The sequence below is a fragment of the Rhinolophus sinicus genome, chromosome 12 (assembly GCF_057876585.1).
Source record: "Rhinolophus sinicus isolate RSI-liver-muscle chromosome 12, RSI-T2T, whole genome shotgun sequence".
In the NCBI taxonomy this organism is placed as follows: domain Eukaryota; kingdom Metazoa; phylum Chordata; class Mammalia; order Chiroptera; family Rhinolophidae; genus Rhinolophus; species Rhinolophus sinicus.
This window is the reverse complement of record NC_142512.1, coordinates 17794333-18288775: the sequence shown is the minus strand read 5'-3', so window position 1 is coordinate 18288775 and position 494443 is coordinate 17794333. Positions and strand designations below refer to the sequence as shown.

General features: G+C 45.0%; 6 protein-coding genes, 1 long non-coding RNA gene and 3 pseudogenes across 29 annotated transcripts; 3 read left to right on the top strand and 7 right to left on the bottom strand.

Annotated features, from left to right (window-relative positions):
* Window positions 1-2097: 2097 nt before the first annotated feature.
* LOC109460244 (heterogeneous nuclear ribonucleoprotein A1 pseudogene) lies at window positions 2098-3480 on the bottom strand (annotated as a pseudogene).
* Window positions 3481-5656: 2176 nt separating this feature from the next.
* MNT (MAX network transcriptional repressor) lies at window positions 5657-22147 on the bottom strand. The gene is made up of 6 exons (XM_019755491.3): window positions 21713-22147; window positions 15706-16285; window positions 15072-15113; window positions 14805-14916; window positions 9395-9587; window positions 5657-9225 (listed from the first exon to the last, which is right to left on the bottom strand). Exons 1-6 carry the CDS (start codon window positions 21783-21785, stop codon window positions 8468-8470), a joined length of 1758 nt encoding a protein of 585 aa, XP_019611050.1. The 5' UTR covers window positions 21786-22147; the 3' UTR covers window positions 5657-8467.
* A 6034-nt stretch (window positions 22148-28181) lies between these two features.
* On the bottom strand, window positions 28182-98683 carry METTL16 (methyltransferase 16, RNA N6-adenosine). The gene is made up of 10 exons (XM_019755521.3): window positions 98549-98683; window positions 92366-92493; window positions 70580-70779; window positions 66366-66506; window positions 64577-64692; window positions 60086-60228; window positions 51346-51415; window positions 49780-49869; window positions 36015-36188; window positions 28182-35882 (listed from the first exon to the last, which is right to left on the bottom strand). Exons 2-10 carry the CDS (start codon window positions 92491-92493, stop codon window positions 35265-35267), a joined length of 1680 nt encoding a protein of 559 aa, XP_019611080.3. The 5' UTR covers window positions 98549-98683; the 3' UTR covers window positions 28182-35264.
* On the top strand, window positions 98668-161334 carry LOC141569016 (uncharacterized). 2 transcript variants are annotated; one of them, XR_012492412.2, is made up of 4 exons: window positions 98668-98848; window positions 120824-120948; window positions 159337-159471; window positions 160742-161334. It is a non-coding gene; the product is annotated as an uncharacterized LOC141569016 (long non-coding RNA). The 2 variants fall into 2 exon arrangements; XR_012492411.2 differs by having other exon boundaries at window positions 159337-161334.
* Window positions 101485-101884, bottom strand: LOC109460243 (acyl-coenzyme A thioesterase 13 pseudogene; annotated as a pseudogene).
* On the bottom strand, window positions 142457-148380 carry LOC148756482 (large ribosomal subunit protein eL15 pseudogene; annotated as a pseudogene).
* A 2348-nt stretch (window positions 161335-163682) lies between the features above and the next one.
* Window positions 163683-226594, top strand: PAFAH1B1 (platelet activating factor acetylhydrolase 1b regulatory subunit 1). 2 transcript variants are annotated; one of them, XM_074319925.2, is made up of 11 exons: window positions 163683-164065; window positions 191677-191898; window positions 208630-208714; window positions 208979-209053; window positions 210011-210217; window positions 215342-215510; window positions 217329-217431; window positions 218156-218384; window positions 219627-219728; window positions 221655-221811; window positions 222700-226594. In XM_074319925.2, exons 2-11 carry the CDS (start codon window positions 191867-191869, stop codon window positions 222771-222773), a joined length of 1233 nt encoding a protein of 410 aa, XP_074176026.1. In that variant the 5' UTR covers window positions 163683-164065; window positions 191677-191866; the 3' UTR covers window positions 222774-226594. The 2 variants fall into 2 exon arrangements, with proteins under 2 accessions (XP_074176026.1, XP_074176027.1); XM_074319926.2 differs by lacking the exon at window positions 163683-164065 and adding an exon at window positions 164618-164748.
* A 7382-nt stretch (window positions 226595-233976) lies between these two features.
* Window positions 233977-254341, bottom strand: CLUH (CLUH binding protein of NUMT mRNA). Of its 5 annotated transcripts, none has more exons than XM_074319924.2 (26): window positions 254118-254341; window positions 247223-247425; window positions 246252-246423; window positions 245138-245281; window positions 244857-244981; window positions 244605-244759; window positions 244401-244526; window positions 243946-244093; window positions 243645-243737; window positions 242139-242833; window positions 241212-241435; window positions 240905-241009; window positions 240671-240771; window positions 239665-239817; window positions 239512-239574; window positions 239164-239408; window positions 238869-238953; window positions 238561-238714; window positions 238341-238480; window positions 237408-237488; window positions 237203-237328; window positions 236999-237120; window positions 236623-236716; window positions 236398-236532; window positions 236243-236316; window positions 233977-235465 (listed from the first exon to the last, which is right to left on the bottom strand). In XM_074319924.2, exons 1-26 carry the CDS (start codon window positions 254215-254217, stop codon window positions 235279-235281), a joined length of 4050 nt encoding a protein of 1349 aa, XP_074176025.1. In that variant the 5' UTR covers window positions 254218-254341; the 3' UTR covers window positions 233977-235278. The 5 variants fall into 5 exon arrangements, with proteins under 5 accessions (XP_074176025.1, XP_019611066.2, XP_019611064.2 ...); XM_019755507.3 differs by having other exon boundaries at window positions 240905-241006; XM_019755505.3 differs by lacking the exon at window positions 254118-254341 and adding an exon at window positions 249996-250595.
* Window positions 254342-260603: 6262 nt separating this feature from the next.
* On the bottom strand, window positions 260604-279676 carry CCDC92B (coiled-coil domain containing 92B). The gene is made up of 5 exons (XM_088802010.1): window positions 279395-279676; window positions 271004-271156; window positions 266840-266887; window positions 263066-264466; window positions 260604-261150 (listed from the first exon to the last, which is right to left on the bottom strand). Exons 2-4 carry the CDS (start codon window positions 271131-271133, stop codon window positions 263874-263876), a joined length of 771 nt encoding a protein of 256 aa, XP_088658136.1. The 5' UTR covers window positions 271134-271156; window positions 279395-279676; the 3' UTR covers window positions 260604-261150; window positions 263066-263873.
* A 7224-nt stretch (window positions 279677-286900) lies between these two features.
* RAP1GAP2 (RAP1 GTPase activating protein 2) lies at window positions 286901-493837 on the top strand. 17 transcript variants are annotated; one of them, XR_002139499.3, is made up of 26 exons: window positions 286901-287042; window positions 298779-298895; window positions 323490-323525; window positions 393225-393309; window positions 436003-436038; window positions 440560-440604; window positions 441326-441358; window positions 441724-441936; window positions 443085-443188; window positions 452707-452785; window positions 453538-453591; window positions 455908-455991; window positions 458804-458904; window positions 461138-461267; window positions 463511-463666; window positions 469260-469331; window positions 469774-469860; window positions 471143-471277; window positions 479459-479596; window positions 481441-481559; window positions 483986-484099; window positions 484318-484435; window positions 484893-485014; window positions 488154-488230; window positions 488608-488646; window positions 489510-493837. XR_002139499.3 is itself a non-coding variant. In XM_019755478.3 (26 exons), the coding sequence occupies exons 1-25, from the start codon at window positions 286993-286995 to the stop codon at window positions 488614-488616; spliced, it is 2319 nt and encodes a 772-aa protein (XP_019611037.2). In that variant the 5' UTR covers window positions 286902-286992; the 3' UTR covers window positions 488617-488646; window positions 489510-493837. The 17 variants fall into 17 exon arrangements, 16 of the variants coding, with proteins under 16 accessions (XP_019611037.2, XP_088658132.1, XP_019611040.2 ...); XM_019755478.3 differs by having other exon boundaries at window positions 286902-287042; window positions 484888-485014; XM_088802006.1 differs by lacking the exon at window positions 323490-323525 and having other exon boundaries at window positions 286902-287042; window positions 484888-485014.
* The last annotated feature ends 606 nt before the right edge of the window (window positions 493838-494443 follow it).

Here is a 494443-nt window from a genome sequence, read left to right as displayed (position 1 = left end):
CTCTGCAGCCTCTGGATTAGTGTATGTCCCTGTCCCACTGCTGCCCCAGCCTGCCTGCCCTCCTGAACAGCTACCGTATTTCCCGGAAAATAAGACCGCGTCTTGTATTAATTTTTGCTCCAAAAGACGCATTAGGGTTTATTTTCAGGGGATGTCTTATTTTTTCATGTACAACAATCTACATTTATTCAAATACAGTCATGTCATCTTTTGGAATATCGTCATAGCTCTCAAAACCCTGAATTCCAGCTTGAATTTCTTGCGACTCCATTTCCTGTAGAACCATTGGCCCCAATATCTTATGTCCAGCAATAGAGCTCTCCTTAAATGAGCACGTCTTGTCCATGTAGTGCATTGGCAACACAGCTGTCAGTGATTTTATCCCATGAATTCTTCACCCAAGTCACGACCTCTTGCAGGTGAGGCTTCACAAAGTTTCCACACTGATTTCTCTCCATCTATTTTCAATGTAGTCATTGATTTCCATGCGCAAATGGTCCCTGAATGGCTTGTTTATTGCAATATCAAGAGTCTGCAGATAGGCAGTCATTCCTGCAGGAATCATTATTTGATCTACTCTTCTCTCTGCAAGGAAGTTCTTCATGTCTTTAGCGCGGTGAGTTCTGGCTGAATCCCAGACTAGCAGACCTCTTTGGCCACCTCACAAAACAAGTGGGAGCATTAAATCGACCCACTTCCTTATAACTGTTTGTGTGCACCAGGCTTTTTCGGTTTCAAGAACATAAATGCCTGAAACATATTCAACCTTATCTTTCTAGCCCTTAGTGATGATTAGAGGTGGGGCTTTCTTTCTATCCAGAGGAATTGCCAAAATACAGGTAACACATGCACGCCAGTAACCAGTGGAGGGAATGTAGATTGACGAGGCACCCCTCTGATCAACTGTCGTTTGAGATCCTTGGTCCATAAACACTGCAGTTTCATCCACAGCAATCATGTGAGAGAGTTGGTATTTAGAAAAGTCAGGACTTGAATGCAAGTGCACGTTTAATAACTTCAATATCTTCCAGCTTGAACAGTGTTGTCCATTTTCTTAGAGACAGTTCATATCACTGAAGGAAGCCATCCAGCCAGTATCGTGATGCTTTGAATTCTTCTGGGGATATTTCTGTGGTGCCATTGTGAGGGCAAATGCTTGAATATCAACCCTGCGCACAACCAAAGTCTTTGCTCTCCTGTCAGCAATCCATTCACAGGTGATGTCTTCCAGCTCAGGAAATAATGGTTGCCGACCTGATCCACACTTGCGCTTCTTAGCATTTCCTTCGTCCACCTGTTGACTGAGCTTATTGTGCTCTGCTCGCCATTTTCGGACCATTCAGAGATCCAACTTCTTCTCTTTGCAGAAAGCCATAGAGTCTTGCCCCGAGAGTCCTCCACGATTCCTTACTTGTATTCGACAGAATAGCTCTTTCTTTTTGCACTCATCTTGTCTGGGGGTCAAAATATTATTCCCTTTAAATCTACCATTAAATCAAGTGTTAATTGAAGACTTATGAGACGAGTGGCAACAAAAGTGATGACAGTTAAGAATGACGGTCCACACAAAAGCGATGAAAAACTGCAGGCACCAAAATTCAGAACATGGTTCTTTATTTCACACGAGTGCATTAAGTACGTCCGTTACAACACACGGCGTATTGAATTATGAAGATTCACATTAGACGCAACCACGTCCATTCGTTATCAAGTGTGCACGTTATTCGTGCGTTGTGTCTGTACTCTGATTGGTCATTTGGCAATAAGTCTCGAGTTCATCTGTTTACATAGGCGTTTACCTCTCGTCCAAAGGTGCCCACTTGGGTATTTATAAATAATTATAATTTATATTATCATTTAAGTATTAATGTCAATAATATTATTTATATTTAATTATGTATTATTATTTTTTTAAACACATATTTATTCAGCGTCATGATCAGACTATTACATTTAGCAATCAACAGAATGGGTGCAAAAAAAAAATCTACATTAAAACCCTTTGTTGGAATGCTTTACATTTTCCACAGAACAGAAACTAAAATCACCTGTTATACAATTAGTCACAAATACAGTCCTCGAGTTTTTTGCCCATACACAGGAGTATTGTCTAAAACGTGTCTTCTTTGTAGCAGCGAGGCCCTGCCACCACTGTGCTTGACTGAGTTCACAAATCTGTTGTAACCTGTAGCTTCCCTGTCACTTCTCTGGCTCTCCTCTCCTGCTGAGCTTTGTGTCCTGGCAGGAATTAAAACCTTCTGCCACTGCCATAGCTACTGCTGCTGCTGCTGGAACCACCATAGCCACCTTGGTTTCGTGGTTTGGCCAAGTATTGACCTCCACCACCATAGGGGCCAGAGCTTCTGCCTCCAAAGTTCCCTCCTTTCATGGGTCCAAAATTTGAAGATTGATTGTTGTAATTGCCAAAATCGTTGTAGCTTCCACCACCTCCAAAGTTGCTTCCACTACCACCGCCAAAGCCGCCTCCGTCTCCTCCGTCGTTTTAACTGTCATAGCTGCCACTCCCGCCAGAGCCACTGCCCTGGTTTCCATAACCCTTCCACCACTTCCATAGCCTCTGCTTCCTCCAGAGGAACCAGGGCCGCCTCCTCCATAACCACCATCATTACCAAATCCATTATTGCCGTCCCCACTGCCACCTATCCTCCTCCACCACGACGGCCTCCAAAGCCACCTCGACCACTGAAGTTTCCTCCACGACCACAGTTGTCATTCCCACCAAAGCCACCTCCTCAACCACCACCGAAGTTTCCAGAACCACTTCGACCTCTTTGACTGGATGAAGCACTAGCCATCTCTTGCTTAGATAGGGCTTTCCTTACGTCACAGTTGTGGCCATTCACAGCATGGTATTTCTGAATGACAATCTTGTCTACAGAGTCACGGTCATCAAAGGTTACAAAAGCAAAGCCTCTCTGTTTGCCACTGCCTCGGTCAGTCATGATTTCCATCACTTCAATTTTCCCACACTGTTCAAAATAATCTCTTAGGTGATGTCCTTCAGTGTCTCCTTTAATACCACCGACAAAAATCTTTTCCACAGTTAAGTGGGCACCAGGTCTTTGAGAATCTTCTCTTGAGCAGCCCTCTTTGGTTCCACACCTCTTCCCTCCATGTTGTGTGGCCTTGCCTTCATGGCTGCACCCACCTCCTCCACAGTGGCATAGGTGACAAGCCCAAAGCCTCTGGGCGCTTAGTGTTTGGGTCTCTCACACAGTCTGAGCGTTCCCCACTGCTCAAAATGGCTCCTCAGACTCTCATCGGTTGTTTCAAAGCTCAAACCTCCGCGGAAGAGCTTCCGCAGCTGTTCAGGCTCTTTGGGAGACGCTGACTTACACATGACGACCGCGAAAGGGGAGACTTTAACGATGCTTCCTCGGCGGCGTCCACCCACAGAAAAGTAGTAGTATTATTTTATAATTCAATACGTCCGTCATGTGTTGCAATGGACGTACCAAATGCGTCTGTCTGGCTGACAATCTTAACTGGGGCTTATTTTTGGGGTAGGGCTTATATTCCGAGCATCCTAAAAAATCATGCTAGGGCTTATTTTCCGGTTAGGTCTTATTTTCAGGGAAATACGGTAGTGATGAGCTAGAGCTTGACTGAGAATCTATCTGCAGGAGCCTCCTGGCCCCTCCAGCTAGTGGGAAAAGACCTTGCCCCTCTAGTCTTGGCTTTTGTCCACTGAGTGCTGTCTTTGAGATGCTTCAGACTGGGGCACGGGGGGGAATGTCAGGAGAGGTCAAAGCCGCTCGGGCATGGAAAGGGCCCGACTATAATAGCAGGTTCTCATCTGTCTTCCCCCACCTCACAGGGCCTCTGCCCTCATTTTTCATGGTCTCCGGTAGAGGGCTCCTGTCATCAGCATATAGTCTCGTCTAGAGGACACTGGCTTTCTGAGTATTAGGGCCTATTGTCAACTCACTCTGAGCTGCCCAGTCAAGGAAACCAGTTAACACAGGGAACGCTGGGGCCAGAGAACCTCATAAACCTCTCTCAAGGGAACATTATACACCCCCAAGCTGATCCTGTGGCTTGGCGTCCTCAGAATGCCCTCTGCTGTGATTCCACCTGAAAGGTCACAAAAGGCCCCTGATAAACTAGCCTGGAAGTCGCCTGGTTCCTTTACACACTCCCACCCAGAAGTGCTGGCACTCTCCAGGCCCCTGGCTGGACTTGTGGGACCAAGGGAATCCCAAAGCCAAAATGATGGGTCTGCTGAAGGTAACTGGCTAGGAGGAGCAGGAAGGAAGAAGAGGGTACTATAAAGGTCATCTCAGGGAACCCTCTAACTCTGGAAATAAGTCTCTCCCACAGAGCAGAGCCGGTACCTGGAAGCTCCTGGGTTCTTACTTGAGATGTTTGTTTTCCATCACCCTGATCACAGGCCTCGCTCTTGCAGGCCCCGGCTGAGCTGGGGGGACTGTCCTTAGTGCAGGGAGGGGAGTTTCTGTCTCTAAGATACAGTGATAGCTCTCAGATGATACCGGGTCTTCCCTGCCAGGGGCAGGTCTTCATCTTTGTCCCCAGTGCTGGGCAGTGTCCGACAATGGGCACTCAGGAAATATTACCACTACTGCTGGGCCCTTCCTGAAGAAGAGACTGATCTCTATCTGGAGCTACCAGCAGGGGGAGCCAGCATGTCACAAGTGAAGGGCTGGTGGACTTGTGGGGCAATGGATCTGGCCTTTTGAGGCTTTCCTTCAGCAAATGGAACCCCAAGACATTGGTGGCCACCACTCCCTTCCCTAAGGATGACCCCCTTCCCCCATATCCCCAGACCCACCCCAGGAAGAGAAGCTGAGTCAGTTCCCCTGGCTGGGGCGGGTGTCAGGAAGTTAGAAAAGGCAGGAAGGGACAGCATGCCTGGTCCATAGCTTGGCCCAGGTAATTGTTCCCTCACCTCCCTACTTACTCCTGGGACAGCCTGCCAAAAGGGTGGTTTCCCCTAAACTGGGAAAAGATGTAGTCAAAGGGACAAAGGTCTTCCAGGCCCCGCTTATAAAGTGGCTTTGACCTCTTCCTCTTCTTCTTTTCCCTGAAAGGACAGCTTATGGACTCCCCATATGACCTGTCCTAACCACTACCCCATAAACACATCCCCTCCCAGGAGGCCTTCACCTTCTGGGCACAGATCATCCACCCTTCCCACTGGAAATTGGTTGAACTCAAGATTCCCAATTCTACTACAGGCCGCAGGGCAGGATGGCCGTGCTAGGGAACTCTGTACCAGCTGACTGCAGCACAGGACCAGGCTAGCTGTGTGATTAACGAATCACTCACCCACCTCAAACTTGTTTCCTTTTCTGCCAGAATGGGGCTAGTTCTTGGCTTATGTACCTCACCGTGCTATTAGGAGATGCAATACAGTTAAGACAGTGTTTGTAAAAATGGTTTGAGGAAGTATAAAGTATTGCAAAAACATAAGGCCAGAGATGTGGTTCTCAAAGCTTATTGAGGCTTTAGCACTGGGATCAGAACTGGAAGGTCCCTAATCCTTTTCTAAAAGTGACCCCCCCAAACTTCAACAGGGAAAGGCCCCTGCTGCTTCCTGCTGGAGGCCTTTACCTGAAGGTCTCTACCTCCTTCTGTAACAAAAGGACCCAGATGCTGCAAGCCGGCAGCTCCAATCTCAGGTTTCAGTGCAGGTTTATTTCAATTTTATATTTTATTCCAGGCAAGTGCTTATTACAAGGATAGTATTCATGTCTCAATACCTAGTCTTGGAGCATGAACAGCCACTAGAATACAGTTCAATAGTAAAAATACAATATGTACAAAATTAGGGTTTTTGTAGTTTTTTTTTCCCCCCACACAGCAGATGTATCCAAACACATAAAAATCTCTAGTCTGGGGTCACTACGGTTTATATTTCAGGAAACGGAGACACAGTGACCGAGTCCTCACTGTAAACAAGGGCCACCTCTTGGGGGGTGGGACCGGGACCCTGGGATAGGGGAGAAGAAGCTGTTCCTGGAGAGAGCAGGGCTTGTGGTGACCCCTAGCTCCCCTCCAGGCATTCCCTGCCCTTCTTTGCCCCCCACCAAGGAACCAGCCTCCCCCTCTCCCCGAGGTAAAGACTCCCAGCCAGTGAGCCACTCCGAACATCAAAAAGTAAAACACGCATGAGAGGTAAGATGTGTGTGTGCACGCGCGCACGTGCGCGTCCCCCAGGCTGGAAGGGCTAGGGAGGGGAGGGGCAGGCGGTCCCCCAGGGCGAGGACAGATGTGGTCCTGACAGCTCGGAGGGGAGATGCCCAAAGAAGGGCTGGGCGGCGGCTGCCCTCTAGGGCACACAGCGTCACAGCATTCACAAACAACGACAAAAACAACAGCTACAACACCCATCGTCACCAATCTGGACATAGTCATTCGGCACTAGATTCAGAGGCCCCCGTTGCTGGGGCCGGGGAGGGTCAGGGGCAGCGGGCGGATGAGGTATCTGTGCAGGCCCGAGGGGCAACTGGCTGACAAGTTTCAACTCCGGACCGGCCTCAGGGTGCAGGGAGGTGAACAGAGCTGAGGGAGGCTCACCAATGCTTCTGACTGTTCCCTGGGTGCCAGGCCTGCCTATCTCCCTCTGCTTTTCCATTGTAATCACACTGGGAAGAGCGAAACTGGCTCCCTGGAGAACCAGGGTGGTGGTGGTGGCTGCAGGCGCAGGAAGGCAGCAAGCTTGTAAGGTGGGAGCGCTGTGGGGCGGTACGGGGTTCCCTCCTGGAGGCCGCTAAGGCATGGATAGGCCTTCACATTCCCCACCCCCAGGAGAGAAATGAGAAGAAAACAGTCCCCTGGGAGGTCTCCAGGGGCAGGAAGGAAACCAAAGAGAGTTCTTAGGCATCGAACTCCATTCAAGACCCCTGCTGAGGTCACTCTAGAGGATCCTGGGCCCCTACACTCACCCCACCCCCAAGCCTGTCAGTGCAAACTTCACACCTAGGGACACTAGCTTCCTCCCCCCACACTGAAAGGCCATCAGTGAGTGTGTCCAGGTGGGGAGCCAAGTGTGCACGTGTGTGTAACTGAGTGTCTGCCACAAGGCCACTTGTAATAAATACCCACATAAAAAGAAGCCAAAGCAGTCCGCCAAGGCAGAGGCAGGGAAAGCAGCATTTCCTGCACACCAGGCCCCCACGCTCCTCCCCACCCCAAGCTTGGCCCCGCCCTTGGCCCAACAAAGGACCTTTCCTCAGAGGAAAGCGGTAGCACACCACAGCTCCCACCAGGAAGGGTACACTCAAAACAGCCCACTGGAGAAAGGTGGACGTCTAGGGGAAAGAGGTGGTGCGAGAGACAGAGAAATGGGGCAGAAGCAGCAGCCTTCCAACAGTCTGGCCCTGCTCTCTCTCTACAGGACCCCAGGGCCGGTTTGGAGAAAGGTTGGGAGCTCTAGTGGAACCCCTATATTTTAATTTCCTGACTGCCTCCACAGTGTGGCTTCAGGCTCCTGGAACCAGACGCTGGCCTGTGTCTCCCAGGAGGCATGAGGCACCAGGTCCACCCACCCCTCAGGGGAACACAGAGCACTGAGCAGAGGCCAGGGAGTCGGGAGTAAATGCCAGACACCACCCTTTCTCTCTGCCTTCTGGAAGCCAACAGCCATGCCCAGGCATGGGGACAGGGGTCCAGAACATCTCTCAGTTCAGACCCAGACTCCGGGGCGGAGGGGGGGGGGGGCGGGGGGTTGGCGACAGGAAAGATGGGGACAGCCAAGCCCCCTTACCCACCCCATCCTCAGCCTATCCTCCTGAGGTCAAGAGCCCAGTGACAAGGGGGGGGGGGGCGTGTTCAGAAGCTTGGCAACAGCTGGGGTTTGGTTTCTTAACCAGTTTCTGCTGTAAGGAATCACAGTGACTGCACCTGGGTCACAGAGCCCCAAGAGAGGGCGCCCACCTCTCGGTAAGACTCCAGACCAGCCACGTCCTAGGACCTGTCACCTGGACTCAGAGCAGGGCTCACAGTGGTCCCCAACTTTCTGCACCAAGTTGCTTCAGTTCAGTTTCCCCCCTTTCCCTCCAAAGGCCTGGGAAGAGAAGGCGGAGGCTCAGGAGGAGCGAGCCCGGGTGCTCAGCCACCTCACCCGACAGAGCAATAGCAGCAACAGCACAGGAAGGCCGCAGGGGAGGGACAAGTTCCACATCACACTGGTTTCAGGGCACCACATGGGGAGGCAGGAAGGGCACCAGGCCGGACAGGCAGCAAGCCCACCATAGCGGCTCTCATCCCTTTGCCACGTCCTAGTGCAGTGGGTACCTCCTGCCCTGTGCCCATCCCTGGGGTGGCCCCTCCCTTCCCTGGCTCAGTCTCTGCACCCCCTTCCCCTAGGAGGCCTGGGGGTGGGGATGGGTGGGGTGGGCCTGGCTGGAATGTGTGGAGCTGGTGGGAGAGTGGGGGACAGGTCCCCCTCTGTGCCCCCACTGGGGGCCTCTGAGCGGCCTCATCCTCAAGCCAGCTTGAGTGTGCTGACTGGGAAGGAGGGCATGGTGACCATGGTCACAGGGTTGAGCACTGTCTGGCCCACCAGTTGGGGGTGGTGTACCACCTGAGCCCCCACGGCGGGCTTTGCCATGACGGTGGCAGGAGGCCCCAGCCCGCCTGTGCCATTCACTTGCTGGTGTGAGAGGGTGTGGGCGATGTGGCTCACCGCCACGGGCTGGCTCACTGCCACAGGCTGTGGGTACAGGGGCAGCTGGGAGCCAAGGTGGGCCACGTGGTTGAGGGTGGCAGGGTGCACTGTGATGTGGCCAATGGGGGGTGTGGCAGGTGCCAGCTGCACAGCAGGGCTGGGGGCCGAGGGGGCAATGTGAGCAATGTGTTTGCCGCCCGGCCCCTGGAGAACATGGTTCACAGTCTGGATGACTGAGGCGTGGGTAGTGGCCGTGTGGGCGATGACCGTGGAGCCTCCCCCAGCTGTAGCCACCAGATGGGCCGGAGCGGGCACCAGCGTCTGGGCAGGGGCAGCTGGTGGGGGAGGAGGGGCTGGCAGAGGTGTCTTCTGCTGTGGAGGCGGCTGCTGCCCGGGGAGGTGGGCAGGAGACAGGGCCACAGGCTGGGAGTGGGGGTGTGGATGGGGAGGCAGAGGCGCAGGGGCAGTGCTGGGCGGTGGCTTCGGCAGCTCCGGGTGGGGGCGATGGCTCAGCTTAGGTGGGCCCAGGCCAGCCTGGTCCTCCTCCATATCCTCGTCTATGTTGTCCTCACCCTCTGTGGGGGGACATGGGGATAAGGACAGGTCAGAAGAGCTTGGGAACAAGAGACTGGAGAAGTAGATGCCCTTGGGGTTCTCGGGCTATTACAGGGCTGGGGCGGGGGGCATCTTTTCTAGCAAGCAAAGGCCTGGACAGGAAGCTGGCATGTGAGGGGTGGGGCTCACCAGAGGCAGTAGAGGTGGAGGCCTGGTCGTCCTCGGGCTGGCCCGTCTGCCGGAGCACGCGGTCAATCTCCAGCACATCCATCCATTGGCTCAGCTCGTGCTTGAGCTCCGCCAACCGCTGCTGCGTGGCAATCTTCTCCCGTGCCAGCCGCTCCATCTCATGCTCATATTCCTTCTCCTTTCTCTTCAGGGACTGGAGAACAGGGCAAGGGACAGCAAACTACCCTGAGCAGGAGCCTCGGGGCCACAGTTCCTCAAATATCTCCCCTCAGCCACCCTTGCTTCCAGATCCCCTGGCCCACAGGGGCAGGTCTGCAGTGACCAGGGGGCCCAGGCTGATGGGGGCTGATGGAGACCACAGCTGCCTCGTGGGCCGTGGCTCTGCTCAGTGAGGCCCAGTGTCCCGGGGAATGTGGGCTCTCAGGCAGGTACCACTGACAGAAAGCACAGATCCAAGTCAGCTGCTGCCCCATCTCTACAACTCTGTCCTAAGGGGCTTTGCTGCCTCTTGCTCCGTCCACCCTCCTGGCAGCATCTCCCTTCATTGTGCAGAGGACAAAAAGGATGAGCGACTTCTCTGGTATTGCCCAAGGCCTCCACCGCCATGCACTCCATTCTGTCACTCACTGACACGAAACCACAAGCTACACTCCTTGAATTCCATTCCCCCAAGAATCACAAATGATCCAGCCCTCCTCTCTACTTCATCAATCACCAGTCTCCTTAACTTCAGTATCCTTAGAGGATAACCCACTAGATTTTGTGACCCCCCCCCCCCAATTTCATATCCTTGACCTGCGTCCAGCTTGCCCTCAGCAGCTGCTGGCTCTGCACCTCCTCCCTGAGCTCCGGGACGACTGCCCGCGGTGTCCACCATGACACCTCTACCCAGCCTCACACTGTGCCTGCAGCCTCTAGTCTCCCCAGGCTGCTGAACAACCCCCAAGCCCTGGAATGTGCCCTCCTTTCACATCTGAACCTGAGTTGCAATGAACAATGAGAAATGGCTCTTGGGGTACTGGACAGCACCACTGACTCGACTGAGCACCCCTGGAGAGGCTTCTGTCCGCCACCACAGGTTCCAGGTCACTGCTGCCCCCAAGACACTGATCCCACCCACTTCACTAAGAACCATGGGGGAGCTCCCTTACCTAGGGTGCCCTTCAATTCATTCAGGGCCACAGGCAACCTGTGTCCCTTATATCGACCCCTCACGTAGGTGCTGGATGCCTTGCCTCCCTCACTGACACTGCTTCCCTATCAGAAGGGTGTCCAGTTTCCCTTTGCATGAGGTTTTATTAGCTCCAAAGTGCCAGCTCATGACCCATTTCTCGGCTTCCTTCCACACCAAACCTTCCCTGTCCTCCATGACCTCCTGACTCTGACACTATGAAACCAACCTAAGTCTCACAGGCCTCCCTGCTGCCAGCTGCTCCTTGGCCCAGGCATGCCACGACTGCTGGGTCTACCACATGACACAGACAATCCTGCCCTGCTGCCTCCTGGGTCTTACCTGCCCTGCTCCTGAGCTTCTAGCTTCCAAGCTTGCCCGGTCATGGCCAGGTACAGAGCACATTGGCTCTTCACACACCAAACTCACCAGCTTGTCTTAGTTTGCCTCTCCCGACCCTGTGTGCCCTCTCCTCCCTTCTCACCCTTCTAGGGCTTATCTGCTCATGCTCCAAGGCCTCTGGAGCCGTCCTCTGCCCCATGTCCTCACCAGTACATCCTCCTGACCTCCACCAAACACCTGAGCATTTAATGAAACTGTCAGGTAGCGCTTTATCAGACACTAGTTCATATGACCTCCTAAATATTGCATGTTTTGTCTTTCCATCTCAACACACACTGTCCCTGTCAGACCCTGGGAGAGAAGACAAGAATTCTTCTACAGTTAGTTTATACAGTGGTACCTCAGTTTTCAAACGTAATCCGTTCGATAAGACCGTTCGAGTTCTGAAACGTTCGAAAACCGAGGCATGGTTTCCCCATAGAAAGTAACGCAAAATGGGTTAATCTGTTCCAGACCTAAAATCAACCCCTAAAACTGCAAATTTAGCATGAATTTTACTATCTATTGATACTATAGATCCATAAAATTTTTGGCGTTCGTAAACCGAAATGTTCGTCAACGGAGATGTTCGAAAACCGAGGTACCACTGTATTCCGACTCTACCAGTGGCAGGGCAGAGCTACGTACAATGTCTCACTCGGCCCCTGGGGAAGAATCTGTGAGGGCGTGAACGCGTCAATACCCACCTCTATCCTGTGTCTCCCCTTCATCACAGTGAGTCAGTCACCCATTGGACTTGAGTATCCCGACACCATTTCCTACCGGCCGTTTTGCAGGGCCTCTCCTGATAGTTAACCTGCTCCTCCTGGGCATGGTGACATTTTCAACCCCACACACCAACTTGGCCCAACTTCCCCATGCTCCTTCCTGCAGCCCCTAACTCCTTGCATTTCTGACCTCACCAGTAAGAGATACCTCAAACCATTAATCAGTGCCTGCGACATAAAACCCAGGTCCAGCCATGCCCTGTATTGGCCTGAAACGTGGTAGCTTTATACTTCCGTCGCCAGCCCCTAGCCAAACATAGCCCCCTCTATCCTGGCTTTGAGATTTACCTGCTTCTCCCCCATATTTCTGCCAGAAAGATTCTTCCCCTGACCCACACACACCTGTCTGGCTTCTCACCCCAAGAGGCCAGTGCTAGACATGACATCAGATGAGGCCACATCAATAACGGGGGCTGTGGTGAATCAACCCTCACTCCAACCTGGCTGCTGAGGGCTGGAAATGGCCATCCTAAATTCTACCTGCTAGCAGAGAGTGTAGACTTCTGGCTCAGGGATTTGATAGAAACTTAGGGGCCCAAACCTCTTCTCTCCTAATCCATTTCCCCACAAGCCTAGAGGCCTCTGGAAAATTTTCCGAGGGTCTAACTTCAGTCCCCATTGCTACATTTAAAACCCATTCCCTTCCTACGACACCTGGATTTATGGTTTGGTACTTGCTTACTCCTCTTCCTGTTTCTGTCCACTTCACTGTGGCTTTCTTCAAATCCTTTACCATCTCCAAGCCATTCTGGGTCTGGCTGGGGCCTATAGTCTTTCCACAGCTTCCTGCCTCAGCATGCGACCAAAGCCCTCAGTCTACAAGCCCTACATGGTCTCCAGTAGTCTTTCAACTCCCATCTAATACCCTGCAGCCCCTCATTTTTGTACGGCAACCCCCCTGACCATCTTTAACTACCAGAAAGGGATCCTGCTCCCTCCCACTGGAGAAACTTCGGCCTTCACTGCGCGTTTTGCCCTCCACTTTGCTTAAGTCACCCTGAGACCTTTGGGTCTCAGCTCAAATGCCCAGTCCTCAGCAACAACTTCCCTAACTCCCCCAGAACAGATCCTGCAACCCCTGTCCCTATTACGCCCTCATGGCATAGTCCTGTTTGATTTTATAGTCTGCCACAAGACCAAACCTACAAAAGACCCACTTTCTTCTTTGCTCCGGCTTCAACCCCAGAATCCTACACATGGCTGTCCAAAAGTATCTGAATTAATAAACAAATGAGGTGGAGAATTTATAGCCTTATAAGTTTCCTGTTTTTGCTTCCACTGTCAGCCCAGGACAAGTATATCTGTGGACCTGGGTCCACCTTGCTTCCTTCCTACTCAGCCCATACCCATGTCCTGAGTCTGCTGGTTCTGAGTCTCTATTTCTGACTTTTCAAGCCCACACGTCATGCAAACCAAGGCTCCCCTCCCTAAGTATGTATCTATAAAGAACCTTCTCACTTCTCAATAATTGCTATTGTTAATATTAGGTTGGTGCAAAAGTAATTGCGGGACCGCAATTGCTTTTGCATCAACCTATTATTTATAGACAGCCAATCTTCCTAACTACCCCATGATGAAGTTAAGTACTTTTTTTTCCTGTTTAGCACCACTGCAGTACAGGAGAGGAAACATATTCACAGAAATGGCACAGCATTTAGACAGGTATTTTTGGTGCCAGGACATCTGACTGTACCATTGAAGGAACAGTAACTTCTAAGCCCAAGTTCTGTAAAAACATCCCAAAAATAAGCCTCCAGGGTAACCGTCCATACGCACGCGAAGCCCCGCCCCTCCCGGGGCACACGCGCACCCACGCGGACCCGGCTTTGCTGCGTCACTCCCCGCCAGCCGCACCCTCCCTCCTGGCGTGCAGGAGCCCCGCCCCGCCCCTCCCAGGTGCCGAGAAGAGGTGCACCAGCCCCGCCCTCTCGCCCCTCCAGCGGGCGGAAGGGCGTGCGTTCCCGCCGGCTGGGAGCAATCGCGAAGCAGTGCCTCCGCCCCTTAACGAGTCAGACTGCGGTTACCACAAGGCTGTGACCCCGCAGTCGATGCCGGGGGAGGGGTGGCGACCAGCCACTGGCTCCCAGCCCAGCCCCCAAGCTTCCCGAGCACACTGATGGGGAGACCCTGAGGCTCCTCCGCCCCCGCGCCGCTAGGCGCGGGCAGGGAGCCCTAAGCCCCTCCCACTCCCCAAAGGCTCTGTTCCGACTCTATCTCCGCGGCAGCAGAGCGTGGCCGCCTGCCCCACCCCCACAGCCGCCTTCCCGGCACGCGGAACCGTCCGCTGGTTTCCAGGGAAACCGAAACTTGGGCAGTCATGGCAACAGTTTGATCTGGCGGGCGCCTCTCCCCTGTACTGCAGAGGCGAGCCAATACCCAAAGGGAGGGGACACAAGGCCCGGAGGGCCCCTTGAAAAGGGCTTTTTAAAAACCCAGACGAAAGGAGGGCTCGGTGACCCCGGGGATGTCTGTCACCCAGTCAGACCGCCACATTTCCCCAACTCCCAAGTTTAACCCCCAAACTCGGGTCGTGGCACCTCAGTGCTCTCACTGGAAGGATCTTAATCCTTCTAGGGTGAAAAGGGGGGGTGGGGGGCTCATCAGCGAGCCGCCATGAGTAAGGGGCCACGCCCAGGGTACTACCCCTCTACACACACCAGGAGCGATAGACTGGGTTCCTGCCAGGGCACTGCTGGCGGGGTGGAGGTGCTGCGGCTCCACGCCCCTCTCACCCGTGGTGCACTAATACCATCAGGGGATAAGGCAGAGCCTGGCACCAGGTTTGACACCGAACTGTGGGGCGGTGCAGATGGCAAGGCTCGGCGGGGGAGGAGTTGAAAAGGGGAGCAGCGAGGAGCACCCCCGCCGCCCTCGGTGCGCAAGCGCACGCGTCTTCCCGTCCCCTCCCGGGCGGGGAGCCCCGCTGACGTCAGCCGACCATGTGCTCAGCGCCCGCGTGGAGGGAGGCGGGGCTGCGGCGAGGGGCGGAGGGCGGCGGGAATGGGGAGGAAGTTGGCGCTGCGTTGCCGCCACCGCCCGCCTCCTCTCGACCCGCTTCCCTCCCCCATACCTGAATGTACCGCAGCGCCGTCCGCAGCACGCTCAGATTCGAAGTCTTCTTGTCGTCTACGTTGGGGATGTTGCGCTTCAGGGTCTCAAAGCATTCCTTCAGATGGGCCCTCCTGGGGAGAGGAGGGCAAGCGGCTCGGGTCAGCCAGCGCCCAGTGGGTGGGGGCACGCTGGGGAAGGGGAGGGAAGGTCCAAGGAGAGCTTGGGAGAACCAAGGGTGGGACGGAACCAAGGGTGGGACCAGAGCCACACACGCACGCACACACACCTGTTCTTCTCCAATTTGTTGTGGACTTCTCTGGTTCCGATCCTGCAACCCAGACAGACAGGGGGCTCAGGGAGGAGGGCCTGGTTTAGGCAGCCTTCCTGCCCCGGCCCCGCCCCCCCGCCCCCAATGCCACAGGCTTTTTGTCCCCGACTTTCTATAAAAGCAGCAATGGGAGCTGTTCCCCTTGTGCCCTGGTGCATTCACCCCCTGGAGAACACATGTATGCTCAAGTCACAACCCCTTTAACCCTTGATGCCACCGCTCTACTTGAGACAGAAGGGATCCTGGGACTCGAGAAATAGCCAGTTTACCCCAGCCCTCACCCAAGGAGGCCTATGATCCGACACTGTCCAAAGGCCTGGAAATGCTATCAGCCCTAACCTCGGAGGGGGTCAGAGAACACACAAGCCTGAGAACAGCGGGCTAAATAGCCACTGGTCACTGCCGCGATGGGCACGGGCACGGGCACAGTGAGAATGCCCGAGTATCGGAGAGCACTTCCAGTTTGGAGCGGTAGGAGGGTATGGCTCTGAAGGGTTAGCTGGGGAGGGTACTTTCTCTTGCACACACAGCCTAGGGGTGGGTAGTTCTCCTCTCCATCCCACCAGCTCAGTCTCTGCCAAACCTCACTCACCCCCCAGGCCTCTTCTTCTGTTCGCTGGATTTGACTTCTTCAGCTGGTGCCAACTTCAGGGTTCCAAGAGTGGGTGGGGGTGGCTGCTGGGGGGCCAGCTGGGGCTGGACTCCCGGGTGTGGTGCTATGGTCAGGATGGGTGTGGGTAGGGGCTGCAAAGGCTTGGGGCTGCCGGTCGGGGGAAGGGTGGTCTTAGAATCTGGCAGTAGGGGAGCAGGGGTGGGCACTTGTGGCCTGGTGGGTAAGGGAGCAGACTCCTTAATGCTGAGTCCAGGGGTGCTAACTAGGGCTGGCTGGCGAGGTGCCAGGGGCAGAGGCTGAGCTGCAGGGGGCAGTGGTGGGGGTGGGGGCAGAGTCTGAGGGGAGTTGGTCACTACTGGAATAGGAATGACAGTCAGTGGTGTGGGGGTGGCAAGTGGTGGTGGGGGTGCCGGTGGGGGTGCTGGGGGTGACAGAGGCAGGGGTGGTGCCTCAATTCGGGGTTCTTCCACAGGAAGGGCATGGGCCAGCCTGGCCAGGCTGCTGGCCTTCTTCTGCTCCTGCTCCCGCTCCCGCTCCAAACGAAGCCGCTCCTGCTCCTCTAAGCAGAGAGAACACAAGGGGTGTCTCAGTGGGGCCAACAGTCCTGGGCCCCAGCTTCATATGTCCTCCCACCCATCCTCTAACCTTGTCCAGGTCGGCATTCAATGACACCTCTGCTCAGCCTGAGATGCCACAAATGCCCATCCACACCCAGCCAGGTACTGGGCTAAGTGCCAGGGACACAGCAGTGAACAAATGAAACAGACCCAGTCCCAGCGATTGGGGAACTCACAGCCTGAGGGGTCGAGGGAGGGACAAGTAACCGAGGTAACAATCCAGGCTAGGGGAGCAGAGGGGCCTTAGAAAGGTGGAGCAGGAACTGTCAGAGGATGCAGGAGGCCTGGGAGTCTGAAGGGTGAAGGGTTAGTTGACAAGCAGAGAGGGTCAGGAGCAACAGTGATAGGTGAGGTGGGCAGAGGCCAGTCCACAAAAGACCTCACAGGCCACCAGAGAAGGGGGGCAGGGAGCGGATAGATCATAGCTTGTAGGCAAGACCTCAACAATATTTACCAAGTACCTTCTAGAAGGCAGGCAGTACCTTCATTTCACAGATGAGATAAATTAGCTGAGAGGGAAAGTGATTTGTTGAGGGTCACCCAGCAAGCCACAGGTAAAAACAGGCTAGACCCAGCCAGGTCTCTTGACACCTGGCGGATGCCCAATATTTGCTGTGCCAACATATGCTCACTACATGTCTACACACACACACACACACACACACACACACACACATCCTAACAAGAGCCCCCCACGGGCAGGACAACGACATCACCTTCAACTCACATGAGGAAACTAGACCCAGGACTTGGGACTACCAGGCTAGGTCCCAAAGCTTCTGGTTTCCTCAGGGACCATATAAAACACACGTGGTCTTTCTCTGCCCTTTTTCATGCTAGAACTCATTTCTCCCCAATCCCCCCATCCTCCCACTACCCCCAGCAGCACAAACTAGTAAGAGGCAGGCAGAAAAGAAAGCTGAGTTTTTTAATACGCATTATACAGGGTAATGAGCTTGGGCAACTTGCACGGTTGGTCCAGCATCTCTGCTGAAAGCCCTACAAGAAGGGGAGAGGGCCCCTATTCCAGAGGCCCAGCTCCATCTCCACCCTGCCCCATTTAGGGGCCCCACCATTCTGGTTCCCTGGCTACAGAGCTGGGCCATGGCCCTGGGGAGCAGCTGCAGCCCCTAGGCCAGGGATCAAGCTGGTCAACCAGCCCTCCCTCCCTCCTGCCCCAATTCGCCACTGCTGACTAACCCAGGCGACAGCATTGGCCTACAGACACGCCCCAAACACGCCACCCCACAAGGGGCGGGGCTATGGGATGAGGTTGGCTAAGTTCTCAGCAGGAGGGTATCAAACCCCACTTGTCTGTGGACGCAGGACACCCCCCCACCCCCCAAAAAAAATCCTGAGGCCTCAAGGACCTTTAGCCAATCAACAACTTGAGTGAGCCAGGCCTGCTTGGAGCCCCTCCCTCCACAGAGGAGGAGAGGCAAGGAGGAAGTAGAGGGGGACGGGCTCTGAGAGGGGAAGCACTCAGTGGTTTCCCAGCAGCCAAAGATCAGGGGTTGGACAGGTCAGCACCGGCCTCTTCTGTATCTCCCCTGCCCTTCAGGAAGTGGAGCTGCCAGATCAGGCCTACTCCAATGAGGGAAGGCCTTGCTCTCCCAGGCCTTTCCAGCCAACACTGACTTATGTTACAGCCCCAGAGAAAACCAGCTCTCTGCGCTCCAGCTTCCCACAGACCACACTGTTCATTACAGATGAGCCCTTCTCAGGCCCAGCTTGGGACATTCCTAGTCCTCACTCCTCCTCACCTCCCCCACCCCATCCCCAAGACAAGGCCCTGGAGCTCAAGGCCCAATACAGCCTCCACCTCCTCCTTTGAAACAGGACCCAAACTTTCATTGGCCTTAGGGCAAATGTTCCACTCTCCCATACGCAGGGGGACAGACAGGGCCCCAGGTGCCCTAGGAACTCAGATTAAAGGCAAACCTCTTATCCCCCATATTTTAAAGTAATTCCAAAGCTCACCCAGGAGATGGCAACCTCCTTTTCACCTACCCTCTCTTCCAAAGCTAGGTAGCCTCACAGGTGCCAGGAAGGACCCAGGTGAATGGCCAAGCGCTATCACACCTGGATCAGCACGATAAAGCTTAACTGGTGGTAAAGAAGAAGGGGTGGCCTAAGCAAGATCTAGCCCATCAAAGCTTCCTGCCTCCTCCCTGCCAGCTCTGACTCAGTATCTACCCAACAGCACTGCAGAGGGGGAGACAAAGTGGGGGAAGTAAGCTGGCAGTCCCTCGGGACCTCCCTCAGAAGTATATGGGTTTAGGCTCTTTAAAATAATGCTCCGCTGCACCCATGGCTGCACTCCCTGTCACATATGCACATACATAGTATGGTACCTTCCATGGGCTCTGCCCAGAGACCACCCCTTGAGAATTTAGCATAACCCCTCTGGGGTGATCCCGGGGCCACAATGGAGAGTATGGACGTTGCGCTCCCTTTAGCCATCCCTAGCCACTGTGGCCCAGGGGCTCAGCAGGCACAGGGCTGGGGCCGGAGGAATTTATACCTGGTGGCCCCAAATATTCAAGGTCATTCTCCCTTTCTGCATGCTCACAGGGAACTTGGCACATAAGGCAGGCCTCAGGTGCACCTGTGGACACTCCCGCCAGCTCCATCCAATCAAGGAAGAAGAGGGTCCCATTCGAGCCACCTCCATGAATGCTGGAAATGACCAGGCCCTCCTACTAACCACCAGAATGGCCTTTCCCTTCCCTCTCTGTGCGCTCACGAGCCCACCGCCCGCCCCCCATCCTCAGGTTATCATGTGAGTAAACTGGCTGCTCCAGACCAGAAAACTGACCCTAGAGGTTAAAGGGGGGCATGCACAAGAGGCTCCCTGTTCCGAGCTGCTTATCAGGTACATGACCTGAGACAGCAGTTCTGATCAGCTGGTTCATACCACCCCCTTCTCTCCCATTCTTCCCATCCCCCGCCAGAGGAAAACCCTCAAAAAGAGAAAAAAACAAATTCTGGAGATTATACTGCTGCGGCTGGGTTTACACAAGTTTTTGATGCAGATTTGGCTTTCCAGCATCCATCCATCTTCTAAGACCCCCACCCCACCACCAAGAAACTGTGACTGGGCTGCTAAACTAGGCCTCAACTCAGCTCCGTCCCCAGTTCTCACCACCTGAAGGAGAGGGCAGAGATCTGCAACTTTTTAGGAGAGAACCATTCCCAGCTTCCTTCAAAGTGTTGTACACATAATCCCTGTCCTCCTTACTGGTCAACTGTGGACTTATTTTAGAAAAGGCAGCAGAGATAACAGTGGGAGTCTTTTCCCCTTCCCCATATGGTCAACAAGTCTGCAGGAAAAGTGAAGGTGAAGTGTTTCCTTGGGACAAGGTCAGGGTCAATCCTGTTCAAATCTAGCACAGTGCCTGGTACACAGTGGACACACAATAGGTATTCTTGAATTGCATTGTGTTGATGGTAGCAGCAGATGACTCAGTCTCTCCAAATATTGTGCATGCTCCTACCCCTCGCCCCACGCAGGGCATTCTCGGTTACCACCAGCACTGTCCACCGCGCGACCCTACTCTGGACCCCAAAGACAAGTGGGAGGGGCGTGTGAGCTGATGTCCCAACTCATCAGTTCCGCAAAACCCAAGCATCTCGGTCTCACATATCTCCAGTGACTCTTGACCTTGAGAGGCCGGCCGGTCGACCCGACTAGGCCGGCTGACCCACCACTCCCCCCGCCCCTGGTCCATTGCCACTCCCCCCACTGACCGCGGCAGCACACGCTGCAGGCGCGCGCGCGCGCGCACACAACACACACTACTACCTTCTGCATGACTCATCATTGAAGCAACAATAGGCAGAGAGAAAGGAAAGGAGGGCGAGCGCAATCTCCACCACAGCCAACCCGACTGAAGGGTTGGGAGGAGGAGGGTTGGAGAGGGCAGGAGCCCCCGATACTGCACACACACCAACCGATCCAAGGCTTAGGCCCTGGCAAAGGTCCGGAAATCGAAGGCCTATCCCCCCATCCTCTATTTCTGCAATACCCTGAAGCTGGGGACCATCAACAAGGGCGCGTGGGGATAGGGGGCATCAGAATCTTCGTCTCCCCTCTGTCGAGGGACCGCCAAAGTTTGCCTCTTCTCAGCCTGGTTCATTCCACAATGTGGCCAGGGATGTTGCCAGGAGGTCCCGGTGAGAATGTTTTGAGGTCAGTGGGAATGTGAGCTCTAAATGACCTGTCGCTCTGCGATTCTGAGGGTTTCCCAGGAACAGAAACAGGAGGTTGGGGCAAGAACCGACAGGTGAGCTCGGCTCCTCCTTCCAGGGCAAAGGCTCTCCCCGGGAGATGCCCAGAGCCAGGGCCCAACCCGGCGCGAGACCGGCCCCGCCCAGGCCCCGCCTCCGCCTGAGCGCGAGGCAGAGAGGAGGGGCCGGACCGCGCCGTCCCCAGCGGGAGTGTCCCCGGTGCACGTGGTCGGGGGCGGGACCCGTCCACGTCACCACCCGGTGTAACCAACGGGCTTAGAACGCAGGCACACGCAACATTCCAGTCGAGAGCGGGTTTGGAACGCGCAGACACGCCACATTCCACACCGGCTAAAGTGGGGCGCAGCAAGGGGGGCCCGGGGACTGCCCCCAGCGACCTACGGGCCATTATCTCAAAACACCCTGAATCAGCCCGGCTCTCACCCAAACCCCCGACGCGCGACCCAGCCCAAGCTCTGGGAGGCGGGGTCAGGTGGCTGGCCTGGATCATAAGACACGCGATGTCATTTCATTCTGCAAAGGCCGCCTCCGCCCCAAGCGGCGCGTAGATCTGCCGGGAGCGCTCTCCGCACCCTCCCCACAAGGCCAGGGAAGCCGGGGAGCTGCTCGGCGTAGAGTAATTCCTACCCCCCACTCCGTTACACACACGCCCACTCGTGTGCACTCTACACTCTCCCGAGTACACGTCCGTTCATCCGCTCTCAAGGCTCCCATTACACATCACCCGTGCACACACGCACGCACAGGCGGGTCTGCCAACCCCACGCAACACCATTGCTCACCCCACCCCGCCGGCTCACACATCCTCAGCGCTACCGAGAGCGCCGCTGGCCCACGCGAAAGTAGCCCCCCACGAAAGGTGCACCAGGGGTGGCAGCAGCTGGGGTGGCGCCCACAGGGGCCAGGTCCCTCGCTGCATGTTAATGAATTCATTAGTTAATTTCACTACCCACAACACTCCTCCCCCGGCGGCTGCTCTTGCGCGGAGCCTAGCGCTGCCAGGCTTCGCCGGCCTCCTGGGCGGGGGTCCTGCCCGCGCGGCTTCAGCGTGGGTTCGGGGACCGGGGTCGCTCGCCTCCCCTTCCCGGGTGCCCCTGGGGCCCAGCCCGGCCGCTCACCACGTGCTCTCTGTTGTTGCTGCGCTTGCCATTCCAGGAAGCGGGCCGCCTCCAGTAGCGTCTCTATGCTCATCGCGCCGAGAGCTGCCGGGGGCGCGCCTGGGCCGAGACTGCGGCCCGCAAGCCGGGCACAGGTCAGGCTGGCGGGCAGGCAGGAGGGAGGGATCACCTCCGGGGGGCGACAGGGCTGGGCGGCGCAGCGCACTCCGCAAGGAAGAACGGGGGAGCACGGGAAGAAAAAAATCAATGTCTCCCAAAATATTTGCAAAATACAATTTGCAAATTTAAAAAAAAATTGATGCAAAAAAAAAGGCGGCACTGCCTCCCTCCTTCCCCTCCCTCTCTTCCTCTCTTCTAATGCCTCCCGCCCTGCGGCCCCCGGGAGTCCCGCCGACAAGAAAAGGCTTTGCAACAAGATGGCGAGGAGGCACCGACACACACAACAAGGGAAGGAGCCGCGCTGCCCCCGGCCACCGCCCCCGCTACTACACCGGGGCCACAGCCAAAGCCCGGACCGGAGCCCCCACCCGCTGGGCCGCGGCGTCTCACGGAAGGAGGGGCGGGGTCTTGAGAGAGCTGCTCCCGCCCACTATAGACGGCGCGCGCACACGTGTCCTGGATCGGGGTGGGAGAAGCCCCAGCCGGGTTCGCGTACTGCATTTCCGTTTTCCCGCCTAGCCCCGCCTGGATTGCAAACCACAAGTTGAGCAAGGACTGCGGGTTTGGGTCATTCACAACGAAATTTAACCTGCTGGAGGAAAGGAAGGATGGAAGACTCACTCAAGACTTGTTAACTCAAATGAGGATATTCCGAGTCAGGGAAACCTTAGGATGGTAGAGACTGGCCTGAACCTTACCCACACGTGACCTAGTTCCTGCAACCACCCGGCTGTTGCAATTCCCCCGGGATCCGCCCCTGGGCGGAGCTGACAGCAGGAGGCTGCCAGAGAACTGGCGCAGGGAGCGGAGTGGCGATCCAATTCCGCGTTTTGTCTCCCTTCCTCCCCCCGCAGTGCGTTCGCATCCTATTAGGCGACGTCACCGGGCCGCGGGCCAATGGGCGGGCAGGACAACACGGCATGGAGCAGCTCCACATGGACACCCCGCACCGCCAGCCTTCTGTTTAAAGGGCCAGTGTCTAGCAGGGTCACATTAACTGGTGCGGATGGGGCCACTGTATGAACCGAGGGTGGAACGCCGAGAGGGAAATTCCGCAGTTGTGCCCTAGTCTATCCTCGACTCTTCACCACGCCTTTCTTTAAATCCAAGTCTCTCTCTCTCTTCTTCCCCTAAACTCTTTGTCCACCCATGTCTAATGTGGGTGGAGACTCCAACTGTGCCACCCCAGAGGCCACCCCATCTCTGAGGCCGGGGCGGGGGCGGTTAAGGCGAGGCACCCACAACCCAGACCAAGGGGGCGTGGTCCAAATCGGGAACAACAACGTGGAGGGCGGAAGCCCGGCCCTCCCCTTGGCCCGGCGACAGAGGCCGCAAGCGGGACGCGGGGGCGGGGCCACTTCGCTTGGCCTTAACCGCGCACGCCGTGAGGGCGGCGACCCCGGCCGGCGCTCGTCATCGCCGTCGCTTCTTTTGCTAGTATTTGGGGGCGTCTGGGGGTACAATCAGAAAGTTAGACCTTGAGGTCAGTTTGCCCAAATCCTCTCATTTTGCAGATAGGGAAACTGAGGTCCAGAGACGAGATAGAACTTGTCTAAGGTCACTCAGTATTCCAGTTGCTCCTTGCCCTGTAGGGAGGAGCATTTATTCCCTGACCCCACGGGCGACTCTTTTTGAAGGCCGTTCTAGGGCAGGGCACCCAATTGGAAAAAAAGTCCTGGAGGAATACCAAATTGTTCGCACGGGAAGGGGTCTGGCCACTTAAGAAGTTGTGATTGGGGCCACCAAAATCTACCTGAAACCCTGCTGTTCCACTTTGGTGGAGGCCTCAGAAACCCCACCGGTATAGTTAGTAGTGACAGGCACAGGCCGGTTGAAGGTGTATTAGGGGTACCCTGCAGCACGTCAGCTCTGCTGTCCCAATGGCAGCAGCCTGGAACCCCTCGGGTCTGACCCGATTCTTTCTTTGCTACTATAGCACATTGGGACAATGCCATTTGGGTTCAGGATCCCACAGCCTGGGCTTCACCACCACACAAAGTCAGAATGTCCACCCTGACATCCCATCCCATCCCATCCCATCCCCACAGCACCCTAAAGGGGTACGTTCCTATTTAGGGGACTACAGGAGAGCTAGATGCATTGAAGATGTATGCTTGTTGGCTTTGCTCCTTACCTTTGAAAGCACAGTGCATCCTCGGCAAAGAAAATCTGCACAGATCCGAAATCAAGAACATAGTGAACAGGAAGAAGGGGGTGTTTGCCAGCACCATCTACAGAGGCCACCTTTGCACATTTAATGCCCCTGCATCTGTAGATGAGCATGGAGTGCCCCCCCCACACACACACACGCACGCACGCACGCCTGGGCACTACTGTTTATGATGAAGCTGGAAAGCAACAGGGTATTAGAACACAAGAGCCCAGCTGAATGAATACCCCTTCCCTGTGAGGGCTAGATCTGGGCTGGACCTGACAGTGCTTCCTTTAAGGTGTCTGCCACCTGCTACCAGTGTGGTTGGGCCTGGCCCACTGCACAACCAAAGAAAATGGGAAGTTTAAAGGCAGTATATAGGTGTGTGTGGCGGGGATGGGGGGTGGCTAAACAGTATATAAAATAGTGACCTGAAATAATGTTATTGACCAAGGTCTCATGTTGTTTGGGGTCAGCATGGTACCGTTCTGCCCAGTGGCCCAGGATGCTCAGAGCTACATCTAGCCGTACACTTCTGCCTTTCTCAAGCAGTCACGGCACTCATATAGCTCTTGAAGTCTCTTCTAGGGGCTGAGGTACAATTTTTTGACTCTTCTTGTGAGGGACCAGCTCTATCACACTAAGAAGTCACTACTCTGAAAAGCAGTATTCTGAAGACAGCTTTTTGTTCAGGAGTGGGGAAGCAAGAGATAAAAGTGGGGTGAACCAAATGCCAGTCTCTACCTTGCCCCCAATACCCCATCTGCTCCAGAGCTTAGTGGAGATGCTTGCTATTTAAAACAAACAGCCTTACTGGCTTCACATGATCATCTGTTTATTTGGGTCATGTGGGGACAGCAGCCAGGGGATGTTAGGCAAAAGCAAGGGTTTAGAAAGGAGGCTTTTTCTAGGCCTGTTGTTGCCTACAGAAGCCTGAAAATGGTCAAATAGAATTTCTCATCAACCAAGGTTTCCCTAGTTGGGGAGTGGACAGTGGGGAATGGACACACATTTCTGTAAAGGGGTTGAGTGGGGAATAAAAGGAGAGGGGAATGAATAGGAGGGCTGTTTAACATTTTAGCCCCAGCTTCCTATCCCAAGTTGTTCTCAAGTTTATGGCTTCTAGGTGCTCAGTACTTTTGGGGCAGCAGGACCGTCCGTGTGCTTTCTCATGAGATTCCTATTTTCAGTCTTCCTCCTCAAGTTTTGTGCACCCCAATGCCCAATTCAAATCCCTCAATTTTTTAATATGCTGAGCTGGAGACATTCCCTAAGGAGACTGTCTTTCACCCTCCGACCATTCACTCCAACAAAGCTTAACATATATACACAACTCCAAGAGCAATGAAAATTAGTTCCTTGACCGCTACAAAGCATATGTAATGAGATGTGAGAAATGTGTGAACCTAAAAGTACATGTATTCACACTAGATCCCAGAAGATGTCCTAACCCTTCAGGCCTGACTTCTCAAATTTTGCAAGTGGTTTTCGGGAGCTTTTCACCTATCATAATTAAAACCAGAGGGAGAAAATTAGCTGTAAGATGAAGATGGAACGGAAGACTAGCACACTCAGGGACATACCAGACGACATTCATTTAACAAATATTTATTGTGTGCCTAACATGTGCCAGGCACTGAGCTAGGTAACCTAGTAGCCAAGGCCAGGGGACCTTTGGTAAGTCAGAGTGGGGTAAAAGGTCACAGTGCACAACTCCACATAATACCTGGAACAGGTTAGCTTTGCTTTCTACCACCATGCTAGACGTAGCACAAGAAATCATGGCTATACAAAATCCCATGAGCACGGAGATACTCATTTTAGAAGGTTAGGTTCTCGACAATCATTTTTCTAAAAAGGTATAAGAAAAAATTAAGTGGATTTAAGATTGGGTTAGCCAACTGAACCTGAATCCTGACAAACCCACTCTGAATGATGAGCAGGATTTTGAATGACTTTAATAGAGGTGTATCCTATAGGGTACTCATTCAATCATCAGTGAATGGGCTCTCCAGAGCCAGAAGTTTCCACTGAAGTCTTCCTCCACTCCTTGTGAGCTGTCCAAGGACCTCGCCTGAACCTATAAAACAGGTACAATCACGTTCTATCTTCCTATTCATGTACTTTCCCCTCTTCATTGCCTCATGTGATGTCACAGCTGGAAGAGTGGAGATCACTTGGTCCAGCCTCCCAAGAGAAGGTGTCTTATCCAAAGTCACACAGCCACTGAGTGTTAGCAGGGATGAGAAGTGGCCTGGTTCTCCTCTGACTGTGTCAAACAGCCCAGCTGGGCAAATGAGTCCAGAGTCCTTGAAGACCTCACAGAAATGGGTGATGATAGGGAGATAACTTCTCCCTTCCTGTCTAAGACAGGAATACTCCTTAACTTTGCTTAGTGGTGCTCAGTAAACAAACTTGGCAGATGAGTGAGAAGGAAAGAGAATCAAGACTTAGAATCCAGGGAGTAGAGGACCTCAGAGGACACTGCACTGCCTCAGGCCACTCCGAGGAATTAAGAGCTTCTAACTGGGCCTGGGTAGATAGCCATTTCTCACCGGAGCTTATGTCTGGCCTAAAAAGGTGACTGTGGGAAGGGGCAGATTTTTATCCAGGCAACCGCCCTGGGTGTGGACACTGAGTAATAAGGAAAGAAATGCAGTTCAAAAGCAAAAAGGGAGGAGCCATGCACTTGGAGCTTTTCTGAGAAACCAAAGAGGCTAGCTAGCTAGGCTCGCTATGCAGCTAGAAGAGATGGGGGCTGTGGATGACTTGGGGAGGAGGAAACCAATCAAAGTGGAAGGCACAAGGGAAAGGATGAAGACTTCAGTTATTCCTCTGGGGAGGGGGGAAGAGGTGGCTTTAGAATAAATTAATTCAGGTCATGGGAATGAGACTGGGCGAAGTTAGTAGACAGAGGTGAAGTCTTGCAATGTGAGTCAAGAGCCAGCTGGATCAGTGGGGGTGGGGAGAGGTTGATGATTGGGAAGGCCCCTCCCAGGGCACAGAAGCTGGAATGAAGTCAGCACCCTACAGAAAGGACTATGGTCTACTGTAACAGAAGACGATGTAAGGCCCGGAGCAGTGGCCTGTCGCTGGCTGGACTGCCTAGATCCAGGGCTCAGCTCCATGCCCGTAATCAGATTTCTTACCAAGGCCCCAGAGACAACTGGGAGAGTCTCTACTGGGCAATGTTGGGGATGCTCCAGGAGCCACACACCAGCCTGTGCCTCTCCTTCCACTTCCAGGCTGGGGTCTGGGATAGAACATACCCCTACCCTCCAGCCCCCAGGCTGCTCAAGTCCCTGCCCATGACGGACACCTCAGATGGCAGTGTAAGAGCTTACCAGTCATCTCTCTGATGAGTTACTCTGATGACGCTGAACCATTCATTAAACAGTTAGGTCCTTAACCTCACACTATATACCAACACAAATTCAAGTGTTAAATGTAAAAATAATGCCAAAAAGAGCCATAATAAAATATAGGCAAACATTTTTCTGTTCCAAGGTGGTGAAGGAGGTTTCTTCCCATAAAGGAAAATATATAAAAGCTCCTTAACTGTAAAAACAAAACAAAATCACTATAAATAAAAGGAAAAGGTAAATGACAAAACAGAAGGAAGTATTGGCAAGAAGTGCCCTTGCAATTCAATAACAAAAAGAACACCTGGAGAGAAAAGTGAACATAGACCATAATCTAAAATTTATAAAACAATAAATATACAAAATAATTCATACAACATGAATATGTATAAATTATCAGAAAATGTTTGATCTTGACACTACCATAATAAAATTAAAACAATGAAAATATTCTTGCCTATCAATTGATAAAGGGTTTCTAAAGATTAGTCTTCTAATGCTCTCACAGGTGTGGTGAAAACAGGTATTTGTGGAAATGTAAGCTAGGCACAACTGCATAAAAGGTTCTTTATAGAACCTTTAAAAGAGTCATATCCTCTGCTTCAGTGATTCTAATATAAATTTATGCTAAAACAGTAAGAAAACACATAAATATTTTTAGAAAGATATTCACTAAAGCATTATTTACAATAATGAAAACCAGGAAACCTAAATTTCCAACAAGTTTAGTGAAGTGACACTCACAATATGGCATGTGAAGAAAACACGGTTGTTAATAAATGAAAATACTAACTGGTTGACTTTGGGCAGTGTGATTACCAGTAACGTTTATTTTCACAAGTTTTCTAACACAAAAATTAATGTCATAATCAGAAAAAGGTTATTATAATATATGGCTAAATGGAAAAGATTATAAAACATAATATATAGTATGATCCCCATTTGCTGTTTAAAAATATATAAGCATACAAAAATAATAAGATAGGTAAAATGTAAAATAACTCCATTTGAGTAGTGGAATTGTAAGTTTTTATTATTTTCTAAATTTCTTATAATGAAAACGCATTACTTTTGTAAAATCAAATTATATTAAAGGGAAAAACAGTTCTCCTGTGCTTTATCAGGAAGGGCCTTATATTTCTCCATCTCAACTAACGTGACCTGTTGCTGTGGGTCTACTTCCCATTCTAGTTTTTCTTCTGAAAGCTCTCCCATTTCACCCCCGAAATCAGGTTTCATCCCCCCGCCCCAAAACCTACCCAAATCTGCTCGGACGCTTAGCTCCGAAGTCCCCCAGGAATGGTTCTGGCTCCCCTTATAGGCCAGGTGAGAGGAGGGACAGCACGAGGCTGCGGCAGTAACATGGAGAGGCGGGGCTGGGTATGGGAGCTATTTCTAAGGTGGAAGATTTTAGCCCCTGGTAGTGAAGGAGATGGAAGAGTAGAGATTTCTAATCTGGACAGCTGGGTGATGCTCAAAAATATAGGAGAGAAACAGGTAGACAGTAAGTCAAGTCTGACACAGCCATGGTCCTGGGGGAGATGTCCAGTAGGTGGTTAGGTACGTGCATGTGGGAAGTTCAGGAAGGTCTAGATTTGGGCCTGATGAGTGTATAGGTGAGCAGTTGGAAGTCACGGAGATGATCGGCGCAGCCATAAGTGGGAGAAAAGAGCAAACAAGGCCCATAGACAGAATCTTTGGGATTCTCCCTTTAAGAGATGAGAAGAACTCTAAAAAAGGAGTGTGGGCAGCAACTAGACTTCAGTAGCTGAAGTGAACAAGAGTTAGGAAAGTGGAGGAAGCAAATATTAAGTTCTACTGCCTGGCAGTAGAAAAGGTCACAAACTTATGGTGTACCAGGTTTTTATAAACTACGGGATTAGTTGTCAGGATTTATAGTTATATAAATTTCTCATAAATCTGGATTTCTGGTTTCCCTAAAAAAAAAAAAAAAATCCAAAACCCTCAAAAGACCCAACAACACTGGTCACCTATTTTTGCAGGGCAATAACCAGTAGGAATTGAACAAAAGCTACTTCCTTTTAGTCAGAGCATGAGCCCCATCTCTTCTTGCCTGGCCCCTGGTGTAGGAAAGGAGGAAGTCTTGTACTTCCCCTTGTGAATGAAAAAGTCCTTATTAGTGCTCGTATAGAGGTCACTGAAAGACAGGTCAGAGTTTGACCCACAAAGCCCACCTTTGGCCCTGAAGGCAGGAATCCTGGGACAAACAAATCTGAATGGAGGACCCTGTTGGACCAGACTGGGAATGTCCATTCTCCAGCCAATCTAAGGGAGCAGGCCCTGCCAGACCCACTGTCCCAGGCCCAGCAGCGATCTCTGGCTCGCCTCCTCTTTTGGACAGCAGCAGCACATTTCCCTAGGGACGAGCTGCTGGAGCCAGCCAAGTTCCCCAGCTGGGAATTTCCTAGCTCTGGTTTCTAGACTCTCGGGCCACACTCCCTGAATGGGTCCACCAGATGGCAGGCAGCCTTTTCTTTTCTCCAGATTTTGAGTTCATTCACCCAACCAAACACAAAATTCTATGACGATTTGGTAGCATAAATGAAGAACTAATTATAAGCAATCTCACCTACTAAATCTTGCTCATTGATCATAGACTGGAAAATAATATTACCTTATAGTGCTAAATTGTACAGCTGGGTAAGAGGTGTCCTTTCTCTCTTTCTTGTGTCATATAATTTCAGTCTCCTTTCCCAGAGGTAGGTCAAATGAGCCTGGAAGTCTATTTCCATCCTAAGTGTAGCACTTGTTCCAAACCTTGAAATTTGTTACAAGATCCCTGTCTTGGATCTCTGGGCCTGAGTTCAAATCCTGTTTCTGTGACTTAGCTTTGTGAATAACCTTAGGGCAAGTCCCTTAAGTTCTCTGAGCTTCCATTTCTTTAATCTGTCACACAGGGACACCATACCACTTTGCAGGGTTAATAAATGAGACAATTTATATAGAAGATGGCCAATCAATATTGGTTTCCTGTTCGTCCCTCCAGGAAGCTTGAGTTTAGCTCTTGGTCAAAAAGTGGTAGTCGCGCCTGCTATTATATACTCGAGGTCTCGGCCTTTTCACTGGAGTTTATTGGTAGAAACGATTTTCTGACAAGAAGTCGATAACTCAAAGAAGAAGAAGAGATGAACAAGCTGAGAAGCGTACTCTTTGCGTATGTACTCGTCCAGCTGTTTTAGTACTTCTCTCACTTAACTGCTGCTGCAACTCTGTGAAGCAAGAATCCCTCATCTTTCCTGAGGAAAAGGCTTAGGAAAATTGGCTTCCCCGGTCAGGGGAACTGGAAGGTACCCATGACTGATGAACGGTGAAGTCTGCGCTCTTTTACTGTTTTTCATTCCCCTGGGGTGGTTGGAAAAGCATTTAGGATTTAAATATCCTTTGCCCTCTTAAAAACATCATAACAAGCCAAGTCTGCCAAGTTCACCTGCACTTTCTGGTCCACTCCTTCTTATCTTAGTTCCTTGGCTCAGAGTAAGCACCAGTGACCGTTGGCTTTCCTGCAGCGAAGCCAGCGTCGCTGATGGCTCTGCCTGAGCTGACACAGGGGACAGACTACACCTTACAGGGCATTCAGCAGTACACGGCCTTCACTCAGTCACAACAGTTCCTCGGAGTAAAGGCACTGCCTCCACAAGGCAGCAATTAAAATAATAAACTGCTCTTTTGGTCATTTGGGTGAGTCACAGCAGAGGGCATGAGTGTCTTTACAGAGCAGAGTGTGTGTGAGGCCCTGCTGCTAGTAGGGGAGCCCTAGGCAGGGCTTTCTAATACTGTGCTGGCACGGGCACCAAGAGATTTGTACTTGGGAGCATTAGAAACGTTCAAGAACATCAGTACCCTGCTCTAGGAGGCAGCGGCCAATTCATTCTGCTAGTCAGCCTCTTCTGGGTTTTACTGGGGTTACTGCCCATTTAGCAAACCAAATCTCCCAAGCACCAACTTCCCTAAAAAAATGTGGTCAGGTCCTTTTCCCAGGGGCACCTCTTGATGGCTGTAGAACTGCTGTACTTTTGAGACTTTCCTACTCCCAGAGGGTTCCTTAGTTTTCCAAAGTGGACCTTCCTCCTAATGTGCAAATCTATTGGGCGACCGGGCACCTGTAACATCTGATTCTGTGCTGTAAAAATAAGGGTAGATGGAACTTTTCCTTGAGTCACATGGACCCCAGGGTTAGTAATATACATGTTCTACACAGAAACACCCCTTGCGGGGCAGAAGGCCCGGCTAACTGTGTATATAACACATACCACACAGAACCAACGGTGCCAATTTTTGATGTAAACAACATATTACATGAGTGCTAGTCAGCCAGCCAGATAAACCAAAACAAGAATAAAAAGACAAAAGAACATTGAAAACAGTTTCTTTCTCAGAGCTCTCTATATGACTCTTCCTGGAACATAGAGTAATATAATGAAGACATCCAAGGCTTTTGAAAAGTTACTGTTTAAGATTACTAAAATTCTCCCTCTAGTGCCCCAATTAACTAGACACCAAGAAAAAGTTGATCCAAAGTACTGACCCAACTTGGATATATTGTAGAGTAGCAGGACAGATGGAAAGAAAAGAAAAAAATAGTCAACTGGGACTATAAAGAAACAAAAAGGTTGGAAGATTATGCCCAGATAAAAAGACCAGGGGATAGTGGAGTTTTAATTCTTTCTCCTTTTATTTTCCAAGTTTTATTTATGTGAAAATGTACTTATTTACATAAAAATATTTATCTGGGTAGCAATCGGATATTTCAAGAAAATACCAAGGACACAGTTTTATTTATTCCCACAGAGCAGTTAAGGCGCTTGATAAAAGGGCCACAGGTGCCCCCGTGTGGCTACGGAGGAAAATGCTGTGGCTTAAGTAAGATGGAGGGGCTACTCCCTTCTTTCAAGAGGCCTCGGGTTTTCCACACCTTGCAGTTTTATTACTTGTCAGAGCTTGGAAGTTGGTGTGCTCACATGATAAGCTTTGATTTCTATCAAGAGGAGAGGTTTCATGTTTTAAATAATATTATATATATTAAAGTTTTAAGTAATCAACAGGAACCCTGAAGAAAGCTGAAACTGTTCTGCAGGGACGCCAAGCCTGCTAGGACATGTGGCAGTGCTCTGGTAAGTGAGTAGTCAGATGAGGATGTGGGGTGAGGGAACCAAACGGTTGGAAGCAAAGCAGATTCCAAAGAACAAAAGCAGCTTTAGTCCTCCATGGAAAACAAGTTCAGTTTCTGTTCCCACTTTAGTTATCAGGAGATCAGAAGCCAATGTCAGGGACCAGAACAGGATTTAAGATAATACCACAAATATTTAATTCCATACCAATCCATCAACATGAACTTGACCTCCAGACATTTAAGGCAAGTATCATTCAACATTATGATACATGGGTCAATAACCTGGTTCTTTAAAGAAAAAAAAAAATCCTCTTTCCCCTATGCCAGAGGCATATCTATGCTATCACATATCACATAATGATAAAGTATATGCATAACTAAGAGAATTTTTGGATGTCTTTTAAAAATGTTTTCAATGTTCTCTCATGAGATAGAAATAAACTTCTTCTCAGAAAAGGAAATGAAGACATCCAAACGCAAAGAAGGCACTCACAGCTCTAGTAGTGAAAGCTACCCCGTCACATACTTTTCAAATTCTAAGAACATTAACTTAAAACCTATTAAAACCTCCTCCACGACACCAAGGCTTAAACATGGGGCACTGAAACACACATACAGACACAGTTATACAGCCTTTTCTCTGGGAATCTAAGTACTAGACTTAAACAAAGGCTAATTAATATTGTGCCTGAAATGCATTTTGAACAGGCAAGGAGTGTAAATAAACACACTACTGTTACCATGTGTAAAAATACTTCTAAGATGTTAAATTAAAAAAGCATAATATAAAACTGAAATAATAAAAAATAAAAATAAAAAAGCATATCTCACAACATGAGTAAACCAAAGTCAAACCCACACAATCACACACCCCATCTATAGAAGGAAATACTAAAATACCAGTAGTGGCTGTGTTTGAGAAGGTTGATACTTTGTTGCCATTTTCTACTTTCACTTTTCCAAATCTTTAGAGCACTGTGCTAATTCTTTTTTAATGAAGCAAACAAGACTGACTACTTATCAAATGAACAGTTGCCACTTAACTCAATTACCCTAAAATTCTATCAAGATAGAAACTTAGGTTTGGGTCTGGCATACGATTCAGATGTGTCATCAGAGGTAAGGAGAGCAGGACAGCGTGGGTGGGTGCAGGAGGAGGACCTGGACAGGAGGAAACCAAAGCCATGGATTGAATCTTGGCTCAGTGTGACCCTATGCGTGTTTCCTCCTCTTGTCAGATGAGAGGATGGACTAGAATCGTGGTTCCTAATGCTCAGGGGGTTATTGACCCCTCTTCTCTCTAAATCAGGAACTCCTCTCCAGGAACACACACACACACACACACACACACACACACGCATGCACGCATGCACACGCTCACAGAGCTTTTGGAAACAATCCAGGAAGTTCATGGATTTTCTAGAGGGTCATGAACTGGGTAAGAACACTGATTGGTTAACATGTTATCTTCTGTAGCTCTGTCTCCACTGCCACAGGAAGGTATAATATAGTCCTATTTTCGTTTCCTGTATCTTTGCTGAGGGCCTGGTCTTGCTGCTGCCAAAATATGCCAAGGTCATCAGTATTCTGCCCTAACCAATAGCCACGTTTCGAAAGTGTGGCTTAATTACTCAGCCCCAGTCTTCTTTGCAGATAACAAGGAGTTCTGGCACCATCCTCAAAAATGTCAGTCTAAAAAGAACCGTAGGCTGCTGGTATAAAAGCAGGCTGTGAAAGTCAAGCACAGCAGAGGGTAACTGAAATACCAAGGGAACAAAACAAAGCGAGACGCCTTTTCCAGAGGCATTCTGCTGTGCCCTGACATTCCAATTAGAAACCTGTGTTAAGAACACGCTTACCCAGGCCTCAGTTCTCCTATGCTAACAGGTAAGCAAAGAGGGGACAACAAAGGAATCCACAAGAAGCAGTATTTGATCAGGTACAACTTATGTGCCAATAGATGAGAATTTCTTAAGCAACCTACCACACATAAGTATCTTGCTCCATTTCTTATTTCTATCATTTACCCATTCAAAGCCAAGAAAATATTTTCCCCAACCCCAGTGTTCAAACACAATCAACAGTTCTCAATTCTGAATACTCTTATATTGACAACAAAAGTTCCACTTCAAATGTCATATACTAGTGAAACTGCTACGAAACAGTACTTTCAATAGGTTGGAGGTAGGAGTATGGCTTCCTTCTGTTGTGTCTTTCAGTCACATCTGGGAGTTTTGCTTACCTAATTCTGTTTCTGAAATAAGCAACATCAAAACAGCCGTGAGTCAGGAATGTGATGGCTCCAGGCGCTCCCCAGACCAGCCCTTCTTCTGGCATTACTAGCTTTCTCTCTCTGACATTCCCACCGCCTACCATCAGGCCAGTTTTTTTCTCAGTTCTGACCCAAACCAGATTCCAAAAAGAATCCTTTTGGCCTCAGAGAAGCAGTCTAAAGCGAAGGTGGGATCACCTTAAATCAGCTTTAAATCCCTTATGAGTTTTCTGATGGCTTTTTATTGATGCCGATACAATTCTTCCTCTTGAACTACCACCATACCACAATGCCCTGTAACTTTAAAAAAAAAGGGGGGGGATGGTAGTTACAAATGCATTAATCTGTTTCTGTTTTTAAAGATAATTCCTAATAACGCTACCAATAAACCCATGGCGGAATTCTTCTTGCCACTCCACAGGCCACTCCAAAGCAAGCTGCTTTAGAGACTTCTCGACTGTGCAAGAAGTTTGGAGTTAACTCGCCACAAGCCTGAAAATTTGGTTACGTATGTAGGTACAAAGCTGGTTCATCAAATCCCTGTTCTGGCCCTCAACCCAGTGCATTTCAACCAAGGCATCATCTACCTCCTTCTTAACGTTTATCAGACACTTGAATAGGTAACGTCCGGCCACTCCTTGGAGATGGTTCCCTCTGTCAGACACTGGATGGTGGAACTGCTCAGAAGCCTCTCCGACTTGTGCTCCATTGCTACAGCCTTTACAACTTTCTAAAACCTCCATCTCTCCCTTCTCCTCACTCCTTTCATCCTCCATGGGTTCTGGGTTTTCTTCCTGGGAAAGCGAGTCCTGGTTTGGGCCTGGGTCCCCAACAGTGGCAGACTCGCCTTCCCGTAGAGCAGGCCCCCACAGGGCACTTTCCTGGGGGGCCGGGTCCGGGCTACTGCCAGACTCTTTGGGAGTGAACCTTTTCTCTTCCAAGGCTTGGATGACGTCCTCAGGAGCACGGGGCACTTCTCTCAATTGTCTCACTCGTTCTCTTTTCTTTCTCCTTAAATGAATCCAGGAGTTTTCTACAGCTGTCAGGAAAAGGCTAACTTCCTCTTTTCCACAGGGAACGCGTTTATGTTCGACCTGTTTGGAGGAAAAACAGGATTTTATAGGAAATCATTTTCCTGCTCTCAAAACTCCTTTAAAAAAGAACAAGAAAAGAAAGAAAGAGATTATTATGGTATAAGTACTTCTTCAATGTGCATAACCAGGTACCTTCAGATCGGTGAGAATTTTTTCAATCCACGTCGTCACAACTACTATGCCTTCAGCTGTCTCGGAGCCCAGAGGAGATGCTTTGAGGGCCAGTTCTTTCATCACAGACTCTAGCACTACAAATGTAATGGGTTTCCTTGGCTTCTCTAATTTTCTTCGCTTACTTGGTGGTGACTGAAAGAAAAGAAGGCAGGGGAGAAGAGGGGAAATTTACCCAAATAATTAAATCCCATGTATTATAATGAACTCAGCTAGTGAAATTTCCGTGACTTCTGCTACCAATTACATAGCACTAAAACCACAAAGACCTTTCTTTGCATGTTTATTTTTTTTTAAACAACCCTGAAAAATAGCGATCATCACCTCCGCATTTTACAGAAGGGAAAACTAAGATACAGAGAGGCTATGTCACCAGCTCAAGGTCACAGAGCTAGTAAGTGCAAACTTAGGATTTGAACCCAAAACCCAAGTTCTTTCTGCCATACCACACTTCCGGTGTTCTGGCTATCCTCAGATGTAACTCCTCCTATTACCAAATATCGTGGATCACCCTGTTGCGCCCCCAACAGGTTAGTGTAATTACTTCCTTCATGGCAACTCAAAGACCCTGGGGGCACCGTGTTCTTTTCTGTAAAGAACTGCACAGCTTAAAATCATCGACTTGTAGTCTGAGTTTATATTTGCTGAGGCTTGAAAGAAGGCAGCTGTGAGCCCCAGCTTTTGAGCGCACATACTTGGAATGACCAGGGCACTGAGATCACACAGGCAAGAGAGGAGCACCGCTGCATCTCGGCTAATGAGTCAGGCCAGTGACTAGCTAAGCTCTGTCCCTCAGCTGGGGAGAGAGGACAGCAGTGCCGATGAGAACAGTGGATTAGAGAGCTGGTTCCACGTAATTCAAAATTGTCATCTTTCTTTCTGTTTTAAGCTTGGAAAGTGAACTATACTCTATCCACTAGAGGGACTCAAGTTCCATTTTGAAAACCAAATGACACTGCTGTATTTAAAATGTATTTCTTTACTCCTTTAGTAAAAACTTACTAAATATTTTAATGACTCTTAGCTAAGACCAGCTATATTGTGGACACTTTAAGAGACAGACTTGTACTTATTGACAAAATTTATCAAACCTTTTAAAAAATTAAGGTAATTCTAAGGTCAGTGTCAAAATGAGAAGGTAAGGATTATAAGGAGAAAGTCTAGTTAAGAGAAACACCTAGTTAGTTAGCTTGAAGATCCTTTCCTATGAAAAGGAGTCCCTGATAATTATGCTGCTGTTAAAACTCCAGTTCTACCTGGAAACAGTGACAGAGCACGTGCGCGCGCACACACACACACAGACACACACACATACACACACAGAGTAAGATCCAATTAGTGGGTGGAACTAACCAGCAACCCCATACCCCATACACATACAACAAAATAGCCAGTTTATTCTATGTTAGAAAACTTTTAGACGGTATTTCTAAGAAACAATTGACATTTTCTCTTTACACCATTAACTAATAAAAAATAAAAATGAAAGAACACTAGAAAACAAGCTTAGAAGAAAAGGACTAAAACCAAAGGGTATCTGTTTGAGTAAGAACCTGCTCTTGAGAAAGGAATAGTGGACTCTAAGCCCTGAGTCTGAACTTGCTCAATTAAGGTTTCAGACAAGAAGAGACAAATTCATATTGACATCACGACAGTAGTATTGTTATTACTCAAACACCCAGCGTTAGAAACATAGCTTCTACAGTCCACGAAGAGCCTAACACTTTGCACTAAGGAGCTTAGGGTATGATTATGACGCTCGGGAGGAAGAAAGATGGTGGTGTGTAGGATGGGGCACAAGAATCAGACTCTCCATTCCACTCCCCAACATCCAAGACTGTTATCATGGAGACATGAGTCACTGTAACAGGGCCATCCCTGACAGCGCTCCTAGCCACCAAAGGTCCTCGGCAAATACAGTAAAAGGATAGTGCCTCGTATCTCTTCTCACAGAGGGAGTGATCGTTTGTGCTTACAAACTCCAACCCGCAAAGTGAAGGTACGGCTGTGTTTCTCATGTGTTTTGCTAGAGCCAGCCTGCTGTGCTCTTTCTCCACAAGTAAGAACGGACTAATCATGATTTCTAGAATTTAAGGAGAGAAATACATCCTCACCAAACCTAACAAGTGTTCTATCAAGGATCCACTTTCCAAGTTTTGAGGGTGCCAGGAACAACAGAACAGAGAGTTTATTGCCCTGATACCCCAGGGCCCAGGGCAATGAATGGTCCTGATATCCCAGGACTAAAATGAAAACTTCTCTGTGTCACATATGGCTCTTTTACGGTGCTTGCATCCTGGCACCAGTTTTCCATATACAATGATAACTGACAAATCTGGATACACATATACACACACATGTTCTCAGGATTGTTTTAGTTTTACACTATTATAGAAACTAGGCACTCAAGAGACAGATAATTTATACTCTAGAAATTCTAAAGCAAAGTTTTTAAATGATTGAAGATTAACTTAAGCCTGGCTTATAGCAATCATTCTTTCCCCCCTCATGTTTGTACTGAGAATTCTTAGTAGGCAGGGCCAGAGTAAAATACAGGAACAGGTCTTAAGAAATTAATAGTTAAGATCAACCCCACAGGTCTCTGGTAGTAGATAATTTTATCCCCAGCCACAACACAATTAAATAGAAGCTGTCTATTCTTCCCCCAATTGAGATGGTCTTATTTTGCTAATATGCTTGTAATCTCAAACCACAAATGTTTTAAATGAAGAGTGCTACACTCAAAGTATCATAATCTCGTTTATCAGGTAAGATAATACAAATAATTCATCATTTTTAAATGTAATTAAAAAAAAATCAATCCTTTAAAATGGCTAATTCAGTTTAATGCAAAGACCAGAAGGTGAATTTACAACTGATTTCATATTAGAAGATGCACTACTATGTTACCCAGCTGAAATTACAATGCGAAAGAAGTTTACCCCACAGGAGACACAGGGTTTGTATCTTTGGAACTGCAAGTATTCAATGAATAGTAATCAACAGGGGAAGAAGCTTCAAGTGTTACTTTGTTGCAGTGCTAAAAACACATTCGATTGAAACCATAAACTGGACAAAAACAGTTCTTAAATTTTAAAATATGCTTTACCTAGCAGTGCTGTTTATACATTTCTTAAATCCACACTCTTACTTTAATTTCTAGATCTCAGTGGTGTGATCAGTCAAGAGACTTTCAAATTAAGTGTAACTTGACACAAATCCAGTAGTATTACCTGCCATGCTGCCAAAGCTCTGCTATTAACTACAGCTAAAGCAAATACTCCCAATGAGGCCACACACTGCAGGAAATCATTAAGTTCACCCTAGTATACGCAGGAAGAGAGTCATTCACTAGAGATCTGCTGAGCATGAAGCCACAGCCTCCTTGTTTTGACAAAGCAGCTTCTAGAATGGTCTTGAAGGGGAAGGAACACTTTAGACCATTGCCCTGCGATCTCGGCTGCCACATGGTGAATGGCTACTGCCCCAGGTCCTCCAGGAACAGGCAGAATGCCTGTGAGCTGTCGACTAAGCACAGGCTATCACTATTGGAAGAAACAGAGCCAAGGGGCCCACACTGACACCTGGCATGAATACAAACAGGAGGTGAGCTGGGAAGGCCAGCCAGACTACCTCACCAACTGTGCCTTATCCAAACGTCTGTCACCTCTGCCCGTGGAGTGGACTGGATATTTTGTTGTCTAAGGGTGTAGCTTCCCTATTAACAGTCCAGTGGACATTTCTATTGTTACCGTAATCTGACAGATTATTGTTTAAAATATCCCGATCATCTCCAGGATATCAGTAAAAATTGCAAAAAGTTAAAAAGCAAGGGGAAGAAAAGTTTATGTAGAATGCTACTTATCTAAAAAGGGTGGTTATAACTCTGCAGGTGTATTTCCTTATTAAAAAAAACAATGGAAGGATAAATTATGAAACCGTTTAAATAGAAACCTACAGAGCAGCGAGGGATTAGGGTGAAAGACAAGAGAAAGAAGCTCGACTTCTGACTACATCTTTTTATTCTGAGATTTGATATTGACACCATGTAAATATATTTCATAATTACAAAACAAAATTAAATAATACAAAAAAAGGCAATCCCTAAAATATAAAGTCAAATGAAACAAATGACCCTAGCTGTGTATACAGACTTGGTGACTATAAAACTCACAAAGAGGAAACATTCCAAATGACCTTAAAATCCATCATGAGATTGTCCCCAAGAACAAAAAGAAAAAGAAAAAGAAAAAAAATAGCATTTTCACAAATCTTTTTGTTGATAGTAATGTTAATTCTGAGACTTGTGGTGCATCGTGGGTCAAAACAAATGAGTAATTATGTTAGTATGGTTGATGACTGATATTTTTGACAAGGAATTTTTGGTGGGAGATATAGATGGACAATTGATAATGTTAAATAGAAACCGAATAGAAAGTATCAGCATGAACTTAGAATGTACTTCATTTTTAAAAAGAAAATAATTATTCCTAGCTCTACCCACAGAAAAAGTCTATAAACAATGACCAACCTACTGCTCAGATAAATACCTCTAAATACCATTTACCACTAAAATAAACAAGAGGTCCTCGGAGAAATGATTGATTCCAGGTTTGGGATGGAAAAATAGATGAGCCAGGAACAACTTGTCCTACTAGAAAGCAAGGAAGCTACCAAAACTCTAACTGCCACGTTAAGAAGACTCAGGAGTCAACTTGAACAAACTCTCCTTGGCTGATGATGGACAAGCTGGGCATCAATACAGACAAGCGTAACGGGCTGAAAAATAATGAAAGTGTAAATCCATGAGTTCATAATACTCTACAAACAAAAACTAAACCACCCTGTTTGGTCAGTTTTGGGAGACAGGGAACCACTAACTCATCATCCTTTTTTCTTTTTTTTTTCCTTCTCTTTTTGTAACTCATCACTCTTAAAACTGAAAAATAAAGCAAAAGAAGCAAGCACTTATCCTGACTTTCCTAGATGAACTGTCCAGTAACCAAGTAATTGATAAGGGGAACTTTCTCTTTACAAAAGTACTCAGCTAATAAATAAAGAAGGAACAAGAGAATTCAAATACCATCATTTTACAACTCTAAATGAGTTAATGGATCTAGGCAATGGTCATCAATGGCTGCTCACATTACAAAATGACACAAGCAAATATGTGCCTCCTGCTGGAAGTGTACCACACACACCACCTAGAAAGTAGTCCTACTCCTCCCCTCCCCCCGTCCCCAAATCAAGCCTGTATCTGATCAAGCCTCTAGATCTAACTACCAATTTACAGGAAAGGCAGGGTCTGAGGAACATGTTAACACCATGGAGATGCACTCAGAAAAATCCGGATGTAAAAAACTGTACAGTACAAATATCCCAGTTTCTTCAGCAAATTACAAAGGAGTGAGTGAGAGAAGTGGGGAAGAAGGGGGGGGGGGGAATAAAGAGGGGGTCATTATAGAGCAAAAGCAATTTAAAGGCTATATCAACCCACTGCAATGTGTAAAACTTACTAAGATTCTAGTTTGATATACTTTAAAATATTTGAGACCATAAGAAAAATCTGATCAACTATAGAGCTGACATGAAGGAATTACTGTTAATTATTTTACGTGTGACTATAGTATTATAGGTACGGTTCTTTTTAGAGAGAATCTGATCTTTTAGAGATAAATATGAAAATAGTTATGGATGAAATAATACACTGTCTGAGTGAGATTTGCTTCAGAATAATCCGGGCAGGAGGAAAGGAATACCTGGGAATACAGATGAAAGAAGAATGGCCGTGAACTGTCAATAGTCGAAGTGGGTGATAGGGAAATGGGAGTTCATTAAACTGCTCTCTTTCTATCTTTTTGTAAATTTGAAATTTTCTGCAATTAAAAAGTTTTCTTAAAAATTCCTTTGCGAAATAAGACAGAAAAAGCAGAGAACCATGTGATTTCACTGATATGTGGTATATAAACCAAAAACAACAAAAGAACAAGACAAATGAGAAACAGAAACTCATAGACACAGACAATAGTTTAGTGGTTACCAGAGGGTAAGGGGGGTGGGGGGTGGGAGATGAGGGTAAGGGGGATCAAATATATGGTGATGGAAGGAGAACTGACTCTGGGTGGTGAACACACAATGGGATTTATAGATGATGTAATACAGAATTGTACACCTGAAATCTATGTAATTTTACTAACAATTGTCACCCCAATAAATTTAAAAAATAAATTATAAAAAAAAAATTCCTTGAATGTGAAAAATCAAATGATAAAGCTTCTAGAATAAAAATAATATGAGAATACATTCTTGTCCTTGAGGTAAAGAAAGGTTTCTTAAATAAGACAAAAAAAGCCTACCCACCACAAAGGAAGACTGGTACATTGGGCTAAATTAAATCTATGATTTTTTGGTTTATCAAAAGATGTTGGCAAGCTATAGTCTGGGAGAAGATAGAAGCAACATATACAACTAAAAGGAGTTTCACATCCAGAAAATATTGAAAATGCCTACAAATCAATTAAAAAAAACACCAAAAAAAAAAAACCTAGTAGTAAAATAGGCAAGAAATCAGACACTCAACATGAAGAGACTATCCAAATAGTTGATAGGTATCTAAAAAGATATTAAACTTCATTAGTTACCAGGAAAGAAAAATTAAAAACACAATGATTTAACTGTTAGGACCTCAAGTGCCAGTGAGAACAGGGAGCACCTGCCAATAGCATCACACACTCAGGGCGTAAACAACCCCTTTCCGAATATTTACTAAAGCTGAACCCACACGCCCTGGCCCAGCAGTTCCACTCCTAGGTTTATACTCAACTGAAATGTAAAATCATGTACAAGAATGTTCACAGAAACATTATTCATAACACCTGCACACTGGAAACAACTCAAATGTCTCTAAACAGTAGAATGGATAAACTGTAGTATATTCATACAATATAGTTACACTGTTCCAAAGGATGAACTCTCCTTCCCACGACAATATGGAGGAATCCCACACACACTATTTGCATGAAAGAAATCAAATACTAAAGACTGCAAACAGGCAAAAAAAATCCATGGTGACAAGCGGTGGGATATTGAGAAAGGAAGGGGTTACTAATTGGGAGTATGAGAGGGAATTTGGGTTACTGGTAAATAAGTCACTAAGATTTAAATTTATAATAGACATATTTTTATAAAAGCATATATCTTTCAATTAAAAAAAAAGTTTACAAAATTACATCTGAATATAAACAGAATCCAGGCAATTGAAACTGTGTAAAGTTGATAAATGAAGAAGCAAAGGTAAAAAGCATATTAACTTTCTGTAATGATAGAAATGTTCCATATCTGTGCTAGCCAATACGTAGCTTCTAGCCACGTGTGGCCATGGAACACTTGAAATGTAGCTAATGAGACTGAGAAACTGAATTTTTAATTTTAGTTAATTTTAATTTAAAGAAGCACATGTGCTAGTGGCCAGCATATTGGACCGCACAGATCAAGAGATACGGAGCACCACCATAGGAACCAGAATCCACGAAAATATTTTCTCTGTGGAGAGTGGAATAGTATAAACAAGTCGAGATTGGTGAGGCCAAGTTGCTTTTATCATCTTCCTCCCCCCTTTCTCCTGCCTCCCTCCCTCCCCCACTCCAGTTCAAGCTGTTGTTTCTCAGTCTAGTTGTGTAGGACACAGCTCCCTGGCCCATGCTGGTATTATGAGCCTTGCGCTCCCCGCCCACTGCTGAGGCAATTGGTCACCAGTCACTGGCCCATGTGGGATTCGAACCGGTGACCTCGGCGTTAGGAGCATGGCGCTCCAACTGGGCTGGCCCACAAATTCTTTTGTACTATATGATGTGTAACTGTCTGTATGGATCACTTAGGCAGAAATTAAAATTTAATTTTAAAAAAGAAACTACTCTTTCTTTTGAGTTTGTGAGGCACTCAAAATTGTTAACAGTGCTTATCTCTGGGGTGGTGGGATTTATGGTCGTTTTTCTTTTCTTTCTTAAAAACATTGTCCATATTTTCTAAAATGTTTACCGTAAGGAAACATTAAAAACGAACAAAAAAACCCAAAACTTAAAAAAAAAAATAGTGCCTCAAACTTAATCCCCTCTTCTCTAAGGAAGGAAGAAAGGTAGAAAAAGGGTGTACTGGTTCAATAAATATTAAGTGCCAAATACTGCAGACTGCTCAAAAAATGTGTAGAATAAATGAATGAATGTATGATTTCTACCCTCAGGGAACTTCCAAATTAATGGATAAATCAAGATGTCTATGGTATAAACATAAATCAGCAAGGCTGGTTTTTAAATAAAGATTTAAATAAACCAACGTTCAAATTCAAGGGAAGGCCATCTGCTTAACGTATTTACCTTGGGAGAATCATCTAGTACAATACTTTAAGAAGCCATGTAATAGTTGTAAGAAATACCTTCCAGCTATTGAAAGAAAAAAACCAAACCCACTTTTAAAGCACAAAGGTATTCCATCTTGGATAACATTCCAAAAAAGCTAGCATGTGGGCTTTGAAAACAATTTTACCAAAATTCCAAACTCCAAAAGAGAATTCCTTTAGGAATGAAAAATAATTATAAGCTGAAACCAAAATAAAATGTTTTGATAAATAGTAATAGAATACATGCAAGACCTACTCCTACTAATCTAACATTGTATTTAATTCTGTGTGCTGCATTTTGGGACTAGAAAGGTAAAAGTAAATGAAAAATTGAAATACTGAACTTAATCTTTTTTATGATTTATAAAATAAACATTATTTGTCATACTTTGTAGAAACAGCAATGGAACTAAATGATAAATATAGGATATCTTCTTAGATTATTGTCAATTTGACTCAATGGTAAAATTCTTCAATTAAAAAAATGAAAACAAACATATATATATTATGGAAGAGAACACAAAATTCAAATGGATTTTAAAGAGAAAAGAGGGGAGTACATGAGCATAGATTACTTTTTTGGGAATTTTATTGTCACCTTGATGCTGAGGGATTTGTAACTTTTCTGCGATAGCTGGTACTTCAGTGGAAAAGTCTAAGAATCACTGTACCATGTGATTTATTGCTTCATTTTCATTCACTTAACAATTATTATTTGAGGACCAGACACTATGTCAGGTTGGTGCCACATAAAAGATACAATAATGGGAATATGAACAAAGTACTATAGTGAACGCAGAACGATCTTAATATCAGTTTAGGAAGAGTCAGGGCAAGCTTCCCAAGAGGTGGTAGCTAAACTAACTTGACAGACGAGGAGTCTGATGGTAAGAAAGGAATCTCCTGGTAAGAAAGTCAATCTCCTATTGACTACCGTGTTTCCCCTAAAATAAGACATAGCCGGACAAACAGCTCTAATGTGTCTTTTGGAGCAAAAATTAATATAAGACTCAATATTATATAATCTTTCTTATATTATGTTATATTATATTATATTATCCAGTCTTATATTATATTAAAGTAATATCAGGTCTTATATTAATTTTTGCTCCAAAAGACGCATTACAGCTGATTGTCTGGCTTATTTTCGGGGCAACACAGTATTTGGCTATTGTCTTTATTTACAAAAAAGGATTTTCAGAGAGCAGTTGCTCAACATTACTGGAGCATCAAATACATGAGTGGGTGAGAAGAAATGGAGGGAAATGATAATACAATATATTTTATTGAGCATTTACATACAGACACTGTGTTAAGTACATTTAATCGTGAAAGGCCTATGAGCAAAGGCTGAACAAGGTCAGCTATAATTCTGGCATCATGAGAAGTCTGTGGGGGCTCATATGGTAGAAGACAGTATAGTAGGGAAAACAGGGAACAGGATGGAAGGGCAAGTCAAGGACAGATTTAGAAGGCCCAAGGAGGAGCCAAATGCCAAGCCCATTGGCAGTAGGTAGCCACTCGGGAGTTTCTGAGCAGAATGGTGAGCTTAGGATGAACCCACGTGACTCGTACTAGGGAAGAGAGGCTGCTGGGGATGGCCTAGAAGCCAGATGATGAGGGCTTACAGTGTAGGTCCTTACATGGTCAGACGGGAGCACAAGGCAGCACTTTGAAAAGCAGAGTATCGCTGACGAGGAGCGCAGGCCATGACTCAGAGCGACCTGGGTTCCAACCTGACTGTTCAGCCTCTCCAGTTCCCCAGTTTACTCATCTAGACGAGGGGGCTAATACCATCTCATTCACCTGACTGTTGTCAGGTTTAGATAAGGTGACATAATGTGCATGAAGCATTCAAATAACAACAAAGATTATATCCAGTGCTTCAAATCTACTAACTCTATGAATGTCCTGCTCGCAATGTTGCGCCTTAGTACAAGTCCTGTGTCATTCCTTTTCACATTCAGCAAACAGTTACTGAGCACCAGCCACAAGGCAGACACGGACAATTCCTCCTCCATGAGGTCGTCTCTGATGAGCTCAGTCGGAACCGCCGCCTTTTCTGAAGTCCTTAACTCCCAACTGTTCTTGTCCCTACCATTCGTTTCAGTACTTACTCATACATAATTTTGCATCAGTGCTTCATGTGTTTTTTTCTCTCCCCTAAAACGAATCATTGTAAAGGACAGAAAAATCGTGTCTTATTTCTTTGGTATTATCTCAATGAAGATCATACTTCATAACAAAAGTAACTAAGAGGGTCCTTAGCTTTGGGTTTGCTCAAGAGCTCAGCTGCCTCATCATCACATCTGTGTTACAGCATAATGTAGAATTGCCTAGTATAGTACTGGTCTTCAAACCATTTTTTAACAGCGACGCCTCTCAACAAATAAAACCAATACATAATACTGTTAAAAGCAGATCATCTCTGACTGAAATGAGAGTGAGGCCTGAAGTATCAACCTGATGTCCTCGCCCAACTGTCCTCCCCTGGGGTACCCCTGAGGGATCCCTAATCTACCTGGAACTAGTTTGGAAACCTATGCAGTAAGCAGAGCACTGTCAGGAGACCCCAACTCTGAAACTGACAAGGCTATCTAATTAATTTGACCCCTTCCCTCCACCTGCTCTCCAAAAGTCCTGCTAGTTATTACTCCCTAGGCAAGAAAGTCCCAGGAAATAAATGTCTTGAATGCACGGGAAGAGTTTTCTTTTCTTTTTTTTTTTGAACGCAGGGGAAAACATTTTAAAACCAGAGTTCCTGGGCAATGCGCATACCAAGAGTGCACAACTTACTAGATCCACATTATTTTTCCTTTTTGTTTTAACGAGCGTCAAACCTCTGAAAGCAAAGCAAAGCTAAAATAACGCCCAGAGCAATTACTCGAGAAGCTGGGACAAAGAGGCATTCTAAGGGGCTTGTTAAAAATTCTATAAAGAACAGTCCTTACAAGATGCTTCCTTACATCCATCAATAGTCAGAAATGATTGTACAAAAATTCTATCCACATTAGGACTCGTCTTTTTGCTGCTAAAATAAATCAGACAAGAGCAACGGGCGTAGTGGAGGCACTTGAATCAGCAGGGAATTGGAATTTTTCAGATTCAGCACCAACAGAAAGGAGTCGTAGGCCTGAGATAAGTGAAAACAGAAGTTGCCATAGTAACTTGCACATTTACCCTAAAAAGGCGGGAGTGGGGGGGGTGGGAAAGTAGGTCAATATTTCTGCTTAACTAGCTCTAGTTCTTGGCTTCCACTCCTCACTAAAGCAGCATCCTCTTCCCTCCCCACCCCCTGAGGAGCAAGAGGGGGAAAGTCAGGTGATAGTCACCCCTGCAAAAAGCAAGGTAGAGGGAAGGAGCACCAAAAGGACAGCCCACTAAAAGCCTCGCGAGTGCCCTAGGACTACCCCTGGGAAAGCAGTTGCTGGGGAAGGGCGCCAGTGCTAAGAAACTGTTGCTGGGTTACCACAAATCAGAAATTGCCCTTTTCCCTGTAGCAGTTTAAGTGCACCTAATGGAACACTTGGGAATGCATTATAACAGCTTTGGGTTGGGGTAGTGGAGGGGAGGAATGAGTACGCTGGCATGGGAGAAACCTGAGGCCCTTAGCAAGACGCATTCTTTGATGGTGGAAACTATGAACAGGGCTCGAGAAGGGCCTGAAAGACAGATAGGGAGGGAGGAAGCTCAGAGGGCTCCTTTTCAAAATAAGCTGCTTTTGCGAACATAGAAACATAGTGCCCTTCGAAACTTTGAATTGAAATAGCTACGAACCCAAGACAGCAAGAACAACTCTGGCCTCTGAGATGGCCTGGAGGGTGCCCGCGCTCAGTGCCAGCTCTTCCACCTGCAGTGCCAACAGATGTGGGAAGCGAGTGAAACAGAAACCACTTGGAGACCATTTTCCTGCAGTTGTTAAGTGTCTGCAAAGAATAACCTAGGGCATTACTGATGATTTTAACCATGTGGTGTGAAAGCCCTGGTATTCTAGAAGATGACAGAAATAGGAGGGAGGTTCGAAAAGCAGAAACATCTTTTTTAACCAGTGAACATTTCACACTCTAACCGCTAGGTAGCCCACAGCACTCATTGTACAGACGTGGGTCTAGGTTTCCATGAGACAGGCCATTCAAACTTGACTGGGAAACCTACTTCAACCCAGCAGCACAGCTAGCTGCAGCGCACAGCACGGGCAGGCTCAGTTTCAAATTTGGGCTCATGCACTCCAAATGATCTGCAAATTGTCCCGTTGTACTTCTGCGCATCTCTCTACTCCTCTGCCCTATGAGAGGAGGGAAAGAGGCTCATACATACACAGCACCATGTAAGGCCTGTGCAGACCGCGAGTGGCCCCGACCTTGGGAGAGGAGCACCGAGAGGAAGCCGACCAGACGGACAGGGGATCAGAAATCTGAAGGACCAGGTACTAGGCCTCCATCAATCCCATGGGGACATCTGACACTAATAAAAAAATTTTGTAAAAGAAAAGAAAAGAAAAAAAAAACCCCACGGGCAGAAGGAGCACAGGCCAAGCAATGCGGCAAAAACTTAAGGGGGGAATCCCACTCCAGGCAACAATAAGTGAATCACTCCTGCGAGAACAAATGGATGCTATCCTATTGCGACCTCTAGGTACAGCCCAGAAAATTTATTCAGTCTCACCAGTTCATAAGCATTTTTCCTTTACATACAGCAGCAGAGGGGGGAAAGCAGAAGTTTGTGGAATGAATCATTTTTTAAAACGTTCCATTACAGAAAATGTTCAAGCTCAAGCACAAAGTAGAGAGAATAGGACAATGACCTATCACCCACTTCAAAAATGATCAATACAGCTAATCCGAAAGCCAAGATAGGGATCATTCTAGTGAAGGGTTCTAAGTGTTACACATCAAAAGCCTGCAACCCAAAATGGCCATTTCTATAGTCACCCAGGAACCCTAGGAGACAGCTACTCTAGGAAAGCAACAGTAGGAAAGGGAAATAAACAGACTTCCAGTTCAATTCTTGAGGAATGTCCAACAGGATAATTATACCCACAAGGTGTTTCTGTAAGATACATTACCTGAATTTGCAATTCCTAAGAGATGCACTTCCAATTCATTAATGTTTGCTAAGCAAGAATCACCACATTGCAGCAACCCACGGGAAAGACACCATGGTCACCAAAATCAGCCTTCCAGAACTGCGTCTTTACAACCACTTTCATTCTGACATAAGCTGGTGGGACCAACTTCAGGGAAACAGAACAGTACGAATTTAGTGTACTTATGACCTACTAAACCCACCACGTGCTGGCATTTGGAAACGCAGAGCAAGGTCTCTACTTACTGGTACTGTTACATCATCATAAAAACTCCAAGCTAAGGCCCATCGCATTGTCCGACCTTGACAGAATTCAGTGTAGGTGACTTTAGGAACCTGAAACCAACGAACACAGTATCTCATCAAATTGAGGTCATTCTACCAATATGTTTCTGGCTGCTGCCTCATGTTAAATTATTGGTGTTGCTCTTTCTTTTTATCAGTTAACAAACGCTACTATCCAACAACAGTTATGCACAGCTGCCTAATAATGAATAAATTATCTCGCAACAAAGTTGTGCTTTTTTCCCCTCCCATAAAACATTTCAGAGAATTTATAGTTCTGGCTTGGAAGTGCAAATATATTAAACACCTAAAACACAGCTCTTCAGAGAATCATTGGCAAAATTATTCAAATGGTTTTCTGTTTTCTCTTTTTTTAAGAAAGAGAGCCACCAAAGGCTAGCTAGACACAGCTATGTAGTCTCCCTTTCGTCCATCAGATTTTGGGAAAGAAAATGCAACTACTTTGTAATTGTCACAATTTTAACAAAGAAAAGGGATGGTAGGGAAAATAGAATGAGTAGAGGTGTCAGAGAATAACCAGAAATCAGAAACTTGGTTTCTACCGCTGACCCCACATCTGATCTCTTCTCTGAAAAGTCATCCTGCTCATTCTTACTCAAGCCAAAACACCATAAACTGGGAGGGGAGTCAGAGGGGAGTAGTTATTCATCACTTGCTTTTCAAAACAGAAGGGGCTGATTGCACCATAGTGGGAAGCACACTGGATGGAGGATCATTCTGGTTCTAGCTGCTCTTAGATAACTAGACTCGTGACCCAGAACAAGCCCCTTAACTTATGTAGCCTTGAGTTTCTGCAATTATAAAGGAGTCAGGTGCGATGTCAGTGGTAGGTAAACACCAGGTTTTTTGATTTCTGGGTTCTCTCTGATATTCTCTCTCTCTCTTTTTTTATATATCAAGGTAATACTGGTCTCACAGAATGAGTTGAAAGTGTTTTTCCTCGGTTTTCTGAAAGAGTTGTGATGAATTAGTGTTTTCTTCTTTTAAATATATATATATTTTTTCCAAGTCAAGTTGTTGTCCTTTCAATCTTAGTTGTGTAGGGTGTTGGTTCAGCTTCAAGTTGTTGTCCTTTCTGTCTTAGTTGTGGAGGGCACAGCTCAGCTCCAGGTCCAGTTGCCGTTGCTAGTTGCAGGGGGCACAGCCCATCATCCCTTGCGGGACTCAGGAATTGAACTGGCAACCTTGTGGTTGAGAGCCCACTGGCCCATGTGGGAATCGAACCGGCAGCCTTCGGAGTTAGGAGCATGGAGCTCTAACCGCCTGAGCCATCGGGCCGGCCCTGATATTCTACTTATCCTGTTTTCTCACCCTTTCTTTAAGTAATTGTCAAAGAAGGCCTTGTTTTAATAATTTGTAAAAAGGCCCTTTTAGCCTTAAAATTAAAAACTAAACAAGCAAAAATAAAACAAAAACCCACTTAGAGTTTTAAGGTATAAAGGAAAATTCTATACTCCAACTACCATTAAAAGTAGATACACAAGAATAATAATGACAAAGGCTTACCCCTTGTATGCGAAGTTCTTCCTTCAGAGGAGCAAGGCTGCATTTCTTTCCCAGCATACAGCTATACCACCTAGGGGGAAAAAAAATCAGACAAAATACCATTTACGTGGATACATTTTTAAATTAAGCATTACTTAAGTAAACAAGATGAGAACAGCAGCAAACAGATACTGAGTTAAGTTACAAGTGACAATAATTAAAACTGTATATAATGTACTTAAACAAAAAATAAATCTAGCTAATAAAAACAAGCCCAAAGCAACTTAAAACAACAAAAACCGCTAAGTCTCTCCAGTGATTCTGGGTTGTTATGAACTTGGAAAGAGGGTGACAGAGAGAGATGTCGCATGTGTGATGCTCAGAATATAGGCCACTTATTCTTAGAGCAGGAATCAGTTAATAAGTAACAATAAAAATAAGTGTACCTAAAACTAATATAATGCTGTGTGTCACTCATACCTCAATTGAAAAAAAACACACCATGTACTGTATAAATACTGTTCTCACCATATTAAGGGAAGTTATAAAATCTAGCGTGAACCTGTATTTTGAGATGCCCTCACCTGCAAATAATTTAAGGATATATATTACATTAGAGTTTCAACAGGACATGAAATCAATTTCTTCTATAGTAAATACAAAGGGTGCCAAAAAAACGTATACACATTTTAAGGAAGGAAAAAATTATTAAAATTATGCTGATGGTAACCACTTTGAGCAACGCTTGTAACTGCAGAAGTCAAACTTTTATTCAGCTTTTGTTATCAGTATGTATTGAGTATTACAATTTTAATACAGTTTTTTCCTTTCTTAAAATGTGTATACATTTTTTTTTGGCATCCTCTGTACAAATCCAAAAAAGGGAGTATACAGAAGATGGAGTGAACTAGTTAAATGATAAAGGGACAGAATTTATTTCTTCTGATTAATCTAAAAAGTTTGCGAAATGAAATTTATACAGCATTTCTCTTTAGCCTATGAAGGATTTAACTACTATGGGAATTACACTTCCATCATAAAAAAAAATAGGAAACTGGACAAAATATATGAAACAATTGTTTTCCAGACATTGAACAACTGCAGTGAAGACCTATAATGTCAGAGCGAGAGAGAAAAAAAAAATGAGTCCTACAACTGCCAGAGCTTATTGCTAAAGGAAATTTCCAAGCTGCAATGCAGGGAAAGAAAACTCAAACAGAGCCCAATAATCTTGGGCTGAATTGATGAGATAGATGTTGGAATTCAGAGAGGTCAAGGCAGCAAGGCTTTGAATAGCAAAATACAAGGAGCTGCATAGAGAGAGAATTCTGGGCATCCGCAGAGGGGGTCCCTGGAATATTTTGCAGAATGATCTGCACACGTGGGGTGGAACTCCGTGGGGGCTAGGGAGAGAACTCACTCCCAGAAAGCAGTAAGCTCTACAATTCCTGGAGTTCAGACAGAGACAGGACTAGTCTGTGGTTCTACTAGTGAGAGCAGAAGGCCCTTGTTAATAAAAGGGGTATCTATGTAGTAAGAGTTCAGGAAAGGATACGGCTTTGTAACAGGGCTAGAGGCTATTCTATATGTACCCTAATGAAGCTTAAAAGCAAGACTCAAAAACTGATCACAAGTAACTTAACAAAGCATCAGAACAAAGGCCAACACTCTTTAAAAGGGATACAGTAAAACACAGCACCTAAAAACATAGTACCTACGATGTCTATCAGCCAATAAAAAATTACCAGATATTAAAAGAAGCAGGAAAATGACTCACAACCAGGATAAAAAAAAAATCAATCATTAGAAACAGACCAATACTTATTTCACTCAGCATAATACCCTTTAGGTCCACCCATGTTATAGCAAATGGCAAGATTTGGCTCTTTTTTGTGGCTGAGTAATATTCCATTGTATATATGTACCACTTCTTTAGTTCCATTTCTTTAGTTAGAATATGAAAGATATGCTCAGGCTGGGTAGTTTGCAATCTCTAAGAATTGGCTAGCACAAGGAGGGGCAGTATCGCTCCATCCAGAAAGATTTTCAAAGTCTCACAACATCATAATACACAGAAAATTTAAAATATTTACAACACAAAGCCAAACACAAAAATCTATTAGATGGGTGCAAAAGTAATTGCAGTTTAAAAGGTTAAAAATTGCACACCGGCCCAGTGGCTCAGGCAGTTGGAGCTCTGTGCTCCTAACTCCGAAGGCTGCTGGTTTAATTCCCAGTGGGCTCTCAACCACAAGGTTGCCAGTTCGATTCCTCAACTCCCACAAGGGATGGTGGGCAGCGCCCCCTGCAACTAAGATTGAACATGGCACCTTGAGCTGAGCTGCAGCTGAGCTCCCAGATGGCTCAGTTGGTTGGAGCACATCCTCTCAACCAAAAGGTTGCCGGTTCGACTTCCGCAAGGGATGGTGGGCTCTGTGCCCCCTGCAACTAGCAATGGCAACTGGACCTGGAGCTGAGCTGCGCCCTCCACAACTAAGACTGAAAGGATGACAACTTGAAGCTGAACGGCACCCTCCACAACTAAGATTGAAAGGACAGAAACTTGACTTGGAAAAAAGTCCTGGAAGTACACACTGTTCCCCAATAAAGTCCTGTTCCCTTTCCCCAATAAAATCTTTAACAAAATAAAAAGGTTAAAAATTGCAAAAACCACAATTACTTTCGCATCAACCTAATACATTCTGCATGATTCCATTTATATGAAAGTCTAGAACAGGCAAAACTATTTGACAGAATCATCAGTGGTCACTGGAGGATGGGCTAGGTTATGGACAGACTGCAAAGGAGCACTAGGGAACTTTTTAGAGTGGTGGAAATGTCCTACATCTTGATTGTGGTGGTAGCCATGTACACATTTGTCAAAACTCATCAAACTGCATACTTCCAATTGGAGAATTTTACTGTATGCAAGTTATACCTCAATAAAACTGATATAACATAAATTTCTAAACGTGATGTATCATATACTTTCAAATAAAAAGAATAGTTAATAAATGTTTTGCACATTTCTTTTTTGTTTGTAACATGGCTTAGTTACACCAGCAATACAGACTCTGTATCCTGTGTTTTTCAACAAGCATCATACAGTCACTCCTAAGTCATTTGATATCCACCTAATTGCACATTATTTTTAAAGAGAAATTTCAAATTGAGGAGATATGTATTCAATATTTATTTGTTTACATACAAAATAGCTACTATGAAGGTGAATTTTAAAGTGACAAATTCTAAGTGACTTTAGGAGCATCTAAAGACATGTATTAAGTTAAAACTATATAAAATTGCCATTTTTCTCAGTTGAAAATTGTTGACGACTGGCAATTTCATATGATTCAACCTAACACATTAAATAAAGTATTAATTGTATAAGTATGACTAATACTATTACATTGTTTTAGAAATAGTGTGCATTAACCAATATTTTGTTTTCTTTGTTTGTAGGTTCAACATGTGACTGCCCCTATTTTTGTTTAGTCAATCCCGTTTTTCTTTCAAAATACAAAGAAATAATTGTTCTACCTAATCTACTTTAAACAAACCTGGGTAAATTTACTTAGAGCATAATCAATTTCATTTGGTGGTTTTAAAATGTTTGGAAGAAAAAGAATATGCTCCCTTTAAAAAGACAGTATATAAATGGAGAAACCAGGAATTAAAAGCCTTTGGTATGTTAGGAACAAGATGAAGAAAAAGAAATTAAGACCAATTAGTCCTCACGTAGTAACAGTATAAAATCGGTTAATTAACACCTCTCCTTTAAAATTAGCGTTCCTGATTAGATCAGATCACCAGAAGCCAAGAAATGGCCCAGAACAGAGACAAAAGATACTGTAAATTTCCTCAGGAGATGAAGGAAAGCAAATATTTAGATAAACAAGGCTTCTCATAGTTAAATGTCATTGGTACTTGATGTTCATATTTCTTTAAACCCTTGCTATAAGGCGAATCTTTTAAGATTTAACCTCATCAATATATTTACTATTTTCTGCAAGTTATATTTCTTAGACAAAAAGCAGAAGTAACTGGGTGTATTAAAAATTCTGTGTTAACTTCACTTAAAAAAAAAAAGCCTACCCAATAGATTTTAGTTACTCTCAACAGGATCTTGTGACAACTAATCAAAATCCAAGTAGAAAAAAAATTAACAAAAGGAAGATCTAGTTACCCAGGAGACTTTGAACCCATTATACTATTTTAGTGATGAAAGCAGCACTCTAGTCATTACAGCATTTAGCAATTTCTCTAAAACAGCAGGTTTCAAGAAAACGTATTCTGAAATAATTTCAAACATACAAGAGTTGCAAGATTAGTACAAATGATTGTGGTATATACCTCACTCCCATTCATCGATTGCTCCATTTGCTTGCTCTATGTCTGTGGCTTTTTTCTAAACCATTTAAGAGTTAGTTACAGACATCACCATGCCCCTTTAACCCTAAATATTTTGCCATGTATGTTTTAAAAACAAGGGCATTTCTCTTTCATAACCACAGAAGAGTTATCAAATTGGAAAATGTAACACCCATACAATACTATTATCTGGAATACAGTCCATATTCAAATTTCACCAATTATCCCAATAATGTCTTTCAAGACAATTGTTTCCCCTGATGCAAGAGCCAATCTAGGATCATGCATTTCATTTACGTGTCAAGTCTCTTTAGTCTCTCAATCTGGAGCAATTCTTAGGTCTTTTTTTTCTTTCATGACCTTAATATTTTTGAAGGATTGTCTTACAAAATCCCTCAAGTAGGTTTGTCTGAAGTTTCCTCCTAGCTTGATTCAGGTTGTCATTTTGGGCATGAAGAGCTGAGCGCTGCTGTCGAGAACTTCCAGGTGCCTCGGATCAGGTGGTGATCACCTGGTCAAAGTGCTCCCCCCAGGTTTCTCCACTGTAAAGTTACCACATTTCTCTTTGTAATTATAAGTCATTTGTGGGGAGATATAATACTTTGAAATGATGCAAATGTCCTGCTTCTCTTTGTTGATCCTTCCACAAATCAATTATTACTATAATGAACGCAAAATGGTGATTTTTTTTCTAACTTCATTATTCCTGCTACATTTATTAGTTGGCATTCTACTGTAACAAAGAGCATCTTCTCTATCCCCCTTATGTATTTCACTTGCTTATTTTATTCAGTGGGTCATAATCCATTACTGTCATTATCCATTATGAACTAATACTACCCTATACACGGCTTGAGCTGGCGCCTACATTCTTCTGACATTTAATACTGTAAAAGGTATTAATCCATCCTTATAGACCAGGAAAATGGAAGTGGTTTACCCTTTTATAAAGGCAAGTCAAATTCACAGCAGAACTGGACAGTCTTTCAGCTGGAGAATTAACTAAAAGTTCAGTTATGAAATCTACAATTGTTCCCTGCAACTATTACTTCTAGCACCCCATAACTACACAAGTATCTAGTTAAAAAAAAAAAAAAAAATACGGAAAGGGAGGGGAAGCTCTACATTAACGTGAAATAACAAAGTACCTGTAACATTTCCTTTTAACACCATGGACCTTAGCATTTAAATCTACTGGATTCCCTAAAACGGTCAAGAGTTAAGATGATCATATTTAATATTCATTATTATTATTAATTATATCAAATACACATTCATTTAATTCTATGACTACCCTACGAGGTAGCTATTGTTATTCCATTTTACCAATGAGATTTACCAAATTTTAAACAAAATTTAAGTCAAAGAATCACATTTTAAAAAAGCCCAGATTATTACATTTATCTGTCCATCACCAAATACATGGATTACACCTAAATCTAAGAAGTATCCACCATCTGGCAGGGGGTAGGGAATGGAAAGGAAAACGCATAAAAAGGGAGAATGGGTGAAACCAGTATTAAGTTGGAACTCTGTCAGATACAGATCTCTGGTACCCGGAAAAATCGTAAAATCACTGCCATAAAGGGCATCAGTTATAGACATACCGACCACTGACAAGAGTGGAATCCAGGCCATGAGGAGTTTGATAAAGTCTGCTAATTTATTTAGAAGGTTAGGGGAATGAGTCTCTAAAAATGAAAATTAAGTAAGCTCAAGTCACAGGCACAAAAAGTGAAAGGTAAGGATGAGAAGCACTTGCAAAGTTTCATCAGTGATAGAATGGCTGTCTAATGTTATACGTCAATTACAGCTCAAGTGAAAAAAAAAAAAGGTTGTCCAATGAGAAGGCCAATTGCAGGCTGGGCTGCAGAGGCTGCACGGGGTGGTGGAAAGAGCACTGGGCCAGAACCAGGAGATCGGGGTCCCAAGTCTCTAATCTGCACGACTAAGAGGCTGTATAACCATCCCGCCAAGACCTCCCAGCTGCAAAATTCCTTAAGATACAAAACTGCAGTTGCTACTGGTGAGGCATCTGAGTGCCATCACTGAAATCAGTCTAACAAACTGCACTTATTTTTTTCCCTATAATGTTACAAATCTTGCTTAGCTGCTGCACTTCTTCAGGAACAAGAAAAAAGTCTAGAGGGATAAGAAGCAGATGGATTAAAATACTTGTTTTTAATGCATTATTTTTTGGAGCTTCAAAATATGCAGTTTCCAAAGCATGCTAAAATTTGAGAATTACACAGTGGAGTAAATATTATGTCAACTATACAAATATGCAGGAAGACTTGAACAGGTAATATGTACAAATGAAAGCTGTCATGGCACAATGAGAAATTGTAAACAATGTCTACAAGTAATACTCTTTCAAAACACAAGCTCTATTTTAGTTTCAATAAAAATCACTTCATTTCTTCCCTTCCTTTTATGGTCCCTCTCAACTTGCTTGAGTCCTAACACAGCAGACAAGACTACTGAAGCCTGTTTTTAATACATCACAACTGGGTAGGTAAGGTGACACCAACCTCAAAATAGTCAACTCTCAAGAAATAAGACAGGCTCTAGCAATTTATCCTTCCTAGCAAACGTATGCCTTTCATTCAGTTTGGGGGCTGCCACAGAGCCAGGTGCAGGCAGACTTGGAACATATTGATCAATTTCTCTCCCTCAGAATGATGTTCCTTTACAACATATTTTTGTAGTTCAAATGGGACTTTGGAAATAATAGAAATGTACTGATTAAATGCCTCCTGAAAACAACCTTCCCCATTTTCCTGGTTTAGTTTCAGTCCCCTCAAAAGCTGACAGATACTGAAATGGTCACACGGCCCGGGTTACCTCTTGTCACGAGTTCCAGGCTCTGCTACCTTTTTTAAGTTCATTTTACTTACGCAGACTCTTCTCAGTTCTCACTGTAATTTAAGTCTCACTCTTCTTCATACCTTAATGTATCTTTGAAGGAATCAATTTAAAGCAAAAATTTAGTAATCTTTTGGCTTCAACGATGTGTAAATTTTCTAAGACACACCATCCAACAATCCAGTTGCTTTCCACAAATATTTAAATAAATTCACACTTAACAAATCAGAATATTTATTGATTTCAGAATTGGCCTTTTTCTAAAAGCAGCAGCTTTAAACACCTATAAATCCAAAAGAAAAAAAGAGTCTTCCCTATTCAGCAATGCCACTTCTGGAAATATGTCCAAAAGAATTGAAAGCAGGGTCTTAGGAGATATTTGCACACCTGTGTTTGTAGCAACATTATCCACAGTAGCCAAAAGGTGGAAGCCACCCAAGTGTCCATCAACAGATGAATGGGATAAACAAAATGTGGTGTACACATACCATATCAGCCTTAAAAAGGAAATTCGGACACACACTATAACTAGATGAACACTGAGGAGAGGATGCTAAGTGAAAGAAGCTAGTCACAAAAGTACAAAAACTATTATGATTCCACTTACATACGGTACCTACAATAGTCCAATTCTTTGAGACAAAAAGTAGAATGGTGGTTGCCAGGAGTTGGGAGGAAAGGGGAATGGGATGTTGTTTAATGGATACAGAATTTTACTTTTCCAAGGAGAAACAATTCTGGAGATTAGCTGCACAACAATGTGAATGTACTTAACATTACTGAACAGTACACTTTAAAAATGGTTAAGATGGTACATTTTGTTATGTGTATTTTAGCACACTTTTTAAAAATCTTCTTTATGTCCCAAAGCTAAATCATACAGTGGAAAGCCCTTTTAGTTTGAACTACTGCATTATCCATCATTTCAACAACACTTGGCAGGGTGAGAAGTCAAGCAAGACAAATAGCTCTTTTTGAGTACCTTATGCTGCTTAATGACAGGTGTGTTGTCCAAAATAATTAGCTTTTAAAAAAGAACAGACTTAACTCTCCTCTGGCACTGGTTAGTGATCTCAGTTTCCCTTCATTAAGTTCTTGACAGCTCAATGTCCTCACATCTGTCACTGTTTGGGATACCGATTCCAAGAACATAAATTGCTTCAAGGACTAGGCAACAAATTTATTCTGGTTCATGGGACAGATCTGAACCCATCTGTTTTCTAATCAAAAGCCATATTTGAATCAGTATTGTTCCATCACAGTACCGAAAGGAAAGCAATACGATCATATGGTATTTTCCTCCTTTCTTTCCATGTAGTATAGATGATTACAGGAAACACAAATAAATTAAAGGCATGAGAGCATCCTCAGAAACAGGGTCTTTGCAGACTGTAGGATCTGCTACCTTTTCAGTTTTTATAGGTTTATTCTTTAGACCACCATGGTTACATTTACTGTAAGTGACATGGTTTCTTTGAGAATCACATAGAGGGAAAATACTCCCATACTGTAATAATCAACTTACCTCAATCTTTTTTTAAGTTGTAAACTGTCATGGATGATCCTTTTAACAAACTCTAATTCACCTCCTTCTGCCATGATCTCTGTGATACCACCTGTATTGACAGAACTAGGTGGAGGTCTTCGAGGATTTCGAGAATTTACTCCCTGAACAACAACAAAAAACCCTGGTGAAAAATTTTTAGACCTGAAGACCAAGTCTTCCACTATAGTTTAGTTCTAAATAAGAATGCTTAGACGTAATGCTAGATTTAGGATTTAAAAATCACATAATCATTGCAATATTACATTTTAAACAACTGCCTTCCCAGAGTCTTTTACCTTCCAAGTGTGTTTGTGGTAAAACATACAAAAATTTTACCTTTTTATAGTAGCCAATTCTGAAACTTTTTCTTTATGTTTTGTCTTGGTATCATGCACAGAAAATATTCCACCCAAAGATTTATATAATTATTTACTTATGTTTTCTTCTAGTACTTTCATGGTTTTACTTTTTAATTTAAATATTTAATCCAGTCTTAACTCACACCATATGAAAAAAATAACTCAAATGGATCAAGATCTAAATATAAAAGCTAAAACTATAAAACTCTTAGAAGAAAACATAGGAGTAAATTCTCATGACCTTAGATTAGACAATAGTTTCCTAAATATGACACCAAAAGCATAAGCAACAAAAGAACAAATAAATCAGACTGCCTCAAAATTAAAAACTTTTGAGTTACTCTCAACAACAAAAAACAAACAACCCAATTGAAAAATGGGCAGAGGACTTGAAGAGACATTTCTCCAAAGAGGACATACAAATGGCAAATAGACATATGAAAAAATGCTCAACATCACTAATCATCAGAGAAATACAAATCAAAACCACAATGAGATATCACCTCACTCCAGAATGGCGATCATCAACAAGACAAATAGTAACAAATGTTGGAGAGGCTGTGGAGAAAAAGGAACCCTCATACACTGTTGGTGGGAATGCAGACTGGTGCAGCCGTTATGAAAGGCAGTGTGGAGGTTCCTCAAAAAATTACGAATAGAATTGTCATATGACCCAGCAATCCCTCTCCTGGGTATCTACCCCAAAAATCTGAAAACATTTAGAGATAAAGACACGTGTGCTTCAATGTTCATTGCAGCTTTGTTTACGGTGGCCAAGACATGGAAACAACCAAAATATCCTTCGATAGATGAATGGATGAAGAAGTTGTAGTATATATACACAATGGAATACTATTCGGTGGTAAGAAAAGATGATATAGGAACATTTGTGACAACATGGATGGATCTTGAGAGTGTAATGCTGAGCGAAATAAGTCAGACAGAAAAAGCAGAGAACCATCTGATTTCACTGATATGTGGTATATAAACCAAAAGCAACAAAAGAACAAGACAAATGAGAAACAGAAACTCATAGACACAGACAATGGTTTGGTGGTTGCCAGAGGGTAAGGGGGGTGGGGGGTGGGGGGTGGGAGATGAGGGTAAGGGGGATCGAATATATGGTGATGGAAGGAGAACTGACTCTGGGTGATGAACACACAATGGGATTTATAGATGATGTAATACAGAATTGTACACCTGAAATCTATGTAATTTTACTAACAATTGTCACCCCAATAAATTTAATTAAAAAAAAAACAAAACAAAAAAACTTTTGAGTTACAAAGGATACCATCAAGAACATGAAAAGACAACCCAGAGAATGAGAGAAAATGTTTGCAAATAATATATCTAATAAGGGACTTGTTTCTAGAATACACAAAAGATTCTTACAACAATGATAAAAAGAAAAATAACCCAATTTTTAAATGGGCAAAGGATCTGAATAGGCATTTCTCCAAAGAAGATATGCAAATGGCCAATAAGCACATGAAAAGATTTTCACATCATTAGCCATCAGAGAAATGCATATCAAACCTACAGAGAGATACCACTTCCTACCCACTAGGATGGCTATAACCAGGACGACAGGTAATAACAGGTGTTGACAAGGATGTGGAGAAACTGGAAACTTCATATGAATACACTGCTGGTGGAGGAAGGACAAATGGTACAGCCACTTTGGAAAACAGTCTGGCAGTCCCTTAACTGAACACTGAGTTATCATATGACCCAGTAACTCCACTCGAAAGTATACATTAAAAGAAGTGAGGGGGCCGGCCTGGTGGCTCAGTCGGTTAGAGCTCCATGCTCCTAATTCCGAAGGCTGCCGGTTCGATTCCCACATGGGCCAGTGGGCTCTCAACCACAAGGTTGCCAGTTCAACTCCACTGAGTCCTGCAAAGGATGGTGGGCAGTGCCCCCTGCAACTAAGATTGAACACGACACCTTGAGCTGAGCTGCCGCTGAGCTCCGGGATGGCTCAGTTGGTTGGAGCGCATGCTCTCAACCACAAGGTTGCCGGTTCAATTCCTCAAGTCCCGCGAGGGATGGTGGTCTGCGCCCCCTGCAACTAGCAACTAGCAACGGCAACTGGACCTGGAGCAGAGCTGCGCTCTCCACAACTAAGACTGAAAGGACAACAACTTGACTTGGAAAAAAGTCCTGTTCCCCTTCCCCAATAAAATCTTAAAAAAAAAAAAGTTTTAAAAAAATAAATAAATAAAAGAAGTGAGAACAGGTCCAAACACTTGAATGCTCACAGCAACATCTTCATAATAGCTAAAAAGTGAAAACAACCCAAATGTCCATCAACTAATGAATGGATAAGTAAAATGTAACTATTTCCATATAATAGAAAATTATTTGGAAATAAAAAGAAACGAAGTACTGATAAGATGGTACAATATGGATGAACCTTGAAAATACACTATACTTAGTGAAAGAAGTCAGTCACAATAGAACATGTATTATAGGATTCCATTTATATGAAATGTCCAAAACAGGCAAACCCATAGAAGCAGAAAGTAGATTCGTGGTTCCCTAGGACTAACGGGACTATAGAGAAATTAAGAGTAACTGCTCATAGGTATGTGGGTATGGGCTGTTTTTTCTTGGGGAGGCGGGCAGGTGAGGAAAATGTCTAAAATTGTGGTGGTGGCTGCACAACTCTGTGAATATACTAAAAATAATTCCACCTTTTAAGTGGATGAATTGTATGGTATGTGAATTATATCTCAATAAAGCTGTTATAAAAAGATATTTAGTTCTAATGCTAGTAATATTGTATTTCTTCATCTGGATGCTGGCTCCACAGGAGTGTTCACTTTGGAAAATCCAGTTTATACTTATGGCATGTGTACTTTTGTATGTTGTATCTCAACATTGCACAAAAGAAAAGGAAAAAAAACACTCCAAGATGTGACTGTTTTAGTTCTTACAATTTATCTGCATTGAAGGCTAAAATTTAGATTTCTTAAATCTTGCTTCACTTTATGTTCCAATCTAGAATGTTGGTATTACTAATAAATTTCTGTCCCACTCTCTCCTCCCCCCTCAAAAAAATTTAATCCATCTGGAATTAATTTTGTTATGAGATATACAAATGGTACATTTAGGGTATCTGAGGGATTCTAAAAACAATTTATTCTTTCAAAGCTTTAAGCATACCATGTTTCCCCGAAAATAAGACCTAGCCGGACCATCAGCTCTAATGCGTCTTTTGGAGCAAAAATTAATATAAGACCCGGTATTGTTATGTTATGTTATATAATATAAGACCCGGTCTTATATTAAAATAAGACCGGGTCTTATAATAATTTTTGCTCCAAAAGACGCGTTAGGCTGATGGTCCGGCTAGGTCTTATTTTCGGGGAAACATGGTACACACCCCACTTCCCTCTGATTAATATTACTCACTTTCTATTAATAGGGAATTACCTACACAAAGGAAAACCTGGGTTAAATCAATATTTTATTTTAATGAGTTTTTTAATAGGTTCATTGTTTTTATCCAATGTATATTTCTTTCCATATTTATAAGCAAATATATTTTTCATTTGAAGTTGGAAAGACTAAATCGGACATTTGTTTACTATCAAATGATAGATGGCAGTAAAAACAGTGACCTTCCTCCCTAAGCCAATAAGCCCAATGCAGAAGTAGACTGTGACCTAAGTTGGTCCAATCAGAGGAAACCCAAATATTTAATGGTTTGAGGAAGAAAAGAGCGCTCTCCTCACCCTCTCCCCCTCCCCAAATATTACTCTGGCACATGTAAACCAGCCTGAGAACAAAAACAACCAAGGGCCAGGTCAGAGCCAAGAGAAACCTGGAAAAAAAAAAAAAAAGCAGCCTCAGCTTTGAACTACTATGAACTCCTTGATCAAATTGTTCCTGAAGTCTACACTATTGCTGGATTTCTCAGATACGTAAGCCAATAAACTTTCTGGTTAAGTTAATCTGAATTGGGTTTTCAGGTGCTTGATACCAAAAGCATCCTAACTCATACAGCTTCCAATATAAAAGCTGCTCTTTGCTCTTATTTTTGCAAACAATGTGAAATTAAGTAAATATTCTTTAATTTACTTTAAAGCAGAAGATATTTTACCTTGGCTTCCAACTGATTGGCAAAAAAGGGAGGGTTGCACATGCAAAAGTCATAGATTATCTCAGATTCTTCTTTAAGAGCATCCATCAGTAGCGTCTTCTGTGGTACTTTTACCACTAGGAGAAAAAATAGAATTGTTAACTAGTATTAATGCTGTGGTAGTTTTCAAATATGTCTAAATTCTTTGACACTAGTCCCCTCAAAAAGTGGAGTTTAATGTCCCTCTCTTTAAGTACAGGCTGCACTCACTGACTGCTTTATAGGATAGAATGTGACGAATGTGACAGGGTATAACTTCGGAGGCTAGGTCATAAGAAGCAATATGGCTTCCTCCTTGTCGTATCTCTTGAATTACTTGCTCTAGGAGAAGCCAGCTGCCATGCTGTAAAGGACGGTCAAGTAACCCTGAGAACAGATTCACATGGCAATAAATTAAGGCTTCCCGCCAATAGGCACTTAGGGGAGCTATCTGGGAAGCACATCTTTACCCCCAGTCAATTCTTCAGATGATGGCAACCTTATGAAAGACTGACCCAGCACCACCCAGCTAGGCCATGCTCAAATTCCTGACCCACTGAAACTATTAGATAATAAATGTTTATTGTTTAAAGCTGCTAGATTTTTGAGTAATTTGTAATACAGGAATGATAACTAAAAAAAAACAAAACACCGCATTAACAATTTTAGTATCTCTCCTTATAATGATATGCTTGACACTAGTAAGAAAAGCCTATTTCTTCCATAAAGAAATATGAAGTCTCTTTAATAATTTAAAAAACCCCAGCCATTTATATATAAAATAAGCATAAAAATACATAGTAACTGATCATTAAGGGGATTTGATTATTTGTAGCACAATTCCAAGTACTGAAATAAAAAAGGTGGTAAAGTTTAATCAACAACAGTAAGTAGGGTTTTCTTCCTTTTAAAAGTGACTAGGTTACTTCATATAGAGTTGATTCTCATTATTTGCAGTACTTGAACATATATTTACTTATGTTCTATAAAGTCATCTCAATCACGGAATTACTGAATACTGAACCACTGGCTCCAAGGAGAAATACAGGGCTAGGTAACTGTGAGCCTCTGGTCCAACATTTTCATCAACCAATCAATACATAAACTTATTTTATATGTGTTTCTGTTTAAAGACACCTTATTTAATATACATTGCTGATTCATTAACATCGAACTCACGGTCAACAATACTCTAACTCAGGTCTGAATGAAGTTTATCTAACACACGCATTTTCTCTGTAAGGCACATCACAGCCTTCCCGTACTTAGGAACAGAAGATAGCACTTAAGCACTATGTTTAGGGACCATTTGAAACAGCAAAATCACCAAGAAAAGGCACAAAAGTGCAAAAAAAAACCACAAAAGGCACTAAATAGACCATGAAAAGGACACTTGTTTACAGCATAAAAGCTGAAACAAGAAGGCAGGGTGCTGGCTTGTTCATCTTCAGCTGGGAACATGCATGGTGGCTGACTGCATGTGTCTGTGGATGACCACAAAAGTGCCACGAGGACTGATCTGGGGGTTAAAAATCAATAACCCCAAGTAGGCAATTTCACAAATACAGAATCCATGGATCAACTCTTATTTACTCTATTTCTTTCTGAATTAATTCTGATAACAAAACAGCAAACTCAATTACAATGTACCAGATTTTTTAAAAAATTACCCAAGTTTGTATATTAAAGCAAAAGATAATGAGATGTGTTAAATTAGAAAGACAGGTTAATAAGCAAAGCTTGAAAGGGATATTAATTCTGTAGAGCTAACCTTTTATAAGATCAGATAAGTTATTCTGTTCCACATTTTTCTTTGCATAGTTGAAGCACATATCGTCTACTTCTGTTGCAAGGAAATACCAGCCATTTAAGGTACTTCCAAGTAAAGGATAGATGCAGGAGGCCCCAGTACCTAGTAAAATGAAAATTCAAAACATATTGCACACACCTAAGGGAGAGGTGAGAATAATAAGCAAAAACACCATTCTTCTCTTAGAATTCTTATCGCTTTAACAATTTAAATCACAAGCTGGTACCCGATTATATACATACTGTGGCTTCTGTGTTCTCTAGTCTTTTCATATGTTTTAGTCTTACCTCCTAATTAGATTCAAACTTCCTAGAGGATATAAATCTTGCTGTCCTCTTTTTTTGTATGTTGTATATAAAATGAAGTATGCATAATTGACTGGTGATCAAGGGATAATACATGACTGATTAACTGAAAATTGTCAAAACAATTTTGCTTTATGATATTTGTTAAAACACAACAGTGATATTGTAAAGTAGATCAATATGCATCCAGTCTCCAAAAGCAAAAAAAAATACACAAGGTACAAAATTTTTATATTATAAAAATATAATAAAAACCACCCAATTCCCAATATATCCGTAAGCTGTTACTTGAAGGAAACCAGAAATAAGATTTTTTTAAACTAAAGAGAGAATTCATTTCTTAGATGTAGAGACATGGAAAGACATTTGATCCAGATGTAAAACATCAACCGTTGGCTTGACCCACCATAGTTTCAAGGATTAAGAAGCAAATGTTCCAGGCAAAAACTACTCTTTGACAACTAGGGTTTGGTCCTAAACTTGTATGTAGAACCCCTCACCATGGACTGAACTACATATTAACCATAAATATTGCTTTTACGATCATTGACTAATCTTGGTCAATAAGATCTTAAAAAGCATATTCAAGAGAAGAAAAGCCAGTTTCTCCCAAAGGCCTACAGAAGTCAGCCCATACCAGCCACTCCAGGTCTGCTTTCTTCTAACCCAGAGGAAACCCAGACTCATCTAACTGCTTCCTCATGCAGTATTCTGAACAGGCTAGTAAAAGACGTGACAACTGATGGCCAGAACATTTAAACTCTTTGACAGTCACAGAGATTGCTACACTTTCTATCATGCTTACCTAATAGCACCCGGGCCCTGATGCTACTGGACAAACACCTCCCCGGGGATGTGTGAGGGTGGTGGAGGAACGGGGTGGCTCCTGCCAGAGGCCACAGTTACTTAGCCCCTGCCAGCCATTCTGGTAAACCACCGTCATTCAGAAAAAGGAAATTTAAGTAGCAATTTCAGCTCCGTAGGGAAAAAATTCCAGACCAGATCTCAGGCCCTTGATTTTCACATAACTGCCTCTCTCTTCATATTTCAATGTAATTTAAAAGAAAAAAGAAAAAAAATACGCTTTCCTCTAGTTGCCCAACGATCAGGTAACTCCAAGGTAATAAACGCAGATAAGATTCTGTTTTCCGCCAAAAAAATCAAGTTTCTCAATTCTTAAGACCAAAAGACTTGCATTCTAACATCCCAATCCCCTCAGAAAGCCGAATGATATTTTTAAATGGATAATAATCCTTTTAATGATAAATAAAATTGGAACGTGTATAATCATAGAATTAGAGCAAACTGATGGAGTCTGGGGGAAGAATTTCTATAAAACACTAATTAGAATGAATGTGATTTTAGCACCAGTGCCCTTACAAAGAACTAAAATCCATTAACCTCCTATATCCCCAAGTGTTATTTTAGAAGGTTTGGGGCATAATTAAAATAAATTAGTACCAAATAGGCTCTCAAGCTTTTTAAGTTTTCTGTATATCCCATCAGCCAATCTTCTGCCATGAACATGAAAGGGCTGAAGTTTCTGTTGAACCCCTTTATTTTTACATAATGCTTAGGTCATACGGAGTGTTTGCAATTTTGAATGTTGAAAGAATGATGTATTTACCTGGCAACATTCAAGAAAGTATTTATTAGATACCTACTATGTACCAGAAATTTTGCTAGGCCTTTGGATATTATGGTAAGTAAAAAAGTAACAGGCTTGGGGTGACCGGTTAGATCAGTTGGTTAGATCATGGTGCTGATAACACCAAGGTTGCCGGTTCGATCCCCACATGGGCCACTGTGAGTTGCTCCCTCCTTAAAAGAGTTAACTATGCCATTGTAGCATGAAAGCAATATGTAACCAATGACCATGGCTGTTTCCCAGTAAAAAATTGGAAAAAAAAAGTAACAGGCTCTGTACTTTGCAATCTAGTGGTAGACAAAGACATTAATCAATCAGACAAGTGAATATATAGTTAGAAACTAAAAAAAAAAAAAAAAAAGAAAAGAAAAAAGAAAAGAAAGCCACAAAGGAAGAAACATGGTTTTCTAAAGCTCATAATCAAGGAACTTGTCTTATGTTAAAAGGTCAGAGAAGGCTTTCCTGAGAAAATAAAGCTTGAGTAAACAACTACAATATTAATGCGAATAAGGTGAAGGTGGGGAAGTTCTACACAGAGGAAACAATATGTACAAAGGCCCAGGGGTCATGGTGCCTTAACAGCAGAACTAAAGAAAAGTGCAGAAAACAAGGAAGACAAGCACATAAGATGAGGCTTAGCAAGGCCTAGGGAAGAGGGCAGGGATCAGACGATAGAAATCCTCACAGGCCAAGTCAAGGTTTTGGGTGCTTATAATGGGAAGCTATGAAAGTGTTAAAGATATGATCAGATATGGGTTGAGACAACTTTCTGGAGAATGGAATGGAGAGGCAACAGAGTGGGTGAGAAGAGAGTAGTTGAGAAGCTGTTTTCCAGTCCAGGAGAGAGAATGGTGACTGGGAAGGTGGCAGTGGAGATGAAGAGAAGTAGAGAATTTAAGAAATATTTAAGAGAGAAAATCAACAGGAAAAGGTGATAGACATTCTCAGTGAGAACGAGAAGTAAATATCAAGGATGACAGGGTGGATTGTGGTGGAGTCACTGAAATAAGGAACAAAGGAAGAGGACCAAGGTTAGGAAGAAAGAACATGAGTCTGGTTTTGGACATGGCAAAGTCTGAGATGTTTTTGAGATGTTCAAGTTTCACATATATATGGGACTAGAGCTCAAGAAAAGTAAGCTGAGTTGGAGAAATATATAAATTTGTAGGTTATTTGTATGGAAGTGGAAAATAAAGTCATACATGTGGATCAAATTGCCTAGCAGTAGGGTGCTGAATAAGAAAAGGGCTAAAGACTGACCTCTAAGGATCTGCAATAGCTAATGGCCAGATACAGGAAAGTGAGCCCGGAGGAGGAAGAATGACTAGAAATGAAAGAGCAAAACCAGAAGAGTCTGGTGTCATGGAAGCCAATGGAAAAGGGTGCATAAAGGAGAAAGGAGCGGTCGATAAATGCTGCTGAAAAGGTCCTGTATGCAGAGGACTGAAAATACATGTACATGTTAAAGTTAAACTTTTACTACTAATAGGAAATTGTGTTTCCTATTAACTATACTTTATTTAGAAATAGGGTCACAGAGTTTTTAATTCAATTTTTCTCACAAAAGACTGGTAAAGGCCACAGGATTAAAATTAAAAATTAAACCGTATCAAATGAAAACATTGGCTATAACAAACATTTATAATTTGCAAAACATACGCTGGCTTCATTTCCTTCTGTATATCCACTTACTCTCTTAAATGAATCAAATGGGACCATCTTCTCTATTGTAGTTTACAATTAAGAGGACATCTTATTTTTAACTCAATGACTTTTTTCCCCTCCCTTTAATTTTGGATTAAATACCCTCTATGAATAATCATCTAAGAGGTCACTGAAAGTATTCAGGCCCACATGATCTTTTATTAAATAGCCATCCCTACAAAATCCCAATATGGGCACTACATGACTACCACCAAATAATTCAGAGTAAAAATGATACCCAGTAGATACGGACAGCAACATGGTGATCTGAAAAGCTAAGAAAACAAGAGCCTCACTTTTGTTCTGCCTCTCTCACCCCTTTGCTCCCTGTTTGGTGCTGACAATCCCTTCTCAAGAGAAATCAATAACAGAAAAGCCCAGGTGTAGCAAATAATACCTGTAGCCAGCTTCTTTCACACAGCAAATACCCAGAAGAGAATTTTACAAAAGAATTTGACATTGCAAAGTGTGTGAAACTTATGTTTAGCCCCCTAAAAAAAGAATTTAAAAACATATACCTATGTCAATTCCTCTTCGGAGAGTACTTTTGTCAGAGTCCTGATGACCAATCAGATCTTCTACCCAATGAATATAGTTGAGTCTCAAGGGAACTGTGGGAATTAGTCTCTCCAATGGAATATCAATAGAAAGTCCAAAATCTTCCTTTAGGAGAGTACAAGTCAGAGCTCTGACTGCTTCAGGGTCTTTAAAATTAAGACTGAGGGGTGGAAAAAAGTAAAGCCAATTAGTAAGGTTCGCTATGCTGTACAAGTTCTATGGCAGCCAGTCAATACCAAACACCCATTTGAATTTCCTAGGAGACCACACGTAAATAGCTGTGTAGAATATGCAACACAGTGGCATATGCACAGAGGTATCCAACACACGTACAGTATATGACACGCAGTGTATATTCCCACCCAAGACACTGCCTTTTCATACATGAGAAGCATAGAGGACAAGCGTGCCTCCATTCCAATCCCTGCCTGATTGTCTCCTTACTTAGTTATGTGACAGCACAAGCTGAGCACTGTTTCTTCAGCTGTAAAATGGGAAGACTGGTGCCTACATCATAGCGCTGCTACGAGATAATCTGTGAAAAGCACTTAGCAGAGTAATGACCAGTACACAGTAACTATTTTAGAATGATGGCCATTTTTACTATTATCAATTAACATGATTTGACATTAGCATTCTTTGAAAATCAAACTTATAAGTGGAAAGAAAGCAGAAAAAAATGTTTAATAATGAAAACAGGATATGATACTTAAATATAACAAATATTACAGACATCAAATTTAAAATGTGACTACTTTTAGCAGCTACATTGAGGTATATTTACATACTATAAAACTCAACTAAAGTATACAATTCAACAGTTTTTAGTATATCCACAGAGTTGTGCAACCATCACCACATCCAATTTCAGAACATGTCCATCACCCCAAAAAAGAAAGCCATGCCCATTTGGAAGTCATTCCTTGCTTCTACCCTCAGCTCCAGGCAATTACTAGTGTACTGTCTCTATAGATTTGCCTTTTGTGAACACTTCATATAAATGGAATCATAAAATGTGTATTCTTTTTGTCTGGATTCTTTCACTTAGCCCAGTGTTTATGAGGTTCATCCATGATGCAGCATGTATCCGTATTTCATTCCTTTTTATGGCCAAGTAATATTCCATTGTATGGATATTACTGGATATTTGTGGTTTGTTTATCCATTCACAACCTGATGGTCTTCTGAATTGTTTCTACTTTTTGGCTACCATGAACAACACTGCTATAAATATTCATATATAAGTCTTCATATGAATGTGTTTTCATTTCTCTTGGGTAGATACCTAGGAATGGACCACATAGGATATTTAAGTTTAACTTTTTAAGAAACGTGTGCCAATGTAACTATTCTGATGTTCAAATGCTACTAAAGTGAAAATCTTAAAAAGAAAACCAACAGATCATATTTATAAATAGGGCAATGAAAAGAGAGCAGAAAACTAGTAGATGGGACTGAACTATGAAAGGTAAAAAGAGCTTTAAAACTAGTATCTGCTCAGAATTCTGGCCTAAAATTGTATGGTCAGACAACTGGCTATCCTCAAACAACTTCTTTTCTGTTCCATTCTTGGTCATCAAATGCCCAATCATTTTGAAAAGCTCAATACACAATGCTTGAGTGCCAAGATAGAAGGAGGAATGCTCTAGCCACCTGGTTACCATGGAAACTTCAGGTAGTACCATGGACCCAAGCGCCTCCATCACCCACAGCTAAAATGTTCTAGTATGGGAGTTCAGAAACTTGGACTCTAATTTTGGTTCTGCAATCAACTAGCCATGAACTTAGTCACTTCAGTTCTTAAGTATCACTTTCTTCAACTGTAAAATTAAGGGATTGGACACAATAATCTAAGGGTCATTCCAGGTAAAATTTTATGACTCTATGAAGAATATTATGAACCTGTGCTATGGTAGTCATTTAAATACTTATAGAGCGAATTATGGAGACATGGAACAATGGAAACAGTTACTGAAGACAGATATAATAACCAAACAACAGTAAACATTTCAATAACCCTTCTCTCTGACCTCATAAAAAATTGTTCTTCTGCTACATAAACATACAGTAACACTATTAAATACATATGAAAGAATATACAATCAGTGGTTGTTACATGTTACTCTTTAAAAAAATATTTAGAAAAACACAACTTTAATTGGTAGCCAAGTAAAAGAACTTGTGAAAAGAGGGATAATGTGCAGGATTTGAGTTCAGGAATATAGATTTGTTTGTTATCTATATAAAAATCGCATTCCATACTTGAATATAACTGTTTCTTGTGACCTTTAAGAATGCTTCAGGGAACGAACAAACAAAACAGAAACGAACTCACAGATACAGAGAACAGACTGATGGTTGCAAGATTGGAGGGGGATTGGGGAGCTGGGTGAAAAAGGAATTAAGAAGTACAAATTGGTAGTTACAACATAGTCATGGAGATATAGGGTACAGCCCTTACATATATTTGAATGAAGAATGCTAGGGTAAAGCGTGGGCAATGTACGCAGGCAATAATATTATAATAACTATGTATGGTGCCAGGTGGGTACTAGACTTATTGGGGGGATTGCTCGCTTTGTAAATTATATAAATGTCTAACAACTATGCCATACACTTGTAACTAATATAACATAATATTGAATGTCAACTGTATTGAAAAATAAAAATTAATTTTTAAAAAAAGTGCTTCAAGGCACGAATTTATGCAGGAAAAAATGGAAGAGATTAAGAACAAAACTTGAATATAATCTACAGAAAACAGAAAGAAAATAGCTACAATGGAATCTTAAGAGATACAGTAAGAGCCTAGAAGCAGTGACACTGCCATAGCAATGAGCATACCTAGTGTTCCAGAACTTGGTTTCCAAATACCACTCCCCACTGAATGGAACTGGAGCTCCAGGTCTGAAAGGGCTCCCACTAGCCAAACCTGGGACAAGCTGAATGAAGAATGCTAGCAAGGGATTATAGACCATAGAATAAGTCCTTGAGTCCATACTTACATAAATAGATAAACACAGGGAGAAAGGACAGCTCTTACTTACAGTGGAATGACAACAAATTAGAAGTAATGAAGGAGTTAGACATGGCAATTACCATGCTAGTAATTGTCTCAATTAAGAATCACCAATGGATGCTAAAACGAGTAGGTAAAAGTTTCATGAGAAATAGAATACTACATAGTCTCAAAGCATTGCCCCACAAAGTATCAATTACAAATATTAACTCTACAATGAAGAAATCTGATGGATACCACCTAACCAAGTGATTGAAGTTAACACCACTGATCATGGGACAAACTGAAATCATATGCTTCAATGAGACATTGAGAAGGACAAGAGGACAAAGACAACAAGACTTTAAAAAGCATGCAAAATGAAATAGAATTCAAGAATGAGATGGTGGTGATGATTATACAATCTTGTCAATATACCTAAAAAGCACTGAATTATATAATTCAAAAGGGTGAATTTTATAGTATGTGAGCTATATAAACAAATGAAATGAAAATGAACAAGAAGTTTTTAAAAATTAGAGAAAAAGTAATAAATAGGGGAGAGGTAGATAATGGAGACCTCCTCATACACATAATTGGTGTTGCTGAATAAGAGAACCAGAGGAGGAAGTAGCACAAAGAAACATTCAAAGATATGATTCAAGATAATTTTCCAAAAACAAAAGATTCACTATGTCCCTAGAAAAACTGATAAAAAATTAGCAACACCAACACATACCCTAGAAAAGTTACTAGACTTCAAGGATTAAGAGAAAAAATCTTTTAGATATCTAGGCAAAAAAGTAAAATCAGCTATTGGGGGCCGGGGAGGGGGGGTAGCAGAGCAAAGGAGGCTGGCTTCAGACTTCCACATAACATTATTTAATAGAAGAAGACAAAAGAACACTGATTGCAAAGCTCTTTGGGGGGAAAAGAACATTACTCTGTTATTCAACAATTTTATACTCAACCAAATTATACTTCAAGTATAATAACAGATAAATATTTTTGAGCATACAAGAACTCAAGAAACATGGTGCCCACGACCCTTTTGTGAAAAAGTTCCTAACAGAAAAAGTTCAACCAATCAAGACAAATGAAGAAACTATGGCACAAGGACTATCCGTGAACACTGAAACTGTTTTAACCCGAGAGCTAATATTAAAACACCTGCGAACTGTGGCTACATGATAGAATGCAAATGTTTGTAAACCATTTAATGTACACATAGCTAAAATCCAGGAGGGGAAATGGGAAAGGAAAACGTAATTTAGTATGTTATTTCCTCATCTTTCACACATGGGGCCAAAGATTTTTTTCTAAAGTTGATAAATTAAGTAGCAGAGATATAAGCATATATTGAAAAATACAAACACTAGGGCCGGCCCGGTGGCTCAGGCGGTTAGAGCTCCATGCTCCTAACTCCGAAGCCTGCCAGTTAGATTCCCACATGGGTGGGCTCTCAACCACAAGGTTGCCAGTTCAATTCCTGGAGTCCCACAAGGGATGGTGGGCTCTGCCCCCTATAACTAAGATTGAACATGGCACCTTGAGCTGAGCTGTCGCTGAGCTCCCGGATGGCTCAGTTGGTTGGAGTGTGTCCTCTCAACCACAAGGTTGCCGGTTTGACTCCCGCAAGGGATGGTGGGCTGCACCCCCTGCAACTAGCAACGGCAACTGGACCTGGAGCTGAGCTGCGCCCTCCACAACTAAGATTGAAAGGACAACAACTTGACTTGGGGGAGAAAAAAAAACCACACCAAAAAAAAAAAAAAAAAAAAAAAAAAAAAAATATATATATATACACTAGAAAAATTAGGAAAAATAATATAATCAAATAAAATCATGCGGTAAAGAAAAGGAAGATACAAACCAGATCACGCAGTGTAAAGAAAAAAAAGCAATCAAAACACAGTATAAAACAAATGTGAAATAAATACATGTAAATAGTAAACTGTTATTGTAAGCCACAGAGTAAATCATAACCAAAACCAACCATAATAAAGTATGCTATAAACAAAAACTATGTCTAAAACAAAGTGATCCAGATCCAAGATGGTGGAGTACATAAACGCTGTGCTTGCCTCTCTCGTGAACACATCAAAATTACAACTAAATTGTAGAACAGTCAACATAGAGAACCATCTGAAGTCCAGATGAACAGAAGTCCTACAACTAAGGATATAAAGAAGAAGCCATGTTGAGGCAGATGACAGAAATGATGCTCAGGAGAGTAGCTTAAGAGACCTAATAAAAGAGCCGCCAGACACCCACTATGGTCTCCTCAAGTACCTGTGCCAGATCTTGACAAAAGTAGCCAAGTACCATGTGCAGAATCGCATGAATGTCCACAATCTTGCCACTGTATTTGGACTCAATTGCTTTGAAATAAACCTGTCTGGTGACTTACATGGAAGAAGTAAAGTGTGCCATCCGGGCTTGAAGGCATGAAAGAACAAGACCTCTGCAACATGATAATGGCTCAAATACTAGAAAATTATAATACCCTGTTTGAAGTAGAGTATACAGAAAATGATAACCAGGTGTGAAAACTGTGAGGCTCATCATAGTAAAAGAAGCCAGTTGTAAGAACTCCTTGCCCATCCTTCTAACAAAGACTTAGATAGAGACATGCAAAAACCATCTCCAAAAACCAAGATACCACAGTCCAGGAGTGAGGGGTTGATTCGGGCCCACAGGGTACCACAACCAGAGCTACCTGATGGTGTTCCTCAGGTCAGCCTGTGACTAAGAAAACCCTGCCGGGATGCCATGCAATCAGCAGGGAACGCTAGGGGGGCCAAACTGGTATCCAGGTTGGCATATTTCCTTCGTTTACACATTACATATTGCATTGTCTGCTCACATATGTAGGTATGTTTGTATGTATCTATCACTGGGGTCAATAGAATTCAGAACAGTAAAACTATTTAAAATTTAAAAAAAAAGTGATCCACACATTGAAAATTAAAGCTTATGCAAAAGTATACCAGTCAACTTTAAATAAAAAAGAAATAGCAGTCATGATCCTGTATGGAAAAATAATAATAACAATAATAATAATAATAATAATAATAATAAAGCATTACATGAGATAAAAAAGAAACTGCAGGAATGGTTAAAAATGCAAAATGCTGGAACAAAGTTAGGAGAATAACAATGCCAAAGGTAACTGACTTTATACTTAGCTGGGAATTGGTGACCTTTTAAAGACCAGTTTCTATAAAACAGTAGAAGTGTATGTTTATTGTACAAATATATGCTAGCAATGAAAAGTCTCACTAAAATACACTGTCTATTTAAAGGGGTGTTGATAAAAGAGTTAATCCATGGGCAAGCAACCAGAACACATTTCTGCTTCACTCAGTGGCAGAGCAATTGCCTCAATTAATTTTCACACTAAAAAAAACAACAGTCGCACTACCTTTGTATTTCTTCCTCAATTAAAAGCAGTACAAACTCAGGTTCAACAAGATAAATAATGTACAGCAATGAAAAGGTACGAAATCTATTAAAAACTTTATTTTTAATTCTAACAAGAATATTATATTTTTATTCCCGTGAAATCAGTCAAGCATGTGAAAAAGATGGGCCACTTCCATTTCTTCAGTGAAACAGCAATGAGAGTTCATTTTTACACATGGAAAGAAGTTCACATCTGAGTATGATACTAAGGCATTCAAAGAAATTCACAGTCTTTATTCTATAATAGTCCAATCTATTTCTAAATTTCATTGCTAAGCACACAAAAGAACTACATCCCAATATGTCTATGTTCAAAGCCTTAAAATCTGAAACGTAAAATTTCAGGATTTTTCTATCAAAGGAACTAGATACCTTATAAAATAAACTTGAACATTATTACCTAAGACCAGTACATATTGACATAATTACTGTCCTACAACTTCTGAATGTCATTTTGCACTGGCATTTTAAATAAAATTTGTGAAAATCAGGGATTGTGAACTCAAATATTTACAAAGTGCTACTCAAAATGCCAGGCCCTGACAAGACATGGAGCTTGGGCTGGAATGTGAATCAACACATTGAAGAAAGTCATGCAACCAGAATGTCTGCTGAAGTAAACGTGTGGTGTAAGGTCTTTCTCTGGAGAGTAACAAAGAGTTTGTGGCCGAGCAGACAATTCAGCGACCACTTTCAGCAGCACTATGCCAGGTGACACCAGATGACACGAATGACCATCTCAAAGGGTATGGCCACCACTCCGTTCTAGGTAATTAATGCCAAGTGGGTTTACCCGCCCAGTTTTGCCAAATTTCTAAAATTCTCAAGTGAACCAGCCACCCATAATTTTATATGAAATTTCCCCGATTCCTAAAAATCTACGTGGGTAATAAACAACTGCAAGCCTTATACAACTCAGAGGCTGACAAGTTGTACCCTCTATTGTAAATAGTAGAATTTTTTTAAAGTTGGGGCATTTGGCCACTTCACACTTTTACAGATGAAGTATAAAAATGTTTCATTCTCTTTGTGTACTACTTTGTCCAACGGAGTTCTATGGAATAGGTTAGAATTTTTAAGAAGTGAGAGCTAGCATTCATTCCTTTATTCATTCAACATACTTGTTATATGTCAGCTATGTGCCAGGCATTGTGTAAAATGCTGGCGATATTGCAGAAAGCAAACAGACACAACCTCACCTTTCATGAAGCTGACCGTCTGGTAGAGCAGGTATTAACTCAAGAATCACTCAGACACATGTAAAATGATCACTGTGATAAATACTGCAAAAGGTAGGTAAATACAAGGTGCTATGAAACCTATGTAATAAGTGAACTGCCTTAGGAAAGTCCGAAAAGGCTTCCCTGAGGAGGCAACTGAGCTAAGAACTGAGAGTAGAATAACAATTAACATAGAAAAACTAGGGGAAAGGAACATGGCATTCCAGGGTCTCAGGTAAAAAGAACTGCAGGTACAAAGACCCTGAGGCAGGAGAGAACTTACGGGAAAGTCCAGGTACTGACAGCCAGCCAAAGAGTCTGCAATGCAGAGGGCAAGGTTCAAGATGCATAGTTCAAGACGAGGCTGGAGAGGAAGATAGGGGCCAGATTACGTAAGGCCTTATAATTAGGGTAACTATATAAATTTATCATCTAATCCAGGACTCTTTCAAAAGTGAAAGTAAAAGCTATTATAACCACACCAGATAATTATAATCTATGTAAGGTTTTAGGTCTGGTATGGAATAAGGAAGGACTAGCCTGGAAGCAGAGATGCTAATTAGAAAACAATTGTTGTATTTGAGTTAAGAGGCTGGATAAAGGTGGCAGTAACAAAGGTAGGGATACGTGAAAGGGATTAAGAGCTATTTAGGAGGGAAAATTTACAAGATGTGGTGATGGACTGATATGTGAGGGAGGGAGGACGCGTTCACCGTCACAGACGTCTCCTATGCGTCTGTATTGTTCAACAGGATAGGCAGTGCCAGCCACTGAAAGTGGGAACTCTGGCAGAGAACCATTTTTGAGGGGCAATATCATAACTCTGAGCTGTATCTGAGACACCTAAGCAGAGATATGAAGTAAGCAGTGATCTCTAGATACAGATCTCAGAAAACTGGGCTGGAGAAATAGACATGTAAGTGACGTGCAAACCAACAAGTGAGGCCCTGGCATAGAAGAGAGTGCTTCAGGAGAAAATACACAGTGAAAAGAAAAGAGGTGAACATTAAGCCCTGAAGCAGCCTTTAGTGGTTGTAAACATGATCATTACAGAGGAAGTTACAAGGAGACAGAAAGGGTGGAAGAAGGAAAACTAGAAGAGTGTGGTGCAGTGCCAAGGAAGCCCAGGGAAGAGGCTGCCCCTGAGGGAGAAGCGTGAGCAGAGTGACCTGTTTCTCAGGAGCCAACTGAAGAACCGAAACTGGACTTAGTGACATGAGATCACTGGAGACCTTTTCAAAAGCTGCTTTGGTCGTGGTAGAATTAGAAACTACCCTGGAATGAGCTAAAGATTAAGGATGTTGTGACAAAAAGGAAGATAGTAAATACAAACAATTCTTTAAGATGTTGAATTGTATAAGAAGAGAAGTGAGGCCATGAAAGTGACAGGGTTGATGGAGTGGTTTTACTAATTTTTTAATGGAAGACTTAAACATGTTTCGAAATCAATGGGAAATCACAAAGGCCACATATTATGATTCCATTTATACGAAATGTCCAAAACATGTAGACATGTAGACAGAAAGCAGATTGGTGGTTTCCAGAGTCTAAAGAGAGAGGAGTGGGGAGTGACTGCTAAATGGGTACCCAGTTTATTTTGGGGTGATGAAAATGTTCTGGAATTAGATAGTGGTTGTGAACATACAACTGTATACTTCAAAATAGTGATTTTATGGTATGTGAGTTATATATCTCAATTTTTTAAAAAGTCAAAGGGAAGAACCTAGTTGACAAAGAGGGATTAAATATTTAAGAGAAGGAATAGTGGACTGTGTCAAGTTCCTGACATGAGGGGAGGGTATGAGATCCAAAGCACAGATCGACTATTTAATTCAATTCAAATACAATAACAATCGTAATAATAATTAATAATAATTGGTTGTTGAACAGAACCAAAAGCCAAACCCATGGACTTCTGTTGTATTTTCCACCAACTTATTCCTCCCCATGACAGAGTTTAAGAATTTGTAAAAAAACAGTAACACCTCCATGGGTCAAATAAGCAACTCGATAGTAATGCACAAAAGCAAAGATCCTGGAACAGTGGAAATGATCATTACCAATAACCCTAAATTAACTAAATAACCCCAAATCCTACCTGCAAAATAGTAAGAAACTACCCATGCAGATCCCTGTCCTAAAGAAAAAATAACGAGAGAAAACCTGGTCATCCAAACACCTCTTTACCCTTTCCAAGTACAGTTAAGAGTATAGCAATTTTCTAGCACAGCCCAGGGACTTACCCTAACTTCAGTGAAACTTAAAAAAAAAAAAAAGAATCCAACAGTCAGGGAAACAGCTAAATAAAGTTTTATATTACAAAAAAATTAGGAATGACCTAAAAGAAACAAGAGAGTTGGCTGAATACATCCACACGAGAACACTCTGCAGTCATTAAAAGTTGTAAGACTAAAAAAAAAAGAAGGTTGTAAGACTGGGTTGACCCACATATTCTTACATGAAGAGCGTTCCTTGATCCTTGATATATTAAAAAAAAACACCACAAAACTGTAAGTTTGAGTAAAAGCATATACATATATTATGATCACATTCTGGTAAAAATAAAACAAAAACAAAGCAAAAGATTGTGCGTGTATACATGCATAGAAAAGGTCTGGAAAGGTAAAAACCACCTGTAGATGTGGAAATGCACGGGTGGAGAGTAAGAATGGAGATTTTCACTCTCCTTATATTTTTGTATTATCTGAATACATTTTATATAATATCACCTTCATAACAGTGTTTTGTAACTACATGGAAAATGCTTATACTATAATGTCAAGGGGATAAAAATAAGTCCTATGTTGTATCTGTATCAAAATTACAACTACAAAAGTTACTATATAAGTACAAAGGCTTTACAAAGTAATTTGATCTTTTGGGGTGGGAGAACTGTGACTTTTTCCTTTTACATACACAACTTTACCGTTATAAATGTACTTAGAAAAGCTATATTTCTGTTATTCTCCCATTAACGGCTCTATATTGTCTGCATAATAAAAAACAATTCCTTTTTCAAAAAAGGAAAACATGTTCTTGGTTCTAGAGTACTTGTTTCTGTTGGAGATCAAACTGGGACAGTTCCCACGGTAACAGTAATCACCAAAAAATAATACTGCAGTTTGGGCATTAATTACATAGCGTCATGAAACATTTGGTGCAAGAGAAACAGCAACATAATTCATGTTTTTTCTTAGTGCCTTCAGAGTTCTTTATAGAAATAGTTCTGCTTTTCAAAAAAGAAAATATATATATACACATATATATATTCACTTTGATGGACCACTGCATACAATTTATTAATAAGGAACTACATCTTAATCACCAAAAAGTACAAGACATCAAGTAGAGGCTGGTCTAATTGAAGAAAATAAGCTGAAAATTCAACAAAGAGTTGATAGATTCTGTTAGCAAAATGAGTGTTCATTTTCTTATGTCTAAGAAAATACAGACACTACTACTCTGAGGGTTGGAAATCTTTTTGTAGGACAAAGTCTAGTCATCCGACTTTACTAGTTAAATATCTAGGTCACTTCAGCACCCTGGGACATTAAAAAATCCTGAACACAGGCACGATCTCCTTTTACTCTCCTTTCTGAGATCACAGGGACTAAAATTAGCTCTCACGTGGAAATTAGCAATTTATTCCATCAGTCTTTGTTGTTTGTTTAACACATCCGGCTTCACAAAATAGACTATTGTCAACAGGCTCATATCAGATTTCCCCAGAATGACCCTGCTCTGCTGCTGCTGAATACAGCATTACCATCATAGATGGCATTCGGAAGGACACATCTGTGGCCCATGGTTAAAATAGCCAGCATTCTAACACTGCAGAGGCTGACCCTGATGGAACAACAAAGGCTGAAGCCTCCCAGCTTTACTCCAACATGGGTTTCTAGTCAGATCTTCACTGAATTGCTAAAAATGGTACAGTCACAGGTGTGACAAAGCCCTTCAATGCTGGGTCTTTGGTGTAAAAACAAATCAGTTGAGTGTCACACTCTATTCAAACTCAACTGACAGGGTTCAGGTAAATGGCAGAATGTCCCCATGGGGCTGGTAACTGTAAAAAGCACAAACGAAAATCTAATTGCAGTGGTCAGATATAATTATAACAAGTAGTGACAGGCACAGGGAAGAAAAACAGAGAGAAATGACACCAGCAACCCTCTTCAATTACACCAGGCATCATAACAATGAGAAAACCTATCATTTACTGTCCACACGTTGCCAGCGACTGCATGCATTAGTGCTAGACTGTATGACAACCATCCACAGTATGGCATTTATCCCTCTTTTTTAAAAAAGGAGGAAATTCAGTTTTAGTACAGCTAAGAAAATTATCGAAAGCCTCACAGCTGGTCAATGGCACCCTCAAGACTGGTCTTAAGGATGACTCACTCAGAAGTGCCCCCTCTTTCCATGCCACACCCCACTACCCTTAAGAGTTGAGCAAACAAACGACACGGTCAGTCCCTCTCAGAGCTGATGTGTTGTCTGATAGTCCTTTCCCGTCCTTTAGCTGGGTTTATATCTGGGCCATTCTTTTTCATACATCTCATGGAGTGAAATAAAAAGCCATTATAATAATAAAGCACATTCTATCAATGCAGACGATCATCAACGTCTCCTACCTGAGTAAGTAGAAATGGGATAACGTCTACGAGCAGCTAGGTCATTTACACTAAAAAAAAGTCCATCTCCCCTCTCCTACATCTATCACAGATCCCTCCTAAATATGCTATAGGGCCAACTAATAAATAAGTTCACGCTGCTCCCTTCTTTAAAGAAGAGGAGGGTCTCCTCAAGCTTGCCTTAACTCTCTTCCCATCCCTTCACAGACAAGCTTTTTTCCTTTGAAAAACATTTAAAAATTACTTTTTAATTTATTCCAAAAACAACCACTTTGAACATCAAAGCTCATAACCTTTTAGTCCCTTTCCATGCACAGCATACCAGTGCTGAAATTTTGGTTTCAGTCTGAAACAAAATTATCATGTTTTATAATCTGCAACATCAATCAATAGGCTACGTGGTATTCCACTGTACAGGACTTCATTCTAAGAACCCACAGTACTGGATTCTGTAAGTATGCTTTTTAGAACTTTCAAGGTTGCAATTCTACCAGCATTTTACCAGTCTGACTACATCATTGCCATGGATATTGTAATATTTCACCTTTGCTAATTTGGTCCACTTTCCCCCCTCTCTTGTGAATTACCTGTTTTTATCCTTTACGCTATCTATTAAGGCTTCTTTCCTTTTTCTTATTGTCTTATAAGAGTTCTTTACATAAAGGAAGCTAATACTTTATCATATACTGTAAATATTTATATTGTTTCATCACCTTTTAATTTTAGTTATTTCCTGATATGTATAAGTTTTTACATCCTATGTACTAATTAAATCCACCTTTTCTTTTATGAATTCTACTCTTGGAGTATGCTTAGAAAGACCATTACTACACCTAAAGTTATATAGTCATTCACTCACATTTTTTTTCACGTACTTAAAAAAAATAAATATATTGAAATAATTAAACCATCAGGAATTTCTCTGTATGACTTAAAGAGAATCTAATGCACGCTCCCGATGGCTGTCCCAACTGCATTTATTTAAAATAAACTACTGAAAAAAATTCAATTACTGTCTGTCTCACCCCTAATGACCTGAAATGCTACCCTTATTCTACACTATAGTCTTTACATGGTGGGGTGGTTTCTTACATTGGAGTCAAGTTCCAACGTAAGCAGATAAAGTGAAAATCCAGTATGGTGAAAATGACACTGCAAAATCTCTTTTGTCATACATAGCACTGTGAGATATTCACATTTTGAGAAACACACAGGAGTCGAGACTGATTAAGGAAGGAAGAAATACCCTGCCCACTCTGCACTCCCTCTGGGAGGTACCCTGTGGAATAGAATGACAGGCAGCAATCATCCCACAATTTAATGTGCACATGCGATGGTTTCTGCTGTTTAGACTTAAGTGTGTTTCCGAATGCCACTCTGCATGGGAAAACTGATAGCCCATTCTTACTCCAACACTACTATACTAATATTTTAATTACTCTGTCTTCACAATATATGTAAATATCCTCTGGGAAAGCTTACACACTTACACCTCTCCATCATCCATTACTCTTTTATAACATTTGCTCTGAACATCTTTTCTTTGTACTTTCGAAACATTATGTCACTTTTTCTCCCAAAAAACACTTACAGGGATTTTTACTGGGAGAAGAATCAACATTTTAACCATATTGAATCTCCCCATTCAGAAACACAGCATCTCCCTAGATTTGTTCATGTCTTCCCCGGGCCCCAGGGTAACTTTGTTGTTTCACCCCCACAGATCTTTACATATTTTTTGCCAAGTTTCTGCCTATTTCTCTTTGCTATTGTGGATGGAATCTTTTATTGCAACTACATTTTTCAACTAGTTTTTGGAAAACTATCAATTTTTGTTGTATTTATTTTTATGTCTTATATTTTTAAAATATTTAAATGCACATTTTATTCAGTAACCTTGTTTATTTAATTTTTTTAGACGATTCTCAAATGATTTTCAGGTAGACAATAATTAAGTCATCTGTAAAATATCATAATTTTCTTTTTCTTTCTAATATTTATAATTTAATAAATAAGGAAAGCAGTAGACTGAGCCAGAGAGCGTTCTGGCTAAGTCACTTCATTGGGTTATAAGCCTGTGCAAGTTATTTGGAAAAAAAAAAAAAAGTGTATTTTGTAGGTTAAAAAGTTCTAAATACATCATTAAATCAAATGTATTGACTACATTACTTAGATCCTCTATCAGCAGTACTTAAGCTTTTGGGGGGTCAATGACCCTTTTAAAAGTGGAGTTCTAAATTATAGGTTAAAGTTTTGAACACTATCTCCTTAAGAAAAAGAATACATAAAAGGTATTTTTATCTAATTTGTCTTTGAAGTATTCAGGATCCTCTGAAAGTCCCTAAAGGCCATTGCTCTCTGTTTATTTTTGGTTGCCAGTATTAACCAAATACTCTTTGGTATTAACCAAAATAACTGTTTTTAGTATTAACCAAGAGACTGGTGAACAGTTAACAGTATTTCTAACCAAGTATTGCTACCTGGTTAGAAATACAAAGGAAAATGTCTCCGAATTATATCAAAGACTTTTTAAAAGGTATTTGTTATATTTTTCAAAATGTGAAAAGTCTTCATTTTTATTTACTTTGTGTGTGTGTGTGTGTGTGTGTGTGTGTGTGTGTTTCCAGGACCCATCAGCTCCAAGTCAAGTAGTTGTTTCAGTCTAGTTGTGGAGGGCGCAGCCCACAGTGGCCCATGTGGGGATCGAACCGGCAACCTTGTTGTTAAAGAGCACCGCGCTCTAACCAGCTGAGCTAACCGCCTGCCCAAAAAGTCATTTTTAAATTTTCACTGAAAGGTACTTATCAATATAAACAAGCAGCTTTTCCAACTTGATGCTTTTTTGCCTTCTATTTAACTTTTTCTGATTTGAAGGGAACTCTCACTTGCCTAGTATTTTTGCCCATCCCTTTTTCATTTATCTGTGATTTTGTTGTAGGTATGCCACATGTAAATGGCAAATAGATTTTATGGAGGAATTATTCTCATGTATTCAACAACTATTTATTGAATGTCTATTACTTGCCAGACATCTTTAACTCATTCAGAAATATTGCAATAACAGATATGTTTGGTCAGCTCTGAGTGATTTTTAAAAAAAAATATAAATCTTAAAAATCTCAACCATCTTAAAAATTCTCCTCTCGTTCTTCAATGTCTGAGCAATCAAGTCCATTCCATGTCCATGCTATGAAAGGCTCTTTGTGACCTGTTCTGCTTTCTTTTCAGTCTTATCTTCTTTTAGTCCCCGACCTGCTATCCTAAATCCACTTCAGCCCCATCTACATGCAGTTCTCCAAACTTCCCATGCCGTTCACAAAATTCTATTTTCTATACTTGGAATACTTCCCCTGCTTCTATTCACCCTTCAATATTCAGTTCAAAGACCCAGGGCCTTCATTAACACCACCCCCATATCACTGCGGTGTCCCTCTTCAGACTTTTACTTTCAATGGCCTACAAAATACTCCACTTCAATATCCCACAGACTTCTCAGATTCCATATGCCCCAAGTTGAAAATCATCTCCCCCAAACCAGCTCATTCCCCCTTGGTCCCTCCTTCAGTAAATCCCACAACCCTCTATTCTTGCTCTTGCTAAGTTGGAATCCCAAACACCACACTTGGCTCAGACTTCTTAATTTCTACGCTGTCCTGATAAACCCATGAATTTCTCTTACATTCACCCGGTGACCTCTCTCCCTACTGCCTCTACCTAGTCCTGCCACCAGTACAGAGCTAATCTGCATGATTGAAATCATTCCCTGCTTACTTCCCTAACCTCGTCTTAATTCCCCCTGCAATCCATCCTCCACAATGCCCCTAGAATACATCTGTCTAAACACAATTCTGACCACGTTATTCCCCTGCTTGAACAATTTAGTGGGTAAGGGAGATGGGTAACTCTGAGTACACAAGAACTCTCTGCACCAAGTCCTTAAGATAAATTCTAACTCCTTACTGGGCCTTACAAAGTGCGGCGACCATCATCCTCTCCAGCCCCATCTCCTGGTGTCTGTCTATGGCATCCTTGCGCTCAACTCTTCCAGTTCCCCTACTACTCTGCTCTTTGTACATGCTACTGTGTTTCCCCCAAAACAAGACCTACCCCCAAAATAAGCCCCAGTTACGATTGTCAGCCAGACGGACACATTTAGTACGTTATTATGATGTTCCAGAAGATGACACGACTATATTTGAATAAATGTAGATTTTGTACATGAAAAAAATAAGAAACCCCTGAAAATAAGCCCTAATGTGTCTTGTGGAGCAAAAATTAATATAAGACCCGGTCTCATTTTTGGGGAAATATGGTGTAAGACCCAGTCTCATTTTTGGGGAAACACAGTGTAAGACCTGGCCTCATTTTCAGGGAAACACGGTGCTCCCTCTGCCCCTCTGCCTGCAACACTCGTCTTTCTACCTGGCTAACTCCTACTCGTTCTTCAGAACACAACCAAGACACGCTTCTGTTTCAAATGATTCTCTAAATCCCAAAGTCGGGGTCAGATCTCCCTTCTACGCGAGGCCACTGCACACCCCACCAATTTGGCCACATTGAGAAATATCGGTTTCAGAAATACCAAATAAGGTTAACTGCTTGTTTATTTGTCCACTTCCCCTACTAGGGTGGTAAGCTCCAAATATGGCAGTGACTATGCTTTTCTTCTATTTCTTTTCCTATTGTTTAATCTGTAGGCAAAACATTTAGGAAAAACTGGGCTAGTTTGGGGAGGAGTGAGAAGTGGTGGGAGAAATGAAGCAGGGCCTTGTTGGCAGCCCCAGAAGAGGCCTCTCCAGGTCCCCGGCCCAGCCTCACCTTTACTTGACCTACCTATAGCTTAACAATGATCAACCCCTTGTGGCTTGAGATCAGAATGTCCCCTGTCCCGTCCAGTTCCGTTTTAGAAAATTACCCTGAAACTTATGATTAATACCCTTAGGTTTATTGATCACAATCTCTATGGTCTAGCATTCTTTCCAGGCTCCTCCCATCTTTGTTTCTGGGTTGTAGACTCCACCACAGAATCACGTGACCAGAGAGAAGGCTCCATGCAGAGCCCCAAAACTATCATGTGGCCTCTAGAGGAACACCGAGATTTTCCTTTAAATACCCCCAGCCAGTCTGAGAATGTTAAGGCAGTTTTCTGAGGTGTTAACCTGCTGCCTTTTCAGACCACCGGTCCGCTGATAATATATACTTATTATTATTATTATTTTTTAATTGGAGAATAGTGTGTTTTTCCAGGACCCATCAGTTCCAAGTCAAGTTTTTGTTTTCAATCTAGTTGTGGAGGGCGCAGCTCACTGGCCCATGTGGGAATCGAACCAGCAACCTTGGTGTTATGAGCACTGCGCTCTAACCAACTGAGCCTTCCGGCCGCCCGTAAAAGCTTATTCTATGACCCAGCTCTTATCTCCGTCTTTTGGTTGAGCGGCGCAGGCAGCATGAGCCTGGACTTGCTTGGCCTCTGGTTTCAGAAATATCAATAACTTAAGATATGCAGATGATCTGGCAGAATGTAGTACTGATTTGAAACAACTTTCTGATGAAAGTGAAAGAAGGAAGTGCCAAAGCAGGACTGAATTTGAACATCACAAAGACAAAAATCAACACTGCAGAATATACAACTTTAACGTTGACAATGAAGACACTGAAATTGGTAAAGATTATGCTGACCGTGGCTCAGTCATCAATTCAAATGGAGAGACTGCAGCCAGGAAATCAAGTCTGAGACTCGTAAGGGCAGCAATGGGAGAATTAGAAAGATGACCAACAGAACTGATGCGTCATTAGAGACCAAGGCTAAGATCACCCACACTCTCGTATTCCCGATTACTATGTACATGTGGGAAAGGTGAACAGTGAAGAAGGCTGATAGGAAAAAACAAAATTATTCATTTGAAGTATGGTGTTGGAGGAGAGCTCTAAGGACTCTGGGTCACCAGAAAGATCACGGGGGACCTAGAGCATATCAAGCCTGCAGCATCCCTGGAGTCAAAAATGACAAAACTGCAGTATTATTGGAGACTATTTCCTTCAGTCCCAGAGCCTCAGAATATCAGGATGTCTGGTTTCAGTTGTATTGTTGCTCATTTTTAATTGTAACAGTCTTAGCAGTAGAAACATTTTTGTTTGGGCTAATTGCTTTTTTATCAGGAAGCTGTTTTATAAAGTAACAAAGTCATCCCTCAGGGGTCAAGTTGTAAAAACTATTTCCAAGAAAACAGGTTTTGTAACAATTTTTTTCTTGTCTTTGTATTTTAATGTAACCTTTCTTACCACATAGAAGGAAACAAATTAAGTATGTTAAAAATAAAGCCTTGACTCTCCTTAGCTATAGTACAATGTCAGGCCCAGACATTGCCACTATTAGAAGTGAAAGGAGACTTTGACTTGAATAATTGAATACTAGTAATTCTTAAAAACACAGTGGTTTTCTCCTAATAATTACTTGTGCTTGCTCACTTTATAATCTGTTTCTAATCGATAAATAGAAAAAGATGAGAAATATACCTACATAGTTACAAATTTCAGATGTATGCCTGTGGCTAATAGAAATTAGTACGCACAATCATGACAAAAAAGTATTATTAGAAATTATTATAATCTCTTTTTCTGGGCATCACTAGTGGTCGACTCAAAAGGGATGAACTATAATTTACTTCAGTTAAGGAGGTTGAAAATTGGAGCAACTTTTCAGCCAAAGCAGTTCATTTTCTAACACAGTAACCTATATAAATTGAGAGAGTAAGATTATTAATATATAAGTAGAGAGCGTGGGACTGACTGCAATTAACTGCACTCTCTGCTATGCATGTACAATGTATTAAAGTGTCACTGCCAAAGAGAATAGAAAAGACTGAATGTTTTTAAACTTCATTTAAAAAAAGAAATTTGATTGCTCTGTGATATGTTTTAAACAATAAAAAGATTTTGCTCTTGGGGAAAAAACAAAAAACTGAAGCTGTCCTACTTTGGGCACATCATGAGAAGGCAGAGTTCTTTGTCACAGATCCCTTTGAGAATCTGATAAAAACTAAGGATTATCTTCCAGAAAAATGAACGTAAATATATTTTTAAAATACTTTGATATTTCTAGACTATTTTGGTCCTCAGGTTAAGCCCTGCCCTACGGCCTCTATTTCTAAAGCCCTAAGGCGACTGCTAGGAGGAAGGAAGAGGTCACCCCTATGATCCTATTATTCCTTACCTTCCTTCTTCTCCACAAATCCTGCCTTCTCCTCCCCAAGGTTAAATCACCACCTTTCCCCAGGCAGGCTTGGAATGAAACATTTCCCTCTCAAGGGTACATCACACACATCAGTTATTCCCATACCATTATCATAATCTTGCCACTTCCTGAAGCACTCATACCATTCTTTCATTTATTTATCAATGACAGTTGACATTCAATATTATATTAGTTTCGGGTGTACAGCGTAGTGATTACACATTTATATAATTTATGAAGTGATCCCCTCGTAAGTCTAGTATCCCCCTGGCACTATACAGTTATTACAATTTATTGACTATATTCCCTATGCTGTACTTTACATCCCCATGATTATTTTGTAACTACCAATTTGTACTTCTTAATTCCTTCGCATTTTTCACCCAGCCCTCCAACTCTCCTCCTATCTGACAACCATCAGTCTGCTCTCTGTATCAATGAGTCTCTTTCTGTTTTGTTTGTTCTTTTATTTTGCTCTTTAGATTCCATATATGAGATCAAATAGTATTTATCTTTCTCTGTCTGACTTACTTCACTTAGTATAATACCCTCTGGGTCTATCCATGTTGCCATAAATGGTAAGATTTCATTCTTTTTATGGCTGAGTAATGTTCCATCGTGTGTACATACGCATATATGGGGTGCCAAAAAAATGTATACAAGTGGACACTTTGGTCAACGTTGCTCAAGCAGTAGTTTGCAGTAATCAGAAGTGTCTGGAAGCTGATAGTCACCACTTTGAGCACCTCTTCAGAAATCAAACGTGAATGACTTGTATTCATCTTTTGCTATCAGTATATATTGAATATTACCATTTTAAGTTTTTTCCTTTCTTAAAATGTATATACATTTTTTTGACACTGTGTGTGTGTACACATACACACACATATATGTGCATAGAGTCGAATAATTAAGTTCACGAATTTTCTACCATGTGCTCACACAGTGGAAAGTTCATGAACTTAATTGTCCGTATATCTTTCTTTTTTTTTTTTTTTTAAGATTTTATTGGGGAAGGGGAACAGGACTTTATTGGGGAACAGTGTGTACTTTCAGGACTTTTTTCCAAGTCAAGTTGTTGTCCTTTCAATCTTAGTTGTGGAGGGTGCCGTTCAGTTTCAAGTTGCTGTCCTTTCAGTCTTAGTTGTGAACGGCGCAGCTCAGCTCCAGGTCCAGTTGCCATTGCTAGTTGCAGGGGGTGCAGCCCATCATCTCTTGCGGGAGTCGAACCGGCAACCTTGTGGTTGAGAGGACGCACTCCAACCGAGCCATTCGGGAGGCAGCTCAGCTCAAGGTGCCGTGTTCAATCTTAGTTGCAGGGGGCGGAGCCCACCATCCCTTGCGGGACTCGAGGAGTTGAACTGGCAACCTTGTGGTTGAGAGCCCACTGGCCCATTTGGGAATCGAACCGGCAGCCTTCAGAGTTAGGAGCATGGAGCTCTAACCGCCTGAGCCACCAGGCCGGCCCATCCGTATATCTTTTCGAATTAGTGTTTTGGATTTTTTTGGTTAAATACCCAGAAGTGGAATTGCTGGGTTATAAGGTAGTTCTATTTTTAATTTTTGTGGAACCTGCATACTGTTTTATTTTCTTGATTTGGGGCGAGTGGGGGAATCAAATCATTTTATTGAGGGCCTTTGGGAAGACAATGAGATCCAATGTCTTTCGCCCAGCCAGGATATCTCCAGCTTAACAGCCGCCAAAAGCTTATTTTCTTAATTTTTAAAATCAACTTTTTAACTTAAATGTAGTAAAATCCTAAGTAATAATATCCGTGAAATCATGGTTTTGATGTTGTGGTTATTATTTTCCTACCTCACATCAAAATAAACAACATACTTGAAAAAAGGACTTCAAACCCTTACCAGCAACCAAATTTTAGAGGACAATCTTAAGGTTTCTACAGTTACTCTGGGCTCTCTGGGTAAGCAATAATTTGGACATCGAGAGTTCTTTTTTTTAAGCCAGAGCAAACTTAAAAACATTTGGTCTAATCCTCTTATTTTGTAGATTAAAAAGATGAAACCCAGACAGGTTAAAAATTTTGTCCAAGGTCAGAGGAGACATTTAATAACATGTCTAAGATCAGGACTCAGGTCCACTGTCAGTCCAATACGCTTTCCACTACACTGTATCCATTCAGATTACACTAGAATAACACAGTATCAAGAATTCTTCATCTGTTACCTACCTCACTCTTCCATTCAGATTTATCTGAATATGCTGCTTAAAATCTGGATATTTGGATGCCAGATATGCAAAGTCAGGAGGTTTGTCCTTGTATCTATTTCTTGCATGCATTGATTTACTCAGAGCCATCTTTAAAAAGAAAAAAAAAGGGGAAAAAATCAGCATATTTAGTTTAAAAAAAAAAACATTAATGGGGAAAAGCTGTGGTTGCCAAGTCAACAGTTACAGCCAACACATCCTTGCCAATGAAATGAGAAAATAGAAGTTATATTTTTAAAATGTACACAACAAATAAGCACATGAAAAGATGCTCACCAACATCTGCCATTAGAGAAATCAAAACTTCTACCCATTAGGACGGCTATGATTTAAAATTTTAATTTTTTTTTTAAATAACAAGTGTTAGAGAGGATGTGAAGAAATTGGAGCCCTCGTGCATTACAGGTGGAAATGTGAAATGGTACAACCACTGTGGAAAACAGTTTGGTGGTCCTTTAAAAAGTTAAAACACAGAATTACCATATGACCCAGCATTTCCACTCCTAAGAGAGCTGAAAGCAGGGATTCAAACAGATACTTGCATACCAATGCTCATAGGATCACTATTCACAAGAGCCAAAAGGTGGACACAACCCTAAGTGTCCATAAACAGATGCGTAAACAGAATGTGGTATATACATACCATGGAATACTATTCAGCCATAAAACATAATGAATTGATACATGCTACAACATGCTACAAACCTTAAAAACATTATGCTAAGGGAAATAAGCCTCACACAAAAGGAGTATTAGGAATATTGTATTATGCCACTTATATGAGGTACCAAGACTAGTCAAATTCATACAGATAGAGAGCAGAATAGAGGTTACTTGGGGGTGGGGGGAGGGAGCAATGATGAGTTATCTTTAATGGGTACATAGTTTCTGTTTAGGATAAAAAACTTCTAGAAATGGATAGTGGTGATGGTTGTACAATACTATGAATATACTTAATGTCATTGAATGGTACACTTAAAAATGGTTAAATTGGTAAATTTTATGTTATATGTATTTTACCACAATAAAAAGAAATGTACATAATACATGATGATTTTTTTTTAACCAAGGGAAGAAAATTGGAAATTATTCCTTTAAAAGCACCAAAATAGCAGAAGGTGCAGTCCAGAATCTTATTATCTACAGCCAAGAATATTATAATCAGAGATTAGTTTTTACAGTGGCCTATAGACTGAATACTTGGTGGTGCCCCATAGGGTCACTAAAGTTTCAAAAAATATCTTCTATTCCAATCTCCTTTCTAAATTTCAGTCTTGTCAATCCTAAGTAGCTCAAACCAAATGAAAACAAACTTAATTTTGTCTTCTTCCAGATTACAAAGAAGAAAAAAGTTAATGCATTTAAAGAAAGAAATAAAAACTAGAAGAAAAACCATTGTTGTGGTTTAGCAAACCTCTAAGTAGTTGATAATTTTAAAATATGTTAGTGTACTATATATCTCTGAGTGGTAGGTGATTTTTATTTTCTTCTTTACACCATTCTGCATTTTCCATTTTTATAATGAGCATTCATCTAAACAGTGTTCCATAGTCAGAAACCTGGGAGTTACCAGATTGTTCTCCACCCTCTCATATCCCAAGAAGTCATCATGTGGACATAACTTGCTAAATACCTCTCAAATCCATCTATTTTTCCCTATCTCCACTAATGTAAGCCAGTACAAGTTACCTAGACTACAACAGCCTCTTAATTGGTCTCCCTGAATCCCTTTTATTCTCTCCACTTCTTTTCCCATCTTGCAGTGATCATTTCTAAACACAAATCTCATTATGTCCTTCTCCTATGCCCACTGGCTCAAAACTTTACTCTTAGGATAAAACTAAAAACCTGACTTCAGCATACGTATAAGGCCCAGCATGGCGTGGGCTCACCTATTTCTTCACCATCAGCTTAAGTCACACCCCTCTAGCTTATTTTTCTGTCCTTCCACCCTGGCAATAGAATCTTTACACAGCTTACTCCTTTTGTCTATGTTCTTTCCTCCTCTTCACCTGAGGAATTCCTCACTCATCCTTACTATCACAGTTCAAGCATCTCTTCTTCAGGAAGGTCTTTCCTTCCCTAATTTCCCGGGTTGAGTCATATCCCCTATCATAAAGTTTCCTAGCAACAAAGGACCTTTCCTTTGCAGGCTTTGTTAGAGGTGTAATTTTACATAGTAATAAATCTGCTAACACTCTATTTCAGAAGGTTTTTGACAGTTTTTGACATTGGAAATTTAACAACCATTTTCAAAAAAGAATTGTTGTCTTCACTCCAGACCTTTCCAAATCATATATCGAACTGCAAATGAGACTTTTCACCTGAATGGTTCAAAAGTACTTCATACACAATATGTTTAAAATTAATAATTTCTACCCACCCCAAAATCGTCTTTTTTGAATCTTCCCTATTTCACTGAATGACACCACTATCTTTGTATGACACACAACCCGAAATCTTTAGCATCTTCTCCACTCCATGTCCCCTATTCCAAACACACCATGTCCTGAATATTCTCTATGTCCTAATTATTTCTTGACCCTATCTATTTTTCACCCTTCACAACGCCCCCCCCCAATCATTATCATTTCTTACTTGGATTACTACAATAGCCTCTAACTGATCTCTCTAGAACCACTCCTGCTCCTGCAATCTCCTTTTCACCCAGCAGACAATCTTCCCTCCTCCATCCCATGCAAATTGGAACATTCCTTGTTAAATCACGTCAGTGTGATTAAGTCCAAAATCATTATCAAGGCATATAAAATCTAGGCCTTGCCTATCCCTCTAACTTCATTTGTTGCCACCTTTCTCTTCTTGCAGATGTACTGGTCTTCTTTCATTCTCTGCTGCATCATGGTCTGCCCTCCCATCCCTTCATCCTGTGAAGGTTCAGGAGTCCTTCATATCATATCCTCGCATCATTTTCTCTGGTAGGCTTTCTCTGACACCACACATTCAATCAAATGCCCACTCTATATGAGGCCTGAAAATTAAGTTTGCGAACTTCTTGCAACGATGTTGCTAACCTTTTTTGATATCCCAGGGATTATTCATTATGAATTTGTACCAACTGGACAAACAGTTAACCAAGTTTACTATTTGGAAGTGCTGAAAAGGCTGCATGAAAAACTTAGACGACCTGAACTTTCCGCCAACAATTCATGGCTCTTGCATCACAACAATGCACCTGCTCACACGGCACAGTCTGTGAGGGAGTGTTTGGCCAGTAAACAAATAACTGTACGGCAACGCCCTCCCTACTCACCTGATCTGGCCCCCAATGACTTCTTTCTTTACCCAAAGATAAAGCAAATATTGAAAGGAAGACATTTTGATAACATTCAGGACATCAAGGGTAATACGACGACAGCTCTGATGGCCATTCCAGAGAAAGAGTTCCAAAATTGCTTTGAAGGGTGGACGAGGCGCTGGCGTTGGTGCACAGCTTCCCAAGGGGAGTACTTTGAAGGTGACCGTAGTGATATTCAGCAATGAGGTATGTAGCACTTTTTCCAGGATGAGTTCGCGAACTTAATTGTCTGACCTCATATGCTTTCAAAGCTTTCTATACTTTTCCCTCAGAGACCTTTGGTTTACATTTGTCACACACACACCAGGCCATAACCATGTCCATCTTATTCTTCACTATACCCCCCCCCCAACAACTGTCATATACTAAATATTTGTTTAGTAAATGAATAATTCAGAATTGGGGGGAATTAATAGTCTCTTGGAAGTTTTTCCGCACATTACTATTACCTTTTGGCCCTCACATTGTTACAGAAACTCACTATATACAAGTTTTAACTTCCTAACATTAACATATCCTTTACAGACCATCAGGAAAGAAGTGAGCATAAAACCAGGACAGGTCCCAGTCCCCAAGAAAAAGTTGAAAAGGAAAATATTTTCCTTTCTTGTGATTCTGGCAAGCAACAAAAAAAGCAAGGTACTCTGAACAGTAATTTCAAGAGACACTGGTATGTTAGGGCTCTGCAACACATTAAGACTTTAAAGACATACATTTAAAGATTTTAATGTATGTACATTGATGTCAGCTGTAACATTTTACAGCTGACATCAATGTACATACACTAACACTCTGAACATATGTGGAACAAATTAAATTACAGATGTGTCCACAGAATATCCAAACCTACAGAAAAGTTTTATAAGAGTTTCTCGGAGCCAAGTTTTTTTGAGGACATGCCCAGAAGCAAGATATCAATGGTCTGGAGAATGGCAGTCTTGCAGTTCCTTGTATGCATTTAGAATAAAGGAGAAAACATAAGGAAGGCACAGGAAATCCACTGGTGGTAGATTAAGGAGGCAGGAGAAAGAAAGCAAAGCAGGAAAATCTCTAGGGTTGGATAAAGCAAAATGGAGAAACACAGACTTCTTTGACATTGGTGGGTACAGGATAGTTAATTAACATTTACAACACACAGCGATGGTATCCGCGTAACAAGATAACAATGAGAGGTTCTGTGGTCTCGTGTTATGGTGCCGATGGTGTGACTTCGTGGGGTCTAGAAGAGAATATTACTCTGACATTTCAAAGTATGTTATCCTAGGTGCATCAGAACAAAAGACAGGCTTCACTTAAGGTAAAGACTGGCCTTTGCTAAGGAAGCTATAAGCCTGGTACGTGACTACCAGCTATGACCTGCCCAGTTAGGAATTTGTGATCAGACTATCCTGTGGGGTTACTTTCGGTCACTGAGCTTTTTCAGCCTGCTGTGTGGCCCCTTCTGAGCTTATCAGGTTTACTACATAGACCCTTTTTCATTCACATATGGCAGATTCCGTTCATTTCCTACATTATTCAACTTTTCTGGTCAGAACAGATAGAACGAGTCAATAAAGCCACTTCTTTGCCAACCAAGCTCCTAATATAGACAATGGGTTCTTAAGTCAATCTATCCCATTCCTCAGCATTTAACGGAGTGTCAACTCTTACCTGTCCTCAGCATTGTCACTTCCTTCTTGCTCACTCAATTTATATTTCTCTTTCTGGCTCATTCTGCTCTAGCTACACTGACCTCCTTGTTGTTTCTCTATCAACTCTGGTATATTCCTGCCTCAGGACTTTTGTAATTGATGTCTGGTCTGCATGGACTGATCTTCCCCTGGAAATACACACATACAAGGTACCCTGGCCTTGTTCAGGTCTCTAAATCAAATGTCATCTCTTCATTGATGCCTTTCCTAAGTACTTCTACTTTAAAATGCAGTAAGTGAACACACTTCGTGTTTCCCTTACTAGCTTCAATCTTCTACATAGAACTTATGCATTTGACTGACATTCCATATATTTCACTTTTTTAAAACATTTTCCCTGCCAGTAAGCTTCATGAGGGAAAATGTTTTGTCTATTTGTTCACTGTGATTTCTCAGCACCTAAATTAGGTCCCGCAGGCACTCAACCAGTATTTGTTGACTGAAAGCATGACGGAATTCTTTTCACTGTCCAGGCCACTGAAACACAGCACCCTCATTCTTGGTGAACAGTCCCGTCTTGATTCCCAAAGAGACTCATCCCTAGGGTTGGGGCTTTTTTTTCGGGTTACCCGAGTCAGTCCAAAAAGCCAAAACAGAACCTTGAAGCTACCGTTACCTTGGTTTCTCTTGACGTTTAAATCCTCCTCCTCAACTACCACTTACCTTAACACACATATTCTAAATTCCGCTGTCAGAATTTCGAATTCCTTCTGCCCAGATCCCTCCCACTTCAATCCCAATTTTTTTTTTTTTTTTTTTTTTTTTTATCATTGCCTTCCCTCATAAATCCTACTTTTTCTTCTAGTCCCGCCAATGCCAGTTTTCCATCTCTTCCACTACTTTCACACCATCTTACCTACTCAGATTGTTTTCCCGCCTCAGTTTCGGATCCCTCTAAATCTCCTCAGCCCTGGGGGTCTTTCCTACCTCAATCCTAGTCTCCATTCTATTCGCCAACTCCTCCCACCCACCCCACCACCACTCCAGCTCGCGCGCGCACACACACACACCCATCGGGTCTCTCTCCCTAGACCCCGAAGCCGACACCTCACGGGCCCAGAACCCGAAAATGAGAAACCTGGGTGATACATGGGTTAAGCGAACTCGCAACCCACATGAAAGATATTAAGGGACTCACCTCTAAGGTCAAAGTTCCTGCCAGACGACCAGTCTGAAGTGGGCCTCTAAACCCAGCGTCTTAAGGCAACCTCGGCACTAAGCTCCTAGAAACGCAGATGTTACGCTCCCAGCGCGCCGCCATCTTGGGCAGCCATCCAGCCTCGTGATTGGACGAGTAACTCTCGCGAGACCTGTACAGATTCTGAAGAAAGAAGAACCTGTCGCGAGACTGGAGTTTGCGGCTCCTTTTGAAAGAGGGAGGGGGCTTGGTAACAAGTGGAGTCCTTTTCGTGAAGGCACCTGCGTTAGCATCTACTAGGTAACTTGTTTCTTTAAATGTAGATTTAAAAAAAGTAGCTTTCTGGGTCCCACTCCAGACTTTGGGGTTAGGCGGGAAATATGAGGTTGGTGGGGGACCGGGGAGAGAGGGCTTTTGGATTTGATAGCGGGCAGTTAAAGTTTATTGTGCAACAGGTCTCTCCTCATGCTATGTGTTATTGAAACATCACAGATAAACTGTGAGGTGAGAAGGAGTAGTCTCTTTTACAGAGGAAGAACGGGATCAGAAATATGAAGTCGTTTGTTCAAGATCTTACACCCAGATCACATCAAGTCTTTGTTCTTTGTATTTCCTCACTTGCCTCTTGAGCTGGAAGCGTTTTATTTTTCTTTTCAACTCGGTTATACTAATTTTACCCTCTGGGAAGTAGAGTGAGCATTAATCTCCCCATTTTACAACTGAAACAAACAGGTGAATTACTTTCAAAAGGTATACAGTTAGTAACGAAACTTGGGCTAAAATCTGAGCCTCTGGACCCCCACCTAGTACCTCTTTCTATTTAAAAAAAAAATAGCCTACGTCCTAGTAATTAATGTGAGAGCTTCTGGCAAACTATTGCCAATTGAGAGATAGGTGCTAAGGAATGGAGACTCCAGCTTTAGGAAGAACTAAGTTTCCCAGCAGGGGCCCAAGGAAATGGAGGTTTTTTCATTATCTATTGTATAACAAACCACCCCAAAATGTACAGTTTGAAACACGCCAGTCTGGGCTGGGATTAGCCGGCTCCCCACCCCACCTCACCCCACCGTCTCCCCACCCACCCCCTCCTCACACCTCTGGCCATTCTGCTGTCCTTGCTCTTGGTGGTAACATCAACTGGGGGCTGGTTCAGCTGGAATGACTGGGCCACTCTCTCCCTGTAGACTCAGATTCTCTCCTCCATGTGATCTTTCCACGTTATCTCTCCAGCAGAGTAGCCATGCTTCTTACATGGTGGCTAAGGGCTCCCAAAAGGGCAAAAGTGAAAGCTGCTAGGCTTTCTTAAGGCTTAGGACCAGAAATGGTGCTTTGACCACATTCTGTTTGTTAAAGCAAGTCAAAGGGCCAGCCCAGATTCAAAAAGAGGGGAATGGGGTAGCTGGTTAGCACAGTTGGTTGGCGCATGGTGCTAATAACACCAAGGTTGCCCGGTTCCATCCCCGCATGGGCCACTATGAGCTGCACCCTGAAAAAAAAAGGGGGTGGGGGACTATGCAAGGGTACCCTCCAGTACTTGAACGTATGGTTCACTGGGTCTACCACTGTAGCAGAATACCACAGAAAGCGTTCTGTCTTTAGTTGGTAGTGACTTTGGTACTGGTTATTTTTACAGTATTTGGTGCTTTCTTCTGCACCAAAGGCATGACTAATAGACTTGAATGTGGATTGTATTTAAAATGTTGGTGAATTTCTCTGTCAGCTCCAAACAGATCCAACTCTCCTGTAGGTCAAACCAGAGAAACCCTAACTCTGCAGCCAGGGAATCTGGGCTTTAATCCTGACCCCACCACTTACTAACCCTGTGATTATGGACAGTTTATTTAAACTATTCAAGCCTTGGTTTGCTTAATATTGCAAAACTGGAGAGTAATTTCATAAAGTTGTTGTGAGAATTAAATCAGATAATGCATGTACAACACTTAGTATAGTTTCTGATTCATAATAAGCTGTTATTATTATTACTATTACTATTATTCCTTGTAACTTCTCTGGTCACTTTCCATTTTTGAAAAATTATTTCATAAAGATAAAACATCCCCCGTCCTAACAAAAATTTAAAAAAATAAATAAAAACATGTTCATTATAAATTTGTAAAAGTAAATTTGTAAAAAAAAATTAAGTAATTCAGGAAAGTATGACAAGAAGCCAAAAATTCTCTAAAGTCTCACCACCTAGAGCCAATGACCATCAAATTTTGGTAACCTTACTTCTAGACTTCTATATATTCATAAGGATATAGGACTAAATAATTTTTATAGAAATATTTTATATTTTTTTACTTAAATATAAGTCTTGGAGGTTCTACTGCAGTTAATATAGTTCTATATGATCCTTTGTGATGGGTGCATAGTTAGAAAAGGGGCTAACAATATGCTCCCCCCCAATATAAAATATGCCAGACAAATTATCAGAGAAAAACACCACACCCATTGGACTATTGCCTATATCACATTGATGTGCTTTGCCTCCAAATTTCTTGACTATTTTTAAGCCACATCCCTTAATCTGTTTTCCAATATGGACTATGGTCCTTCTATTTTGAAGTTCCACAGTCTTTAAAAAAATACATGTAGATGGCATTTTAGAACTGGGAAGTACCTAAAATTCATTAAGGATTAACCAGTAATTTATATTTTTCCTTTAGCTTAATATTTAGAATTCAGTTTTAAAGTAATCTTATCTCAAAATGGTCCAACTAGCTTCTTTGCTTTACCTAAGTTATCAAAACACTTTGCGCTAAGAATTTTTTATCCAAGTATCATACATAGGATTAAAAACTAAAACCAAAGAGGTTTAAAATGAAAATATAAATACACCCCACTTGGACTCCATGTCCTTTTCCCCAAAGTATTTCTTAGCTACTTCTCCTGGTTGTGCTAATTTATTTTGAAAATTACATTTGTTCAAGTCAAATTTACACTTGATATTCCTTGTTGGGTTTCTTTAAGTCATACTGGTGTCCTCTCAAGTTTCCCAGGTGTTTTGTGCGTCAGCCTTGTGCTACTGATTTTCCTGTGGCTTTGTTGGTCAGATCCACAAAGGCAAACGCAAGTGTTTTTCCTTGCTTCCGAATGTGTGCCGTAATTACTGTATCTCTTCCTAATTTAGCAGATGAAAGGTACCTTGTGTTCCTATTGACACTGATGCCAGGTGTTCCCCTTTCTGTGCAGATCAGGCGATTGTTGATATGTTACCATTGAGGTGGCTATCAACCTCCTGGGGAGAGGGCCCAGCTTGTTGGTTTGCTCCTCTTCTACTTTCAGTTTACAAAGCACTTTCCCAGGAGCTGCAGAGACAAGAGTCACCCGCTCCATAGCTGCACTTATCGCCCTCACTGGGCAGTTGATATAGGAGTACCGGGGCAGCCTTTAAATTTTTGTTTTCTACATAAAATGAAAATTGTCTAGAGACTCCACAACATAGATTAACAAGATATTCAACATCTGGTTCTTAAGGTTTATCTCTCTGACTTACCCTCAAATTCCCAAGAATATAATCTGGAAGAAGTCGATACAATTTCCATACCCCAGCAAGGACAAAATAGGCATTCAACTGAATTGCGTCCTTTGCTCCATGCTGTCTCTCTGTTTAGGAAACTGATGCTGCATGTTCAGTGAGTAATGCTGTTAATTCTGAAATATTGCAGAGCTGGTACCGGAACTGCTTTCAGCCACTTGCAGGGCTGACATCAACCCTTGAGGGCATCAGCCTGGACTCCCACTTTACAGAAGTGAATTATTTCAAAGACCTTGTTACTCTTCTCTGCTTGTCCTTTAGCCAGGGCCAAGTCAATATCCACAGGTCTCTAACTTCATGTCTCAGGAAGCAATGATTGAATATCAGTTCCTTCTAGCCCAGAACACGCTGGCCTTCTTACGTAAATTTATCCAGCTCCTCCTTAGGGACCAAGTTAATATATGAGAGATCTAATGGCCACCTTAATTAAGTCACAAAAGCTATGCCCCAATCCCAGAATAATGACTGTTTCTCAGCCTACATGTACATAACTGAGAGAGCTACGCAAGTGACGCTTTACCCTTAGGACACCGTATTTTTTATTATAAATAATGCTGAATTCTTTTAAGAACTTGGAAGGTAAATTTAAAAAATGAATAGCTGATGGAAGAACTGGATCTAAATGTACATTTGACTACCCTCCCTCTTGTTCTACGTCCCCAAAACAGAAGGTATTAATTAAAAACAAATAAATTCCAAATAGGCCGAAAACCCAGAAATAGTGCCATTAACACACCAAAAAATTGAGGATACTCTGAAAAAAATAGGACACAAATAGGAATAACAAATAAAAGGCCAAGAGGTGTTTTTTTTTATATAGGGAACTGTAGATGGTTTTGAAATTTGTCTCAAAAACAATATGCAAGAATACCTAATAATAATGTTTTCTACCTTAAAAATATTAAAATTACACCATAGCTAAAATACATTTCATAGAGATAATAAAACAATTATAAAAACAAAAAACTCTATAAACTATGAGAAGAATGTAGGAAAATGTTTGTGTAAACTTAGAATAGGGAGAGCCTTCTAAAAATACAAAACAAAAACTGTAAAGGAAATGATTGCTAAAGTTGATTATATAAAAATTTTTAAATTCAATATAAAAAATACTACAAATAATTGACAACAAACAGAAAATATTTGCAATATATATAATAAAGAGTTAATATCCAAGATATATTCTCAAACAATGACAAATTAATAAGCAAATAATCCAGTGTTAAAATGAGCAATGCATATAAAGAAGACACTCACAAAAGAGCATATATAATTGACCAGTGAATATATTTTTAAAATGCAAAAACCCATAATCATAGAAAGACATAGTAAAATATAACGTACCATTTTTAACACAGCAGATTAATAAAAAATATTGATAATGTTCAGCGATGGCAAAGTTTGGTATGTTGGTTGGCTTTTGCTGTGTAACAAACTAAAACTTGGTGGCTCAAAACAACAAACATTAATTATTACTCACAATTTTGTGCATTAGATGTGCAGTTATTCTGGTCTGGGCTAGTTCAGCTGATCTCTGTAGTTTGCTGGAGGCTACACTGGGGCTTGGATGGTCTAGGATGACCTTACATGCCTGGCAATTGGCAGGCTGGTTGGTTTAGGGTAAGGGTCAGTGAACCAGTGGGCCAAATCTGGCCACAACTGTTTATTTATATGTTGTTTATGGCCGCTTTCACAATACAACAGCAGAGGTGAGTAGTTGCAAAAGAGACCAGATAGCCCGTAAAGCTGAAAATATTTACAATTAGCCCTTTACAGAAAAAGTTTGCCAACCCCCAGTTAGGGAACCTAGGATGGGAGTACGTCGCTACTTCACGTTGTTTCTCACCCTCAAGTAGGATAGATTGGGTTTATTCACATGGCAGCAACATTCCAAGAAAGCTAGAAAGTAAACTACAATATCTCTCAAAGCCTAGGCCAACCCAAGTACAAGGAGTGGGGAAATAGACTTCACCTCTGGGTGGAAGGAACAGCAAAGAATCTGGTCAATTGCAACCCACCATAGTTAGTATAAATTGCCTTTTTGAAGGCTCATTAAGCAATATACATATAAATCCAGAATGGCCAATCCTAGAATATTTGTGAAAGGAAAAAAACTGATGACAGTGATTCCGTCTGGAGTGAAGAACTGATGATTGGGAAGCAGGAGTAGGAAGACTTGCTTTTCAATATGATTGATGTCGTAACTTGAATTTTGTACGAAGGATATATTGAAAAGTAAATAAATGTGTATATATTCTCCTAAACAGCAATTCCATTTTTAAGTTATGTTCCAGAGAAATGCATATTTATTTATAGTGAGATTGAAGTAGGTACACTGATGTTCGTTGTCACATTGTTTATAAAAGTGAAAAAAAAGGGAACAATATAAATATCCTTCAGTAGAGGAGTAAGTATACAAATTACAATACATCTGTATGGAATGCTATATAGCTGTTAAAAAGAAATAAATCTATATCTACTGACATGCAAAATCTCCAAGGTACAGAATAAGCTAAAAGGAAATTGTGAAACAGTAGGTTCAATTTGATACTATTTATATAAAGAAAAACAAAACACCTATTTCAATATAAAAAATATAAAAGAAGCCATAGGAAAAGATCTGAAAGGGAAAACCCTAAACTGGGAAGTGGTTACTTTGGGGAAACTGAGTTGGAATGTTAAACATAGAGCATGAGAGTTTTAATTTTTTTCTGTATCATTGAAGTGTTTTACAAGGACAATGAATTAATATACAGTTGTACAATTCAAAAATAGATTTAAAATAATAAAAGATAAACAAGAAGATAAAATCAAGTTTGTCAAGAAACCACAGCCTGAAAACTCATGAGGCAAGGACAGTTTGGAAGGGTGGCAAAATTGGATAATATGAGATAAAAGAGATTTGGAAGATATACCCAGACGCTCCAACTCTTTTTAGTAGGAGTTCCAGAATATGAGAACCCAGAAAATAAAAAAATAATGGGAAAAAATTTCCTAAAACAGAAAAAGATACGAATCTTCACATTAAAAGAGTTCACTGTGTACCAAACTGAATAAATTTTATAAGGCCCACACCAAGTCAAATTGTTAAAGTGGACCCTAATCCAATGTGACTGGTATCCTTATAAGGAGAGGAGATTAGGTCCCAGACAACACAGACAGGAGCAACCATGAAAGGACACAGCGAGAAGGTGGCCATCTGCAAGCCAAGGAGAGTCCTCAGAAGAATTGTGAGAAAATCTCTGTTGTTTCAGCCACCTAGTCTGTGGTATTTTGTTATGAAAGCCCTAGTAAACTAATATAGCTTCCTTGATTATGTTTGTTTTACAAGTATTTTATACTTTTTGATGCTATTGTGAGTGGAATTTGTGTCTGGTTTCTTTCATTTAGGGTCCTGTTTTCAGGGTTCATCCATATTGTACCATGTATCAATACTTCATTCCTTTTTATGGCTGAATAATATTCCACTATACGGATATACCACATTTCACTTATCCATTCATCAGGTGATGGATATTTGGGTTGTTTCCATTTGTTGGCTATTGTGAATAGCACTGAAGTATTCCTGCACAAGCTTTTGTTTGAACACTTGTTTTCAATTCTCTTGAATATACTCCTAGGCGTGAAATTGCCAAGTCATACGGTAACTCTGTTTAACTTTTTTAAAGTTAATGGCTGCATCATTTTACATTTGATCAGCGTTTATGAGTGTTCCAACTATTATTATTAAAAATAATAAGTGTGCTTAGTTTTAAAAAATAGTGCTACAAGGCTTATGGCAAAATACAATAGTCCTTTACCCATCTCTCTGTTCCATTTCCCCAGAGGCAACTACTTTCAATTCTTTTAATTTTTTCCTTTGTTTTTCTCCATTTTCTAAATAATATACATAATACAATTTCATAGTTTTATCAATTCTAGGCATTATGCTGACTTCCAGTACTCTAATTATGTTTTCTTTCTTGTACAACTTTTTGGTTTTCCTGAAATTACCGTCATATTTTCACTTGCTTGGTTTTCTGTGTACCTATCTCTATTTCACTACTTTTTCTCAACTGCTCCAAAACATCTGTCACATGACTGTCAGTAGTTTTTCCATGCACTCAAACACAAGTTGAAGCCTTTGTTGGTTCCATTTGCATTTTTTAAATCTGGAGACCTCTATCCCTTAGCCCCCTCTTCCTTCCCCAATTTGAACTAGCTGTGCCTGCCCGGGGCCTGTTCCCACCTTAGTCCTGCAGGATCTGCCCTCACCAGTGCCCTGGGTTGGAGCTCCAATTTCCAGGGTCCATGGTTTCCCTCCTTCATATTGCATATCCTCATTTTGCTAAAATACATCTCTCAGGAGGAGTCTAAGATTGAGTGCTTCAGAAATTAAATACCGGAGCCCTTATATGTCTCAGTATGTCTTTATTCCACCATAACACTTGGCAGGCTGGTTCGGATAGATATAGAGATCCTTTTTCCTCATTATTCTGAAAGCAAAGCTTCATGGTCTTGTAATAGCCAATGACTCTGGTAGGAGCCCAAATGCCACTCTAATTCTTGATGCTTTGTCTTTGGCCTGTTTTTCCTTTTTTCTCTTTGGAACAACTTAGGATCTTCTCTCTGTTCTTGGTGTTCTGAAATTTGATGACAAATAGCTGCATTGGGTTTTTTTGTTTGTTTGTAGTGCAAGCCTTTTGGTGAGCTCTTTCAATCTGGAAACTCAAGTCCCTCAAATCTGGAAAATTTTCCTGTAGTATTTCCTTTGATAATTTAAAGAGATTTTTGTTATTGGGACTTGTTGAATAATCTGAACCAGCTCCTTTATAAATATCCAGCAAATGCTTCTGGATGTTTCTGTATTTTGTGTTTTATTGTGTTTTTTCTGATTATAAAGATAATGCCTACTTACAATGGAAACTGTAAAATTTAACATGCTTTTTAAAGATTCTGTGAAAGTGGAGATGCAATAATAAAGACATAGAGTCATTTCTAACAGCTGCGTAGCATTCCATTAGAAAGATGCACCATTATGTATTTGACTAGAATTCTACTAGTAGGCAGCTGTTTTCAGTTTCTCTTTCTATGACTGATGCTGGGATACACATCTTGTATGCATACTCGTAGATACTAAAATTTAAGCGCTCTCCTTATCCCTGCTGTATTGGGGGACAGTGGAAGTAGGGGAAGGGTCATGAGAAGAGGGGATTCTAATTGTTTCTTACAGAGGAGCTGTTGGGAGAGTGTCTGCACCTTTCTGGAGATGAACTTGGCGTGACTTCTCTGATGGCAGTGCCTAGGGCAGCCCCTCTCCATCCTCAGTGTGCACGTGGATCGCTGGGGAACTTGTTAAACAGCAGGTCCCTGAGCTGCACCCCAGAGAGATTCAGTCTGAGGAGGGGCTTGAGAACCTGCGTTTTTAACAAGCACTCCAGCTGATTCTCATGGGGGTGGGTGGTGGCCCACATTTAGAGAAATACTGTGTTTTCCTGAGAAATGAGTGGGGGGCTGATAGGGAAGAAAATTAAGCATCTTTAGTTACCCTAGGGGACCAGGCTCCAGTGTGCTGTGGATTAGAGCAGAACTAACACATCTGCCTTCATTCTGTAAAAGGATCCAATGATTCTGATAGTCACATAGAAAGACCCCCCAAGTCCCCAAGTCTGTCCCTAAACTGTCATTTCCTTCCCTCCTTTGTGCTCAGTGTTATTCAGTTATGAAAATGGGTTATATAGAAACATTTCAGCATGTTCATGGGGCATTAGAAAAGTCATGGGCTCTGGCTGGGAAAGGTGGGAGCTGACCCCAGGGTCACCAACAGAGATCCCCAACCAAGGTTAGAGATACTTGTGGAAAGTGGAAGAATGATACCAAGTCTTGGAGAATGTGGCGCAACAGGAACTCTGATGGGTGGAACATAAATTGGTCCAACCATTCTGAAAAACAATTTGACCCAATAATTCCACTCTAGGGTATATACCCCAGAGAAATTGGGCTCCAGGAAACACAGATATCAATAAACAGCAAAAAACTAGACAATCCAAATACCCTTGGACAAAAGAATGGATACACTAATTGTGGTATACGAGTATTTACACAATGAAATAATATACATAGTATAAGTGAGTGACCCATACACACATCAGCATGGATGAATTTTAGAAATATAATGAGTTGAAAAAAAGTAATTCATACAATGAATGTATTCCTGTTAAACTTAAAAATAACGATAACTAAACAATTTATTGTTTGGGGATTTATGTGTGGGAAAATATAAAGAAAAGCAAAAGATTATGGGACAAGTTCAGAATAGCAGTCACTTCTGGATAAGGCAGGGTTTGAGATCTTTGAGCATTGGCGATGTTCTAGTTCTTCGGTGGGGTGATGGATTCACAGGTGTTTCTTGAATTATTATGCATGTGACTACACATATATAACATATGTCCTTTGGGCTATATCAAATATTTCAAAATTTGAAAAATAGATGAAATCTCTTAGCCACTAGTGTGATCTCTCAAGGTTATTTATCCTCTGAACCCCATCTCGCCTCCAACAGCCATGATGGACCAGAATGTAAGATGTCAGGCCCAAAGAGGCCAATGGCAGTTTGTAAAATTCCAGCCTCTCTGATCAGCCAGAGATCAGGGCAAACCCCTGTTCTGCCCCTTCCCAGTCTGTTTCTCATAGACTGTACCTGTCACTAAATGATGACCTCTTTGCCCAGCTGAGCTGATGGCGTGTTTAGGTAATAAGGCATTTTTCTCTGACACCAGTTCGATGCTTGGGACATTGTTTTCTGAACAAGCAAGCCATCCTAATACCTAATTTTTCTTACCCCAAGGCATCCCTAGCACCCACTCTTTTCCATCTGCCAGTCTCACATCTGGCTGGGCCTCTAAACTTCCTTTTGCACCTCTGATGATGAACGTGTTTGGCTTCCTTGCTCACTGCCTGTGAGCTCAGCAGCAGGCCTAGGGCTTTCCTGGGCCTTCAGTGTTCTCCCTCTGCGTGCTTCCTAATTCAGAGACCACTCAACTTTTAGTTTAGAAGAGGGGCAAAGCCCCTGAGGTGAGGGTTTTGTTTTTGTTTGTTTGTTTGTTTTACACTTTATTTAGACATTCAATATTATTTTATATTAATTTCAGGTGTACAGCATAGTGGTTAGACATTTACATAATTTAAGTCCACCAGACTAGTCTAGTACCCACCTGGCACTATGCACAGGTATTACCATATAATTGACTATATTTCTATATTTTACATCCCCATAGCTGTTTTGTAACTACAAATTTGTACTTCTTCACCTTTTTCACTTTGCCCCAACCCCCTTCCCATCTATCACCCTAATTAATGTAGTATCCATCTGACAACATGCATAGTTATTACAATATTATTGACTATATTCTTTATGCTACACCCTGCATCCCCATGACTACTACTGTGTTTCCCCGAAAATAAGACCTAGCTGGCAGATCAGCTCTAATGCATCTTTAGGAGCAAAAATTAATATAAGACCTAGTACTATAAGACCAGGTCTTATCTAACATAATATAAGACCGGGTCTTATATTAATTTTTGCTCCAAAAGATGCGTTAGAGTGATTGTCCGACTAGTTTTTGGGGAAACACGGTATGTGACAACCAATTTGCCCTTCTTTTTTTTTTTTCCCCCCTTCTTGCACCTCCCCCCCCCCCTCACTTCAGTTCAAGCCATTGTTTTGGCTCATGGCAGTACATGGTAGCCCCCTGCGGCAGCTTATGCCAACCTCTGGCTGCTCACCACAGTCCAGTTCCAGGTACAGCTGTTGTTCACAGTCTTAGCTGTAGAGGGCGCAGCTCACTGGCCCATGTGGGAATCGAACCTGCTACCTCGGTGTTAGGAGCACGGCGCTCCCACCACCTGAGCCACCAGGCTGGCCCCAATTTGCACTTCTTAATCCCTTCCCCTTTTCAGTCACCCCAACCTCCTTCCCATATGTCAACCATCAAAATGTTCTCTGTATCTATGAGTTTGTTTCTGTTGTGTTTGTTTGTTTATTTTGTTCTTTAGATTCCACATATAAGCGAAATCACATTGCATCTGTATTTCTTGGTCTGTCATACTCTGCTCAGCATGATACCCTCCAGGACCATACATGCTGCCGCAGATGGCAAGAACCCGTTTCCATATTCTGATTGTATATATGTACCACCTAATCTTTATCCATTCATCCATAAACGGAAACCCAGGCTGCCTTCACATCTTGACCATTATAAACAATGCTGCAATGAACATATGGATGCATTCATCTCCTCGAAGTAGGGTTTTGGGTTTCTTTGGATAAATACCCAGAAGTGTAATTACTGGGCCCTTTGTCTCTTGCAGCCTCTGTTTTAAAGTCTATTTTCTCTGGTATAAGTATTGCTACCTCAGATTTTCTGTTTTGCTTGTTTCCATTTTCATGAAATATCTTTTTCTCTTTACTTTCAGTCTGTGTGTGTGTCTTTCGATCTGAAGTGAGTTTCTTGAAGGAGCATAATAAGGGTTTTGTTTGCTTATCCATTTAGACCCCCTGTCTTTTAATTGGAGCATTTAATTCATTTACATTGAAAATAATTGTTGATAGATAGGACGTTATTGCCATTTTATTCATATTTTTAATCTTTTTTTCTTCTTTTCATCTTAAAGAAGTCCCTCTAAGATTCCTTGTAATACTGGTTTGGTGGTGATGATTGCCTGTAGCTTTTTCTTGTCTGGGAAGCCCTGTATCTGTCCTTCTATTCTAAATGACAGCTTTGCTGGGTAGAGTAATCTTGGTTGTAGTTCCCTGATTTTCATCACTTTGAATATTTTGTGCTAGTCCCTTCCAGCCTGCAAAGTTTCTGTTGAGAAATCAGCTGATAGTCTTATAGGAGCTCCCTTGTAGGTAACTAAGTGCTTTTCTCTTGCTACTTTTACGATTCTCTGTTTGTCATTAACCTTTGGCATTTCAATTATGATGTGTCTTGGTGCGGGCCTATTTGGGTTCATCTTGTTTGGGACTCTCTGTGCTTTCTGGGCTTGTATTTCTATTTCTTTTGCCAGGTTAAGGAAGTTTTCTGTCATTATTTCTTTAAATATGTTTTCAATTCCTTGCTCTCTCTCTTCTCCTTCTGGTATCCCTTTCATGTAAATGTTGGTATGATTCCCTCTAATGTATTCTTTATTTCCATTATTGTATTCTTTATTTGTGACTGGTTCTTTTTTATGTTTTCTATCTACATTTTTTGTGTTTTCTGTCTCTTTGTTGAAGTTCTTCCTGGGGCCATAGAGCATCCTTATAACCAGTACTCAGAACTCCGTTTCTGGTAGATTTTTTTGTCTCCATCTTGTTTAGTTCTTTTTCTGGTCCTTTGTTCTGTTCTTTTATTTGGGACATGTTTCTTTGTCTCCCCATTTTAGCTGCCTCCCTGTGTTTGTTTCTATGTATTAGGTAGAGGTGCTATGTCTGCTGGCCTTGGTAGAGTGGCCTTATATCGTAGGTGTCCTGTGGGACCCAGTGGTGCAGTCTTTCTGGTCACCAGACCAATGCTCTAGGTGTGTCCCTTGTGTGGGTTGTGTGTGCACTCCTATTGTAGTTGAGCCTTGTTGCTGTCTGCATATCAGTGGGAGGGATTGACACTCAGGCTAATTGGTTGTGAGGACTGGCTGTGACTACAATGGAGGAGCTGTGGTGCACGGGCTGAACCTATAGAGCAAGATTCGGTTTCATGGGACTCTGGTGCCTGCCCAGTCTGCCCTTTGGGTATGTTGCCCTTGGAGGCAGCTGGGTGATGCTCCATCTTGATCCGAAGCTGGCCACCAGGCATGCCAGCCGTGGGGCCTCCTGGGAGGGGACCCGCTGCAGGCCAAGTTTAGCCTCAGCCTGTGCCCTGCCTGCAGCCACCTGGCATGAACCACAAAGCAATCCACAGATGGCTGCTGCCCACACTGGGCTTGGAGTTGCCTCAAGAGGTCAATCTACCAAAGCCTGCTGCCTCTACTGGGGGCTTAGGGATGTTCAGCCAGAGGTATAGGTCATGCTGAAGCCAGATGCTGCTTGTTTGGGTTTTGTGAACATTTGAGAGAGTTTAGGAAAGTCCACAGCATGAGTTAAGACAGGTTGTTTATATCAAAAAGCCACTAGAAGTGGCTTGGGTGTGCCCGAAACTTAGGTAGGGCGGGGTCTCAGGGAATCACTAGGGCAGGGCAGACGAAAGGTGATAGCCAGTTTGATGGAGACTCAGATATGGCAACTGCCTGTGTCTGCACGCAGGGAGTGGGGAGGGCTCAACAAAGAAACAGTGGCTTCCACGAGCTCCTCCTTCCTAGAGAAAGCTGCCCCTCCAGCCCTCACCCTGAAGCTAGACAATTTAGTTCCTCCCATATGTCTCTGGTAGCTTTCCAGCTGCTGCCCAAGCACTGGAACTCAGAGCGAGTGAATCTGTCAGCTATTAAGTCCATGGGTGGTCCCTTTAAGAGGAGCACCTAGGATTGCAGCTGCCCTCGTGCTCACTCAGCCACAATCTCCACTGGTTTTCACAGCCAGAAGTTATGGGGACTTCTCTCCCCAGGACTGGAACCCTGGGCTGGGGACCCTGGTGTGGGGCTGGGGCCCCTCACTCCTCCAGGGGGGACCTCTGCAGCTGAGATATCCCTCTCAATTTTTAATGGTCACACATGGGTGTGGGACCAGCCCGTTCTGTGTCTTTGCCCCTCCACCAGTTTTGAGGTGGCTTCTTCTGTATTTCTGTAGTTGTAGACATTCAGTTCAGCTAGACTTCAGGCGATTCTCAATGACAGTTGTTCTGTAGTTTAGTTGTAATTGGTGTGGTCCTGAGAGGAAGTGAGTACAGCACTTACCTACAATGCTGTCTTTACTGGAAATCCTGAGGTGAGGTTTAGCCTTGACCAATGCAGTTGAATGGATTAAGATTCTAAATAGGTGCATTCTTATCCTCTCTTGATTGTGTGGCTTGGAGCCTATTGGCTTGCCTGTGGGTAGAGATTGTTGTCTTTTGGGATGTTGATAATGTGCAAGGACCATTAAAAGATGGAAAGGATGTTAAAGTTCATCTAGTTTCACCTACTTGTCTTAGAGATGGAAAAACTAAGACTAGAGTACGGAGGAGACTTAGATGGACCAGGCATGCTTTACTGGCAGATATTGGACTAGAACCCAGGTTTCCTGTCTCTCTAACACCTTGCCTCCCTGTTGTTTGCTGAGGCGTAGAGGTGAGGGAAGAGGCCCTACAGGCATTAGCTTAGCCCTACCCCAGCTCCATCGAAGGCCGAGAAGATAATGCCTTTGAACTGCTGACACTATCTGGAGGCAGGAAGAGCCTGCCTCACCTGTCAGCTGGTCCATTGCACAATCTGGCAAGCTGAGGCCTGAGACTCCTTCCCACACTAGGCCCAGCTGTAGAAGGGATAGGTCAGGGTTCAGGGAATAACAAAAACGTTGGTCACTACCCCTACCTGTCCCTCAGACCCTACCCATCCCGCAGGGTTTGGGGTTTGTTGAGGGTAGGAGAGGCCCGAGGGGAGGAGAAGCAGAAGTGGGTAAGCAAGCTCTCCCTAAGAGTTGCAGGGGAACAAGGCTAGTCTTCCTCCTCACCCCAGAGTGGTCTTTTGTTTTGGGAAGGGAATTTGTGGACAAGGTAGAAAGGAGGAGGAAGAAGCCTTTGGCCTGGTTCTTCTTGCAGCACATGGGTTGAGAGTTTATCTTTGAAACAGGGAAAGGGGAGAAAGTGAGACAGAGAGCTGAGTTGGTCCATGAGGCTGCCAGTGTAGACTCTGATGGAGGCAGTGGAGACTGGACTCAGTGCAAAGATGTCTGGGGTCCCAGTTTGGTCCCCTGACCAGTGAGGCAGCAAATAGACAAGCCAGGACTACATATGGCCTCTCCCAGCTTTGGCACACATGCAAACTGCCATACATCAGCCCCCATCTGAAACACAGCCACTATTCAGAAATTCCATCAAAGGCCCCTGAGCAATCCAATTAAAGATTTATTTTTTGTTTTTTAATTACTCAGTTGTCATATATGAGACCACATGACTATAATACAAAGGGGAGTTCTTTTTTCACTTAACATTACAATATACCTATCAAGTCTACGCTAGATTTTACAATCTGAACACAGGTATTTAACTTCTTCCATGCTGTTTATGTTTATAGTGCACAGAAATCCTGTAATTTCAGCTGTGCCTTTTGGTTACTAGAGGAACCTTTGTAGCTGCCACAAACTTCAACCCCCAAACTCAGTTGTATGAAAAATAGAACTTAGCTTTTTTGGGGGGTTCTCCCATTCCCATGAGTTATGCACAATTTTGGGAGGACTTTTGTTGTGGGGAGCACCAAGGTCTCAGGCATTAGTCCCCGCAGGACACAGAGGCTCTGACGACTGTTTCCATTCCTAACTCAATGACATGGGATTATGTCCCCAGATGCAGAGGGCAGCCGCGCTCTCCCTGAGGGCCTAGGGCTCCTGCTTTCAGTCTCGCAGTCTTCTCTGCTCTTTCGTTTTTTTCCTTCCACCAGCTTGGGGGGAAAGATTGATGTACAATTATCAAAATATTTTAAAAGCAGACTTAAGATATAATAACGTATAGATTTTTTTTAATGGAATACCAGGATCTAGTGATGGAGCTAATAACGTCATACTTTTGAAGTGCTGATTAATGTAAACAATATTTCAACGTATTGCAACAACTATAATAGGATATGAAAATAGCTGATTTTCACAGGCACAGGTACTGTTAATACAACGGTAGTTTATTTCCTCTATTTACAGTTGAAGGAAATGCTACAATTCAGATACAGGTTAATGGAAATAAAGATGTAATTTTTTTCCCCCTGTTCAAGATCAAGGGCCCAGGTCATAAGAAACTCTGGTCAGAGGATATTCATCTCTCCTATCCTCTATTTCTTCAATAGGAGCCACAAATTCTCCCTGAGCAAAAGACCTATTATCTGCTTGAATAAAACGGGAGAGAGTACATGCATAGTTTAATATATCAATTTTAAAAAATGGGGGTTTACTCCTAGTTTACACACACAATGTTATTAACATGGCTGATAATCTCTTTTCTTAACTCACGGAAAAATAGAAGCAGCACATTAGAAAGAGGGATATGCAGCATCTAAGAAAACACATTTATCATACAGAAGGTGACTGCACACAGCCTGAAATGTAGGAAGAACATTTTTTTAAAGGCAGACAAGAATTCAAAACGCATAGAAAATTGGAAAGATTTCGTTGGTCTAGGAGCAAATAACTATATGTACTTTAATTTTCCTGATTGCTTCTCTGAGATGACAATAACGGATATTCATCACTATGACCCTATATTCTGAAGGAAAACACTAAGAGAATGTATGCTTGTTAACCTATATTTAAGAAGAAATACTGGATATAATATACATATTTAGCATGGTTTCCAAGCAAGATGGTTAAAATAAAGTTTTGATGCTTAAAGGAGTAAATCTGCAAGTTCAGGGTAGTTGAGGTTTTGAAATCAATGTTACACCCATGACCCGATGTACCCTTAATCCTGGGGTTCTTCTTACAGGACACTTTTAAGCTTCCTAAGCTACCTTGGGAGTAAAGGACAGTGTTGGGGATTATGGGACCACAGGAATAGAACCCATCTCAGTTCAGATGGCAACATCCATGGCAAATTATAAAGCATACAGCACAAGACCAGGTGACTCCCATTCATCCAAAGATAGTCAGTAGGTACTAAACCACAGAAAACCAAGACTCTGAAATCTTTTTCTATCAAAGCCAAAGCTCTTCAGCTTCACAAGGTCCTGCCAGCAGACGTGCCAAAAGAGATATCAGAGACAGACACAGCTTGGCTGATTCAACACCTGCCTTTTATAGATGAGGAAACTGAGGCCCAGAGATGAAGTTAGTGAAAAATTAACATTGTTTCTTTCTGAAATATTTGGGTAGAATTCAGTGACAAAGCCATCTGGGCCAGGAATTACTTACAAGAATGTTTTTAAGTATTAATTTAATTTTATTCATAAGTATAGAACCATTCAGATTTTCCATGTCTTCTTGTGTCCATTTGGGAAGTTTCATTTTTCTCATATTTGTCCATTTCAACAAAAGGTAGAAATGATTAGGTTAAAGTTATTTGTAATATCATTCTATAGTGATATCCCTTTGTTTATTCCTGGTAATGGTTATTGAAACCTTTTCTCTCTTTTTCTCGGTCAGTTGTGCCAGAGGTTTAGCAATTAGTCTCTTCAAAATACCAATATTTATCTTTATTAATGTTCTCTGTTGTATGTTTGCTTTCTACTTCATTAAGTTCTGCTCCTATTTCTTTTTCTGTTTTCTTTGAGTTTAATCTGTCATTTAAAAAAATATCTTGACATGGCTGCTTTGAATATTGGTTCTTAGCCTTTCTTCCTGTCTGATATATGCATTTAAAACTACAAACTTTCCTTTAATACAGTTACATCTGACAAGCTTTGGCATGTCATATTTATATTATCATTTAATTCAAAACGTTTTCTCATTTCCATTGGTAGTTCTTGTGTGACCTATAGTTAATATAGAAATGCATTTTAAAATTTCCAGAGATTTCCTAGTTAATCTTTCTGTTGTTGATCTTGAGTTTAATTCCATCATAGTCAGTGAAAAAAACTCTATATGATTTTAAATACTTTAAAATTTGTTTAAAATAATAGTCATTTAAAGTAATATTCGTTTAAAATAAATATTGTCAATTTTGGTAAATGTTTGTTTCATCTGCCTAATATATACTAATTTGTATTCTGCAATTGTTGAGTATTCTGCATATGATAATTAATCGAGTTTGTTAATTAGTTATTGAAATCTTTTATATCTATACTGCCTTTTTTGTTTGCTTGTTCTTGAGTTGCTAAAAGAGGTATATTAACACCTCCCATTATCAATGTAGAGTTGTCCAATTTCACTTTTAGTTGCATTAATTTTTGCTTGCCCTATTTGGAGACTATGTTAAGAGCATAGACATTTAGAATTGTTTTATTATCCAGATAGTTGAAAGTTTTATTAATATAAAATGTCCTTATTTGTCTTTAGTATACTTTGTCTGGTATTGAGATAGCTACCCCAAGGTTTTGTTGTTACTGTTAGCATTTGCAAAGTGTATTCCCCTCCCTTTTTTTAAAGATCAGTGCACAACTTCAATTTCTTTTTTAAACATTCAAATTAACTGTGATCTAATTAGCAAATTAAATGGATAACTAAGGTATTTTTCCATTTTTATTTTCAATGATCTATTTACCACTTTCATTTGATTTTCTCCTTTTAAAATTTTTCTTTCTTTCTTTTTAATGGGTGTCAAGTTTTGTTGTTGTTTTTTGTTGTTGTTTTTTTCAATTTTGTTGGAGAATATTTGGGAACAATGTGTTTCTCCACGGCCCATCAGCTCCAAGTCATTGTCCTTCAATCTAGTTGTGGAGGGTGCAGCTCAGCTCCCAGTCCGTTGTCGTTTTCAATCTTTAGTTGCAGGGGGCACAGCCCACCACCCCATGCAGGAATTGAATTGGCAACCTTGTTGAGAGCTCGCACTTTAACCAACTGAGCCATCCGGCCACCCCTCTATTTTTAATTTTTAATTGTGATAAAATACACATAACGTAAAATTTACCAAATTAATCTTTTTTAAGTGTACAGTTCAGTGGCATTAAATACATTCACATTGTTGTGCAACCAATCTCCAAAACTCTTTTAATCTTGTAATCTCAAATCTGCACTCAGATTCCAAGGATTAAAGTGAAAAGGACAAAAATGTCCCAGAGAAAATGACGCTGGTAAAAAACAAACAAACAAACAAAATACCTTCACATTAAAGGAACTCTCAGAGATATTCCATGACATTGAAAGCTCAAAGGATAAAATGTTGGAAGCTGATCCAAACTTGGAAAGCACTGTGATAGTTCACCAAGCCATAGAAAAGATGTTTATATAAAAATTATATGATGAGGAGAAGGTAAGCACAGTAGAAAAGTTTTCTACAAAGAAATAAAACATTTTAATTTTCAATGTTTTTAATGTTCTAAATAACAGTGTACGAAATAAATATTAACTTTCCTTTACTTTTTTCAGTTTCCTATGTACTTACAACTGACAGTAGAGGGATTTTAACATTTTGACCAAAATATTTAAAAGTCACAGAGCACTCATACTTATTCTCAGTGATTTTTTTTCCTCATTGATTATTAAGATTGCTTAATAAGTTATTTTTATGATCCTGCTACCAGGCAAAGTAAAGACTGCCTGTATATAGTATTTATTACAGGGATTTGATCTTACATAATTGTGGGAGCTGGTTTAGCAGTTTCTGCAAGGCTATTGTCTTTACATCCGACACTGGAGCTTGAAGTCCACAGAGCAGGCAGTGGGAATGGAAAATGGGTATAAAGTGAAGGAGAGCAAGAATAAGCCGGAACTCACAGGCGTGAGCTGGAGCCCACGTCAGCTCTTGTTCCCTCTGATGTTGATGGTGTGAGTGTCTGGCAGAAACCAGGGCCCTTTGCTCAGAGCTAAGCACCCACACCTGGCTCAGGAGTCAGACTAGCTGAAGAAAGATTCAAGGGGAGACGAAGCAGTTGCAGGCATGGCTGCTAGCTCATGTCAATAAGGAGAGGCAGCAGATAATGAGCAACATGTGTCACTACAAAATAGCTAGTGCTTCACTTCCGCCCTCCCGATCTCCCACAAAAAACTCTCATGTGGCACATGCTAGCTCGCAACATACTGAAAAGGGAATTTGGGAAAATGTAATTTAGTTTAGACAAGCTGATACATTTCAAAGGCATCAGACTTACTCAGTAGCTAAATGGTTATGTACATCTGCCCTAGAGTCAGACTTCCTAGGTTTGAATCACAGTTCCTTTATTTAAAGCTGTTTGTCCAAGAGTAGGATACTTAGTCTTTCTGTTCTTCAGTTTCCTTGTCTGTAAAATGAAGATGTAATAGTGATACTTAGCGTATAAGATTTGTGTGAGGTTTAAATGAGATAATATATATTTGCTGTTGATATATTGATATATTATCAATAAGACTTGGGCCATTGGAATAATTCAATAAATATTAGTTATTATTGTTTGACCTTGGGCAAATCATTAATTTTTCTGATCTTCAATTTGTGGTTTTTTTATCTGTAAAGTGGAGATAAATTCCTTGGCCTATTGAAAAGTCTTCTACTGAGGATAAAATGAAATAACCTGTCTTAAAATCTTAGTCAAGTGTGAACAGAGGTGATGGCGATAAGCACCTCTCTTAGCTCCTTTCAGCCTCAGAACTGATACCTACCCCAGTGATTAATGTAAAGCCAGCTCTTGAGTGATTATTCGTTAGAAGAGCGATTCTCCAAATGTACCATATTAAAGTAAGATGTGAATAAGAGGGGAACCTGGATGAGGGGGTATTATATGGAACTCTGTACTATCTTGCAACTTTTCTGTACATCTAAAAGTATTCAAAATAACAAATTTATTTTAGAAAAACTTTAAAAAATAAAATAAAACTTAGAAAGAGAAAATAGTTCTCAAACTTTAGCAGGCGTTAGAATCTCCTAGAAGGCTTGTTAGAATATACCATGCTGGGCCACACTCCAAGAGTTGTGATTCAGTAGGTCTGGGGTGGGGCCAGATAAGTTGCATTGCTAATAATAAGCATTGCTGAGACTGCTGATCTGAGAATCACACTTTGAGAACCTCTGACATAGAATTTAAACTACTATATTAGTTTCCCTGTATTTCTCATCAACAGAGGTTCCCATTCATCAGGGCCCATCATTTCTTGGCTCATTCTGTCTATGACATCACCCAACATTTACTTACCAGACAGGAAGAAGGAGACAAAAGATGACCAACTCTGTCAATTCAGCAGAACAGAGTTCAACAGGGCCTGCAAAAATCCTTTTACCTTCCTTCTCCTGTTCTCCAACCTCTTCAAAGCTCTAGGCCACGGATCAAGCCATGCTTAAAACAATACACACACACACATATTTAAATATATAAATTTCATGATAAAGAAAAATATGCTCATGGAGGAGAATTTCAAAAAGTAGAAAGAAGGAAAAATTACCCACAGCTTTCTCACCCAAAGACAATCACTTAATATTTTTTATATGTTTATTTCTCCAATTTTATTTCAACTATATTTTAAGATTTTTCTTTTAAACATTGTTATAGTCAAAAAGGATATACATTTTTATACTCTTCTTTTTCACTTAGCATTATACCATAAACATTTTTATATTTGTAAACGTTAAATCAGGGGTGTCCAAACTTTTTTCAACGTTTTTCACCAAGGGCCATATGCGGTAAAATACACAAACAGCTGGGCCACTCACTCAAGGTGAAGTACGTATTGCCTCACCTGGTTTATTTAAGTAAGCTAAATGTATTTTTGGAATTTGCTGTGGGCCAATTAACAATGGATTGCGGGCCGCATTTGGCCCGCAGTCCGCAGTTTGGACACCCCTGCATTAAATAAATGCACAATACTGCAAGTGTTCCCCTCTTGTTGGATGCTCCAGTTTTTCCAATTTTTTCACTGTTGTAAAAGAAGGTTCAAATTTCACAGGTAAATGAATTCAGGTTTGGAAAAATATAACTTCATTTATTTTTCTATAACTGAATTAAATTTCTTTGTTAAGCCCCAACTTTCTAGAAGCAAAAAACATTATCAAGTCACCTCCAGGTAAACTCAATTATAATCAGAATCTTTCTGCTCTTCCCAGCTCTTCACCTCTGTGTGGCTGAGGGAGGTTTGCAAATGTCACCGAGGAGTAAATGGAGAGGGGACAACCACTTCTTGGTCTTTCTCTGCTTTGTCTCATGGTGGCTTCCTGCTCAAGTATAACAGGTGAGTCATACCTGTCTGGCTCCTAGAAAGGCGGTGCTGGGTGAGTGGGAGTTGGGAAGGGTCCCTTCTCTGTGCTGACAGTCGGCTGCTGTGGAACCACATCCTCATCTGCCCGTGTGGATCCTCCTAACTCAGCCAGGAGACACCCCACCACCACCGTTTTCCCACCCCACCCCCAGAAGCTGGGAGAATCTGCTTCTGATCTCAAGCCTAGACATGCCAAGCTGTCAGTTCTACCACATAGAATCTGCACCATAAGGTGGAAAATTTGCCTCTGAGGCTTGCTGCCTGCCTAGGTTTGTCTAGGAATCAAGGTCTTTTCTATCTCCAATTAAAAGGGGTTTATTGAAGTTCAGATGGGGCCAGGTGCACAGTTCCTGCTGTTTTGCTTCCTCTTTAAAGGTTCCACCTGTCTAATAAGACTTATCTTTTCTAGAGTGGAGGTGGGAAAAATTTTTTGGACTATTGTTTTGACATGTCTCTTCCTACATCGTTCAGTCTTACACTTGGATATATAGTTTGTAAGTTTAAAAGCTGGGGGTTTTGTTGATTTTCTTCCCTGGTTCTATGCTAGCAATTTCTCTAGGTGCCCTCCAGTCTCACAACCCAAAAGAAGGGATGGTGGTCTTGGATTTAAAGGGATTTTGAGAAGGGGAAAGAACACACTGGTTATCACCTCATTACCCTGCCTCATAACTAATGCTGTAGAAATACCTAGACACATGTCACTAGTGACCTTTGACAGACACAGTAGGGCTGACAACTATGTATCAGCCAAAGCCTGATGTCATTAAGGAAGGTAAGGGGAGGTTCTAGAGGCTGAGGGCAGAGAATGATAAAAGCAAACTGGCATTTTAAGAAAACTGACCTGGTAGCTGGGAGGTCTATGGATTGAAATGGGCTTTCTGTTACTCTCTAGCCCTGACTTCCTGTTAAAACTTTATGGTTCTGATTTCCTGCGGGAGGGATATAGAGAGAGAGGTCAGATTGGGAGAGGGATAGAATGTTGCATGTGGGCAGCTGGCTGGAGGTGTGCATTCTCTCACTGCGGTGTTGTTTTGCTTTTGCTTTTTCCTCTTTCTGGTGGACTACCTGGAAAATTATTTTGTCTACTCAACAAGAGATGGTCTTGTTGACCACCATATGTACAACGTACATACATTGTATGCAGATGGTCCACTGGATGTACAGCAGTGACACTGTCCAAGGAACTAGGAGTAATTGCCTGCTCCTCCTCCTTCAGTGAACAAAGATGGGGAGAAGGCCCTGACATATTTAAAAGTGCCCTTTCCAAACCACAGGGACAATCTACCTATCTGTTTATCCCCTTTATATATGTAATTTAGGTATTTTTCTTTAAACATTTTCTCAGAAGCGGAATTACTGAATCAAAGGATAAAATTTGTATAATTTTGATGTTAACAAAGAGATATACTGCTATGGTCTTAATACAAAAAATGCTAAAGCTGTTAACTCAAGGGTGATCAAGCATCAGACCCTGGTTCTAGAGAATAAATCAGTACAATCTTCCTGCAGGGAAATTTGTCAGTATGTCAGTATGTATAATACACTTTGACCTATCATCTCCACTTTTGGGAATTTATCTGAAGGAAATAATTGGATAGATGTGCAAGGATATATATTGCCAAGAGGTTCAAAGACACATGTTAAAAATAGATGTGATTTAAATATCTAATGATAAAAGATTATTAAATAGGGGCTGGCCCCGTGGCTCAGGCAGTTAGAGCTCTATGCTCCTAACTCCGAAGGCTGCCGGTTAGATTCCCACATGAGCCAGCGGGCTCTCAACCACAAGGTTGCCGGTTCAACTCCTCGACTCCTGCAAGGGATGGTGGGCTGCGCCCCCTGCAACTAGAAATGGCAACTGGACCTGGAGCTGAGCTGCGCCCTCCACAACTAACACTGAAAGGACAACAACTTGAAGCTGAACAGCACCCTCCACAACTAAGATTGAAAGGACAACAACTTGACTTGGAAAAAAGGCCTGGAAGTACACACTGTTCCCCAATAAAGTCCTGTTTAAAAAAAAAAAAAAAGATTATTAAATAAAATAACAGTACATTCACATGATGAAATCACACGCAGTCCTTAAATATGATGATAAGAATCAATATTGACTGAGAAGAAAAATATTCATGATATAACACTGAGTGAAAAGAGCAGATTAGAAAAAAAACACATATAGTATTATCCCTTTAAAAATTATATTGTGTATATATGCATAAAAGACCAGAAGGAAAAATACCAACATATTAGTAGTGGTTATTACTAGGTGGTGGAATTATGGCTGCTTTCTCTTTTCTTAGTTATTCTTTTCTATATTTTTTTACTTTATATTACATTACTTTTAAAAAATCATGGGGAAAAACACTGAAAGGTAGGTAGCATATGTAATTAGGCTACTCGGAATGTTATTTTATACATTTTAATCTGTAATATTCACATGAAGATCTAGCTACACTAAAATAGATTTCTTGGATCCCATGTCCCTTTCCACTTTACTCAGCTCAAGCCCTGCTCTTCCTTTCTGGGTGACTGCAGAATTCCCCACTCTCATTCGCCCGCCTCTCATTATCTCGGCTTCCTCCCACAAGCCCCTATTCTATTTCCACCAGGCTTCCTCAGTCCACATTCTTTTCAAAAGTGAGCCTTGCCCCTTGTGACATCTCTCTGAAGTGGCTCAGCCTGGAAAATCTCCAAAGACAGTTGCCCTTTGCTGACTTTCACTGCAGTCAGAGTTGGAGGTCACAAGTCCTCTGCAGCATGGGGCCTGGCATGGATGAAGGAGTCAGCCAAAGTGGCACTTCTGGGGCGCTTACTAGATCAAACAAAGTCCACTGCCAAATAGTCACCTGGGCCGGGTGAGTAATGTACTCCTGATAAGCTGCTGGGAAAGTCTGGTCTTCAACCCTTGGACTCCAGCCATGGGAGGACTCAGCAGAACTCAAGGTCCTGCTCATCTAGCTGGTTTGGGCCTCAGATGTGCCACTTCCTGCCCTTAAACCTGGACATTGGAAGTAAGGGAGACACAAAGGGCAGGGAAGACTCCTGGAAATGCTGGAGGTGCCGGAACCTCTCAGGTGCAGCCCTTTCACTCAATGAGGGCATTCACTTTCTCTTCTGATTAACTTCCCCTGCAAAACAGGTCCTATATGGCTCGTGGGCTCATATAGGACCTCAGAGCTGAAAAGGCCATTAGACATCAGCTACTCCAAGCCTCTCCCTTTATAGCACAGAGGATCCAGGCGACTTGCCCAATGATGCTCAAGTTTATGACGCAGCAAGTACCAGAGCCCAGCTTTCCTGACTCCTAGCTCAGAGCTCTTTAATATAATACTGTTTATCTGTTTCACAAAGGGGGAATTTCTAAAGCAAACTGTCTTATGTCTTATGTCATCTTACCCTCAAATCCACGCTGACCCAAGGTATGACTGTAAACCATCAAAACTAGAAAATAGATGGGTCCAACCCACTTGTTTTTTTGCAGTTTAGTCTGTACTTTTAATTTTTATTTATTTTTATTTTACAATTACAGTTGACATTTAATATTAGTTTCAGGTGTACAGCATAGTGGTTAGACATTTATATAACTTACGAAGTGATCTCCCCGATAAGTCTAGTACCCTCCTGGCACCATACATAGTTATTAAAATATTATTGACTATATTCCCTATGCTCTACTTTACATTCCCTTGACTATTTCATAACTACCAATTTGTATTTAATCCCTTCACCTTTTCACCCAGCCCCCCAACATCCATCCCATCTGACAACCATCAGTTCTCTCTATGAGTTGTCCAACCCATTTATTTTACAAATGAGAAACTGAGGCCCAGAGAGATTACCCAGGGTCCTTGACTGTCCAAGTTTGGAGCCAGACCTGTGGTCTCATTCACAGCTGTTTCCATTACAGGTGGCCCAGGCCCTCAGCCAAATGGGACTGAACACCATAGAAAGCAGGTTTGTGTCTCTAGGCACAGACAATCGCCAGGAACCTCTTAAGCAGATAACTATTCTCTTCCTCTCTTTTCTCCTTATTTCAGTTCAGCATTCTTGTGTTTAATTCCTGGAGAGATGAGTGATCCAGCATCTGTGGATGTTGGTTCTGGGGAATAGAGCTCTCAACTTAGGAAGAATCGATTAAAAGAAAATGAGAGGTGGAGTTAGAAAATATGTGTGTGAGGGGATGGAGAGGGGTGGGTAAGGCTGAGTGTGACGGTCTTATGGGGACCATGTTTTCCAAATAAAATGTTGAGACTGTGATCTAGTGCTTCATTTAATGAAAGGGAAGAATATTTCAAACTAGGATTGTTTGTTTGTTTTTTTGTAGATAGTTTAAAATTCTGAAAGATGCCTGTGAATGATTTGCTTAACTGCATCACCCAGGCCATACAATTGCCAAATCTTAGAGCAGAAAAGTGACAATGAATTCTTCCCTTAGCTTCTAGGTTGGTAAATGTTTCAACAGTCCAAGACAAACGGCTGGTGCCCACCCTTCTCTTCCTGATGTCTCCAGAGGGATGATAGCACATCCCATCACATATTCTCTGAGGGATGACACACTGAGCAAGAACGGGAGATGGGACATATAACCCAGGACTGGGACATATAACCTCCCCAGGGACTTGGGGTTTGGGGTCAGCCTCACCCAACCACGTGGATTGCAAGTGGGAAGGGTGGTTCTTCAAAGTAAAATCAGGGGACTATTATTAGAAAAAGGGGACATGCATAGCAGGGAGGGAAAAAATAGCTCTGCCCATAAGAGAGACGATGATTTCCTAGAGGTGACATGCTGGATCTCTGGGCAGGACCCTCAGCATTGATGCCAGTGGTCTTCCTGTGCGACAGAGGCTGAAAAGATAAAGCTACACTTCCCAGATTGCATGCAGCTAGGATTCTGAGTGCAAATTAAGTTCTATCCCTTAGATATAGTTCTGCGAGCTTTGAAAAGTGGAAGGGAGGTGGAGATCACGCCATATTCTTGAGATGAGATTGCCAATATCTGGTCTTCCAGTTCAAGGATGTTGAGAGGAAATTGTGGAGACAGAAGTGGGAGAGTTCCACATTTCAGTGTCCAGGTTGGGCTGGTGGCAGCAGCCTTCTGGTCCCAGCTTTCTGGTATATGGATTGCGGCTAGAGCAGCATGTCCTGGAACTCCACTTTCTTGAGGGTCACAAAGGGAATGGCTCCCTGGAAGTGTTCTGGGAATGTTCGAGGAAGCAAGCCTTGAACCTGCTCCTCCCACCCTTCCAGGGGGGCCGTCATCACCTAACCTTTGTGTTGGATCCATTCTATTGTTAAACACTGGAGGTGATTTCGTTTCCTCACCTGATCCCTGAGAGTCACTGATGTAGAAGAATGCAGGAAAAGATGTTGATGATATACTAAGAGGTGAAAGGAAATTACAAAGTTGTAAATATGATTTTCTGCTCCTTCTCCTCAAGGCATATGAGTCTATAACCAGATGTCCGCCTCAGGAGATTGCCAGTATTTCCAGCCTTTGAGAGCCATGCTTTTCTGATTATTCAAATAGAATGACTCCCACCTCTATTCCACAGACTCTGGAGCCCACTATCAAATAAGCTCCTAAGAGTTTTCAGGAGGCTTACTGTTCTCCTGGTCACTGCAAAACTCTCAATCTTCACTCTGTTTTCATCACCTTTTTTGTTCCTTGCTGGACCATCTCATTCCTTCATTTCACCAAAAATACGGTATTGCAAACCTCAAATTCGGTGTGTAGCAGACTTTACTGAAGATTGGAAGAATCAGAACACTCTACAGTTTGGGTTATAGCTTAAAACTGAACATTAGACATCAGTGCCCTCCATAACGACCTGCCATTCTCCCTCCCGAAGACACTGTTTGACGTCCCTGTGTTTGCCACCTCCCCACGGGCTGCCCACTACCCTACACTGTGCCTTTGTGGAAATTAGGAGAAGATGCCTGCCCTGAGTGGAGCTGATGCAACAGTCGCCCAAAAAGAATATGTGGGCAACTGGAGAGTTTATGCTCCAGCTTAACTGGGCAGGTGCTACTCTCTTCTGGCCAATTGTCGCTTATCGGGAATGATGTGAGCCAGGGTTGCCAGGTGTTGTAAAAGGGAAAAGAAAAAGCCAAGGGAAAAACAAAAAACAGCCTGAAACCTAGATTTTTATTTTGATCTCAATTTTTTATAGTAAGTAACAGGCAAATCGAAGAACATATTTAATAAGTACTTACTGTGTGTCAGGTACTTTCCTAAGCACTTGATAGGTATTTATTACTTGGTCTCTATAACAACCTGTAAGGTCACTACTATGATCATGTCCGCTTTACAGATGAAGAAACTAAAGCATAGAGATTTAAGTTGTCCAGAGTCATATGGATAGTAAGTGGCAGAGTGGGATTTGAACTCAGACATCTGGCTCTAGAGACCACCCTCGTAATCATCTTGCTTTACTGCTGTGAAGTAGATATGGCCCGTGCACAGCAAGTTTTGCTCTTTGTTCAAGACCAGTGCAGTCAGTATAGCGTTCTGCAATAAGGGGATGTTCTATTTTTCGCTGTCCAATAGGGTAGCCGTTAGCCCCACGTGTCTGGTGAGTACTTGGAAAGTGGCTAGTGCATCTTAGGAACTGAATTTTTAATTTTATTAAATCTAAATAGCCTCATGTAGCTAGCTCTAGTGTCTACCACATTGGACCGTGTGACTCTAGACCCTTCTTCTCTCTCTGTCAGTTTTTTCACTGCCTTCATGTTTTAAATTTCATTTTTAATGCCTTAGTTCCTACCCCTTCCAACTGGCAGAGTGTTTTATTGCTCTTTGTTTTTCGAAAACATTTTCTGTCCTCGTCTCTTTAAAACTACAGTTCTGGTGTGGAGGAGGCGGGCAGGCTTTTGATATTCGTTGACTCATGGAGCCCAAGGAGCTATTTTCCCCACAGAAGAATTATCGCTGAGATAGGAATCATGCTATTCTCCCAGGGGCAGAAATACAGTAGTCATGGGTTTTGTTTTCCAGATAGCATTTTCTTCTCTTTGATGTATATTGATATGTATAAAAAAAGATTGGAAAGATATATACCAAAATGTTAATGGTTGTGTTTGGGTAGAATACACTTTTATTTTCTTTCTTGTGCCTTTAAACTTTTTCTACAGTGAACAAGTAGAAATCACAGTAAATTTTGAAATCATATGAAAATAGTTATAAAACAATTCTCTTTGGAATTCCCAGGAGGTCAGCAAAGGAACACCTCAGGAACAAACCTTGCAGAGGCCCAGAGAGCAACCTGGGCAGGTGAGGGGAGGAGCTGTAAGAGGATGCACAAGGAAAAATGGAATTGTGGGATTATCTGACAAGTTTCACTGTGGAAAATTGGCTTGAGGGGGTTTACAGAGTCCTGGGAGAGTGCGGGAAGATTCACAGTTTCAAACAAAGCTGAGCACATGAAAAAAAGAGGAAATTAACTCAGGGAAAACAGAAGGGAAATGTACTTGAGTCTGTCATCATTGATATGTACTATTTATCTAGTCATTATAAGAAAGGCGTGAAATACGGCTTTAACCAAACTTGTGTTAAAAAACATTGAGAAAGGATGGGGAAAGGTGAAGTAAGACTTAAATCCTCCGTGTTCATAATAGGAAGCCCGTGGGTAATACCTGCAAATGAAAATTTGGGAAACACCAGGATACGCTTATTATTAGAGCTAGGGGGTAAATACAGAAGAAACAGCTGAAAAGGAATGAAAAGTTGGATCTGAGGAGCTGGACTTGGGTTGGGAGTGAGGGGACAGAGAGCTGCTACTTTTCCTTGAAACCTTTTTTTTTTTTTGACTTCCTAGCTTTTAAGAAACTCTGTACCTATATTATTTTATTACAGATAAACAGGTGTGGCATTACCTTGGCTTTCTCTTCTCCTGGTGATGTCAAGTGGATCCCTGCTTTCTGGTCTAGTCCTGTTTGGGTCACATTTTTGTCAGGAATGGTGACTAGGATGGGATACCTCGCCCACACAGGCTGAATGACTAAGAGGTCAGGAAAGGATTCCCCACACACCCCTTTGGCTTTGATGGGTAGTCTCAGTTTTCTAGGGCAGCCACATCGCAAGGGTCTCTTCCACCAGAAACTCGCATTGCTGAGGCTGATGAGCAGCATGACAGCTCCCTGCAGGAGGAACTCTAAGGCCACAGGATCGTGCTGGGAGTGCAGACGAGGGAAAGAGACTGGGGTGTGGTTCTGTCCATTAATTATCCTGGCCCTGCTCATCCCACTGAGCCCAGCAGTGTGCCAGCCACAGCTGGAGGTGGGAGAGGTACAGGAGACAGTCAGGACCTGGGGTTCGCACGGGTTCTCTGCTAAAGAATCCAGGGACCAGGACAAATTCAGTGTCCGTCCTAGATGATACCGGCCCTTCTCCCCACCCAACCCCATGGAGGCAGACTGCCTAAGGAAGACAGGACGGGATGCCTGGGATACCCTCTTCCTGCTGCTCCGCTTTCTTGCCCGCTAGAAACCCAGCCCAGGAATCTCACTGGGAAACACTGTGTGTGTGTGTGTGTGTGTGTGTGTGTGTGTGTGTGTGTGTGTGTGTAAATATATATAACATAAAATTTACTATTTTAACCATTTTTAAGTGGACAGTTCAATGACATTAAGGACATTCTCATGGTTGTGTAATCACCACCACCCACCTCCAGAACTTTTTCATCTTCCCAGACTGAACCCACTACCCATGAAACAGTAACGACCCGTTGCCTACTCTCCCAGCCCCTGGCAATCACCATTCTGCCTTCTGTCTCTAGGAACTTGACTACTCTGGGTGCCCCATATAAGTGGAATCATACAGTATTTACCTTTTGTGTCTGGCTTATTTTACTTAGCATAATGTTTTCAAGGTTCATTCATGCTGTAGGATGTGTCAGAATTTCTTTCTGAGACTGAATAATATCTCTTTGTACATATATACCACATTTCACTTACCCATTAATATTTTGATAGACACTTGGATTATTTCTACTTTTTGGGTATTGTGAGTAATGCTGCTATAAACATGGGTGTATGAATATCTGTTCCAGTCCTGCTTTCACTTCTTTTGAGTATTTAACCAGAATTGGAATTGCTGGTAATTCTATGTTTAATTTTTTGAGGAATTGCTATATTGTTTTCTACAGTGAGTGCATCATTCTACATCCCTACCAGCAATGCACGAGGGTCCCAATTTCTCCACACCCATGTCAACACTTTTTCTTTTCTTTTTTTAAATAATAGCCATTCTAATGGGTGTGAGCACAGATTTTTTTTTTTTCCTCTCCTAGCCTTTCTCCTTCTCCTAGGCAGTCATTTAGTTACATTGAAAGGCTATAGGTTGAATTAGGCTGAGCTTGTCTGAGGTGCCAAGGCTTTATTGGGGGACACTGAGCTAGCCTGGGACTAATAAGACTAAAGAAGATGGAATTTACCATCTTGTAGCCTAGTCCTGAATCAGCCTTGAGTGATGGTTAGTGGCACTGACTTCAGAGCCAGAGCCTGGTTCAGTCCCTCTCTCTGCCTCTGCCTCTGCCTCTGCCTCTGCCTCTTCCTCACTCTGCTTTGCAGTGTGACCCAGAGCAAGGCATTGGTCTCTCTAAACCACAGCTTCACCCTCTAAACAAGTGGGATAACAGTGAAATCCCCTTTCTAGACTGTTCTGAGGATTAGAGAACAATGCCCAGAATGTAGTAGGCACTCAATAAATGTTATCTATTTTTATTAACTCTTTCCAGGAAATACTATAATAGCTTTTAGGTCTGGCCAAATGGCACCAAGGCCCCTGCTATAGTCTAAATGTTTGTGTCCACCCCCCCCCCAAATTCATATGTGTGTCCTAACCCCCAAGGTGATGGTATTAGGAGGTAGGTCTTTAGGAAGTGAATAGGTCATGAGGGTGGAGCCCTCATGGATAAGATTAGTGCCCTTAGAGGAAGAGATTCCATCATGTGAGGACACAGTGAGAAGATGGCATTCTAGGAACCAAGAAGCGGGCTCTTACCACATCCTAATCGACTGGCACATTGATATTGAATTTTCCAGCCTCCATAACTGTGAGAAATAAATTTCTGTGGTTTATAGGCCGCCCAGACTATTTTTTTTATAGCAACCCAAGCTGATTAAGACAGCCTCCTTTCCACATTTGATCCACAAATCTTTATGGAATGCCCATTGTACACCGAGCACTATGCTAGGTACATGGGATCCAATGATAAACAAAAGTAGACAAGATCCAGCTCTCATGGAGGTTACAATCTAGTGAGGGAGAAAGACTTCAATTGAATAATCACCTTAACTGCATGTATGATTACAAAATAAGACAAATGCTATTGTTGCAGATACTCTAGTAGTCCCTCAATGTCCATTCTCCCCTTCTTTATGAGTAATATAAGTAAATGTCCACTTCCAGGTGTACACATGGTTACCGAGAATAACGATTACATTCACCAGCCTTCTTGTAACTAGATGTGGTCATGCGGCTAAACCCTGGCCAATGGTATGTAAGCAGAAATATTATGTACAACTTCCAGGAAATGTCTTTAAACGGAGGAGTCTTGCCCTTTTCTCCTCTTTCTTCTTCTTGCTTGTGGGAATGTGGACATAATGGCTGGCGCTCCAGCTGCTGTCTTGGATCATGAGGTGACTTTGGGAATGAAAGTCACGTGTAGCAGAACAACAAGGTAGAAGGCACCTAGGCTCCAGGTACCATGGATGTGAAATGTGAAAGAGAAAGGAGCTGTACTTTTGTTTAAGCCACTGTTCTTTGGAGTTTTTCGGTGATTTTCAGTTACAACAGGAAGCTACGTGATTTTACCAGAATTTATGACACAGACCCTGACCCACACTGGGGGGCTTCTTCAAGGAAGTGATGCCTGGATTGAGTGAGCCAAGAATAGAGTGGGATATAAAAGGTTTTCCGTCAAAGGGAAACTTCTATGCAAAGGCGCTGGAGTGGAAAGCAGCTTGGCATGTTGAAAGGAAGAGGAGAAAGGTCAGTGTGTCTGGAACAGGAAAAGCAAGGAAGGAAGTGGCAGAAAATGAGATCAGAAAGATGACCACATAGGGTCTGATAAGCCTGTTAAGGCTCTTGGTCTTCATCCCAGGAGTAATGGGGAGCCATTGAAGGGGTTTCAGTGACGGGTTACAGGATTAGATGTGCTCTCCGTTTTGGCTAGTAGTTCCGTCTCTCTGAAGCATAGTTACCATCTCTCAACCTCAGACTATTCTTGAGGCCCAGACCACGTATTGTTTATCTATGAATAAATTCGTTTTGGGTTTTTGGGGTTTTTTTACTATTTTATTGCTGTGGTAAAATATGTAACATAAAATTTGCCATTTTAATTATACTTAAGTGTACCATTCAATGGCTTTAATTACATTCACAATGTTGTGCAACCATTACCACTATCTATAACATTTCCAATTTTTCTTTTTTGTGTGTGTGTGTGGATGAACTTTTGCTCTTAATAATCGTTTAACAGCTGTGTGTTGGATTGAACTGTGTCATCACAACAATCATTGTGTATGAATTCCTAGAAAGTGGGCCGTGGGCTGTGAGGAACAGGTGACCAAGTCAGAGACACAGCTGGGGTCAGCCTGAGGAATGTCATACCCTGCCAGCAGGTCCACCCGTCTGTCAGCTGTCACCAGACAGGTCATTTGGTGTGCTTTACTTAAGGGACAAATTACCCCCTAAACTGGAACAGGGGTAGAGACCAGAGTTAACTGATGTTTGATCTCTTCCAGAATCTTAGGAAAGCATTTTGACCTAGTTGATCTACCAGAGAATGCCAGGAGCAACAGAGAACGGATTTTCTGTGTTTCTCAACCTGGGGCAATACACAGTGGTGTGTCCCAGACACATGGGACCTCTTCCTGGAGCGTGCATTTGACTTGATGGAAATAACTTGCACACTTTTCCTTTTAAACAAATGTACACGTATTATGAGACAGAAAGTAATGTATAATGAAGTCTAAGGGTAAGATAGGAGCTTTAAAGCAATTGTACATGTTGCTTTGGACCTTACTCTCAGATTTCCAGGAATATTTGTCCCTTTCCCCAGTAGAATTTTGGTGTAATATAGTAATTATGAATAAGACTCTCAAGCCACATGACCCAGAGTCAAACTCTCGCTCTGACGTTTCTTAGCTGTGTCACCTTGGATAAATTATGCAACTTAGCAGAGTCTCAGTTTTCTGATCTATAAAACAAGAAAAATGATTGTGTCTAACTCACAGAGTTAGTTATATGTCAAATACCTATAAAATGCTTGGCGCATACCAAGTATGCACTAAGAGTTTTATTATTGGTAGTAGTAGTAGTATCAGATGGAAATGTTTCAGCCCTTTGGCTCTTTTTTCAGCCTTTAAACTTACAATCCTAGCTGTACTCTCTGCTGATGTAAAATATTCAAACAATATAGAGTACGTATAGGAAACCATGGATGTTCCCACTCCCTCTTAATTCTGGTGAACAAACCAGAGGTAAACACAGATGACATTTATGGAGCACCAGGTACTTCGTGCTACCATTGCATTTTCCCCCTCATTCTTCTGCTGTGTTTTAGTGCATTTTGGCTGCGATGCTGACATAGCCTTCTCCCAGAAACTTGTGATGTGTGGCATCACGGAGAAGGAATGGAAAAGACTGTGCTCCAGACCCAAACCTGTAAGCAGTAGCCACTCTGTCCACAACCTCCCTCTAGGAAAATCACTTCGACAAAGGATCTTTTATGATAATAGAATCTGATGAGACTGAGAGACTGGGGAGTTTCAGAAAAATCGGTCTTGGCATTTTGTGTTTGTTTGTTCTGCTTAACGTAAGGCTTCCATCTTGATTCTGTGAGTCCATACTAAATGTGTGCGAAGAGGATAGTTGAAAGTTGAAGGCTGATTGAGGCTGCTAGTTCTTTGTCTTCATTTCTAAATGTTCCCGTCATCCTTCTCCTTTCCCTCTTCTCACTGAAAAGGCAAAATATAGAGGGTCTCAAATTCTCCTCGGCGGTCACTTCTTCCAGGCATCCTTCCTATGTCCCTCTCCCAGTGTGAATCATGTGCCCTCCTACTTACTTGCACAGTATCCTTGAAACTTTGTTGTAGTTTCAGTTGCACTGCATTGTGGTGTTAGCTTAGTTGTCTGTGTTCCTCACTCCATCAGATCTTCTTGAGGACAGACGATGTACCTGTTTTCTCTTTATACCTAGGACCTACCATGTGACACACGATATTTACTAAATCAGAACATATTGAATAGGAGGTAGGAGTGGTCATATGTTTACAAAGATGGCTACAATGATTTTTCACACATTTATATGCAAGTCCCTTTGCAATGTGACTTTGTACCTCCCATCAAAGGGTGGGGATTATTCCTTCACTCCTTGAATCTGGGCCTGACCAATAGGACATTAGCAAAAGTGATGCAAGCAGAGGCTTGAAAAGTACTTGCACAAAAGAGCTGACCCTGTTTTGTATGTGGCTCTAACCCTGAGACTGAGAAGTGAACCAGCCTGAGCTTGCCCAAACGAGAGGCCAAAATGCAGGGTAATTGAGGACACCCAGCCAGCAGCCTGCTCTGTGTCCAACTGGCCAGTTGCCTCACATGTGAATGAGGCCATCCTAGACCATTCAGCCCTAGTTAAGATCCTTGATGGCTATAGACAGATGAATGACTCCGGGTAAGACCAGCGGAAGAACTACCCAGGTGACACCAACCAAAATTGTTGACCCACAGAATCATGAACAAGCCAATAAGTTTAGAGGTGGTTTATAATGCAGCAATAGGTAACTGACATGGAAGCTACTTTATAAGTGATAGTTCCTTCATGCAGTTTCTCTTCCTACATTACTTTTAGTGGATATCTCTTGTTTTTACCTGTCCAGGCTTTATTTACTTGCTTATTGTAGCAGCAAATAGATATTTTCAGTAAATACAGAAATATTCTTAAAAACAAAAATTCTGAATCTAAGAGTAGTAGACATTATGATTTGCTTTCCAGTTTAAAATTTTGATAGCCTTGATGATAGTGGTAATATTTTCACAGATGTATTTATATCAAAACATAAAATTTTATACTTTAAACATATCATATGCCAATTATACCTCAATAAAACAGTGAAAAATTTGACAGGGAAATTAAATATAAGCTTGGATTTTACCAGTATATGGGCAGTGGTGTGCCAGAATTGCCTTGTCCAGCTTGTGAGAGCTGGTGATTAAATTTCGAGTGAGCCAGTTATTAAATGCAGCCGTCATTAAAAAGTAATTTATACATACTTACAATTAAACTAATTATATTTTTGAAAAGTAATAAATACTCAAAATTCATTTGAACTACATTTTACTATTATCTATGTTTGTAAGGTGATTTACATCTATTATAGCTGAATGGTAGAAATATTATATAATGTTGGGCAGCTGTACTTCTCTTCCCAATTCCTTATTCAGTGACGTCACATTGGAAGTTTGAAATTGGCTATGATGGAAGTATTTATACCATGGAAATTGGCAAGCACGGTAAATCAGGGCTTTCCTCCCCCCTCCAGAGAACCAACTAATAAACATTCTCAGCACTGTGCTATTTAGGAGTAACCACAAAAAGAATTAAAAATGGGTGTATCTTTTAAATCAACAATAGAGAATTTAGTTTATCCAGTATAAGGTACTAAAGGAGGGGGAAAAAAAGATATATGATAAATAGAAAACATATTGACTGTCTGATTAATCATGCCAATTAAATCTAAATGTTTGTTTGGTCCCTCCTGTTACCCCATTAAAGTCACAGTAAAGAACTAAAAATAATAAGCCCGTAGGTCAAAGAGAACAGTAGCAGAGAAAACATGTCACCTACATCTTGGGAAATGGAAAGAGAATGGATTAGTGATAACTGATTTAGGTTTACACTGTCTCTTTTCTGCTAAGTCCTCTAGAGAAATAAGACCACAAGAAGGAAGAAGCAGCAGATTTCCCTTGAGGAATTACTGTCGAAAGCCTCAGAAATTGGAAGCATCAAACACCTCTCAGGGTGGGAGTGGAGGTTAGTGCTAAACACAGAAGCACAGCTGACAGTTTGTGTAAGTAGTTCCCTTTCCAAGCCCACAAGAGCAGGTAACTTCTCCCAGCAGGAGACGGGAGGTCCACTCCCTAGAAAGATTGAAGAGGCTGTGGACTAGGGACTCCAAGCACAGCTGAGAGCAGGTACTTTACTGAAAAGAAGAAGATAGATTGGAAGTGTGCTTACTTAACGCCCAGCCTCCTTCCTCTCTTGGCCTCAGGAACATTCACTGCCAGGATTATTACAACTTTCCACCAACCCCCACTCTGTAATTGGAGGGTTTCTTTCTGGAGAAATTGACCACATGAGAGGAAAGTTCTAAAGATACTGATCTGTGTGGATCATTCAACCAAATGACTGGGTCCCTCACTCACAATGAAGCTAGCAGATATCAAGCCTTACCCATGCCGAGTTTCTAATCACCTTTCCTGTACCTCACTCTTAAAAAGAAATGGATAAGGATCAGACATTTGATGGCCCTCAGGTGATGAAATAGAGACAATGCAGAGAATAGAACAGAACTTAAGAAAAAACCAAAACTATGATTAATAGTCCCAGAGTGCTCAGAGAGGCATCTAATGTATGAAATAAGAACAGGATGCTTTGTAAAAGGAACATTCAGCAAATAAGAAGTACATCTTTGAAAATAAAAACATGTAAACAAAAATAGTTGGGAGATAAGGTTAAGGAAATCTAAGATGTAGAATGAGAGTGGGGCAGGGAGAAAGAAGAGAGTAAAGAAAGAATTGTTTGTTTAGAAGGTCCAACAACTAAATAATAGGATTTTCAAGAAATAAGAGAACAGAGAAGAATAATTGGGAGGAAAGTATTAAAGCACAGAATAATTCCCCAGGATTAAATAATGAGTTTTCAAATGGAAAGGACCTACCAATTGTCCATCATGATTATTGAGGAAATATCCACACCAACCCAATCTTCATGAAATTTCAGAATACTGGAGACAATAGAAATTTTAAGAAAAATAAAACAGGTTACATATAAAGAATCAGAAATCAGAATGATACTGGATTTCTCATCGTAAAAATTGGCAGCTAGTATACAAATACCAAATCATTAGTTGTACACTTGAAACTAATGTAACATTACATGTCAATTATATCTGAATAAGTAAATTAAAAAATGTATATAAGCACAAGTTGAAAATTAAAAATATATATATTTTTATATATATATATATATATATACATATATACATACATACATATATATGCAGCTAGAAGACAATGGAGAAATGCCTTAAAAATTCTAAGGAAAAATTGATTTCCAATCTAAAAGTCTAGTCAAACCATAATTCAAATGTGAAGGGATAATAATTTGAACATGCATGGTCTCCAAGAATTTATCTCCTATGCAAGTACATTTCTCAGTAAGCTCCGGAAGTATGATCTCCACCATAATGAGGATAACACAGGTCCATGAAATAGGGGCTCCAATATAAATTAGAGACCAAGCATGGACATGGAGGAAATCCAGGATAATAGTTCTTAGCAGGTCTTAGGGGTAACTTACCCATATTGGAGCAGGAGGCTAGAACGCTTCAGAGGCAACATTACCAAGATAGCTGTGTTTGCCCATATTGAGAGCAGCTTTAGAGTTATTCTGCAGACTTTGAGCATGTGATATCTACACGGAAAACCAACCAACCAACAAAGCAAGGTCATTTTTAATGCCAGGAAAAACAGAATGTTGTCAAAGAAAGGACACATAATCATGGCATCATACTATATGGCTTAGCTGTGAACAATATTACATGGTTGTATCAAGTTGAGCACTGAGTATCAATTCTTAAAAAGTGTCGTAAAGCTATATTGGTAGGATGATGGAGGATGCCTGTGAGTGTGTGTATGTCTGTCTGCTGCAAAATAGAACAAACTCCTATTCTATCATAAGGAATCTATAGAGAATATCAAAAATAGGAATACAAAAAATGACAGTGTAAATATCTTGCTTAGAGATACGGAGAGAAATACCAGGAGAAAGTGCGGAGAGGGTGCAAGTGGTGGCTTCTAGGGCTTGGGGTTGGAGAGGGGTAGAGCAAGGGATTGCTGAACGTTATTATACCCTTATTGTTCTATTTTATTTTAAAGTGTATGCACTCACACTACTTTAAAAAGTCAATTCCCCCTTAATTTATCTATAAATTCAAAGCAATGCCATCATGATATTTTTAAGGAAATTGAACAAACGTATTCTTGTTAGAATAACTGAATTCATTTTGCAAACAAAGAGCAACAGGAGAGGACTAGCTCAATCATATTTTATGATATAACATGAAGCCATAGTCGTAAAACAAGAATGGTGATGCTACTGGAATAGATACATAAACCAGAGGAACAGAATAGAGAGCTCAAAAATAGACTCATACATCTATGGGAATTTGATATAAGATGAAGATGACACTACAAGTCAACATGGAGAGGAGGAATTATTCAGTAGATGATGTCAGGAAAACTGTCTCAGGAATGTAGACAAATAAAATATGATTCCTATCACCTACTATACACTAATCTGCACTCCAGAGGAGTTAAATACCTACCTATATGTGAAATATAAAAGAACACCCACACACACACACACACACAAAACAGGAAACCCACTAGTAAAATGGACAAAGACTATCAGTGGGTAATTCACAGAAGAGGAAATGCAAATGACTCACAAGCATAAGTGATGGTGGGAATTAAAGAAATGAAAATGCCTTTGCATTATTATGGGAGTACAAACTGGTACAGACTTCTGGAAAGAAATGTGGCAGAATTCAGCTCATCAAAGATAGAAAGACCTAACAACCAGTGATTCCAACCTGGAATATGTGCTCCAGAGGGTTCTCAGGTCCATAAGGGATCATGTACAAGGATGTCTGTTGTGGAAATGAGGAGCTGGGTGCATCCGAGGTATCCATCACTAGTGGAATATTTGGGAGCATTTTGTATGACGCTCCTCAGCAATAGGACCTATGAGCTAGATGTACATGCAGCAGCATAAGTAGGTCCTAAAAACAGTGTTGAATAAAAAACAAAACAAAAAACAGAAAAAGATCCTTAGACCAGTACTATTTATGTAAATTTAAAACATGCAGGAAACAGCAGTATATATTTCATGAGAATACGTACATATGCAAGGGCACATTTCAAACACCTAACAGTGGGTGTTTCTGTGGGAGGGGAACGAGAACGTAGACTGAGATAAGGGAAGGGTTAAAATAAGTGAAGAGCCTTCCACAGAACATGTGTGCTATGAACTGGGGAATCTGATGAACTCAGTTCTCAGCATGCAAGGCATCCCCAGGCCCCAATATATTCCTTCAGCAAAAATCTCAATGGAATTTCCTGGGGACTTTGCAACGTAGTTCTAAAGTTTTTCTGGAAGAATAAATAATGAAGAAAAATTCAGAAAACTTCAAAAACGAAGAGCATCTAGGGATGACTTGGCCTACCAGATAATAGAATGTATAAATAATGTAGCAGTCAGTAGAACAGTATGTTACTGGCACAAGAATAGACAGAAGAATCGATAGAACAGACAAGAAAGGGCAGAAATAGACCCAAGAACTTAACAAAAGCTACTAGATGATAAGAGTGGCATTTTTGATCAGTGAGGGAAAGGCTGGATTTTACAACAAATGATATTTGAAAAGTTGATGAATGATTTTTGGAGGAAGTTAGAAAATATATACAACAATAATTAAGAGCTCTGAGAGTAAATAGACTTTGCATCTGAATGCCAGTTTTGCCACTGACTAACTGTAAATGCAGGCAAGATACTTAACCTCCCAAGCCTTATTTCTCCCATATTTATAAACAAGGTAATAAAAGTGACTACCTCCTATGATGGTGTGGACTAAAAGAGATCATGGGTGTTAAAAACTAAGAACGTGGTACCTATCACACAAAATGTGCCCCATAAATGTTAGCTATTATTATTTCTACCCCTTACCACTTGGCAAGTAATGTACAAAATGAAGCTATAAATGTTCCAGAAAGAAAATAAATGAATATTATTATAATCTTGGGGAGCAGAAAGACTTTCTAAATAGGACTCTAAGGGTAGAAAACAGGAAGGAAAAGAAAATAGTTCTGACTGAAAAAAACAAACAAACAACAACAACAAAAACCTTCTTAATGTCAAATCCCACCACAAACTTAAAATACAAATGGCAAGCTGGGGAAAATATATGCAATAGACAAACAGTTAATATCGCTTACTGATTGAGAAGGAAAAGATGGATACAGCCATAGAAAAATGTACCAAGAACATTACCAAATAAACAAGCAAAAAAGTGATTACAAATACACACCTAGAGGGGGAAATGTTCAACCTCCCTAATAAAGAATGCAAATTAAAACAGAATCTCATTTTTCATCTATCAAATGAGCACAGTAGATTTTTCATGATATTTTATATAATACAACATTTCTTTTGTGTGTGGCTTATTTTCAAGGTTCGTCCATGCTGTAGCGTGCATCAGAAATTCATTCTTTTTTTAGGTTGAATAATGTTCCATTGCATGTATACACCACATTTTGGGTATGTATTCATCTTTTGATGGACATTTGGGTTGTTTCCACCTTTTGGCTATTGTGAATAGTGCTGCTATATGTGTTTGAGTCCCTGTTTTCACTTTTTTTTTAGTGTATATCTAGGGGTGGATTTGCTGGATTATATGCAAATTCTATGTTTAGGCGCTGGCCCGGTGGCTCAGGCGGTTAGAGCTCCATGCTCCTAACTCCGAAGGCTGCCAGTTTGATTCCCACATGGGCCAGTGGGCTCTCAACCACAAGGTTGCCAGCTCAACTCCTCGAGTCCCGCAAGGGATGGTGGGCTGCGCCCCCTGCAACTAACAACTGCAACTGGACCTGGAGCTGAGCTGCGCCCTCCACAACTAAGACTGAAAGGACAACAACTTGACTTGGGGGAAAAAAAAAGTCCTGGAAGTACACACTGTTCCCCAACAAAGTCCTATTTCCCCTCCCCCCCAAAAAAAATAAAAATAAAAAAAATTATAAAGAAAGTGATTAAAAAAAAATTCTATGTTTAACTTTTTGAGCACCTGAGACACTGTCCTTTTTCGAAAAGTCAGGTTTATTAAGGAATAATATACATACAGTAAAATTCACTTTTTTAAAAAAATATTCATTTGTTTATTAATTCATTCATTCATTCATTCAATAAATATTCATCAGGCCCTTGCTAAGTACCCAGCACTGTTCCAGGCACCAGGTGAACACAGTAGACAAGTCCATGACCTGGATAAAATTCACTTTTTAGGGGCACAGTTCTGACTTGTCAAACACATGTAGCCACGTAACTTACCACCACAATTAAGATACGGAACAGTTCCATCACCCCAAAAAGTCCTTGTGTGTTCCTTTGTAGTCCATTCCAAACCCTAACCCTTAGCCTCTGGTAACTCTAATCTGATTTCTGTCCCTATAGTTTTGACTTTTCCAGAATGTCCTACAAATGGAATCATTGGAGCTTGGCTTCTCTCATTCAGCACAATATATTTGCGATTCATCCATGTCAGTGGATCAATAATTTGCTCCTTTTTATAGCTGAATATTATTCCATTATATGGCTGTACCATATGTATTTATCCATGTACCAGTTGATGGACATTTGGTTTGTTTCTTCTATAGGCATTTGCATACAGGTCTTTGTGCAAACATATTATTTTTATTTCTCTGGGTAAAATACCTAGGTGTGGGATTTCTAGGTCATATGATAAATGTATGTTTAATCATTTTAAACTGCCTGTTTTCCAAAGCAGCTGTACCATTTTTGCATTCCCCCCATCATGTATGCAAGTTTCAGTTGTTCTGTATCCTCTATAATTTTTGGCATTGTCAATTTGTTTATTTTTATTTTAGCCATTCTAATAGGTATATGGTGTGGTATTTCATTACAGTTTTAATTTTTCACATCCTTAATGGATACTGATGTTGAACTTTTTTCCATATGCTTACCATCTTTTCCTCTTACCTGGTGAAGTGTCTGTTCAAATCTTTTGCCCATTTTTACATTGGGTTGTTTTCATACTATTGAATGTGAGAGTTTTTTTATATATTCTGAATATAAATCTTTGATCAGATGTGTGTTTCGCAAATATTTTCTTTCAGTTATGTCCTCTCATTTCATTTTCTTAGTGTATCTTCAAGAGCAGAAGCTTTCATTTTAATGAGCCTAATTTGTCAATTTTTTCTTTTAAGGTTCATGCTTTTTGTGTCTTATCCATGAAATTTTGACTAACCTTAAGTCACAAATCTTTTCTCCTTTATTTTATTCTGGAAGGTTTATAGTTTTATGTTTACATTTAGATCTGTAATTCATTTCAAGTTCATTTTCATATACAGTACAAGGTACAGATCATGGTTCCTTTTTTTTTTTTTTTGCATATTGATGTCCAATCATTCCAGCACCATTTGTTGAAACAAACCTGTTCTTAACTGCCATTATATTGTATAAAATAACTCTTTTCCTCATTTTGTACCAAAGTCTGGTGAGTTGTGGGATATACAGGTGATACACTTGTACTGTTCTTTATAGTTTACAAAGTATTTTTGATTATATAATCTCATTTGACCCACAATCAACCCTGTGAGGTAGGAGTAAAAATCTTATTCCTCCTGGTTTACAAATGAAGAAACCCAGAAAAGCTAGCGATTAGCCAAAGCTTTTGGTGCTATTTTCAATAGATTATTGACCTTCATTGAACACTGAACTGCCTTTTCCAAGATCCAAGCTACTCCCATAAATCTGTCCAGTACTCAGGAGCACTGGAAACAAAAGTCAATACTCACGACTTAATTTTGAGCTTATTGGTCCTTGAAAACTGGAAAGGCTAAGAGATTTGGTGCAACTGGGATCAAAGAGGATGGTCATTTGGACTAACCATGAGAAGTGGTCATATGTCTCCACTCTGCTATGTGAACTGACCATGGTCATGCAAACTTCATTCTATAAAAATGTATTCGAAATCTCTTCTTTAGAATATTCCTGAGCTTTAAGAAGTAAAAACTGATTTGGTTTATGTTTTTGGTCATTTCTTCAGTCCACTAAGCACCCCACTTTTTCTGGGAAGCACACCCACATACCACATCATTGGAATGGGCTCTTGAGAGCCATTTTGCTACCCCCCGACTGCCTTCTTGGCGGTGGCTGTTTGCAGCGGAGGTGGAAAAGTTGCCCAGGTTGATGATTAGATTATTTATTTGGGGAATTTAGGATTGAACTGAAACAGATAATCAGTCTGCAGTTGACTGGAATTTTAACATGTGAATTGGAAGTTATATAGTGGTCATATTCTGCCTGTCAAGTGAATTGGAGGAGGAAAAAAAAAGCAGAGAAGCAGGAAGGGAGAAGTTGGGACTCAAGAAGCCTGCTTCACTGTTCTTGGTTCCAGATGTTTTCAGTGGCCTTGCTGTGTACCTGACCTTTGGTGCTGTGAAAGTACCTATCCTTTAAAAATTGTCCCCCCTTTTTTTTTTTCTTAAGCTAGCTCGAATAGATTTCTGTTACTTACAACCCAAGAGTTCTAACAAATACAATACAAGTAAATTAAGTTATCATGGAGTAGAAAGACATGGCCTTGAGCTGCCTTAAGGGGATTTAAAAAGAGAGATGACTTTTTGGGCAATGGGTACTATAACTGGGAGACAAAATTTCTCCCCTTTTATTCTTTATAAAATAAATTGCATGAAAGGTTTAGGACAGCTGAGTGAACATCTGCTGGTACAATGAAAACAAGGGAGAGAATTATCCAGGTTCAACTATCATTTGTTTCCAATCGGGAAGGAGCAGGGAGGAGAATCGATAAAAGAAACTGGGGTGAAAGGGAAGCCAGTGGAGGAAGAAAGGATAAGTCTGACATGGCACGGTGCCCAGAAAAATTTTATACAGTCACATTTGGAGACTCCTTTATCTTTGAATAAAAAAAAAAAGTGCTGATCAACTGCCAAGTATTATTTTGTTAATTAGATACTCTCGGTGAAATTAGCCTTCTGACACATTTCCAACCATTTCTGAAGCAGCCCGGCGGAAACCCTGACTCTGTCTTTACAACAGGATTAAATACTATAACGGCCTCGTGTTCTCTCCCTCACCCAGAGGCTCCGTCTCTCTGCCATGTTCCTGCCTTTGCCGTTTGCTGTGATGAGCAGAATCAATGATGCGTAGAGGCTGGTGGGACAATGGGGCTGATTCATGGTTTGAGAAAACGGAATTGTCACAGAGCAAGCACTGACCCTTCTTTTTGCTAGGGGCACTACAATGTTTAGCTGAAAGCATCTTGTTTGCATTCTTCCAACAGTGGATAAGCATCTAAATGGCAGGAGCAACGTGTTCCCAAGGTCCTTCAGGGCCCTTAAAACAATCCTGAGATATGCTGGCAGAGCTTATGCTCTTTGTAAACAGAGAGAGTTTATTCAAACAGCTGTTAATTTCATTAAGAAGCCTCATTTTAAGGTCCCAGAACAGGCATTTCTTCTTATGTCAGGATTATCTCTGAGTTTTATATTTGCATCTGCTCCTGGTAGCTTAGCTGGGATGTCAGGTGCTAAACTTACATTTGCATTGGTGTTTTGGTTTGGGTTTCAAAAAGAATTTACCTTTAGAGCAGACTAAATTTGACCAAAATAAATTTGATGGACAATTTAGGACTATTTATATACATTTTTATTGCTATCATATTGTACATAATATTTTGTGATCTTTTAAATTGAGCCCTATAATATGAAAATAATAATTTACCAACAAATTTTAATCTACAATATCACTTCTATATGAATGAAACATCATTTAACTAGTCCCTTGTTGTTAGACATTTAGATTGTTCTAAATTTTTCATAGCTATAAACCATGTTCCAGTAACAATTACTGTAGCCAAATCTTTGTACCTTTCCTTACTTTCATAGGAAAAACTATCCTGGGTTTTGGTTGCTGGGTCATAAAAGATGATATAGATATATAGATATATTTTGACTGTCCTAAATTGTTTATTTTACAAATATTACTCGTATTAGCGGTAACAGTGGAGCTGGAGAGTATTGCGACTTCTCCAAGCCGCACGGGGAGACCACCAATAGTATGGTGGAATTTGTGGCCCTTTCCAAGGCCACGGCTCTTGTGGCCTGCGGATGTCAGTCCTCGCATCTCCCTGTGCCTGGGGACTGGTTTGGTGATCCTTTGGGTGTCAGGATTCCGTGTGATAGCTTTATGGAACGGATCAATGAGGATAACTTCAAAGGATTTGTTAGTGGAATCTTCACCAACCCAGTAAGAATCCAGGACTCTCAGAGCCCCACAGTGGTGCCTTCAGCAACAGACTGAAGGCTTCGAGCAAACTTTAGTTGGTTAACACCGTGATGGACAGGCTTGCTGTAGGTCGCACCCTTAGGCACTGGGTGTTTGCGGCCACCACGGTTCACACAAATCCGATATATGACATCATACATCGTGCTTTATCGAGCCAGGTGGGGCTGGGGGCCCTGTGGAACGTAGAGCTGGCTGTACTGCCAGCAGCGCACCCTGAGAAGAACGCGCATTACATCAGACTGCTTCTTCCTCCATAGCTCCTAGATATACTTGTAAGAGCCCATCTTGAATTACCTGACGGCTGAGGACAGACAAAAAAAAAAAAAAAGCAAGAGATGTATATTTTTAGTGTTTTTGATTAGTACTGAGAAATTGCCCTCCATAGTACTATTTATACTTCCCTTAAATATGAGAGTGCTTTCCTTTACATACCCCTGGCTCTTCAGTCAAAACTTAATTTAGTTAATTTTCTTGGTTTTTCCATGTAAATGATCATATAATCTACAAATGATGACTTCTGGGTTTTGTTTCATTTACCAAATGGACAAAAGTTGAAAGAATTTATATTTCATTGTTGGTGAGACTATATTAATAGATAAATGGATGTTCTCAAGCCCTATGACATTAACTTAGAATGTTAAGACTAGTTCTAACTAAGAGTAGTAATGGCTGACATCCTTGTCTTGTTCCTGACTTTAATAGTAATGTCTTGAATATTTTGCAGTTAATATTGGCTTTTGGTTCTTTATTCTCTTTATTTCCTGTCTCCGACATTTTTCCTGCATGAGGCTCATTTTCTAATATTGGCATTCGTCATAGACTGGAGCCACAGGCAGCTCTGGCCTCGGTCAACATGGAGAGCACAAGAATATACCCTCCTTGTAACAAAATTCAGATGACATAGAGTTTCAAAAGTAAATAGCAGCCAAATTGCGCAATCCAGGGGGTAGGTACCATTTCATCATAATCTATCTGAAAAGCTGTGCATTCCCCAAAGAAAATTGTGTATTTTTGTACCAAGGAGATCATCTCTTGTTTTCGCCTGCACAAATAGTCCCCGAATTTTACCTTCCATATTAGAGACAATCTGTCTCTTGGGTTGTCATCAAAGGGTGGGCACATGCATGGCCCAAGCTAAGACAATCAAAATCTCTTTCCCTGTAATTTGAATATTGAGTTGGAAAATGAAAAAACCTACTGGAGTGTGTATATTCTAACAGCAGTACCATAAAGAGCCTACCATCGGTTGCTTCTCCCCAGCTCCTTAGGGCTCTGTGATTCCTGTTCTTTCTGACACCTGATTCCTTGCATTTGCAGTCAGAGTTTGTTGCTTGCCAACAAACAACCCCGAACACAAAACTATAAGTATGTATACAATATATTTTTTGTTTTTGTTTTACCATAAATGGATTATACTATATGTATTGTTCTGCAACTTGATTTTTTTCTCTTAATTGTATGTCTTGGCGATTTCTCCATGTCAATATATCTATTGATCTACTTCATCCTTTCAGATATCTTTCTCAATGTGTGTGTGTGTGTGTGTGTGTGTGTGTGTGTGTGTGTGTGTTTAAAAATGGGTCACTCTACACATATGTTTTGTTAGTTGCTTTTTAAATATGATAAGCTATCTTAATCATTTTTTTATTCTCATACATGGATCTAAGTTATAAGTTTTAACGGCTAATTCCTATTCAAATGTCTGAATATAAATTAATCTTCCTTAATGGTGGATATTTGGGTTGTTTACAACATTTTATTATTATTTAAAAAATGCAACAATGAACATTCTTGTACAGATACATATTTGTGCATTTGTTCAGTTTTTTCTTAGGATAAATGCCCAGGTATACACATTTCAATTTTTTAAGTAATTAATTTTTAATAAGTATATATGCGCATGGTACAAAGTTCAAACAAAACAAAAAGATTTAGAGTACCATGTGGAAGTTATACCAGGAAAGTAAGTTTGGTTTAACATTCAAAAACTAATCAACGTGGGGGGCCAGCCCGGTGGCTCAGGAGGTTGGAGCTCTGTGCTCCTGACTCCGAGGGCTGCTGGTTTGATTCTCACATGGGCCAGTGGGCTCTCAACCACAAGGTTGCTGGTTCAACACCTCGAGTCCCGCAAGGGATGGTGGGCTGCGCCCCCTGCAACTAGCAATGTCAACTGGACCTGGAGCTGAGCTGCACACAGCTAGGACTGAAAGGACAACAGCTTGAGGCTGAACGGCACCCACCACGGCTGGGATTGAGGGGACAACAACTTGACTTGGAAGAAGAGGCCTGGAGGCACAAACTGTTCCCCGGTGGAGTCCCGTTCCCCTTCCCCAATAAAATCTTAAAAAAACAAACAAAAAAAAACTAATCAGTGTAATTCACCATATTAACAGAATAAAGGAGAAAGATCATATAATCATCTCAGTAGATGAAAAAAAAAAGCATTAACAAATTCAAAATCATTTACGGTTAAAATAAACCTTATCAAGTTAGAAATGGAAACGAACTTCTTCAATCTGATATAGAGCATCTAAAACAAACTCAGCTGACATTGTACTTAACGGTGAACCATTTTCCCCTAAGAATGGAAGCAAACAAAGCAAGAATGTCTGTTCTTACCTCTTCTACTCAACATTGTACTTGAATTCCTAGCCATTATAATAAAGCAAGGGGAATAAAAGCATAAATGATTAGAACAGAAGTAAAACTATGGTTGTTTGCAGATGACATGATTGTGCATGTAGCAAACTCTATGGAATCTACCCCAAACAGCCCTACTAGAACTAATAAGTGAATTTAGCTAGGTCATAACACACAAGGCCAATATACACAAATCAGTTGGTTTTTATATACTACCAATAAGCAATTGCAAAGCAAATAAAAATAGCATTTATAATAGCATAAAAAATCATCTGGAGGAATAAATCTAATGAAAGATTTATTTAAATACAGTATCTTCTAACTGAAAACTATTGAGAGAAATTAAAGAAGACATAAATAAATAGAAAGATATGCCATTTTTATATATTGGAAGACTAAAGTTAAGATTTCAATTATATCTCTATATAAAACATATATATATTACATACATATAATATACATATATAATATATATATATATATATATATATATATATATATATATGATGCATCCCCAGTCAAAATCCAGCCAAGTTATTTTAAATGAATCTACTTTATATGAGGTCTGATGATTAAGTTAGCAAACTTATTGCAACGATGTTGCTAAACTTTTTTGATATCAGAAGGATTATTCATTATGAATTTGTACCACCTGGACAAACAGTTAACCAAGTTTACTATTTAGAAGTGCTGAAAAAACTGCATAAAAAAGTTAGACGACCTGCACTTTTCGCCAACAATTCATGGCTCTCGCATGACAACAATGCACCAGCTCACACAGCACTGTCTGTGAGGGAGTTTTTAGCCAGTAAACAAATAACTGTATTGGAACACCCTCCCTCCTCACCTGATCTGGCCCTCAATGACTTCTTTACCCAAAGATAAAGCAAATATTGAAAGGAAGACATTTTGATGACATTCAAGACATCAAGGGTAATGTGACGACAGCTCTGATGGCCATTCCAGAAAAAGAGTTCCAACATTGCTTTGAAGGGTGGACTAAGCACTGGCACCAGTGCATAGCTTCTCAAGGAGAGTACTTCGAAGGTGACTGTAGTGATATTCAGCAATGAGGTGTGTAGCACTTTTTCTTGGATGAGTTCGCAAACATAATTGTCCTACCTCGTATGATTCTATGCCAAAAAAGTTTGAAAATCTTGATGAAGAAAAATCATTCTTCAAAATGACTCAAGGATAAGATGAAAACCTAAAACACCAACGATCACAACAGAAACTGAAAACATTATCAAAGAATTATTCAAAAAATTGCTAATGTACAGATAGCTTCATGAAAAAATTTTCACCTTCAAGGAATTGACCATTTCTATGTTATCCTTTTTTTAATTTTCAAGTATAAAGAAATGTACAAATTGCATTGTCTTTTTATTACTGATTTGTAGACGTTCTTAATATATTATGAATATCCATATATTAAGGTACAACCCTGTAGTAGAATGTTTTCAACTGCAATGGGTGTGATTTCTCCAAACATTTGAAAGAAGTCAATCCGAGAGAATGGATTGGACACATAGGAAGAAGCACTGACAAGAGGCTGAAAGAGCGTATCCTGGAAAAATTCACATCTCTGTTTCCAGTCCTTCACTCCTACACTTTCTATGGTTGGTATATGAGCCAATACATTCCTCTTTTTGCCTCAGCTGCTTTCATTTATATTTGTCCCTTGCAACCAGAAGAGTATTAATGTAATAATTATTAAAAATATACAGTCCCAGGTGACATCTTGTCTGATATCTTGTCTGCAGCCTTATGGGAGACCCCAAGCCAGAACTGCCCAGCCAAACTGCTTTTAAATTCCTGATTCACAGAAACTATAAGATATTATAATAATGTTTCTTGTTTTAAAAAATGATGTAGAAGTTTATTGACAAAGAAAAGTAGTTATGATATATTGTGAATTGAAAAAGCAGATTATAAAACAGCATATGTAGTATGATTGAGTTTTTATAAAAGTAAGCAATATATGCAAATGTAACTATATAACTACAATTTAAAAATTATGGGAAGATAGATACCAAAATGGAAAAAGTAACTACCTCTGTGTGGGAAGATTTATTTTCATGTTGCTTGTCTTTGTTTGTTTGTTTCCTGATTATTCTGTAATGAATAAAAGAGAAATTTTTTTTTAGAAAAAAATAATACTCAGTGTTTGTAAGAACGAGTGAAGCCACCGACACTACCTTTCTAAAAAGTGACTTGTACGTTAAAAGCCTTAAGAAAAACCTGCTTACCTTTTGGCCTAATAATCCTAATGCTAATCTTTGGTTTAGAATAAAATATTTCCTATCTTAAGGAAATAACTAGGTCAATGATGCAAAGATTTATGATTAAAAAATTTCATCATGTTCTATATAATAATGAAATATTAGAAATAACCTGAATGCTCATTAAAAGAAAAATTATAATTCCAACCCAGAGCATTTTTGGCTACGACTGAGGAATGCTGCTGGCATTAGTGCCCAGGGACCAGGGATGTGACACATCCTTCATAAAACAGTACTGTCCCAACTTCCATTTCTGGAAAGAGGGAGTAGATGTACTTTTCCCTATTATTTCTAAGTACAACTACAGACCTTGAATGTTGTGAACAAACATAAGAAATACTTCCAAACTCATTATTTGTGGCTAGCATTACCCTGATGACAAAGCAAGACAGACACTACAATAAATAACAAACTGCAGACCAGTATCCCTTATGAATATTGGTGCAGACATCCTCAACAAGATACTAGCAAATCAAATTCAGAATCATATTAAAAAGATTACACACCATGACCTACTGGGATTTATTCCTGGAAGGCAAGGATGGTTCAATGAATAAAAATCAGTAATGTAATACAGCAATTTTTAGAATGAAAGGAAAAAAACTACATGATCATCTCAATTGATGTAGAAAAAGCATTTGACAAAATTCAATATCCTTTCATGATAAAAACACTCAATAAATTATAAATGGAAGAAAACTTCCTCAACATGATAAAGGCCATGTATGAAAAACCCACAACTTATATACACAATGGTAAAACACTGAACACTTTTCCCTTAAGACCAGGAACAAGACAAGGTTGCCTGCTTTCACCACATGTATTTCAACGCAGTATCCAAAGTCCTAGACAGAGCAATTAGACTAGAAATGGGAGGAGAAGGAGGAGGAATCCAAAGTAGAAAGGAAGAAGTAAAAGTATCTCTGTTTGTAGATGACATGATCTTATACCGTGTTTCCCCAAAAATAAGACCTAGCCGGACAATCAGCTCTAATGTGTCTTTTGGAGCAAAATTCAATATAAGACCTGGTCTTATATTGTATAATATAATATAATTATATATATATTTAATATAATATATATAATTAATATATATAATTAATATATAATTAATATATAATTATACATATTAATTATATTATATTACATTATATTATACTGGATCTTTATAATATAACATAATATAATATAATATATCAGACTGGGTCTTATTAATCTTTGCTCCAAAAGACACATTAGAGCTGATTGTCCGGCTAGGTCCTATTTTCGGGGAAACACAGTATGTAGAAAACCCTAAGGATTTTACATACACACACAGACACACACACACAGACACACACACACCCCTGTTAAAGTTAAACTCAGCAAAGTTACAGGATAAAAAGTCAACACACAAAAACCAGTTGCATTTCTATACACTAACAGTGAGCAATCCAAAAAGAAAATTAAGAAAACAATTCCATTTATAATACCATCAAAAAGCATAAAATACTTAGGAATCAGTTTAACCAGGGAGGTGAAAGATTTGTATTACTGAAAATCACAAAACGTTGCTGTAAGAAATTAAAGAGGACCTAAGTAAGTGAAGAGACATCTTGTGTTCATGGATTAGAAGATTTAACATTGTTAAGTTTTAACATTGACAATATTAAAATTCAGTACAAATTCAATACAATCCTTATCAAAAGTTTAATGGCTTTTTTTTTTTTTTTAAGAAATAGAAAGACTCATCCTAAAATTCATGTGGAATCTTAAGGAACCCCAAGTAGCCAAAAAAGGAAGATTTGCAGTTCTAAATTTCAAAAATTACTACAAAGCCACGGTAATCAAAATCTTGAGATACAGACATAAGGGCAGACATAGAGACCAATAGAACAGAAGAGAGAGCCCAGAAATAAACCTTTGCATATATGGTCAATTGATTTTCAATGTGGTTGCCAAGATCATTCAATGAGGAAAGGACGATCTTTTCAATAAATGGTTCTGGGAAAACTGCAAGATTAAGTTGGACCCTTACTATATACAAAAATCAACTCAAAATAGTTTACAAACCTATTTTGAATTGGGAGTTTTTAAATTATTAATTCAATACCCTTAATAGTTATAGGGCTATTTGGATTACCTGTTTCATATTGGAGTAGTTTGTAGTAGTTTTCAAGGAACTGGTTCATGTTCATATAAGCTGTCAAATTTGTGTGTAGAGTCTTTCATAATATTCCCTTATAATCTTTTTGATGTCTGCAGGGTCAGAAATTATATCCCCTTTTCCATTCCTAATTGGAAGTTTGAAAACTTACAAAAGTGTATTTCCAGGCCCAGTTGGAAATCAAATATTTAAAAAGAAACTTAACACCAATTCTACATAGTCTCTTCCAGTAAATAGAAGAGAAGGAAACACTTGCAAATTCATTTTATGAAACTAGTATTATCCTGATACTAAAACCAGAAAAGACAGTACAAAAAAAGAAAACTATAGACCAATATCCTTCATGAATACATACACAAAAATCTTCAACAAAATAGTAGTAAATAGAATTCAGCAACATATAAAAACAATTATACAGCATTAAAAGTGGAATTTATTCCAGGGATACAAGGCTGTTTCAACATGTGAAAATCAATCAATGTAATCTTTATTAGCAGGTTTTAGAAGAAAACTCACATAATCATAATAATTGCTGCAGAAAAATCATTTTACAAAATCCAATACCATTTCACGATAAAAGCTGTCACAAAAATAGGAATAGAGGAGAATTTTTTCAACTTGATAAAGAACATCTGCAAAAAGCCTATAGCAAACATGGAAAGTCTGAAAATGCTTTCTTCCAAAAATTGGGAACAAGTCAAGGATATCTGCTCTTATCACTCTTAGTCAACATAGTGCTGGAAGTGCAATAGGCAAGAAAAAGAAGTAAAAGGCATATAGATCATAAAGGAAAACATAAAAATCTCCCTGGTTCAGATGATATGGTTGTCTATAGAAAATCCCAAGGAATCTTAAAAAAAAAAAAAAAAACCCTCCTGGAACTAATCAGTGTGACTTTAGCAAAATTGCAAGATAAGTGATAAACATAACAAAAAAAAACCACTATTGTTTTTCCATATACTAGCAATGAACACGTAGTCACTAAATTAAAAATACAGTGCATTCTTAATCACTCAAAAAACATGAAATACTTAGGTCTAAATCTAACAAAATGTGTTCAGAACCTTACATACTGAAATCTACAAATTGCTGAAGGAGAAAATACCTAAAGAAAAGGAGAGACATGTGATGTTCATTAATTGGAAGAATCAACACAGAAAAGATGTTAATTCTCTCTAAATTGATGTACAGGCTTAATACAATTACTATTAAAATCCCTTTAACTGTTTTTTGTCGATGTTGACAAGATTTTTCGACAATTTATATGGAAAGGCAAAAGAACTAGAAGAACTAAAACAATCTTGAAAATATAGATGAAGTAGGAGGAATCCCTCTTGTCAACGTTAAGTTTCATCATATAGCTATAGTCATCAAGTCTGCGTAGTATCGATGGATTGGCATCAATGGGACAGAATAAAAAACCCAGAAATAGACCCACATAATTATGCCCAATTGACTTTTGACAAAGGTGTAAAAAACAATTTAGAAAGAAAAATAGCCTTTTCAGTAAATGGTGCTGGAACAATTGGACATCCACAGTTTAAAAAAAAAATCTCAACCTAAGCCTTACACCTTATACAAAAATTAACTTGAAGTGTATCACAGGATTAAGTGTAAAACAATAGTAATTTCAGAAAAAAAACAGAAAATCTTTGGGATCTAGGGGTAAGCAAAGGTCTTAGGCTTGACACCAAGTACACATTTTAAAAACGAGAAAATTGATAAATTGGACTTCATCAAAATTAAAAATTTTTGCTCTGTGAAAGACCCTGTTAAAAGCATGAAAAGACAAGCTACAGACTGTGAGAAAATATTTGCAAACCACATATCCAACAAAGGATTCGTGTCTAGAATATATAAAGAAGTCTTAAAACTCAATAGTAAAAAAACAAACAAACCAATTAGAAAGTAGGCAAAAGACATGAGGAACCATTTTACTGAAGAGGATACACAGATGGCAAATAATCACATGAAAAGATGTTCAACATCATCAGCCATTAGGTAATTGCAAATTAAAACCATAGTGAGATATCACTACAAACTTATAAAAATGGCTATTACCAAAACTAGTGACAACACCAAATTCTGGCAAGGATTTGGAGAAACTGGATTGCTCATACATTGCTAGTAGGAATGTAAAATAGTAGAGCCACTCTGGAACAGTCTTGCAGCATATATATATATATATATATATATATATATATATATATACATACATACATACATACATACATACATATGTATACACACTATATATATACACATACATATATATGTATATGAAAATATATGTATATGTACATATATGCTATATATATGTATATTTACATATACATATATATAGCATATATGTGTGTGTATATAGCATAAACGTGTATATATGTATATCATATATATACCATATATATCATATACATATATATGATGTGTGTATGTGTGTGTGTATATATATATATATATATATATATATATATATATATATATATATATATCTTGTTTCCCCGAAAATAAGACCTACCCGGACAATCAGCTCTAATGTGTCTTTTGGAGCAAAAATTAATATGAGACCTGGTGTTATTTTACTATAATATAAGACCAGGTCTTATATCATATATAATATAATATAATATAATATAATATAATATAATATAATATAATATAATACCGGGTCTTCTATTAATTTTTGCTCCAAAAGACGCATTAGAGCTAATTGTCCTGTTAGGTCTTATTTTAGGGGAAACACAGTATATATATATCTCCAAACATGCAACTGCCATGTGATCCAGCAGTTGTACTCCTGGGCGTTTATACCGGAGAAATGAAAACTTAGGTTCACACAAAAACATGTACACAAATGTTCATAGCAGATTAATTCATAATTGTACCAAACTGGAAACAACCAGATGCCCTTTAACAGGTGAATCATTAAACTGTGGTATATCCATACTGTAGAGTAGTGCTCAGCAATAAAAAGGAATAAAGTATGGAATACACATAATCGAGATCAATCTCCATATAATTATGCTGAGTGGGGGGAAAAAGCCAATCTCAAAAGGACTGGCTTACTCCATTTATATAACATTCTTAAACTGACAAAGTTCTAGAAATGAGGAAGGGGATGGGTAGGAGGAAAGTAGATGTGACTGGCTATAGAAGGGCAAGGTGGGGGAGCCTCCTGTTGATGGAAATGTTCTGTATGTTAATTGTATCAATCTCAATAGCTGTGATCTTGTACTATAGTTTTGCAAGATGTTACCTGTGGGGTAGGGTACCAGGGTAGAAAGGATCTATTATTTCTTACAACCAACTGTATGTCAGTCTACAATTATCTCAAAATAAAAAGTTCAATTCAAAAAATTAAAAAAAGGATTGTCCCATCCAAAATGCCAATAGTCACCCTGTAAGAAACACAAATACAATGGACTATTTGTTAACCATTAAAAGATCATGCTTTTGAAGACTATTTAATGACATGGGAAAATGTTGATTTTTTTTTTAACCTTTGGGTAAAAAGTGTTAAGATTCAAAATTGCATTTAAATTAAGATCCTGATTTTATCAAAAATATTTACTTACGTATATGCAAAAAATTGAAAGTATATGTATAATTTTTTCACTGTGTTATATCTGAATTATGGGATTACTTGTGATTTTCCTTTTTTTCATAACTTCTGCATTTTCCCAATTTTTTGTCATGGCATAAATCATCAATACATGAAACAAATATCTAATGAGAAGGAAAAGGAAATCTCACAAATAAGCAGGCTGTGGTTTGTGGGGCATACGGGCCTTCTGCCCTAAGTTATGTTCCATCTCATCTGTCAGTGCTCACAGTAACCTGTTTGCAGTCCTAGAAGATGCATATGTATTTAAAATAAACTCCAATTTTACAAAGAAGACATTTGGAACTAAATTTGACATAATTTTAAATATGCATGTATCAAAAGTGATTTTAGGGAAAAGAATATTATTTTGTTTAAGTACTGTATACTGGAATCCAGGAGGAAATCATAAATTCTAGATATGCAGTCATATTCTACTTAGTATAGAGTTATTGTACTAATTTTTTTTTTTAACGAATCTGATGTGAGTTGCAAATGCTCTCAAAGATGCACAGTGAGACGATAGAAATTTCTTCCTGCTGGTGTACTGGTGGAGGGGGTATCAGTTTGTGCTCCCAAACCCTTACTGCAAACAGGGAAACTGTTTTTGTTTGCTGGCTTGTTTTTATACACATGGGAATTCTGTACATTATTTTGTTTGGGAAAATAAGCTTTGGGGAAAAAAAGTATGAAAACCACGATTTAGGGTATGTCTTGATATAACTTAGCATTAGTGGTTTTTCCGGACCATCATTTTGAGACCTGAAATTCAATCTTCTTTTCTCTGTACAGTCAATATGGTTGGGGAAAACAGTGTGCTGTTGAAGAGAGTAGGGAGAGTTCTGTTTGGAAGATGAAGGTTACTGGTTTGTGGTCTTACACAAAGACAATATAAGCAAGCAGCCCCATAGCAAACAGAACAGACTAGCTTCAAGATATTCAGAACCTTCTAGTCCAGATTCTCTTCCCAATCTTACAGCCTATATACTGGGGCTGCCAAAAAAAGTGTATACACATGACTTGTATTCATCTTATGTTATCGGTATATATTGAGTATTACAATTTTAATGCAGTTTTTTCCATTCTTAAAATACGTATACATTTTTTTGGCACACTCTGTTTTTTTCCCTTCCCCACTCTGCAACCCTCCATCAACCGTCCCCGTCCCCTCAGACACAAACATTCCTTTTCAGCTATTCTTGTTCCATTTTTTATTCCCAGAACTTGCCTTCCACATTTATAACTCCATACCTTTGCTCAAACCATTCTTTCTACCTACATTGTCCTTCCCCCCCGCCCCCCCGATTTGTACTGCCCAGTCTGATAGCACTAGCCACATGGGCTATTAAGTACTTGAAATGTGGCTAGTGTGGATTTGGATATTCTGTACGTGTAAACTGGACACTGGATTTCAAAGAGTAGGAAAAAAAGATAAAATCAATTTCAACTTTTCCTTTTTAAAATGTGGCTACTACAAAATTTTAAATTACAGTACATTCATGTTTCATATTGTATGTCTATTGGACAGGGCTGCCCTAGATCCAGGAAGTTTTTCCCCTTATAGAATTGACCTTAAGGACGTGTTGACTCAGCATTTGTGAATCCAAGTGTTTTAATCAGAATTATACTAACTTCATTGAATTTTTAGGGGAAATGTATTTATTAGCAGAGTTAAACCACTTCCATTTTTTCTATTTTCATTTTTATTTTAATTGAATTATTTTCCTTGGAATTGGTTCTTTCCTCTAATAATTTTACAAAGCAAATTTGACATATTTATCAGGTTTTTTGTTGTTGTTGTTGCCTCTCTTCTATGGTTTCTATCACTGTGAGTATCCTTTTGTGGTCATGATTTTGACTACAAGCAATTTTCCTGGGTCAAATTTGGCAGATAAAACATTTACTGTGTGAAGTTTCAGCCATTGCCATTTACATGCTGTGCAAATCATTTCTACTAGTAATATTCATTTTAATTGGATAAAAGACCCATTGCTTATATTAATTTTTAAATTTATCCATAAGAAAATTGCAGGCTGATCTCAAATAATTCAGGATAATTCTATTATCCAAGATTGCTTAACTATACGCTTGTCCAGTTTCCTCATAACTTATGATCACTCATTGTCTTTGGTGAGGCAAAGATCAAAGGGTAGTGTCAAAATATTCTTAAGGAATTATTGTTATTCTTTTAGGTTTAATAATGGTATTGTGATTACGTTTTTAAAAGATTTTTTTAAAAAGAGATACATCCTAAACTATGAATAGTGAAGTAATGTGATATCTAGCATGTGCTTCAAAATAATGAGGGGGAATGAGTGGGAGTATAGATGAAACAAGATTAGCCGTGAGTTTATGAGGTTTCATTATATCATCCTGTCTACTTTTGTATATATTTGAAAATGTCCATATTAAAAAGATAAAATAATAATAGCATTATGATTTGTTAAAAGTCTTCAAGAGCAAAAGGCAAGGGTCAAAATGTGTTTTCTTTTTTTTCTTCTTGGTCCTTACCTTTGTACACAGCTACAAAAATGTAACCCAAACTCCCTACTATATTCTCAAGGTCCTGCATTATCTGATTCCTACCTGGCTCTCTGATCTTGTCGCCTGCTTTTTCCTCTGCTGAGTTATTCAGGGAATAAAATAGAAGTGGTGTCCCCTGGACCAGTGCAGTCAAGAAGACTCCTTCCTTACCATCATTTCACTCCATCCACCTGGACATTCTTTCATTTCCTGGAACACAGCAAGCATTTTCCTGCCTTGGGGACTTTGCACTTGTTCTTCCTTAATCTGGAATCCCTTGGCTACTCAAACCTCAGTTTAAATGTCACTCGCTCCTCAGAAATGTCTTCTCTTACCACACTCACTAAGGTAGTCCCTCCTGTTTTTCTCCACCTCAGTGCTGTTTATTGCTTCATAGCTTTGTCACCTTCTTTCCCTGTGTCTTCTGCCAGAATATAAACTACATGCGCTCCGGGATTCTGTTTGTTTTGCTCATTGTGTATACTCAGCACACAGCACAGGGTCTGGTACGTAGAAGACACTCAATAAATATTTGTTGAATCAACTAATTAAAATTCTAGCCATTTTTAAAGGTCTGCTTTAAATTACTTCCTTCATAAAGCCTTCTTTAAATCCTCTAAGTGAGAATTAATCTTTTACTCTACTAGGTATACAGACATAAAAGGGAAGAAAGTTTGTTTTACCCTGTGCCTGGTCTACTGTGGTGACACCTAGAATGAACGTGATAAATCTTTTTATATTGTTTCTTTGTTAGCACTTTAAAATTATTTTTCTATTTTTTTTAAGGTTCCAGATTACAGGCACTAATCATCAGAGAAATGCAAATTAAAACCACAGTGAGATATCACCTCACACCTCTCAGAATGGTTACCATCAATATATCAACAAAGAACAAGTGTTGGCGAAGATGCGGAGAAAAAGGTAGCCCATGTACTGTTGGTGGGATTGCAAATTGGTGCAGCCACTATGGAAAACAGTTTGGAAGTTCCTCAAAAAATTAAAAATAAAACTACCTATGACCCAGCAATTCCACTTCTGGGTAATTATCTGAATAAATCCAAAATACTAATTTGAAAAGATATATGCATCCCTATGTTAGATGCAGCACTATTTACAATAGCCAAGATATGGAAGCAACCTAAGTGCTGATCAATAGAAGACTGGATAAAGAAGATGTGGTACAATGGAAGATGTATACAAGGACCTAGAGGGTATTATGCTAAGTGAAATAAGTCAGACTGAGAAAGACAAATACCATATAATTTCACTTATATGTGGAATCTAAAGAACAAAATAAACAAACAAAACAGAAACAGACTCACAGATACAGAGAACAAACTGAGGGTTGCCAGAGGGGAGGTGGGTTGGCCATCTGGGTGAAAAAGGTGAAGGGTTTAAGAAATACAAATTGGGGCCTGCCCACTGGCTCAGGTGATTGGAGCTCCATGCTCCTAATGCCGAAGGCTGAAGGTTGGATTCCCACAAGAGCCAGAGGGCTCTCAAGCACAAGGTTACCTGCTCAATTCCTCGACACCTGTAAGGAAAGGTGGGCTCTGCCCCCTGCCACTAAGATTGAACACAGCACCTTGAGCTGAGCTGCCACTGAGCTCCCAGATGGCTCAGTTGGTTGGAGTGCGTCCTCTCAACCACAAGGTTGCTGGTTCGACTCCGGCAAGGGATGGTGGGCTGCACCCCCTGCAACTAACAACAGAAACTGGAATTGGAGCTGAGCTGCGCCCTCCACAACTACGACTGAAAGCACAACAACTTGACTTGGAAAAAATCCTGGAAGTACACACTGTTCCCCAATAAAGTCTTGTTCCCCTTGCCCAGTAAAATCATACAAAAAAAAAAAAAAGAAATACAAATTGGTTGTTACAAAATTGTCACAGGCATGTAAAATATAGCATAAAGAATATAGTCAATAATATTGCAACAACTATGTATAGTGCCAGGTGGATACTAGACTAACGAGGGGGGAATCACTGAATAAATTATATAAATGTCGAACCACTATGCTGTACACCTGAAACTAATATAAAATAATATTGAATGTCAACTGTAATGGAAAAAAGTAAATAAATAATTTTAAAAAAAGGTTTCAGATTACAAAGTGCGGCTTCTAAATATTTCTTCTATGTCCAGTCTGAGAGTTTCACCTCTTTTCATAGTTTTTCATTTGTTTCTCTAGCCTCCCAATGTTCGTGACGTATGAAGAAGTCATGATGCTGAGATGAAGAATGACTGGTTTAGTTGAGCTTGCCCTCATTGAACTCATTGACAGGTCCATGCTTTGGGGAAATGCAGGTACACAAATTAATTAGCTAAAATCTCCTGGAGTTAAGTCTCTTACCAGTTGAGTGATGGTTCTCTTTCATATGGGACTTTGACACACATAACTTGTATGCCTGAAAGCTACCTTCTCACCATTTACTAATTGCTTTGTATCAAATATGCACACACAACAATGTATGTTTGTCTATAAACAGAGGACGGTTTAATTCTCAAAATAATGTTTTAACATGTGTGCTCAATTGTAAAAAAAAAGATTTTTGCTCTGGAGCTACTTTTAGAAAAAATTTTGTCCTCTCCCCAATAGCAATATTTTTGGAGTGTTTCTTCCAGTCAGCTCATTTGTAGAATTGTTTAAACTAACACTAATTTTACTGCAGCAATTGAAACAAATGTTTCCATTTTGAAAATGTCTGCTGGAAAAATAAAGATTTGCAATTCAAATGAATGGAGAGATTGTTAGATTGTGGTAGTAAATGGATTTTTATTTTTGTTGTTGTTTGTGTTTTTTCCGAGTTTTGGTTTTTATTTGTTTTTGTGAACCTTTGCTGACATTATTTATAGCAAGCAACAATTCGTAACAAAAAACTGGATAAGTCAAACTTAATTTCCCTTTCTACCTAAAATAGATGTTTATACTTAGTTTTTTTCAAGAATCATCCAAAATATTCATTTTTAAATGTTTCCTGGACGGATCTAGTAGGTTCTGTATAAGTCCTTACGAATTATGATTGATAGCATAGATGTCTTAATTCTCCATTCTCTATAGACAAGTGTTTATTAAGATAGATCTATCGTTTTAGCAACTGAAAAGAAAGTATACAGAAAGAACACATGGTTCCATATAAAGTCAAGCACCCAACAATTTTCTGTTCAGAAAAAATTGTAATCAAGGAAGAAAGTTTTTACATATTCCTCCAAAGAGATTGCTATAGAAATAAATCCATTTTTAAGGATTGCTATAGAAATAAAACCCGATCTCAATTTAGTATATAATTACGTAATACAAATTTTAAAGGATTCTAAATATATGAATCTATGAGCTCAAGGTTTATAGGGGTTAGTGCTACCTATTAGTATCATATCAGTGTTTATCGATGTGATTCTGATCTCTTTCTGGGCAATTTTGTTGGCTTTTAGAACATTCATTTTAAAAAATAAAGAACAGATTTACTCAGCTGATTAAATATCAAATAGTGTGGTATCAGGCAATAATAAATATTTTAAAAGGCAAAAATGAACCAAAGGTAGATTCTCAGGACAAGGTATGTGATTTCATGTTCATCAACTTACTGGACGTTACACGGACTAAATCTCTGTGCCTCGTGTTCTCATCAAACTAGAGAAGCCCAGAACTGCAAATCTGGAAAATACCTTCCAGAGATCATTTGATTTCCTTCCCTGCCTTCATGAAGGGGAAAACCCAAACTCTCCATGCAATTCGCTCATGTCCCTCTTGATCACCAAGGATAGAGACAACTTTTCTTGATGAAAAAAACCTTGTTTTGCTATCAAGCTACAGTAATGGTTACATGAGTTACCCAGTAAGGCAATCTACTTCACACATGTAGCATCTCCTCTCTAATTCTCACAAAAGCCTTACAAGTTAGTTAGTTATTAAGTCTATTTCATAGAGAGGCCCAGGCCAGAGAGAGTAATTTAGCCAATGTCACATTTCTGGTAAGTGGCTGATCCAGGATTATATCTTTCATTAACTCAGCTGCTTCTCAAAGGCAGTGTATGTAGGTTGGTGCAAAAGTAATTGCAGCTTTTGCAGTTATTTTTAACCTTTTAAACTGCAATTACTTTTGCACCAACCTAATATTTACTTGCATAAAGGGAATAAAATCCATGAACATAACCCTAAACCTGTGTTTCAGGAAGAGTTTCCTTGGGCAATACAAATTAATGATGAGACAATCACACTACAGTAGATAGCTCTTATTGAAAGAATATTCCATATTGAATGATTCGAAACCTCCAATCTGGCCTCTTTTTAATTAAATGTCTGTGTGGAATAAATTGACTACAAATCCCCAAGACTTCTTTGTCATCAGTATTTCAACCTATAATTTAGCACACACACTCACAAGCCATGTAGGGATAAAGTTCCAGACCTTTCTTTGGGAGACAGTTTTGAGACTTCCAGAGTCGTGTGTGTGTGTGTGTGTGTGTGTCTAAAAAAAGAATAGCTGAATCACATCTAAAAGCGAATGCTCCCAATTAAAAATCTGTAATAAAAATGAAGACAATTAGGCATTCCATCAGATTTAATCTCAACAGCTCTTCATCCCAAACCAACACAACAAACTCCCACCCCCGGCCCCAAGCTGGGAAATAAACCCAAAGGCCGGAGATAGAACGGGCGACAGCTTGGCTCAGGCTCCGCTTTATTCTGAAGCCTATGGGGGTTGGCGTGTGTGTGTGGGGGGGTGAATGGGGAGCCAGAATCCACGGATGCCAACGGGTACCGCAATTAGCCGGGGGAAGGCGGGAGAGCGCGTTTGTCGGCAAAAGCAGGACTGGGAGGTGAACGGAGACGGAGTTCGCGAGGAGCCAGAACAGTCAGATGAGGGTCTAGGAAAAGGAGCGCCTTTTTTCCAAGGTTACACAGACGTACAAGGCGCGAGGAGGGGCGCCTCGTGCGCAAACTCGCTCGCCGATCTCTGGGTACCGCCAAGCCGCACCAGCCGCCCGCCCGCTAAGCCGAAGGCCGGTGCGGCTCAGGGCCCAGCCCAGGTCAGCGCATGCGTCGCAGCCCCTCCTCCGCGCTCGGCCCCCTCCCCTCCCTCTTCCCGGCCGGTCTGGGGCGCGGCGGCGGCGGCGGCGGCGGCGCGGTGACGTCAGGGCGTTGGGGCAGCTCCTGTGACAGACGGAGCTGGAGCGGCGGGGCGGCGGCGGAGTCCGGCGGCCGAGATAGCGAGTGAGCGAGCGAACGAGCAGCGACACCGGGGTCCAGGGAGCGAGAAAGAGAAGGAGGGGAGCTCTCGGGCGCGAGCGAGAGAAACCGCGAGCGCCAGGCTTGGGCTCGAGCCCCGGAACGGCTGAGGAGCCCGCCCGCTCCCCTCCCCCTCCCCGGGCCCGGGCCCTGCGCGCCATCCTCCCCCTCCCTCCTTCCCTCCCTCCCTCCTTCTTCCCTTCCCTCTCCCTCTCCCCCTCCCCCGCCGGTGGATGGGAGTGAAGGACGGAAGAGGCCCTGCGGAGGCGGCGGTGCAGCGCTCCGGTAAGGCGGCGAGGGTCTGCGCCCTTCCCTCTGTCTTCTTCACCGCGCTCGGGCGGCTGCGGGCCGGGCCCGGCGGCCTGACGATGTGGCTGCGCCGGTCCCCTCCCTCCCATTCTCCCCTCCCCCTGCCGCCGCCTCCTCCTTCTTCTTCTCTCCTCGCTCTCAAAATGGCGGCCGCGACGGCCGTTGAGTGAGACACACGGAGGAGGGGGACAGGCTGAGGAGGGCGCTGCCCTCGCTCCGCTCCTTCCCCGCCCGGGTTCGGGGGTTGCCAGGCCTCCGCGGCTCCACCCGCGGCCCTCCCCGGGAAGGGATCACCCTCCTCTCTCGGTGACTTAGCAAGAAAAGTATTCTTGGGTAGGAAGGGCGTGGAGAGCAGGTCGCTCTCTGATCTTGGGGAAAGTGTTCAGCCCTCTCCCCGGCCACGGAAAGCGAGCTCCGCTGTCCCCACCCCTCCCGTGGTTGGTGGCTCGGGAACCGGGCTCAGCCCCGCGCCGCCTCGGCACCTACAGGCCTTCCAGGCGTTCCGTCCCCAACCTGTCCTTAGGATGGGGTGACCTGAGAAGGATGGCCCACCCCTTCCCTGGCTCCCCTGTGCGGTGGTCCACCCTCTACACCCACTAAGGAGAAGGAGGAGCGGCCCGACCCACAGAAACATCCGCAGCATCCACCCACCAAATCAGGCAGGTTTTTTTTTGTTTGTTTTGTTTTCTTTTTTCCTGCCACCGGCTCCTCAAACGGGAGTTGCCTTTTGACGTTGTAACACGGGGCTTCGAGGCCCTCAGCCATTCCTCTTCATCTAATCTCCCCACTCCTTTAGGAAATGCAGTGCCTTCTTCCTTAGCTCCCAGGTGAGAAATGCCTTTGAGGTGTTGGGCAAATTTTAATTCTACGTCTCAAAACATGAGTGGAGAGGATGAGGAGGTTTTCAGTATCTGAGATAAGAGAGCAGAGCTTTATTTGTTTTTCTGCCTTTCTTCAGTGACTTAGCAAGAAACTCCTTGGGAGGAGGGCAGGAGATTTTCTTTGGGGATTAGGGTTTGTATCAGTCCGTTGATTAAGAAATTGTGCTTTTGAAGAACCAGATTTGTGGTCTCATTCTCAATGGGCGATGTCATGCCAAGCCCCCCCCCTTCCTTAACAGGCTAATCGGGAGAGAATAAAGATATTAACTGTTATTCCGACCTCTAGTGTAACACACAGTCCTTGAGATTCATAACGTCATAAAGTCGAAACAAAAAAATTGTGCCATTTTTGGTAATTCTATTTTGTTGGGAGGTGGATTGTTTTGTGTGGATTTCATTTTGAGGCTAGGGCGGAGGAGACAGTACTTGGGCCTTTCAGACCAGTAGTCTCATTCCTCCCCTTTTGCCACAGTAGTATTTGCTTAAATTTTTTATTTTTATTCATTTGTTTTTTGCAGCAGGGTTTGAGTGCTGCGAGGTTCAAGCCCTTAATCAGAAAAATTAACTGCCTGTGTATGTCTGTAATGATATAATGTTAAATATATAAAAGCTTTTACTTAAAAAAATTCTGATGGGGGTTTAAGGCATTAGCTGCTTTTAATCTCCCATGGGGATCTTTCAAGACACAGTTTTGCAAAAATAAGTGGCAGTTGCAAATTGCAGTTTTTATTAGAGCAGGAGAGTAATCTGTATTTGGGTGATTTATTCTCTCATGTTCTATTATAGATGATCATTGTTTGGATTGTTTAGAAGGGAAGGATCTCCTATAACAAATTTGAAGCTTTTTTTTTTAATGTATCAGGGAAAGGAACCCAATTTTTCACAAAATATTTCCGTATATATTGATTTTGATGGAGCTAGCCCTATTTTGTCACCCCCCCTAAAAAAAAAAGGGCTAATATTTGTGGATGCTGTGAACAGCCATTGAGCCATGGAGACTGGGTGGAGTAAGAGAGCAAAAGCTGTGAAGTGCTAGATTTAGATTGCCCTTTCATAGCATTTTTCTCTTGCTTATGTTTTGTAATGTTATTTGATCCTAACTGATGCTGCTACCACAAAGGCATTTCTCTGTAGTAAATCTTAAAATCTCATGTTTAGTTTCCACTTTTTTTGCAAGGTGGATAGTGAATGGGGTAAAAAACCAATGTCCCTGCTCTAAAACAGACACTTATTGTCTATGTATCTGTACATATACATACATACACATTCATATGTATGTATATATGTATATGTATATATATACACACACACACACCCTTCTTAATGTTTTTTGTTTTAGTCAAGTAAATGTAAATTAATGAATGCCAGAAATATTTGGCAAGAAATAGAAATGTTGCAAAAATCTAATACTACAGATATTTTCTTTCAGTTTGCATTAAAACAATAAATGCAATTTTTTAATAACAAACATCAAAGATAAGCAAAAAAGGATAATTTGTGTTAAAGGCTCTTTATATGGACATTTTCTGTTGCGTTGTCCCTTGAAAGGGTCCTTTTTGTAAGGTACTACCATAAGAGAGAGTAGGTCACTTTAACGTTTTGTATTAAGCATTCATGTGAATAGACATCTTCAAAAGAATGTCAGATTCATGTGGTAAATGTGATTTTGATGAGCCTTATAACTATGAGTATATGTACTTTCGCACTTGTTATTTTTAATGAGATTAGAAAGTAGAAGGGTTCCTATGGTGAGGAGTGAGTAAGGTTAGGAATGATAAGTCAGTTACATGTCTGACATATCTCCATCCCTAGTATTTGTAGCTATAAAAGTGCACTAAGAGCAGTGATTTTTCAGTAGATTATTAATTGATCAGGAGCTTAATACAATTTGACTTAAGAGCTTTAGTTCCAGATGTGTATCTGTGTGTGTTTCTGATACATGTGGCAGAATCTTTTGCTTAATTTGGAGGTCAATTTTTGAAATTCTTCATAATCCTATATTTATAAAACTTTTAATAAGAGTGGGATGGATTTCATTTTATGGAATTACTTGGTATCTGTTTTCTAGATAAAGTAACTAATATGTAAAAGATTCTGATACATTTCTGGAAGGGAAAAGTCAAACCATATAATTTTTGGTTTTCTAGGTAGAACATTCATGTTTCGTTGTGTATATTTTTTCAATGTAAATGTTTTCCTTCTATGTACTAAATTATATGTAAATATATACATGACTACTTTTTGTTTACATGAGGTTCATATTATTCACAACTTAATAAACAAGCCATAGAAACTATGAAACTTGTCAACATTAGGATGGATAGCTTAAAAAACAAACCCAAAACAAAATCTTACGGTAATCAAAGTGAATTTTCCAGTTCTTCCCATTGAGTTCTAAAGCAGTGAATCATGCACTCTTTTGCCAAAAGGACTTGAGGCTTAGTTGGTTTTAAACCTGCTGTGGTTCTAAAAGAGATTTTTTTTTTTTACTTGCCTCTAGTCTGTTGTGAAAATATTTCACAATGACAAGTAACCTGTTTTCGTGTACATTAAAGAGAGAAATGGTTAAGTTTGAAGTGGAAATTCTTTGCCACTGTTCTGTGTCTTCTACAAAACTGTCATTGTTTTATTACTTAAAAAGTTGCTCTATTTAAAATAAAACTAATAGCATGCAATATAAGTTCTGAAAAGAAAAAGAAAATCTGTTTTCCTGTAGATGCTTAGCTGTAGAGTGAATACTAGTTGCTGAAAGTCAAATGTTTTGAGAAATCTGTTCTTCATGAAAGATGCTGTGTAACATAAGCCTAATAGTTAACTGCAGTGAAGGCTTTCTGCATTGTTTTAGTTTTGTTGCTCACTTGATTTGACACTTTGGGCTAGTCATTTAAATGGAACCTTAGTTAAGCTTCTGCTATGTGCATAATTTTTAAACTTGCCATGGCAGTTATAGACTTAATTGATATTTGTGTAATGTTTTATACTTGTTGGATGCAGGCATCATAAGTGCCTATTATTTTGATTTGTTGTTTTTCTCTTCAAAAGATGGTGGCTTTTGGTTGACTTACCTGGTTAGGATTGATCTGAGCATTTGTCAAGAATGCTTCTGAAGTTACTGTCGTTTAACATTGTCATAAACATTTCCTTAGAGCTTTGTAAATAATATGGTACTCATTTTCACTTGTTCTGTCAGCTGTTTTTTCAGGTAGGTTGGTATTTTTATGGGTGAGAGAACTGAAACTCAGAATTTGTTTTCCTAATGTCACATGTTAGGCTAGAGCTAGAATGAGGTATATATGTATTACAGGCACCGAATCCCTTGGGTATTACCTTGTGTGGTCAAGAAAATGTTCCTTTTTCTTTTGACAAAATGGACTCATTTTATAATTATTCTTATGTTTGTCAATTTCTTTTTTTTAAATGGTGAAAATCATGGCATTTATTGCCTGCATCATTTAAATTGGCATTTATTAACGTGGTCTTATATTGTTAACTATTTTGCTTGCATAAGGACTTCGACATTTGAGTAGCGACTCCCAGAAAGTGCCTACTACTGCTTTACAGTAATATTAATAAGTTAATAAAGACTTGTTGCATGCATGCACGTGATATACAGGTAGTATTAGTGTTAATAAGTAAATATTGCATTTGATTGAATGCAGGCTTATGTGAAAGGAAATATGCTATCCTTTGTAATAACTTCCAGCGATCTCTCAGGAATTAAGGTGAAGGAAGGAAAAGAGTTTATACTTCCCTTAAAGAGATTTTATGGTGTCTTAGGGAACAGTGTCATGCTTCTGACATAGGGCCACAAGATTCTCGACTATAAGAAGTGAATTAGCCCAACTGGACAAAGTGCATTTGCATTTTATAATGAGCTGCTCTTTGCATTTTCATTATTGCTCTTGAGCTCTTAGGTGTTGACAAGTACAGCTGTTAAGAAATTTTCTGATAGAGTGTCTCTTGATAACAGTAAAGTTAAGAATCTGGGAGATTTTTAAGGAATTTAATTTTTGAAGGCATTATGCAGTTTTATGTTTATTAAGATTTTTACATTATTGATTAATTGACTTTTAATCTATGGCAAAGATAGAAGGATGCATTTATGATATTAGTCTTGTATGCATAAGGCATATATGCTATTCATCTCATATTTGTTTTTATCGAAAATATGCTGATTGCAAAAGCAGGGAAGGTGTAGCTAATGAGTCCGTTTTATTGATTAGTTTTTTTTTGGTTAACTTATTTTTTAAAGGTGGGAAAAGGCTATAAATATGGCATTATCAGAGAAATTTAAATAAAGCTTCTGACTAAAATCATATATGAATATTTTAGATCCTAATACTAACTCCACAACTTCCCAGCTTTATACCTTGAGGAGGAGCCTCAGTTTCCTTATCTATAAATGGATAATGTTGACAGTATCTAACTCATTGGGTGGTTACTATTATTGAATGATAAAAGGCCTATAAATCCTTCAGTAAATGTTTTTTTATTGTTAGACTTTTTTTTTAAGGAAGAGAATTTAACATACAGTTTAAGCATATAAAGAAAGCCATTACTATATTAATATAATTCTTACAGTTTTAAGTGTATTTCTTAAGAATTAGTATTGAAGATTCTTTCCCCTTTGGTATCCATTCTGTTATCTGAAACCAATGGTGGCTTCAAAGCTTCTTAGTAGGCAAGAAGTGCTATGTAAATCAATGCCAAACAAACAACAACAAAAATCAGTTTTTTAATATAAAATTATACTGCAAATAATCATTTTATTTAAACTGCAAAGTACAATATACATTTTTATTTTAACAACCAAAAGTTTTGTACCTTTGAATATTATTTTAATCACATTTTTCCTGTTTTTTTGTTTTTTTAAAAATAAACTATTTTGGACTAATTCTAGATTTACAGACAACCTGTAAAGATAGTGCACAGTTCTTGTATATGCTTGCCACCCAATTTTCCCCATTGCTAACATCTTACATTTCTGTGGTACATTTGTCAGTGTTGGTATTTACTATTAGCTAAACTCTAGACTTTACTTGGATTTTACTAGTTTTTCCATTCATTTTTATGTTCCAGATCCAATCCAGGATACCACCTTGCATTTGGTTATGTCTCCCCAGCCTTTTCTGGTCTGTGACAGTTCCTGTCTTCCTTTGTTTTTCTTTACCTTAACAGTCTTGAGTAGTACTGGTTAGGTATCCTGTAAAATGTCCCCTAAACTGGGTTTGTCTGATTTTTTTTTTTTTTTTTTTTTTTTTTTATGATTAGACTGGGGCTATGGGTTTTTGGAAAAAACACAGAGGTGAAGTGCACTTCTTATCACATCATGTCAGGGGCTTCATGACACCCACAAAACATTACTGGTGATGTGAACCTTCATCACTTGGTTGATGTAGTGGTGTGCCACTTTTCCCTGTCATCATTTTCTTCCCTTTCTCAAACTTTATCCTTTGGAAGTAAGTCAAGTCTGTGTCCCAGAGTGGGGAATGTGACATATATTATTTGGAATTCTTCTGAAAGGCAGATATATCTCTTCTCCTCCATTTATTAAAACAATTTACATCTTTATTATCAGAAAAATTTCACTTAGAATTTTAAATATTATTAATTTAAATAACCTCAACATTTTCCTAGTTTTTTAAAAAGTAAAAAAAATTGTTTCTTTCTTTTTTTTGGAAGGGGAGCAGGACTTTATTGGGGAACAGTGTGTACTTCCAGGCCTTTTTTCCAAGTCAAGTTGTTGTCCTTTCAGTCTTAGTTGTGGAGGGTGCAGCTCAGCTCCAGGTTCAGTTGTTGTTTCTAGTTGCAGGGGGCGCAGCCCCCCATCCCTTGTGGGAGTCGAACCAGCAACCTTTTGGTTGAGAGCCCATGCTCCAACCAACTGAGCCATCCCGGGGGCAGCTCAGCTCAAGGTGCCGTATTCAATCTTAGTTGCAGGGGACAGAGCCCACCATCCTTTGTGGGACTCGAGGAATTGAACTGGCAACCTTGTGGTTGAGAGCCCACTGACCCATGTGGGAATTGAACCGGCAGCCTCGGAGTTAGGAGCATGGAGCTCTAACCGCCTGAACCACTAAAAAGTAAAATATTTTAACCGTAGTTTGGAGACTAAAGATCAGAGCAAGTCTTTGAAGAAGCTTATTAAATTAATTATATATCCCTCTAGAAATTATTCTGAGTAAAGTTTAGTGTTGGGATTGTAGAGAAAAGCTCCCCATTTGGGGGCTATGATCTGCAAAGAAAAACACATAGGGTATCTTACTCATTGGTTCTATGCTAGTATTTGACACACCTTGTTCTTCCCCTTTCCTTCAAAAATGTTTTAAATACTACAGCAGAAAACAAAACATTTTGATTAGACTCTTTATTTTAAAAACAACTGGTAGATCCATGTCCTGAAAGACATTTATATTAAGGAGAATTTATTATTTGAGAGCAAGAGAATTGAGAATTATAGTTATTACAGTTCTTGCAGTTTTTATAACTTAACCTTTCCGTTGTAACACTTGTATAGAGAATCTCATTGGGTTTCTACTTTTAAAAAAATTACTCAACACCATTACATATTTTTATTTATCTTCTAAATTTTCATCAATTTTTCTGTCCAGCAAACATTTGTTATATTTAAGCTATATTATATCCCAAGTATTGAGGATAACATGATTATCAACTCCTGCCCTCAAAGATCTTAAAGTTTATAAACATTTAATATGCAAAAGTAGCATAACAGTTCTACAATCAAAATATGTACTTGGTGAGATGAGAGCCCAAAATTTCCAAGGAAGTCTTCACAGAGATATTGGTTGAACATCTTTGAAGAAATCTTGTCACATTGGGGTTTCAAGCAGAGGAAGTACAACTTGGTTGGTGAGGGAAGTACCCTGTTCAGTGTGGCTGGAGTGGTGGGTGAGTAGAGAGTACATTACCCTGATCTGCCCTGTAAAATAGGTGGTGCATAGACCCTTCTCAGATGGAGATTTTTACTTGTTAAAAATGTAAATTTCCAGGCTCCATCTTAGATTTATGCAGTACAAATTCCATGGAGGGGCACCTGGGATTTCTGCATTTTTAATAAGCTCCCTGGTTGATTGTTTTTGAGAAGCACTACTTTTGCCCTTTTGAGGTGCCAGTGGAGGATTTTAAGTTATGATAAGTAGACCTATGAGGAGACTGTATAAGTAGCAGTGCATGTTGAAGAATGAATTTGAGAGAGATTCAGTCTGTATAAAATTAGTAACCAGTTGGATATGCAAAGTGAGGGAGATGAGGAGTGAGGAATTGAGGTTTTTGGGGTTTTTTGTTCGTTTTTTGTTTGAGCTGTAGAGTGGATGTGGATGTTATGAAGGAAAAAGAGAGTTGAGGAAGGAACAAAGTTGGGGAAAGTTATTTTGGTTAGGGAAAGTTTTTTTGGTTATATTTGTTTGTGTATGTTTAACAGGATAACCATTAAGTGTAGAGGGTGTGTGTGTGTGTGTGTGTGTGTGTGTGTATGTATGGAAAGGCTAGCTATTTAAATTCTCGTAGGTAGTTGTGAGCAGTAAATGAACACTTGTAAAACACTTAAAGCCGTGACTAACATCCAGTAAGTGCTATGTAAATATTTGTTAAATAGATAAAAAATAGGGAGTCAGTGAAGGGTTTTAAGTAGAGAAGTGATATGGTCAGATTGTATTTTAAACAGATGACTCTGGGGCTGTATAGAAGATGGGTGTTAACAGGCCAAGACTGGATTGAGGGAGACCTGTTGAAATGAATCCAGGTGAGAGATGATGGTACAAACTATGGTAGCAGTGGTAATAGACAGAAGGAGAATAATTCAACAAATATTGGCGATAAACTGGCAGATCAGGTAATTGATTGGATATAGAGGGAAAAAAGAGTCAAGGTTGACTCCCACATAAAGTATTATTTCTAACATTTTAAAGTGATAGTCTTTTAAAGTACTTTTTGGATCTTAGATGTCTTCTATGCAGTGATATTTGAGACATTTAGGGTATATTGTGATGCTTCCATAAAAATGAGAACAACGTGAGATAGTGTTTAAGTTCTCTAAATTCATAGGCCTTTGCTATTTTTCTCAGATAAATTTCTCTTTAAGGATATACTATTCAGAAAACTCTCATTTAGCCCAAGTTCAAAAGGCCAGAAAGCATGAATAATGATTCTATTATGTTGTTTTTATATCTTTATGTTGAGATATGTAATTATAACAGCACCACGGTAATACTGTAAAAAGTTAAAGTGACTGCTGAATCATTAAAAAATTAAAATTTGTTACTTTTGTTATATCCAGTTTTTTTCATTATTCATATATGATAAAATAAACTTTGACCAGAATATTTCATCACCAGTTCATTCCTTGGATACATCTTCTCCTCCCTATTTTTAGATTTGTCATGTTAAAATTACTTTTTTGTCATTTGGTTTTATAAAAGGGGAAAAAACTTGAAGTTAGAACTTTCTTGAATTTGAATTTTCTAGATTTTTAGTGAAATATGTAATTAAATGGGTAGGAAATTGATTGTCCTTGTGTAGTATTTTAAATCTGGGTCCTGGATATAATGGTGTACATTTGTATATGATTATCTGTCATTTAGGCTATTGCAGGACCCATCAAATCTCCCCACCAAAGACGGTTGAGAATGGTGATATTAAACTGAACCTGGAATAAATAATTGGAGTGGACATGGTGGCCATTTTAGGTAGAGAGAATGGTAACATACACAAGTACAAAAGCATGAAAAACTATTATTTATATGTATGCTGAAAAGTAGTTTGGCAGAGGGGATTGTAGAGTACATACGGATATGCGCCTGGAAAGGTACATATGAGTCAGGTCAATAAATGTGTAAATTATATTCTATTTAAGTGTGTAGGCGATTTGGAAGTCAGCAAACAATTTTCAAGCAAAGGCAAGCATTATGATCAGATGTGTATTTTAGATAATTTATGTGAATGCCAGTGAGTAATACGGATAGGAGATTTTTTTCAGGAAAGAATGATTAATGCTTGAAATAAGACAGTGACAATAAAGGTTGTTGATTGGAGAAAGATTTAGGAAGTAGGATTGTGAATGAGTAGTGTGATGGGGAGAGGGAAATATTAGAAGACATCTCAGATTTGTAGCTTGTGTGACTGGGTGTTAGAGAATAAGAGGAGGAATTATGTGGGATATTGCATAAAGCAGTCAGATTAATTTTCCTGAACCACAGTTCTCAAGTCACTTTCTTGTCAAAAACCCATTTTTACTATCAAAAAGATTTTTACTATCTTTAGTGAGGTATGTATATAAAGCGCAAAGGGCACGTTGCCAGAAACGTATTCAATAGATGTTAGTTTAATCCTAAATGGGCACTCAAGGACTTTTCTAATGTATCCTAACTGACCTTTTCTTCTTTTTTTTTTATTGCCTGCTGTGTATCCTATGATTCGTTCTTATGATGTTCCTTAGATCTATCACTTTTTTACCATTCACCCTCTTCTGTTTTCCTCTGTGTGTCATCTGGCCTGTCTTTTGAATCTGCATACCAGATCTCCTTTTCTAGGCAGCCTATATTTTTCACCTGAAAGAAATTTTCTTTTCCTCTGAATTCACAATCTTACGGTATCTATTGCTTTTTCTCTGGTATAGCTTATACAAAATTTTATCTGATTAATCAAATGAGTTATTGCATTTAAAGAGCCTAGAACAGTACCTAGGACATAGTAAATATTCAGTAAATATTTGTTCTTTATTATTATAGTGTTGATGGTTCAGGTGAGTTGATAATAGGGCAGTCTACCTTTACTTTGCGTTTTTGTGATGGCAAAACTGATTTGCGTCCTTACTACTGGAATGCAATCTTTTACTTTGCTTATGTAGGTACAGAAAGTACCAGGCCGTATCATTGTCTTCAACATGAAATTATCATCTTCATACATCTTAACTATTTCTGAGCTCTATGGAAGAAAGGAAAATGGCAGACAGCCCTTCACACTGATTATCTCACTAAGCTTCACCACTGTTTGAGGTAGATGGCAGTATTAACCCCTTTTATAAATGGGCAAATAGGCTTAGAATGTTTGAAAATTTGCCCAAGGTCATGCATAGTTTGTAGTAAGTGGCCAAGTTAATGTTTGAACCTCTGCTGTTTGACTCCAGAATTCTACACCGTAGGACTTAAGAAGTGTGGGATTTATTCCTTTAGTGCTTACATGTATATCATTTACATATTCAACTTGATGTCAGAGGGTCTGTCATGTACTCAGAAAAGTGTTTTTTTCCTTTTAAATTTTATTTTACGTATTCACAGTTTATCTTTATTACAGAATATGTCAAACATGCAGGCAAATATCCTGCAGTAATTTAACAAAATAATCCACATACGAGTGGCTACTACCAGAATTGACAGATGTCAATTTTGTCATATTCGCTTTAGAGTTTTTTAAGACAGCATTATTACAGTTACCGTTGATGTTTTTTTGTACCTCTTTCCAATCCCATTCCCCTCCCTCCTTTTTCCCAGTTGTAAAATTCCTCTTAAAGTTTGTATATATCCTTTTTTCCTGTTTTTATACTTTTTTACTATACATATGTATCCATAAACAATGTATAATAATGCTTAGAAGTCACAGGAATGTTATTCTATATATTCTACAGCTTGCTTTTTTTGTCTAACAAAATATAGTACTGATATGTATACAGTTTATGTTGTTTAGTTTCTTATATAGGATTATACTGTAATTTCTTTAGATGTACATTACAGAAATGGGCATTTGTTTTCACATTTTCACTACGGTAACAGTAAACTATAAATCGGTTCAGTTGAGACACTGCTGGTTTTCCAGTTGAGTTATCCTAACACCTGGGCAGTTGTCTTTGGATGTAAACAAGGGATCTGTCTTTAGGACCAAGATCGTATCCTAGAGAAGGCCATCTTCAAGAGCAAGTAGTAAACTGTGTCAAAAAAAAATTCCACTTTTGCATAATTACAGTTTGACCATAAAGCTCCCTCCCCCCAAAATCATTCCCATTGTTTCCATCCTAGTCAGGCCTCTGTCACCTTCTACTTCCTGCCTTCCTCTACTTTAATATCTCCTATGCATTATCTCCAAAACTATCAATGTGAAATAACCAATTTTAGACTATCACTCCATTTCTTAAGAATTGCAGTAATTTCTGTATTGTCATAATTCCTTACTGTATTAGTATTCACCATACTTTGTGCTTAAAAAAATGCACATAGAACAGTATGTCTTCTGTTACTGTTTGTATACTTGGAAATATTAGCAAGCTTTTTTGTTCTTAAGGCAATGAATTTTTTTGTGACTTTGTTTTGACCTTAAAAAAATCTTATCTACAGGGCTGTTGTAGCTGTTTTTCTAATTGTCACTTGAAAATGTAAACAGAAACCAAAAGAGGAACACACATGTTGGCAGGTCAAAAGGTCTTTAATTTTTAAAGTTTCAGGATAAAGATAGCCAATTGATTTTCTGCAGGATTTTTAAATTGGTGTACTTTCTCTGACATGTATTAATTAGTGTTCAATCTTTACAAAGAAAAATTACATCAAAACCAGCCCCAAACAGCTGGACTTCGATGTTTGCCCATATTTCAGAATTTGATTTTTTGGAATTTTAAAAAGGGATTGAGAATAAAGTGATACAATATGTCTGTAGTTTTGAGACCATAATGAATTTTTATCTTAGTTTTACTGTGAGGCCTGTAGTAGTCATTTAGAAACACTAGATGCCTACTGTGTGTTGATTACCGAGCTATTTAGTAGTGATACCATGAGGAGTAAATATGTCAAGGTTGCAGCTTTGGCAGAGTGTTGTTGAGGAGACACCAACAAGGCAGATAATTACAGTGCAATGTGAGAAGTGTTAAATATGTGTATGTACAAAGAACTAGGATATCATAGAGAAGGGAGTTAACTCTGCTTAATTTTTTTGTCAAAACTATGTAAATAAATAAATCCAAGTTCTATTTATGCTAGCTGCTGAGAGCTCTGCTAATGTTGTTTGAATGCCATTGATAAGTATTAGGTTGAACCTGTGTAATTGCCATTATTGGCAATTTGATAAGGTTTAATCCTAATAGTATTTCGGTGTGGCAGTTAAAACAAGAAAATGAAACATGGTTAATGTCTTTTGCCAATACTGTATGACAGTTGTTGGATAATTGATATTTTATTAAAATAAAGCTTTGAATATTGAATGAATGTGCCATTTTTGGAAAACATTTTTAAAGTTCAGCTTGGTTTCTCTTTTTAAGAAGATAATATTTATGAAAGAAGTTTATTAACTCTAAATTTCTATGCAGTTATAAATTATTTATAATTGCCTGTAACTGTGGAAATACAGTTATTTGGAAAGTTTTACTTTCAGAGTTTGATTCCCTACAAACGTGTTGAATGCCAGACACTGTGCCTGGTACTAGAGGCAAAGAAATTCAGTTCAGTGTTTGCTCCTGAGGAGGTCCGTCTGGCACTAGCAATGGCTGGTATGTAGTTATAGAGAATGCAGGAGGCAGCACAGGGTAGAGTCAGTGATTTGTTTCCAATTTATCTTAGCAGTGGAAACTTTTACCCAAAAAACTCTTATGCAGAAACCCAATATATAAACAGATAAAAAGGGAATCCTGCCTCCTTGGCCTCCTCTCTGTCCTCATTCCTGCTGTTTGAAACCATTGGTGTGGGAGTCAAAAACAAACGTGGTTTGAATCAGTGGCCTTGCCACCTGCCTAGCTATTTGACCTTGGATTCATGACCTAACCTTAGTGAATTTGTTTCCTCATCTGTTAAATGAGGATATTGGTTTCTTCACTAGGTGTTGTAAGAATTAAACATTGTAGGAAAGGGGCCTAGCATGTAATGACATTCAGTAAATGTAGCTGTTAGGATTATATGGACATGACACAGTGAGACTAAAGAAGAGAGAGAGTACCTACCTCTGCCAAGGGGAGTGGGCTGGCCAGGGAGAACTTCACATAGAGGGTGATGGGCTGCTGCATTTAGGCTGAACCTTGAAGGCGAATGGAAAATTGCAAGACGTGGGTGAGGGACATGCATGCAAACTAAAACATTTTAATAGTGAAGATTTGGGCATGTGGAATGCTACCCGTACCTTTCTGGAGACCAATGGCCTTATGTGCATCCTAGGTAGCTTTTTCTTAACAATCTTTGACTCACAATTTAGTATTAGGTTGGGCCCGGCCAGAGTGAGAGGCATTAACTTTCTTTGGCTAATTAAATTGGACTACATAATTAACTAAAGGGGAAAGTACTCTAAACCTGAATTTGTAAGCCATGTCTTGGTTATAATGTAATGATGTATTTATAGACAAGTCCTTCCTAAATGCAGTTGCATATGTGTGTTGAAAATTAGTCATCTTTATGTCCTCTGACATCTTAGTAGGAAAGATTTTTTAATGCCTGAGATTCAATTAATAGGACTACTGCTATGGATCAGTTGCAAGTTGTGATACCGAGGGTGCCAAAAACGTGCACAAGTGGACACTGGTCAGCGTTGCTCAAGCATTAGTTCGCTGTAATCAGAAGTATCTGGACGCTGGTGGTAACCACTTTGAGCACCTCTTGTAATTGCATAAGTCAAACTTGTGTTCATCTTTTGTTATCGGTACATATTGAGTATTACAATTCTAATAGTTTTTTTCCTTTCTTAAAATGTGTATACATTTTTGTGGTGCCCTCTATATTTACTTTGGATTTTTGAGAAAGAGAGCTAGAAAGTTAGTTTCCAGGAAAAGCTAATGGATACTTTTTCTACCTCAACAATGAAGGCTCTTTTCTTTTTATAACAATCAGTCACATTTTAGGCAAAACATTTCAATTTGACACAGTGAAGGGGGTATTAAATAAAATGTAGGAGATACAGAAACCAAGAACAATTATGTGTGTATAGAGTCATATAGCAGCTACAATGTACCAGGCACTGTTCTAAGCACGTGTATCAACCCACTTAATCTACCTGACAAACCCTGTGAAATAGATATTACTATTAAAAGTAGCCTGTATAAAATAACTTCATTTGTCTAGTTAAGGGAGTTTGCAACCTATGATTGGCAAGCTAGATCTTGCCTGCTACTTGTTTTTGTACAGCAAGCTAAGAATGATTCTCACAATTTTAGTGGTCGAAAAAGCAAAAGAATAGTATTTTGTAAAATTTTATTTTGTAAAAATGTTTGTAAAATTCATTTTGTAAAGTTAAAATTATAAATTAATAATTTGTAAAAATTACATAAAATTCAAATTTCACTGTCCATAAAGTTTTATTGGGACAGAGACACACCTGTTTCTTTACATATTGTGTATTGTTGCTTTCTTGCTACAGAAACTGTAAAGTCGGTAAAACCTAAAATATTCACTATATTTATAAAAAAATGTTTTACAGGAAGTTTTTTGACACCTGGTCTAGATACAAAGGGGAGAAAATACGCTCAAGATAAACAGCAACAAAGTTAATGTATGTGCAAAAGAATGTGCTTTTTTTAGAACATACAGGAAGACTAGATAGTTATATAATGCACAAACCAATTGTATTTTTTTCTTGAAAGATTGTTTTTAAATCTTTAATAAAAGCTTAACTATAATTAAAAAATGCTTACTTATTTCAAAATTTGGAGTTGACCTCTTTTTTCCTGTTAATATAATGTCTCTTTCTCTGAGGGGTTTTGTAACCATTTATTTGAATTTGAGTGACAGTTATAGCAAATACCATTGAAATCAGAGTACCTTGGCCTCACAATTTGTTTTTTGCCCCTTGGATGGAGTTAAAGTTTTCTGACACTGGTGATTTCTGGATTTCCCCTTTAGGACTAGCTTTAATTTGTACTGTTGAGTGTATGGTTCCTGAGATTGTACATTAAAATAACCAGGAGAAATTTTTTAAATTTATTAGATGCCTCCTCAGAATCTCTTGAGGATAAGGCCTCACCATGATTATTTTCAGGAAGTTCCTCAGATGGTTCTAATGTATATTCCTAGTTAAGATCCATAGTTACTTCCGTCTTCAACTATTATAGTACATCCAGTTTGAAAAAAATACATGTGTGGCATTTATTATTCTGTTTCTCAGAGTTGTTTTTCAACCCTACAGAATCATTGCCTAAATTTCTGTAAACTCACACAGATTAACAGCATCTGTTCAGTAAATTTGTTTTCTCTTTTGATGTTATTCAATGAATAGAATAATGGAATCCAACTTGGAAGTTACATTAGAAAGCAAGTAGTATAATTTAGTATTCTTCATTTTTATGAGATATTTATTTGGCATCATAGAATCCCAGTGAATCTGAAAATAATGGATTTGGTAAGGTAGAACACAATTTATGGGAAACCCAACATTTTTAGGAGGAATAGTTTACAATCCAGAATGATTTTGTTTTGTCAGTGTTCCTGTCAGGCTGTATGTCTGTAAGATAACCATATAAATAGTAGATCTTTTCCTTTTGCTTTCATTTAAGTGTATTTGACACTGAAGTAAATTTAAAAGAAAAAAGTGACCCATAATCGCTAAAGTCATGTTAAAACAAATGTTTGTCTTTTTTGACATTCCTTTCCACTGTTTACAGGCATACACAGTTGTATCATATAAAACAACTTGTTTGAGATAAAAAGCGATATACAACGAAATCTAAGCAAGTCAGAATTTAGTTTCTTTGGAACCTTCAGATGTTCAAAATGGCTTCATGCCTTAAGTTAAAGAAGAGAGGGAAACTTCTTTTTTTTTTTTTAATAATGAAGAAGCAGCCTTTGAGCACCCATCAGCAAGCAAACACTGCTGGGATGGCAAACACAGGTCTAGTATGTGTTTGATCTGTGTGCCACGGGAATGCCGGTGCTTCGTGCTAATGTTCATAAAGGGAGAGCCAAGAAGTATTGAGGCAGGGCCGGCCCGGTGGCTCAGACGGTTAGAGCTCCATGCTCCTAACTCCGAAGGCTGCCGGTTTGATTCCCACATGGGCCAGTGGGCTCTCAACCACAAGGTTGCCGGTTCAACTCCTCGAGTCCCATCATCGAGTCCCACAAGGGATGGTGGGCTCCGGCCCCTGCAACTAAGATTGAACTTGTCTGCTGAGTTCCCAGATGGCTCGGTTGGAGCGCGTCCTCTCCACCACAAAGTTGCCGGTTCGACTCCCGCAAGGCATGGTGGGCTGCGCCCCCTGCAACTAGCAACGGCAACTGGACGTGGATCACGCTGAGCTGCGCCCTCCACAACTACGACTGAAAGGACAACAACTTGACTTGAAAAAAAAAAAAAAAAGGGCCTGGAAGTACACACTGTTCCCCAGTAAAGTCCTGTTCCCCTTCCCCAATAAAATAAATAAGTAAATAAAAAAGAAGTAATGAGACAGACAGGCCTACAAAGCAGCAGCAAGGACAGAAAAGGGAAGAGAGGAAAATCAGCAGTAATGAGATGGTGCTTATAAGTTGCAGTGGCATTGAATATCAGAAACTCTTAGTGGAGAGAGTGATGAGGAAACAGGAAAGGATCAGTTCTTAGTTACCTGTTTTGCCTCTCAGTTGCTTTTGTTTAGCACATCTCTGCTGTGTGCTGTGGATGGGAAGCAGTTTTTTACATCTGATAACACTTATAGGCATTAATTTGCCTGGAAAGTATCAGAGGAGGTAGAATGAGAGGTGAATAGTTTTCATTCCAGTAGAGTTTGGTGAAAGGCTAAGCCTATTAATAATAAATGTTGCTATAGTATTAGAACAGAACTATGAGTTTGTGGGTATGTTAGGATTCTCCAGAAAAACTCAACCAATAGAATGTATTATATTTAAAAGCAAAAAGTGACCCACAATCAATCAATCTCTAGAGGAGTGGGGAGGGAGATATTTGAAGGAATTAGCTCACTTGATTATGAAGCTTGGTAAATCCAAAATCTGTAGGACAGGCTGGCTGTTTGGAGACTCAGGGAAGATTGATGTTACAGGTCAAGTCCAAAGGCAGTCCGCTGGCAAAATTCCCTCTTCCTTGGGGGATATGAGTCTTTTAAGGCCTTCAACTGATTGGATGAGACCCACCCACATTATGGAAGGTAATGTGCTTTACTCAAAGTCTACTGATTTAAATGATAGTCTCATCTAAAAACAAAAACCTTAATAGCAACATCTAAATTAGTGTTTGACCAAATATCTAGGTTGCGTGGCTTAGTCAAGTAGACACATAAAATTAATCATCACAGGAGGTATAATAGAAGCCATCATAATATGCCAGTGTTCTAGTGAATGGCAAAGACAAAAATGGCTGATCTTAAAAGAAAAATTGGACATCTAGAAATGACTGTGTTTTTAAAATCTAAATCTAATTTCAAAGCTCAAAAATGGTTTCTTCTTTTTTTTTTTTTTAATTGGGGAATCTTTGGGAACAGTGTGTTTCTCCAGGGCCCATCAGCTCCAAGTCGTCCTTCAATCTAGTTGTGGAGGGCGCAGCTCAGCTCCAAGTCCAGTTGCGGTTTTCAATCTTAGTTGCAGGGGGCGCCGCCCACCATCCCATATGGGAATTAAACTGGCAACCTTGTTGAGAGCTCAGGCTCTAACCAACTGAGCCATCCAGCTGCACCTCCACTGCACAGCTCGTTGTCTTCGATCTAGTTGTGGAGGATGCAGCTAGCTCACTGGCCCATGTGGGAATCGAACCGGCAACTCTGTTGTTCAGAGCTCGCGCTCTGACCTACTGAGCCATCTGGCAGCTGCCCCTCAAAAAAGGTTTCTGCTTTGTCTCTTCGGATTCATAATCTGAAGCTATGAAGCATCTATTTGCAACACTTGCCTTAATATTTACTAGGTGAAATTGGTAGGAATAATTCTCAGTGAAAAAAATGATATCTTAATCTTTGGCCCAAGATTAATTGAAAAATGCAAAATGTGTTTTCTATGTACAATTTGGATGAGTGACTTAAGTCTTGCAAAATATGAGATGTGGTAGTTAGCTATAACTAATAGGAAAGTGAGGAAATGGTGCGGCTGTTGGAAGAATTTTACTTTTTCATGGAACTATGCCTGAGCTCAGTCTGTACCTCATTGATGAACCAACCTGGTCTTTTTTTGTTGTTATTGCATGCCAACAGCAGGTCCCAGTGAGTCATGGGCTTCCAAGCTGAAGCAGAATAAAAACAAGTAGACATTAAAGCCTAGCTATTTGATTAAAAACATTCAGTGGTCTAAAATTTTCATATTGTGGGAGTGGGAAAAATCTTTTCTCATAATTGTTCACACAGAGCACAAAATAGTGGAAGAACAGTTAATGTTTTGGTCAATTTTGCTATCTTTTTATTAGACAATGACTTTGGAACTCTAGAAGCTTATCTCTGTAGATGGGAAAGTGAGGAAATCATAAAAGTTGATTTAAGGAAATGATGTTACTCTTAGGGGTACTTTGTTGTCCTATGTAATCTCACAGATTTAAACTATAGATTGGAGTAATTTTCAGAATATGCAATGCATTGACTTCATAGTTCAGTTTATTTTTCATTTTTTGACTGCATTGCAGTGCAGCATTAATGATACAGGTTTAAACATTGTTTTTACCTAGAATAATAGGCAAAGTGAAATACTGAGAACTTAGAGAAACCCGTAACCTGGGATCATGTCTGATGCCATGTTAAGGAGCGTCATCTGATGCAGTGATAAAGAATTTGCAGGCACACTTGAAATACCCACCACCAATTATTTGTTTTTTTTCATTGTCAATCATTTAGATTTATTTGTAGGAGAAAATCCAAGGGAAAAAGTATCTTTGTTTAAATCCAGGAGGGGCCTTTCTAGTAATAATAGATACATTATTATTATACCATTGACAAGCAGAGGAATAACTTGTTTAGTATTTTCCTCTGACTCTTTTAAGTACTGCTCTTGGGAATTTTTCTTTGGCTTTGAAATGGAGTCACTTGGCTCTAACCACTCTTTTAAGCAAAGCCATGCCACTTAAAAAACCAGTATTTCGTGCTAAGGGAAGAAATACTACAGAAGAGCAAAGAGCTTCAATGTGTCCTTTTTAAAATTTGAAATCCTAGTTTACACCAATTCAGATTTTATATTATGTGAACATAATTCATAAAGCCACCTTGTTACAACCACAGCTGATCAGGTCTAGTGATTGGTTAAATTTTACACTTCTTTAAAAAAACGTAACACTGTCATATTATCTAGATGCATACAGAGAACGTTGCATCTTCAGATGCAAGGACAATGCAAATGTTCATCAATGTTCTGATATAATGGGTACACTCTACAAACTCAGTTCTAGAATATGAAATCACCCACCACCAATTATTTAAATAATTATAGATGTTCCTCCTTTTACTACAGGACTGTGCAAATCAAAACACGTGTGTCTGCTGGGTTAATCATACAGAAATCAAAAGGATTTGGATCGTGCAGATAATTTGGGGATGGTGCAAATAATTAGGGGTGGTGCGGGGAAGAGAAGATGGCACAAATGAAAAAAACATTTCCAGAGGAGAAGACCATGTTTTGGGAGACAAGAACTTATTTTTATTTCTCATGATTTGCAGAACATCAGTCGTGAGACTACTCAGGAGATCATAAACATTATTCATTACACCTTATGAAAAATGTGTCAAAAATTAAGCCAATTTCAGGGGCTTTTTATAAGAAAGCATGTCCCAGATTCATTGCTGGTGTTCATTGGTGCTTAAGGTACGATTTTGAAAATACATTTAAAGTTCAGAACTCTTTGTGACATACTGTACCTATGTCAGTAGGTAACATGTATGGTATTCTTTAGTTTACAGAGTTTATATTATTATCCTGTTTAATTCTCACTAAACACTGTGAGGTAAATTTCACATTTAAGTCCATTTCATAGTTGAGAAAACTCAGGCTTAATAAGGAAACGGAGGCTTAGGGTATATGAATACAGCTTTTTAATTATAGAACTGGAAGTCTTACAGAGAACTCAGGAATTCTTTATAATATGCTCCTATCCCATATTTTCATAAATATTACTTGGTAAACTCGACCTGGTTTTTAGTATATTAAAAAGAAAGTGAGTAACCTCCAGTTCTGATTAAATTTTGTTCCTTGTAGCTTAAAACTTACGGTGAGGTTCACTAAGCATTTGCTGCATTGATTGTGTAACCTTAAAGTTACGATAGTGTTGTACCTTGCTTGCGTACAGAACATTCTTGGAACTGTAACGTTCCCCCTAGAATGGAAATGTATAGATTGTTCATAAATACAAAATTTCTAATTCTCCAACTTTCTGCGACTTGACTATATTTTACATCAGTATTCTCTTACACGATATTTCAGTTTGATTCTTTTTTGATTATGTAAAAGACAGAATATTAGGTAGGAACATTATGACATGCGACAAGAATAACCAAATATCAGTGTATCTCTTTTGTTGGATGCTGGTTATCTGTGCCCTGTAAACCTTGATCTGATTCTTTTAAAACATGTATAGCCAGCATAACTAAGAAAGTAGCTTTTATTTGTCTAACTTAAATTGAAACCTTAATTCATTATAGACAAGTATTTTTTTACCACCTTTTAAGAAAAGATCAGCTTTTGTTTTCTTTATTGGATTATTGTGTACAAAATCTATGTAAAAATAATTGGATAAAATTGTAAAAATAGTTGGAAACATCAAGAGGGGTATATTTGTAATATGAGTAATCGTACAGATTAAGAAAATATTTTATGTCCCATTAGTGACATTGAGAAAAATTCTGTTTTTTTGGAACTGTTCTAAAGGATTTGCACAGTATCATGGTTTGCACAGTTTATTGGGAAATAACAGTTTATTTAACTCTTGAAAATGAGTCTGAAAAGGTACTCAATAATTCTTGATTGACAGTAGCCTCTGCTTTGCCTCACTGTTGTATCTGGACAATATTTGAATTAGGATTATGAGCTATAATATGTGCTGTTCAAGCAAGATAGATAATCTGCTGACCCTTTTTAAATAAAGCATTGTCAAGTGAAAATTTCATGAGAGCAGGAGTCATTGGTAATCACCCAATTATTGTATGTCTTTAAGTGGCTCTCAAACTCCTACTTCTACATCTAATAAATGAATCTGATGATTTCCATTTTTTATGTTAATATTCATCTACTATTAACATATAATTAGTTATGTTTTTCCTCACACACATCCTTTATTTTCTGCATTATTTTCCCCTAGTTTATAAATTCCTAGTTAGCAAGGAGCAACTATGAAGTAGATTATTAATGAAATAATATTCTATAAAGGTTGTTTTGATAAATGTGAGACCTGTTTTAACACATCGAAATTTAAAATGAGAAGAATTTAAATCAACAATTCACTCACTGTCCTGTTTTATAAGATCATGTTTTAATGCTATGTTACTTCCCTTGTGTTTTCTTTTTTCCTTTCCCCCTTTCTCTTTCTGTGGTGAGGTACTTACCCAAGCAGTAAAACATTGTCTAGGAGAGTTGCATTGGTGTAGCAGATGAGTGGATATAATGTGAGAATATAGAATGCTCAAGAATTCAGCATTCCAGAAAACACTGAAGCCTCTGTTAGTAGTGCTTAGGCAGCACAGATCTGATCTTTAAAAATGTCTGGAGATTGACATGCAAAGGAAAAAACGAGACTTCTTTGAAATATGTTTGTAATATATACAAGTAGCTTACAAGGGATTATTGAAATACTGCCAAAAGACATTTCAAAAATGTTGTCTTTTCATTCATTATGTTGACTTTGGAAGAATTCATGAATCCCCTTAAAATGCGTGTAATATTTTGTTTATATGTGCTTCTTTGAGGGAAAAGTTCTAGGCTTTCATCACATTCTTAAAGGAATCCAGCGGACCCCACCACACCGCCCAAAAAAGATTAAGAATTCCTTCACCAGGTGGTATGAAAATATTGCCTGGTTTATTTGTACTATTGGTTATAGATTGTTAATTGCAAAATGCTCTAAACTTTAATCTTCTTTGCTCCACTTGAGATCCATTTATTTTTGTTGTCATGTGATATTTTGCAATTACATGTTAAAATATTAAGCTGACAGGTAACTGGAAAGATAAATCTGAGAAAGGCTATGCATTGTATTGTTTTAAGTATGATAGCTCAATCACATACTTGTGCTTTCCAATAGCAAAAATATATAATAGTAATATAAATAATAGTTAACAAATTGGGAAGTCTTTAATCATCCACTCTGACTCTTCTCCCAGTTTATAGGAAGGCAGCTGTACTCGCCACAGGTTATAGGAACCTCTGTTTTCTTGATCCCTCTACTTTCTATTTGCCTTTCCTGTTTTCACTTTCTGCACAATACAGTTTAGGACTGGGGTGTCCAAACTTTTTTCAACATTTTTTACCAAGGGCCATATGTAGTAAAATACACAAACAGCCGGGCCACTCACTCGAGGTGAAGTATGTATTGCCTCACCTGGTTTATTTAAGTAAACTAAATATATTTTTGGAATTTGCTGCAGGCCAATTAACAATGGATTGCGGACCGCAGTTGGCCCGCGGGCCGCAGTTTTGACACCCCTGGTTTAGACTCTATGATCCATTATTTCAACTCCCCTCATCATGCATTGGTCCCATACCTTGCAAACCCTCAACGCAACGCTAGGTCTCTAAATATGCAACTTTTCCTTGTCTGCAGCCAGACTGTACATACTTGTTAGAGAAGAATCGCATGTTTTTGTAGATTGGCACCACTAAAAATTCATTGTCTCCAATCTAAAAAACGTCCTTCTGTTCCATTTCTTTGCTGTCTGTAAGGGCTCTTTCAAGCCTCCCAATGCCTTCTTCCTTACCCCTTCTACTCAGCAAATGACCTCACCATCTTCTTTCTAACACAGAAGAGGTGACCCATCTTTATGTTTAAGATTTTTCTACATATGGATCACGTTCCTTTCTCTTCCTCCTCCCTTAGCTCCTGTTCCATCGAATGTTTCGTTCTCCTGGTTTTTTTAAAATAAACTTTTTATTATAGAAAATGTCAGACCCTTAAAATTAGAGAATAGTGTGTTGAACCCTCTTTGTACCCATTAGCCAGCTTCAACAGTTAACAACTCAAGGCCAGTCTTGTTTTATATTATCTCCCCCTATCCTCTCTTTCCAAAATTTTTGAAGCAAATCCCAGACATTTTTAACTGATACGTTTTTCATTGTGTAAAATAACCACAATACTATCATCACTCTTGAAAAAATTCAATTCTTTAATATCATGAGACATCCAGTCAGTGTTCAGATTTCCCCAGGTGTTTATTCATTGATTTATTTTGCAAACAATTGTTTATTTATAATCAAAATTTTAAAATCCAGCTCTAAATAAGGTCTATGCATTGCAATTGGTTGATAAGTCATTTGTCTTTCTTAATCTATAGGTTTCCCTTTCCAACTTTTTCTTTCCTTGGAATTAATTTGAAGAAATTGGGTCATTTATTTTATAGGGCTTTTCACAGTCTGGATATTGCTGATTATATCCTGATGGTGTTTTTAACATATTCTTCTGCCCTCTATACTTGTTGCAAATTGATAGTTGGAGCCAGAGACTTGAACAGATTCAGATTGATTTTATGACAAGAATGCTTTATAGGTGGTGTAGTGTAATTCTGTCAAGAGATAGATCATGTCTGGTTGTCTTTTTGCCTTTGGTTGATTATGGGGTGAAAATAGTGATACTAAAATTCTTCATTCCTTTCTTTAGTTCTCCTCTGTCTTTTTTTTCTTTTTCTCCACCGTTAGCATTTAAGCATCTCACTTGGTTGAAGGAAAAAAACCCAAAACAGCTTCTCAACATTTTCATCTATTCCTAAGATATTTCTTTATGGTACCATCTTTACTTCACCTCTTTGTACTCATTTAAGTATGGTTTTTGCCATGTTAAACCATGTGGCTACCGTGTTACTGAAACCACTGTCATCAGTGAGTGCTTTAGGGAGCAGACCCATTTCAGACATCATTTTGCCAAATAAATAATGGATAACTTTGGATATTTTGATTCCTCTCCTACTTCTTTGGCTTCTATGACATACTCTCTCCTGTTTTTACTTTTACCTCTTTAACTGCTTTCTCTCAGCCTCAATTGTAGACTTTTTTTTTTTAATTGTTGGTGTTGCTCTTCCGACTCTAGTTTAGGCCCTCTGTTCATCTTGCTCTACACATTCTCCATGCATCACCTCACCCATTGTCATGGCTACAATTATACCATCTCAAACCTTTTGTTTCTTTTTGGTAGGGTGGTTCTCTTTAGAGCTGACTTATTTGTACAACTTCCTACTAGAAATCTCACAGGCACCTTGAAATCAACGTATCTAAAATGGAATGATTCATGCACTTTCCTCATCTCGCTCATACATAAGAGTTTCCTGTTCAATTTAGTTCTAAGCCAGAAATCTCTGCAAGGTACCCTTGACTGATCTTTCTTTCTCTCTTTCTTGCTGCCCACATCTAAGCACCAACCCTGTAAGATTTGTCTGGTAAATACATTCATCTAATTGTCTTCATTTACTGCTGCTGTGCTAGTGTGAATCCTCATCGTTACTACAAGTCTCCTATCTGGTCTCGCTTCCTTTGCAGTCTTTCTGGTGCTTTCTTCACTATAAAAGTGAGAGTGATTTTTCTAAAAAACGTTATCTAATGACTCCCCATTACCTCTGGGATAAATTGTAAAGACCTGAGCTTGTTTTGTAATCAAGCCCCTGCTAACCTCCTCAGCTTCATCTGGTGTCGTCGCCCCCCCATGTGGTAACACTTGTCACACTTTCACACTGTTTCAATTGCCTGTTTCAATGACTCTTCAGTAGACTCTTTAACTTCTTGAGTGTAAAGACCAAGTCTTTTTCTTCATTAAACCTGGTCCTGGCACATACACAGTAAATGTTTTGGAAATGATTGGTGAATGAATAAATTAACTTATGCAGTATACCAGTGTACTGTGCAGTCACTAATTTGTTTATGTCTTGGTTTTATCATCCCTAGTATTCTAGTACTATTGTTGTTATACATTGATTTTCTTTTTTGGCTAGAGGCAGTCTCTCCATAATTAAATTAGACCTTGTAACGCACGTAAAATATTGGATTTTTTCCTGATTAAAACAGGGATTTTTGCCATGTTCCTTTTTCACTTTGCTTATATGATTAATTCTCTTGTCAGTGTATTACCTTCATCCCAGATAATAGAAACCTGTAGACAGTTCAGATAGTCCCACCTCAGGTAATCCTGTCCCTTCTATGACCTTTGTCAAGAGTGTATGAGACTCTATGTGCTTTGGCTTGGTGACAACTAAGACTTAGAAAAGTGAGGCTTAAATAATTAAGAGTTGTTAAATACCAAGGGTGGTTTTCTGGGTTGTCCATTGTGTTTGGTTCTTGTTCGCCTATTTATTACTGACAGTCATAGTTCTCTAGATGTAGACATAGTGGTATGACAGTTTTCAGCTGTCATTTTGAGCTAGCTGGCCTCCAGGTCAGAAGAGTCATTAAAAATCATAAAATAAAGCCCTGATTAACGTTTACTAGAATTGCTCAATGGAGAGGGATCTCCATTAAAATCAGCACCTGCCATTGGGCACTCACTTTTTGACTCAGTTCATTTTTAAAACCAGAGTCTTTCATTTTACCTGGATTGGCTTATTCACCGCTGTATCCTTAGTGCTTGGAATAGTGCCTGGTGTGACATGAAAAAGGTACTAAATGCTCTTTGTCACCTCTGTCCATGTTGTGTCTCTTGATAGGTGGTTCCATAGGCCCTTCGTTAAGTGTTTATTTCATTTGGAGGATGATTTCGTATTTCTTTGAAGTGTCCCTTCCAATTGAGTTTTATATAAACCAGTAGTCTGCATTTTAAGTAAGATTATCTCATGTATTTCCTAACTACAGTGGAAATTCTGTCTATTTTTGTGCAATGTGATGACACAACAATTTTTTTGTAAAATAGGAACTTTGAAGAATAATTTTTTTTTAAGAATAATTCTTTAAGAAAGCTAGATTTTGCTTATTTTTACCTACCTTTACTCTCATTGAGCTGATCACGATACTTTTTAGATCCTGTACAGAAATTAATCTTATAGTGTTATAGGTATAAATAAAGGGCTCTGAGGTATTAAGTAATGCTCCCTAAAAACTAGGTTAAAGAGTTAGATTACTATCATAGAATCTGTTAGTTCATTCACTTTTTATTTTTAGAAGACCTGCTTCTAAAGGACACAGTAAATTGAAATAATACTCAATTATTTCTTGGTAAGTGCGTTGGTTAAGAGAACATTAGGTTGCCAAATAGTTTACTTGCATTATAAGTAATACCAGCTATTCTAAGATTATTGGTGACTAATATTTCATCTTGAAGATGACTTCAGTTATGGTTGGTACCTTTTGGCTTGTGGACAGTTTATGAAACCCCTATTTGTCATGCTTTTAAGATTATACCTTTTTTGTAAATTAGAAATGTGATTTTTTTTGGTCTTTAAGGGAGAATGACAGTCTTCTAGGGAAGTCATGTTAATGTTTGAAATTTAATGGAATTAGTATCAATGTATAGCAGGTGACATGGTAGGGAGTGAGTAGATTTTAAAATAGTGCTGTAAACTATTAAAGATAATTTTAAATAGGTTGAAAATAGCTGATATTCATATTAGTATCCCAATAACTTCATCTTTGAAAGTGTGTACCGCAAGTAATAATTTAGTAGTAGCTTAAATTCTAAGTGAAAGAAATAATCTTTTTTCTCTCTCTTTCTCCTTAGGTGGAATGAACCTTACTTGTTGAATATCTCCTGGTTACTCGTTGAATTCATTTGTAAAAGAATCATCTTCCCTTGCGTGGAAGCCACTCAGTGGCGTATTTAACTATAAATCCAGGGATCACAAAGCCTTTTGATTTCCCAAAGGAGGGGACATACCACTATATCAGATAAGCTTGACATTACAGCCAAAATGGTGCTGTCCCAGAGACAACGAGATGAACTGTAAGTTTCTCTGTTTTGTGTGTGTTTTAAATTCTCTCATAAAGGACCAAAGTAGTAAATTAAAGTACAGCTTTGGGTGGGGGCTGGGGGGGGTGTCTATTTTCATTAATCAACTATTGTTATGAGTATTCAAGTATTGGTTTGGGCCGTTGGTCTGATTTTAAAACTGGGTCTTAACTTTGGTATAGCATTATTTACCCTTGTGATCTTATTGTGTGTAAGTTTAAAGCAAAACAAGTTAGTTGAAATAAGTTTTATCCTAAGCTTGTCTTAAATATATTATGTTCAGTTGGAAGATAGGTGCTTCAGAGCTCTTCTAAATTTTTTTGTCTGTAATCCATGTATTAGAAAAATGAAAGCTTTTTTGTTGTTACTACTAAGGCTTTGTTTGCCTTTGCCTTACTGTACTTTCTATCATCCAATGGCTGTTACAGTATTTGAACTTTATGAGGTAGCTAACATAATAATTAATGCAAATGCATTAAAGAGAGGCATGAAAATGATTTGACCACTGCTATTATGTGGTATCTTACAGCATCCCATATTTTACAGCATTCTATTTTTGTAGGTGAAGAATACAGTGGGGAAAAATTAGTTTTGTGTTCTGTGGCTTTTTTGAAAACTTTATTTAGAAATAGTTTCACATTTATAGATTTGTCTGATTAGTACAAAGAATATTTAATATACATTTTATCCAGGTTCACCTTTTATTAACAGTTTTTACCATTTGCTTTCTCATTTGCACGTTGTAGCTGTATGTGTACATGGACACACATGCGATATTGTTTTCCTAAACCATTTGAGAATAAGTTGCATACATCAAGGAGCTTTCTCCCAGACACTTCACTGTGAAGTCCTATAAGGATATTCTTTTAGAAAACTACAGTACAGTTAGCAATTTCAGTAAATTTAACATTAAAATAATACATTTATTTAATTCACCTTCATATTCCAACTTTGTCAATTGACCCAGTAATGTCCTTTACAGCATTTGTTAAATCCTCTCTGGTGCACCATAAGGTATTATGTTCAGTTGTTGTGTCTCTTTAGTCTCATTTAATCTGGAACATGTCCTCAACCTTTCTTTGTCTTTTATGACATTGATTTTTTTTTTAAAAGAATTCGCTTTATTTAGCAAAGCTTTATTTATTTATTTTTAAAACTTGTATTTATTTAAGTGTGTTTTTCCAGGACCCATCAGCTCCAAATCAAGTAGTTGTTTCAATCTAGTTGTGGAGGGCGCAGCTAACAAGGGCCCATGTGGGGATCGAACAGGCAACCTTGTTGTTAAGAGCACCGCACTCTAACCAACTGAACTAACTGGCCGCCCCGACATTGATATTTTTGAAGAATAGTTCCCTTCCCCCACTTTTTTTTTTAATAGTGTGTACTTCATTTTGCATTTGTCTAACTTGAATTTGTTTCCTCATGATTAGATTCAGGTTATGCATTCTTAGCCAGAATACTGCATAAGTAATTTTTTAATTATTTTCAGTATATCATATCTAAAGACACATAATGTTCATCTGCTCTTCAATGATGATGTTAATTTTGATCCCTCAGTCAAGATGCCTGATTTCTCCACTGTGTAGTTATTATTATTTTCTTTTCAACAAATAAGTGGGAAGACACTTTAAGACTATGTAAACATTTCCATCAATATTTCCTCCCCTAGGTGGTTGCAAAGTAATGACTTTTCAACGCTCTTATTATTTCCACATTTGCTAGTCAGCACTCAGCATTTTACTGTAATCAAGGGACCTTGTCCTCCTTTTTGTTTACTTGTCTTTTCATTATTGGTGTGACCTCATGGGTTCTTATATTTTCAATAGTTTCATCATTTATTACTATTTTCACTGTTTTGATGCTTGAATTGTCCCAGATTATCCCATTGGAGAGGCTCTTCAGTTGACTCTTAAATGTGCCCCTAATTTTTGTATGTGCACTTCTTTCTGGCATAACAAGATGTTCCAGGCTTATTGTACCAATCCTGCCTTAGCCCTAGAATCAGCCATTGCCCCAAAAAGCCCTGGTTCCTCTTAGTGGGGAATGGTGTTAAAGATCAAGATATGGGCAGTAAGTGTACTTATTACTACTAGGTTATTTTTGCTTCTGGGCCCTTTACATAGACAGAACCAGGAAACTTAAGTATGTGTAACCACCTATACAGTGACACCCTGGTGTACATCTGTACTCAGGTTTCTCAGTCTTGGCACTGTTGACATTTTGGGCTAAATAATTCTTTGCTATGGGAGCTGACCTGTACACTGTTGGTTGTTTAGCAGCATCCCTGGCCTCTACCCATAGATGCCACAATCAAAAATGTCTCCAGAGGGGGCCGGCCCGGTGGCTCATGCAGTTAGAGCTCCATGCTCCTAACTCCTAAGGCTGCCGGTTTGATTCCCACATGGGCCAGTGGGCTCTCAACCACAAGGTTGCCGGTTCGACAACTCGAGTCCCACAAGGGATGGTGGGCCGTGCACCCTGCAACTAAGATTGAACACGGCACCTTGAGCTGAGCTGCCGCTGAGCTCCCGGATGGCTCAGTTGGTTGGAGCGCGTCCTCTCAACCACACAGTTGCCAGTTCGACTCCCGCAAGGGATGGTGGGCTGCGCCCCCTGCAACTAGCAACGGCAAAGGCAACTGGACCTGGAGCTGAGCTGCGCCCTCCACAACTAGGATTGAAAGGACAACAACTTGAATTGGGGGCGGAAAAAAATGTCTCCAGATGTTACCACTGTCTTCTGGGGTGCAAAATCTCCTCCAGTTGAGAACCACTGATACACGTATACACGTGCACATACTTATTTTAGAAATCGTTAGGCTATACTTTAATTCCAGTCTATTCCTACACGGTTCTTTCTTGTCTTCTTCTCTGCCTTATTTGTATCTCATCTTCTATAGTGAGATCCTGTCTTGCAACAATATCAGTATGTTGACTCATTTGCTCAATTCTATAATACTTCTAAAATAGTTTTAGAATTGTTATGCTCATACCACTTCATAAAACAAACCTCCTGGAAAGGGTTCAGAATTTGTATGCAGTTCTCTCCCTATCCACCCTGCCCAAAGCAGAGTATATAATCAAATACAGCAGGTCCTCAAATAATGTTTCGTTCAATGTCATTTCATTACAATTTTGATGAAATGCCATAGAAACTTAACTCTTGTTTTATATCAGTTAGCCTATGGTAAAATTGGTTTCATTATCTGTCATTTCACCGCAGTTCCAAGAACCTATTGATGACATTAAGTGAGGGTTTACGGTGCTATTTGTAAGTTGCTTGGATTAGTTTTGTATTTTTCCCTCTTCATGTGGTTATATTATTTATTTGAGATACATTTGGGTTCATCTGTTCTAGCTTTTCAGTTTTCTGCATCCCCTTTCCCATCTGTATTAATATAATATTTTGAATATGTAGAAGATGATACAAAAATGTATACTCAGAAGTGTTACTCTCTTCTGAATCCCTTCTAAATTACCACCCTTATCCCTGGTAAGAACCAGCCTCATTGTTTTATAAAGATAAGAGAGATGTATGTATGTTTTCTTGTTCCTCCTTTCTTAAATAAAAGGTAGCATACTATATGTGCTCTTATGCACTTTGCTCATTTTTGTTTAGCAGTATCTCCTGGAACTCACTGCATATCACTTCATAAAGATCCTCCTCCTTTTTTTTCTTTCAACAGCTGGATAGTACTCCACTGTGTGTATACCATTATTTCCTCAGCCATTCTCCTATATTTGAACATTTATGTAGTTCCCACTATTTTGTAATTATAAATGACATTGTAATTATTAGGTTGGTGCAAAAGTAATTGCGGTTTAAAAGGTTAAAAATAATTGCAAAAACCGCAGTTACTTTTGCACCAACCTAATAATAACTGCATATTATTGAAGGTATATCTCGTTTTTAATCATTCTTGTTTCTAAGTCAATTCAGGTCTTTTTCTTCTAGATGCCTTATGTGACCTGACTGCAAATCATGCTTTTTACCATCATACTCAGGATGAATATTTAAATATTATGGCCAAAAATAGAGCTTTTCATTTGGATAAAAATCAGTTGAGAAAGGGAGAACCTAATTTCAGGTGGCTGAATTTGTAGAGAATTTTAGATAAGAATGGACTTAAAAGGGCTCAAGTAATGAACATTTGTCTTATTGATCTAAATGTAAAGGGGAATAGATTTAGTACCTTCTAGTTTTTAGTAAGGAAATAAAATGAAGGTTCTTGCTTTTTCTCTTATTTTTGAAAATAATATAAATATATATTTACTATGCTAAAAAGAAATAAATGTTTATGTACCTCTTACAAGTAAGATAAAGTCTGACACCTTAATTTGCCTTTATAACATTTTAGCATTTTTAATAGGTTGGATACCAGTAGCAATTAGCCTATAAAATTATTTTAGATATTTTTGGGGAAGAAGTGAAAATTTTTACATAGTTGAAACAGGTAATTTGAGCAGTACTACTAAATGTGGTTCAAATAATTAAATGAATGTTGCCTGCCTTCTGTGTTCTTACTACTTTAAGGTATACAAACATGAATAATATAAAAAACATTTATGTGGATAGCACAGATATCTTTATTTTATAGATAAATCGAAGATTGGGGAAATAAAAATTATCCAGTTTCATGACTAGTAATGGAGGCAGAACCAGTTTTCTAATTTAAGTTGATTCATTAAACAGAATTCAATTACCAAAATTAATACAAATCAGAATGTAAACATTATCCCTTCCTCGGTTTCTCAGTCCCGCTTTGCAAAGCTGGCCAACATTACCTCTGTTTGTTATTATCTTTCCAGATATTTTTCATATATTTACAAAAATTTCGTGAATATTTTTTCTTAAGATTATAAAATAGAATTGTACTTTACAACCTGTTTTTAATATTTGTTTGTCACCCTTTCTGTGAATTTGGAAGTAGTATTATCTGTTGTTAGTTCATCTAATAGTTACTTTTAACAAAATAAATTTGGACCTCTATTTGTTTATCAAATTTTACCCATTGATCTCCCCCCATGAAAGATAAAGAAAGTCTTATTTTTATGTTATCCTGGTTGATGATATTTGCACTCTCCTTGAGTGCAAATGAGGGGTTGCTCACACCTAATTCTTTTGTGCCACAACTTTCCCATTCTTGTATTTTTTTAACAGCTTTATTGAAGTATAATTGACATACTACACATATTTAATGATGAATTTGGACCACTCTTGTATTCTTACTTTGATTATTCGGTTAGTTGGGTGGATTTTGTCATTATGTACCTTTTTCAAGATGGGCTCATAAATGTATCTCCCTGAATCTTTGCATGCTAGGAAATAATTTTTCACTTGCTCCCATAAATAAGTGACAAGTAAAAAGTTAGGTGAACAATTCTTAGGTTATACATTTTCCTCACTCAGTTATGTAAGCATTAAGGGGAAAAAATGCCGCTCAGTGGGCTGCAAAGAAAAATCTCAAATTCCAAAAAAGCAGAAGGCCTCATTGCTTGACCATAATGCAATAAAAATAAAAATTAATAGCAAAAATAAAGCTACGAGAAACCTATCCACATGAACATCTAAAAATGTACTTCTAAATAACTGGAGTTAAAAGGTCGAAATGAAACTTAGGAAGTAAAGGAAGCAGTAATACTGAGGGTACTCCTAACAAAGTCCTGTGGGATGTAGCCAACACCACATACAGAAAATTAGATAGTCTTTAATGAATATATTTTAAAAACCAAAGATCAGAAATGAAATACACATTAAATTGAAGGATAAGAAAAACAGAATAAGCCCAAAGGAAGCAGAGGGAAGGAATTAATACTAAATAAAACAGAAAATATAACATGTTAAACTTCATTGGTAAAATTAAGTACTAGCTTTTTTAAAAGACCATAAAATAGACAAAACTGATTAATAAAGAGAAAAGACACAAATGAACAATATAGTAATGAGAAAGGCAACTTAAAATGAACTAGACTCTTAATTCTCTTTAGTCTTTAAGGACCAGTAACTCCCCAAATTATATGGTCTCTTAAAGAACATAGAGGTGGAAAACTTAGGATCTTATTTTATGAGGCTAGAATAACCCTGATAACAACACTAGGCAAGAGTAAAATAATGAAGAACATTACAAGCTAATATTTAATATGAACACAGATATAAAGATACAATATAACAGTGAAAAAAGTTAATTATGGCCAAGTATAATTCTCAACATTAAGAAACCTATTGATGTAATTAATATGTTAATAAATGGAAAAACGATAACTCATCCAAAATATGCAGAAATCCTATTTTTAATACCCATTCCTGATTGTTAAGATTTTCCTAGAAAACAAATAGGATATTTTTTTAACTTGATTAAGGGTCTGCCAGAAGTTTACAGCAAACATTTAGAACTATTAGGTGCATTCCCATTAAAGACAAGAACAGGTTCAGAGTTCCTATGTTTCTGCTACCATTAAAACTTGTATTTGGAGATTCTAGCCAATGCAGTAAGAACAAAAAAGACTAGATAGGCCTTATTATATGAGGTGTGATTAAAAAAAAATATGGTGAATGTTTAAATTTAAAAAACTTATTACAGTAAAAAACACATGGCCATTAACCCCCCCTCAAAATACATCCCCTCGCTTCAAACACATTTATTCCATCGTTCTTGCCACTTTCTGAAGCAGTTCTGGAAGTCGTCTTTTGTGCGTGTCTTTAGTTGTGCTGTCGTGGCTGCCTCAATGTCTTGAATCGATTCAGAACGTTTACCTTTCATGGTCATTTTGAGTTTGGGGAAGAGCCAGAGAAGAGTTGCACAGTGCCAGATCTAGTGAATAAAGTGGATGAGAGCACACCGTAATGTTTTTATTTGACAGAAATTTCCGTACCAGAAGTGATGTGTGACATGGAGCCTTTCCATTGTGATCACAAAATACAGTGAATGCTGCTGCAGAGTGCCATCGAAGGGAAAGGCAGGGATCTTCAATATGGGAAGCGGCAGATCGAACCTTAGTAACAGTGTGTGACAAGTTTCAACTTGTTGGGTGCAGTCAGTCGGGTGTGAGCTACGGTTGAGAGAAAGTGTGTTTTAAAGTGTGCCATAAACCACCCTACTTCATGACAATGCTTCCTGTCACACATTGCTTCTGGTATATCGCAATTTCTGTCAAATAAAAACATGACAGTGTGTCCTCATCCACCTTACTCACTGGATCTGGCACCATGCCACTTCTGGCTCTATCTCAAAGTCTAAATGACTATGAAAGGTAAATGTTTTGAATCGATTAAGGACATCGAGGCAACCACAACAGCGTAACTAAAGACGTTCCCAAAAGAGACTTCCAGAACTGCTTCAGAAAGTGGCAAGAATGATGGGATAAGTGTGTTCAAAGTGCGGGGGATTAATGGCAATGTGTCTTTTACTGTAATAAATTTTTTTTTTAATTTAAACATTCACCATATTGTTTGATCACACCTTATATTTCCCAGCTTCACACTAAAGAATATAAAAGAGGGTCAGGTTATGGTCCCTTTTCTTCGAGGAAATTGTAAATCTATTTGAGGAGCAAAACCAAAGTTACTGACGTGTGTAAAGCCTAAAGAAAAAAAGAAAATGAAATTCAATAGAAGAATCTTTTTATGAAGGCAAGATGTGAATTGGGCCTTAAAGAAAAAAGAAAAAGTGGCATTATAGACAGGGGACTGAAGGAGAGAAAGGGAAAGAATAGTATATGACGAAGATCTCAATGTATACTTGATCAAATTCTTCAACATTTTTTATTTTAAAACATTCCTTAACCAGGAAAGGTCTTCATTAAGATTAAAAAAGGATCTTATCGTTAACATTTAAAAAATAAACCTCTCAAACCTTCAACCAAATGTAACAGATAATGGTAAAACACTAGAAAGAATGTCAAGAACATTGGTGTCGAGAGTAAGACAAGGATGCCTATATCAGTACTATCATTTTAAATGGTTCCCAAAGCAGTCTATCTAAATAATAGATATAAATATTGGGAACAAGATTAAATGAGCTAAATGGCTGAAAAGACAGAACAGGAACAGGTTATGGACAAGCAAGGCAAAAAACAATTTTAGTGAAAGTGGTGTTTTAAAAAGACCTATTTCTCAGAAGCCTACAAGCAGATTAGATGGGATAGCAACTCAGTAAAGGAAGATCATCACATTTTAAGTCAAGCCCTAAAGAATAAAAGTGAAGATCCCGTAAAATCAGGCCATATTGTAATAACTATCTCCAGAATTACCTGGCTAAATATAGGATCCATTTGTTGATGGAGCAGTTTTTACCCTGCGTTGAACAGTAGGATAGTCAATAATCTACAATACTACTAATAATGAATTTATATTTTTAGAATTAGTATGCGTCAAGTCCTAATATGTGGCTGTCATTCCAGTGTTGCCTGATGAATCATTTTCTTGTTCCTCATCCCGTTTCATCACTCTCAAATACCTAATTGAATCCCAGCCCTCAGCTGACTTCCAACCTCGTATTTGAAATAGGATCTACTTAACATATATAACTAACTTTCTCAACTTCCTGATTGGCATTTGTGGCATTGCCTTCCTCTTCTGTAACAATCCTCTTCTAATACAATCCTCCAGAATACGGTCAAGTCCTGTAGCGAAGTGAAATGTGATACGGCACAATAAAAGGGCTTTCTATGAGTTCCACAGAAAGTCAGCAATCTTGACCTCGATGATAATATTTTAATTATCTTTAAGGATGCCTACAATGATGTCAATAAATGTTAAATATATTTTTTGAGACCATCAGCAATTTCATAATTTGGGTTCAAATTCACAAATGAAGTATTTGTTTACGGGCTTATTGTTTTAACAAGTCTAATATTAAGAACAACAACACCTCATATAACAGACACTCATCCCTTTCTCCTTCCTTGTTTTGCTTTACATTTAAAAAATGTAAATGTTTCAGAGTTGTCAATACATGACAATTATTTATACTGGCTGTTCTTCATGTTGTACAGCCTGACTTTTCCTTATGGGTTTCTTAAGTATACAAAATAATTTTTTACTATATTCTAAATGGATCTCACAGTTAAATAAAATAAATGTCTTATAATTATTATAAACGTATTAAAATTAGAGGGAAAATATGTTTTAAAAGTTGCAAGTTGTACTGAGGAACAAGGCAAAATGTCCCCCTCTGGAGACATTGCTGACCTCTGAATTACATTAGGCCATGCCAATTTACATTAGGCCATTAGGCCATGCCAACTCTCTTAACAGGTTAAGAGGGTAAAGAAGAAAACATAAATAAAGGGCGGGGATCAAAACAGAACTGTTCAGTGGTGCCAACTGCTTTGTGGTTTCATGACTCAAAAAATTTTGTCTCACTATGAGAATGAATAATAATGCTTTTTTTTTTTAAGATTTTATTGGGGGAGGGGAACAGGACTTTATTGGGGAACAGCGTGTACTTCTAGGCCTTTTTTCCAAGTCAAGTTGTTGTCCTTTCAGTCTTAGTTGTGGAGGGCGCAGCTCAGCTCCAGATCCAGTTCCCGTTTCTAGTTGCAGGGGGCATAGCCCACCATCCCTTGCGGGACTCGAACCGGCAACCTTGTGGTTGAGAGGACACACTCCACCCTCCAACCAACTGAGCCATCCCGGAGCTCAGTGGTAGCTCAGCTCAAGGTGCCGTGTTCAATCTTAGTTACAGGGGGCGCTGCCCACCATCCCTTGCAGGATTCCAGGAGTTGAACTGACAACCTTGTGGTTGAGGGCCCACTGGCCCATGTGGGAATCGAACTGGCAGCCTTTGGAGTTAGGAGCATGGAACTCTAACCACCTGAGCCACCAGGCCGGCCCCAATAATGCATTTTTTTGTGTTCACTTTTTTGGTTTGCTGTTTTAGAAAACTCCAACAGTGTTTTTACTTACTGGGTAGATAGGTTTTGTTTTTGCTCTGGTGTGGAGAGTGAGGAATACATTCTACCTCAGACCCAGATATCTGCTGACGAGAAACAGTAACTGAGAGGCTCGTATACCAGGCATCTGTTCTGCTTAATGGTGAGGATGAGGGTCCATGCACTCTGACTCGCTCGCCTAAATTTCATTCTAGTTTTCCTTGTCACTGACAGGATAATCTCGTTGTGACGTCTTACTGTGCTTGTACTTGTCCCAAGACTCATAGCAATTGGATCCTGGACTCCCCTTTGGAAGTTGGTATCTTCAGTTGTGATGGTGAAGGATGATCATTGTAACAACCCTTTGTCAGGGCATATTCGGTTGGAAAGGTGTAAGACCTATGGCCAGGAGCTCATCTGTGCTACTTTTTCCCCAAAGACTCAGTGTGTAATTGTTGCATATTTAAGAAGTCATGTTACCTGTGTGGCAGCAGCTTTTAGAATGAATGACACTCAGTAGTATCTCTGCTTAAAATGAACTTTATTCACACCTTCTCCAGGACTGTGGAGTTCATCTTGGTGTTAGTCTAAGATGGTGTTGCCTTGGGGCAGCCGGATGGCTCAGTTGGTAAGAGCAAGAGCTCTGAACAACAGGGTTGCAGGTTTGATTCTCACATGGGCCAATGAGCTGTGCCCTCCACAACTAGATTGAAGGCAACAAGCTGAGCTTCCGGAGGGGGGCCGCAGGATGGCTCAGTTGGTTAGAGCGCAAACTCTGAACAGCAAGGTTGCTGGTTCGATTCCCTCCATGGGATGGTGGGCTGCGCCCCCTGCAACTAAGATTGAAAACGGTGACTGGACTTGGAGCTGAGCTGCGCCCTCCACAACTACATTGAAGGACAACAACTTGGAACTGATGGGCGCTGGAGATACACACTGTTCCCCAATATTCCCCAATAAAATTCAAAAGAAAAAGAAAGAATAGTTTTTTTAAAAAATGGTGTAGCCTTTGGTGTGAGTTTTCTTCTGGTGCAGGGCACTACAGATAACAGTATACTCCTGGTGGCATGGACTTCCATGCTTGATCCTGCCAGTTCCTCAGTTATTTTAATGATGTGCCCTCATAACCCTGCAGGCATCCCAGATTCACTGGGCAGCGGTAGCCTTGTAGAGAGATGTACCTTATCTCCATTGCTATTCTAATCTCTGAATATGTGAGATCAGATCAGCCTTTTTCAGTGTATCTTGTTTAATGGGCCTGAGAAGAAAACATCTCAGTTTGTCAGCTTTTGATTTACCCTTGTTTCTCCTCATATAAGCAATGAAATTAAAATATTTATAGAATTCCAGAACACTTTTATTCAACCTCAGAGTACTAGAGTACACAGCTTGAAAAACACTAATATCATTTTGACTACAAGAGAACCAGGTTTGATTCCCAGCTGCACCACTTGCTAACCAAAAAGTCAGTTAAGCTCTGTGAGCCTGTTTCTTTACCTGTGAAAAATAGCTTCTACCTCAGTCTTCGCTAATGCATGCTCTGTAATTCTCTCTGCTCCAGTTAAAATTTGGGAGAGATGTTGGGGACTTTGAAGTATTCTGCTATTATTGATACAAGCGTATGTTGGTCGTATACAGTCTTTTTAAAGTTGTCATCATTTGGCAGTTCATAACATTTAGACTAATTTTTAAAAATTGTATTTTCATTTATAAGAATGAAAGTGTATATGGGTTGGTAGTGGTATGGTGTTGTGTTATGGCTACAGAATTATTCTGGGGAATGAAAAAACAAGACAGTGTAGGAAGTTGGCCAAAATGCTTAAAATCTAATCCTGGCATTTTAATAAACTTGGAATAGTTTAGAAAACGAACGCAATCTTATTTGTTACTGTAATAGTATCAAAGGACAGCAGTGGACATTTTCAGTGTGATGCTTTTCCACATGTGAGCCTAAGCTCTGTCTAGTTCTGTTTGTTCATGGATAAAAATCCTTCATCTCAGTTCTTTTGATTTAAACCATTTTCTCTGATTCTATAAGGGTTACTGGTTTTGGTCTGCTCAGAATGACCTATTATACTTCTGCATGAATTTTTCTTTTATCTTCCTGATTGGTTGCTTTTCTTTATCTCCTGGGGCTTAATTGGTTACTTTAAATCAAGTATATGAAGTTTCTTTGAGAGATTATCATAAACTTGTACCTTGAGGTCCAGTTGTTTCAAAAGAGTTATAAGTCTTCCATCCTTAATAAAACTGATGAAAATCAACTCTAGGTCAACAACTGAAATTAGTAACAAACCCCAGAAGTACACTTGAGGCTGTTAGAACTAAGAGATTATTCAGTCTTATTCTTACATTAAGGGGTGGTAGTATCCTTGCTTCAGTTATAGGTTCCACATTCACTGGAACAATAGTTGGCTTAGATATTGGATGAGACAATGGGGGCGGGGCCAGAATGACCTGTCCCAGGGAATCAGACTTCTGTTGCTTGACTTTGTCATCATCACTTACCTGACCTGTGGCTAGAAGTGTGACTAAGAAGTCTGACTAAATTGTATTTGATTGGGAAATAGAATTGACTAGACTCTTCTGGGACTGGGTTGTAGACTTCGTAAATTATCAGTATGTTGTACAACTATCCCTCATGGTATTAGACTCATTTAAACTTCAGTTCTAATTTATTCTCTGTTTTTGCACGTATATCTTGTTCTTTTGGTAGTTCCGTATTATATTATTAATGACATGTGATATCTCCTTTATTTTCCTAAACTCTCAAATGTCATGGTGTTATTAAATATTTTACCTTTATTAGATAGAAGGAGATCCCATCACTGATATTTTAAAAACTCACTGCTCCTTCCCAACTTCAATATTTCATAGTGCTCAGTTGACACCTTATTGTGGAATGGACTACTGACACTTCTTTAAATTCTAAAAATGCACTTGCTAAAGTCTACATGGACCTCTTAGTAGCCAGATTGCTTGGACTTTTTTTTAGACTTATTTTGACCTCTCTTAGATCTTTATCACTGTTATCCATTTTCATTTCTTTGAAACTCCCTTCTCCATTGGCTTGCTGACATTTCTCAATTCTCTTAACTAGGGTCCTTCACTGTGATAACTTCTTTTTAAAAAAAATTTTTTTTATTGAAGTATAATTGGCATACAACCTAATAGCTTAAGTATTGATATCTGTCAAGTTTTCGTTATTTACCTTCTAGTCACCTTTTTTCTTCCCATTGCATACCTTCTTCTGAAGTGTCTTTCACCACTTACATAGTTTGAAGCACTACTACCTGTTTGCTAATTTTTCCAAATCCTCTTCTTGTCAGATCTCTCTCAAGCCTCTAGCTTGTATATCCAGTTACCTGTTCTATCATATGTCTTCATTTCAATATCTTAAGCTACTTCAAGTCAAAAGATTTAAAACTTAGCTTATTATAGTCTCACCTCTTTTTCTTCTTCCTCTTCTGTGTTTCCTGTCCTAGTAAATGTTACTATGATCCATCAGAAACCACGAATCAACTATTTTCTCCCATTTTCCACATTTAGTCAAGTTACAAAAAAAACAACAAACCTAGTGGTTAAAAGTTTGAGTCATTCTTGGTTTCAAAGGTTTGTGTATAGGGCTCTTTTAAGAGCAGTTTAAGTCCATTTTAAACACATTTATGAAAAAATACAATTGGAATTGTTTTCCTAAGATTTCACTACTTGCTAGTTTTTTCACCTTAGATAAATCAGTCTGCTAATATATAATATAGAGGTACCACACTTTTCTACCTAATTTAACAGGACGGGTTTAGAATCAAAAGAGACAGTGAATATTTGAGGTGCTGCTTTATGCACATTTGGAATTACCTGTCTTTCTAATTATATTTGCCACACAACAACTTTTTAAAATACAGATGTTGGGTTAAGCCACATAGAATTTGGAAATACAGGAAGTCCTCATTTAACATCATCGATAGGTTCTGGAACTGAAGAACCAATTTTACTTTAGGCTAATTGATGTGTAAACAAGAGTTAAGTTCCTTTGACATTTCATCCATGTTATAACGAAATGATGTATTCAAGGACCTGCTGGATTGCGGAGGTCTTAAAAATTTAGCATCTAGTCCATGTTCATAAAAGTTACATGAGCAAAATCAAAAGGTATCGATTATTTCTTTATTTCAGTCAGTAAATACTAACCCAAATGTTTTGAAAAGTAAAGATGTTGTAAAGGAATGACAATCATAACTACTGGTAGGAGTATAAATTGGTACAACTCTGGGAAGCAATTTGACAGTAGCTATCAAAATGTCTAAAAAAATGTATGTAACTTTTGTCTTAGTCTGTTCAGGCTCTATAACAAAATGCCATAAATTGGGTGGCTTATAAACAAGAAAGGTTTATTTCTGACACTTTTAGAGACTAGGAAGTTCAAGATCAAGGCACTGGCAGATTCGGTGTCTGGTGAAGCATGATTCCTGGTTCGTAGTTTCTTTTATTAATGAGTAATCACCTCCCAAAAGCCCCACCTCCAAATACCGTTACATTAGGGATTAGGTTTCAACATAAGATTTTGGGGTGGTGTGGGATACAGACATTCAGTCTGTATTGTCTTTTGATTCAAATGTAAAGATATGAGAAAGGCTTATCTATATGAATATTTATTTGCAACATTGTTTAAAATGGAAAAAAAATTAGAAACAGCCTAAGTAAGCATCTAGCAATAGATGATTGCATAAAATGGGTGCATTTATATAATGGAATATTGTTTGAGTATTAATAACTTTGAAGTCATAAATGAATATTTACTGAGAAGGAAAGATTTTTCACAACATGTTGAATGAAATTAGCAGATTAAGTTACTTAATTAAAAGCCATGCATAGGCATACATGGCGATGTGAACATACGGACAAAGAACATGGTATGAAACTAGGTTGAAAGGTTAGCAGTAATCTCAAAGTGTTGGAAATTTTTTTTAGTAAGGAAAAAGGAATAGTCGTTTTGCATTTTTTCCTTTTAATATTCTTACCTGGAAAAGTGTCACCATTTATCTATTTTTTAAAAATCCATTAAGATTTATAATCATTACAATTTGTGCATATGTAACATACATGTTATCTGTTATATGAGCTTCAGAGTTGTAAGCTGTGTGCGGTGTGTTCAGGCAGTTTCAGGCCTTAGGACTTGATCCTGAAGTAGGAGTGGAACTAGGTAGAAACATTAAATATTTACAAGTACTATATATATGATTCGTTTATCCTTGACATTTCCCCCATTATTTGTTTGCTATTGGTTTTTTAGATTAAAAGAAAATAAAGCTAAGAAATAGATGTCTTTTAGCTTGTTTCCCTTATTATTTGGGATATTCTAACCAAAGGGAAATTTATTTGTGTTGAAGGTTTATATTACAGACTTTGACAACACAGTATTTCATGGAATATTTTGAGAGAGTCATTGCCTTCCTATTGTGTATTGTTTTAGAAGGCCCAGGTAGAACTATTTGGTGGAAATTAAGAAGTAGATTTCGGCTCTGTGTAAAGAAGATTCTTGTTAATGAATCAAGTTATCATTAGTGGAACAGGCTGTGATATGAGCAGCACACAGACTCACAATCATAGTAAGAATTTACCTTTCCTCAGCCCCCCCATCCAGGAAAGCCATGTGCTGAGCTTGTCTTACACTAGTTATTGTATTTTAATCTTTGCTATGCTAATAATTGCCTGGAACATGAAGTGTTTGCTCTAATGCCCTGTTGTCTTTCTCCACTGTTTGTTTAATTTTTAACGTGCCATTGAATTAAAACTTAATCCCACCAATTCTACGATATTACTAGAGTGTTTTTATTTCCAAAAGCATTAGTGAGGCAGTAGCATTGACATTTATACAAGGATAATCATAGCAGCATTGTTTGTAATAGTAAAAAAACTTATGTTTCCATAATGGAAATACAATATAAAAGAAAAGGCAGATTTACATCTGATAAAGAATGATTGCTAAGATTAAGTAAGTGGATGTGACATTGGGTGTAAGACATACGTAGTGTACTGTACTCGTAGTTTATTTTAAAAACAAGTATTGATTATCTCTGGACTATGCAGGGATATGTGTTTATAGGTAGATTATCTCTGAAAGAAAACACAAAACACTGGTTAAAGTGACTGCTAAAATCACTTTTTAAAGAAAATCCCAAGCAAACAACTATCTGTATCACAATGGACTTAAGACTCAAAAAAAAAATTGAGAGATACTGGAATAGGTTGCCTTGGGAAGGAGGTAGTTGATTTTCTGTTTGAAAGAATGTAAGATCATGAAAAGGCCATCTGCTCATTCAACTTCTTTAACCTTCACGTTCTTTGTAATTCTAAATGAATGTCTTATTCTGTGATCGGATGCTAAGTTTAAAGCTTGTGCCCTTTTTTTCCACCTACTCTAATGATTTAAAATTATCTCTTACATTAAAATTCTTCTTAATTATAATTTTATCAGAACAGTTCTTTCTGCAAAACTAAATTTCAGTTGCATAACAGGTAGTAAGGGAAGGCTAAAGGTACACAGGAACAAAATAGATCATTAATGTCACAAATCCATGCCTAATTATATAAGCCATAACTTGACCTATAGAGTACCCACTCTAAGGTAAGCAACACATTAGAATCTTATAACTAAAAGCTCAAGAATAATATATATGGGTGTACTATGTCATGGCTACAGGCTTGGGGAGGGGAGGGGTCCCTTTTTTGTGAAATACTTGTGTGCCTTGGAAGGTAATACTCTTAAAATAATGTCATGAGATTTTTAAATAATTGTTTCTTCAAAATAGAGATGAGATTTTGTTAGGAGTCATTTGAATTTGTTTTCTTTCAGAAATCGAGCTATAGCAGATTATCTTCGTTCAAATGGCTATGAAGAAGCATATTCAGTTTTTAAAAAGGAAGCTGAATTAGATGTGGTATGTTTGACTTTTACAATTACTCCTAGTATAGTTAATGAGTGGATTTTACTCAAGTATCAGCAGTTAACAGTCACCTGAGTTATTCACAGATCTTATCATTTGTCATTTACTTGGCACTAAACTTGATTTTCACCCTTTTTTGTATAATTAGATTTTTTGTAATGTATAATTAGATTTCTTGGACTTAGAGATAAATGGTCTGTATGACTTGAACTATTGTAGTTGAGCCATTTTTTAAAAGGTTCTCCTTTTTGCCTCTAGAATGAAGAATTAGATAAGAAATATGCTGGCCTTTTGGAAAAAAAATGGACATCCGTTATTAGATTACAAAAGAAGGTAACTACGTTTTTTCTCTAAAGTTAGTTGTATTTGGAATGTTCTTACATAAACTTTCTGAAATTATTAGCATAATAAATTATTCTCCTGCATTAATTATAATTATATTTAACCTTGAAAAGGCAAATAAAAATACATTTTTGTGCATTGAAAAAACCTTGACCCAGACAGATCGTTGCTGATACATGCTAACTCGTGTAAACTGGTACTGGTGGGTTGAATCTACACAACCCTGACTTCAAGGAATTGATAGTAAAGAAAGTATTTGTGCACTTAGATGGGAAGAGCGCTTGGAGCCAATATGATGCTGGGAAAAGAGCACTAAAGTATGTGCTTAGACAAGTTATTTTTATCTCTGAGCTTTTATTTTTATGTGTAAAGTGAAGGCAATAAATAATATTCTGGTCCTCGAATTTAATTTTTAACATGCAAAGTTAGAATAAATAAATAAATAAATAACATTGTTATAACATGAATTAATTGATTCAAAGTTCCCAACACATAGATGCTAAATAAGTGTTAGCTTTTATTGGGAATATTAATATTATTAGCATGTACAGTGTAAACTGTGGTTTGGGAAGAATTAAGAGTAGCAGACTTCAGAGGGCTCAACGTGGGTGTACTGCTCTTCCTTTAATTAGTATATATAAATTGAAATTTTTCTTTGAGTTAAGTAAGACAAAATTGTACTGAATTTTTCTCAATTTTAAGTTTGTCATACCACTAAAAATTTTGCTGGAATATGATATAGATAATTTTTAATAAATCTGATGAATGCTTTGTAAATTACTGATTGTTTTTCAAGTATCCTGCATGCATGCGCGCATATATATATATATATATATATATATATATATATATATATATATATATATAGCAAAATAAAGGCAGTATTTAAAAATATCAAATATGCTATCTTTATTGGAATCTGTATGTAACTATATGTTCATTCTCAAGGTTATGGAATTAGAATCAAAACTAAATGAAGCAAAAGAAGAATTTACGTCGGGTGGACCTCTTGGTCAGAAACGAGACCCAAAAGAATGGATTCCCCGTCCACCTGAAAAATATGCATTGAGTGGTCATAGGAGTCCAGTCACTCGAGTCATTTTCCACCCTGTGTTCAGTGTTATGGTCTCTGCTTCAGAGGATGCTACAATTAAGGTAATTTTTTCAAAATGAATGATGTATAATAGGATAATTATTAAAAGTATATTTAAATTTAATTGGGTGAAAGAAAAAGATCCTGAAAATGAGGACTTAAAAGAAGGTCAGCAGGGACTCTTTGAAACTGTGTGATTGGTTCTAAACCTTAAAAGACAGAATTAGAATAAAATTTCATTGTAGCTGCTGGGAGGCCAGCTGCCAAACAAGTTCACTGAATCTGAGAAAATGGGTGTTGCTAATTTAGTGTTGCCCAGTAGGTCACCGAGTGCTTGAATAATTTTTGTTCTTGGAGAATGAGGATAGAAGTGTGTGCCTTTTAAGCAGAGGTGATAGACGAAAATACAGGATTACAACTCTAGTAATTCAGGGGATGAATATATTCTGCAAAAGAATCCAATAGAGGATTTATTTAAATTAGGCTCTCCTTGATATAGTTAATATTGGCTATGATTCCAAATTAAACAGTTCTCTCCAGGGGTGTGGGAATATAAGGGCTTTTCACTTTATGTTATTTATTTCATTTTTGTATTTTTCACAATAATCATACACATTTTAGTGTTTTATCTTTTGATCAAAAAAAGGTAGTTTTTATAATTCCCTTTGATCCAGACACAATACAATGGCGGTTGTATAAACCACCTGCAGAAAGACAAAAAAATATAGTTAAAAGGTTTAGGTATGTTTCTGTGTTCTAAGACTTATTTCAGATTAAGTTCTAGATTATAAGTTTTGTTTGTAGAGGTTTAACTAAGAAAATGTGAGTAGATTACAATTGTATACAGAGGGTGCCAAAAAAATGTATATACATTTTAAGAAAGGAAAACTGTATTAAAATTGTAATACTCGATATATACCGATAACAAAAGCTGAATACAAGTCACGTTTGACTTCTGCAATTACAAGCGGTGCTCAAAGTGGTTACCATCAGCGTCCAGACACTTCTGATTACAGTGAACTATTGCTTGAGCAATGCTGACCAAAGTGTCCACTTGGATCCATTTTTTGGGCACTCCTGGTACATCACATAGCAGCAGTCGAGCATAAAATGCAGGAATGACAAATGTGACTATACATAACCTGTTCTTCGTTGTTAAACATTGTTTTGTGTTTTCCTTATGTGGTTTCTTTAGTTTCTAAATCAGTGGCTTCCTTCCATCTTGTGTTCTGGTGATCCAATGGGCGGCTGCAAAATCACTGGAAGAGAGCCTTAAACTCATATGTGCGTCATGTATTTCTGTAGGCTGGGATGACTACATACTAGTACACTAATATATTGCTGTTTTTCAAATGTATATAGACATGTGTTTAAATTATTGATTTCATGACAGTCTTTTTAAGTACAAAAACTGCACTGCTATCATGAGGCATAGGGGTGAAGAAGAAATTCTTGAATAAGTTGAAAATCCAGTCTTAACTATTGATTTTGCAGTGTTGGTGTAAAAGCAGAAAACAGAACTGTAAATGTACCGTCTTAAAATATATCTGTTGAGTCAACTCTGAAATATTATAAATGAAGTTTTAAAATTTTTCTCTATAATCATACCACATATCTCAGCAACTAGTCAGTTTTTTCTTCCATTTAGTCTTTATTTAATATGCACACATGGTTTCCTTAATAAAAGGCATTTGTTTAGTTTTGTTTCCTTTTATTAAACTTATTTTAGAAAGACCTTTCTTTGTTTCTAATGAATCATCATTTTTAATGATATCAAACTGATAGTTTGATTTATATGTGGAGGCTTTTTAGGATAGTTAATGGTCAAGAGCACAGGCTCTGGGTTCAAGTACTGACCCCGACACTTAATAATTAATGTGATCATGGGCAAGTTAACTTGCCGTGCTTCTCTTTCCTCATCTGTAAAATAAAGATAATTAATACCTGTTTTATATGGCTTTGGGGAGGATTAAATAACTTAATACAGGGAAACTGCTGAAAATAGTGCTGGCCGAATAATAAAGGAATACTTATCAGAGTTAGCAGTGTTTTAGTACTACCATTAACAAATCTTTCTTTGGACTTTTAAGTATTTTTGGTTATCTACTATCATAAATAATGTTTTCTATTCACTTTTTTTTCTCATAAATTACTTCCTTGGATATTCTGTGGAATTTTTTTTTAAAAAAAACAACTGGGTCTACTCCCCTTCCATACTTTTCTTTGTTCGATTGTGGAAGGCTAGGTGATTTCTAAATGATGATTATGCTAGAACTATCCAAATTTAAAGGAGAACACAAAGACAGAATTTTTTGTAATTTTGTGACTATCTTAGGCAAAGTGATTGATATGTTTAAGGCTCAATTCATTTGTTGGGAAAGGGAATTAAAAATATGTCATAAGATTCTTTTGCTTAAAATGAAGTAACATATACATAATATATATAATAGTATAGTGCCTGGCTAATAGTAGAAAAATGGACTGCAGGAAATGAACAGATAATTAATGCATAGAAGAAGAAAAAATGGCTAACCAACAATAACAAAAGTTTTGGCCCCACTACTAATAGTAGAAGAAAGGCAAATTAAAATTACAATATGTATCAAATCTGCCAAGATGTTTTACTTTTTAAATGAGAATTCCCAGTGGTGATTAGAATTTGATGAAGCAGGCATTCTCGTTACATGGGATATAGTCTTATGGTAGAACAATTTAGCAGACTATTATGAAGAGCTTTAAAAGTTTATATTTTTTGACCCAAAATTTCTTTCACCATCACTTTATAACCTAAGTATTGAAAAATGAGGACAGATACTTTTCAGTATTCCAAGATTTTCACTTGACTCCTTTAAAAAGAATGTTTACTAAGTTTTTCATGACGTGGAAAAATTGTTCCTGTCAGAAGCAAAGGGAAAACCGGATAATGAAGTATACAAGTTCGCTATACTTCAAAAGCATAGAAAAAAATTCGGGAAAACATGCCACTGATAAGATATTTTTTATTTCCTTTATATCTGTACATTACAATTTTTTATCATGAGCATTTATTTTATAATCAATCATACAAAAGGTAAATATAGAGAAAAATAAAATTCTTAATAATTCTTGACATTAAACTAACACTGAAATGCTCTATTTGCTCACTATTTGTGAAGAAACAGAGTTAATTTTCTGGTTATATTTATTTTAGAGAAAATGCTTTAATGTTCTTGAATGAATGCATGGAAAGAAAGTTAACTGAAACTGAAGTGAACTTCAAGATCACACCTTATTTATTTTTCAGTATGTGAAATATTCATCAATTCTTGGTGTCAAAATTAAACAGATACCAAAATAAGACAAAGATATTTAAATACATATAATTATAGACCAGTACAATACCTTTCATAAACACAGATGCAAAATCCCTAACATAAGCAAATTCAATCCAGCGATTCATTAAAAGGATGATTAATACATCATAATCAAGCAGTGTTTATTCCAGAATGCAAGATTGGTTCCACATTCGAAAATCAAATCATTGTGATTGATGAACAAAAAAATGTAATAGGTTCATAAAAAGCCTTTTGACAAAATTCCAGTATGTGTTCATGAGAAAAAACTCTGAACAAGCTAGGAAGGGAGCTTCCTTAACCTGATAAAAGGTAAAGGTATTCGAAAAACCTACATGAACATAATGGTGGGAAACTGAATGCTTTCCCCCTGAAATCAGGAACCAAGGCCAGGATGTCCATTCTCAGCCACGTGTATTCACCTTTGTACTGGAGTGCTCAGCCAGTGCAATAAGGAAGAAGTAAAAATAAAAGGCACGCAGATTGGAAAGGTAGAAATGAAACTGTCTTTATTTGTAGATATGATGTTCTATGTAGAAAATCCCAAAGAATTTACAAAACCTACCAGAACTATGACTGAATTTAACAGAATCATGGGATACAAGATCAATGTACAAAGCATAACTGTATTTCTATAAACTAGGAATGAAAAATTTAAATTTTAAAATGCCATTTACAGTAGCATCAAAAAAAACCCCACAAATTACTTAAGGATAAATCTAACAAAATTACACAAAAGGAAACAGTAACCTTTCTATGTAGAAGTACTTGAACATTTAAATGATAAAATTTTTGTTTATATTGGGAAGGTTATGTAAATTTTCTATTAAATGTTAGATTGTTTTTTTTAGGTTCATTTTTTATGTAGTTACGATCATGTATATAATCTTATGTTCTTTACATAATATTATACATGTCATAAATTCCTTGTAGTTGCAAATTTTATATCTTATTTAGTTATTCCCTATGTTGAATATTTAGATTATTTCCAAGTTTTCAAAATGCATTTTCTAAGTTTCTGTAAATTGGTTAATATACATCCTACCACAGATAAATTTGAACTCATGGGAAGAATGGAATCAATCATTTGATTTTAGAGTAATGTAATTGGTTAAAGATCAAACTTCTGACTTGCATTTGGCTGACAGAATGAAGTTTAATGTGTTCTTGAGATCTCTTTGTAATATTTAGTCCTTTTTCAAAAAAAATTATAAAATTTTATTTGAGCCAGATTGACAATATATACCAGGGAGCAAGATCTCAAATGCTCCCTAACAATTATTCTTGATAGCTCGTTATTTCTATTAGAAAAGTTATCTTTAAAATATGTGGCTGTGACTTTGTTTTTACATCAGAACGACATATGCATTTGTTAATCTGCTATTCATGGACAGTTACATCTTATGAAGTCTTTTCTGGGCCTCTTAGATCTCTGAGCTCTGCTTGTCTAGTAGAATTGAGTACCCCTTTATCGTTCCCCTCATATTCTACATATAAATGCCTGTCATAGCCTTCTAAAGCTTTTTTGTTTGTATTTAAATCTACTTATTTACATGTCTGTTGCCTACTCAGACTCGAAGGGACTTTGTCTTATGGCTTTATATAGCTAGTCACTAGCATAATTAGGATATGGTAGATAATGTACTACTAGAGGTCATTTTAATAATTGCACCATCAATTTTCACTATAGAGAAAAGACCAATTTATACTTCAAGATGTGCTATTTCTAAGACAGTTACCCTTTGTCACTTGCTCAGTTAATTAGTAAGGTGCCAGACTGGACTGTTGAGTGCAAATGTGAAATGAAAAAAGAATTATAGGTTGATATTAACCAATTTTCTGTTCACGTGACAGGTGTGGGATTATGAGACTGGAGATTTTGAACGAACTCTTAAGGGGCACACAGACTCTGTACAGGATATTTCCTTTGACCACAGTGGCAAGCTTCTGGCTTCCTGTTCTGCAGATATGACCATTAAACTATGGGATTTTCAGGGCTTTGAATGCATCAGAACCATGCACGGTAAGGGTAGAGGATGGTTATTTTGATATTGATTTCTAACCTGGCATTCCAGAGACAATATTGTTTTCTAACAGTGTGCAAGTTTCCTTCGTTCAATTGTCTGTGTTGGTGGAGGATCCTATGATTTAGATAGTGCATGGATAAGCCACAGTAGTTGACGGTTGTTTCTGTTATGAGGCTTTAAGTATCTCTTAGTTATATAAAATATTTAATTTGTTTCCATGAATATTTTTAGATAAGAAACTGCTTGGACATCTATCTTTGGGAAACTGAAGTTCAGTGAGAGTAGGTGTAATAAAAGCTGGAACCCAGATTTCCTTGCTCACTTTTTTAATGTTCCACATATACTGTAGTGTCTCATTGTTAGGTTGTTTTCCTGGGTTTTGTCATGGAGACTGTTCTCTGAGGCAATTTGGCTTTGGAAAGCGCTTTGGAATCAGATATCTGGGTTCAGATTCCTACTTGTTTGCTTATGGCATTAGGAAATTTTAACCTCTTTCATCTTCAAGATAGAGGTAATAATACCTAAGTCATAGGCTTGTGAGGATAAACTGAGATCACATAAAGGCATACCTTGGAGATATTACGGATTCAATTCCAGACCACCGCAATAAAATGAATATCACAATAAAGCGAGTCACAAATATTTTGGTTTCCCAGTGCATATAAATGTTATGTTCATACTATATTGTACTCTATTAAGTGTGCAGTATTATATCTGTAAAAACAATGTACATACCTTAATTTGAAAATACTTTATTGCAAAACAAAAGGTAAAGTCATCATCTGAGCTTTCAGCGAGTCATAATCTTTTTGCCGGTGGAGTGTGCTACCTCGATGTTGATGAAAACGCTGTGTCTATGAAGTGCAATGAAGCAGAGCGCAATGAAACGAAGGATGCCTGTACTGACTCGTCTTGGTTTAGTACCTGACACGTAGAAGGTGTCCGCTAAATAAGAATTTTTGTTGTTTCTTTAAACAATGAAATTTGAATGTTTGGATTTTATATAAGGAACACGTACTATGTTAGTAAATAAACATTTTTCTGAGTAGATTATCCAGTGATATTAGCACATTGGGAAGCTATGTGGTTATATAGAGGGTATAATTTGAAGGGTGTGTTTTCTTCCCAAATTAAATGCATTCATGAAGCTTACCAAGTAAAAGAATTCTATTGAATACTTTTGTAAAAAAATCTGTATTTATGTTTCTTTAGCCTGTATCTTGTTGCTCTAATTTAAGAAGAGTTCTTTTCAACCATTGTGTATTCCTTAAAATAATGTATTTATTGGGACGAGGGGGCTTTTTTCTCAAAGGATAGCTAATTAGGATTGTGAAATAATGTATACAGAATAATGCGTTTTTACCGTCATGAACATCAACAACAAAAACAATCGTTTTCAACCACTATTTTAAATATAGAACCAAATCCCCATTTTAAAAATCTGTTTAGCTGTATAAATCTTATTTCTATTTAATATCTTAGAATATCAACAGTAGAAACTTGTGTTTTTTCTAGTGTTCATACATAAACATTCAGTGTTATTAATATAGTCCTGATGATACTGATGCTTTGTGATTTTAAAACAGTTGTACAGATTGAAATTTAATCATAAATTGAGCTGGCTGCTTATTTCATTGTGGGTTACTTTATTGTTACTAGTTCCTTAACTTTTTTTGTGTAAATCCAAATTTTTTACAAAGTCCAGTGTATTTAAAGTTGCTATGACATTTGAAATCCCATGAAGAGTATCATGGTAAACTCATGGTAAACTTACTGGTATATCGCTTAATATGTTGCTGTGTTATGTGTTTTAGGCCATGACCACAATGTTTCTTCGGTAGCCATTATGCCCAATGGAGATCATATAGTGTCTGCCTCGAGGGATAAAACTATAAAAATGTGGGAAGTGCAAACTGGGTAAGTAGATTTAGTTGAAAAGGTGTATCAGCTAAAGAGACAGTAACAAAATTGTGTTCTAAATGTTCCAGTAGTTTTGGCTTTAACCCATAATGATCACCATGACAATGTATTATATACTTTAAAATTAAGTTTTGATCTCTAAATGTATCCCAAAAAAGAACAGAGAAATTATAAAAGAAACTGTGTCCTTCCTTGGGAGCCATTTTCTGTGTAATGGCTTATTTTCTCTGTGGTCTTCTTTTAGGTGATCTCTCTGTGGGTTGAAATATATTGTAAATAACATTGTGCAGGTATGCCCCTATTAGGTTTAATTTGGCTGTGCTTAGAATTACACGATTGTTATAATAGAACCTTAACCTACCAGTTTTACTCAGATTAGTAGAGCATGCTTTCTTCCCAACATGGCTAGAAATATTTTTGTCAGGTTTATTGTGTGTGTTTAGTTTTGAAAGATTATATATTTTACCTTCTAGATTTTTTTGTTGATTTGGTTAGCTCCTTAATGATAACTTCCATCAGCTTATTTTAACTGATGTTTGACTTTCCAGCCTGTCCCTATCTTTTATTAACCAGGAGTGTACATTTGTTCTGTTGACTTGCATACGATTTCTCTAACTTGATGCCATTCTCTTCATTCCAGTGTATAGCTAGTTTTGTATTGCTTTTGGGAAGTGTTCCAATGATTGCTATGTATAATGTAAATTATTACTTATTTTGATAGCTACTGTGTGAAGACTTTCACAGGACACAGAGAGTGGGTACGTATGGTGCGGCCAAATCAGGATGGCACTCTGATAGCCAGCTGTTCCAATGACCAGACTGTGCGCGTATGGGTCGTAGCAACAAAGGAATGCAAGGCTGAGCTTCGGGAACATGAGCATGTGGTAGAGTGCATTTCCTGGGCTCCAGAAAGCTCATATTCTTCCATCTCTGAAGCAACAGGATCTGAGGTACTGTGATTTATGTGTCACGTCATGATTTTATTGCTTATATCTCAGAACGTTAGGTAGTTCTTCGGATTCTCAGTTTCAGGGCCATTAAGGCATTTAAAAATCTGCATTCCAGAATTCTGGATCTTGAAATTCTTTATTCTTTCCAGTTTGCAGATGTGTTTATATTTTTTAACCAGTGATTATTATTGCTGTCAGCTGACCCTTAATATGTGATAGGGATGGGGGTTCTCCTGAAGAATACAAATGGTCCTTCACATTTATCAGAAATGCCATTGTTTTAAGAGTATACCAGAGCAAAATAAAACTTATGGGAGAGATTAAAGTTATCTTTTAGAAGAATATCCTTTTTAGTGAACATAATTATTTATAAAATAATTTTTGGTGAAATGCAATTCAGTGTTGTAAATACTTGTTTTTAATGAATATTTCATATGGAAGCCTTTGATACTCTTGATCATTAGACTCACTAGCTGAGTCTCAGTTTTATTATATTTCTTTACGATTCTTAACTTGTGTTCTTCATGTTATTCTTTATGATTAATACCTTAAAAGTAAATTATAGAATATTATTTCTGTGAGTAAATAAGTTATGAGCAAAAATTAAGCACATTTCTTTTTTTATAGAGACATTCCTATTGTGGATTTTTTAAAACTGCATTTTAAGAAAGGAAGGAAGAGATTCTTCACCTCCCCCTATCCCCTCCCCCCCCAAAGTTTATTTTTCTAAATGAAGCTTCTATTGTAATCTCTATTTTGGCTGGCTGCTTGCATTTTCAAATTCTTTTTACTGCCCTCTGGTGGTGGTTACTTACCATATGTCGTAAATTTGATTCTGGCTGGACTTTAAAGGCTGGATTAAATAATTTTTAAATCCTTCTTGATTACAGAAGTCTTGAGCAGTAAATTTATCATCTTGGTATTGTAGAATTGAATCTTAACCTAAGTGGAGATTTTCTATTTTTATATTATCTGTGTAGCCTAGGTGTGTTAAAAGACTTGTTACATTTTGATAGAGAAAAACAAGATGAATAAGTCCTGGAGATCTAATGTATAGTGTGGTAACCACAGTTAATAATACTATATTATACACTCGAAATTTGCTGAGAAGGTGGATCACCACCAAAGGGGGGAGGTCTATGAGGCGGTAGATATGTTAATTAGTTTGATTGTGGTGATCATTTTAAAGTCCTTACATAACTTCTTGCATGGAAAAATCAACTTTTATATGGTTTCTTATAGACTAAAAAAAGTGGCAAGCCTGGACCGTTCTTGCTGTCTGGATCCAGAGACAAGACTATTAAGATGTGGGATGTCAGTACTGGCATGTGCCTTATGACTCTGGTAAGTTTGAATAATCGCACTGCTGCTTTTGCATCGTTACTGTGTTTGTACCTTTTGGGGTCAGATGTCTCGTGATATCATTTAATCTAAATTATTCTAGGCTTTAAAATAACTTCTTTGTAAAGATACTTTTTCTTAAACTTTTGTTATTCCATTGTTACAGTGCTATAAAAATTATTCCTAATCAATGTCATGTTATGTAAAGGAACTACAAAGCCAGTCAGTGCTTGGAAAGAGGTCCTAGCTCACTGTATCTTTAAAAATGATACATTTCTTATGGATGGCAAATGAGTATAGACTCATTTATTTTTGAAGCTGTTTGCGTCTGTTTCACTGTATTTCATTTTAATATGAATCCTTTATTACCTGTTTTTTTCACATGTTCCAGTTTATTTTATTTATTTTACTATTACAGAAATTAATGGTGCTGGCTTTATGACTTAGAAATGCTTGTTTCATTTTAGAAGCACCTAGATTTCAGTATGAGACTATATAAACTATAGTATGGGATTGTGGGCATTCTTGTTTGCCTAAGAAATTTCCAAGGGGATCTGTGGGCATTAATCCAGTAGCAGTTTTTGTAATTTGGCATCCATATTTGTTTTAGAGATTCTTTAGATGGTAACTGTACCTTGAATTGATTATAGGATGTGATAGACACATGAAAGTATCATCAAGAATTGATTCGAAAATTAAACTCTCCTCTAATAATCTGAGCTGAGTTCAGGTATAATATATTATTAGGAAAGATGAGCTACACTTAAAATCAGGTAGCATGTGCTCTCTCCTCTTCTGTGATAACATGGTTCACCATTCATTTCCCTGGAGGTTTTTGGCTCCTGTTTTTCAGCTGAAGGGGGTTACTTTTTTGTTTTTTAAGTAACAGTTATTTACAGTTCAGAAAAATTTAGAAATATACAGAAAAGCCAAAAGAAGAAGATAAAAATCACAGTTAGATCACTGTACCGTATCTAATAATACCTACAAGTGTATTTGTTAGACTGGAATTGTCTGATAGAACTGTTGGTGCTGATGCTCTGTATCTGCTCTATCCAGTGTGGTTGCTACTAGCCACGTGCAGCTGTGGAGTTCTTGGAATGTGGCTAGTAAAACCGAAGAACTGACTTGTCGATTGTATTTAATTTTAGTTTATATTTAAATAGCCAAATGTGATTAATGGTTACCCTGTTGGACTGTGCAGTTCTAAATCTTTTTCTTAAATTACTATGTAGATGAATGTGGTGATGTGGTTTGGTTTTTTAAGTAAAAATTTTATACTGTACATACTGCTTTATAGTGAACTTTTAATTTAGAAGGTGTATGACACTTGCTCATGTCATTACGTACTCTACACTGATTACATACAGTGCTTTGATGAACATCTTTTTAAGCTCTGGGCACATTCTTAATTCTTAGGCTAAATTGTAAGAAATGGAACTACTGGACAGCAGATATAGATGGATGGATGAATTAGATACACAGCGAATACCTATATATTTTTCACTTAGAGTCACCAGTTGTTAACATTTTCCTATGTGTGTATAGGTGTGTGCACATTTTGCTGAATAATTTGAGTTACTTGTAGACATCGTGACAACATGTATCCCCTAAGAACAAGGGTATTCTAATATTAATACACAATTTCTTCAGTTATTCCAGCAGTGTCCTTTATAACTTTATTTTAACCTCTATCCAGGAACCAGCCAGGCATCACACACTGTATTTACTTGTCACGTTATTAGTTTCCAGTCTTCTTTAATATAGAAGAATTCCCAAGACTTTTTTTTTTTTTGGTCTTTTTGTCTTTTTTGGCATTGCCTTTGGTACTATAGTTTTAGTGCACTTTGAGTAATGACTTACTGTTTTCATAGATGCTACTTAAATAATTTATCCCTTTACTAAGTCAGATACCTTTTTGTTTTTAAGGTGGGTCATGATAACTGGGTACGTGGAGTTCTGTTCCATTCTGGGGGGAAGTTTATTTTGAGTTGTGCTGATGACAAGACCCTACGTGTATGGGATTATAAGAACAAACGATGCATGAAGACCCTCAATGCGCATGAACACTTTGTTACCTCCTTGGGTATGTATGAGTTATGAGGTTTCTGAGCAACTAGATTTTGGATGTAACAAAGTTTTATATAACCCTATGGACTTTTCCAGGTAAGAAATGACCATGTGCTTTTAGGACAGAATAGAGAAGGCAGGTTAAAAAAACTTCATGGATTCCTACCATTTGTTTTAAATTCTCTTTTCCCTAACTCTCTCTCTCTCCATCATCAGCCTTATAATAAATAAATAAATAATTACTTTCTCCATGCACAACATTGGTTTTAGAAATTAGAATTGTGAAGAGGATGCTTTCTGACCACTCTGATAGGTAATTTTTCTCCCCTGCTAGTTTGTAAGTTTCTCAAAGGAAATCTTGCTCGACCTTTGTCCTCTGGCAGGTATATACTATCAGGTGCTAGGAACTCAGGGAATTATATTTCAGTTTAATAAACATCCTTACCATCATCTGGACCTGAATCTAGAATCGAAGATAGTGAATAAAGTAAAATATAATACGCTCGGGTATGGTGGAGCTAATAATGAAAATAAAACCTTAGCAGAATAGGGTTACAGGATGGTTACAAGATTTGAACATGAACATAAAGCATTAGCATTTAGCTTAGAACATAGTTTGTGTTCAGTAAATGGACACATTGCAGCTACCCTTGTTAGAGTGTTTATTCAGCCTCAGTTGGGATAGGGTTTTTGTTTGTTTGTTTGTTTGTTTGAGGTGTTAATACAGGATTGAACTATTAAGTCTCAGTTTCCCTAACATAGTTGGTTAGCTTGATACCTTCTAGGGGTGTATGTGGGTGTAGAAAAAAGTGGGTATTCCTGGCCCTTGGACTTGCTTATTTTGTAGCTTATTAAAAATTATATCCGACTCAATCTGACTTTAAGCCTTTTCTTTTTCTTTCAGATTTCCATAAGACGGCACCATATGTCGTTACTGGCAGTGTAGATCAAACAGTAAAGGTGTGGGAGTGCCGTTGATTGAGTCTCATTTGGCCCCTGCTCCCTTTTTTCCTCTGGATGCACTCTGATGATACCATGGTTACCCCATTGAGCTCTGTTTAAATAAATATTGTCCTTTCATGTAAATTATTCTGGATGTAGATTGAGCTTATTAAATGTTACACACAAAGTACTCATGCATGGTGAATCCAAATTGTATACTGTAAATTTACATGCGTTGTCTAGAAGTACCATAGGGTTTGAAAACCTGGGCTGGCATTGGTCACACCAGGCCTAAGAAGGCAGAAGTTGAATAAATTAAACTAGGGCACTAAACTGAATAGTTGACAGTGTCATTTTATGTTGGATTATTAATTCTTGTTTTTCTTTCTGCTATCTGTTGGTGCCTGACTTGATGGCCTCATTTGGGGGAAAGTGGTGGTTATTAGGGCTTTTTCTGAAATGTGTATCTATGTAACATCACTTAAGTGTGCTTAATAAATCTTCTTTAAGGATGTTAGATAATAAGGCTACAATTCAAAATCTTCTGAACCATCTATGTAATTATTGAGGATTACACATCGGAATTTTTGTCATGACACATTTGCCAAACCAATAGAATACGTTTGTTTTGGCAGCCTATCAGGCAAAGGCTAGTGGTATGTTTATGTAAGAAAATGACTGTAAATCTCAAATAAGAAAAATCTCAGCAGCTAATAGCAAATCATTTATTTTATTTGGGTCTTAATGCTTTGTAAACAGGTTGAAAAACACTGTAATACTCTAAGCTTCTATTTTCCACACTAGACACACTTCTAGTTGTATTCTCCATACTATGAGACTGTATAGTGATGTGACTTCCAAGTAGAATTTAATCTTCCCATTTGAGTGTGTCATGGTACAATAAATCACTATTTGTTTTTGTTTTTTAGGGATGTGCAATGTGCGTTACATAATGACAGAAATATTGAAAATGTTATGTTTGCCCATTTTAAGGGAGTGAGAGAAATACAGCAGTTTGTTTTCCAACATGACTCTGATATCACTTTGAACTGTGTTTAACTTAAAAGTTAAAAAAAAAGACAGTTTAATGGAGCGTGCATAAAAATGTACTGTGTTTTCACCGTTTGTTTATATGTAAATGTTTATAAGTATATGGGCCTGTCTAGTAAGTGGGTAAGTCCATATATGTATCTCACACACATACAACCTCCATGTCTTTGGGTCCTGAGCTTGAAGAAGTGCTAAAACATAAAAGTAGAATAAATCTTGCTATGGAATACCATGCTTTAGAATGAACCCTTTTTGATCCTCATGCTTCTGAAAACTAGGTCTGACTTGGGGGGAATTTTTCCCAGCTAAAGGAAAATCACTTCCGTTATCCCTCTCCCCCAATTGGGCTGTTCAGCATTTTACACATCCCCCACATATTGTATATTGTGATCCAAAGTTACTACAAGTAGGTTTAAGAATTATCTGTGACTTTGGAAACAATATTCCATTACAGATTATTAATAAATAATTCCATTGCTTAGCTAACCAACAGTTATTTTTAAGAAGGTCATTTGAAAAGTTAACAGTGAAATAACAAAAGACAGTTTAACAATGAAATTTATTCGGAATTACATTTTATTCATTTGTGTAATAGGTGACTTTTTAAATGTCCCTTTTAGTATATTTAATGAAAATTTGGTTTCTGAAAAAGACAAAGGGTTAGAGTTAACGTCCTGTAGATACACAGAGAATAGGCCATATATATACTAGAAGCAGCTTTATGTCTAGCTTGTGTCTTTTTGTTTGTTTGCTTGTTTTTAATTCCTGAGAGACATCTCTGGAAGGAAAAGTGTTTTGAGAACTAATGGCTATTTTTGAGGACATAAATTACAACTTAAGCTAATTTCTTAAATACAGTAGAATAACTTTCAGGACAATATTGCCTCACAACCCTGCTCACATTGAGAAGTCTTTTTTTGTTTCCCCTTAGCTGTTCTGACTGGATTTTTCTACAAAAGCTATGGAAAAATATCTTTGTTCTCATTTGCTGCTATTTCCTGTCCTGTTTTAAGAAATATAAATACATAGAAATGGTGCATCTTAACATTTGTTTGTACATGTATAAATGTCTTGTATTTTAATTCATTTTTAGCATGTAGCAACACAAATTGTTTAAGGGTAAGCCACAACATCTAGAAATAACTCATAGATATGAACAATAAAGGAAAAAAATGGTACCGATTAAGGAGGAAACAAAGCTGCTGTTCACTGGGTTTTTCACCCTGCAGCATACAGTGACTTTCATTGACAAAGGAGAAACATCGTTGCTCTGTAAACAGTTATCCTTACTTGGGAGATTGCCACAGCCTGCTGCTTAGTTGAGTTCCCAGACATCCTCCATTTAAGAAGCAGCAAACATTGAATCTCAGGGATGGTCCTCAACTGGATCCAAATGTAACGAGCCCTGTTTGAATAATGAAGGGGGTGGGGGAGAGTGATCCATCCACAATACAGAATCAGATTTGCAGAGGTTTCCTGCACTGTTGTTTGACACTGCCCTGTTGATGCCCTTTCTTCCTGTTGCCTCCATTTTCTGTCTGCTGTCTAACCCTGTGCCTTGCCTGGGATAAGTACAATGATTAGGTTACTGGTTTGGATTGTAAGTAGAGGAATTTATTAATTGGTTTTAGAGGTTCACTGCTGCTTTGTCACTTTCTCAGTCAAATTGGCCATGTATTAAGAAATAAAAAGCTGGTAGAATTGCATCCTCAGATGATTACTGACTGTGTGTGTGTGAAGACAAACATTCCAGTGCCACCCGTATATAATGTGCCCAAGAAGTCCTAGCTGCACCCTTGAAAGTGCAAGCCACGGAAACTGGTTTAGACATCACTCGGAGAATAGTTGCTTTTTGACATGGCATCTTGCACTTTAGGAGACTAAGACCGTCCAGTTTGGTCCGTTTGTGGTGTGACCAGTGCTGTGCCCAGAGCACTGCTGTAAGATCAATAGTGTTAGCAAGTCGTCCGGGCTGTGAGGCGCTCGCTGTCGTCTTTGGAAGCTTTGGCTGTAGGTCAGCAGGCCCAGTCTCCTCACTGTCAGTGCCCTGCTCTCCTGTTTGCCTCTTTCTGTTTCTGTGTGAACTTCCAGGTAATATCACTCATTAAATAGTTTTTTTTTATTAAAGAAAAACTATTTAAAAGTAAAGGGTATTTTGTTGACAGTGGTGGCTTGATAATCCTTAAAGCAACTGAAGTTAAAATTGTTGGATTTAAAGGACAAGGCACTTAAAATGGTTACTCTTTCTGTCCAGCTGTATATAAGTCTAATGTGTTAATCTAGATGATGCAAAGAAGAATCTCCTGGTAGAGAAGCAACATGTACAAAATCGGTGAAAAAAGTTGTGTTTTTTTTTTTCCAGTGGGGTGGGGGGAGGGCAAGCTGGATTTACAAGTCACAACTGGACTGAACTGGCCTTTTTATCTTTCCACTATATCATGTAAGTAGCTGCTTTCTTGTCCTGCCTATCCTTCAGGCATCCCTACAGCTCACTCTGAAGATGACAGAAACACAAAATCTTCGAGTTAGAAGTTGATTCTGACACTGACATGAAGGCAAGCATTGATTTCAATATGAACGTTGCAGAGGTGGTGATTGGAGAAAATTCCCCAGATTGTAAGAGTAAACTGAAGATATTGACACATTTTAAAAAATTCAGTAAAGGAATGTATATAATATTGCTCTTGTGTTTTACAGTAAGATTTGTTGCTCTCAGACTGTGTAAAACAAAATTTATTCATGTTTTCTGCATATTAAAAAATCTTATTGTACCAATTGGTAAACTATTAAATGCCTATAAAACTAGATGTGATTTTTTTTTTGTTTGTTTCCTTGTGCACAGATTTAAAACCTTTTAAGTTGAATCCTAATAGGGACTGAGGGTGTGTTAAGCACCGGTCACAGAGTACGATGTAAATTGGTGGCAGGGTAGCAGGCCCTTGATGGAAGGCTTTTTTTCCTTCAAAGCAATGTCAGCACTGCCTCTGCTGTCTGCTTCTCCCTATTTGTAGAAAGGAGCTAGGAGCTGTGGTGGGATCTGCCAGCTGCAGCCTTGTTTTCTAAGGCACCACCCTCCCCTCCAGCAGCTCTTCCTGACAGTGTCTCTACAGCTGAAACCAGGAATGACCTATTACAGCCACCTGTAAAAAGATTTGGCCCTCATGTGGTCAGAGTCCTGAGATTGCGGTCCCTCCCCACTTTTCTCAATGAATGAGCCTCTTATTCTGCCTAGTGGTCTTGGATTCTTGAAGATTCTTAGTATTGTTTTAAATTTTGGTTGAAATGTACCAAACGAGTGTTCGGTCTTGCCCCAGAAGTCCGAAGGCTTTCTCTGCTTAACATGTGTTGGATGTCCTGACTTTCATCCCCAGAATACTGCTCACCTAGCATCCAAAGTGCCTTTAGGGAATTTGAGATCCAAGGTGGAGTAGGTAAATGCTGGGCTTGTCTCCCACGAACACATTAAAATTACAACTAAATTATAAAACCATCAACCTGGAGAACCATCTGAAGTCTAGCTGAACAGTTTTGTAACTGAGGATATAAAGAAGGTACATCGAGACTGGTAGGAGGGGTGGAGATGGGGAACGGGCCCCAGACCTCCAGGTGGTGGTTGAGAATCAGGAGGAACATCTTGACCTTGGAGGACCCCTCTTGAGGAGCTAGGGCCCAGCCCCACAGCAGGTTCCCTAGCCTAGAGTACTGGTGCCAGGGAGAGTAGCCCCCCACTACATCTAGCTGTGAAAAGCTGGGGATTCCAACTCTCAGGGTGGGTCAGAAGACTGGGAAGCCCAGCTGTCTTGCTCATGCACAGACTCACTTGCTGGTACTCACCCTGGGCTCCAGTGGAAGGACAGTGACTTGAGGGTGTCAGAGACATGGAGTTGAGTGGCTTCAGGGTATTATAGGGACAGTTGCCATTTTTCCCTGTGAAGGGTCCTCCCGTGCAGCCAGTAGGCAGGTCCTAACTTGCCTGTGTTTACCCCACACACACAAGCCAAATCTGAATCTGAATCGGTCTGGTGAGCTCCACTCCACCTTGGTGACTCCTTGAGACCCTGCCCCACCCAACTCACCCAACATTGGACGCTCTTAGTGAGCAGGCAGCCTTGCCTACATTGCACTCTTTTTGGAAAACACAGGGTCTGCGGGCCTTAGGTGGGCAGTGATTGGCCTCGGTTTGCTCTGAGATTTGTTGAGTAGCTCCAGGCTCAGCACTGGCACCAAACCAGAATCTACATTAAGCTTGTGAACACAACTCATCCCGCTCTGGTGACTAAAATCCTGCCTCACCCAACTCACGGGCTGCCCAAGGCGCTATCAGCTGCTGAGCCTTATAGGCAGCTGGCAGGTGGCGTCAGGCCTCTGGGTGTCCTGGAGCTACCCCAGGCCCAATACTGGTGGCAGACTTCCTCAGTTCACAGCATTGCCTCTCCCATGCACCTCCAGGTTTAGCACAGGCAGCGGCCAACCACAGATCGCTTTGTAGCTCCTACCAGGTAGTCCTAGCCGGTCACAAGCAGTGAGTGACCTGGGCCTGCTCCAGAGCCCCTCCAAAGAGGCCCCAGAACCAACATGCTTGGAGGTTGGCTTCAGACCATGGCAGAGCACTGCCCAATTAGCCCCACAAGCAGCATAAACAAAGCATGGTCTCAACAGGCACCAGAGCCGGCTAGGGCAAATCCCACTCAGTGGGGTAAGTCCCCCATACAGCAGCCCGTAAGCTGTGGATATGACCAAACCCCACAGCCAATCAACCTGAGGGTCAGTCCCACCCACTGATGTGCCAAAGCAATCAAGCCTCAACTGTAACAGAGCGCACACAACCCACACAAGGGACACTCCTCGAACACAGGCGACCAGGGAGACTGTGCCAGAGTCCCACAGGGCATCTACTATATAAGACCACCCAGCCAAGACTGGGAGATCTAACCTCAGCAGATCTAATACATAGAAAAAAACAGAGGTGGCCAAAATGAGGAAACAAAAACATGCATCCCAAATGAAAGAACAGGAGAAAACTCCAGAAGAGTCCCAAACAAGATGAACCAAAACAAGCCCACACCAAGACACATTATAATTAAAGTATCAAAGGTTAAAGACAAAGAGAGAATCCTAAAAGCAGCAAGAGAAAAGCAACTAGTTACTTGTAAGGGAGCTCTCACAAGATTGTTAGCTGATTTCTCAACAGAAACTGCAGGCCAGAAGGTATTGGCATGAAATATTCAAAGTTATGAAAAGAAAACACCTACAACCAAGATTACTCAGCAAAACTATCATTTAAAAGTGAAGGAGAGATAAGAGCTTCCCAGACAAGAAAAATCTAAAGGAGTTTATCACCACCAAATCTGTATTACAAGGAATGGTAGAGGGACTTCTTTACGATGGGGCAAAAAAGATAAAAAATAGGAATAATAAAATGGCATTAGGTACATATCTATCAACAATTACTTTAAATGTAAGTGGGTTAAATGCTCCAATTAAAAGGGTGGCTGAATGGATGAAAACAAAACCCTTACATATGCTGCCTACAAGAGACTTCAGATTGAAAGGTACACACAGACTGAAAGTAAAGGGATGGCAAAAAATATTTCATGAAAATGGAAATAAAACAACACAAAAACTGAGATAGCAAAACTTATACCAGACAAAACAGACTTTAAAACAAAGGCTACAAGAGACAAAGAAGGACCCAGTAATCACACTTCTGGGTAATTATCTGAAGAAACCAACAACGCTACTTCAAGGGGACATGTGCATCCATTGCAGCATTGTTTACAATGGCCAAGATGTGGAGGCAGCCTGGGTGTCTGTCGATGGATGAATGGATAAACAAGATGGTACATATATACAATGGAATATTTGCTCAGCCAGGGAAGGGAGTGGGTTCTTGGGTTCTTGCCATCTGAGGCTGCATGGATGGACCTAGAGGGTGCTGTGCTGAATGCAGTATGTCAGAGAAAGACAGATGCAATGTGATTTCATTTATATGTGGAATCTAAAGAGAATAAACAAAACAGAAACAAACTCATAGATACAGAGAACAATTTGATGGTTGCCAGATGGGAGGGGGTTGGGTGGGTGAAAAAAGGGAAGGGATTAAGAAGTACAAATTTGTTTTTACGCAATAGTCATGGGGATGTAGGGTATAGCATAAGGAATTGTAATGCAGGGTCTCAGCTCCCACTCCCCGCACAAGAACGCAGGATATGGTGAGGCCAAAAAGGAACAAAAATGGAGCCATAGATAGGAGAGTCATACCACTATATTCTCGCCAGCAGTGGGGTTGGAGACACAGAAAGCAGGCTCCACACGATCCGCAATCTGCCATCCACACTTACTAACCCCACTTGCTAGCTGCAATCCGCCATAGGCTTCTCTGCCAACCAACCTCCTAGCATAGCCACGGCAGTTATATTAATGGCTAATGGCTAATCGGTAACAGCTGATGGCCACACAGCCACAGCTGATGGCCATCTAATAGTTGAGCCAGCACCTTTCCACATGAGGCCCAGAGCCTGGAAACTGCTCTCCTGGCTCTGTCCCCACAGGAATATAGTCAACAATATTGTAATTAGTATATATGGTGTCAGATGGGTACTAGATTTGTTGGGGAGATAGATGGGAGGGGGGGTTGGGGGACAGGGTGAAAAATGTGAAGAGATTAAAAAGTACAAATTGGTAGTTACAAAATAGTCATCAGGATGTAAAGGACAGGGGATATACTTAATATGGTAATAACTATGTATAGTGCTAGGTGGGTACTAGACTAGTCAGGGGAATCATTTCTTAAATTATATAAATGTCTAACCACTATGCTGTATACCCTGAAATTAATATAAATTATTGAATGTCAACTGCAGTTGAAAAATTAGAAAAGGGGGGAAAAGGTGAAGGGGAATAAGAGGTTCAAATTTCCAGATATAAGACAAATAAGTCATAGGAATGTAATGTACAGCATAGGGAATATAGTCAATGATATTCCGACAGTGTGGAACAGTGTTAGATGGTGGCTGGACTTATCATACTGATCACTTCTTTGGGTATATAAATGTTGAATAACTATGGTGTACACCTGAAACTAATATAATATTGTGTTAGCTATATTTTTAATAAAAATCTTAAAACAACAACAACAAAGTGTTTTTAGGGCACCCATGAAGTCTCCAGCCTTTTTCATGTATAAAGGACTTGTTGAGTCATGTGGTCGCTCTTTTCTTACAGTCCAGTTGTTTTCCGGCCTCCCGCTGGGAGAGGACTCTCCCCAAAAGGGAAGCAGAGCCAAGAGCACCAAAGTAATTTGTTCGAAGTTAGCTTCCTGCGTTTTGCAGCTTTTCCCCTTTCCTTGTAAGATCAGATGCGCCCGACCACTTGCCTAGGATGGGAGTTCGAGCCTCATCATCTCTCCTGAAATGCAGTTAGCTGATGAAGACCTGTGAAGTAATTCACTGGTATGTCACACACAATAAGCTTCCTTCCAAGATTCATGGTTGTGTCTGTCCCAGATAGAGGATGAGGGGTAGGAAAGTGGAAGAATTGGTGAAAAACTGGTGTGGTCTCCATGCACACCAAGTGACAGCTCTGTCCCTAGTCTTTGGTGAAACTTGACTTGCACGCAGACACAAAATGCTCAACTGCTGACGTACCAGAATCCTCTAGGAAAGTGTTTCTCAAAGTGTGTTCCCAGGCAAGCAGCGTCAGCATCACCTGGGAACTTGGTAAATTTTGACTCCAGCTCAGATCCACTACATCTAAAACAGGTGGGTCTTGGCAGTTCTATTTTAACAAGTCATCCAGACAATTCTGATAGAGGCTCAAGTTTGAGAACCACTGATTTAAATGATTCAGCTACTCATTGAAGGAGAAATTTGGACAAAAGTCGCTGGTCCCTGGGTCTCACAGCTGGGGTTTGAAGTCAGAGCTCTTTTTCCACCATCACTTCGACACGTGGAGTTTGTTCCTTTGTGAATATTTTTTAAGGACATCAGTCCCACTTAGTCACCAGCCCTCTGCGAAATTACCCGACATTTGCACGCCTGCTCGGTGCCGACACCTTCTTCTCCACACACACCCTTAGTCTCACATAGACCCCCTGCTGGTGGATAGTAGTGCATTTTTATAGACAAGAAAACAGGCTCACTTAAGGTGAGGTCATATGCCAACGGTATGAAGCTAATTAAAGGGTGAGCTGGTGACCCCAACATACTTGCTCTTTCCCTTATCTGGTTCTGCCTGTATAAAGCATCTTATTCGCTATTTAAATGCCAAGAAAGACCTTCTCACATCTTTTAAGCAGTTTTTTGACTTTTAGTAATACAGGCAAGGCCCTCATCCCATCCGAGCCCCTCTCTACCACGTGATCCTACTGCCAACTCCCCTCATTCTCTAAGAAATGACTGTATTCTCAGGGTAATTGTGTCCTGAATGGTCTGCATCTCGGTGTCTGATTTTTGTTTTTGTTTTTAAGCAATAGCTTTGCCTGCTGAATGGGGGTGTTTCACTTTCCATTGGAGGAGGGTCACTTGCCCTCTGTAGGTGTCCTGATTATGCATGCCTTATTTGCTCTGGGAGTTTCCACTCTGGAAGAAAGTGGTGAGTACATACTTGGGCCACATCCGATACCTTATTCTGTGTCAGGGTAGATAGGAATTCTTCAGTGAAGTCTAACAGTTCTTTTCATCCTCACTTAACAATGATAGTTTGGAGGGCAAGAGGGCAGACAGATGGTACCTTAAAAGTGTAATTTGGTTATAATTTTAAAAATATTTGAAGTTTATAAAATGCATGTTAAAAGAAATCCAAACATAGAAGAAAACCTTAGAGTGGAAAGTGAAAGACCAGGTGGGGGACATGAAAAGACATGGTAAGTGTGGCTCACGAAACTTAATTTCCTTCTCAAACAGCTGCCCATGGACACAGACCGTGACCTAACACACGCCAGTTGGTACATGAACCCTTCCTGATGACCACTATTCACCCTTTTAAAAAAATTGGAGTCTGGGAAAGAGAAAGGGTGGAGTGCACACCTAGAGCCTCTTGTTTCCTTTATAAAACAACAGCCTCGTCATCTGGATTATCAGAAGGTATCTAACGACACTAATATGCTTAAGGGATCGACCAGGAGAAATGGGCCTCTCAGGTACAATTAAACCTGATCCATGCTCTGCTTCCATTTGCAGCTTTACAAGATGATGTCCCCATTTCTAGAAGTACTGTGAAGCACGTGACTGGTGTTCACAGGATAAAGGCCATAGGAAGGCACGTTCAGAACACAACCGTGAGACTGTGAAAGAAACTGGCGGTGGAGGGTATGGGGGGTACATGTGTCCAGTCACCAAGGACAATCACTTGAAAGAAAACCTCGAGGTCAGGGATGTTTTTTTCCAGTTGGCTCAGGAAAACTAACACATTAGGGTTGAAATGCCCGAGACACAAAGAACGCTGCCAGTATTCCAAAAAGCATTCACGTGTGTGTGAGGCTCAGGGCAGGGGTGGCCAAGCAGCAGCCACCAGCTGAGACGCCCCCTCTTCTCAGACAGGCCTCCTCACCCCCATTCCCACTTGAGGCCCTGCCCCTCAAGCTGGCCTAGGTGGCCCCCCTTCCTCTTCTCACTAGGTCTCCAGTCTTCCTAGCCCTAAAACTTACCCCAGGATGGCAAATTTTGGACACCCCTCCATTCTCCTAAAACTCCTTGTCTTCGTGGGGGTGCTGCCCAATCCTTCAGACTCAAAAGCACAAGGACAGATGCCCAGCGTTTGGTGACTTATCAGGCCAGCATGCGCAGGGCTTGGGCCTCCACCTTGTAAGCACCCCTCACTCCAACTGGCCTCTGCTCCAGCCTCCACCACAAAGGAGGAGCGAGTCTCCTGTGACCACCAGGTGGTGTTCATCTATGAGCCACTCTCACAGGTCTAGACGCAGCAGGGAAACCTGTGCTGGGTGCCTGTGACCGCAGCCCTTGTCCTCCCTCTTCAATGACATGAGGACAGCCTTGAGTTTGATCACATTCAAACACATTCATGGGTTTTAAAGTCTTCTACTAATAGGTTGGTGCAAAAGTAATTGTGGTTTTTGCAATTATTTTTAACTTCTTAAACCGCAATTACTTTTGCACCCACCTCATAACATTTCCGGCAAGAGGCCCACGATCATGACACCGACACAGAACACACAGGAGAGGCTGGGGCAGCAGGTTTCAAAAACTCACTTTATTCCAATGTGAAATGAAGACGTGATGGTTTAAAAACAAGAAAAAGTTCTTGATCAGCTGTGGGGATGCTTTGCTTGCTAGCTCACGCCCACTCCCTTTGAAACAAGGTGTTTGGACAGACCATACCCATAAGCAGCTTCCCCCCAGGCAGAGACCCCAGCAAGGGAACAGCTCCCTCAAGCTCACAAGGGTGGCAACCTTCCTTGCCGTCAGGGCCCCAACAGCAGGTACAGAGAAGCAGCACAGGCAGTGGGAGAGGGAGCAGCCGGGGCCTGTGGGGCCACCACCTTCCATGCTGGCCCCCACTTGCCACCCCAGAGCTACTCGCTGTTGAAGGTGCTTGTGTGGCAAGAACCAGGGAGGGAGCTGGGCTCCACAAATAATGACAACTACTCCTGTTATCAGGTAACTTCCCCCCAGGATCCATGATTCAGTCCTGGTTCCCTTAGGCCTTTGCCCTCCTCATTCCCACTGTGCGTTAGGCAGCTCAGGTTAAAACGGGGAGAAGGGTACATTCAGACTGTAGCCCCCAAGGCACCCCCAGCTGGGGAGGAGGGGGCGGGGAGGCAGACAGGTGGGGCTGGGCACAGCAGTGTCTGAGGAACCACCACTGCCAAGCCCCCCGTCTTTCCCCACCCCAAGCACAGCCAGGCCAGGCCCAACCATGATTAATAAAGCCGCTGCAGCTCTCATCTTGCCACAGAGCTAAAGTGCACCCCAGCCCTCCAGCCCTGCCACAGAGCTCTGGCTCCCCATTCAGGACTCAGAAAAGCTCCCCTCATTTTGGCTTCAAACCTGGACTTTAAGCCAAGTTGGGCCCAGGGGTAGTGGCAGCAGAAGCAGCAGCCATGTCAAACATACAAATGACCTGAGAAATCGCATCTGCACGTCACCCACTCCGATCTGACTCGGGCTATGTACAAGTTAGGACGGACGGATCAAGACGCTCACGGGCACGGACACACTCGCACACACCTGCTGGAGGATGGGGAGCCTGAGGGGCACCCACCCCCAGCTGGGAACTGATGCCCACACACTCCATTCACGTGTCTTCAATTAGGCTTCTGCATCATATATTCATTGAGCCAGTGCAAAAACATCTCTCGGGGTGCAGGCAGGCCAGGGTCCCAGGAGGATGCTGGGGGTGGGGTTGGGGTTGGAAACGTGGGAGAAGAGGGCCTTGCTTCCTCTCCCGATCTGCAGGGCGTGCCCCCTTCTCCTGAAGTCCGGATCACTGGGTAACGGGGCGGCTGACTGACTGTCCGTCTGTCTCTCCCTTTCTAGCCCTGCAAGCTTGGGGAAGGAGGGTCCTTGGCAGCCTGCGGCGGGGAGGCCGCATCCTCCGGGGCCGCCGCCGGCTCAGGCTCGGTGGCCATGGGCTCCTCAGCCTTATCCCTGCTTTTGCTGGCCTCCTGGAGCTGGTGCCGCCGCGCCACCTCAGCTTTCAGATTCTCCAAGTCTTTTTGGCTGAGTAGAAGGATGGGGTGAAGGGTGGGTGTCAGAGCAGGCCTGGGCCCTCCGCCACCTTACTGGCTTTGCTCCACTTAAACACGGGACACGATCAGGCTCTGTGCTGTTTGGTGCGAGGCCTTCGTGGAACAAGTGCTCCCCTTGCCTCCCCAAAGCAGGAAGGCCCCCTAGTGCTGAAAAAGGAAGAGCTCATGCACTTGACAGAGCACTCAGTTAGGGCCTGGCTCCCACTCAGCCTTCACACCCAGTGCAGACCCGCTGCTCCTGTGGTCGCTCCCACGGCAGATTGCACACAGAAAATGGGAGTGAGGCGGCTGGGTGACACACAGGAGATCCTCTGTAAACACCCTAGCCTCTGGCTGACCAAAGCCACGTCCGAGGACGGACACAAGGCCAAGGGTCTCACAGCGGCAGCACTGTTTGTAAGAGCCGCACCAGAGCCCCAGGGTCCGGTTTTACGGCACATCCCTACCCTGGAACAGCAGGAAGCCAGAAAGAGAATGAAGCCAAGATGTAGTAAGCGAAGAAAAACGGATCTATGAGCATGGTTTGCTACAACTTTGTTTAAAAGAAGAGGAAGGAGAAAAAAGCTTACAGAGACAAGTTTGCTCAATTATGCAGAGTATTTCCGGAAGGATGCACAAACAACTTCTCACCCCTGGCTGTACTTTCCCACACTGAGCTACGACAATGGATTATATGTTTTAAAAACCAAAGAAACTAAAGGCCAACTAACTTCCCCGTGGGGGTGGGGAGCAGGTGGAGGAGCCTCACCTGAGTGGAATGAAGAGGATACCGTTGATGACGTTGAGCTGTTCCAAGACACTGGCCATGCTGGGGGCTGTGAACTGAGGGGGACAGGGAAGATGAGCCACCGTGCAGGCGCCGGGAGGTTGGGGCGGGGGCCCCCAGCTCCATCCCAGATGTACCTTGAGGGGTGGGATGTTGGCGCTGGAGCCGTTGCGGTAGATCTCGTTCATGGTGCGCTGCAGGGCCACGGCCTGCTGGGTCAGGCACTTGAGGTACTCAGAGCTCTCCTTGGTCTTCTCGTGGTCCTCGCCCAGCTACAGGGGCGAGAGCCGCACAGGCAGGAAGGGGTCAGGGCTGCCCGAGGCACCGGCCCAGTTGCACCCCCAGTCCCCGCCGCAGCCCACCTGGGTCTTATAGATGGTGTAGCCTTCCTTCTCGTGCTGCAGGGCTGACCGGAACTCGGCTTTGCTCTCATAGACCCGGGCAACAAGGTGGTGGCTGCAGGAAGCATGGCATGGGCGGCAAAAGAGGGACATGAGGGGCTGGGCAGGGGGCCCTGCCTAACGGGGATGCGGACTAAGCTAGATCCCGCTCCGCGATCTACCCAAGGGGAACCAACAAGCCCAGACTCAGAGCAGGGATGGAAGTTGAGAGAGACTTCCTCAGGAGCCAGACAGGACAGAGCACTGAGTCCCACGCCCACCCTCAATCCCAGGGCTTCCTGGGACCCTGGCCCCCCGGCCCTGGGCCTCCCTGCCCCCTCTCCCAGCACAGCCTCACCTGAGGGCCACCTTGAGGGACTTGGGCCCATGGTACTTGGTGCTGACCGCCAGCGCATTCTCCAGGAAGCGCAGTGAGAGGTCATACTCCATCACCCCATGCAGCACCAGCCCGATGTTGTTCTGGGGGCAGTAGGGAGGGCCCTGGTCAGCTCCCGTTCCCCCGGGAAGGGGGCTCGTCCCGCCGCCCCTCCCCAGCACTCACGTCCAGCAGCGCCATCTCAGGGTGGTCTTCCCCGAACACGAGCAGTGTGAGGTAGCGAGCGCGGTACAGCAGGCTCAGGGCCGTGGACAGCTGGCTGCTGGCGAAGCAGTACAGGGCCAGGTGCATCTGCAGGGGCAGTGATGTCAGGCCAGCGTGGCCGTGGGCCCCACCCACCTGTGCAGCCTTGACCCAGATGGCCACTCACATATTCCTGAATGGTGTTGGGGTGCTCGATGCCCATCACTCGCTCACTCATCAGCACAGCCTTCTGCTGGTTACTCAGGGCCTGGAGAGGTAGGAGGTTGTCATCCCGGGTGAGTCTGCCTGGCTCTGAACCCTCAAGCCCCTCCAGCAGCTTGGCCTGTCCCTTGGGGCTGCACTTTCTATTTTTCTCTTTGCACAAGGCAGTAAAGAAGGGGTCAAAATTCAGCTGTTGTGACCATGCAAGTCTCCGCCCCACACTCGGACTGTTTCATCTTTTTAAAAAGCTTGTCTTAAACCTTTTCTCCCCCCTTATAAAAATCGGTGTAAAAACGTATATACAAATCTAAAATTGTGCTAAAAATAAAGTATTAATAATTTTTAAAAAACACACCTAGACAAGTCTCTGTGACCGCAGGGGAGTGGGGAGCCTAAGCGTGCCTGCCCCATGAAACAGCCTCTTGAAGCCCTGGGGGCTGACAGGGCAGGTGAATGCCACCAGGCCACCCACGCACGCACGCACGCACGCGCACACACACACTGCTTAAAGAACGAGCAGGGACACTCCTCCTAAGAGCTTCACAGGGTGCTCACACAGCACTAGGTACGGTGAGTCTCAGAATTTATCCTTCCCGGCGTCCTTCCCTGTGAAGGGAGGCCCTGCCATCACTCCCAGTTTGTCACCACAGCTCCCCCAAGGACACAGCTATTGAGTGGGGGACATGGTGGGAGGAAGCCCAGGCAGAACAAGCAGCTCCCGGGGTCCCCTGGTCTCTGCCAGTGCCTCCCTGTCCCACTGGCCACCTGGTGAGCAGCACCAAAGGCGCTCGGACAGGGGCTCCACCCACACAGGCCTAGACGCCCACTTCCTGCAGCTCCCTCGCTCGCCAGCCCCCAGGCCTCTGCTGACACAGCCCAGACGGTGCGCAAGGCCCACCTCGGCGTAGTCCCCCATAATGTAGTGGAGACGGGCGAGGAGGCGCAAGCAGGCGCAGATCTCCACGTGCATGGCTCCGTACACATTGTTGAACAGGTTCAGGGCCTCGTTGATGAGCTCGCAGCCCTCCTTCAGGAAGCCTGCAGGGCAACCCCAAGGTGGCGAGGTCAGGCTCAGGCCAGGGGGCCCCCCGTCTCCCCGGCCGCACCTGGCCACGCACCCTGCTGTACTTTGGCCTGTCCGCTCTGGAAGAAGTGAAAGGCGTCCGAGGCCTTGGGGTTGACGTGCTTGACCACGGGGAAGATGTTGAGCACGTCCTCCTCGGTGAAGGCAGGTTTATGGCGGCTGTCAAAGCTGTACTCCTTCAGCAGGATCTGGGGACACAGCCGACGCCCACATACGCACAGGCAGCCTCCACCCCAGGCGCACATGGCCAGCACCTCCCAACCCACCCCTACGTGAGGAGCGAGCCCCCCTGGCTCAGTGGACCTGGCGGACACTGGAGCACGGGAAGGACACTTTGCCCACCTGGATTCCGGTTTTTAAGGAGATCTCCCGCAGCAGTGTTATCTTCTGTAGACCGTACGTCTCTACGACCTGGTCCACAGTCTCACTGGGGGAGAAGAGAAAGGCGGGACTAAGAGCCCAGCGCCCAGCTCTGCCCTTTTCAACAGCTACTGCACCCCCTCGCCCCAAGCCCAGGCACCATCCCGGCCACCCTCGCCCTGCAGCCAGGACTGACGGCTCCCATCCCTTCTCTCCTGTTCGGCCCCTTGGGTTGTCAGAGGACCCCTGCCTGCCAGGCCCCTGGCGTGTCACGTACCACTCAAGGCTGAAGTCAAAGTAGTTCTTGGCCTCCTGGCAGATGTTCTTCCAGAGCTCCTGGGGGGTCATGACGGCCCAGGCGGTGTTATCTGCTGCTCCTGGAGGCCGGTTTTTCCTCCTTCTATTCCTCTTCTTGGAGACCAGCTCGTCGGCAGGCAGGTGGGCCACAGGGTTGGGGTAGGAGCTCAGGAAGCAGTTCAGGAAGTGGCTGATGGCAGCTGAGAGGCCCGAGAGCTCGACTCCCTGAGAGGGACATTTGGACCAAAGTCATGAGGGCCCTCGGGCCCCAACCCAGGGTTCTTCCTGAGACTGCACACTACCCAGCCTGGGGAGGGAGCGGTGGTACCTGTAAGTACGTCTTGAAGATGTGCTTGGCAGAGCGGGTGATGAGTTCTCCAATGCCAATTTTCTACAAAGGTTCAAAGAGGGAAGCCGTGGTCATGCCCAGGCCTCCAGCCTGCCGCAACGTCTCGTAGCACCCCCACCGGGCAACACTCACGTAGATGTGGTCCAGCTGGTCCCGAGCTGGGCTCCGGAGCACCAGGTCCAGCACCTTGCCCAGGTAGCGCATGTTGATGCCACGCTGGCGCATCACCTCGGACAGCGTGGCCCCATCCATGGGCAGCACCACATGGTCTGTGCAGTCCTTTACCTGTGGGCTATAGCAGGTCAGCCCCCAGCCCAGGCCCTCTGCCTTCTCCGGCCCCACTCTTCCCGGGGGAGCTCACAGAATCCTGAGACCCACCCAACGAGGAAGCAGGGGACGAAGACCCCAGCTACCAGTTTGGAAAAGGGGAGGAGACAAAGCATCAACGAGGACATGAAAACGTGTCCCTTAGCCTTCCACACAAACCAAGGAAAACAGGGGTGACTGCCAAGCCTATCTGATGGGGAAGCAGGGACAAGGGAGTCCCACAGGTGAACTGAGAAACGCCCAACGGGCAGCACAGGCTCCCCTCTGACCAGGCCAGGAGCAGAGATGACCACTCAGGGGCCAAAGCTTCACCGTACCTGTGCCGAGCATTAGAGGGGTCGGGCAGGGGGCCCGGGCAGCTGGCAGAGCAGGCTCGGCTCAAAGATCTGAGATAAGCATGCCACCTGACCACAGGGCTGCCCTAGTAGGGAGCAAGCACCCCACCATCCACAGGGACTACATAGAAAGCCCATGAGAGTGAAAAGGGCAGGACCCCCCAACTTTACTCCCAGATGACCCCCTGCCCTGTCAGCTGTCTGTCACGCAGGGGCTTAGAGGACCAGACCCCCAGCCACCAGCCCACATGGAGGGCACGGCAGAGCAGAGCCTACGCCTAATACCTCCCTTGGTCTCTCTGGGTCACTAAGCAGCCCCCCTCTGCACAACGGGGTCGAGCACTCTGCCCCGCCTGCCTTGAAGGTCAGCAGGTCTAAGAAGTCACTCCTGTGAAGGTCCCACAAGCCTCCAGAGTCGGAGATGGATGAGGTTTCAAGGCCTGTAACAGCCCCCCACCTTGCGGCCCCTCCCTCACCAAGCCGGGGATCTGGCAGGAGAGCAGGAAGGCAGCAGCATCTTTCAGCAGCTGCTTCTGGTCCCGAACTTCCTCCTGGCAGGACTCGGGGAAGCGGACCCCTGTGAGTGGGACAGCAGAGGCTTGAGGTAGGTAAAAGGAGGTGGGGGCGGGTGGCGAGACAGATGCCAGCACGCAGCTGGGTGGCCCCAAGGTGGCCCCGCAGTGCGCTGCCCGCCCTCCCCCACCACCTGCCTGGTGAGAAGATGTCAGGGTTGAAGCGGACATCGAAGGCCGTGCTGCTGATGGAGCCGACTGCCTTGCATGCGTTGCGGATCACCTCCCGGCTCCGCGGGTCTGCTGTGGAGACACGGCCCGCTGGGAGGTAGCCCCACTCTGCCATCAGCAGAGCCCGGCTGCCCCGAGCCTCCCCCCAGCTCCTCGCAAACACATCTGCCTGCCTCTCTTGGGGCTGGGTTGGGAGCCACCCCTCGCAAGCACTAGCTAAGATAGGCCTGGGGCTCCCCGCCACCCCCGCCCCGGGCACCCACAGCAGCCCCACCTGCCCCGTCGTCTGAGGCGATGGTCTCTGCCAGCTCCTTCACCCTGGCTAGGCCACTAGCATTGCTGCCCTCCTCCTCACTTCCCGCCTCAGATCCCAGAGGGTCTTCAGGCTTGGACTCCGAGGAGGGCAGGCTGCCATTTTCCAGTGAGGTTGGGTTCTCTATCTTGCTGGCTTTCTGCTGCATCAGCTGCAGGGCAGCCAGCTTCATGAAGAGGAGGTACCTAGAGATGGGGACGGGAAAGGGTGTGTGGCAGCTTCACTGGCCTAGAAGCTTTCTGCTGGCTGTGGGGACCAGAGCCAGGCCCCGGGCTCTGGGCTTGCTGGGGGTGATGAATGTTGGGCTGGACATCCTGCTGGCACAGGGACACATCCCACCCAGTGTACAAGTGTCAATGCACACATGCATGCGCCAACCCAGTTATCCTACCAGGTGGCAGCAGGTCACAGCAAAAACAGATCTTTCCAGACAGGAAGAAAACAGCTGGGGTGCAGGGAGGGGAATAACTCACCATGCAGGCCAGGGCTCTCGGGACTGACAGGAACCCCAAAGGCATTGGGAGAGGGAGAATTATTCACGGTATAGGACACCTGACGTGGCTACCACCTCAGCACGAAATGCCACCAGCAGCGACCCCCTGGCCGTCCTCCTGGCCCCTGGCACTGGGACTTTCAATAACACCCTCACAGGTATTTCCACATGCTCCTTAAGGGAAGAGCACCGCTTTGGCTGAGAGCCCGTGGTCTCGCTGCTCGCTAGTTTTTGACCAACAGAAAGCTCTTGGATGTCCCTGTGGGGAGCGTGGTGTCACACTGGGTGAGACTGGGACCGAGTCTGTAATGACTGTGGCCACTGTCCAAAGCTTCTCCCGTCAGGATGAGGCCCAGAGCCCCCACTGGCTGGGAGCTGCGGGCCTCGGCCCTCACCTGTGCTCCACAAAGGCGTCCACCAGCTCCTGGCGCAGGCAGCAGAGCTTGTGGCGGTGGGTGCGGGGGAAGCCGGCCCGGGTGCACTCCTCCGGCAGCCGCTCGCCGGGCACAGGCAGGAAGTTGAGGTCCGGGGGGAAGGTGCGCAGCAGGTCCAGGATGTAGTGCCGCCCGTCGTTGCCAATGATGCCCTTGCACTCCACGGAGGAGCAGAGCTCCACCTCCTCGTCGCGGTCGTTGAGCACCCGGTGCCTCAGGATCTTGAGCGGCCGGCTCGTGCGCTCCAGCAGCTCCAGGTACCGCGGGTGCGACACCACCGTCTTGCCGAAGTCGATGGAGCCGTAGATGACGCTCTGCTCCTGGTCCCGCTCCAGGATGCCGGGGATGATGGACTGCGCCGTGACGCGGTAGCCGCGGTAATCCACCACCACCGTGCCCAGCGTGTACAGCCCCTCCACGTCCACGGCGTTGTACGTGCGCACGCCGTTCAAGTCGTTGGCGGGCGCCACGTAGGCGGCCACGTCCCCGCCAAAGTCCTTGTAGTGGTCGCGGACGTCGAAGCCCAGGCTGAAGAAAATGTTGTTCCAGATGAACATCTGCATCTTGGTCTCCTCGCTGGGGTTGATGGCCATCACGTTGCCGTCGATGACCGCCATGGCGCCCCGCGTGGCCGCCGCTGTGAAATCACTGTGCACCTGGGGGGCCAAGGTTGGGATGGTGAGAGGGGCCCGCCCAGCACAGCCTCGGGTTTCCGTCCTGCCTGGCCGCGCTCACCAGGATGGTGGAGGCAAGCAGGCCGCCTTGGGGGCCGTTTCCTCACATTTGGAAAAGGGCATCAGTAGCCCCTTTTATGAAAAAACTTATCACTTACACTCAGAGATGGCAGGGCTTAGTGATTAACAAGGAATGGAAAGCCTGGTGCAGGTTTGGGGTCCACCAATTAAATGCCAGGTAAACTTGGACAGGCCACCTCTCGGACCATTTTCTCATCTATAAAGCACTGATGATACCAGTATCGGCCTTTAAAAAGTGTCCAAGAGAGGACAGGACAACGCCTATGAAACACCCCACAGCCCCTGGCAAAGTTAGTATCCAAAACATTCAGACCTTTTTATCATCTCTAAGCAGTAAGATTAGGGGTGATTTTAAATTTAACTTTTTTTTGAAAGCACTATTTTTTCCTCATGTCTCTTAGCTCAACAAAAGTACTCATAACATCACAGTAGGGCACGTATGCCCAGGCAAGGGCCCGATGGTGGTCAGTGGAGGGCAGGAACCTGGAACGGACCTTGCCACTCAGCCTACATTGGAGGCAGGTCCCAGCCCTGCCTATGGACTCCAAGTCTCAGAGGCCGGGAAAAGGAGTAGGGGCAGTCTGCCAGGAGGTGGCGGCTAGCTGAACGTCCCGCAGGGTGCGGTACCCTGATAGCACGTCCGGCTTCCCTTCTGTCGAGAAGAAAACCAGCCGGCAGGGGCAGGTGGTCAGGCACCAGGGGATGTGGGCACCTTGAATATGGCTCTTTCTCGCAGCAGCCGCTCAGGCAGGTTCTTGCGGGGCAGTTCCCTTGTCGTCTGCAGCTCCTCGTTCCAGTCCCGGGTCTGCAGGGGGACAAGGGAGGGAGACACCAGCTCAGGCTGTGCCCCACGACCTGCTGTGCTCTGGGCAGTCCCTTTCTCCACCTCCCCGTGGACAGCCCCACAGGTTCCCATGTGAAAACGACACAAGGAGATGGAGCCCCCAGGGAGGTGCACCCTCAGAGGGAGCGGGAAGGAGGAGCCCCAGGCAGCAGGCCCAGGCCACAGGCACCTGTCCAGGAATGTGCTCCTCGTAACCCAGCCTCGAGGTGTACGCGTCCTCTGCACGCACACAGTCCATAGCGTGCTCTGCTTGGGGGGCTGTCCAGCTGTACACCTGGAACGGGGTGGCGATCCTCTCAAATGGGTGGCGCTGGACCCTATGGCAGACAGAGGAGGGGAGATGGGGAGGCCTGCCTAACTCAGAGCCTTGCCCCGGGCCCCTTCTCTGAGGTCCCCAACAGCTTGTGTCTCCCCACCCTGAGATGCCTGCCCCCAGCCCCCAGAAAGCCTGACAGAAGCAAACGGGCACCTCTCCTACAACTGCTATCTCAGTGCCTGGCTGACGACTCCCTAAAGGGAGGGCACAGCTTCTTAGGGTAGAAACGCTAGCGTTCAGGCTGGCTAGTTCACCCCATTCCCCCACGGGACATGAGGCAAGGGGCAGAGATAGGGCAAAGGCACTACCTTTTCTTCTGCAGCACGGCAAAGTTTTTTTTGAAAGTCGGGCTGATCTGGTTGAGCAGCTCCACCAGGGAATGGCTGAGGAAGCGGGGGCTGGCGGGCTTGGGGTTGAAGTGATACGCTGTGGACCTGCAGAGAGGGTGGTCACTGCACAGGGCCCCCCACATGATGCCCAGGGACCTGGAACGGGCTTGCACAAGGACTCACTGGTTCAGGTAAAAGCCCCGCGTGGATGCAGTAATGCTGACTTGCCGGTCCTCAGCTGTGATTACAAACAGGTACATGAGGTCCCCGTGCATCTTACGGTTCCCAGGGGGCGGGTTCCAGCCGCTCATGGTGAGCACTTTCAGGCACTGCAAGGGCTGCAGGAATGGGCAAGCGTGAGTGGGCCGGGACTCCTGGGGTGGCAGTCCCCTCCCAACCAGAGACCTGCTCGCAGCTGTGCTCTGGGAATCCCACCTTCCAATCACGGTTCTGGGGCTGCAGGGGACACAGTGGCCGCTCCCGGCTCCCTGGAAGGATGTACTCAGGCGGCGTGCAGTCAATAGGGTCCATCTCCAAGCCCTTCTTCCGCTTCCCGCTGTCTGAGGGACCCGAGGCTAGTGGTCAGCACAGGACTACCCACGGGCCAACAATCTGCCTGTCTAAACTGGCCCCAGTCTGGGTGCCTCCAGCCCCAGCCCCTCCACGCGGGACGGCCTGGCCCCTCTGCCCAAGCCCAGCCACAATGCCTCGTGCACCTCCCAGGTCGCCATCGGTAAAGACACTCAGGAAGGACAAGGAGTTGCAGTCAACCCCGTTGAAGGCATCGGACGGGTCCAGGCTCTTGAGCAGGTCTCGGACGTGGCGCACGTGGATACGGGCCTCACGTACCGTGTATGGCTCTGTCAGGAGGGAAGTGACAGGCGTTGCCAGGGCTCTGCTCCCTGCAACAACCCTCCCAGCACAGACAGGTCTGCCATGGTGCTACCATGGCTCATCTCGATTTTCAATTTTAGGCTTCCATTGACAAATTCCATTACGAACACATAAGCTCGAGTTCTGGTTTTAACACACACACCTGCCTGATGGTGGGCAGGGATCCTTGTTTGCAAAGAACCTTTTGCCAAAGGGCACAAGAAATGTCTCTGGAAGCACACAGGCCTCAGCTTGTCCACAAAGCCCCCTGCTCTGTTCACAAGTGTCACGAGTGAGCAGGCCAGCAGAGATGCGGGGCCGCCACGGCCTCTGTCCTGTTCTCCCAGCGCAGCCTGCGTCCAGGGACGGCCTGAGAACCTAACAGGACCTGAACTACCACACTACCCCCTAATATGTGTTATGAAATGCTAATGGGGGGCTCTTGTGGTGGAGAAGGGGGTCTATAATCAAGCAAGTTTGGGCTCAGTTGGGTTACATTTTTTTCACATTTCCTTGTAAGTCAACACACTGGGAACCGCGAAGCCACTTCTGTCCAGGGGACCCAAAGTTCACGAAAGCTTTATTTTACAACTACACCAGCGTGACCATACCAGCTGATCACTCCACACTGGGCCTGACTTCCCTCCTCAAGAGTTGTGAAACTAGTTTCCATAAGAGATCTAACTTTTATCTCTACAGGACTTGATTGGGCCAATTTCAAGCCTTTGCTTGGTATTGTTTTTATTTTTTAAATCACGATTCGTATTGAACCCATGAAGTTAAAAGGTGCACAGGTGACAGACAACCTGAGAAGCACACCTGTGCTCCAATCCTTCCCCCTCAGTTTGATACCACTCTGAGCCTCCACGTACTATGACCAGCTAGTGTGAGTGGAGTGCCATCTGGCCCTGCCTCTATGTGCCCTCCCTTGGCGGGCCGCCCAACTTGCGGACAGACCTTCTACCACCCGCAGCACCGAGCCCTCCTGTAGCCCCTCCACGCTGCGCAGCTCTGAGAAGTGGTCCAGCATGTTGCCATCCAGATGCAGTGAGAAGCAGGTGCGGTGACACGTGTCTTCACGGTCCATGAGCACCTGGTGGATCTCCTGTACCATCTCCTGGGGGGACACCTGCCAGGGAGAAGGCCCCGACCACCCTGGTGAGGACATATCACTTTCCCCAGCCCAAAGTAGCCAGTTTCCCACTTTTTGGCTTCTAAATTGCAGGCCCTGTATATATATATATATTTATGCCTATCTACACCTGTGTGTGTGAGTGCAGGGTATACACACGTCTGCATGACAAGAGTCTGGCCCCAGTACCCTCAGGCCTAAACTATTTCTGCAGACCAAGAGTAAGCCCTGAGCAGAGTAGCAGGAGATGTAAGAATGGGGGAAAGAAAACAATCCTGCCTTCTCCCTTGCCCAATGCTGAGGTCCCCAGGGCAAATGGCTTCCCCGCTCCAGAAGGGGTGCTCTGGGGCCCAAGCACGTGGGTACAAAAGACATAAGAGCACTACCTCATTCCCCAATGAGTTACCAGTCTGCAAGACCCCTGAGTTGGCTCTGCTCTTGGAGACCACCCAATACCATTCTCCTCTCAGGCAAATGGTAAAGCCACAGCCAGAGAGAGGTGACTTCCCTGAGAGCACAAAGCAGAGGGCTGAGGAGCCCTGGACGCCACCACCACCCAGCTACCACCATACCTCTCCCCAAACAGGGCTGGCAGTCCCAGCAGGGAGCTGTCCCGTAGCAATGGGACCATGACCTGAACCTGGAATCCCACATCCACCATGCTAGCTGAGTGACCTTGGGCAAGGCACAGGAGCCTCGGTTTCCTGCCTATCACATGGGACCAGGATGAGTACAGGCAAGGGCTGGCTTTACCCTTGTCCTCCCAAAGAGGCTTGGGCCTTGGTCCCCATCCCACCTGCAGGGAGAAGGGCTCAATCCCGGGGGCCAGGATCTTCACAGAAAAGCCCGTGTCCTGAATGACAATGACTTCCTGTCCAGTGGTCTCTTCTCCCGGCTCAGCCTCATCCAGCCCATTTTCCCGGGGCGGTTCGGGGGCCCCCTCTTCCTTTTTCAGGCTCTCTGGGCAGTCTCCATTCAGTAGCATGACCGACGGCAGCTCTGCGGGTGACAAGAAAGCAATGAGTCAGAGGGGTCTGGCTGGTCAGGTGGGGCCGTTCGCCTCACCCACCGGGCAGGGGTGGGCACCTGCCTGTGCTCCCAACACTTAGCCCTACCCCACATTCCAGTCCCCCCACCCTGGGCACAAACTTCTCTCCGTCCTGCCACCTGCAGGCCACAGCCAGAACCCTTCCACTGCTAGGGCCCTCCTTTCCCATTCTCTTTAGTCTACCAGGCCGGCTTTTATCTGAGCGTGCCACCCAAACCACTCTCCTCAGAGTCACCAATGCCACTCTAAGGGCCAAACCCAAGGGTCTTCTTTGGCCTTACTGTGTCCCACTTCTCAGCAGCGTCCCCTCTCTGCTATTCCTCCTCCTCGTCCCTGATGGACACGGTTGCTCTTATTCCTCGTTCCATCCTCTCCCAGCAGTCTGAACTGTCAGTGCCCTCTCCTCCTTCTCATCTCACCCTCCCCCGTGGCATCAAATACCCTCATGCATCACAGCTCACATAGCGGTCCAGGCCTGCTCAAGCTTTTCAATATGTGGCATCACCAAAGACATCTTGTCAGCTTGGGATTCACAAACCGGCCCCCGCTCTGTGAATGTACCCCACCCCGATCTAGTCACCCAACCTAATCTCCACTGGTCACAGGACCAGGACTCGACAGCCACAGCCCCGGTACAGGCTATTTCCCCTATTTCAAGAGCACCACTTAGAACCTTCTGATACTTCCCACTGCTCCCACGATCCAAGTTTCTCAGGCCAACATTCTCAGGTACCAGCCTGAAGTCCCTCTCAGCTCCTGCCAGCTCTCCCTGTCAAGGTGTAGCCACACCACACTACTCGAAAGCCTGATGACAGGCCATACATCTTCCTTTCCACCTGTGCTTTTGTTTATTCTGTCCCCAATGTCACATTTCCTTGGGCAAACACCTCTTCATCCTTCAAGGCCTAGGTGAAGTAAATCCTCTTCTCTAAAGCCTGCCCAAATGACCCTATGGCAGAATTACGACCTCCCACTGTCCCCAGAGCCATGGTCACCACCTCCCAGAACACTGGACTGCTGCTTTCTGGGTGGCTGCGCATACCAGCAGCTCTGCTTTCCTCCTCTTGCCTGTGTACAACAGAAAGGCACTGAATTAATGAATTAATTACTGTAAACACAGTGAACAGCACCTAACACACATGCTGTGGAGAAAGGGGGTGCAGGTGACAAAACTTTCCATTTCTACTCAGACACTAAGGGGAACAAAGGAGAGCCCCCTCGCTCCCTTGGGGAGCAGAGGGCCTGCTCACAGAAACCCTCCAGCAAAACCCAGGCCTGGCTTCGTACCCATTTGGCCCACGGAGCCTTCCGACCCAAGGTCTGCCTGGCAACCAAACCAGCCCCTTCCTTGCCTGGGAGTTCCAGACAGGTCCGCTCACCCGCTCTGCTCCGGACCCCATCCCATCCTACCCTTTCCCTACTTTTCCCTACACGGCTGTTCGGAGTGGGGCTGCAGTACATTTCCCCAGAGCTGTATGGGCCCTATCCAGACCCATCAGAAACACGGAGCGAGGGCCTTGGGAAAGGAGATAAGCCCAGCACAGAAGGGCACACCAGGGGGACGTGGAGAGAAGCCACTCCCTTTTTCCTGGGTCCCCTCAACTTAGTGATAAACAGGACCGCCAGGAGCTCAGATACAGTCCCCTCCTCCTTCCCCCAAATAAGGACGTCCGAGGCCCAGAAAAGTTCAGAGCCTTGCCCAAGGTCAAGAGTCAAGAGTGGACCCTGCATTCTTGTGCCAGCACGTCACCATGCCCTCCATCCTGGCCACTGTGGACCTTCACTGACCATCATCCCCCAATCTCCATGCCCAGCGACCTTCTCCAAACCAGAAGGGAAACTACCGAGAACCACAAGGACGCACAAGGACCTCTCCTTCCAGGGAGCCCACAGCCCCTAGAAAGTAAGCAACCAGACCCAGAGGGAGAACCTGGCCAACTCTATGACAAAGCCAACAGGGACAGGAGGGCGGGGAGACGGGCGGTGGTTGGTCTGCTTTTAAAGGCAGAAAGAGGGAGGGCAGATACGAGGAGGCACTTCCCCCAATCGGGTCTCTGAGGAAAGCTTTGTGGCTGCAGAGCCCCTGGGATAAGGGAAGATGCAGGAAGGGGCTCCCACCCAATACGGCGCAGCAGCTTTGAGATCTGAGACCCCACAGTGCAAAGTCAGGGACCTGACCCAGACAGGCAGACTGTACTCCCTGAGTCGGGCTGGGGAGGGCAAGAAGGGCAGGCAAGACAAGGCAAGGGGGGAACACAGTTCCCACTCCCCCTTTGGCAGTCCAGGGAGCCTGCCCAGAAGGCACCTGGAACTAGGTTCCCACCCCAGGGGGTACCCAATCCCCTATCACATTTCAAAGGAATGTGGCTGGTTCCCATGGGCCTCCACTCCCCAGGACAGCCTGCCCTGCCCCTCCTCCTTCCTCTTAGGGGACCCTGAAGGTCTCCCTAACACTGGATTAAAACCAAATGATCTCCCCACAAGAAGCTGGCCACCTGGCTCCACTGCCCCCACAGCCCACCTGGTCTAGTCAGCGGATGCCCTCTCCTTGGCTCTGGAGTCTCTCGACCGCCATCACAGCAAGGCAGGCAGCTCTCCGGCTCAGGCCCGGCACTGCCTGTGTCCCCCATTCCGGCCTCTGCCACTACCCTTGCCCCCATGCAGCTGGTCGGCCCAGGGCTGGAGTTCTGGCTGGCTTCGGGTTTCACTGGGGCCAGGCCTGCCGGGGCGGCCCCACGAAGGGCACACTCCCCCTGACTCGCATCTTGCTCAAGGTCGGCCAGAAGGACAGCTGTGGGCCAGGAGGCCCTGGTGGCTCCAGGACCCCAGGTGGAGCTGCCATCAGCGCTCAGATCCACCTTCCTATACTCCCCAGAAAGGGAGTCACTGCTGATAAAGCTGTTAGGGGGGCAGGAAAACCCAGCGTTTGGGGTACCTAGGCCCTTCAGGATCGAGGACCCCGGGGACTGGCTGGCAGGGGCAGGGTCCAGCAAGGGGGTCCTCTCCTCAGCCCCAACCCCAGTGGGGGTGGGCAGAACTGCTTCAGCCATCTGCCGGCAACAACTGGTGCAGACCCAGACCCAGGCCATGAGGTGGCTGCCCTGTCCACCAGTCCCAGACGCTAAGCACCCTGCCTGCCTCCTGGGTCAAGGTGCTGGCTGGGGCCTCTGGCTCATGCTGCCCCCTGCAGGTGACCTGGCAGCTCTCCCTTTCCAGAGAGTCACTGGTTCTGGTGGGAGGGGGGATGGGCCACCAGAGGACAACTGCACCCGTGCCCCAGGCCTCCAACTCCACCAAGAAGCTGGCAGGCTCTGCCTTCCCTTCCCAGCAGCCCCTGCTCTGCCAGGAGAAAACCAACTCTCTCCCCCGGGGGGGGAAACAGAGCTGGCAGCAAGAGGCCGAAGGCTGTTCGGCTGTGGAGAAGGAACATGCCCAGCCTCGCCAGGGCGCCTTCCCAGGGCACTCTGACTTGTTGCCAGGGCCCAGCCAAGACTGCTCCGGCATCCATACTAACCAGGGTGGGGGCGGGAGCCAGGTTCACTCCAGACCCCCTCCCTTCCAATCCAATCCTGTCTCTTCCCAGGCAGCCCTGATGGCCCTGCACAGGCCAGGTTCTCCGCCTCCCCCAAACCCCCACCAAAGGTTCCGACTGCACATACCAGATGTTACTAAGGGCCAGGTCCTGGCAGAGTCCCTCCTATCCTATCCTCCTCCCCAAATACACCCTAACCCTCTGAAGAAGGGTGTCGGGCAGGCAACGACCTGCAGAGCGGTGACAGCCACCTTCCTTCCGGCCACCAGAAAGCCAGTGCTCACTCTGGGCCCATCCACAGCGGGTCCCTCAATCACTTCGACTAGCCCATCTCACCTGAGGAAACAGAGACTCCAGAAAGCTAGTAAGCAAGCTGCCCAAAGTCACAGAGGGAACAGGCAGCCAAGCCAGGTCAAGAAGAAACTAGGTCCATCAGATGCCTAAGCCCCTGCTCTGAGTGCCACTCCCCCAGGCTGTGGCGCCCCCAGGTACACAAGACCCCCCCCCTCCTCCAGGCCTCAGGCCTCAGCCCAGGAGGCAAATCGATCTCCAGCCATAGGACTCCCTCCCCTAGCCTCTACACCTTGCACTGGCACCCCCACCTCTCTTATCCCAGGGGGCATCCCTGAGCATTTGGGCTTTAGGGAAAGGGAAGTGGTCCTCTGCAGAATGGGAAGGGGTTTTCCAAATAGCACTGGATATACACCCCTAGTCTTCATTGGTCAAATCAGCATGAAGAGACAACGCGTGGCCCTGCCCTGGCCTGGAAGCACAGGGACCCCACGGGCAGCAGAAAGGAGGAGTTAGAAACTTAGGCCATCCTGGGTGGCCTCTGTGTGCCTTCCCCAGCCTGGCATGGCCTTACTCAGTAGACGGTGCCAGAGCCAGGCCCCGCCCCAGCCAAGGCCTCAGCAGGTGAGGCTCCAGCAGGAAGTAAGGCCCCAAAAGACACATGGCCCCATCCCAGGAACTCAGGGCTTCAAGGGAAAGGGGTGAGGGTAGACAAGCAGCCTAGGGAAGACTCCAGGATGCGGGCACCTGTTTGCCTTCCTCCTGTCCCCCAGGCCAGAAGCAGGTCTGCAGGGTCTGGGGACAGTCAGTACTCCTCAAGCTACTCTACTCCACCTACCCAAGAGAAGAGCTTTGGAATCCTGTCAGGGAGCTCCCCTATGCCCCCAAGCTCCTCCCCAGTCTGCCACCCCTTCTCAGCACTGGGTGCCAACTCTAAGGAGCCCTCCCCTAGGCAGAAGGAACTCGACACACCACTGTGAACTTGAAAAACCTGCCTGTTCTCTTAACCCCTAAAAGCAGCTTATGCCCAAGAAGGTAACTGACCCTTGCTCCCTCCACAAAACAGGAGCACCTCTTCCGTGGGATTAGGGAGTCTTCCAGAGCTGGGTAAGAGACTACTGGGAGTCTCCATTAATGCCCCCTCCTACTTTGACTAGATACAGGCGGGCTGTAATTCAAGTCCTACCTACCTGTACTAGCTTCCCAGAGAGGAAGGAGCCAATGTTCCACCTGCTAGTATGAGCCCCGTTTCCCCAAAATGAACAGCTGGGCAGGGCTTCACTCAGGCCTTCAGAGACGTCCTCCAACAGACTCTCCCCTCGTTAGCCCTCGTGTTCTCAGCACCATCCCAACCAACATGCCTGTCGCAGCTTCCTCTTGGGACAGTCGGGGCAGCCTTGGCATGCCTGCCTTGAGCTAGAAATCCAAATGCTCTCGACAGCTACATCGCTGTGTGACCTTGGGCAAGTCGCTTCATCTCGTCAGGTCTCTTTGCTAGAGAGGAAACCAGCCAGCCCCTTAATCTACCTCCTCTTATCTAGCATGCCCTCACTGATTCAGAGCCACATAGGGCAAAGCCTGGAAGGTTGGGGTCATCAGGATCTGTTGTTTTGCCCAAACCTTGGCCTTGTCTAGGCAATCAGCAAAGCTGCCACCGTACCTATCCCCTACCACAAGGTAAACCCGCTGTGACAGGTGACAGGGTCAGAGAGCCGACCTAACACTTGCCCCATCCTGACTCACCAAAGCTGGGTGGGAAGTAGAATGACACTAACAAGTCCCTGTTGAGGAGAGTTGGGGGCAAGTGGGAGACAAGGGGCATTCTGCCCTCCCACCCCCACACAGGGCAGAGAGGGCCCAGTCCAGCCCTGGGGCTCTGCGAAGACTCAGACGTGACACCTGACGGGCTGGGCTAGGAAGGAGCTTCGGCCTCAAGGCCAGATTCTGAGGTGTGATGAAGGGAACAAAGAAGGCCCAGGAGAAACGGAGAGAAGCAGTCCCCACCAGAGAATGCTGCAGCCATTCCCAGAGCCACAGCCACACAGCCCCCATGGGGGAGAGCCAGGAGCTCCACTCCACACTGACGACCTTTGCCTTAAAAACAGCAACTCTGGGCTGACCCACTTTTCGCAATAAGGCGGGTTAATGATCAAGTTCTGGCACAAACACCTCCTCCTGCCAAGGAGTTTGGCTCTGGCTCCACACACAGGCAGACCCCTAGGTCTGCCGACCAGGCTAACTGGAACCCGGCAGAGAGCCGAGCCTGAAGACCTGGGGTTAAAGGCTTGCCTCCGAATGAACCAGAGAAACCCCTTCACAGTACCCACAGCTGAACTCGCGCTCTTCCCAAAGAACAAGCCTGGGAAGTCCCAAGTGGAGCCTTACTCGCAGGGCTGCAGCCCGTGCACAAGGAACGCTTTTGAGATCCTGACGTGGACCGGTGCCTGAAGAGCAAGTGTCAGTGACCCCAGCCCCGAGAGCCAGTGCCCGGGAGCAGGGGGGGTGGGGCCGCCGATTCTGTCTGCGGCGGCGGCGCACCCCGAAACCGCGTGTGCGCGCACGTGTCTCCGCGATCTGGCGCGCGTGTGCCAGCCGCCGTTGCCCTCCTCGGGACCCCACGTGCGAAGCCCCGGTCGTAGCCGGGGGCGACAGTGAAGGTGACCTTCAGGGCGGGGGCGGCCCGGTGGAGGGCCCGGAGAGATGCAACCCCGCCCGGCGCGGAGGGAGGGCGGCGGTCTCCGTGGAACCTCGAACCAAGCCGCCCGCTCGGCCCAGTCTGGCCTCCCCGCCCGGCTCCCCACTGGCCCCGGCCCTGCTCACCGGCCGCGCCCGGCCGTCCCTTGCCACCAGCCTGCGAGTTGGGTTCCCGGGCGCTGTCGGTCGGGGCGGCCGCCGGCAGTTCGTCCGTTTTGATGACCATGACGGCGGGAGCCGGCGTCCGGCTCAGCTGTCCGCACCGCCCGCCACGCCACTAACCCAAGTGCCCTGCTAGCCGCGGCCGCTGCGGGAAGGACGGAGTCACCGGCCCACGTGGTGCGCGCTGTAACCTTTGACCCCACCATCGCTCCCCTGCCCCGCCCCTGCGCCCGGCCCGGCCCACGGCGGCTCGTAAGGGACAAAACGCGCCACGCCTCGTTGGCCGGCCACCAAAGCTGTGACGTTTTTGAACGTCTTAAAGGGAACGTACGTTGATTCCTGGGAGAGAGAAGCTTCGGGCCCCCTAGAGGGGCGGGGCTGCGGGAGGCGTACTTGTGGTTCGCTGTCCGTCGGGCGGGCACCTTGACCTTGAGTGGAGACTTTTCTAAGACTGCAATGCCAACCGCCTCCTCCCCCAGTGTCCTCTTGTTTCCAATTGCAAATCTGCCAAATGACCACGCGGTCTCTAATCTGCGATGTTAGCGTGACCCTCAGCTCCCTCCTCCCTAAGCTTGCCCTTTGCCGCCAAGGTGTGGGACTGGGGTGCCTGGCTTTTTGAGGAGTGGGTGGAGGATGGTCACTAGAGGCGGGAGTGGAGAATGGCAAATGGGGATGAAGTGTCAAAAATAAACCCACCACAGACTTTGTCCTGAGCCACAACGGGCTCCTCCTTGCCAGCGGCCTCGACACCCCCACCAGATGAGTGAGTCCTCATTTCCAGACTGGTACACTGTCTCCATTATACAGAGGAGGAAGCTGAGACTAAGGTCGTACAGAGAACAAGAAGTAGAGTTGGGTCAGGCTGAATCCACAGCCTGGAAGCTTAACAGTAGTTCAGATTTTCAGGTGGTAGGACTTGGTAGGGACTAAGAAGAGAGGTCAGAGAATGCTGCCCAGGTGATATTTTACCAGTGAATTGATGGGAATGGAGAGTGAGGAGGGTCTTCCATGCACAGACCCAGGAAGCCATTGGGAAGCACTTAAGGCATATTCCTAACATTTTCCAGGATCTAATGGGAATTGGGAAGCTGAAGCTGCAGAGCTGGGCTGGGGCGGGCCCTAGGGCCTCATAAAAATTGCAAAGGAAAGTGGACTTTGTCCTGGAGTATAGGTGGTGGGAATGGGAGCCAGTGATAAACTTTGAGCATTTAAGCAGGAGGAAGGGAAGTGAGAAATGCTCTGGCAGTTGTGTGGGGGATAAGGGGGACTGACCTAGACTAGAGGGAGATCAGTTAGGACTATTGGCTGGAAATAAAAGCAAGACCTGACTACTTGGTGTACATAAAAGGTAGGGAGCCAGGGTAGTGCATGAACCTAACACTAGACTGGATTGGAAATCTGCACCACAACTTCCACCTGTCTCTTTTTGTAACCTTAAGCAAGTCTCTTGAGTTTCACCCCACTGAATCTCAGGTGCTTCCTCTGTCAATAAAAACACCCATATATATCTAGCCTCACTTAGCTGTTGGAAGGAGATGGTGGTATCACTTGTAAGAGCTCGGTGCTACAGAAAGATCAGAGATGAACAGGATCCAGTCCTTGCCAGGAAAAGTTTCAATCTGGTAGATGAAGTGAGATGCACACAGCAACTTTATGTACAAGGCTGCAGCATAAAGGCCTCTAAGGAAGGCTATTCTGAGTGTGTGGAGGAGGCAATCAGGGAGGGCTTCTTGGAAGAGGCTGCTCTGAACTGCGCTTTGAAGGGTAAAAAGGATTCTAATGAGCAAATCAATGGAATCATATAAGGAGGCACAGAAAGAGTGACTCTGGGAATTTATTCACTCATTTAGTTGTTTTTTTAAAAAATTTTAATTTTACTTAGAATTTTGAATAGGTAATAGATTCACATGGTTCAAGCTTCGTAAAGTACAAAAAGGGTATACAGTGAAATCTCTCACCTGCTTCCAGCTACCTAGTTTCCCCCCCAGACCACCAATTCTTTTATATTCTTCTAGAGATATTCTTTGCATATAAAATGCGTATATAATAAACATATATACCGTTTGAGTTACATGAATGGTGACATACTGTACCTGCTATTCGTCACCCTGATTTTATAATTTAACAATATAGTCTGGAGATTGTTACATATCACTACACAAAGAGCTTTCCTTATTACATTTTTTAAAATATTTTTTAAATTGGGGAATAGTGGTTTTTTTCCAGGACCCATCAGCTCCAAGTCGTTTTTTTTTTCAATCTGGTTGTAGAGGGCGCAGCTCACCGGACCATGTGGGAATTGAACCGGTGACGTTGGTGTTATGAGCACTGAGCTCTTAACTGACTGAGCCAACCAGCCACCCCTCTCATTACATTTTATGGCTGGATAATATTCTATTGTGTGATTGTACCATAAATCTTTTAACCAGTCAGTCTCTTGATTGATGGGTTCTTAGTTTGTACTCATGAAACGCAAGGAATTTGGAGAATCGTACCAAGTCCAGTGTAGCTGAAGTTGGAAGCCTTCTCCATGTTGGTAACATTACTCAGAACCAGAAGCATAGCTCAGTTTTAACTGGGGGGTAGCAAGCCTGGGGACGAGGAGACAGACACAGAAGTGTCATCCTCTGATCACTTTCTCTATAGTGAGGTGGTCTGACCTCTGATCACATATTAAACAGATTGTTTCTTGCTTTCAAGCTGCCTCTATCAATGTCGTTTCATCACAGTTTTAACAGCAACTACTCCCACCGCTTGGCCTGATTATTTCCACCATTGCCTGTACGTTGTGCTATGGTTAAGGTGACCATATAATTTAGCATCCAAACCAGGACTCTTTTGAGAGTGAAAGGAGACTACCAATAATGACATTGGGACAAGGGGCATAAACCGAGACTGTCTTGGCCAAACTGGGATGTCTGGTTCTCAGGTGAGGAGTCTAGCTGCTAGACTGGGGGACTTCTGGAAGACAAGGGCCATACCTTATTTATCTGGGTATCCCCAGCATCTTCTCAGAGCCTGATGCATTATAGGTGTTTAATGTTGTTAGTTGAATGGCTGACCCGGGTGTAGGGAGTGCCAAGCAGTCCTTTTGAGGCCTCCACAAGATGCTAAGCAGGAGCGTTTCTAGCAGTCCAGCCTTCACCTTTGAGCCCCATCGTTATTTATAATATCTCGGCTTTCCTTGCAGATATCCTCTTTGTGTACACTGTGCTTTGACCTTTGTAGCATAAGCTTCAGATCATGTCCACAATGCCTGGCTGAGACCCACCAGCCTGAGCCCTGGAAAAGCCTGTACTATTTCCTTGGCCTTCCTCCCCTGTCCTTCTCAAGGTCAGGGGCTGTGAGTGCCTACTGGTCAGCCTGGGTGCTGGTGACTAAGTGGTCCCAGCAGCCTTAGAAGCTATAACTTGACTTCCTTGGACCCCTACCCCTTTGGACCCCTACCCCTTTTCCTAGCAGGCTCTTGTCACACAGTCCCCATCCGCAGGGCGGTCTGGGTAGCACTCCTGAGCACCTCAGTTTCCCCATCTTTAGGGCCCCTGGGTAAAGATGCTAAGTAAATACAGAGGGAGGTGTATCAAGGCTGAGACCTAGCCTACATAATTAGCCTGCTTGAAACCTCCCACCTCCCTAATTATTGTTATGATGGATGTACCCACTCAGCTGGGCATTCCCATTTGCCCCCTCCTTTTCAGAATTCCCAAGGATAGCAGGAGGGTTCCCCCCTACCTCACTGACCTGACTTTGGGGACCTGTAAGAGAGGAAATGCTCCACCTTCCTCAATCCCAAACCTGTGTGGGCAGAACCGCCGGGAGGGAAGGGACGATAGTCTGCCCTGGGCCTCAGTCCTCCGATCTGTAAAATGAGGGGTTTACATGGGTCATCTCTGAGTTATCTGATGACGATATTATACATCTTCACCCCACACTGTGATTCTGGCTGGGCTCAGCAGAGCACCCTCAGGGGTTGGGGGGGGACCCTAAGATCCTTCTCTCCCTGCCCTCTTTTCTCCTTTTTCTCAAATTGTACACGAGACCCCGAATCCTGGGCAGATGTTTATCCAGGGTTGGGCCTTCCCTCCCGGAGCTGCCCCAGGAGATCAAAGGCCAGGGACAAGCAGAGGCCTGGGCCATACTTCCTGGGCTTTCCAGCCCATCCTGTGTTCAAACCTGATCCCCAGAGGCTGGAGCCAGGAACTGAGATGGGACTGACTGGGCCTGCCTACTGGTTCCACCTGGACACACTGGATAGGAATCAAAATATGTGACTTCAAGTCTAGCTCCATCCCTGACTTTTTCCGCTATGTGACCTTGAGCAAGTCAACTGGGGACAGATGTGGAAATGATCCCAGGTCTCCGAAGTCAAACTCAAATACCACTGTGTCTATTAAATTTCCTGTTAGTCCTGGCAGCTGGAAGTGGTCACTCCCTCCCCAGAACTCTGCGAATATTTTATTCAATATATTTTATTGGTTGGCATCCACTTGTTTTTCCCTCACTGATGAGTTGTTCTTGGACATCATAGGACTGTTGAAGTTATCAAGGCACTAAAACTCAACTCAAAATGGCTTTTAAAAGTGTGTCACAGATTAGAGGAAACTAAGAAAAAATAACTCAGTGCAATGGGATCCTGGATAGGATCCTGGGACAGAAAGAGGACTGTCATGCAGGGTGTCATGCGGGGACTCAGCTCCTGCTCCTGACATAAGAACTCAGGATATGGCGAGGCCAAAAAGGAACACCCACGGAGCCATAGATAGGGGAGTTATACCACTATATTCTCGCTGGCGGCTGGGTTGGAGACACAGGAAGCAGGAGCCACACATCCACTACCTGCTGTCCACTTCTCTGCCAACCAACCTCACTTGCTAGCTGCAATCCACCGTGCTAACTGCAATCTGCTCTTGCTAGCTCAGCCACCATCTTCTTGCTAGCCCCCATTTGCTGCTAGTGTAGCCACGGCAGTTATATTAGTGGCCAATGGCTCACTGGTTACAGCTGACGCCCAACTAGTCACAGCTGATGGCTATCTACTACCTGAGCCAGCACCTTTCTATGTGAGGCTGAGAGCCTGGAAACTGCTCTCTGGGACTCTGTCCCCACAAGGACCCTAGAGGAGAAACTGATGTAATTCAAATCAGGTTTGTGGTTTAGTTAATACTCATGTACCAATATTAACTTCTTAGTTTTGATAATTGTATTATAATAAAGTAAGATGTTAACATCAGGGAAAGCTAGGTGAGCGATACACAGGAAATCTGCATTTGTATCAAAACTTTTAAGTCTAAATTGTTTAAAATAAAAAGTAGAAAAAACCCACTAATTAATGCTGACTACTTAAGTACAAAAGTGGGGGAGGGGGCTTATTGGTCTGTATAACTGAAAAGGGCAAGGATATGTGGGCTGCAGGCATAGCTGGATCCAGACTGCTTAATTCTCAGGAATTGTCTCCATTTCAATTGGTCCTGCTTTTTTTTTTGGTGGAGCTTCATACTCAGGCAGGCCCTGTGGTGGCAAACAGCCTGCCAGACCTCCAGGCTGATATGCTGCCACTTTAGCCACCCAAGAGTTTGTCCTCAATAATCCCGTTTTGTTCCCTGCTAGATCCCTGTCACCTAACTTGGTGTTGACTGAATGGTTCCAGTAAAAGTCTTGAGATCAACTCTCATTGGCTCAGACTGAGTCATGTGCTCAACTACAACCCAATCAGTGTGACCTACCTTACCTGGGTCATGTGTGTGGGGTCAGTCCCTTCCCCCCAACACATGGACTGAGATGGGAGGGCAGTTGCTCAAAAGGAAGCCATGGTCCTGTTATCAGAAGGATTTGAGCAAAACTAATATGTCCCCTGCAACCTTAGAATACAGAGCTGCTGCTTTTTCTGCTAGAACCTTCCACAACACAGAACTACACTGAAAATGTACAAGCTTGGGTTCTTGTGGGTGCTGGGTGTGCTGAGCTGTCAAACTGCAGCCCCAGGATAACTGTCATTAGTGGAGGATAAGAATAGGGCTCTTCTCTGAGGTGCTGGGCTTCTTGCAGCTGGATCATATGGGGGTGGGTGTCGGGGAAGGGGACCAGCATGGCCAAAGATGCCAGAATACCAGGATTCTTTCCGGGCCAGGACAATGGGCAACTTCAGGCATGGAGCTCTTCCAGTCTATCCCTCCCAAGCCTAGCCAGGAGCCTCTGAGGTAAGGCCTCATTTTTTCATTTAAATTGGGGTGGCATGGAGAGGACAGGATGAGCCTGAGCATGGGGGACATCTCAGATGAGCACCTTCTGCCTTGTGTGAGGAATACTTACTGAGGGGACTCCCAAGTCTTAGCTCCCAGTCTCACCCAGCCCACTGGCTGACTCCCAAACCACTCTATCTCCCCACATGTCTCCCACACCCTCCGGAACTGCGTTGGGGTGGGGCGGAGTGCCACAGAGAAGAGGTCTGGCTTGTTTTTCAGATATTTTATTAAGAATAAGGCATATGACAGTCACCCCTAACACATAGGGCTCTATTTCTGTGGGTGAGTGACTACACTCTGAAAAGCATTGGATTAAAAAGCACAGCCAACAGAGAATTTGGAGCAGGATGCCTCTGCCCTACCCTGCGTGTCCCCCATTCAAGGCTGGCACCTCAGCGAGCAGGCGCTTACAGATCCTGGCTCTCTGTGCTGAGATGCGGTTCCATACCCTCTAGGCCTCCTTCCTCTCCACAAAGGAGGCCTCCATTCTGCTGCTTGTTTGACGAAGAGCTACCCCATTTCAGCCTTGAACTGGTCCTCCAAACTGCAGGCCACTCTGGGTGGGATATGGCGGGGGTCGGGGTACAGAGCCTCACGCTGTTTTGCCCACTGGTCTCTGGCTGGTTTCCAGATCAGGGAGGTGTCCCCAGCTTCAGCTCTCCTTCCTAGGTCTGTCCACATTTGGGGGGTGGCTGGAGCTCCAACTAGGACCCCTGACTGTCCATGTCACCATGCCCCTCCCCCAATGGGGATCCCTGCAGTAGACAAGAGGGGAGGAGGGGGAGAAACAATCCTTTCCCTTCTGGTCACCTAGGTGTTCCAGGGGCTTGTGGGAGGGTGGGTTCCCCAGGCTAGGGAAGCGGGCAGGGCCTTTCCAGGCCCTGAGGCTGAGTTCTGGGACCCCTGAGGCCAAGCCTAGGCCACTGACTTCAAGTTCCATTCTGCTGCCCTGAGGGTTCTGTTCCAAACTCCAGGGGAGGCAGGTGGAGGGAAGTCTTTAGCCCATTATTTCCAGGTGAGGGGTGGGGAAGGGGAATGTCTGTTAAAATTGGAAGCCTTGCATCTGCCTCTGCCCCTCCCCTCCCTAGCTGGCTGAGTAGGGCGGGGAGGGTTGTCTTATTTCCTTTCCCAGGCACCCCCAACACCGCAGCTGAGAGTCTAGTCAGCCGCCCCAGCACTCAGGACTTTCATCTGGGGTATCTCCAAGCACTCCACACACAATTAAGTGTCATTATCACTGGTTGTTGGAAGCGAGACAGGACTTGAGAGGTGCTGATGGGGGTCACTTGGGGAGAGGCAGGTAGGTCACCTGAGGATCCCTGGGCTTGGGGTATGGTAGGGGTCCCCAATGGACAGCTCGGGTTCAGAAGGAAAAGGGGAAGAGGGCTATTGCTATAGAGCTGGGGGGTAGGCCAGGTGGGCGTAGCTATGGCTTTTCGTGGGTGGGTGAGTGGGTGGATAAAGTACTTTGTCATCTCTGTAGAAGAATTGACGTAGCAAAGTCACCGTTAACCCCAAAAGTGAGGTTATGGGACATGAGGGTCTGGGTAGACACCTTCAGAAAGTTACCCTTTCCCTCCTTCCCACAGTCCTCTGGGCCCCTTCAAGTGAGTGCAGCCAAGAGAGGAGAGAGGCCTCCTCATACAGACACACTCTGAAAGGGAGGCGACAGAGTGAGGGTACAGTGAGTTACACACACTTGAGGGGAGACAGAGAGCAGAGGCACAACCACAGAGACTAGAAGGAGTGGGGGTTCAGGAGGGGGGCAGGCAGAGCAAGGCCCCTAGGCCACTCCTGTGGCCCAAGTTAGACTGGAGAGCAATGTTTGTGCCAAGGATGCCCACACCGTGACCTCTGCATCCCAGTAGCTGGACACCTAGACCAGGCTGGTTATTGCTCAGTGGTCTCAGCAGTCCCGAGCGCCACAGGCCGGGGAGGGGACTGTGTCAGTGTGGGCTGGGAGTGTGCTATTTCCTGCTCCCTGTCACAGAGTCAAAGAGGGTATGCATGGGGATTTCTCCCCCTCTTCCTCATGGGGGCTGTGATGGGAGAAGGGCTCATCACCCCTAGTCATTGGCTCTGCTCATCTCACGGATCCCTGGGTGACACACAGAAAGCTCAGCCTCAACCAGGGTCAGGATGTGCCAGGATGGGATGTTTGTGAGGTAAAGGCCTCTCCCTGCCCCATGTCCTCCCTCTGCAGCCCCTGGATGACCTCACAGGCACTTAGGACTCAATGAGGGACCAACAGAGGAGGGATGGCATGGGGCAGGCAAGATGGGGGTTCTATGGTTTTGTCCTTCTTTCGAGGCTGGGCTTGGGGTGGGGTGAAGGCAATCAGCTGGATTAGAACTGCCTTTGGTCATGAGAGGGGAGCTGGGGAGAAATGCAGTTAGGAGGTGGGGCATTCCACTTTCCATTTCACCACTCCCCAACCTAAATAGAAGGGCATGGAGCACCCCACCACTGTCAGACCTCTATCAACAACTGCCACTTCCAAGAAACTGGGCCCTTCTTCCAGCCTCTGGGTGCACCCAGCTAATTAGGAAGCTGGGCAAAATTAGCACCAATAAACAGGACTAGGCAACTCCCAGGGCACCTTCAGATTCCCAGCTACCTCCTGAAGGCAGTTTCTGCTCCTCCACCGGCCTGACAGGGCAGCCAACTCACCAGCGTCCCCTCACTTCACCAACACAGCTCCCAGTCTGAATCTCAGTTGGTGTCCTGTGGAGGAACCCAGCAGAAGACAGTTCTAAACCAGGCTCTGCCACCAAACCCATCCTGTAATCCTCTCTAAGGGTCTGTGGGTGCTACCTTCCTTAAGTTCAAACTTCCATCAGGCCACACGTTCCCCACCAGGGTCTCTGGGAGGAGGTGTCTTCTAAAGTGTTCGGTGCTCACCTGTAAGGACCTATCTGCGGGGGAGAGGGAGGAGAAGCGGCTTCCGAGGAAAAGGTCCAGCCTCTAGCCCCTGAACCCGAGCCTCTCCTTGGAGGAAGGCTTGGCGGGAAGAGCAGCCGTGCGGGGCTGGGGGAGGTCGCGGGGTGGGGACAGGTTGGAAGGCCTAGGGGTGCTAAGTGCCACTTTGGCTCCTTTCTGTAGGCCAGCCCAGCCTTCCCCCTCCTGCCAAACGATTGTCAGCTTTCCCGGGGCATGGCGCGACCCCCACCTCCTTCCCTCCCAGTGGCAGGGTGGGAACCAGATAAGGATCAGTACTGCTAGTCCTCTACAAAAAAGGTGCGCTGGCGGAGTCCCGCGGAGGAACGCCTTCGCGGGAGCGGAGAGCTCGAAGCTTCGGAGACGGTGGGAAATACAAAAGGCGGGGCGGTTGGAACGGATGGAGGAGCCGGGGCCACCTCTGCCCGCTCCCTGGGGGAGTGGCCGGCTCCCTCGGCCCCCGGGATCTGCCTGTGTGGCCCGGGCTGCGTCCCTAGGCGGGGGCCGGCCACCCCCACTCTCCACTCCGCCAGCCCCGTGCCTACTCGGGGGCCCCCGGCGCACTGGGCGGGCTGGGTGCAGCCAGTGGGTCAGCTTGGTCCGGGGGCTCCTGGGGAGGCGGCTGGCGGGGGCTGCGGCCGCTGGGCCGCGGGGGCCTCCGGGCGTAGAGGAAGAGCGCGGGGTCGGGCATGGGGTCGGCGTCATCCAGGAGGCCGCCCGCGCGGTCCCAGGAAGCCCAGTCCCGACCCGGGCCCTTGGAGGCGGCCTCCGCGGCGGGCTGGCGGCGGGCCCGTTGAGCGCGCCGGCGGGGCCGGGACTCGGCGGCGACCGCGGCGACGGGGCCTGGGCGTGGTGTCTGCAGTCTCTGGCGCGCGGCATGCAGCTGGCAGGAGAGGTAGGCGGCCGCCTCGGTGTGCTTCTGCAGCTCGGTGCCCAGAACCGTGGCGCGGTGGCTGCGGCGACGCAGCTCCTCCAGGAAGCGGCGCTCCTCAGCGCGCAGGCTGCAGCGCAGCGCGGACACCAGCGCCTCGCGCTGCGCCACCTCCCGCCGCAGCTCCGCATTGGCCGCAGACCGCTCCGCCAGCTGGGACTCCAGCGTGCGGCACTTGCTCTCCAACTCCCGGGACGTCGCCTCTGGAAAAGGGAGATAGAGGTGATAGTCCCCGCCGGGCCGAACCCGCACAGCTCACCCATCTTTATAACAACGGCCTCTGACTCCCCAGCTACACGTCCTGTCCGGCTCTCCCTCCCCACGGCTACGCAAGCAGTATTTTTTCTTCCTCGGGGCCCTTGCGTCCATCCTACCGTCTGCTTGAACTCTCCCCTAATTCTTCAGATTTCAGCTTAAATGCAAAACATTTCCTGACCATTTATTCACCCCGTAAATATTTGTTGAGCCCTTACTATATGCACCATGTTAGGCACTGGGGATATGGTGGGTAAGAAAACATTCTCATGAAGCTTCATCAAGCGCTGGGGGAGAGGTACAGGACGGAATCACAAACCAAGGCGAGGTTAGTCATGTGCCAATGCCCTGACTAACATGAGAATGTGACTTAATCATGGAAGTCTCCTCAGCAGAATAGCGACTTGGGCTAGGTAGGATCTGAAGGATGCATGGGAGTTAAGTAGTGGAGAGGGGAGAGAAGGGTGCTTCAGACAGAGGGAACAACTTGTGCAAAAGCCTGTGGCAGGAGAAACATGCAAGAGCAAGGGGCTGAAAGAAGTAGGAGTGTGGGCAGAAAGGGAAGTCAGTGTGCCCCAACCTTGTTTCCTTCAGAGACAGAGCATTTATTACATTTCGTAATTTTTTGTTTACTTGTCTATTGTTTGCTTTTGCCCCCTGCATTGGGTTTCAACCCGGGATATACATTGGAACCACCCATAGAACTTTAAAATGTAGTTTCTCGGCCCCTCCCAAAGACCAGTTGAGTCAGCATCTCTGGGATGGACCTGGGAACTGGCACTACTTAAATCTTGCCAGGTGACTCTAATGGACCCCCAGAGTTGAGGACCCCTGCCTCCTGGATCATAAGCTCCATTTCAGCAGGAAAGCATCCCAGGATTGGCACATGTGAGTGAGTATAGGGACACAGGTAGCTGAAAGGTGACAAAAGGTAGGTAAAAGGTGACTGGAATGGAGTCACCAAGTGATTTTCATAGAAAAAGAAAACAAAGAGAGCTCTCAAGCCCACTGAGAGAAGATAAAAACCGGGACACTGGGGCAGTGACTTCAGTCCAGAGAACCCCCAAAACCCTTTTAGAGGAAGGGCAACAGCTGGAGTGAAAGCTACTGTTGTCACAGAACTGTCCTTACTTGGTGTCTGGGATGTGTGCCCCCTTCCTCCCAAGTACCTAGGCACCAAGAGGTAGCCCATGGTTGCCACTTAAAAGAAGTGGGTAGAATTCCTTCAAGTCCATAAGTGTTTAGATTCTTATGCACGAATACTCAAAGCAATTTGTAGGGCTCCTACCCTTTTACCTTAAGCTTCCAGCCTTCCCCATCGCTAACTCACGTCGTGTTGCTCTAGTTGTATAAGCAGCACATCAGTATGGCAGGAGTCCACTCTTAAATCTCTCCTGGCTAAGAAAGACTATTTTTTGTGATTCATTTTTAATTAAGCACCAACAGAGTCCCTCTCCACGTCAGGTAATGTGTGGTACACTTCGAGACAATGGGTGCCACCCAGTCCTAGATCTCAGAGATCATACAATCTGGTGACTAAGATCTCAACAATGCAACCCCTTCCATTAAAAAAAAAAATAGTTTTAAGTTGTGTTAAAAAAACCCCATAAAATTTACTGTTCTAAACATTTTTAAGTGTATGGTTCAGTTGTGCTAAGTGTACTCACAATGTTGTGCATCAGATCTCTAGAAATTTTTCATCTTGCAAAACTGAAACTCTGTCCCCACTGAACACCATCTCTCCACCCCACCTTGCATTTTATGGCTGAAGTCATAATCTGTAAAAAAGTCTTTTAGTGGAATGGCTACATGGGCAAGAAGTCATGCTTTTGTAAAAATGAAGGATTTGCTAATACGCGTGTGTCTACTTTTTCCTCATCTAGGCTAAAGTTGTTGAAGTCAAGGACCCCATATGCCATTGTGTTGCATCTTGACACTCAGCATCTTGAAGGATATGGACACTGGCCATGGGAATCACTTGTGCAACATGGGAAGGACTGAGGAGGTAGGTTTCAGAGAGGAATGAACTTGGCCAGGTGGACTTCCTGGATGCCATCTCCTTCCTGCTTTCCTTTTCCTACTTTGGCCACAGACATGGATACAGGGCACTATGTATGGTGGTGCAGGTCGTCCACTGCACAAGGTCATCCAGCTGAGTGGGCAAGTGGGGCTGACATCCTGCACTGTGCTCAACAAGCTGAGGAGTGGCTGTCCCCAAGTCTGGATGGAGGACAGAGAAGGCTTGGATCCTACTAAGTGGTGGGGAAAAGGTGAGCTATTGCGCTCCCAGGGCACTTCCCCATCAGTCATCCTTCTCTTACCTTGCTGGTGAGATTGGGCCTCTCTCATCTCCAGGTCATGGGTCAGTTCTGCGGGGAGAGAAAAAAAAGGTAGTCGCGTGTGTGTGTGTGTGTGTGTGTGTGTGTGTGTGTGTGTGTGTGAGAGAGAGAGAGAGAGAGAGAGAGAGAGAGAGAGAGAGATCAGGGAATCACAGCTCAGTAAAAATGTCAGTAAAGATCCTTAGAAACCATCCAAATTACGCCCCCACATACCTATTGTGTTTTCCTGAAAATAAGACCTAGCTAGACAATCAGCTCTAATGTGTCTTTTGGAGCAAAAATTAATATAAGACTGGGTATTATATTATATTAGACCCAGTCTTATAGTAAAATAAGACCAGATATTATGTTATGTTATGTTATGTTATACTATATTATACTACATTATATTACATTAAAGACCCAGTCTTATAGTAAAATAAGACAGGGTCTTATATTAATTTTTATATTAATTTTTGCTCCAAAAGATGCATTAGAGCTGATTGTCCGGCTAGGTCTTATTTTCGGGGAAACAGTTACCTATTTTACTACAGCCCAGTGAGGGAAGAGATGAAGAGAGGTGTCAAGGCATAGCCTGAGTCTGATCTGCCTGATTCTAAGCCCAGGGATCTTTCCAGTGCATGCTCTATGGCCTGGATTTCGGGATTAGTTTAACTCTGGTGGGATTGAGAAGCCTGGCTTGCTTTGGGGGTTGGAGGAGTATTTGCCCCTTCCCAGAGGTGATATATAAATATTTAACATGCCAACCAATTAGAGCCATTTTGGAAGACCCCTCTAGTGTTTAGTTGGTGGATCTGGGAAGCCTGGAGGGTCCTGGGCTGCTTGGATCACTGGAGCAGGACTCAGAGTAGCGGTTATTTACCCAGAGGACACATGCGTTTCGCTGTTTTCACAGCCAGCACTGCTGTGCCAATGTTATTTTTTGAATATCAGCCCTGCCCCTTTCCAAGCCCGGCTTCCATCGTATTCCACCAGACAAGGAAAAGGGCTTCACGGAGCACAGCGCCACCTGGTGATGGAAAGCCTGCATGGTACTTGGCACGGTGTGTGGCTTGGCGCTGAGGGGTGGGGCGGGGCAGCCAAGGAGCCCGCCAAGGGCGCTGGTGTAGGAGCACTTTTTCCCTGAGCAGTAGAGCACCCCAGCCCCCACCTCTCTGCCTGTCTGTCTTCCCAGTCCCCATTACTTACAGCCCAGAACGCCCCACCCTTCAGCCAGCTGAGTTTGATCATTTTTCCAGTCCTACCCACCTTTCCCCAACTCCACCAGGTGTTGGGGAAAGGGGTACCAGGGAGGTGGGGAGTCATAGCTTCCTGTGTGAGGGCACTTATTCAGGAGCACCTGTGTGTACCTGAAAGGGTGCAGTCTAGTGCCCAAAAGGAGGTGTGAACCTGGGGGTGGAGGCAGGTAACATGTCTCTGGGACCAGCACACAGCAGCACCTACAGAGACAGCCTTGTGGACCCTCTGCCTGCCCCTGTTCTCTGCCCTCATCCAGCTCTTCTAGAGACCAGGGGCTCTGGGGAGGCCAGCTATTGCTAGGAGACGGAGAACCGGGGTACCTGGGCCTTTTGCTGTGACTGGAGTTTGAACCTCCTCCCTGAGGACCCTGGGAGGACTGATGCCTCCATCCCCAGGGCTTCCTGGGGCCAACTTGGCCCCTCCTCCAAGGCCCTGCTATGTAGCCCAAGGGACCCTGGACTAGATTCAGGGGCATAGCCCAAGGGAATTTGGCTCTGCCACTAATTCTTTTTGGGCTGGTTTTTCCTCTAACCTTAACCACAGGAGTGGGGGAGGGGAGATAGAATCCCAGCTGGACCCCACTCCCCCATCCCATCAAATCTCTCTGCCCATCTTCTGGTCAGAGTCCTCAAGGTTTAGATGAGCATGCTGTGAGGTCAGACACACTGTGTGATCTTGGGCCAGTGACAGCAGCTCTTTGAGCTGAGCCTCAGTTTTCTCATCTGCAAAACGGAGACAAAAATCACACCTGCCACACAAGGGGCTGTTGCTGGGATTAAATGAGAGAAAATAAACAGAGGGTTCAGCCCAGGGCTGAGTCAGTGCTGAATAATACGTAGGGTCAGTTCTTGTTATCATCTAGCTGCCCCACCACCCACCTGTCAAGCCCTTCGTTCTGAGCTGTCACCCCTTTTTGGCAGGCTCTCCCTGCAGCCCTGTCCCCTTTGCTCCTGCACCAACCCCTCCCCTCTCCCCTCCTCCCCTTCCCAGCCTCTGGGTCCCTCTTGAATTTACTTTTTTTTAAAAAGTCTTCTCTTGTGTTCTGCTCCCTTCTCCTCCTCAATCCCCCACCCCTTAGAGGGAGGGCCTTACTCAGTCATTTCAGGCCCAAGAGTGGCTGCCCCAGGCCAGCCCAGAGTTATTTTTATCTCCTTAATCTATAACCAAGAGGCTGCAGGTCCATACCCATTTGAGAAAGGTGGTGGGGGCCAAGGGCCCTCTGTTCCTGCCTATTACACTTTCTTGGGATCTTGGCCTGTGTCCTGAATGGAAGGACCCAGGTCTTCAGAAACAGGGCAAAGCAAAAAGAAATTACAGGAAGAACTGTTGGGTCTTAGGGTTCACTCATCTCAACGTTCCTTTAATGCTACTGCAATGAAAAAGTGGCATCAGGCAGGGTGAGTTGGCGTGGGACTGGCCATGGCTGCTGTCCAGGCTTTGGGGGAGATTGCAGGGAGCCTGGCCTTGGAATGTGGCCAGTGCATACGGAGCCAGAGGAAGCTGTGGGGCCGACAGTCAGGACTACTGGTTTCCCATGACAAAGTTAGAAGCCAGGCAGGGTGTTCAAATGCTCTGGGCCTCAGTTTCCCTCTGGGAAATGGGGAGCCTCCCATGCACAGGGAGGGGCTGGAAAAGAGGTAGAAGTCGGAACATTTTGGGGACAGAATGTGCAGAAAGCTGCAGAGGCACGTAAGACTGGGAGCTCTGGGTTCTAATCCTGGCTCTGCCACTAACATTGCCCTCTTTCTCTCTCTCTCTCTCTGGGCCTCAGTTTACCTGCCTGTACAATGAGGAGGTTGAGCTGTTCCAGCTGAGACATTCTGTGAGTCATTGGCTCTAAAGCCTGCACTTGGATACTCAGCCTGAGTGAGCACCTAGGCCAGAGGCAGGCCTCTGAGAGGGCCAGGCAGCTGAGGCCTCAAGTCCAAGAGGGAGGTCAGGCCCCGGGTTTAGCTTTGTCCTTGGTGCCTTCCTCTGTCTTGCTCACAAACCCAACTGGTTGCCAAGTACTTTCCTTCCATCTGCCTCCCACTGGTCCTCTCCTTTCTATCCCCCTTCATCTCTCTTCTGGACCATTTCATCAGCTCTGTCACTAGCCTCCCTGCCTCCCTCTCCCACCAATTCATCTTCCATACAACTGCCAGGTTGAGTTTCTTAATGCAGCATTATGTTGCTCAAAACCTTCACTACCCAGGAGGACAGGCCAAATTCTTAGCTGTCCTGATATTTCTCAAGGTCTTCCATGATCTGGCTCCAGCCGTATTTCTCACCCTGCTCCTTTAAGCTCAGCTTTATCCATCAAATAGAAGTTTCCCTAAGCTTTTGGTTTCCTACCTCTGTACTTGGTCATGCTGTTCCTTTCATTTGGAATGTTTTCTCTACCCTCATTCCCATGTAATGTCTCAGTATGTCTAAATCTTACTCAGCCTTCAGAGAGTGAAATGCTTCTCTTCTCTGGGGAACCTGGGATTCCCGGTCTCCTCTCCCATTACCCACGCCTCAAGCCATACTGGATCCTACCCATGAACTCCCATTGGCCCTATTTATTTTCTATACCTCTTAATATTCCCTGTGCGTGTGTGTCTCCCCAACTAGACCAAGGACTTCTTAGGGCTGGGGGATGCTGGGTGAACATGTGATAGAAAAGGACAGGAAATCCCCAGGAATGGACTCCAGGTTTCCCTCCATTACCGAACCAGAGCCCTTTGCCCTGAAACTTGTATCTCATCTCCCCAAGATTCAGTTCTGTCATCCAGAAAAAGGGGTGATGAACACCCACCTGGCAGGATTGTTGTGAGGCTCAGAGAGACTCACGGTGGGCACCCCTTCGGAGACAAATGATTATGATGTTGGCAGTCGCCCCTGCCCGCCCTGCCCCCACCCCCCAGCCATCCTTCCCAGCCTCACCTGAGCAGCGTTTCTGCAGCCTCAGGATTTCCAGGTGCAGGTCTCGCAGCAAGGCCATCTGCTCTTTTTTCAGGAAGCTGATGTGGCGTTGCACACTCTGGATCTGATGCTCCAGGGACATGGTATCCATGGAAACCCAGGCCTGGGCCCCACCTGGGGAGGAGGACAAAGTGAACCCACATCTTCTGGTTCCATCTGCCCTCAGATCCCTCACAGTGTCCTTCAATCTCAGGTCCTGTTGCCACCAGCTAGATGATTCTGCCTTTATGGTCATTTCCCCTGTATTTACTCACCAAAGCTTCACGAACATGTGGGTGGGTTGGCAGGGAAATATAATTATTCCCATTTAACAGATGAAAAACCAGAGGTCCAGAGGGAAATCGCTTCACTCCCTTGCCCCATGGTCTCCTTTACTTCTCAGAGAGGAAAACCAATGGAGCAGCAAAGTCAGTAAAGAGAGACAGAGATGGGTTCTAGTCTGCTTCTTAACCAGCTGTGTGACTTTAGGCAAGCTCTTTCCCTCTCTGGGCTTTTGGTTTTCTCAGGGCTAAACTAAGATTACTCTCTTAGTTTGGAATAAAAAAAACCCCTGAGGTCTCTTCCAGCTCTGCCATCCTGTAAGCATCCCAGCTCGTGAGCCACCCTCACCTGGCAGGGCAGCAGGGTGGTTCTGAGAACACCCTCTCCCAGTTGAACTCCATTTCTCTGACTTAACCCCAACCCAGAGCTCTGGGCTCCTCTAGGTCAGGGAGGAGGAAGATCTGATGAATGTTTTACTAACACTAACTGTGGGCTGAAGGCAGGTGGTGGAGTTCTTTTTTAAAAGAGGAATGGGAGAGGGTGCTAAGGAGACCCATGCAGGGAATCCATGGGGGAAATGAAACCTAAGACACTGATGGAAGGGGGAGGTTTGCATCCCTGAATCCTAAAGATGTCCTGGCCTTTCAGGGCGCCCTCTTCTGGCCCCTCCCATTTCCCAGTCAGTCTTTCCTGTGGTCATCGGCATCCTGGAAAAGAGAGGCAGAGGGCAAAAACAGGAGGCGGGGGGCAGTGGAGGTCCAGACCTCTGGAACCCAGCACTCAGCTCATACCTTCTCTGCCAGGGACTCCCTAAACTTTTGAAGGAACTGCCTCCACTTGCCCCAGGAATTCCCTGGACAGAGGAGAAGAAGGCCCATGGATAGATGGATGGCTCCATTCAGCAAATGGTCCCCTCCCAATGGGCTTCCATGTAAGTCTCTGCAAATGCAGATTCTCATTTATAGGGTCACCCCAAGCAGGTCTACCTGAGACCCTCACATTCATAGGCTTCTCTTTCTGGACTTCCTTCCCTTGTGTCCCCCCGACACCAGAGTCCAACCAAATAGGTCTTTCATTTCAGCAGAGGGTGGCCTTTTGGCCTGTGGGTATCACTGGCTACATTTACTGACAATCTGCTATGTTTGAGGAACTGTATAGACATTATCTTACTTCTGCCAACCACCCTTCAGTAGGTATGCCACCTCATTTCACAAACAAACAGAGACTCAGAGCTGAAGTGATTTATGCCAGTTCACATGGTCAATAAGTGGTGGCAGACCCAATTGTCCAACCAAATCTTTTGAATCCTAAGAATATTCCACATTTACACTGAGAACAATCCCCAGTTTACATCGTGGGTCTTTCAGTTACCTGCTGTGTGACTTTGGGCAAGACAGTTAACCCCTCTGAACCTTTTTACCCCCTTTCTGTAAAATGAGGCTACTAATACCATGTTTCCCTGAAAATAAGACCAAGTTGGACAATCAGCTCTAATGTGTCTTTTGGAGCAAAAATTAATATAAGACCCGGTATTGTATTGTATTATATTATATTATACAAGACCTGGTCTTATAGTAAAATAAGACCGGTCTTATATTAATTTTTGCTCCAAAAGACCAATTACAGCTGATTGTCCGGCTAGGTCTTATTTTGGGGAAACACGATTCTAACAGTTCTAGGACAGCTGTGAGGATTAAATAAAATTAAAATGGATGGAGCACTTAGCACAGGACCTGGCTGAATCAGTGCTACGTCCCTTCTCTTCTCTGTTCAGTGTGTGAGTGTAGGTTAATCCCTGTCTGGATTTGCTCATTTGTTCGTCATTTATTCATTCAATGATTGACTATCGCCAACTGTTATGCTGGGTACCAGGGTCACTGTGATGAACAAAACAAAATCTTTGCTCTCATGAAGCTCACAGGGCGAAGGGGAGAGAATTAAACAAGTAAATAATGCATCAAACAAACATAATAATACAAAGAAGTGTACAATTGCAATGTGATAGGGACCATGAAAGAAACCTACAGGGTAAGGTGAAAGCATATAAAGTGAAACCTATTTGACATTTGGGGTCAGAGAAGGTATCTTTGAGGAAGTGACTTTAGGCAGAGATTTCATGGCAGATAGCATTCTAAGATGGCCCCCAGGATTCTCAGCCTGTGGTAGTCTCACTCTCCTGTTTTATCTCCTTACCTTGGGTGTGGGTGGGACTGTGAATTCTGATGGATTTCACTCCTGTGATTAGGTTAATGCAGAGATGAAGGGATTCTGCAGGTGTAATTGAGGCCTCCAATCAACTGACTTTGAGTTAATCAAAAGGGAGATTGTTCTCAGCAGGCCAGTTCAAAGGGCCCTTACTGAAGGAAGAGATCTGAAGCCTGAGAGAAATTCTGCTGGCCTTGAAGGGGTAAATTGCCATGCTGTGACACAGGCTGTGGGGAAAGCCACAGGCAAGGACCTGAAAGAGGCCTCTAGCAGTTGAAGATGGTCCCTGGCGGGCAGCTAGCAAGACCATAGGAGTTTCAGTCCTACAACCACAAGAAAATAAATTCTGTTAACAACCTAAGAGATCGTGGAAGCATATCTCTCCCTAGTTGAGCCTTTTGTTAGCGATGCAGCTAGTCTTGATTTCAGCCTGTGAGACCCGGAGCAGAGGACTCAGGTAAAAAATGCCAGACTCCCGATCCTTGTAGACTGTGAGAAAATGCTTTTATGTTGTTGTAAGCCACTTAGTTTGTGGCAATTTGTTAGGCAACAGAAAAGTGACACAGACTTGAGGGAGGGGTAGGCGTTAGAAGAGTACTGGGAAGAACATCCAAATAGGAAACAGCATCTGTGAAGGCCCAGAGTTGGGATAATAATGATAGAATACATTTATTGAGTACCTACTATGTGCCAAGCCCTGTACTAAGTGCTTCACATGGTCTTTTTGAGAAACAGAGACATTACCAACTGCTGGTGACGGCTGGTGTGTAAGGTACTAGGGGAGGCTCGCAGGACGTGAGGTTAGCAAAGGAAGGCTCACACAGGGTCTTGTAAACTAGATTAAGAATTTTGGATTCATATCAAGTGAATTGATAAGTTATTAAAGGATTTTAGGCAGGGAGGGACATGATATGATTTGAATTTTAAAAAGATCACCCTGGTTGCTGTGGGGAGGGCAGATTGGAGGGGGCAAAGTGGATACGGGGAGGTCAGCTGAGAGAATGCAGCCATTGTCAAGGTGAGAGATGATGGAGGCCTGGACCAGATGATGGAGGTAAAGATAGAAAGAAGTTCCAGGTATATTTTGGGGGTAGAATTGGCAGGATGTGGGATGGATTGGATAGGTCATGATGATGGGCAGGGGCATGTCCATGATGTTTGCCAGTTTGCCGGCCTGGGCACCTCAAGTATGAAGGCACATTTGCTGGATTTCCCCCTCACATTCTCATCTTTCTCATTAGAGCACTTTCACGCTGGACCCCTTCTCTATCTAATCACTCCTAAGGTGATTTCGTCCAATCCTACAGCTGTAAATTCTGTTTATATGCTGACCCCTAAACTAACTCCCCTGAACACTAGACTGACTACCTAATACATTCATTTGGATGTATAATAGGTCCCTCAGACTTACAAGTCCCAGTACCAAACCCTTGTGGTTGTTCCTACAAACCTGCTCTTGCCTACTGTCCGCCATCTTGAAAAACAGTGCTGCCATTTGCCTCTTCACCCAGTTGCTCGGGCCAAATGATTAGGAGTCATCTTTGATTCCTTTCTTTCTTTGTATTCCACAGCCAATCTATCTGCAAATTCTGTTGGCTCTACCCTCAGAAAAAATCCTGAGTCCAATCGGTTCTCACTACCTCCATTGCCGTCTCCCTAGCCCAGCTGCCAAGCCTCTCGTATACCCCTGCAGTGGCCTCCTAACTGGCTTCTCGCTTCTATGCTTGCCTTTGTTTTCCACACAGCAGTGACAGTTCCTTTAGCAAATCTGCTCATGTCACCCCATCCTTCACTCACAACTCTCCAGTGGCTTCCCATCAGGCTTAAAACCAAATCCAAAGTTCTTACCAGAGTCTACCTAATTGCTCCAGGCTCTGTTTGCCCTCATCTCCTACTATTCTCTCATTGCTGGCTCCATCTTAGCCACGCTTGCCTCCTTGCTGTTTTCTGAATATGCCAAGCTCACCCCTGCCTCAGGGACTTTGTATGTGCTGTCCTCTCTGCCAGGAATGCCTCTCACCAAGATACCCTCATGGCCAATTCCCTCCCTCCATCCAGGACTCTGTTCAAATGTCATCTACTCAGAGCCCTTCTCTGATTATCTGATTTAAAATAGAGCCCTCTGTCACTCTCCACACCCTTAATCCGCATTGTTTTTCTCCCATGAGCTTATCACCACATGCATATAGTGCATTTTTGTTTATTGTCTGTTTCTCCTGCCAGATTGTTAGCAATACAAGATGGACTGTTTTGTTTCCTCCTGTTCCCTAGCACCTAGCACAGTATCTGGCAAACAGGAGATACCCAGTAAATATCGGTGGAATATATGAGTCAGAGAATTTGCAGAGCCAGGGTGAATTGATGTGAAGGAGCCGATTTGCAGAGAAGGTAAGCTCCAGCCTGAGACATGTTAGATTTGACGTGCTCAAGAGACTCAGACAAGGAGAAATAGGTGCCAAACGGGCAGTGCGATATCCTGGGGCATTACTTGGGAGGAACAGGTGAGCTATGTCACTGCTATTGAAAAATCTATGTTGAGATGTGTGTGCATGTGTGTGTGTGTACAGGTCCCTGTGCCTGTTCCATGCCTCAAGGAGTGCACGATTGTGTGCATGCCTGAATGTGTGGGCTCTTGCTTTTCTGGAATCTGTATGTGTGCTGTGCATGTAACTGGAAGATGAAGGTGTGTGGGCCTGTGCTTATGAGGAAGAAAGAAAATGTCTATTCCCAGCTGCTGAAGTGCAAATGTTTCAGGAGAGTCAAAGCCCTTTCCACACAGCCCTGGAGACTGGACCCTGGCCACAGTGACACGATGAGTCAACCAGCTGTTTCCGTGCCTTTGCAGAAGGACTTGAGTATTTGCTTCCAACTAGGCAGGCTGCTCTTCTCAGGGCAGAAATTTGGGTCACAAATGATCTTGGCAAATATTCTTTCTTAGACGTTATTGTTTAGTTTGTTTGGGGAACGGCGGGAGATGGAGTGGGGAAAGGGGAACCGGGGACGACAGATCTCTGTGTGGCTGGGGAGTCACGTGTACTTTGGAAGGCCCATCCCAGGGAAAAGGTCAGGTTTTAACAGAGAAATGCAGCCCCGGAACCTCCTGGCTTCAGAACCTCGTGCCTGAGGAGGGTCCAGGCCAGTGCAGCAGCTGAAGGGTGAGAACCATCAGCTCTGTCGTCTCCCCACACCCAGTCTGAGATGCCCAACCTCACAGGTTAAAGTCAGAAGCGTCTGTCCACTCTCCTAACTACCTCAGGAACTGCGTTGTCTCTGCTGTCCCTGTCCTTCTTTTCATTTTCCTGCTCGATGGCAAAAGTTCATTTTTAAAAATTAAATAAAAACGGCCCGTAACACAGAGTTAATTATAGAGTTAATTCCAAGTCCTTTGGACATGCTTCTGATCTGTCTGAAAGTTACAAATATTTTTCCCCTTTGGGAAGTTGGTAGGAGGCGCCTTCTGTGCTCAGTTCCCCAATTGCAGACAAAGCGTCAGGCGCAGGAACCCTCTGACCCTGGCACAATTCTGACTCTCTAAGGCCTGAGCTCCTGGTCCCTGAAAACAACTTCACCTCCTGCTTGTCTCTTTGGAGCTTCTGGGTACCCACTTTCCTTCCCAGCTATCTGCCTACAACTGACTTGGCAAGTAGGAAATTGTGGTTCTCTCCCCTCTCCAGTTCTTACAGTTCTTTGGATTGGAAGAACCACAGAAAGGACAGAATCATAGCGCTCAAAGCTCTAAAGAGTCTTCAGAATCATCTCAATCGGTGATTTTCAAATTTGCTCCATGGAGCCCCCGAGGTCTGCAGAGGGGTCTCAGATGATGCCCAAAGGGGCTGGGTGCAAGGGGCAGGACTTGAGGCTTTGCTGTTTTTACTCCTCTTTTTTATGGGCTTGTGTGCACAAATTCATTGGAGAAAAGGCTCCTGCTAACCAAAAGTTTGAAAACCACTTTTCTAATACAATCTCTCCTTGGGTGACCAACCACTCCCCCTCCCTTAGTCTGTTCAATGTCCCCTATCCCCTGCTGACCCCCATCTCTCCCTCAGGCACACGCAGTGGCTGGGAGAGGAACTAGAACTGAAGACTCTTGCTTTCTGCTTGCATGGAGTTTGCATTATCTGCCACCTCTCACCCTTGACTGCTTCTCTTGTCCCAGTTTCTATTTCATTCTTAGTATGTCTTTTCTCTTTGGGACTGAAAATATTTATCGAGTCAACAAATATCCTTGTGCTGTTCTGAACACTCAATAACCACATTTTGTTAAAATTCTTTAAGTATGCCTTCTTGTTTCAAGGAGAATGTTAAAATTATTTGCATCATTCTAATTGCCAAGGCAGGCATATTAGGTAGGACAGTCATGCTAATAAATGAGCAAGTAAATGAATTAAAATGTTTTTTATTTTTATTAGTTGTTATTCCTCTTAACTACCTGACTCTGAGACCTGTAGTAAGAGAGAGAGTAGGAACTCAAGACGTCTTTCTCTGATCTGGATGCACAAGTAATAATACATAATAATTATTATTGTACAGGTAATAATACTCATAACAATAATAACTACAACAAATGGCTGGCACTGTTCTTAGCATTTTACATGTGTTAATTCATTTATCTTCACAATAATCCTACGTCGAAGGTTCTATTAGTACACATATCCACTCCACAGATGAGAAAACAGGCTCGGAGGGGTTAAGCAGTCTGCCCAATACACACAACCGACAGCGCCTGGCAAATAGGAGCACTCCACTGGGTGCTCCCCTGGCATTTAAGGCTCTTCACCATCTAAAAGCAGTCTGATCTCTTCCTCTTTTGGATTCTCCCTCTTGCTGTTCTCACAACAAACTCTCCTCGTACCTGTGAACATCCCTCACTTACTATTCCCCTCCCCCATCTCTGCCTCCTTAAACCTTGAAGGATGCTCCCCTGCTCAAATGCTGCCTTTTCCAGGAAGCCTGCCCTCACCCCCATCGAGCTGGACTGGCTCTCTCCTGCCACCGTGTTCCCCAGGCATTCTACCATGTATCGTGTGTGTGTGTGTGTGTGTGTGTGTGTGTGTGTGTGTCTTCTGCTCTAAGCCATAAGCTTCCTGAGGGCAGGTTTTTGTCTTCAGGAATCCCTTGCATGGAACAGGAGCACAAGGAATATTGGTGAAACAGGGAGAATGAATTGAATGTTACTGGCAATCACCAGGGCAACTAAGAACATGTATTAAAAAATAATCACTTCCCCCACCACCAGGTCCTTGGCTCTCCTGGGGGACTGGAGTTGGGAACAAGAAGTCAGCCCTTGACAAATGTCTGAGACTCTCTGTAAGGGGGGGCACTTGGCTACTGGTGGAGCCACATTCTCTAGGGGTCTTGTGTTCCTGTCCACTCCAGGCCCTTCCTCCTCCAGTACCCCTAGGCTATGGCTCCCCCACTCCACTGAAAATCCCACGACCCCAACATCAGCAAAACTGAGGATTCAGGCACACAGGAGAGGGGTATATGGGAAAACTGGAGCCCCCACCCCCTTCAGTCTTGATGTTCTGCCCTGATTACTCCTGGAACATGACTCCCAGAGACGGTGGAGGGATATGAGACTAAGGCGGAGGGGGAAGAGAGGCTCCAGGCAGGACAGAAAACGGTAGGCAGAAAGAAAGATGTGTGCGACAGGAGGTGGCGGTGGCTTAACCTCGGCTGCTCTGGACTCTCCGCCAGGGCCAGAAAGGGCCCGAGTCTGCACGGTGGAGCACAACTTCTGCCAGCAGCCCGTGGGTCCTGTCTGCCTGGCGCGCTGCGGTGCCCAGCCCCGCACCAGCCCTCCCAGGGGAGCTGGAGCTCGGGCCGTGCTGCTCCCCACCCGGGGTCACCCCGGCGCCCACCCCTCAAGCCCACCAGCTTCCTCACCTTGGGGACCTGAGGGAGCTACAGGCCAGAGGAGCCCTGGGTCCGGGCCGGGCTGGGTGGGGGAGGCGCTCTTCTTCCCCGCGCTAGCTGCGCTCGGGGTTCCGCAGCGCCCGCTCCGGCTGTGGCGCCATCAGCTGCTGCGAGGCTGCGGGGCGGCAGGGCCCGTGCTCTGGGGGGCTCCAAGGCGCTGAGGGGGCGTCCGGGGAGGCCTCCGGGCGTAAACACCCAGCAACGTGACCGGAACTGGCGAACGAGCCGTAGGGGGGAGCTGGGGGGGGGGGCGGGAGCGATAAGGGGGGAGGAGGAGGGACCTGGGACTGGCAGGGAGGGGCAGTGGGCGGGGCGGGGGGGAAGGGAGGCTGGCGGCTCCGCGGTCTGGGGAGGGGGAAACCCCGGGAGCCCCAGGAGCCGGGCCTAAGGACCCCAGCGGGCCACCGAATTCGTGGAGCTGGCTTTGGCTGGGAGCTAGAAGGGAAATGCCGGGAACCCGCCGGCCACTTGGCGAACAAGGGTGAGGCGGGCGGATCAGCACCGCGGACAGCGCCCAGGCCGCCAGGTCCCGATCTGCTCCGCCCCTCTGCCCACCCCTTGGCACAGTGCCCCCACTGGCCCAGGGAAGAGTTGGGTGAGGGGCGAGCTGGCCAGGGGTCAGATAATGTACCCGGTGCCTAGTTGGCAGCAAAACTGCCCCAGACCTTCCACTAGCTGTATGACCTTGGGTGAATCACATCACCTCTCTGGGCCTCAGTTGATAAGACATCCTCTTTCCCTTTACATGAAGGTCCCAAGAGCCAAGAGTAGATACTTTAAAAACTCTAAAGTCTAGAATATTGCTGTCGATCCACTTTCACCGCACACGGAAGGCTTCTGAAGTTGGGCTGCTTGGCTTCTAATTCTGGCTTTACCAATACCTTCCTCTTCCCTGGACCTCAGTCTTCTCATCTGTAAAGTGGGATACTGATGGTCTATGCAGCACATAAGATCTTTGGGTTGTTGTGAGGATTAAATGAATTTGAATGTGTAAAGGGCTTAAAACAGTGCTGAGTGTTCATTAGGCATTTGTGCTCATGATGGCAAGGGACCAGATGACATTGTGTGAGTGGCTGGTGGCTCAGAGCTCTCTCTGGGTAAGTCATTTCCACCCTTGCCTTCAGGGACCTAAGGAAGGAGCTGAGAGGATTCAGACTAAAGGGCTTGTCTGGCTTTTCGCAGCCAAACATTCCCTGCCCTGACCTTCTGGGCCAAATATCCAGAGAAGTCCTCTTCCTTGTCTTCCCAGCTGGGAGACCCTGGCATGAGGGCCTGGGGGGGGAGGTGTCTCAGCAACTCAGTGGTCTCAAGGGCTGTCTGCTTTTTCTCTATGGATCCCTTTTCTCCCTGTCCTCCCTAGTCAACTTTTAAGTGTTAAATGGGCTTGGGTGTCAATGGATAGAAGCTTTAGCTGCTCCTGGAAGATTCTAAGACTCAAAAAGCTGAAGAAATGACTCTTAGTCATTTCTGCTTGACAGGCAGTAGGGTTTGTATTTTGTTCGAAGGCGTCTCAAATCCCACTTTGTAGGAACTCCAGCTTCTCGCTGTGCTTTCTGTGGTCCCTCTTCACTCTGTCTGCCCCGAGTCAAAGTCAACTAAAGTGTACAAAGAGTACACATCTCACCTCAGAGATAACCATTATTTTGAGCTGAGCACTTTACCCATGTAATCTCATTGAAACTTCAGAGTTGGAAAGTCAACACCACCCAGCTGATAAGCAGCAGAGCCAGGATTCAGGCTCCAGCCCAGTCAAGGCTGGAAGTGAGGTTTGTCACGCCTCTCAGCAAGGACATGAATCCAGCTGTGGCAGAAGGCACCCACACTGGTCATGAGCTTTAGGCGAAGTTAAGTGCCTTGAATGCTAGCTAGGAGAATGAGGTCTGGGTGGCAGAGAAGGCCTAGAAGGTCCCTTCGTCTCCTCATGACAGCTTGTAATACTGCCTTTCTGAGTTCTGTTTGGGTAACAACTCTGCATGAGTCAGTGTCCTGGCAGGGAGCAGACAGGACATTTAAAATTGATCATTTCAAAAGAGTTAAGGGACTATTTACAAAGCAGCTGACAGAGTTTAAGGACAGGGATAGGCAGAGCTATTAGCATCCCTAGGCCTAGAGGGACAAGAGAAGAAGGCCGTTATGGGAACTCAGAAAGGATGGATTTGTGGAGAGGGCTGTGATTTTCCTTAAGGGGAAGTAACTGACCCTCAGTGAACTGTCAGGGAAGGAACTGAGTAATAAATAAGCCAACCTTCCTCTCTTCCTGCCTCCCAACCCCTGCTAGTGCTTCCTTCAGTCAATCTTAATCAGAGGCCAGAAGTTAAGGGAGTCCATTAACATTGTTTGTACAGATTGACTTCCCAGGGCACAGGCAGAGTAGACAAAGGTGAAGAAAGATTCTGGAGGACCAAGATATCTGGCACAGTCTTCCTTGCCGGCTTGGGCTGAGTTTGCTGTTCTCTTCCGGACTGCTGCCCACTGAGGGCTCCAGCATCGGTGAGCACCAAGACCCCTTTATGCAACAAAGAGGCAGGTGTCAGTATTACAGGGGTAGCCTCTAATCGTCAAAGACGCTGGCTATATTGTCCTGGCCTCAGTTCAGCTGGGCCCTCAAAAGACCACCCAATCTGGGTTCCTTGGGATTCTGAGGCTAGAGAGATGGTGTGTTGGGAGCTCTGACATGGTAGAGTCAACCAGAGGTTACTGTGGATACGTTTCTTAGCTAGCTCACCTTCTAATGAAAGATCAAACTGGGGCAGGGCTGTACTCTCTTTAGTGGTGAGATGCCTGATTTGGACAAAATAGTCCCTAAAATCTCAGCTCTGACTTTCAGAGTCTCTAGCAATACATTGATCATTCCTAAACTACTAGCATGGCAAGAGGAATGATGTGTGTGTGTGTGTGTGTGTGTGTGTGTGTGTGTACATATTGGGCTACAGTTTCGCCTCAGACACATCCTCTCTGCCTTAACCATGCCCACATCCTCCTCCATCTAGGGCAGAGAGCTCAGTAGCTCATCTCCCAGGTGTCATTGGAGGGATCCTGAGAGGTTCCACTGCCTGTGCCTGAAATCCTTCCATTTCAGACCACTTTCTGTGATCTTGGGCAACTCGCTCCCCAAATATTTCATGATCTAGTGTACCCTGTGACACCCTTTTCCCTGTATTTTGCTCCAACTTTATATCAGCTTTGCCACACATGATGCTCCACATTTTGCCTTAAATGTACCCCTTCCTACAGTCAGTTCTTTTTAACATTATGTTTTGTTAGAGAAGTGTTAGAATTACACTTCAGAAAGATTGGGAAACGCAGTAACAAAAAGGTAGCTATAATCTTGTTGCCCTAATGCAACTAGTATTATTTTGTGAATTATCTTCTAGTATTTTCATATTCAAGGAAAAAACCCTTTTTCCTTGCATATATTTACACATTGTTTCCATGGCATAACTATCTGATGTTTTTTTTAATCCACATTGTATTATTGTTCCCCCATGTTTCTGTATAGTCTTCACAATTCTTGCAACCTTTTAAAGATAATTGGCTATTTGTGGTTGGTTTCGTCTATTTGTTTGAAATACATTATTTAAAAGTGATTTTTAAAATTTCTAATGAAGAAAATAAATAGTCTATAATCTCACCATCTAGATACTACATCTCTCTATATATTTGTTAATGGTGGAAATTTACACACACACACACACACACACACACACACACAGTTTTTTATTTTGAAGGCATTGACCAGATCATACAGTTCCACACTCTGTTCTGCACTGTGGTTTTTTTACTTGTATCTTGGAGGTCTCCTAAAGATCGTTAAATGTTTCATTTGCTAATCATGGCTGTGTGTTTAAAAAAAATTTTTTTTCTCATTATTCATTGTAGAAAAATTAGGAATTCTAGATAAGCAAAGGTATGAAAAAAATTGCCATTTATACCTCCCAGTCATAACAACCCCCTAACATTTTACATTTGTTTAAAATCTTTTTTCCTTGCATATATAAACATTATACATATTTTTAACATCTTATTTTATACTTCGCTTTTTAAGTCAGCAATACAGCATGAACATTTTCCTCCTGTGCAGAATATTGTTACACTGTAAGAATAAACTACAGTATACTCTATCCATTTTCTTATTGTTTGAAAGTTAGAGTATGTCTACTCTTTAATGTTATAAATAGTAATATGATGAACATCCTTGTAGCTTAATTATTTAAAAGTGACTTTTATTGTTTTTTGTTATTGCACATGCTTATTTAGAAAAATTAGACTATATGGATAAGAAAAAGAATAAAATAAAAATCACTATAACTTTACCCAGCTAGAGATAAATTACTTTTTTATATGTTCCATAATTCTTCCAGATTTTCTGCAAGTATACTAATGTACTAGTTCTATTTGGAAACTTTTTATTTTTCATTTCAAATATGTCTTTTTAAAAAATTGAGATGTAATTGACATGTCACATTAGTTTCAAGTGTATAACATAATAATTCAATATTTGTATATCTTGCAAATGATCACCACAATAAGTCTAGTTAACATCCATCACCACACAGTTACAAATTGTTTTCTTGTGATGGAAACCTTTAAAATCTACTCTCTTAACAACTTTCAAATATGCCCTGCAGCATTATTAACTATAGTCACCATGCTTACAACAAAACATATCTTGATTTTTTTCATGTCAATGAAGTCTTTCTGAGTAGCGGTGTAATAGCGCATGACAGGGGCAAGCTTCTTAACTAATCTCCCGTTGGACTTCTGTGTGGTTTCCAGTTTTACTCTATTATAAACAATGCTGCAATGGATATTCTTCTACAGAGACCTTTTTCCACATTTCTAGTTACGTCCTTAGGATGACTTCCAAGGAGAGAAATCACTGAGTCACCAGACATGCACACTTGATGGCTTTACATCATACTGTCAAATTGCCAGACACAAAGATTGGACCAATTTGTACTCCAACCTCAGTTACGATTAGGAGTGCCCACGACCCAGGAGTGCCCACAACCCTTCTCCATACAAACCCTGTGTAGGGTAATTAAAAGCAACATAATTAACTGTCCCAAATTTGATAAGGAAAAAATGGTATCACACTTACTTAACTTTCAAGTACTTAATTTCTAGTAAGACCGAATTTTTAAAACGTGTGCTACTCGCCATTTATTTCTTTTGGGACTTGTTTCTTCATGTGTACCCATTTCTCTATTGAAGTGTTTATCATTTCTTATTCCTTTACAATGCATTTTCAATATTTTAATTTTTTATGGTAAATACACATAATATACAATTTACTCTTTTAACTATTTTTAAATGTGTAGTTTAGTGGCATTAAATGTGTTCACACTGCTGTGCAGACATCACCACTGTCCATTTCCAGAATTTCTTTCATCTTGCCAAACTGAAATCCTGTGATCATTAAGCAATAACTTCCATTCTCTACCCCCTGCCCTTTCTTCAGACGCTGGTAACCAATATGCTACTTTCTGTCTCTATAAATTTGACTACTGTAGGTACCTCATATAAGTCAAATCATACAGTATTGTCCTTTGTGCCTGACTTCTTTCACTTAGCATAATGTCCTCAAGGTTCATCCTTGGTGTAGCATATGTCAGAATTTCCTTCCTTTTTAGGGCTGAATAATATTCCATTGTATGTACACACCACATTTTGTTGATCCATTCACCTGTCCATGAATACTCAGGTTGTTTTCACCCCTCGGCTATTGTGAATAATGCTGCTATGAACATGGATGCACAAATACAGATATGCATTTTAAAAACCAGTTTGTTGTGTTTCTGTGATGTGCTAAAGTTAAATATTTTTATTTTAGTCAAATCCATTAATCTCTTCCTTTATGGCTTCTGCCATTGATGTCAAGCTTAAAAAAATCCATCTCCACTTTAATATAATGTTAGTACTTACCCATGTATTTTTTTAGTTATTATATGTATTTATCCACTTACATTTATAACTTATCTGAAATATATTTTGTGATGTGAAATAGAGACCTTGTTTTCCCCCTTATAAATAGTGAACTAGTTGTCCCATCATCATTTCCCTCACTAATTTGAAAAGCATATAACACACACACACACACACACACACACACACACACACACACACCCCTTTGGGGATGTTTCCAGACTTTCTATTCTGTTTCCTGGTCTCTGTGTTAATTATGTTGGGAAAGCTTAAAGGAAGGATGCTCAAAGGCAATTGCTAGCCTCTTTCTAGACACTACTACACATAGGGGTCAAAGGCAAACTACCAGCCTACCTTGTTTGTATCTCCTGCCTGATTTTTTTTTTTTATAGGATGCTGTTGTGTTGGTTACATTCTCCACCTTCTGTTGCTTCCTGTTACTTCTTTAGTTGAGACATAGTGGAAAGCACAGGTAAGGATTCTTAGCATTTATATAATCTTGATTTTTGTTGAATGCTGGGAAGGGCACCTATGACTATAATGACAAGTGTCAATAGCATTTGGATTCCTCTGCATACTTTTCCAGTGCTCCTGGGAATGGCCCAGACTCCCTAAGAGGAAGGTAAGTTCCCAGGATCTCCACACTGCGGCCAGGTTTTGTCCTCTCTGCATTGTTTCCCTCCTGCAGAGGATGTGGGTTGTGCTGGTATGGTAAGCAGGTGAATTGGGAGGGCACTGTGCAATGTGTAGAGAAATGTTTATATTTATAAATATTTCTAAAACTCAGTTCCTTCAAACCAGGGTTGAGGTGCATGCTCCCATGATGCTGTGGGCCAGGTAGGTTTCCGCTCAACTCCAGGAATGAAAGCATCCTAGGGTCGAAGCAGGTTGAAAGCCTGGGAGGAGCTGGTGCTAGGCTTGGGCAGTGTGCCCTGCCAATGCCATGCTGTTTGAATTACGCTCACCATTCACATATTTTAATAATCTGTAGGGCACCTCAGTCTTTATGTTAGACATTTAGAGTAGCTTAATTTTTTAAAGAAAACTTTTATTTATTTAAGTGTGTTTTTCCAGGACCCATCAGCTCCAAGTTAAGCAGTTGTTTCAATCCAGTTGTGGAGGGCGCAGCTCACAGTGGCCCATGTGGGGATCCAACCGGCAACCTTGTTAAGAGCACCGCGCTCTAACCAACTGAGCTAACGGGCCGCCCCAAGAGTAGCTTACTTTCTTTAAGGCATGTCTTTCTGGGTAGGCAGAACAGGTGTCATAGGGAATAAAACGCAGATGGATTAGGTGGATCCCTTCCAGTTACTCAGCAAGTCAGGTTTCCCTCACAGTAGAACTTGGAGAGACTGAGTCCTCGCCCAGTACTCCCGAGACACTGGTGAAGGGACAGTCTGTGGTCTCTGGCTCTGGCAAAGGAGCGCGGTCACCCAGCCCCAGTGGGCTCCAGAGGTGGGGCGGGCCTCAGCACTAGGGGGACACTGACCGCACCGCGGGTGCTCGCCCCGCTTTGCCTCACGCCCGCCCCACCCGCTGGGCCCGGCGCGGCACCCTGCGACAGCGAGCACGCCCTCGGCACTGGCCTGCGGCAGCCGGAGCAGCCGAGGCGGGCAGGGAGAGGGTGGCCGGCCGGGCGAGACATGGCGAGCCGCCGGGCGCCGGGGGAGAAGCGTTGGCAGCTGGTGCGCTGGTGAGTGGGCACCTGGGGTCAGGGGGCCTGGCCACCGCTGGCGCGAACCCGTGTGCGCTGCGACCCGAGGCAGGGCCGGGCGTGGAAAGGAGCAGGGGCGCTGGCCCAAAGTTTCTTCTGGAACTGAGGCTGCGGGCCCGGGTTTACGGAGAGGCTCTGGGCTGCCTGGTCACAGTCCCCGCGCCGGGTCTTTGCGGCTCTCCAGGGAGATCGGCGCTGGGACCTGGGACCCGGTCCCTGGCGTCAGGTTTTGGAGGGACTCCATCCTCCTGTCACAGGCTCATGGGCAGGGCTTCCCCTCCTTCCCTTTCCCCCCCCACCTCGCTTTTTTATTTGTGCATTGGGGGTCCCCTGTCTACCTCCATTCCTTCTGCTACTCAGGGTCGGGCCACGGACTTGAGCCTGGAGAGGGCACAACGCACAGCCCTCAGCGCCTGTGTTCAAGGAGTTGCCCTGTTCTACACAGGGACCCCGGGGGATGGACACTGTGGGGAGGGGGGCGTACAAAAGGATGCCTAGGAGGCAGGGAAGAGGTCTCAGTGTGCGGGGTGGTTACCCCTACCCCCACCGCAGACCTGCCTAGCCTGGGAAATCAGAGCCAGCCGGTGTCAGGTTACGGGACTGCAGGCTGAGAGGGTTTCAGACGCATCGCAGCTCAGTCAGCTGGGTTGGGCCCATGTCCCCGGGGACTGAATGTCGAGGGCTGCTTCAGCCAATGACCTGACCTCTGCTTGGAGGGGCTTGGAATTCAGCACAGCCTGCTCAGCCCACCCCCGACCTGGGGGGATTCCAAGAATCAAAAGAGAATGCCTGGCTGGGACCCCTTCACATCCCACATCATCCCGCCCACACCAAGGCCAGGGGCATCTCTGAAGTAGCATTCCAGGCACATGTCACCAGTTACATTCTGTAGCTTGAATATAAATAACAACAATATTATCAATAATAACAACCTAGGCTTCCTGAGTACTTCCTATTGGCTCCACCATAATCAGGATCCAGGCATTGAACTCAGTTATTCTTCACAGTGATACTCAGAAGAAGGTATTAGCACCCCCATTTTACAGATGAGGAGTTGAGGCTCAGTGAAGGAAAGTGGTTAGTCGAGGTCATACAGCAAGCAAGTGGCAGTCAGGGTTTGAACTCAAATCTTGCTTAGGGGCTTAATTGATCCTCTGTTTTGCTTCTTATTTCCTGGACCATCACACCCAGCCTGGCTACACAGCCAACTTCATGTGGTCAGAAAAATCTCAGTATATCAGAGCAGGAGGGGTCACTGCGTTTCCAGCCTGCTCATCAACCCCCACCTTGGGAGGATTACAAGAATCAAAGTCCAAATATTCAAAATTATTATTATTATTAAAGATTTTATCGGGAAACGGGAACAGGACTTTATTGGGGAACAGTGTGTACTTCCGGGACTTTTCCAAGTCAAGTTGTTGTCCTTTCAATCTTAGTTGTGGAGGGCGCAGCTCAGCTCCAGTTGCCGTTAGTTGCAGGGGGCACAGCCCACCATCTCTTGCGGAAGTCAGGGAGTCAAACTGGCAACCTTGTGGTTGAGAGCCCGCACTCCAACCAACTGAGCAACCGCCTGAGTCACCGGGCAGGCCCTCAAAATTATTATTTAGCGGTGGAACTACTCTTCAAATGAAGCCCCAATGCATACGTCAGATAAAAGTAGAATTAATCTGTTTGGAAAGCTGGTGGGGACTGGCAGTTACTTAGTGCCCTCTACCTGGAAATGAGGCATCACCACAGGACTTCCCAGATCACTTTGCTTAGTTTAAATCCTTACCTCACTTCCTGAAGGAGAAACAGGAGAGTTTAAAAGGGGCAGAGCTTGGATTTCTGCTCTGACTCTCTCTTTCTGCCCTGGCACTGCCTGGCTGGGTTGGATCTTGGGCTGGACCTTATAATGCGTGAATCATTGTTAGTGCCCTAATTAGGTTTTGGGTCACCTTCCACCTCCAGATTAAAGCCCATTGTTTTAAGAAGGTCCTGAAAGTGACTTGAGTGGTGAGACAGCCTGGCAGGGAGCACTCTTGAGGGCAAAGAAACCCTCTGAACCCCATGACATGCTCCCAACATGGTCAGCCTTGACTCCTGGTTCCAGGATTTCAGGTTGCATAAGTTCTCAACTCAAACAGGCTTTATTGGCTCACAGAACTGAAAACTCCAGGAACTCTGTGTTTCAGGCATAACTACATTCAGATGCTCAAATATTATCAACAAATAGTGCTTTACTCTCTTTGTCCCGTTACTTTCTCAGCTGTTCCACTTTTACTTCCTTGTGGAGGCAAGTGGTGATCAGTTGCAGGCAGCCTTCCAAGTTAGTGACTATCATAGAAAGAGAGCTCTTCTTTTTCAGTGGTTCCAGTCAAAGTCTCAGGATGTCATCTCATTGGCCTGATTTGGGTCACATGTCCATCCCTGAGCCAATCACTGTGGTCAGAAGGATGGACTGCTCAGATTGGCTAGCCTGGGTCATGTGCCCACCCATGGAGCTGGGGCCTGGGGTCAGCTCCACCCAAACCACAGGACTTTTAGTAGGAGAGAGAGTGATGAATGGTGAATTATTGGGCAACAAAAACACGCCATGCAAACCCACAATGAAGTTAAAAGGTAGAATGGAAACTAGATAACAATATTTCCACATAACAGGTTAAATATTATTTTGCTAAATATTAGAAGCACTCTTATAAAAAAAAAAAAAGAAGCACTCTTATAAATGAATTTTTAAAAATACCACAGATTGGGTAGCTTAAACAACCAAAATTTATTTTCTCACAGTTCTGGAGGCTGGAAGTCCAAGATCAAGGTGCCAGCATTATCGGGTTCTGGTGAAAGCCCTCTTCCTGGCTTGCCATAGGCCACCTTCTCCCTGTGGTCTCACGTGATGAAGAGAGAGTATGTAAGCTCTCTGGTGTCTCATCTAATAAGGACATTCATCTGGTTGGATTAGGGTCCTACCTAACCTTAGTTACTTCCACGAAAGCCCTGTCTCCAAATACAGTCATATTGGAAGTTAGGGCTTCAAAATACACAAATTTGGCTGGTGTTGGGGGTGGTGAGGAGACAAGGACACAAACGTCAGTCCGTAATGCTTGCCAAATATCCTGGAGTCTAGATGGTGAATGATTCAGGCTCAACATCTGAAAGCTAGTGGATGCTGTTCAGGGTCTCTTTTGGGGAAATAATGTCTGAACATGAACCGAAGGAGCCAGCTTTGGAGCCCAACTGTGGGACACCACTGCAGAAACAGCAGATACAGATCTCCCCAAAGTAGTTTCCATGTCTCTGCGGCTGTGCAGGACTGGTGTTCAACAGTGCCACCTTGTGGTGTGGAGAGGCAAGGGCAGTAGAGGGTTGTTGACTCCAGTTTTCCCAGCATCTGGTATTTCAGAAGCAGGACTAGGTAAGGATCTGGGCTTTTGGAAAATTCAAAAGCAAGATATTGAACTTTATAAGAATAGAGTTTGAGGGAGAGGTAGGATTCAAGCAATTAGAATAAAAAGAGAGATGACCAGATTCATACCCTAAGCTATTGGTATAGGTCGAACCAGTTCCACAGGAAATAAATGCATAGCAGTTAAGTTCCTTGGTCATAAAAGGTTTCAGCTGTTCAGATTGGCTAACCTCTTTATATATTCATGGTACGTAAGAGTATAGGCACACCTAAATAGCCATAGAATATGGGGCAAGACTTTAGTGGTTCTCTCATAAAATAAAATGTTTCACATGCCTTTAAAAAGTGAAAACCCAAGGCAGAACCTTTGTTTAATGTCCAAGGGTGGTAAATTACCACGTTTGAATCTGTGGGAGAATTGAGATCTTTTAGAAACCATATCAATAATTTGTTAAAATGTATGCTTTAAAAGAAGTAGTGGTTTAAAACAGCAATGAGACATACTTTTTGGAATGGCCAAATTCTGGAACACGCACAGTGCCAAATGCCAGTGAGGGTGTGGAGCAACAGGAATTCTCGTAAATTGTTGGTGGGAATGTAAAATGGTACAGCCACTTTGGAAGACAGCTTGGTAGTTTCTTACAAAACTAGACGTACTCTTACCAATACGATCCGGCAGTTACACTTAATATTTACACAAAGGAGTCGAAAACTTATATTCACACAAAAACCTACACATGAATATTTATAGCATCTTTATTCATAGTTGCCAAAACTTGGAAGTAGCCAAGGTGTCCTTCAGTAGGTGAATGGACAAATAAACTGTATATCTAGACAATGGAATATCATTCAGCGCTAAAAAGAAATGAGCTATCAAGCTATGAAGAAACTTAGAGGAAACTTAAATGCATATCAATAAGTTAAAGAAACGCTACATAAAGTAAAGGCTACATACTGTATTATTCCAACTATATGACATTCTGGAAAAGGAAAAACTAAGGAGACAGTAAAATGATCAGGTTGGAAGGGGATGTGTGTGTGTGTGTGTGTGTGTGTGTGTGTGTGATGAATAGATAGAGCACAGAGGATTTTTAGGTTAGTGAACATACTCTGTATGATATTACAATGATGGATACATTGTTTTTTAAACAACTCATGTCCACTTGTCCTTCCAGAATAGCCCTCTTCCTTCGGACTCTCCTCCAAACTCCCCACAAAGTACTCATAGTTAAATTAGAATTTGATTGGGTTCATCAGCTCAATTTATTAAATATGCATGTTTTTTTCAGAATTCCCACTATATTTAAGGGCCTATGGTAGGCCTTGCCAGATTCTGAGGGTAGGTCTTAGAGTCTGGGACAGGGAGCTCACTGAAGCTAGAGGTCAAGGCTGAAACAACAAGTGGTTGAAAAGCAGCGCAGAGTGCTCTGGCAGTGTTCTTTTTACTGGCTGCATCGTATTCCATTGTAAGTTGGACCATAATTTCTTCACCTAGCCTCTTTAGGGTAATTTGAATATTTTTTTTTTTTTTGTAATTTGAGTATTTTGACATTACAAACAATCCTGCAGTGAACATCTTTGAACCTATTACATGCACATGTGCAGAGATAATAGTTGGACATAGTTTTCAAAGTGAAATTGCAGAGTGAAAACACATGCATATTATAAAAGACACTGCCAACCTGACCTCCAAAGAAATTGTACCATTTTATACTATCTGCAGTGATGTATAAGTGCCACTTCCTCCACAACTTGGCTCACACTGAAAATTAACAAACTTTTAAATCTTGGCCAATCTCACCGGTGAAAAATGGTCTCTCATTGTTTTAATTTTCATTTCTTTACTTAAAGAAAAGTTGCATTTTTTCATGTTTACTGTTCATTTGTGTTTCTATTTTTATAAACTACTCATTAATTTCCTTTGCCCTTCACCTCCCCTTTTTGCTCATTACATATTTTTTCATATTGATTTGTAAAAGCTCTTTGTTTATCATGGGAATTAGTCTTTTTTATTTTTTAGTAAATTTTATATTTTAGAACAGTTTTAGATTTACAGAAAAATTGAGAAGATACTACAGAGTTCCCATACACCCCACCCCCAGTTTCTCCTATTATTATTAATGTTTGACACGAGTATGGCATATTTGTTACATTAATGAACCAATATTGCTGTATTGCTATATTATTATTATTAACTAAAGTCCACAGGTTATTAAGATTTTCTTATTTTTTCCCCAGTGTCCTTTTTGTTGTTGTTGTAGGGTCCCATCTGGATGCTGCGTTACATTTAGTTGTCGGGCCTCCTTAGGTTCTTCTTGGCTGTGACAGTTTCTTGGACTTTCCTTGTTTTTGATGACCGTGACAGTTTTGAGGAGTACTGGTCATATTTTGTAGAATGTCCCTCAATTGGGATTTGTCTGAAGTTTTTCTCGTGATTAGACTGGGATTATGAGTTTGGGGGAGGAGGACCACGGGGATAGAGTGCCATTTTCTTTCTTTCCTTTTTTTGTTATTTATTTATTTTCAATTACAGTTGCCATTCAATATAATTTTATCTTATATTAGTTTCAGGAAGTGGCATTTGCATCACAGCATATCAAGGGTACATACTATCAACATGATTTGTCACTGTTGATGTTGACCTTGGTCACGTGGCTGAGGTGGTGCTTGTCAGCCTTCTCCACTGTAGAGTTACTGTTCCCCCACCCCTTTTCCATAATGTACTCTTTGAAAGGAAGTTACTAAGTGAAGCCCACGTTCAAGTGGAGTGGAGTTGTGATCTATCTTTTCTAGGGCGGAATATTTACCTATACGGTTTGGAATTCTTCTGCAAGGAAGATTTGTCTCTTTCCCCCCTTTATTCATTTACTCAGTTATTTATTTATATCAGTACGTATGTATGGATATTCACTTATTTTTTATAACAGCTTTATTGAAATAGAATTCACATACCCTACAACTCATCCATTTAAAGTGTAAAATTCAGTGGTTTTTAGTACATTCAGTGAATTGTGCAACGTCACGATAATCAATTATAGGACATTTTCCTCACCCTCAAAAGAAACCCCATAACCTTTAGCAGTCCCTCCTCCTCCATTACCTCCCAACCCCGGCTCCCCCCAGCCTTAAGCAACCACTAATCCACTTTCTGTCTCAATGGATTTGCCAATTCTGGACAATTCATATAAATGGAATTGTACAGTATGTGGTCTTTTGTGACTGGCTTCTTTCACGTAGCATAATGTTTGCAAGGTTCAGGTTTCAGTGCCTGCATGACCTACCCCAGTGTTCAACTGAAACAAACAGGTGTAACCTGTAAAATGCCAGACCCTGCTCTCTTGGGTAATGGGTTGCGTCCTCCTGGGTGTGTCACCCACCCCCACAATCTGGAGCCTGTTTGTATGAGCAGCTCCTACCCTCCCTCTCTCTCCTCATTCCCTTCAGTCAGTGCCCAGGTCCCTTGACTCCTACTTTCCCAGGGAGAAGCTGGTTCTTGCTAAAGCTTTAATGGCTCATAGTGGTTTATAAGGCAGACCCTCTGCACTATTCAGTGTACTGGTCAATGGAATTTCAGGGACAAGGCAGGGAGATATTTGGGGATGGGTAGTGTCCTGTTTTTCCTCATATTCAATGTGGTCTAATTCAGCAAATATGCTTCCTAAGTTAAACTGGATTTATGGTGGAGATAATCTGTATCAGAGCTTCCCAAGGATGTAATGAGTCGACAATCACTGTTGCTGTCATGATTTTTATGGCAGACTGGCTTAGTCGACCAGAGGGCTGCGTGAGGATGTTGCAGGGTTTTCAGAGCCGAGCAGACACAGTCTTGCACTCTAGCGGGGAGGCAGACAGGCACATAAATAACTCAAGTACAGGCGGGCAGAGAACAACATTGTGATCAAGGTTAGGCAAAGCATCCTGGGAAACTTGGAGCTGACTTGGATTCTGGCTGGGGGTTGGGGACCGATTCTTAGAGGCTGTGTGGTTTGAGCAGTTGGGGCAGGGTGGGCAGGTCTGGGGTAGAGATGGAGGGAGGGCAGTTCAGGTCAGAGCACAGCCTGAACAAAGGCTTCAAGGTAAGAAAAGCCAGGGCATGACTGAAGAAGGAAAGACTGTCAGGCATGCAGGGGTCTGATGTGTGAATGTGGAGAAGGGTGACATATAATGGTGGGAAAGCCTGGAAGGGAACAAAGTGGGGAAGGGTTGGATGTCTGAGGTGAGCAGTTTGGATGATATTTGACAAGCAGTGGGAAGACACTAAGTTCTGGGGCAGTGGGGGAGCTGACAAGGTCTGTGTTGGCAGGTGGGGGCTGGTATGGGGGAAGGAGAGGAGGTGCGTGTGCGGAGTGGGCTGGTTAGGAAGAATCTGGATGCCATGGCTGAAGGGTCGAAGGAGGCCAGCCTCTGCTGCTTCCTCGGACAAGTTCATGTCCCTCCCCAGCCTCTTCTTCCTCATCTCTCAAATGGGATCCACCTTTTCTAGGGGGTTTGATGTGAGGCTTAGAGCAGAGAATGCGGAGAGTGGATTTGTCTGTCATCGGGGAAGCATGTAAGGCCTGTAACCGGTGAAGGCCCATGAGGATGGTGGGGAGGGAAGGCGATAATGATGCCATGACAAGAGCTTCTCTAGCATTATCTCATTTAATCATCACAACAACCCTTCAAAGTGGGTATTATTATTACTCCCATTTGACAGATGAGGAATCTGGGACTCCCCGTGGAAAATCACTCACCTACAGTTGGTAAGTGGAATCCGGGTCAGGGCGCCTTCAAAGAGTGGGAGACAGTCCCCTCCACCTGTCTCTGGGAGAAGGGGATGGAGAGAGAGGGGAAGGGAGGGGTGCCTGGGTTTTGACTGGGGCAAGGAAGTGGAGATGGTGCTTGTGGCTGAGGTTGTTTGCACTCCCCTGTTGGCAGGGGTGAGTGATGGGTGAGGGGAGGATTTGGGTGGGGATGGTTCCTGAGTCGCTTATTTTGCTCTCAGCCTAGGGATGTGTGTATACCTGGTGGGGTTAGGGACAGCCCTGTTTGTGGTCTGTCAGCTGGGAGTGGAGGGGATACCACTATCAGGTGTTGGCTCTTTCTGGCCTTGTCAAGCCCTGTGCCCGCTCTGCACCTCATGTCCTCATGTAAAATAAAGCTATGGGACTCATGAGTGACCTCTTGGGGTTTTTTTTTTTTTTTTGGTCCTAATGATCTAAGACTTCGTGATCAGCAGAGTTCTCAAATTAAAAAATAAAAAAGATGTTTACTGTTCGAAAACATAGTATATTCGCATGGTTCAAATTCAGAAAGCACTAAAGCAGTTACAATGCTACCCAGCCACTCAGTTTCCCTCTTTGGAGGCCATTAGTTAATGGCCATTTGTTGATCCCACACAGACACAAGAGCTTGTCATTCGGACTGAGTCCTGAGGAGCCCAAAGGTGGGGAAAGGCATGGAAACTTGTCATCAGAATAGGAGGAGAGTGGGCGGCTGGATCGCTCAGTTGGTTAGAGTGTGACCTCTGATCAACAGGGTTGTCGGTTCGATTCCCACATGAGCCAGTGAGTTGCGCCCTCCACAACTAGATTGAAGACAACAAGCTGCCGCTGAGCTTCTGGAGGGGCGGACGGATGGCTCAGTTGGTTAGAGCGCAAGCTCTCAACAACAGGGTTGCCAGTTCAATTCCCACATAGGATGGTGGGCTGTGCTCCCTGCAACTAAAGATTGAAAATGGTGACTGGACTAGGAGCTGAGCTGCGCCCTTCACAACTAGATTGAGGGACAATGACTTGGAGTTGATGGGCCCTGGAGAAACACACTGTTCCCCAATATTCCCGAATAAAAATTAAAAAAGAAAAGAACAGGAGGGGATTAATTAGGGCAGGCTTCCTGGAGGAGCCAAGTTTTAAGCCAGGTTTTGTAGGAGGGGAGTCATCTTGGGGCAGAAAGCAGGTCACAGAGGAAGGTCATGTCCCAAAATGAAGTCAGGACCTTCTGTCCCAAACCTGTCCTTGTCCAGCACAATAGCACTGCAGCCAGCTGCCTGCACAAACCAGGAGCAACTGGCACAACTTTGCCACCTGTCTCCTCCCCTCACCCATGTCCAACCCATCACCCGGTCCAGCCAGCACTACAGCCTTAACGCACTCAAGAGTCCTCCCATTTCACTCCGCCTCCAGCACTAGCCCCCTTTACAAACCAGCACTGTCCCACCTGGACCCCTGCGATAGCATCTCACCTGGGTGCTTTGCTAATTTCCACCCAGCAGCCAGATGATCTTCCCACAATGCCCACTGGATCATGTCGAGTAGAGTAAAGGGAGAAAGGTGGGGCCAGATGCTCTGAATGGGAGGCCAAGGGAGCAATGCAAGCCTGCTCTGCTCTCCAGGAACCTTGCCTTCTGGGAAATCCCTGCCCCCAGTAAATAGCCTGAGCCCCATGGGACAGTATCAGAGCAGCTGCACAATTTTTTTTCATAGAACTTTATGCAGTTTGTAATTACACACACACCCCATTTGGAATAGGTAAAACCTCTCCTGTATGAATACATTATTAAAAAGTCACTCTCCTATGCCCCATGTACTCAGTTCCCCCTTTTCCCCACCTGGATAACCGTTTTTATTAGCTTCTGTGTCTCCAGGAAATCTATATACAAAGATAAGTAAATATAAATTCATAGTTTATTCCTTGCCCCCCTTTTAACATAAATTATAACATACCGCTCTTTCTGCACTTGATTTTTGTCTCTTAAGAATGCATCTTGGAGATCTTTGTATGATAACACACAGAGAACATTGAAAACGTTTTTTTTTTTTTATATGGCTGCGCACTGTCTTTCTATATGGATGCACCATAATTTACTGTATTTTGCTGTGTATGATGCACACCTTTTTGCCCAGCTTTGTGAGGGAAAAATAAAGATGCACATTATATGTGGGTAGTACTAATTCCGTATCCATATAAATGTTTTTAATTCTTCTATTTATGCTTATGAGTTAAAAATGTAACTCTAGAAATCAATAACGACATCCGTACGCAAGATAATACCCTGGAATACGATAATCGATTTTGTTGAATTTACGACAAACTTGCAAAGATGAAGAGTTCTTGGCCTTCTACAATGCATAAATATCATAAATTTGTTACCGCTATGTAAAATTTCTTGTACCTTGTATCTGTTCTTGTGTTCTGTCATTATTTGTTACATGAAGTTTTTGTACCATAATATGTTAAAAAATAAATGCTAAAATTCCTTTATAATACAAAAAACAAGTACCTACATGTGAACAAATAAAAATTTGAATTAAAAAATTAAAGCGAAAAATTTTTTCCCCCCCCCCTGAAAGTTTGGGCCCCAAACGTGGGTGCACTTTATACACGGCAAAATACGGTATTTAACCAGCTCCCTACTGATGAGAACTTGAGTTGTTCTCAGTCTTTTGCTATTATAAGCAATGCTGCAGATAACCTTGTCCACATGCTAGAGTCTGTAGATTAATTCTCCAATAGGGGAATCGTTGGGCTGTAAGGGAAGTGTAATTATAACTTAGACAGATGTTGTCAGGTTGTCCTGGAGAGGGGTTGGACCCATCAGCACTCCCACTGGTAATGTATAAAGGGGGCCGTTGGTAATGATGTATTTGTTTATGTGTTTATTTGGTGGTTTCTCTTCCACAAGACCATGAACTCCAGGAGGGTAGGGGTCAAGTCTCTTGTGCATCATCGTCGGCACTCAGTAAATGTTGGATGTATGAATGGATTCATGGTTCTACCAGGAGGGGCTGGCCAGAGTGGGAGAGACCCTTTTGTGTTCAGCTTGCCCAGCCCAGCTTCCCCCATCCTTACATTGGGCTGATTGTCTATCTGGAGGGTGGCTGGGGACCTGTGACAGATCTTTGCGTTTCTGGAAGAACTAAGCCCAACATTTAACTCATGACCCCCTCTCCCGAGCAGCCCTTCTGTTGCTGTGATATCAAGAAATCCAATGTCTTAGTACTGTAGGGGATCGGAGAATAGACCCTGTGTGATGCTTAAATCCTCTGCTTACTTACCTCCAGTGACAGAAAACTCACTCCTCCCAAGTGACTCCTTTCAACTTCAGGCAACTAAATTTTAGAAAGTATTCCACCTACTGAGTTGAAACCTATTCCCTGTAGCTGCCTCCTGTTTAGGGAATTTTAATGGTGGCCCTTTGGAAACAGTGTTTTCAGGAAGATGAGCAGGGGGCATATTTGGGGACAGGTACTCCTGCTCTCTCTTTTTCCAGCAAGCAGGGCTAACTCCCCAGAAGAGCTCTGCAGAGCCCTGCCTGCCCACCTCCTGACTCTTTCCTGTCCCACCCTCAGGTACGTGCAGGAAGGGCGTTTCCGAATCGAGGAGAGAACGCTGACAGCCTTCCAGTGGCTCTACAGCCCTCAGCAACATCGCATCCTCAGTCGTGCTGACCTCGAGTCTCCCTCCAGGTAAAATATCCCATAGCCCTTACTCATATTCTTTGCCTGGGGACTAGGCCCCCTCAGGTGGTACTTACACAGCCACGCTGGTCCATAAGCTCACAGTGGGGAATCATTGCCCTCAGTGGTGGAAAGGCCTCCCAGGGTCCTGCAAAGAGTTTGTCCAGCCTAGAATGCACTGAGTGATCTGAGGTAGATCATGGCCTCCACTTTCTCCTCTGTAAAATGGGTATGATCATATTTTCTCTGCTTTCCATCAGGAAGATCGTGAGTCTCCAGTGAAATGATGCCTGCAGCGATTTCCAAAGCCTGGAGATCAGCAGGTTCCTCTGTAAGAGGGAGAGTGGCTGGGCAGCCCCTGCTTTGACCTGGGTAGAGACAGCCCTGCCTTCTTTGTCTCTCTCTTCCCTCATACCAGGGAATCCAGCTGGGACCCTGAGTCCGGGTGAGGGGCTGGGATATGAGGACTTTTCTTGGTGCAAATTCCTGCTCCCAGGCTCCTGCCCACTCTTTGTCCACACTGCAGACAAGTATGACCAGTGTTAGCAGCGTCAACAGAAATCTCCTGGGTGGCCCTCCTGCCAACCTCCCCCTTCCCAAAGCTTCTGCTAGACCTGATTCTGGACCTTTCTTCCCACTTTCCCCACCAAAATCTCTTTGCACCAGCTTCTAAATGAGCAGGACCCTAAATGAATCCAAGAACGAACAGCTCTCCTCCCAGGAGTGGCTGAAGGAAAGAGAAATGGAAGTGATATCATGGGGGGGGGGGGGGGAAACGTGGCCTGGCTAACAGGAGAACAGGGATGATGCTCTTACTGAAGTCCCCCAAACTGGCCCCAGGAATAAGGTTTAGAAGTGATGGGAGCCTTCATCCCCCCAGACACATGCCAGGAATCCTATTTAGCTAAGAGTAGTTCATCTGCTTTGTCGCAGTGATGACTTCAGAAGGTACGGGAAACAATGAAGTGGACGGGTACTTTGGATTCAGTTCTGTCCAAAAAGGAAGAAATAATTAGAGGATGATGGGGAAGCGACAGGAACCCTGGGAAAGGTGACTCAGGCCACCTGGGAACTCCTAGTGTTCAGGGAATGGGTGGTCAGACAAGTTCCCTGGACTTCAAATAATGGATTTCAAGTAATGTAGTGAAAAGACACAAAGGCCCCTAGAGCTTAAGGCGAGAGTATTGGGAAGGGTGCAAAAAGGAAATTCTGAGTGTACAGTAGTGAACGCATGCAGGGAAAGAGAAAGAGGCCAGTGTGGCTGCCCTGGGAGCATACTAGCGACACTCGGACATGAAGGGTACACGGTGGGATTCAGTTTTAGGCCACATGCAAAGCCTAGTGCAAGCCAAATGCCATCTGACATAATGTAGTTTCTCCCTCATCTTCTTTCCTGACCGTCAAAGCTCGCACCTCTCCTGGCATTATCTTATTTGTCTGTGTTTTCATTGTTGGTGCCCCCATCCCTTCCCCCAGGATATAAGCTCTGTGAGGGCAGGGCCTTTCTATCTCATTCTCCTCTGTACCCCGAGGTCCTAGCCCAGAGCAGAGCTCATTAAACAGGCACTGGATGGATGGGAAAGGAACACAACGCAGTCTCAGAACCTGTAGGAAGGTTGGTAGGGAGGCCCTCCCCCCCCAGACTGAGGTGGGCCAGCTACACCTGCCCAAGATAAGAGCAAGGGAAGAAGAGGAGGGTGAGACCTCCTGCCCGGGCAAGTGGTCTGAGGCGACGGAGCTGCTCTGTTTTCTGAACCAAAGAACAAGGATTCTCTTCAGAATGTAGGAGCAGAGCCGAGTCTGTGAATGAAGGAAGCAATCATAAGACAGGATGGAGCCATTTGCTGTAACTTCAGCTTTCATACTTGGGAATGTTACGTCCCAGGATACTTGAAGAGGAGGCTGCCATAGCTCCGTGACTGTGCTAATTTCTGGGATAGAATGTTAATAGTTATTTTCTGAGGGTTCATTATGTGTCGCGTTTGCAGGAAAAATGGATTTAGTCTTAATCACCATGCTATGACCTAGGTACTACTGTTCTCCCCATTTTTCAGATGACAACACCGAGGAGCAGAGGTAAAATAATAACAGCGAGTAAGTGGCAGTGCTCACCACCACTGTGCACATTGCTTCTCAGAGAAAAAGGCATGTGCCCAAAGGCGGGAGATGGGGAAGGTAATTTCTATCTTTACAAAGAGGAAATAAGTCCACAGACCATAGATAAAGGAACTCAGCATCAGTCCTGGTCCGGCTAAGAGTCTGTTATTAAAGAAATGGTTTGGAGGCACTTAGAAAAGGAAGAAGTGGGTGATCATCAGTAGCGAGTGAATGTCTGGAGAATCCACACTGCTGCGGGGAGCTTATTTGCTGTTCTGATTAGTTTTCCGGACTAGAAAGTAGGTTGAGGCTGTTGGAGCAGTTGTGAGTTTGAGCAACAAATTGTTCCTTTCTTCCTGGCAAAGCCTTGCAGGTGACACAGAGGAGTGTGGGCAGGGAGATGGCACAGCTAGGGAGGTTGAGGAGTGGGCTGCCATTGGCTGAGTTTCTGAGTGGCTTGGTGACATTGCTGATGGCAGGAACCTGGGCACCCTCCCAACAGGAGAGGTGTCCGAACTGGGACCCATACTGCCCTGCAGGCTGGATTCCAGATCCAAATCTAGAAGGTACAATGTAACACGGATAAAGGCGAAGTCTGTTTTGGCCTCCAGTCCTGTCTGTCCCTGGGTAGCAGGGCAAGGGAATCAGAACTGTGTGAGATGTTCCAATTGACTAGAAGCTTGGGTATGGCCTTGTGTTTTAGGTTTTAAGAACATGCTTGTATCTTGGGGCTATAAGAGCTCAGAGCAATGTCCAGAGTGAGGGAGCGAAGGACACGCTGTTCTGAGTCTCAGATTCTAAGAGGAACGTTCCCTTGTTTGTTCATGTATTTGGTGGATAGGGACTGAGGACTTTTCCTCCGCTAACACTGTGCAGACGTCACTTTCGAATGGCTGAGCAGGTTGCCTTTTGGGGTAATGGACCAGGCAGCTGAAGGGACTCAGACCGTGGGCGGACCACCCCTGCCTTCCTTTCTTCCTTCCACCCTGCTCTGAGCCAGGCCCTGAGGTTACAGTGACTTGTTTCAAAACAGACAAAGGTCCTGCCTCTGTGGGACACATATTCTAGTGGGAGGGATAGACTATAGACACATAAACAAGAAAATGTCCCAAGATGATCAGAGTGCTGAAGAAACTAAAACAGGGCATTGAGCTAATGAGCGACCAGTGGGTATATGGGATTTTGGAAAAGGTGGAAGGCCTCTCTGAGAAGGTGACATCTGAGCTGAGTTCTGCAGGGTACAGGGGGCAGCTATATGGAAAAGCTGCTGGTGAGGGATGTTGAATGGATAGGGGGAAGGGATTCAGGAGATGGGGTGGAACAGTATTCCTGCAGGGGGGACAGCAAGTAGGAGGCCCTAATTATGTTGTAGAAACAGAAAGCCATGTGGCCAGAGCAGAGTGAGGCCGTGGCCAACAGATAGAAGCCAGGCCAGTTTGCTGGCAATGACGGGAAGGGCTTTCTAGCACTGAGAGCTGCCTGAGGACAGGGTAGGCTGCCCCCTTAGGGAGTGATTCCCATCATTGAGGTGTGCAGCCATATTCAGAGGACATTCTCCCTGGAAGTTACTAAGAGACGCGGGCATCCCAAAAGCTGCCTAGAAGACCCTTTATTCCTTCACCCCCTTCAAGTTCAGCGTCCTTGGTTTGGCAGAAGCCGAGAAGATTTGTGTGGCTTGAACGAGTCAAAGCTCCAGGCTGTCAGGTCCAAGGCAGGGGCACTTTCATTGGTTGTGGCAGTCCCTGAAGCCTCCCATTTGCAAGTCCAGACAGCACTGTTCCCCATTCTCAGTCCCAGGGCTGGAGAGAACCCCCGAGTGTCTTCAATAGACCGGGAACCCGTGGATCTTTCTGCACCTTGATTCCCCAGCGCCCCGGGGCCCCATCCTCCAGGAACTTCTGTGGGTAGGTGGGCCGTTCTCGCCTTTCTCCTCCGGGTCCCTTGGGCGCGCCTGCCCCGCCCCGCGCCTTTGTTCCCGAGGAGCCGCTTCGGGCAGTCCCCTGGCGGCGGCGACGCAGGAGTCCCAACAGCGGGCACGGCGCTCAGGACCCGCGGTATCCCCCTTCCCAGCCCCGGCGCCCTCCTTCACCCCTGCGCCGGCCCTTCCACCCCCTCTCCCGCGGCTTCGTGGTGGCAGCGCCTGGCGAGCCCGGTCGGCACAGCCCGGACCCCGGCCGGAGCCGGGTGGGGCGCCGCGGGGGTCGGGAGAACGAGGTGGGCACGGCCCGCAGCAGGCGGGTGGCGGCTGCAGGGTCCCCGCCTCCCGCCGTGCGCCCGCTTTCGGGAGGCTGGGGGCGCCCACCAGGTGTGCCGCAGCTGCCGGCGGGCGGAGGGCGCAGCTTGGTGCGTTCCGAGCCGCCGGCGGGTGTGCGCGTGTGCGCGCCGCGGTGACGGTGCACGCGCTGGGCGGGCGGCTCGGGCAGCCCGCCGCCGGGGAGGAGGAGGAGGGGGCCTGGGTCCGGATGGAGGCAGCGGACGCCGCCGTTGCAGGCGCACAGGCGGGGACAGCCGCCGCGACTGACTGTTGACATTCCGTCCACGTCGAGGAGTGAATCTGGGCGCCGGCGTCACAGAAGGTCAGTGGGTCCAGGGCTGGGTGGGAATTCCACAGTCAGCCTGGATCGGGACGTGAGTCCCGGGTGTGACTGAACGTGGAATTGGGGTGTGTGTTGTGAGTGGAAATGCGTGTGTTTGCAAAGAGAAATCCAGTCCTCATGGACGTGTGTGAGCTGCGTGCTGCGATTCCACAGAGCAATTCAGCGTGATGTGTTGTTTGGGAGGTGGGGTGGCTGTCCTCTGAAATCCATGCGAGTGGGGCGTTGCTCCTGAGTGAGATGTTGCTCAGCCCCTGTCAGTCTCTGGCTAGAGAAGCTGACCGCGGCGGAGGTCAGAGTTGGGGTGTTTACAGGTGGTGGTAGAAGGAAAAAGCCAGGAACCCCAGGAGAACCCTGTAGCGAGGCTGGCTTGGTTTGTTTTTTTCTGAAAGGTCATAAACCCCACCCCGTCCTCGCTCCAACCTGTGTCTCTGACAGGGAGGGGAGCTAGGATGGTGGGGTGCGGGCTGAGACGCCTTCCTGGACCTTTGGGGCAGGGCCAACCTCCAGGCTGACATTCAATTCTGGGGGCCTGGGTAGGTGCGAGTGAGGCAGCCAGCCCTGAGTGGGGGTCCAGGGCAGGTGTGTGTTCAGAGGACCTCAGGACTGCGTAGAATCCAATTGGTTTTGCCACCACCATACGCTGTGTGTGTCTGGATCTGGGAGCTGGTTGGGGGGACATCCTTCTTTTTCCTCATCTGTTTTCTATATCTCCTCCTTCACCCTTCTAACCAACTGAAGGGCATTTACATGCAAGTGGGGTTTGGGCTCTGAATGCTGGGATCCGCCTCTGAGTGGCCCCCATTAGAGCAGCCTCCACAGGGAATAATAAGGTTGTGCTGGGCTGGGCGCCAGGGCTCTCTGGTTCTTTTCATGCTTTGTGACCCTGGGGCTGTCTCTGAAGCCCCACGGGCCTCAGTTTCCCATGGAGAGGGGAGAAGGTAGCTCCCTCCCCCATTCTTCCTACTGTGGGGTGAGGAGTAAACAGAAAGCTCACACAGCTACTGGGGCCTGAGGTCCCCAGCAGTGGATTTCCCCAGGAAAGCCCCAGCACATCTTTGTAACTTGGGCAGGAGTCCAGGGACGCTCTCCCCTGTCCTCCAAGCAGGTGTGTTGGGTTTCCTGAGTCCAGGGGTGGGGCAAAGTGGGTGTCTGCTACATAGGGCTGCTCAGGCTTCAAACAGCGACCTCAGGTCTCCCCTTCCTTCTGAGACATTGAGGACTGGGGTGGAGTGGAGCTTGGGGGGGTGGTGGTCTGGGAAGGGGTGGTCTGGGATGGCGACTGGAGCTGAAGAGCCACAGAAGTTTCTGGGCAGAGGCAGATGCTAAACTTGGAGAGGGCTAGGGCACATCGAGCTGGGACTGTCACTCAGCCCAGGGTGTTGAGGCAGTTTGGCGAGAGGTGGCTTTAGTTCCAGAGAAGATGACCCTAGTGCTTCAGGTGCCGTCACACCATCTCCTTCCTCTTTCCCATGACCCTGACTGGATTAAGTGTGGCTGAGCCACAGTGGTTCAGAATGACTTGAACCTTGAAGGAAAGGGACCCTGACATGGACGGTGGTGGCACCGCATAGCATGGTGGTTAAGCATAACAGTTCCGTTGTCACTCACACCTGGGTTTGAATCCCACCTCCACCTCCCACTCAAGGGGTCTGTACCTGTGTTCCCCCAAAGCAGAACCCGAGTGGTCTACTTGGGAGGTGGTCTCGGAATAAGGGTGGGGGGAAGGGTATGAGGAGAGAAGGGGAAAGCGGCACAGGGTGCATTATTTTTAGCGTTACCATCACTCTGTCCTGAGCGGGTCTCCTGATGAGCCTATGGAATGGGTTTCAGAGCCGCCCTGTCGGAGACAAAAACAGGGGAGTGTTCATCCATCAGCTCTGCCCCCCGCTGGACAAGGGTACCTCCATGGGCATGTGTGAGGCCCATGTGGGTTCCTGTGGGCATCCCTCACTGTAGCTTCAAAGAAGGCCTGGCATGGCCCTAGATGAAGCTTTGCCATGGGAACTAACAGGTCGTTGCGGAAGTGACTGGGGTAAGAAGTGGGGCAGAGAGAGTTTGAAGTGGCACACTGAGGCATCCAACATAGTGCATGACCTTGGGCAAATTACCTAACTTCTTGGAGGCTCAGCTTCCTTATCTGGGGGTTGCGAGTGTTAAATAAGATATTTATTAAAATTTTGAACACACTGACGGGTCCATAGCAAGGACTCCATGAATGGAGTATTTTTGTGTATTTGAGAAGACAGCATGTTCTGGGTGGCTCAGATATTCATTTGTTCAAGTGGAGGAGGAGGCTGGGTAAGGTGACCTCTAAAGATACCCCTCCTGGTTATAAAATCTGGGGCTCCAGGGCCACACACCAGTTCCTCCTGGAGCTGTGGCCCAGTCTCCCAGACCCCCTGAAAGGTTCTATTTTGTGAATTGGAGCCAGCGATACCCTGCCCCTGGGCCAGCTGCTCAGACGTGCCTCTTGCTGGGGTCTGTCCCCAGGAGGACATGGGAGCCTGGCAGTGGGGAGAGGGGACAAGCAGGCAGCTTGGAAGCAGGTGCTTGAAGGAGGAGTGGGGGGAAGGTGGATGCTGGCGTTTGGAGCTGGCAGATGGTCATGGGCACTGGTCTGGTCAGTTACAGTCAGTAGGAAGGACAGGGTAGGAGAGTGGGGGAGGGAGAGAGAAAACGGAAGGCAGGGAGGGGAGAGTAGGTTGGCAGAGAGTGGACAATAAATATGAAAATCAGGGCAGTGGGGCGACTTACACAGCCTTGATGCGTGGGATTAGGGGTGTTTGGGGTGGGGGGGGCAGGCTGGGCCTATGGGAGAGTGATGGGGTGGCGTGAAGGAAGTGAAAGCAGTGGTTGAAGATTAGATGGGGAGTCCTAGGCCATAAAGCAGAGCAGGCTTCGTATTTCAAGGTACAGCAATCATAGGCTTCCTCATTCTCCTTTTCCCTAATGTGTCTACCTGTCCCTCTTGGGCCATTGCCCCATTTGCAGGGGACATTCTGTCTGCAAACACTCAGGTCCTGTTGTGAGTGATGACTGGAGAAGGCGCGGACGTGTCTGCTGAGGCCTGTTGCCATGGTACCATGGTGGCCCTTGTGTCTCTACCCTCTCCCATCTCTGAGCAACATGCCACCCCCTCAGGGAGAGGTCGCACAGTGGGGAAGGTGTCCAGCTGCCTCTTGCTCATGCATGGGCCACACAGGCTGGCAATATAAAGGTCACTGCGTCCATCCCTCAGCCCACAGGCAAGGTCACACCCAGCCTAGGCTGGGGAGACGCAGCAGCCACTCTCTTCATTTACGGTCATTTAAAGGCACCACAATTTGGGACTCCTTTTGTTTTTAGTAACTTTAGTCAAAAAGACAAAAAACAGTAACGCCAGCCTATTCATCGTCTCCCCTTTTCAAGAGAGCATCTTTATGGAGCCAGATGGCACTCTTCTTGCCCACACCTCTTTCAATGCTTTGGTGCTTCTCTAGGGGGAAGTTCTGCTTCATGTCTGAGCTCAGCCTCCCATGCTGCTCTTATTTTTTTTCTCTGTTTGCCACAACCCTTCAGGGCTTCCAGATAGTCATAGGGGATTCCTCTCCACCAGGTTAAGATATGAAGCAGATGGAGGGGCTCCTGAAGCAGGTGGAACACCAAGGAAAAGATTGTGCCCTGGGGGACCTGGCCTGAGACCAGTCTATGCTGAGCCCCCGGCCCTGCCCACGCTCAGGGTCTGGACTTGCAGCTTGCTCTCAGGGCTGGCTGGCGGCCCAGCCCCTTCCCTAGCTCAGATCCAGGGCTGTCAGCCTCCTTCTTGGATTATGCCGGGAGTGCTGGCTGGGCCCTGCCAGGTCTCGGTCAGCAGATGGCATCAGGCAAGGGCACGGGGGACCTGCTGATGAGATGGACCGGTAGTGGGCAAGAGCAGAGGGGAGTGACAGGCAGTGAGTCACAGTGAGATGCGCCTGTAGGTGTGTGGACATCTGGGCACGTGTGTCCCTGGAGGGTGTGTTGCTGGGTCGCTGGGTCTGCACATCTGTGTGTGGCTCTGTGTGTGTCCCCTGAGCGTGTGTGTGTGTGTGCGCACTGCTCTGGTTTGTTCCTGTTCTTTTCTGTGGGTATGTGTGTGGGCCGCCCACCGAGCACTCTCCAGGGGCCTTGAGGGTGTGCCTGTTGGGTGGCCGGCGAGCCTTTACCCCTGCAGGGTTTCCTGGCCCCCTGGAATTCCTGAATCTTCTGCCCTACCCAGTTCTGCCCTCTCTCCAGGCTTCCTGTCCCTGTTCCTCCCTCTGCCTTGAGGAAGCTGCTTCTCCTCCAGTGGCTGTGTGGGTACCCACTGCTGTTGGGGCGGGGCCTGGGGAGGGGCAGCCAGTCCAACTTCCAGCCTTATCCTTGGAGCTTTTGGCTGAAGGTGACGGGTGGGTGAGCCCTGGGTTGAAGAGATGAGTCAGGGTTGGCTGCAGGGGTGGGTGGAAGCTGGGCTGTATGTCAGCATGCCTTAGGGAAGTGTGTACCCTCCACCTACTCATACCACTCTCAGAAGCTTGGGCACAGCACAGCAGTGGGAAGGCTCCCTCACCCCTGCTAGCCACGCTCTGTTCCCCCATGGCTAGCATAGGTTCTGACGGGGAGCAGAGTGGTTTCTGCAGCTCTGGGCATCCCATTGGGGACTTAGGCCTCAGTATACTTCCTGTCATCACAATCATTTAAATTTATAGAAGCTCTTCCTGCACCGGGCCCTGAACTGCACGCTACACATGTGTTAGCTCGTTGGCTTCTCGGAACAATCCTATGAGGTAGATTCTGAAAGCATCCCGATCTTATGAGGAAGTAGATGCTTAGAGCGGCCGAGTTACTTCTACAAGGTAAAACAGCTAGTAAGTAATGGAGCTGGCATGTGAACCCAGGTCTATTCTTAACACTTGCTGCTGTTTCCTCCACTCTTCACAAAGCTGGATCCATTTCACACTTGCAGTCTCCTCTTCAGAGAGGCTGTCCCAGCGCCTCCCCTTTAAACAGAGCTCCCCACCCGCCTGGTTTGGACATCACCTTAGGGTAAATACCTGTGTAAAGCTATTCCTCTTTTATCCTCTATCTCCTCACTCCCCCACCGCCCCCAATTGTCCCAGAAGAGAGCCTGAAACACAGTAGGGATGCAATAAACATTCGATGAATGAATGAAGGCATGAATGAATACTTGAAGATATGTCTGACTCCAGGCCAAGCTCTAAATCCCTCCTCTACACTGTCCCCCCCACAGCAGGGACCACAGAGCAGCAGGGAGCACAGGCTCTGGGGCCAGCTCACTTGGTTCAAATTCTGCCTCTCCCATTGTTCTGGTATCTAATGCTGCATCCATAATAAACTACCCAAAGGCTTATGGCTTAAAACTATGGTGACATTTAGTTTGCTCAGGAATCTGCAGTTTGGACAAGGCTTGGTGGGGATATTTGTCTCTGTTCTGCCATCGTCATCCAGGGTGACTCAAAGTCCAGGGGCTGGAATCCTCTGAAGGCTCAGTCGCTCGCATGTCTGGCATTTGATGCTGGCTGTTGGCTTGGGGGCTCAGTTCCCCACCACATGGGCCTCTCCCGTGAGCTCTTTGGGCTTCCTCATGGCCTGGTGGCTGGTTACTGAGCAAGAATCCCAAGAAAAAGCCAGGCCGAGTCTATTTCACCTTTTCGTACCTAGCGTTAGAAATGCTGCAGGTCCACACAGATCCAAGGGGAGGGAACGTATGAGGTCGGATAATCAAGTTCGCGAACTTTTTGCAATGATGTTGCTAATCTTTTTTGTTATCAGAGGGATTATTCGTTATGAATTTGTACCAACGGGACAAACAGTTTACTGTGTTTACTATTTGGAAGTGCTGAAAAGGCTGCGTGAAAAAGTTAGACGACCTGATCTTTGCCAATTCATGGCTCTTGCATCACGACAATGCACCAGCTCACACGGCACTGTCCGTGAGGGAGTTTTTAGCCAGTAAACAAATAATTGTACTGGAACACCCTCCCTACTCACCTGATCTGGTCCCCAAAGACTTCTTTCTTTACCCGAAGATAAAGGCAATATTGAAAGGAAGACATTTTGATGACATTCAGGACATCAAGGGTAATACGACGACAGCTCTGATGGCCATTCCAAAAAAGAGTTCCAAAATTGCTTTGAAGGGTGGACTAGGCACTGGCATTGGTGCATAGCTTCCCAAGGGGAGTGCTTCAAAGGTGGCTGTAGTGATATTCAGCAGTGAAGTATGTAGCACTTTTTCTAGGATGAGTTTGCGAACTTAATTGTCGTACTTCGTATATCCCACCTCTTAATGGTGGGGTGTCAGTGTCACATGGTGAGAAGAGCATATGGGAAGGGGTGATATATTGTGGGATGTGTGGCCATATTTGGAATATACAATCTTCCACAGCCACTTACTAGCAGTGTGACCTTGAGCAAATTACTTAGTCTCTCTGTGTCCCAATTTCCCCATCTGTAAGTGGGGATACCATCAATATGTACCTCATGGGTTATTCCTTTAGTCGTGATTACACTTCCACCCATGGAGCTCCCTGGCCACACGTGATGCGTTGGTCCAGATTTCCACCAAACTACAGTATCCAGCCCCAATTCCCCACCCACCCTAATGTAATACAGAAGGTTCCTAACTGGGCAGAACCCTTCTGAGGGTGGGGCCAGTAATAGGAGAGAAGAGCGGGCCTTGAATGGAAAAGGCCTTTTCCATCTCAGTTCATTGTATTATTCTGAGTCAGCCCTCCAAAGGGGCAAAGGATAAGCATCGATGGAGATGCCATGAGGCTGGACCTCCAACAGGATTCCTCTGGGCCTGGGGGTGGGGCAGACCCCACTAGGACCCCCGTCTTTATCCAAGGAAATCAGGATAAATGAGTCATGAACATGCTGTGTTTGAGATGTAGGCCTTTCATTTTTATTTTTATTTTTAAGTGTCTGAGGGAGCTCCCTGCCTCTCCTCTGTCTCCCTGCCTGCCTCCACCTGAGTCACTGCTCATCTGCCAGTAGTATGACTCCCCAGCCCAGACTGCCAGGCCTGGGGGGAAGAATCTCTGGGTTTGCTCCTCCTGATCCAGGTTGGGGCTGCTCCTCCGCTGGGCATTGGCAGGGGACCCAGGAAGAATCTTGGGGTTTGCCCCAGCCCAGCCTGGCAGTTACTCACATCTACTGCTGCCCTCATTTGGGGCCTGCTCTTCAGTGAGCCTTCCCTATAGGAATGGCAGTATAGTTCAAAGCAGGGATGCTGGGTTTCAATTCCGCTGCCACCCTAATGTAATACTAGCTCTGTGACCTTGGGTGAGTCTCTTAACCTTTCTGAGGCTCCATTTCCTCACAGGAAAAAGGACATGGTTGTGGTATGGATTAAATGAGATAAAACGTGAGGCATATCTGGTTCATGGGAGATTCTCAAGAAATGATGGCAGTTATTCTCTACAAATGACAAAACTGAGGAGGGAGTTTAAGTGGTTTCCCCACAGCTATTTTACATGTCAGAACCAGAGCTGGAACCCAGATGTTCTGACACCTACTGGTTATTATTTATCTCCTGCAACACAGAATTCCCTCATCCCTCAATCCGTTTGGCCAGTGGGCAATATGTCTGCCATCCTAGAAATACCAGCAAGAAGGTGGCCCCCCTTTTCCTTCTTGCACTACCCAACTTGCCTGCAGGGGCGCTGATGTCTACCTTCTGGCCCATCCTGGTGAAGAAAGTATCCGGGGGAGGCCCTGCAGGGGTATGGAGAGTGGGGAGGGACCCAGCTGGGTGGAGGGAGAGTGAAGAGCTGGCTTTGTGATTTCTCAGTGAGAATCCCCTTCAGACAGCTCTTAGTGCTCAAGCCTTTCTACAGGTAACTCTGGGGCCATCAAAGATAATGGGAATACTGTAGTAGATTTCATTCCAGTATTTCTCACTGGATCAGAATCATCTGAGGATGTAGATTTCCTGGCCCCAACCCAGGACAAGGGAATCAGAATTTTAGCACTCACACTAGCTGACACGGCCATAGGTCTGTGCCAGGCCCTGCTCTGAAGGCTTAGCATGTATTAATTTACCTACTGCTCCTAATCCCTATGAGATAGGCACTGTTAGAATCCCCGTTTTATAGGTAGGGAGTCTGGTTTGAGGCACAGAGAGGTTAAGAAACTTGCCCAAGATCACACTGCTGGCAAGGCAGCAGGGCTGGGGTTTGACCCCATGCTATTCAAGCCCCAGGTGGTTCTCACACCCACTGCATCTCAGAACCACTATTTTATAACATCGGGCCCATCCCCTTTCTTGTTTCCTTTTATTTGTCGTTATTTTAAATAGCATTTGTGTTTTTCAAATTATAAACGCAAGATTTGCTTATTACAGAAAATTTATAAAACTCAGAAAAGCACAAAGGAGAAAAAAAATTATGTTCTTGACTCTCATCCCCTGAACAATATGGTCCTAAGCATATTAATTAGCCTGTGTCATTCCATTCAGAAATTTTCTGTAATTCTTTTCCATGTCATTACATATACTTCCATGCCTACTGTGGACTAGCTGAGAAGCACTCCGTTGTTAGGAGATACTGTCTTTCTTTAACTTACCCCCTACTGTTGGATATTTGGGTTGTTCCCAGTGTTTCATAGTTATGATAACAATGTGCTGGAGACGCTCAAAACTACAACTTGGCATACATTTCTGAATTCTTCCTCGTGCGATGGTATCGAATTGGGAATGGAATTGCCAGGTCAAAAGGCATGCATGTTAAAAAAAAACAAAAAAACAACACAACAAAAAAACCTTTTTAGTAAGCATAATATACATACAAAGAAGTGCACAGATTGTAAGTGTACAGGTTGATGAATTTCCACAAACTTGACACACCCATGTTAAACCAACACCCAGGTCCAAAAATGGGCCATGATGTGCACTCGAGAAGCCCCTTGGGCATGCATGTAAGGGTTCTGATTTGTAATGTCAGATTTCCTCCAGCAAAGCTGTACATGGCTCTCCTTTGAGTTTTTCTTAAGATTGAAATGCAAACTCTTTTCTTAAAAGCAGAGTGATGGTAGAACTATCTGGAATCAGGCAATGAGAGACAGACGGTGGTCCTCCCTGTCTGGGGAAAGACACACTTCCCTTTGGGGTGGAAGAGGTGGTCCCAGGACTGGGGTCAGTGGTCAGCTTGAGCTCCACGTGGTGTAAGAAGGTTTTAAAGAAATGAGCCTTTGTACCTGTTTCTCTTCCTCTGTCTCCTCCTTCTTGTCCTTTTTCTCTTTGTCCTTCTTCTAGAGCAAACCATCCATATAATTAACATTTCCTCTTTAAGTTGTAACATGTTCGTGGTTAAAAGACAAAAAAAAAATCAAGTAGCACAGAAGGACACTGAGTGAAAAGTCCCTTCCCCCAGATTTCCAGTTCCAGTCTCACTCTTCAGTCTCACCATTGCTTCTGCTTCCTTCCAGAAATTGTCTAGACAAATATAAAAATTCACGTATTTATTTAAACGAATGGGATCCTACCATATGAGCTGTTCTGTGTCTTTTCTTTTTTTTAACCTGAGTTTTAAAGGTATCTTTAAACAGTAACATTATCTAAATTCTGCCTCCTTCTTTTCAATGTTACCTAATATTCCATATATGCTTGTTCCACAATATAGTTAAATGGTGGTCATTTAGGTTATTTTTTGTGTTTGCTGTTACGGAGAGATATTGAACACCTGTGTGCATACATCTTCTCATGTTGTATGAGTTTGCCTGTGGAATAAAGTTCTAGAAACAAACACGTTGGTACAAAGTGTATGTGCGCTTACCATTTTGATAGATACTACCAAATATCTACACACTGATGGTGAGGGTGCCTGTTTCCTTATGTCTTCACCCCATTCTCAAGTGTGTGTGTGTTTTTTTAACCTTTACTGTCTGATGGGCAAAAGTGATATCTTCTTCTTCTTAAAAAATTTTAAAAATTATGGTACATTTTGTAGCTTCTTTAGTTCATAGCCATGTACTGCTAGTAATTCTCTTGTAAGGCTGGCATTACTGAACAGATCAGAATAAACTGTGCAAGCCTATGTTGGGGTCCTGCTCTTGGAACCCAGTTTTCATAAGCACTCATCTTGAAGTTTTTTTTGTTTTTGTTTTTGTTTTTGTTGTTATTGTCTTGCTTTTCAGAACTTGTGCAATGGAAAATTCAATCTCGCCCTTGAGATGAGCGTGGGGGACGTGATCAGTGTACTGTAAATCACAGTGCAGAGGTTAGATGTCGTTTGATCTCTGCCCCGAGGTGTGAACTCCTAACTTGTATGGGTTTGCTGGCTCCGAATGCCACTGTGACTAGATTTCCTTCTCAGAGTGTCCTTCTCTGCCATCGTCCTCTGTTCTCACCTGGCTTATAAAGGAAACAGAGGCTAATCCAGCCTCCCCTTTGAGGAACATTTGGCTGAAGCTCCCAAAGAGTCCATGACCTGCTCAAGGTGATTCAGTGGTAGAGCTGGGAGGAGAGCTGAGCCCCACTGGGTCAGTACTGGTGCCAACTCACAGTGTCTGGAGTGGGGGAAGATCTAGGCCAAATGATTGGGTGGCTGCCTCTCTCGGGGCATCTGTATCCTGAGCTTCCAGTAACTGCCTCATCCCCACGCCTGGGAAGGGACCTTGTCTCATCTTTCAGCTCCCACTGGTGGCTGTGAGGACAGAGCTGCCTAAGCAGAGGAAACCACACTGTCTCTCCCTTCCCTCCTGCTCCCATCGTGCAGACACGATGGAGGGACTGCTGGCAGGGGCCTGGTCTGCCTCGTCTCCTCTGATCCCAGCCAGCTTTCTCGGCTACCTTGTTCCTGTAAAACCCAGAGCGCTGGGTGGGTTCCCTGGAGTTCTGCCCTGGAATTGGGAGGCTGACTGGGACTTGCCACTTCAGCTGGTTCCAGAAATGCCCACAGGCTTCCACCAGGGAGGCCAGGGCCTTGTGACTTGGTGACTCACGGTGGGCTCTGTGGAAGAGGTGAGGAGCAACCTCGGAAGAGAGGGAGCCCATCTGGCGAGGTGTTGGGGGGACTTGGCACTTGCTCTTTCCCACTTCATCATTGTTCTCTTCCAGCTATTGAGCTGAGTTTTTGCTTTCGAGGCCTTAGTTTTTCCATTTGTAAATGGGCACTACATCAACTGTGTATTTCTGTAGGCTTCACAATCAATGGGGCAGGTTTGATCCAGAGATCGGCACCTCCTGAAGCAGATCGTACAGAACAGTGGCCGAGAACTTGGGCTCTGGAGTCAGACCGAGCTGTGCCCCCATCATGCTGGGTAAATTTTGTCAAATTCCTTATCCTCGCTGAGTCTCAGTGTTCCCATTTGTAAAATGGGGATAACAGTGGTACCGTTTCAGAGGCGGTTGTGAGATTGAAATGAGCTAAACTGGTAGGTTACTGCTGGCCTGTAGTAAACTCACAGACACGGGCACTGCCCCTGGCTCCTCGGTCCCCATAGCTCGTCCTCATCTGCACTCTGACCTCCCGGCATGCTGAATCAGCAGAGGTCTAGGAGGAAGCTGAGCTGTGCTTGGTGGGGGCAGGAGGGCTGGGCCGGGCTCACAGCGTGCTTCTCTTTTCTCTTGACTCACAATCTTTCACAGAGAACCCATGGACCCCTTGCTGCCCACTCCGCACAGAAGGGGTTAGAGCAGGGATGGCAGGAAGCTGAGCGGGCCCAGGGGAGGGGGCAGAACTATGATAGATAATAATTATAACAGCTCCCATAAGGGTGTGGGAGCCCTGTGCTACGGTGTTTTCCTGAACATAAGACCAAGCCAGACAATCAGCTCTAATGCATCTTTTGAAGCAAAAATTAATATAAGACCCGGTATTATATTATATTATATTATATTATATTATATTATATTATATTATATTATATTATATTATATTATATTATATTATGTTATATAGATCTGGTCTTATATTATAGTAAAATAAGACTGGGTCTTATATTAATTTTTGCTCCAAAAAATGCATTAGAGCTGATTGGTTAGGTCTCATTTTCGGGGAAACACGGTAAGTATTTACATTCATTTATAATCTTGTGAGGTGGGTGGCAGCCACCCCACATTATAGAGGAGGCAACTGAGGCCTAGAGAGGTTAAATAACTTGCTGGAGGTCACACAGTTTTAAAACTTAGGAGACTGAGTGCTGAGGAGAGGAGAGTGGGGGAAGCTCTAGAATGGCTCTCATTGCCCTGCAGGACTTACAGAGAAAAATGAAAAGTCCTCTGGGGCCCTCCCCTCTCTCTCTCCAGGCCCTCGCTCTGGGGGAGAGGAGGACACAGGCCCTCTTCCAAGGTTCCCAGAGCCCAGTGGCCTTAAGAAAGTCCAAGATGCTCTGAGTTCTGTGCCCTTCTCTGCTTACACAGCCAGGCCATTGCCGCGTCTTAGATAGGTGTCTGAATCCCATGACTGTATCTTTTATGGCTACCGTGCAAGGGACCAGAAGCCCAGGTGGGAGAATCCAGCCTTGGGGTAGCAGCAGCTGAGGCCTTGAAATGCTCCTCCCTGCCTGGTCCCTGGGCTGCTCTGCTGACCTTCAGATGTGTGGGTCTGGGCCTGCATCCTTCCTGGGTCTGTCAACACTTGGCCCAGGTGGCCTCCTACTGGGTGTTTACCTGAGTGTTTCTGTAGATTGTTTGTCTTGTTCTTTTGTTATTTTTGGTTTATATACCACATATCAGTGAAATCACATGGTTCTCTGCTTTTTCTGTCTGACTTATTTCGCTCAGCATTACACTCTCAAGATCCGTCCATGTTGTCACAAATGTTCCTATATCATCTTTCCTTACCGCTGAATAGTATTCCATTGTGTATATATACCACAACTTCTTTATCCATTCATCTATCGAAGGACATTTTGGTTGTTTCCATGTCTTGGCCACCGTAAACAAAGCTGCAATGAACATTGGAGCACACGTGTCTTTATCTCTAAATGTTTTCAGATTTTTTGGGTAGATACCCAGAAGAGGGATTGCTGGGTCATATGGCAATGCTATTCGTAATTCTTTGAGGAACCTCCACACTGCCTTCCATAACGGCTGCACCAGTCTGCATTCCCACCAACAGTGTATGAGGGTTCCTTTTTCTCCACAGCCTCTCCAACATTTGTTACTATTTGTCTTGTTGATGATAGCCATTCTGACTGGGGTGAGGTGATACCTCATTGTGGTTTTGATTTGCATTTCTCTGATGATTAGTGATGTTGAGCATTTTTTCATATGTCTATTTGCCATTTGTATGTCCTCTTTGGAGAAATGTCTCATCAAGTCCTCTGCCCATTTTTCAATTGGGTTGTTTGTTTTTTTGTTGTTGAGTTGCATGAGTTCCTTGTATATTCTGGATATTAGCCCCTTATCGGAGGCACTATTTGCAAAAATCTTCTCCCATTCAGTTGGTGGCCTCTTTATTTTGTCGATGTGTTTCTGTAGATTGTAAGGGCTTATACAGGAGCGTCTCTCAGCTGTGTCTTCCCCTAGAACACGTGTGATGGACAGTATCACGCATGGTCCCATGTGTGTAGAGATGAGTCAGAAATGCCCAAGCATGGTGACCTTCACTCCAGCTCTTTCTCTCCTATGTGAAAGCACATCAAAATGCACTCCAATAATGGGCTTGTCATGAACTCCCTCTAATTGATGAAAAAGAGAGTCATTTGCAAAAGGAATTTTGTTATTAGTAACCCATGTGACACCAGCTGAGGCTGTGAGCTGTGTCTGGCTTACCCTGGTGTTCTGTGCACAGTACCTGGCCTGTAGTCCGTGTGTCGTCGGCATAGGTGAGGGCGCTGGCTGAGCGGCTGATGGGCTGTTTGTTTTCACCTTCATTCTTTTGCTCATCGAACTCCTTGTTTTAGTTGGGACTTTCTCAATGGAGAGAGAAAAATTCAGCTCATATTGGCTTTAGGCATAGAGGGATATATTACTGTTTCTTAGCTACCTAAGGATCAAACTGGCTTCCAGCACAGCTGGATCCAGAAACTCAGACGATGTCCTTAAAACCTGGTCTTTCTCATGTTCCCCCTCTCTGTCAGTCCTTCCCTTGCCTTCCTCTGGGTTGGCTGCATTTTCATGTGCTCTCCACCCTGTGGTTTAGCAACCCTAGGGAAAAGAGGAAGGAGCGTTCTGGGAGTGAGTCCTGTTGGGACCACCGAGGTCTCCTGCACACTCCTGAACCAGGCACTGTGGCCAGGAAGGTGGATGCCCTGGTGGGCCAGTCCCGGCCAGGTGCTCCCCCTCGGGCGGATAGGGAATGGTTTTGCTCAGAGAAAGGCCGTGTGGATGTAGGGCAGGCAGGACCCAGGTCCACGGTACCTGGTGAGCATCTCCTGGGTGTAGGAGGCAGTGGGGGTGTTGAGTGGATGCCCAATAGGGAGCCAGTGGTCTGATGCAAGCCCAGAGGGTGAACCACAAGGCCCTTCCCTTCCTGGTGAGGGTGGGGTGGAGGGTGGGGCCCGAGCCGAGGATCACCAGTCTCCTGCTGAGAGGCCAGCTGCCTTGGAGGAAAGGGCCCCATACTTGTCACCCCCAGCCATGAACTGGGCCAGGACCCTGAAGCTGCCCCTGTAGCCCATCCAGAATGCTACCTGAGGCCCCTCAGAGTTCCTCGCTGTGGGGGAGTCAAGAAAACAGAAATGTCTGTGCCCTTTTTCCATGACCTGGGTGGGAGGACCTCTGGCACCACAGCACAGATCTGACTCCCACAGTGGCAGCAGGGCCCCAAACAGGAAACTGCGGGGAGGGTGGGCCAGCGAGAGAGGCCAATGGCTGCAGCCACAGCTTTATTTCCCTTTCGCCACTGCTTGGGGGCGGGGCATGGGCCTGGCGCTGCTTCTGTGTCCCCTTACCCTAGTCTTGTTGCAGTACATGTGCCACAACCCTCTGAGGGCTGTCATTAGTGAGCTCCTACTGTGTACCTGGCATGGTCAGCACTGGTGCATGCAGAAGTGAGAGCTAGCCTTTAGTTCCAGCTGGAAAGACAAACACACTGGCTCACAGGTGCCACTCTCCCACCTCCACCACTGCTGAAGCGTGTGCTGTTGACCTCTGTGTTCACATTCGGAGGGGTCTGAGAAGTGCGAATCTGTGCCTGAGCCTGTGTATGTGTACATGTGAATGTACTTTGTAGGCATGTGTGCAACCTGAGTTGTGTATGGCCTGGGTGTGCATGTGTATGTTGATGCTTATATGTGAGCAGGCGTGTCTGCACCCATATGAGAGCCTGTGTCTGTATGGGGAGTTGTGTGTATAGCTGTATGTACAGGTGTCTCTGTTAACGTCTATATGAACCTGCGTGTGAGTGTGCAGTACCTGTGCTCGTGCGTGCGGGTGTCTAATGACACGTATGTGAGCATGTGTGTGCCACTGTGTACCTGTGAATATATATGTGCACCTATGTGTGTGTCCCTGTGCAGGTCACTACATGCGTGCAGGTGTCATTATATGTGTGGGGGGCTTTATCTGGTGTGTGCTGAGCCATGGTGGGGTAGGAAGGCAAAGGTTCGGTGTTGAGCAGCCAGCCCCAGGGAGGGGGTGTGAGGGGCCCCGGTCTGCAGGGCTCCCTGAGTCTCCCAGCCGGGTCTTCCTCTCCCTGCCAGGCCCAGTGTGGGACTCCTAGGGCCTCCTTTCGGTTCCAGGAAGCTAGGGCTGTGTGGGGCTGGGCTGGCAAGGCAGGCTGTGGTGCAATTTGCCAGCTGAGCCTCTTCCGGAGCTGCGGGTTCCTCTAGGTGGGGAAGCTGCCCTCTGCGACCTCCTCTGCTTGTCAGAGTGCAGGGCACACCTCCTGGCCCGGCAGCCTCACCCACAGGAAGCCCAGGTTGGGGGGCAGGCCATAGGGGAGGTGCCACGCTGGGCGCCCCGCCCTACACCCCTGGTGCTGACCCTGCTGCACTACAGCTGGTCCCTTTGACAACAGCCCTGGGGACATTGCTGGGACCTGGGGCCCCGCAGCCGCGACCATGTTTAGCAGGAAGCGCAGCGTGTCCTTCGGGGGCTTCGGATGGTGGGTGACAGGTGGGGGGGTGGTTGAAGGGATGGGAGTGACCTAGCTGTGTGATCTTGTTGCGTGTTGTGGGTGCCTGTGGGAAGAGGGGCATTCAGGTTGTGCCTGAACCCTGGGTTGGTAGGGGCACTTTCAGATGCCCAGCAGATGGCGAGGGAGGATTCTGCTGGGGGCATCAGATACTGTAAGCTTTCCTCACGGTCCCTCAGGTACAATCTTCGCGGGGATTCTGAAGGGCAGAGCTGGAACTAGTGTGAATGTGACTGCTTGTGACTGTGGTTGAATGTGTGTGTCCCTGTCATGTATGCGCATACATGTGGAGGCACCTCTGTGATGACCGTGCACGTGTGTGCGCATGTCCGAAACCGTGCGTAGTGTGCATGTCTGCAGCTGACAGTCTGTGCGACCGTGTGTGAAGCATGTGCCTGGCTGGGTGGCGGTGCCAATGCGTGTGCCCATGGGTACACTCTTCGTTTCTGAGCAGGTGACCGTCCGCACCTGAGTTGCGTACCTGTGTGTGCATGTGTATTATGCTCCTGTCTGTGTCATCTTTGTGACTTGGTGGCAGGAGGAGTCTGTGGCCTGCTCAACCTTTGGGGCTGCCTCCTCTCTGCAGGGGGTGAGCTGGAGGGAGGGGCAGGCCTGTCTCCAGCGGTCCTGCCCCTCCTTCCCCCACCCTGGCAGCCAATCCTAGTTCTGTCCCAGCCTGAGCAGCTGGGTCTGTGCTACAGCCTCTTGCCTGGCCCTCTGGACCACCTTTGGCCACTAAGCTTCTGTCTGGGACATGGGACAAAGGCTTTTTTCTCCCCAGGGAGCCAGAACGTGGGGAGACTGAAGTCAAAGGCTTGTCTCTGGTTACCAGCTGCTGGCAGCTTCTCCTCAGCTGGGGAACAGGGACTCGTGGTTTTAATTATCGGTTTCCTTTCAGCTTCTGGGCCTGGGGCATTGTCAAAGTCTCTTGCTGCTGCAGGGAGGATGGCTGGGGGGTGTCCTGGGGTGGGTGGAAGCTGGTAGGCTAATGGGAGGCCGCAAGAAGCAAGGGAGACGGGGAGGGAGGCACCAGGGACTGGGAAGACGTGGGCTTTGTTCCTCTGGCCAATTCCTCACTCCCATATGTGTGCAGCTTTCCATTTCCCCTTGACTCCTCTTTGAAAACACTTTGCTGTCCATCCTCTGGTAGGAAGGGCTTATGGGTGCTCCACGTTTGGCAGATGGGGACAGTGAGGATGAGAAGATGCCAGGGGTAGCACAGTGTGGTCTAGTGCCTGCTCATGGGCGCTCCCTGACACCCAGGCCAAGGGGCTGCGGTCCTGAGGGTGGGGTCTGGGTTTGAATCACCTAAGCTACTTTCTGGTCAGGGATAGTATGCGAGGCTGGGCTGGGATTCTTGTCGGGCAGGACTCAGGTAGTGAGATGGTGTCCTCTGATGCCCACCCTTGTCTGGGAGGCATGGAGCAGACAGAGGGAAGGTGCTTGGCACATTGTACATGCTCATTAGATGCTTATGGAATGACTAAGTGAGGTGTGTCGACCGCGACAGGCATTTGGTTGGGGGCTTGTGGAGCTGAAGGGGGTGCCAGGGCTTCCTGGTGGGGTTGGAGATGTAGGGTGGGTATCATCTGGGGATGGCTGTCAGCTGGGAGAGTATATGACAGTTGGTTGGGGACTAAATGACAGATTCCTGGAGCCCTGGTTCAGACAGTGAGCAGAATCTTGGGGATGATATTTTACAAGTCCCATTGGATGCCTGGGTGGACAGCCACTAGCGCCAGGGATGGACAAGGTGATGAGAGTGAGTGAAATGGAGTGGGCAGGAAAGAGAGAAGGTGCCAGGGACAACCTGGGGACTTTGACTTCTTGAAAGGAAAAGTCTAGTGTCAGAGCTGCTGCTCTATCTTCTGCCTCAGCCCTGCCAAGGCCTTAGGCTCCGCCCTCCTGGGGCCACACCCGAGCATGGGAACCCTGTGCTGGACAGGCTGCTTGCTGGGTGGATGTGGATATGGGCTCCGGGTTGGGTTCTTGTGACCCAGAATGGTGGTTGGGTTGAGAGGGTGTCACCCCAGAAGCCTGGGTTCTATTGCTGACTCCGCCTTGACTCACTGAGGAACTCAGATGGGACACTTCCCCTCTCTGGGTCTCAGTCTCCCCATGTGTAAGTGGCAGATTTCTGCCTCACCCACAACACAGAGATATTGAAAGAATTAAAAGAGATTCCTTGAGAAAATAGAAAACGTGAGGGCTTATTGTTTGGGGTTACAAATATTACAGCAGAATGTGGGGCTCTGACTCCTGGGTCCAACCTACCTCCACCTGGTGGGTTGGATGGGGGAGGAGGAGGGGCTGCATCACACAAGGAATTGGGGGCCCAATGAGACCCTTAGAGACCGGTTGTGGAAGCCTCAAGGATGGGGCTGGGAAGGTGTGTGAGGAAGAAGCTGGGAGGGACCTGGACCAGGACCCTTAGGGCAGGACCCCTGGGGTGGGGCTTGTTTTACTGTCGGGAACCTACCGCAGAAGGTGCTGGGAGTTTGCTCGGAGTGGAAGGATCCCAGGCCCCAGCTCAATGGCTCGGTGCTGACTCGTGTTGCTGGAATAGCTCGGCATCCTCACCAGGTGGCCCCTGACACCAGTCCCCTCCCCCTGCTCGCCCCTGTAGTCCTTTGTAGGGGAAGGAAGCTTGTGGCAGAGCTGAACTGGCTGGACGGGGTAGCTGAAAAGAACTCTCCAGTGTTTCAGGCATCCTGAAGGTGGTTGTGATTTTGGTGGCACTGACGGTGATGATGACATAGGAGTGGTGGTGACACTGATGGTGATGCTGGTGGTGATGGTGGCAATGAGCGTAGTGACATCGATGGTGATGGTGACACTGGTGATGATGGTGACATGGGGCAGTGGTGACATTGATGGTGATGGTCATATTGGTGATGGTGATAGTGACACTGATGCTGATGGTGACACTGACAGCAGTGGTGACAGTGGTGGCGATGGTCATAATGGCAGTAGTAGTAGTGACATTGGTGATGGTGACACTGATGGTGGTGATGATACTGATGGTGATGGTGACACTGGTGGTGACGGTGACATTGGTGCTGACACTAGTGGTTGTGACCCCTAAACAAGAGGAGACACAGACAGTGGGAATTTTGCCCACCTTTCTGTCTCTGGAGAGAGGAAGGGGCCTCTTGTACCAGCCAGGAAGGCTGACATATGCAGAGGGTGAAAATAGGAGATAGCAGCACTGCCTTGTCCAGTGAGGGAGGAGCAGGCCGCGGCGGAGGAGCTGGCTGCCGGGACAGTCTGCCACGAATGTGACCTTCCCTGCTCTGAGCTCCTGGGCCTGACAGGTCCCACATGCCCCATGCACCCTGGAGCCTGCTGTCAGGTTCTGGTCCCAGGAATGGGGTCTGTCTTCTTGGCTGGCCTGGCAGCTCCCAAACAGGAAGGTCCCTGGTACTGGGGGTGCTGAGGGTGCTGGTATCTTTCCAAAGCGGAATCCCGGGAAATATTGATGGTGGAACGTCCAGCTGCCAGTGACTGGCAGTCTTCTTGTGGAAGGAGGGTAATGAAGGGAGAGGCTACATACAAAGTGCTCAAGATCCCTGGATCTGGAGTTGGATATCTGGATGCAGACTGGTCCTGTGATTTTACCCTTCTGAGCCTCATTCTCCTCATTTCTAAAATGGGGAGAATAACTGTATTCATCTCAAGGGGAATGTGTGGCTCCAGCCCTCCCAGAGCTCACGGTCTTCCCTTCCTGGGCTGGAGGAGAACTTCCCCCTGGAGCAGCTGTCTCCTGCAGCGCCCTCTCCGTCTGGACTGGCCCAGGGAACTCTCCCCTGCTAGGTGGGAGCCTTCAGCCCTGGCACTGACGGGAGCCCTTGCTTTTCTCTTGGCAGGATCGACAAGACCATGCTGGCAAGCCTGAAGGTCAAGTAAGTACCCACTTCCTGTTATGTAGTGGTCCAAGATGATGGTAAACTGGGGCTCCTTTGGGGCCCTCTTTTTTCCTTAAGTTGTGGGAAATATGGGTGGGGCTGCATTTGTCCATTCTCCATCTTAGTTGGGGGGCTTCCGGATTGGAGGAGTCTGGATCAGGCTCTTGATTCCTGGCATATCTGGGAAAAGATAGAAACTAGAATGGAAGCAGCAGGTACTAAAATGGTGGGAATGTGTTTAGTGGTGCGACTTTTAGGCTGCAATTTAGGGATGTAAGAAAGATCATTGTATTTTCTATCTCCTTAATTTTCACGTGCAGCCTGGTCCATCAGGCTTTCTGACACGCCCACCTACCTGAAAATTGTGCCACATCATTCTAGGACCGTATAAAATACCCCTGTGTGTGTGTGTGTGTGTGTGATCAGTTGGGTACTGAGTCATCTGTTAGCAAACATATGTCATGCTGGTCAGCCTGGTCCTGGGGCTCTCTGAGGCTTTCAACACCAGATTCAGGGGCTGCTTCATTTACCGCTTATCCATTTCTCTGTCTGGGAAGACCTGAGCAGACACACCTCTCTCCTATAACCTCCGACTGCACTTCCCTCACCACCTTCTTTCATTTTCCCTCCACATTTCTGGTTAAAGCATCTTGTCTGCATCCTGATCTCTTTCCCCATTGAGACTTAACAAAAGTCAACTTCCATCTGCATCCCTCCCTTGAGCAATGAGTATTGACCAACTACCTGCTTCAATGGAGTGAGTTGAAAAGGAGGGAAAGTCTACGAAGGAAAAGTAGCATTGGTCACTAGCTCAAATTATTATCCTGCCACATGTGGGTTAGTTTTTATATGACAAACCCCTCCTTCGGAGGCAGCTCTTCATGCCTGTATCTCCCCTATCTCAGTGGAAAGGTTTTCTAGGCCTGCCGCCCTCTGCTGTGCCATTCAGTTGCCCGCACTGACCGTGTATCTCCTGGGTACAGGTCACTGGGCAAAGCACAGCTAGTCTTGACAGTTGTCATATAAGGTGGTCAAAATAAGAGGCTTCTCATTCTGGTTTGTTTTGCTCAGACGGGTGAGGGTGGGCAGTTCGCAGCGCAGGGAGGGATGGCAAACTGTCCTTGCCCTCTGAAAGCTTTCAGTCTCTCTGTCGAGCTGATGCCAGGGGTGCAGTGGGAGCAGTCCGGGAAGACTGACAGAGGAGGTGGCTTCTAAAGCAGCTCTGAAAGATGGAGCAGGACAGTGGGCCCACCTGTGCCCACGCTGGTTGACGTGGGTGTGCATCAGTACAGCCCACTATTCAGGGCAAGTCACTCTCGGGCAGAACACAACTTCTCGGGACTTCAGTTTCCGTATCCTTTGTCCAATGGGCACAACAATGTTTGACCTTCCTCCCTCTTCTTATCTGCATATTAAATGTGATGCTAAGCATGAAGCAGAGATGCTAAAGGGTGTCGAGTGACAGGAGTCTTTCTTTTGGTGCTGTCTTGGGACATCTTGCTCAATTTCACAAGCATTTATTGAGGGCCTGTTTGTTTTAACCGGTAAAGGTGACATATGTAACCTAGAAAGGAACTAGTTACGTGGTGGAGTGAAGGGCTGGCGGCATGGGCCAATGTTGAGATTGGGACCCCAGTGGGATCTTTGGGTACCTGGGGGACAATCTGAGGGGTTAGGCCCTGGGGATTGAGATGATTGTGGTGTTGAGATGATTGGGACAGTGTGTGGGACCATGTTCCTACTGTACTTGGTTAGGATTCTTTTGATTTCAAGAAACAAAACCCAGTATAATCTGGTTAAGCAAAAGATGGAATTTATGGAAAAAAATCCGAGAGTGCCTCAGGGAACCCAAGGAGGAGGTGGAGCTAGAGCTCTGGAGAGGTTGACCAGGAACTGGAAACCCATCCCCATCAAAATCCCAGCTGGCTTCTTTGCAGAAATTGATAACTGATCCTAAAATTCATATGTAAATTCAAGGATAATCTTGAAAGAGAAGAACAGAGCTAGAGGACTATACTCCTGATTTCAAAATTTACTGCAAAGCTACAGTAATCAAGACAGTTTGGTGGTGGCATAAGGATAGACATATAGATCAATGCAATAGAATTCAGAGTCTAGAAATAAACATTCACATTTGTGGTCAATTGATTTCCAACATGGGTGTCATGATAATTCAATGGAGAGAAATAGTCTTTCAACAAATGCTACTGGGACAACTGATATCCACATGCAATAGAGTGATATTGAACCCCTTTCTCATACCATATAGAAAAATTAACTCAAAATCAATCAAAGACCTAAATGTAAGGTCTGAAACTATAAAATTCTTAGAAGAAAATATAAATGAAAATCTTTGTAACCTTAGACAAAGCAATGCTTTCTTAGATATGACACCAAAGTCACAAGCAAAACAATAATAACAAATTAACAAATTGAACTTCATCAAAATTAAAAACTTGTGTTACAAAGCACATCATCAAGAAAGTGAAAAGACAACCCACACAATTGGAGAAAATATTTGCAAATCACATATCTGATAAGGTATTCATATCTAAAATACATAAAGAACTCTTATAGCTCAATAATATAAAGAAAGGCAACACAATTAAAAAATGGGCAAAAAATCTGAATAGACGTTCTCCCAAAGAAGATCTATAAATGGGCGAAAAGCACATGAAAAGATGCTCAACATCATTAGTCATCAGGGAAATGCAAATCCAAACTACAGTGAGGTACCACTTCACACCCACTAGGATGGCTATAATTTAGAAAATGGAAACTAACAAACATTGGTGGGGATACGGAGACATTGGAACCCTTATACACAGCTGGTGGGAATATAAATGGTGCAGCTGCTTTGAAAAATAATCGGGCAGTTTCTCAAAAGGTTAAACATGGAATTATCATAAGATCAACACTTCCATTCTTAAGTATATATCCAAGAGAAATGAAAACATATGTCCATATAGAAACCTGTACAGGAATGTTCACAGCAGCATTATTAATAATAGCCTGAAGTGGAAGTAACCGAAATGTTTATCGACAGGTGAATGGATAAAGAAAATGTAGCATATCCATCCATACAATGGTATATTATTTGTCCGTAAGAAGGAATGAAGTGCTGACACATGCTACAGCATGGATGAGCCTTGAAAATATTATGCTAAGGGAAAATCACACAAAAAAACACCTATTGTATGATTCCGTGTATATGACATGTCTAGAATAAGCAAATCCATAGAGACAGAGAGTAGATTAGTGGTTTCCTAGGGCTGGGAGGCTGTTGGGGAAACAAAGGGAATGAATGTTAAAGGCTACAGTCTTCTTTTTGGGGTAATGACGATGTTCTGGAACTAGATAATGGTAATGGTTGCACAACCTTGTGAATATACTAAAAACCATCGAATTGAACATTTTAAAAATGGAGAATTGTATGGTATATAAATCACACCTCAAAAAAGCTATTAGTGAAATCACATGGTTCTCTGCTTTTTCTGTCTGACTTATTTCGCTTAGCATTACTCTCTCAAGATCCATCCATGTTGTCACAAATGTTCCTATATCATCTTTTCTTACCGCTGAATAGTATTCCATTGTGTATATATACCACAACTTCTTTATCCATTCATCTATCGAAGGACATTTTGGTTGTTTCCATGTCTTGGCCACCGTAAACAAAGCTGCAATGAAATCTATGTAATTTTACTAACAATTGTCACCCCAATAAATTTAATAAAATAAACAAACAACAAAAAAAAAGCTGTTAGAAAAAGAGAGAATCTGATTGGCCCAGCGTGGGTCAGTTGTATCCCTCTGGTCTAATCAGTTTAGCTAGAGATGGGGTTTCAGGGATAAAGTATGGCTGCCGCGGCCACCTCTCTATGTGGGAGGGTTCAGTTCTCAGAGAAGAAAGATGGATTGAGGGCTGGGAAGAAACCATAGGAGGTTTTATCCAGCCACTCCCACTCCCCTTGGGACTAAGAGGAAGGTCGGTATCCATTCCCTCTCCCCTCCCGTTCCCCCACTGGCAGTGCCTAATATGGATATGGTTCTGCTCACTGACAGGTCCATTAGGCGGCCAGATACTGAGATAGCTCCTTATTTCTGCCTCTGCTGGGTGAGACGTCTTTCTCTTTCCTATGCCCTGCTTACTGCTCCACTGAGCACCAGATATCCCTGGGCTGCACCTGTGCTCCCGGTTGCCTGAGCGCCTTCTCCAGGGACCTGGTGTCCTTGACATGAAGGCAGCCAGGCAACTCCTGGAGGTGTTCCTGAACCATATAGCTCTGAAAATGGGGTTTCTGGCCCCACTATTATCAAGCATTTACTTGCACAGCATTTCATTGCACAGTTTCCCTGATGTTTCACAACCAGCTCATGAAGCACCTACTCTCTGCGTTTTACAGATGAGAAAATGGAGGCTCAGAGAGGTTAGGAAACTTGGTTAAGGTCATCAGAGAATAAGTCATGGAGTTGGGATTGAATCTAGGTCTGTACTTCATGGCTGGTTCAATCCAGGCTGGAGCTGAGTACTGGTCAGCACCTACCCCACCCTACTTTCCCCCTCTTTTCCCAATGTATATAGAGAGTCTATGTGCCTTGGCCACAGAATGCACCTCTGCCTCCACAATGCTCTGGGTGGGAGGGCCCATCCCCCTGCTGGAGGTCCAGGTTGAGAGGGGTCTGTGGTGCCTGAATGACAAGGACCCTCAGAGGCAAAGGGTGCAGGGGGCATTGAGCCACGCAAGAATGCTGGAGAGGGGGGCAGTGGCAGTACATGCAGGAGAAAGACTTGGGAGGGGAGGTTATAGCCCCAGGCTAACGAATGGGCAAATCATTAACCTCTCTGACCCTCAATTTCCCCATCTGTAAAATGGGAGGCTTGCACAAGTCTCTAACCTGCCCTCTTCTAGCTTTGACATTAGGAGTTTACCTTCATGACTGTCGTCATTTCGTATTTCTCTCAGGACCTTGATGATGGTAGGTGCTGGCTGTTGACTAAGTGAATGCATGCACGAGTGAATGGATGTCTTTGAGAGCTGGGCCTCTGCACACTTTGTCTCTGGCTCCCAAGGATCTAACACCACAGCACCTCGCAGGTTCTCAGTCTACAGTTGCTGAATGAATCACGAGTCATCAGAATTAATCCTTCATATGCAGGTGGAAGGATGGAGAGAAAGAGGCAGGGTCAGCAGGCTGGGCTGGCTCCCCCTGCTCCAGCCTGCTCTGGGGCCAGCTTGAGATAAGGCCCCCGTCTGCAGTCGTTGAGCCATAGTCAAACTAGATTCCCCGCAGAGGAAAGCTCAGGGTGGCAGGACCAGGTGTCGGGGGTTTGTTCAGGGAGGTCCTTGAAGCAGCATCCAAAGGGTGAGGACCTGAGCTGGGAGCCTCAGATTCTTTCCTTCACTCCTTTTTGCTGCCTTTGACCACCCTCTCAGGGACCATGCTCCTCCTCCTTCTTCTTCTTCTTCTTCTTCTTCTTCTTCTTCTTCTTCTTCTTCTTCTTCTTCTTCTTTTTTTTTTTTTTTTAAGATTTTATTGGGGAAGAGGAACAGGACTTTATTGGGGAACAGTGTGTACTTCCAGGATTTTTTCCAAGTCAAGTTGTTGTCCTTTCAATCGTAATTGTGGAGGGCGCAGCTCAGCTCCAAGTCCAGTTGCCATTGCTAGTTGCAGGGGGTGCAGCCCACCATCCCTTGCGGGATTTGAGTAGTCGAACTGGCAGCCTTGTGGTTGAGAGCCCACTGGCCCATGTGGGAATCGACCTGGCAGCCTCCGGCATTAGGAGCACGGAGCTCCAACTGACTGAGCCACCGGGCTGGCCCCGAGACCATGCTTCTTTGCTAAAGAAAGAGATATGTCTGTCTGCTGCACAGGCTGGTAAGCCATGCTCCAGCCATCTGAGATGACTGTCACACAGGAACTGGCCATCATGGGACTGGATACGTGTGGGATGGTTCAGTGCAGCCTGTTTCCACTGCTGGGGGTTCAGTATCGTGCACCCTCCTGATGATGGGGACATCTAGAACCTATGCCTTATAAGGAAAAGAATCCAACTTTTTAATTGATGGTCCCAGCTCTTCGTCACTAGAAATGGCATCTCTGAATAGAGAGAAAGCTCATGATGGAGCCTAGAGGTGACTGTGTCCTTTTATTTCTTTCTCAGGAGAGGGCCTGGCTAGGGCAGCATTTCAGCTGTCCTGTGGTTTAGCCAGAAGACACCACACAGCCACCTGTACTATAGGTTTCAGATTTCACCAGCTAAGAATTCAAAATCCTATTAGAAGTGAGTTGACCACACAGGGCAGGAGCAGACACAGTGTGTCTCAGCGTACCTTCCCTTGGTCCCTGGGGTCCCCGCTGGCCGCTGCTGGAGGCATTGTCCATGCAGGATGGGGGATGGGAGCTTGCCATATCTAGAAAGCTCAACTTCTTGCTATGTCACAGCCCTGTTAAACTCAGGGCTTCCATCCCCATTCTATGTGAAGTATGCACAAAATCTAGATGATTACAGACACCTAGTTCTCTTGGTGCTGTTAACAAAGCCGCATTCTCATCTTAGGGAGAGAGAGCCAAGGCAGGGACCAGGTTTCAGTGCATCATGTCTGTGCTTCCAGCTTTCTAACCTTCCTTCCAGAAAGCCCGTCCCTCCCCAGTCTTCCCCTTGATTCCAAATTACTAGCTCTTTTCATGCTTTGATTGAGGGCCATGATCACCAATCCATTTTCCCGTCTTCCACCACGTCTTTGTTTACTGTGGATTACAAGAATGCTTGGGGCACCACAAAGATGTTCTAGAACATTCTGGGGCTGCTCCATCTTAGTCAGCTCCTCTCTCCCACACCGAGGACATCTGCTGGGAGTTTGCTGGGGTTGTCAAGGATGGGAGAACTTGGTGTTTTTGGGGGGTTAGAAGGCTGAATCAGTTCAGCTCACTTTACTGGGCACCTACATTCTAAGCCCAGTGGTAGGTCCCAGGGTTGCTGGGGAAGCAATGATGAAAAAGACAGTCAGTGCTCATGAAAGCTCACAGCCTGCAGAGAGACAGACACATAGATAGACAATCGCAATGGAATGTGACAGGTGCTAACACAAATGTCCTCAGAGAGGGTGATGGAGGAGGGCTTCTTGGACACCTGGTGATGCCTGAGCCGTCTCCAAAGGTGAGTGAGACCAGCTTGGAGAAGAAGAGAGAGGCACTCTAGGCAGTGGCAACGCACACAGGCAGTGGGTCGGGAGGGACCAGGCAGAAAACTGGGGTAGGTGTGCCAGGACAGGGTGGGCGGCCATGTCTAGGAGGGCTGTGTGTGGAGGGCGGGGCTTGCTTCTCTGGCTGACCAGGAGTAATCACAGGGTTTTACAATGGAGAGTAATGTAGCCAGATTTGAGACTGACAGCCTCCCTGGCTGCCCTCTGCTAACTCATTAGAGAGGTTGGAGATTGGCGCAGGGGCAGTGGCGTTGGGGAAAGGTGACTAACTGGGGACCTATTGAGGAGATGGATTTCCCAGCCTGGAGCTCTGGATGGCTTGGATATGGGAGGTGAGGGCATGGGAGGGGTCAAGGTGAAGATTCTCCGGTTTCCCCGTGGGCCTTTGAATGGATGTTAGTCCCATCTAAGGAGACGAGGGAGGGAGTAAGGCTCTGAATATACGATCTCTGCTCTCTTCTTGCCACTCTCCCCTCCTGTGCGGCTGGCTTAGATTATGACCATTATAGCTACCCCCTCCCTTCTACCTACCCCCCCCCCCCCAGTAGAAGGGGATGGAGGGGAGGAGCAGCAGCAGCAGCATCTCGGGCTGCGAGAGCTGGTCTGTGGCCGGCGAAGCAAGCCAGGCAGTGCTCTCTCCCTGGCCTTGCAGGCAGAGCTGGTGGAGGTCCTGGGCTCTACCCTGCTTGGCTCTTGGAGCGTCTTTGGCAGGCGAGCTTCAGGTGAGCACTGGTTGCCCTTGTAACTGACAGCTGGCCAGACCGGACACTCAGGGAACCCACTTTCAGACACATTTCAGCTGGTGTGTGTAGGCACATGGTATGCTTGCCTGTGCAGGTGGACATGAGCTTTGAGGGCCCATGTGGGTGACTGCGGTGCCTTTTTTGGCTTTAGCAAGTTCCTATGGTAACCACGAAGAACATGTCTGTTTTGGGATCTGGAGTGGTGGGGCGTGAGTGGCTACAGGGAGAAGCAAGGCAGGCAGATGCTTAGCCGGCAACTGGGCTGTGGCCTGATTTCACTGCCAGACCCTGGAGAGGCTCCTAGAGGTGCCATTTGCCAGGCAGCCAGGACTGCACAGTCCCGGCCTTGTGTGCTCGTGGCCCCCATCCTGGCCGGTCCCCAACATGCCCAGGAAGCCCTGGTGAGTCCCTGTTCTGATTTCTTGATGGACAAACATCTCCCTGGGCCTTGATGGTCTGGTGGGTATCTGCTGATGGGCAGGCAGGGGCCAGCTGGCAGCTCTGGTCAGCAGGTACTGGGCACTGGGGCTCTTCGGAGACAGGTGTGGGCAGGAGGGGCTCTGCTCCTTCCCAGGGCCCTGTGAGGTGGTTTTCTGTGTGGCTGGTGAGCTGAATGGTCCTTGTTGACCCATGGGACAGGGTTCACTGTGTTATTGGGGACAAAGGCACTAGAGCAGAATGTAGATGGGATAGCCTGTGGCCTGCCAGCCTGGGGTCAGCTGTTCCTCACCCCATTCGGCTCCCTGAAAGAGTCCTTGTGGACCCCCAGGTCTCTGGCCATCCACTCAGCTTCTTCACAGGTTGCACCAGGCCCAGAGGCCTGCTGGCCTGGCCTGGATGGTAAGGCTCAGGGTCCTGTGGAGAGGAGCCAGAGGGCTCTGCCTGGCTCACTGGGAGCTTGCTTTGGCCAGGGCTGGGAAGAGTTGCTCCCATGGGGCTTTGGGGAGAGACTCTGACTCCCCACATGTGCATCCCTTGTGCGTCCTGTTCACACTGTGGGCCGTGGGTGTATCCTGGTGGACAGCAGTCCAGGAAGCACTCAGAGGTGTCTGGGAGTGGGAGTGTGTGTGCTTGTTTCTACCCCCTTCCTCCTGCTGGCTCCTCTGGCGCTGGGGGCAGGGAGTTCGCAGGGAGCATCAGGAGGGTATGTAGCTAGGCCTTCCCCCAGGGGCTAGCTGCTCCTTCCGCCTCTGTGCTGGGATGGGGTGGGCCTCAGGGCTTGCTGGGTCTGGCCGTGGGGCTGTGGTCCTGGTGAGGGGCAAGGGGAGCACAGAGGTGGCCTTTCTGTGCTTTTTTTCAGACCTTTTCTCTCTGGAAGGCAGAGTGAGTCCGGCGCCTAAATCCGAATAGTGCTTCCTGGGAACGGTGTGAGAGAGAGCGGGAGCCTTCAGGAGAGAACCCCCCAGCCCCCCGCCCCAGATCTCTGGAGTCCTTGAACCTTAGGGGCGTGAAATAAAAAAAGTCAAATAAACTCCTATGTGTCCCTCGTGCCTCTAAAACTAGTCACCCAGCCTGAGATTGGTTACCTCCAGCTTGTTTCCTGAAGCTCAGGCTTGTAAGGATGCCTGGTCTACTGCATTACAGCTCTGATTGTTCAAAGCTGACCATTCTCTTCATCTGGACTCTATAACTTCCCCTGCTTGGTTTCTTATCCCTCAGCCCTAAACAGATAGGGTGAATCCCTTTCTCTCCTGAGAGCCCATCAGACTTTGGAAGGTGGTTCTTGTTTCCAGAGTCTTCTCTACCCCAGCTGGCTATCCCTGGCCCCTTCGGTTTTATTTGGGATTTCTCACTGCCTGGGCCGATCTTTGGTGGAAGGGTTCAGGTTTTCCAGGCTTCCTCTCAAAAGCTGGGCCAGAGGGGTGGGTCTGGGCCTCCTGCAGGAGCCCAGTGGACATGAGGACGGACAACTAGAGGTCATGGGCCTCAGCCTCCTTATTTACAGATTAGTACACTGAGACCTGGGTAGGGAATATTCCTAACATGAGATGGCACAGTGCGAAGGTGGGATGAGGATGTGAGAGGTCAGCCCTTAGTTTCTGTGCAGTGCCTGGCTCCTGCCTGCCTCCACCAATCCTCCATCTTCACAGCTTTCTGGCTGAGGAGCTTGTCTCTTCTTTCTGAAGACAGACTCGATGTCGGCAGGGTTCTGGCAGCACCAGATTCCACCACGGGGAGGGGCCGGGAGCAGTGACAAGCACACAGCGGTGCTCTGCTGGGAGGCCACCTGTCTCCTCAGAACTTCCCTTTACAAGAGAAGCTGGGAATCTGGAGTGTTAGGCAAAATCTGGACAACTAACTCAAGAATGTAAAAGCAAAGCCATCTGAGGCCTATGCTGCCAGTCAGATTTAGCGCCTGGGTCACCAGGGCACCACGTTTGTCCCGGGGGTGTCATCCCTCTCAGGTCTCAGCTCCTCTCTCGCCCCAGTGGACTCCCTCGGCCCTCTCCTCAGGTCACCCCTTCTCTCGTGCTCTTGTCCCGCAGCTGACTTGGTCATTTCCTGCTCTATCCCCAGATTGGACTCACTCTCAATTAACCTTTCCTCTCTTCCAGATCCAGTTCTTTCTCTGTCACTGGGTTGCCACCGGGGTTTGGTCCTCTCCTGCCCTCCTCCCGGTTCAGGCCCATTATCTCCTGCCCAGACGGTGACAAAGGCTGTCTAATTAACCTTCTCGTCTGGGCTCTGCCAGCTCTGACTAATTCATCATCCCCAAAGCCTTCGCTAGCTGTGCCCTCCCTGGCATTGATGGAAGACCTTGTTAGTGCTGATTCCACACAGGCTTGTCCCGCCAACCCTGGCGTGGGGATGGCCCCACTCCCTGTGCGTGGGGGGCTGGGCAGTCTTTGGGGGTGTTGACTCCCTAGTGACTTCTCTTTCTGGCATTAGCATCCACTGTCTTTGTTCCACAGCAGATAGTTTGATCCTCTCCCTCTCCCCCAATGCAGCAGTTCCCGAACTTCTCTGCACTTTGCTATCCCCCAGGAGGCTGTCAACAAGTTCTGATGCCCAGGGTGCCCCCAGGGCCAGAATCAGAAAGCAGAACATCTAGGGTGGGACCCAATGTCGGTACTGTTAAAAGATCCCCTCTGCCCACGAGATGCCAGCAACCTATCCCCTAGTACTGACAATCTGGGAGAGAGGTATAAAATCTCCCCCACCCTGCTGAGAATCACTGTTCCAGGCTAAGCCAGGTTCACCCTGAGAGCTTTCTAAAGTAAGTGCAGAAGAAAGGTGACTAACAGGTGAACCCCTCTTAGTGGTCAGTTCGTGGGCTTTGGAGTCAGGCAGCCTATGTTTAAATCCTGACTATCCGCTGGGTGATCTTGCTTGGACAAGTTACTTGACCTCTCTGTGCCTGATTACATCTAGTTTTTTTTCTTTCTTTCTTACAACTGTGCTTCCTCTTGACCTTTCGTTCCAGCCAGATGGTGTGACTTGCTGTTTTCTGGCACTTTTCAGCCTTTGCTTCTGTCTTTGCTTATGCTGTTCCGCTGGCAAGAAATGCCTGTAGTTCTTCCGCCTCTCTTAGCATCGTCCTGCTCATCTAAGACCAGCCTCGAAGCAGCTTCCTCTGTGAAGACCTCCTTCCTAAGCGCCTCCTTCCTCGTGTTCCTGGAGAAGCTAGAACCCCAAGGGTCACGTTAGCTCAGAGGCTGTGGGAACCTCTGGGCTGCCCAGCCCGGGCTGCATCACTGTTTTGTTATTCAGGTGAGGTGGCTGACCCCTCCCTGCCTCTGGTTGTGCTGTGAACCAGCAGCTTACCGCAGCGTCACCCTTTACCTCACACCCAGCTCATTCTGAGAGGGTGGAGTGGGCGGAAATCCGTGCCTGGCAGGCCACAAAGCCACATAACTGACTTGTGGAGTCCTGCCCTGGGGTGTGTGTGTGTGTGACACGGCAGCCATTGCCACCTTTGTGATTGCCTTGCCACTAACAGATGCCATCTGGAATTAAGGAGCTTTGAGTTCTAGACTTTCCTGAGCCCACTTCTGGGCCCAGGAGCAGGACTTGAAGAGACAGTGCCTGTCCCCACCCTGCCACACCCTGTCCAAACCCTATCAGCCAGCTCAACCTAGGCTGGACCAGATTACCCACTCTGGCTGCAATGCAGACCCATGTGAGGGATGCTGCTTCCTCAGGCCTGGGTGGGGCCAGGAAACCTGAGTGTTATCAGGGCCAGAGGTGGTGCTTCTCAGGCAGCTGGGTTTGCAGCGGTTTGGGAACCAGTGACATTTAAAGCTCTCTCTCCCCACAGTACAGAATCAGTGGTTAGGTTCATGTGCTCTGGGTGACCTGGAGCAACCTCTCTGTGCCTCAGTTTCTCTATCTTGTGCTAATAATAGTACCTACATGTAGATACAATTGATGTGAGGTTTAAAGGAGATAATCCAGGTAAGCATGGAGCACTGTGCCTGGTACATAGTTACGCTTGGTAAGTGTTACCTGCCTTAAATGTTCCTGGTATTAGTAATAATAATCCTGGGCTGTGTGGACACATGTAACCACCTAGCATATGCAAGCATACCCACAAGGGTAAACTGGAACATGTGCACCCAGGCCTGCTGCTAAGGACAGACCTTGCAGGTGGTGTATCACTGCAGGCACACGTGGGAACACGTGGTCACTCGATAAACGTATCTGGAGGGCAGATGTGTGTGTGTACGATGCTTTTATTTCATTCACACTCTGACGTTATTTCTGGAGTTAGCAGCACCTGGGCTGAGCTCTGGGAGCCCAGGGTGCCCCTTGTTTCCATAGGAACCACAATGCAGTAAAAATAGGAGGTGGAGGGAAGAGAGGAGAAGGCCTGAACCTCCTGAGCTGGCTGGGAGGGGTGCCTTGCCTGCCACTGGCCCTGTTTCCACAGCCTCAGCTGTACTGAGGCTCTTGTTTTGTTTGTTTCAGTTTTACAATAATGACACGTCAAACCTCTGAGTATTGATGACTCAGAATTGACAGTTGTTAACATTCTGTTGCATTTTCATCAAACCTTTTAAAAAATTGTGGTAAAATATACATAATGTGAAAGTTTCTATTTTAACCATTTTTAAGTGCACCATTTAGTGGCATTAAGTATAGTTATAATGTTGCACAAGTGTCACCACTATCCATTTCTAGAATTTTTTCGTTATCTCTGAGTTTATACCCATTAAACACTAACTCCCCATTCTCCCCTCCCCCAGCCCCTGGCAACCACCATTCTACTTTCCATTTTTGTTTTTTTTCCTGTGAATCTGACTACTCGAGGAATCTCATATGAGTGGAATCATATAATATTTGCCCTGTTATGACTGGCTTATTTCACTTAGCATAATGTGTTCAAGGTTCATTCATATTGTAGTATGTGTCAGAATGTCCTTCTTTCTTTTTTAAGGTTGAATACTATCTCACTGTATGTAGACACCACATTCGGTTACCCACTCATCTGTCAACGGACACTTGGGTGGCTTCCACCTTTTGGCTATTGTGAATAATGCTGCTATGAACATGGATGCACAAATATCTTTTTGAGTCCCTGCTTTCAGTTCTTTTGGGTTATACCCAGAACCTGAATTGCTGGATCATATGGTTATTCTATATTTAACTTTTTGAGGTTTAGTTTTAAATAAAAGAAATAAAGCATCATTAATTTAAGTTCCTATAATCACTCCTTCTTGGCCTCATTACTCTGTCTCCCCTGTCCAGAGAGGTGCACAGGAATTTTGTGTGTTTTTCTCAGTCCATGTTTTGAATACTTTCACATCTATAGATAAGTATCTAGAAACACTAAATAGTTTTTTGTGTATATTAAAAATCCACATGTACAATGTCCTGTTGAATGTATGCGTCATGGCATCAGACTGCTTAGGTTCAGGTCTTGGCTCTGCCCCTTACCAGCTGTGAGACCTCAGGCAGGTAACTTAATTTCTCTGCGCCTCAGTTTAGTCATCTGTAAAATGGGAATAATAGTAAACCCTAAAACTTTCTTGTAGGGTTATTTTGGGGATTATGTAAGCTTACATATGTCATGTGTTTAGAATAGTGTGGGATGTCAAGGGCACTAGATGTGTTAGCTGGTACTGTTACAGTTCTGCATTTGTGCCCCCTCCACATGGAATCTACCCATAGTGTCACAGATCGCTTTCTTGGTTTAAATTGCCATGTAGTATTTATTTGTATAAACATATCACATTTTTTTGTTTCCCTCATTGTAGCTGCCGTTGATGGCCTCTTAGATTGTTTTCATTTTCTTATATTGCAAACGATGCTGCCGTGATTGTCTCCTGTGATGCTCTGTGTATTTGCTTGAGAGGTCATGTGGAGAGGGACATGGAGGCGGGGCCGCTGGCTTGCGGCTCTGCCAGATGTAGCCAGATTGCCCCCAAGAGAGGTTTTACCATTTATATTCCTACCCAGGGTGTGTGAGAATTCTGTTAGGGTCCGCGTCCCCATGTCCTCACTGATATTTAATTTTTACATGGATTTGACTGATCACAGCACGTGTTGTTTTCTTCTTTACTGTACAAACATTAATGTAACTCTGAATGAGCGAATGAAAGCCCTCATAGACTCCTGGGGTCTCTCTCCACGGCCGGGTAGATGTGCTTCTGTTCTTTTTTCTGCATTGTATCACGAGCATTTCGCCATATTGGCACAGTCTTTTGTCCCCTTTTAAAAATAGCTTTTCCCCTCCTGATTATAAAAATAGTGCATGCTCCCCGTACAAGATTTAGGAAATATGTACAAATACTGAGATGAGAAATGAGAAATGAATATTCAGAGAAAATAAAAACCCATGACCTGCCACCCAAAATGTTATCATTTTGATGTGTTTCTTTGCAGTCTTTATGTGTTCTTTAGTTTCTTTTTAAAATTTATTGTATAATGACATTTTCGACATCATTCAGTATCTTTTAAAAACATGATAAAAAATATGGCTTACTATCCTATCATTATGTTGTTCCATAATTTATGTAACCATTGCTTTATTTTTAGATATTAAGGTTGTTTCAATTTTAAATGATTAATAAGTAATGCTGTAAAAACATCCTTGGATAGAAATCTTTGTGTATCTTTGGTTTTTCCTTTGGCAACCATTAAAGGTAAAATGTTTTCACACATTTATTTAAAAAATTTTTTGAGAAAATATTTCTTAATGACTCTGCCTATTTTTCTATTGGAATATTCACATTTTTCTTGTTGATTCATTAAAGCTCTCTTTTAATTAAAGCTGTTAATCCTTTGTCATTCATATTTTTATTTCCAAATAATTTTTTTTCAGTTTACCCTTTACCAATAAATTTGACTCTTGTTTTTTAGTGCAAACATTTTAAATTTTAAGAGTAGAATCTGTCAGTCATTCATGACTTTTTTTGTTACTTTTATGCTTAGTCAAGTTCTTTTCCACCCACAGAGTTGATGGTTTTCTGTATGTTCTTTTTCTTCTTCTTCTTCTTCTTCTTCTTCTTCTTCTTCTTCTTCTTCTTCTTCTTCTTCTTCTTCTTCTTCTTCTTCTTCTTCTTTTTAAATCGCTTCATTTCCTTTTCACATTTAACTCTTTAATCCATTTGGAATTTAGTTTGAGGTAAGATGAGAGATGAAATTATAATTTTATTTTTTCCAAATAGTCAGTTGTTCCAGGACTACACTTTAATTTTCCATTTCCATCACTGAATTCCTACGTATTCAAAGATGTCTGTCTGGGTTTCTGTTTGATTCCGTTGACCTATCTGTTGACTCTTGTACAGGCTCAGAGGTGAAACAGAACACGTTTTGCTTAAGTATCGGGTGAGGCTGGGATCTCAGAAGAGTGAGGATTCAGGTCCAAAGTTTGGGGGGCGGGTGGTGTTTGTGGGCCTTAAAAGTCAGCCTTCAGAGTGTGTGTTCAGTTTATTGAACTATGGGGACATAGTTGGAGGTTTTGAGGAGAGGTTTGGAGGATTCCATCTAAGCTTTATAGGAAGGTCACTAGCTGCTAGGGTGGACCCCATGGGACCCTGTTGGAAGTGGATAGACCTGGACAAGCTACTGCTCAAGTGAGACGTGAAGGTGGCTTCAAGTGTGGTGTGGAAACAGACCCATGGCTGCAAGAGGCCACAGGGTAGAATCTGTAAAATGTGGAGACTGGCTGGACTTGGGTTGGGAGGAAAGGGGGAGCCAAGAGCTATGTCCTGGCATGGCATCTTGGGTGACCCAGAAAATTGTTCTATTAATTAGTTTTTTTTTCAGGTTGTAATAACGTATATGACGATGGTTTAATATAAAACTATGCAGGACAAATAATAATTTTAACACACACTGCATGCTATTCTGTGCAACTACACTGTGTGAAATGCTTTTGTATACATTACCTTGATTCTCCCCCAATCCCTGGGAGATACGTGCTCTGATTCCTATTTCACAGAGGCAGGAAATTAGCCTCGGCGAGACTGTGGCTTGCGTAAGGTCACACAACTGGCAATCTAGGGACTGAACCAGGTTTATGTATCATCAAACACGTGCTTGTGCTCGCAGAAAGGAGGCACAGAAGGGCCCTGGATAGTTCTTCAGTCACGTGACATTCCAGCTCTTCCAGGATTGGGGTGTGTACCATCCTAGAAGCATGCCTGGGACCCACTAGCAACTCCAGGGGCCTGACTCCTTGTCTTTCACTAGCAGGTGTTCATTGCTCCCTGCTGCCTTCGCCGAGTGCGCTTTGTATTTAGATGCCCTAGAACAGGATCCAACTGCTCACTTGGTCATCATCTGGTTGGTCAGGATTCTTTGTGGAAGTGGCCAGAACCCAGGTCAAACCAGCGTACACGGAAAGGGGTATCTCGGTTCTTAGAACTGGGTTGTCCAGGGACTCGGTCTGTCTGGCTTGAGGCAAAGCTGGATCCCAGGGCTCAAACAGTCCTGCAGACCGGTACGGTCACCGGTGGCAATTTAAATCTAAATTAATGAAACTTAAGGACAATTGCAAATTCTGTTCCTTAGTTGCACTAGCCTCATGGCGAGGGGCTACTGTATTGGACAACACAGATACAGAATATTTCCATCATCACAAAAGGTTCAGTTGGACAGCGCTGGTCAAGGTTGAAGGCCAGACTCCTCTGGTGGTCTTCCCAGGGCCGGACAAGCCCAGAGATTCTACCCAGTCTGTGAGTTGACACATGCTGCAGACATGTTCCCAGACCTCCAGTGCAGCTGTCTGAACCGCACAAATCCAGTGCCACTAGGTGGCACTGCGGAGGCGGCCACGAGCTGTTACCTGGCAGCTGGGAGCTGTGTGAACAGGAGCAGAGATAACTTGGTACATCCAGTTCAAGTGTAATAACTTGTGGGACCTGGATTCTCCCGCATTCGCACTCAGACACCCACAGTCAGACACCCATATACATTCAGACATGATCACACACACATCTGTCACTCAGGGTCACACACACAGTCACATCCAATCTCAGAAACACAGTCCCCAAAGAGGCACAAGCTTGGCTGATGCCACATTCCATTATGACAGCAACAAAAATAGCACTGGCTCTGTCACCTCATTCCATCCTCACTACTGTCCTGTGAAATGGCTCCTGATGTTCTTCTCATTTCAAAAAGGAAGAAGCCAAAGCTAGGGGAGTTTAAGTGACCGGCCGTGTCACACAGCCGGGATTCTGGTCATGTGGGACTGGGAGGGCTGTGTTCAGAGAGGACACATCAGATGCCTGTGTCTTATTTGTTTTGGTCTCCCACCCTGGGGCCTACGTTCCTTGGAGTGAATTGGGACCCAGGCTTTGTCAGGGGAGCCCCAGCGATGTCTGCACGCCCCGCCTCCCACATGGTGTGGGTTCAGGAATTTATAAACATCTGAGGAAGAAAATCTTAGGATTCTAATTCAGTTACAAAACCATCTTTTTCTTGGTGTCTCACAATCCACTCCTAGGCAAGTACAAGTACCGAGTAGTACTCGTGTGTGGTGTGGACGGGCCTTGAGCATACAAAGTAATGTGGGCTGACAGCTACTTCTCCAGGAGCCGAGCACTGCACGCTCCCCTCAGGGTGAGCTGTCCAGAACTCACAGCTCACATACCCACTGAGTAAAGGTCAGAAGAGGTGGCCATGTTCCTGAATGGCTGTTTAATAGGTAAGGCAGCTGGCCAGAGTGCAAAACAATATTAGCACAATTACTGATTAAACAGAATGGGGAAACAACGAAATTAGATGAGAGATAGTGTACTGATCCCAAATTCCGTCGACTAAGCAGAATTTGTCTGGAAAAAAGGACGAGGAGGTAGGTGGACGCATGTGGCTATTCAGAAACGAACATCCAAAATCTTTGAAGGATGCCTCTGTCCAGTGTCTGGTTTCGCCTAAAAATTTATCATGCTCCATCCCTTTTAAACATAAGCTTATCACTAGTGTTTCTCTTACCTGTCACAGCAGGGTCATTTTTGGCTCACAGTTTGGACAGGAGGAGGGAGAGGAAGAGAGGGAGAAACTTTGCACGTGTAACTGGGTCAGAATTGGAATAGAGGAAGCAAGAACACAGGAAGTTCATGCCTTTGAGCTGTGAACAGCAGCGAGGTCTGAGGCAGGAGAAATGAAGGGGTTTGTTTATCTAATGAATATTCAGGGGGCACCTCCCTGTGCCAGGCACTGTTTTAGGTGCTGGGGATCCTGGCTCTGTCACTCACTAATGAAGCTCTTGGACAAACCCCTGAACCTCTCTGAGGTTCTGTTTCACTATCTAGAAAGTGAAGGCGATACACGTCCCTACCGTATAGGGATGTTTGAGGGTTAAATGAGCTCACACACGAAACGCACTTAGCGTGGTCCTTAGTGCTCACGACTGTAGCTGTTATTGAGGATACTGAGCGTGGTTAGGTGACTCAGAGCCTGGTCCTGTGCCCAAGTTGCTCACAGTCTCTGGGGGAGACACACATTTAACAACCAGTGCCGGTAGAGATATGGGACAAGCACTGAATTCTTCCTGGGGGAATCACTATGGCAAGGCTCCCTGAAGGAGGTATTTGAAGGTTTAAAAGGAATCTCCTAGGAGGGGAGTGTTGCAGGGGGCATTTTAGACTGAGGGAATGACCAGGGCAAAGGCACAGGGCAGGACAGCATGTAGAGCTGTTTGAGAAACAGTGAGTCAGGTACTGAGGCCAAGTGTGGAGTTGGCTCAGGGAGGCTTTGAATGTGGTGCTGAGGAGGGGATGGGGAGCCCCCTGTCTCCAAGGCAGCTTTGGGAGTCCTGGGAATGGAGTAGGGAGGTGAGGAAACTCGGTCCTGAAAAACCCAGAGGTAGGGGACTGGGGCTAGAGGGGAGGGACCTAGCCAGGGCCGTGTGAAGGTGGAATCCTCAGGTGATGTCCACGTGGGAAGTGTGAAAGGAGTCCTGTAGAATCCAGGGTTTCATGCCCAGAGGATTTGCAGAGCTGTCATATGGGTCACTGGGGAGTGCAGGAGGGGAACCCAGTTTGCAGGGGGAAGATAATGACTTTGGCCTTGAACAAGGAGAGTCTGAAGAGCTTGTGGGTAGTCCCTGTGGAGTTTGAAGTTGGTTCTTGAGCTCAGCTGAATGAATATGGAACCATTTATTCAACAGTGCTCGTTGCTAAGCATGTTCTGAGTGAGAAAGTGGACCACTTGAATCCGGTGGGGCCTCGTGGTACTTTCTAATGGGGGAAGTAGACAGGAACAGAATAAAGAGCCTTTGTGGTCTCAGATAACGTCCAGTCTTGTGAAGGAAACAGGACATTGAGGTGATGGGGGTCAGGGCACGGAGGGGTGGGCTACTTTAGGTGGGTGGTCAGGAATAGCCTCTCCCTAGAAGTGACGAGGAGCCAGCCACGAGGATACCTGGGGGAAGAGCATTCCAGGCAGTGGGAACAGCACAAAGGCCTAGAGTCAGGAACAGACTTGGAAGGTGTGAAGATGAAGAAGAAGGAGCAGGGGATAGGATGGGAGTTTGGTGGGCACGTCCTGGGTGGTGGGCAAGATGGGAACACGGGCAGTTCTCCCTCTACGCCAGCAGGTGGCGCTGTTAGCCCAGGACTGCCCTCTCTGGGATGTGGCCAGGCCGGCAAGGGGCGGGGAGAGTAGGTGCCTTGACCTCAGGTTTGTAACTGAGGAATGTGTGCTCCTGCCTCTGGGGAGATGACATGCACGCTCCTGGGAGCCACGGCCAGCGCCAGAAGAGCAGGTGACGATTTCTGAACCGTTCTGCTCCCTCTGCTGTGTCGTTTTCAGTGTTTCTTTGCTCATCTCCCCTCCCGCGGTGATTGTTCCCTCCCTGTTTCTGGGTATCTGCGTCTTTCCCCTCTCTTTGCTTTTCAGTCTTGCTCTCTCTCTCGGTCTCTGTTCCTCCCCTCTCCCGTTGCTCCCTAGCGCAGCTGCTTCCTGTCTCAAAGATTAATTACTTTCTCTCCTGATGTAGCTTAGATGGAGGGCATGGTGAGTTAGAGTCAGGAAGATAGTTTCTTATCTCTGTTGCCTCCCCCTCCTTCCGGGGGCTTCTCCATGAAAGGCCAGGGCTCTCGTAGTGACCCCCATCAGCAGAGAATGCCGCCAGGGACCCCTCACTCCATGACCCCTTGAGTCTGCCTCCCAGTGCCATGTCCTGCAGCCGGGGCTTCAGCTAGTCCCTGACAGTGGGAACTAGGGCTTTAACTGAGAAAGGAGAACTGGACAGCAAAACAGATGGCATGAAACAGCAGAAGAGCTCCGCGTAGGGTCTGTTAAGAAAGGGTCAGTTTAACTGACAAAGATAAAGCATCTACTCCACCCTACATTTAGGCCAGGCCCTTTGAATGATTTCTACATGGAGACTGACTGGCTGCAGCCTGGTGTTGACCTCCTGGCTATTATCTGTCAGGGTTAAGGCTGTTGGGTGAACACAGTGGTTAAGAGCTTGGTCTCTTAAAGCCTCCTGCCAGGGGGGAAGTCTCTTGTGTTCAGTAACGCCAGTCTCTTCCTACGGTCTACTCCCCAGAGTAGCCACTGTTCAGAGTTTGGTACATATTTTTCTAGATATTTAAAAAATATTTTTACATGCGTCTTAAGTAACTACAGATGTCCTTACGTGCAGACTTAGCCCATTCCTTCTAATCATCGTATAATAGCGGGCTTATGAATATATCCCACCTACTTGTCTGTTTCTCTTCTAGATGGTAGTTTCTGGTACTTTTTTACTTTTACAGAAAATGCCTCCGTGAACATTCTCAGACTTGTCTCTATACACACATGCGTGCATTTGTCTAGACTTGAGTAAATCTTAGAGGTGATATTGTTGGGTGATTGGGTAGGTGACTTTTTATTTTAATAATGCTGCTAACTTGCCCTCCTGTTTCTACACCCACCACTAGTAGGCGTGTACATTTTGCCAGTCTGTTGAGTGAAACATCCTATCTGTGTTGTGACTGCATTTCTCTGGTTTCTCCGTTTCTGAGTTTCCCCAGCTGTGCGTTGCCTGCCACACCCTTTGCCCAATCTATTAGCACAGTCCCCTGGAAGTCAGTGGACTGTTGCTCTCTGAAGTTCCTGTATCCGCCTGGGATCTTTGCATGATGGTCTTTGCAGGATGGCCAAGAATATCCTCAACCTCTCCCTTTTCAGAAGCCCCAAGAATCCAGAGAGCTTTATTGACAGGAGGGCTGACCCACAAGTTGATTGTGAGACTGAATACACTGACTTCTTCAGTCAGGTGGAGAGGGGTTGACCTTGGCTTTTCATCCTTTCACAGTTATTAAGTCCTAGGCTCTGCCAGGATATTCCCTCGGGGAAGCCACAGCTTGGAGCCCAAATGCATTTCCTTTGCTGATTGACTGAGAGGCCAATACTTACTGGGCTAGTCCAGGGGAGTTGTCTGTCAATCTCAAACCCAAGTGCAAGTTCTAAGGGTTGGGTCCCCTGAGAGACCTGAAATGGGCAATTGGGTGGGAAAGGGGTGACCTTGGAGACAGTTTCTGTCACTTACAGTCACATCCTTAGAAAGGACCTTAGGCTAGAAAGGACCATCTCATCTAAGTCTCTGCCTTTAGTTCTTAGCTCCTTCTCTGTACCGCCCCGCCTACCCACATGCTTGTACTGTGCCCCTTAGACACTTCAGCCCTCATTTCACAGCTGAGCAAACAGACTTGGAAAGGGGCGTACAGATAATGAGAGAACAGGTCTGTTCCAGAAGCTGGTTCTGCTGGCCCTGACCCAGTGCTCTTTGCACACCAGTCTGCTGTGTCACAGAATACATGCACGCGTGTGCACACATAAGGTCACTCGCCAGACATGTACCCATGTGCATGTGCAGATTTGAGGGCAGGTATAGGCAAGGGTGGTGTGTTTTTTTTTCAACTTTTTATTTTGTAAATTACTAACATGCAAAAATGAGAAAAATAGTGCAATGAGCACCTGTATTCACTCAGCCTCATTAACATTTGCCACAGTTGATCTTTCTCTGTATAATGATGATAAAATAAGGTAGTTGCTGGCATTGTAATACTTCATACCTAAATCCTTCAGCAGGTGTTTCCCCAAATAATGTCATTTTCTGACATAACCACAGTACTATTATCACACATAAAAAAATTAGTATTAATTTAATACTATTACTTAATATACATTCCATATTCAAACGTTCCCCAAATATAAATATGGATTGTATATTAGATTATATTACTGACTTATTATTAATGGTCACTCATCGCACTTGGTTGTCACATCTTGTTAGTCTCTTTAAATATAGAACAGCAGACCTGGCAAAGTTGTTTTGTAGAATGTACCACAATTTGGATTTGTCTGAATGTTCCCTTTTTCTTCTTCAGTGTTTTCCTTGAATAGTCCTTGATTTTACTGAATAAAGATGAAAATGAGTGACCTACATGCTGACAGCAGTGAGGAAGGGAGCAATTCCTTTTTTATTTGCAGGGTCAGATTTGTGTCATCCTGCCTTCCCTTGAGTAGGGTCGAGGGGACTGTCCCCAAGCCTCACTCCTGGGGTGCACTGGTACATCGGAGTCTGTTTGGTGTTGGGGAAGCTCCTCCTGGGAAGGCTTCTCCGTAGCCCACTTTGGGGGATGCTCCCTTGCGTGAAGGAGTGATGGAGCCTTTTTACTTGCCTAAAGCTGCTGTTTTGCTACTTCATGTGTTTCCTTGAAGATAGAGATATGGTATATTAATTATCTGGACTGCTAGTGACAGGAATTTAATTCAAAAGAGCTTAAGAAAAAAAAAGACACGAAAAGAAAAACAAATCCAAGAAAACTCTTACAAGTGATACATTTAAGAAAAGTAGCTTCAGGTATGGCTGGATCCAGGTGGGTCAGAAAATGTCATCAGACAATCTGTTCCTACCTCTTGGCTCTGCTTTCCTCTGCATTCACTTCATTCACAGGCAACTCGCCTTTCCTAAGACAGCTACTGACTTTGGAAACCTGAGGGAGGAGTAAGCTTCTTCTTTCTATGGTGCCAGCAAAAATTCAGGTGTACCTTCTGTTTGGACCAACTAGGTTTATATGCCCATCCCTGAAGCAATCACTGCAGCCTGGTGAATAGAGTGCATGGATTGGCCAGGCCTGGGCCATGTATCCACCCTAGAGCTCAGGATGGGTAGGTCGTGAGAAGGACAGTCCCACCTGAACCGCAAAACTCAACCATGGTGTCAGGGTATTCCCCAAGGGAAAATCAAGGTCTGTCAACCAGAAGAAGGGGCCTGGGTGCTGAGCTTGCAGAAAAGCAGACTCCACTTCCTCTGGTGACGGGCATGGTGAGCTTCCATTGACTGAGTCATCTCCTCATCTCCTGGGGTCTCTAGTCCTCTTCCTTTTGGATTTTGTGGGATTCTGTGTCTATGGGGACCATTTGTATCTGAGTCCCAGTTCTGCTTCTTAGTAGCTGTGTGATCCTGGACAGAAGATTTAACCTCTCTGAGTCTCAGTTTACTCATCTAGCAAATGGGGATGATATTAATATTCCTTCCTTACAGAGCTGTGAGTTTCCAATGGAGTAATAGGTGTGAAAGTGCTTGCAACTGTAAAATGCTGTTCCAAAGGGATGATGCTTATTACCGTCTGAGGAGATTCTTCTGCTTCAGGGTGAGCGGGGTTTGCCTTCAGAGCTGCCCCTCAGGCAGGTGGGGTAGTGGTCTACACCAGGCCATGGACCCCTCAGGATGGTGACCATAGAACAGGGCAGAGCACTGCCCACAAGGGGACCATCCGAGCCCTTTGCTCATTCTCTGAGCTTCCGATGAGGAGGAAAAGAAGGTGGAATACATGGTTTGGCACAGAGATTCCCAAGTGGGAACTGGGAAAGTGGCATTTGGTGGTATAAGGACATAACATTGCCGGACACTGATCCTCACAGAAAAAGCCATTCCATTAAAAAAAAGTTTTTTATTAGTTTCATGTGTACAAAACAATGTAATAGACATTTATCATTTATACCCCTCACTAAGTGATAACCCTCCTCCCCCAATCTTCTCCCCTCTGACATCACATACATCCGTTACAGTTCCACTGTCTCTATTCCTTATGCTGTGCTCTACATCCTGTGAATATCTATATCTATATCTATATCTATATCTATATCTATATCTATATCTATATATATAAAATTGCAGTTGACATTCATTATTGTTCAGCTTCAGCTTCAGGTGTACAGTGCAGTGATCAGGCATCTACATCATCCCTGAGGTGGTCTCCCTAATGAGACAAGTGTCCATCGGATACCTTACAAAATCTTTACAACATTATTGATTATATTCCCCAAACTGACTTTCGTATCCCTGTGGCGATCTTGTGGTTACCGATTGTGCTTTCTAATCCCCTCACCTTCTTTCTCATCCCATCCTCGCTCCCATCTATCAACCTTCAGTTTTTCCTCTATGTCTCTGAGACTGTCAATACTCTTTCACTGCTCCTCACAACCTCAGGAGAACATCTCAGTCAGGTGCTAACATGTCTTTAACACCTCTACACCACGGGCTAATAATCCTAACTAATAGGGAGACTGCATCTTGGGCTCAGGACCTTGGGCAGGCAACAGTGTCTAGCTAGCTAGCTGGAATGTAATAACATTATTTAACTTTCATTATATTTACTTTTGGAAAGGTAGACAAATTTTTAGGGCAGTTTTAGATTTGCAGATAAACTGAGATGATAGTACAGAGAGTTCCCATATAACCCGTAACCCAGTTTCCTCTGTTGTTATTTTAATGTCTTGATTAGTGTGGTACATTCGCTATGATTAATGAACCAATATTGATATATTATTATTAACTAAAGTTCATAGTTTTTTTTTCAGATTTTCTTAGTTTTTTTTCTAATGTCCATTTTCTGTTCTAGGATCCCTTCTGGATACCACATTACACTTAGTTTTCATGTCTTCTTAGGGTCCTCTGGGCTGGGGCAGTTTCTCAGACTTTGCTCGTTTTGATGACCTTGACAGTTTTCAGGCGCACAGATCAGGTAGATCATACGATGTCCCTCAATTGGGACTTGTCTGATGTTTCTCTCACGGTTAGGGCCACATGAAGGTCACGGCTGGCTTTACCTGGAGACGGTCTTATAACACCTTCTCCACGTCTCCTCTGCCATGACAGGCTTGATGGATGGTGTTCACACGAAGCTGACTGCTGAGTCCAACTCCCCATAACCTTGAAACTGCTCTAATGTATTAAGGAGAAGTGAATAATTGGGAAACTTTGGTCACTGTGACCCATCATTTGTGACCCATGCCACTCCTGTCCTGCTTTGTGATTATGAATGTGTGTGTGTGTGTGTGTGTGTGGGGGTGTGTGTGTGTGGGAGGACAGCGGGGATATTGGGGGCAGGGGAGAGAATGGACGGAGCAGTTTGGAGCCTTGGGGTTAGAGGAAAATGGGTTTAGCTTTTGAAGATGCTTGGGACTTGGGGAGGGGTAAGATAGTGGGAACTAAGTGGGGTTTTCCCTAAGGGTGGAGGGGAGTTGCTCACCAAAAGAGAGCTTAGGTGACAACAGGAGTGATGCAGGCAAGACAGCTGGAAGAACTTTCCTGATAGAAAGGGCAGAAAAGCAGGCCTGGTGTGAAGCTCGCGACTTGCAGACACACAGCTGCTCAGCGGGAGGCTCAGAGCTGGGGAGTCTGTGTCCACAAGGAAGATAAGCTTTGTGTTTGCCAATGAGGCTAAAAGGACTTAATGTCAGGGTGCGAAAGAGCCATTAACACACCAAAGAGTCCAGAGTCCGTAGTGAAGGAAAATCCTCGCCGCTAAGCCAGAAGGCTTTGATTCAGCCCACCACTAGGAGCAATTTCCTCTGGAAAGGAGTATCCAACCCAGAATTCTTTAGGGACCCAGAGAAACGAGATTAGTTAAGACAACAGAAAAAAAAAAAAAAGAATTTATCTGGAATCAGCTAGATGGGGCTCCAACTCATGAATGTTCTGGTTGACCAGGCTTGGTAACACACACACACACACACACACACACACAGGCCAGCTGCCTTCTCCTCTCCTATGGTGAAGCCCTGGGGAATGCAAACACTGCACTACCACCTAAGCCCTGCTTCGCACAGTGGGTGTCTGTGTGTCTGTGTGTCAATAAACACTCTGCTCAGACACAGCGGCACCTCAGTCTTTCTCAAAACTTTTGCCCGCAGCAAACATATACAAGTCAGGAGGAAAAATGGGGAGCCAAAGAGAGGTTCTACAGCTGGGGTCAGAAAGCCCCCCAGCGGCTCCCTCTGATTTTTGTCAAGCTCGGTTATTTGGTTTCCCAGTGAGGGGTCATTGTGAGCAAGAACTTAAAATAGAGAGAAAGGCCACTTAAACAAGTATATGCCAATTGCTTTCACATGCATTCTCCTTTAATTAATGATAATATCTACCTTTTTATTTATTTACAAAATTAATATGTAGTCCTTATAAATTTGTGAATAGAAGAAAAATACAAAGACAGCAATAAAAATCATAATTCCGGGAAGAATCGCTATTAACCTTTTCTTATACTATGAGCATTTCTTTCTTTCCTTCCTTCCTTCCTTCCTTCCTTCCTTCCTTCCTTCCTTCCTTCCTTCCTTCCTTCCTTCCTTCCTTCCTTCCTTATGGAAAATGTCCAGCACATACAAAGTAAATAGAATCGTATAATGAAACCCCTGCACAATTATCAACATTCTGTCGTTCTTGTTTCATCTATATCTCTACTCACTCCACTTCCTACTTTATTATTATTACTATTATTAATTTCAGTTCTTTGTTGAGGTAAAATTCACCTGTGTTGAAATGCCCATATCTTAATTATACATTTTGGACAAATGCGTCTCACCACCCTATCCTGACATAGACCATTTCTATCCATCTTTCCACAAAACACCCACCCCCAGAGGCAGCCACTGTTTTCATTTTTTGTACTTTAGATTGTCTGTTTTAGAACTTTGTTTAAATGAAATCATATAGTATATATATTTTACATCTGGTTACTTTCACTCAACATAATATTTCTGAAATTCATCATGCTGTTGTTTGTATCAGTATTTTGTTTCTTTTTATTGCAGTGTGGCATTTCATAGTGTAGATATACTGCAGTTGGTTGATAGGCTGTCTGTTTTGAATAAATCTATGAACATTTTCCTACAAGTCTTTGGATGGACCATGCATACTTATTTAATCCTTGCAAGAATCTTGGGAACATGGCACTGTTGTTACCCCCACTTTACAAATGGCAAAACTCAAGCTCAGAGAAGTTCAATTTCTAGCCCAAGGCCACACAGATAGTAAAAGCTGGAGATGGGATTCTAGCCCAGGTTTGTCTGACTGCAGGGTCTTTTAGTTTTTATTCCCACACTGTGGAATCTTTGCATCACTGCTGATTGAAATCATTAAGTGCAGGGACAAATGTGTCCTCGCCTTAATGGCCTGTGAGTCCATACCTGAGTGTTGGCTCGGTAGAGTAGGGGATATTGATAATAATGGCTCTGAGTCACCAAGAAAAGGCTACATTAAACCTGTCTTTAAAAAGGACAAAAATATGGAAGACATTGTCGAGAGGTTTTTTAGTCAAGGTCATTACCATCAAAGCAAGCAAGCAAGCAAACAAAAGTTTTGCTACTCAAAGTTCTGTTGTCTGGAAATCTCACTTAAGTGTAATGCATCATCTCCCGAGGAAGCCAGGCACAGAAGGCATTACTTGGTATATAAAATAGTATATAAATAATACATGTATAAGAAACCATTCTGTTTTTCTGTAGAGCCAAACAGAATAGATTTTTGGAAAGTCTGCTGGTTCTTGCTTTGAAAGATGTTGCTAAGCAATGTTGCTAATATTATGGAAAGACATCTTCCCTCCCCTCTTTTCCACTCAGCCCCAGAAACCCTAGAGCTGGAAGTGTCTTTGGTGGCAGCAGCAGCTGGGGCGGTCTGGTAATCAGTGAGGTGGGGGCCAGGGGACCCTGGGTGTGAGAGGACCATGTTGTAGGCCACCAGCCCTCTGCCTCATTGGCTCCTGATTCTTTGCAGTGACCCCTGGGCAGCCTCCATGCAAAATTCACTTTTTCATGTTCATCAGAAATTTCACACTCAGAAGAATCCTTTTAAATGTTTCTACTGTGGGGAAAATTATGGTCATGCTGCTTAGATGCATGGAGTCAAAATTCCATAAATGAACCAAAAAGAAATATTTTAAATACCTTCAGTAACCCAAGAAATAGATGAAGAACTCCTTTCTTTCTCCTCCTGCCCCGTTTTTAACCCCTGAATGGGAAAGCAGCAAAATTCTGATGGACATCATGCATTACAGACTCAGGGTACCAAATGATGTGCAGCCCATGGGTGGGGTCTGTGGGTTGCCTCGGGGCATGGCTTCCTTTCCCCAGAGCTCGGAAATGCCGCACAAGTCACCAAGATCTGTTTCCAAAAGCTGAGCCAATTTCTCGCCAGAACTTCAGTATGATATGTGTGGCTCCAGGAAAGTACAGCTAAGCTGCGGTTCCCAAGCGTGGCTTTTAGGCCTCCCAGCCTGGCCTGGGTATGGCCTGTAGTTGTCAGTGAAGGACCCTGTTGTGGTGGGATGGACACTTTTGGGGTGGTCGTGGGTTCTTGAAGGGAGATGAGGAGCTGGGAGAAGAGCCAAGGTGTTGGCAAAGTCTCTCTCTCTCTCTCTCTCTCATCAAAACAGAAACTACTTCCTTACCTCAAATGACTTTCTCCATCTTTCCCTTATCCACCCCCTTCCTCTCTCTCGCTCCTTCCCTCCCTGTCCTCTCTCTCCCCCTTTCCTTTCTCCTTTTCTCAAATGGTGGTATCCCAGAGCCGTAACTGTAATGTGGCCCAGCAGGGGGCGCTGATGTACCAGCCAAGCATGAATGTCAGGCTTTTTTAAACCAGCACAGGTGTGTGTGCCCCGCACAAGTGAGAGGTGAGGGAGGTTTCTGAGTGATTTCTCCCAGTTGGTGTGTGTATGGATTTGCCCCCAAGGCATAAGAGAATGGGGGTGCCTGCCTCTCTTGAACAGGTCTAAAGCTGTTTGTTTGCAGCTCTTGAATTGCTCCCAAGCTTTTGTGATGCACGGGTTGGCTGGGGGCGCTGTCTCTGCAGAAGGGGCGGGGCAAGGAAGGCATCTGAAGAAATCTGGTTTTCCTAAAGGGCCCCACCCCGTGGCTCCACAGCCCCTCTTGCTGCACATCTACTCCCAAACCTAGCCAAGAACTGTTGCAGTCATTTTGCAAAGCAGTGGAGGCCGTGGGAGTCGGAGGTGGCGTGGGACGAGGGAGTACTGGCTCCACGCTCTCTGGGAGACCTCCGGGAGGCTCTGGCAGCGAGGCTGATTCCCAGTTTCACACGGACGGGCCTCCTGGAGCGGCTTCACAGGCACAGAAGGCCCTTTTCTTCAGGACCAAGCATGCGTGTCTGTCTGTCTCACTCCGCTGGCCCCTTAGGACGGGACTGTGCAGCTGTCTGCCCTGTGTTCATGATTAACTTCCCTGTCCCCCTCCGCCTCAACTCCCACCCAGGCCCCCGAGCCTTTGAGTTTCCCCAGATTGGGGCAGAGACTCAGGTTGGCAGCTGCCTGGCACTTTGTTCCCAGGGACTGTGGACTTGGGGGAGGGAGGGCTGAAACGGGCCTTTCAGGTCCTGTGACCTGCGACCCTGCTGGGGATAAGCTGCTAGGTGGATTGGGATCTGGGAGAAGACCCTTCTCTGACCTCTGCCGCCCTCAGCACCCTCGCTCCCTGTGGTCTTGATGTGTCCTGCCATCTCTGTCGACCTCAAAGTGCCACATGGATGTGGCCTTAGAAGACCTTTGAGTCACTAATGTGCAAATTGTTCCCTTTGGGTTCTTTTTCAAACTTTGTGATTTCTTCAAGGACAGTGTCTACCTTTGGTGCAAGTGTGTAGCTAACACCTAAAACTTGTCTATTTTTCTCTTTTAACCAGGGCCCTTCAGGCTCAGAGCCTTCATCAGGCAACAATATTTAGCTAAAATTTAATAAATTGGTATTTGTTTTCATGGTGTGAATGACGAATGATACTGGATTTTAATTTAGGATAACAATGTTTTCTTTTAAAATTAATTAAGTAAAAAAGTGAGTTGATTTCATTAAAGCAAAACAATGAGTTAATAACCGAGTAGTATGGTATTAAAACAAAAACTTGTGGAGGGAATATGTGAATGAGGTGATTTTGGGGAACAGTGGCTGGGTCACATTGCACAAGCTTGGCTGGGATCGTTTTGTGGTTTCGTGTGTGTTAAGTCCTGTTTGTTCTGGGCAAGAGCGGTGATCTTCCATTTCTCTCTTATCCTAGTCTCTTGCACAAAGCTGGACGCATCCTGAATGTTTAATACATGTTGGTGGAGTGGGCAAATCTGGCATAGACGGCCATTACATTTTCTGCCCTGGATGGGTTCCCTTATGCTGTGATGTTTCCTGTGCAGGGTGTGGGCAGAAGGAAAGGCTCTCCAGGAAACTTCTCCCTATTAGGACCCCTAGGAATCAGACCAGGTTATGGCCTTTGGGCACATCCTTGTGTTTTCCGTCACATTAGGGCTGGAATCAATCATGGTAGCAGAGGAGCTGAGAGGGCCTGGAATCCCACCCAGAATAACAATGAATAAAATTACCTGCTTGGTGAAAGACATTTTTGCCTTCATCCCAAGGCCCTGTTGCCCACTGATGCACTTGATCTAAAGCATCTCCCAGGCAGTGGGGGATGGGTGGGGACCACCTACACTCACCCACCTGGGAGGGAGTCAGGCCTTGCCCTGAGACAAGCAGCTTACCCTTGTGTATAGATAAAATACACCCCCTGTTGGGCTAGATCTATGGCCTGTGTGCGCCCACCATCCTCCCTGGAGTCTGGCTGAAGTAGTCCTTCAGCCAACCTGTCAGTTCTGTGTACTGCTGGAGGCAGGAGAAGCCGGGGCTGTATGTGCTGTGCTCTGCCCTCTTCCCTACCGAGGACACTCATTGCCCCATTCTTTTTCCAGGGTGGTTCTCAGGGCACTACTGGTGTAGTCCTTGCAGCTGGCCTAGCTTCAGTCCCACGGATGGGGCCTGGGTCACTCACTCTCGGGCTATAAATAGATGTCCATCGGGATATTTGTGATCCCCACCATCCAGGCAGGCTCAGGGGGGCTGAGGCCATTGCTAATGGATGCTTCATAAATAAACCAGGCACATTTTGGCTCCACTCTGGTGCTCCCTCTCCTCTATTCCAACGCCAATGCCAGCAAGAAACTATGCTCACAGGAGACGCAGGGTTGAGGACTCAGGCCCTTGAATTTATCTGCAGCCCCTGTACCCTCTCTAGCAAGGTCCCCTTTTCTGCCTGGATTTTATGTGCTTGCTTGAACACCAGACGGTATAAAAACCAAGGCAAATTGCCTCAGGGACCTCTTTGGCCCCAACAGGGCTGTTTCCAAAGATGGACTAATTGGCTTGTTTTAATTCCCTCCAGCCCTCTGCCCGATTCCCTTCCCTAGGGGGCTGGAAGGAGAAGCAAAGCCAGTAGTTTTGCAGGGATGGTTGGTGGGGGTGGTAGCAAGAGGGGGCTAGACTTCCAGGCAGCAAATGGAAGTGAGTGGGGCTTAGAAGCACCTGCGCTCTTAGCAGAGATCAGGCCATGCCCCTTTTCTCACCAGCCGGCTCGACTTCCGTGAGGATGAAGCTTGCACGCGGTGCGCAGGAGGGGAAGACCGAACGCGGGCTGTGTGCGGCGGCCAGCGCAACGGCCCGGGTGCTGGTGGGGTGGAGTGTTCCCTGCGTCTCCCTGGCAACATGGGATGCGAGGCCGAGGTGTAGCCGAAATTGATCATTGACCCTGTGTGTGTCTAACTCCCAGAGCCGGGAAAACAAACGTTAACAGGGAACTGACCCCCGCCCCCGTAGGCGCCCACGCTGGAGTGGACCCACCCACCCCCTCCGCACCACGATCCTTTCCCAGACTTGGGGAGAGAGAGAGGTAGTGTCCGGCAGAGTCAAAATGCCAGGGAGCCTCGGCCGGGGAAGGCGGGCGCTTGGCGCTGGGTGTCTCTCTCACTGTCCCACAGCATGGCCTTGAGGCCGGGAGGCCCGCGGCGGTGCCCGCAGGCGGAGGCAGTTTCGCTTGGACTGAGGACGCGCGGTGCTTGTTTTTTCTCTGTTTTAAAGACAGTGACAGCATCAGAGAAGTATCCCGGCGGGCCGGGCTGGGAAAGCGCGTCAGCCTCCTTTGCCCAGGGAGGGAGCCCGGCCCGGCCAGCAGGGGCGGGGGACGGGGAGCGCAGAGGAGGAGACCGAGAGGGGAGGCGAGAGTAGGGCGGAAGCCCAGGCGCGGGGCAGAGGGCGAAGGCGGGCGCCGAGCCCCAGGGAGCACTGAGCGCGAGCGGAGCGCCTCCCGGTGCTGGCGGCCGGGCCGCCAGTTCTCCTGCAGCCCGGGTGCCCGGGGCTGGGCACAGGAGGCGGGGCCAGGGCGGGGTCCCGGCGCGGGCGGCGCGTCTGAGCCGGAGCCCTCGAGCCACCCGTCCAGGCCGCGCCCGGAGCGAGCTTTGGAAATGCTCGCGCTCAGGGAGCGGACGCCGGCCGCCCCGCGGGCCCTGAGGAGACGCTGAAGGTCGCCGGGAAGTGAGCGCCCAGTCACCTGACCCCCGGGGCGCACCTAGGCGGGGCGGGGCCCATGCGAGGCGGGCAGCCGGGGGCCGGGGCGCGGGCGCAAGGGCCGGGAGCAGGCGGCGCGGAGCGCGCGGAGCCGGGCCGGCGGGGGCGCGCGGCGGGAGGGCGAGGGCGCGGCCGGGCACCGGCGGCCGCCTCGCCATGTCCCAGCCCGCGCGGAGGATGCATTCCCGAAAGGCGGGGATCCGCGCCGCCGTGGTGCTCATCGGACTCCTGCACAAATCCCGAAAACAGAATAAAGAGAAAAGGTAAAGCCTGGCAGCGCCACCTACCCCTCCCCTCCGCTCTCGTGCTAAAATCCCGTTTTATTTGGGGTCGACTTTTACAAAAGGGCGTGTGGCTCCGAGTGGGATGGGAAGAAGCCTCCATTCCAGGCGCCGTCGGGGGAGCGAGTTCGGAGCTTGGCCCCTGGCACTAGCTGTTAGGAGAAAGCCAAGGCAGGGCTTTGGCTGGGTCGGAGGGCGGCCGGGAGGGCCCTTAGGACTTCATCTCCAGCAGACGGGCACCAAGTCCTAAGCCCCCACTCTCGGCATTTGCGGATCGCGGCGTCCTTCCCGAAACCTGCAGCGCGGGGAGCATTGATCCGACCCGGGCGACAGTCCCTGGCTCAGCCCGAGTGGCTCAATGCACTGTGGATGCCATTTGCTTCTCTGCAACTTGGCTGATCCCTCGATGTGCCCGCCAGCCCGGGATCTGCTTGCTTTGCTCTTGGTTCAGGCAGGCAAGGAGCAAGTTTGGATGCTGCTTCAACCTCCACCCGCCCCTCCGTTCCCCCTTCCCCGTGTCTCTCTGTCTTTGGGTTTTTCTGTCTGTAACTCTTCACCTTTCTTGGGATTACTCTACTCTCCTGATTGTTTGCTCCTGGGTATTGAAAATCCTCGCTGCTGTTTCAGAGATCTGATCTGTAGGAGAAGAGGTATGGGGTTTTGGGTGGGCAGAGGAGCTTCTACGGCAGCTTCCTGGGCTCCAGCCCCCAGCTGCAGGCTTGATGTCCAGAAGATCGCAGGGAGCTGCCCACACAGGCTGGCACAGCCTCTCTCCTCTGCTAGAGCACAGGAGCCCCAAGCTTCCCAGCAACTGGGGGTCATGGGAGCTGACTGTCCACAGAGATGTTGTGGGGAGTTGGCCCTGCTGGGTCCTAATTTCCAGAGGAATTTTGGAGTGATTAGTGCTGTGCTCTGCATTAGATAAGAGCTAAGACTAGGGCAGGAGGGACAGAGACATCTGGCTGGTGACTGGTGGCCACTGGGCTTGCCCAGAGGTGGTGTGCCTGGGGTAGGTACTGGAGCACTTTGAGAAGCTGGCGTGGCTTGCCCCTGTGGTGTGGCTGTCTGACACCCCTCCCTCCCGCTTCCTATAATGTAGTGTAATTCAATGTTCCCCACGGCACAGGGTGAATCTCCACTAAAATGACTTAAGGTGGTTAAACATGAAATAACCTGAGTCACCTAGTAAGAAAGTTCTTTCCTTTTCAGTTGTCTACTAATCCTTGTGATTTCTTTAAGGGAAAAGTTTCTGGTTGGTGCTAGTCTGGCTTTAACGCCTTTTAAATACTGGCTTATCTCCTCCTTTTATAAGAAAGTGAGAGCAGACCTTTGGCTTAGGGCCTCTAATGGGGAACAGGAACAGTGCCTGCCTACCACTTAGGTTGTTTTTGTACTATTTATTTTTAGGATTCTCTCCTAGTTATGGCCAGGGGTACTGATTTTCCCCTTTGTAGTTGGTGGTGATAGAAAGCCTTACTCCAAGTTGAATGTATAACTCACAAGAGTGAGTCTCTGTAATAGAAATAGTAGTTATAGTACAAATGGTATAGAAAGTGGCAGGAATCCTGCAGGTGATCTAGGAATGGCTGGTGATGGGGACACAATCATGTAGCAAAAGAAGCTGCGTGCAGGACTCTGGAGCCCAGCGCTCCAGGTCTGGGCCCCATTCTTTCCTAGACTTTGATTCTTTTCCGTACTCTGCCCATCAGCATTTTATCGGTAAGGGTGGGATGAACAAGCCAGCCCTCTCAAGTCAGGAGGATATGGGATGGCTGTTCTGAGACAACCTGGGCCTATTCTGAGGAATGAGAAGGAAGACTTGCTTGATAGAAAGACAGGTGTATCAGAGCAGTGCCTGGCTCTGAGGATAGAATGTGTGGTGGGGGAATGTCCCTGTACCGGGAGCTAGTCCTGTCATGTGATAGTATAGATTTAATTTCCCTGAGCCTCAGTTTCTGTATCCACAGGGGTTGCAAGGCTCAAGTGAGATACTGGGGGGAAGATGCATCTGCAAGGTACAAAGGGCTGCATAAGGATGGAGAGGTTTTATCAGAACTGCTCCCATTCTCCTCTCTCTGGGCCTGTGCCCCTAGAAACCAAGGTGAGATGTCTGATGGTGACAGCCCCACTATTAGTCAAGACCAGCCATGCATGGCCCAGGAAGCAGCCAAGTAGGCATGGGCCTGGGTGGGTGGGAGCAATGAGGCACGGAAGGACGTGGACAAGGGACAGGAAGGGTTTGGTCTGAGTGAGAATGCTCCAGGCTCATGGCATCTCCACTTCCTCCTGGATGCACTGTGCTCTTCCCTGCAATGCAGCAGACATTGGTGACCCTCCCAGCTCCTGCCTTCATCCCATTCTGCTGTTCCTTCTGCCATCCTGATAGCTTTGGCCATGGACTTAACCTACCTAAGGAGAGAGAGGGATTGCTTTCATGTCGATGCTAAATGACCTTTGCTTCCCTTGATGTAATCTGGAGTTTCTTTTTCTCTAAGCATCTGAAATCAGTTCAGTGCACACTATTGACCCTTCCTCTGTGGGCACCAGCCATGGGGGGCCTGGAGCAGGCTGCAGCTGCCAACCTCTCTTAAGCACTCCCGTACTCCACGCTGGGTGTGAAATTTGCTGAGTTCCTCCTTCCTCCCACCTCTCATCAAAGGGTCAGGTCAGACTCAGGCCCCGTCTTTGTCCTTCCCTGAAGGCTTAATCCATCCATCGATCTTCCCTGTACCTCTAATTGACAGGCTTGTGGAGATAACACTCCTGGCTGTTGGCCATCAGGGATGAAATGGTCCCATGTGGCTTGCAGTGATGGCCCACGGTCCGTGTCATCTTTCTGCTCTCCTCCCAGGCCACATGGAAATATTGCATATTGGGGACAGGTAGGTGTGCCAGGCAGGATGGCAGTGACTCAGGTATCCCATATGGGCCCAGACCCAGGAGATGCCCAGGCATTCTTGGTAGGTCCTGAGAACTGTGCTCAAAGCTCCAGCCTTAGTTTGTCCTCTGGAGAAATGGGTGTAGTGCACATCTGCCTTCACATGACAACTCTGTACAGGAGCTGTGGGACAACCTGGGGATTCTGTTCTTTGTGACCATCCTCCAGGGATGCCATCACCTGGGATCTTGCAAAAATAATGTTGTGTTGGAGAGGGGATTGGAGTTGAGCCTGGTTTCAAGGAGGCACCTGAATGAAGCCTTCCTGGGAAACAGCTGTAATGGAGAGCTCCTTGAAAGTGCTTTGCTTTTCAGAGCCTGCTTTCTTATAGATGGGGCAGATCAGGGTGGCCCAGAGCACCCTCTCAGGAATGACGGGAATAAGTGGTGGGGGGAGCGGTACCCTCTGGAGAGAGGTCAATTAGCATACATGTAAAAGAAATCCAGTACTTACACAGGGTAGTTATTTTGGGTCAACTCCCACCATGGGGTTTATGAGGAGGAATGTATGAATTCACTCGTCATTCCGCAAATCACCAACAGTGGGCTCTGGAGGGCAGAAGAGTGAATCTGATGAATGTAATCTTTCCGTTGTGGGGTATATGTCTAGTGGGTTACTCCTGTGGAGATTATTAGAAAAAGCCCATCCCTAGCCCCGCCCTTTTAAAAACGTTTATTGCAGAAATTTTCAAGTGTGCACAAAAGGGGAGGGACTAGTGTAATACGATACCCAGTTTCAGCCATTATCAACTCATGGCCAATCTTGTTTCATTTATTTACCAACCCACTCCTCCACAAGATTATTTTGAAGTAAATCCCAGACATTATATCATTGCATTTTTAAATATTTCAGTATGCATCTTGAAGAATTATTCTAAAAAACACATTACCATTATTATATACTCTAATTAACACTAATTTCTTAATATTGTATTCAATCAGTGTTCAAATTTCCCCAACTATCTCATTAAAGTTTTCCCAAATTTTTTTGAGTCAGGATTCAAACAATCCAATGTGATTGGTGATATCTCTCTTTAGAAGTTTTCTCTTCCAACTCTTTTTTTTCCTTACAGTTTCTTTGTTGAAGAAACTGGATTGTTTTGTCTTCGGGAGTTTCCCACAGTCAGGATTTTGTGGATGGTGTCTTCTCCTGTCATTTAACATATTCTGCTGTCCCTTATGTTACCGTAAGTGGGTGTTTAGTTTTAGAGGCTCTGTAAGATTTGGGTTTGATTTTTTTTTTTTTTTTTTTTTTTGGCAAGACTGTGTTATTGGAGGTTGTCTAGTTGTCTGATTTTCTGATGTTGGCAGCCATTGATTGATTTGTCCTTAGAGTTTGAAGGCTGGTGTTAGGGAGGATATTTGTGTTCTGCCATGAGAGAGCCAGTGACAGCCCTATGAGCTGGGTGGATGTGGGGTGTGAGCCGGTGGGGTGTCCAGGAGCCCTGAGTCCCAGAGTTCCAGGGCTGTAAGGGGTACAAGGCAGGAGCGGGCAGATCCATTCCCTGGCTCCAGAACAGACAGCTGCTTGTTTCCTTCTTAGGACCTTGCTGGGTCCTGCCCTTTGGGGAAGGGCCTGTCACTCACTCTCTCTTGTCTGATGTTTGAATGCCCACCCTGTTGGCTGTCATTGCCTTAAAGAACAAACCCTTTAACCAGCTTCCCATTTTTAACCTCACTGAGAGTCTGAGGAGTTAAGGGACAGAGTTTATTCGATTCCTTTTGAGTCACTATTTTAATCTCCTATTTGGTGTACCCAACTTCTTGTCCCCCTTATCCGTTCTCCTTATGGTTCCCAGGGTGAAGTTTTTAAAAAGTCGTATAAAATCAAGTCTTTACTGCAGAAAGCTCTCCATAGGCTTTCCATTATACTTTAAATGAAATCCACATTCCACAGCTGGGCCTGCACCCCCTGCTTGGTTCTCTGCCCTTATCTCATACCATTTTCCCCCTCACTCATTGTGATCACTGTACCTCTGAAGCTGCAAAGACCTTCTTTCTGTTTCTGGACCATGCCAAGCTTGTTCCTGCCCCAGGCCCTTTACACATGCTATTTATGGTGATTCAATCGACTGCTGCTTCCTCGTCATTGGGCTCTCAAGTCAAATATCATCTCCTCCAAAAGGACTTGACCATCTAATCGAAGTAGCGCACTCCAGCCGTTATTATTTTACCCTGATTTATTTCCTCTGTGCTACCGATCATTATTATCCACCTTTTGTAGTAAACAGTTTATTGACTGTTCCATCCCCAAAATGTGAGCTGTCTGAGAGCAGGGACTTTCCCTTTTTCACCTCTGGGTCCCCATTGCCCAGAAGAGGAGGTGCTCAGTAAATATTTGCTGAATGAATGAAGGAATGAATAAACAAGACTCACTGATTCCTCCCCAGGTGAAATGTGCCCATTGCCTGTTATTCCTCTGAGTCCTTCTCTGCCTCTGCGTGGTTTGGGGACCCATAGATGTGAGGGTCCAGCCTCAGTCCTGACCATCCTAAGCTGGGTTTGGGCACCAGAGGTGTTCTGACTCTGGGTTCCTAGGTCTAGGGTCCTGGAGCTGCTGTCAGATAAGCAGATACAAAGCAGATCTCCTTCATTCATGCCAGAGAGGGGCCAGTGGGCCTCTGAATTAGTGAACAGTTGCTATTAGCGAATATATATATTTTTCTAAACGCAGCTTTATCTCTTTGGAGCCTGCGTGGTGCACAGATGGCTGGTTACCAGAATGTTGCCAAATCGAGGGCTTGCCAGGCCTGCTTGGTTAAACCAATGAAAATCACTTCTCTGCAAACGAAAGTGCTGAAGGGTTCAGGAAGTTTCTCAATCATTTTAAGCAGATGAGGCCCTCCTGACTTCCCACCCCCATCACACCCCACAAACTGAGTTTCTTGGCCTCTGGAATCCAGAAAAGTAATGAGGTAGGCAAGATGATGTCAGGTAGACAAGTGCTTTTCATTTTAATAGGTATTTTAAAAAATGAGCTCTGGCAAATGATACTGGTTTTCCATGTATGATAGTTACATAACATTTAAAAAAAGTAAATTTGTTTAAGTAAAAGATCGCAAGTCGATTTAAAGGAAAGAGTTAGGAAAAGCAATAGTCAGGTGGTACTTGGATTTGGGGAAAATTGGGAAGATGGTGAGGAAATACTTGTGGTTTAGGGAGAGTGGTTGGAAGGCGGGGGGTAGGGGGGCACATTTCTCATCTGTTAAAATGGACCTTATAAGCACCAATGTCCTGGGGTTGTTGAAAGTTGAATGGTGCTTTTCCAGGCTTACTGTTTGCTAGGCCCTGTGCTATCTGCATATCCGTGTTACTTTTACCAGGTACTATCTTTGTTTTCCAGCTGAGGGACAGAGGCTTGGAGGTCAGGACCATGCTGTTAGGCAGAATCAGAGGTGGAGGAGCAGGGATTTTTAACCCTGTCTGTTGAGGTCCAGAGGCCATGCTCTTAACTATTATATTACTTGGAACCCAGGATAATTACTTACTCAGTGCGTGGCTTCTGAGAAGCGCCTGATACATGCTGCTGCTGCTTTTTTTTATGAATGTATTGAATTGTAACTTATATATAGTAAGTGCGTCAATCTTGAGGGTACAGCTCCATGAATTTCCACATATGTATCCACTTGTGTAGACACCACCCAGATCAAGGTATAGAACTTTCCAGTGCTTTCTAGCTGGCTTCCTCATTGCCACTCCACAGTCTGGTTATAATCGCTGTGGAGTCAGGCCCATCGCCTTGTATCTGGGTGCCACCTTGGGAAGCCTCGACACCCGTGATCAAGGGAGGAGCACGTCTGGGATTTTGTGAATAGGATCTGTGAATGGAAAATTCGAGTTCAACCCTGAAGAGGATAGTGTTCAAGCATTCACGCCGATTTCTAGGGGTGAGTGAACTTGGTTTCACCTTTTCCTCTCCTTCCAGATACGCTGGGTGGGAACCTGGAGCGGATGCTGTGTTTTATTCATTGCCCTTGGAGCAAGGGTGGGTTGAAAAATTGTCACTTGCTTTTAAGCTTATCAGTTATGAACACTGTTTCGTGAAGGCTGGAACTCCAGCCAAGTCCTTCCCGGAGCCCTCTGGGGGTGGGCTGACCCTGCCAGGCCTCACGTTAGTCCACTTCTCCGAAGGCTGGAGGGAGCAGGCTCATTGATTAGAGCTGCCTCCTCCTCTGTCCTTCACCTCCTCCCCCTCTTTCTGTTTCTTTACTGTAAAGATCGTTACGGGGCACACTGAATGTGAGTGGTAGAATAAGGGCGCTGTGATTGTCCTAAGTGCTTGTAACGCGTAACGGCCCCCCAGCAAGGCACAGCTCTCACCTGATTTATAGGATAGACCCCAATAAGGGTGGAGGCAGGACTCCCCCACCCCCGTTTTTCACTGTCATGTGCTACGTTACTATGCTGTCCTATCTGCAGAGAGCGGGGATAGCAGCACCCCTGGCACCTGGGAGTTTGCAGTCTGAGGCAGAGGTTGCGTCGGCCCCTGCAGTTCCCCCAATCTTCATGAAGCCTCTGCTCTGCACCAGACGCTGTTCTAGGCACTGGGGATCCGGAGGAAACAGCACAGGAGCAAAGCCCTGTGCATTCTCCAGGGGCTTTGTGGGGCCCACATATGTGTTTTCCTTTTAAGTTGCTGTTTTAAAATCAGAAGGTTCCGTGTTACGAATCTATATTTCAGTCTTCTCTTGAGAAATCAGAAGCCAGGGCAACATGGACTGGGCCTGCTTTTCTGCAGGACGGCTGGTGCCCTCCTGCTCACCCATAGCACCCACACCTGGCCACACCTGAGCCCCTCACCCCGCCCCCGAGAGCATTGGATATACTGTGTGAGAAGCCGGTGTCTCAGCGTTGGGGCGCTCTAGGTGTAACTCACTGAATGGGGAGGGTGGAGGTTAGGTCTAGGTTTCCTCGGTTTGGGGCAGGTCCATTGTGATTGGAAATGAGGGGACAGGGCAGCCGGGCTGGGCTCCCTGCAGGAGCTGGGCTGAAGAATGACCACTGTTAATTTGCCGTTAGATGTTCCTCCTCCCTCACCCTCCCTAGTTACTCCCAAATGAAATAACAGAAGTACGGGAGGCTGTGTATTACAGTATAAAAACTTAGGAATCCCCACTGAAGGGGCAGGGATGGGAGCTTGTGTTGAGCTCCACTTTTGTTTAGCACTGGGCTGGTACCTCAGCCTCACTTATTTCATTCTCTGCACGTTGCTTATTATCGTCATCTCCATTTCTCGTAGAGGAGAAAGCGGAGGTTCAAAGGGGTGACATAGCCAGGGTCGCTCCGCTTGTACGGCAGAGCTGCAATTCACACCCAAATCTGTCTCCTCTTGTCCGTCTCGATGCCAAATTCTATGCCTTTTCTCCCATCACCAATTACATGGTGACCCTGGCTGGGTTACTTGACTTCTCTGCCCTTGACTTTCACTATCTGTGAGGTGGACGGTAAGGCTGTTTGGGTATATGAAATGCACATCAGGTGTAGAACATTCAAAACCGTGGTACTTAGCACATTCTCATTATTTTTTGGAGAAGGGACTGTGTGGGTCTCTTGGGCAGCTGGGCTTCTTTTGACACCTAGGCCTGAGCTGGGGTGGGGGGTGGGGGAGCCTAGAGTGGGGGGAATGGTCTGTCCTGCCAGGCTGCCGATAAACAGAGGTCTCCTGGCTGCAGTCCTCATTCATTAGAACAGACATTCCCGCTTCTCTGTGAGAACGAGTAGCAGGTCCGGCCTGGAGCCTGGGTTACCCGTGCCATCTGTATTTTAATAGAACATTTATTTTAATAAGATATTTCACCTGAGCTGCAAAGGCAGAAGCAGCGTATCAATCAAGAGGTGACTGAAATAGGCTGCCTAGATCTGCAAAGGTGCCAGGAAGGACTTTTGAGTGTGACATCAACAAATGCTGCTTTCTGATCACCGAGAAGGTCCCCCAAGGGCACAGCCATGGATGCAAGCCTTGGCTCAAGTAATGGGAACAGGGACACCTGGCTTCCACATCTCAGTTCTTCTGGCCTCCCTGGACCCCCCCCCCCCCTCCACTTGCAGGAAATTGCTGTCTCCTCCCCCTCCCAGCATGTGCCCTCTCTTTCTCCTCCATAAATGCAAATGTAGGCAGCAGTCCTGCATATAAAAGGGTTGTGTTCCTAACATTCATTCCTAGCTGTTTTAATTCACTTCCATCAATATTTGTGGAGTGCCAGCTGTGTACCAGGCACTAGACAACAGGGTCCAGGGCGAGAATGAGACACTCTCCTTGCCTCATGCAGCCTATGCTCCAGAAGGAGAGCCCAGACATGGAATGTGACCCCAACACAGAAGAGGATGGTGTCGGAGAAGAGGTGCCAGGTGCTGGTTGTCAAAAGAGAGGAGGGACCACCCAAGGCTCCCTTTTTCCTGAATCCATCCTGAAAGTTGAGACAGTCAGACATGTGACTGTGCTGGACTTCATTTGGGAGGACAGCCTGGCCTTGCTCAGGGTTGGCCCTTGGCTCGGTGGGGGGGGGGGGGTTAAAGAATGCTTCCCCAGCCTCTTCTGCTGATGCTCAGTGGACCCCAGTTGCCCTCAACACAGAAAGTCTAGGTTATTTGCGTACGGATTGCCACTCCCTCCGGCCATCTAACCATTGGGTGCTCTTGGTCACAAGGCCCTGGCTGAGAGTGGGGCTGGCTCTCTGTGGTCCGTTCCCCTGCTGGAGGCCCAGGCCCAGCAGAGAGCTCAGGGTATGAGAGGTAGGGACCCCTAGATAGCAAGAATATAACTTCAGAAGGGCAGAGGGGCGGCCTGAAGCCTCATTAAAACCCAGGGAAACAGCACCATATGTGACTTGAACGTATGTGGTGTTCGAATTTTGGCTCTCTGTTTCCCTATCTGTGAAATGGGACTAGGACTAATGAATGATTTTCAGTTGTTCTTTAATGGAATTATTTGTGTAAACAAAAATATTACTCAGCAATTCCACTCCTAGGTATATACCCAAAAGAATTGAAAGCAGGGACTTGAACATATATCTGCACAGCCATGTTCATAGCATATTATTTACAATAGTCCAAAGTGGAAGCAACCCAAGTGCCCTTCTGTAGATGAATGAATAAACAAAATGTGGTATATTCATATAATGGGATATTTTTCAGTCATAAAATGGAATGGAATTCTGATACAACGTGGATGAACCCTGAAAACATTATGCTACCTGAACTAAGCCAGCCACAAAAGGATAGGTATTGTATGATTCCACTTATGTAAGGTACCTAGAGTACGGAAAACAGATAAAAGGGTGTGTTTCTCTGGTGGCAGATGAGACGGGCAGGTGGGGATGGCTCTAGCCTGGTCCCCATGAAAGCTGAGATGCTTTTGGAGCCAGCGTGCCTTGGGGATTCCAGGGAAGCGACAGCCCTTCCTTCCCTAACAGCCCATGTTTTGAAGTTCAAGGTCCCAGGGCCTCTGTCCTGCCCAAGCTCACTTCCCCCACCGATCGTCATGTGTTACTGGGGAAGGTCAGCCTAGGGAGCAGGTGCTGGAGGATTGGGCCACCTTGTGTGAGCTCTGCTTTTATCCCGACGTTTCCCTTTCCTGCAGTCGTGGGCTCATGGATATGGGTGTGCTAGTGCCTTATGGGGCTCTCCTCTGAGGCTGAGGGGTGCGTGGGGACTTGGGGGCTCAGCGTGGGTTCCAGGAGGAATGTGTAAAGAAGAGTCTTGGCTCTGTGCTGACTGATGGGCGTAGACAAGAGCCCCTGGCCACACGCGGGAAGGCTTGGGTTCTGTGCACACAGTGTGGATGCCCTTAGCGACCTGCCATCTGTCCCTGAGGTGGGCAGCAGCCAACTCAGGGTACATTGACCATGCAGGGCAGGCTTCAGGAGTGGACATCGCTGCTGTCCCTGACATTTGCACGGGCTTAGAACCTTCCTTTGAGCACTCTCTGGGCTGCTTCTTGCCAATCCGATTTATTTATTTTATTTATTTATTTATTTTTTATTAGTTTCAGGTGCACAAGACAAAGTAATACTTAGACGTTTGTCATTTATATCCCTCACACTGTGTGAACCCTCCTCCCCCATCCACTATCCCTCTGACATCGCACAGAGCCATTACATTTCCACTGTCTCTATTCCTAATGCTGTAGTCTGCTTCTTGTAAGTATATACATACATATATATATATATACATATATATATATATATACATATATATATATACATATATATATATAAAATTATAGTTGGCATTCATTCGATTTTTAAAAAATGTTTATTATATTTAGAAAATCCTTGTTCCTTGCTGAAAATTTGGAAAACACAGAAAAGTACAAAGACTAAAATAAAAATCATCTGTAATCCCAGATGGGGAATTGCAGAGATAACCACTATTAACATTTATTGTATTTTTTTTTTCCTATCCAAACACATACCACACACATATCCAAACACATACTCACACAATATATTTACATCTGTGTCTACACCTGTTTCTCTGTAACAAAATTGGGATTATATTTTATGTACATACAGTGTATTAGTCAGGACTCTTGGGGGCAAGTGACAGAAACCCAGGTTGAATTAGCCAAATGAAATAGGGGGATCTATTGTCTGGCATAATCCGTCTGTGGAAAGGGCTGGACCTCAGGAACAGCTGGATCCAGGACCATGGACAGTCTCTCTTCCTCTCTGTTTCTTGTATCTGGGTCTATTTGTGTTGTCTTTCTTTTCTTGGGCCATCTCACCCCACTATGTTGCATTCATGGTTGCAGACCACTGTGGGCTTAACGTTTTAACCCCTTTTCCTCCAGAGGGGAGAAAAGCTGCTTTCCATCAGCTATAATTAGACAGGTCCCAACGAGTTCTGATTGGCCTGTATCGCATGCCCATCTCTGCATGAATCCCTGTCTGGGGGTGGGGGTGGGGAACTAGGATTGGCCCAGCCTGAGTCCAGGGCTCATTCCTGTGGCTAGTGTGGGTATTGTGACTACAAGAGGGAGAAGGCAGATCCCTAAAGTAAAGGCGGGGAATTTTATTACCAGAGGAAGGGGTGAAAGTGAGTTGGGCAGGCAGAAACCCCAAACAAAAGCTGTTTTGGCATTGGTTCCAGTCACGGGGGGCTAGCACAATGTGTGGGATGGGCATGTGGGTCCTCATTCTTGTACTAATTTAATAATGGGTGATCAATTGGTACCATCTTCTAAGCAATACAATTTGGTAACACCTGTCACCATTATGCATGCATATCCTCTTTGACCCAGTGAACACTCTTGGCATGTATATTTCCAGCATGTATATTTCCACACATGTGAAATGATGTAGATCCGGGTCATTCACTGTAATATTATTTGAAATAGCAAAACATTGGAAACAACCAAGAGCCTATCAATAGAGAACTTGTTACCTGAATGATTTCACATTCATGGATGATGTACTACCTTACTTAAAAAAGAACAGAGAGCTTTCTATGTACTGATAGGAAGTTCTCCCAAGATATTTTGAGTGAAAAAAGCAGGGTGCAGAATGGAATGTACAATATACTACATTTTGTGTAAAAAAGGGGGAAAATAGGGCTTCGTCTTTGTCTTGGCTTCTATTTGTATAACGAAACTGCAGAAGGGTGTATAAACACCATTTCATGGGCCAGTGGGAAGCGGACAGATTGGGACAAGGAAAAGACCAAACCTTTCACTATATACATTCTGATCATTTTTGGCTTTTGAGCTGCACTAATGTATTATTCATTCAAAAATCAACAGATCAGTTTTTTGCGGGGGTGATGAAAAAGTTCTGGAACTAGAATGTTTGTGGTGGTGATTGTCGTACAACATTGTGAATGTACATAAAGCCACTGAATTGTATACTTTAAAATGAATGAGATGGTGAATTTTATTTTGTAGGTTTTGCCACAATTTTTAAAAAGTGAAAAAAGTCAATAGACAAAAAAAGAAAAAAAAGAAAAAAAAAGTGGAAGAAACTGAAATAACAACAACACATGGCATGTGAGCCCTGGCGTCAGATGGCCTACGTTCAAATCCTGGCTTTGCCACATTCTAGCTCTAGAACTGTGGACAAATGCCTTAATTTCTCTGGCGAATGAGTTTAATCATTTATAAAATAGAGATAGTAAAAAGGCCCTATATTCTGAGGATTGAATGAGAGGTACAGGATTTAGCTTAGAGCCTGGGGTATCGTAGGCCACCCTGTGGGTTAGCTATCGAGGAAAATGAGGATTACAAAATGAAGATTGCCAATCTGTTGTCTGTCTCCAAGAGTTTTTTGTTTGTTCATTTGTTTTGTTTTTGTTTCTTGATATTCCACATATAAGTGAAATCATATGGTATTTTTGTCTTTCCCTTTGGCTCATTTCACTTAACATAATGCCGTCAAGGTCCATCCAGGCTGTTGCAAACGGCAGGATTTCACCTTTTTTATGGCTGAGTTGTATTTTATTGTATACTACTATATATGCCACATCTTCTTTATCCATTCATCCCTTGATGGACTCTTAGGTTGTTTCCATATCTTAGCTATTGTAAATAATGCTGCAATGAACATAGGTGTGCGTATATCTTTTCTAATTAGTGTTTTGTATTCTTTGGGTATCTGTGGTTACCAGAGGACAAGTGGGGGGGAGGGTGAAATGGGTAAAGGGGGTCAATTATATGGTGATGGATAAAAACTAGACTTTTGATGGTGAGCATGATGTAGTATATGCCGAGACCGAATTATATGTTGCACACCTGAAACTTTATAACATTAGAAACCAATGTTTCCTCAATTAAAAAAAAAAGATGCATATTACCAGGGCTGCCCAAGTCAGGCTCCCTCTCCTTTGGGCTAGCTGGGACATTTGCATTTTAATGGAGAGTCTTGAAGACTAAATACATTCAAAACTCAAAGGGAGGAATGGTTGGAATTTCAGAAAAGTTTATAGCTCCAAGTGGGGAAAATGAGGTTGTTTCTTTTCCTGAGGAGAGTTAAACTTTTACCTCGTCCTCACCTGTGGCCCAGATGGTTGGGTTGGAAACATAAGAATGAATGACCCACTAACGGGATGGGGGGTGGACTAGGAGAAGGGAGGGGTCCACACCTGAAGGTTTGAATCTAGAGAAAATGAGACAGTCCTTGAAAACAAACTAGATATCAACCAACCCGGAAAAGACCTCCCACCTCAACCTCCCTCATCCCCATATCCACCTCCACCTACTGCTCTCTCTGCTCACCTTTACAGCAGAACTTCTAGAAGACTGCCCAGCCTTGCTCCCCACACCTCCGCAGCATCTGCTCTGGTTACCAAATCCAGTGGTTACCTTTTCCGTCTGCAGCTTAAGAGTCAGTCATTTCACACAGCTTAGTACTCCCTCCTTTCTGAAACGCTTTCTTCATTTTGCTTGTGAAGACTCACCCTCCCTCCAGCTTTTCCTCCATCTCCTGGCCAGTCCATCACTTTCTCATCCTTGTTCTCTGATTTCTCTTCCTTCCTTCCTTCCTTCCTTCCTTCCTTCCTTCCTTCCTTCCTTCCTTCCTTCCTCCCTCCCTCCCTCCCTCCCTCCCTCCCTCCCTCCCTCCCTCCCTCCCTCTCTCTCTCTCTCTCTCTCTCTCTCTCTCATTAAAGTTTATTGGGGTGACAGTGGTTAGTACAGTTACATAGGCTTCAGGTGCAGTTCTGTAATACATCACCTGTGTATCACATTGTGTCCTCCTTCTCTGATTTCGATGCGTTCGTTTTGTCTGGGCCTCTTCCTCTATCTCTCTCAGTCCTCTCCACTTGGCTGTCTGAAAGGCATTCTAAACTGAATATGCCCAAGGTGGAATTCTTGGTCTCTATTTCCCTGCCCCTCAACCTCCCCAAACTTGTCCTTCCTATAGCCTTTCTCATCTTAGTTGCTTAGGACAAAATTCTTAGAATCATCCTGTATTCTTACCCCCACATCCAACTCCATTAGCAAACCTGTTGGCTTTGCCTTCATATGGCATCTAGAGTTGGACCACGTTTCACCATCTTCACAACTGTCAGTCTAGTTCAATCCATCGTCAGCTCTCACCTGGGTCATGGAGGTAGTAATCTTTTAAATGGCCTCCCTGCTGATACTCTTTGCCCCCTTATAGTCTGTTGTCTTTACTGCAGCCAGAATGATCCTCTGAATCCATCATCACAGCTCTGTTCTGCTTACAATCCTCTCTTGCGCGGTTGCCCATTTCCCACAGTAAAAGCCAAAGTTCTTACTATGGCCACAGGCCCTACATGATCGGTGCCCTGTGATTTCTCTGTCCTCAGCTCCTGTTCTTTACTCTTTGCTCACTCTGCTCCAGCCACACCGGCCTCTTTGCTATTCCTCGACAAACTATGCTCCGACCTCAGGACCTTTGTACTTGCCGTTCCTTCTACCTGAAATGCTTTTCTCTCAGGAACCCTCCTCACTTGCTCTCTCACTGCCTTTATGTCTTCCCTCAGATGTCACCTTCTCATTGAGGTCTTCTCTGATGACCCTATTTAAATCTGCAAACTTTTCTCTGCTTTATTTTTCTTCATAGTATTTGTCACCACTTGATACACTTCATATTTAAAGTTTTTCCATTATTAGGTGTTTCTCTTTTCCTCATTGGAATATAAGCTTCACGAGGGTAGGGGTTTTTGTCTATTTTGTTCGCTGTTCTCTCCATTGTCTAGAACAGTGCCTGGCACATAGAAGATGCTCAATAAAAATGTCCTGAAAGAATATGAAATTTGGTTTTCATAGTGAAGGTAATGGGAAGTCATTTCAAGGCCTTAGGTAGTGAGGCTTATATGATCAGATTTACATTTTGAAGGGTCACTTCAGCTCCAAGGGGAGAAGGTACTGGAGTGGGACAAGAGTGGGGTCCTGGAGATTGGTTAGGAAGCTGTCAGTGGGAGATGGTGGAGGGGGTGGTGGAGGGGGTGGTGGAGGACCTGAGGGAAACGTAGGAGGCGGAATAAAAGGGTTGTTGATTATTAGAGCTGCACTTCTCAGATGAGGTGTGATCCAAAGATATGGTGAATGTTTAAATAGAAAATAATTTATTACAGTTAAAGACATATTGCCATTAATCCCCTTCAAAAAACTCCCCCTCACTTTGAATACACTTATCCCATCGTTCTTGCCACTTTCTGAAGCAGTTCTGGAAGTCCTCTTTGGTGACTGTCTTTACTTCATCCTCCATCATAACAACGCTCTGTGTCACACATGACTTCTAGTATGGCAGTTTCTTGCAAATAAAAACATTACGCTGTATCCTCATCCACCTCATTCACCGGATCTGGCACCGTGCGACTTCTGGCTCTTCCCCAAAGTCAAAATGATTCAGGACATTGTGGCAGCCATGACAGTGCAACTAAAGACACTAATGAAAGAGGAGTTCTAGAACTGCTTCAGAAAGTGGCAAGGACGATGGGATAAGTGTGTTTGAAGTGCGGGGGAGTATTTTGAGGGGTGTTAAAGGCAATGTGTCTTTTACTATAATACGTTTTTTTAAATTTAAACGTTCACCATATTTTCTGATCCCACCTCATACTTGACTGTGCACACAGGTCACTTGGGCATCTTGTTGAAGTGCAGGTTCCCATTGGTGGGTCTGAGGTGGGCTTGAGAATTGCACCTTGAATGAGCCTCCAGGTGACAGCCCTGCTGCTGGTCTACGGACACCCTGTGGGGTTGGATGGCCAGCACACGCAGCAGGAAGGGTTAGGAGCGCTTGGTGCCTTTACCTGAGAGGCAGAGCCTGGGGGAGGAATAGGTTGGAGGAAACGATGAGGTTACTTTTGGACACATTGAGTCTGAGGTGCTGTGAGATCCCAAGGGGAGATGTCCAGTTGGCAGGGGAGCCTGAAGCTTGGAGGAGAGGCCTGAGCTGGAGATGGAAAATGGGGCATCATCATAGGGACGGCAAATGCAGCCTTGGCAGGGGTGGGACTGAGTAGGGAGAGGGTGCATCGAGGGCTGTGAGGACCCCCGACCTCTCCGGAAGCTGTGTTCCTGGCACTGCCATGGCACAGCCATTGGTTCAGACACCCGGCAGGACTTGGGGCAGGTCGTTTCCTCACTAGGCTCAGGCAGTATGGCTCTGACCTTGCTGGTTTAATAGCCCCACCGAGGAAATGAGAGGGAACATTTTCCCTGGAGGAGGTGGCCGGCCTGGGGGCATATGAGGGAAGACAGACAACTCTGGTTCGCAAGGAGGAGGTGGGACTCTCTCCAGTTTTGGTGCAGCTGCCCCAAGGGGCCGTCCTGGAGCATTTGGGTGCCCTTGCTGCCCAGGAGCCCCACTGTGGACTCAGGCAAACCTGGGCTCAGATCCCGCTTAGCCAGTTGGTAGCTGGGTGACCTTGGGCAAGCCACTCCACCTCTCTGGACCTCGATTTTCTCATCTGTGTGATGGGGTCATCACAGTGGTTGTGAGGGGCAATGAGATGGTGTGTACAACACACTGAGCCCAGAGGCTGGAGCTGGCCGGTGCTGAGCAAGGTCAGAGTAGGAATTATCTCTAGGGTGGGGCACAGTCTGGATGGGCACTGGCCTGGCTCACTTCCTCCCTCCCTGCCCGCTGCATGCACCTGGCTCAGCCCTGCCTCCAAGCCCTTCTCACACTAAAGATCCCTGCTTCCTCCTTGGTCCCTTTCCTTGGCTTGAACCCTCTCCCTTCATTAAGATCAGTCCCCATGAACCGTCTTGCTCTGAATCCCGCTGGTGCCCATGTGTTCAAGTGAATTCGCCCATTCACTTTTCCCTTCTGAGTCTGCCTGTAGGCTCCCTGGGGACAGTGTAATTGTCCACCTGTCCATCTCTGTCCCTCATTACACTTTGAGGTCCTTAAGCCTGGGTAAGTGGTAAAGTAGGGGTGAGGCAGATCCGATCTCTGCCCTTGTGGAGCTCCTGGTCCAGCAGGGAAGACAGGCACCAAACAGGTCATTATCGTGGCGGGGTTGGGTGCTGTGACAGAGAGCCCAACCGCCCTGACCCGGAGTGGCACTAGGTCATGGCATCTCAACGCAGGGACACGTAGGCAGAGACCCGGGGGTGAATAGGACACAGGTCGGCAAAGTCTGAAGAGGCGGCATGGTCAAGGAGAAGGGCTCCCTTGTGAGTGAGAGAGTGGCTTAGTGGGAAAACTGGCAGGTTTTGTGGACTGTGGGGCAGGTGAGGAGAGGACGCAGGAGAGGGGATGAGGCTAGATGGGGCGGGAACAAAGGGGCTCAAGAGCACATTGAAAAGTTGGGTTTGAGCCTGAGGGTCATGGAGAGCCATTGAACGGAGGGTGTCACGATCCACTTTGCATTTATTTTTCACCTTTATTTTTTTATTGTGGTAAAATACACGTCACAGAAAACTTAGCATTTTAGCCATGTTAAAGTGTGCAATTCATTGGCAGGAAGTATATTCACAGTGTTGTGCACCCATCACCACCATTCTTCAGAACGTTTTCATCAAACAGAAACTCTGCCCATTAGCAGTCACTCTCAGCTCTGCCCCCCACAGCCCTCGGCAGCCCCCACTCTACTTTTCGTCTCTGTGGATTTGCCAATTCTGGACATTTCATTGCGATGGAATCATACACTATGTAGTCTTTTGTGACTGGCTTTTTTCACTTAGCACAATGTTTTCAAGGTGCCTCCATGTTTGTAGCCTATGTCAGTACTTCATGACTTTTTCAAGGCTGCATAATATTCCATTGTGTGGCTAGACCACATTTTATTTATCTGTTCATCCGTTGGTGGACATTTGGGTTGTTTCCACCTCTTGGCTATTGTGAATAGTGTTTCTATGAACATTCATGTGTACGTTTTTATTTGAACATGTTTTTTAATATACCCAGGAGTGGAATTGCTGGGTCATGTGGTAATTCTGTGTTTAACTTTTTGAGAAACTGTTAACTGTTTTCCAAAGAAGCTGTACCATTTTATATTCTTACAAGCAATGTATGGGACTTCCATATAAAAGAAAGTATACTTTTCCCCCTATCTATTTACTTAAAAAAAAAAGTCTATCTATCTGTCTGTCTGTCTGTCTGTCTGTCTAGCTATCTATCGTCTATCATCTAATCTATCTATTCATTTATTCATAAAATTATGGTCATCCTACCATGTTGGATGCATTTTTCATTTTAGAAAGGTCCCTGTGTCTGCTTCCTGAAGGTAGATTGAGAGGTGCAGTGGATGGAGATGGGGTAGGATGGGCGTGCCATTGTCTAGGTGAGTGATTGAGAGATGATGGGGTGACAGTGGCAGTGGGGTGGAGAGAACGGAACCGACTGGGGAGGTGGTGAGGACTTAGTGAGGCACTGGAGGCCTTGGGCGAGGGAAGAAGGGGCTCAGACACGACTTATTCCTGTCACATTCCTAGGGGCTGGAGCTGTGCTGGCACCTAGTGGGTGCTTTATAAATACTCAATGAGTGTCACATTCCCAAGGAGAAGAGGGGGCTGTGATGCTCTTCGGGCCCTTACTGATGGCCCTTCCCATGACTACTCCGTCATAGTGCCCTTGATCTTGGAGGGGTCGGGGAAGGAGAGGCCTTGGAAGCCTCTCTTCGGAAGGAGTCTGCAGGGTTTCTCAGGTGGGAGTATGGTAAGGGGAGGCACGGACAGCAGAGCAACCTCCTGCTCTGGACCACCTCCATCCTTTTTTCATTTGAAGGTCACCATGTGGGTGGGGTTGGGGAACTGGAAAGAATGGCCTTTTGGATGAGGATCTGAACCTGGGGGTGGGGGGGAGAAGGGAAGGGGAGGTAGTCAGTGGCTGAACTGGCAGCTCTGAGGGCAGCAAAGCTTTTTTTGAGGTCCCCAGGCTTTGGGTAAAAGCACTTCCTGTCTGCGGATAGGTCTGGGACTACACCCTCCCCGCTGCTCCTTGAGGGGACATCTGGGGAGCACTCAGGGGTTTTCTCCACTCTTGACACTCCTGGCAGGATTCTGGGAGGATCCAGAAAGACCTGGCTCAGCCCTTTGTGTGGTTCTACTGATGTTCCTGGCTCTGGTGGGGCTTCTCCAGCTTGTTGGCCTTTTAACTGATGGATTTTGGCCTTGATGGGGAGGGAAATGTCTTCTATATAAAGCTCCCAAAAGCTTCCCTGTTCTCTTTTCCTCCTTTCTCCATCCTGTCTTTCCTGTCTTTTCTCTCTCCCTTTTTGTCCTCTGGCCCCTACCCCTGTTTTCTCTCTCTTGTCTACTCTGTTCTGTAAATCTGTAAAACAAACACATTTGGAAAAAATCTCATTTATCTATTCTACCATGTTTCCCCGAAAATAAGACCTAGCTGGACCATCAGCTCTAATGTGTCTTTCGGAGCAAAAATTAATATAAGACCTGCTGCTATGTTATGTTATGTTATGTTATGTTATGTTATGTTATGTTATGTTATGTTATGTTATGTTATGTAATATTATAAAGACCCTGTCTGATATTATAGTAAAATAAGACTGGGTCTTATATTAATTTGTACTCCAAAAGACTCATTAGAGCTGATGGTCCGGTTAAGTCTTATTTTCCGGGAAACACAGTATCAGCAGCTGGGAGCTGGATAAAGCTGCTGCTTCCCTTGGGAGTTGGCTTTTGAGCTTTGGGCTTTAGTCAGCTCTGTTCCTGCGGCAAGTGGCAGAGAATCCCAGGGCACTGCCATGTGGCCTGGGGCCTCCTCAGCCAGGCCTCAGAGGCTCTGACCCAGATAGGCGGGTAGTGGCCCTTTTTCTGTACTCCCTGCTTACCTTCTTCTCTGGAGAGGGACCCAGAAAGGACAGGCAGGGGACTGGGAGACTTTAGCCAGTCTTTGAGCAACAGCAAAGCTAGATAGTCTACTGGAGTCACCCCCGTCTGTGTGGACTGTGGGCTTCTTGGCAGACTTGACCCCTCCCTGCTCTCCTCTCCCTCCCCAGGGAGAGTGCAGGGAGCGCAGGGAGGATTTGCTGGAGCCCACCTCCTCCTGGGGGCTTGTGTTCCTGACCTAAGTGAGCCATGCAGCAGCCCCAGGTGCTACCCCAACAAGGTCACTGCCATGTCCTTTGCTCAGCCAGACAGGAATTGATTGCTCAGCACGGTTGGAGATGGAGGGGGGTGTAAGGAGCACAGCATGTGCTCCCCAGAAGCTTGGCATTTGCGCTGCTAGTGAGAATCATCCTGACATAGCAGGACCCTGACTGAGCGGGGAAATGAAGTGCCTTGCACTCTGCGCTTTGCTGTGGGGCTGATGGAACGCGGGAATGCGTGCTGTGGGAAGGCAGAGTGGGAGAGGTTGCGGCCGCAGCTGTCTTTCCGTTCATTCTTTCCCTCGTTCTTCCACGCATTCACGCCACACATAACAGGATAGTTCGGAGCACAGATCTTGCAGTCGGAATTGTTGAGTGTGAGTTCTAGTTCCTCCACCAACTTGCTGTGCTTCCTTTAGCAAATCATTCAGCTTTCCCCAAGCCTCCGCCGACTCCTGCATAAAAGACGAAATCATCACTCTTTGTCCTAATCATCTTCTGAGAATTGTGCTTGGCAGAGATAGGTGATAATAAACGTTGTCAGTGCAAATTGTTATGTGAATGGAGCATTTTGGCACTAACAGTTCGGAGGGCCTGTGGTGTACGAATGCTGCTCTGGGGCCCGTGGTGGCTAAGACAGTTCCTGCCCTCGGAGAGCTTACAGCCTGGCCTGCAAATAGACACATTTCTTGGAGAATATGGCTGGAAGGTTCTCATCGTGCTTTCTCTTGGGGCACTGACCCAACATAGCTATCAAGCTCTTCTATTTATTCAACAAATAGTTACCGAGTGCCCACAGGAGCCAGGTGGTACATGGGGGCACGCTGGAGACCAGCAAAGGGCCCAGGTGCCCACTCAGCCTTGAAGCTGTGCCTGGCTCCTCTCGCAGAAGGAGGCTCTGTGTCCTCCTGTCCCCCCACATTCACTAGGTTCTGAGTCAAGAGCCTTTGGGTCATGCCTGTTTATTGAGTGATTTTCTGGCTGGCCTAGGAGTGGCCTCTTCTTGTCACTGAGGGTCTGGACAACTGGGCCAAGGAGTTGATCTAGGACGGGATGACAGAGGCCCTGGGCAAGGTCCCTTCATTCTCCACAGCCCCAGCTGCCTGTGGAGGCTGACTTGATGCCTCCCGGGGAGAATAATGCCATGTCTGTGGACAGGCCCTTCTAGCCTTATTGACACTGATGCATCATCTTGTCAGTTAATTGACTATGACAGCTGGAAATGAAGGCTGCAACAGCAGCCTTTTCTAGGCCCTGGTTCCCTGTGGCAGGTGCTGCGTCTGCTCCCCAGGGCCATGCGTGCTCTGGTGTGATGGGTTGCATCCGAAGAGCAGAAAGCAGATGTGGCAGGGCCCCTCCCCACACCAGTCCACTTCATTAGATGCCTTTGGATTCTCTGAATTTTTCCTCCAATGAGTATGTATTAATATTTATAATACAAATCAGAAATAGAATGATAGTCTCTCACTCAGTGGTGTTGTTTGAAACAATCCAGAATGCGTTATATCTACTTAAAAGGATATTTTTGTAGGCATTTAACAAATGACAAATAAACCTCTTAAGAAAAACAACAGCCCACCTCAGGCCCTTTCCCAAGCAGCATTGCTTTTGGACCTCAGGTTGGTCTAGGAGGAAACTCCCAGGCCTTTGAACTTTAGGGTTTTTTCCAACAGAGGGTTTAATAAATGATCCCAGTGTGTCAGCTGCCAGGTCTTAGAGACCAGGGCTGCTGGGGTGGGGAGCAGGACCGACGCTGAGGCCTCCGAAGCAGGAATGCAACAGAGGGGAGCCATCTGGAATGTACCCTTGAGAGTCTCTTAGAATCCCAGCTTTGCCACTTACTTGCTGTGGGACCTTCCACAAGTCACTCAACCTCTCTGAGCCTCGGTTTCTTTATCTGAAAAATGGGAGAATAATTCTATATCTACCCCATAGGGTTGTTGAAAAGATGAAATGATACATGTAAAGAGCTTCGCATAGTGGTAAATAATTATTAGCTGGTATTAGGATACTGCTGTTGAAGGACACGTCTATTATCTTTACGATCCATGCCCAGAGGAGTAATCCAAGGTCAGGAGCAGAATCAGTTACCAGGGATCAACTGTTGAGGAATGGGTTAACTCTGTCTCAGACACTTGAGCAGGGAGTTGAGGTCAGTTAGAGCAACAACAGAGAGTAGACCAAATTGCAGTGGTGATAATGGGGCCTCCCCCACGCTCCTTTAACTTAGCCCCCTGGCTCTGAGGGTCTGTGAGCTCTTCATCTGTTTATTTATTCTTCAGTTCATTCAGTGCCAGCTGCTGTGCTGGGGGCTGGGCCAGTGGGCAGGGTGCATGTTACAGACCAGCGAAGGGGCCAGACAAGGGTAGCTTGTCAGGGCCCTCTGTTCTCACTGAGTCAGGAAGTTGGCCTGGCCCAGGAGTAGGTTTCTGCTCATCACTTGGAGATCTTGGTTATCCAGTTGTGCTCCAGGCTGCCAAGCCCTTTTCCTGAACCTTCCAGTCATAGAATACTGCAGGGGTCATGCCCTTTTCCAGTGTGCCCCTGGAGGCTCAGTTATCCTATCTTTCCTTTCCTAATATCCCCATAAACAAGCCAGTTCGGGAAGGAGACGAGAAGTTTGATGTCACGGGGTTTGGTTCAGTTGTATCGGGTTCTGTAGGCTGGGTTAGAGCATGTCATTGGTGAGATGAGGTTGCAGCCCTGGTTCTTGGGGGCTGAGTCACCTGCGCTTGGTTGCTGGGACAGAGGTGCACCCTGTGCTCTGGACATTTATGTCCCAATGATTCAAGAATGACGATGGGCCACATGTCCCATCCGGGTACTGGAAAGCAGTTCCAAGCATTTGTCTTTCTAATGAATGAAACAGGGAATAACGTTATTAATTGACTAGATCAGACATATTTACTCTGACACATATTTACCCTGACACTCAGTGGTCTAAATCCACTGAGACTGTCATTTAGTTTGAACCAATGATGAAAATTGCTAATCTGGTATGTCACCAAGTAATAACTTATTCTGGAGAGTTAAGAGGTAAGAGACACAGTCTTGGGGTAGAGGGTGGGGTGATGGCTTAGCTGGGAGGCTGGTCCGCTCTGTGATAGGTGACTCCCAATGCTGACAGACTGATGAATAGTTTTTGTTTAAAATTTTTTTTTTAATTGGGGAATATTGGGGAACAGTGTGTTTTTCCAGGACCCATTAGCTCCAAGTCAAGTTGTTGTTGTTTTTTTCAATCTGGTTGTGGAGGGCGCAGCTCAGCTCCAAGTCAAGTTGTTGTTTTCAATCTAGTTGTGGAGGGCGCAGCTCACTGGCCCATGTGGGAATTGAACCAGCGATCTTGGTGTTGTGAGCACTGTGCTCTAACCAACTGAGCCAACCAGCAGCCCCTGAATAGTTTTTTTAACATGAATGATTTCATACATTGCTGTGCTGGGCACCGTGAGGTGGGGCTCCTTCTCTCATAGGGCTTACTAGGAATTTGGCCAAGGCCTGGGACCACTTAGGAAGCTTTGTGTTCTCCCAGTAGCAGCATTTTTTGGTTCAGTTAAATAGTTAGTGTTTATTTATTATGACCGTGCAAATATTGTTGAGCCAAGGAGGGTACGATAATTATGTTTTCTTTCTTGTTTAACCTTTTATTTTTCCTGGAGTTAATGATTCACTCATGTTCTCCCAATTAGCATAGTTTTCTGTGTACCTATATTTTCCTATTTTTAAAATTTATTCTACCGTAATTCCTTAAACATTTTTTTTTCCTACCAAAAGCTTACACCCATTAGATATCCTGTCAACTCCATTCTTTTCATCAGAGTCCTCGCTTCCAGAGCCCTTTCCTGTTGCTTTTTAACCTAAGAAAGGGTGCAAATTTTTTTGGTCTCTGGAATATTCTAGAAAGTCTTTAGTCTACTGTCAAACCTGGTTGATAGTTTGCTTGGGTATAAAATGTTAAGTTGAAAATAATTTTCTTTCAAGATTTCAAAGGTATTACATCCTTACCTACTAGATTCCAGGGTTGCTGTTGCAAAGTCTAATGATACGCTGATTTACATTCCTTTGCATATGGTGTGTATGTATGTTTTCTCTCTGGAGTCACTGAGGATTTTTCATTTACCCAGGTATTCTGAAATTTGCTGACAGTGTTTGGGGTGAATCTTTTGTCATTCATGTGCTGGGTGCTTGGTAGATCCAGACTCAGGTCCTTCAGTTCTGGGAAATGTTCTTGTACTGATTCTCTGATCATTTGCTCCTGTCATGGTGAAACCACAGCCATTTTATTATGCTCCAACTCTGTGGGTTAAGATTTCAGGTAGGGCACATCGGAGATGGATGGCTCAACTCTGCTTCACAACGTATGAGACCTCATCTTGTGGCAGGGGTTGGTGGGTGCTTAGATGGCTGGAGCTGGCTGGGATGCTGAGCTGGGATCGTATGTCTGAACCTTTGGCTCTGGCTTTGCTCCTAGGTTCTTCTCCTTATGGCATCTGCTGCACTGACATGTCTAAGATGATTTCTTCACTTGCATGGACTGGGATGTCTGGAATATCTGAGAATTGGCTCTCAATGCCACCTCTCCATTTTGTAGCCACAGCATGGCAATCTCAGGGTAGTCAGACTTTTGACACGCTGGCTTGCTCTCCTTACAGCAAATGTTCCTAGAGATGGAGGTAGAAGCTTCAAGGGTTCCAATGACTCAGACTTGGAAGTTAAGTAATGTTACTTTTATCCCATTCCATTAGTCAAAACTGAGTTGTACACTAGCCCATAGCACTCTCTCCTTGTGTCATGGATACAAAATCTTATCTCTCGGAGGCTATTCATTATAGTATTTTTTGAAGTCTCCATTGGTTGCTTGCATTTGTCTGTTTCCTTCAGGTTCCTCTTGATTATTCTGATGTGCTCTTCCTTGTGTTGGAAGCTTTCCTCAAGTGTCTGGCCACCCTTGGCTGTCTTTCTGTACCCAAGAATGAGGCACTAGGAAGTGGTTTGGGGACTGTGTGTGTTGGGAAAGTTGTGCCAGCTGGGCGCTTCCATGCAGGATGATGATTGGGTAGCAAGCTGCCCTTTCCATTGGAGGAACCCAGATGTTGTCTTTTCTGAGGGATTGTTCAGTTTCTCATGGTGGTGAAACTTGGGGAGGTCACCTGGCTGTCGAGGAAGTGATGGGTTGGGGACATCCAAAGTCTCAGTGTCTCAAATATCAAGCACTCCCCCCGGTAGTCCATCCCTGCTCCATCTTGCAGGCACCTGTAATTTCTTGTAGGCTGAGTTTTCCTCTAATTTCATCTATTACATTTGTTTTTGTCAGCTCACACGTTTTTTGTCTTTTAAAAACCTTATTCTGGGGTAGCCAGTTAGCTCAGTTGGTTAGAGCGTGGTGCTGATGACACCAAGTTTGCTGGTTTGATCCCCGCATGGGCCACTGTGAACTGCGCCCTCCTTAAAAACAAACAAACAAACAAACAAACAAAAAACACAAACAAACAAAACAAAACAAAACAAAAACCTTATTCTAAGGGATTCAGAAGAAGCAAAATAAATGCCTGTGATCAGTCTAATATGTTCACTATGGAAGTCTCAGGAGACTGAAGACTATGTCTGTCTTTATCTGTACATTCATATCTAATCCATATCCATATTTATATCTATCTCTCCTAAAGGAAGAGAGAACTACTTAAAAATTATTTTTTATTGTGACCCATGTTATACATCCAAACTGAAACATGAAAGAGGCCCCCAAGTACTTGCCATCCAGGCCAAGAAATACTAACAGGCTGGGAAAACGCTGCGATTCTGTGCCTTTGTGACTCAGTGGTTTTGTGATTTTGACTCTGAAGCTGTCTGAGGCCATGACCTTGTGAGCTGGCCGCCTTTGCTCTGACCATGATGTAGCTCCCTCAACTGAGGCCAGGCAGTGCCAAGCAGAACCACTGACCCCATGAGGGAAGCGGCTCACTGGGCAGTTTTCAAGTGATACAGTGCGTTAAGGGCTGGATGAGATGCGCATATAGGTTAGTGATTTTCCTCAGCCCTGGGGAAATGGGGCCTCTGGTAAATGGGGTGACTTGCCCACTACCCCCTTCTTGGCACTCACCCTTCTTGTGGCTTTTGTACTCTGTTCTATCCGGGTGTGGTCTTCCCTCTCTCACTTCTCTTTTCTTGCCCCACTAAGGGCTCCTGTCCCTTTCTGCCTTTATGGCCCTACCTGTCCTCCCTGGGAACACTCCTCCCGTGGCTTCAGCCTCCACCTCTGCTCTCCTCACACCTGTCTCTGTTTAGGCTTCAGTTCTTTTCGTATCCAGGGGCCTTGAGTGTATCCAGAATGAATGCAGTATCATCTGCCTCTTGCAAACCAATTCTCCTCCTCAGTCTGTCATAGTTGAAGCATTGATCACTTAGTTTTCCGAAACTTTTTCATATGTTTAGCTCGCTTCCTGCTTTACTGTCAGTCACCAAGTGCTCTTAATGTTGCCTCTGAGATGCCTATGGATCTGACCCTCTTGTTTCACTTCTGTGGTCATAGGCATGGTGAAGCCCCTCCCATTCTGTTCCCCCCTTCGCCTCCTCCCTTTCCAGTCCCTCTGTCCTCTGCTCTGCTGCCATAGAGCCCTGCAGCAAAGCCCTGTCGGTCAGCCATGCCCTGCCTTTGAAACCTGCCACTCCCCTGCCCACGAGAGAGAATTCAGTTTGCTTAGCGCCTGGTTCCCAAACTTCAGCCATCCGCAAACCACCTTCACTGTTTCTGTCACGTCTGCACGCCACCTGTGTTAGTTACTTAATAGTTTCCTGTACCAGGCTCAGGTTTTAAAACTTGAATAAACTCATTTTAGAAGGCAGCGTTATGTCGCTACCATAAAAGGAAAATCAGAGTGGCCTTGTCACAAATGGAAGGTCACTGTAAGAGATCAATAAATAACTATTACAGTCAAGTCCACCCCAGATCACACTCAGCTGCTAGGAGAGAAGTATGCACCCCACTCTGGGAAAGTGTGATGTGGGCGCTCCTTGCAGGTGGGCTTCTGTTCTCTCCCATGGGCAGTGCAGCGCAGTGGTTCATGTTGTGGAATGTGAAGCCAGCCTGCCGGGTCCAAGCTTTGCTTTGCTCCTTTCCAGCTGTAACAACTTGGGCGAGTAACTTAACCTCTCTGAGTCTCAGTGGCCCCATCTGTAAAATGGGGTTAATGATATCGCTGCAAAGGGTTGTTGTAACTATTAAATTAGATAGGATATGGGGCTCACTTGAAATAGTACCAAGTCCAGGGTAAGCCCTGAGGACTGTTAGTTTTTACTTCTCCTTTCTGAGGGCCTGCTAAGTGCCAGGGATGTATTTCCTCTCCATCGGCGACAACCAGACAGTCCCCCTCAGACCAACTTTGCTTCCTCCTCCCCCATCCCCCCGTCCTAGCCTCTGCTGCTGTGGTTTCCCTTTCCTTTTTCTCTCCCAGGCAGATGCTGGCCTTTCCCTCCAGGTCTAGCTCAGCTGTCACCTCTTTTGTGATACCTTAGCTGGTCTCCCAAGGACACCTATCCCTCTCTTCCCCATGTGCCCATGACACTTTATTCTATATCTGTTTTAATCCCTAACCCACACTTAACGTTTGGGAAATGCATGTGCCGCGCTTTCAGGTTGGTTTTTGCATTTTCACTTCTGCCTGGATTGTCTTCTCAGCTGCTTGTAAACCATACAAGCATCGTCCCCCGTGCTAGGACACAGCCCACCTTGGTCTCCAGGAACTCAAGCTTAAAGCACATGAGCTGGTGCTGCCCCATGGCCTCTCCTCATATCCTGCTGTGGCACGCAGGCCAGACAGAGCTGGCTTTGTCATTGTGGTGGGGAAGGGCCATGGAATTGGAGTTGGAGATCTTGGGGGCGGAGGACCAACTCTCGAATTTTCTGACTCTGTGACCTTCAGGCCCATACAGAACCCCTTAGAGTCTCCACTTACTCATCTGTGAACTGTGTAGCATCAGTGAGTTCTAAAAGCTGTCTTTTCAGAAAAAGCTGATTTCCCTAGGAGTGTGGAGATTTGCCTGTCTGTGCATATAGGGTGGTCCATCCGCTTTGAGACATGATGGAGGAGGAGGCTTAGTCATCCCCAGCCGGGGCCATGGCTGGGTCTCCATGGCAGGGTCTCCAGGGCTGGTTTGCCTTGTTGTATCCTGACTCCCCCTGACACCCACCCTGGGCCCAGGTTAGGGATTCAGGGTCTTCCAGGGAATAGCAGCACCCTTACCCATCACACGTAGAGAGAAGCCAGTGTGACCTTTGAAGCTGCAGGCATGGAGCATGACCCAGGCCTCTGGGTCCCACGTGCAGCCACGTCTGGCCACCTGGGCCTGTGTGTCACATCTGGCGCAGCCCTGGCCTCGTCGTCACTCTACTCCTTATAGGGGACCATAGACCCCTTGGACCTCCGCCCCTTCTCTCCCCTCACACAGGACCCTGGCACTCATAAAGGTTTGTTTATAAACCAGCTGTGCTGCCTAAGACATGACGTCTCCCTTCCCGCATCCTGTGCGGAGGTGACTTGGGAACTGTGTCTCCTCTCCGGAGAACAGGAGAGAGGCTAGCAGTGGGGTTTGGGCATCCCCACCTCTCCGGGCCTCAGCAGCCTGGTCTGTGTGATGGGGCCGTTGGTGACTCCTATTGGTTTGTCTCAGGGCCGCTTGTCTCTGTGACTGTGAACCCTGGGATTGGGTGGCACGGTGCGGTGGGGGTTGCTAGTTTGCATCCCCTGGGGAGTTTTGAGTTATCGAAGGTCCAGAGTTGTGCTCTAACTCACCAGGATTCTCCTAGAGTATGTGTGGGGATGGGATGTGACACCAGAAGTCCACCCTGCCAGGTACTGACAGGTGAGCAACACCTGCTTCTTTCCAGGGGGTTCTCCAAGGGGGGCATTGGGAGGCTGTCCCTCGACCCCTCGGAGCCTCTCATTCCTGAATCCTTGGCCCCCCTTCCCTCCCTCCGCACCCCTGCCAGCTCTTCTGGGCTCGGGTCGCCTCTTCCACAGGAGCCCTTGCGCAGGATGACGCTAATGTCCTCACCTCCGTGTCTGTCCCCGTGGGGTTTGGAATCAAGTCATGTGCATGTCCCCAGGGCTTGGTGGCCCCCACACAACGGCTGTGATCTCCTCTCTCTGCCTCCCAGACTTAGGGTCCAAAGTATGTGGGCCTTCGAGTTCCCCCAGGTTTGAAGCCACCCCTGCCTCCCCTCCAGCCTCTGATGGGCTTTCTGCCTTGACCCTCTCCGTCACGCCCACTTTCCAGCTCACTCAACGACAGCCTTGGCAACAAGAACAGAGGCGCCCAGTGCGGCGTTTTTTGCTGAGTAACTGGGCACTGTGCTGAATGCTTTACAGGCTTCGTTCAGACCATCCAGTGAGGTGGTATTATCACACCGTTTACAGACGAGGTTGCTGAGACATAGCGAGGTGAATAATTTGACCAGGGTCATAGCCCTCATCGGGGTGGTGCTGGAATCCCGACCTAGGCCTGTTGGACCATAAAGCCAGTGCGTTTGACCCACTGCACACCCGCCTCCCTCGAGGCTGACAGGCTGTTCTGCCATGTATGGATGGAACTTCTGGAACGAGTTTCCTATCCATGGGGATGCCCCAGCACTGCTGGCTGCTAGAATGTGGGCTACATGATTGTGCCGCGGGGCCTTGGGTCTCTGTAGACAGCAAGGTGGACAGATCTGGGCATGGACCCTCAGCCCCCACCCAGCTCTATCCCTGGCCTGGAGACCACATCATTCTCTGCCACCATGGAAAGTGTCTAAGACTCCAGTCATATTGAGGAGTTGAGCAATTCTCTGAGTCCTGTGCAGGAAGGTTGGAAGTTAGTGGGAGTTGGGAGTTCGCGTGCCCATTCTGCAGAGGGGAAAGCAGAGAGGCCACGACCCCGAGGGCCCAGCTTGTCTGTCATCGACCTGGCCTCTGACTCCCTTTTTCTTCCATTGAGTTGCTTTTTATGATGATTTCTCTTGAAGCTCTTTATTTTATATGATGTTACTATTATTTTATTTCTTATTGTCTGTGGTCGAGTTGGTTATATAGGATGTAGAAATGTGAAGTTAGAACTCTTAAAAATCTCTCCAAGAGAATGTCTGTGTTGCAAGTACTTGAGTGCTGGGAGTAGGGAAGAAAGGCATTGCTTCCGTTCTCTTTTCTTTTTCCTTCCTTCCTTCTTTCCTCTTTCTGTCCCTCCCTCCCTCTCTTCTTCTTTCCTTCGTTCCTCATTCATTCATTCATTCATTCATTCATTTTTATTGAGCTATAATTCACATATAAGGTGTTGCTTTCATTCAGCAGGAGAGGCTTGTGAGGAAGCCCCACTCAGCATCTTATGCATTGCCACAGAGTAAGAACTTGCGTGCAGCCCAGGGCCCGGTGGGCACCAAAAGGCAGACAGAGAAGAAATTCAACAGCAGGAATAACAGAAATGGAGCCCATCTAGCCCCTTCTTTCTTATGCCATTTAAAAAAAATTGAGATATAATTTATATATGATCAAATTCACCCCTTTAAAATGCATAATTCAGTGGTTTTCAGTATATTCACAAAGTTGTACCACCATCACCCCTGGGTAGTTCCAGAACATTTTTATCACCTCATGCTGTAATTTCCTGTACCCATTAGCAGTTACTGCCTAATCTCCCCCCCCAGCTCTTGGCAACCACTAACGGCTTTCGGTCTCTGGGTTTGCCTGTTCTGGACAGTTCATATAAATGGAGGCATGCAACATGTGGCATTGTGTGTCTGGCTTCTTTCACTTAAGCCTAATGTTTTCAAGGTTCGTCCACGTTGTAACATGTTTCAGTGCTTCATTCATTTTTATGGCCAAATAATATTCCATCTTGTGGACAGACCACAGTTTGTTTATCTGTTCATCGGTTCGTGGACACTTGGGTCATTTCCACCTTTTGGCTGCTGTGAATAATGTTTCTCATTCCTTTTGGTTTGGTTTTCCTGAGAAGCTCTTTGCAGTGGCCAGCTGTCTATATTTCTCTAGCTTGGCTATTTGGAAAGTTGGAGAAAGCGCAGCCAAGCGTGGCAGGTGGCTGGGGAGCTGGTGTGAGCGATGCAGATGCAAACAAGGGGAGTTTGAAAGTCTGGGAGAACTCTCTGCCAGAGGGGGGGCTTATGTGTGGCCCCAGAGCCATCTGATGGTGAGTGGGTATGTTTCCTGTTGATTATTAACCGATGTTGTGATCCTGAGAGTAGATCCCTGGGGCTGGAATTGGTGCTTATTGGAGATGCCAGAGATGTTTTCAAAGACATTAAGATTGCCCTGGACCCTTGTTTCTCTCTCTCTACTTGGAGACCAAATCACCATTTTATGAGTTATGATGACAGTAAAGATGAGGATAATTATGATAATGATGGTCTACATTTGTAGAGGACTTTATGTGGGGTTGCAGGTAGAACCATACTTGAACCCAGGACTCTCTTGATTCTCAGTGGAGGGCATTTTTCAGAAGTGTGTGACCGATGATGGCTGCAGTGACCTCAAGTGGTGTGAGGCAGAGCCAACCAGACTAGAGATGAGAACCCTGGAGGCCTGGCTGCTGTCCGTGGGGTCCTCCCATGCGAGTCTGTCCAGTTCCCTACGAACAGCCCCATTTGGGTGCATCATCCATTTGGTTTCTTGGCTTCTATTCCAGGCTCTTTGATCATTTCCTCCTGAGATTTGCATTTGGCTGAAGCTGGCTAGGACTTCTCCGGGCCTCCCTGTGCCCTCCCAGCAGCTCTGGGGAAAGGATCCCAGAGTAGAGAACCTCAATGCCATGTGGCTCTGGGGCAGAGGGATGCTGAGCGGGCTGCACCTCTAGGATCCCCAGAGGAGGGGGGGATGCTCCTCACCTGCCCATCCACACCTGGTTTTACCACCCTTCTTTCTCTTAGCTGGGCGAATGATCTTCTTCCTCCCTTCCTCTGTCTTCTCCCTGTCCTGCTTTTCCCCTCTTCTGCCCCCATCACCACCTCCTCTTCTTGTGGGTCCCTGCGTGGGTCTGGGAGCCTGTGTCCTCGGAGCTGTATGTGTGCATTTGGCTGGCCTGGTTGGAGGGGCAGTTTTCAGTCTCAGTGCTATGGACACATGTCAAGGTCGCTGTGGGTTACTAGAAAGAGGTTTCAAAGAAGTGTAAGGGTGCTACCTCTGCTCATAATTTACCTTTTGCTTATAATAAATTAGAGCAGATTCAGTGACAGAATTGTGTCACTCTCACCGACTTCCCTGTGATACATTCGCCCGAGAAAGGGCTGGAATCACCTTGAGCACTGTAGTTCTTACGTGGTCTTATCTCAGCGCCAGCGGATGGCTGGGCCTGGCTGTCCCTGGGAGATTGGCTCACACGTGAATGTCATTGGTTGTGAGGGGTGAGGCAGGACAAGGTGAGGTCGAAGCAGAGATTTCACCCTCCTTGTTTTGGATTCTCCAGTTACAATGCCAAGGTTAGAACCTGGGCTTGGGCGGTGTTTTCATTTCCTAGGGCTGCCGTAACCAAGTGCCACAAACGGGCAGCTTAAAACAGCAGACATTTATTGTTTCGGTTTTGGAGGCTAGAAGTCCAAAATTAAGGTGTCATCAGGGCCATGTTCCTTCTGAAGCCTCCAGGGAAGAATCTTTCCTTTTCTCTTGTCGCTTCTGACAGTGTCCAGCCATCCCTGGCATTGCTTGGCATTCTGGCTGTACCCCTCCCAGCTCTGCCTCTGTTGTCACCTGGCCTTCTCCCTGTGTGTCTGTGTCTTCACATGGATGCCTTCTTCTCCTCTAAGGACACCAGTCACATTGAATTAAGGGGCCGACCTAATGACCTCATCTTAACTTGATTACATCTGCGAAGACCCCCTTTCCCAATCAGGTCACATCACAGGTACCTGGAGGTTAAGACTTCAGTATATCTTGAGGGGACACACAATTCAACTCTAATAGGCAGTTAACTCTTAAATAAGTGCCTTTGGCTCCCAGGAGGGAGGGCTGGAGTCAAGAGTAAGGATGGTTCAGTGTGGTTGATACCCTGATAGGTGCCACTCCAAGCCATCTGTATACTAAGGCAGAGTAGATTCTAATTTGCGGCCAAGGGCCTGTGTGTGCTCTGAGTTCTGATTCTTTTAAGAACAGCAGCCATGCCTTCTGCCCACCGTGGCATCCCCTCTGGAGTCTTGGACGGAGCCCTGGAGCTAGCATGAGGCTGGTAGCCTCTGGTGCTCATTCCTGCTCCAGCACCTTCCAGGCTCCCAGCCGCATTTGGGAAATCCTTCTGGCAGGAGCTGCCCTGGGCTCCCACGTGATAGTCCCCACCACTCCCTGGAGACTGGTCCCAGGAGCTTATGCCAGTGTCCAGGGAAAACAGGCTGGCGCAGGGGAGAGGGGCTCAGCCCAGGGAGCGGAGGGTTAGGCATGGGGACCCTTTGCCTGGGACGCATGGACCTTGGATAAGAATCACATCTGCTCTGGTCCAATGGCAGTGGACATCTTGCCCTTATGGAGAGAACCACCCAGAGTGACCATGTATATGAGTGTCCCTTGACCACTGATATTAAAAACCTGCCATCATTATCCTCTCCTAGGGTTTGTGTTTCTGGAGAGCCAGGGTGGCTCTCGGTCAAGTTTGCCCACAAGCCATCTCGAGGGTAGTAGGCCAGAGATTGTCAGCTAACCCCAGCAGTCCTATAGACTGGTTGGGGGGGCTCGTCTCCCCTTCCCTTCCCTCCCTGCATGCTTTTCCCTCCCAGGCTCCCAGCCCCCAAGGGGAGCGGTCTTTGTCCGTCCTTGTGCTCTTGGCTCTCCCCATCCTTCGTCATCCTTCCTCCGTTCCCTTTTCCCCATCAGGGCTCTCAGGGGCGCAGGTCCATTGAGGAGGAGCAGGGGCTGCTTGAGAGAGTGCAGAGTGGTGGGAGGGGGCGAGCCGGCGTTAGACCCAGCTCTGTCGGCTCCACAGGCAGGTGAAGGCCGGAGCATCCCCGCTGGACCCCACCATGGAAGGGAGGCTGGTGGCTCTGATGGAGCTAGAAGAAGCCACATTTAGTCGTGTGTGTGCACGTGCACACACATGTGCTCTGTCTCAGCCCTGCTGTCTCTTGTGCTAGTTACAGTCTGGATCAGGAAGGAGGGGACCCCCCCTTTCCAGCCATCAGAGTGAGACCAAGGTCCAAGAAGAAAGAGGGGGAAGGCAGATGGAGGAGCAGTGAGGCGGACTGGCAGGGTTGAGGTTAATGGGGTCGCGTGGCTCCTCCACCAAGCCAGATGTTCACGTAGCCTCCTTACCCAGCTTCCTGGAGGACAGGCTGCAGAGCAGGCAGGGGTTGTATCAGAGTGCACGGGGCCCTATGGCGCCTGGCCTGGTTTCTCTTAGCTGGGGCCTCCCTGGCTGAGGGAAGCTGGGATGGGGTGGTGTCTGGGCCCCAGGGCAAGGGCTTGCTCTGGAAAGGCAGAGGGCTGGGCTCCGTAGGGGGCGGGTTTCTCCTGAGGGAGGTTAGGGTTGGAGCTGTTACCCCATTGGTAGGATGTGGGCTGGAAGGAAGTACAGAAGCATTCTCTCGAGGTGGCAGGGCAGTCCTCTGGTCATTTAAGTGGGACCAGGTGTTAGGCTGACTCAGGCTGGGGTTCTGGAGAAGGAAACAGTTGCAAAGTTGGGGGCTTTGACGGCTCAGTCCGGTCTTCTAGGCTCTTCATAATGTTATCCTTGCCTTCCCTCCCATCCCAGGATATAACTAGGGCACATCCGGGACACCAGAGGCCCTCGTCCGGGGACTCCCCCAGGTTCTGCCCAGCTGGTCCTATTGTGTAACTGTTGTTCCGAAGCCTTATCCCACTGCAAACATTCTGCCTAGTGATCGGACTGCAAACCAGCATTTCCTGGTCACCAGCAAGGGCCAGATGGAAAGTGGGGAGTGTGTGAGAGCAGCGAACTTGTTGCAATCATGTTGTCATGGTGACACAACTCTGTTTAGCTGCCTCTCCCCATTCTAGCCCACATGGACTAAAATAAGTTTTACCTGCAGCTTACATAGCAGGCAGTCCCGCCTTTCCAAGGTCAGCTCTCTGGCTGGTGCGTGTGTGTGTGTGTGTGTGTGTGTGTATTTAGAGACTCCAGGGAGGATGAATTGAAAACATTTACCCCTCTCCCCTTCTTCTCCCTCTCCATCCCCAGGCCTGTATCTCGTGGCCCTATAGTTGTCAGACGTCAGCGTTGCATCAGAATCAGCTGGAGAGATTGTTAAAATACAGATTCCTGGGCTCCATCACTGGAGAGTCTGGTGTGCACCTGAGAATTTGCATTTCTCCCAAGTTCCCACGTGCTGCTGCTGTTGGAGCAGGGAGCACCCTAGGAGCAGTCTTGCTTTAGATTTTAGTACATGCCAGCAAAAAAATGCACTCCACTCTCGTTTTGCTCAGTGTGTGTGTGTCAGACTGTGTCCTTAAGCCCAGCCACTCTTCGACGAGAGAGGGGAAGGTGCAGGCAGGCCCCCACTCACCTCTTTTGTGTTCCATGCCCTCCTTACAGGAAGCAGGAGCTGGCCAACAGCTCGGATGTAACCCTCCCAGACCGGTCGCTGTCCCCTCCTCTCACGGCGCCTCCCACTATGAAGGTAAGAAACTTAGAGTTGGTTAGAGGGAGGGGAAGTGGGTGGGGGAAATCTCAAGGCCTTGCTTTGTATTGGCACCAGACCGTCCCAGTGGGGCCCACTGAGTGCCTAGATACCTCTGGAAACAGCGTTCCCTTGAGCTCACCAGGGCAGGAGGAAAATGTGACTGTGAGACTCAGGTGTTAGGGCGTGGTCAGGAAATAGACAGGGACTGAACAGGGTTGGCAGGACACTTGGTAGTTAGCGAGAGGCCTTGTGGAACTGTGGGCCTGGGTTGTGGAACAAGGAGCCCAGGCAGGAGTAAGTGGGAGAGACTTAGAATGTAGCTACAGGCTGGTGCCTTAAGGGGCTACTGCCCAAAAGGGCTGCCAGGGACTGGGGGTGGGGAAGAAGGGGTCCTGTGGGCTGGGACCCTCCTGGGACCTGAATGGCACTTGCATGCTGATCTTCCTGCCTCTGATGGGCTCCCTTGGGCTGGCCCTGACGTCCCAATCTCTGTAGGAGAATTAAATGCCTTAGAGGTTCTGGGGAGCCAGTAATTCTTTTCCTATTGGCACTTTATTCACAAGTCTCTTTCCTGGGAGATCACATCCTAGGACCCCAAGTCCAAGCCCCTTTCATTCCTGGAAAGAAGCCAAGGGGGCAGCACCGTCCCCCTACTATGCCCTTCCCCCTTTACCTTTTAGTCTCCCCTGGCAGGATGGTCACATACACCTGAGCTGACCCTCAGGGAGGACTTTGGCTCAGCCAGTATTCCTACCTAGGCAGCAGTGCCCCTCCCTCCCTCGCTCCATCCCTCCCTCCCTCCCTCCCTCCCTCCCTCCATCCCATTTTGCCAGGTAAGGACTAGCTCTGAAGAAGTCACCTGCCTCTTGCATCATCTGAGGGGACATCTAAGCCAGCCCCCATCTCTGTCCTGGAGCTCTTCTGTGAGGTGACTCCCAGGGAGATAATTAGGGCTCCTTGCTATTGCTCTCTGTTGCACTCCCTCTTCTCTGACCTAATCTGTTGCAAAGTGATACCCCAGAGGAAGTAGATGAAAACCATCTTCCCGTTTTCATCCCATGTTGAATGCCCTCCACACACAGAGCTGGTATACTTGGGGGAATATCATGGAAGGGCAGCCGGAGCCGGCCCCGGTTGGATTAGAAGTTCAGGAATGGGTGGGGTGTATGGCTGACTGAGGACACCTGTTATCTCTTCCTGGTGGGGTGTCTGGGGGTATTGAAAGCCAGACCAATTTCATCCACCTACTCACGTTGCTGGCATCTGAGCCAAGTGCTGGGGTGGCTTGTTTGCATGAGGTAATGCTGAGGAGTGGGGTGTGAGATGCCAGTCTCTGTGCTTGTGGATGGTGGGAGTTTGCAGAGAGAACTCTGAAAGTTTCCTAGGAGGAGTCACTGAGTTCTCCTGGCAGGCTTTAATTCCTCACATACACATTTAATTCATTCAACACCCAATATTTATTTGAATGCTGTATTAGTCAAGACTCTTGATTTCAAGTGACAGAAACATAACTCACTTTGGCTTAAGCATAGAGAAAATTTGTTGCCTTCATAGTGGCAAGTATAGACTCCAAGCATGGCTGCATCCATGAAATCTGTCTCTTTCCATCTCTCTTCTATACTGGTTTCATTCTCTGTTAAACTCTATCTCTGGTGGCAGGATGGTGACAGCTGTTCCTACTTGGTAAATAACTCCAGTGAGAAGAAGAGTCTTTTCCCTAGTAGTGCTAACAAAAGTACCCGGGAGGAAGCTCATTGGCCTGGCTTAGGTCACATGTCTATCTCTGAACCAATCATTGCAGCCAGAGAGATGGCAGGCTCTGACTGGCCAGACTTGGGTCTCATGTCCACCACCTGCACCCTGAGAACCAAGAGTGGAGGACGAGTGGCTCCTCAAAGGAAAACTGAAGTGTTACTATAAGAAAAAGAGAAAATGGATGCAGGACAGGCAAGACCAACAGCTTTTCACTTCCAGTTTTGACCATGTGCCAGGCCCAGTGCTGAGCGCTGGGGACCCGGTAGTGAATAAGACATTGTGTCCCCTGTTCTGGAGCTTGTGGTCTAGCTAGGGAGACAAAAGTTGGAAACATACTTTCAAGAATGAGGGATGGATAGTTAGGTGTGTTCCAAAGGAGACGCGCAGCATAGCTGGGGGGCAGTATAAGGTCTGTGGAGGGGGGACTCTAACCTAATCTTGGCGAGGGTCAGGTAGGGCTTCTTGGAGGAAATGATGTTTCATCGGAACCCTGAGAGTTGAGTGGGACGTAGGCAAAGATGCAGTCAGGGTGGAGGAGAATGTTCTAGATGCTTACCCCTGGAAGTGAGGCCAAGCGACCAGTAGCACCTTCATCGTTTGGGAGTTCCTTAGAAACGCAGCATCTCAGGCCTCACTCCTGACAACTGAACCAGAATCAGCATTTTACCCACATTCCCCTTCGTGTGCACGTGACAGCTTGAGAAGCACTGCTCTAGACTCTGGAAGGCCCTGACGCAGGAGAGAGAGAGCTCCTCTAACCGGAGCACCAGAATGGCCCGAGCATCCATAGTTAGGGACGAAGAGTCAGACCCTTGGAAATTTTGCTGAAGATTTTGGGCTTTCTCCTAATTATGGGCATTGAAATCTTGAAGATTTTAGTCAGAGGAGTAAGAGGACGGGACTTTTAAAAAGTCACCTTGGCTGTTGTGTGGAGAGTGCATAGGAGGGAGCAGAGTGGAAAGTGGGTGACGAGTCGGGAGGCCTCCCCAGGACCCAGTGAGGAGAGGACGGTGGCCTGAGTCTGAGGGCTGTGTGAGGTGATTTGGAAGTGGTCAGATTTCCTAGGAGGTAGATTGATGAGATATGAGGACTTGTGGGGAGGTAGGAGGCAAGCGTGGGCCCAGGTTTGGAAGAATTGGATAAATGTTACAGCCATTCTTTGAGATGGAGTGAGCCGGCAGGGAGGATGAGAGCTTAAGCTCTAAGTGCTGGGTTGGACATGCTTGAGACATGAATGGGGGTGTCAGTGAGCAGCTGGGTATTTGGGGGCCAGGCTTCAAAGGAGGGTCAGGACTGGAGGTAAAAATCTGGAGTCATTTTCATAGAGGTGGGAATTGAAGCTTGGGGTGGAGGGTTGGGTGGGGGCAGTGAGCTCTCCAAGGAGAGGGTGGAGTAAGAAGAAGCTTCCTGGGCCGGCCCGGTGGCTCAGGCGGTTAGAGCTCCATGCTCCTAACTTCGAAGGCTGCCGGTTCGATTCCCACATGGGTCAGTGGTCTCTCAACCACAAGGTTGCCGGTTCAACTTCCGCAAGGGATGGTGGGCTGCGCCCCTGCAACTAGCAACGGCAACTGGACCTGGAGCTGAGCTGCACCCTCCACAACTAAGACTGAAAGGACAACAACTTGACTTGGAAAAAAGTCCTGGAAGTACACACTGTTCCCCAATAAAAAAAAAGTCCTGTTCCCCTTCCCCAATTAAAAAATTCTTTAAAAAAAAAAAGAGAAGAAGCTTCCTGGGTTAGCACCTTGCATTGCAGAGACTGGTGTGGAGGGGGCTGGAGACATGGTGGGAGGAGCATTTCACAAAGGAGGGTGGGCGGCCGGAGAGGCCAAGTACGACAAGCGCACAGTGTCCTCTGGGCTTAGTGGCCTCGTTGCTGCTGCTCATATAACCGAGAAGAGTTGTGGGAAGGGATGGGTGTGTGACCCCTGGGTGTGTGAGGAGTGAGTGGAGATGGTGCGAGAGTCAGAGGGTGTAGACAGTGCTTGTGAGGTGGGACCCATGAGTGTGTGGAAATGCTGAAAGGAGGGATCCAGGAGGGTATAAGGAGATACAGGAGAGAGGGGCGCTGATCAGGAATTTGGAGCACGAGCAAGGCATTATTAGTTAACACATGGATTCATTCGGAAAATGATTTATGAACATCCACTGGGTGCCTGACCCCATTCTGCTCTGGCAGCACAGGGCCAGCAGCACAGGGCCAGCTGGCTGTCAGCGGGTAAGCCTGGCTTGTGTGGGACCCCAGGTAGGCTCAGAACAGAGCAGCAACCTGCAGGGAAGTCTTCATGACCGATGGTCAGAAGACAGCCCCACCGCCGGTGCTCTGTCCTTCTTGTCTTTTTATTCTTAAAGATTTTATTGGAAAGGGGAACAGGACTTTATTGGGGAACAGGACTTTATTGGGGAACAGTGTGTACTTCCAGGACTTTTTTCCAAGTTAAATTGTTGTCCTTTCAACCTTAGTTGTGGAGGGTGCCGTTCAGCTCCAGGTCCAGTTGCCATTGTTAGTTGCAGGGGGTACAGCCCACCATCCCTTGCAGGAGTCGAACTGGCAACCTTGTGATTGAGAGCCAGCGCTCCAACCAACTGAGCCATCCGGGAGCTCAGCGGCAGCTCAACTCAAGGTGTGATGTTCAGTCTTAGTTGCAGGGGGCGGAGCCCACCATCCCTTGCAGGAGTTGAGGAATTGAACAGGTAACCTTGTGGTTGAGAGCCCACTGGTCCATGTGGGAATTGAACCGGCGGCCTTCAGAGTTAGGAGTATGGACTTCCAACCGCCTGAGCCACCGGACCAGCCCCCTGTCCTTCTCATCTCTGAACTCAAGAATTTCTCAGCCTGTGACTTTACTGTCCAAAGCCCCAAGGCCGAGGTCAGAGCTGGGAACTCAGAGGAAGATGCCAGGGGTCACCCTGGGGACTCACCCTCGGGGTGGGACCCTTTTGTGGTTGGCGTTGGGGGTCAACATGTGGCATACTTGGAGTTAGGGGTCTCTTTGTAACTGTCATTTGGGTTTATTCTTGCCTAAGATTTAGCCTGTCCTGTGGCTGTGATTCGAAGTCTGTTGTCTGTGGCAGGGACATTTGTTTTTCCCTTTGTGTAAAGCTAACGGATCCATATGGGGCTTCAGACCACGAGCCTCATTTACCTCGCCCGGCCTCCTCCACAGAGGGAGCGTCCCTTTTGTGACTTACTTATCAAGTCGTGTTGCTGGTCATTGGAAGCTTCCCTGCATTGAGTTCCTTGAGGGCTGTCCTGCTCTGTGGGTCCCCAGTCCTGTCTGGGGTGGGGTGCCTGACAGATGTTTTGTGGTGTGTTGACCGTACGGGACTCCAGGTGGGAGAAGCTTAAACTTGATCTATTCCTCTGGTTTGCTTGAATCTTACATCCCAGCTGAACCTCTGTCTCCAGGTAATACTCTTCTAAATTAAGCTCGTAGACATATGTTCTCCGCGATGTGGACTGCAGCCCCATCCTTCCCCATCTGTCTCATGTGGGGTCACCTGGGCAGACTCTGGGCGCCCACCTGCGATGAGGGCAGGATCAGGCTCTTGACCTCCTGGTTGTTATTGTACACTGAGGTCTGAGACACCCGAGGTAGAGACGACTCTCTCCAAGGTCTCTGGCCTTGGGGGTTCTACAGCCCCCACACAACATCTGGGCAGTAGGAGAGGGTCTCACCCAGTTCCCTTGGCAATGCAGGTTGGGGCAGAGCTGGTAGGCATACCCCTTTGTTATTGGTTAGCTTGGGGAGTCACAGAATGTCAGGGATGGATGGTCTATTTCCTTTATAGATAAATTGGATGGGAAATGACTCGCCCAAGGTCCCCCTGAAGATCCCGTGTTCCTCCGGTAGCCAGCAGATTAAGTTAAATTACAAGACCCAAACTATGTTTGGTAAAGTGCTCTCTCTTCTCATCCCACCCCACACACGCAGGGACAGCCCTTCCTCTAGTTGCTTCTGGATGAACTAGCCCTTCCTCTAGTTCATCTGGAAGGGACTGGTGGAGGAAGAGCGAGCCTCCAGCCTGAGAATCTCTTCCCCCCAGGCCCCTGCCCCTCACTGCCATGACTGCTGCAACTGGTCCCTGACTCACCCTCCCCCACCTCTTTGCTGTTTGTGTTTTTCAAGGGGATTTTTTTTCTAATATGAAACTGAGAAAAAGCAACCAGAGAAAGAGATGCAGAGCAGATGGGCTGAATGAGAGCCCAGTTCCCAGCCAGAGCTCAAACTGTGGATGACGCAGGGTGGGCTGGGAGAGGAGTTTGGGGCTGTCTCCCTGGGAATGCTGTGGATTGTTTCCAGGCCCACGTTTGTTGTCATCTTGTTTTCATGCCCAAATGGATCAACAGGCTTTTAGGGAGGGCTGGCTTTGTGTGCCCAGCACTACACTGGGTCCCATGGGGTCAAACAAAGGCCGCAGACCTCACCCCTCAAAGAACCTGCTGTCTACAGGGGGCCTTCCTTGAGTAGAAGAAACCATATGGCTCAGCATGTAACAAGCTCAAGTGTGTCAAGTGGCTTTTCAGTGTGGTGGAGAGAAGTAAGGACAGCTTTGTGGGGACGCGGAGTGGGGAGTTAGGAGGGGCCCTAATGGCGAGCATGGGGGCTGTGCTAGCCCCCCTGGGCCCAACCATACACAACGACCTCCCTGGGCTTCTTGAAGTGAAGGAGTCATGGTTGGGTGGAGCCTCCTGATTCTCCGTTAGCTCACAGTACGTGTGCAGAGTTTTCGTTGAAGGTGACAATGCTGGGATTTTATGTGACCTTGATCTGAACCGTCACCACTGGCCTCTGCAGCCCTACCAGACCTGGGCTGGCCTGGTCAGCTGGGAGGTGACTGTTGTTCCGTCTTCTCCACCCACTTACTGCAAGTCTGAGGGCAGCGCCCGCTCAGACCTTCCTCTTTCCAGAAGAGGATGAAGAGGCCCAGGGTTCCTTCTGTGGGGTGAGCGGGAAGTCTTGTTCCTACTTTGCTTCCTTGGTACTTCGCTCTCCCGGACTCATGAATGTTCCCGAAACCCTCCGAGGTAGGTCAGGCAGGTACGTAAGTCTCCAGATGCTGGGGAAGAAAATGGAGGTCAGAGGAACCTTCTCTTCTGCCGTCTCTTCATTCCCTCTGGGCAGAGCTGCGCTGGTCTCCTTCTGTCCTCCCAGGCTCACCAATTGCCCCCCAGCCAGTCTCTCTCCCTGGCAGTGGGCTGGGGCTTCCTTTCCAGTTTGTAGCACAGCCCCAGGCCCAATGCCATCTCTTCATTTTGCCCCTGGTTCCTACCTACCCCTCTCTTCCATCTACCTTGGGAAGGGTTGAGTGAGGGGGTATCTGCATCCCTCAGATCTACCCATTTTTATGGATGAAGTAAGGAGGCATTTGTGTGCAGGATGTGGGGAGCCTTCTTGGGTGGGGGCAGGGAGGGCTGGAGGACATCAGCAAAGAGGTTTGGTTTTCCCTTTCGTTAAGAAAGCGCTGGAGGGGGACATGAGAGGACAAATATTTGTTCCCCTCATTACCACTGCTGCAAGAGGTTTAGCGGGTCCTCTTGTTGATGCTGTGGGCCCTGGGAGAGCCGTCCCTGGTCTCCCAACAGGCCCTATTTATGCCTCCTGTCCAGATGCCCTCTCCTCAGGAGCCACTGCCAGAAGCCCTTTGATTTCGTTTCGGCCAGCGGACAGGGAAACCCCAGGGCAGTGCAGACGTGAGGAAGGGCTTACTTGGGTCTACATCTGTGGGGACACAGCTTGGAGGCGTGGACCCTCATGTCTGCTTAGCTGTGCATATATATAGTATATATTGTTCCTGATTTTGTTCATGTTTTAAGGCCAACTAGCTTACACTTCTTGCAAATTACTTTAGGTATAACTGGATTTAAAAAAAAATGGACGTACATCGAAATGCATAAATGTTAAATGCATACTTTTATTACCCATGCGACCCATAGTCTGATTCAGATGTAGGACGTTTCTGCCATTGTAGAAAGTTCCCCATGTCCCTTTATAGGCAATCCCCTCCACCCCCCAAGCAACCAGTGTTCTGATTTTTTTCACTATAAATTAGTTTTGCGTGTTCTAGAACTTAATTTAAAAGGAATTATGCAGCATGTACTCCTTTGTGTCCAATTCAGCGTAGTATCTGGAAGATTCGCTCATGCTCCCGAACGTACGTGTAGTTTGCATATGAGGCACAATTTTTTAATTCTCCTGTTTAGTTGTTTCCAGTTTTTGACTATAGTGCATAGGTTTTGTTTTGTCTTGGACATGTGTTTTCATTTCTCTTAGGTAAATATCTAGAGTGAAATGCCTGGGTCAAAGGGTAGGTGAATGTTTAACTTTCTGTGAAAACGTCAAACTTTTTGCCAGACGGTTATACTATTTTACGTTCCTACGGGGCGGTGTTACAAGAGTTTCAACTGTTTCATGTCCTCGTCCACATTTGCCATTGCCAGTCTGTTTAATTTTAGCCACTTGTGTGGGCGGGTAAGGGTATCTCCTTGTGGTTTTAATTTGTGTTTTTCTGATGACTAATAATATCGTTACAGTTTCTGTTGACCATTCTTATAGTGTCTTGTCCCCCTCTTCCCCTTTTAAAATTGGGTTGCTTGTCTTCTTGTGCATTCTTTACATATTCTGGGTACAAGTTCATTCTTTTTCTTACCGGTGTCTTTGATGAGCAGAAGTTTTCATTTTGATGCTATCTAATTTACAGATTTTTTTCATTTTGTGTTTATCGCTTTCTGTGTCTTAAGAAATCTTTGCTTACTCTATATCACAAAGATTTTCTTCCATGTTTTCTTTAGAAGTTTTATTGGTTTAGCTGTAGGTCTAAGATCCATCTTAATGTAATTTAATTGTGTAAAGCATGATATAGGGGTCGAGGTGTATTTATTCCCATATGGATATCCAGTTGTTGAAAAGACAATGTTTTGCTTTGGTACCTTAGTCAAAACTCCACGGGCTGTGTGAGTGCACCCATGTATTTGTAGTTTGTCACTGTAAGCCATGGTGTTTCTCTAGATCAGGGATGGCAAGTAGGTGACGCTTGTGTTATCAGTCCACCCTTCTGCCCCTATGGCAGTTGTTAGTAGTTGATCATGGCACTCTTTCCCAGAAGTTTAGACATGGTCTCAGAATCCTCTCCAACAAAGCACTGCAGGCAGCCACCGCCAGTCGTTTGGAGTTGACATTCGAGATGAATTACTTCTGGCATCGCTGATTGAAATTGTCAGAAGAAGTTAAGCTATTTGCTCCAGATTCCACAACCGGTGAGGGCAGAGGCAGGATTTGGAATCCGGTCTTTTTGTGTGACACCGAAGCCTGTGCTGTCTTATCCACTCCTCCGGACTGCTTGGCAGGAATCATTTAAGCGTGTTACTTAATCTCCCTGACCTCCAGTTTCTTCACCTGTGGAATAGGGTCAGTGGCCACCTAGAAGAGCAGCTGGGCAGAGTAGTGAGGTGGTGGAGTGAAGTAGCTGGTGGCGTGCCTACACGAGTAAGTGCTCACTAAGTGGTAATGCAATAATGTGATAATGACGACGATGACGTGGTGGTTGTTGCCCTTGAAAAGCAGTTAGAGCTTCTCTCTAGGGAACTGGCAGCCAGCAGCACATGAGAGTCCCTTGCCTGCTCCCATGGAGCCTTGGGCTCTTGGCCTTTCAAGCTGGAGGCCCCAGAGGGGAGTCCTGCTTCCTAGGAATTGCTAATGGAGCCCAAGCCACAGCCCTAGGTGTCCAGACCACCTAGGCCTTACTCCTTCTCCCCTTTGTGTTGGGGAACAGGCCTGCTGGGCTTCCAGAATGCTTTCTCTGGGAGCCCTCTTTCCCTCGCCTTTGATTCTCCAGCCTATTTCCCTTTCCTTTGGACAGGCCACATGGTCTCCATGGCGGCTAATCCCGTTAGTTTGACTTGGACCTGCATCCCTTTGAGGTTCTTCATCAAAAGAGGTGAAGTAATATTGAATCGCAGTTCAGAACACAGTTTCTGGAGCCAGTGTGCCTGGGCTTAAGGCTTTATCACCTCCTAGCTTGTAACTTCTCTGTGCCTCAGTTTCCCCATTTGTAGAATAGGGATATAAGAGAACCTGCCTCATGTGGTTGTAATGGGCACGAATTGAGATGATGAACGTTTATCACTTAGAACAGAGACACATGGCACGTGTGGCAGAAGTGTTAGTCATTAGTCTGCCAGAGAAGAGCCGTGCTGAGAGAGGAAGCCTGGAGGAAGACACTGATTTTCCTGTTGTTAATACAGTTTCTCCTCAGGACTCCCTGATTTCCTGCCCTCCCTGGTCCCCACGGCTGAGGTGCCTCTCGTTGTCCAATGAACAGAAATTGAAATTGCATTTGATGTGATTTGCCCCACCTGAGCCCTGTGTATTAGACCTGAAACCCTGCCTGAAAAATGTGGGTGACAGTGAGAGTATTGGAAAAAGGCCCCAAACAAAGGCCCTGCCCAGCAAACTCAGACAGACCTGGGGAAGGGTTTTCAGGGAGGGAGCATCCCTCTGCGTCATGCTCCCAACTCCTGTAGTCGGGCTGGCCTTAGCCCATCGGGGGCACAGACTACGTGGCCCCCATGGGAACAGGAAGACTCTGCAATGTCGGAGTCGTCAGAAAGGATTTTGGGGTTGGACGGAGTGGAGACCTAGATAATTCAAGACTGTGGAGAGTTCCACGGTTGGCCTTAGTGTGCATTTTATGTTTGTCTCCATCAGAGGTTTCCTTCCTAATTCCTTTTGCCTGTGGCTAATATGAAGAGCAGTCCATATTTCTGACTGACCTTGTGCCCCGATAGAGCACTTTACATTCAGGGCGTCTCTGGGGGGCTGCTTCGCACACTGCTCTAGCTCAGGCTGTGCCACCTGCCTTGGAAGGCCTGACCAGCCCTCCTCCCCTAACTCACCCCTGGCTCTGCGACATCCTGCTTGTGTGGGGTCCCGGTTTTCCCGATGGATTGTTCTAGGTCTGGGGCGCAGAGGCTGGGACCTGGGCCTGGACTTTAGCAACCACTGTGTGACATCGTGCGGTTCGGTCATCTTCTGTGCACCTCAGTTCCTTCATCTGCAGAACTGAGCCCACCCCACATTGTTGCTGTGAGGAAGCAGGTGGGCAAGGGCTTCAGAAAGCACCGGGCACATACAGGCATTATGCATTCGTATGTAATGAATACTAGTGGTTGTTTTCAGGCAATGAGCTGAATGCTTGTGGGCTGGTTTCGTTGAGTATCCCTCTCTTCTCCTCTTCCAGCTGCCACAGACACTTCTTTACTGGGACCAGCTCAGGAGGGGTTCCCCCCCACCCCCATGCATGCATGTCATTTACCTGACACTCAAGCCCAGTGTGTCTGGTGCTTTGGGGGGCAGTGGATGGGGGGTTCTGTGTTTGCTCCTGAAGGGACATCACCCGCACAGTTCTGAGCCCCTGTGGCTAGCTCCTATGTGTCCCTCTCCTGTTAGCTCCCCCTGCCCCACCTCTGGCAGATTCCCTGCTGAGTGTGGAGATGGCGTTTTAGGCCTTAGGTGGGGTATTCATTTCCCGGGACTGCTGTAACAGATGACCAGAAACTTGGTGGCCTAACAACAGAAATTTATTCTCTCACAGTTCTGGAGGCTAGAAGTCCAAAATCAGGGTGTTGGCGTGGTGTGCTCCCTCCAAAGGCACTAGTGGAGGATGCTTGCTTGCTTCTTTCAGCTTCTGGTGGCGCCAGGCATTCGTTTGGCTTGGGGACTCCACTCTCTGCCTCCATCTTCACACGGCCACCTCTTCTCCCTGGCTTGGCTGTCTCTGCTCTGTGGGTCACTTACAAGGATTTAGGGCCCACCTGAATCCACCTGGGTCCCATCTCAAGATCTTTAACTTGGTTCCATTTGCAAAATCTTCTTTCCAAACTAGGTCACATTTGAAGGTTACTGGACATGGACATATTTTTTTGGCGGGGGAACCACCATTTAACCCGCTATAGGTATGGGCTGCCGTCTCTCAGGAGCTCCTGATGGGAGTTTGGTGAGGCTCAAAAGCTGTGCCAGCACCTGCTCACCCTTGTGTAGTTGGGTGTCATTTAAGTGTGAGTGCAGGGGTGGGGCGGGGTGTCGCAGGGGCAGGGCTGGGAGGATCTGGTCCAGGGCCGTCCCAGCTCAGTATCCTGAGGGACAGGGTTGTTTCTTTCCATCCTTGCTGCCAAGGGCCTGGTACATAAGGGGCCCACAGTAGGCGCTTCATAAACACTTAGTAGTCGGTGCTTAATAAAAACTCATAATAGTCTTCACTGATGGAGCCAGCCTTGAGAATGTGACTTTGAACAAAAAAGCCCAGTATTTTCTTGGAGAATTTTCATAAGAATTATTTTTCCCCCAAATAGCAACCCCCCCTCCCTGATTTTTAAATAAAATGATATATGCTTATTATAAAAAAATGAAGCAATTGTAAAGTACAGAGAAAGGAAAAAAACCCACCCCTAACAATATCCTCCCATCCAGACACATTCATCTTTACCATTTGCCCAGCGTCCAGACATCTTGGCATCATACACACAGATAGAGGCATAAATAAACGGGATCTCACTGTTTGTGCTCCTTTGTAATAAAAAGAGTTAGATTCAATTTTACTTGCATTTATCCAGTGGAGAAAAAAACCAGGAGGCTCAGGCGGGATTGCTGAAATTTGGATAAATGTTTCCTCTCTGTAAGATGTATTAATTCTTATAAGAGTCCTCTAAAGATAAGGTAAAAGATTAAAAAAAAAACCCACACACACACAAAAAAAACCTTTGAAGGTAGAGACATTAATTTTTGTTTTTACTAAATTATTTCAACTTTATACATAGTGGTTGGTTCCCTGATTTAAAATACGAGAACCAGGTGATTTTGGAGGGGAGGTGGTACAGTCTGTGAACTTGGCCTCTCAGAGGGCACGACATACTGCTTTTGAGGGGAACTCCTATGCCCTTCCCAGGAGACTGGGCTGATGCGTTCTGCATCTCCAGCCACATGAAGGGAGCGTGTGAGAGCCCAAGCTCAGTTACACATGGAAAGCAAACTGAGCCCTGGGCTGCTGGATTTGTTGGGTTTGTTAGCAGATGACACGGGCTGAGTTGCTTTGATTTGGCAGCGGGGCCAAGAAGTTTCTGAAATGTCAGATGTGACTCTGATGGCTGGTTGGCTCTAAGTGGGATGCCAGAAGTGAGGGGTGGATGGCCGGTGGTGTGAGCTGCTGTAGAAGAGAAAAAGAAGAGGAAGGGGGGAGAAAGGAAATTGGAGGTGGGGGCGGGGAGGAGGCAAGGAGAGGAAAAGAGGGAAAGACCGGTAGAAGAAGGGAGTGGGGAGGCCGGTGGTGGTAGAAGAAGGAAGGAAAAGGGTGGGGATAGGTGAGGAGGAGGAGTTGGGGTTACTTCATCATTCGCTGGTAGGCCTGGGCCCAATTTATTCCCAGATACACTTTGTTCGACCAACATGATATTTAAAAATTCATTTCAGTGCTATGGGGGAAGGATGTGTTCTCTCCAACCCCTATTTTGCCTTATATCCTCCTGATTCCTAAACGTGTCTGGGTTCAGGACCTTTGCCAGATGGGCTGCTGCTCTTTCTAGAGCTCTCCCTTCCCTGGGGCTGCTTGTGGTGGTGGCCTGGGCTCCGAGGAGACAGAATTGCATCTCCCCCCAGAGATGTAGTGGGGATCAGGATCCGGCTGGATTCCCTCCCAGCTCCCCAGCCTCACCCTTCTGTGGGTGTCCAGATGGGGTTCAGGACAGCATTTGAGTGTCCTTTTGTGGGGGGTGATTCCATGTTTGGGAGAGCTGGGCTGTGGGAGACAGGAAGCAGGGGCTGTGGCTTATTTATCTCCATCTCCTCATGTTTGGTGACTCTTTATTGAACTGGAAAGGTATGATCTCTACTCTTAGAGGGTATGATGACTACGAGGACGCAGAGCCCAAGAAACCACGCTCTGAGAGTGACTGGAGATGAGACACGATGTCTACTGAGTGCTCCCGGGGTCCCTTCAAGGGTGGCCTCAGTAAGCGCAAATAGGCAGGAAACCCTTGCACGATGTCACTTCCCAATGAGGGGATGGATCTAGGGGGCCCCAGAGTGAATCCCTTAAACACCAGCATAGTGAAACAGAAAGCAGGTCAGGAACCATGGTCAGATCTGAGGAGCAGGAAGGTGGGTCTTCAAAGTCTTGTCACCCAGAGCCTGCAGGTGCCTGAGGGTGGTGCTGGCAGCGGAGGTAGGAACCAGGAAGCCAGGCCTTCCAGGTCACTGGCCCAGCCTGAGTTGTCATGGACAGACAGTGTCCTGATCCTGTTTGCGTGGTGTGGTCCTCTGCCACCGGGTGGGCAACCTTTCTCCTTGCTGCCTGAGTCCCAGGTCCAGTGGAGGTCAGGAGTCCACACCTGGTTTTGTGAAGACCAGGAAAGAGCATCAAGGCAGTTATTAAAATATTAAAATCAAGTTCACCCCAGATGGTGCATATGTACCACAGAGCATTTCAGTTTTAAGGAATGGGGTAAGGTTACCCAGTCAGAGGCACGGAGCTAGAGCCTCCGAGTTCCTTCCTCTCCACAAAGTCTTGCTGGACATGTACTATCAAGCTGTCTGTATTAGTTTCTTATGGCTGCTGAAACAAAGGGCCACAAACGTAGTGGCTTAAGATAACACAGACTTATCATCTTATAGTTGTGGTGGCCAGAAGTCTGACAAGGGCCTCATGGGGCTAAAATCAAGGTGTTGACAGGGCTGCCTTCCTTCTGGAGACTCGAGGGGATAGTCCATTTCCTGGCCTTTTCCAGCTTCTAGAGGCCGCCTGCATTCCTTGGCTCTTGGCCCCATTCCTCTGTCTTCAAAGGCAGCAACCACTAAACCAGATCCTCACACTGCCATCTGTCTGGTTCTCTCTCTTCTGCCTCCTGTTATAAGAACTCTTGTGACTGAACTGGGCCCACTTGGATAATGCAGGCTCCTCTTCTCATCTCATGGTCAGCTTATTAGCAACTTTCATTCCATCTGCAACCTCAATTCCCCGTTGCTGCCATGTAACCTCACATATTCACAGGCACTGAGGATTAGGGGGGCATTATTTAGCCTATGACAAGATCAGGGCACCTTCATGGTTCAGTGGGAGAGGCTGGGCTTTGTTAGACCTGAGTTCCCCATCTGTAAGATGGGGGATTTTTTATCCACTTCCTAGCGGAAACTCTAGAGGCCCAGCACACAGTAGGGCTTCTTTCTGTAGGATTCCGTGGTTCTGTGACTGATTCTTGGCCTGCCTGATTTCATTGCTTTTTGGGCCCATGACATTATATGATTTCAAATATCCTCCTCCTGACTATGGGATTTGAAGAGCATGTCGCATGTCCCTAAGCTTTTCCACAGAGAAAGGAAGGCCACACAACACCCACACTGTCTGTCTAGAGCTGAGAGGTGGCCTTGATTTTGTTACCTTGAGTCAGCAACTAGCTGATCTCCCATCCATGTGGAACGATAACCCTTCACTGAGGAGAAGATGGCCTAGGTGAGCTTCACCTTGCCCTGATTTGCAGTTGTCCAATATTCTCTTGAAAGGAGGTGCCCTTGCCTACCTCCAATCACACATTGTCATCTCCCTCCCATCTAACCTGAATCTTTCTTGCTGCAGTTTCAGCCTGTTGGCTCTCAGTTTGGCTGGCAGGGAAGCAGCAAAGCTGCCCGCCAGGTCGATAATGACACCTAATCCTGGTGATCTGCTTCTGTCCCATTGTAACAGTGCCACCACTTCTATCCCCAGGCCACCCTCTGCTTCTTCTCATCAGAGTGTGCTGTCTGTTGTGTAGGTCCAGGGTCATCTGGGGGTGAAGATGGGAAGGCCCGTGGGAGGAGCGGGAAGCACTTCATTATGCTGAGACTGGCTGTGCTTAGATAACCCTCCCCAGGTGACCTGCCTGGCACAGAACGTCCCTGTCCTGGTCCCCCAGGTCAGATAGTGTTGCCTGGCTACGGGGCAGCCAACGCGGCTCTGGCAGGGAAAGTAAATAGGCACATATGTTTACAATTCAGTATCACTGGGCAGTCAAACATGTGGCAGCACCTTCCAGCCCACCGAGAATCTGTAATTCTCTTCACTCCATGAGAGTGTGTGTGTGTGTGTGTGTGTGTGTGTGTGTGTGTGTGTGTGTGTGTACCAAGACCCAGATGGTCTCTTCTGGGAATTGGCCATCCGTTGTTGTGTGGGACGGGGAGTGGGTGGGTGAGTTACAGCCTCAGCCCCAGGGGAACTGTCAACCTGGTCACCTGGGCAAGACTCTTTAGACACTCTGGGGCTGGCCTGGACGCCTCAGCTGGCTGGAGCTTTGAGGGCACGGGGCTCTGGGGCAGCTCATGCAGATTTTGCCTTGGACTGCAGCAATCGGAAGGTGTGCACTGCCTGGGGCGCCCAGCGCAGGGGATGGGTAGGGGCTGAAGTCAGCAATCTGCTGGCCAACAAGGTGTCCTGTGTGCGGCTACCTCTGACCAGAGGAAAGGATGGCTTTTCCCAGTTGGTCCACGGGAGGGGTACCCTTTTTGAATTCACACAAAGGATAGCCTTGGTCCTGCTAAAGGGGACTCATTAAGTTGGTTGAGTCCCAAAGACCACATGTGGGATGCCAAGCATCGTGTGGCTTGTCCCCAGGCAGCCTCAGTGCCTCCTCAGGTGGAGCAGGGGTCTTGGCAGCTCTGGGGAAACAGGAGGTGGACAGACCCACGTCTTTCGTAAGTGGTAGGAAAGCAGGCCGGCCTTCTCTTAGCTGGAGGTACACAAATGGCTGCCTGGGGTACCTGTGGGCACTCAGTGGGGGGAGAGCCTAGGATGGTGTCCTAGTAGGGTCACTTCTGGCAGGGATCATTTGACAGCAGTGGGTGGTCCACAGCCAGTGAGGTTGACTATTTTCCCTGCATGTGCTTTGTGCTTGTTCCTCTTCTGAAGACTTCTTCTTCTCCCCCACCCTATTGCCTCCCTCCTTCTTTCTAAATCTCCTGACTCAAAGGCACTGCTAGGATGCCACCACCCCCATGAAGCCTTCCCTGAACTCCTCTAGCGAGAGTTTGTATTGCTTGCTCTCCTGCATTAAGAACACCTTACACATGGAAGTGCCAGTGAAATGCCTTCATTCACTTTGCAAATGATTTATTGACTGCCTGCCATGGATTAGGGACTGCTCTAAGGCCTGAGGATACAGCAGCGAACACGATTCCTGCCCTCATGGCGCGTACCTGCCAGTCAGGGAGGTGGACTGTAGATAAGAAAGTCACCTACAACTGCAGCTTCTGATTGGTACTCTGAGAGAAAGACACAAACGTGATGTTGGGGTGGTCGTCATTTCAGGGGTGCTATTCGAGAATATCGGTGTCGTATCAGTGTCAGTGGGAGGGAGAAATGGCTTTCTATGGGGGCTCGAAGAAGGCATCTGGAGGAGGTAATGTTTAAGCTGAGCCCTGAGGAGGATGAGAAGGAATGTCTGTGTGAAGAGCCGGGGGTGTGCCTGGATGCCGGAAATGAAAATGCGAAGGCACCAAGGTCAGGAAGAGTCTGTACTTTTGAGGAACAGAAAGGAGGCCTGTGTGGCTAGAGTAGAGTGAACAACGCGAGGCTGCAGAGAGGCAGAGCCTGTCAGGCCTGTGGGCCTTGGAGGGGTTTAGGTCTTCTTCACCAGCAAAGTGATGTGATGTCTGTCCGGCTGCCATGTGGCGAAGGGATTACAGTTCAGTACAAATGGAAGGAGGGAGACCAGATTGGGCGTTGTTGCTCTAGTCTGGACAAAAAAGTGGAGGGGGCTTGGACGTGGGAGGTTGGCAGTGGAGATGGACAGAAATGGGTGAATTCAAGTTTTATTGAGCAGGTCGAGACCACAGGGTGAACTGATGGACTGGACATGGGAGGTGAGGGACAGGGAGGAATCTAGCTGTGTCGTCATCCTAGATGGTACTTGAGCAATGGATGGGTTTTGGTCCCGTTTTTCTGAGACAGAGAAGCCTGGGAAGGTTCGGGGAGGAAGATCAGAGGCTCTATTTTGGACACACCAAGTCTGAGATATTCATGAGACAGTGAAGTGGAAAAATCAAATATGTACTTGGAGATGCTGATGTGGACGTCCAAGGAGAGGTCAAGGTTGGAGATATTCATGTGGGGCAATCAGCAGAGAGGCGGTTTGAAGTCTGGGAGGATGGATGGGTCGCGTGGGAGGACAGTGGAGACACACGAGAGGAGGGCCTTCAGAGAGGCGGAGCCGGTGGAGAGGGCTGGAGGCAAACAGGAGAGCAGGGCTGCTGTGGACACCCAGTGGAGGGAACGCTGCAAGGAGGGAGTGGTGCTGCGCGATGAAGAGGAGGGCAGAAGTTCTTCTTGTATGTGGCAATGTTGAGGTCGTTGGTGGCCTTGATAAGAGCTTTTCAAGGGGGCTGTGGGGCCAGATTGATGGCTGCGCTGATGGAGGCAGGAAGACTGTTGCTTAAGGTGTGTAGAATTCCCCAGAACTGACCAGAGTGGCCAAGCTTAGGAACACTGCAACTTCATTCGTTCCAGCTGGAGGTGGGGTCTCCTGTGTGCAAGGTGAAGCTATCCTGGTGGTGAGGACCCCTTGACGACCCTGCCCCGCGAAGGCAGTGGGATCCTTTCGCAATCCAGATACACGGTTTCCCGGGCAGAACAGATCCAGGCTGCCTGATGGTTCCAGGAGGGGATGTTTATGAGGGTGAGTGGCCAGCCTGAGTCTCATAGGTTCAGCCAAAATCAGGAGGCGCCTTCCTTAGGCCTGGGAAAGCAGGGTCATGATTTCACCTCCTGGTGGCCCTTTCAGACTGGTCACTCCCAGTCTGGATAGCCGCAGGGCCAAAGGAACTCCCAATTTAGTGAAAATGAGGCTATGCCCTGAGTCCAGGGCATACCACCTGCTCACTGGGGGAGCTGGAAGTGTGTCTGGGACTTTATCCCAGAGCTCTCTTTAGATAGATCTGCTTTGCAATCACTTGTCTTGACTGTATCCATCCACATCACAGGAGAGTGGCTTGGAGCCCCAGCTGTGGGTCTGCACCTTCCATATGGCTCACCAGGCCCCCTTGTGGCCGATACCATCAATACCAGATGGTGGCTGCAGAGGGGCGGGAGGCAGGTAGGGGGGAGGGGTGCGATCAGGGTGGGAGCTGAGACTGGGGAGAGTGACAAGCCCTCCAGCTGCCCTCTGAGTCAGCTCAGCAGACCAGGGGCTCAGGCTGCCAGGAGCTGGGGCCCCACCACTGTGTCCACTGCTAAACCTCACCACTCAGGTGCCCCTGGAGACTTCCTTAGGAGAGACCCGGTTTAAGTGGGGGGCCGAGGGAGTCTCCTCAGTCAGGCTGAGCACTTCTGCTGCTGGGTCCTGCATCCCTAGCTTGGCAGGCTCACTGGCTGTTCCAGTCCCCCTGGGGCTTCAGTGCAAGCTCTGGAAGGTGGCACCAGCCCTCTGAGCCAGGCGCTGGCACCACTTCAAACACATCCCCTGGATGCATGGATCTCTTTTGGTAGAAAAGGAAGTGGATCGTGAAAAAGAGGCTGAGGTTTCTAACTTCATCCTCTTTCCCTCTATGTGCTTCCTTTGTTGTCTGTCTGTGTTTGAGGACGGGACCGCTGGGCAGGCAAATTGCAAGCAGCAACAGATGATAACTGTTTATAGCAAGAGGGCACGTGCAGCTGGCTGCTACTGCTCCTCACCTTGGGGGCCCATGAACCTCTCCAAAGCCTGGGCATGTGTGTTTTTATGAGTGAGTGTTTATTGTGTGTGTGGGGTGAATGTGAATGTTTGGGGAGCTCTCCATTGTGTACCATCCATGTGTTCTGGGAATCTGTTTGGGCACGCGTTGGTGTGAATGGATTTGTAGCCAAATGCTTCTCCCAGCCCGAACAGCTGGGCCTGGGGTGGGCAACCCGGTGGCCCTACCCCAAACCTTGTTAGGTCCTCAATTTGCACCAGTACCCCATTCATCAGCCCCAGCTGGCAAAATGGGGCGGGACAATCGTGCTATTTGACATATGGTTTATGGAGAAGAGAGCTGTTCCGCGTCGAAATCCCCACACGGTTGTATCTGTATAATTAGGCTGTTGGAGCTCAGGGACTGACTGTTAGAATCACTTGGGATCAAAGCATTTATTTAGGTAGTCATTAACTAGAAGATGGGGAAGGAAAAGAACATGCAATTTGCGGACGTCCCTTCCCTGCAGGTCAGCCTGAAAGGAAACAGCCTTCCTCCTGCCATCTCCCTCTGGGGAAACGAAGGTTGGGGTCTTTTAGCGGTGGGGTGACTTGGATGACATCTCTCAGGCCCGTCAGGAGCATGACCCCCCAAATTACCAGTTTCTCAGGACTTTTCTGATTATCTCCCTTGGCTCAGCCAGGCCCAGCAGCAAAACATCACGTATTGATTGATTCAGTTCTCGGTCCAGTCCATCTGATGAGAATCTATGTGGTAGGCAGGGGACTGCTGCCAGCGAAATCCCAGTAACCTATTGTCCTATGGGGAGGGGGGTGTCAACAGGAAGAACCCAGATAATTGTAATTCTGGCGTACATAATCTCTAAAGCTTGCTTTTGCCACTTCCTCACACTGCTGATGTAGGCATGGGGGTGGTGGCTTTGTTTTTCTTCTTCACCTTAGAGCAGAGGTTGTGCAGCTGGAAGCGTCACCTAGCAAGAGGGTGCTGGGAGTAGCCAAGCTCTGGGCAGTCAGTAGTCTGCGGCTGGCACCCAGTGTTCTCTCTGGGGCAACAGCTCAGCCCCCATGGAAGGGAAGGGAGGGTGGCCACCTGCATACTCTGTAACGTGTGTGGAGACTGAGGCACAGAGAGAGGAGAGGCTCATTGAGAAGGTTTCTTGGTATATGGTATATGCCTTAGTATATGGTGCCTCCTGCTTAAGGAATGGTGTGAGGTTGTATCGTTCCACTCGCTTTTCCCCAAAAAGCCCTGGAAGTGAGAATCTTTATTTTGGAAATGAGTGAACTGAGCTGCGGTCACAGCCAAGTGACCGTAGATCAAGGACACCTGGTAGCCGGGTATGTTCTGGTTCCCTGAGATAATGTTGACTCTGCCCTGGGGCAGTGATGCTCCCCTCGGTGGGGGAGATGGAGGGAGAGCTTCAGGCAGGGGACCGCTTCTGAGATAAAGGATGGGAGCAGGGTCTGCTGGGCAGGGCACAGGTTCCACTTCTGCTCTGTGACGGCTTCTCTCTGAAGGGCATTTTTCTGCCTCTCTTCCCTCCCAGGCACAAGTCCAGGCCAGTATTGGGGGAGGAGGCTAAATTGGTACCAGGGTCTACAGTGCCTGGTTCCCAAAATTGACTTGTGGAGGGAGAGGTGGTGGCCAGGCTCGGGAAGCTTCTGCTGCCCCAGTTGCAAGCCCCGAGTCCAGGTGTGTTGGTTATGGCTGCAGTTTCCACTCTCAAGGAGCCAGCAGGAAAGTGGGCAGGAGGGAGGGGAGGAAGGAAGGGAGAGGGGAAAGACTCGTAATGTGAGAGGATGAGTTGGCCGGTGCCCTGGTTTGTGCAGAAACCTTGCCTGGGGAACAAAGACCACTGGAGTGACGGAGGGTGGGAGCCATGCCGCTGAGGCTCAGCCAGACGCCTGCTGCCAGCGCCAATTAGGAGAGTATAGCTTTGTAGCACATGACACGTTGCATTTCAGGGACAAGGAGGTCTGCGGGAGAAGCAGAGATTTTTTTCGGGAGGCCAACACTGTCCCTTGCTCCCATGCTCAGTCTCGGGGTCGCTTTGTTTCCTGTTCCTCAGGATAGAGACCAGCAGAGGCACCTGGGCTTCTTGCCTGGGCCACAAGGATGGCCTCTGGTGAGACCAAAGCCACACCGACCCCCTCCTCACTCTCCTGCCTCCAAGCCTTGGGTTCGGCTATTGCCTCTCCTGAGTGCCTAGCCCTCCAGCTCACCCTGCTGCAGGCCTACAAGGTCTGTTTCAAATAACCTGATGAGATTTGCAGAGCTGTTTTTTACAATTCCCTCACTGTGAGTTTCAGACCTGAAGCGGAGCCCAACTTGGTTGGGCAGACCGGAAGTTTCAGGCCACAGACACGATGAGAACCAGAAGCGCTGCCAACTGGCGCCCCAAAGCCTGGCACGAAGGAGCCTGCATGGTGTAGACGCCTATTCCTTAGCCAGTGCCGGGCTGGGGACGTGTGTCACACACACCCAAGTTCCAAGGTAGGGGCAACTGGGAAGCAGGAACCACAGTTGTTTCCTAGAAAATGGGTCTGGATTGCTGAAAGGCAGCCACGTTCTCACAGCGCCCCTTACAAATACCCACAAGGTCTCCTGGCCTCGCTCCTGACCACTAGTCATGTCCCTCATCCACGCTTCATCCTTGTCCTGTTTGTGCTTTAGATTGACGGGTACAGTGCTTTACAGTTTATAAAACACTTTCGTAAACTCTTCTGGTTCTCACAGCCACCCTGGAAGAGAAGAATTATTTTGCTCACTTAATAGATGAGGAAATTGAGCCTTAGACAAATGCAATACTTTCTTTAGTCAGCTGGTAAGACACAAACTTGAGGCTTGTGATTTCAAGTTCAGCATTCTTTCTACTACTCCAAGAAATAATTACTGAGTACACATAATTACTGGGTGTCTACTACTGTATCTCGTGGCTTCTAAGACACACTCCCCCCGCCCGCTCCCCACCCCACCACATTTATCATGTCTGAAATCAGGCTGTATCTCCCAGCAATAGCATTCCACAGTTTGTAATTGGTGGTGTTTTTGCTTTGTTAGTGGTACCTAATGTAATGTGTATCTTACAATGGATGTCATTTTAGATTTGATGAAATCCGATGTGTGTACAACTCTGGTGTGTGTGGACAGAGCTTCTGCCTGCCAGTTTTCAGTCTAGAGGAAAGATCAGTCAGTCCTAGCCATTGCTATAAAACAGTATGCAGTGTACCCAAACCAAGTCCAGTGCTATGGGAATTCTGGCGGAGGGGGTTTCGGAAAGGTGTTGGAGAGGATGGGTGGGATTTGGATCCTGAGCGTCCTGCGTCTTGGGTATCAACCAGCTGATGGAAACAGCAGACCCGTCCTCGTCAGTGTGGCGGCTTAAAGCCGGGATGCCGGAGGCTGACTGTGTTTGCCTCGCTGATGCCGTCTGTTGACCCGTTATTTCACTCTCAGCCTTGGTTCCACAGCTGTAGAGTGGGGATAATAGTGACTGCCTCATAGGTGGTCATGAGGAATAGATGCGACGACACGTGTGAAATTCTTGGACAAGGGCTTGGTACACGTAGTGAGAGCTCAATAAATGTCCACAGCTCCCATCGTAACAGTAACTATAAATTCACCCGAGTCATTTGTGGATCAATTGCTGTCCTTGTGTTGGGTGCATTCATGATTGTCATCTCATTTCCTTTTCGGAAGCACTCAGGAAGGTGGGGACCATTATGCCCACTTTACAAATGAAGAGAACAGGGCCCAGGTCACACAGCCAGGGGCTGGGCTGGGATTTGGATGCTGGTCTGTCTGACACCCCAGTCCCGTGCTCTTTTTCAGCTGCTGCTGAAAAGTTATAGGTGAGGAAGGAAATCCTGCTGATCCTGAGAACTCGCTTCAGGCAGGGCGTTTCCTAATCAAATTGTTACCGTTGGGTGCTCGGGAAAGTGGGGTTTCCGGTGTAGAAGGATAGAGGTCTTATTCAAAGGTACAGGAGACTAATTTGACAGAGGGTGAATTTGCTCAGATCTTAGTCTCCCCTCCCCATCTCCATCACCAGTGGAAAGTGGGCAGTTTTCCCCCACCAGAGTGGCTGTTGGTCTCCCTGGTTCTTGTTCCTTCTTCTGTGATTGGCTGTCCTGGGGCTCACTCCAACTGGCCTGTGTCCCCTTACTGCCCACCCCGGAGAGACCACCAGTGTGTCGTCACCACTGTTATGTTACTCATGACCCCGTGGGCCTCCTTGCCTGGAGTCTCCTTCCTGCCATCTGAGTTTAACACAGGCAAACACTTTTTCTCTCCCTACCCTTTCCCGCTCTTCCTCTCTATTCTTTCCACTTCATCCTCTTTTTCACCTAGAATACTCGGCTCTTCCACTAACAGGCTGTGTGACCTTAAGCAGGTCAGTTAACCTCTCTGAGCTTCATTTCCCACTTCCTCCCTAACTGGATTATCATCAGGGTCCAATGGGAAGTAGTGGGAATGAATTCTGGATCTGGATATTGACTCCCGCTCTACCATTGTGTGTCATTAGATTCAGATATCCTCTGTGACCTTGTCTGCAAAATGGGGAAAGTAACCCTTTGCTGGAAAGTCCTTCCTTTGCAGCACAGCCATTGTCCACTCCTCTGTGTGTCACTGCAGGTGTTGGCTTACCCCCATTACTGCTCCTCTTTTATTGGATTGTAATTATTTACTTCTGTGATTGTCTTAGTCACTAGATGGAAGTCAGTTCCTTTGTTCAGTTATTCATTCAGCAAGTATTTATTGAGCACCTATGTGCCAGGTGCTGAGGTTACAGATAAACAAGAAATTATAATACAGAGAGGTAAGTTGTTCGACAGGGCACATGCAGGATGCTAGGGGAGTACCACCTCAGGGACGGGGATGGGGTGGGGAATGGAGGCCAGGAAGGCTTCCTAGAGGAGGTGATCTCCAAGCTAACGCCTATGGGACAAGTAGGAGCCCACCAAAATAAAGGGGAGTATGTAGGAGGAGAGGGACTGAGACTGCCCTTCGTTGGATCCCTAGCCCCAAGCCAGTGCCCGGCCCAGAGGGTATCAGTAAGTCAATCCCCGTCTCTTTCCTTCCTCGCTGCCTATGAATGTATTCCTGCACACAGACAGGGGCCTGGACCACAAGCCTTCCTGGGCCCTGGGCTGCTGTGGCCAAGGGGTCTTCTGGATATGGCATGTCCCGGGGAACTGGGCGGCAGGAGCAGGAGTGGCAGGGTGGGGTGGGTCTCTGCAGAATGAGTCACTGTGTCTGAGCAGGAATGCGGGGAGCCAGAAGCAGGTGTGGGAGGGAACAGGGAAGATGCTGAGGACGCAGGAGCCTCACCCTGGCTCCCTTTCTCCAGGGGACAGAGAAAAGGGCTCAGTCAGGACAGCCCAGTTGGGCCTCTGCCTACAGAGGCAGGCCGCTGAGCTTGACTGCGTCCCTTCTCCTAACGTGGTTGTTTTCTATCAGAATTTGAAGAGTTGGAAGGGACATTGCCAGCCTTCTTTGCAGCCATGGTTCCCTCTAGCACGCGGCTTCTCCAAATTCTCGAGATGGCCCAGTTCACATCCCAGAACTCTGTCCCTCTCCTCCCCACACTCCTTCTGACCTCCAGTGTCACTTCAAGCCCCCAGGGATGGACCCATGCCAAGGCCCTCTCTGACCTCAATCGAGCTGTGCCTGCTCCCAGCCCCTGACCTCTGTTCTCCTGTGGATGGTGTTGGGGTTGCTGGAGCTCGAGCAGGAATAGGGGGGCTGGGCTGGAGAGAGGAAATTGGATTTGTGCCTGGTGGTGGGCTGGGCCAGAAGAGGGAAAGCAGAGACAAGCTGGGTTTTCTGGGTGGGGCTGAGTAGGTGGTGGGGTACTTTTCACACTGTCTTGGGGGCCAGGGCGTGAAGAGCGAGCCCGGAGCCAGAGCTGGGAGGAAGCAATGACGACCACCTTGGTTGCCATTTACTGAGGGTAATTTGTGTCTCACTCTTCACTGGACACACTCTATAACCACATCCTATTCTACAACCATCTTTCAAAGTGGGGCAGATCTCCCATTTTACAGGGTTGGAAACTGAGGCTCAGAGGCTGAGTCAGCAGCCCGCACAGCTGGTCCATTACAGCAGAGCCACGAGGTAAAACCTTGTCTGCAGCACTAAGTCGGGGCAGTTTCCACCACACCACAATGCCATTTTCTGAGGGATTTAAAAATTTACCTTTTCGGGCGGCCGGATGGCTCCGTTGGTTAGAGCGTGCGCTCTCAACAACAAGGTTGCTGGTTCAATTCCCGCATGGGATGGTGGGCTGAGCCCCCTGCAGGTAAAGATTGAAAACAGTGACTGGACTTGGAGCTGAGCTGCGCCCTCCACAACTAGATTGAAGGACAATGACTTGGAGCTGATGGGCCCTGGAGAAACACACTGTTCCCTAATATTCCCCAATAAAAAAAAAAAATCCCCTTTTTCCTTCCAAGCAGAGCATGTTGTTTTCCTCGCAAAGCTGGAACAGGATGGAGGGCCCTGCCTGGGTTCTAAGTGTGACGTGTTTATTAGTGTTGGAAAGAGGCTCTGAGACCCAGGTGAGCCCTGGGCTGAGCTCCAGGGCCTGTCTCCTCTCCACACTGTGCTCTTGTTAACAGCACAGCTCTCGAGCGCCTGTGGGTCCCGAGCCTGACATGCTGTATGCATCTCCGCAAGCCATTCACTTTATTTATTTTTAATTTTTCTTGTGGGATAGCTGCAGGGCATGGGGACTACTCTCTCTTTTTAAAAGCACATTTAAAAAAATTTTTTTAAACCAAAGTAATATATGCAATGATTAAAAAACAAAACCCAGGCTGTTTGTGAAAGAAACAGTTCACTCTACCCCTGCCCCCTCCTACAAGCTCCACCCACAAAGGAACTACTTCTTAACTCTTTGAGCTGTTTCATCAAACCTTTGACTAGGATGTTTTAGCTCCATGAGGTCCTCGTGAATGCCTTTAAAGATGCAGGTTAGGGCGGCGGGTCAGCTTAGTTGATTAGAGCACGATGCTCTTAACAACAAGGTTGCCGGTTCGATCCCCACATGCGCCATAGTGAGCTGCACCCTCCACAACTAGATTGAAACAACTACTTGACTTGGAGATGATGGGTCCTGGAAAAACACACTTGAAAAAAAAACAGATGCAGGCCCCAGCTTTCTTTGAGTATCTTTATGCTCCTTACACTGAGGGCTTTCCAATTCACAAATGGGAAAATTGAGGTTCCAAGCAAGTGGGGCCTGCCCTGCGTCCCACACGTGTTAGACACTGGTTCTTCTTCAGGCCTGTACTATTCCTGTGTCCTCTGCTCGGTTCTGCCTTCATCCCGCATCACAGGCCAGCAGTGTTGCGAACTCATTCAAGAAAAGAATGGAAGGGCAGGAATGCTTCCTGAATCCTGAGTTTCCTTGGCCCCTGAATGGATCTCCTCTTACAACCTGCTGGCATGGTGGTGCCTCTTCCCGTGGAGGGACCCTTTGCCTTATGACATACAACGTGTGGTGACTCTACCGGCCCTGGGCTGCCCAGATAAACAGCACTGGCCAAGGAGGGGTCAAAGGTCAGGGCCAGTCAATGTGGCATAACAGCTCCGGGCGGACACCCAAGTCCTGCAGTTCCTTGTTTGATCTTAAGGAAGTTGTTCAACGTCAGCAGCAGCAGCTGGGCTGGTAGTAGCCACACCTACAGTAGTGCTCAGGGAGACAGACAGGGTCCCCAACTCGCAAAGGACAGGCACTGGTGGGAGATGATGGATTTCTTAAAGAATCTTTTGGTGAGTGGCCCGTGCTGTGGAGGAATGCCTGTCCGGGCCCCCTCCACCCCCAGCCCAGAGTGGGTGAGGGGGGCAGAGACAGAGCTCCTCCTGCTGTCACTTGGCAGGGAGCCCCTGCTTGGCCTCTCATGGGGCAGGGAGGTGCCTGTCCCTCAGGGGAAGGGGGAACAGACAGCAGGTACAGAGAGGGCTGTGTGTGTGGAGGCGGGCGAGGGACACCATGGCATAGAGTCAGGGACCAGGGCCTTTCCTCTCTGGCCAGAGATATGAGGTGGGCGTCCTGGCACTGCACTGGGCAGAGCTCACGTCTATGCTCCTCTGACAAGGCTTCTTGGTGCCATGCCAGGGCCTGAGAGGACCCACAGCCAGCTGCCTGTGCTGCCGGTGGGGGTGCTAGGGCGAGAGAGGGAGGCATTCTAGCTGGGCTTCCGCCTGGCTCGCAGAGACTTGGAGCTGGCCAGATCAGCCTTGGGGGGCTAGCCCTTCTCCCCTTTGTGCCCGGGATGGCCCTGGCAGGGGACTCTGTGTCCTGTCACAGAGTCTCAGAGTTGTGCGGTTCGTTTGACACTTGGGGTTGGTGTGTGTGACGTTCCCAGTAGGCCCTGGAGAGTCAGTGTGTTTTTGTTCCAAGAAAGATTGTGCCTGGAGGCTCTGTGGGTCCCCTGTTTCGGCTCTGCCAGGACTTCGTGCCCCTCCCAGTGGACGTGGGGGCCCAGACTGACGGGCCCTTCCTCGTTCATGGACCTGCCTGCTGGAGCCAGTGTGGGGGGGTGGTCTGTGTCCTTTTCCTGTCTTCTTCCCCTTGCCTGTGCTGTCCTCCTTTTTCTAGGGGAGCTGAGGATGGCAAGTTAGGGATGCGTGTGGGGAGTGACAGGGTACTTGTTTGGGGGTTGGGCCAAGGAGTCCCCCAGTCTCAGGCTGTGTCACCACTGGCTCCAGGACAGGGGTGAGCCTGGTGTCTGTTACCAAACAGAAACGGCCTGAGCCCTTTGGACCTTGGCAGGGGTATGGAGTGGTATGTTGGCGCGTTTTAAGCTGAGGACCCAGGTCACCTGATTGATCTTTCAGAAAGACCTTGTCCCTGTTGTATGGGTAGCTGATTAGGGACGTGCTAGTGTGAAGGCCGGGAGCCCAGATGGGGCTGCCACATGGTCCCCATGAGGGACAGTGAGAGATGCTGAAACTGCTCAGACTCGGGATTTATCTTGACAGACTTGCGGGTGGATTGGATTTGGGGAGTGAGGGATGAAGACATCAGTGACGTCCCTTGGGCTTTTGTCCTGAGTGTGAGGGTGTTTGGACGATGGGGAGACAGGCTGGGCTGGAGGAAAGTGTTTGAGGGAAAAAGTTAGGGAGTGTTCTGTTGGGCTTTGTTAAATCTGAGATGCCTATCGGACATTCGTGTGAGATGTGGAGCTGTCTAACCTAGACAGACGTGGGTTTGAATCTGGCTTCTGCCTTCACTGGGTTCACTTTGAGCAAGTTGCTTAACCACTCTGAGCCTGCTACTCTAGGGTAGCATTTGTGAAGTGCCCAATTCAGTGCCCAGGGCCTGGCCCATCATGGGTACCCAACAGAGGATACTTGGGGCTTCCTAAAAGTTTGCTTCTATCATCCCATTTTCCAGCTCAGGAACAATCAATGGCTCCCTGTTGCTCAGAGTCGAGCTTGGAACTTGTGTCTGGTGGGCTGATTTGGCTCATAGATGTATATGGTCTACATAGAGATTTTTAAAGATTTGACTTGGTTATCAATGTATAAGAATTGGGAGAGTTCACGCTCAAATTTGGATTTCTGGCTTATCTTGAAAAGTTGAAAAGTCTGGTAACACTGAACTTGTGTTTCTGCTTGCACCCCGGCTACAGATGAGCAGCAGCTGCCCTTTTCAGAAGGGGCGTGCACGCTTCAGTTGACCCTTGCTTCACTCTCCCCTTCTTTTTTGGTTGTTGTTGAGGTGAAATTCACAGAACCTAAAATCAGTCGTTTTAAAGTGAATGATTCAGGGTCATTTAGTACATTTACAATGTTGTGCAACCACTACTCCTATCTAGTTCTAAAATCTTTTCATTACCCCCCAAGAAAACCCCATTAGGCAGTTACTCTTCGTTCTCCCCTCCTTCTAGCGTCTGACAACCACTAATAGACTTTCTGTCTCTATGGATTGACCTATTCTGGATATTTCATAGAAATGGAATCGTACGTATGTAAGGTTTTGTATCTGGTATCTTTCACTTAAGCATAATATTTTTGAGGTTCATTCACATTCTAGCATGTGTCAGTGCGTCATTCCTTTTTATGGCTGAATGTTATTCTATTGTATGGGTATGCCACGATTTGTTTATCCATCCATCCACTGCTGGGCATTTGGGATGTTTCCACCTTTTGGCAAGTGTGACTAGTGCTGCTCTTCAGTATACAATTGAACAGCATTTGTGTGCAAGTATTGTTTGAGTACCTGTTTTCAGTTCTTCTGGGTTTCTACCTACGAGTGGAATTGCTGGGTCATATGGTAACTCTGTGTTTAACTCCTCGAGGAACTGCTGAATTGTTTTCCAAAAGAGCTGCACCATTTTACGTTCCCACCAGTAATGTACAAGGGGTGAAATTTTCCCACATTCGTGGCAACACCTGTTATTTTCCGTTTTTTGATTATAGCCATCCTAGTGGGTGTGAAGTGGTATGTCATGTGGTTTTAATTTGCATTTCCCCACAACTAATGACGTTTAATATCTTTTCAGGTGCTTATTGCCTGTTTGTGTACCTTCTTGGGAGAAATGTCTGTTCAACTCCTTTACCCATTTTAAAATTGGGTTGTTTGTCCTTCTGCTAGAAGAGTTCTTTATATATTGTGGATACTAGACTCTCATCAGATGTATGGTTTGCAAATATTTTCTCCCATTCTGTTGGTTGTGCTTTTACTTTCTTGATTATGTCCATTAAAGCGAAAAAGTTTTAAATTTTGATGAAGTTCAGTTTATGTTTTCTTTTGTGTCTTATGGTGTCGTATCTAAGAATTCAATGCCAATCTAAGGTCACAAAGATTTACTCCTGTGTTGTCTTCTAAGAGTTGTATAGTTTTAGTTCTTAGGTTTAGGTTGTTGCTTCATTTTAAGTTCATTTTTGTATATGGTGTGAGGTGTAGGGGTCCAACTTTATTCTTTTTGTAGGTAGATATCTAATTTTTCTGGCAGTTGAAAAGACTGTTCTTTCCCCCATTAATTGGTCTTGGTACCCTTGTCAAAATTCAGTTGGCCATTAACGTGTTGGTTTATTTCTGGACTCTAAATTGTATTTCACTGGGTCCATATATCTATCCTCACCCCACTACCACAATATTTTGATCATTGCAGCTTTGTAGTACGTTTTGCAATTGGGAAGTGTGAGTTCTTTTTCAAGAACATTTTGGCCATTCTGGGTCCCTTGAGTTTTCCTATCAACTTTGGGATCAACTTTTCAATTTCTACAAAGAATCCAGCTGGGATTCTGATAGGGATTGCACTGAATCTGTAGGTTACTCTGGGTAGAGTTGCTACTTAACAATATTAAGTCTCCTAACCCATGAACAAGGGATATCATACCAATTATTTAGATCTCATTTAATTTCTTTCATCACTGTTTTGCAATTTTTAGTGTACAAGTCTTTTACCTCCTTGGTTGTATCATTCTAAGTTTTTTTTTTTTTTTATGCTATTGCAAATGGAATTGTTTTCTTAATTTTCTTTTCAGATTGTTCATTGGTGGTGTATAGAAACACAACTTTTTTTGGGGTATTGAACTTGTACTCTGCAATTTTGCTGACTTCCCTTATTAGCCCTAGTAGGGTGTTTTTGTGGATTCTTGGGGTTTTCTATATTGGATCATGTAATCGGCAAATAGAGATAGTTTTACTTCTTTCCTTCCAATTTGGATGCTTTTTATTTCTTTCTCTTGCCTAATTACTTTGGCTAGAACTTTCAGTACACTGAATAGTAATGGCAAAAGTGGGCATCCTTGTTTTGTTCCTGGTCTTAGTGGGGGGGAAAGCTTTCAGTATCATTGAGAATAATGTTAACTGGATTTACTTTTTTTAAATAACCCTTTATCATGTTGAGGAGGTTCCTTTCTATTCCTAGTTTTCCGAGTGTTTCTTGTCATGAAAGGGTGTTGGATTTTGTCAAGTGCTTTTGCATCAGTTGAGATGATCCTGTGTGTTTTTTCCCTTCATTTTATTAATGTGTTGTAATCAACATTGCTTTTCTTATGTTGGTTTTCTTATGTTGAACCAACCTTGCATCCTGGGATCCCACTTGGTCATGGTTTATAACATGCGGTTGAATTCAGTTTGCTACTATTTTGTTGAGGATTTTTGCATCTGTGTCTATCAGGGTTATTGGTCTGTAATTTTTCTTTCCTTGTAGTTTTTTAAGTACGGTTTTGGTAATAGTGGTCTCATAGAATGAATTAGGAAGTGTTCTCTCTTCTGTTTTTTGGAAGAGTTTATGAAGGATTGGTGCTAATTCTTTAAATGTTTGGTATAATTTACCACAAAGCCATCTGGTCCTGGACTTTTCTTTGTTGAGAGATTTTTTTTTTTTTTTTTAAGATTTTATTGGGGAAGGGGAACAGGACTTTATTGGGGAACAGTGTGTACTTCCAGAACTTTTTTCCAAGTCAAGTTGTTGTCCTTTCAGTCTTAGTTGTGGAGGGCGCAGCTCAGCTCCAGGTTCAGTTGCCGTTGCTAGTTGCAGGGGGCGCAGAACACCATCCCTTGCGGGAGTCGAACCGGCAACCTTGTGGTTGAGAGGACGCGCTCCAACCAACTGAGCCATTCAGGAGCTTAGCGGCAGCTCAGCTCAAGGTGCTGTGTTCAATCTTAGTTACAGGGGGTGGAGCCCACCATCCCTTGCGGGACTCGAGTAATTGAACCAACAACCTTGTGGTTGAGAGCCCACTGGCCCATGTGGGAATCAAACTGGAAGCCTTCGGAGTTAGGAGCATGGAGCTCCAACTGCCTGAGCCACTGGGCCGACCTGTTGAGAGCTTTTTGATTACTGAATCAATGTCTTTACTTGTTATCCCTTCATTGTTTTACATTCCTTGCCTGTTACCTGTAATTATTTTTTGCATTTTCAAATCCTAGCTTGAGATTTAAACATGAAGCTGCCTAATTTTTAAGAAGACCTATAAAAACCCAGGCATCCTCCCATTCTAACTTACGCTGCCCCATCTCTACTCTGGCCAGGTTGGTCCCTTGGACACACCACCTACATGAAACACAATTTTATAGGTCAGTGGTTCTCAAAGTGTGGTTTCTGGACCAGGAATATCAGTATCACCTGAGAACTTGTTAGAAATGGAGAGTCTCTGGCCAAGAATTAGAAACTCTATGGCTGGGGCCAGAAACCTGTGTTTTAACAAGCCCTCCAGGTGATTCTGTTGTAGTACCATTGCCATAGGTACCATATTTCCCCGAAAATAAAACCTAGCCCGACAATCAGCTCTAATGCATCTTTTGGAGCAAAAATTAGTATAAGACCTGGTCTTAAGACCGGGTATAATATAATATAATATAATATAATATAATATAATATAATATAATATAATATAATATAATACCAGGTCTTATACTAATTTTTGCTCCAAAAGATGCATTAGAGCTGATTGTCCTGCTAGGTCTTATTTTCGGGGAAATATAGTAATAGCCTGGCAGCCTCCTGGCCCAAGTTGATGTAACTGAAGGAGTGCCTCCGAAGGACTCCCAACGGAGGAGTTGTGCTCAGTGTGAGTTCGTGGGTGGGGAGGCCAAAGGAGGAAAAGAGGAGCATGAAGGTAGGATGGGGAAGATGGGCATTGAGACTTGGTTGGGACAGGACCTGTGTCTGGCTGTGACTTACCATTGGGGCATCTGTTGGGGATAGGGTTGGCTGTGCAGGGTGAGGGGTGCAGTCTGTTGCCAGAGCACAGACAGTGCTTGCTAGCAAGGACATGGGCCTGTCCAGCCCTGACGCCCAGGCATAGGACTCAGCCTCCACTGCCTGCTTCATTCTTGTCTTGCTGGGTAGAGTATTTAGTCGTTCATTCAGCAAATGTTTCCTGAGCATCTACTATGTGCCAGGCAGTTACCGACCCAGGGATACAGTAGTGGACAAAAGAGCTCTGCCTTTTCTTTTAGTGCCTTTCCAGTGTTTTCTTTGCCTTTCTGTGGGGAACAGCTCAGGTTTTCCTCAGGTCCTGGCAGCCAGGCTGGTAGCCAGCTGGTCTGCATCCTGCCCACCCTGAGGGCCTCTGAGCAGCAGAGCCTGGGCAGTGTGGCATGCACTGTGGTCAGGCAGCTGTGGGACATATCTCACCTGGCTCCCAATGGCGTGTGTGCTGTGCATTTCCAGCTCCCCCAACTTTCCAGAAAGCTCTTTAAAAATCTCTCCAGAAATCCTTTTCTTTTGGATGTGGTCCTTCTCCGTGGGGACGAGAGAATTGCTTTGACCCGTTTTCCTCCTCTACCCAGCACTGCCCACTCCACGACTCCATCCTGTTTTTTGCGACCTGTGTGGGGTGGAAAACACTCTGTCCTCTAGCCTTGTCTTGTGTTTTTAGTGTTTCTGCTTGCTATTGACGTGCCTTTGCCCCTTTGCGTGTGTCCTGGATTTAGGTGGGCAGGGATGAGGAGGCAGGCGCCCCATGCATGGGGGTGTTTTGTGTTGGGTGCTCTGCCAGGCAGTGCAGACTGGTTTATGTTATCCCACCTCAGCCCTGTGTGTTGGTGCTGTTACATTATAGGCCTTGCTTCAAGGTCCAGGCGCTCAGACAACGTCATCCTCTGCTGTGAGCAGTGGGTACGTGGCACCTCCTGGGCAGGGGATGTAGAAAGGCTGCTTGCATGTAAACACACTCCTGCCTCCAGGAGGGGAGGCAAGGAGCCCAGAGCTAGGGCAGGTTGCCCAGCAGGGACCTGGTGGGCAGTGGGTGGGTGACAGTGGGTATCAACTTCTCCAACTAGGGTCAGGAAGGAGGAGGGAGTAGGGAGTGTGATGGTGGGGGCCTCCTGAGCTTCAATGCAACAAGGAGGAAAGAACAGGTGGCTGCCCATCTGCAGGGAAAGGCCACATCCATGGGTAGAGCTTCTGTGGGCCAGAGGGAGGTTCTGGCATGGGGTGGTGAGAGGGGTGGCAGTGGCCCTCCTACACAGGAACATGCCACGCTTCTGCTGCTTCACTGCCTGGGCAGGGGGCAGCACCAGAGACAGCAAGTAGGGGCATCGGGAAGATTTCTCAAGACTGGCCTTGCAATTCCTGTTCACTTCTGCTCCTGCTACCTCTGACCTCCTCCAGCCTTCTTCCCCCAAGGACTCCTTTGCCCTTTCAAGGGAAGACCAGGCAGTTTCTATATTGGGAGGTGAGGAGGACCGGGACTGAACCCGAACCGAACCCTGGGGGCCAGTCTGCAATTTCCTTGGCGGAGCGCTGGCTCTGTATGAGTATTTCACGGCCTACTTGACTGGTGTTAAAGCACGGCCCATGGGGAAATGCTGCCCATGGCTCTGATTTGGGTGGCAACAGCTGTTGCTAATAATAAATGAGGCAGCTGAGTGGATGCTGCTACGTATTGATGAGGAGGCCGAATTACATTTCTCTGTGACAATCCGTGCCTGGCTTCCTGATGGAGAGGGATTCCCTTGTAAGGATGCCCCAGGCGGGACTTCCTTCTGTCCTAAAGGGCCTGTGAGGCAACACCAGTGAGTCAGTGAGCATTTACTGAGCGCTTGCTGCGTGCCCTGGGCTGTGCAGCTCTCTCAGGGGGTGTGGACAAGCGTGGCTGGGGCTGCTGTTCCAGGCTGGCCTGAGTCACCCCGCTGCTGGGTGGGAAAGGAGACTCCCTCTTGGCCAAGGCTGGAACTGTCCTATTTGAAAGTTCAACCAGTCACTAAGAAGTGGGGCCGGCCCAGCTGAGGCCCGGGTGCCACTGGCTGATTTCTGCTCCGATCACTGTCCCCAGGAACCATCCACCCAGTGCATCACTCAGGGCTGAGGCTGAATCACAGTCCTTTTAGCTCACCACCTGTGCCAGCCCCAGAACCCTGGGGCCTCTTCATTCAGGAAACACAGACCCATTTTTAACAGTAATTTAAACACTGTTTCTGGGAAGACCAATGAAATCAAGGAAAGCTAAGTGTCCTAAATCAGGAAAAGCTAACTATGCTAAAGCTGCTAGGCCGTCTCCCAATAGGACAAGGCTTGCCGAAGGAGCTTTCTCCTAGTCCCTTCTGTCGTTGTTACATACCGAACGCTTGCTGTGGACCAGGCCCTGGCTGGGCATCTCTCGTCCACGTTCTCACTTCATCCTCACATGAGCCTTGAAAGACATGTGAGGTTATTTTATTCCATTTCCAGGTGAAGGAATGGAGATTGAGTAACGTGGCTTATGCCACACACCTGGACAGCAGCAAGCGGCCACTCGCCAGTGGCTTTGACCACTGGACTCTACTGCTCCCTGTATCTTTCTAACTATACCCCAAGCCTCAGTAGCTCTCCACTGCTTTCCAGATTAAGCCTGAATTTCTGGCATTCGTGGTCTCAGGCCTAGACCCCCGCCCTCCTCTCCAGTCTGAGCTTCAGGATGTTGACCTAGAGGTCTCAGTGCAGCCAGGTTGATCCCCTCATCTTTCATCGAATACACATCACGCTTCTCCACCTTCCCACCTTGGTCCACACCGTTACCTGTAATGTCTTCTTCACGCCTCTTTATCAAGTGATTGCTTTATTCTTTAAGGTCTTCCTGGGATCCCACCTTTTGCAAGAAGCTTTCCTTGATATGGTGGTTTTAAAATATGCCCGTAAATTCTTTGGTACTTCTCGAGCAGTGGAAACTAATCCCCCACCCCCGCCTCCTGAGTGTGGGCTGGTCGTGGTCACTTGCTTCTAACGAATAGGATCGAGTGGAAATAAGGTGTATGATTTCAGAGACTAGGTCATAAAAGGTACTGTCGCTTCCTCCATGCTTTTTCCCCTGGGTGCTCGTTCTGAGGGGAGTCAGCTGCCATGTTGTGAGGAGACTCAGGCAGCCTACGGAGAGGCCCATGTGATGAGGGACTGCCAACACCTTGTGAGGGAGCCGTCTTGGGAGCAGAGCCCCCGGACCCAGTCAAGCCTTCAGATGATGCAGCTGCTGTTGGCATCGTACTACAAGCACCTGAGAAACCCTGAGCAAGAACTACACAACTAAGCCTCTCTGAAGTCCTGACCCACAGAAATTGTTTCGAGTCACTAAGTTTTGGAGTAATTTGTTACATGGCAGTAGAGAACTAATACACTTGACCTCCTAGCCTGAAGTGCTTCATGTGTTCTCTGGACCTCTGTGGCACTGGTCATCTGTCACGTACCCCAGGACAGCTTTGTCTCAGAACTAAGATCAGTACCCTGGAAATTGGGCTCTTGCCTAGTACTTCCAGCGTCCAGTCCATGCCCTGCAGGGGCTTATTCAATTGGAGTGAGCTGATTAACCAATACAAGGGCATTGTCTAAAAACACACCTAAAATAATCTTTGATTACCAGTTTGCATGGATAACAGAGGGAGCTGGTTTTGGGGGTGTTTCAAGAGAGCCTCTTAGTCTGTAATACACAAAGCCAGGGTTAGACCTGAGCATGAATTAGCCTGAATCCAGGGACTTTCTTTGGGCACTGAAGGCTGTGTCCTCATGTCCCTAAACATACCCTGTCATGAAGGTGGGGGAAGGCCCTATAGCAGGGGTTGGGGGAAGCAAAGGAATGCCAAACCTCTACTTATGTGTTGAAGTCTTAAAAACATTGATTAATTGCAAAAATAACATAATTGTAGAAAACTTAAAAAATACTGAAAAGCAAAAAGGAAAAATTTATCCTTAACGTATCACTCATTTAGGCATGTACCCTGCAAGATATGTTTCTCTGGATGGGTGATGTATATATTCATCTATCTATCTATCTATCTATCTATCTATCTATCTATCTATCTATCTATCATCTGCCTACAAACATGTTTTTTCAATTTAATTGAAAATAAAAAAAGGATCATGTTCCCAACTCTATTTTCCTCACCCACGCAGTGTGAATCTTTGCACTAGCAGAATTAGCACAGAGCTCCTCTTATAGTATTTTACTGTATGGACATACTCCCATGCAATATTTACTCTTTCCCTCCTTGGTGGATACTTTGGTTGTTTGCACTTTTTTGCCTGTATACATTGTTTCAATAGATATCCTTGTATAAGTATCCTGTGTAGTTGCCCAAATATTGCTTTAGAGTAAATTCCCGAGAATGGGTTTATTGGACCAAAATATGTGACCATTTTTAAGGCTTTGGACACACAGCACCAAATTGCCCTTCGGAAAGGTTGTGCCAGGTACACACTTCTGTATTGTCCCTGTGTCCTTAGCTCCATATCCTTGCCAACACGGGCTTTTCTTTTTAATCTTGGCCAATCTGATAGATGAAAGATGTTATTGTATTATCTTAATTTCTTTAATAATCAGGGAGGTTGGGCACGTTCCTTGTGTTTATTGGTCACTTTGTCTTTCTCCTTCAGCAAATTGTTCATGCCCTTCGCACATTTTTCTGTTTCCTTTACAAAACTTATTTGAAATTTAATTATGCAAGTAATGTAGGTCTACATGCTTGTGGAGTTGGCCGTATATAAAGCAAAAACCTTGGGGTGAGCGGTTAGCTCAGTTGATTAGAGCGTGGTGCTGATAACACCAAGGTTGCCGGTTCGATCCCTGCATGGGCCACGGTGAGCTGCGCCCTCCTTAAAAAAAAAAAAAAAGATAGTTTTTTTTTGTTTGTTTTTTTTAGATAAAACAAAACCTCCTTCACCAGTCTCCTCCCCTTCTCCATAGAATCACTTTTTGACAGTGTGAGGTATATTCTTCCATAGTATTTCCTATGCGTTTACACACATACATGTAGGTTACTTTAGGTTTTGTTTTTATAAAATGGGATCATATTTTCTGTGTTGTTCTCTGATTTGCCCCCACTCCATACTTACTGTGTCTTGGAGAGCATCTTATTAAACAATACAGATCTACTGCTTTCTTTTTGAATGGCTGCATAGTGTGTTTTTTTCGGAACAGTTTTATTGAGATAATTCATGTACTATAAAGTCACCCATTTAAAGTGTACAATTCAGTGGTTTTTCGTATATTCACAGAATTGTGTAACCATTACCACAATCAATTTTAGAACATTTTCATCACCTCAGAAAGAAACCCTGTACCGTTGAACTATCACCGTCAAAATCTCTCATTTCCCTCAGCCCTAAGCAACCACAAATTTATTTTCTGTCTCTATAGATTTGCCTGTTCTGGACATTTAATAGAGGTGGAATCATATAATATGTGGCCTTTTGTGTCTGGCTTCTTTCACTTAGCATAATATTTTCAAGGCTTAGCCATGTTGTGGCAAGTGTCAGTACTTCATTCCTTTTATGATGGCCAAATACTATTCCATTGTATGGCTATGCCACAATTGTTTATTCACGAATCGATGGACATTTGGCTTGTTTCTACTTTTTGGATACTATGACTATTGCTACTATGAACATTGGTGTACATGTTTTTGTGTGGACATATGTTTTTATTTCTCTTGGGGTATATACCCAGGAGTGGAATTGCTAGGTCAAATGGTAACTCCGTGTTTAACTTTTTGAGGAATTGCCAAACTGTTTTCCACAGTGACTGTACCATTTATATTCCCACCAGCAGTATATGATGGTTCCAATTTCTCCATATTCTCACCAACACTTGTTATTATTTGTCTTTTTGGTTATAGCCATTCCAGCGGGTGTAAAGTGGTCTCTCATTATGGTTTTGATTTGCATTTCCCAATAACTAATGATGTTGAGCATCTTTTCATGTGTGTGTTGTCTGTTTGTACATCTTCTTTGGAGAAATGTCTATACAAATCCTTTGCTCATTTTTAAATTGAGGTATCTTTTTATTGAGTTGTAAGAATTCTTTGTATATTCTAGATCCAAGTCCCTTATCACACATATGATTTGTAAATATTTTCTCGTATTCTATTGGTTGTCTTTTCACTTTCTTGATAGTGTCCATTAGAATACAAATGTTTTTAATTTTGGTGAAGTTTAATTTATTGCTTTTTTTTCCTTTCATTGCTTATGTTTTGGGTGTCATATCTAAGAATCCATTGCCAAATCCAAGGTCACAAAGATTTACTCCTATATTTTCTTCCAAGAGTTTTATCATTTTAGTGCTTACATTTAGGTTGTTGATCCATTGTCACTTAATTTGGACCCTGAGATGAGGGTCCAACCTCATTCTTTGTATGTGGCTATGCAGATTTCCTAGCACAATTTATTGAAAAGACTCCATTGAATGGTCTTGGCACCCTTGTTGATAATCAATTGCCCTAAATACACGAATTTATTTCTGGACTCTAAATTCTATTCCATTGATCTAGATGTCTGTTAGTACTGCGCTAACTTAATTACTTTTGCTTTGTAATATTTTGAAATTGTAAAGTATGAATCCTCCACCTTTGTTTTTCTTTTTCAAGAATGGTTTGGCTATTCTGGCCCCTTGAGTTTCCATACCAATTATAGGATCAGCTTTTCCATTTCTAGAAAGGATCCAGCTGGGATTTTGATAGAGATTGCGTTGATCAGTTGGAGAGTACAGATATCTTAATAATACTGACTCTTTGAATTGTGATCATGGCATTTATTTTCATTTATTTAGAACCCCTTCTTTCCTCAATGTTTTATACTTTTCAGAGTGTAAATTTTGCACTTCTTTTGTTAAATCTACATCCAAGTATTTTTATTCTCTTTTGTTATTGTAATTGGAATTGCTTTCTTAATTTTATTTTTTGGATTGTTCATTGCCAGTGCACAGGAATACAATTCATTATTGTATATTGATCTTATATCATGCAACCTTGCTGAACTCATTTATTATATTAGTTCTAAAGCTTTTTTTTTACAGTGAATTCCTTAGGATTTTCTCTGTATAAGATCACGTTATCTGTGAATAGAAATAGTTTCACCTCTTCCTTTCCAGTTTGGATGCCTTTCATATAATTTTCTTGCCTAATTTCTCTGGTTAGAACATACAGTACAATGTTAAATGAAAGTAGGGAGAGTGCATATCCTTGTCTTGTTCCTTACCTTATGGGCAAAGTATAGTCTTTCATTATTAGGTATGATATTAACTGTGGGTTTTTGTAGGTGCACTTTGCCATGTTGAGAAACTTCCTTTCTATTCCGACTTTGTTAAGTGTTCTTTTTTCAATCAAGAAAGGGTTTTGGATTTGTCAAATGCTTTCTCTATGTCTAGTGAGATGATAATGCAGTTTTTGCTTTTTATTTTATTTATATGGTGTATTACATTCATTGATTCTTGGATATCCAACCAATCTTGCATTACTGGGATAAATCCCACCTGGTCATGCTGTATAATTCTTTTTATATGTTGCTGGATTCAGTTTGCTACTGTTTTGTTGAGAATTTTTGCATCTATGTTCATAAGCTATATTTATCTGTAGTTTTCTTTTCTTGTGATGTCTTTGGTTTTGGTTTTAGGATAATACTAGCCTCATAGAATAAGTTGGGAAGTGTTCCCTCTTCTATTCTTGGAAGAGTTTGTGGGGAATTAACATTAATTCTTTAAATTGTAGAATTCACAAGTGAAGCCATCTGGACTGGTCTTTTCTTTGTGGGTAGTTTTTTGATTACTAATTCAATCTATTTATTAGGTCTTTTTAGATTTTCTATTTAGATTTTCTATTTTTTCCTGAGTCAATTTTGATAGTTTGTGTATTTCCAGGAGTTCACCATTTCATCAAAGTTATCTAATTTGAGTTTTCATGATATTTATATTTTATTCTATGAATGTAGCTTACTCTAACCAATTTCCTATAGATTGACATTTAAGTTGTTCCCATTTTTTTTACTGTTATAAACAATGCAGCAATGAACATCTTAATGTATCTTATCTTTGTGATTGTATTGTATCTATCTCTGTGTATATGTGCAAGTATGTTTATAGTATAGATGTCTAGAAGTGGAATTGCTGCGTCAGAGGTCTGTGTATTTAACCTGTTGATTGTTTCTGCAGCCCTTGTTCTCTTTCTGTTTGTCTTTCTAGACTTATTGATATGTGTGCGTACTTTATGTCTAGTAATCTTGGTCTCCTGGAGACTGGAGTTTGGAAGAACGCACAGAGCAAGTGGTAGGATAGGTTTGGGAGCTGGGGGTTTGGTGGCTGCCTCTGGTCCAGGGTGTGTGATGGGGGGTGCGCCATGCGTGTCCTCAACTCTGTACATTCACACATGGGGTTTTGAGACCCTGGAGGTTAAAGACTCTGCCTCTGACAGGCCAGCTTTGGCCTAGGAAAGTTCATTTAGCACCCACAGCAGGGCGAAGTCTCCCCAGGTGACTTTACAAGGGTGCTTCCCTTGGAGGTTCTCTTCTGAGGAGTCTGAGGGCAGCGGGAGCTCCAGGGAGTCCTGGCCGTTGGTGCCCGCAGAGGAAGGGAGTGTTTGAAGAAGTGACAAGGACACATGTGGTCCTTCTTATCACTGCTTCCTTTTCTCTCCTATTCACCTGGGAGCTGTCTGTCCCGGGCACTCTTTAACTCATGGCTTGCCAGTGCCCTGATGTGGGCAGTGGTGTTAGGACAGGAAAGTGTGGCTCTTTCCACGGAATGGGGAGTGGGGAAACTTCTGAGGGACCTCTGCATGGGTTTTGTTAAGGCAGCGCTTTCAGCCCCCCACCCCTCCATTCTACTTCCTTTTTTCTCCTATTGGTCTTACCTGGAGTTACAAAGGTGGCACCAAAGTAGGTTAAACGTTTGGACTTAGGTAGTTTGAGATTTTAAAATAACCCACGCAGGCCATTCAATGGCTTTCAGGCTTTGCTTCCCAAGCTCTAAGATCCCAAAGAGGTGCCTTGGGGGCAGGGGACGGGGCAGGCAGAGGTTGACACATCCAGGGCTCAAGCCCCACAGCTGCCCTGGCCAGCGCGGCTCTGCTCTTGCTGTTTTTGTGTATTGGCGTTCTAAGTTAGATTTTGAAGGAGGAGTTAGAAGGGCTGTGATGGCACCACATTTGGAAAACTGCCCTGGTGGACATCTTAGCCCCACTGTTGGATTGAAAACATCCCAAACATGTATCCTGCTGGAGGCTGAGTCCCGGGCCCACAGGCCTTTTGGGGAACTTAGCTTTTCCCAGGGGCCCTACAGGCTCCTCTCTCTTGACAGAGACAGAGTGGCTGCTCTCTCCAGGGCCATTTGCCAGCCAGTATGTTTTGTTGTTGTTGTGTGGGGTGTTCTGGCCCTCCAGCCCTGCAAAAGCAAAATCAAATTATCTTCACTCTTTATCCAAATTAATTTTGTCCCTGGGGAAGTCCTGGCTAAGCTTCCAGATGGTTGGTGAGGAGGTTTTCTCAGCAGACCCCCGGCTGATGCCCTGTCTTTCTCTCACTATCTTCTTTGTGTCTTTCAGTCGGCGGAGTTCTTTGAGATGTTGGAGAAAATGCAGGTGAGTATCCCCAAAGTGGGGAAGCCGAGTCCTGGGTGGAAGGTGCTGCAGTGACCTTGAGGGTCACAATACCAGGCGAAACTCAGGGGACCTTGGAGGGAGGGCAGAGAAGAGAGAACTCAAGTCCCGATGGCCTGGACAACCTGAGGCCATTTCCATATTGAGTGGCACAGACGATTTTGGGAAGGCTCCTGCCTGAAGAACAGGGAGAAGATAAACGACTTCAGAACTACACAGAAGAGCAGATGGGGTGTCATCAACCCCACTGATGTGGGAAGGGTTTGAGAGGGTCTGTTGTGCCTGTAATGGGTAGGCAAGAAAGCCTGAAAAGGAAAGCCCCTTCTTAGGGAAGTTATCTTGTGTCTGGAAGGCAGAGTGGTAGGTAAGAGATGGACCTGAGTTCGAATCCTGCAACTAACACTTGCTTGCCAAATTCCTTCCCTTTTCTAAGCCTCTCACTCCTGTTTTTTGTCTACTCACAGCACTGTTTGTACCTCACTGTGACACCAAATGTGTGGTTGTTTCCCCCCACCCAACAATTCTGTGACACCAGCTGAGTGTCCTATAATTCTGACACTGTCTACCTGTAGTGTCAGATCCCACGGGGTAAGGGCTCTGCCCCACAAGACTGCCCCCACTTCAGTGCCAGTCCAGCTTGTCACCTGTGCTTCCGATCAACTGTGAATTGGGAGTTCCCATGATCCTCCTCTTCCAGTTTGATTAATTTGCTGGAGTGGCTCACAGAACTCAGGAAACTGTTTACTTGCTAGATTACCAATTTGTTGTAAAAGGATATGACTCAGGAGCAGCCGGATGGAAGAGATGCATAGGGCAAGGCATGTGGGAAGGGGCCCAGAGCTTCCATGCTCTCTGAACACACCACTCTCCCAGCACCTCTGTCTGTCCACCAGCCCAGAAGCTCTCTGAATCCTGGCCTTCTGGGTTCTTGTGGAGGTTCCATTACATAGGCGTGATTCCTTAAACCATTGGCCCTTGGTGATTGATTGAACCCTCCAGCCCCTCCCCTCTCCTGGGAGGTTGGCTGTGGGTGGCAGTGAAAGTTCCAACTCTCTGATGATTATGGTTGGTTCCCTTGTTGACCAGGTCCCCATCCTTAGGGATGTCCCAAAAGTCACCTTACTAATATAAACTGATCAGTAACACCCCTTTTACCTTTATGGTTCTTGAGCGATTTTAGGAACCAAGGACAAAAGGCCAAATACTGTAAGAAAAATGCTCCCAAATATTCCCATTGCTCTTATCACTTAGGAAATTCCAAGGGTTTTAGGAATTCTGTGCCAGGAACGGGATGAAGACCAAAATATAAGTTTCTTATTATAAAATCACAATATCACAGGCTCTATAAATAAGCAAGAATAAAAATACCCACTTACATGGTTGCTAGGATGAAATGAGATAATATATGTAAAAACTTTCGTAGGCACAGAATAGAAATCAGTGTTCAGTGTGGATTTGGGGGCCTTTATAATTATTCCCCACCAAGGGGTCAGGGCTGACAGGTAAGACCTATTACCCTAGGGAATATGGGGAGAAGTCCAGAAGGTTAATTGATACAGGTGGAAAGAGCGGGAAGAAGATATTGATAGTATATATATTTTAAGCACTTGTCTGGAGTCAGAGATTGACAGATGTTATCTCATTTCTTCCTGACAAGTCCCTTAGGAAGTAGGTATCTTAATATCATCATCCCCATTTCACAGGTGAGAAAGGCAGAGATATAGCATAAAACACTCAAGGGCTCGTGGCTTGTCAGTAGCTTCAGAGCCAGAAGGCTTAGCCATTCATTGTATTATGATGCATTTTACCCTAAGCAGATGCTCCAGGCTCAAGCAAGGAAGATTCTGTAGGAATGGTCTGGAAGGTATAGGAGGAGAGGCACATAGGGTGCCCACTGCAGTCCTGAGATGCAGGTGGAGCTGCTGACAGGGCTTCTGCTGTGAGGGAGTGAGGTCCTTATGGGAAAGCTGGGTTTCTCTAAGGATGGGGAAGGGGAGGGACTGTTTGAGGGAAAAATATTAGTAGTAGTTATGTCATTATCATGAGCAAGTTATTAAGATTCTCCTCTGTGCCCAGCAGTGTATGGACTCCAAATGAATTTTATATGCATTTATATGCATTTAGGGAACTTACAGTCAGGTTGAGGAAACAGGAATGGCATGTGCCTTGACAGCGAGTGGTGGGAGACCGTGCATAATTAAATGCTTAGTTGCCTGGAGTAAAGCTGGTGTTTTCACCCCAAGCCCATGGAATCATGGCACTCCGGCAAGCTGGCAGGGGTTGTGGCGGCTCACCCTGTCCTCACCCTGCCTTCTCTCTGGTTGCTCCCACCATCCACCCATCCGTCACCCCCAGTTGGAGCACCCTGACGCCCCGCCCCTACAGAGGGCTTCTCTGTTGGAAGCCCCACGTGCCCAGCCTCATATTGTTCTGTTGTTTTGAGGCTCCAGGGCTTGCCTGCTTCCTAGATTGGGAGCCTCTGAAGGGCAGGACTCTTGTGTTTCGCTCCCTCCTCATTTCCACGGCAGCCGACGCCACAGGTGCTTTGCCAGTTCCGTCTCAGTTGAGACCGCTGGGGCCTGAAATCAGAGTCCCGGTGTTTAGGTCCCTACCACGGGCTCACTGGGCCCCAGCCCTGGTTTCCAACTCCGCTGTATGTGGGAAACTCACGTATGGGGAACCGGTGGGGATGAAGCGGGTGGCGGGGCCCGATTCTGGCCTTGAGTAGTGGGTGCTGTCTGTCCTCACGCTGCAGTTGTGGAGACTGAGGCTCTGCAGTCAAGTGTCCTGGATGCTCTGCGAGTTGTGAGGAGCTGAAACTAAGACCCAGGACTTCTGAGCCCCAGCCCGAGAGTTGAGGAATTTGAAGAAGCGCCCAGCTCCTGTGAAGCAACAGGAGTTACATGCACAGTGTGGCGTCCCCTCCATCCTGGGTTCCAATTGTTACCCGGACACTCTCTAGCTAAGTGGCTGGGTAAAGTCACTCTACCTCTCTGAGCCTCAGTTTCTTCATGGCAGGGGAAAGGGAGGTAGTGACAATACTTACTGTAAAGGATGACACACACAGGGGAGAGGGCCCAGTGCTGGGTGGCGGCTCTGACGTGGGGGAGGGGTGGCAAGGAGGTTTGTTCTTCTGCCCAGGGGCTGTTCCCAGGCTGGCATGACTAATGCAGGACAAACAAAACACACTTCTGACATCACCCACCTCCCCATCCGCCCAGTTTGCCTCCCTGGATAAGGTCTACAAGGCCACCCAGGTGGTTTTCTTCCTGTGTGGGGAGAGGAGTACCTGTCCGGTAGGAAGGGCCCCCCACACCCAGCTGAACAATGCTTTGGGGTGACTCAGCCTGGAGCAGCCAGAGTCTAAATCTGCCCAGTGAACAGGAACCCTGGGCCCTGCGGGCTGCCAGATATGGTCAGATGGCATCAAATCCAGGCCCCGCCACTTACTAGCTGTGTGACATTAGGCAAGCAACTTCCTCCCTGGGCCTCAGTTTCCTCATTGGTTCAAATCCCACTGTGTTATATCATGATTAGGCAGCCGCTGCTTCCGGACTCTCTTCTTTCCAGAGGGGATCTGTTTCTCCTAGTTGTCCCACCATCTCCTACCCTCTTTGGATTTACTCAGATTAGCTTGGGAACAGCATGTGCTCTCCTCCCACAAAACCCAGTTGTCAGAACTTGACTATAGGACCACTGGACAAAGTGCTGCTCCCGAGCAGTGAATTTTCCAGATCCCTGCAGGGGAACCCTTTTAATCCAGGCCCAGTCATGGTGTCTGATCCTTGCAGTGATGTATCGGTGAGGTGGGAGGGTGGGTGTTAGAATCTTTCTTTTACAGATGAAACTATGGAGGCTGCAAAAGGCTCAATGTTGTCAGGGTCACCAATAGTAAGACAGTGGCAGAATTGACCAGACCCAGACTGGTGCGTCCTCCTATCAGGGAGGGCATGGTGCTGCTGTGGCATGACCTCCAGAGTGCTAGCTCTGACCCCCACAGACATGGGTTCCCATTCTGCCTCTTGCCTCATCTTCTGAGAGCCTGGAGGAGATATTTCAACACCAGGATGATAATCCTGCCTACCTTGTGATAATAATAACTCCTAGCTTTTACCATATACCAATCACTCTTCTAAGGACTTAACACGTTATCCACATTTAACCTTCACCACTACAGTAGGTGCCATTATTGTTCCCATTTTACAGATGGGAACACTGAGCCACAGAGTGGTTTTTGTGACTTGCCCAAGGTCATAAGTTTGTAAGTGGCTGTGTTGGGATTGAAACCCCAGTGGTCTGGCTGTGCTGGTGCCTTGCCTGGGTTGCTGTGAGGTCTGAGTGTGACAAGGTGTGCGACCTGTAAGGGTCTCAGCACACAGCAGCTGTTCTTGTTATTACTGACCCCCAGCTAAGGCAGGTGATCTCAAGGGATTTCTCCTTTCTTTGGCCCCTTTTTTGTGTGACCCTTGCTTTTCCATGGATCCTCTTTCCTTGTTTCTGCAGGGGATCAAGCTTGAAGAGCAGAAGCCAGGACCCCAGAAGAAGAAGGTGGGCTGGGTGGGTGAGGTGGCAGCCAGGTGGGCCTGGTGAGGCGGCCGGGTGAGAGGAAGGTAGGGGGAGCGGCTGGCATGCTGGGGGCCGCTGTTGTACACTGTCTGATTTTTACCAAGAGACACATAAGTGGCTGCACCTGTGTTGACTGGGACGTAGTGGGCAGCAAAGCTGGGTGGGGTGGAGGCCTGAGGGGAGACCTGAGGCTATGGCTTGGCCTGGGTCCTCTGTACCCACTCCTGTGAGCGAACCACACACAGCATTTAGGGGTGTCGGGCTCTGTGCTCTGGGCTCCAGCAGGAATCAGGCAGCTTCAAGTCCATTTCTGAGGCCCAGAGTGCAGTTCCATAGTTGGAGGTCAGGCCCCTTGCCTGGACCGTGTGCTGGGTGGAACCAGGGGTTAGCTTCCTGTTGGAGCCTCCTAGGGTGAGAAACTGCTGTTAGGAGGGGTGTGAATTTCAGTGTCTCTGTGTTCTGCATCTTCCTTCTTCTGTGTATTGCATCTTCAGCTGGCTGGTTTGCGCTCAGGTTCTGTCAGTTTGGGGAAGAACGCCAGGGAAGCCAGATCCCAGAACTGCCCCTAGGCTGTTTGTCCTGGTGCAGCCTACCAGGCTCCCCAGTGCGCCCTGTCCCCAGACTGGGGAGAGGGAAGGGAAGCAGTGATCAAACTTCTGGGCACTGCTGGGACTAACGGTGGCATTGTTGGCTTGTCTTGCAGGATGACTATATCCCGTATCCCAGCATCGATGAGGTAGGAGCCCCCTGGATCCTGTCTCAGGGGCGAGGCTGGGGGCACTGATGGTGAGGGTCCCTGTCTCGCCCCACGTGGAAGAGAACCTGGGGCCTGAGGCCTCTTCCCCTTTATGACCTCAGCTTTTCCAGGTTTAAACTGGGAGTACCAGTCTAGGCCTTGCAACCCTGGGGCTGCAGGGCCGGTAAAGCTGGAAATGTTGTGACACTGAGAGGAGGGGGTTCCTGTTTTTGCCTTTGGCTTCGGATACTGGGGCCCCCTTATTGGGGCAGCTCAGAGGTGGTGGGACACCAATTATGGGGTCGCTCCCCTCCCCCTGAAGGCCCAGGGCAGACTTCAGTGTGTGATCCTCCCTCTGCTTCCAGGTTGTGGAGAAAGGAGGCCCGTACCCCCTGATCGTCCTGCCCCAGTTTGGGGGCTATTGGATTGAGGACCCGGAGAACGTGGGCACACCGACCTCCCTGGGCAGCAGCATCTGTGAGGAGGAGGAAGAGGACAGCCTCAGCCCCAACACCTTTGGCTACAAGCTCGAATGCAAGAGCGAGGCCAGGGCCTATCGCAGGCACTTCCTAGGGAAGGTGAGGCTGAGGGGCCCTGGGTGAAAAGAGCTGCCAGTGTGGGACTCTGCACGGGGAACCCAGCGATCCTCTCCGGTGCCTCTCTCTCTGTTTCCGTTCCTTTCTCGTCCTGTCCCCCTCCTTGCTGCCTACCTCTGTCCTCCTTGGAGAGGACTGACTGGTTCTGCTCTTGGGCAGGGGGATAGAGGGTGCGCAGAAGTCTGGAACGCTCAGCGTGGTGGGTCCTTGTGGGGTTCACCCCGAGAAAACGTTCTAGGAGGTGACGGAATGGGTAGTATTTGGGTGGAAGGAAAAATGTGTTCTCACACCTTGGAAGTCTCTATTTCCATCTAAATCGTACAAATCTCTCATGCCCTCACTCAAGCAGGTCAGGTGCTTGTCCCGGGTGATGTGTTGTGAGCCTCTGGTTGCTTAACAGTGACAGTTACATTTCTTTAAATATATCCTGCCCTTCAGACTTACCAGGTTTCAGAAGTCCCAAGGGCAGAGTCTGGAAGTCTCCAGCCTGAGGCAGCTTTTCTGAGTCTCACAGGGAGGAGACAGATAAGTCTCTCCTCCCCGAGCTCGTTAAAATGCAGATTCCAGGGCCCCACCTCATATGGCAGGTCTGAGGTGGGCTCCCTGAGCCAGGGTGAGGCCCACTGTCCAGAGACCGCCCTGCTTCACTTGGGTGGATGTGCCAGGGTTCCCTCCTAGCTTTCTTCTCACAAATAGTCTGAATTGGTGGGGGCTGCGCCCTGGGAGCAAGGAAGTAGACCTGGTGTCAGATGTGGGTTTGAACCCTGGATCTGTCACCTGCTAGTTGTGTGACCCTGAACAGTTACTTAACCTCCCCGAACATGGTCTCCCCATCTGTGAAATGGGGATGATGATAGTCTCTCCCCCATAAAGTCGTGGTCTGGTTAAAGGAGATAATAGGTGGTAATCCCTTAGCCCCGCTCCTGCCACATCCTGCGCACTTGGCAGTTGGAACCCATGACTCTGATCCTTCTCTTCCTCCCTCCTCCTCATCGTCATCAGTAGCGGCCTTCAGCAGCAGCATCCTTCGCTTCCTCCTTCCTGTGGGGCTTCTCAGCCAGGAGGTGATTTTGGGGGCCATGCCTGGAAGGTCCCCCTCTTCCTCGCTGACACCTGATTTCTGTTTCTAGGATCATCTGAACTTTTACTGTACCGGCAGCAGTTTGGGAAACTTGCTTCTGTCCATCAAGTGCGAGGAGGCCGAGAGCATTGAGTACCTTCGGATCATTCTCAGGTAGGGCGGCTGCACTGCTGGAGGCCACACCCCTGGTGGTGGGGACCCAGAAATACCAGTCTGGCCAGTGGGATGTGGGTGTGGCGGGGGGTGAGTGGGGGATAGACCAGCTGGAATCCTGCGGCTGTGTGCAAGGTGCCAGGCAGGGAGACAGGTGTTTATACCAGCTGGCTGGTTGCGGGAGTCAGAGTGCTATCCTGGTCTCACGATCACCTAGACCGGCCTCTCTTGCCGGGGACCATGGCTCTGGGGAGGATGGGAAGAAAAAGTCAGTGTGGCTCATCCTGCTGAGACACAGCTCCAGAGCGTCCTGGGAGAGGGTTTGCCAGAACACTGTCAACGGGAGAAATAGATCCCAAAGCATCTGTTCCCCAAGATGGATTGATGGTCACGACAGGAGCAGTGATTTATAGCTAAGCCAGGGACTTCTCTCAAGGGCAGGAACTGGAACTGCTTTCTATTTGGTTCGACTAACATGCTGTGTGGAACCTCCTTTATAAGCACTGGGGATGAAGGGATGACCGAGCTGTGGTCACTGCCTTCTAAAGGTTTATGGTCTAGTGGGAGAGAAAAGCAGAGGATTGTAATATGTGTCACTGGTATTATTTAAGCAACATGCACAGGATACTGTGAGAGCACAGAGAGCCTGTGTCTTATTTCTCTGTGTCCCTGGTGGGCTGGAGGAGCCAAGAGGGCAAGTGTGAAGGCCGAGGGCTGGTACTTAGCTGTGAAACTGTGAAGCTCCCAGTCCCTATTTGTGGAATCTAAGTAGAAGTCCTTGAAGGTATTTGGAAAAGAACAATAACATTTTTTTTCCTGCCCTAATATTGAGGTAAATATGGGAAGGGACAGGGACACATAGCCCAGCTATGAGAGAGATGGAGTGGTACCAGGAAGTTGTCAGTGCCCATCCAATCTTGGCTTGCTTTTTTAATCAGAAAGGGAGCAATTTTCTTTACTGAGGTTCACCTGGCTAGAAATCATATTTGCAAGGCACGGAAGAGTCAAGTAAACCACTACAGCCTATCTATGAGGGAGTAAAGCTGGATCTCCATTTCTAGTAAGATTTTGAGCTAGGTGAACCTCTGTAAAGAAATTACTTCCTTTCTTAATAAAAATTAGACCCAGATGGGGTAGGATATCTGAGTAAGATGAAAGAAAAGACAATAGATAAAATGAGGCAACAGAATGAGATGAAAAATCTCATTGCTGGTTAAATTAAGGAAATAAGAAAACTGAAAATGGTGAAAAAGAATTTTAAATGGCAGTAGAAGTAGTAAAGAACAGAATCTACTTTGTGGAAAACACAGTAATATTGAGAACATGCTTCAGAAGCTCTCACATAATTTAAAAGAAAACATAACTTTAAAATGATGAGCAAAATTATAATGAATATGGAGAACAGAGAGCAGGAATTAAATGTGGATAATTGACGTTTTTAAGCTGATTGAAGACTTAAATCTGCAGATCAAAATGACTCATCCAATATCAGAGAAAATCAGTGAAAGAAAACCAGTAGCTGGACATATTTTGATGAAAATTTAATATTCCATGGGTATAAAATCACTGAATGAAAACATCCCAAATAATAAAAACAAAGAAAACATACACATATAGAAAAAGATGAAAAATAAAGGAATCATAAATAAATAAATATGATAGTAGAAGTAAGTCTGTCTGAGTACAGAGCTGACGTATAATAAATAGTGAGTTAAATTCCACTATTGAACAGAAAGATTCTCAGTTTGGGTCATCCCTCAAAAACAACAACAACAATAGCAACAAAAACAACAACAAACAACAAAAAAAAACCCCAATCAATCCATATTTTATTAAAGAAAGTAGCTCAGTATATTTAAAATGAAAAGTATTGAGAAAAAGTTATAACAATCAAATACGAAAAGAAAGCAGAGTTGGCAATATTAATATGGAAAACTAGAATTCAAGGCAAAAAAGTTTTCAGTGTGATAAAGAGGGTTATTCATGAGATGAAATCCACAAAGATATCTGATGAGCCTTTTTGTTATAGTATATATTATAACATAATGTATATATACAATGATACATATATATCATTGTATATATACATATATACAGTGTATATGTATATATAGTGTGTATATATACATATATAATTAAAATATGGAGAAATTCACAGAATACAATTGTAGTGGTATCTTCTTATCATAGATTAACTAGGATAGGAAATGAGAAGATGTGAATAATTTTAATATTTATGTCAATTATACATATTTATTTTTGTGTGTATCTATATTTAGCTATCAAGCTTTGATCCTCTGAGATTTCTGCTTCTTTTCAACTGCTTATGGAATATTTTTACAAATTGATTGTAAGGTATATTAGTGGTTTTCTGTGAATCTGCTACAAGTGTGTCATCTTGGAGCTTTAAGGCAAAACAAAGCAAAACACCAGAAACAAGACCCAGACTTCTAGGCGCCAATCATTTAAAAAGCTATGCAATATATAGATGATGTATTATAGAATTGTACACTTGAAACCTTTATAATTTTACTAACCAATGTCACCCCAATAAATTTAATAAAAATTAATAAAAAATAAAAAGCAATAAAAATTTAAACATATGTATATATTTGAATATAAATGTGTAAGGTATACAAAGACATAAATAATAATATATATTCCTATTTCCTCCTTATTTCTAGCATTGTATAGAACATATTGTTCTGTAACTTGCATCTCTTAGCAATATATCTAAAACCCCTTCCATATGTACATAAAGAGCATCTTAATTCCTTTTACTGTGGCATAGTATTTCGTTACATGGATGTGAAATAATATATTTAATGGATCTCCTATTAATGGCAACGCTCAGTATTTTGGTATCACACATAATGCTGCAATGAATAACCTTGTACAAATGTCAATTTGTATGGATTAAAATAATTCTCAGAAGTGACACAGCTGGGTCAAAATATAAACAGTTGTATTTTAATAGATTTGCCCAATGGCCTTCGATAGGAAGTCTGTAAATTTGAACTTTTACCAGTAATGTATCAGAGTGCCCATTTTTCCAAAGCCTCTTCAACAGAGTATTTGGTCAAACACTTGGATTTTTGCCGATCTGATAGGTGAAAATGGAGTTTAAGTATCGTTTAAATTTACAATAATTTTACTGAATTACGTTGAGCATGTCTTCATACTTTTAAGGGCCTCACGTGTTTATTTTCTGTGCACTTTCTGTTCGTAAACTTGGCTCCTTTTCTATTAGTCCAAATTTCTATTTTTAAAAATCTTGCAGATAATTCTTGATAGCAGGTAGATTTAGGAACCAGTCTTATAAGGCACAAAGTAAATCTAAATAAGTTTCAAAAAGCAGACATTTTGCCCAATATATTTGCTTACAGTGTGACACTAAAACCGGAAATTAATAACAAAATCATGTTTAAAAAAACCTTCTTACCCACTTAGAAATAAACAGTCTCAACACTTTCCTAAATAACTACTGGGCCAAAGAGAAACTCAAACCTGAAGAGTTTTATAAACATATTTATAGAATATTTACAAAATAATGGCATTTATAATATTACATATAAAAACTTATGGGTTGTGTCCAAAGCTGTACTTAGAGGAAAATTAATTTTCTTAAATAATTTCTTATTAAATGTGAAAGAATGATGTTTGCAAGTTGTTAAGGTGGTGGTTGTTAGCAACTTCTCTGTGCTTCAGTTTCTTTATCTGTGAACTGCGATGGTAGTATCCACCTTAAAACTATTGAATGCTTATTATGTGCTAGAGCCTGATACACTATAGCTACTCAGCACGGGTAGCTTCTGTTATTATCAATATTATTATCTAAAGAAAATAAGAGGAAGGAATTGACAAAGATTAAGGCCAAAATAAATAAATGAGAAATAATAAGAACACGAGTCTTGATAAATAAATCTAGGCTATAGATTTATTTATAGCATAGAAAAAGATATACTTCTTTTGGGAGAACAACACAATAACCAAGTAGGTAACTAGCCAGTCAAATGTAGATGAACTGAGAAAATGAAAATACCCAAAATTAGGCATTAGAAAAGGCATGTAACCACAGAGGTGAAGAAAATTAAACAATTACTAATAGATGTTATATTCAATCCATGCTATTGGAAATTTTATTTGAAACAAATACCTTCCTAGGAAAGCATACATTACTACATTTAACACAAGACAAAAACCTGACCAGCTCAATCACTATGGAATAAATTTAAAAATTTTTCAAAGAATTATCTCTCCAAAAGTTTCTAGATTTAGATGGTTTGCAGGTTGTTATTTTAAACTCACAAGGAACAGATTTCATGCTATTTAAACTGTTCAAGAAAAAAAAAAAAGTATGGAAAGCTTCCCAATTAATTTAACAATGCTTAGAAGAGTCTCATGAAAAATATCAGACCAATGAAATGGAAAAAGAAAGAAAGAAAAATAGGAGCCAGTATTCCTTATGAAAATAGAAGTAAAGATTCTATACAAAATACCAGTTCTGCCAACTCAAATCTAAGCAGTCTATTAATAGAATAATTCACTATAGCCAAGAAAGAGTTACTTTAGGAATGCAAAAATGGTTAACATTAGGAATTTATTCATTCACTGTTTTTAAACCAAGGCTTAATAAATGCCAGACTTTCTCTAGGAGTAGGGATAATGTGAGGAATAAACTCTTGTTACCTGGCTATAGAAAGCATTCCATACATGTTAGATAGTCTTATTCCTACTCACCTTCTTCTGTGGATATGGATTATTATAGGCTAGTGAGGGGATCCAAAGATAGATGGTGTGGGAGAACTGAAAGAAGTTCAGAAGAGCTTGAATGTGGAGTGTGTGTCTGAATGTGTATATGTGTGAGTGTGTGTAAGGTTGAGAGGTCAGTCATGCTGGAAAGGTAAGAAAAGGCTAAATCATGTATGGGCTGTGTCTAGGAACGTAGATTTTATCCTATGAGCAATAGGAGAGCTCCTGAAAGGAGAGTGTCATGATCAGATTTGCACTGTAGATGTCATGGCGAGAGTAAGGAGATTGGCTTGGAGGGAAGGTAAAACCAGGAGCAGGGAGATGAGTCGAGAGACTGTTCTGATGAGACTGATGATTATCTAGGCCATCAGGTTGTATAATGTGAGTGGTGCCCCCAGAGCTGTGTTAACTGACAGCCTTGATGGGAACTGGAGTCAGGATGTCTTGTACTGAGGATAGAGAAAAATGGGTGGGAAAATTTTAAATACCCAGGGAAAACTGACATTAAGAAAGACAGCCAACAACATCAACAAATGAGAAATGCATTTACTGCTGATGAAATACAAATAATGACACACTTTCATTATGACTTAAATATATTTAATGTCCTCAAAAGATAAAGAATGAGTAACATCTATAAAAGGGATAATGAATTTTGATACAATGAATGAATAAAAATGAATCAAGAATGGATACACATGGGTGTAAAAAGAAAACAATTGGAATTATTGGAAATAAAAAATAGTTGTTGAGATAAAAAACTCGATACATGGAATAAAATCTAATATAATCTGTTCACAGTCAAAGAGTGAATCTGTGAATTGGAAAATAGTCTCCAGGAATTCATCCAGAACACAGCATAGATATAGTGATGAATTACATGAAAAAGAAGATAAGCATATGAAAGAGAGGCCCAAGCATTTGTCATAAAGGAGTTCCGGAAGGAGAGAATAGAGAAGCCAGTGGAGAAGAAATATCCAAAGAGAGAATGGCTGAGAATATTTCAGAATTGAAGAAAGAAAGCACCCACTATGGTGCTGAGCAAGATTTTAAAACAAAACAATACTTCTAGACACATGGAAGTAAAACATCAAAGACAAAGAGAAAAATTTAAAGCTACGTAAGGATAAAGACATTATCTGTGAAGTAACACCAACTGGGCTGAGAGCAAACTTCTTATCAGCCATGGGATGGAACAATAGCTTTAAAGTGTTGGAAGGAAGGAAGAAGGAAGGTAGGAAAGAAGGAAGGAAGGAAGGACGAATGAACTATTTTAACCTAAAATTCTATACCCAGAAAAACTATTCACAAAGACAAAATAAAACTGTTTTCAGACATTAAAAAAAAAAAAAAAAAGAAGGGATTGTACCACTCACAGACTCTCTCTGAAAGAATTACTAAAGGATGTACTTAAGCCAGAAGAAAAGAGAAATCAAAAGAAAAGATGCAATTAAAAGTGACAAGAAATAGGTAAAATCTGTTGATAAATTTAATTATTGACTGGAAAAAAATAAGTAATTAAAGGAGGCTTGTGAACTAAATTTACAAACAAAGTAAGAAGGACGCTGGGAAGGGAAGAGTAGTTATTGTTTACCCTTCCCTCCTCAGGAGAGAGATATTAAGTAGTTTAGAATTTGTTGGAAAAATATCGTGTTTCCCTGAAAATAAGACCTAGCTAGACAATCAGCTCTAATGCATCTTTTGTAGCAAAAATTAATATAAGACCCGGTCTTATGTGATATTAGATAAGATGCAGTATTATATTATATTATGTTATACCTGGTCTTATATAATAACATATTATATAAGACCTGGTCTTCTATTATAGTAAAATAAGACTGGGTCTTGTATTAATTTTTGCTCCAAAAGATGCATTAGAGCTGATTGGTTAGGTCTTATTTTTGGGGAAACACGGTATATAAATATTTGTATTGGGAGTTATAGAAGTACACTCTGTAGCTCTTAAACTAGCAGAGGGATAAAAAGAGTATTTTAAAAAACTTAATTAAACTGGAGGTTGGAAAGGAGGAAAAAAAAAGGAAAGAAAACACAGGGTAATAGAAAACACCAAATGATAGAAATAATTCCAAATACATTATAACCACAATAAGTATAAATAGATTAAAGTACCCTATGAATATATCAGATCATCAGATTGGACTAAAATACAGCTGTATTCTGTTTATAAAAGAAAGACCTAAAGAAAAACTATGTGGAAAGATTTAAAATTAAGAAATGAAAAAAGGGATGCTAGGAAAATATTAATCAAGAAAGTGGATGTTGAACTATTAATACCACACAGAATAGAATTTCAGGGAAAAAAGCATTAAAAGGGATAAAGGGAACACTCCTTTGTAACTTGGCAACACTTCTTCCCATTCCCAATGTTTCCTGCTGGATGGGCGGGAACACGTCTGAGTAACAGCCCTGGCTCTCTCCACCTTCTCTCATAGGTGAATCTGGGAGCAAGAACTTGACATGTGTATCTGTGTTCCTTCCCTTTACCCTCTTGGAGCTAGCTGCCACGAGGGCTTCCCTCTGCTCTCCTGTACTAAAAGTGCCACCTGAGCAGACCCCACGAGAGGAGGCTTGCCTCCATGTAGCAGGGCCTGTGACTGGGTGGGGAATTCTGGGGTTTAGTGAAGAGATTTAGTTCATCTTCAGGCTAAGCTATGTGCTTCCTCTTGGCCTTCATCAGTAACACAGGAGTTATTTTGACTTCCCACTCTTAATTTTTCGTTTGTTGCTGAATTTGTTCATAACCTGGGCAGGGAAAGATGACCTCTACTGGACCCCCTCAGAGGCGTCAGCCTACATGATGATAAAGAGAACAGTCGTGACTGCCAGAAGATTGAGTAGTCACGAACTTGTGAACTTGTACTTAGTAACATAGCCTTGAATTTAGAAAAGGCAAAAACTGATAGGACATAAGCAATAGACAAACCTTTTGTTATAATGGGAGATTTCAATAACATCTCTCCTATACTGATGGACCAAGCAGACAAAAAATTGTGAAAATATAGAAGATTTGACCAATTCAGTTAACACATTTGATTTCCTACTATACTTGCCTGAACTCAACAAAAGAAAAAATATATTCTTTTCAAACCCACACTGAACATGAAAACCAAAGTGTGTATATTAAGTCAATAAATTTCAAATAATTAATATCATACAGACTATGTTCCTTGAATATAAGGAAATTAAATTAGAACTCAACAATTAAAATACTGAAGGAAAAAACTCATACATTGGGAAAGTTAAAAGAAATCCTTTTAAATAACTCCTGGGCGAAAGGGGGAACTCACAAAAGAACTGACAAAATATTTAGAACTAAATGACAATGAAAATACTACCTAGCAATGTGTGGGATGCAGTAAAGTGGTACTTAGAGAAAGATGTATAGTTTTAAATGCCGTAGTGAGAAAGAAGAAAGATTAATTGTGTAGGCATGTGGGTCAGGAAGTTAGAAAAAGAATAGTAGAAAAACTCAAAGAAAATAGAAGGAAGGAAATGAAAAAGACAAGAACAAGCTAGTGAAGTAGAAAGCAAAAATATTAAGAAGAAAGAAGAGAGACAATCAACAAAACCGAAAGCTATCTCTCTGAAAAGATTCACAGATAAACCCGCAGCAAGGGCTGATTAAGGAAAACAGAAAAGACAGTATTACAGCGATGAAGGAGGGAAACACAACTACAGATAGAGATGAAGCCCTAAGACAAGGCCCAAAACAACTTATGTCAATGCATTTGATGGATAATTTTGTAGAAAAATATAAGATACCAAAATTGACTCAATAAGGGGTAGAAAAACCTAAACATTCACCATTAAAGAACTGAATTGGTAGCCAAAGGTAACCTCCCACAAAACACAGCAGGCCCAGACGTTTTACAGATGAGTTTTAGCAAACCTTTAAGGAACAGAAAATCCCTATGGTATCCCAAACTAGTTCAAAGGATGAGAAGCGCCCCAGCAATTTTATGAGGCTGGACTAATACCCTGAATATCCAAACCTGACAAGGAAAGTATTAAAAAAAAAAAAAAAAAAAAAAAAAAAAAGGCCAGTGTTGCTATTGAACACACATGTGTAACTCTAAATATTAACAAATTACATTCAGCAGGATATGAAAAAATAATACATAAGCAAGTGGAGTTTTACCCATGGAATGAAAAGATGGCTCAACAGAAATGTAATCCACCAGGTTAACAGATTAAAAACCATGATGATCTCAGCAGATGCAGAAAAGCATTCAGTAAAATTCAACACTTTCATGATGTGCTAAATGAATCGGGAACAGGCTAAATTTAGAGTCTTATGGTGAATCCCTTTTATGAAGCAACTTTCACCCCATTTATATTTTGAGTAAATCCAGGTTTTCAAATACTAGATTTTCTTTTCATAAAAATTTCGTTGTGAGAACCCAAATATATTCAGAAGCTGTGCCCAATTCTTTGGGAGAACACAAAAACCCCCACAAACAAACCAAAAAATACTGGTGAACTTGAAAGTGACTATTTGCTTTTCCCATATCCTGGTTTTAGTCAGCTTGACCAGGCAGGTTATTTAAGTATAGACCTCCCATGAGGTACCTGTGTAGGATTTCATTTTCCCACTGTTTGAGTGATGCCCAAAGCCTGGGTTGGTGAAACGAGACAGGTCTGCCCTGGGGAGACATGAAGCAAATGTCCCTGCTTTGCGGCCTGGCATGATCTCAGCTACCTTCCTCACTGACTCCATTTCTTGTCACTCTTTTCTCTTTTTGCAGGTCCAAGGTGAAGACAGTGCATGAGCGGATTCCCTTGGCTGGACTGAGCAAGTTACCCAGCATCCCTCAGATTGCAAAGGTAAAAACCAACCCCTGAGAGAAGCTGACTTTCTCTTTTAGCCCAGGGCTGGCCTCTGGGGTAGGGGTGCAGGCTTGACTGGGGTGGGCTTTACCCTTGTGTAGAGGAAGGCCACTTGACCTTTTGTCTCTTGACTGCATGGAGGATCCTCTATCTTCCCGACACCTTCCCAGCTCATCCTTGCTGCTGAGGCTACTTGATGTAACCCATGGTCTCTGCCCCCAAGTTCACAGCGAGTTTAGGAGACAAGAGACATGGAAAGACAGGGCTGGATATGGAAAGTAGGACTTCAGAGGAGGAAGGGGAGGAGGTGGCCAGGCAGCCTTCATGGCAGAGGAGAGTTGGGCAGGACAGTCAGGCTGTTGGTCCAGATGGAGGACCCCTTCAGGTAAGGAGCCATCAGATGGTGGACGGGCCTGTGTCACTGCTGTGGGATACCGGGGACTTGGGAACTGAGCAAAGTGGGGTGAGAAGGATGGTCAGCTGGGCTGGGTTGGACCCACACTTTAGGAGTGGCAGTGCTGGGCAGAACTGTGCCCAATACCTGCTGTGGCCTCACTTCATTAGGAAACCCCAGGAAGTTTCGTTGACTTTCCTGGCCACACGTAAGTGAGCAGCAGAGCCAGGATTCGGCCCGAGGCCTCCTGACCCTGCAGGTCAAGACCTCCCATACTGTTTCTGTCGTGGGCAGAGGAGCCCAGAAGCTCTCCAGGACATCGCCCCTGAACTGTGTGTTTCTCTCTCCCTCTTAGGCTTTCTGTGATGACGCAGTGGGGCTGAAATTCAGCCCTGTCCTGTACCCCAAGGTGAGGACCTTTCCCTCTTCCCTTACCTGGGGCTCTGTGGCTTGTTTAGCATGGATTTGCACCCCTGTGACTCTGAGGGAAGTTCTCTGCATCTTGGTGGGGTTTTGTGGGGTCTCCATGATAAACCTCCATGATTTTATTTCTAGCTGTGGAGCTGGTGGAGATATGGTCAGCCCTCGTGGAGGGTTGGGGGGTGGGCAGAAGGCAGAGAACTCCACTAAAATATAAAAGGCCAAACTGCAACTCCTCATTATCAGGGTTACCTCAGCCCTGAGGCCTTACAAGCCCCTGCCTGGCCCTGGTTGTCTGTTATTAGTTTCGTTAGGCTTGGCCTGATCTTGACCCCAGTTCTGATGTGGGCATGGCGGTGGGGTGTGGAGAGGAGCAATAATAACCAAACAAACTAACAAACCCACTCAGGAACAATTACGGCATGACAGGACTTAAATCACCCACGGACAGTGAATTGCTTCAGATTGGCCACAGGAAGAGACCCTGTGCACGAGCCAGCAGGGTCTAGAGGGAGAACATGGAAGCAGGGCTGTGTTTCTGAGCTTGTACTTGGGCCAACCCTGTGGCAGCTGAGGCTTGCTGGGGCTGGTTCAGTCCGTTCCCTGAGTCCCAGCTCAGACAACCAGGAACCACGAGGTACACTGTTTGGCGGGGAGGAGAGGCCCTGTCCTGGCTGGGCCATCCAGCACCCCCTGGAACAAATGCCTTCAATTCATGATTGGGCAGGACACTCTATCCCTACGCAGTGGCTGAGCTAATGGCAGGGTCCTCTCCTGCACAGAGAATGTGCCAGAGCCCTTCTTCTCTCATGCACCTCTTCTTAGCTCTCTGAGCATCTGTAGGCACTTACCAGTAATATGCTGCACTCCACTGAACATTTTCTATCATTCAGACTGCCCTCCTCTTTATAATTAAAGCTGAATTAGTGAGGTTTAACCAAACATTAAAACCCCATCATAAAGGCCTAACTTAACTACAAGTTTGGCAATTTTTGTTGTCAAATCATATCCACTGAGAGAACCGAACGATGCTCATTTGCATAGTTCTCTCTATAACTTGGAAAGCCTCCTGCGCTGGGAATAATGAAGGCACAGCTGTATTTTCATGTTTTCTATATTTGAAGGACAGCCTAGTCCAGCTGGGATGTTAATCGGGCTGAGACGTGTGTGTGTTTTTAAAATTCACAGAGTTTAGAACGTTCCTTGGAAGGTCTCCACGGCTGGGCGCCTCTTCTCTGGTGGGGCAGCTGCTCTGCTCCTTTGACTCACCCAGGCAGGAGTGGGAGGCTCCCTCCGGGTCAGCCAGCAGTGCTGTTCCAGCGGGAGCTGGGAAAGGGTCCATTTCCTCAGGCAGCTGAGAGATGTCATGGGTGGCTACCTGACACGGGCCGCGTATTCCGGCCCACAAGTCGTGCCTGGGTTGTTCTTTTGGTAGGATAACACGAGGTCAGATCATTCCTTTTTATTGCAGAGGATACTCCCATAGTACCCACATCTTCTCTTTCCCAATGACCTTGTTCCTCTATGAACTTTTGGGGGGTTACATAGATGATGACGATGATGATGAGAATAGCTGCTCTGGGGGTCAACCACACATTTCCACTTAATGAATGAGGAAACTGAGGCCCAGAGAAGTTCAATGGTTCACTTGAAACTACACAGGTAAAAGCAGCCGACTCAAAATTAGAGTTTAGTGTTTCTGACCCCCGGACACCAACTCTCTGAAGTGCAATAGAAAATTAGATAGAACCAGGGGTTGGGTGTTGTTCTTTTTCTTTGCATGTTGTCTTAGGGTGCGTCCCTTCTTACCGTGGTCTCCTTGTAGACCTCTCATGTATGGATAAGGGGGATTAAAGTCTGGGCAGGAGCAGTGCCTTGTGCAAGTGACATTGCTGATGACAGGTGGAATTAGAGCTAGTGTCATTGTCACTTGTCCATTTTGGGGTCCTGGCTTCACTTTTTACACCACAGATAAAACAGTGGGGGTGAAGTCAGCTCCCTGGGTCCTGCTGGACTCCTTGTGTGTCCAAGCCCTGGCTGGCCCGTCTGGATGGGAATGGAAGGGGTGAGCCAGAGGTGTGGTTACTGGCGGGGGACACCCAGGTGTTGAGAACTAGCAAAAACCTTTAGAGTTGCATCCTGAGCGTCTACTTCCGACTTTACCCTTTCTCCTTTTCCATACGTGTGGATGTCTTGTGTCAGGGGGGCACATTCTTCACCAAAATGGGTGCTTCTCCTTCCATTTGCTCCCTCACTTGCCTCCATGTTAATAAACAATCTGACTTTTTGTTCCTACATTCTCCAGGCCTCCCAAATGATTGTGTCGTATGACGAGCACGATGTCAAGAATACCTTCAAATTTGGGGTCATTTATCAGAAAGCCAGGCAGGTAAGCACCACGAATTCATACTGGTCACTGTATCTTGTGGTTTATCACCAGGGACTCTTTTTTCCCCCTCCCTCAAGCATAGGAACCCTGCACTAGGTTCTTCTGTATTCGGAATGCCATGACCACATTTCGAATATGCATTAGACTGGAGGTAGCAGAATCTTTAAGGTAGGCTATGAAGAGAGGCCTACAAAGCCTTTGAATGGTAATGCAGTTTTCCATACAGTAACTTCTAATTCTTGCTGACTGCCTCAGCTTATGTTTATCTATGGGCTGTCTGCACAAGACAAATCAGACTATCAGACCAGGTAGAGGGAATGGATTAGCGCAAGCTGCTCTCTCCTTGCCCACCCTCCTCCCAGCTGGGAATAGCTTTCTTGACCTAGATTTCACTAGTGTGCTCGAGCCAATTGTGTGCATCTCTTCCCAAATCTGTGTTCAGCAACTTCATGTTTGTAGCTTGAAATCAACCAGCCAAGGGAGAAGTATTTACACCATGGAAATCAGGCATCACCAGGATTGGTTGTTAAACAATGTACCCGTCTCACCCTCCTCGGTCTCTTATAGCACTTACACGCTGCTTTGGAGCTAGTTGGCCAAATCATGTTTCTCAACGTGTGTTCCATGAGACACCAGTCTGGTGAGGTCCTCTGTGAAAAATGACTTGGAGGGTCTTCCGTTATATAGGAATATTTTAAAGGCTGTTACCCAAGTAAAGAACCCCCCCCCCCAAGTAAAGAACTCTGTCACTTTGTTGAACTTAGTATTTCCCATACTTATTTGACCACAAACTTCCCATTTTTCCTACCATGAATGTTCACTGCTATCCTGAGACGTGGCCTGATGAACAGGTTAATGTTTCCTAGGTTTTATGAAAAAAGGTTCCACACCCATTTCATCTTTGTATCATTTAAGATCCTAGCATGGTGACTTTATATAATCACACTCATAATTTTTTGTTATGTGAATTAATGAATGAATAAAAAGTTGGGCCCTGTTAATGGAAGGTCTGTCGATAGCTTTCAGTATTATCTGTGCTTTTTTTTTTCTTTTCTGGCGCATGATGTTGTCTCTCTTGGCTAGATGATAGCTAACTTCCTCGTCTGAAGATATTAGACCACAAGACACATGTGATCACTGACAAACACTCTAATTAAGTGAAGAGTTGAGGAGCTGAAAGATCAACCCAGATAAATCTTATAATTTAAGGGAGATTATTCAGGTAGCTGCTCTGATGATTTTCACATAATTGTATTTTTATTTTGTACAACTCTACTAACATAACCCACCTAATTAAAGTTCTTTGCTTGTGAAATTTACCAAAGCAGATTTCATAAGGCGATTACAATCCAATGTTCCAGCAAAGTTATAATTACCGACCATTAACCATCCACCTCTGAGAAGGAGTCTCTCTGTTGTTGATGTACCTGATGCTGCTGAGGCAAGATGGGGGCGTGCAGGGAGATAAAAGTCTTTTTTTGAAAAAACCAACTAGGCAGATTGTTGTTTTGCAAACCTATAGCTGGGGAACATTTAATATGAACATTTGTTGCATGAAATCCCTATGCTGGTTTCAGGACATAAATAAACCCCATCTAACTCTCCTGTTAAGATAGCAGACTGTTGACTATTTTCTAATTGGAGTATTTTTTACTGTTAAGTTAAATTTTTTTAAATAATAACTTTATTGAGGTATAACACACATACCGTAGAATTTACAATGGTATGTGAATTATGTCTCAATAAAGTGTACAATTCAGTGGCTTATAGTATATTCACAGAGTTGTGCAACTCTCACCACTATCTAAGTCCAGAACATTTTCGTCACCCTCAAAAGAAATTCTATCTCATGAGCAGTCACTCTCCATTACTACTCTCTCTAGCTCCTGTCAACCACAGATCTGCCTTCTGTCTCTGGATTAGCCTGCTCTGGACATTTAACATGAATGAATCGTAAATATGTGGCCCTTTGTGTCTAGTGTCTTTCACCAAGTATACTGTTTTCAAGGTTCATCCATATAGTAGCATGTGTCAGCACTTCATTCCTTTTTATGGCTGAATAATGTTCCATTGTATGGATACACCACATTTTGTTTATCCATTTGTCAGTTGATGGACATTTTGGTTGTTTCCACTTTGGGGCTATTATAAAGAATGTTGCTGTTAACATTCATACACAAGTTTTTGTGTAGACTTACGTTTTTATTACTCTTGGGTATATTCTTAGGAGCAGAATTGCTGGGTCCTATGGTAACTCTGTGCTTAGCCTTTGAAGAACTGCTAGAATGTTTTCCAAAGTGATGGCACCATTTTATATTCCTACCAGCAGTGTTTGTGGGTTCTGATTTTTCCACATTCTAATCAACACTTGTTGTCTTTTTGATTCTAGCCATCCAGCGGGTGTGAAGTGCTATCTCATTGTGGTTTTGATTACTATTGAATTTTAAGAGTTCTTTATGTAGTCTAGATAAGTCTTTATGTAGTCCTTTGTCAGAAGTCCAACTATTAATTTTTCATTCATGGATTGTGTTTTTGGTATCAAGTCTAAGAACTCTTTGCTTCAGCTTTGCTTTTTGTACTAACCAGCAGCCTTTGTTCAAAGAGAACGTCCTCATTAACTAGCCCCCAAAATCCATCTCTGTTGAATGAGCCTCAGTCCTTCCTCCTCTTGAGGACAGAGCCACTGGATGGTGACTGTGGTGGGGTATAGGGAGAAAGGAAGAAAGGGACCAGGTATTGGGACCACCACATTCCTTCCCCTGGCACCAGGAAGACTTTTCTAATTCCTACCTTGATCCTGTTTCACTTCCAGACCCAGGAGGAGGAGCTGTTTGGGAACAATGAAGAGAGCCCAGCTTTCAAGGAGTTCTTGGACCAGCTGGGAGACACGATCACACTGCAGGACTTCAAAGGGTGGGTTTTAGCCAAGTGAAGGCTCCATCGATGAGGCTCTAGAGGAAGGGCAAGGGGTGACAGCTGAGTTTCAGGGAGGGCATGTGAGAATTAAACACATATGAAAAACATGGGATTGTTTTTCAGCAAATGAGCAACACTCATTCCTAAGGAAACGGTGGTCCCAGGGATAATCCATTCTGGCAGGTTATCTGAAAGGCATTGACATCTGGCCTTAGGATGCGTGATGAAATTGCTGCACCTCAGATTTGCCTTCCTAATTACATTTGGCTCAGACTGAGAGTGACATGAATCCACCTTCCCTATCACTCACCTGCCAGGCAACCAGGAAAGAGGGCCCTTTGCATTTTGGGGGGAAACGATCCATTTTAGATCATGCACAAAAAGAAAGGATAATTAGGAGTTGGTGGAAATACAGTAATTCGCCTGGCAGGAATCTATGCAATAGTCTACTATGTTTCTTTCAATTATCCTTAAGAAAGGATATCCAGCTATTACTTAGAACACTCTGGCCCGTGATTTTCCTTGGCAAAGACAACATTTGGGAAGGGCCTTCAGACCGGGCCAGCCTGTTCTATGCTTCGTGGCTGGCACACGGCTGAGCCCTCAAATTAATAGGCTCTCCTAATGTATGAAAGCACCTGGCTCCGTGCCTAACAGGTACCCTGTTTCCCCGAAAATAAGACCTAGTCGGACAGTCAGCTCTAATGCGTCTTTTGGAGCAAAAATTAATATAAGACCCAGTCTTATTTTTACTATGTTATAAGACCGGGTCTTATATTAATTTTTGCTCCAAAAGACGCATTAAAGCTGATTGTCCGGCTAGGTCTTATTTTCGGGGAAACACGGTGGTAGGTGTTCAGTAATTACTTCCTTCCTCTGCTTCCTTCTCTCCTCTTCTTCCGTCTCCCTTTTTCCTCCTCTTCCTCCATCTTTCTCTCCTTCAAGGTCATCATTACTGTCTGCAGTCAATAACAGATGGGTTACAATCTCACCTCCGTCCCTTATTAGCTCTATAACTTTGGACGAGTGACTTAACCTCTGCAAGCCTCAGTTTCCTTATCTGTGAAAAGGGAGATAAAGGCAGTACCAACCCCAGAGGTTGTTTGGGGATTAAAATGCACATGAAGTGCTTAAGCTAGTGCTGTGCTTTGAGGAAACACTGGGAGTCGTTATTGTTATTGTTCTTATTATATTACCTTCCACTGACTCTCAGATGCCGTCTTTATAAGATGCATCCTGATTTCAGAGATATTAAAATGTGAAAAAATGTGTCTTAGGATAAGTGAAATAAAGTATATTAAAACCAGGAAGGACCCCAGAGATCACGTCATCCTATCCCTTTATTTTATAGAGAAAAGAAACTGAGGCCTAGTGAGATTAAGTGATGTGTCCAAGGTCATGTGCTGACATAGGGGCAGAAGCAGGTCTAGAACCTGGAGCATCTGACTCCTGCCCCTTCGTGCTTTTTGCTGCGCCAGGCTGAGCACATTTTCTGGCTCGTATTACAGTGCTTGGGGGAACTGATATCCAGGGTCTATTTTATTTCATTTTCTTAAAGGAACCCGCATCCTCCTTCCACGGCCAGTGGCCCTGTTTCCGTAAAGGAAGAAGGGGCAGCTCCTAGAAGCCCACCCGGTTCCTTAGTACTGTTCTTCCTTGTCTGTGAGGAGATAGCCAGAGACCTCGTCGGACACCTCCAGGCTGGGTGCTGCTGTGGTTGGGTCTCTAATCAGGGACTGGCTGAGTAGAAGTCAAGCATCTGTCACCTCTTCAGGCCGACTCCAGATTCCCACTTGGGGCTCGCCACCATCCAGCACGATGGCCAGTTGCCCTGGCTCTGGGCTGAGGACTTAGACATGACCTTGCAGAGAGCAAAGGCTCATGCCCAGCCGTGGGGGCCCCTGGTACCTGGGGTGGCATTTGTCTGTGATTGTGGGTGGATGACCCCCCTTTCCACATGACCCTGTGGTGTGGAGGGGACACAGCCACAGCTTGAAATGGAGGTTCTGCCTTTGTCTTTTAAATACGGGTTTATGGTTAGAACGTCAGGGCTCGTCTGCTCAGAGGAGGAGATCTACCCGGTTTCCACGCATCTCAGTCTCTCAGCCTTCAATTCTCCGCGTCTTCTCATTCGTTCTCCTACCCCCGTGTCCTTAGGGAAGGTTGCACCCAGTTGCCTCCTCACCCTCACTTTCTTTCTCTGGCACTTGCCCTGTTGTTTTACTGACAGTTTCCGAGGAGGCCTGGATGTGACCCACGGACAGACGGGAGTGGAATCAGTGTACACGGCATTCCGGGACAGGGAGATCATGTTTCACGTCTCCACAAAGCTGCCGTTTACTGAGGGTGACGCCCAGCAGGTAACCTGGGTCAGGAGGGCTGTGGGAGCCCCGGGGCGTGTGAGGTGAAAGCCTGCTTCTGGTCCATCTACCTGAGGGACTGCGCTCCCCCACCCCCATTTTCATAATCAAGAGGCCAGTCTGTTCAGCTGTGTTCTTCTCGTCAAAGCCTGTTCTATTGTGTTATCTCGCCAAGGCCACACGTCAGAAGCCGGGTGCAGGAAGCAGTACAGGGCTCGTGGACTGATGGGGAAACTGCAGCTCAACGTGGTTAAAAGACTGTTTACTAGTTGATTAGGGGCAGAGCTGGGAGCAGAGCCCGGGTGCCCTGGTCATGTAGGGTGGTGGTGAAGAGCAGTATATGATGGAGTCTGCAGATGTCAGCTTGAAGCCAGTTCTGCACTTAGGAAGGGGTATGTGACCCTGGGCAAGCCGGTTAACCTTGTGGCCTCACTTTTCTCATCTGTAAAATGGGCATAACACCCTGTATGTCAGAGGGCTATTGTGGGGATCTGACTGTGGTTCATATGGTTCTGAATGTAGGGCTTAGTACGATGCCCGGCTTGTGGCAGGCTTCCTATGTAACAGCTGTTCACTGTCCAGGCCATTAGGCATTTGCCCTCGCTCCTGCCCCAGTGATGTAAAGCTGGTTATTGCATGAGACAATCCCCACCTTCCAGCTTTTTTAGTCTCCTATCCTCATCTCACCTGCCTGCACGCAGGAATTCAGCCTCTGCCTCAACCAGGGAACCCTGGATGAGACCTCCACTTCCAGGGTTTTCCTGCTCGCCCTCTCATTTGCTGCTTCTGACAGCTGTGTGTACCCAGGGATGGCCTGGCATTTTTTCTCTTTGCGCCCTAATGCCAGCAGTTGATTTCCTGGCTGTTGCATCATTTGCCTCATCCCACTCTTTATGGCCCTCTCAGTCTCTAGGAAAATAATAAATGAAAGTAGGCCTTTTACCAGACTCTGACCCATGCATTTCTGAGCAGGGAGTTGGGAGGGAGCACAGATGTGATATTGTAAACATAGTGCCTGTCTTTGGAAAAAAGGAAGTTGGCAAATGAGACTGTGATTTGGCTCTAAAATAACTACTGAATGTTCCAGAAACAAATGGGAGCAGGACTCCTTTTGTATCCAAAGGAGGTTTTCTCTCAGTGTTTTACCTTCAGTCTCTGTTCCCTCACGGCCCCCCTTACCCCCTACCCAGCCGGCGACTGAGGGCTATTCTGTGCCTAGCTCTCTTTTAGTCTCACCTGTGTTAAGTGGGAAGGACGCAGAGCTTGGCTCTCGGCAGGACTGAGTAAATATTAATTTTCTCTTCCAAGAAATGGGATGATGTGTGTGGAATAAGTGAGAAAATTTGTGTAAAAGTGACCAGTATGGGGCTCAGTATATAGCAGGTCCTCAATAAATGAGAAATTCAAAGTGAAATATAGCACCTGCATGCAGTAGGTGCTTAATAAAGGAACAAATGCATGTGTAAACACCTAGACAGGACTTGGTACACAGGAGGGCTTTATGTTTGCAATCATGCATGTGAACAGCCCAGCATGGTTCCTGACACACAGTAGGTGCTTGGTGATGGAGATCGCCTGTGAAAACACCGGGCACAGTTTGGGATACTGAATGGGGTTGGATTTCTCTCTCCCCCATGACCTCCACCAAGCCAGATTGCCCATGTTTCTCTAAGCATGGCTCATCTCCCCTTTGGTATAGAATTATCTGGCGCCTCATCCCTGCTCATCCACATGTCCATCAAGTCCCCCCCATCTCTTCTTCCAGGAAGCCTTCTCAGATTACCATCAGACCTCTAACTTTGCCCTCTTCTCTGCCCCCGTAGTGTTAGGCATTTGTGTGCAGGAGCTGATTTAGCACTTGCTGGCTAGTGGCTTTGTTTGTGTTCTCAGGTGGCTTCATCTGTGTTTGTGTCTCTTCTGTATCAATTACAGACTCTACCAGGCCAAAACCCAGCCCTCATCTTTTAACTCTTTTCCCCGAGTCCCGAGTCAGGGCTCTGCATGCTGTAGAGCTCAGTAAGATGCTTGCTAACCTCTACCTAACAACTTGGGCATCTTCCTAACTTTTTTTTTCTTTTTTGATGGCTTCTAAAGATTGAAAGAAAAAGCGCCCTGGAGAGCTAAGTCTCCGAGTTGCAGGGTTTACATATAAAGATAGAATAATGTGGAATTTCCTGTATAGATCTATTCTGCTTTCCGGATGTTCCTAACTGGCTTATGACAATGGACCACTTTTTCTTTAGCTCCAGAGAAAGAGACACATTGGGAATGACATCGTGGCCATCATCTTCCAAGAAGAAAACACACCATTTGTCCCCGATATGATTGCCTCCAACTTTTTACATGCCTACATTGTGGTGCAGGTTGAGAGCCCGGGCACAGAGACCACATCCTACAAGGTAAGGAGAAAGTCTCAGAGGACGTCCAGGCACCTCACCACACTTTATGGATTCAATCAGTGATATCAAGGAACGCCAGTTCTCAGTGGCTCCCCGGCCGTTCTCCAAAATGGCACTCCTAGTTTAGGTGTGATCAATTTTCCATGGTTCTCAGGTTTCTGGGATTTGGGAGCTCAACTCTTGGTGGAGAACACCGTCTGAGGTCATCTCATCCACCTGGCTTCCTCCAGGCTCGATGACATCTAACTCCAGGATTGAGAAGCCCCGGTGCCCCTATTTGGAATCTTGTAATGCCATTCTCTAGAGCAGGGGTGTCCAAACTGCGGCCCACGGGCCAACTGCGGCCTGCGATCCATTGTTAATTGGCCTGCAGCAAATTCCAAAAATATATTTAGTTTACTTAAATAAACCAGGTGAGGCAATACGTACTTCACCTCGAGTGAGTGGCCCGGCTGTTTGTGTATTTTACCGCATATGGCCCTTGGTGAAAAACGTTGAAAAAAGTTTGGACACCCCGCTCTAGAGTAAGGCAGAGCCAGAGGAGAGCAAGAAAAAGTAGAGAGGACTGTCAGGAAGGGAAGAAAGGAAAGAAAGAAAACGGAGACATGTTTATGGTGAGAAGGGTGGAGAGCGGGGGCCTGGTAGACCCAGGGCACTGGGTAGGCCCTCTGGTTTAGCTGTTCTAGAATAAATGATTGATCTTCATTTGAAGACTCTCAGGGGTTGTGAGTCTCCCTGGGTCTCAGCCTCCTGACACATGCACACGAACCTATCATCCTCAGCCGCCCTTACCCTGCCCGCTCCTGGTGGCTGTGTCACTAACCCTCTCCCCTCCTCTTCATGAGAAACCTCGTGGACAACAGCTTCTCTATATTACAGTGGGGCTGGGGGAGGGGGGCCTGGGGCCCAGGGGAGATAGGCCGAGGCAGGGTTTTTAAGGTGGACGTTAGATAGCCTTTGAACTCCCTGCAGATACGCGCAGGATGTTGAGTTTATGTGCTCCTTTGCATTTTCTGGGGAGAAAGGCCATAGCTCAGGTTCTCAGAGGGCTGCCTGCTCCCCAAAATGGTAAGAACCTCTGTTACAGGGAGAGGGAAAAAGAGCTTGTCCTTGCTAATAGGAAACCCTGAGGCCTGCAAATGTTTCCTATTTAATAACTTAGGTTAGTGCTGCTTCCTGGGGTTCACGAAGCCATAGTAGTTCATGGGCATCTTCATGAAGGAGCAATTTTGCTTGAAGATTTGGGGAAATGATGTTACATAATGGTTATATCAGTACAAAGCCGGATAGATATATTATTCATGTCTGCAAAATTCATATCAATTTTAAATCCAAATATGAGATTTCAAACAAACAAAACAAAACAAATCCCCCCACAAAACCCACACGTCTCTCCTGTTGAGGAGATGATTCCTTTCCATGTCCATATACATATTCATGCTTCTCTGTCATTATGCAGTTTTAGCTGAAAAGTTGGAGAAGCCATGATTTGGTCATTTCCTGGAGGGCTCCAGGATCAGCTGCTTTGACTGACAGGGAATTTCCTTCAAACAGCTGCTGGATTTGTGGGTGGAGGCAAGTTTTATTCATTCAGTGCCTATTGTGTGCCAGGGGTGGAAGTGACATACAGAACCAGCACTCAGGGAAGGGACAGAAGAGCCAGTGAGTGCAGTTCAGCCACTGGGCCGCTCCAACAGCCAGCTGGTTCTTTTGAACAGCCAGTAGAGGCCTAGATAGGGTTTCCAGGCCGGAATTCCCATCCATTCTCAGGAATTTTTTTCGCTTTTCTGTTCCCGAATCCCGAGAAAAGTTGGTTGGGAAATCAGGAAAATCGGCTCCTTGAACTCAGGTGGTTGGTAGTATCGGCCATCACTTTGTGGAAACGATTCATCGTGGAAAATATATCTCGGGATTTGGGAACGGGAAAGCGAAAACAATTCCTGAGACCAGGCGGGAATTCCTGCCTGGAAACCTTAGGCAGAGAGCTACCGGATCAGAATCCCCAAAGGAAAGCTGTGTGATTGGAGGGTCTCCCAGACCCGGCCAGGCAGTCATGTACATATGTGTGGCTTGTCTCCTGGGCCTCTGCTGGCAAAATGGGGCCTCTTGTGGACATTTAGTATTTGCTCTTAGTTTCTGATAGGAAATGGAGCTTAACTAACTGACTTCTCCACTTTCCCAAGAGCTCAGTGGAGTGGGACAATAGAAAAAAATTAGAGGTCCAAAAAATACCACCCCAGCACCAGCTTTGATGCTGGAAGCCTTTACTGAGTCTTCCCAGCCAGTCTATGGTCCAGGAAAAATCACTGTCCTCAGGGAGGTGGTGAGAAGCAGAGACGTAAGGACCCACAGGAAGAGCCAGGCTGTCCCTGGGATGTGGGACCTTGTGTTCTACCTGCCAGGAAAACGTTGAGGTTGTCGGGCAAGACCTATGATTGGGGGCAGGGAGGGAGACAGACTTCCAAGGTGCTCCCCATAGCTCTGTCCCTCCACACCCCCAGCAAACCCCAGGGGATGAGCAGATTGAGGAGGGCCTGGTTAGATCCCTCAAGAGGTCCTGGGTGAAGCGAGACCTTAGCTGACCCTTGCAGGCTTCTGGGCTATGGCAAAGGAGGGTGTGGTTTCCCCAGGGGCTGAGCAATGTCCCAGGCAGCATCCCCTGGAGAGGATGGGGTGGGAATGTGCAGAAAGGGGCCCCAGACTAAGAGGCTCCAGATAGGAGCCTGAGGTACTTGTCCTGGGCCTGCCTCTGACTGCTGTGTGACCTTGGTCCAGTTCCTTCCCTCTCTGGGCCTCTGATTCTGTATGAAATGAGGAAGTAGGACTAGACAACCTCTGAGTTCCTTCCAGCCCTGACATGCTGCGGGAGAGGAAAGAGGGGGAATTGAGAAACAGGTGTGTGTGTGTGTGTGTGTGTGTGTGTGTGTGTGTGTGAGAGAGAGAGAGAGAGAGAGAGAGAGAGAGAGAGAGAGAGAGAGAGATTAAGAAGTGGTTTGGGGGAACGCTAGTATTTCAGGTATCCTTCATTAGGTGCAGATCAGTAGAGAAAGAAAAAAACAAAAGCGCTGGTGACAATGGCTACCTCTTACCGGGTCCTTGCTCCATGCCAGTAAAAACACGGTCTTCTTGAACCCTCACATGTCTCTGGCTCGGCAGGGCCTCTCATTAGCCCTGTTTTACAGGAGGGAAATTGGGGCAGAGAGCTTAAGTCACTTAAGTCCTGAGGCCACAGAAGCATTGGCGCTGGAGTCTCCCTGTCCAGGTCTCTGGTCATCATCCCTGAGCGGTCAGGACAGGTGGGAACTTGGCTCCAAAGCTCGGGTGTGCATGAGATGTCACATCAGATTATTGTTCAGACACAAATTTTGTCCCCGTCCTGCCAGGTTGGAAGGAAATTCCAGCTGAGCCATCACTGGGACCCCCTCCTCTCCATGCCCTAGGTCGCCCCGTCCCTGCCCCTGAAGTCCTGCAGAGGTCTCAGGAATCTTATGCGCAGCAGACCACTGAGGAGGAGTCCTGGTGGTGTGGCCCTTCCCCTCACTGCTGACCTGTTGTTTGAGCAACTCCATGGTTCTCGAAGGCTTCTGGGCCACACTTGGGCATGGGTGGGGATCTTGAGTGTGGGGCCCTCTGAGGTTGCCCACCTCCTGGCACACCCTTATTCCTCACACGCCCCCAAGCCTCCTTCCGCTTTCCACCTCGAAGAATCTCTTCCCCAGAGTCACCTCCTGCCTCTCTCCTAAGCCCTGCCCTAGCCCCTGCTGGGAGGCCCTTTCTGAATTTAGAAAACAGGAAGGTGGGGCTGTGTGGGGGCAGCTTCTGCTTTCAGCCCAGCAACCCAACCGTCCCCCAGAGGAGGGAACAACAAAGGCCCGGCACTTTGTTGGAAAGGGGTCAGGAGAGGGAACACAATGGGGACAGAGATGAATGGCTGTCACAAGGAAGGATCCTGTCCTCTGCTTTTCTGACGTGGCTGCTGCAGTGGGCTTGTCTGGCTGGGAGACCTGGTGGATTGAAAAGCATATATGAAGCTACTTACCCAGTCCGCACAGCCCATTCTAATGTGAGCCTGAGAAGGAGAGAGTATTGAGATGGGAAGAGGGGGAGCTGGGCCTGGCCTCTGGCCTCGGGCCAACCAGCCAGCCTCCCCCACTATCCCCCCACCCCATTCTGGCTCTGAGGGTGGACTTTTTGACTTGTGCCATGGGTGCATTGTGGGTGGTGGTGGGGAACTGTGTTTGGCAGTTGGGACCAGCCAGAAATCATGGCAGCCAAACATACCCTGGATCCTGACTCTTGGCACTGCCATTTGGGCCATGCAGACAACCTTGAGCTTGGGGAGAGAAAACCTTCAGCTTGGTATTGACCAGCATCCTCCTGCTCCCTTCCCCTCCAGACCCAGGCAGGGCCTTTCCTTGGCCCGGCTCCAAGCTGCCTGCTCACCCATTGTGGCAGACTCTCAGCATCTGCCCTACTTCACAGGCCAGGGAGGCTGGCGGCGTGCCAGTGCCAGGCTCACGTCAGCGGCCGCCTGCCTGGGGAAGGGAGAGGGCAGCGTCTCCAGAGAGGCCTGCAGCCTCATGGGCTGAGAGCAGGTGAAACCAGGGCACCTGCCTGCAGAGGGGAGATGGAGGTGTGGGGTCATCCCAATCCTGGGAGACCCCACACAGAGCCCCTGGATGCTCCCCATGAGTTCATGCCTTGCCAGGCTGACCAAGGCACACGCCCACCCAGAGCCTGGTACACCCCTCTGCAGCATACTTTGATGTCCCCCACCCCCAGTTCCCAGCCTGGGCCCTGTGCTCTGTTCGTTCAAGCCAGCCTGACTGACCCTGCATGTGGGGTCAGGATTCCAAACACTAGTCTGCCCACCATATATAGAAGCTCTCGGGAGTGTTTAACGGGTGCAGGTTCTTGGCGCCGTCCCAGAGCCGCTGATTCAGTAGGTCTGGGGTGGAGCCCATGCAACTGGTATTTATTGTTTAAACACTTGCAGTGATCTAATGTTTCTGAAGGTCTTCCTCCTGCCCTCCCGGCCGCCTGTGGCCAGGTTTCGGGTCAGTGTTGTGGAGAGAATCCCAGAGCAGGGTCTGGATTCTCTGTTCATCTCTGTGGGTAGATCACCTGGGTGCCTTGGGGACCACTTCCTGTCTCTGGGCGTCTGTTTCCTCATCAGTGAAACAGGGCTAATCATTCTCACTGTGCCTTCTCTGTAGGCTTAGCCTCCCAATCCAACGAGGTAATGAGATAAGGCCTCTTGGAGGCTTGTGCTGCATTAGAATTAGGGTCCCAGGCTGCTCCCCAGCCCTGTCCAGTCATCTTGCTGGACTTGCTTCTGGCCTCCAGCATCACAGAAGAGAGCACGTGGATGGCACCATGGGGTCCAGCCCCACTGCTAGGAGCTCTGCCTTGCTGGTGATGGCTCACACAGGCAGTCTATTTGTATTCTGGCAAGGAGTGGAGGGAGAAGAGGAGCAGATCTGCTGTGGGAAGTGGGGCTCCCCCAGGGCCAGAGCATGGCATGTGCAGTGCGTCATCATCACCCTCAGCTTGGGTGTCTTCCCTCCCGGCCCACACTGAGGCTCTGTTTCAGGTCTCAGTCACTGCGCGGGAAGATGTGCCCACCTTTGGCCCACCTCTGCCCAGTCCCCCTGTTTTCCAGAAGGTAAGAAACTCTTCTTTCTGCTCTTCTCATGTCCAAGACTCCAGGTTCCCATACCTCAGTGGCAGTAATTGGAGTGGGACTGAATCTGGGCTGGGAATATCAGGAGGACCATTGGCAGGGTTGGGGGTCTCTCCCCACCTCTCCTGCTCCAGCCTGACCTACCACAGGGCACTTGTCAGGGTGTTTGACTTTCTGCTAAAAGAAGCATTTTTATACTATGCTTCAGTCCCAGGCGCCTTGGGCAAAAATTGTGGATGTGGAGGGTTGATTTCCTGGGACACAGGGAAGTTGGTTTCCATGCTGGCATCTTAGCAGGTGGGCTTGGCCTGGGCTAGAAATGATCAAATGCCAGAAAGGACCTTTCAGGGGATCTCCCAGACTTTCTGTTCTGCCTACGCGTTACTGAGGCTGGGAGCGTCCCGGGGCTTCTTGTCTGTTCCAGGGGCCGGAGTTCAGGGAATTCCTGCTCACCAAGCTCACCAATGCAGAGAATGCTTGCTGCAAGTCGGACAAGTTTGCGAAGTTAGAGGTGAGAGCGGGCTTCTGACGGTCTTCCTCCTGCCCTCCTGGCCACCTGTTAGCCAGCCTCTGTTGGGGGGCTGTTGGGGTGGTGGTGGTGAGCACTGTCTTTGCCTCTGTAAGCCTTCAGCCCTGTGTTGATATTGGAACTCTGTCTTCTTGTGGAAGCTAAATCCAAACTTCAGGTCTAGTCAACCATTCACCAATCATTTATTGAGCACCTACTATGTACCAGGCTCTGGTCTGTTACCTGGGATATGGGCATAAATGAGATTCTGTTTCTGCCCTTACAGAGCTCACAGGCAGGTGGGAGGGGCCATTACTAAAGAGACAGGTGTGGTACAGAGTGCCAGCCCTGGGCCAGCACGGGGCTGTGACTCAGGATGGTGACTGCCTCTGCCTATGGCGGACTGGGATGTATTCAGGGAAGGCTGCTTGGAGCAGGTGGCCTGTGAGCTGCTAAGCCTTTTTCCAGGAGGAAAGAGTAGGGAGGGTTATACCAGGCATGGAAAAACAATGAGCAAAGAATCAGAGCATGACTTTGTGAAGGAGCTCCAGAGGGTTTGATATGGCCTGAGAGAGGGGCTCATGTGGGGGATGGAATGGGGGGACATTGGTTGGAGACATTGGTTCAGTCAGATCAGCAAGCGCTTTGAGCAAGAGGTGGTGGGGCCCTGATAAAGTACTTAGGCAAGAGAGTGATGACAGCTTGCTTCTACTGGGCATAGAAGGAAATGATTTGGGGTCAGTCGGGAAGACTTGATGGATTTCTGTATATAATGGTGGGGCCAACTGGAATTGTGGGGCGGCTCTTAGGCCTCAGCTTGGGCTCTTTGCTGACATGGGCACTGGTGGGAGATGAGCTCAGGCAGGACCTGCTCATATGGGGGTGCCTGCAAAGGCTGGGTTGCTGGTCTCGGTGAATGGCGCCCCCTGGAGGTCATACACATGGCTCTGTACAAACATCTGGATGGAGCAGAGCAATGGGCAGTTGGGTATATGGATATGGAGCTTGGGGCAGAGATCTGGGAGTCAGCAGGGGTGGAGCTGGGAGGGTGGGATGGCCCAGGGAGAAGGGGCAGAGGGAAGGGAGCAGAGGGCTGGGCGCGGGGCTGTAGTGTTAATTGCAGCATGTGTGAGCATGGAGCCCAGTCTGTCCTTAGGTCACACCATCACCCGGATGCAGTTGACTAGAATAACAGCCCCCAGGCTAGATGTCTGGAGCCCCCAGGGAGAGGGCACATCTCTGCCTTCAGTGCCAGCTCCACAGACCCCACCCTCTTCCCTTCCAGGACCGGACGAGGGCCGCCCTCCTAGACAATCTTCACGACGAGCTCCATGCCCACACACAGGCCATGCTGGGACTGGGCCCAGAAGAGGACAAGTTTGAAAATGGGGGCCACGGGGGATTCCTGGAGTCTTTTAAGGTACGGCAAAAGAGTGGCTGAGGATTGTTGTGGCAGGGAGGTGTGGGACAGACAAGGGCAGAGGTCTGAGGTCCGCAGAGCCCAAGTGCCAGCCTCAGGTGACAGGACCAGCAGGGGCACCACAGGAGTTTGCAGAGGGGCCGGGCCTCAGGAAATGTGAGTGGTCGGAGCAGCCAACAGCGTCTGCCGCGTCCTCCACATCCTTCCTTAATCTGGATCGTCTCCTCCTGGCTGGGAGTCTGACAAGTAGGGACAGGGACAGAGTTAGCAGCGGGAGAGGAGCCAGTGCAAACCACGAATATTATTGCTTCCATCTGCCTTCTTTGCGGTCAGAGCCCAGGGCAGGATGGCAGGAGCAAGAACACGAATCTTAGGGGTCTTTAGCAGTAGCAGCCAGTGTGGGGTACTGTAAGGATTCTTCCCAGCTGGCAGGGCACTGGGGGACCTGGTCAGGGTCACTGGGATGGAGTTAGAGTAAGTCCCTGTGGACTTTGCAAAGGGAAGAACTTTCTAACTAGGATGAGCTGCTAAAAGAAGTAGCGTGCTCCCTGTCCCTGGAAGTATTCAGGTGGTGCTTGGACAGCTGGCATGACGTAAAGAAGATTCATCATCGTATGCTTGTGAAGTGCTTGTTGGTCCACACAGCACTTGCACCCAGCATCCGATCTGAGCCTGGCTGTTACCCTGTGCAGTTGGCAGAACAGGTCTTATTATTTCCACTCACACACAAGGGGACAGGATGAGAGGCTGCAGGAGTGCTTAAAACCATACACCTGCTGAGAGGTAGAGCCTTGTTTCGTACTCAGGTTTTCTGGTTCTTAGATCAGTGTTCTGCTGAATTGCCCATTGCAGAGTGATGGGTAAAGCGACAGTGTGTGGGGTTGGGGTTAGACCTGCCTTTATTAGAAACGCCAGCTTTGGGATCCTGGGCATGGTCTTTACAGTCCGTGGGCCACAGTGTTTTCGTCAACAGCACAGGAATGATCAATAGGACCTCTGTGATGGAGTCGTTGGGAGAATTCATTGAAATAAAGTCTGGAAAAGTTCACATGGCCTGGAATACAGTAAATGCTCAGTGAAAGTGTGAGCTGTTATTATTATCCTGGAAAGAGAAAGTTTACCACACATTATCCCGTCTAAAGCCTCACAGCTGCCCTCTGTGCCCTGTGGGGAAGGCTATTATTAAGGGTATAATTATTTTGGTATCATAATTCATACCCAATTTTAATAATTATGAGCATAATTTTACATGGGAGGCAACTAAGACTCAAAGAGACAAAATATTTGTCCCAAGTCACCCAGCAAACACGGGAGTTACAGCTGGGTCTGCTGGATCCCAAAGCCTGTGTTCCCAATGGCTACATGATACTGCCTCCCGGTTCCCCGACTCGGTTAAGACTCCACACATGCGAGCCTGACCTGGGAAAGCCTGGGGTTCATCCCTGACGTCCGGGCTGCACCTCAGAGAGCAGGGCAGGCCTCTGCTGGCCCTCATCGGGGCCAGCTGCTGAGATTCCTCACAAGGGCGCGGGTAGGAGCCAAGCTGCTTGTCCAGGCTGGTGGGAGATTCCTGGGACATCTGTTTCAGTCCTGATGGACAGTGGCAGCCAGCGTGAAATAGGAGAAACTGGGAGACTAAGAGGAAAAGGGGACAAGGGGAGAAGAGAAACCGGGGGGGTGGGGTGGGGGGGGCGGGGAGGAAGGGGGGGAAGGGGGAGCCAGGTAGGGTAGCCTAGCTGAAAGGGGTGAATATGAGACTGGGTAAACACGAAAACCTTCATAGGTTCCGCCCCATATCAGATCAAGTGTATCAGATACTCCCACATCCCACAGTAAATGTAATTTATATAAGACTTCAGCTGTAGTTGACTGGCGAGCATAATGTTATGTTTTGCAGCCGTTTAATGAGGCGTTTGTTGCTTTCAGTTTTGTTGGTTTCTTTCTGTATTTTGGAGTTAACAATTGTTTTTCCAGGTTTCAAATATTTTTATAACCTAGAAAAGCTTGTCGGCTGAGGACACTCTGCCCACAGAGCCCAGTGGATTAAATGTCCCGGCAGCTGCATACAGGTTGCGCGTGTTAAAGGACAGTGGCCTGAGGCTATTTTTTCAGTCCCCTGCCTCTGGCAGGAGTAGCACTTGATCTCTGTTGGACTCCAGCAGGTCTGACTAAAGGGATTTCCGAGAGAGGAAGATGCCTCAAAACTTCATCTTTACTTGTCTTTGATCCAATAATCCAGGGAATTTTTCTTTTCCACCTTACACGCTGAAGATAGACTCGCGTCTGCATTCTGCTTCCATGCCTGTGTCCCAGGTGGCCCTGGGGGGTGACAGAGAGGGGCTCTCACAGTCGGTCAGTTGCACAGAGCAGCTTTTCTGCCCTCCCTGCTGGGGCACACAAGCTCTTTTGCCCTGTCCCTTCCATTAATGTCCTCACATCTCCCAAGCTGTGGAGGCCGGTGCTGGGACCAGGCCAGGCGCTGCAGCCTTGCAGCATCCAGTGGCCTGGGGGATTCTGATGTGTGGGCCGAGCCTGCGGCCAGGCCTGTGGTCCGTCTCAGCTCAGGAAACTGTCTCTAGTTTGGGTATTTCTTCCTGGGTGCTTCGGCTGGTGCTATGGTGTCAGATTTGTTGACATTCCTGAGGGCGTTCCTTACCCAGACCTCTGTGAGAGTCCTCTTGCAAGACGTGGTGCATGGAATGGTCCTAGGAAGAAAAGTTACATGTTTTATTTCCTTCCTGTCAAAGTTCTCCTTTCACAGGCACATGGAAACATAACTGAGAATTCCCAGGGCTAGAAGCGATCGCAGCCATCCACCCCCTGCTTCTTATGACTGTTCTTCCCCACCCTGCAGTGCAGTGACCCTTTGTCCCTCTCTGGAGAAGCAGAACTGTCACTCTCCTAGGCTGTGCTCCTGGCACCTCACACCACTTAGAATAGCTCTTCTTCACATCTCTCTTCAGCTCCATTGGCTGTCATTGCAGTGTTTCTTCCATGAGAGAACAGTTGGTTTACGGACGTCTAGACCTACTTCTCAAATTGAGATGCTTGGAGATATTTTCAGGAATTTGCCAGTTCTACAGACACTTTGAAATTTTGCATTTTCACTTAGCTGAAAATATAAAAAAATATATTTCCAATTATAGAGACCGAACTTTTACAGTGAAACTCACCATTGAAGGACATGAATAAATACGTAGGTATGTTGCAAATGCAGCCACAGGACCACTGGTGTTGGGAGTCTGTGGACATGTTCTTGGAGTCTTGCAAGAATATTTTTCTTTATAAAGGAGCTGTACATTATTCACCTTTGAAAAATACTGATCTCCAGACTATTGTTCTTCAATGCCATTCTCAGCCACTGCCAGCTGTTGAAGTTTCTGTTGGTCCCCAGTGAAATGAAAAGAAAAAGTGATGCTACTTGACATACCACATATGTCCATAAAGCACACGGAAGCCACATTTTGAGAAACCCCGAGCTAGCCCCACAGACCTCATCATGCAGAAGGGGAATGGAAGACCAGGGAGGAGAAGGCCACCCAGGGGCCCCAGAACTGGGACCACCCAAAGCAGGGAGCTGTCAGGTGAATTTCTCCCAGCCTTTGAGGGCCACTAGTAGTTAACGCTCTGGTCTGATCTGACCCCTAGTGGCAGGAGAGGAGCACCAGGCTTCCGATATTCTCAGCAAAGTACCCGCAGGCTGGGGCAGCTCATGGATTGGAGCTCTGGAATATCTGAATTGGAGATGTGGAGGGATATTTCCTTCTCCCGTCAGTCTCTGTCCTTTATGTGTGCTGCTAGTGGGACAGAAGACCCTGTTCTGGACCTCAGAGTACTTCCTGATTAGGGGCCATGGCGGTGGGCAAGGAATTTCATCTTTCTCTCCAAGGGGGCCCCTGCCTTGGCTGCTTGCCCGGTACAGGTAGGCACGTCCCCCTTAGTGGTCATCCCCGTGCATTTGGTCCCTTAAGATGAGTTTGTTAAATGGAAACAACTCACAGAAGCCATTTGTAAGGAAGCGAGGTTTGTGGCTGGCCCGGAGGAAACATGTTCCCTCCGTGATGCTAAGTGGTGTTTGTATTCCCGGCTGAAATGAAGTGACATAAACAGATAATGAGAAAGTGATCATCCCTTTTTTCTCATTCCCCTAAAAGAGAACTTGTTCAAAAGTAAGCTATGATGTGTGCTGAGGGCTGGGACATCATGGTGACTGAGGATGGGTACAGAACTGGAAATGACTAGCTGGGAGGAGAGCAGACTCAGGATAGCCAGGGACAGTTGTGTGAAACATGGATTGGACTGGTCTAAAATTCCATGGTTTAGAAATGGTGAGATTTCAGCTCGATGCGCAGCAGAACTTTCCAAGGGGCAGGCTCTCCACCGCTGGAACAGGCAGCCTTGAAAGCAGTGAGCAGCCGGTCCCTGAGAGGAGGGTGGATGAAATGTGGCCCGATGTCCAAAGGGCTGAGTAGGAGAGGGGCCAGATCGTCCCTGGAGACCTCTCGATGCCCATACAAAGGCTGCACGGGCCTGTCCTTTTCTCTCCTGCCTCCCTCTTTCCATATCACTGCCCTCTGTTCTCTTCTTCACCCTGTACCCGTCTCTTCTGCCCAGCGTGAGAAGGCTAGTGCTTCCAGCTCTGCATCAGAGTGAAGCATGAAGTACTTTAGACCATGTCACTGGATGCTTCCGTCTGAAAGGAGCATTATTTAAATTTCTCTCTCTCCTCCCTCCCCCCCCCCCCCCCAAGAACTGGGAAGGAGAGTTAACCTTGAGCGAGCAGGTATCATGCCAGGTATTTGGCACACAGCATGTCATCCTCACACAGGGACAGTCACCACGTTGCAGATGAGGAAACTGTGTCTCAGAGAGGTTCACACACCATGCTGGGAAGAACAAGACTCAAATCCCTTCCTGTTTGCTTTGAGCAGCAGACGGCCACCCTGTCCATCCCTGGGATTCCCCGTCAGCCTATTATCTCCTCAGATTTATCTCACTGACTCAGTAGGACCAAGGGCATTTGAGAAGATTCTTCCCCGACATCAACCTTGCAGATTTTTTTTGAGGGGAAGCCAACCACTTGGTCTCTAATCACCCTTAGTCCATCCACCTGTTGAATTATATACGTTCACTCTGCACCACTTTTTGGGCTACTGGGGCCCCTTCAGCTGGAGCCCAGGGTCCTGGATTTGGGTCCTGGCTCCTCTCTTACCTGCAGGGTGACCTTGGGCAATCATTTACCTTTCAGGACCATTTCTATCAGTGCCTGTCCTCTCTGCATCTTAGAGTTGTAAGGACTCAATGAGATCATGTATGTGGAGCTCAGCAGACAGATACCATCACACAGGGCTTATTCCTCACGTCGAATCTTTGCTGGACATGGATGGTGAAGAATCTATCAGAACATACATGAGTAATTGACATGTCATAGTTGATGACCGTCGTGGTGGTGGCACACAGGAGGGCGCCAACAGAATGTCATGATGCTGAGCTGATGGAGCACTTGACTCATTTACGGAAACTGGCTGTTTATCCAAGGACACCTCAGAGTGGTGCCACACCTTTCCTGCCCTCAGTTTTCCAAAGGGCACATGACTTAATGATCTTTGAGTGGTGGAATGAATAGAAGGTGCTGGCTGTTTTAACACATGTTGCAGGAAACTGTTGCTAGGCGACTGTTCTGTGGTCTAGAAAGGGAGAGAGAGTTGACGTCCCTCCAGGGGGCGTCTTTGACTCAGACAGCAGAGGCTAGATGACATCAGCGGTGCGAGGCTGGTGGGCTCAATGCCTCATTCAAGAGGAGCTGGTCTTCACGGTGGTCATATTTACAAATGGTCCTCTTTCCTGAATCAGCTTTCCATGTCGGGATAGAAAGGCAGGCAGGATGTGGGCCTTGGCCATTCCTGCACTTGGAGAATTCCTGATCTTGGGGAGAGCTCCCCGGGGCATCTGCTATTTGGGTTGGGAGCAGAATTCCTGCTGATTTCTTGGGACTGACTGTCTTGCTGTAGACCAAGCTCTTCCCTTCATGCTTCAAGGGAGGGAAGAGGGTTCATTCTTCCACACGAGACCATCTGTGTGTTGGCACATGGAGTGAGTAAGCCGACGTGTTTGTATGTGTGTGGGTTGAACCCGGTGAGGACGGGAGCAGCGTCCACACATTTGTCTTTCTGTGTCAGTTTTCTGAAGCCGAGGTTCCGAGTCCACCCGACCTCAAATGCCTCACACAATAAGGAAAATCCATTAACTCACTTAACGAAAAGGCCCCATGTGGCTCATGGCTCAGCGTGGTCATCGGTGGCCAGATTCCTTCCCTTTTCCCCCTCTGCCATCGCCAGCTTGTCAGCTTTGTCTCAAGCTTGATCTCTCACGACCCAACGTGGCTGCTGTGGTTCCAGGGACAGACATATCACATCTCTTTTAGGAATTATTAAGGAAACCTTTCCCCAGAGCCCCTAGCAGATGTCCCCTCATGTTCCATTGGCAAGAGGATGGGTTATGTGACTGCTCTAGACAGGTCAGAATTTACTCCTTTTGATGGAAGAAGAGGGGATATTGGACCGAACAGTGGTTCTGCCAGCAAGGAACGTGGCCTCGGTGGTACTTGCACGTGAGCAAGTAATGATATGTGCATCCACGAGTCTGCATGTGCCCCTGAGGCCGTGGGGGCCCTGGACAGCTACTGAATACAGAGGGAGGACCCCCGCAGGCCCTGCGTCTTTTCACATTGCCCCAATTTTAGGAATGTGTCTTGTTTCCCCTGCTGACTTGTGCACTCCTCGGAGGCAGGGTCCATGTCTCACACTTCTTTACACTCCTCCTAGAATTCTCCTTGTTTCTGGCACAGTGCTGGGCACACCAGACGCACGTGACAAATGCTTGTTATTAACAATAAGAGTAGCCACTTTTACTGGGTGCTTATGATGTGCCGGGCTCTCTGCTAAGAGCTTTATATGCATGGCTGCCTGGCTGTTATTGAGTGACTGAATGAATGATTAAAAAGAAGTGATGTGGGGCTTGGGGACTACTGGAGAGAAACCTCCCTTCCTAGAAACCTCGTGTCATCTTTGAAGGCCTCCAGAACCAGGGAGCATCATCTTCGTGGTAGGTGGAATTCCCTAGGACTTGACTTATCAGGAAATCCTCCCTTGAGTTGAGCTGAGATCTGTCTGCCTCACTATAACCACTACCGTCAGGTCAGGTTCAGAGGAATTCAGGCCTGCAGAGCAGTCTGAGGCGAGCGACCGTCCCATCCCAGGTCCGCCTCTGCCGTGGGCTCACCAGTCTTCATTTTAGCTGTTATTCTCGTCGTTGCATGCACTGACCATCCTGGTTTCCCCTCCTGGGCACTTCACTGTTTGCCGATGTACCCTTTACTGTTGGTGGCCCTAAATGGACACAGGGCTCTGTGTGGCCTGAGCAGCTCTGGGCCCTCCGAGATCCCGCACTTCAAGTCCGAGCGTACGTGTCCTGTTTGGGCAGCTGCACCGGGCGGCAGGCTCGTATGGACGACATTTTAGCCCCTGCGAGCGTGAGTGGTGGCTCAGGGCACAGTGAGAAAGAGCTCCTTTCATGGTTCCCCAGTAGCAAACATATTCCAAGTTGTACAAGGCACTCTTTGGGGTGACAACAGAAGGGATACCCAGTGTTTAAATACAGAGGGATGCTTAGCTTTCTGCCAAAAAAAACAAAACGAAAAAACCCCCTATCAATTTGGGGTCAGGCACTTGTGTCTGATCCCCCTGTGATCCTGCTTGGATCATGTCGTTTCCAATTTACAGACGAGGAAGCTGCATCTCGGAGAGGTTGGTACTGGGGCCACACAGGTTGGGTGAGCTGTCTAAGCCTCACTTTCCTTCCCTGTAAGATGGGCTAACAGCCTTTGTCCACCTCGCAGGGGACCTGGGGCACTGACCCCTCAGACTCTCCCTGGCTGGTGTCCTCTCTAGCCTCTGCCAGCAAAGAGCCACCTATGTCCACAGCATGTGAAAATCTTGTGCATATTGTAGTGATTAGTGTAGGGCCACCAAGGGGAGAGAGAGAGAGACAGAGACAGAGAGAGAGAGAACGTGAGCGTGCACACGTGTTGAGGGCTGTGTCTGCACACCCAGCCAAGAAGGTGGGGTCATTGCACAGGCCTGGCTCCAGCTCTCAGGCCCCTGTCACCTGCTGTCCCCACAGAGGGCCATTCGCGTGCGCAGCCACTCCATGGAGACCATGGTGAGCAGCCAGAAGAAGCCTCACGGCGGGGGCCTCCCCGGCAGCCTCAGCGGGGGCATCTCCCACAACAGCACGGAGGTCACCAAGACCACCTTCTCGGTGAGTGCCCATGGACACTGGGGTCCCCCAGGCCTCTGTGGGGGAGGGGTGTGTTCACCCAGCCTTGGGCCAGGCGAGTAGAAGAGGGTGAGCTAGATGACAGAGGGAAACTAAGGCTGCATGAGGGTGACCCCAGGCCCTGCCCTCTGAAGTGGAGCCTCCATTCCAGGCAGCACCTGGGACCGGCCCAGACTGGAAGCCTGCTGTTGTCCTGTTCTCTGGGTTTCCTTCACAACTGGGCCTCCCCCTTGGGGCCAGCCCTGTGAGATGGTCCTGGGGTGCATTTCTCTGCCCAGCAGCTTGGGACCCATGACTGTGAGAGGGGTGTCCTTGCTTTGTTATTATTAGTGATAACAGTAGCCGCCCCTGAATGCTGTGTGCTAGGCACTGAGCTAAGTAATGCCTGGGCATTATCTCCTCCGATCCCCGCAACAGCTGTCTAAGGTAGGTCCTGATGTGTTCTCCACTTTACATTTGACGAGAAGGAGGCTAAGAGGGGTTAAGGAACTTGCTACAGGGCACCTGGCTAAGCCGAAGAGCTGGGGTTTGGGTGCAGGTTGCGCTGACCTCAAGCCTTCGCCCTTAGTCACTGTGTATCCTCCAAGGAAAGAGCCTGGCAGGTCTGTGGGTTTGGGTCTGGTCAGTTTGCACCAGGGATGGGCCGGGTGAAAGAACCACATAATTGGGCCTTTTATAAAGCAAAGTGGCTTTGAATTCGTGTAGGTTAGGGTTTTCTTCTTTTTCTTTCTTTTTTTAAAATAGCAGGATACCCACCATGATACTAATGATTAGTATTATAAATCATCTTGCATAATTCACGTAATTTACCAGCTATTTTCATTGCTCTTATCTTGTTGCTCCCAGAAGGTCTGTGAAGGGAGCAGGGCAGGGCAATTACCTCCACTCTGTGGATGAGGAGAAAGGCCCAGGGAGTTTTGCCACTCGCCTAGGGTTGCACAGCACGTGAATGGCAGAAGTTGGGGCCTGGGTTAGAGATGTGGCAGGATCTGAAGATTGGCTGCAGGCTCCCATCTCCCCCGCTCAGTCTCCCACCCTCCCTCTTCCCCGCGTGTGGCTGAAGCAGAACCTCATTCTTGGCCGCCGCCCCTGCCTGTGGGTGCGCGTGGCCCTGGCTCGGCTGCTCTCCTTCTGTCTTGTTACCGTGACACCCGGCTTGGACCCATTTGTTTGCAAGGAATGGATGGAGAGTCAGGGGTGCTGGGTTCTTGTTCTCATCCTGCTGGTGATTTGCTATGACCTCGGCCAAATCCCCTCCTCTCCTTAGTTTCCTTACCAGTAAAGCCAGAGGTTGAACCAGGTCACGTCCAGGGCTCTCTCAGCTTTGTGGTTCTCCATCTGTGAGCCCCTGCTCCCTTCACAGACCTTCTGGGAGCAATAAGATAAGAGCAATGAAAATATCTGGTAAATTATGTGAATTATGCAAGATGATTTATAATACTAATCATTAGTAGCATGGTGGGTATTCTGCTATTTTATAAAAAGAAAGAAAAAGAAGAAAACCCTGTCCTTATCAAAATGTGGGGCTCTCCTTAGAGTGGTCCTGACCCCGTGTTCCTCCAAGGATTCTGGACTTCGGTGGATTGTTACCCGGGGCCTTAGCATCTGGCTTAAGAAGACAGGAAAATGGGCTGCAAGTGGCTTGAGCCTCGGGTCTCAGCTCCTGTTACATAGATCCCAACCTTACTGGCTGTCTTGCTATTTCCTGGCATCTCTTCCAGGCCAGTTAGAAGGTTGTGGGGGCTATTTGTGGACAGGAAAGGGGATGATGAGGAGGAGATCTGGGTTTGTGGTGTGAACACTCATTTTGGTGATTTCATTGGCAGCCTCCAGTGGCGGCGGCAACAGCAAAGAACCAGTCACGGAGCCCCATCAAGCGACGGTCGGGGCTCTTCCCCCGTCTGCACACGGGCTCTGAAGGCCAAGGGGACAGCCGGGCACGATGGTAACTGTCCAGTGTGGGGTTCGTCAGTTTCCTCCACCACAAAAGCTGTAGGATGGCCACTTCGGGGAGGGCTATGGCTTCCTTCCAACCTGGCCCCCACCTCAGGCCCCTGTTTCTCACTCAGCTCTCTATCCACCAAGGCAACTTTGGCCGTCTCTGCACTGGACTTCCAAAGTTGTTCTTGTTGCATTTGGACCCAAACTAGATTTTTCTCTTTCTTTGCTTCCATTTTCAAAACTCACTTGTATGTCCCCTCTTATGGAAGCCTTCCCTGATTCTGCCAGGCAGAGTTAATTGAACCTTCTTCCTTCGGGCTTCTAGAATTTTTTTTTTTTTTTTTTTTAGCAGCAATACTTGTATCATACTTCACCTGTTCTTGTTGTCTCTCTGACTCTTCAACCAGTGAGCCCATTTGTTGTTTAATTTAGCAAGCAGCATTTCTTGAGCATCTGCCATGTGGTGGGCTCAGTGCTCAGACAAGAGCTACAGAAGACACAAACCTGCCTTCCAGAAGCTTATGGTCACGTGAGGGAAAGGGAGGCATTCAGGTTGACTTCCCAGTTTCCAACCTGTCTGCCTGTCGCCCTGGATGGGGGCACCAGTCCCTGAGCTTGGGCATGCAGGATGAGGGGCAGGTTTTTGGAAGAGGATAAAAAGCTCTGTTTGGAGCATGGACATGTGAGTGAGTCCTGTGGGTCACTCAGTAGAGAAGCCTCGATTTCTGAGTGGTCAGAATTGCAGGAGGTGGGAGTCCCAGGGGTGGAGAGGGTGGGTAAAGACAGGTCAGTGAGTACAACCAGCCAGGGATGTGTGTAGAATGCCTGGGGAACACCAGCATTTAAGGGCACGTGGAGAAAGGAAGAGCCAGTGAAGAAGCCTGGGAAGGAAGGAGAGCAAGGACGGGGAGAGCTTGGAGAGGCGACATTCCAGGTGGGAGGGTCAGACATGCAGAGAAGTCCAGCACAATGACCTGAACCCCTGCTTGGGTTGACAATTAGGAACTCATTAGTGACCTCGTTAAAAGGGCATGGAGGTACTTCATGCCTCTAGGATGACTGTAATTAAAAGGACAGATAACAACAAGTGTTGGCAAGGATGTGGAGAAACTGGAACCCTCATGCATTGTTGGTAGGAATGTAAACTAGTGCAGCTCCTTTGGAAAACAGTCTGGCGAACAGTTCCTCAGGGGGTTAAACATGGAGTTACCACATGACCCAGCACTTCCACTCCTGTATATCCAAGAGAAAGAACACATATGTCTGCATAAAAACTGGCATACAGATGTTCATAGCAGCAGCATTCGTAATAACCCAAAGTGGAAATGATCCAAATGCCCATCACTCGATGAATGGGTAAATAAAATGTGGTATATTCATAAAATGGAATACTATCTTGCAATACAAAGGAGTGACATACTGATATATGCTACAGCATAGAGGAATCTTTAGAACACTGCTAAGTGAAAGAAGCCACTCATGAAAAGACTACACCATGTTGTATGATTCCATTTATATGAAAGTCCAAAGTAGGCAAGTCCATAGAGATAGAAAATATATTAGTGGTTGCCAGGGGCCAGGAGCGGGAGGATTCAGGAGTGATTGTGAATGGGTCTGGGGTTTCTTTTAGGGGGGATAAAAATGTTCTAAAATTAGATTGTGGTGATGGTTATGAATATACTAAAAACCACTGAACTGTACATTTAAATGGGTGAATGGTGTGTGGCTTATATTTCCATAAAGCTGTTAAAAGATAAAAGTGCCTTGAGGACAGGGCCATTATGTCCCCAACAGTGGGCACAGGGCAAATAGTGGGCAGCAGTACATGGTCTTTGTTAAACTGTAGCAGAAGAAGACCCTTGGGCCCTGGGCTGGGAATAGCCCATTTACCCAGATGCACTTCCCAGCACTCAGGGCTGCCTCGGCACATGCTTCCAGGGAGCTCATTTTGTAGTCTGTGTGAGGGGGCTCCCTAGAGTTATGCAGCAGTGGCCCTGGCAGCACTCCGAGGAGTACATGTACACGGTGTTGTTTTCTGGCTGTGGCGGTAGATTTTCTAGACCCCACTCTATTCCCTCTGTAGCCTGCTCTTGACCTAGAGCTCTGCCAGGGTTTGCCTGCTTGGGTGGGGGGTGGATTTGGGCATGGGGGCATCGAGCCAGGACTCCTGTCTAGTAGCTGTTGACTCTCACTCAGGAACCTTGAGTAACCCTTGCAAAGCACAAAACCCTGTTGTCTGCGCCTGCAGTCTCTGAGGGGGGCTTGGGTGGAATGGAGGTTCTGGTGGCCGTGCTCTGACAGGGGGCGCGGTGACCACACAGGCCCCCATGGTACTGAGAGCTGCTAGGGCCTTTGTCTCAGGCCTGGGGCTCAGGTGGGAGTTGGAGACCGGCCCCCTGGCCTCATTCCTCTTCATCCTCATTTCCTCAGTGACAGTGCATCCAGCAACCCCAAGACCCCGGATGGTGGGCACTCTTCTCAGGAGATAAAGTCTGAGACCTCATCGAATCCCAGCTCTCCGGAAATCTGCCCCAACAAGGAGAAGTAAGAGTGAAGGTGGGGGAAGGGATAGCTTTAGCCACTTGGCGTTCTGGGCTGTATCTCCGCTCCGGGCACCTTTTGCTGCGGGAACTCCCTGGAACACAAAAGCCAACAGGCAGGGTGATGGGGCTGCTGGCGGGCAAGCTCAATCTCTGTGAGGCCGCCCTGCCCTGCCCTCGGCCCCGGCGTGTGAGCAGGGCCTGCCTCCCTGTTCCCTCCAGGCCCTTCATCAAGTGGAAGGAGAATGGCCGGGCCAATATCTCCCGCTCCTCCTCCAGCACCAGCAGCTTCAGCAGCGCGGCCGGGGAGGGCGAGGCCTTGGAGGAGTGTGACAGTGGGGTAGGTGTGGCCCTGGCCAACGCTGGGGAGTGGGGAGGGCACCCTGGGCCCAGCCAGACACCCGCTCTGTGTATTAAAATAGCTACTGTGGGCACAGCCCCATCCAGGCTCTGCACATAAAGGGGAAGTGTGGAAACTCCACCCTCTGGGAGCAGGGCTTTCTGGGGTTGCCCTGGCGTGACATAGGAGCAGGAGCAAAGGGTCAGAGGCCAGGCGGAGTGGTGTCCCTGCCATGGGCTTCCTGGCTGGAGAGGAGAGGGGTCAGTGCTTCAAGGGGCTGGGTCGGGGGCACTTCCTGGGGGGTGGAGGGGAGAGTTGGAGGCAGCAGAAGGAAAGAGCGTGTCCAAGTGGGGAGTGGAGGGCAGGTGCTGTGCGGGGTCTGCCGAGGTGCCAGCCACTCTGGGGGCTGCCGGGGGTGGGGCTGGTCTCACTCACCCGGCCTCTCTCCCCAGAGCAGCCAGCCGTCCACAACCTCACCCTTCAAGCAGGAGGTGTTTGTCTACAGCCCGTCCCCAAGCAGCGAGAGCCCCAGCCTGGCAGCAGCCGCCACCCCCATCATCATGAGCCGGAGTCCTACAGGTCGGTGGCATCTGGTGGTGTGTCCACGTGACCACAGGCAGGCTCTGGAGCTGTGCCCTGACCACTGCTCGTGGGGCTTGTGCCCCAGGTGTACTAAACTGGCCCGTTTCCACCCCAACCCCAAAGCGAGAGGCCCTTGAGCTCTGTTAGCTCATGGTATCTGTTCATCACCCTTAAGAGGCCTGTGTTTTTGTACTCCTTACTCATGGGGAAACTGAGGCTCAGAGAGTTCAGTGGTTTTTCTGGAGGAGTTAGGATTGTGTGAGTCAAAAGCTGAGGCTCTTTCCACTGACCCCGTCACTAACTCAGGGCCGCCCTGCCACAGTGATGGTCCTGAATATACGAGGATACGAGGTGGTGAGAGTTTTGCAGGTAGAGGGGACAGCATGTGAAGCAAAAGCCTGGAGGGAATCAAGAGACTGTGTTCTGGAACCGCACATGGGTCAGTGTGGCTGAAGTTTGTGGAGGGGATGGGTGAGAGGGGAGACAGCAGTTGAAACACCAGGCTGAGGCCACCACGGAGACCCTGGTGAAGCTACTGGAGGATCGTAAGTCTTGGAAAGTTTTTAAGTAGAGAAGCATCGTCAGGAGTTGAGAAGGCCTATTTTGGTGGCGGCAGCTGGCTGAGTAGAAGAGGTTGGTGGGGAGCAGGTACAGGGAGTGAGATCAGTGAGGGGTCACAGTGAGCGGTGAGGGGTGACAGGCCATGGACCTGGGGGTGTCTGGAGCAATGGGAGAAGCACGTGGATTCAAGAGCTGCCAAGGAGGTAAAATCTTTTGGGCTCAGTAGTGTGGGTTCAGGGAGAGCAAGGAGCGTGGGCCTCTTGGGGTTCTGCGATCCCTGCAGTTGGGCAGAGTAGGAATAACTGGCTCTGGGGAGAGGGTGAAGCGTTGGCACCTGAGGGGCATCCAGATGGATGTGTACGGTAGGTACTGCTGAGCAACGTGGGTGCCTAGAAATCAGAGCCTCGGTCTCGCCCTCGGGGAGGGCAGCCCCGTGTGGGGCACGCACAGGACTCTGGAGCCTGCGTCCTAATCCTGGATCCCCGACCTACTAGCGGTGTGACATTGGACAGGTTACTGAGCCTTTCTGTGCCTCAGTTTCCCCAAGCAAAAAATGTTGGGAGGGGAATCGTTCCTCCCTCATGGTTGGTTGTGGGAAGATTAAATGAGCTTGTTTTTATGCTTGTAAGAAACTTACAACTGTCAACCTAAGTGTTTGTTAAATAACCAGAATAGAACGATCATATAATCTGTAGCTCTCACCTGGGAGCGATCTTGCTCCCAGGGCACATTTTGGCAAAATGTCCTTTTGATTTTCTCGACTGCGGGAGGAGGGTGCTGCTGGCATCTAGCGGGCAGAGGTCCAGGATGCTGCTAAATATCCTACAATGTGCAGAGCTGCCCCCACAGCAAACAATTATCTGGCCCAAATGTCAATAGGTTGAGGGTAGGAAACTCTGATCTAAATGATGGAGACATAGACAGGACCAGTTCAGGTGCGTCCTCTTGCTCGGCTCCCTTTGGCCGGGCAGCTGTGGAGCTGGGTCCTAATCCTGGCTACCTGGACAGGCCCATCTTTCTGAACCTCAGTTTCCTCATCTATAAAGTGGGGTAGTCATACAGATTCCATGATTTAAAAAAATAAGGCTTAATTAACTATTGAAGAAATGAATGAACGAATCCATAACCAAGCTCGGCTCCTACTTGGTATTAAATAAATTTCAAAATAAATAAGGTTTGAGTAAAGGGAGGTGTAGAGAGTGTCTGTGACTTGCTGAAGGTCACCCGGAGAAGAAGGGGACCTGGGATAGGCCTGGTAACTCCTGCCTGGTGCTTACTGCATCCGCCGTGGCCCCCCACCATAGTATCTAACCCTGAGCGGCCGCTACCTCTCACCCTCAGCCCCATGGAAGTTGTCCTGGGACCCACTGGACCATCCTCGCCCTGCGGAGACCTGGAAACCTGTTTTAGGCTGTTCAGTGGTATCTGGGAAGAGACAGGGTTAAGGGGAGGGAGGTGGCCTGGAAGGGCCTGACATCCGTCTTCCATGATCTCAGATGCTCCCACCATCCACCATCCGTCATTTCACACCTGGGCTCCCTGGGGCCCTGAGAGGGGAGTGGCGGAGAGGTGCTCCCGGTGCTGGGTGGGGCTGCTTGACCGAAGCACCAGTAAGTCAGCGGCCTCCAGCTGGAGGGTACTGAGCTGTCGGCTCCCTCCCCGGGTCAGAGGAGAACCAGAAAGCCAAGTGGTCCCCTGTCAGTGGTGTGTTGGTAAATATGTAACAACGGGCTCTCTTGCCACACACACACACACGTATATGTTTACTGTAAATTTTACTGATGTAAAGGACCTGAAACACAATATATAAATAATGGTAAAATATACAATATTCTTCCCTATAAATCCCACATAGCCAACTGATGCTTACAGATACTTTTATTGATATGTGCCTAACCTTTGTATTTGTAGACAACTTAGGTTGCAAATTACAAACAAGTGTTCCTCTGACCTCAATGGTGATTGATATTATTCTGTCAGTGACACAAGCAACTTCTTTGCAGAATCAGACAATAGTTTTGAAATATTGGAAGAATATTTAATCAGTTATTTTTGTGTTGTTCACAGTGTAATCGCTATAGATACAATACAGTTTCAAGTTTAGCCCATACTGTGAATATTTTCTCCGTTAATTTCTTAAGTCTAGACAACAAAACAATAAATGAAGCTATATTTTATAGTGTTTGCTGATTTCTGTGGCCTTAATACTCCTACTTTGGCTGATCTGTAGCTACCAATGTGACGTGGAGTTGGGAAGAACTACCAGACAGATACAATAAACACCAATAACCTTAAGAGAATAGATAATAGTAGAATGTAGTGAACTAATGAGGAAGTGATGACTTTTGAGTGTTTAGTACCCTTGAGGAAAATCATTTATTTAATTATAAGTTTACATAATTTAATTTAAAAATGTGTATATCAACCAGCTCACAACATTTCTAAAAATGTAAGAGTTGGCTCTCGTGCGAAGTGGAGGGGACGAGGCCCCCGTTTCCTGGCCTCCCTGTCAGGTTCCTCCACAGTGACCTCTCTAGTTCCACCCTCTCTTCATGGGCTTTCCTCTTTTTCCTAGATGCCAAAAGCAGAAACTCCCCGAGGTCAAACCTGAAATTCCGCTTTGATAAGCTCAGTCATGCCAGCTCCAGTGCGGTAAGGACTAGGGGGAGGGAGGTGGCAGGGGGAGCCTCCTGCACCCAACACTCCAGCCTCTTCCAAAAGCCAGACTTCCCTCCTGGGGGCACATCCCACCAGGGGAAGGAAAGCTCTGGTCAGATCTGGGGGGATGCTTGGGCCCCCACATGGTGCAGTCAGCCTGGGGGTCGCCAGCCACTTCTGCCACATGTCCTGTGTTGGAGTCACATCCTGGGACACACACAGGTGTGAGCTCTGGACTGTTGGCTCTGGGGGCTTCCAGTCCCTTCCTGAGCCCACTGGAGAGCTGAGAGCTGAGTGCACAGAAGCTGCAGTCGGTGGGGATTCTGTCGTCTAGTTTTATAAGACGCTTATATGGATTTTTCTTGAAACAGGGTCACTAATATAGAAGAGGAGTCCTTCGCCTGTCAAAGGTGGGTCAGGTGTTTCTCCTGCTCTGGCCACATGATCTGATAACCTGAGAATGGCCAGAGATTCCCTGACAGCTGGGGAGGGTCAGTCGCCTCTTCCGAAGCCTATGATGGGGAAGAAGGCCAGTGGCCTCAGGTGTGGATGGGAAGCGTTGTCCTAAAGGATTGCCCAGACTCACTGAGGCCATCTGCCTGCCCCAGGGGAGTCTGGTTGAGGGGCAGGGGCCTGGAGCCCACCTTCCTCCCCTGGAGTAGGGAGCCCTCAGTTTGCCCCCTCGCCTCTCTGCTCCAGCCAGCCTTTCCCTCCTTGTGTTTTTGGCCAGGCTCTGGGCCGAGATGTGTCCTCCCTGCACATCCAGACATGCCTTACCCCCTACACATTGTGCGGGAAGACCCGAGGGAGGACCCCTGCTCCAGCCTCAGCCAGCGGAGCTTGTGGTTCTCAGCAGAGCAGGGAGCATGGGTCCAGCTCACCTCAAGGCCTGAACTCCTGCTAGTGAAGTTACTAGAGACCCATCTGAATTTCCACCCTGCCACGAGGCTCAGGGGTGTGAGTCGCAGTTGGATTCAAGGGGAAGGGCAAAGCTAAGCCCATTTTATAAATACCTGACCTATGAAAAAAACCAGAAGAGAAAATGGGAATGCTGACATGACTTCCAACTCTCATCCTGTACTTCAGATGCCTCAGTTCACGAAATTCACATTTATGCCCAGCTTCTCAGGCTGTAGACAGTCTGGTACCCTTGTATTTGGCACTCTCCTGTCCTAAGCATCTTCAGTGGGCTTTGGCTGTGGACACATGGGTTCTCCCTTCCTCCCTTCACCCACTGTTTGGTTATCATCTTCTTCCTCTTTGTCTCCTCCAGGGAAGCTCTGATTCTGTCTCGGAGAAGGCTCCTATTCCAGCATTTGGGGGTGTCGTCCACTACTCTGACTGTCACAGGCCTGCTGCCCCACTGGCCACCTGCCCATCAGACCAGCTGTCTGTCTCAGTGTCCAGACCTGGCCACAGCCCTGCCTGCCTCTTCGCCAAGATACCCTGCCAGCCCCTCCCCATCTCTGGTCCAGGCCTCCTGCCTCCAGGCTCCCCTGCTCCTGACCACCCAATTTGCTATGTGTCTGGGTCATTTGTCATCTTGTTTTGTCTGCAGAGGCAAGAGTTGGGTAAGGGGGTTCTGGGTACTGGTGACTCAGAGACCGGAGAGGCAGAGAGAGTGGTGAGGTGGGGAGCAGAGGCTGGCAGCAGGGCTGCGCCCGGGGAGGGACAGTGCTGTATCCTGGAGGTGGCAGGCACAACGACTGAGTTTAGTGGTAGTGGAGGAAGCACTTTTCCAGAAGCCAAAATGTGTAGCTCCTCGAAGTTGCCCTGACAGAAATCAGCTCTGTTGCTCCTATCTCGGGAGGTCCCAAACATCCGTTTGCTTCTGTGCTAGGAACTTTGTACCCATTTGCTGACCTCGGGCCACAGGCAGCATCTGTGCCTGCCACCAGTGTGTCTTGAGCGGCCCAGTGGTTGGAGTTGAGACAGAGCTGGGTGTGCGTGGGAGCGGGTGCCCCTCTCTTCCTTGACGGCCTGATTTTCCACAGGCTCCTGATTGTGGTCGCTGTGGGACCAGCCCTGTGTCAGTCTCTCCCCTTTGAGCAGATGTTTTTCCCATGAAGGGATGGGCAGATGGGAGTGAGAAGGAATTCTTGGAGAGCAAGCCAGTGAGCGCTGGGGCCTTGGCTGAGGAAAACCTCAGACCCGAGGGCTAGGCTGGGGTCCAGGTCTCTGCTGGCTGTGGAGGTTTGTGGGAGCGTGCCTTGAGCCTACCTCTTAGGTGAGAGCCAGAGACGTGAGGTGGGGATGGCTTGTCAGCTTTGGTCAGGCCCATGTGTGGGTGGAGACCTTGGCTGTGGTGAAGGAGCAGTGTCCTGCATTTTATGTTCCTGGCGTCTGTGGGGGGCCCAGTGCTGCCTGGGGGTGTGCCCTTTGGCTGTATCAAGGGTTGGTCCCCCAGTCCTCCTCTTCCCCTCTCCAACTGTGAGTCCACTGGCAGTTGTCACACTGATGGGATTCCTGTAACCTGGGCCCCAGTGGGGTGCAGCTCAGACTGCAGACTGCTGCCTGCACCCTCGGCCGGGCCACCTTCGCTGGGATGAGCCAGCTCGCCTCTGAGCAGCAACCTGCTCCTCGCTTTTCACGCATCCGAGTCTGCAGGGCGTTTCTGCTGATGGTCCCTGGTGGGGTTCAAGGCAGGGCGTCCTCCAAGGAAAATATCAAGTCTGAAGGTGCGGCAGCGTCAAGTGCATATGGGGCCTCCGTGACAGCGGGCTGCCAAGGTGACGCTGGCTGGGCCCCTGCTTTACTGAGCAAACGACAAGGATTTCCAAACCAATGCTTTATTTGCATTGGGAGCTGGGTCTATTCCCAAGTCAAGGCACATAAACGTTATACTTGTTTTTGGCTGATGTGACAATTTCCCCATCGCTTTTGCCATGAGAGCAAAACCTCGATCCTTCGTTCCCCACTCACCTGGACGTTGTGGAATCCTATTTGCAGGCTGGTGGACCTCTCCCCTCACACTCTTTGGGAAATGTGTTTACTTAACGTACTAGTCCAGTAAAATTTATTCTAGTTAGAAAGTCAACAAATGTCTGTTTAGCTTTTATGAAAAATCTCTAGAGCAGCACCCATGGCTGGAATGAGGCCCACGGATCCTGGCAGCGTCCTGTTGGCTGGGTTTCTGAAGGAACTTGGAAGGTCAAACTGTATTTCTGTAAAAACAATTCCAGGGCTCTGGCTTGCTTCTCTGGGGAGCTGGTATTTACAGCTGCTTAGTGGTTGTGCTGTGTTGTGTTGTGCTCTGGGGCCCCCCTGGGGTTTCCAGGTTACCCCCACTCTATCCTACTTGGGGACCTCATCCTGATCTCCCCCTGCTGCTCTGGTCGCTCTCCCTGCAGCCCCCACCTCCTGGGAGGCTCTGCTCCTGCCTGTGAGCCAGTGGCCAGGATGGCTGGATATGGCCAGGGAAACCGAAAGGTGCAGGCTTGTGCCCTAAGAAGCAGCCCTGAGAGGTGGTGTCTACCTTCTGTTTACTCATGGGGGTACTCTGGGCAGGATCTGAAATGTCTCTCCCTCTGGGTCCTGTGTCACCATCTCTAGGAAGTCCATGCTGTGGCTTCCACAGTGTACCTGACCTGTCCCCCTGAGGTCCCAGGGCTGAATAGCACTGAGCAGTCTCCCCTCACCCTTGGGGGCCCTGGGGGCAGGCAGCTTGCGTTCCTGGATGCTGCTTCCTCCACACTCCCTTTGCATCTTCTCTGGCCCTAAATGTCTTTCCTTTTATCTCTGTGCCCAGTCTTGGGGCTCAAGGATTTGCTCACGCTTCATCGGTCCTTGTGACTAGACTCATCCTGGTATTTGGTGCTCATGCTGGTGTTTGAGGCGTCCTGCACGTTATCTGGACACAGGAGAAGTGTTTACTGGACACGTCTCTGGCTCTGGGAACTGCCTGACTCACGGAAGAAACTATATTTGTCATCCTCTAGGGCACTCAGATGCTTCTGCTCGCTTGATGCTTGAATACAGATGCAGAAAGAGCTTGAGATAGAAGGCCACAGCTAGAGTTTCTGTCCACACTGATCAGTGGAACATGGTATTTCTTGAAAAGCATTTTGTGGTCCAGCCTTGGCACAGGGCCTTCTGGGCCCCTTTGAGCATCTAATCCAACCACGTCATCTCCCAGATGAGAAACCTCTGCTCCAGTGAGGGGACAACAACTTGCTTGAGGTCACATAACCAACTGGTGGCAAAGCTGGCATTAGAACCCACAACCCAGGGCCCTTGCTTTGGCACCGCCGACATGGTTGGTTAAACAAATGGCTGCATTTCTTGGGACCTGAATTTTGTGGAAGCCAGTTAGCTGGTGTCTTGGCACTGACTGGGAGAGGTCAGCAGTCAGGGTGCTGGTGGGGCCTCAGTTTCTCTTCTTTTCATCAGGTCGGATATTCTCTCGGATTTCTTAGTGAGGGTCCTGGGGTTTCGGATGCGGCTTGGGCAAAGGAAATGAGGAGGGAAAGAGATGTCAGTGGGTTGTGCCTCAGGGCTGTCGGCGCTTCCACTCTGGTCTATAGGGGATAGAGGCCAGGGCAGAGATGCAGTTAACCAGCCCTGGGTTTCCCCTTTTCAAGTTAAAAAGTGTAAAAGAAAACTCTTTGGTTTTCCTAGATCCTTCAACAAGGGTGGTTAGGTTAGTAAAAATGTAGACTCAAGTGATGAGGTGGGACAAGAGCCTGTTTCAGTTTCTTACCCTGACTGTTCAAGGTGCCGACGCAAACACTACCTTTTTCATTCAATTCGGAGTCAACAGAGACAGGTCTGTTGTGGGGGAATGGCTGGGATTCAGCTCGATCTTACGGCTGCAGGTGGCCAGCAGGGTCCTGGCCAGTCAGCCATGCTTGGGACCCTCCGGTTCCTCCCCCAGCCTCTCGCCAGCCACCCCTTTCTCAAAGGTGAGGGTGGGTCAGTGGAGTTTGTCAAGGTGATCGCTGCAGCCTGCTGGGGGGCTGGTTGGAGCATTCTCCTACAAGCGCTGATGTCTGTTTTACCACTAGCCCCTTGCCCACCCCAGCCCCACGTCGCCCTGCTTTCAGCTTAGCCATGTGCCTCTTTGGGAGGAAGGAGACAGGCCCTGCTAAGGCCAAGGACAGTGGAGCCCCGCCTAGTGAGAGGCTGTTAGGGCAGTGGCCCTGTCCTGTGCCTTACCATCCCTGGGGAGAGGCTCTTTGTCCGGAAGACTGGAATTTAAATGCCATCGTTTTTGATATTGTGACATTTCCGCTTGGAAGGGTCAACCCCCCTTCCCGATCCTTCGCATGTGTGCCAACTCCCCCCTGTCCTGGCGTTCTTCCACACTCCAGCCGGGAGTGCTGACGTTTAAGTGTGAGGAGATTCCTCTGTGTGGTAGAACCTAAGAAGTGTAACTTGGAAATGACCCATGTGATGGTGAGTTTCTTTTTTCCCTCTTCCTGAGGTGATTTGTAGACCCTGACTGCCTATGTAATGTAAATAGTGTACATTTAATTTATTGCTATGGTAGCACATTGTATTTGTTAATGTATAAAACGAATTCTAAAAGGTCAACAAATGTATATTTTGTTGCTTAAATGTGTCTTTGCAGAAATTGACAATAAATAACATATTTTGTGTCCATCAGTGTTCAGACTTCTTTGCTTGGGGCCCCATCCCTGAGCTTCATCTTGTAGTTCCCTGGAGGTTGACTACTGGCCGCCCATGGGCCATAATGTTCCAGTTAGTTGCTGATGTTTAAAAACTGACCACAATTAAACTTTCTTTTAAAAAAAACAACCTAGATACTTCACAGAAAATATGAATTTTCTGCTTCTCTTAAAAATCAGATGTTGGATCCACTCCTTAGGAGTGGCACTAATTGGTCAGAGTGCACTAGAGGCTACCCTTGTGGGGGGACCTGAGTGCACCATTGTCCCCCCCCCATTCCTTGAGGGTTATACCTGGAGCATTTCACTCATACCTGCTATTTGCGTGGCCCCTGTGGCCCTCTGAGTTTGAGACGCCTGCTATTCACTGATTTGTCTGCAGCCGGGGATTTTCTTCCTTCTGCCGACTTTCTTTCCAAATTCCCGGTTCACTTCTTCAAGGATTCTTTCATGAATAAATGCCTTCCCTCCTCTCCCCTTTGCCTCCTGAATGGCCACACTCTTACATACGGACACTTTGCTTTACAACATTTAGATGTAAATTTAGAAGTAATATCTGTATTATTTTTTCCTTAAAAAA

Coding starts and splice junctions, on each gene's coding strand:
- PAFAH1B1 (XM_074319925.2), top strand. CDS start 191,867: ATGGTGCTGTCCCAGAGACAACGAGATGAACT. Junction 191,899..208,629: donor CAGAGACAACGAGATGAACT/GTAAGTTTCTCT, acceptor GTTTTCTTTCAG/AAATCGAGCTATAGCAGATT. Junction 219,729..221,654: donor GCATGTGCCTTATGACTCTG/GTAAGTTTGAAT, acceptor TTTGTTTTTAAG/GTGGGTCATGATAACTGGGT.
- CLUH (XM_019755505.3), bottom strand. CDS start 250,563: ATGGCCTGGGTCTGGGTCTGCACCAGTTGTTGCCGGCAGATGGCTGAA. Junction 247,426..249,995: donor GCATCCGCTGACTAGACCAG/GTGGGCTGTGGG, acceptor TGTCACCCGCAG/AGCTGCCGTCGGTCATGCTA. Junction 237,489..238,340: donor TTATGGGGGACTACGCCGAG/GTGGGCCTTGCG, acceptor CTACCTCTCCAG/GCCCTGAGTAACCAGCAGAA.
- MNT (XM_019755491.3), bottom strand. CDS start 21,785: ATGAGCATAGAGACGCTACTGGAGGCGGCCCGCTTCCTGGAATGGCAA. Junction 16,286..21,712: donor GCAACAACAGAGAGCACGTG/GTGAGCGGCCGG, acceptor CTCTCTGCTTAG/AGGAGCAGGAGCGGCTTCGT. Junction 15,114..15,705: donor CAGAAGAAGAGGCCTGGGGG/GTGAGTGAGGTT, acceptor TCTGGGTTGCAG/GATCGGAACCAGAGAAGTCC.
- CCDC92B (XM_088802010.1), bottom strand. CDS start 271,133: ATGGATACCATGTCCCTGGAGCATCAGATCCAGAGTGTGCAACGCCAC. Junction 266,888..271,003: donor GCTGCAGAAACGCTGCTCAG/GTGAGGCTGGGA, acceptor CTCTCCCCGCAG/AACTGACCCATGACCTGGAG. Junction 264,467..266,839: donor GGCCCAATCTCACCAGCAAG/GTAAGAGAAGGA, acceptor TCCCTTTTCCAG/AGGCGACGTCCCGGGAGTTG.
- RAP1GAP2 (XM_019755478.3), top strand. CDS start 286,993: ATGGCGAGCCGCCGGGCGCCGGGGGAGAAGCGTTGGCAGCTGGTGCGC. Junction 323,526..393,224: donor CTGGCAAGCCTGAAGGTCAA/GTAAGTACCCAC, acceptor CCCTCCTTACAG/GAAGCAGGAGCTGGCCAACA. Junction 469,861..471,142: donor ACAAGTTTGCGAAGTTAGAG/GTGAGAGCGGGC, acceptor CTTCCCTTCCAG/GACCGGACGAGGGCCGCCCT.
- METTL16 (XM_019755521.3), bottom strand. CDS start 92,493: ATGGCTCTGAGTAAATCAATGCATGCAAGAAATAGATACAAGGACAAA. Junction 64,693..66,365: donor CTTATCTGATCTTATAAAAG/GTTAGCTCTACA, acceptor TTTTTCTCCTAG/TGGTAAAAGTACCACAGAAG. Junction 35,883..36,014: donor AAATTCTCACCGATCTGAAG/GTACCTGGTTAT, acceptor TCCTCCAAACAG/GTCGAACATAAACGCGTTCC.